The 576,716-nt window shown below is 43.7% G+C and overlaps 1 protein-coding gene across 2 annotated transcripts; it reads right to left on the reverse strand.

Annotated features, from left to right (window-relative positions):
- Positions 1–130,337: 130,337 nt before the first annotated feature.
- On the reverse strand, positions 130,338–477,525 carry LOC126237474 (facilitated trehalose transporter Tret1-like). 2 transcript variants are annotated; one of them, XM_049947617.1, is made up of 8 exons: positions 477,383–477,525; positions 151,482–152,003; positions 138,173–138,298; positions 135,755–135,878; positions 135,342–135,650; positions 132,974–133,215; positions 132,551–132,854; positions 130,338–131,576 (listed from the first exon to the last, which is right to left on the reverse strand). In XM_049947617.1, exons 1-8 carry the CDS (start codon positions 477,383–477,385, stop codon positions 131,299–131,301), a joined length of 1,908 nt encoding a protein of 635 aa, XP_049803574.1. In that variant the 5' UTR covers positions 477,386–477,525; the 3' UTR covers positions 130,338–131,298. The 2 variants fall into 2 exon arrangements, with proteins under 2 accessions (XP_049803574.1, XP_049803573.1); XM_049947616.1 differs by lacking the exon at positions 477,383–477,525 and adding an exon at positions 164,667–165,000.
- Positions 477,526–576,716: the final 99,191 nt, after the last annotated feature.

A 576,716-nucleotide genomic window follows, 5' to 3' on the forward strand; every position in this document is an offset into this window, starting at 1 on the left:
CAGTCCTCCACAATGAGAGTGCCTTCTACAGGTGTTTAACAGGATTTGGCTCCAAGGCATTTTCCGCTTCAATGGAGGGACAGTATTATGGTTCCTGTCCTTAAACCTCCTAAGGTTTCATTGTCCCTCAATAGTTAACAGCCAATCAGCCAGAGCAATGTCCCCTGCAAGTTATTTAAATGGATGGTGGCTCATTGGCTTAATTGGATCCTCAAATATCAGGACCTCTTGTCTCCTTATCAATGTGGCTTTTGGGAGGGACAGTCTCTGATCGATCATCTGCTTCAATTGGAAGCCATAGTCCAGCCATCTTTTTGTCAGTGCCACTATCTCGCAACAGTTTTCTTCAATTTTTGTAAGGCCTAAAACATGGCTTGGCACCATCACATCTTACTTACACTCCATGGATGGGTTCTTTGGGGCGCCCTCCCAATATTTATTTGTCAGTTCTTCTCCCACCAATTGTTCTGAGTTTGGGTTGGCAACATTCTCAGCTCTCTGCAGACCCACGTGAAAGGCAAACCACAGAGCTCCATATTAAGTGTCCTCCTTTTTCTCATCACTATTAACTGACTCATGGCCTCCAATGGAGCACTGTTCACCCTTGCTCTGTGTGTGTATAATTTCTGTATCTGAGCTAGTTCCCTCTTGGTGGTCTTCGCCAAGAAACAGACCCAGGGTGCTATCCGGTGTGCTTCCATGTGGATACTCTCACATGGTTTTCAGTTCTTCCCTCTTAAATTGTGGGCAGTACATTTCTGTCACCATACTGTGGTACATCCTGGTTCAGATCTCTACCTCAACACAATGTCTCACTATGGTCCCTCAGTTCTTTTTTTGGGGTCTTAATTTTGAAAACAAGCTTACTTGCTTGCCCCATATCCACCTTCTGAATATCTGCTCTTTCCATAAACTCAGTGTCCTTCGCTTCCTTGCCCACATCTCTTGGGATGTAGATCATTCGACTCTTCTCCACCTTTATTGGGCGTGATTTCTGTCTGAAATATGGTTGTCAACTTCATGGTTCAGCTGCTCCTCTTGGACCTGGACCATGATTGTGGAATCTGTTTGGCCACTGGTGTCTTTCGCACTAACCCTGTCAATAGTTTATGGTTGACGCTGGGAAAGCCCCCCCCCCCCCCCACCTTTCAGTTGGTGGTCCCGGCTCCTGGTTTCTTATGCCATCACGATCTGCCACATACCTGCTCACCCCTCCTGTTCTATTCTTTTCACAATGTTGGATGTCACCCGCCCACTGCCTGTCCTTGGGTGGGTTTACCAATTGGTCCCTGCCTTGCTTCTCTCTGCTGTGATTTCCATCTTCCCTCTTTGTCCTGCTCTTCACGTTCTTTCCTGAACACTTTTCCCCCTGCCCCGCCCTTGGTTAGTTTCTTGGCCCTAGATTCGGATGGATATCTTCCAAGGTCTGAAAGCCTCCATCATTCCAGTGGCATCTCCCTGTTTCTTCCATCCACTCTTACAAGGAGTTTCAGGATGCTATTGTTTTTTACACTAATGGCTCTAAATCTGCCGATCACTTGGGACATGTTTCACATTTTCTGTTGCCTTCCACATGTGGGGTGTTTACCATAGAACTGATAGCCATCTAACAGACCCTCAATGAGTGGCTTTCAGGCTATCACCCGATGTTTTTCGCATCACCCCTTGATCTCCGCCATATACAACCTCTCGCTGATCTTGACCATGCAGCTTGTTCAGCTGATTTTCTTTGGGCTTCCAGCCTCATGGGTATCCTTGAGAATGAAGTAATCAACTGTGAGACTGGTGGGGCAGCCACCTACCCCTCGTTGTCCATGACCCTTCCGAGAGTAGGTTTGTGACTTCACCTTCCTTTTAGTCATGGGCTGACTCTTGGGAGGGTGGGGGCAGAGGGGGGGGGTAAGGGGGGAGTGGGCACCCTTACTATCTAATAAGCTTCATGCAATGAAAGGGACTCCCATCATGTGACATTCTCCCCTCCACCTCTCCAGTGGGAATCTACCATCCTCTGCCATACCAGCTTGACCCTTTGCTTTTTACTCTAACTGCCTCACCCCTTCATAATTGTGCCCCCCCCCCCCCCCCCATCATGGTTACCCATATTCTGCTAGACTGCCCCCACTTTTTGATCCTTTGCACAAAATATGCCCCCCCTCCCCCTGCACCACCACTGTACTTGTCCCGGGTGTTAGCAGATGTCTCTCTTGCATGATTACATGCATCCTTTGTTTTCTTGGGGAAAGTGGTTTGTCCTCACAGATTTAAGAACCTGAAATTCCTTCCAGAATTGGAGTCCCTCAGTTAGTGTTGCAGTTGGTTTGGGATTCCTCCGAGCTTGCCTCTATACCAGCCAGGTTCCCCCTCCCCTTTTTCCTACATTTTGTTCGGTCTTTTGTGGTGTTTTGTTCCCTAGGTGTTGTCCCTATTGTGTCATGATCATGGTATGGTGTGGGGATTGGGATGAATCGGTGCTGGTGGTGGTGGTGGTGGTGGTGGTGCATCGTTGTGGGTATCGCCGTCTCGACACCCCCTGCTCTTGCCCTTTTCCCCCTCATGTTCTTTACTCTTCCTACTGCCCTGATATCCCTTTTGTCTCTTTGTTTGCCCAGTTTCCTTTTCCATCATCTGGAGTATGCTGTTTGTGGGTTGTGTTGTTCCCCCCATAATTTCTGTCACATCAGATCGTAGGATTGATGATCTCGCTGTTTGGTTCCCAGTCGTGATGCACAGTTAGTTATGATAAATAATATAGTGTCTTACAGTATGGATATTTCTCAGTGGAAATAAGTTAGAATAATGAGTGATTCCAGAAAAAATGTGTTTAAGAATAGTTTACAAGAGACGACCAGGGATGAAATTAATAATGGACCAAATGCTAACATAAAATTTAATCTATACCATGATAAATGCATGCAATTGTTTGAAAATAGCTTTCTGCATAATCAAATCAGAAAGCACATTAAGCAGCCTTGTGGAAAACCATGGATTTCTACAGGGATTAAAGTATCATCTGTTGTCAAATATAAGAAGAGATCCTGAAGTAGTTGAATGCTACAAAAACTACTCAAATTATTAAGAAAGGTTATTAAAAAACAGAGGAAGCTACATATAATATCAAAAATCAATAATTCCAATGGCAGGCTTAAGGCTATATGGAATGTGGTGGAATGAGAGACAGGACAACCAGCCACAGTACAGGACAGCAGCACAACTGAACTGAGAGGAAGGGCTGTGAAAGTGAGTCACACGTAGCAAACGTATTTAATAATCATTTCTTAAATATAGTAGACAGTTAGGAATACAAACAATTCAAGAGAAAAAATCACAGCATTATACTGAAAAAGTAACTCTCACAGAATTCAATCATATGAATGTATCACTAACTTCTCCTCCCCATATTAGGAAAACTGTATGTTCTCTCAAAGATAAAAGCTCATCTGGGTTGTTGGTGTTCCCAGTAGAATACTAAAGGTTTGTTCCCACATAGTAAGCCCGGTCTTATCTGTAATATGTAACTCATCACAACTCAAGGCACCTTTCCAGAGAGACTGAAATATGCTGTTGTCAAATCCCTATTTTAAAAAGAAGTGGTAGGAGAGATGTCAACGACTACTGATTTGTTTCACTGCTGACACCATTTTCCAAAATTTTTGAAAAGATGATGTATTGTAGAATAGTATCTCAACTAAGCAAGAATAATACCCTCAGCAAACACTGTTTGGGTTTCAGAAGAGTTGCTCCACTGAGAATGCCATTTACGTGTTCACTTACCAAATTTTACAAGTGTTAAATAATAAAAATAGCGCCTGCTGGTATTTTTGTGCCCTATCTAAGAAATTTGACTGCGCGAGTCACAGTATTCTCCTAGATAAATTGAAATTTTATGAGATTGGTGGTATAGCCAACCAATGGATAAGGTCATGTCTAACAAACAAAAAATTGCAGAAAGTTGTACTTAGTAATTCAATCAATATGATCTGAATGTGATTATGACTAGAGAGAAATCCCTATGGGGTTTCTCAAACTCAGGCTTACTATTGTTTCTTATATATGTGTATAATCATCTGTATAACTAAAACAAGCTGAATCAGTTCTTTTTGCAGATGACACCAGTATTGTAATCAATCCAAGCATGCATAAACAAGTAGAAGAAATATCAGCAATGTAAGAAAAGACAGATTGCTACTTACAGTAAAGAAGAGATGTCAAGTGGCAGACACACAAAATTAAAAGACACTTACATACAGTTTTTGGTCATACCCTTCATCAGTAAAAGAGAGAGACACACACACAAGCAAGCACATGTTACGCACACACGACTGCCAATGCCTGCAACTATCAAGTGGGATGCAAGCAGCAATCTGGAGGGGGTGGTGAAGGGGAAGGGATAGTAGTGTGTGGGTGGTGGAGGAGATGAATGCTGTCTGGTGAAGTGTGCAGGGACTAGAATGCCAACGGGTGCAGCATCAGGAGGTTATGGGGCAGGGAGTTGTGGGAAAGAGAAGCAATACTGGAGAGGAGTGGGCAAATATGGGCAGATGCATTGGCAGAGGGCTACAAGTAAACAGGATGGGTGATGAGTGGGGAGGAGATGATAGGACACAGGGGGTGGGACTGTTGAGTGGAGAGTGTGGAGATAGCACATTACTGTAGGTTGATGCCAGGATAATTATGAGAGTGGAGAATGTGGTGTAAAGATAACCCTTATTTTATTTTTATTTTTTTATTTTCACGTCAAGTTCCACAGGACCAAATTGAGGAGCAAATCTCCAAGGTCATGGAACGTGTCAGTACATGAAATTACAACATAAAAGTAATAACAGATAAAAATTAATGTTTACGAACCCGAAAAACATCTGTCCATAAGATTAAGTAAACGCAATCAACAATACAATAAGAGTCAGCTTAATTTTTCAAGGAACTCCTCGACAGAATAGAAGGAGTGACCCATGAGGAAACTGTTCAGTTTTGATTTGAAAGCACGTGGATTACTGCTAAGATATTAGAAATGGAGTGGTAGCTTATTGAAAATGGATGCAGCAGTATACTGCACATCTTTCTGCACAAGGGTTAAGGAAGTCCGATCCAAATGCAGGTTTGATTTCTGTTGAGTATTAACTGAGTGAAAGCTGATTATTCTTGGCAATAAGCTAAAACTGTTAACAAGAAATGACAGTAAGGAATATATATATTGAGAGGCCAATGTCAAAATACCCCGACTCATGAACAGGGGTCGACAAGAGGTTCATGAACTTATACCACTTATTGCCCGAACCGCCCATTTTTTAAGCAAAAATATCCTTTTAGAATGGGAAGAGTTACCACAAAATATAATACCATACGGCATAAGCGACTAAAAATAGCAAAGTAGACTAATTTTCGTGTTGAACGATTACTCACTTCAGATAGCGAACGAATAGTAAAAACTGCAGCATTAAGTCTTCGGACTAGATCCTGAACGTGGGCTTTCCATGACAGTTTACTATCTATCTGAACACCCAGAAATTTGAACTCTTCAGTTTCACAAATCATATGCCCATTCGGAGAAATTAAAACGTCAAGTTCTGTTAAATTGTGTGTTAGAAACTGTAAAACTGAGTCTTACAGTGGTTTAGCATTAGTTTATTTTCTACAAGCCATGAACTTAGGTCATGTACTGCACAATCTGAAACCGAGCCAATGTTGCACACAATATCCTTTACTACCAAGCTAGTGTCATCAGCAAACAGAAATATTTTAGAGTTACCCATAATACTAGAGGGCATATCATTTATATAAGTAAGGAACAGAAGTGACCCCAAAACTGATCCCTGTGGCACCCCCCACTTGACAGTACCCTACTCAGATTCCACATCACAGCCGCTATCAACATTGTGAACAAGGACCTTTTGCTGCCTGTTGCTAAAGCAAGAGGTGAACCAATTGTGAGCTACTTCCCGTATTCCGTAATGGTCCAACTTCTGGAGCAATATTTTGTGATAAACACAATCAAATGCCTTAGTTAAATCAAAAAAATATGCCACATATTCGAAACCTTTTGTTTAACCCATCCAATACCTTAGAGAGAAAAGAGAATATAGCATTTTCAGTTGTTAAATGACTTCTAAAGCCGAACTGTACATTTTATAGCAAATCTTATCTGCACAGTTCAGAAAATCTGGTGGTGGGGAGAAGGATCCAGATGGCTCCAGCAGTGAAGCAGTCATTGAAATCAAGAGTGTTATGTTCAGCTGTATGTTATGCCACAGAGTAGTCTATTGGGATTGGGAGTGGCATTTGGATGGACTAGGATGTTGTGGAGATTGGGTGCATGAAGGAACATCACTTTAGGAAGTAGAAGAAATGATAGGCTCTTGGCCACAGTTTGGTGATGGAGAGCTGGTTGGTAGTCATACCAATGTAAAAAGCTGTGCAATGATTGCAGCAGAGCTGGTAAATGACATGGCTGCTTTCGCAGGTGGCCCAGGCCCTAATGGGGTTGGATAAAACTGCAACAGGACTGGAATAGGATGTGCTGAGTGGGTGGATTGGGCAGATTTTGTACCTGGGTCTTCCACAGGTATATGATCCTTGTGCAAAAGGGTTGGGATTGGGAGTGGCATTTGGATGGACTAGGATGTTGTGGAGATTGGGTGCATGAAGGAACATCACTTTAGGAAGTAGAAGAAATGATAGGCAATTTTCTTAAAAGTATCATTTCTGCAAAGGGTCTCACTTTTGATTTTAAGAAGATGCAACATGTTTAGTTCTACACATCTAGGGGCACTACACCAATGCCGGCCGCGGTGGTCTTGCGGTTCTAGGCGCGCAGTCCGAAACCGTGCGACTGCTACGGTCGCAGGTTCGAATCCTGCCTCGGGCATGGATGTGTGTGATGTCCTTAGGTTAGTTAGGTTTAAGTAGTTCTAAGTTCTAGGGGACTGATGACCACAGCAGTTGAGTCCCATAGTGCTCAGAGCCATTTGAGCCACTACACCAATGATAAGTGTAACATACAGTGAGGAAATAATAAATAGGGATGAAGCTTCCAAATTTTTAGGCGTCCATATTGATGAGAATTCAAAAGGGAAAAAGCACATTTCGGATCACCTAAAACTACTTAATTAAGCAACATTTGCACTTAGAATCTTGGGGAGAGACAAATCAGTAAGTTGGCATATTTTGCTTATTTTCATTCAGTAGTGTCATAATATGGAAAAAAGTTCTGGGGTAACTCATCTTTAAGAAAGACCATCCTACCAGCTCGAAATCCACCCCACCATTCCACCTCATTAGGGCTCCCTGTCCTTCCCTTCCATACAGGGTGTACATAAAATCCAGGAACACTTTCAAATTATTTATTGCACAAGAACTAAACACTGTACAGATGTCATACATATTACATTTTGAAGAGACATTCGATATGCGAACCCCTTCTGTAGCAAGGCCAATCCATTGACGCGGCTGCTCCATGTTCAGGTACGCGCGAACTTCAAGATGAAAATGGGGAAGACTTTCCACACTGTCATTGGAGCCATTTCGAGTTCACGGGATGCACGACGCACCAATTTATTTGGACTCCGTATGAATGTCTCTTGTACATGCTCCACATTCACTTCACTCACACTGGGACGTCCGCTTTTCTTTGCCAGGCACAAGCAACCCATCGTAACGAATTTGTTGTGCCAGTGGTAAATGGCCTTCCTTGTTGGTGGCTTTTTACTGTACTTAGTTCTAAACATCCATTGAACAGCAGTAGCACACTTGTTTTTGTCCAACTCCAACACACAGAATTGCTCTCTGCGCACCTGAACTCGCTATCTTTGCGACTAGTGCTGACTACCAGCAAATTACCAAACTATGTGTGGCATATGACATATGTTGTATCATATGTATGAAAATAAACATGGCTAAAACTAAAGAGATTAGGATGAACAGTAAGGACAAGAATGCTCTAGCCATGAAAGAAGAGAAGATCAAGCAGGTGGAGAGCTTTTGTTATCTGGGAACTATTGTTTCCAAAAATGGAGGGGTGACAGAAGATATCAGAAGTAGGATCAAAAAGGCAAAAGGGGACTTTGTCCAGCTGCGATCAGTTTGGACATCTTGTGAAATATTGTTGAAGGTAAAGCATAAAATCTTTGACTCAAATGTAAAATCTGTTCTCTTTTACGGGTGTGAGATGTGGAAGGTGACAGCACAAAAAAAGAGTACAAACCTTCACCAATAAATGTTTCAGAACTATACTTGGTATGCTGGGCAAATGTTATCTCAAACCAAGAATTATGGCAATTCACCCAACAATGGAAAGCTGAGATATCCGTAAAAGAAAGGAAATGGAGATGGACTGGACACACCATGAGAAGAAGCCCGCAACATATTCCAAAGTAAGCTTTAGAACGGAACCCACAAAGAGCAAGGAGGAGAAGCAGACCAAGGTCGACCTGGCACAGGACTGTTGAAGTTGAGGTGGCAGCCATTGGCCACTCCTGGAGTAACATCAAGAAGATGGCAACGAACAGGGTCAGATGGAGAACTCTAATTTGTGTGCTATGCTCCACATCGAAGTAAAAGGAATCAAGTAAGTAATGATTTCTGTACAATGTTTGGTTCTTGTGCAATAAATAACTGAAAGTGTTCCCGGACTTTATGTACACCCTATATATTTCCTTGCCATCCTGGTTTTCCCCATCTGTCTTTTTTTTCTTCCTACCTCTTTCCCCATCAAATTATGGCCTCACCAATAATCCCCTCTACTCCACCCCCTCTTTTGTACTGAAAGACACTCCTGCCCCATCAATAATATGCACCAGCCCTCAATCCTTATAGCATCACATTCTTACCCTCCTCACGACCACACTTTTCCTCGTGAACAGTAGACTTCCGATACCAGGGCAGTTCCTTCCAGTTTTAGTGCCAGGAAAGTGCTTCTTTTTAATATCAGTGTTTTGGCATTGTGTTTCAACTGTGTTTTTATTCCATTTCATTTTCCCTTCTCTTATTGCTGTTTTTAACCAAAATAAAAACTTTCGCTTTATTTTCATCTTCAAAAAGTTTTGAATTCATTGTAAATATCTAGGTTTTGTTATCAGTTGGCTGAAGAGTGAGTTGACTGTACCATTGAAAGCTACGCCTACACCCATATGGTTTGTGTGTGTGTGTGTGTGTGTGTGTGTGTGTGTGTGAGAGAGAGAGAGAGAGAGAGAGAGAGAGAGAGAGAGAGTGAGAGTGAGAGAGAGATTTGTTCTTATCTGTTTTCAACAATGGGTTACAATGCATTATAGCTGTGTTCCATTTTTGGAACAGTGGGATTGAGTGGGTGCATGGAAATAACAGTAAAGTACTTGCGTTTTAGGTTGACTGTCGATGAAGTTGTAGTGATATTGGAAGGGAATATTGATTTTTCTGATGCTGATTTATACATAAATCCCCCTGATGACCCACGGCAGTCAGATGAAGATTCAGGTGTCGAGAGTGAAAGTGGTATAAATCATCTAGGTGGCAACTAGCTAAGACCTGTTACAGAAGCAGCAGTTACAAAATACTGTCAAGTGGAGATTGTTACCCAAGAGGTAAATATTAGACAATACTATGAATTGAAGATTTTTGTTAGGAAATATGCTTATTAGAATTTTCTAAGTTATTTATCTGTAACTACATAAATATTATTTATGGTTTCTAGAAAGTTGATGTTACAGACAGGTCCTAGAGAGTCTAATGAGCCATCATGTTCAACTTCTGGTGCTGCCCATATTGATAGTGTTCTCAGTCTGGAATGTTCTACATCAAATACTATTCCTGTTACCGGCAGAATAAAGAGGGCTGATAGGAATTGGGCTCAGAATGATATAAATGAAATGCAGATGAAGACATGGGACCTTCCAGAATTTTTGACACAAGAAATGTCACCAGTACAGCTATTTGAACTGTTTTATGATGACATTATTGTGGACATGCTAGCCAATTACACAAGTATTTACGCTCATCAGCAAGGAGATACAACATCCAATGTGTCAAATGCAGAAATAAGAGTATTATTGGCTATATTTCTTCTGACAGGTCACAACCCTTTACCAAGATATAGAATGCACTGGTAAATGAGTGAGGGTTGCCATACTCCAGCTGTGTCAAAAGCAATGTCAAGAGGAAGATTTGAAAAAATTGTGAAATATATACATGCCTGTGATCAGCTTATCCAAAGATGACAGATTTTCAAAAGTGAGACCCCTTTGGAAACTCTTGGATGATAGGTGGCTAAGAGCTTTCAACAACGAAAGACTGCTATGTATTGATGAAGCCATGATTCCATATTATGGTAGACATGGAACAAAGCAACATATGGCAGGTAAACTGATTAGGTTTGGTTATAAAGTCTGGTGTCTTTGCACAAGACTAGGGCACCTATTACAAGCTAAACCATACAATGGTGCTGCAACAGGAAACACAAGACCTGAGATTGATGTAGGTGGTTCAGTTGTGTTAGACCTAGTATCAACACTCCCATTTGAGAATGAACAGACATGATTTATTTTTTGATATTTTTTTTACTTAGTTGTCACTTTTGGATGCACTAAAAGAAAAGGGCTGCACTGGAACAGGAACAATTTGCTCAATTAGACCAGAGGGTGCTCCTCTGCAAGACCTTCAAAAAATGAAAAAAAGTTCCAAGAGGAACATATGACCAAGTAACCGATAATAAATCTGGATTGACTCCGATTCCCCACCATGACAACAGCATTGTTACCATCGCCTGAAACAGAAGTAGAGTTCAACCAACTGGACAATCCAAATGATACAGTAAGAGTGAGAGAAAGTTTACTGTTATAATTACTCCTGCTGCAGTTCTTAGCTACAACACTTACATGAGAGGAGTGGGCAGACTTGATGAAAATATTGGGACATATAGGATTAACTTCAGAACTTGCCTTTCCGCTAACTGCATCAATTAAGAATGCTTGGTTGATGTATAGACAAACAATACTGTATAAGGGCAATCCACTCTCTCTTCTTGGCTTCACAAGGTATGTGGTCAACTGCTACTTTCAAAAGTACAGCTCACGCCAGTCACCTGCCCATCCAGTGCGAAATCCAAAAGCCTTCCATAAAAGGGTGCTCAATGATGTAAGCTATGATGGGCAAGATCATCGGATTGTAACATTAGGCAAACAACTAAGACGTGCCAGTGCAAGAACACAACAAAACAATGTAAGAAATTTAAAATTCCTTTGCATGCAAATTGTTTTGCACAGTTTCATACAAACTGATGTTGAAACTGAACTCACTAAAACACAGTGTAATCTGTTTATTCCTTATTTGGTTATATATTCACATTTTTTAAGGTCTGTAAATAAGCTGTATAAAATGTGTAGTGAGAAAAACAAACGTAAACATGAAAAACTTACATTTGTACACAGTTACATTTTTTGGCACGAAATATATATTTATACAATCATGAATGTGGTATTCATGGTTTATCTACTTTCCAAACATAAAATTTAAACAGGAATTCGTACAAGATTTGAATAGCAAACCTTCTGGATACAGCAGGTTAAGGATGCCAATGCCGTGTTGATCGCTGCTAAGTTATGAATAAATGCCTTCAGACTGCCGCGTAAAAGTGGATTCCTTATGAAACATAATGAGTTAATACTGAATGCGGCTATGAAACTATTATTTCCAGGTAACTGATGCCGCACATATATCCTTCAATTTTGTTTGGTAAATTGAAGTTTGTAGTAATGCCAGAACTAAACACCATAATTATTTCATTTGTTTCGTAACAGAATGGTAAATTCTGATGTGAAAAGGAATTTGCAAGTGTTGACATCATATGGTTTTATATGTAACTGACGCCGTTACGTGGTAATAGAACCTTACACATTCCTTAATACCAAACCATATTCAGTGTGGATTTTCTGTCTAATATTAGAGGACCGAAAAATTATGGCCTTAACTGTCTTTATTAAAAATGAGACAAAGTTTCGCGACACCACAACCGCTCCATGACTGCAACGCTTCCAAGCGCAGATCGCTTCAACTCGCTGTTCTAGCGATACAAATGTGCAATACAGCGGGAAATACGTATTGCCGCATGTCCACGACGTAGAGACGCGGCAGTGTGTTTTTCGTTACAAACTCGAAGAATAGACAGCTAAGGGCGGAAGCGCTTCCATTAGTTTTTAGTTTTGACTCCAGCAAACGGACCATGCAACATAGAACCAAGAGACATCTGACGAGGAGTCACAGACAAGAAGTAGCGAGCACCCAGTGGATACAACAAATGAAGAATGGAAAACGGAAGTTACATGGTCTTAACGTACTAGAGGTTGCATTTTCGATACCTGCGTGGTTAACGAATTTAATATATACCGTTGCTGAGTACATCCTTTGTGTGGATCCGAGAGGCAGAATCAACAACGTCAGATTTCAATTCGAAGTGTTATTAGTACGTCAAAATAAATTCCGATGCAATAATACACAACATGTGATGCGTAATTTCGCAATGATGAGCAGATTGAAATGTTTGTTTGGATCTACATTCTGCATATCTGTGGAAGGCTTGGAGAAATTTAACCGGACTATATACGGATCTGAAGAAATTGCATTAGCGGAGGGGCAGTAGGAAGAGGATTCTATGTATCGAAAACGACTGATGCTACTATCAATACCAAAATTTCGGGGTCGCTAGCTTGAGTGTAACGTGCGTGATGACATTTATTTCAAATTTTAATCGATCGGTTTAAATATTTAGAAACGAATAATCCAAAGGAATTAACTTTAATTTACTGCGAATGTTTTCTGTAAATTACCTGCCGTTTATTGACAGAGCACTTCACAACTTTGACGCTGAAGCAAGAGTACGCATATTTTTGAATGTGAAAGATGGATTGCCCTTGACAGTATATAGCTTTAATTTTAGGACATACTGAATACGATGGCGACCCATTACAACAGCAATGACACTGAAAAATTGTGATTTATATTTCGGTAACCACTCGTTGCAGTGTTGTAAGATTTCACCCTAGTTTTACTACAGCTATAGAACTGCCAGTGCCACTGCACAACCTGGGACGATATGCATCCTTCTTGTAACTACATACGTTACGGGGGCGCCAATATGTAAGCTGAGTACGGATGGAAGTCTCGATTCTCCGATGTATATTCGATTCCATTAAAAGTTCTCGAGAAGAACAGACGATTAGGCCGGTATTACACTATCAAATTTCTTTGTCAAAGATTTGATCAAAGATGTGATCCAATATTCCGTCCAATATATTTGACAAAGATCTTTGACGTAGCGCTACAAGGGGTATTACACTGTCATCAAATTTTTCGTCAAAGTTCAAAATGGCTGACAACAACTTGTTATTAACCGCAGCAGTTCTACGTACTCCGATTGCATTGTGTGCACATGCGGAATAGAAGTGGGGGGAAAAAATGGAACCATACATACGAGGTTGACAGTCTTAAAAGTCCTGGGATTACAACTTGATAATAAATTCAGTTGGGAGGAGCACACCACAGAACTGCAGAAACGCCTTAACAAATCTGTATTTGCAATTCGAGTGTTAACAGACATAGGCAACATAAAAATGAAAAAGCTTGCATACTTTCATTCCATAATGTCATATGCGATAATATTTTGGGGTAAATCTTGAAGTCAAACAAAAGTTTTCAAGGTCCAAAAGCGTGTAATACGTATTATTTGTGGAGTAAATTCACGGACCTCCTGCAGAAACCTCTTCAAAGAACTGGGTATACTAACTACTGCCTCTCAGTATATTTACTTCTTAATAAAATTTGTCGTAAATAATATATCTCTTTTTCCAACAAACAACTCAGTTCATACATACAATACCAGGAACAAAAATGATCTGCACAAGGACTTAAAAGCACTTACTTTAGTTCAAAAAGGGGTCCACTACTCAGGAACACTCATCTTCAATAATTTGCCAGGAAACATAAAAAATTTAGTTAGAAATAAAGATCAGTTTATCAGTTTAAAAGGAGCCTGAAAGACTTACTACTGGCCAATTCCTTCTACTCCATTGGCGAAATTTTTAATAGAAACAAATGATGTATTGTATTTATTCATACTATTAGTATTTTTATTTCAGCTTAAAAAAAATCGACATGTTCCACATCCACGAGGATCTCCTCAGCACGGATCTATGGAACGAAAAACTAATTTAATCTGGGTGAAGCCGTGGGTTTTACGACGACACGATAAAAGCATTCAACAAAACTTGTTACGTGAGCTCACAGTGGGAGACGTCAAGTCGTACATCAATTACTTAAGAATGGATGAGCATACATTTCTGTATGTGCTCAATGAAGTGTATCCTCATATCACAAAGCACAATTTTCACTTAAGAACTGCTACATCTTCAGAAGACAGGCTCACTATAACACTCAGATTCCTTGCTACAGGAGAGGGTTATGTTAGGTTAGGTGTCCAATCCTCTTAATCTATTTTTGTATTCAGGGTGCCTCACGTTGTAAAGCGCCTCATCAGCTTCAGACATCTCTATTAATTCTGTGGTTGTCGGCACACACCAATTGTATTTACCGGCAATGGTTATAAAAACACTACAGACGACAGAACGCTGCAGCGATGCTAGCGCTCCGCGTGGTAATATATCGCATTGCAGTGAACAGAAGACAAGCGATTTCTTTGATCAAATATACGGCCTCGGCCTAGATTTGATCAAATATTGGACGACATTTGTCAAAGATCCCTATTACACTATCAAAGATATTGGACAAAGATATTGGACAAAGATATTTGATAGTGTAATACCGGCCTAGCCTATGTCGAGAACAGAGTTATCGATTAGTCGAAGGTCTTGTTTTCGACTATATCTAATGTAAATTTCCATGTATGTTATCTAATACAGTGACTAAGTTAGTTTTTCATGTAACTTAATAACTCAGCTGCGTCTGGAAATGCCTAATAAATTAATAAACAAAAATTGTTGTGAATTAAATACTGTGTCTTTCATATTCAAAGTACGGAAATTTATTTCGCATGCGGTTGGCTAGACTGATACCGTATGGCAGTTGTTATTGTTGTAGTTTCACAGTTTGAAATGGCGGATGAGGGAGAAGCAATTGACAAAGGTGATGGTGACACTCAGAAACCGGATAAAATGTTTACGTTGAAAAAGTGGAATGCTGTTGCTATGTGGAGCTGGGATGTAGAATGTGATACTTGCGCAATTTGCCGCGTTCAAGTTATGGGTAAGTTCGGGGAATTATTGAAAATAATTCCACTGCATTGTGTATTCACAAATAAATAGATAGCTTATAGTAATAGTACATTGTGTTTATTTATCATTATCTTGTAACTTCGGATGTGCATCAGATAAGGGTGTCTGTCGTCTTGCTGTTCATGTTGTATAGTAATCGTACTGACAATAATAACCACAAACTTTCCGTAAAGATTCGCGTAACTAAACCTAAATACTGTCTGAAATAAGGTGCACAGACATGGTTTCATTTGATAAGATTTCTGAACAGTCCCAATATTGACAACTAAATTTGAAGTTCAGAAATGTAAAACGCTGCATGTCACAAAACTTGGCGTTCTATTAGCTGTACGATCTTTTCACTAGTAAGTCGCAGTTGGCATCGGACAACTCGTGCAAATACTCGGGTGTAACAACTTGTAGGTATGTGAAATGGAACGATAACAATGCTCAGTCGTAGGTAAAGCAGATGGCAGACTTAGGTTCATTGGTAAAATGCTAGGGAAATGTTATCAGTCTACCAAAGAGATTGCATACAAACCACTGTGCGACCCATCATAGAATATTCCTCAAATGTCTCTGTTGACCCATTGTGAGTATTCAAGTGTGTAGGACCGCACCAAATAGCTGTAACAGGTGGTATGAATGGTCACATGTTTGTGTACTGTATTGGGAGAGCATCACGCAATGGGAAAACTAAACTGGCAAACGCTTAAGACAGATACGAACTATTCCGTGAAACATACTTCCAAAAATTCAAGAACCAGCTTTAAGGCAGGAATTATGTATAGTAACCAGAAATTCAGAGTTCAGTAGTTTGTATATTGACACTTAAGTCCACAAGAACAGTTTCTTTCCTTCCGTTTCTTTATTCAGTGTTGGATTTCTTAGGTACTTATTGTATCTGACACAAATAATTACTGTAGCCTCAACCTTCTGTATCTTGTAAATACAAAATAAAATATGTTTTCATGAAATGAGTGTACATTTCGAAGTAACAGCTTCAGAATTACAATTTTTACTGTTTATGCAATGTCCTTCCTTGTGATGTCAGCACTCCATAAATGCGTTAACTGTGAATTACATTGATTTATTTTGCTTAGGGCTATGTTTTAATGATGAAGTAACTCCACATGTTCAACATACCATAAAAGATTTCAAAAAGTTAACCAGTTTTATTATGTTTTACATTTAGTTGCCAAGAGTAACTATTGTAGCTGCCAGGATATGTTAGATTACATCATAAAAACATTTTTTTTTAAGCCATCAGTTGTCACTGAGCATCAGTGCACAAATCTCAAGATTTATTATACCCTTGTAAGTAACAGGGAAAGCAGTTTCTTTGGTTGGAAAAAGGTGGGAGGTTGTAACTCAACAGTAGGTATGGGCTACTTATTGGTGTCTAAAGTGAAGTAAGCTTCAGCTTGAGAATTTTTTGTAGTGTGGCTCAAAATCCACATGATTGTTGATCAAGTATTTTCTTCCTTCTAATTGTACTTTTTTGTAACACCTTGAGGCTGCATAAGGAAACCATATCATAATTGTATGTTGAACAGTAGTCACTGACTACTGATGAGATGAGAAATTTGCATGTCTGCTGGTAGGACTAATATAGCCTAATCAGCCAATTTCTGCATTGCAAGAAACCACCAGTGTAAATGTACATCTAGTTGAATTCTTCAGAAAATGAGACTGAAACCAAAGGAACGTGCATTCAGTTTGAGCATCCATACTGTGCAGAATCTGTGACTTCTGCAAAAATAAATTTTGTTTCATTTGGGGCTTGTTTGCAGAGAATCTGTTCTAAGCATCTCAAAAATTTTTAATTAATTAATTTATGTAACAGACATTGGTAATATGTTATGAGTTGGGTAGAGACCCACAACACATTATGCAATTCTTCAAAAACAGTGATGGCTTTAAGAAAAACTGTTAGTATTTTGCTTTCTGGTCAATAGAAATTTTATTTTTATGATAATTTTTCTGGGAGGGCATATCAAAACATTTTATTTTTGGACCTAGTGGGTAAGTGCCTGTTAAAAAGTCAAAATGTCTGAGGTTTGATCCCTAGTCAGTCATAGGACCTCTGGCAATGGTTTCTGCAAGTGAAAGTGCAAATTTACTGTGGTACAGGATCCATTTTAAACTGTAGGTCCTCTTGTGTCTGGCTAGGTCAGTCACTTCAAAGCTAACAGGCTGACAAAGGCATACCACCTCAAATAGGACCATGACTGGAAAAGCGCTGCAATTCTCAAACTGACATTTGTTTGAAACTGCATGTTTTTCTAGTTCTTTACAACTTGACCCTTGAATCTCTATATTTTTCCCCAGTTTATGTAGAAAATTTGGGTAGTGTTTTCACCTCACTTTTATTGTTTGCTGTTGTGTTACGGTAATGGACAAAGTATTTGCTTTTATTAACGCACCCTTTCCCACTTTTCCATGATGGAAGGGTAAGTGGTGGAGTTTTATTGGAAGACCAGTGTTAAAGGCCTGTTATCATCATCTTGATTTTGATTTATTTGTCTGTCTGAAGTAAATACATTGGCTAAATATTTCAGCCAGCTGCATTGGCGTTAGTCTGTGCAGCATTTTTATCTATTTATTTATTGATTTAATATAATAGAGGGAAACATTCCATGTGGGAAAAATATATCTAAAAACAAAGATGATGTGACTTACCAAACAAAAGTGCTGGTAATTGAAAGTCATTATTCATCCCTAAAAGCTGTATTTCACATACTCTTTAGATTTAACATTATGCTTAATAGTTGGTATGCTTGAAGTCCTGCAGGCCAATACGTAAGTAGAGAAACCTTTACCTCTATTTCTATTTTTATGCATGACTATTAACAACATTCGGTGATTCTGCTATAGTATTTACATCTAGCTTTTTTTTAACATCCATAAAACATCGATTTGTACTGTTACTCTCTAATGATTTGGCCGGCTGGAGTGGCCGAGCGGTTCTAGGTGCTTCAGTCTGGAACCGCGCGACCGCTACGGTCGCAGATTCGAATCCTGCTTTGGGCATGGATGTGTGTGATGTCCGTAGGTCAGTTAGGTTTAAGTAGTTCTAAGTTCTAGGGGACTGATGACCTCAGATGTTAAGTCCCATAGTGCTCAGAGCCGTCTAATGATTTGATTGTTCTGTTTTGTAAGTGATGCGATTACATGATTGCGTCAGCAATTCTGACGTATCTCGAGTGTTCATGTTGTAGATGAGGGTTGTTGTTTTTTCCCTACAGCCTTTTTGTTTTGTCTATTAGTTTTTGTATTTTTGACAGGTTTATTTGAGAGGACACCGGTGATGTTATATGGTTACAGTTTTGTTTTAATTTATTACTCCATGATTTTCTATTTATTAGTTATTTGATATTCGGTGTTAATTTTATCTTTGCATGTAAAATGTTTTGGCTGCACATGTTTATCTATATTTGGGAGACAACAAAATTTTCTGATGTGTTTAAGATCAGTTTGTTCATTCACTATGCCCCATGGGTAGTTAAATGCATGCATATAAATTTCTGTATCTTCCAAGATTTTCGTGGTTAGTCCCTTTGGTATTATTACATTGTTTGTTCTACTGGTTTACTTTTGGTTTTGTATTTCCAAATGACTGAAGAAAGTGGATAGATTTGTATCACTATTTCCAGTGTTTTCTCGATATCTAATTCCAAAATGTCTTCAAGTTTGCCCTATATAAAATTTTGTCGCAATCTTGACACTTGATTTTTCATATGGCTGAATTTGTGTGGATTGGTAATTTCCCTTATTGTATTTGGGATACTTTGGATTATCTTTGTTCGGTAGGCTAATCTTACACTTTCATTTTTCAGTACTGCATTTAATTTGTCAATTGTATTTCCTATGTATGTTGTAGGTACGTACAAGATTTTCTGTCTCACTGGTGATCCTTTTAGTAGTTTTATGCCCTTACCGATGCCACTACTGTGTGCTGACTTGGTGTGTGTGTGTGTGTGTGTGTGTGTGTGTGTGTGTGTGTGTTTTTAAATAGAGTTAAGTGAATATGTTTGTTTAGTTAAGTGAATATGTTTGTTTTGTACTCATTTTGTTGTGCTACACATTATAGAATTGCTAGTTCGTTTTGCATCGCAGCTTGTTCTAGTGGTAGGTTGGCTAGTTTGTTGATTATTCTATGGGAATGTGTGTGTTTATGTTCTTCAGAGTGACATCATATTAGATTTACAATGTTGTCTGTCATTGTGGGCTTTCTGAAAATTTTGAAGTTGTGTTTGTTGTTAATATTTTTGATTGTCAGTTCTAGAAAGTTTGTTTTATAAGTCTCCGGCTGCACTACAAACTTCATTTCTGGATGTAGTGCATTCAGTGCTTTGTGTATTTCTTGAACGTCTGTGTTGCTTTTGTCTGTTAAGAGCAAAGTATCGTCAACACATCCAAACTAGTGTACAAATTTATTTATTTATTTATTTATTTTTTTTCTCTGGTGGGTTTTGTGGGTCTGAAAAACTTTAGAAGAAAAGTGTTTAAAATGATGTGTGCCTGCAATGCAGCAACCCATGGCCACCCCTTCCTTGTGAGTATAGATTTCGCTATTGAACTTGGAGTAATTTTGTGTCAGTGTTAATTTTAGCAGTTCCGTTGTCATATATATGCGTCATAGATGTAGTACTGTATTGGAGTATGTTGTGCCTTATTGTTCTTATGGTTTCCTGGACTCTTGTATATTTGTGTAGAGGTTGATGATGTCGAATGATCCAAATTTCCTGTTTGCTTAAATTTTTATATCCTTTATTTTCTTTGCCAGTGTTCATGAATTGTTTAGTTTTTTGTTACATGTATGATACTTCATAAAGAGGTTGTTCAATTTTTTTCCCCAATGATGTAGGTGTGGATCTCTATGCAGTTGTCTACTGGATTTATAGGAATAAATTCTTTGTGGGTCTTAGGTTGGCCATGTAGTTTTGTAGCTTTGGGTTCATAATCATATTTGTTCTTTTTTCATAATTTGTAAGTAATGTGTTGCAATTTCATTCTGTGCTGCAAGGCAAGTAGAGATTTAGAAATAGCTGCTTAACAAATGGTTTAAAGCTAATTCACTGTTATTAAACTTTGAAGACCCACTATATGCAGTTCAGAACCTGTAAAAGATTTCCTTCGAGCATGTGTATAACATATGAAGACATGCAGATCGAAGAGGTTGATGGTGTAAAATTTCTGGGATTACAACTTGATAATAAATTCAGATAAAAGAAAAACTTACATACTTTGCTTACTTTCATTTTATTGTCATATGGGATCATATTCTGAGGTAACTCATCAAACCGAGCAAAAGTTTTTAGGGGGCAAAAGCGTGTGATAAGAATAATTTGTGAGGTAAATTAAAGAACATCATGTAGAAACCTGTTAAAGGAACTTTGTATTCTAACGGCTGCTTCTCAGTATATTTTTTCCTGGATGAAATTTGTTGCAAGTGATACATCTCAATTTCTAACCAGTAGCTCAATACATAGTATCAATACTAGGAATAAGAACAATCTACATAAAGACTTAAAATAACTTACCTTGTTCCAAAAGGGGGTCCAATATTCAGGAACACACATCTTCAATAAATTGCCAGCAACCATTAAAAACTTGGTTTCAGATAAAGCACAATTTAAACAGATTTGAAAGACTTTTTGGTAGGCAACTCCTCCTGCTATGTAGATGAGTATGTTAACAGAGACTGTTAAGCCAGCTTAAGTAAAAATGTTTGAGATTTCAGTTTTGACAGCACTTGGCCACAACAGTCAAGATTAGGTACTTTGTTTTTGATAAATTTATTAATAGTGCATAACAATGTTTCATTCTGACAGCGTGTTAATTCTGTAAATATTAGCTATTCCAGTTTACCGCATTGTAATCACGTATTTCGACACTCTCCTGACAAATGATCAGCGTAGTAAGGATTGTATTCAAATGTTTTATGTTTTTATGTTATATTTTCTGACATGTTCCACACCCATGAGAATCTCCCCCCCCCCACCCCCCACCCCCCACCCCCACCACCACGGAACAAAAACTGAATCTAATCTAGTCTGTTAGTAGGCTCCCTGTTGATTTTTGTGGAACTATCATTTACATAACCAGAGTACTCTGTTTTGGTTAATTATAACCAGACTGTTGCCTTTATCTGCCATTGTGGTCCTTGCACTGTTTATGATGAGATTATGTTTTATTTATGAACAAACTTATCTTGAACACCTTGGAAAATTTTACTGACATCCTAAATATAGATAACAGATAAACATACACACGCAAAACATTTTACAAGTAAAGATAAAATTAATAGCAATGATCAAATCACTAATACATAGAAAATTATCGATTAACAAATTAAAACAAAACTGTAATCATATAACATTGCTGGTGTCCTGTCAAATAAATCTGTCAAAAGTACAAAAACTAGTAACCATAAAAAAAAGAAAAAAAAGTTGTGTACATCAACACTCGAGCTATGGCAGTACAGCTGCAGTAATAACACAATCACACCACTTAGAAGACATAATAATCAGATCGTTAGACAGTGACACCACCAATCTATGTTTTATGAATGTCAAAAACAGCTAGATGTAATAAGTACTATTGTATAGCCACCTAATATTGTCAATAGTTATACATAAGAATAGAAGTAAAGGTTAACGAAACCGTGTATAACTCGAAGGCAGCCAGAAAATGGCACTGTATCCCTAATAGACATATCACAAATCAAAAAATATAGCACTAAATACATCAAACATAGCAACAATTTCGTACTTATAATTGATGTTTTATATGATTGAGATGTTTTCTCTCTTTATGTTTTCTTTAAGTTCAGTTTTAATTTGTTATATGCTGCCCATTCGTAAACATCCTAGAGGGTTTCATTTGCTTTATGTAATTGGAGTTCTGGTGCATGGTCAGTGACTATAACGTTAGTGTTATCATTAAAGAGAACATTTTCTCCATGTCTTAAACAGTGCTGACAAGAGGTCACTTTTGTCACCTGTAGCCACATTTTTATCTTTTAGTCACTTTTCATGTATTCTGATGTTATTGAATAGCATTGTAGCAGAGAGAGAGAGAGATTGGTTTACAGGAAAAGTGTTTTTCCTAATTTGTGTTTAGTAATCTTTGCAAGAGAAAATATTAAGACATTCCAGTGTCTCATGAGAATGTGATCAGACTTCCTGCTTGAATCTTGCCTGCAACATCCTACTGCATTGGCACATAACCCCAGGGACGGTGGTCAGATGTTCTGTGGGGTGTGACTGATTCTTCAAGGAGGATGAAGTGGGATAATAATTTAGATTATTCAGCTGCTTGTCAAGGCTTTTGTGATCTTCTGTAGGGTATGTTTCCCAGAGCTGTTCCACAAGGTCTCACTTTGGGTAGAACTACATTCCAGTACATCCTAACCGAAGCCTTGAACCCTATTTTGAAAAGCAGCTGCTGAATGACACTGATAATGTTAATTATTCACTGTGGTTAGCTATTGCTCAGCAGTTTGGAATAAAATTGTGAGTCACATTTATAAAAATTTTACATTGGTAAAGCAATGTGAGAATATTGTTGGTAAACTTAAAAGTGCATTAGATTTAGCAAACCTGTATTTGCATAAACAGTTAATGTTTGGGAGTGATGGCCCAAATGCTAATAAGAACTTAGTGAGACTGCTAAATGCCAAAGCTTATCTTGTAAGAAAAGAGAAGCTTATTGATGTAAGCTTCTGTAATATTCACCTCTTGCATAATGCTTTCTTAAAAGGACTTCATCAGCTAAGAGAGGATGCTAATGAACTAATCATGTCTTTAGACAACTTTTTCAGTGATTGGCTATCAAGAGTGGAGGGCTTTTCAGACAGCACTGATTGGGATCACGTAGGCTTCATTTCATAAAACAGTCCATCCATGTGGTTAACTGTGGAAACAGCTGCAGAGAATGCTACAGCAGTGGTATGGTGTTAAAAAATACTTCTTACATTTTGTTCTAACAAAAGTGTCTGCTCTGGCATCTAACATGGATATGGACACATTGTCCTTTTTAAGAAAACATTGTGGAGGAGGTGAATATTACAGAAACCCACAATGAAATCTGCACAAATTTTTAACCAATTCACCGCAACATTCCAGAAAGAGGAGCTGTTGATACATTTGTGTCACAGTGAAATAAATACACTTGTACAGGTGTTGCTAGGAGGAATTTGTAAACCATTAGTACTGAAGCCATGTGAACTGTCAGAAGATATTTTACAGGGACCCAATTTACTGCTTGCAGAATACATGTTTTGTAGTGAGCATATTAGAGCGGGTACCCAAAAAGGACCACCTTTAATTCTTAGTGTGCATTTAGAAATATTTTACTGAGACCTGTAAAACATTGCTCTTAAAGCCAATCTGGCAGGGTCAGGGAATCTGCAGCATTTCTGGTGTCTTCATCCATGTAACAGAACCTCAGCAGGAAGTGTCAGTGGTATTGTAAGCGTTGCAAAAGCATTACTACTTAATACTGGTTGTGATCAGGTAATGGACGAATGCAACCTTCTCCAGTAGGAAACCAGCATTTTTTCAATTACAACACAAACTCCAGTTGACAAAAGGAAAAACAAAAATATGAAGAGAAAAAAAGAACAGCTCAGGAAGCAGAAAGTCTACAAAAACTTGCAGCAAACCAAAAGGAGATTTCATCACATGAATAAATTCTTGTGGCTTCACAACTCTCCGTGGGTTTTTGCCTTCTTAACAATTTCCGGCCATTCTGCCCTCTTCATGTACTGTCCTTATCCATCCTCCGATTTATAGGGCCCCGATGTTTTCTTAGAGTCTTGTAGTTGTTGGTGTGGTCTTTGTTTTAATCTTTTTCCTGTCAGTTTCCATTGGAAGACCTTCTTCGTAGTTCTTGTGTCCTCCATCCTGAGGGTGGAGGGTGCCCAAAGTGAGGAAATACTTAAACAAAAAACACAGCAGGAACAGGAAAAACTTATGGCAGTTAATAAGCTGGCCAGTGAAGGTAATGCTACAGTTGGCTTACAGAAAAGGCTTTTAAGAAGCAAGACTTGCCCAGGCCAACTTGACAGGTGTTCTTCGGGTGTAAAAAGTAGTTCAGAATCAGAAACAAGATGTAGATACTCTCCACTCCAGAGCTGATAAGAGAAAAGGTAGTTTAATAAAATATGATTTTTTAGTAAAGAATCAAAGATTGGAGTGTTACTTGTTCCAATGTAAATTTCTATGCAATTACATGCTTATTTTAATATCATATATTACTTTCTGCACATGACTTATATTAAGATATAAAATGTTTATTAATAATGGCAGAAAGTTTGTAAACTGTCCACAAATTATATGAGCTTAAGTGGCCTTACATCATCTGAAGTCATACATTTACTATCTATACCTTTGCAGTACATTGAAATTTGAACCCACCAGGTGGCCCACAGCTCTTTCTTGGGTTTGTGTGTGGTATGCATAGAGCCCAGTGCTGTTGCAGCTTTTCTTCTCTCCTGTGCTGCATAACCTTCCCCATACCCATTCCTTCACATACTAGCTCCTCCTCCCCCCCCCCCTTCTCCTTTGATGTTTCCCTTCATTACTACCCAATTTTTCCCTTGGTTCTGATATTCCCTTTCACTCTTGTATTTTTTTTCCACTTTACCCCCCTCCCCCTCTTTTTTCCCCTTGAGGTTTGACCCACCTTTCTAAATTTTTTCCAGTGTGGCCTATTTGGGGAAGAACTCCCTCCTCAGTGTCTCAGGCCTGGGTTTCTCTCTTGCTTTCCCCCTCCCCTCCCTTTCCCACCATAGCCCCCTCCCCCCCCCCCCCACAAGGTCACCAGCACTCGAAGGCATTCTGTGTGGTGAGGCTGTTATGTGCCCATCTGACTGAGCCCCCTGACAAACATGGATCACACTTCTGATACCTGAGTTGTTACTGCCTCGTGTATGCCTGGTGGGTGTGGGTTTTTTTTTTTTTTTTTTTTTTTTTTTTGGGGGGGGGGGTTATGGATCTCCCAGCAATGACTATTGTACGAGGCAGCTGTTGCAGGGCAGCTGGTTGATGCTAACAGTGTGATCCCCTGATCGGAGTGTGTGATATCAGAGTGGACACTCTGCACATGAAGGGTGCAAAGCTCCATACTTCTGGCTGCTCTTCCATGACCGTCTCTCCAGACACAAACAGTTCTCTCTCTGCTCCTATCTTTGCTTCTTTGGCTGTCCCCTCCCTGGCCACCCCATGGGAGGAGGGTTAGGCCTGCCGGCGTGGAGTGAAACGCTTTCCCCATTATTTGGCTTGTTCCGGGACAGATGGGGAGACTTTTGCCCCTACCAAATTACTCTTTTTTGTAGAACATAAAGAAGCTAAGTTTGGTGCATTTGACTCACTTAGTGAGATGCAATCTGGTTCCCTACTGATTAAAACCTCTTCTGTGAGTCAATTATCTTCCCTTTCTGCTAGTGAGCACTTAGGAGACACCACAGTGAGCATCACTCCTCACCAGTCCTTAAATATGACCCAGGGCATTACCTTCCATGGTGATCTCTTTCTTCAGTCTGGTGAGGAACTCAGGACTAATTTGGCACTGCACAGCATTCATTTTGTCCAGCAGGTCAAGAGAGATCCTGAGGACAATTGAATTGATACCTGCACTTTCATCCTGGCTTTTGGGGGATACCCATCCGGAAAAAGTCAAATTTATTGATTGCTGTTGCCACCTCTAGCCCTAAATCCCACCTTCCATGTGCTGTTTCCGGTGTCTCCTTTTTGGTAACATGTCTTCGCAATGTGAGGCAGATCTTACTTGTGGCGACTGTGGTCACCCTCTCCATGTGGTGAGCTCTTGTACCCTATCGCCTAAGTGTATGAACCGTTACAGCCCATATTTTCATCGTTTGCTGGATTGCCCAATCTATAAAAAGAAAAGCAAGATTCAGGAATTCAAAGCTTTCGACCCTCTATCCTTCTCTGAGGCTGGACAGAAATTCAATCTTCTCTACCCGGTATCTTTAACATCCTCCTTTGCTTCTGTTGCATCCTTTCCCTCTCCTCCTTCCTCCTTACCTCTGTCCTGTCCCCTATCCCTTTCCTTCTTTCTGGCGGTACGTATTCCCTCCCCTCATGGAACCACTCGTTTTCCTTGGCTGGAGAAGGAGCCTTCTTCCCAGGCACCCCCTGGCGATGGGGCTGCCTTGAGGAGCTCCTTTCCTGGTGTCACCAGGACAGGGAGCATGTTACTTAGAGTTGGATGTCTGACCTGTGTTCTGTGGACCTCAAGGTCCCTCGTTCTCTTTTGGAACCTCATATTGCTGTGACTTGTGCACTTCTTGAACTTACCTCCTCTCGCCCGTCAAGGAGAAAAGGAGGTGGGGTAAGTTTGGAGACAAGGCCACCGCTGACATTGCAGGGGGGTATCGCCCCCTATCTGAGAGTCCGATCTTACGTTCATGGATGTCACTCTGCACTCTGTCCTCACTGGTAACGGACACTGTTCGGCACAATGAATGATTCTGGCCTGCTCAACATCCATCTGATCTCTTACTCTCCTCCAATGAAACTGGAATTGTTATTTTTGTTACCTTCAAGAATTGTAGTCTCTTCTTTCTGTCTACTCTGTAGCTTGTTGTATTGCAGGAATCTCATTTTGTGGCTACTCATTCACCAACTCTTCACTGTTTCCAAGCCTTCTACCGGAACCATGTTGGCCTTTTGTGAGTGCCTGGTGGTGTCTATACATTGATCTGCTGATAGATCATTAGTTCTTGGGTTCCTCTTCTTATTGTGCTGTTAGTGGTGGCCATGTGGATCCATTTAGATTCTGTGGTAACAAAGGTAACAATATGCAATCTCCCCCCCCCCCCCCCCCTCCAGACTGGCCTCCTACACTTTCCTTGCCCTCCTTCGACAGCTCCACCACCACCACTACTACTACTTCCTTTGACCAGGGCAGGATTTTTGAGGACCTGCTGGTTTGTTGAATACCTGCTGACAGTACTTAAGCTCTACCTACTCAACACTGGACACCCCCCCCCCCCCCCCACACACACACACACTTTAATGTGGCACATGTCACATGGTACTTCTGTTGGCCCTTGATCTTTCTGTCTGTAGACATGGATTCCTTCCCTCCATTCAGTGCAGAGTTCATGATGATTGGTGCGACAGCAGTCATTTTCTGATCGGTTTACCTTTCCTCCATCATCACTCGCCTGGGTGATCTCCTAAGTGGGCCTTAACTAATGTTCATAGGGTTGTCTTTTCCTTGGCTACTATCCCAACCGTTCCACCACACAATGGCATTGATGGTTCTGTACGGAATTTCACCAATGCCATCCTCTTGACAGCTGCTTGGCGATTCCTTCTTTCTTAGGTTCTCCCCAGTGGAAGACTGTCTCTTGGTGAACCCCTGAAATTGCTATGGCTATTAAAGACTGCTGTCATGCCCTCCAACACTACAAACAGCATTCTTCCCTTGGCCTTTAAACGACCCATTATCTTGTTGAATGCCAAAAACGGATTTGTTGGGAACAATGTGTTGCTCCCATACTCCCTCTTAACAGGTTTGAGCCCATGTCACGTTGGGATCCTGGGGAATGAAAATCACTGACAGGCGGCCAAATCAGCTACCAGTAAGCCAGCTCTTGACATTGGTGTTCTGGCACCAGACATCTGATTGGTATTATGGCATCAAGTGCTAAGAATTTGGGATATGAAATGGCATACTCTGACTTCACCAAACAAATTGCAGGCGATAAAGGAGACCACAAATTTGTGGATGTCTTCCATTGTCCTTGGTCACTCCACATCGTCCATACTTGGCTGACTCAAGGTCATTTCCACTGCCGTGAGGATCCACCCCACTGTTGTGGTGGTGCCTGTTTGACAGTTGTCCTCATTTTGATGCACTGCCCTAGAATAACCACCTTGCGACATACTCTTAATCTTCTTGAGTCGCTAACTCTGGTGTTAGCATATGATGCCTCAGCTGCTGACCTGGTTTTGTGGTTTATTCGTGAAGAGAATTTTTATCAGTCTCTTGAAGGAAGAGCATCTCAGCCTTGTCAGCTCTTTGAGGGGTTGGCAGGATGCCCTGTTGTCTTCTTTGCTCAGAAAAGGTAATGGCTGTCTATGCTTGGTGGTCTGCCCCCAGCTCTCGATCTACCTGTTCCTTTGCTCTTCTTCCTCCTTCTGATGTGTTATGTTTGACCTGGTGTTCTTCCTCTGTGATTCTCTCATCCTGTCCATGTCGCTAGTCTTATCTGGGTATCTTTTGTCACTAGTCTTATCTGGGTATCTTTTGGTGGGCTATGTCTGGTAAGCGATTTGTGCGGTGGGGGGGGAGCTGCTTTTGGGCTCTTCTGGCTGCTCTCTGGATGGAGCAACTCGCCTGCCTTTTTTTTCCTTTCCACACTTTTCTTTATTCTTCTTCCTTTCTCTGGGCTTTGTTGATCTTCACTTCATCTTGTGGGTTTCCTTCCTTGAGTTTCATGCTCTAGCTCCTTCTTTGGTGTGTAGTTTTGTGGCCTTGCATGTTTCAGATAGGAGGGACTGATGACCCTGTAGTTTGGTCCCTGTAATCATTAAACCAGCCAACCATTGAAATTTGATATTCCCCTTATACAATGAAGAAAGAGGTGAAATAAGTATGAAGCAAGTTGCTTTTGACAGGTATTAGAATAAATGTTAAAGAAATGATTTCTTCGTAACTGCCCTTTACAGTAGGGGATATTTTTCTTTTCAAATCAATAATGTTATTTTTCAAGAACATGTTACCACATCTTAAATAAAGTCACTTTTTTGCTAAATTTTGTCACTGTATGGCATCCGTCACATCTAAAAAAACATTGGCAGCCCTTCTTGTAGTGGCCGGAATGATGTTGATGTGTTTTAAGAACAGAATTGGAGCTAATACACTATGATACTCTTAAAAAGGCCTATGTTTGTGTGTTTTATGTTTGACAATTGTTTTACTAAAATTTATCATCAGGAGATGTGTGCATTATCCTACTTTGCACCCTGATGAGACTGGACTCACTCGTTTGTTATTGCTCTTACACTTTGTGTTTCCAGCTTTTATATTTCGCAGCCAGTAGTATAACAGCCATATACAAGTGTAAGAGTATGCTAGTAATATGGTTATCAGTGTCAAGAGCTTCAAATAACGCTATTCTGAACTCTGTTAATGGCCAATATTGTACTTCTCCCACTTTAGAAATCTGTATGTGCTTCATTAAAAAGGTTTTATTTATTCATGTAACTCATTAGTCTTTCGTGAATGATTCATTTATTTCTGAGAATCCAGGCAACAGTGAAACTGGCCTATAGTTTTCAATACTTACCCACATTATCTTTCTTTGGTAAGGGAACATCATGTGTGCTTAAGGTGTACTCAGGAAAAATACGCGAACTGGAGGACTCGTTTATTGTATTGTTAGTAGGGCTTGTATACTGTTTATGGATGCCTTTAGAACAGAGACAGAAATCTCATCTACACCTGCTGTCTTCTGATTTTTGTAATGTTGTATTGCCTTCTTGCCTTCAAGCTCTGTTGTAGAAATCATCATTATTGTTTTTGCTGTGTAAGTCATCATTGATGCAACATGTCTTTTAGAAAGATTTTGTTGCAACTTCTTTGCAATACCAGAGAAATATTCATTTATAAAGTTTGACAGTTCACGAGGAGGATTTTTTAAAATTATTATTATACCCCATCTGTTGTTTTTATTTTTGCCTGTATTTTCCATATTTTATTACTTCCCATACTACTTTGCTTACATTTGCTGCGTTGTATGTTATTTTGTCATTGAATGACATTTTTGCAGTAAGCAGTACACTCCTGTATATTTTTTATGTCTATGATAGTAATCTAGGAACTGTGGGTTAGTGCAGTGCTTTCGTAAAGAACTGAGAAATTTGTCTGGTAGGACTTTCTAATACTTGCAGGTACCCATCCTTTTTCCGGAGCCACTTCTTTCGATGTGGCTGTGTGTGGAAATGTCCCTTCAAAAATTAATTTAATCAATGTGTAAAATTTAGAGAACGTAGCATCAACATTGTTTTCAATATAAACTTCATCCCAGGTTTGATTTGCCATTGCCCTTGAAAATATGTAATTTGTTTTGAGAATATCCTGTAGTAGACATGCAGTTTTTACTAAGCCTGTCTTTGGCTTTGTTATTTGATTGTAATGATCAGCAAGACCAAGGTCTTTATATACTTTAACATTTTTCCTGTTGATATCTGTAAGGATATGGTCTAAGACTGATAGTGAACTTTTCAGTGCCGTAGTAATTATGTTTACAATTTGTGCCTTCCAAGAAGTGTTAAATATGTTTAGGAAGTTATTACAATATTATGAAAAGGGTGCTACTCAGCGGAGACGCCGCGTCACAGAAAGGCACAACCAAAAAAGTGTCATAAAACGAGCTTTCAGCCAACAAGACCTTTCTCGAAAATAGGAGCCTGGGACGGGCAGGGGCAGGGATAGCAGGTTAGGGGTGGGGGACAATAAGGTGCTGCTAGTGGAAGCATGCAGGGATGAGATGGAGAGAGGGTAGAGCAGCTAGGTGCAGTCGGGAGGTAAGATGAAGGCCGGAGGAGAGAGGGGAGGTTAGTAGAAAAAGAGAGAAGTAAAAAGACTGGGTGTGTTGTTGGAATACGGGGCTAGGTAGTGCTGGAATGGAAGTACGAAAGGAGCTAGATGGGTAAGGACAGTGATTAAGGAAGTTAATACTAATATCACCCTCAGCATCTGTGTTAATGTTCAGGTCTCACCATATTATTATGTTACTTTATGGGATTGAGACTCTTTCTAGAACTTAAGTTAATTTGTTTAAGAAACTGTCCACATGATTTCCGGATGAGCGGTACAAGCATAAAATGACTATTTGTGGGTGTCTAACTTTGTTAGTTCAGTGTCTGCCACTTCAAAATGTTTATGTACGCTAATTGTGATCAAATCATCACTAGCTTTAAAATGTACACCGCCTTTCTCATCTAGATATAATCCCCAACCCTTTAAGGTAGTTCTCCAGTAGCAACCTGCATGTTCATATGATAGTAGCACTGTATGCTGTACTTCATTGGCACTACACCATTGCTTTGTAATGCAGATCACTAATCTGCTCAAGTCTGTAATCCAACTTCAAGCTGGTGAAGTTTTAAAAAACTTCACATTTTGATGATGGATGGATAATTCTGAACTAATTTCTGTCGTGTTAGTGCACTCGAGGTGGTATAGTCTATCTTTCGTGTACATGTTGAAGATGTCTGTAAACTGGTTGAGACACTTTCATGGGAGGGTTCAACATGTATGGCCGCACGATGGCAACTATAGTCTCGCTCATTAACTCCACCAACTTCCTGTTCCCAGTCCTTTCCTGATAGTCCCCAGGAGCTCCAGGGCAGTGTGCACTCAGTCAGTCAGTCAGTCGTCAATGCCATCTCCAACTCCACATTGAGTCACCATACAGCGCTGCCAAGATGAGGCCGATCATGCTGCTGGAACAGCTCAGCTGTGCTCACATTGGTTTGACCAGTTAGGAAAGCTATCTTACTCAGGTCACAGGCTATTTTGTTTGCCCTGTTCCTGTCCATGCTCTACCTTGCCCCACTTACTGTAACTATCTGATTTCCTTCGTAGCTAAGTGTCAGTAAATCTGTGTATGAGCCGATTTCAAGGGGAAATGTGGCAGTGCATGTCACTGTAAAGATCTGTCATAAAAAAAGTGCTACATAGTATGCATTTGTTGAATTTGGGTGGCCATTTTTGTTTTATTTGCAATTTTCTACAGTTTTATACCATTACTGTGCATATATAGAAGCACCGTGACTTTCAGTTTTGTATTCTGTTGTTGTTTTTTGTTACTTTAACATACCTCACAATGTTATTGTTCGGGAGTGCTGTGTCCCAGGTGTAAACTACCCAATGGAAAGTAGGAATTAATTACACTTTAGAAGATTTATTCTGAAAACAATGTAAAACATAACTCAGCGTAATCACTCGTGTCCAGGTCTGTAGCCAAAGTTCGTCTCCTGTATACACTATCGCAGTAATAGTGTCACGACTGAGAGGAGACCTGCTCCGTACTCCAGGAGGCCCACCAGACGACTCTCCTACCGGGCTGCGACGCTGCGACTTAATCCCATGGGGCTGCATCTTGATTGGATCCGCTGATTCCAGCGATATGACTGCTGCATCTGTTGTGGCGTCGCAGCTGTGAGTACTTTGAAGTATGCCACACTGCTGCCACTGGAGCATTGGCGCACAGTGCTTGAAAAAGTGGTGGCCGCGTCTTGTGTGCGGTGACCACGCTGTGCAAACGCACAGCACAACACAGAGTTACTGCTTTGTAGTAACAAACATATATTTACATACCAGCTACTTCAAGAATGACATTCATTGTGGCCGCTGGCCAAATAATTTATTATTAGCAAGCAAAAGTATTCGGAGCTTTTAAAACATGAACACACAGACATTTTCAGAATGGGTCACTGATTTGCGTGGTGTTGTAAGGGATTGCAATTTCATATGTGATCATGACGGGCAGGAGATTGCTTATACTAACAGACTGATCAGACATCATTATACAGGATGTATACCGTCCCGGGACAACCGATAGTTTTTTCATCTGGGAGAAAACTGGGAAAAACCCAACAATTATTTGGAATTCCAGGAATTTTTCATGGTTTTAATTTTCAGTTAAATTTTTTAAATTTTGACTGATCAGAACCGATACTCTAACGAAGAATATTACTGTATCCCACTACCGCAGAATAATACTGCAGCAATAAAACATAAATGAGAGAAAAATACCAAAATAAGACTGTAGTTGCAAAGGAAATGTGCCATTGACAACAGCAAAACACCGTGTCCACACAACCTTCTGCCAACAGCAAAATGTGTCTAAGGTTTAGGACGAAGACTATGCAGTGCTTCATAACAACAAATTGCTTCTGATGAGTGTGACGTCACAACTGTTTACTTTAAGTTTGTTTGAGCAGTTGCCAGGGGGCTCGTGCACATGCGCAGTTCTGTCGCATATAAACAGTACCTTCTCCCGCTTGTCTGGCTACTTGAAGCTGCATGCGAACCGGAAAAAAATTTTTCTGGTGTGTCCAAGCTGCCAGATTCGTGCATGCACAGAGCGGTCAGAGTTGTTATGGGGAGGGGGGTAATCTCCACATGATCCATGTTTATGTATAGTGATTTTGCTGTTTCCTCTTCATGTACAGCTCCCACATCAAATGAAAACAAAATGGATTTCTGTGACTGGGAGCTATCGAATGAATTGAAATACATTCACATAATTACAGAAGGCTGAAATATATTATTAGTTTCAGTTTTCTGTTTTTATTTCATTTCCACGTTTTTGGCAGTCAAGCAATAATCACCTGGCAGAACAACGAAGTTATTTTTCCTGATATGTTAAAGAAGTTTGTATTTTATTAATTTTTTTTCGCTGAGGCAGTCAATTTATTTGAAACGGGGTATTTGATTCTACAGTGTAGGCTAGTTCCTACTGTTCACTGAATTTCAAGTGCATGTTTTCATCTTCTGACATGTATGGAATTGTGCCATAATGAAGAACCAAACATAAGATAGTACAGTGCTGATACTCAAAGATGATTTACGGCCCGAAAACCACACTGAAATCTTGGTATCCGGTTGGAGCCTATTCATTGTGAATCTCGGCATACAGATGTGCACTTCAAGCAGAATTATACGATTTAATGTGGTTTATGAACTTCCAATCCTCTTGGCGTATCCTCTGATGTCTTTTTTCTTTTATTATGTAACGTAAGATACTTTAATGCTGTATATTTACGAACATACAGATTTCCTACATAATCGTAGCCGTGCGAGTGCAGTAACACCTGTTTTCTGGCACACTCTGGCAACTGCTGAAACAAACCTATTTCTAAGAGGGCTTGGAAAAAAATTGCTAATGGTGGTTTGATAAGCATTAATTTCAAAGTAAATTTCCTTTTACTTCATGTATGAGAATGTGCAATTAATTTCTTAAATCACAGAGCTGTTTGACTCTCGTTTACAGCTTAACATTTTGAGGACTGGGTACTTTGAAGAATTTCAAGCCCAGGAGACCAGACATTTATTTTGTTATTTTAAATTTTACTGGAACATTTTTGTGATGCATATTACATATGAAAGCTTAGCTTCTCTTGTAGCTTATTATTCTTCGAGATCAATATTATAAGTGAAAGCTTAGCTCTTCTTGTAGCTACACTATGTATATTAATTTAAATCATTAAATTCTCCTATTTGTGTGTTTGCACTACTTAACAGTGATGTTGCTGTTGGCTGAGTACACCACATGTCATATGCCCTGAATATCTGCTGTCATCAGCTGCGGAGACCACGTGACATGAGCTATGATTGGCTTACAAAAGGGTATCACAATCTTGGTTTGAATGCTTTGAAAACTAACGTGTTGTGTTTGGTGGAATTCGAATTTACACTTTTGTAATTACCAAAATATGCAGCGTATCGTAGTATGAAAAAATGCAGTGTACATGTTGCTGCACATCATCAAACATCTTTCCATCATCAAAGATCTTTCCAAAACTCTTATTTTTCTTTCTTTTTAAAGTGGTAGTGGAAAGTTTACGCCGATGATCTATAAAATGTCCACTATTGAAAGGACTAGTAAGTTTTACAGTTCTGTGGGAAAGTACACTGTCACTTAACATGGAAAAAGTGTATTTTCACCTGGGAAAAGGATATTTTTTAACTGGGAAATGAGGGAATATTTTTCCTTGTCCACATATACACCCTGTTATAATGCACACTACTCATTATACTGTGTGCAATTTGGCTCTAAAATATGGCAACAATGAAGTTTTAAAGATAGCTGAAGCATGTGAAGCTATGCAGTGAACTATGAAAACAATCAAGGGTGAAAGTATAGAAGATTCACATGAAATTTTTCACATGACCAGCCACTACAGATATAAAAGGCCACATACCATGGACCAGGAAAAAACGGTGTGTTGCAAGTGGAGTCACATCAGCTGAAGAAATCAGGAGTAATGAAATTATCAACAGTGAAGATGGAGGAAGAACCTATATACCACAGGAAATCAGTGGCTGCACAATGACCTTGCTGCTGGATACTGGTGCCACTTCTTCACTAATAGACCTGGATGCTTAAGAATGGCTGGGATCACCAAAATACTTCACTTCAAATCTGATATTGAAAACATTCAATGGAGCCCCGATTAACTTAAAGCAAAAAATGATGGGAATGGTAAAATACAATGGAACAACCAAAAAAGCTTCCATTAATGACTGTCAACTCGTGAAAAGCAGCAAATCTCTGTGTCATGAACTGGTTCAATGCCTTAAGTTTAAATATTAGTGAAAATAAGTAACTGATTGCAAACATTGTGAATCAAAATAGCTTTAAAGAAGCCGAGAAGAAAATACGCTGGGAGCATGAATCTATGTTCCCGCACCTGCAGACCAATTCTGAAATTGAAGTCAGGAGCTACACCAAAATTTTTCTAGTGCAGACCAGTGCCATTTGCTATGATGGATAAAGTTAGAGAAGAAATTGAAAGACTGACCAAAGAAAGATTCTGGAAGTCTTTCAGTGGGCTGACCCAATTGTGGCTGTACCAACTATAAATCCACAGCTCGAAATAGATTAGTATCTGATTCCAAGACCTGAGAAGCTCTTGCAGAAAATCAGAAATGGCAAAAACAGATTTATCAGACATAAATCTCCAGTTGAAACTGGATGAAGAATCCAAGGTGATGACAATTGTAAATACTCCACTTGGACTGTGAAAGGTGCTTTTCTTGTGTGTTGAAATATTTCAGTGAAAACTTTCTCTATGAGCAATGACAAAAAGCATTCCAAATAATTTTAGACTTAACATAAATTGATAATTGTGACAAGAATGTGTATTCCAGTGGTGATGCTAAACAATCTCTCTTGCAGATGCACTACATGGTGCAGGTAGGTTGATAATATGGAAATTAGAATTCACCATCGTCAGTGAAATTGAAAGCGAGATTGTATCAGGGCAGTTTTTGATGATGCATGACTGTTCAATTTGGAAAATTCTTATTTCTTATTCAAGATAAAAAGATCGACTTCTCTCTCTCTCTCTTCTTCTTTTTTTTGGGGGGGGGGGGTGAAGGTGGTTCTGTCTTCAGTTAATGAAGAATTGATGACAATTGTAAATACTCCACTTGGACTGTGAAAGGTGCTTTTCTTGTATGTTGAAATATTTCAGTGATCCTTTCATATTTCATCATTGGAAAACCTGCCTCCAACTTCTTGCATTCATTGACTGTAAAACATAAAAATATAATAAAAATTCTATTCATGACAAGGAAATAAGGTAGGTAATTAGTTTTGAAATAATTACACACATATAACTTAATTATATAGCTTAATTATTTTCAGTAAACAGTACTACATGAGACTCGTGTCTGATATTTACAAGCTATCAGACGGAAGGTACAAATCTAATCATGAGATAACCGAAGATCAATCTGGCCATTTGTTACCTGCGATACAAAGTAAAAGTTTGGGTAATTCCAGAAGCTGCTTCTTTGACCCATGTTTACTTTGGTTACAAAGAGAAATAATGTAAATGAACAGATAAAAAGATCTACTCACCAAGCAGCGTCTGGGGTACACGCACATGCTAATATGGTTTCATAAAAAATATGTTCACATGAATATACTTAAGTTTGTGCCTCCACACGAGTGTTTTTAAGTGAGCCATTTTGTTTTCTTGTGTCTTCTAATAATTCCTATCGTGTATCTCTTCATTGCTCCCTGAGAAACTTTGTTTTTGGACAGTTTTTTATTAAAAATCTATTCTTTGCTGCTGTCCTTTACAGACATATTAGGAGCTTAGTTTTGGAAACTGTTTGGTTTACCAACTGTGGTTTTTACCCCTCTCTTTATTTCATTTGGCACCCATTTATTCTTCATTTGTCCTAAATACGAACTTCATTGTTCACTACTATTATTCTGTTTTTATACCTTGGTAGTATTTTTCTTTAGTCTGATTGTAATTGATTTACAGTCCTAGAATAGCTGTATTAAATTTTTTAATTGGTCATTGAAATTATTTTTCTCTAGAGGCAGATAGTACGGTGTAATCAATAATAAGACACTGGTTCAGCTATATTTCATTCCATGTTTTCCTAATTTAGGAAAGAGAAAGCTTCCTGTAGGACTGCTGCAAATAGTTTTGGTGATACAAAATCTCCTATTCTGACTTCTTTCGAGTTTGAATTTTTGAGTATCCTTCTGAAGCCTAATGGAAGTTGTCGAATTTGCCAATATGTTCTTCATTGTATGAACATAAAGTATCACTTGGTAGTTAAATGGTGATCAGGCTACTGATATAAACAATCAGGGTGATATTGTAAGTGGTACTTTACTGGGATTTATTAGTACTGTGTACATGACTTGTTCCCAGTCTGTCTCTTGATTCCTTTAATAGGTATTCTTTTCTAGAACACAAAACTCGTTGCTGTACCTCTCTAAAGCACAGTTATTGCTGTATCTGAAGTAAAACTAAATATGTTCCATAGTAAAAATAGTTCATAGTAGAGCTAACATGCAAACAGAGATCAGTAGCAAAGTGTCCAGCTTGTATCTGTTGTAATCTATTAAAACACGTACAATAATTTTTACTGTTTGCAAAAGTAGTACAAGTACATTTTTCTAAATTTTATAGTGCAATCCAGTGTTTGTATGTGATCACGGAACCTTAATGTAAACAACAGCTCTTGTATTAGAAGAGTGCTGTGTTAAGAGATAATTTTCAGATTACAGAATGTACAAATTTTAGTGAAAAATTGATTGGACATTAGATATAAGTTTCCATAACATGTTTATGTTAAGACAAAGTAATTGTATTCTCCTTTACGCTATGAAACTGTAAGCATTTGTTTTGGGGGTAATGTGTTTCACATCCGTATTTTGTGTACCAACTATCCCTTATCTCAGTGGAAGAGGATGGAACAACAAACATATTCAGTGGTTGTTGGGAGTGAGGGGGTGGGGTTGATGTAAACCTTAAGTAATTGTTGGGGAGCAGGGCAAGCAAACCTATTCATTGATTTTTGTCTATCATGAATTAGATGTACATATTTCAGTATAACTGTTAAGCAAATGTGTGTCAATATTGTGGGAAGGTGTGTTAGGGAGGCAGTGCTGTGTCGTTCTACAAAGAGAAACAATTCATTAATATTCAGTCAGTGGTATGGCCCCAATTCTATTGGTCCTGCTTCTCGAAAACAATTTTATTCCTGTAATTTTGGAAGAGACAGCATATAACTAGGTTGTTGCTGCTGCTGCAGCAGCAGCAGCAGCAGCAGCAGCAGCTGTGAATCCCATCTTGATGGAAAAAAGTCATTTCTTTGAAAAAGGAGATATTTCTTTTGTTTCTTTTTGGACTCTAAAAATTTCATTATTTCCAAATATACTTTTCCTTTCCACAATTTGGAAAACAGATTCATCTATGACATGAATAAGATTAATTTATTCTGCCTTGTCGCAATAAACATGAACGAACGGTAGATGTGCGAGTCGTGACTCTATCACTGTTGATCTGAGGCAAGTGTAAAGGTGTTTCCTGGTACTGAATGACCTCTCACAGGATGCTGGAACTGGGATTACCATAATTCGTGTTTTTTGTTGCCCTGAGATAGTTGGGTCTTTGGAATAAGAGTTGGCTTTCTTTAACAGCATACCATAATCCTCCACGGTCCTAAGATTTGCAAGAGCTGCTTTTAGACTGTCTGCAGTATGTTTCACTCATATTTTGTTAAAATTTGGGTTCTGTTGAGATTTGGCAAGCGTCTACACATAGCCACACTTTACACCTTCTTTCATCTGTAATTGAGCTGTGTGCATTCAGTTCTCTGGTCATTGTTTTCTGTTCCCTTTCATAGTTTTCTGTGAAATGTTTCAGAGATTTTCCCCTCACAACTCACTGGGCTGGACCTATTGGTTCCGGCTGTTGAACTTTCAGATTTTTAGTAGTCATGTTGACACCAAATGCTAGCACAACACATGTGTACATGTTTTTCCTCTTTGCTGATTCAGGAATTTTATTTGTCATGTCACAGTTACCAGGACATGATGCAATGGATCACAGCTTCTTGACCTTGCAGGGGGCTCGCAACTCTTTTGACAATTTGGGCTTGGCAACCACAGGACCCCAGCCTTTGCACCACTACTTCCTGTCTCTGCTGAAAGCCTATAATTCCAGTTTCCTTTTTCCCCTCTACCTTTCCATGGGGAGGGGGGGGGGGTTCTTCCTGGTACAGACCCTGCTTGGATGTGGTACATGATTTAAGACCCTAGTTTTCCATTTCACTTCCGGCACTCCCTACACCTTTTCACTAACAAATACATGCTCTCCATTATTGGGTTTGATCTGCTAACACTTTTTCAAATTTTCTGGAGGTATGGCTCCTGCAGGGAAGGTCAACTGGCATGGTGTATGTTCCACTTTGTGCCCTTCCATGTTAGCAGCCTTCCTTTCCTGTAAGGCAGTATGCCCTAAATCCAGCATGGTAGCCATCCCTTTGTGTGGGCGTGCACAGTGATAGCCCCCCTGATCACACAGGGATCCCACTGTTGTTGCCCGAGCTGAAAACTCTCCGTGTATGCTGAGGAGTATGTGCCTGTTATGACTGGGACATGGATATTCCGAGCAATGGATTGATGTCCAGCTAGCTCTTGCTGAGACTGTGTAGCACTCTTGGGAAGAGTGCTCATTTGGAGTGGGTGTGCAGCTGAAGTGGATGAAGCTTTCTCCTGCTGGTGGTCATAAGACCCCAGCAGGCTGTTCAGAAGGAAAGAACTTGTTCAACGCAGAGTGGTAGCAACCCCAAAAGTTTCCTTTCCTGGCTACACCGTTGGAGGAATGTAGGACTAAGTGACAAGCAGGGGAATATTCCCCCTAATACCTGGTGTGTAAAAGGACAGATCTGGATTCTTTTTTAGTCACAAAAACTTTGCAGGAAAATTTTGGGGAAGTTGCAACCATCTCCAAAATGAAGAGTTATTTCGATTAGAACAGCATCCCCTGCACAGTCATGAGTGTTACTAGCTTGTGACAAGCTGGGTGACATTTTGGTGACTCACTCATTCAAATATGGTTCAAGGCATCATTTTCCATCGTGACCTCCTCTTGCAGTCTGATGATGAGCTATGTGCCAACTTGAACCGATGGAGTTTATGCTTTCTGTCATGTCCGTAGGGGGCCGGAGGACAATAGGGTTGCTACTGGGGTCTTAATCTTTGCCTTTGAGAGTGATTTGTTGCCTGGAAAGGTCAAGGGGATGTGAAACTAAAGCCACCTACCACCCCATCGACCCCGCATGAGGTGCATCAAATGTATGGGATTGTGGATGACCTTTGCATGCGAATGTCCCTTGTGCCCCTCTCCCATTGTCTGCATCAACTATGGAGAGCACCATGATTCCTGCTCACCAGACTGCACTGTCTTTCAGAGAAAGGAAAAATATAGGGATATAAGACTCTGGCTAGATTAATGTACAAAGGGTACAAGAGAAAGTACAAATGTCTACTTCCTGCATGTGTGACAATGTCATATGCCACAGCTACGACAATATCACCCTCTCTGATGATGATATTCTTGCCTTTTATGCCTCCTCAGGGCCATTAGACCATGTCTGCCCCCTACCCCGTTGGTTAGGGGTTTCCTCCTACTGCTTCCCCCATACCCACTTTGGGAGCAATGGCTCCCCACTTGAGGGGGGCACCGATCCCCACACCCCAGCTGGAGACGCATCACCTCCGTTTGGCTTCTCACACCACTTCGACACTCCCCTCCATGGTTTCTGCCAGACTGCAGCCAGATACCAGCCAGTGGATGAAGGAGCCATAGGCTGCTGGCCATAGGGCTTTGCAGTCTTCCTCTGTCCCTGGAATTAATTCAGGGAAGCTCTCGCAGTGATCTGAATCACCTAACGAGAAGAAAGATATAAAAAGTCTTCAAAGATGAAGGAGATTCCTATGGTCCTTATGCCACAGGATCCCACCTGTACCACTTCTGTGGCTTCGCTGAGGTGCCGATCTCAGTGGTCCCTGAGGCTCCAGTTCACACCACACAACGTGTCTCAGAACCTGTGTGTGCTGATGCCATAAACTGTCAACCAGTGGCAGCAGTCGATCTCTTGGGCATAACCTCCTTGGTTCCTTCATGCCCTGACAGTATACTGATAGCATGAATCTCCAGTAGCATTGTAGTGGTTTTTTTTTCCACCATCTGGCAGAGCTATGACATCTCTTAAGCCCCTCCCTGCTTTCTGCATTGCCGTTGAAGAAACGTGGTTTCCAACAAGGTGGATCCCTGCCCTGCATGGCTGCTGGGAATATATTAAGAATTTTGGTATGATAGGGTGTTAGGTGGCATTTGCAGTTATGTTCTGGATGCTATATATAGCAAACTTGTGCCTCTTGATAAAGCTTTAGAGGCTGTGGCTGTTCGGGTAAGTGCATTTTAGGATTTTTCCATCTGCAATTTTTTTATATCCCTCCCAATGGTGAAGTGCCTCAGAAAGCATTTTCTGCATTGGTTTCATAGCCCCCTCCCTCCTCCCCTTCCTAATCTTGGGTGACTTCAATGCCCAAAATCATTTGTGGGTTCGTACCGCAGTAAATGGCCATGGTAAAGACATTGAAAACTTACTGGCAGATCTTGACCTCTGTCTTTTGAATATTAGTGCACCCACACAGTTCAGTGTGCCATACTGAAATTACTTGGTCATCAATTTCTGTATTTTCAGCCCTTGTCTTCTTCCACCCATCCATTGGAGAATCCATAATGGCCTATATGGTAGTGACCACTTCACGATCTTCCTATCTCTTCCTCAGTGTCACTGCCTTGGGCGTCGGGCCTGATGGGCTTTCAGCATGGACGCTTTCACCTCCACTATCATTCTTAGCTCCCCGCTACAGAGAGGTAGTGACACAGCTGTCCAGAGTGTAACCGAAGCCATTCTACTGGTAGCAAACTTAGTGATCTCCTATTCTTCAGGATCTGCTTGTCGGAAGATAGGACTTTGATGGACCTCAGAAAACGCCGAGGTTCTTAGAGATCCCGGGCCGGCTTTCCAGTGCCATAAGTTTGCATCCATCGATGGAGCACCTCATTCAAACTATTGCTTGCTCAGGTCTGCCACCTAATAAAGCAATGGAAGCAAGAATATTGGGAATGGTAGCTTTCAACCATTGGGCCATGTAAGCCTCCTTCGCTGGTTTGGTTGGGGATCGGATACTTCTATGGATACCAGTCCCCTGCAGGTTTACCTGCTATTTCCTTTAACGGTGCTGTATTCACTGTTCCAGACACTGTTGTCGAACATTTTGCTCTGCATTTTGCTCGAGCCTCTGTGTCTGAGAACTATCAACTTGCCTTTCATATCCATAAACAGCAGGTGGAGTGAATGCACTTACCTTCCACTACATGCCACCTGGAGTCTTATAATACTTCATTCATTGAGTGGGAATTCTTCACTGCCCTAGCACTTTGCCCTGATACAACCCCAGGGCTGATACAGACCACATCCACAACTAAATGCTCAGATACGTAACAGTGGATTGCCAGCATCATCTTACTATCTTCAACCGTTTCTGGAGTAAGGGTGAGTTCCCATCTGAGTGGCGAGAAAGCATTATCACCCTGGTACTGAAGCCGGGCAAGCATCCACTAGAAATGGACAGCTATTTCCCAGTTAGTCTCATCAATGTTATCTGTAAGTTGCTCGAATGCATGGTGAGCCAGCTGCTGTGTTGGCTCGTTGAGTCTCAGGGCTTTTTGACTCTATCCCAGGGCAGTTTTCGCCAATGCCGTTCCACTGCTGATAATTTGGTTGTTTCAGTATCACTGTTCTTGTATGCCAATGATTTTTGCTTTTTCTGTTGCTCCTCTGGTGTGGACATTGCAGAACATAGACTACAGGGTGGCATTTGAAAGGTTTAGTCATGGGCCCTTATCCACATCTTTGTTTTCAGCCTCAAAGACTGTTGACATTGTACTGTTCAGCTGCAACCAGAACCTTATCTTGATGAACAATTACTCAGTGTGGTGAAAATTTATCACTTTTCGATGTGGCTTCCTCATCTTTAACAGTTTAAACAGAAGTGCTGGCTGCACCTTAGTACACTCGCTACCTCAGTAACACCAACAGAGGTGCAGACTGCACTACCAGTCTGCAGCTTTACAAATCTATGATACTGTCCTATCATGATTATGGGAGTCTGGCATATTGTTTGGCATTGCGATCATGGGATGTGATACACCACTGTAGGGTCCGTCTTGCAACAGGAGTCTTTCGAACTAACCCTGTGAACAGCCTACTCGCTGAGGCTAGGTTACCTCCAGTGTGGACCAGGAACCAACAGTGATTATACGATACACTTTCATGACTCCCCTAAGCACTGGGACTACTTTGTCCTTTTTCCTTTTAGGTAGATCCACTTCCCTCAGTAGATGCACAGAACTGGGATTGTAATTGCAGTTAGATTAGTGTCTTTGCTGTGAACTCCAACTGCCCCCACATGACCTGTTGTTTGGGAGCAATTGTGTGCACCCCCAGGGCATGCATCCCAACCTCGGATTTGTCTCAATTTATCTTCTAGACATAAGGATTCGGCTGACCCCGTGACTTTTGTCACCTGTTCCTGGCTGTCATCGATAAATTAGTGGGTTATAAAGTGGTATACACTGAGGGCTCAACAATTGATAGACAAGGCATTTTTGCATACCTACATGAAAGGTCACAGTGAACTATGCTTCCTGCCAAACGGATGCAGTGTTTTCACTGTCGAATTGATGGCTGTCAAGTGAGCACTTAGGCATGCTCGTTCTTGCACAGTTGCTTCTAACCTACAGTGACTCCGAGCGATCTTTGGGCTGTAGATCAGTGCTACCGTCGTCATCCATCCATCAACATCTACATAAATACTCCAAAAGCTGCCTAAGGTGAATGGCAGGCGGCACTCTGTACCACTATTTGTCATTTCCCCTCGTATTCCACTCACAAGTAGAGCGAGAGAAAAACTATTGTCTGTACGCCTCTGTATGAGCCCTAATTTCTCTTATCTTCGTGGTCCTTATGTTTGATGTATGTTGGTGGCAGCAGAATCGTTCAGCAATCAGTTTCAAATTATGGTTCTTTAAATTTTCTCAGTAGTGTTTCCCGAAAGGAACGCCATCTTGCCTCCAGGGATTCCCATCTCAGTTCCCGAAGCAACTCCGTAGCACTTAGGTTTTGTTCAAATCTAACTTTAAAAAATCTAGCAGCCTTCCTCTGAATTGCTTCGATGTCTTTCTTCAATCTGACTAGGTATAGATTCCAAACTCGAGCAGTACTCAAGAATAGGTCGCACCAGTCTCCTGTACGTGGTCTCCTTTGCAGGTGAGTCACTCTTTTCTAAAATTCTCCCAGTAAACTGAAGTCAACCATTTGCCTTCCCTACCACAGTTTTCACATGCTCATTCCACCTCATAGCGCTTTGCAATGTTATGACCAGATATTTAAATGACTTCACTGTGTCAAGCTGGACATTGGTAATACTGTATCCGAATGTTACAGATTTGTCAAAGCTATCCAGGATCTTCTTTCTGAGCATCAAGCTGGACAGCTAGTTGTCTTTGTTTGGATTGCTGGACATATTGGGATCTTAGGGAATGAACAAACAGACTGGTTGGCAGAGTTGGCTGCCAGGATGCTGAATTTGGAAATGGGGCCCCCCAAAACAGGACCTTCACAAAGTAACTGAGGGAAATAGAGACCACTTCCATGTGGCAGTCTTCCCTTCACACCTCTCTTGCTCTCTTTTGTGGCCTATGCATTGGCGACATCTGGCTGAACCATCGTCACATTTGCTGATGTGAGGACCGACTTTACTGCTGATGTTGTACCCATCTGATGGTGGCCCACATCCTAATAGACTGCTCAAAATAGGCTGCTTTGCAGTGATATCTTCAAACTTTCTGACATGCTACCTCTGCTGCTAGCAGACGATGCCAAAAAGACTGACCTAGTTTTACATTTCACCTGTGAAGGTGGTTTCTATTCGTCACTGCGAAGTGAGACATTGTGGTCTCATTGACTGCCTGAGGAGCTGGAAGGCACCCTTCACCTGCTCTGGCCCAGGGAACTCACAGCAGCCCGCTTTTGGTGGTTATTACCCTTTGAACTTTTTTATTCTTCTTTCCTACTTCTCCTTGCTTTTATTTCTGTCTTATTGTATCTTTTTTACGATTGGGCTTCCCAGGATTTGCCTTTTGTATCCTTCCTCCATGGAATTATTCCTGGTTTGATGCATATAGGATGAAGAGACTGATGACATCACAGTTTGGTCCCTTTAACTCCAAAAAACCAACCAAGAGCTTCTTGAAATGTCTGAGCTCCGAACAGTGGTGACTGCAGTGGCTGTAACAGTTCTGTGGCTGGTCTTGGAAAAGATGCATCATTGAAACAGCGGGCATTTAGAGAAACTCAATTCCTACTGATAGTATTCGTAGGCTGTATGTGATGGTGGTTGCAAGTGTTTGTGCCCTAGACTCTGGCAGACTGTATAAACCCAAAAAAGTTCTTTCACTTAAAGTGCCGTAATCGATGCAACATAGCCAGAAAGTGAACTGCTTCTGATCGACCATGTTAGTCATTGGGTCTGTTGAGCTGTATAATGAAGATTTTTTTTTTTTTTAATTTTCTTCACAATATCTTGCTGGATCATGTTAGCCATAATTTCCATTATTGAGATTTGTATTGCTGTCACCAAACAAGTGTTGCGTCCTTTGTGGTACATCATTCTTCCATTTTTGAGAAGTATGTTGAAGTTTACATTGATTGTTCCATGACCTCTGTGTGTTTCGTGTTCTTTCTAGGATCATGAGTGAACTGATAACTACTAGGAAAGCTGTTCTATAGTTGAGTTGGTGTAAGTTGATCCCCAAAAATTGCAATGAGCTGGGCATGTCAGCTTTGCGTAACACTATGGCAACTATTCAGTTTTGTCGTAGCTGTGTAGACTGTACTTTTTTGCCTCCAGCTGTTAGTACTTCACAGTTGAAAGCTGGCAACAGTGCTACAAGCTGTCAGGGGTCCATTTATGCCATCTGGAATACAGCTTTCTTGTTATCAGCCAGCAGATGATATGCAGGCATGCTGTTTTCATGTTTCTGAATAATTGTAATGAACTTTCAGTGACGTGACTCTTCTTATGTAGTTTGAAGTTTTTTATAGGTCTTTTCCAGTTACAGAAACCTTCTGCAACCCTTGCAATACCAATACTTTTTGAAAATATTGTAATCTAATCAGGTACTAAGTGTGTAAATTTTCAGTTATAAACTTAACCCATTAACCGTCGTGATCCTCATTAGGGATTTCTCTCTGTAATAGAAATTTTGCATTTGTAGTTTGTAACGTCTCCGCTCTTGCGTACGTTAACTCTTTAAAGCCTGTACTATGATAAGTTGACGGGCTTCACCTTCTAAGAAAGGATTTTATTAAATAAGATGACCGCATGTACCTGAATGGAAGCTAAATCGGACTTATACCCAGTCAGTAACAACAATGATACGTCAAGCTAGTATAAAGTGCAACTACACATTAATACGGACAAGAAACCTACGCAGCAGATGCTACCAATTATTAATAATACGGTCGCCAGCCTAATTAGGCATTACGTGAGTTTTTCCTTGTACAAGTGGATGTACGTACAAACATAACCACACGTAGTAATACTGCATTATATGGAAAATTTTAGAACCAGAAAAATCTACTAAACTAGTATTTTCCCTTTCTGTACTGATTTGGACAAGCTACAAATACACAACATTACACCACAATGATTACTACTAACTGCATTTTGTCTATTGATCCAACTGAAATCGGGCATAGGTTGCCCTAGAAATAGCACTTTTGAAACATACATACAATGTCAATCTTAATAAGAAAAAAACACTGATAAATTTAGGTTTTATATTGGCTTTCACTTTGCAGATCAAATCAGTTCAGTGCACTTTAGCATTTAAATGAATAGAAATGAAAAGAATGAAAAGGGGGGGGGGACCCTGAAACTGTTATGGTCACTGTGTTGAAACTATTAACTATTGAAAGCATTAAGTAATCAAGATTTACAAAATATGAGTTACTATTCTTTTTGTCTTATTAATTCCTCATTTAACTACCATTAATTTTGTCTCTGATCAATTAAGCTTCATTACTAAACCACTTTCAACATCATCTTCAAATTTGGTCAGGCCTATTATTTACCAAAATACTCATTAACAACAAAGCTCTTTGAATATCTTTCTAGCATAGATAGTTCTGCACGTAATTCTTATTAACATGAATTTTGAATCTTCATTTCGGGACACTCGGATTGCACAACATGCGGAAAGGACCCTGTCCAGGTTAGTGATTAGGATCATTAATTAATAGGGCAATTCTGGTAAAAGTCAAGTTATTATTGAACAGTTAGGAACAAATTTAACACTGGTCCATACGGATACACTTGTAAAGAATTGACCTGTGCGAGTCGATGCGGCGGTTGGCGGGCAGCGAGATGGCGAGGCGCACAGCACACATACACTCACAGCTATGGCTCTTGCTGTATCGGCACTTTGCTTCTTCTTGGCGTTGTAATCCTTTTCAATTCAGTGCCTATTGGATATAGCCATGCTGTATAGTCGACGGAAACGGTACATCCGAGGCTCAAATGAAACCACTTTTTCCAGGATAGCCTCCTCGATCAGGAACGTGTTCCTAAGACCGGTGCCCAACTCCGACTGACTAGCTGAGCCCGTTATGCCTTACCGCGCCCGTGTGCCTTTTCCCGCGCTCGCCTGCCATCCACCTTTTACCTCTCCCCTACAGATAGGGTATTCACCCCAGGTTTTACATTTCACATATCCTAATACATTGCCTACGTATGGACCAGGCGTACAATTACAACTTTCACATCTTACAATATTCCCAACATTATTTAAACTTCATTTCTATTATAACATTACTTGAAATTCAACATAAATATTAAACTTTACATCGAAATGTGTTTACAGTGTCTTTAACATAACGACATGACAAGAAAAGAAATGGCATCAAAACATCGCTTATATTAATTTATCGAAAATCAGAAGAAAAAAATTTTTATATGTACAGTTGTTGTTGTTACGAGTTGTATGGGTAGCGGTTATTACTGGTATTGTTGTCTAGACCTTTGTCAAGCTTGTGCATTATTTGTTAGTCAGTTGTTGTTAAATTAGTGAACTGTACAGGATTATTCATCTGAAGAAATTAAGTTTTTCATAACTACAAGAGTTGAACAAAACACTATGAGTTATATTATTACGTAAATAACTTCCAGCGCCTGCCTAATGGCATGTTCTGTAATGGTTTCAGATGATGTTCTGCAATTGTTCATTTCCGAGGCTTACTTTATTTTCTCATTTGGGGCTCATGGCAGGTTCCGCCAGAAACATTTTATTTTTCTTTTCTCCCCAGGCACAGTGAGTCGCTATAAAGCACTGTCGCAATAAAGCATTTTCTATAAGGGAAATGAAAGACATTGTAAATTATCTCAATTTCTTCCTCTGGTAAGGGTGAAGTGAATGATACTGACATTGTAGAGCTCCTTCCGTGCTATGTAGATGAGATGTCTCACTGTGATTGTACTGATGAAAATATGTTGGAGGATACTCTTGCAGAATGTTATAGGTACCTTGGAAATTAATACTAATGGACTAAAAGAGGATGTTGAAAATGCAGGCCATTGCAGGAAGAAAATGAAAGCTAGCACTAATACCATTTGGTAGCAGCACTAAGAGGAAAGCCTGCAGTGGGTTGCTTTAAAAAAAATTTTGATGAAAAAGTGCTGAACTTTATTGCCAGTGAAAGAGTCCAATATGCTATATGGAACAATAATCACAGGTTTTATCCAATGAATACAAAAAATATATTTTAGGTATACTGCTCTTCACTGGATGCCATGTTCTCCCACAGGAACAGTGCCACTTTATGAAGATGAGGACTTTGATATGAGGTGTTTATGGCAGTGTATGAGCTACGACGTATCTAGAAATCAAGCACCACCTTCACTTCAATGATGATATACATCTAAACATAATCCCAGCTCCTGAAAGGGATAACCCAAAAATTCTTTTTGAACAAGAATTCCATGAAATTTGAAGTTTTTTTTCCCTTGCAGCATGAGCCTGGATGAGCAATGGACACCATTGCCAAAAACAATTCATTTGTGGGAAACTGATGAGATCTGCATTCAAACAGTGGGACATGTACTAGTCCTATCAACTACTGCCTTATGAATGAAAATATTCTAATGTGCTCAGTCATCCACTGCTTCTTACCCAAAAATGGCTGGACATCCATCGTACCTGAAGACATCCATTTCACATGTTCCAGATGAGCTCAGGACTTCTTCAACCAGACGTGATAAAATACATGACATGGAAGAGAAAAAAGTGAAACTTGCAAGAAAAATGCAAGGAAGCAGTGCTCTGTGTGCAGTGTAGGACTCCATAATGAATGCTTTGTTGTCTGGCACAATAAGTAAAAGTAAATGTAAAAAGTGTATGGCGTGTGCCATGATCTCCATTTGGGTAGACTAAAATGCGACATTTATTTGAAGGTTATTTAATTTTTTCCCCATTTCTTTTCCTAGTCTGTGTCAATCAGGCAACCGATAAATAAGTGTAGATAGAAGAAAACAACTTGGCAGTTAGCAGGTGAACTGAAAAATTTGTCTTAGTAATGATGTGGCTGTTCACAAGGAATGTCATATTCAATTTTTCCAGGTTCCAGACTTATCTTTTTTAAAAAAAAAAAAAAACGTGAGAGTAAAAGTCAACAATAATTAACGAAATTTCTGTTTTCTAAATGGTCAGCTAATGCCCCCTGTTCCATCTCCTGGTAGTACTTGTTGCTGGAAGTGCATTGGTAATTATGCTAAGAATGTGCTAAATGATATTTCCAAGTTCTGTACCCTACTTTCATATCAGTACCGCCTTAAAAATTATCCAGATCATGTGACAGTCATATTTTTGGTCCGGCACAAATTTTTAACTTTCACCATTGCATTACCACAATGCCTTGTGCAACAGGATGTCATGAATTCGCACCTATCCCTTCCCTTCCCTTTCTTTCTCCATTTTCTATTTCATATATTTATATCTTTATTTCATATAAATATATGAGTTAGATAAATAAATGTGTTCATGAATATGGTTGAATGTGATTTTAGTTGAATTTCCGTAGTAAATGGTGGTGGTGGTAAATATTTAACCTTTTTATTAACTGTGTCACTTTTATAACCTTATTTATGATTATAAATGATAGGCAGATCTTTCTCTCCTGCTCTCCCATAAATAATTTTACTTCTTCATACCTCCCCCCCCCCCCCCCCCCCCCCCAGAAGGAACAGTAAATTTATGGGTGCGTGTTTTTATGTGAGTGTTCACGAAGACTGGACTTTCAAATTTATTTGTACTGTTTACTGCAGTTCATTTCTTGTTTCATGTTATAAGTAACAATTTCCTTACAGATTTTTCTTTTTCAGAGCTGCCTCTGCTATAACAGAATTTACAACAATGAAGAACTTCCTATATGTTTGTCAATTTTTTGCATAGTTAATGTAATGTAAACAGAAAGTAAAGAAACTTTTTAGAATAGTTTATGGCATGAGGTGTTACACGAAATTGGCAAATAACTGTAAGGAAGGAACAATTACAGGCTTGTCATTGATAAGAAGGTGGATGCTTCAAGAAAATACTAAAATACATGGATATTTACTTTGTCACTCACAGTTTCTCATTAGCTGAAACTGTGAAGGAAGAGATTCAGAATCTCATTAATATTTATCCGTTCTGATTTTCATAGGAAAATTTTAAACTATACTTCCAAAGTCGACACATCTGCCTCACTGAGTAGAGTCCATAAATTATAAAAGCTTGTTATTGTACTGTGTTCAGAGTTGGAACTTGTTACGCATGTGAATATCATAGACTTTCTTGTAGTTGTTCCTGTGATTTTCAGTGTGTCAAGTTAAAGCTAAATCATGAGGGAAGAAAAATGAACACATTATAATGTTACTTTAATGAGTAATGAAAACCACCTAAGCTGTGTTACTGCACATTTATTGTGCTACAACAGATTTAGTTCTTAAAATATCTCCAGGTTGCCATTCTTAAGTCTTTTCACTTGAACTGCGAGGGTTACTCGGTTTGCCTGGTCAAGAAGATAGGAAATAACATTGATCATGTTGAGCACCCTAACTGACACTAATTTTAATGATTGATGAAAACCATCTCAGCTTATTAGTACACATTTATTGGGCTGTGATACTCAACATGAGCCAGATTTATTTCTTGTCTGCCTGACCAGGCAAAACGAGCAGCGCCTACAGTTCAATGAATGAGATTAAAACTGGCAACCTAATGATATTCTCAAACAAAGCCATTGTAGCACAGTAAATGTGTAATAATATAGCTGAGGCGGTTTTCATTCATCTTTAAAATTAGTGTCAGCTATGGTGCTCAACAATCGACATTATAATGTGTTTAGCAAAAATTAATGAAAGTGTACAGAAAGATAAAAGTTTAGAATTGTCATTGATGCACTGACATACTGCAAATAATACTGTTACACAGAAGAGCATGGAGAGCCTGTTGTCATTCAGTTTCTTAGTTGAGGGAAGTGTTAACAGATTCATTATATCAGTCTTAATATAAAAACTGTTATAATTACAAGGAGACAGAGTGGCTGGCATGTACTTCCCTTAGAAGGCAAAATTTGAAGTACTGCCAGTAGAAACATTTAAAAATAGAAAATTCTATTTGTAACTTTCAGAAATTAGATGTTCTGTCCTCAGGGAGAAAAGAGAGATTAGTCTGGAAATATTGGAAACCAGAGCAGGTTGCTCAGATCACAGGTTACTCGGGATTCATTTTCTGTGAAGACAAGGATCTTAGTTTTTATTAAGTCTTAATGTAAGGCAACATAAAGAAAATTAACGAGATTAAATGTTACAATCCTTGGTAGTTATAGGACTGGTAGTCTCGACAGCTACTGAGATGTAGCATGTAGTTAAGAAGACTCAGACTCCAATAAAGATCATAGACACAGATGTGATGAAATTATTATTGGGTTATTGACACATCAAACAGCTAACAAAGTATGAACTAATAGCTACATGGAGTGTTACAAACATTGTCACTGTGCACTAGTGTCACAATTTCTCATCCTCACACTGTGCTGATGTTTCCCTTGAGAGTTCTGGATTATTTTGCAACATTCTAGAATAAGTCATGGGAATGATAAGTATTTTTTCACAGAGGTTGTGAAGACAAGAAAATTAAGATGACTACAAATGTAAAAATATAGTGAATTTGAATCTAGTCCGCTCTGCGGGTTGATAAATTTCCGATTAAACTTTTACTTTGCAGTGTGGAATGTAAACTGCCTTGAACCTGCTCTATGGACTTCACCTCAGTGGCAGATAGAAACTACAAGACTGAGTTGTACTCAAATAGTTCTGTTGGCAGAATATCACAAATGAAAGCCCAATATTTTATTTTGAATCCCATGTTGTTGTTGGCAGTTCAGAGATTGATTTGATGCACTAGTTTATCTCTGCATAAGCACTGAAAGATACATTTATTTGAACTTGCATACTGCAGTCAAATCTTGGTTTCCCTCTTTCCTTCATTTAACATATTGATGGTGCCTCAGGATATAGTCTATCAGTCAGCCCCTTCTTTTAGTAATGTTATGCTATCATCATCATCGTCATTGGTGCAGTAACCCTTTGTGAGTATTGGCCTTCTGTAGAAGATTATGCCATTCTACCAGATCTAGTGCCAAACTCCTCCAATTCTAAATTCCAATTTTCCATATGTCCTCTCTGACACCTTCGTCCCACCTGAGCTTTGGTTTTCCAACTGTGTTTGTTCTTTCTGGCACTGTTCTGAGTATCTTCTTAATCATTCTGTCATTAGCTCTCGGTACATACCCTGTCCGTTCCAAACTTTTAACTTGATGTAGCTAACAATATCTGGTTCACAGTGTAGATTATATAATTCATAATTGAATCTCCTCCTCTGTACACCATTTTCTTCCTTTGACATAAGGATTTGTCTCAAGATCTGTCTTTCAAATATGCCCCATTGCTTTTAATTAAATTTTATTAATGTCCAAGTTCCAGCACCTTATGTTAGTGCCAGCCCTACTAAAACTTTATATGTCATAACTTCAGTTTTCCTGAATAGCAATTTAGATTTCAGATGTTTTCTGTGGCCATGGTAGCACTTGTTGGTGGACAATATTTGTTTCTGGATTTCAGAGCTGACATAATTCTTACATTTTACTTCTGATCCATGCTGAGTGCAACTACACACATCAAACTTAAATGAATCAATTTTTATGATTGGGGGGCACATTTGGATAGTCTCCCTTAGTAACAGACATATATGTAATTTTCCCTTCATTTATCTGTAGGTTCATCTTTCTAGTAGCTCTTTCAAGACTTGTAAGACTTGTAAAGGTTTCTTTCATTGCTTTTGGCAGTCTTGCTATTGTCATCTGCATATGCCTGTACCTGAACTGATAGGTACAGGATAGTCCCTTTGTTTTGATGCCTGCATCTCGTATGATCTTTTCCAAGGCTGTGTTAAAAACGAGGTGCCTACCTGTTCTACTGCATTTTTTGTGGTCATAGCACTTGATAACATGTTGTGTGTTTTACTTTGACTCTGGGTGTTCCCTATAACAGCTTTCTTTAAGGCAATCACTTTCTGGGAATGTCTAAGAACTTCCATTTCTATATAAAGCTCCCTTCCGGCAGCACTGCTGTAGGATGTTCTGAGCTCCCTTTCGGCAACACTGCTGTAGGATGTGCTGAGCTCCCTTCCGGCAACACTGCTGTAGGATACTCTGAAATCTATATAGAGATGATGTGTATCAGTCCCAAATTCTTTCCATTTTTCTAGTATTTATTGTATCATGAAGATCTGATGGACAGTAAATCTTCCTTGACGAAACTCATATTCACCAACTGCATTTTCAACGTAGGGTTTAAGCTTATTGGATGTGTCTGCTTGTATTAGATCCATTCATGGTGCCTAATTATTCTTCAGCTTCTTTTGTTGGCTGCAGCCACTTGCTCAGCAGTTTGTACTGGTTCCTCAGTTTCTAAGTTCCTTGTATTTTCAAAGGGTTGGATTACTTGGTTCTCAGGTGTACTATCATTAAACAGTTCCTCAAAGTGTTGAGCCCATCTTCTACATATTGCTTCATCACTACTCAAAATTGAACCATCTGTATTTCTACATAAATTTGTCCCTTTCATGCTCTCTCTCTCTCTTTCTTTTTTCCTTGGTATTGTTATAGTCTTCCACAGATCTTCGGGTATGGTTTACCTGATGCATTCCGTTGTAGGCTTAATTTTTAATTGCTGTGACTAGTATACACTCTTCATCTAACCTGCCATTGTGAATGGCCTGATTTGCTTGCCCTAGTAGACCTTCGTCAGCAGCTTTTGAAGGGTGTCTTTTTAGGTTCTACCATAGTTGCTCAGTATTCTCACTGTCTAGAAAGTGTGCTATATCTTTCTTGAGTGGGTCAGAGAATCTTTGAGTAGACTGGTAGACTTTGGCTTCTTGAGCTCATCATTATGGGATTTTCTTGCTTGAGATCCATGTATCTTCCTCGCATTAGCTATTCAATTTCTGATTGTTCTATTACAAGGTAATAGTCAGTCAACGTTAACACCTCCTGTAACTTATAACATCCATTAGATTGGACAGATGTCTTGCATCTATTAGATGACAGTTGATTCAGTTAAAAGTACTTTCATCTGAAGATTTCCATGTCATTTGGTGTATACCTATTTGGCCAAAAAGTTGTACTGCCCACAGCAGTATTTCCTGAAGAAGCAAAGTGTACAAGTCTGATCCCATTGTTAGCTATCATGTAGACTGTATTTTCCAATACAAATTTGATATTCATATTCTTTTCCTCTTTTGGCATTCATGTTTCCAAAAATTGTCATACAGTCTCCTCTCAGACATTCACATTCCGTGTATATTTCACCTTACTCATCGTAAATAGCATCCTTCTCTTCTTCACTCTTCTCTTCAATTGAGCTTGAGAACATATAAAACTATAGTTGAAAGATTTTCCTCTGATTCTGAGTCTACAAAATCCGTGTGGTTTCATGTGGGAGTGCATAATTAGATGCTTCTTCGTTTTATTTACTATAAAACCAGTACCAAAGATGTGATCTTTCTTTAGCAGCTTTAAAAATTCATGTGATCGTTCTTCTCTAGCACTCACTCGTCACCTCACCTCTTGAATAGCTGTAATATCCATCCAGTTCTCATCCAGCTGATAAGGTAATTTCTTTAAAGCTCCAGCTTGATGGAGAGTTAGAATGTTCCATGACCCCAGTGTTAAGTTCTGTAGACATCTGCCGGTTTGTGGTAAACAAGTCAGGCTAAGTATTTCTTTATTAGATTTAGAAACATTTTATTTTTACAGGTTGGGTTGTTAACCAAACGCCAGCATCCAGTGTTGCTGGAGTGCTGCTGTTTTCTGTTATGGTTGGCTCCTTTAGTTGGCGGCTCCCCATTTTAAAGCACTGCCCTTGCGTGACATACCCATATACACAGAGTATACCTATTGCCCAGAGACTATGCTGTTGACATGCCCGCATCAGACTTCATAGGGATGCGTGTCAATTCTTATGTTTCATTAGTACATTTCCATAAGCAGAAAATACACCCACAGGGCCATATACTACCCCTTTGACCCCCAGAGTTGTGCCATAGATTTTTTTTCTGCATTTGCTTTAGTAACTACTCATTAGTTATTTGATGTATTCATGTAATCTTCAGCATTCTTCTGTTAGGCAACATTATAAAAGCTTATATTCTCTTCATGCCAGAGCTGCTTCTCATCCACATTCCACTTCTGTGAGAGCTTAAATTCCATACAGCTATCTTCAGAAAATGGTGTGTAGCAGTTAAATTAATATTCAGTGTCAGCAAGTTTCTCTTTTTGAGAAACACTTTTCATGGTATTGCCAATTTGCATTTTATGTCCTCTTTCATTCACACATTGCCAGTTATTTTACTGCCTGTATGGTAAAAATCATTTAGTACTTTGTGTCTTATTTCTGACTCCATTTCCTCAGCATTGCCTGATCTAATTGAACTACATTCCATTGCCCTCATTTTACTTTTGTTGATATTGATCTGATAACCTCTTTTCAAAGACATCCTTCCCATGTAACTATCTTTTAAGTCTGTGTGACAAATTACAGTGTCATCAGTAAACCTCAAAGCCTTGTCTTCTGAACTTCCGTTCCCTTTCCAAATTTCTTTTTGATTTCCTGTATGACTTGCTCAGTGTACCTTTTCAGTAGCATTATTGATAGGCTACAATCATGTGTCACTCCCTTCTCACCTGAAGTGGGGTTTTAACTGCTTGTTACGTTACTAGGCATGGTCATATTGAATGTGGTATGCCCTTGTCTCCTACGAACATTTGAAATAATTTACCAGTCCATTTACAAGGGGACCTAGAGTTCAACTAGGGCTCTAAATCATGATGTAAGTGTACTACAACATATTAAACTCTATCTACTGCAAAAATATTTAGTGGGTTTAAGATAATGATAGGACAGTTACTGGTGGAGATATGTGAAACAAAAGGAGAATGTGAAGCTTAGCAACATCTTTGTGCTGTTAGCTTTCTGTGTGTCTCATACTACCGTATTCAGTTAAGAGTGCTTTGTTGCTGTTTCCCAATTTTTCAGTGTAGGCTAGTTGAGTTTCTTATAGCACGTACACTGCAAATTAAACAAGTGTTGGATATTTAACATGTTTCCTGTGGTCATATAAACTTGGTTTCATTTTCATTCCTACTAACAAATTTTAGGAACAAAGCAGCCTGCACTTAAAATTATGGATTGTAACTATAATTTAAAACATATGAAGGATGGATATCACTCATTTTGAGTGGAATTTGCATTTCTCTTTTGATGCAAGAAAAATATCTACACTTGTACTAAAAACAGCATTCCATAAAAAATTTTAGTGTACTCTCTTTGTGTCTTCTAACAATCTGTTTGTAGTCTTAAGCTTACTCAACTCCCTTCCACCTCTGCCATCCCTATTGATATTGTCATAGAAGGCCACATCCTTGGCTTCCAATACAATTGGTAGTTGACATAAGGCTTATGCAATAACTGTCTACTGAGTTTGATATTTGAGTGGCTGAAACTTCCTGTCAAATGGAACCTGTGTCATATTAACATGTAATCCCTGGTGATTGCTTTCGTAGGCAGTGCTGTTGGTGACTGAGGCACCAAGGCCTAACTGAAAGCTTTAATATCCCAGCATCTTTCTTCTAATGGTGGATTATTTTTTTCCCATGTTAGAAGGATTGTATTTTTATTCAGATGCCCGTTTGTTTGCAGGGTGTGATTTGACAGGTTTTGTGCATTAGCATTTAAGATCATGAATTGCGCAGTGTAGTGTCTATGAGGTGTCACCTTTTTACAAAATTCTTTGCACTCTTTGAGTTCATGGGCATTACAATAAAACAAAGACTAGTTGACAATGATGATGATTTTCTGTTAATCATCCCCTTCATCTTGGGTGTACTGTTCACATAGGTTGCAAACATTACCTTAGCTCTATTTTTGAGTCAGGTGATTTGGAATTCACTTCTCAATCTTGCCTCGTGCCATTTTATGAGGTTTTGGATGGTTGCATAAATGTGTCCTTTCTAGTCTTTCTTCAAGGCATTATGTCAGCAGGATCATTCAGCATAGGATCATATGAATTGCCAGATAAGTGGTGATAATCTGATTCTGGATGTTGGAAGAAAGTCTTATCTTCAATGAATAATCCTTGTATCATTAAAGATACTTACTGGGTAAGTGTCACTACTTATTCATACCTGGGGACATTTATGCTGTGTGTTAATGATAACTTCATAGCCCTTACTACATTGGACTCGCATTCGGGAGGACGACGGTTCAATCCCGTCTCCAGCCATCCTGATTTAGGTTTTCCGTGATTTCCCTAAATCGTTTCAGGCAAATGCCGGGATGGTTCCTTTGAAAGGGCACAGCCGATTTCCTTCCCAATCCTTCCCCAACCCGAGCTTGCGCTCCGTCTCTAATGACCTCGTTGTCGACGGGACGTTAAGCACTCACCACCACCACCACCACCACCATAGCCCTTACTAATACTATAATTTCTACAAATGCCCATTATATTTCTTGTAATAGAAGCCAATGATGTACCTTGTTGTTGTTGTTGTTGTTGTTGTTGGTTGTGGTGGTGGTGGTGGTGGTGGTGGTGGTGGTGGTGGTGGTCAATCCGAAGACTGGTTTGATGCAGCTCTCCGTGCTAGTCTATCCTGTGTGAGCCTCTTCATCTTGTGAATCTGCTTACGTTATTCTTCACTTGGTCTCTCTCTGATTTTTTACTGCCCACACTTCCCTCATATGCTAAATTGGTGATCCCTTGATGTCTCAAAATGGGTCCTATCAACCGTTTCCTTCTTTTGATCAAATTGTGCAACAAATTTCTTGACTCCCCAATTCTGTTGTTCCTCCTTATTGGTTACATGATCTACCCATCTAATCTTCAACATTCTTCTGTAGCACCACATTTAGAAAACTTCTGTTCTCTTTCTGTCCAAACTGTTGTATCATCTGTGTTTCACTTCCGTACATGGCTACACTCCAGACAAATACCTCCAGAAAGGCTTACTAACATTTAAATCTATATTTGACGTTAACAAATTTCTCTTCTTCAGAGATGCTTTTCTTGAAATTAGCAGTCTACATTTTATATCCTCTCTACTTCAGCCATCATCAGTTATTTTGCTGTGCAAATAGCAAAACTCATCTACTACTTTAAGTGTCTTGTTTCCTTATCTAATTCCTCAACATCATGTGATTTAATTGAACTACAGTCCATTGTCCTTGTTTAGCTTTTGTTCAAGACACTGTCCATTCCATTCATCTGCTCTTGCAAGTCCTTTGCTGTCTCTGACAGAATTACATGTCATTGGCAAACTTCAAATTATTGTTTGGTTGCTTTTATTCCTTGTTCAATGTACATATCGAATAACATTGGGAATAGGCTACAACACTGTCCCATTCCCTTCTGAACCACAGCTTCTCTTTCATGCCCCTTGACTCTTATGACAGTTGTCTGGTTTCTGTACAAGTTGAAAACAGACTTTTGCTCCCTGTGTTCTGCTCAGCTACTACCTTCAGAAATTCAAAGAGTGTGTTCCAGTCAACATAGTAAAAAGCTTTCTGTAAATCTAAAAATGCTATAAGTATAGGTTTACCTTTCCTTTACCTATCTTCTGAGAGAAATTATAAGATCAGCATTGCCTCGCATATTCTTACATTTCTCCAGAACCCAAACCGATCTTCCCTCATGGTCGGCTTCTACCAGTTTTCCCATTCTTCTGTAAAGAATTTATTTTAGTATTTTGCAACTATGACTTAGTAAACTGACAGTTCAGTAATTTTACATCTGCAGCAATTGCTGTTTTTTGGGATTGGTGTTATTGCATTCTTCGTGAAGTCTGAGTGTAATTTTGCCTGTCTTGTACATCTTGCACATCAGATAGAAGAGTTTTGTCATGGCTGGCTGTCCCAAGGCCATCAGTAGTTCTGAAGGAATACTATCTACTCCCAGGGCCTTGTTTAGACTAGGATCTTTCAGAGCTCTGTACATTTCAGCTCTTCTCACAGTATCACATCACCCAGCTCATAGTCATCTACATCCACTTCCCTTTCTATAATATTGCATTGGGTTGGGTTGTGTGGGGGAGCCGGCCGGTGTGGCCGTGCGGTTCTAGGCGCGTCAGTCTGGAGCCGCGTGACTGCTACAGTCGCAAGTTCGAATCCTGCCTCTGGCATAAATGGGTGTGATGTCCTAGGTTAGTTAGGTTTAAGTAGTTCTAAGTTCTAGGGGACTGATGACCTCAGAAGTTAAGTCCTATAGTTCTCAGAGCCATTTGAACCATTTTGTGTGGGGGAAGAGACCAAACAGCGAGGTCATCGGTCTCATGGGATGAGTGAAGGAAGTCGGCAGTGCCCTTTCAAAGGGGCCATCCTGGCATTTGCCTGGAGCAATTAAGGGAAATCACGGAAAACCTAAATCAGGATGGCCAGACGCGGGATTGAACCGTCGTCCTGAATGCGAGTCCAGTGTGCTAACCACTGTGCCGCTTCGCTCAGTATATAATATTGCATTCAGGTTTGTATCTCTTCTATGGATCCTCTATATACTCCTTCCAACTTTCAGCTTTCCCTACTTTGCTTAGGACTGGTTTTCCATTAGAGCTTTTGATATTCATATAGCTGCTTCTCTTTCCCCAAAGTCCTCTTTAATTTTCCATTAGGTGGTGTCTGTCTTTCGTCTACTGAAATATGCTTCTAAATCCTCAAATTTGTCATGTAGCCATTCCTGCTTCCCCATTGTGCATTTTCTGTCAATCTGATTTTTTAAATGTATGTATTCCCTTTTGCCTGCTTCCATTGCTGCATTTTTATATTTTCTCCTTTCATCAGTTAAATTCAGTATATCCTGTATTATCCAAGGATTTCTACTAGGCCTGGTTGTTTTACCTATTTGATTCTCTGCTGCCTCCGCTATTTCATTTTTTAGAGCTACGCATTTGTCGTCTGCCGTATTCCTTTCCTCTGTTCTAGTCAACCATTGCATAATGCTCTCTCTGAAACTCTCAACCACCTCTGGTTCTTTCAACTTATCCAGGTCCCATAACCTTTATTTCCTGCCTTTTTCCAGTGTATTCAGTGCTAATCTACAGTTCATAACCAATAAGTTGAGGTCAGTCCATATCTGCACCAGGAAATGTCTTAAAATTTAGTGGTCTTACCATTATATAACCAATCTGAAGCCTTTTGGTGTCTCCAGATCTGTTCCATGTACACAACTTTCGTTCATGAATTTTAAGCCAAGTGTTAGTGATAATTAAATTATAATCTGTGTAAAATTCTACCAAGTGGCTTCCTCTTTTATCCTCTCCCTGACTCCATATTCACTTACTGTTTTCCCTTCCCTTCTCTTCCATTTCAAACTATAGAATTCCATCCCTATCATAATTAAGTTTTCATCTGCTTTATCCGAATAATTTATTTTATCCCATCACACATTTCTTCAATCTGCGGTGCTAGTTGGCATATAATCTTGTACTGCTGTGGTAGGCATTGACTTCATGTTTATCTTGGCTGTTGATAGTAGCTTACCTCCATTCCTATTTTCTTATTCATTATTAAACCCACTCCTGCATTACCCCTATTTGATATTGGATTTATTCATCTGACCAGAAGTCCTGTTCCTTCAGCCACTGAACTTAATTCTCACTGTATCTGACTTCAACGTATGCATTTCCCTTTTTAAATTTTGTAACTGAGCTGACAGATTAAGGGATCTAATGTTTCACACTCCAATCTGTAGAATGTCGGTTTCGTTTCTCTTGACGACGACACTCCTGAGTGAGCCCTGCCCGGAGATCAGAATGTGACAGTATTTTACCTCACTGATATTTTACCCAAGAGAAAGCCACCATCATTTAACCATACAGTGGAGCTGCACGCCCTTGGGAAAAATTACAGCTGTAGTTCCCCCTTGCTTTCAGCCATTCTACTACCAGCACAGCAAGGCCGTTTTGGTTGATGTTACAAGGCCAGATTTGTCAATCATCCAGACTCTTGCTCCTGCAACTACTGAAAAGACTGGTGTTCCTCCTCTGGAACCACACTTTTGTCTGGCCTCTCAACAGATATCCCAACTTAGTGGTTGCATCTACGGTATGGCTGTCTGTGTCACTGAGCATAGAAGCCACGCCACTGATGGTGAGGTCCATGGTTCATTCGGGGGAGGGTGTGCAATGATACAGGGTACAAAAAAGCTACTTCATCTCGACAGGGCAGACTATATTTTTGATCTTCATCTTATTCACTCTTTTCAATTCATTGTCCATTGTGTTAAACTCATCTTCTAGGTCTTTTGCTGCAGAATTACAATGTCTTCTGCAAAGATCAAAGAAAATTATTATTTATTTTCCTTGGAATTCATTATACCCTAAGATTTCTCCTTGGTTTCCTTCATAGCTTGTTTAATTTGCAGATTCGATAACCTTAGGGATAGGCTACAACCCTCTCTCACACCTTTCACAACTATTACTTCCCTTTTGTGTCCATTGCCTCTTCGTAACAGCAGCCTGGTATCTCAGCAAGTTGTAACTAACTTTCTGCTCTGTGTTTTATCCTTGCCGCCTCATAATTCTGTAGAGTATGTTCCATTCAGTGTTGTCTAAAGCTATCTCTATATCTACAAACGCTTGCATATGGTTTGTAGTATCATTATTGCCTTGCTTGTTCCTATTTTTCCCAGAATCCAAATTGATCTTCCTACAGATCACTTTCTTCAGAGTTTCTCATAGTAATAATTCATGTAAGTGTTTTGTAACTATGACTTATTAGATTGACAGTTCAATAATATTGATGCCACCTGCCTTGTTTTGAATAGGATAGTATTTTACGTCTCTTGTATACTTGTATATCTTGAATATGTGACCACCTTCCCATTCCCAGTGTGCCACTTCCCGTATTAACTAGAGATGGTAGTTAAAAGTCCTCTACTGTATTCCTCTTGATAGAAATAACCACTGTAATAATTAATTATGTATATTCATATACCACCGAGCGAGGTGGCGCAGTGGTAAGACACTGGACTCGCATTCGGGAGGACGACGGTTCAATCCCGCGTCCGGCCATCCTGATTTAGGTTTTCCGTGATTTCCCTAAATCACTCCAGGCAAATGCCGGGATGGTTCCTCTGAAAGGGCACGGCCGACTTCCTTCCCCATCCTTCCCTAATCCGATGAGACCGATGACCACGCTGTCTGGTCTCCTTCCCCAAAAAACCAACCAACCTATATTCATATACCAAAAGTACAGGATCTTATACGCATAGAAATGCTTTACTGTAAGCATGTGATTTTAGTGAATAATTAATTTGATGTGCGATCACACTACATTAGCGTTCTCTTACATTTGTGGTTAGAGACATGATATTCAAGCAGTCATGTATGTCCTTACTTTCAGATGATTCATAATTCACATGCTATCATTAATCTTTCCTCTTGAAATGTTGTTTTAAAACCTTTCATAAAAAAATCATCTGGCAGTTTATGTTCGTCTCTTTTGTTCCTACGCACACCGGTGAGACAAAGATGTGATCATTGCAAGAGTCAGAGGTGTTACTTCTTAGCTTACAGTCACTTACTTTGCTTGACATTTGTTAGACGTACAATAACATTTCTCTCTAAACCTCTTGTTTAACATATCCTTTTTAAAGTTTTATGTCGTTATTAGTCTATCTTCCTATGCAAAATCCTTTTATTTATTTATTTGACTTTAACTATTATTTACATTTACATTCGTCTCTCTCTCTCTCTCTCTCTCTCTCACACACACACACACACACACACACACACACACACACTTAAAACCAAAGTGTGAAAATTGGGAATTTATTCTCAAATATAGGTTTTTCATTCCTTTTATATGTACATTTTTGTCATTATTTTCTCGTACCACTTTATCAGTGGAATGAAAATTTACTGCACTATGACTGGGTTTAGCTACGGTAAAATTAAGAACAGTCTTTTAAATTTTCTGTGATAATAATGAACAGCATAAAATTTGTTAATCAAAACATTTACTTTAACTGTGTTCCACTGTGTAACCTAAATCCTATGACTTAGCCTAGCCTACAGAAAAAAAAATATTTTATGACTGCCACTTTTGTCCTGTTTGTTGTGTTGGCTATTGTGGTAGTCAACACCAACACAAACAAAGGAGGAGAGAAGTTGCGATGACCAGTAGCAGGAATCCCAAATGATTTGTACATACAATTGCAGAGTAATAGAACTTCTCGCTTCCTGTGCCTCCTGCATACAATTACTTTACTCTCCCTATTACTACTCACAGAACACAGGCTAGGTATTATCTTCCTATTACTCATTACTGATGCTGTGTTGATGACTGAACTGGGACGACCGGCGATGGGTTGCTGATTAAGTCAGTGTTGACAGGGAGTGCTGAACTCTGCCTGGAGATGTGGCACTGCCCAATCTTTCCATTGGGGTGTGAGTCAGTGCCATTTCTGCAGCACTGCACTGGTCAGTGTGTAGTGAGTGTTTTAGGAATGCACACTGTTCATTATTAAATTTAGCAAACTTGATTTCTTGAGGCATCAGTGAATATCTACGGAATTTATTCCAAAGTTTTGATTCCATACATTCACAGAAAAGATGACTAATTTTACTAAAAGAGTTCCTAGGAAAGGAATCCAATCATCAGTCTGAAACTCAGCCTGTCTGGCACTAAAGAGTATCCCTTATTACTTCCGTGGTAAATCACTTGAAATTGTAACTAATTCTCATGGCAAAAATTACCCAATTCCACAAGGAGACACCATTCTTTATGAAGGGGGCTCTGCAATGCAAACTGCCAAATACTAGATAACAATTGAACATTCCTCAGATTTCAGCTACTCTTCATCTGAGTCACTCTGAAATCCAGTAATGATTGCTCCAAAAATTACACTGCTCACATGGTAGTTAAAGTTTAGATTGAACTGTATTCCTTTCTTAGCCTCAGTCAAACTAGGTTACATTTTTCATGCTTTAAGTTACCCAAATTTCCCCATGATCCGAATACCATGATATATATGTGATGATTGTTCTTTCGGGCAAGTCTGAAAGAACAGAAACCATATATAATTAAGGCGAGGACAGCCAGTGATCCATTCATTGCAGATGCTCACCAGGCTTGAACTCTTACAGGAATAACTGGATACTGGGGATAATGGCCAAGGGGTACTAAATTAGTAGTGTGTGGATAGGTTGAGAATCTGGGCCTGATGGGAGGCATGTTAGGGTAGTCTGTGCTGTTGCAATGATGACCGTGTCCAGATAATGCACTGGTCAACGCATCCGCTTCGTAAGCAAAAGACCCAAGTTCAGATCCTGGTGCGGAACAGATTTTCAACTTTCCCCATTGATTTAAAGAAGTGCTTGCTAGCAACGAATGCCTGTAATTCCTTTGAGTCTGAAGAAGTAATCGAAAGTAATGCCGAGCAACTGAAGTTATTGCTTCTCTAGTACAACTTTAAACAACACTTTGAAGTCAACTCCCCCTTTAGGTGTTCATTGCTTCAATCAGATTTGGACTGAAAGCTCAACTTTTTGTATGCTAAGCTCATACCTAAACACTGTGGGACCATTTACAAGTGACAAAAGAATCACATTTTCAGCACTTCTAGCAAAAGTTCAGTTTCAGTGGATTTCTTTTATTGCATCTGTTGGCGGCCAGTTTCATTACTCCATATGATGGCTGTATGTCAAGGAACTTCTGCTCTGCTGTTGCATCAATTAAAACACAAATACATAAGCACAGAATCATACTAGACAAAATAAATCACTTACCCCTGGTCTGTAATTGAGGTTGTGTGATGATCTTTTGTTGTGACAATGCTCCCTCTTCTTTGGACTGCCACACATGCCAGGTAGAACAATTGAGTCATTACTGGCTCTCCCAAGGACCTCAATAATACTGACAAAATGTTATCTACTCCAGGAGCCTTGGTTTGACTTCTCTCTTTCAATGATCTCTCAAATTCTTCTCACAGTATCCTATTGTCTGTCTCATTTTCATCTACTTCTACTTCTCATTTTATAATCTTGTCTTCAATTTCATTTCCTTTGTGAAGGGAGATTGCTCTGCCTTTCATCTTTCCCTTCGTTACCCAGTAGAGGGTTGCCTTCTGAGATTTTAATATTCATTTGGATCCTCCTCTTTCCTCAAAGTTTTCCTTTGGTCATGGATGCTTCTGCAGCCTTGCATTTCTCATCTAGTCCCTCTAGTTTTGTCATTTTGGAGATTCTGTCAAATTCATTTTTTAACTGTATTCCCCCTGTCCTGCTAAATTTGCTGTGTTTTTATATATTCACCTTTCATCAGTACCTTATCAATACCTCCTTAGTTATAAAAGATTTCCTACTAGTTCTTGCTGTGTGACCTGTTTGATCACTTTTCATCTCTCAAAGCTCCCCATTTGTCATTTACTATATTCATTTCGCTTGTTTCAGTCAATAGTTGCCTAATGCTCCCTTTGAAACGTACAAAAACCTCTCATTTCTTCAGTTTATCTGAGTCCCATCTGCTTAGTGTCATATCTTTCTGCAGTTTCTTTAGCTTTAATTATCATCTCGTAAGCAGTAAATTATGGTCAATGTCACATCTGCCCCTTGAAACGTACTACAGTTGAAAATCTGCTTCCAAAGTCTCCATCTTACCTTTATATAATCAGTCTGAAAAATGAGTGTCTGCAGGTCTCTTCCACATACATGACCTTCTTATGTGATTCTTAAACCAAATGTTTGCAATGATTAAATCATGCTCTGTGCAAAATCCTACCGGGTGACCTTCCACTTCTCTCCTCCCCACAGTCCACGGACTGATATTTTTCCTTCTCAGGCTTTTCCTATTGTCAAATTCCAATTCCCCATTAACTACCTGAGAAATTCCTTTTATCTCGCCACACATTTTTTCAGTCTCTCCATCTGCATAGCTAGTTGGCACATAAACGCATGCTACTGTGATTAGTGCTGGCCTCGTCTCTATCTTGGCTACAATAATCTGTTCATTACGCTGTGCCTAGTAGCTTACCCACATCCTATTTTCGTATTCGCTATTACCTACACCGGTATTACCAGCCTCTCTTTGACTTTGTGTTTGTAACCCTACTCTCAGCTGACCAGTATTCTTGTTCATCATGCCACTGCACTTCAATAATTCCTACTATATCTAACTTAAATTTATACATTTCCTTTTTTAACTGTCTAATCAACCTACTTGATTAAAGGATCTAACATTCATGCCCTGGCCTGTACAATTTACAGGGGGCCCACAGTTCTACTGTGGATCAGTGTGTGGCACACATGGGGTCCCAAGCTATTGCAGCTTTTCATCCTCCCAGGCTCCATTCCCATCCCCATATCCACTCCTTCCCATACTAACTGCCCCCCCCCCCCTCTGACTCTCACAATATTACCCTATTTCTATGATGTAGCTACCCCTTTGTTCTGATATTCTTTTAGGGTCTTGGCTCACATTTCCACTCCCCTCCCCCAGTTTTCTTTTATGCAGCTTTTTTTGGTCCCCCTTGGGTTTGACCTCCCTTTGTGAATTGTTTCTATAGTGTCAACCATGTGGAAAAAAACTCCATCGTGGCTTCCTGTTTCTTTCTCCTTCCCGGCTGTTGCCTCACTCTTGCTCCTTCCCGCTAGGTCACCAGCATGTAACCAGTCCATGTTTTGTGTGTTCCTGGGGGTTGTTGCTCACCTTTTTAGGGCCTCAAAACTCCGAAAGTGACAGCTGTGCAAGGCAGCCCTTGATGTGATTAGGTGGCACCCTTGGAGTGAGGCCCTGATCAGAGTGGGTAGTATCAGAGTGGACACTCTGCACATGCCGGTGACTAAGCTCCACACTTCCGGCCATTCTTTTGTGGTCATCCCTTCAGATAGGAAAGTTCATCTCGCTGCTCCTCCTTTTGCTTCCTCAGCCTTCCTATCCTCGGCCACTCCCTTGGAGGAGGCCAGGCCCGCTGGATTGGGATGGAATCCTTTCCCCCTTCCTTGGTTTGTTCTAGGCTTCATGGGAACTTTCACTGCCACCAGATATATCTTTTTTTTTTTTTTGTAGAACGTACAGAAGATAGGTTTGGTGTAGTTCACATTTTGCTGGACTGTCCAGACCTGACCACCCTGTGGCAGACTCTTTAATGTTCCCGACTCGCTACCCTTGGTGTTAACAGACAATGCCTCAGTGGCTGTCCTAGTTTTACGGTTTGTTCATGAAGGGGCTTTTTATCATTCTCTCCAAGGAAGGGTGCCTGACAGTTGTCGGCCCATTTGAGGGTTGGTAGAACACAATGTTGGCTCACTCTGCTCCAAACGGGCAGTGGCTGTCTGGGCCTGGTTGTCTGCCCCCAGCCCTTGCCTTACCTGTTCATGTGCTTTTTTTCTCCCCTTCATGCATGTAATTTTTGACTTGGTGTTCTTCCTCTGTTTTCCTGTGCTTCTCTCGCCTTGTCCATGTCACTAGTCTTTTCTAGGTGTTCTTGGGTGGGGTGTGTCTGGTAAGTGGTGTGAGGTATGTCGTCCATTACAGTTCTGTCTTTGAGGTCCCCACAGCTGCTCCCTGGATAGGGCACCTTGCCTGCCTTTCTACCTTCTCCCTCTTGTTTCTTCCTCCAGGTGTTGTTGACCTTCAGTAGACCTTCGGGTTTTCTTTCCCTGGGTATTCTGCACCAAGCCCTTATTTGGTGTGTAGTTTTGTTGCCTTGCCTGTTCCAGGTAGGAGGGACTGACGACCTTGGTTCCTTAATCCTTAAACTAACCAGCAAACAATGCCAGTTTCATTCCTCCAGGTGGCGTCATTTTACTGAGCAGTCCCTGCACAGAGATTGAAGTGGGGGACTATTGTATTTCAGGAATATTTTACCCGAGAGGAGGCCTTCATAATTAAACCATGAGGGAGAGCAAAATTCCATCTGTAAAAAATAAAAAGAAAGTGGTGGTTTTCTCTTGCTGTTAGCCATTTGCATTACCAACATATCAAGGCCATGCTGGTTAATGTTACAATGCTAGATTGGTCAGTCATCCTGACTTTTCCCTCTGCTACTAGTAAAAGGGCTGCTATCCCTTCTCAGGAACCTAATGTTTGTCTGCCCACTGCATAGGTATAACTTTGACGTGGTTGCACATATGGTACAGCTGTATAAAAGAATGTTGTAGAGGTGTGCAACTCATCTCACCTTTCGGCAAAGACAAAGTTTTGTGTGTGTGTGTTTGGGGGGGGGGAGGAGGGGGGGGATGGTGGGGGAGGGGGGCGGCAGGGAGCAGAATTATTTGTAAACAGAGTAATGTGCATTTCAGCTGAAGAGATTTAGGCTATTGTTGCATAATGGGTCAGCATGTGAGGACTGCTACATGTCCACTAGCATTACAATGCTTTACTTAGCCAGTCACTCTTGATTTGCAACTCTTACCTTTGCAAACTTAGTGTTTGAAGCTTGCATACCTATCTCTTGTTCAGTTTGTGCTCTACAGAGTATTTGTTTGTCTTTGCCCATTCAGTTGTTCATACATTTTAAGAAACCAGTTCTTAGATGAAGTTGTTCTGCTGAGAGACATACTGCTGGAGATAGGCTCTTATATTGTAGCTTTTTTATCACGTTTCTGCAGTTTTGCTTGTCAGTGCCTCAGTGACATAGTTTATTACAAATCTACAGATGATGATACTGGTTTACATATGTTGCAGTATCTGTATTAACTTTTATAAATGACAGCAGTATTAATGTTTTTCTATATTTGTAATATAGAGTTAAACATGTTATATAAATGATGTTAAAAATTGTATTTTTGTATTCCATGGTTCTAATAAAAGGAATTAGAAACTGTCAATCTGTGGATACTTTTGTTCAGTTTTTATCCTCCATCTTAGTCTGTGATTATACTAGGCCATCCTGGATGAACACTCTTAATAGAGCAAGACTTCAGTAAATAATCATTGCTCTTTAATTCCCTGTGTAGTTATAACTGCTAAATTATTTTTATTAAGTGATTAATGTGGAAAACTGACATTAATCAGATAGTAAACATTACCACATTGTACGGACTATAAGATGCTACAGACTATAAGACACACCTTAATTTTTAAGCAATTTAAACAAATAACATTTTTACCAGTTTTCTTATTAGATTGCAAAACCAGACTAAAAAAAATATAAAAAAAACTTAGTTTTTAGTACCGAGTTGACCTTTAAAATCCTTGAAAATCATTGTCTGAACCTTCTTCTTCTTCCTTGTCATCATTGTCATCTTTATATACAAGACAGTCTTCACTGCCACCAAAAGTATTACTTATGCCACACTTCTGGAAATATTTAACAGTAATGTCTTCTCTCACTGTAGACTAAGACTTTTTATCCACTGACACACGTGTTTGATTGTAGGCTGTTCTAAAGCTCCCTTTGGCATGAATTCATGTTGGGTTTCAACTATCATCTGTTTGTTCCACTCCTCTCTCATATGCACTTTAAATGGTTTGTTTATTAAGACATCAATAGGTTGCAATTGTGAAGAAAGTCCTCCTAGAACAACAGCAAGCTCTGTATTTCCCTGTCTCAGATTCTCTTAACAGAATTTTTCAAATGACTACTAAACTGATCTGGCGCAAGAAGAGAACTCTCCTTCAGTAAAGCATCTTTCCTTCTCTCTCACACTCTGTTAATCCATAATTTCATAGCAGCCTCATACCAACCCTTGTTATGTACATGAACACCACCACTTGGCGGTATTTCAGAAGGTTTAGGCATTGTTGAGACCTTAACTTTTCCCGGCGAATTGGATGTTCAAATAACTTACCGGTTTGCTGCCGGGTGACGTCGTCGACCACCGCCGATATTTCGACGGGAGCACACCCTGCAATTCTCAAGGCACAAATACGGCATTTGTGCCTTAAGAATGGCCGGGTGTGCTCCTGTCGAAATATTGGTGGTGGTCGACGACGTCACCCAGCAGCAAACGCGTAAGTTATTTGAACGGTTTAGGCATTGTTTTGTACTTGAAAATGATCATTGGATTATGTTTAGTACTGTTAGCACAACATGAAAGGACAACACTGTAATGCATTTTCTGATGTCCTCTTGTTTTTATAGTTATAGTTTAAGCGCCTTTCATGGCAACAGTTCTGTTACTTGGAACATCAGATGTCAGAGGAGTTCTGTCCATATTCGATATTTGGCTTAGTTCCACATTGGTTTTCTTTTGAGGTTGAGTAATAAAGTGGTGGAAAGATAACATTTTCTCTTCATTCTCTTGTCGCACATTCTGAGATATTTTGGTTTTGGTTCGCATGCTATGTCCACGATGTTTCATAAACCTGTAGCATCAACCAACTCCACCCTTCAAGTTTGTTCCACAGTAGCACTAGCATGTGAGCATGTATTTGAATCATTTTTGTATTAATTCCAGTACCATTTTGATGGTGTCCTCGAATCCATTTGTATAAGTCGCCTTCTAGTTTTGGCCATTTTGCGTTCAGTGCTCTATTTACATGTTTAGTCTTCCCTCATAATACTCTTTTTTTTTTCCAGTTCTTTGCTAGCTCACCAATCGGGAATGGTTTCTTCTGTTGGTAGAGGGTTGAAATGCTGTTCAGCTGCTCATTTTACCTGTTCTTCTGCACATGCCATTACTTTCAATTTATAGCCCACATCATAGGAATATCTTTTATTTTTATCCTGTATGAAAATAGCTACTAACAAAAATATTGTACTGTTATTAATAACACAATCATTTTCAATTCAAACAATGGAAAATCCAGGATGGAATGAAACAATATCAGAGAAGGAAAGTTGCTACTCACCATATAGCGGAGATGCTGAGTCGCGATGGGCACAATAAAAAGATTCACACACTCATAGCTTTCAGCCATTAAGCCTTTGTCAGCAGTAGACACACACACACACGCACGCGCGCGCACGCGCGCGCACGCACACACACACACACACACACACACACACACACACACACACACACACACACACACACACAAACGCAACTTGCACACACGTCTGCAGTCTCAGAGAGCTGACTGCAGGTGTGTTTGCAATTCGCGTTAATGCGCGCGTGCGTGCGTGCGTGCGTGCGTGCGTGCGTGTGTGTGTGTGTGTGTGTACTGCTGACAAAGACTTAATGGCCGAAAGCTATGTGTGTGTGAATCTTTTTATTGTGCCTATCGTGACTTAGCATCTCCGCTATATGGTGAGTAGCAACTTTCCTTCTCTGGTATTGTCACTTTCAATTAAAGTTCACTGGCGCCGTAGTGAGCAATGTCGCATCATAGAGTAGACAGTGTTCTGGGTTTGTGATGGCAGGGCGGAGGGAGGCAGTGTTAGCAAACTTGTGAAACCCCGCAACTCGTGTTCATCACATTGGTACACTGCTGCTGCTGCTAATTGAATCTAATGTTACCAGATAGAGAGAGGTTTAATAATAATAAGGAAAAAGTGATTGTAATATATGGAATTGTTGAAAGTTTGAGATTTCATCAAAACATTGAGGTTATGTCCAAGGAGGCTGCTGTTATCAACAGCATATCATTGTCATTTATAGTCATGAGTTTGGTTGCGGAACTAGTATTGGATGTGGTTTTGTTGTGAGATTCCAGCAGTACCTTACACTACACTTGTAAAAGATAAGTTCTCATCTAATCGGTTGCACATCATTACTGGAGAGTGTTTGACGTGTTTAAGAAGCATCGTAACTTGTGGTTTGTTCTTAAATGTTGTTTTATTGGCTATGAAGATAATTTTACATTTGTTTATGACAGTGAGATTTCACCCTTTTTTTAATACATTTTGTACTAACACACAAAATTACAGTTGGTGTCAATACTTACGTAACTAGGTGTTTTGGGATTGAGATTCCTAATTCTAGATCCAGGGGAAGGGCAAGAAAATAGAGACATTTCAAGGCTCAGTGCATAGAGGCTAAAAAGGAATTTGGAACTGGCTTCAGTAGCATTTGCCTGGGATAGAAAATTTAATTTATGCCTGCAGGTGGACTTACCAGTAAAGTGATTCAGTAATATCAAAGAAATGTCCCAGAAAAAGAGGCAGTTTACAGCAACAGCTTTGATAAATACGTAGGTATGGCATTTTATTCACTATTCCAGCTGTAATTAATTATATGTTCAATATTTAAGTTTTGAATTGGTTAATACATCCCTAAAGAATCATTTTTGAAGCATACAGTATCTAAAATAAATGAGGACAAGTTCCTGTACATCATGGAATATTTTTTTTTTTTACATTGTAAACTAAAATGGTAGTTCTCCTTCTTACTTGGAAGAGAAACACAAACTGTAATAAGGCATTAACAGCAGGGAGACAAGCAGGGACCTCAAATGGTGTGTGTGAAATTTGTTTGTTTGTTTTTAAAGCACAGCGCAAAAGGGTGAGATGGTTAAAATCGTTAGAAATGTTACACAGTACCTTGCATCATGCTACAGAAATAAAGATGTAATTTCCATGTTCCCTATATGTAGATGAGTGTGAGAAGGCTTGAAAGCTAGTTTATGGGAATAAAAAAATTTCAAAAAGTGACTGGTTTCAGTTTTCTATATTTATATTTTGTGATAATCCAGAATTTGTTGTGTTTGAGAGGATGGAGTAGCAAAGTAATTGTGAAGGAAAATATGGCATTGTGAATAGTAAAGGTTGGAGACCACTGTGCACCACTGGTTCTCGTATGTTGCATTGCATCTGCAGTCTTCGGCCAGTAGAATAGTGCTAATGACAGTGACCTCACCCTGAACTGCCACTAGTGACTGAAAAGCAATTACGGTGATGGACAAGTTGTTAACCAGTATTACAACAATGAAAAATTGTATCTGACACATCTTGAACTAAAGAAGTAAAGGATCTACTTTGTTACTGGGGAACTGAAAACACTTTTGAGCTATTTATGAATAAGTTGCATTGTGACTGGAAAGACCAAATGAAACACATACAGTAGCTTCCAAGGAATGTTTCTGTCTCTCCGTACCCTATTTAGGAATGCAGTGGTAGAAAAACAAAACTTGTATTGTCTTATTGAGATTGTCATTGTTTTAATTCAGGAAGCTGTATACAATAATTTAGCACTAATCTAGTAAGAATAAGAGAAGATCTTCGCTGTGGTCTTACTGGTGGCAGTGTCTTCCTGTAGTTTGAGTGATATAGAAGCAGTAGAATTGAAGTATCTTAGTATAGCCAAATCATTTCCCTGTCAATTACATGTCAACATATTAGGATGTCACGTTGCTGCACCCACAGTTACATACCTCATAAGACTTCAATTAATAGACAGGATAGAGGGAGAAATTCAAATAAATTAGAGTTTGACAGAAACCTAATCGTACCACATACATATGTGCATTCATTTCATTTTAATACTGTGCAAAATAACACGTGTAGTACATACTTACACATACAGTGTACGATAAATGCACCAATGAAAATTTTACACTTCGTTTTGAAAAATAGTCAGCAATTTTATTTTGAGAGAGTGACTACCATCTAGCATTGTCTAGTGAATTTTGGATGGTGATGAGAACCAAGAAGAAATAAACATTTGTTTCCATTGAGGGCAAAGGAGCATAGGTTATGGACAGACAGCCTTGCCTCACTCTGTGTGATGAGTTTGTGGTTATTCTTGTTACTTTCCTCATCCTCATCCTGGATGAGCTTTGTTTAAAACACCATGGACACCAGTGCCATTTTCAGCATGAATGAAATCCCCAAAAGGTTAACTCACCACAGCTGCTTGGAAGTTCCCACCCTGTGTCTGGCAGGATTGAATTCATTAATTCACATGACTCTGATGGCTGTTCTGTGTTTTGTCTTTGCATTACAAATGTGCACTTTCTGAATCAGTTATAGAATGTGGTAGGGCTGACATTTTGCCAGGCCTTATCATAGTTGGAGCAGTTATATTATGTTCACCTTCTCATGTTTTTCAATGCTGTGTAGCAAAAGTAAAACAGTTTCACTCCCGCAAGGAGTTTTAGAATTTTGTTTTAAGCCCTGGTCCAGTGGCTGCAGTCGTGGTGTCATATTGAGTGGAAAAAAGGTTTTACATGATCTAATGGTGTGGGTTGGGTATATACGATGCAGTTGGCCAAAACCAGTAAAATTTAGCATTTTTTCCATAATGGTGTTGACTGAGGTCAGCCATTCATTAAACAATTTTGGTGTCGCCCATGATTTTTTGTTTGAGTTATATGTTGTAGAAAGCGATCTTATTCTCTAGATGCAGCGTTGTTTCCCAGATTTCTCTACTATGATCTGAAATCTGTCCATGTTACTGGCTAGAAGGACAATTATTCTGTCCTTGCTTAGTTTCTTCAATGTCACTTTCTGTTTAAAGTGATTGTTTGGGATGGGGAAGCCATTTATAGAAAAAAGGTCAGTTTAGTCTGTGTTTAATATGTTGTGTGGAGTGTAGCCATTCAAAAGTTGTTTTATTTCATCAATCAACTCAGTACAAAGGGAATTGCCCACACTGGCACTGTCATCACAGATTTTTTAATGTGCTGTCATGATGTTTTTTTTTTTTAATTTGAGCCATCCCTCACTTGTCGCAAATTCTTCAATCCCAGGAGGCTGTGCAAAAGACTTGGCTTTTTCCTTCAACATGAAACCACCCATGAGAATGTTTTGTTCTCTACACTGATTTATTCATTTGAGCAAGCACTCCTCAAGATAGGGTAATTCGACCTGACATAACCTTTTTTGTCCTGTGCTTGGTACACTTATGGTGACACAGTCATTATTTTTCAAACAGCATTGATAATGTAGGTAGTAAAATAGTGCAACACCTTTTTTGTGAAATTACACTCTCTACAGCTGTAATGACAAGCTTTTTCTCATTAACTCAAAGACATTTGTTCCTCCTATAGGTCAGTAGACTTAAAATCCAAATTGAAAAGAACTGCAAGAAAAGCTTTTGTTGTTTCAGTGGCTTCATTTGTGGTCCAGTATGTCTATCACAGGTCCCCCCCCCCCCCCCCCCCCCCCCCCTCCTCTGGCGCCACCTAGTGGAGCTGTGCTTCAGAGTTGGAGGATAAAGAATGTACACCCAAAAGTGGTATCTTTGCAGCTCTACATTATATCTCAGAAAAGACTCAAAATATTGAAAACATGTTCCTATTAAAAGTTTTAGGGCATTAAATTCTGCAGTGAGACCCCACACACATGTTTTGGACAACCCTTTCCCATGCTAGAGCTCATCAAAGTTGGACAGATTTTACATATCTATGAAAAATTTTAGTTTTGATTCCTGCTTTTTGCTAATATCATCTAAACGAACTGAAAGTGAATTTTTTGGACCACCTGTTTCCATACAGCTTCATCTTAAAGTTGAACAACTCACATTCATTGTGTAGGTTGTGGGAAGAGTAAGGAATTTTTTATTGCAGCTTAAAAAATTCTTCTTTTATGAGCAGACAGCCTATCCCCTCTCGGTTTGATGTGCCCAAGTCAGTGTTAAATGACTTGTTCACACTGCTGAATGAGATAAACTTGGAAGGAACAGCTTTTGTCATCAATGGTGGATTTGTTCTCCACCAGATTTTGGGAAAGAATGTGGAAACATTCCAGTTAATCGTATCCAAATACATTGATTACCTAAAAAGACACTACAGCACCAGTGTGACAAGTGTGGTGTTTGATGGCCACCCAGAAGACTTGTCTGCCAAGAGCATAAAATATGCTAAGGACCTCTGCAAAAGCAAAAGGTACAGTACTCCTGAAATCATCTTTAGCGAGTTAGTGGTGGTAGCCATAATTCTGGAGCAGTTCCTTTCCAGCAACAGAAACAAAGCATGTCTCATTAGGTTTCGTACTGAGAGGCTCAAAGGTGAAGGTTCCTCCTTAAAGCCAGCAAATGAAGACAGAGGCCAACTGATTGTTGCCACAGCCCTTGAGGTTTCACAGGAGCATTTGAAGGTTGTGGTAGTTGGTGAGGATGCGGACCTTCTCATCTCGCTCAATGCTCTAACCACACCATCAGCAAACATATATTTCTCAAAACCTGGAAGTGGAATGACCCTATCAAAAGTATTTGGTCCCAACAGCTCCAGACTTGCAGACATTAGAAGGCTACTGATATTTCTCCACACCATAAGTGAATGTGACTCAACTCCAGCTCTCTTGGAGCAGGGGAAGAAGGTGGTCAAGTTGCTGGTCAATAATAAATGTCTTCCAGAAGAAACCAAACCTTTCTTTGAGCATGACACTCATGCTGAAACTATTGCCAAAGCCGGCCTATGATTTTTAACAATCCTGTATGAAGGTAGGGTAGCAGGTACTTCAGATAAATTGCGATTTGATCTGTTTCCCAAAACCCTCTGAAATCCAAATTCAAACTGTCATCCCTAAAACCAACATCTGAAGCACCATTGCTTGAGAACTTACCTACAAGTACGAATGTGTCTAGGATGAAAGATGGGTCTGCTTCTCTGGGATGACAGGGTTCAAAAGTTTGGTGTTGGCCCTGTTCCTACCTCCAAGGAACCAGATCCACAGTCTCTTGTCTCCACAATTGTGCTAATGCAACAAAGGGTGTGCAGGTGTTTGTGGGTGTCCAAAGGCTGGGATTACGTGCTCGTTGCTTTGTGCCAACTGTAAGAGGAACTCCTGCACTACCTCCCTCCAGCCAAATGAAATTGATAAACCAAGTGTTTGACAAAGACCTGGACTGCATATATGAGATGATGAAAATTATACTTTGAGGAGCTGAGTGATGGGGCGATGGATTCCAAATCAGAAATGATAGACTTTGAGGAGCTGAGTGGCCCAATGACAGTAAGACTTCGATATCTGTGAAATTTATGCTTCCACCTATTTTTTCCCCTTTTCCTCTTCATATCTTTTGTTATTATGAAATATAATCATCACTGTTCGATTTCAGGAAATGTGTTTCTTATCCTGCCTTTATATTCATGTCGGTTGAATGAAACTCATCATATTCTATATGAAACAATTTTTAGTTTTACCTTTTTATACACTGAAGTGCGAAAGAAACTGGTATAGGCATATGTATTCAAATGCAGAGATATGTAAACAGGCAGAATATGGCACTGTGGTCGGCAACGCCTGTATGAGACAACAAGTGTCTGGTGCAGTTGTTAGATTCATTACTGCTGCTACAATGGCAGGTTATCAATATTTAAGTGAGTTTGAACGTGATGCTATAGTTGGCACGAGTGGTGGGACACAGCATCTTCGAGTAGCGATGAAGTGGGGATTTTCCCATATGATCATTTCACGAATGTACCGTGAATATATGGAGTCTGTTAAAACATCAATTCTCCGACATCGGTGTGGCCGGGAAAAGATCCTGCAAGAATAGGACCAATGACGACTGAAGAGAATTGTTGAACGTAACGGAAGTGCAACCCTTCCTCAAATTGCTGCAGACTTCAAAGCTAGGGCACCAACAACAATCATTCAACTGAAGATCATCAATATGGGCCTTCAGAGCTGAAGGCCCACTTATGTACCCTTGATAACTGCACGACACAATGCTTTACACCTCGCCTGGGCCCGTCAACACCGACGCTGGACTGTTGATGACTGGAAACATGTTGCTTGGTTGGACGAGTCTCATTTCAAATTGTATCGAGCAGATGGGTCTGTATGGGTATGGAGACAACCTTATGAATCCATGTACCCTGCCTGTCAGCAGGGGGCTGGTAGAGCTGGTTGAGGCTCTGTAATGGTGTGGGGCGTGTGCAGTTGAAGTGATATGGGACCCCTGATACATCTAGGTACGACTCTGACAGTTGGCAAGTATGTAAGCATCCTGTCTGATCACCTGCATCTATTCATGACCACTGTGGATTCCGACAGACTTGGGCAACTCCAGAAGGACAGTGCGACACCACATGGTCCAGAACTGTTACAGAGGAACACTCTTCTGAGTTTAAAAACTTGTGCTGGCCACTAAACTCCCCAGACATGAACGTTATTGAGCATATCTGGTGTTGTGGATTGGCAGGAGACCAACCTGTAAATTGAGAGGAAGCCGAAAGGCACGCGTTTAAGCTCACGCAGGCTGGCGTGAGGTCTGGAACAGGACAAGGTAATTAGAACTTAGAAAAAAGGAGGTAACGGGTAGAATACTTAACTTTAATCCATTAATGTTGAACGTAGCTCTTGTCTGTACATTCTTTACAATATCAATAGCAACTGATAATGGTGCCTTGCTAGGTCGTAGCAATTGACGCAGCTGAAGGCTATGCTAACTATCGTCTCGGCAAATGAGAACGTATTTTGTCAGTGAACCATCACTAGCAAAGTCGGTTGTACAACTGGGTCGAGTGCTAGAAAGTCTCTCTAGACCTGCCGTGTGGCGGCGCTCGGTCTGCAATCACTGATAGTGGCGACACGCGGGTCCGACGTATACTAACGGACCGCGGCCGATTTATAGGCTACCACCTAGCAAGTGTGGTGTCTGGCGGTGACACCACATTCCTCCCCCGCAAATCGGCGTACGGTGGTGTTATAAGGCTTCCGCCCGCCTTGGGGAGGACCCCATGTTGACGTATGTGATGAGGTGGGGAGCCTAACAACAGGCGAGGCTGTGCCACCCGCACCCTGCCATTCGGTCCGAGGGGAGCTAGGAAGCGCCTGAAAACCTGCTCCAGGGTGCATGCCAACATGCGGTGTATGTGCCCGCAGAGAGACAGGAGGGGCCGAAGGGTCGACCTCCATCGGGCCGGGGCACCCGACGGGCGAAGACGCCATATGGTCCGGAGCGGGCAAGAGTTCCATGGCGGAGGACAACCGGTCACGGGAAGCGAGTGGCGGCGCGTGACCCAGGGAGGCGCCCGGCGGTTGCAGCAACGCGTCCACTGCGGGCGTCGCCGGCGGGAGAACAGGCGGCGGTGCGTCGCCATGGGGCAAAATGGAAGGCAGCGTCGGTAACACCTGGGGCTGAGGCGAGCCAGTAGATGGGTCCCCAGGGCGCTGACCGGACGGCACCGTCGCTGAAAGCAGACGGCAAGCGGCAGATTCCATGTGTCGACAGAGGCGCAGATGGTTGAGATGCCGGCGCACCTCACCAGAGGCCCCCAAAACCAGGTACATAGGGCGGCCGAGGCAGCGAAGAATGCGCCCTTCGAGCCAACGCCGTGAACTTCGGTAGTGACGATAGCAGACAACGTCGCCTGGAGCAAAAGCAGGTGTCTGCCGCTGCACAGGAACGTGATGCGGCGGATGTAGCAAAGACATCAAGGTTCGATGAGGACGACCGTGGAGCAACTCAGCCGGTGAGCGACCATCTCGGGGCTGAGAGCGATACGAGGACAAAAAGAGCAATAACGCGTCCTCCCGGGAATGCGACTCTTTTAACTTCAACATCTGTGACTTGAAAGTCCGGACCAATCGTTCAGCGGCACCGTTTGAGTGTGGCGAAAACGGCGCAGTTGTCAGATGTTGAATACCGTTGGCCTTGCAGAATGACTGAAATTCTGCAGACCTAAATTGTGGGCCATTGTCGGAAACAATAGTCTGTGGCAGACCTTCAATGCAAAAGATAGTAGATAACGCTTGGATGGTGGCAGATGACGTCGTGGAAGACATCCGGACAACAAAAGGAAAATTACTGAATGAATCTACCACAACCAACCATCGAGCATTCCAGAATGGACCAGCAAAATCGATGTGTAAGCGTTGCCAAGGGGAAGTGGCGTTTGGCCATGCAAAGAATTTCCACGGTGGTGCGGATTGTTGTTCGGCACACGCCATGCAAGAAGAGCACATTTTCGTAATCGCAGCATCGATTCCGAACAAAGTACAGTGCTGACGAGCAAGTTGTTTCGTTCTCACTATACCCCAATGTCCCTGGTGGAGAACCTGTAAGGCAGAGAACTGTAATGAACGTGGGACCACGACCCTGGACTGATCATTATCAGAATGCAACAGCAAAACACCACGTCGTACAGAAAGTCTCTCTTTGTGAGCAAAAAATCGGCGAACCAACGGATCCGCGATCCGTGACTTTGACAAGGGCCATTGCGTAGAAACAAAACGCAGAACAGTAGCAAGGACAGGGTCAGCAGCTGTGGCTGTAGTTACATGACGAAAATCAATCGGAAACGATTCGACCACGTCATCGGTTTCCACATCAATGAACATGCAAGCAAGTTCGGAGGAACTGAATGCTCTATCCTCAGCAACAGGCAAACGGGACAACGCATCGGCGCTTCCGTGCTTAGCAGTGGACAGATACAAGATATCGTAGCGGTACTGCGAGAGGAAAATAGACCAGCGAATGAATTTCTGCGCTGTACGTGGTGGAGGTACAGGCTTGTTCGGACGAAAAAGCGATGTCAAAGGTTTGTGGTCTGTGATGATGGTAAAGTGATGACCATACAAGAAATCATGAAACTTAGTAACACCAAATACGAGAGCCAATGCTTCTTTCTCGATCTGTGAATAATTTCTTTGTGCGGATGAGAGCAATTTGGAAGCAAAGGCAATAGGGCGATCATGCGATCCATCTTTGTGCGCAAGCACAGCACCGATCCCGAAATCCGATGCATCCACCATCAACAAAAGGGGCTTCTGGGGATCAAATGGCGTAAGGCAAGTATTGGATAGCAACGCAGATTTCAACTGGCGAAAGGCGCGTTCGCATTCCGTCGTCCAGACGAACGGAACACCTTTACGGCGTAAGCGATGAAGCGGAGCTGAAATGGAAGAGGCGTGCGGCACATATTTGTTATAATAATTAAGTTTTTCCAGTACACTCTATAGCTGCTTCAAATTCTGCGGCGAAGGCAAGTCTTGTATGGCACGGAGGTGCTCTGGATTGGGATGTATGCCTTGGGCATTGAGTACATGTCCCAGATAGGGTAAGTCACGAGCAAAAAACACAGATCTGTCCTTCCGCAAGCGAAGACCATTTTGTCGCAAGACCTGAAATAATGTTCTGAGATTGGCTAAATGTTCTTCTTCCGTCTGTCCGGAGATCACTATATCGTCCAGATAGTTTGCTGCAGTAGTGACCGACGCACAAACAGTTTGCAGATATTGCTGAAACAATGCAGGGACGGATGCACACCCGAATGGCAGTCGTTTGAATCGATACAAACCAAGATGCGTGTTAACCACCAAAACGCGCTGGGATTCTTCGTCCACCGGTATTTGCAAGTACGCATCTGCTAGGTCCAACTTCGAAAAATATTTACCCGGGCACAGTTTGTCAAAAAGATCTTCCGGGCGGGGTAAAGGAAAAGTTGCAGTCACTAGTTGTGGATTCACTGTTGCCTTGAAGTCCACACAAAGTCTCAATTTTACGGAAGGTTTTGGCAAAATTACTAAGGGTGATGCCCAGAGAGAAGCCTGCACACAGTCATTACACCTTGTGATTCCAAATCGTTTAATGTTCTTGCGACCTCATCACGCTATGCGTGGGGAACATCGCGCGCTCTGAAAAATTTCGGTTGCGCGTTTACTTTCAGTTCCAAATGTGCTTTATAGTTCTTAGCGCAACCAAGGCCCGGTGCAAAAATGTCTGCAAATTCTTCACATAGACGAGAAACACTGTCTGAAGGCACAGTCTGGTTCACTGATAGGACCTGATTGACTATAGACAAGTTAAACAACTGAAATAAATCTAAACCAAACAAGTTCACTGCAGAAGAACGAAGAACGTACGACACAAGTTTTGCTTGTCCCTTGTATGTTGCAAGAAGGCTGCACTGTCCTAACACAGGGATCTTGTGACCTGAATATGTAGTTAGCTTAACATTTGCGGCACACAACGGGGGTGTGCCCAGCTGTTTGTACGTGTCTTGATTGATCAGTGAAACTGCAGCTTCGGTGTCGAGCTGGAATGGTATCACTTTGCCGTTAATGTCCAAGTCTACAAAAAGTTTATTGTCCTGCTGATGACAAGAGCGACTGTCTCGTGCAACGTGAACTGACACTGGTACAGAATCACTTGCGACTTGACGGAATTTCCGGCGATGTCGACGCACACTATTTGTGGGACGAACACAGTCACTGTTAGAGAGAGTAGCACTGGGCGGAGTGGAATGAACTACATGAATTTCCATGGGCGAAGTTTCACGAGCCGGAGGATCCTTGGTTCGATTCCGATTCCGGCACGAAGGGAAGGGCCTGGAATGGTTGTGAGTTTCCGATCTGAGCTTTTTCTGGCAAACACTCTGAACATGTCCTTTTTTATTACAGAAAAAGCAAATAGCTTGGCGTGACGGGCAATTCTCACGCGAATGTCGAGTAGCACACCGCGGGCATGATTTTATCACTGCATTTGCTTGCCTGCACGGCACACGTGTCTGAGAGCCTGGTGGCAGCTGCGCAGACGGCCGCGAGGGCTGTTTACTGTTCCGTGCAGCGCGCCCGGCAGGCCGGTTAATATGACACACAGCTGGTGAAGTTTCAAATGATTCCTGAGCAAAGTCAAGTGTGTCCTGCCGATCCAATATGTCCATCACTTGTTGAAGGGAGGGATTGACTAGTTTCAAAATCTGTTCCCTTATACGAACATCAGAAACGCTCTGTGCAATTGCATCACGTACCATAGTATCTGAATAAGGGAGTCCACATTGACACTCAAAAGCACAATCCCTAGTAAGGCCTTGCAAGGTTTCAACCCACTCCCGATTAGTTTGACCGGCCGTACGTTTTGCACGAAAGAAGGTATACCTTTTTGCAACTACATTGACTGATTCTTTGAAATATGCATCTAATGCAGACAAAATTTCGTCGTAGGACAGAGTTGCTATTTCGCGTCGGGGAAAATAATTTCACTATCACACGGTACGTTTGGATGCCTACGGAGGAAAGGAGAAAAGGCTGCCGCTCATTACCTTGAATTCTGTAGGCGGCGAGATGGAATCCAAATTGGCGTGACCACTCCGTCCAGCTTTCCAGTGCAGCATCAAAATGACGAAAAGTTGGTGCAACAGCGTGTTGTGGCTGCAGTAGCGGTGGAGCAGCGGCCGCCGCACCGTTTTGCATTGCACGTTGACTCTTGACGAGCTGTCCAAGGGCCTCCAGTAAGGCCTGCGTCTGCTGATTCTGTAAGCGATAAAATTCGGACAGTACATCTGGAGATTGTGGCGAAGCCATTACACAAGTAAATCAGGGCAATATCGATAAGAACGCGAAAACCTCGTCGCCAAAATGTTGTGGATTGGCAGGAGACCAACCTATAAATTGAGAGGAAGCCGAAAGGCACGCGTTTAAGCTCACGCAGGCTGGCGTGAGGTCTGGAACAGGACAAGGTAATTAGAACTTAGAAAAAAAGGAGGTAACGGGTAGAATACTTAACTTTAATCCATTAATGTTGACTGTAGCTCTTGTCTGTACATTCTTTACAATATCAATAGCAACTGATAATGGCGCCTTGCTAGGTCGTAGCAATTGACGCAGCTGAAGGCTATGCTAACTATCGTCTCGGCAAATGAGAACGTATTTTGTCAGTGAACCATCGCTAGCAAAGTCGGTTGCACAACTGGGTCGAGTGCTAGGAAGTCTCTCTAGACCTGCCGTGTGGCGGCGCTCGGTCTGCAATCACTGATAGTGGCGACACGCGGGTCCGACGTATACTAACGGACCGCGGCCGATTTAAAGGCTACCACCTAGCAAGTGTGGTGTCTGGCGGTGACACCACATCTGGGATGCCATGCAACATGCTGTTCAGAAAAGGTCTCCACCCCCTCATACTCTACCGGATTTATGGACAGCCCTGCAGGAATCATAGTGTCAACTCCCTCCAGCACTACTTCAGACGTACGTTGAATCCATTCCACGTCATGTTGCAGCAATTCTGCAGGCTCTTGTGGGCCCTACACAATATACCAGTTTCTTTGGCTCTTCAGGGTATATTCTGCAATTCTAATAGTTTATTGTGTTACTACATTTATTAAGTAAAAAAATAGTTCAATTGAATGCTACAGTACCATGTTTAATATAGTGTAAATAACATTTTTCAAAGAACTGCAGTTTAAACAGCCTTTATTGATAAGTGGTCCAACTTTTTGTTGCGTTAAATGTAGAATTTATTCCTGTAACTTCTGTACAGACAACTTTTTTGGTAGATGAATTAGTTTACATGATATTGGAAAAAAGCAGAAGTTAAACAAAATTTTTTCATAAATACGTAAAATTTGTCCAACTGTGATAAGCAGTTATATGGGAATTGGTCCAAAAAATATGCGCCTGCTCTCATTCAATGCAGAATTTAATGTCCTGCAACCTTTAATAGGAACATGTTTTCGATATTGTGAGTCAAATGAGATATAGCCGTAAAACTGTAAAATTATCCCTTTTGGGGGTCCATTTTTAAACCCCCCACCACTTAAGTACAATTCTACTGTGGGAGGGGGTTGGGTGAGTGGGGGGGGGGGGACCTAGTATAGTCATATATGACCACAAAATATGAAGCCATTAAAACAATAAAACCTTTTGTAGCAATTATTTCTGATTTGTCTGCTTTTTTGGTTTTATAGTACTGCTAACCTTTAAGGTGTTTCACAGTTCCATGAAACACAAATTGATTACAACACAGTATGAAAGCAGACTCCAAAGTGAATAAGATATAAGCCAGAGAAACAAACTACAGGTGACCTGAGCGTGTATTGGGAATCAAAGAAATAGAGAAAGTTCAATAAGTATCACAGAAGTAGGGGATGCCAAATTGTAGGGAGCCCTGGCTTCAAATTTAAAGTGTTGTGATGACGTGCCCTCACCACTTCAGCTTCAAATTACGTGGAGGAGAAAAACACATTGTTTTTTTTTTTTTTTTTCAATATTTTAAAGTATTTTTCATGGGAAAAATTTTGAATTGTCGGTAGTTTCAGGCTTGTTGGTAGTTTCAACTGTATCTATTGTAAATGCGTTTAAAGTGTACTAATTCCTTAAATATCTCATATTTTAGGATGAGATCTGTAGGATTACAGTGCATGAATCCTTCAGACTACTTTTATTCTTAAAATTGGTACAAATTTTAAAGTGCAGTTCAGTACCAAGGACTGCTGTTGTGTCAAAAATACTAGTGCATAAATAGACATCTACATATATACTTGGCAGACCATCTGACAGGGTGGTACACCACCCCTTCCCCACTCCACTCGTGAATGTATTGTTATTAGATCTCCTTGTTAACTCTAATTTCTTGAATTTTCTTGTTGTGGACATTTTGCAAGACGTATGTTGGAGGAACTAATATCCTTGAACATACTCACTTGGAATTTCAATAGTAAACTTCCATAATACACAATGTCCATCTTTAGGCATCTGCCACAGCACTTTGTTGAGCATCTTCACCATGCTTTTGCACTGACTAAATGATCATGTGATGAAACATGTCACTCCTCATTGTGTCTTGTCTGTCTCTTCTATTAATCCTATCTGGTAAGGGTCCCAGACTGATAAGCAATACACAAGAACTAATCGCTCTTTCCTTCAGATTCTTGATATGAATCTGTCTGGCATCTGCCTTCCTGCTGAATTGTGAATTGTGTTTTATTCATCTCATGACGTACATTTGCAATCCATTTGGATTACAATGATTTTTACATTAATAAATAATAGCACTGTAATAAATAACAACACTATAAGGATAACACATCGTACCCAGCTCAAATTTCCAGTTTGTCCCGCATGAATTCATCGACTGAGTAATAACACTTCAGTGTCAGCACCTCATATAGCCACATAAATTCATCTGCATCAACGTGTTCCCTTTTAATTTATTACAAATTTTCATTCCCATGTATTGAGGTCCCTGGGCGTACAGTCCGAGGCGGTGGGTGGGAAGCATGTTTTTTATTTTTATTATTATCCCCCCCCCTGGTATCATGTGAATGGGCAAAATGGTTTCCCTCAAATAATTCATATCTGATGTACAAAAATATAATAATCTCATATGTGTATAAGGATGGCAGAGTTAATATTTTAAGTTTTCTAAATAATGGTCAACATGGTTCTTTGTGATTTGCAGTGCACATGTTTTGTATGATTTTTTTCTGTATTTTTAGTATCCACACTATGTTTGTCGAGTTACCCCAGAAAACAATACCATACCTAATAATGGATTCGAAGTAGCTTGTATATGCTACTTTTCGTGTGTCCATGTCAGTTGCAGTTGACAATATTTGCATTGCAGATGCAAAGCTGCTCAGTTTGTTTGCCAGGTATTCAACGTGTGCCTGCCAGCTCAAATTTTTATCTACTTTTAAACCTAAGGATTTGACTGAGTCAACTTCTTCTATACCTTGGTTGTTGTGTACAATCTTAATCTGCTCACATGTTGACGGTTTGGTTCTGAACTGCATCACGTGAGTCTTAGATATGTTTAGATTCAACCCATTTAGCTGAAACCAAGTTTCTAAGCTACTGAGGGTACTGATCACAGATTTGGGAATTTTTTCCGAGTCCTGATCTTCAACTAAGACAGAAGTATCATCTGCAAACAGAACTGATGCGGAGCTGAAATTTAATGGTAAGTCATTAACATAAAAGAGAAATAGGACTGGGCCTAATTGGAGTCTTGTGGAACACCCTGAGATAGTTTTTTCCAGTTAGAAAAATAATATGTGCCATTTGAAGAAATGCTAACACTTTGCTTTCTGTTGGATAAGTAGGATTTAAGCCATGTAGGGCACTGCCGCTAATGCTATACTTTTCAAGTTTGTAAACAAGCAATGCATGGTTTATGGAATCAAACGCCTTCGTGAGGTCGCAGAAAATTCCTGCCACCTTATTTCGCTTGTCTAATGATGTGCTTACTTTCTCAATGAAACTGTTTACTGCATAGGTGGTGTTTTTACCCTGCTGAAAACCAAATTGATTGTGTAGAATAACAGAATATTTTGAAATGAAGTTTTGGATTTGTGCAACAGCAAGTTTTTCAAATATTTTAAATAGGACTGGGAGAATGGAGATAGGTGATAATTTCCCATGATCTCTCTTGATCCCTTCTTGAAGAGTGGTTTGACTTCAGCATATTTCAGTACCTCTGGGAAACAGCCCTCTTCAAAACATTGATTTGTTATCTGAGCTAGTGGGTTTGCAATTCTATTGTGTACCACTTTAATAACTTTGGTGGGTATTCCATCCCAACCTGCAGATTTTTTGTTTGTTAGAATAGCATTTTCTACATCCTCCACAGAAACTTTTGAGAATTTTGTAAAGTTTTCAGAGTTTTCGTCTAGGCCAAAGGGATTTACTTTGTTGTGATAATCTGTTACATCTACATAAGACTTTGCAACATTTATAAAGAATTCATTAAAGTACTCTGGTATTTGAGTTGGTTTTACAGTAGTATTTACTTCAATGTCAACTTTTGAAATTTCTTGGTTACAGGCTTTAACACCTAACTCAGATTTAATGACAGACCACACAGCCTTTGTCTTATTTTTATGATTTAAAATTAGCCTGTTATTTGCCAGTTGTTCTGCTGCCTTGACAACTTGACAACTCTTTTAAATGTGGTTTTATAGAGAGTAACATATTTAATGAAGTCAATATCTTTATTATATTTTAGTTCTTTGTGCAGTTGCCTTTTCCTTACACTGGAAAACCATTTTATGTGATTATTTCACTTGAGGTCACTCTGGGTTGTTACTTCTGGATATTTTAGAGCTTTTACTGTTTCCAGCAATTTATTACCAATAGTGTAATTGTACAGTAGTGGAGTTCTTCTCCTGTGTGTACACAGTAGGTTACATTTATTTTAAGTTCAGGGTTTTATCTTTCAGTTGCAGCACCATTTGTCAGTCCTCTGTAGGTCTTCCTGCAGTTTGCTACAATCTTCTAGCATCACTAACTTCTTGTAAAAAAAAAAAAAAAAAAAAAAAAAAAAAAAAAAAAAAAAAAAAAAAAAAAAAAAAAAAAACTGCATCATCTGCAAACAGTGTCATTTAGCTCCCGACATCCTGTAGACCATTAATGCATACTGTATTCAGCAATGGTCTTATCGTACTTCTTTGTGCTGCTCCTCAAATTACTTTTACATCTGTTGATTTTGTTCCATTAAGAGCAATGTGTTGACTTATGTCTACAAGGAAATATTGAATCCAATCGTGAATCTGGTCTGATACTTGGAAAGTTAATATTTTATTTTCACTAAATGATGGTGTACGACTGTTTCAAATGCTTTTCCGAAGTCGACTAACATGCCATTGACTTGAGCATTGATATCTGAAACATTACAGATATTGTGAAAGAATACAGAAACTGAGTTTTGCAAGATATCTGTTTGTGGAATCCATGTTTATTTTTATAGACGAGATTTTCATTCTCGAAGACTGTCATTTGTGAGCATGTAACAGATTCCATAATTCTAAAACAGGTTGACGTCAGTGATTTCGGCCTATAATTACGTTCGTCTGTCCTATGATCCTTCTTGAAAACGGGAATGACCTGTACTTTCCAGTATCTATGTAGCCTTTGTTGCTCCTGTGACTGGTGATAAACTGCTGCTAGAAGGGGAGCAATTTATTTTGCCTAATCTCTGTAGAATCTTACAGGTATTTTAACTGTCCCAGATGCCTTTCCTCTATGAAGGGAATGTAGTCTTTTCTGTTCTGTGATAACTTACCTCAATACCTGCCATTTCAACACTCATTTGATGGTTGAAAGGAGGGACTGCATTATGATCTCCTGCAGTGAAACAATTTTGGAAGTCCACATTCTGTATTTTGGGCCTCTCTCTCGTCTTCAGTTTCAGTGCCACTATGATCATTGAATCACTGAATAGATTATCATCGACTAGCTGATTTTACATAAGACCAGAATTTATCATGGGTTTTAGTCAGATCAGTTGGCAAAATTTTACTTTAGAAGTCATTGTACATTTGTCTCTGGGCACAATTTTGCTTCATTCAGCTTTTGTTATGTCAGCTAGATCTTGTCCTCTCTTAAATCAGTGATGAAGCACTCTTTGTGTATATAGCAGCTTTGTAACGTGTCTTTCCCACCCCTTTAAACCTCAGCACTTAATATTTTATGTTGATTACTCAGATACTCTGTAATTTGAATTCTGTCACTCATTTTAAGCAAGAATTCCTAGCTTTCTTAAAATTCTTTGTAATATTGGTAGTTATAGTTGCTATCACAGCCTTGTAATCACAGATACCTTCTTCTACCCTGACTGACTTGGTAAATTCAGGTCTGTCAGGTGCTAGGAGATTTAAGATGTTACCTGCAAGGGATGTTCATCTAATTATCTGTACAATGTAATTTTTGGACAAGAAATTCAGAATAATGACACACAAATCCCTGTCTTCGCACCATTTTTCATCACAAAACTCTCCCATTCTGTAGCTGGGGAGTTGAAGTCTGGGCGCTATTACAATAGTGATCATGAAACTTACTCATAAAATTCTGCAAATTCTGCAAGTTCTCTGAAGTGCCTTGCCACTCCAGTTCCTGGCACAGGTGGTCTACAAAAGGATCTGATTACAATTTTTGACCCACCTTGACGCTTAACTTCACCCAAATTATTTCAGATTTGGAATCCGTAATAACATAACTAAATATCATTGAATTCTTTATTACAATAAATATTCCACTACCATTGGCGACTTACTTACCCTCACAATAAATATTCCAGTCTGTATTTAGTTTTTCGGTTTCCAGCAACTTTCTGTTGCTCATACTACACTGCGGTGACAAGTCATGGGGTAGTGATCTGCACATACACAGATGGCAGCAGTATAGCTTATACTAGGTGTAAAAGGACAATGCATTGATGGAGCTGTCATTTGCACTCAAGTGATGCATGTGAGAAGGTTTCCAACATGATTATGCCCACACAGTGGGAATCAAGACTTGGAACATGGAATGGTAGTTGGAGCTAGACACATGGGACATTCCGTTTCGGAAATTGTTAGGGGATTCAGTAATCAGAGATCCACAGTGTCAGGAGTGCGCCGAAAATAACGAATCTGTGGTATTACCTCTCAGCACGGATAACTCAGTGGCCGACAGCCTTCACAATGACAAGAGAGCAGCGGTGTTCGTGTAGAGTTGCCAGTGCTAACAGACCAAGCAGCACTGTGTGAAATAACTGCAGACATCAATGTGGGACATATGATGAATGTATCTGTTAAGGCAGTGTGTCGAAGTTTGATGTTAATGGTAGCAGACTACTGATGCAAGTGCCTTTGCTAACATGTCGATAGTGCCCGTTCTGGGCATAAGACCATTTTGGTTGTACCCTAGATGACTCTAAAACTATGGCCTGGTCACATGAGTGCAGATTTCAGTTGGTAAGAGCTGATAGTAGGGTTAGTGTGTCCACAGATACCACAAATCCATGGGCAAAAGTTGTCAACAGAGGTCTGTGCCGTACAGAGACTCAAACTTGGGACCTTTGCCTTTTGCGAGAAAGTGCTCTACTGACAGAGTACCCGAGCACAACTCACGACCCTTCGCTACAGCTTTAAGCCCACAATTTCTTCGTCTCCTACCTTCCAAACTTCACAGAAGCTCTCCTGCAAACCCTGTAAGAAAGGATATTGCAGAGACATGGCTTAGCTTGGGTATCTCAGTTAGTAGAACACTTGGCTGCAAAAGGCAAAGGTCCCCGTTTAGTGTCTTGGTCTGGTACACAGTTTTAATCTGCCAGTTTCATATCAATGCACACTCCACTGCAGACTGAAAATTTTATTGTGGGAAGTTCTATGCAAGCTGATAAAACTAAACTAAACTAAACTAAATTCCTCCTGAACAGGCCTCGGAAGACCCAGCGGTACTGACTGATCACCATGTCATCCTCAGCGTATTGACATCACTGGATGTGGATATGGAGGGCACACCACTTTCCCGACCATTGTCAGTTTTCATGATTGCAGCCACAACTTCTCAGTCAAGTAGCTCCTCAGTTTGCCTCACAAGGGCCGAGTGTATCTTGGTTGCCAACAGTGCTTGGCAGACCGGGTGATCACCCATCCAAATGGTAGCCAAGTCCAACAGCACTTAAGTTTGATGATCTGATAGGAACTGGTGTTACTACTGCAGCAAAGTTGTTGGTGTGGCTGTGCAAGCTGATGGTGGCTCCGTAGTGATGCAGGCTGTGTTTACACGGAATGGATTTGGTCCTTTGGTCCAACTGAATCGATCGTTATGTGGAAATGGTTATGTTTGGCTGCTTGGAGACCATTTGCAGCCATTTACAGTCTTCATTTTTACAGATGACAATGTGCCATGTCACTGGGCCACAATTATTCACAACTGGTTTGAAGAACATTCCGAACAATTCAAACGAATGATTCGGCCACCCATATTGCCCACCGTGAATCCCATCAAACATATATGAGACACAGAGAAGTCAGTTCATGCACAATATCCCACACCAACAACTCTTTCGCGATTGTGGGTGGCTATAGAGGTAGTATGACTCAATATTTCTGCTGGGAACTTCCAGTGACTTGTTGAGCCCATGTCATGTCGAGTTGCTGCACTATGCAGGTTGAAAGGTGGTCTGAAACGACATTAGGATGTATCCCATGACTTTTGTAACCTCAGTGTATGTCGGCATTATTAGCTTTAATAGGAATACCAATTCTGGAAACTTTCTAAACACTCCTGCAGTGTACTAATATCACATTACTCTTTTCTATTTTGGATCTGCAAGGACGAACATTCCATGAGAATTTTGGCAGGCAGTTCATCACTAATTGGAACGGGGGGAAGGGGATTTCTGTAACCAAGAAATAAAAATGTGCAGGTATGTACTCTGCTACCCTAGTAGCTGCTTCTTGCACGTGGTTCATGCCTGACCTTTTCAGGAAGGCCATAAAATCCCCCACTTAACTGTGGAGGTTGAGAAATTTGCTTGTGTTGTCGCAGTATCATCTGAGCATCTGGTTAAGACTTTTCCACTCTGTTCCCAACTAGAGAATTGTGATCAACCTTGGATATGATGCTACAGATAAGGAGCATAGACTGCACCCATTGTGCATTGCTAATAGCCTCCTCAAAATTAGCCAACCACCAAAAGGAACCGAGGGTGGCTTGCAAACCTAATGCACTTTAGCGAACTAGGGAGGAAAATTAGCCACTGGCCCAAAAGGAGATCCAATTCATACTGGCTCATATTCGTTATCAACACTGGGTAGCACATCCTTACCTCTTCCCAACAGGTAAGCAGTCAGCTGTGGAGCTGTTTCCACTTTCACTCTCCAACCAGAGATAAGCACATACATCAATGTCCGGCTGTCATCCTCGAGTGGAGGCAGACCGGTCAGATTTGGTGTATTGGAAAACACAGCAATGGTGAGATTAGTAGGGGTTTCAAATGGCACCAGCAGTGTTGCTGATCTCATCATGGTTATCTCTATTTCACTGCAGCTTTGAGCAGCAGGCCGAGGCCTGTCGAACGTCACCAGTGCAGTATCCAGCTATTTATGGACAGCAGGCAATTTCTTGTGTCTGCACCAACAAGCACAGTTCCTGTCCCCATACTACTATGTAAAACACTGTATAAAATCTCAAAAATACAAACAAAGCAGACAGGACTAATTGAGAAAGAACAAACAGAACCTTCAGGAGAGAAAATTACCTGACTATGGCACTGCTGACATTCAGATGCACACAAAATATAAATACAAAAATTACACCATTAAAAACAGATGAATAAGCAGTTACATTTCATTATAAAGTCAGCTCACACAAAATCTAAAGCAGAAAACAAATATGCAAGCTCTTGAAATATGTAAAAAAAACACTAATCAATCAGATAAAAATATCGCTAATATTCACTTCTTGACTGGAGCTCATGAAAAAGCATTAAACTAAATGCCGTGTACTAACACAAACTGCTGCTGCTGCAGCTGGCCACTCCTCTCACATGGGTTGTTGGAGCTGGACTGACTACTCAAGTACTGTGTGCAACAGTCATGAATTCAAAAGTGAATCAGGTAAAACTAGTTCAATAAATCAGTTTACCAAATAATTGATACTTCATTAACAACTTGCAGTGTGATGGCACCATTGTGAGACCATTAGAAAGACAAATGATAGAGGGACATAAATGAAACTGTCCTGGAAGATGTTCATAAATCTGACAAGTCAGCATAATTAATGACTAGGAATACTGCCATTTTTAGAGAATATGCTGGAAATGAGCATCCTTGATGACAATTCAAAGTGTGTTGTCGCCAACTGTGAGACACTGATAGAACATGTGCTTGAGTGGCTAGCAACAATAGTGGTTTCATCTTCTACTGCAGTTTCGTGTCAGTTATTGAGGATCATTTTTCAATGATAAAGGATCTGTGACCTCACCACAAGGAAAAGTCTATACAAATAAATACATGCTCCTCTATGAGAAGAGGACAGGACAGGTGGCTTTGCTGGAGGGGAAAAAAAAAAAAACGTTGCCAGCATTTGTGCGAGTAATTTAGGAAAATCTAAATCAGCATGGCCAGACAGAATACGAGGTGTGGCTAGAAAAAAACTGGACTAGTACTGGTGAAACAATAAAACGAATGCAATAAGGCTGAAAGTCGCGTGGCCTGTCACGTGACTCTCGCTCCGCCTGCTGCTCGAGTTTCATCTGCCTCCTGCACTCAGTCTGCCCGTGGCGTCTGTTTTAAGTAGTTGACGTTTTGTCTGTGCATCGGAAAATGTTGAGTGTACAGAAAGAACAGCGTGTTAACATCAAATTTTGTTTCAAACTAGGAAAATCTGCAAGTGAAACGTTTGTAATGTTACAACAAGTGTACGGCGATGATTGTTTATCGCGAACACAAGTGTTTGAGTGGTTTAAACGATTTAAAGATGGCCGCGAAGACACCAGTGATGACACTCGCACTGGCAAACCATTGTCAGCAAAAACTGATGCAAACATTGAAAAAATCGGTAAACTTGTTCGACAAGATCGCCGTTTAACAATCAGAGCAGTGTCTGAGTTAACAGGAGTTGACAAGGAAAGTGTCGAACAAGTTTACCGATTTTTTCAATGTTTGCATCAGTTTTTGCTGACAATGGTCTGCCAGTGCAAGTGTCATCACTGGTGTCTTCGCGGCCATCTTTAAATCGTTTAAACCACTCAAACACTTGTGTTCGCGATAAACAATCATCGCCGTACACTTGTTGTAACATTACAAACGTTTCACTTGCAGATTTTCCTAGTTTGAAACAAAATTTGATGTTAACACGCTGTTCTTTCTGTACACTCAACATTTTCCAACGCACAGACAAATGTCAACTACTTAAAACAGACACCACGGGCAGACTGAGTGCAGGAGGCAGATGAAAGTCGAGCAGTAGGCGGAGCGAGAGTCACGTGACAGGCCACGCGACTTTCAGCCTTATTACATTCGTTTTATTGTTTCACCAGTACTAGTCCGGTTTTTTTCTAGCCACACCTCGTATAAGCATCTGTCCTCCTGAATCTGAGGGCTATGTCTTAACAAATACACTAGCTCTGTGTGTCAGTCATAATGTACAGTCATTACCTTTGTACGTGCTTGGAAGAAGTTAGCTTCATAAGATAAAAATTAATTATGCTTTCTTAATAAATTTAATAATATAAAATAATTCTGCACTATTCATTTAGTTTTTTCACACTTTTCCCTGCACACAACCCTTTACACTTGCAGCTGACTTTGGCACTTCTGTTTGTATGGGTTAGTTGAATACATCTGTCCTTACAACTTGGCTTGTAGTCAGAAATAATGGGGAGACAATGTGATTTTGAAATCTGGATATTTTATAGCCTGTGCTGATTGTCTGCTCTTCATGGAATGCCTCACAAAGAGGTTTCATGTGTGTTGCTCCATTTTGTTGAAAAGTTTCACAGTCTTTCATCTTCCGTCAGTTGATGTACAAGAAAGATTAGAGTTCAGACATGCTGAATACTGAAAACATTTTTCAGGAAATTTTTATTTTAGACACCATGTATAAAAGTCAACACCACTTCTGTTGAAAAGAAATTTAATTACCGTTAAAACTAATAAAACTTCACAAAATATTTCCAAATGGAAATCCCGTTACAAAAAGTGGAAGTGTGTGGAAGGTCGTAGTAATTCACACCTAAACTCCCAGATTATTAGTCTGTAACTACAGCTATGTCTCCTACAGAATATCAGAACACCTAAAAGTATGATTATGGTCTTCTTTGACGTAAAAATGGACTTAGAAAAGATCTGTGGTGTTCTGCGCAACACACAGCCACCTCTCATAAGAGGTGTTTGTCAGGATAGCTAAGTACATTGTTTCTTGAATTTTGGATATTATTTCAATTCCAGCTAAGGAATACAGTGCAGTACCTTTTTAGAGTTTCCACTGAATTCAGGATTTTTTATATGTGATTTGTCAGAGCATACACATAACCTGCAGTAACCTTGAAAGAAAGAAAGAAAGAAAGAAAGAAAGAAAGAGAGAGAGGGAGAGAGAGAGAAGAGCAAGTGTGTGTGTGTGTGTGTGTGTGTGTGTGTGTGTGTGTGTCTTTGTTTTATCTGTTTGGGAAGGAGGACTTTTTTGTCCGAAGGCTTAAATATTTAGCAGTCTGTACATTGTGCCTGTTTGCAGCTGGTGAGTAGCAACTTACCCTTTTCATATTGTTGTTGTTCCATCTCAGAATTTCCATTGCTTTATTTTTATTTTTGACAGATGAACCTTAGTAGGCTAGTTGCCCATTCATTTACCTAGTGAAAAACGTGTATTAGTTTCATTACTGTTAAACAAGAGAGTAAAAGAACGTTATACCTACATCTTCGGATGCCAAGAGAGGATCAGGAGGCTACTAACCATATAGTTGAGTTCCTTTATATTTACAGTCATTATAATCATGTTAGTATAGGTCAGGTCAGGCTATGTCACAGGAATGTGGAACAATTGATGATAGTATTGTGAAAATTTACCTGTACAATTTTAATAACATAGGTAATCATTAAATACTTTTGATTAACTTTGCAATTTTCAACATGCAGTTAGTGCTGATTTTTTTACATTGCCACAGTCATCATGATGAAAATATTAGAAAAATTATGTAGCCACAACCTGTCATTTTTCTGTTGTTGTTGTTCTTGTATGGAAAGGAGGGTCACTTAACAGTACCATACAAGGAAAATTTCATCCACCATGAACATCAATGATTTTCAGTATTCAGTCTAAATTTTTATTTCCAGCTGCTTGTTATTTTGCTTGCACTGCTTTGAGTTACCTGCATTCTCTCATACTGCCGTCATTCATTTGCATTCTGTAGGGTCAGTGGTTGCTGCTATATGAGTACTTCAGATGTTGAAGATTTTTTGAAAGTTCTGTCTGCCCAAGCATTTGCTTCATGTTCTACCATTTCTGTTTTTGTGTTTCCAATGTCTAATAGTCTTCATCTAAAGGAAATAGTTGTCAAACTTCACTGCAAAATTGTATGTTCACTGTGGATCTGTGTTGTGGTCTTCAGTCCTGAGACTGGTTTGATGCAGCTCTCCATGCTACTCTATCCTGTGCAAGCTTCATCATCTCCCAGTACCTACTGCAACCTACATCCTTCTGATCTGCTTAGTGTAGTCATCTCTTGGTCTCCCTCTATGATTTTTACCCTCCACGCTGCCCTCCAGTACTAAATTGGTGAGCCCTTGATGCCTCAGAACATGTCCTACCAACCGATCCCTTCTTCTAGTCAAGTTGTGCCACAAACTCCTTTTTGTGCTGGCAGAAGAGCCAACACCGTGTTATGAGTGGAGGCCGAAATGCACGCGTTTTAGCTCAAGTAGGCTAGCGTGAGGAGGGAAGAACTATACTGGCATGGGGTTTGGTACATGACAAGGAATGAGAATTCAGAAAGCAGACGTAATTAGTTTGATACTTAACTTTAATCCATTAATGATTAACGTCGCTCTTGACGGTACATGATTCACAATATTATCTGTTCAGAATACAACAGTAATTATAGTAACTGAATATGGTGCCTTGCTAGGTCATAGCAAATGACGTAGCTGAAGGCTATGCCAAACTGTCGTCTCGGCAAATGAGAGCGTATGTAGACAGTGAACCATCGCTAGCAAAGTTGGCTGTACCACTTGGACGAGTGCTAGGGAGTCTCTCCCTAGACTAAACCTGCTGCGTGGCGGCGCTCGGTCTGCATTCACTGATAGTGGCGACACGCGGGTCCGACATATACTAACAGAACGCGGCCGATTTAAAGGCTACCATCTAGCAAGTGTGGTGTCTGGCAGTGACTCCACACTTCTCTTCTCCCCAATTCTATTCAGTACCTCCTCATTAGTTATATGATCTACCCATCTAATCTTCAGTATTCTTCTGTAGCACCACATTTCGAAAGCTTCTATTCTCTTCTTGTCTAAACTATTTATCGTCCATGTTTCACTTCCATACATGGCTACGCTCCATACAAATACTTTCAGAAACGACTTCCTGACACTTATATCTATACTCGATGTTAACAAATTTCTCTTCTTCAGAAACGCTTTCCTTGCCAATGCCAGTCTACATTTTATATCCTCTCTACTTCGACCATCATCTGTTATTTTGCTCCCCAAATAGCAAAACTCCTTACCTACTTTAAGTGTCTCATTTCCTAATCTAATTCCCTCTGCATCACCCGACTTAATTCAACAACATTCCATTATCCTTGTTTTGCTTTTGTTGATGTTCATCTTATATCCTCCTTTCAAGACACTGTCCATTCCGTTCAACTGCTCTTCCAAGTCCTTTGCTGTCTCTGACAGAATTACAATGTCATCAGCGAACCTCTAAGTTTTTATTTCTTCTTCATGGATTTTAATACCTACTCCGAATTTTTCTTTTGTTTCCTTTACTGCTTGCTCAATATACATATTGAATAACATTGGGGAGAGGCTACAACCCTGTCTCACACCCTTCCCAACCACTGCTTCCCTTTCATGCCCCTAAACTCTTATAACTGCCATCTGGTTTCTGTATAAATTGTAAATAGCCTTTCGCTCACTGTATTGTACCCCTGCCACCTTTAGAATTTGAAAGAGAGTATTCCAGTCAACATTGTCAAAAGCTTTCTCTAAGTCTACAAATGCTAGAAACACAGGTTTGCCTTTCCTTAACCCTTTCAGGTACATAAGAAAACTAAAGTACTAGTGATTAAAATTCTTGTATCTCTGTGGTAACTGTAGGTTTTATAAACAAAAAATATATTATTATTTCAAACATTTTTATTTGTACTGCTAAAAAAAGAAAAGCTGGGACATATTTGTCCCTGTGGTCCTTAAAGGACAGTTACAGAACACATTAGACTTAATACATCGAAAAATTACAGAGGCTCTGTATATGTTGTCTATTTGATGTGAAATTCTGCAAAATAGTTTCTGCTTGAAGTAAAGCATAAATTAACACCACACTGTTCACAAATATTGTAAGTGCGACTTCAACACTCTTTGAAGCACAATGAACACATTTCTTCCTTACGTCTGATTTTATCATTCGTGGCTCTGGACTTGTGGATTGCAACTGGTCTGCAACCTTCTTGATGTTTTCACTACTGTTGATAAATTCCTTTGTCGACTTGACTAATTTCCAACTAGATTTCTCGCAATGCATTGTCTAAACTATAGGGATGATAGTATTGATTTGAATCCTGATTCTTCTGCCAGTTTTGAATATTACGTACACATTGTTTACACCAATGTCAAGAAGATCAAAGAAAATTCTCAGGTAATACTTAATATTTGCCTTCCTGTCGATCTCATAAGTCACTTTCTTCTGGTCCATAAGGTCCACCCCTCCCATCCACTTGTTGTACTTTCTTATCATAAGAGGACACTGAACATTGATCTTTTCAGAAGAACCAGACTGACGCCTCTTCACTGTTGTACATAGTATTGGGGAAACAAAATTAGTCAGTAGAAAAACTGGCTTGTTATCCATCAATTTGAGGATTGTCAGACCATTGCTACTGAGACTGTATGAATCAACTCTTTTCATTTCCTTGACTGGAGGGAATGTCTTTGCGATGTTTTTATGATTGGTGCACACTGTTCCACATGATCTGATATTTTGTAACCCAAGGTAATACTGCAAAGCTGGAGAGTTAAATAAGTTATCTATGTAAATTTCACTTCCCAGTCCAGATACTGATTTTGTCAGTTGCAGAACTACTGACTCACCGAGCCCTACTTCAGGACCTGAGTTTTTTTTGCCAGTGTATAAATCACACTCAAATAGGTAGCCAGTTTCCGAATCACATCTGTACCACATTTTGAAACTCCATTTGACTGGCTTATTTTTGGCATACTGTCACATAATATTATGTCATTTTAATCTGATCATGTGCTCATCTACAGACTGAGCCCTAGTTGCACTAAGAGATTCCTGGAAGGTTTTGTTCAAATGGGTAATTACAGGTCTCACTTTGTATATGTGGTCTTCCTTTATTGACTGATCTGCATTGTTGGAAAAATGTAAGTACTTTCGAATCTCTTCAAATCGATGTAGTGGCATAATCTGAGCTATATAAGGAACACCTAAATCGGGTTCAGTTGCCCAGTAGCTTCTAAATGTAGGCAAAATATGGTACCCCATTACCAGATTCATACCAAGAAATGCCTTGATTTCATCTTAATTTCTGCTGAATGCATTGCCTGATTGTTCTGCATATCGAATACTTTCAGGAATTAATATATCATGCACCAGATCTTTTAGGCCAATAGTGGAAGAAAAAAATTCAAATGGCTGTGGCGTTTCACGATTTTCACCGACATTAAACAAAAGCACTTTCCCAAATTCATGATTCATGTTATCACTGAACTGTCTTGGTTGGTAAGTTCTGGACCATTTAAATTCTGGTAAATCTGGAAGGGAATCAGGTGCCTCAGCATTTGGTTCTGATATTTCGTTTGTATGCCTCCTTTTGCTAGGTGGGCTATGTATTTCTTTTTCAGGATCTTCTATAACAACATGTTCTCTTTCATCTTTCATACCTCCTTCAAGAAAAATTTTATCTTCTTCATCCAGTAACAGATTATCTGCGTCATCACTACTGCAAGCCTCCAAAATTTGCATAACACTTTCATCAGTGATGAAAAATTCTCTTTTTCTTGAGCACATGACCTAAAAGCAGATTTGAAATTATACCAGTACAAATTTTTCCCCTTATTTAATAAAATGAAAGATAATATATTCTCAACCAAATTTTAAATACCATTCTGCTCGTTTTTTTACATAATAGTAATGATTTCATGACATTCAGAAACAAGTACACAAATTACCAGTGTGGTACATTGGGATAACTATGTCCCAAAGAATGAAAATAAAGATTTCCACTGAAGAAGTACAGTTATTTTCTAAATGAATGGTCTAAAGTAAGAGAGAACTTACTTGAATATACTTTCAAGCTTAGACAGTAAGGCAGAGAACACAATACACACACAATAAGTGAATAAATTTGTGTGTCTGCTCGAAGTGAGAGCCACCAACAATAACCGATGACTAATGGTAGTTATAGTAATTTTTGTCACCAAAGATGTACGATATTAAAGAAAACAAATATCTCTGCTTCAAGTAGAGCATCTGCAGCACATCAACTGTGATTACAGTCCAATTAGTAAGGTGATATATATGTGGGACACATGTGTCCCATGTACGTGAAAGGGTTAATCGATGGATCTATTCTTTCCTTTTTTTCCTTTGTAAAATTGTTTGTGCTGTGGGCAGTAGTTAAATGGGTAATGTGAAAAACTAACACCACTTGTATTGACAAGGGTGTTGCCTGTGTTGACTTCAAATTTACTTTGATAATATATCAGTGTGTGTGGTTATAACAGTTTGCTTCCTATTTGTACAGCATGTGAATGTGATGAGAAACTATTGACAGCTCAGTACTAATTTAATCAGTTTCTGTATTTTTGAAATTGGCATGGTTGATGATCAGAGAAGCATGGGAGAAGGTCATGTTATGCATGCATTTGACATGTTCCCACAGTTTTGCCATTTTTACTATTATGGTACTGCCTGTAATGTTATGAAGTCTGATATTTCAGTAGGGATATGCATGTATGTCATTAAGCAATAATGTTTGCCCATTGATGGAATCCTAGAGGTGTAGAATATTTGGTTGTAGAATTAATTTTTTTTTTTTTTTTTTTTTTTTTTTTTTTTTTTTTTTTTTTGTCTGCACTGTATGACTTCTAACAAATTATCTGTGTCTGAGGCTCCCTGTAAGACTGTGGATCCACCATTGCTCACTTGTTAAGTCTGAATACTATTATATCCTGACTGAACAACACGATGGTATTTTTATAGCATGACAAATGAGTGTCAGGAAGAGGAACAGACAAAATACATCAACGGTATACATGTTTAACAGTCAGTGATTCTCATGAAATAATATCTGCCAGCTGACATTGCTTGAAAATATTGTAATAGTTATAGAATTTTATCCAGAGGGATCTTACGGAGACATTAGGTTTTTTGATGTTCTGCTGCCTGAAGAATGGGGATATTGATCTGCTTCGTATTTCCAAGTGGTGTATGCAACTAAACAAGCATGGGATAACATTTTGTTTTTCAGTACAAAGGTAGAAGCATCTAGATAAATTAGTGCAGATGCAACAATCAAGGGAAAAAAATTGTTCCATGCTAAAGTTAAGGAGTTGCCATCTTCCAACACAAATCCAGCTGTTTTGAAGAAGATAAAGCTCCAGGCAAGGTGGAGGGTTATGACATGTTCAGCTTGCTTATAATTTACCCTTTCTGTATAATTGTGTTAATCATTTCAGAGAGAGAAATTACTTTTTGAGTATTGTGAAATAAAATCAAAGTTTTCTTGTGAAAAGGAAATATTCAGAAATTGGTAGCCTCCTGACTTGTACAGCCAAAGAATTGTCACTTTGACTTTACTGAATAAGAACAGTTACAGATCTGAAGCCTTAAAATCTATGCCTAAAGTAAAATGTCCAGGTGCAGATGAAGTGAATGCAGAAATGATGAAAGGCAGGAGGCATCAAAGACCTACACTGGCTGCAAAGAACATTCATTGTGGTATGGAAAGACAGCAAGATGCCTGCTGACTGAAGCAAGGGTGTTAAATTCACTGTTCAAGAAAGCAGCAGACATAAGCCAACCAATTATAGAGGAATAATCCTATTGTCACGTGGATTGAAAATTCTAGAGAAGAACATAGAGTGAAGGTTGAGAATGAACACAGAACTGCTGCTGGAAAAGGAGCAGTATGGCTTCACAAGTAACAGACCTCAGTGGATCTAAGAAATATGCTGGGAAAATGTGTTAATTGTTTTCCTAGGTGTAAAAAAGGTGTATGTTGGTGTTGCAAGACAGATGTTGTAGAATTTCCTTAGGGAAATGAATATGTCCATTGGACTGGTAACAAAATCGCCATTCTGTGAAAGGAGTGTACTACTTATGTGCAAGTTGGATGGGGACAACCTTCATGGGTTCAGATCATGAGTGGAGTTAGGAAAGCTGTACTCTGTCCCCACTGCTATTCGTGACTGATACAGATGATTTAATAAAGAACATAAAGTAAGTGTTGGTGAACTTCATGCAGTTGCCTTTTTTTCTAAACGCATGATGTAAGGTGAAACAGAAGGGGAAGTTCAGACAAGACTTGGTGTATGGAGTTCGCAGTTCCAGGAATACAGCACCCACAGTAGTAAGATCAAGATAGTTAAGATGGTAGTTAACAGAAATAGGCATCTGCAAGTGTGGAACTAGGAGACCACCAGTTGGAGTGTGTAAACCGTTTTCAGTACCCCGGAAGTGTAAATATGTGGGGATAATTTGATTAGACGGGAGACAACCCATAGCGTCCAAAAAGTGTTCTGAATTCTACCAACGGGTGAGAAGTTAACTGTGGGACTATGTGATTCCAGAAGAAGCAAAGTAGGTGATTGTCAACAGCTGCTTCATATGAATATCGTTCTATGGTATCAAAGCATGCACACTCACAAAGAGAGGGTTATAGAGATGTATCTGAAATGAAATCCCACAGATCTGCTATACAGAAGACGAAGATGGGTAAGTGAGAGAATGAGGTGGTGTGGAGGAAAGCCAGAATCAAGACATCCCTATTTGGCCAAATCACCACATGCAGACGACAGTGGTACAGCCAGGTGATGTTGGAGCCTACAAGAACACCCCAGAATAAATTTGGAAAGAGTGGTACAAGGAGCACGCCCTTAGGAATATCGAGAACGTGCTGGATGGACACAATCAAGGATGACTTCTCTGCTAGAGGAAGGGTGATGCATGATCTCTGTAACTGGTTATATATAGACAGAAAGGAGTGGAAGATGCACATTAACAGTATCTAGGAAGTTGAAACTGTAGAATGATGAGGGCAACAATACATGTGTACTTAAACTGAAGCTATCTGTGTGCTCTTGCTTTGACAGTGTTTTTGAAACGTCTATAATTTCAAAGCCTACCTGCTCTGCTAACCAAAACATTAAAAAAAATTTTAATAATTCTGAAATGCATCACATTCCACAGATGGTTTCATTTTTTTTCCCTTCTTTAGTCACTCTCTGCTGTCATGTATTTGGTTCTCGATAAAGTTTTGGCTTGCTCCAGACAGTTACCATCTTTCTGGTGTTACATGAAATGCAATAGATGCTCAACAATATGCCACCTCTCTGGAACTCTCTCTCTTGGCATACTTTAGTCACAATAGAGACAAGAGCTCTGAAGTTTTGAACAAATCACAGGACAGAGTGCCATTGTAAAAAGACATGTAGTTGCTGTAGAGTGATAGGTAGTGTTATATTTTGACGCAAGAGTGCACTTAAATTTGAAGCACAAACTGTAGCTTTAGCTTGAAACTAACAAGGGAATGGTCAGACTTGCCCTGCCGAAACATGTATTGCTTTTTTTTAGCACTGTTATTTAACTGTGCAATAGGTCCGTATGCAAAATTGTAGCTGCTGACATGAACTGGAAGTCACCTAAAAAATCACGAACATGGCTGTTTTTCCTGCTTGGTGCTTGCAGTGACGGCTGGCCACCCTTGGAAATGCCGAGTCGCAAGCGTTGTGCGCATGGTCGGGAAGTGCGGCCGTCTTATCGCGGCGTTCACTAAACAGGAATATCGCTGCGCGGTTTTTTGGAAAGGGGAAACGAATATTAGTTTCTGTGGCATGGACGTCCTTTTAATTTCTGGTACGTATTTCGAAACATACCGTTCTGAAACTAGTTCGAGATGTGAAAGATGTTCTGTACATGTTCATCTATACTCCGCAAGCCACTTTACGGTGAACATTCAATCTCCCCTCACGGGTGATGGCGAACCTTGTAAATGTTTTGCTGCTTGCCATGGAGATATACCACAGACGCCAAATGAAGCAATCAACAGAAAACACGCGTGAAGACTATGTGTTGTGCGACATGGTTGTTAAACTTCTAGACGAGCATGTAAATGGCGCAGACTTGTGGCTAGAAACAACTGAAACACTCGATATTGCAGACTGTGAATCTACAGACGGCGAAGACACCGACGAAAGTTGCACTCATGAAGACTCTTCGAGTGATAGTGTCACGTACCATCATCAATTATCTCCGAAAGTAACACCAGCAACTACAATTACCTCATCAGACAAAGAAAAAGCGGTGACGTATTGGTTGAACGAAAGTGGTAAGAAACGCCTACGTGTCAGTACTGTTCAAAATAAGTATCGCTTTGTCTGTTCTGAACGTGAATTGTATAGATTGAAAAAGGAAGTCGCTGGACGAGGTAAGAGTCGACTGGAAATTGCGACGGAGATAAATGCGCGACTTTTTGAGCTATTTACCGATGCCAGGCAACAGTCATTTAGTGTCAGCGATACAACTTTGCGTGATTGGGCGTTAGAGATTGCCAACGCGATAGGCGCTAAAGAATTTACAGCTTCTCAAAGTTGGATTAGTCGCTTCAAAAGATCACATAAAATTGTGGCAAGAAAAACAACAAAATTTGTATCGAGAAACAGGTCGGAAAATGAAGTGACACAAATCGAAATGAGAGAAGCTTTTCTTACGAATGCAAAAAATAAGATCGCTAGTTTTAGTGAATCGTACGTGTACAATGCAGATCAGTGAGGTTTTTTTTTTAAAAAAAAGCGTGCGAAAAGAACACTGTCATTCAAAGGGGAAAAACATATTGAGGCGATTGCGCAGTCCACGACTGCACTCACCCATTCATACACTATAATGCCCATAATTAGTCTGGATGGTTCATTGCTGCCTGAACTATGTGTCTTCAAGAACCAACTGGACGTTTTGGACCACGTGTCAAAAGAACAATGTTCTACGCAAACAATCTTGTGGTAGACGCATCGAAGTCTGGAAAAATGGGAAATGAAAACGTTACACTTTTCATGCGTCATGCTTTTCTTCCGTTCTGCGGGAACAAATCTCTTCTCCTTCTAGATTCATGGTCAGGTCATAAAAGGTCTGATTCATTAAAAGATGTATTTCGCGCCCACGCTGACAAAGAAGCAGAGATACTTCAGATTCCACCCGGCACGACGAACGTAATTCAACCTTTAGACAGAGAATTTTTCCGTCAGTGGAAAGCATTTTACAGAAAATTAACAGAGAAAATTATTGTGTGCAGATCACTGTAATTTCCTGTCTATCACCGTGACAATATTCTCAAGCTGCAATCAGTAGTACATTATCAATTTTCCTCCCCACAGTTTCAGGGTTGTGTTGGGTTGTGTTGGGGAAGGAGACCAGACAGCGAGGTCATCGGTCTCATCGGTTTAGGGAAGGATGGGGAAGGAAGTCGGCCGTGCCCTTTCAAAGGAACCATCCCGGCATTTGCCTGGAGCGATTTAGGGAAATCACGGAAAACCTAAATCAGGATTGCCGGACGCGGGATTGAACCGTCGTCCTCCCGAATGCACGGTTTCAGAATTTGATTAAATATGCGTGGCACTCCTCGAAATATACTGATACTTGGCCTGATTAACTCCTAACACCAGCCCAGTTTTGTCTACGGAAATCTAACAACGTCTGTGATTCGCAGGGCTGCCATATGTAGTCTTTGCTTGTATGTTCTTGGTGCACAAAAAAACCTATGTTTTGAACATTGTATCAATATTTCGCATTTTTTGCGGTAATTACAAGAAATAAAATTTGGACGTGTTCTAAACCGTATATTTATTTGTGTTTATTTCATAGCTATTTGGAAAGAATGTTGTAGATAATATATCAGCCATATTTGTCAACGAATGTTTAATTATCATACGATCACTTTCAATGGGGGAATCAGCTCTCTCACTGCTGTGGCGAGAGAGCGGCGCCTAGCTGACGGCACCTTGTCCCTAGATGGCATTGGTATAACGTAGCGAGAGAGGTCAGGGCTGTACAAGAGGCAGTTATAAGCGCGGAAACCGTCCGACAATAATGTCTTACTTCATCAAATTGTTTACAGACTTCCAGGTCTTGTCAGCAGCTAAAATTCTGCATACAGACTTCTTGCAATGTTAACTCACAGTGGTAAAAAAAGCAACACGGGTTTCGACATGACAAGTCTGACCATTCCCTTGTAAGACTTTGAAAACCCGTTACAGAATTTAACGTGGTCTCCTGTTGTGCAACTTCGAAGCCACTCTTAGAGAAGATAAGTTAAGATAAAGATTAAAGGGCAAACTCTGAATGATGTAGAATTATATATTAGGAGTGGGGACCGAAGTGAAATTAGAACCTAAGTTAATTCGTAGAAAGTGTTTCAAATTGCAACAATAAACGCTGAGAATATGAGGGTTAGTGTGTGGATTTTTTGTATCTAGGTAATTTTATAAAACACAAATTCTGCGTATGTTCGGTGTGTAAGTATTTTGACTTCGCACCATCCACATCTGTATTTAGCGTACTGTACCAGTTTGGTTATCTATACAGAACAAATTGTTTTTGTTCTCTTCTTCAGTAAATCAGTTAGTTCTCTTCGTCAGTAAATCAGTTAGTTCTCTTCGTCAGTAAATCTGTTAAAAACTCTAGTGTGGATTTAAACACTACAGCGCTTTAAAAATTTGATTATTTAAGACAGTACAGTTGTGCCTTCCTGTGACCTTTCAACAGTAGCATACAGCCAACCATGCGGTGGCTGCACAGTGTAATGTGTAATTTTAACCACATTTCAACTTGGCATTTTTCTCATATGTTCTGCAGCATTGACAGAACTGAGCCATGTGAAGTGGCAAAAGATGATGCAAGAGCTGCTGCAGGTGTGCACCAGTAAAACTACAAAGATACATTTTCTCATGTACTTATATCCTCGCATTGTGTTTATGAGAACAGCACATAAATTAATACTTTCAGATTCTCGATTGAAAATTAGTGCCATCGAAATCTCTTTTCCAGACAATTTCTGCACTTCTTGAAGTGAACGAGTAGAAACTATTTCGTGCTGTGACCGTATTTGACTTTGCTGGGTTGTACTTGCCATATATTTGTGTCTGTTAAACAGCATTGCACTACATATCTCCAACAATTATTTGGCTTAGTTGCAGGGATGTGTCATTCACGGGTACACTAGCTTATTTTTCTTGCTCAGGAATAACTGTTTCTCGAAGATCTCCAGGACTGGGTAATGGGTATGGTGCTAATGTTGTCCTGATTTTCGGGCCAACGAACTTCAGCAGACGTCATCAGTGGGAGTAAGTACCTCTAGGTGGCTACACTTGATTTACATTTGAAGACCCCCAACTTAATTTGGTTGATTATCATCTATTTAGCGTAGGCCAGGCTAAAACCAGATGCTAGTTTCATAGTAAGACGTAGCAGTGCTGTTGCCGTAATGTGAGATTCTGTGAACCTGGTGTAACATATTTCCTGCCCGTGCCTCAGTGCTAATGGTGTGGCTGCTGTGTATACCAGAGCCAGTTTCCATTCTCCAGGGAAGGGTCCTTTCAACAGTCTGAAGATGATACCTTGGTCTTTCCTAAATCCTCTTAAATGAGTGGTGAGGGAGACATAAGAGGCTACGAGCGATTTTCTATTTGGGAAAAGTGTTTCCCAGCACATCTTGAATTCTATTTTTGAAAGGCCTGGCAGGAAACTAAGTTTTGCAGTGCGAAATGGAAATTAACAATGAAATTGCCTGAATGCGGCTACTAAATCTGATTGCCTGGAAGGCCTGAATGTTAAAATAATTTCGTGAAGCGTTTTTGGATCTCTGTAAATCGGGACGTTGATCGGCAGTCAAACTGGGTGTCTGAGCTGGGTCTCTGTTGAGTGGAGGTGTTGATTAAAAAGTATTACTGATCTCTGTTTTCGAAGATTTGGTGATCCATGAAGTATTTCTTCCAGTCCACGGTGGAACTTTTATGAATGACAATGTGCCATGTCACTGGGCCAGAATTGTTCATGATTGCTTTGAAGAACATTGTGGACGATTCAAGCTAATTATGTGGTCACCCAACTGACGAGCGTTTCTCGAGCGTGCATCTGGAGTGCTCAACGGGTTTTTCGTTTATGTAGGTGAGAGTTGACGTTTAGGGAGTGTGTGGTGCACACGCTCAGTAGGCCTCGAACTACATCGGTTGTGGAGGCAAGTAGCTAACTGGACTGTCGTAATTTTGTGACTCAACGAGATTTAATAGAAGTCAATAAATTAAATTTGTTTCCAAGGAACTTTGAGTGTGGAGTTTTATGTGACTTTTTCCCTATTAATTTCTAACTGTATTCCTGTTTTGTTGTTGTGATTTATCGGCGGTAGTATCTGGTAGCTAGTTAGTGGCTGTGTATGAACTCTTTAGGTGCTGTTCAGTTTCCAGTCTAGTGACCGAATCTGTGAATCTTCCTGAGAGTAGTTAGCTGTTGGACATTTAATTATTGACTTCGGAGTAGTGGGAATTTTAACCCTGTATCGCAAGTCGAATTGAGGACGACGAGTCGTACTTCGACCTACAAGTTAGCAGTGCAGAAAAGTAATCCTGATCCGGCAATAAATATTTTAGATTAAATGTATGGAGCAGAACGTCGCGTAATTTGTCTAGCGCGCCGCACATCGCCACGAGTGCGTGGATTATGAAGCGGTACCCAGCCACGCAATAGCTGAAGGATATGCTGATCCTGTCTGAATGGGGCGCACGGGAAATACGGATCCCGCAAAGAACTTTTAGCGTCATACTACTTGCCTTGCCCAGCATATATGGCGAACGCTCGGCTTCATGCGAGACCAGGCAGGAAATCAGTATGCCAGTGGAAAGGTACTCATAAAGGCGTTAACTAGGTCGTATGTAATGGAGTGTATGTGTATATTTAAACGCGCAGCTACGAAGTATTAAAGTGCTCTCAAATAGTAACTCGCTCCACACTGGAGACGGCCGCTACAACACGCAAGTCCTGTAGGGTCACGTGCTGTGATGTACGTGACAGGGCACTTACACTACGTGCGCAAAAGTATCCGGACACCTGACTGAAAACCACTTAAAAGTTCGTGGCGACCTCCATCGGTAATGCTGCAATTCAGTATGGTGTTGGCCCACTCTTTGCCTTGATGACAGCTTCCACCCTCGCAGGTATACTTTCAATCATGTACCGGAAGGTTTCTTGGGGAATGACAGCTCATTCTTCACGGTCGGTGAGGCCTGGCACGAAGTCGGGATTCCAAAACATACCAAAAATGTTGTATAGGATTCAGGTCAGGATTCTCTGCAGGCCAGTCCATTACAGGGATGTTACTGTCGTGCAACCACTCCGCCATAGACCGTGCGTTAGGAACAGGTGCTCGATCGTGTTGAAAGATGAAATCGCCATCCGCGAATTGTTCTTCACCAATGGGAAGCAGGAAGGTGTTTAAAACATCAATCTAGCTCCCCGTGCTGTGACAGTGCCATGCAAAACAACAAGGGGTGCAGACCCCCTCCTTGAAAAACACGACCACACCATAACACCACCGCCTCCGAATTTTACTGTTGGCACTACACACGTTGGCAGATGTTCACTTGGCATTCGGCATACCCACACTCTGCCATTGGATCGCCACATTATGTACCGTGATTCGCCACTCTACACAACGTTTTTCCACTGTTCAATCGTCCAATGTTTACGCTCCTTACACCAAGCGAGGCGTCGTTTGGCATTTACTGGTGTGATGTTTGGCTTATGAACAGCCGCTCGACCATGAAATCCAAGTTTTCTCACCTCCCGCCTAAGTGTCGTAGTACTTGCAGTGGATCCTGATTGTTTGAAATTCCTGTGTGATGTTCTGGATAGATGTCTGCCTATTACACATTGCGACCCTCTTCAACTGTCGGCGGTCTCTGTCAGTCAACAGACGAGGTCGGCCTGTACGCTTTTGTTCTGAACGTGTCCCTGCACGTTCCTACTTCACTGTCACTTCGGGAACAGTGAACCTAGGAATGTTAATGAGTGTGGAAATCTCGCGTACAGACGTATGACAGAAGTGACGCCCAATCACCGACCACGTTCGAAGTACGTGAGTTCCGCGGAGCGTCTCATTCTGCTCTCTCACGATGTCTAACGACTACTGAGTTCGCTGTAATGGAGCACCTGGCAGTAGGTGGCAGCACAATGCACCTAATGTGAAAAACGTGTGTCTTTGGGGGTGTCCGGATACTTTTGATCACATAGTGTAAAAGCCCAGGCATTTATGCTTATTATAAATTAATTGTGACTCTTATAAAAAAAATTTAGCTGATATTTGGTACTGAAAAAGGTGTTTTGCAACACTACTTCATCAGTGATTGAAAAAGGTGGTTGAGAGTTAAGGGAGAGGGAGATGAGGGGAAATAAACTGGACTGTAAACATAATTTTTTGCATCTTCAATGAGGTAATTTCTTGGTGTAGTACATAATAAAAAAACTCAAGTTTAAAAGTAATTTTTGAAATAAAGTATGTTCGTATGAAGTAGCTATCCCGTAGGTAGTATTTTTACTTATAGTACGCTACTGTAAAAAATTTAAAAAGTTGTCAACCAGTTTTTTTTATCTTCATAAGTTGAAGAAGAATCATGAAGTTCCGACTCTTCCTCAGATTCTCCTGAATCTGATTCCTCCCTGATTAGGCTTCAGAGTCCCTTTCCATTTTGTCTTTGCTTGGACTGTACTGTATGTATTTTTCTTGGGATCAACACGCTTAGGTTGTGTTCCTGCTCCATTCATCAACTTGCAGTTATAGGAGAGGTACGTTAGTTTTTCAGCTCTCTCTGATGAGAGTCTATTCCTTTTTTACTGTGGATACATCCAAAAGTACCGCAGGAATGCTCTGTAGAAACAAATGTAACTGGTGCGCCCAGAATTTTATGGCAGTTTCCGCCAATTCAGAAGTTCCTCCTAAACCTCAGTACCACAAAGTTTTTACACGATGATTTTTTATGTTCCTGAGGGAGAGGATCCACTCCTTCCCACGTAAAACATTTGGACCAAAACCCTTGTTCGTATAATCAGTCTTTCTAACCTGAATAAAGTATAGCCCAGTGTTCTTTGCTGTGCCACAAACAAAACTTATTGCATCAAGTCTCTCGATAGGCTTCAGGTTATTATCTTGTACTGCTGGATCAAGAAGATTAGCTTCGATGAAACCTTCTTCCAACTTACTGAACATTGTCACTCTTTTTTGATCTTGAAGCTCATTTAAATCTAAAGCTGTAATGAAATGAACGATTGGGTTCATGAGCTCTATCATTTTCTCAGCTCTCATCCTACATCTACATGATTACTCTGCAATTCACATTTAAGTGCTGGGCAGAGGGTTCATCGAACCACAATCATACTATCTCTCTACCATTCCACTCCCGAACAGCGCGCGGGAAAAACGAACACCTAAACCTTTCTGTTCGAGCTCTGATTTCTCTTATTTTATTTTGATGATCATTCCTGCCTATATAGGTTGGGCTCAACAAAATATTTTCGCATTCGGAAGAGAAAGTTGGTGACTGAAATTTCGTAAATAGATCTCGCCGCGACGAAAAACGTCTTTGCTTTAATGACTTCCATCCCAACTCGCGTATCATATCTGCCACACACTCTCCCCTATTACGTGATAATACAAAACGAGCTGCCCTTTTTTGCACCCTTTCGATGTCCTCCGTCAATCCCACCTGGTAAGGATCCCAGACCGCGCAGCAACATTCTAACAGAGGGCGAACGAGAGTAGTGTAAGCTGTCTCTTTAGTGGACTTGTTGCATCTTCTAAGTGTCCTGCCAATGAAACACAACCTTTGGCTCGCCTTCCCCACAATATTATCTATGTGGTCTTTCCAACTGAAGTTGTTCGTAATTTTAACACCCAGGTAGTTAGTTGAATTGACAGCCTTGAGAATTGTACTATTTATCGAGTAATCCAATTCCAACGGATTTCTTTTGGAACTCATGTGGATCACCTCACACTTTCTTTTATTTAGCGTCAACTGCCATCTGCCACACCATACAGCAGTCTTTTCTAAATCGCTTTGCAATTGATACTGGTCTTCGGATGACCTTACTAGACGGTAAATTACAGCATCATCTGCGAACAACCTCAGAGAACTGCTCAGATTGTCACCCAGGTCGTTTATATAGATCAGGAACTGCAGAGGTCCCAGGACGCTTCCCTGGGGAACACCCGATATCACTTCAGTTTTACTCGATGATTTGCCGTCTATTACTACGAACTGCGACCTTCCTGACAGGAAATCACGAATCCAGTCGCACAACTGAGACAATACACCATAGGCCCGCAGCTTGTTTCGAAGTCGCTTGTGAGGAACGGTGTCAAAAGCTTTCCGGAAATCTAGAAATACGGAATCAACTTGAGATCCCCTGTCGATATCGGCCATTACTTCGTGCGAATAAAGAGCTAGCTGCGTTTTACAAGAACGATATTTTCTGAAACCATGCTGATTACGTATCAATAGATCGTTCCCTTAGAGGTGATTCATGATGTTTGAATACAATATATGCTCCAAAACCCTGCTGCAAACAGACGTCAATGATATAGGTCTGTAGTTCGATGGATTACTCCTACTACGTTTCTTAAACACTGGTGCGACCTGCGCAATTTTCCAATCTGTAGGTACAGATATATCCGTGAGCGAGCGGTTGTATATGATTGCTAAGTAGGGAGCTATTGTATCAGCGTAATCTGAAAGGAACCTAATCAGTATACAGTCTGGACCTGACGACTTGCCCGTATCAAACGATTTGAGTTGCTTCGCAACCCCTAAGGTATATACTTCTAAGAAACTCATGATAGCAGCTGTTCGTGTTTCAAATTCTGGAATATTCCATTCGTCTTCCCCGGTGAAGGAATTTCGGAAAACTGCGTTCAATAACTACGCTTTAGCGGCACAGTCGTCGGTAACAGTACCATCGGCACTGCGCAGCGAAGGTATTGACTGCGTCTTGCCGCTTGTGTACTTTACATACGACCAGAATTTCTTCGGATTTTCTACCAAATTTCGAGACAACGTTTCGTTGTGGAACCTATTAAAGGCATCTCGCATTGAAGTCCGTGCCAAATTTCGCGCGTCTGTAAATTTTAGCCAATCTTCGGGATTTCGCGTTCTTCTGAACTTCGCATGCTTTTTCCGTTGCCTCTGCAACAGCTTTCGGACCTGTTTTGTGTACCATGGGGGATCAGTTCCATCTCTTACCAATTTATGAGGTATGAATCTCTCAATTGCTGTTGCTACTATATCTTTGAATTTGAGCCACATCTCGTCTACATATGCATAGTCATTTCGGAAGGAATGGAATTGTCTCTTAGGAAGGCTTCTAGTGACACTTTATCCGCTTTTTTAAATAAAATTATTTTGCGTTTGTTTCTGGTGGATTTGAAAGAAACGGTATTGAGCCTAGCTACAACAACCTTGTGATCACTAATCCCTGTATCAGTCATGATGCTGTCTATTAGCTCTGGATTGTTCGTGGCTAAGAGGTCAAGTGTATTTTCGCAACCATTTACAATTCGCGTGGGTTCGTGGACTAACTGCTCGAAATAATTTTCGGAGAAAGCATTTAGGACAATCTCGGAAGATGTTTTCTGCCTACTACCGGTTTTGAACAAGTATTTTTGCCACCATATCGAGGGAAGGTTGAAGTCCCCACCAACTACAACCGTATGAGTGGGGTATTTATTTGTTACGAGACTCAAATTTTCTCTGAACTGTTCGGCAACTAGATCATCGGAGTCTGGGGGTCGGTAGAAGGAGCCAATTATTAACTTAGTTCGGGTGTTAAGTATAACCTCCACCCATACCAATTCGCACGGATTATCTACTTCGACTTCACTACAAGATAAACCACTACTGACAGACACAAACACTCCACCACCAATTCTGCCTAATCTATCTTTCCTGAACACCGTCTGAGACTTCGTAAAAATTTCTGCAGAACTTATTTCAGGCTTTAGCCAGCTTTCTGTACCTATAACGATTTCAGCTTCTGTGCTTTCTATTAGCGCTTGAAGCTCAGGGACTTTCCCAGCACAACTACAACAATTTACAACTACAATTCCGACTGTTCCTTGTGCCAAGCACGTCCTGTATTTGCCATGCACCCTTTGAGATTGCAGCCCACCCCGTACTTTCCCGAGGCCTTCTAACCTAAAAAACCGCCCAGTCCACGCCACACAGCCTCCGCTACCCGTGTAGCCGCCAGCTGAAAATATTATCATCAAGAACTCTTTATTTCTGGCTGCAGGTATGACAGTGGCTTTTCGTTTACAACTAAGGATTGTAAGAGAAATTCGTTTGACTGCAAACGTTTAAGACAAAAAAATACGGCTCCCCCATCTTGTCTTTGCTGGAAACTTCAGCTAAATACTGTCTTTGAATTTTTTTCAGCTGCTGTTTCATTGAACACTGCTCTAAAATGTGATTGTGTTTTGTTGTTTTGACAACCTCTACTGCGTTTGTCATGAAAGTTTAGATTGTTTAACAGCGTAAAACATCTGAGCATAAGTTCAGTAGCCAAGATCGGCACCCAAATGGAACAATGTGAGGGAACTTATCGTTTACCAGATTCAATGCATCTTTGCAGCATTGTCATCTGTCGCTATCAGAAACTTTTCTGGTCCATACTTCTGCGAAACATTTGTGATACGCTGAGCAAGATACTAGACATTGTAGCTGTTGTTTTTCATCATTGCACACTCGACAAAAAGTGGTTCAGGCTATGAAACTATGAAGTTAGTAAAGAATTCATTTTTGAGATTGCTCCAGCTATCAAACTGCAGATGAAGATTTCTTGCCTTCTTTAGTTGCTTGTTTACATGACCTTGCATTTCTGTTTACTATGTATATAAGTAGAGGATAGCCCATATCGTGAAGGTTACTGGAAGCAAGGTCTGATCTTTTTGAAAAAAAATCTGTCAAAAGTGAATGTTCTGCCATGGACAAGACAGATCCACTAACGAATGTGGCTTCGGTGAGGCTTTGACTGAAAACAAACAAAAAAAAAAATGCTATAAGACTGAATAAGTATGTCAAGCTAAAATACACAGCTAAAAATCATACAGTTCGCAAAAAATCTTGCCTTTACACCATCCCAAAAATGAAACTAAAATGTTACAGCTATCTGGAAATGAAGGTAAAAATTTCTCGATGTCGTCGTCATTTGTCAGGATCTCGGTTAAAAAAAAGGTAATTATTGTCTATTTAAAGAAAACTTCGTTTTGTTTGTTTTAAACTTAAAAAAGCCTTTGGATGGGTAATAGTAGTAATAATAGCGGCCTCGTTTTTTAAAGCCTCTACCGTAGCTTACCTAATGTTTGGTATTTTAAATATTTCTACTTACATTGCTTTTGGTACTCTTAAGGCCAACATAGGACAAGATTCTCTGTGGAGTTGAGGGCGAAACAGGTTGTGGAAGCATCTCAGTTGAGGAACTTGATTTAAATGATCCTGCTAAGGTTTGTCGATCCTGTTTCTGACTTGCTGAAATGTTCCTCTTCACCCAACAAGGGTTTATAAGGGCTTTTCCTTTGAATAGATTTCTCAAACACTGTACCTAACTCGAACAATTTTTTCGAATTCTTAGGGCACACGAAACATTTTCTGATATGCTTTTCAATTTGTTGAAATGTGCCTGTATACATTTCTTAAAACAATATTTACAGCATACGCCTTTCTCTTTTAAATTGAATAAGTTCCAAACAGGTGCTTTCTTCTTAACCATCTTGCAACTTTTCAATATCCTATTGTCTATAACACTGTAAATAACACACAGACAAGGTTATGTTGCTTCTCACTCAATCACATATACAAGGATGACTGTCAGATGGTCAGACAAGTGCTGCCAATTCCAATTAACAAAATAACCCACAGAATTGCATGAATTACCTGAAATTACCAGATTTCATCTTCTAATTGCACTAATATCAATAGTACTAATATTTTCTTAGAATAACTGGAATTAGAGTAAAAATGTTTATGCATAATGACTGTAGTTAGGGATGTGTTATGTACAGATTCCACAATTCCAAGAATAGCGGATTCCCTAGGAATAGACTAGTATCGAAATTTGATTCCAGTGTCTAGGGCATCGATCGTTTTTTTGTTTTTTTTTGTTTTTGTTTTTGTTTAGTGTTCCCATTTTATATTCACAGCGCTGCAGTCATAGGAAAGTAGAAAAAGAAAGGAGCAGGATAGAAAACTATAGTCTGTTTCAAATGTCGCTACATCTAACAAAACATTTTTTGTTTTTTCACTGAAAACAGTTTAACATTTAAGAATACATCTATCATAAAGAAGCAACTGCGAGCTTTTTAATACATTCAGTAATAATTTTGTTATCAGTAATCACTCTTGAATGATATCAGAGATTTGACTTGGATTGTAAAGCGCGTTACATTACAAATAATGACCTAAGGACAATGTTTTTTATACCAGCTTATCACCACACAACTGTTCAACGCGGTTGTGCGCGCGTGGGTATGGGCGTGGGCGTGCGCGACAGAGAGAGAGAGAGAGAAAGAGAGAGAGAGAGAGAGAGAGAGAGAGAGGGAGAGAGAGGGGGGGGGGGGAGAATAGTAGAACAGGTAAAAATAAAAAATTAATAGAAATGATAAGCAGCTGTCAGCACCACGCGCCCTGCTTTGTTTCAGCAAGTTGGAATGCTAGTTCCGGGAGTATCGCCCCATTGCCTTATTTTAATTTGTAAATTACACATTCTAGTAGTAAAAATTTTAAAAAGTAATTTCTTATAAATGCCGATATTTTGGGTATTTAGAACTGCTTTGGGCAAATTCCCAGGCAAATGCCTGTTTATAAATGTCCTGCTCACTGGTCACTTGCCCGGCCCATATCGCTACGTTCAATATCCTCATACTCTCTCTCTCTCTCTCTCTCTCTCTCTCTCTCTCTCTCTCTCTTCTGCCTGCGACGTCGGATTGTATGCCTAAACTATTGTTGTTGTTGTTGTTGTTGGTTTGCTGTCAGTTCCGATGAGAACAATCCTATGACTTTCCACAGTAACTCACTGTGTCCTACCTTCCTATTCATAAGTAATCCTTCTCCCATTATTCCGTTCTCCACTGCTGCTGATATTGTCCTTTACATATCAAACCAGAAATCCGCCTCTTCTTTCCATTTCATTTCACTGAGTGAGTGAGCCTTAGCATTTTCCTTTTCAGATTTTGTGGCTTCCCTACCACGTTCAAACTTCTGACATTCCACATCCCGATTAGTAGAACGTTACACTTTCGTTGATTATTCAATCTTTTTCTCATGGCCACCTCTCCCTTGGCAGTCCCCTCCCGGAGATCTGAATGGGGGACTATTCCGGAATCTTTTGCCAATGGAGAGATAGTCATGACACTTTGCAATTACAGGCAACATGTCCTGTGGATACAATTTACGTGCCTTTAATGCAGTGGTTCCCATTGCCTTCTGCACCATCATGCCGCTGATCATTGCTGATTCTTCCGCCTTTAGGGGCAGTTTCCCACCCCTAGGACAAGAGAGTGCCCTGAACCTCTATCGGCTCCTCCACCCTCTTTGACAAGGCCGTTGGCAGAATGAAGCTGACTTCTTTTGCCGGAAGTCGTATGCCGCCAATGCAGATTATTAATCAAAATTTAAGCAGCAGCGTGATTCGAAGCGGATCGAAGACGTTTTGATTATGAATCAAAGACGCTACCCCTAGATCACGGCATGTTATTGTCGTGTAACCACTCCGCCAAAGGCCGTGCATTAGGAACAGGTTCTAGGCGCTTCAGTTCGGAAGCGTGCTGCTGCTACGGTTGCAGGTTCGAATCCTGCCTCGGGCATAGATGTGTGTGATGCCCTTAGGTTAGTTCGGTTTAAGTAGTCTAGGGGACTGATGACCTCAGATGGTAAATCCCATAGTGCTTAGAGCCATTTGAACCATTTGATTTGAAACCCTCTCGATGAAAAACACGACCACACCATAACACCACCGTTTCCGAATTTTACTGTTGGCACTACACACGCTGGCAGGTGACGTTCACTGGGCATTCGCCATACCCACACAATGCCATCGGATCGCCACATTGTGTACCGTGACTCGTCACTCCACACAACGTTTTTCCACTGTTCAATCGTCCAATGTTTACGCTCCTTACACCAAGCGAGGCGTCGTTTGGCATTTACTAGAGTGATGTGTGGCTTATCAACAGCCGCTCGACCATGAAATCCAAATGTTCTCACTTCCCGCCTAAGTGTCGTAGTACTTGCAGTGGATCAGTTTGGAATTCCTGTGTGATGGTCTGCATAGACGTTTGCCTATTACACGTTACGACCCTCGTCAACTGTCGGCGGTCTCTGTCAATCAACAGACGAGGTCGGCCTGTACGCATTTGTGCTGTACGTGTCCCTTCACCTTTGCACGGGAACAGTGGACCTAGAGATGTTTACGAGTGTGGAAATCTCGTGTAGAGACGTATGACACAGGTGACACCCAATCACCTGACCACGTTCCAAGTCCGTGAGTTCTGCGGACCGCCCCATTCTGCTCTCTCACGATGTCTAATGACTACTGAGGTCGCTGTAATGGAGTACTTGGCAGTAGGTGGCAGCACAATGCACCTAATACGAGAAACTTACGTTTTTAGGGGTATCCGGATACTTTTGATCAGAGTGTAGCAACCCGCCTCTGAAGAGCTTCGATGTGTTCCTTCAATCGGACCTGCTGAGAATGAGACGCACTGGCGTTCTGTATTTGGATTCCTTTATAGATGAGCTACACTTTCCTAAATATCTCCCAGTAAGCTGAAGTCGAACATTCGCATTCGCTCCTACCGGCCTTACATGCCTGTTCCCTTCGTTACGCCCACAGATTTAAACGACGTGACTGTGTCAAGCAGCATACTACAAATCTATATCCGAACATTACTGCACTTAGACCTAGCTGCGATCCGTCACACCAACTAGACATTTTGTTCAAAATGGTTCAAATGGCTCTGAGCACTATGGGACTTAACTTCTGAGGTCATCAGTCCCCTAGAACTCAGAACTACTTAAACCTAACTAACCCAAGGACATCACACACATCGATGCCCGAGGCAGGATTCGAACGCGCTGTTCCAGACTGTAGCGCCTAGAATCGCTCGGCTACCGCGGCCGGCAGACACTTTGTCTACGTCATCTTGTATCCTCCTGAAGTCGCTCAACACCACCTTCCCGTACGCCTCAGCGTCATCAGCAAACAACTGCAGATCAACGCTGGCCAGTTCGTCTATGTATAAAAGGACGAGCCTGTCTCAATACGACGCGCCGTTTCGATTTAAACATAATCAATAATTCGGTCGTATACATGTTTTAAGCTCTAGTATGTTAGTAACTGCACACTCTGTAATATACGGATATGATGTCATATACGGAGGAAGGTCTTAGCACAGGAATGAGTCGGGCTATTCTGTTTTCGCCGCCGTGAGATCAACTAGTATACTATAGTGCTCACAATGTTTTAATTAACAATTCAGTATTAGTGAACATTTACTTAACCTACCACAAAAGTTCTCTCTTGGTTTTTTTACCCTAAGTATTTAAAAACGTCTCAGTATCCAAAGACCCATCGAGCGAGGTGTCGCAGAGGTACACCACTGGTCTCGTCCAGGATGATTCCTTTGAAAGGCCACGATCGATGTTCTTTCCCTTATTTGACGAACTTTAATTTAATCTTTTATGACTTCGGCGTTAGCGGGACGATAAACCCCACCTTTACTTCCTTGTTTTCCGTAATTATCTTGAGGTGTCACAGTCTTCCAGATCTGTGTGTTGCAGAGCAGAGATGCATACACGTGTTCCCATCGGGTCTGGCTTATGGTTTATACGATCGTAATAAGCTGCGCACTCCTTTAAGTGCTCGTACCGGCTTTCATTCATTTTCTTAAAAAAGGCGTTCGTATGTCGCCAGAGAGACGTCTGTATACTGTTTGGCTTTTAGATGTATTGTCTGATCCTTCATGTAGACTGTAGATGTTGTATATAAGACGCACTCTAGATCAGGCCGTACATCATAACATAAGGACTGCCCATTGTTAGATACGTGCCCCCCCCCTGCCGAGTAGCAATGGCTCGTAGATGTAGTGCTCAACTCTCCTCCAACGTAATTATCCCATGCATGTTCAATCGGAATTAATTCCCTGACCCAGCTGTCCACACATGCGATGACGTCATGTTGCAGGTATTTGTATACCAGGGTAGCATTTTGTTATTGGGTGTTGTTGCATCTCAGATGAAACCGAGGTCCAGATGCACCAAGGAAAAAACGGATACATCGTTACAGGACGTCACCCATACACACTGAGGTGGCAAGTCATGGGATACCACCGTGTTGACCTCCTTGTGCCAGGCATATTGCAGCAACTTGACGAGCCATTGACCCAACAAGTTGTTGGATGTCCCCTGCAGAAACATTGAGCCCTGCTGCCTCTATAGCCGTCGATAATGACAAAAGTATTGCCGGAGAAGAAGTTTTTACATGAACTTAAACCTCGATTACGTCTGATGTTGGGCAATGGGCCAAATAATTCGCTTTAATTATCCAGAATGTTCTTAAAACAAATCACGAATAATTATGGTCCAGTGATATGGCGCATTGTCATCCACAGCAATTCCACCGTTGTTCGGGAATGAAGTCCATGGTCTCCAAGTCAATGACTGTTTCAGCTCGGCCACAGGACCCAGTCTATTCCATGTAAACATAGCCTACACGATTGCGGAGTCACAACTATCCTGCACAGTGCCTTGTTGGCAACTTGGATCCTTGGCTTCGTGGGGTTTGCGCCACACTCGAACCTTACCGTCAGCTCTTAGCAAGTGAAATCGCGACTCATCTGACTAAGCCACGTTTTTCGAGTTGTCTAGGGTCCAGTCGATATGGTCGTGAATCCAGGAGAGGCCTGCAGGTGATGTGCTGTTAGCAAAGGCACCCGAGTCGGTCATCTGCTCATTAAAGCCAAATTTCGCCACACTGCCCTAACGGATGCTATCGTCGTATATCACACATTGATTTCTGCGGTTATTTCGCGCAGTGTTGCTTGTCTGTCAGTACTGACAACTCTTAGCAAACACTGTTGCTCTCAGTCCTTAAGTGAAGGCAGTCGGCCACTACGTTGTCCGTAATGGTTGAAATTTGGTATTCTCTGTACAGTCTTGACACTGTAGATCTCGGAATATTGAATTACTTAACGATTTCAAAAATGAAATACCCCATGCGTCTAACTCCAACTACCATTCCGCGTTAAAAGTCTGTTAATGCCCGTCGTGGGGCCATAATCACGTCGAAAACCTTTTCTGTGGTCGAGCAGTTCTAGGCGCTTCAGTCTGGAACCGCGCTGCTGCCACGGTCGCAGGTTCGAATCCTGCCTCGGGCATGGATGTGTGTGATGTCCTTAGGTTAGTTAGGTTTAAGTAGTTGTAGGTCTAGGGGACTGACGAACTCAGATGTTAAATCCCATAGTGCTTAGAGCCATTTGAACCATTTTCGAAAACCTTTTCACATGAATCTCCTGTGTACAAATGACTGCTACACCAATGCCGTACCTTTTTATAATCTGTGCACGCGATACTGCCACCATCTGCGCATGTGCGCATCGCTATCCCATGACTTTTGCCACCTCAGTGTAGACCGCAAACATCACTTTCCCCTACGAAATGCATGCATGTCGTAATGTGCTGGAAGTTATTCATGGCACTACGCTGATAATCCAAAGCATAATTACCACTGCCCACAGCGACGTTGGATCCCGCCTGAAGGTGTTGTGGGCACGGTAACGAAAGTATGAAAGCGCAGCAGACACGGACGGGAGATCATGCCGAAGAGAAGGACTGCAAATACGGAAATCCATTGAGATAAGCGACTTTGCCAAAGGGCAAATTATTGTTACGCAGAGCCTGTGATCGAGCTTCAAAACAGCGAAGTTGGTCGAATGTTTACATGCTACTGTCGTGAGCATCCACGGAAAGAGGTAGGACAGCGAAACTACCACTTGGCGCAAAATGGTTGGACGTCCATGACTCTTCACAGAATGTGGGGTTCGAAGGCTTGTTCGCTCTCTAAAGTAGGATAGATGGTGATCTGTGGCACCTCTGCCGAAAGAACACAATGCTGGTGCACGCACAAGTGTTTCGGAGCACACCCTTCGTCGTATATTGTTGAACATGGAGCTCCACAGTGGATCATACCTACGTGCTCACATATTCACCTATCGACATTGTCAATTCCGATTGCAGTGGGTACAGGACCATCGGGGTTCGTCCATCGATCAGTGGAAACGTGTTGGCTCTTAGAGTGAGTCACATTTTTACTACACTGACCATATACCCCTCCATATCCGCATCCAGTGACGCCTGTTGGCTGAGGATGACACGGCGGCCGGTCGGTACCGTTTGGCTTTCATGGCCTGTTCGGGCAGAGTTCAGTTTGGTTAAGGACCATATACCCCTCCATATCCGCATCCAGTGACGCATGTTGGCTGAGGATGACACGGCGGCCGGTCGGTACCGTTTGGCTTTCATGGCCTGTTCGGGCGGAGTTCAGTTTGGTTAAGGTCGATGGTCTTCTCCGCAAACGCCATCATCGATATGAACGACTGCTCGAAACGTGCAGTGCGCCACGGATGCAGGTTGGTGGGAGCAATACCTTATGCTGTGGCAGACATTTTCCTGCGCTTGCATGGGACCTGTGGTAGTAACCGAAGACAGGCTGACAGCTGTGAACCATCAGAATCCCTTCTTGCATGATGTCTTCCCTGATGCTAATGTCATCTTTCAGCACTGTAATTGTCCGTGTCTCGGAGCCACAACGGTGATACTGTGGTTTGAGAAGCATTACAGGGAACTCATATTGATGTCTCGGCGACGAAATTCCCCTGATGTAAATCCTATGGAACCCATGTGAGCCACGCCATCACCGCATACGCAAATCAGCGGCCCGTTTTTTTACGCGAATTCCACGACCTGTGCGTAGACGTGTAATGCCACATACCTCCACAAACCTACCAACAAACTGTCGGATTCCGGATACGCAGAATTAGTAATGTGTTTCGTTACAAAGATGGACAAACAAGCTGTTTGGTCATAATGTTTTGGCTCATCAGTGTTGTTCCCTTGTTTTCACGACTGATTTCAATCGTAATGCTTATGTCTCAGTTCAGAGCGTTTGTTTCTGTTGGGTATAATTTTACGAATTATCTTTTGTGCCTAGTGGTGGTAGCCAACGAAGTTTTCTTGACAATATTTTAAATTTAACTTACCTCATTGTTGTCCCGTCCCTGTTCGGCGTACTGTTACTGCTACTAGCAGCAGCAGTGGTAATAGTAGTAATAGTGCCATAGATATTGTACAACTGGCACTGTGCGCCCATGAGCTTTCATCGCGGACATTGTCGTGGCAGTAAAGTATATGTGCTTGTCAGTTGTGTATATTCAGCGCAGTAAGTTGAGTTGACGTGTCTAAAGAGCAGAAAGGAGCTATACTGTTTGAATGTCCCATGACTCCTCCACGAATGACTATTTGTTATATCAATGTGGAGTGTCAAAAGTGTCTACAAGGAACTGCGTGCTACTTGCAGCTATGTAACACGACGTAAGAACAGTGGTCGCAAAAAGGTCCTAACTGAGGGGCCCTGAGACAAGGGTCACGCCTTGTCAATGGCAATTGAAATCGAAGCTGACAAGAACTGCTGTTGTCACTAAATGGCGGTGTGTCTTAAACAGTTTCTGTGCAAAAACTGCGAAGGAAACTGCATGCAGCGTACATTTGAGTCTGGTAACTGGCAAAAGCGATTGCTGATAGTGCCGCGAAAGGCTGCACGTCTTTATTGTGCCAAACATACAAACTGGACATCAGCTGTTGGAAGGCGTTTAGTGGAGTGCAAAGAATCACAGATTTTGCCTCTTTTCAAAATTGTGCAAGGTGTTGACTGTATCGATCGTGTTCAACGTGCAGTGTGCAGAGGGTGCAATAGGCACTGGAACACACTGGCTGGCCTGCTAAGTCACCCGATGGTTTTAACCCTCACAGAAAATGTCTGGGGCTATTTGGAACAGCAGACAAAATGTTACGAGGGCAGTTCAATAAGTAATGCAACACATATTTTTTCTCGGCCAATTTTGGTTGAAAAAATCAGAAATTACTTGTGGAATATTTTCAAACATTCCCGCTTCGACTCGTATAGTTTCATTGACTTCCGACAGGTGGCAGCGCTGTACGGAGCTGTTAAAATGGCGTCTGTAACGGATGTGCGTTGCAAACAACGGGCAGTGATCGAGTTTCTTTTGGCGAAAAACCAGGGCATCTCAGATATTCATAGGCGCTTGCAGAATGTCTACGGTGATCTGGCAGTGGACAAAAGCACGGTGAGTCGTTGGGCAAAGCGTGTGTCATCATCGCCGCAAGGTCAAGCAAGACTGTCTGATCTCCCGCGTGCAGGCCGGCTGTGCACAGCTGTGACTCCTGCAATGGCGGAGCGTGCGAACACACTCGTTCGAGATGATCGACGGATCACCATCAAACAACTCGGTGCTCAACTTGACATCTCTGTTGGTAGTGCTGTCACAATTGTTCACCAGTTGGGATATTCAAAGGTTTGTTCCCGCTGGGTCCCTCGTTGTCTAACCGAACACCATAAAGAGCAAAGGAGAACCATCTGTGCGGAATTGCTTGCTCGTCATGTGGCTGAGGGTTACAATTTCTTGTCAAAGATTGTTACAGGCGATGAAACATGGGTTCATCACTTCGAACCTGAAACAAAACGGCAATCAATGGAGTGGCGCCACACCCACTCCCCTACCAAGAAAAAGTTTAAAGCCATACCCTCAGCCGGTAAACTCACGGTTACAGTCTTCTGGGACGCTGAAGGGGTTATTCTGTTCGATGTCCTTCCCCACGGTCAAACGATCAACTCTGAAGTGTATTGTGCTACTCTTCAGAAATTGAAGAAACGACTTCAGCGTGTTCGTAGGCACAAAAATCTGAACGAACTTCTCCTTCTTCATGACAACGCAAGACCTCACACAAGTCTTCGCACCCGAGAGGAGCTCACAAAACTTTAGTGGACTGTTCTTCCTCATGCACCCTACAGCCCCGATCTCGCACCGTCGGATTTCCATATGTTTGGCCCAATGAAGGACGCAATCCGTGGGACGCACTACGCGGATGATGAAGAAGTTATTGGTGCAGTACGACGTTGGTTCCGACATCGACCAGTGGAATGGTACCGTGCAGGCATACAGGCCCTCATTTCAAGGTGGCGTAAGGCCGTAGCATTGAATGGAGATTACGTTGAAAAATAGTGTTGTGTAGCTGAATGATTGGGGAATAACCTGGTGTATTTCAATGCTGAATAAAACAACCCCTGTTTCAGAAAAAAAAAAGTGTTGCATTACTTATTGAACTGCCCTCGTATTATTCAACATCGTCGCAGTTTAGCTGTAAGTGGATGTGGACTATGTGACGAAACTTGTGAACTCGCTCCCTCTCCACACTGAAGCCAATATCAAGGCTAGAGGGTGTGTTGCCTGGTGTTAGCGTGATGTCACTTCGAGGTGCGTAATTTTTGTCCAGTGCGCTTAGTTATAGTAATCTGCTATTGAATGAATTTGTGTTCCCCCTTTCACACTTCGATGTTGATGAGATGTTAATCTGAATCTTCCTTCCTTTTCCTTTTTATTGCATACATTTGTAGTACATTCACTGTATGGGAGCCATCAACTTTCGACAGAGTTTTGTACCTCTGTAGTCGAACTAGCTGTTACTGTGGCTGTGTTCACATGCCAGTAGTTTTGTTATGATGAATGATGGTTAGTAAGTAAGCTATTGCATCTGCAATAACGTCAGCTGCTCTCGTGTGTCTGGCTGTTTGGGTAAGCATAGCCCTCCCTCCCCCTAGTGCCCCAAAAGCATGACAGCGGCTCGCGCAATGTCGCTGCCTATAGGGGCGTGCAAAGGGGCGTTGGAGGAGCGTGCATCGATATGCATTGTACTACTGAAGTAGCTACATATTATGTGATAAAATAATTTTTTTGTGTTCACTGATGTGAAAAAGGATCTTACATTTCTTACTTCTCCCAGTTGGGCGTCCGATTCTGTTCTTTGTGTTGTAATTTGAACTCTCCTTACAAATACTGTACTGCAACGATAACCTTGTGAGGAAGAGTGACGCAAATGGTTCTCAAATAATGGTTGGTAGATATTACAGTTTAAATCATCTACGTAGTTCTCTTGGACGTGTATATCAAGCTGGTGACGTTGTTCCTTGTCGTGGAACAAATATTTCTTTTGATTACATTACACTTCAAAAAATTCTTTCAACATTTCTCATGTCTTAAGTCTCCAATCTTTCTAAATCTGCAATCTGCATTCAACACTTCGTTTCTGCTTTCTGGATGAGCTTAAATATATCTCTAGAACAGCAGATACTGAAAAAGACTTTCACCAGTATCTGTGAAAGGCGGAGACTCGTAAAAGTAAAACCTATAAGACCTTGTAAAATGTAAGCAAATATATGTTCCAACACATATTTACGTTCCTTTTAATGGACGCCCCAGATTATTTCTTATGCAGTCAATAACATGAAAAATCACAAAAAGAGTGGCCTTGGTTGCATCGCAATACATTAATTACATCCCGAGAAATTGCAAAGCGAAGTTGACGCATGAAATAAACGACATGCGCCGAGATGCAAAGGTGATCCCCCCCACACACCTTTGTTTGTGGCAGGAAATCCTGTTATCACTTTAGGTCCTCTGACACCACTGAAAGTAAGATTAAGTACGTCAATCGCGTCGCGATTATGAGCAACGTGGGGTTCACCTTTGCATCTCGAGATGTGCAATAGCGGCGCTGCATCTCGAGATGCACATAGCGGCGCGTCCCAAGCTAACTGTCGGCTTTAAAAAACCTAAAGTTGCCACAGAAATTATTTAATAATTTACATAAAAGCGTTAACACTAAAGTCAGTCTTCTTTAACGTAGCCTTCATTGCTAGTTACTTCAAGTCAGAATTTACAGGAAGTTAATACTTTGATCTCTCACTTACTTAATGTAACTTCAATTCATTTAAAGAGCGGTGATGTTAAAAAGCGTTGCACGTTTCATAAGCCGTTTGTCCCTTTTCTCCGTACTGGTCTTTCTCTTTTACAGCTTCCGAAATAACAGCTCTAGACAGAATAGGTATCTTATTAGCTAATTTACTTAATTTGGCCATGTCCAGAAAATACTCTGCGTTCTCAAACTACTGATTCAGGGCTGTGCGAAGGCTGCATTGTGGTTGGAAGGTGTAAATGCGAATTGAATACTGCAGACTGATGCGCAGACGGTCGTCGCGAACAAGGTCTGTGCCGACCAACAGCCTGTAAAGTGCCCTGTACTACTCACATCTGACGCTTGTGGCCTGGCGGGAAATTTGCATAACTTTGCGTGCGGTAGTGAACACGTTAAATGTGTCTCACTGCAGAATGTTTGCCTTTTCTATGGTCGACTGACCTCATTTTTTGCAAGGTAATGTTTTATTTTCTCTGTACGTTTTAGGTGGATTTCGTTGTCATTATGTTTAAATATATTTAGTTTTTTCGTACATTATATGAAATATGAGACAGTGTAGTGGTGTATAATTTTTATAACGTTTTCTTCGTGGCGTGCATCCTTACACAGTTCAATGTAAAATTGTGTGTGTCTAAAGTAAGTAATCCTAACTACTACTGAGGACAAAATACAGTTTCCTTTCACGGCTTACGCGGCAAAATTTCACTAATGGATTATTCTGTGGATTCGAACGTAACATTTGTACAGTTGAGATTGAAGTATTAACATGAAAATAAAAAGAAAAGACGTGAATATGAACAATATACAGCGAAGGTTTGACGATGCGAGCTGTGTCGACTTGTCACTAAACAAATGAACAGCAGGTGTTACACACGTAACAGTCTTCACTTTTTATGGAATGACCCTGACCTTATCTTCACTGTTTGAATTTTGTTGTGACTTTTCTTTTTAATGTCTCGGCATAACTTTCTATGCACCGCACATTTTCAGATTCTGTTTATCATTTGTTACCTGAAAGCCAATAACTCTCAGAACACAACTTTTTCTCAGCAAACTGAACTCGTCTTTTCGTTATTCATTCGATGAATCTGTATTACCACCAATCATTGCTGTTATTTTCTTGAATGTTTTACTGGAAGGTCATAACAGAAAACGTTAGCTTTTGAACTTGCTTTGAATGGCGAAATGGCTTAGAGATTTCACGACAAATAGTTTGGGTACATTTGCTACTAGCCAGTATCTGCAATGTGGTCCACCTTCCTTCAAACTGATACTGAACTGATGCTTGTCAGTGTGGTGCGACAAGACAAGAATTTATTTTGTGAAGATTATTTTTCCTCCTGGGTACACCTGTGTGTGTGTGTGTGTGTGTGTGTGTGTGTGTGTGTGTGTGTGTGTGTGTGTGTACCATCGATACACTATGTTTAATTCAGTTAATTGTCGACAATTTGTAGCAGAATAACGACTAAAATTTATAGTGAAATATCGAGTTTTTGTTTAGTACTGTAGGCAAGAGGACTCGGGGACATTTTGTAAAAGGAAACGCTTTTGTAAAAAAATAATATCTTTAATGATCTCAATCGCAGTAGGTCCTACTGGAATGCTTACAACTAAAATATCACATGGTAGTATCAATAATTAAAAAAGACTGTGATACAATGTGTATCTTTTACATTGAAGTCAAAGATTATACCATGGAAGTTACAGGTCATACCATAACTCCATAATATTGCTGCCTTCACGAAATAATGCGCAACAGAATGTTGCATATATCATAGAGTGGAATGTACTAGCACGCTGTGGAGTAAATTACTACCACAACAATTTAGAGGAACTAAATGCACTGGAAAACTTAAACTTCATCTTCAACTCCCAATAATATCTCAAGAATTTATAGTTACTCTGTACAATATTTACATTTCAATGACTATAGTGTGATGTTGTCTAATAAATATTTAACATTTTATTTTAGGTAACAGAAATGCCATGGTAATTTTACAAAAACCTTCCATTGACAATGCTGTCTGTCCATTTTTCTGTTAGCTTTGCAGGTACAAATGTGTAACATTACACTGTGTACATTTGGAATTAATACTTTTCGTATCATGATACACACAAGCCTTCGATTTTGCCCTTGGGCTTACACAAAATTCTGATCCGTTTGTTTACAAAGCAGCATCACGGACACTTATGAAATTATATTCAGTAATTTCGTTCTGTAAAAGAATACTTGGTCTGATTGTTAGGGGCGATTACCTAAATTCTGAATTTGACGATGTTTTAATTTGATCTGAATTCCATAAACTCAAGCAGTTAAATTTTGAAGATCTAGAACGAAACAGGTGCGCTAGAGTTTCATCCCGTCCTGTGCACTCTGCTTGCAAGATAGCGATTTTACTACTTTTAAAGAGCGTATGTATAAGTTTGTCTTTCCAGACTGCGTGGCACAATACGAAACAGTAAAAGAAAAAATAAATTTGATTTCTTGGTGAATTATTTGTACAAAAATATCAAAACATTAGTTCTACAAGTCAAAGACTGATTGCATATTTGGTTTGATTCTCATTTGGCTTCAGTATTTTGTGGCCCCGTAATACATATATTTACAATGCACTGGCGCGGTGCAAGGGCTAATGGGCGCCCTCTTGCTGCGCCAGACCTATGGTGATGACGTCGACGTTGCTCGTGATGGAAGATCGATGTTCGATGACCAACATGAAGTGAGTGGATGGCGATCACATTGATCATAAATAGCCTTGGGGGGGTTTCCTTAACCCGAGATTCACCAAAGTCAACGGAAGTTTGATTTCAGTTCCTTTATTCCACGCCGGTCTCGGGCGGCCAGCAGTCGTCGGCTCGCGACGGCTCGGAGAACATCATATACAGAGCCTTACAATTTCGTCAGACGGCCATCGGCATAGGCTTCAGGTTGGCGATCGAGCTCATTCGCCTGACGGGTCCGTTGAACTTCCTCTCGATGTCCTCGAGGCTCTTGCCCTGCGTCTCGGGAACGCAGAATTTCACGAAGATCAGCGAGAAGAAGCAGATGGTGGCGAAAATCCAGAACGCTCCGTACGGACCTACTGCTTCCTTGAGATCGCTGAAAGTCTTGGTGACGATGAAGGTGCACGCCCAGTTGAAAGCCGTGGCGATGGACGCTGCCGGTCCTCTAATCTTGGCTGTGGAAAGAGAGAAAATGGCGCTTTCAGTCAGGCACTAGAGTTTTGGAATCAGAGCATAGATTACTGGCGTGGTTACTTATGAAATAAATCTCAGCGTCTTCTGCGGCTTTATTACTGCGTGTGAACTGTTCTAAACTGGTGTCATACAGTGCCACGCCAGTGAAACAAAAGTAATGAATATCGTCTCTTAATACCAGTTGTCATTTCATCTTGAGACAGTAACCTAAAGCCAGATGACAGGAAGGATTTCATAAATTTCGTGCTGCCTCCCCTACATCTGAGTCATACGGACTCCATAACTTGTACATGCTCTACATTCGACCTCCGCAACTTGCGCAAAACTGCTCTTACCGCCAGTACAAGAAATCCGCAGTAAGAAGCACACGTGTACTTTTCTCTTGGCCACTCCCCGAAACACGTCAGTACGCCATATTGTAGGAGTGTGACAGTATTAGCCAAAGAGTGCCGTTACATTTTTATTGCGAAAGTTAAAAAAAGGCAAATAGTTATATTAAATACCGTAGTGGAAGAAGGTAGACCAAAATTGTGTTCAAAGAAAAAGAAAGGAGCTTCAGATAAAAGTACTTTCTCGAATGATACTTGCTAAATTAGCGATTTTGAGTGTCAATTTTTTAATCTTCTCATGCTGCAGAAATGTTGTTTGGGTGAGCCGATTGAAGCAAATAGTTAAAACGCGACTGAAAACTCTCGCACGTATTTGTTGGCCTTTAAATTGCAGAGGACTCGTCTGGCTCTTAAAGCTGAAGGGCAAGTTGCGGAATTCGGCTTCGGCATTAGTGGATTCAACCTTGACTTTTCCCAAATTACGGAGTTTGTTTCCCCCACCCCTCCTCCCACACGACTGGCACACTCTTTCTCCTCTCCTGATTGTCTCCAGCCCATTTGCAGTAGTGCTTTTGATACTATGTTAATAATACTACTACGACAAAAATGTTGATGCATCAGCTTACCTGGTAGGATCTCCCCCATCATGAGCCACGGGATAGGCCCGAATCCTAGCGAGAACCCGATGACGAAGATGACGAAACTGGCCAGCGGCAGCCAGCCGTAGTCTTTCACGTCGTATCCCGTGTCTTTGAGGAAGAAGAACGCTCCTAGAGCGAGGAGGGACAGATTCATCGAGATGGCAGAGATGTACAGCAACACCTTGCGGCCGAGGCGGTCGATCAGCGCAGTCGCGATGAATGTGGAGCCGAGGTTGACAATGCCCACGATGATGGTGCTGAGGTTTCCGTCGATCGTGCTGCCAGCATCCTGCGAGAAGGAAGAATTGGTTTCCAACGTAGACATCAGACGCAATGTGCGATTATCGGTAGGGAGTCTTCACTTCAGCACAGTAAGAGAACAGTTGGCGAACTGGAGGCAATATTTACCCTGAAGATGTCGACGGTGTAGAAGATGACCGCGTTGATACCGCTAAGCTGCTGGAAGAACATGAGGCCTATGCTGACCGTGATGGGCTTGATGTTGTTCCTGTTGAAGAGGTCGAGGGCAGACGCGGGTGCGTTCTTGATCGAGTCCAGGTGGTTCTTCTCGATCTCGTGCAGCTCTGCCGTGACGTCTGCGTCCTTGCCTCTCAGCCACTGCAGTGCCTTGTGCGCTCTCTTGTTTTTGTCTGCAACAGAAAGGTAAAGGGCGACGTCAGATTGGTGCATCTCCGTACAAATTTGTTTGCAATATCGGTGACAGTCTCATTATAACAACACAGTCTGGAAACAGAAGCACTGTGGAGAGATATAGACCAATGCGTCTGTAAAATCGGAATTAGTGTCGACTTTATTCTAGTAAAACCATTCTAGTGTGTGGCGTTGTGTAAAGAGATCTCTGCTCGATGAATCCCTGTACTGTTTTTGCCCGCATCTCGTGGTCGTGCGGTAGCGTTCTCGCTTCCCACGCCCGGGTTCCCGGGTTCGATTCCCGGCGGGGTCAGGGATTTTCTCTGCCTCGTGATGGCTGGGTGTTGTGTGCTGTCCTTAGGCTAGTTAGGTTTAAGTAGTTCTAAGTTCTAGGGGACTGATGACCATAGATGTTAAGTCCCATAGTGCTCAAAGCCCTGTACTGTTTCTTTTTTCCTCGATTGTATATCAATGATTTTGGGTAGTTTTATTGTATTATGCAACCTCTGCTCTCTCCTGTGACTGTCAAATTTTTGCTGTGTATTCCGCCTCTGACATTTTTTTCTCCCTTGAAACCTATTTCGTAACTGCAACATCTTACTTTCCCATCGACCTGCGTGTATAGTTCAGGGTTTTGGTAAGACATACGTAACTGTGGTTCTGAGCGCACACATTTCGGGAGCGAAGTATTATCTACAACCTTTGCAGAAACTAGACTGCAGCTGTATGGTCGACGGACATGCAAAGGAGGCGGTGGTTTAGAAGGCAGTGAGACAGTGTAGCCTATCCCTCCCATGTTATTTGTAGTCAGTCATTATGATTAAACATTTGTTTGTTAACATTTTAATTTGATTGCAAATTTAGAATTTAGATAAAAGTAAAAAACTTGGAATGCGAACGTTTTAGTTAGACTTTATCATGATTTATGACTATGAACTGAACCTGCAAATTACTATAACGCGTCACAATTGGTGTCACTCGTGCTGAGTGAACCAGAACTCCACCGACAAAATTTCAGAATTTATTCAGGTTCATTTCCTCATTATTTTGGAACAGGAGACCCATGTTCTCCGGTAGCTTTGTACATAGAAAGTAAATTTCATTTGGTTTCTGGAGTTTATCTATCACCTCCGCAAGGCTTTCGCGATTACTAAATGATCCTGTAACGAAGCGCGCTGCTGTCCGTTGGATCTTCCCCATCTCCTCTATCAACCTTATCTGGTACGGATCCCACACTGGAGAGCAGTATTCAAGCAGTGGGCCAACAAGTGTACTGTAACCTACTTCCTTTGTTTTCGGATTGCATTTCCTTAGGATTCTTCCAATGAATATCAGTCTGGCATCTGCTTTACAGACGATTAATTTATGCGGTCATTCCATTTTAAATCACTCCTAATGCCTACTCCCAGATTATTTATGCAATTAACTGCTTCCAGTTGCTGACCTGCTATATTGTAGCTAAATGATAAAGGATCTTTCTTTCTGTGTATTCGCAGCACATTACACTTGTCTACATTGTGATTCAATTGCCATTCCCTGTACCATGCGTCAATACGTTGCAGATCCTCCTGCATTTCAGTACAATTTTCCATTGTTACAACCTCTCGATATACTACAGCATCATCCGCAAAAAGCCTCAGTGAACTTCCGATGTTACCCACAAGGTCATTTATGTATATTGTGAATAGCAACGACCCTACGACACTCCCCTGCGGCACACCTGAAATCACTCTTACTTGGGAAGACTTCTCTCCATTGAGAATGACATGGTGCGTTCTGTTATCTAGATAGCCCATGTCTACTGGACTGTTTTGGGTTCGAATGATCGTTTCTGTCATAAACGTGAATGTTGACGGTTCGTTGTGGGACAGCGTGTGTGAGTATGAAGAAAGTCAGAGAGCCAATTCGTGAGGTCTGCTTATGAAATGTTGGATTTTTGCAGAAGTGAGGTCGGAGAGACGAAGAAATCAGTATATCTTGGGAGAGCTCTTTTCGTTTTACAATGAAATGCAGGAGAAACTGGTAAACAACAGACTTTTTTTTAAAAAAAAGTCTCTGGAACCTGCGAAACAGTTGAAGGTTTTTTATGAGGAATGTTAGGGAGTGCAGTGCTGAGGATACTCACTCTTGGAGATGTACCATCTCGGCGTCTCCGGCACGAAGCACGTGCAGACGAGGAAGGGCACGGGCAGGCAGGCGCCGAAGAGCGCCAGCTTCCACCAGTTGAGGCAGTTGCCGATGGCGTAGCACAGCAGGATGCCCAGGTTGCCGAACGTGGTCGAGATGAGGCCGAGCATGCCGCGCACTTCGGCCTGCACCGTCTCGCCCATGTACACGGGCAGGCAGAGCGAGGCGATGCCCACGCAGAAGCCGGCGATGGAGCGGCCCGCCAGGATCATGGGCACGTTCACGGCCAGCCCGATCAGCAGGAACGCTGCACGGCACACGGGCGAGAGGTGGGAGTTAGACGTGGGCCGGAGGGGGACAGCGCTGCGCGTCGTAACTAGTAGCCGGTAGCAGCAGGCAGCGGATACTTACAGATGATGAACGGAATGGCCGTGGCCAAGATCGTCGTCTTTCTGCCGATGGCTTCGATCAGAGGGCCGCCTGCGACGCCTCCCAGCAGGGCCGCCAGCGGCATCAGGCTGCCTATCCAGGATTCCTGCACACCGACAGACAAACGCGCTGGTCAGTCGACAGTTGGTGGACGTCGCAGTCTAATATTGTGTGTGTGCACTATGTGGCCAGTGGGTCCGCCAATTTTGCTTATCTTTCGTACGATTGTGTACTTTAAATGGGTGTGGCTCTGTGGTTAAATACTACAAAGCCAAACGTCTGCTGTTACAGCCCCATTGAGTCTGAGAACTTTTATGCTATTGACATTTCTTTCTCCTCCGGCAGTATTGTCGAAATTGCCGAGTTGTGCCGTGGTTTGAATCCACGTTAAACTGTAGGTCCTCCAATAAATGGTTGGATAGGTCAGTTTAAAGGTCGATGGCAGGAAGGCCATACACCTACAGCGGGACCACGTAGTAAACCACTGTTCTGACGAATCGAACGGTTGATGACTGCTTTAGATGTAACACATGCAGCTCTTTTTTTCTCATATTTAACCGAATCTATCGCTACAACAAAACTGATGTTCCGCAAGAAAAAAACAACAATAGTAGTGGTAATAATTTTCGTAACATTCATAGCAAGGTACAAAACATATCGCGATGAAACCAACGTTTATTTATCGGTTCATACAAACGCGTGTTGGACTGAACACATACTGGGCTACACCTGCTTCGAGTAATGTACACTTTTTGAGAGTCTCAGTAGGGAAAAAGCTGTGTCCCGTATTAGTGGAGTGAACCAGTGTTGCCTGCTTTCGTACTCGATGTGTTGCAGAGTGCTTCATTTCCATAGTAGTAGTTGATAGTGGTAAGACAACAGTTCATACTGGTAACAAAAGAAGTGTTCGGTATATTAGAAAGAAAAAATTCAGTATTAGCAGAGTTCGTTTGCCGCCTCAGCGGATAGTGCTAGCCGCTGCTCGAAAGCTGCCGCTGTGTATTGTGTTAAACTGCTTCCTAAAACTTGGAATTTCGATTTCTCGAAAAAGCTTGAGGAGCGCATTGTACCAGAGCAGCACCTTTTACGTCCAGGTATGTACTACAATCGTGTGAAAGATGAGCAAAATTGGTGACCGGCAGCGCGTATTTTTCCCTTGTCAGTAATTACGTGCCAGACTATGGATACGAAGGTGTGGAGATCGATCTCCGGTGAGTCATAGGATCTTTGTGTCACTTTTCAACTCTGGGAATGTTCGGCAATTTTGAAAAACGCAGAGTTGCACCGTGGTTTGGGTTCTATGCTAAACTGAAGTTCCCCCTACAACTGGTTGGATAAATCAGTACAGAAGTCGGAGGAAGGCAAAGGCATACCACGCCCAATTGCCCCGTAAAGCACTGTACCGTACAAACCAACCTTTGACTACAGTTGATGTCAGATTTAACCGCTGTGCGGTCGCTCGATTACGCCCTGCACACCAACCGGAAGCGCGTTTATCCCATCAGAACCAGCAAGGCGAAGGTTTTCTCATCATTCCATCTGTTCGAAGAAAACAGCCTTGCAAGCGACCGCCTTGCATTGAAAAGGGCGGGTCGCCTCTTCGTCTATCCGGGCAACGCCTTTGCGGCGTTCCACCAGGCGGAGATGAGGTTTTCTGGGCCACGGTCGTTCACCACCTATCGCGTTGCAATGCTAATACAGGCACGGCGGGGCCGCACCACGTTGTTTTTACGGCGACAGCGGAACGCAACTGGTGTGAAGGTGCTCCTGGAAAATCCCGCAGGAGTGTGCTGCCTTTAATGAGGAGCCCTTCATTTCCTTCTTGTGATTGCCCTTAATTTTCATAAATGCAGGAAACTTGTTTACATTACTCAGAGCGTAGGAATTATCTGAATACCAGTCCATAACAGTGTACTAACAATGTGTCCAGTGGAGTGTCTCTTGGACTGATATCTGTGAGGACGCATTTGATTAAACAAGAAAGCCGCATTATGGGACATAACTATTGCAACTTTGTTCACAAAAGCGAAATTTTCATCTCTGGTTGTATCAACTGCAATATTTTTCCGTAGCGCCTTACTTCCTTAGGTCGGATTCTAGCTGTAAGTTTCTTGTAACTTTTCTGACTTTTGTAGAATATACCCAGTGCGTACACCTAGCTGCAAAGTGAAATTCATTTTAGTAGGTGTCTTCGTTACAGATCCTGCTATTCTTTCAGTTGCCGTACTTCCCAGAACACCGTATCTTAATTATCACCAGGAAGTACGTGCAGTGGTGGGTTTCACATAAAAAGGCACGGTTCTTACGATCCAGCGAAATATCGCAACAAACTTAGTTTCGACTCAATCTTGATTGTCGGTGCGATAAACGATAAATTAGACTCTTTGCTGGAAATCTTACCTGTTGTTTATCAACGGTGATCGTGCTGTTGGTGTCGGCTTTCATGGATGCAAGTGCTGGTGATGTGTAGGCGGAAGAAAATCCAACGACGAGAGATCCTATGGACACGGACACAGATGCCAGCACCTGAAAACAGAAAACGCATATGTTTTTACTATTTGCTAACGTAACAGAATTTACTAAGTAATATGGCCGGCTCCTATGAAAAGAAATTCATCTGAAGAAACTTTCACGTTAACAATAGCGATGTAATTCAAAATGTAATGGCCAATGTAGTGATTACGGAAGATTATAATATATAGGTTTGGTTATTACTTAGATAAACGATTCATGATCGTGATAATAATAGCTGTGGCATCAGCTCTCGTTGACGGAGTGTGTATCACCTTCCGGACTATTAGATCAGCACCTAAATAAAGAGTATTCCCAATGGTGGTCACGTTAGCATAGTAAGTCAGCGGATACGTGCCATTGTTAGCACCTTCACCTATAGGGCTCGTTTTCTCAGTTGACGTCAAGCCGGATTACCGTCCGGTCAAGAGTTCGTCGCCCGGTCGTTAAGTATGGGTGTGGTGTTGGCCACTCGGCCGTATTTGGGTTCTGTATCCGCGGTTGTAATTGATGTCCTTACGGATTAGGCGCATGCCGCCGGTCACGTAGGTTCCTGGTAAGGAGCAGCGGCCAGGATATGCGCCGAACAAAGCGCGGTAAAGGGGAAGGGGGGAGGGCAGCTTCGATAGTATGCTGAGACAGTCTACCGGAAATCACATTGCGGTTGAGAATACAATAGCAGGGTATCTGCGCTGACATTTGAACCACGGTCGCCAGATCTTCCCGTGGAAACAATATCGTTGGAGCAAATGATATAGCGGACAATTTAGAGCTGACCATATATTAATTAGTATGCACTTTAATTTTTAATTGTCAATAGCTATGGAATGGTGTATATATAATGTTTCATTACAAAAATTACACCTAGAGACTAGCTGTGAAATATTAATGTTTGTGTTTTGGTTATGTACATATTAACAATTAATAGCGGATTAAATTTTTCGGGAGAAATAGTCGTTACAGGTCTACTCGCAACTTTTATGATACAATCTAAGCATTGTTGTGCGTGGGCAACATTAGTCGTAAATCAGAATCCAGTGAAAACCAGATATATGCAGAAGTATGTACCCGAATTTTCCACCCTGCATCTTGTTCTAATATTTATTGAACACCGTGGAACACCCTGTACGCGATAACACGTGCCCATGTGTAAACTTTGAAACGAATTTACTGTAGAACCCTGAATAATATGAAACGTTGCGGAACCCAGTGAGATCTGGAAATTTGTTGACCTTATTTGCAGCACTTTTTCTGGTACGAGTTCGTTTACCGTATAATGAGTCAGTATAAGACGGACCAATGTCTGTCTGTCTTCTTAAGAATTTCAAATTGTTGGGAAGTATGAATACTTGCGAGAGAGGTGGACTAGTACCTACTGGTTACTATTCTTTCAGTTTGTAGCAGAATGATTTATCCCTATACTGTTAATTTCGAGCTGTGTTCCTGCTCCTCGCCGAAGCGACAAGCGCGCGGGCTGTGTCAACTAACGAGTTGCCGGTGGTCTCAGTGGGGTGATTGGGAAAGTTCCACGGGAGTAATTTTTTTTTTAACGAAACAGTTCTTTCCTAGAGTGTTGCTTCATCTGTAATGGCCTGACTGCCGTATCGAGGCTGTACAGTCTCAGCCACAAAACAAGGCGTGCTCGTTAAGAGCACAGCCGAATGAATTTCTAATCATCCGAGGGAGCTAGCTCTTCATTGTCGCTAGGCGCCAACAGCCGCTGGTTCTCTGCGCGGCACAGGAGTCTTACGCCATTTCAGAAGTCAGCATTGAGCTTTTTAGGGGTGAGACTATTCCGTTGATACAGTTTCTCTTTTCTTTTTTCCCTTATTACCACCCCTTCTTCCACAGAATTCTAAAGGAACGCGAACTTGGCAAACGTGAGCCACAGTCTTCTGATGACACGTGCATCATTCGGCCACCGAAGAAAAGGACTTTTTATTTTTTTTATTTGTTTTAAGTGAACTTCAACAAAAGTTGGCTGTACTTCGTGCACTGAAATCCGGAAATCTTGCGTAGAGGTGGGCATTTCGGTAATTATTAATACCGTACAGTTTTGTGACGAGTCAAGTGAGGTAAACAAAAAGCACAGAACATACAGCGTTTGAAAGACATTACTCGTAAATTATTCAGTGTCACTAAAGTCCGTGTGTTTTCCTAGACGTCATAAGGCACGTCCCAAGATTCCAGTCAGCGACACTAAGAACTTAAACAAAGAAGGGGCAGAGCATTTTGATAAGTTATAAAACCCATTTCCGTTGTGCACAGTTAACTGCCTGTTTGGCTCGAAAGCTTTGATGACTTATGGACAGGTACGTGCCACTCAGAATTGACGTTTGGTGGCATTTCTGTCACCTAGATAGACTCGAAGCCATGCAGCTAATGCGGTAAGGTACCAAGTGTACAGGCCCCAGGATAAAATTTCGCGTCGCCATCAGGGCTTCAAAAGAATAACGCCTGGGCAATATCAAGACTACTTAATTGAGTAAACACTGTTATTAATGAACAAGCCAGTGAAGTAGCGAATCCCCACAAGTAGCCCAGAATTAGTACCTGAGATTCATACTATTTTGTTTCAAACATTATTGTGGCCGCTACGGACAAAATGCTGCACGAAAATCTACCCAATTGCTAGGACACCGCGTGGAATCGCGCCGTTCTACTGACAGAACAGAAAGATCTGATTTCAATAATCGATAATACCTGCATGTTTCCAGGTGCACTGCACATGTCGAACAATTCACTGGTGATTTACATGTACCTTCTTATACCGGGTGGTTATAATTATAGTGCAGCTCACGGAGAACCAGTGTGGGCTGTAATTATCGTGTGGCAGCGAAACTAGGTACATATGCTAATGTGTTAATGCTGAACCGATTTCAGCTGAAAAAAAAAATTGCCGGCCGCGGTGGTCTCGCGGTTCTAGGCGCGCAGTCCGGAACCGCGGGACTGCTACGGTCGCAGGTTCGAATCCTGCCTCGGGCATGGATGTGTGTGATGTCCTTAGGTTAGTTAGGTTTAAGTAGTTCTAAGTTCTAGGGGACTGATGACCACAGCTGTTAAGTCCCATAGTGCTCAGAGCCATTTTTTTTTTTTTTGAAAAAAATTAGTTCCAATTACCGCCACCAGCTGCAAATCTCGCGCTGTGCAGCATTTGGTCGTCGTTTCCAGTGCTGCTATTGAACAAATTGTGCAAGCGGCGATTAATAATACAGTCAGCATTATGACACTCTCACTTTTTGACCTATTCTTCCTACTTCCCGTTCCTAATACATTACATGTGGTAACGTTTCTTTACGCCTTCCTTGCACTCACAACGCCTGATTTGCACTTGGTGGCCAAAATAGGAACTAATTTTTTCCAGCGTAAATCAGTTCCGCATTAACGTATTAGAATATCTACCGAGTTCGCTGACATACGATAATTACAAGTCCGCACTGGACCTCTGTGAGTTGCTGCACTTTAATTATAACCATCTGGTACCTAAGGGAGGAGAGGCACCCAGCAATTAGCCGCAATCCCATTGCTTTTTATCATTCTTGCATATCTAGGTTTCGGCTATCGACAGCCATCTTCAGTGCATTTGAGTTACAGTCCAACAAACTCGCGGTGGTACATGTCACCATTAGATTTTACTGGTGTAAAGAAGGAAAAACTGCCTATACACCAGTAAGATACTATAGTGACATGTACCACCGCGAGTTTGTTCGATTGTAACTAAAATGCACTAAAGATGGCTATTTATAGCGGAAATATCGACATGCAAGGGTAAAAAACAAACAGAAAAAAAGGATTCGCGACTGATTGCTGTGTCTCTTTCCTTATAGTTTACGATGACTGTGCACGACAGTTCCTTATGGAACCAAAGATGACCCAGTACCTATACATACACTGAGCTTTCATATTGGGTGTCTGTAACGTATAGCCCCACAGTTAAATTGAAAATGGTCTTCATGACATCCGTTTCTAACCAAGGTTCTCGGGAGGTTTCCTACGATTTCAAGGCAATTCCCTTCTAATTATTCCCAGTTGGGAACCAGCTCGCCTGGTATAAGGCTGGGCAGTGAGTGAGAGTATAGCATGAGATATTAGTTCAGAATACCTAGAGAATAAGAATTCAAGTGTTACCTCAAATTATCGAACAGTTAACTTCATATCCCTAATGCACTAATCCTGAGACATTACAAAGCGAATTTCACATCAGAGTCTTGAGAGACCTATTCCAAAGTCTAGCGTAGATCGGTGTATAACCACACACATTGAGGGTGGATTCATGCAGAGTAAACGGGTGGCGGCGTCTACCTGTGACCAGGTGCACTTCGGTTTTGGGCCGGTCTGCGGCACATTAATGTTAATGTGCGTGTCGGCCCGCATCAACATCTTGACCATCTTGGCGCGTCGTTCGTTGTCGGCTGTTCCCCTGGAGACGATAGGGCCGGTCGGCGGGTCCCGAGGAGCACACGCACTGTCTCAGGCGGGGTCGTCGGACGCGTTCCCGCAGCACTCGCGCAAGTAAGTTCGCAGCAACGGGCTGTGAGCGGCAGAGTCGCGAGACACACTGAGGATCGGCCGCCGGCCGGGCCACACTTATATTACCGCCGTCCCCGCTTAACTCGGCTCACCTTGCGTGCCGCCGCTTTTGTTTCAGACGCACGCATCGCATCGTATCGCTCCTCGCGTCCTGTCCTCCCTCCCTCCTTTCTTCCTTCCTGACCCGTGCGCCCCCCTCCCCTCTTTCCCCTCCAATCATTGCCGACGTCGACTTCGACGTCGCCGCGACGTGCCCACAGGCAGGCTACTTTGCTGTCCAATTGTGACGCCCTTTTGTCCGAGCGCGTTTATTTCAATTGCCCCGTTGCGTCGTCTCGTGGCTACGTCACCGCGCCCCCCCTCACCCCACCCCCCCTATCAATCAGAACGGGAGCCTTCTCCTGCTTCCTCCCATCTACAGTTTCTCTTGTGTCCCCTCCTAGTCTCTCTGCTTTTTCATCATTTGTCGAAATTTTGTAATGGTAGATGTGACGCCTCAGTCTACCATACCCTTTCGTCGTTACACTGAGGTGACAAAAATCGTAGGGTACCTCCTAATACCGTGTCGGACCTCCATTTATCCGGCGTAGTGCAGCAACTAGATGTGGCATGGACTAAACAAGTCGTTGGAAGACCCCCTGCAAAAATACTGAGCCATGCTGCCACTGTAGCAGTCCACAATTGCAAAAAAATGTTGCCGGTGTCGGGCGACCTTGGTGGCCAAATCATCTGCTCGAATTGCCCAGAATGTTCCTCCAGGCAGTTGTCAACAATTGTGACTCGGTGACATGGCACATTGCTGTCCATAAAAATTGTTTGGCTACAAATGGTCTCGAAGTAGCAAAACATAACCATTTCCAGTCAATGGTCGGTTCAGCTGGGCGAGAGGACCCAGTCAATTTCGTGTAAACACAGTCCACACCATGAGGGAACCGCCAGAAGCTTGTACACTGCCTTGTTGACAGCTTGGGTCCATGGGTTCGTGGGTCTGCGCCACACTCGATCCCAACCATCAGCTCTTACCAACTGTAATCGGGTCTCGTCTGACTAGGCCACGGTTTCCCAGTTGTCTAGTGTCCAATCGATACGGCCACGAGACCAGGAAGGGTGCTGCAGGCATGTCGTGATTTAAAAAAAAAATCACTTGCATCGGTCGGTTGCTGCCACAGCCCATTAGCTCCTAATTTCGCCGCAGTCCCAACGGAAACGGATACGTTCGTCGCACGCCCCGCATTGTTTTCTGCGGTTATTTCACGCAGTGTTGCTTGTCTGTCAGCACTGACAACTGTACGCAAACGCTGCTGCTCTCGGTCCTAGGAGAGAGGTAATGCCTGAAATTTGATATTCTCTGTACACTCTTGTCACTGTGGAACTCGGAATATTGAGTTCCGTGGCGATTTCTGAAATGGAGTGTCCCATGCGTCTAGCTCCAACTACCATTCTGCATTCAAAGTCTGTTAATTCCTGTCATGTGGCCATAATCAGCTCGGAAAAATTTTCACGTGAATCACGTGAGTACAAACAACGGCGCCGCCAATGGACTGCCCTTTTACACCTTGTGTACGCGATACTACTGCCACTTGTATATATACCTATCGGTATCCTATTACTTTTGTCACCTCAGCGTATACAGAATACAGTCGATAAAAGCATTGCATTGACGAAAATATGAATTTTATTAAGCCAGTTGAAGATAAAGTGCGAAATGCGGCCGGACACAAAATTATACCTCTGTAAAGTGCTTGGTTGGTATATTTTGCTAAAATAGTTTAGTCCACAGCTATGGAGCTCAACTGCTGTTAACATGGCTGAAGTAAGAGTTATGACTGAACTGCACTTTAGCAGCAGAGCTTCAACACCTTATCTTGGCTAAAAACTCGGGCCTTTCTTCCACGGATAGGGGAATTTTCAATGCGCCCCGCAGTGCGGGAAGTTTCGGGTGTTCTGCGAAACGGTGACCACCAAAGGGCCTCGAGTAGTGCTTTGTTATTCGCCGCGTGACAGGCGCGACCGCCTTGGCGGCGAAGGGTCGCCTGCATCGTACATGCGCGCTGCCACGCACGGAAGGCCGTGTACCGGTATATCACAGGGTCCGGTCACCAGAGAGAGAGAGAGAGAGAGAGAGAGAGAGAGAGAGAGAGAGAGAGCGAGCGAGCGCTAGCTTTTCTGCCCAGACCTGCCTACTTCTAGTGCCGTTCGGCCGAAAAAACTGCATTAGCATTTTTAACGGTTACGGCGGCGCGTTCACCTCTACCCACGCCAGTCGCCACACCGGAAGACGGCCCAGGAAGGACTCGTGTGCCACGTTCGACGAGCCTTTCGCCTTCCGCTTTGTGTTGCTGAACGGCAGTTGGGTCGTGATAGAGACGGCGCATCAGCCAAAGTAGGCTGTGTGAGCCTCTTCCAGGTACTATATAGCGTCTTCCTCCGCTCCGTCCCGGAAGATTTCCAGAGAGAGAGAGAGAGAGAGAGAGAGAGAGAGAGAGAGAGAGAAACACTAACCCAGTTGGATAACGAATCTGGAGTGACGTCAGAGGAACAGTTTCTGTCTTCACTTGAGATGGCTGTAAGATCCCGATCGTGCAATTTTTGCCCTAGTTAAAAGTATGTGAAGTTTCGAAATTTGTGTGTGCTGTGGCCAGTGCACACGATCTGAAAGAAACCCAAAATGTTTAGAATTGGGGTACCGGAGTGGTAAGTTGTTTTTCGAATGTGGTCAATAATCACACATCAGAACAGAACCAGTTGTTCAAAAATGGTTCAAATGGCTCTGAGCACTATGGGACTCAACTGCTGTGGTCATAAGTCCCCTAGAACTTAGAACTACTTAAACCTAACTAACCTAAGGACATCACACACATCCATGCCCGAGGCAGGATTCGAACCTGCGACCGTAGCGGTCGTGCGGTTCCAGACTGTAGCGCCTTTAACCGCTCGGCCACTCCGGCCGGCCAGAACCAGTTGTATATCCTTTGTTAACGGGTTACAAAACTCCCTCTCACAAAACTAGTAATTGTCTGATGTGATTATCCAACAAGCAAATTTCTTGTTTGTGATGGGGAAGTGCCGATGCTAGATACGATGAGGTGTAGTAGAGGGAACCGTGTGGTATATGGGATAGCAGCCTCTCTGGTGATGGGGGATTTGACATCTGGAGAGTCAACAGTGAATTTAGTGCCCGAGGCAAACAAGACGCTGAATTCAGTAACCGGCTATGCCTAAGCGAACAGCGTGCGTGCGTGCGTGCGTGCGCGTGTGTGCGTGTGTGCGTGTGTGCGTGTGTGTGTGTGTGTGTGTGTGTGTGTGTGTGTGAGGGAGAGGAGAAGTGGGGGGAGACACTAGTTCCGCCGATTACAACAGACAGGTGTTAGTCAGGAGCACAACGACGGGCTGCCAAAGGAGCAGACCTGCCACCAGCTGGCCGTTGTCACGCCAATCGTTGTTGACGCGCTGCGCTCTAAGCTTCCTGCTGCTTGTCGGCATTCAGAGGCGAGCTCTTACATTGTGGCGCAGCCTTCCGGTCTCCATTGTGGTCGCCGCTCGCGTGCCCCGGTCGAGATACCCCTACGTCAACACCAGTCGTCGTGCGGGTTCTTGTATAGCGCTCTCAAAGCTGCCCGACTCCCCTGTTTCTTTGCGGGCGTCATAACATTTCGCCGAAAATGTTGACAAAAGAGGCGTTCAGCTGAATTCGACTTCACTCTTGAACGCCTGTATCTGCTGTCCTGTTCTCCACTACACTGACACCTGCTGCAGAGATAGAAAGCCGTAAAACGACAGTGGCGACGAAAGACACGGAACGAGAGGTTTCATTTGCGGGCAGTTGATACACACACCGTTTAAAACAATTAATGCGGCATATTCCTCCGCCAACTGGGCAAGTCTGCTACGCCCCTGACACGCTAAGCGTCGGATACTGCTACAATGTCCTAACTACTCGTGTCAGCCGAACTAACACGGAACAATCTGCTGGTAGCACCAGTGTAGCCTAGTCTGCCTATATCTACTAAAATAGAGATAACGGTATATTCTGGAATGAAAAAGTAAAAGAATACCAGCCGGCCAGAGTGGCCGAGAGGTTCTATGCGCTACAGTCTGGAACCGCGCGACCGCTACGGTCGCAGGTTCGAACCTTGCCTCGGGCATGGATGTGTGTGATGTCCTTAGGTTAGTTAGGTTTAAGTAGTTCTAAGTTCTAGGGGACTGATGACCTCAGCAGTTGAGTCCCATAGTGCTCAGAGCCATTTGAACCATTTTTAAAAGAATACCAAGTATCATTAATAAAACTAGGACGAAAGGATGTGTTGAAGTAAACTGTCTGACATTTGTAGACGATTTTTCTGAACTATCTGAAAATCTATCAGAACTGCAAATCGATCTCTTGGAACAGATTTCCAGTCGGGTACGTTTAAGAATCTCTGCAGAAAGAGCCAAACTTATTACTAACATAAAAACCGTCAGAATTTTTATTACACAGCCACTGATTCGACAGGAAAGGTCAAAAAGCTTAAGTAACAAGGAGAGGTCATTCAACGAAATGGGTTAGGGAAATATGCCCATAAATGAAATGGTAGTACTGGTGCTAGGGAAGTCTTATTTCCTTTTGTTCGATGGCAGGCTCCCGGTTATCACACTAGTCGAATGTTTGGTGCACAAGTTGGCTGGCACAAGATGCTCCGCTACTGGACAAGAGGGGATGTCGCCACGTCTGACAATTAAATTGCTAGGGGTAACTGTCCCGTTGCGACAGCGGTCTGCGGCGCAGTTGAACTCTCCTCCAATCTGTGCCTCCCGCCTCTTAAGTGGGCGTGGCGCCGAAGGCGCGGCCAGCGATTGACCCCCAAGTCGGTCGCGAAATCTGCGGCCGTGTCAGTCTTCGTCACGGAGCATCGGCGACTGCTTACGACGCCTGTTTACAGCGACTGCCAACGTGACCACGAGCAGACAGCGCATGTTTACCGCTTTTCTCGTGGTCCACCGCCCATAAAGCACTGTTTGTGTGTGTGTGTGTGTGTGTGTGTGTGTGTGTGTGTGTGTGAGAGTGTGATTTGCCTCACTGATCGTTTGTGACACAACGAAACCTTTCATGTAGTTTAATTCGAGAAGCATACTTCTTTTTTGCATACCCCAGCAGGATGTAAGGGAGGCAAAAACACTGCATTCCAGTTGCTGAACCGTTTTGGCTAGTGGTGGTAGGACATTTGTGCTGTCGTGAACGAGGGGCGGTAAGTGTTAAAAGATCGGGAATTTGAGGCACCATCATTCCAACTGCACAGTTTCAATTCGCAAACTGAGCTGTAGTGTCTGCTGTACTGCAATGAAGACAGCAAACGCGAATATTTTATTTCGGATTGGCGACACAGTATGTATTGCATATTTTTAGTGTTAAAGATCTCTGTAACTAGACTTTTTATTGGAGCTAATTACACTGACGGAAATGGAAAGTGTTATACCATGAACACCGTGATCTAATGCTACCAAACTGATACTCCAGCAATTCCATGCCTGTGGGATATGGTGATTAAAATTTCATCGTTACGCGGGCGTACTTTCAGTACTGAAGGATCAATAACTCCGGATGAAGCAGGGTGTGAGCATATGATGGCTAGAATTTTTCATGCCCAAAGAGCATGCACCTTATTGCTATCTTTCTGACTTCGAAAAAGGTCGAACCATTAACTTGAGAGACACGGGAGTATCGTACCGTTAGACATCACCAGCTGCAGTACAATTACTGTAGAACCGGTGGTATGAGAAGGACCCATGGCAACAGTGGGGCAGAACTGAATACAGCGGTCCTCCTATAAGAAGTGCACCACTACAAGACCCTAATTCTGTACGACTGGCTCTGGCGAATAGACGGATGAGAACATTGCAGCTCAAAGCAGTAATTTGACACTTTTTTACAGATGACAGCTGTTCTTGAGAGCCACACCTCCGCAACGCTTCAGTCATGGTGTAGAAATGTGCTGGATATGAAAACATACCTGATTAGGAAAACCCTCGTTAACTAACCCTTCTTGTCCAAGGTACTATGATGTATTTCAGCAGCCCACGCCACAAACGCCTTGAGTCCTGTGGTTTGAGAATGTCAGCGATGCGATGGTAAGGATGTGTCCAGTGGGGATTCATGATCTTACACAGCACGTGTTGCAGGAATGGCATCCTGAAGACGACACACGGAGGATGTCGGCTTCAACTAATGCAAGTGTGTATTCGTGTCTTTGGGATAACACCTGATGTTGATTACGGACATCGGTTCGGACTGGTGCTTGACGGTGTAACACTTTGCACTTCCGTCGGTGTAAGTAAGGCGCAAAATGAGAATTTTACCCTACGGTGGGCAAGTCAACGACGCGCGTGCCGTCCGGTGAGGTGCGGAAGAGGCCGGAGAGCGCGGATGGTGAGGACCGGGGGGTGACCCGCAAGTCCGGCCACGGCGGCGGGCCCTCAGCCGGCGGGGTCGGAGCTTCCGTCATGGCCGGGGGCGGCGGGGCGTCCGGCGGCGGTCGTCATTCGCGTCGTCCTCCGTCGACCGTCCACCTCCAACCGATCGCCGTCGCCCAGCAACGGCCGGAGGCCATTGTCACGGCCGCACGCTGTCTCGGCCCCACGTCTGAACAGTGATCACCACTGCCCTATAGCTCGTGTTTTAGGGCGAGATCTTTTCTAGGTCAAGGCTTTCAAATAAGCCTCTCAGCTTCTCCACGATCTTCTCCCTCATTTTACGAATATTTTCTTTGCACGTCCTAAATGGTCAGTCCTGGTAGTCTATCGCAGAAGTGCGTGTCTGGAAACCGAAAGGTCGCGTAATCGAATTCCGGTCGAAACACTCTCTCTTGAACCTAGCCTTCACCTCAACGATGTGAAGATTCGCCAGGAATGACAGGCGGTTCGGATTCCGCGTTAAACTGCAGGCCCCAATCCCTCGATAGGGTTACCAGTGTAGGCTAGTAGCATCCAATTGAGATTTGCACCAAGGCGTTTAGCCTCGCAGAATTATTATTATGTGGGTCCCAAGATGATGAACAGTTTTCTCTGGAAATATCAGTTCCACAGCTACATTTGTTTTTCTTTACATTCCTAGCTCTGTGATTCGTTTCAGGGTTGCAGCCCCTTTCTCAGATGCTCAACCTTGTGATCAGCCAAGCTGGAGCTTGGCACCATCACTGGCCGCAGCAAGGTGGTTTTCTTTTTGCTGCGGTCATTGTCGATGCCAGTTCCAGAATGACAACATGTCTGAGTACAAGGATGACAAATAACAGAACTTGAAAACGGGGCTGCGACTCTGTAACTCGTCACGAAGGTAAGAATAAAAACAATGAAACGCAGGTGTGGAAATACTTCGATGAAAGCTGGAGGAAAAAATGTCAGGTCTTCGTTCCTTTGAACACCACTCAGCTTTTCTCGATTTGGGCCTGTCGAATGTGCCGTACACGCTTGTCTTCTTCATACAGAGCATAAAGGCAAAACCGAATGGCCGACAAAGTTGTAATCCCAACCACTTTGAGATAAGAAACTTAAGTCACATGAAGTAATGACAGAAAACAACCTGTCTGCTCTTGGAGGAGTCATCTGATAGTTTACCAACCAAATCAGTCTCGGATAATTGTTTGGATCTTATGTCGTGAAACAGCCTTCGTGCTCAGGGTGGGGGGGAGCGGTGGTAATATTGGTGTAATCGCACGCTGATGCCACAGCAGTCAACCTTTAAAACTTGTCATACTGTGCGGCTGTTGCAGTGAAACTATTAGAAATAATCACAGAAGCTGACGTCGTTCACTTCTGAAAACACACACACACACACACACACACACACACAACCTGCTGCAGGTAATCACTAATCGCGATCGAACGACACGCTGGTCTGTCTTAAATTGGCAAAGTCCACTGGAGTTACTTCGGAAACGAGGTTGTTATTTCTGATGAAGACTCCTTAGAATCGTAACGAGCTAAGTGCGAAATATTTGCCTGATGCAATCAAGGGATTATCTATTTAAATTAAACATTTTTTACATCGCCACGTCGTGATAGCAGGGCGGCTGTTGTAGGACTTAGTCCGTTTTCCCAAGCTGCGACATGGTCGCGAAGCGAACAGCGTTCCAGAAAGTATGGAATAAACTTCTTTATTTCCGTTTACGATCACAGAATGTTAGGTCGTCAGACTACCGATTTCGGGCAGCAATGACCGTCTTCAGATATGTTTTAAAAACATGTCCTGATGTAATGGAGCCATAGAGGCATCGTCAAAAGATAAATACACAGTCAGCTCCATTATATTAGGACATGTATTTAAAACAGATCTGAAGATAGTCATTGCTGACCGAAACCGGTTGTCACATTTTGTGATCATAGGCGGAAATAAAGAAGTTTATTCGTCCTTTTTATCCAAATGTTCTACCTAGCTGGGACTGAGGCAGATGGAATCCCAACTGGGAATGTTTGGGAGAGGATTTCCGGTTCCGGCATTCGCCTGATGACCAACGGAAACTTGCCTGAAAACATTGGTCGAACTGTGGGGTTGCGGCTATTTTCATACGTTTCTGGGACATTTATTCTCTCAGTTTTTGTGTGGGACATCAATCATCGGTCACCAGTGGAACAGTACGCTCAACCTAGAGACTGACCAGCGTGTGGCGACCGGTGGGGAAGGCTGCGCCTCTCCTACCTGTGTCCAGAGGCGCCCGCGGCCCACCCTCGCGGGGACGTCACCATCCTCGACCGTGTCGATCTGCTTGGTGTCGACCAGCCCAGAAAGGCCAGACAGGCGGCTGCACGCGATCACGTGCGCCTCCTGCGACGCCGCCAGCTTCTTGTCCTCCTGCGACGCCACTGGCGCCAATTCCGCCGCCAGCAGCAGGTTCAGTTCCCTCTGGGTCGCCATGCTCTCGTCCTTGTACTGTTGCCGTTTGCGTTCCTGTTGCTGCTGGAGCTCCAGCTGCTGCTGTTCTTGCTCTTGCTGCTGCTGCTGTTGCTGCTTCTGTAGCTGATCCTCCTGCTGCTGCTGCTGCTGCTGCTGCTGCTGTTGCGTCAGCTGCTGCAGTTCGTGCTGGTTGGGGCGCTGGTTCTTCTTCTGGCGCTGGTCGAGCGACACGATGCTGATGCCAGAGTTGGTGAGTACGGTCAGCCGCGATGAAGCCGCCGTCGATGGTGGGCTGCCGCCGCGCTTCAGGAGCGCCTCGGATGAGCTCTGAAACAAGACGGGACCCGTTAGTGGCGAGGCGATTCGGCAAACGCTTACGACTCTTTGGCTCCCACCGGCTGCGTCACTGGAGCCGTCGTACCTGTAGACACCTTTACGCGACAATCAATCACTTTCTTCCTGCCACGGCAGACAAACTGCATATCTTTGATCAAGGACTTCTTGTCGCGTCACATTTGTATGCTGCGTCAGGCTTACGACGACTTGCTCCGTCTTCATAGCCAGGAATAATTTGGACTCCGTATTGTGTTTTATTTACTTGGCCGCATTTTGTCATGGAAGTTCTATGGCTCCCTGACGCCTCCAGGACAAAAATTAGACCAACTAAATAAAGCACCACACAGCCTACAGATTACGCCTAAGGACGAAGACGTAAGAAATCGTCGAAAGCTTAGATCCGCATAAAAATGTGATGCGGCAAGTAATCCTTGAAGGGAGACCTGAGTTTCTCGCGGGTTATACAATGTTCAGACAGTTTAGGGGAATGCAGACGGATGTTGGTGTTGACAACCGCCGGTATTTTGACAGGTCATTTTCATGGCAAGACTGCAGCAAGTAAGTGCTGTGTAAGTGAATTTAAAACGGTGATTTGTAGACCAATTCCCGAATTGCTGTGCAAACCGAGGTTTTAAATTCAACTGCACAGCGCTTACTCGCTGCAATTTTGCCTTGAAAATGGCAGGATGATGACCTGTCGAAATACCGAACCTTGTCGATGAACTCAGCCGGTTGCATTCCTGTAAGTTACTTGATATCCGTGAAGCATGTATCTAAGAATGTCGCTGCGAAGAACTACGTTCACAAAGCGAATATCTACAAGACGGTACCACTACAGTATTTCTCTACTCGTAATAAATAGCTGAGTTATCAAGACGATGTGAAGATTATTACTACGGTCGCAGGTTCGAACCCTGCCTCGGGCATGGATGTGTGTGATGTCCTTAGGTTAGTTAGGTTTAATTAGTTCTAAGTTCTAGGGGACTTATGACCACAGCAGTTGAGTCCCATAGTGCTCAGAGCCATTTGAACCATTTTGAAGATTATTAGGTAAGGTATCCGAATCATCTGATGGCTTGCTAATACATGGGGACCGGTAATTATCGTGTGTGACCGCTTGTGTGAATTGGAGCCGAAATGTACGAGCAATGTTTTCATCACGCTGACGGAATTGTGTGTCGTGGCTTATCTGCCGGTGTTCAACCCCGACCGTTCTAGAAGACCTTGTTTGTGCGCTAGCCCGCTGCTTACATCGCCATCACGGACGTAATGGTGTCATAAGGTCGCGTGGCCAGCGGGCACACAAGGGTTTGAAATTTGTGACGCACGTTCTTGTTGATTAATTGCCTCTCTTTATCTGCAATAGTTCCTAGCCTCGTATTGACGTCCTGTATGCTACTTCCAACATGCGTCATTATTCTGTACTGCACGGTTTGCAGAGAACGAAATGTGTGCGTAGGTAAGCGTACCACACTCCATTTTAAACAGAATGACACAGCAGAATAGCGAAATGTATTCGCTAATTACAAAAGCAGGAATCGTAACTAACAGCATTCTTGCTCTGCAAGCCGACGCCCTCTGTTATGGTTGGCTCAAATGGCTCTGAGCACTATGCGACTTAACTTCTGAGGTCATCAGTCGCCTAGAACTTAGAACTAATCAAACCTAACTAACCTAAGGACATCACACACATCCATGCCCGAGGCAGGATTCGAACCTGCGACCGTAGCGGTCGCTCGGTTCCAGACTGCAGCGCCTAGAACCGCACGGCCACTCCGGCCGGCTGTTATGGTTGAGAAGTGGCAGAAGAAATTCGTTGCTGTACCGTACGTTTAGCCAGCTTACAAACACACACACACACACACACACACACACACACACACACACACACACACACACACACAATAGTGTTTGCTTTCTGTGAAACCAAATGCATCTAAATAATGTGTGTGTGTGTGTGTGTGTGTGTGTGTGTGTGTGTGTAAGCTGGCAAAATGTGCACTGCTGGAATCAGGTTGTTACGGATATCCCGAGGCAGTGCAGTCAGCACGATCTTAGTCCTTAGCCGCACATGGTTCGAGAATTACTGTTGCTGTAACACCTCAATTTGAGGGCCTGCAATGTCTCGGAAATTAGTTAAGGCTGCAATACATCGTATAAAACTCAAAAGCCACAGGTAGCATTTTACACCTTCATTACTGGTCAATTTAAATCACAGTTGCAATTCGTCTATAGTGAACATAACTTGTCGTACAGTGCCTAGAAATCTGGCTTCGCGCTTCACGTTTCCGAATCAAAGAAGTGGCGAAACAGAGGGAAAGAAGAGATGCACAGAGGGACGTTACCTGCAATCAATGTTGCTAGAGGGCGGTTGCGGGCGCGGCTAGACGGTCGCCGCGTGGCTGTGGTGGTAGCGTGGCGTGGTGTGGTGTGCGGTGCGTTCGCTGTCTCGGCTGCTAGTGCAGACCCGGGCGCCTCGGGGCCCTTCTTGTACCCGCTGGCTTATCGCCTAACCCCGGAGACCTACCGGCCTCCTCAGATGTGCGTAAACACTTGGCACTTGTTCTTTTTTTGTGTTCTCTAGGCTTTCCCTTGCAGTTATCGACTGTCGTGAGTAACTTTGTCCGCGACATTTGTAAACGGCGCGAAATTTGAGGAGGAGGAGGAGGAGGGGAGGGACTCGGATTTGCGTTATTGCAACCTCGTGGCGTGTGTGGGGACGTAAGGCGGGGGGCGTGATTTCAGGGATACATTTCCGCGGACTGCCGTAATCTTTGCTCGCCTACTGGAATGGTCAAGGGCGCCGCATGGAGGGTGCGTGATCGCAGTGACGCTTGTTTACCCCTGCAGCGCTATTGCTGTAAATTTCGACAGATTCTAGATGACGCACAAGGCAACTGCGAGAGGAGCATGTGGCCGAAGAGTGACAGATGTCATCCTGTGGCGGTACGAAAAAAAATGTAATAGGCGCACCTCAGGAGACTTGAGGCTAACTATGTAGCCAACAAGGTGACTGTTACTTTGATCGATTTTATTAAACTGTTAATTTGCTTGGTCTGTTGGCTGTCGCGTTGATTCGACATCGGAATATTTGTAGACAGCATTTCCGGAAAGCTCACTCCCGAGGTATACCGGGTGATCAAAAAGTCAGTATGAATTTGAAAACTGAGTAAATCACGGAATAATGTACATAGAGAGGTACAAATTGACACACGTACTTGGAATGACATGGGGTTTTATTAGAACCAAAAAAAAAATACGAAAGCTCAAAAAATGTCCGACACGTGGCGCTTCATCTGATCAGAATAGCAATAATTAGCATAACAAAGTAAGACAAAGCAAAGCTGATGTTCTTTACAGGAAATGCTCAATATTTCCACCATCATTCCTCAACAATAGCTGTAGTCGAGGAATAATGTTGTGAAAGCACTGTAAAGCATGTCCGGAATTATGGTGAGGCATGTTGTCTTTTAGCACCCCTAGAGATGTTAGTCGATCTTGATACACTTGCGAATTCAGGTAACCCCAAAGCCAGTAATCGCACGGACTGAGGTCTGGGGACCTGGAAGGCCAAGCACGACGAAAGTGGCGGCTGAGCACACGATCATCACCAAACGACGCTCGCAAGAGATCTTTCACGCGTCTAGCAATATGGGATTTTTTTGTTCTAATAAAACACCATGTCATTCCAAGCATGTGTGTCAATTTTTACCTCTCTATCTACATTATTCCGTGGTTTATTAAATTTTCAAATTTATACTGACTTTTTGATCACCCGCTACTTATCTCTATAACAACTTCCATCACCGTGTGCCTATACGGCAGGTGTCCTTCTAATCGACTGCTTCGCCCTTCAGTATAACTAAACCAGTGAAAGGATTATGATAAAAGCTTATCTTAACAGCTTAACTAAACAGCTAATGAGTAACTCTGGATTACCATACCTTGAGTTCATAAAAAATGTCCCTTTGTCGATTAGAAAGTCCATAAAGAAAAATATACTGATTTGTTTGGGCCATATTAACCATAAAAAACTTCCACCCCTATTTGCGCCAACTGATGACAGCGCCCCCGGCACAGCCATATGCCGATCTCGGAGACTTAACTACCCACCTTTTCTCCAGGCGCCGAAAGCTCACCCCATTCCCTAGCTGAATGAGTATCACCACGTCACCTAAGACCGTGGGCTCAGCCTAGATGGATAATGGTAAGCTTCGATACCTCGTAGCGGTATCGATAACTGTGCTCTTACGAGCCTTGGTAATCAAATGGCTCTGAGCACTATGGTACTTAACATCCGAGGTCATCAGTCCCCTAGACTTAGAACTACTTAAACCTAACTAACCTAAGGACATCACACACATCCATGCTCGAGGCAGGATTCGAACCTGCGACCGTAGCAGTCTCACGGTTCCGGACTGAAGCGCCTAGAACCGCACGGCCACCGCGGTCGGCCCCTGGTAATCGCTTCGATTCGGTCAGGAAGACTGTCGACTTTCGTCAGGTATGCCATGTTCAGCCGAAGCCAGTCATTGATCATTACATCCCACAGAACTACCAAATTGCTGACATGTTTACAGTTAAGTTCCACGCGTTGCTGGAGTACGACATTTTCTATGAGATTAAGATCAGGTGATTTAGTGGACCATGTGTTGTCTTGGAAGACGGCAGTGCCCACAGTGGCCGCGTCATGAAGATGTATAAGAAAGGGCAACGCTTGAGGTATGCACCGTGCTTCATTTTCACATTTACCTGAATGAGTGGGACCAAGTCATATTACGGAAAAAAACACCCTCAGCACGTCACAGAACCACCACCTACTTGAACTACAGCCTCTACGCAATGAGGGTTCAATCGCGTTTGGTAGCTTTCCTGTTGTAGGTGCTGTCCTCAGTAAAAGCTATGAAGAGTATTACTTCAAAAGCTGTGAAAGGACTTCATGCTGGCATCGGTGAAGTACACCACATGTTAACAGCATGAATGTGCATTTAATAATATTGTGCGTTTCGTGATATGTGTCACGTGTAGTAACTTAACAGTTTATTGTTTGAAAGATCTCTGGAAGATGTTCTGGGAAGAAAATGTAATTAGAAAAGGGCACTTACATATTGTTAGTTTGCTGTGTTTGTCTATGAATTGCAGAAGTTAAGCGGGAGGTAACTCCGTATAACAATGCTGCTTGCAGTTAAGTACTGTAAAATTGTTCTTCCTGTGAAAAACTCATTTCTCTGTAGAATTAGTATTTCCGAGTGTGTTCACTAAAAATATGTTCATTGTACATCTTGTTATTAATTCTAGGGAATGTATGTAGAGAAACTAAAGCTTTTCCCACGGAGAAGGTTCGCCGAATCGAGACAAGTTATATTTGTTCTGTGGCAGGAAGGAAGACACGGTCAAAGGGTTGTTTGGTTGTGTCCTGCTGGCGAGGGTCATGGCCTTGATCAGAAGTCCTTATCTAATGACAGGGGGACGGTTTCCTTAGGAAGCAGACATAACCGGTTCCCATTGGACACTATGGACCGGCAGTACACCCGTGGTGGACTGTCCGGACAAGATATAACTGGTGTTTAATTCAAAGCTTCTCCCCTTTATAACGTCGAATGTGTCTTTCCCTTCATCAGGGCATTATTCGCTCATTTTCATAATGCGGTTTACAATGGAAGGCGACTGTGGACAAATTGTACAAAAGCAGGCGTGCACAGAGGATAAATAAGCGTTGATAACAAATGCGCCTCCTTACATTATCGAGCGTGCATGTGGAAGTAGAACTGTGGTTGATTGCTGCAGATCGTAGAACCTTTAGAGAAGGTGCTCCTACGCATGTAGGCGAGTCCGTATTGGTTGGTCCAACTCAGTGTTGTTTTTCTTGAGAAGCCTCCCCCGTTCCTCAGTGTCGACCTTGCGGTGCGTGCGTAGCCGCCCGTCTATTTACGGTGGATAGCGGTGTGGCCGCTGATTACCCTATAAATACCTGGCAGCCTTACCGTGACCCGCTGACTCACAGCTGATCAAAATATTCGATTTTTGTGCGAGTAGACAGTTCGCGAGCCGCTCGTGCGTAAATCATAACGTTTCACCCTGTGTCGCACAGTCTGTATTTCGACACGTTCTCGATCGATAAGAGCCCGTTGTCTGCATATTTTAAAGTTTTTATGGTCGAAGGTTGAGTTGACACGAATTTTTGTAAGTCAGTATAGTTACACGGCATAAAACTCTTTCGTGTGAGAAATCTGGAAAATACAGGCCCGCTTCTCCTACCGCCTCCCTCCGTATTGTACAAAAAAGTGTCTCCGTCGTATACAGGAAGTGCATGCGTAAACTAGTAAAGTTGACTAGGGCTATGGTCACTAAGTTCGTATGCAGGAAGAGCGAAATTAAAATATCCACCGATGCGGCGATTATGATTTGGGTTGTTTGCTGAGATTGAGTATACTGAGTCAGTCCTCTGCCTACAGTGAACGACCTCAGTGTCAGCGAGACGTTAAACAATACCGTCTTCTTCTACACCTCTTTGCCTCACAATATTAAAACAACAGATTCATGGGATTGGTGAAGGAGTGTCTGGCTGTATGAAAACATGAACGACTTGTAAATCCATTCTCGTATCAGATGGCAGAGTTTTGTCGTAAACGTATTTTTTTGTAATTATTTAGTTTTACATGTACTTGGGGAGCTTTTACAGTATGTAGGCTAGACAGCCTATTTGGGGTTGTTTCAAGGGCGTCATTTTCGGCTGATAGCTGTATAACTTTACCTTTCCTTTTTTGAGAGCTAAAACATTGTCATGGATACATTAATGATGCCTTCCAAGAAGTATACCATTACTTCTAATTCCAGATGTCCGGCGGTATACCGAAAATTTGCCGTGCGGGATTAGCCGAGCGGTCTCAGGCGCTCAGTCATGGACTGTGCGGCTGGTCCTGGCGGAGGTTCGAGTCCTCCCTCGGGCGTGTGTGTGTGTGTGTGTGTGTGTGTGTGTGTGTGTGTGTGTGTGTGTGTGTGTGTGTGTGTGTGTCCTTAGGATAATTTAGCTTAAGTAGTGTGTAAGTTTATGGACTGATGACCTCAGCAGTTAAGTACCATAAGACTTCACACACACACACACACACACACACACACACACACACACACACACACACACACACACACACACACACACACCGAAAACTTATGCTTGGCAAGGGCGCAACGCGGAAACTGCAACAGTAGCATGGCAACTTCTATAGACATAAGCGGAAAGTGATGAACCTTTAAAAAAAAATTCATACTGGCTGTAGGCTCGTGCTGCAAGCAGCATTTGGAGTTCTTGTTAAATGTGACTCTGGAAATGATGGTTTTCTGTCGTGTAGGAAAGAGTTAATTCACCATTCGTAGAGCGTATTTGATGGGGAAAAAATTACACGCTCCACCCTTTGTCGTCAAGAGGTGCAGGGAATCAGTTATTGTAGAGTTTGAGATCGTCCTGCCGCGCGGTATCTGGGATGACGCGAGCGCGCGCGCATCTGCTGTTTTTCCCAAAAATCCCTGACGTCCGTCCGTCGGTATCGGCGTCGGGGTCAGCGGGTCATCTCTCGTGCACGGCGGAGCTGCGTGGTTGTGACGTCACACGCCAGCCGGCCAGTCTGCCGGGCGTCGCGCCGCCCGCTGACCTGCCTTACGTCACATGACACCGCTGCTACCTGGGCGCCCGCACGGGTGCAAAATACTGGACACCCCGCGTGAAATGTGAGAGAATGCTTTGTGTCTGAGGTAATTTGTACTGCTGCGAAGTAAGGAAAGTCATCTTCACCCATGCAGCATGGGAAAAATTCTCCAGTGTAGTAGTATTTAAATTTTAAAGTTTTGAAAACTAGAGGGTGTCCGCAGCGGTTGTTAAAAAAAAAATAGCGTCGACGCCTGTAGATCACGGGGTCCAGGGTTCGATTTCCGGCCGGCTAGCTGGTTTTCTTCGCTCGGGGACGGGGTGTTCCTGTCGTCCTAATGATTTTCTCGACACGCAAGTCGCCGAGGTGGCATCAAATAGAAAGACTTGTTCTAAGCGACCGAACAACGACCCAGCCAATTCGCTCATTTCTCTTCAGCTAGTCGGTGGGTTTGCTCCCGCCACTAGTCCACCAGTGTCTTGCCACTACAGCTGCGCAAAGCATTATGCCTGCCAATTATCAGTGAGTCGTTGCAGTAGGACGTTCGAAAAACTTTTAGTTTCGCGCGATAATGCGATTAAACTGGCCGAAAGTGGTGTGTCGGGGGGACACTACGCACGTCTACACCATACGTGAATTTGAGAATTTTTGCGTAATTTTTGTAAAAGACGGAAACTTTAAATGTCATACGTGTTAAGTGTTAAATATTGACAACAAGCTATCTTCCGAAGCTTATACATAAAGAATACTATTCGACATTTAACCTCGGAAAGGTCCATCACTGAGCGAAATGTTTTGGTAATCAAAGAAGAAAAAGTATTTTAGTGAGTTACGTAGTTTTCGAGGTATGACTGATTGCCGGATGGGGAAATTTCAACCGTCTAGCGAAGAAAATAACGTACTCAGACCCTAAATACAAGTGAGAACAGGCTTCAGACATGCTTAGACACTAAGGCGATCTGTATTATACATTGATTTAAGGTTTTTTACGTTACTTTTGTTGGAGAGACTGACTTCAAAGCGACTTTATGTCGCCACGGAGAGTTCTAGCGGCATCCCACACAGAATACTTGTAGCGACGATGACGCAACTTTGGACTTTAAACTATAGATGTAAAAAATCGGAATAGAGGTTGTTTGGCTAGTACTGGTCCCGTGGCTGTTTCTCGACACAACCTCTCAAACTTTTCTTCTGGAAAGGAGTGATCACGGACAGGACTGATCAACCTGATTAATTAGACGTTCACTGTTAGTCTTTGTTGATGTTCATTTTATGACTTCTTTTACAAGACACTATCCATTCGATTCAACTGCTCTTCCAAATCTTTTGTGCCTCTGACAGAATTACAATACCGTCGGCAAATGTAAAGCATATTTCTTCCCTCTGAAATCTTTTTCCTGTCTTACATTTCTCTTTCTTTCCCTTACTGATTTCTCAGCGTACACACTGAGTAACGTCGGGAATAGGCATAAAACAAAACGGACTGCTCGTCCAGTGCAAGCGGCCCGATCTTGCCCCTGGGCGGTAGGCGACCCGGCAAGCAGACGCCGGCGGGGGTTGACGTGTCTGTCTAGTGCCAGCGGGTACTTTTCCTCTGTTGTCTCGCAGCGATGCTCCGTGATTAGCGTCAAGACTAATTTGGCCAGTATCGATTCTCCTCCTCTTCTGTGGATTCCCCGCATGCGAGGAGCCAGCTGACGAGCTTAACGGGGAGAGGACGATGACGATCGGCGAGCGCAGCTAATTAAAGCAGAAAGACGCCGGAAGGCCATGTTGCTTTTCTTCTTTCCTGGGGATGGCCTGTCTGAACTGTGCGACCCGATGTAAGGAATTCTGTGCAGCTGGTTCCTCCGACTAGCAAGGTTCTGTATTTCTAAGGCTGTTACCATACTGTCAACGAATGACAAGTTGTTTGTGTTTTTGGCAGTATGGTAACTCTGTAACAAAATTAAAAATCAGCTACCAAGCAGTAAAGCTATTTTCTTTATTTGTTTACATCGCTGTGGTGTTTTCCAAACCGAAGCATTAAATTAAACATATGTTAACGATATGGACATTGAATATAACATATTCAGTCCAGTGGAACCATTCATCGATAAAAATCTTTAGTTACGGTTAGATGACGCTCAAATTTTTTATGTAGTCATGTTATTCGTAATTTCACCATACATTTTGCCAGATCAAAGTCACTTTCTTTGAACTACCCCCACTATAACAACTACTGCTGCTACTACTACTACTATTGTAGTAGTAGTAGTAGTAGTAATAATAATAATAATAATAATAATAATAATAATAGCTATCGTCAATAAATTTTTTCTGGGTTTGTGAACGCACATTCAGTATGTGAAACTACCGACATTTCAGTCACTGTTGCAAGTGGAGAAGATCACCTGCAACAGTGACCGAAACGTCGGTAGTTTTACATATTCGCAACGCGGACACAAACCCAAAAAATTATTTACTGTGACAATGGCTGCAGAAGCCTACGCTTATAAATAATAGCTCTTATCAATAACCATATAAAGTAATTCGTCATTATAAACGTTAAATTTTCTGAACTCTTGCGTACATATGTTTCATCGAGGAAACCACCTAGAAGATGCAGTATTGCTAATGAACTTTCTTGATTCAGTACCTGTTCCATGGTGTATCAAGAACACCTCATAATACATAGGTATTTCGTAGATAATATTCTTCCACATCTTTCTTTACTGTCTTTTCGCCTATCTCTCTCTCCCCTCCCTCCCTCGTGCCTCCCTCCCCTCGTTGTTTAATACCTCCCTAATATTCTAAAAACAGAAGTGGTATTTACGAAATGCGACATTTCATGTTACTTCTTGATTCATCACTTTTTCAGAGAGTATTGTGTTTGGCTGATTGAATTCGTGGAAAGAGTAATCCACGTGGAACTCACCACCAAGTCCTAACTAGAATAACAGTGCAGGAATGTTCAGGATGACGACTTACGGAAACTGCTGAAAGTGTTTCTATGAATTATACATTGAATATCAGAGTGACTTCTTGCAGTCACTGCAAGGGCACTTTCATAACTACTTAAGATGCCCAAAAAGTTGAGTTTTCTCTTTAATATTAAGACGAGTATTTTTGTGGCTTTTCCACGCAGAGCAGCAAAGTGTTTGTGCTAAAGTGTGGAACTGATGAGAAAGTAAACTGAAGCAGAAACAACTTTGTGTTTGACAACACAATTTTGTGCTGATCTACAGTATTGGAAAATTTCACCTTCGTTAAAGACATCAATGTAAGCAATGATAATACATTGTTGCTCTAAAATTATATAATTAGACATGGCTTTCGTACTGCAGGTAAGTACGAAAGACTTTGGAAGTTTTGCGGGGTACTGGAACACTAATGAATATGCTATTATTAGCTTTATTCTTCAAGAGGGCTGCAGCAATATGCTACCGTAATTATATGGGCTCTTCTTTTCAGATTCATTCCAGCGCATTCGAGATAATTGCACCGCCACGGAAACGACGTGCCGATCCAGTACTGTCCACAAGTGAGGCATTGCCCGGTAGATAGCTCTGGCGCTTGCGTTGCTGGTCCAGTTGACGTAACCGTTACTAGATAGCGCTGCGATCGCCCTCCCAGCAGCCGTCGCTCAGCGCTCCGTTCAAACTCTCGGAACCGGCGAACAAATATTGCGCCGATATCAGTACGTAACTGAGTTTTCATTGGGAAAGAAAAGAATCTTAACTACATTCTACAATTAGTTTTTAACCGCGCTGATCGCGGTGGCGATCTTGCTATGGCGGTAGTTGATAGAGACGCTGTAGAATTCGGAAAGTGTGTTACCTAACATATTACTCTTACGAACCACTACTCTACCCATGTATTCACAAGCCAACTGGGTTAGAGGTGGGCGTTAGAATGGGAGGGAAAAGATAATGCTGATACATTTATGTGTATTGTCGTAGTTTATTGTTATGGCAACTCTCTCAGCTGTAGCGCGAGCAGCACTTTGGCTGACAGCTGCGTGGAATTTTCTAGAGCGAGCACGCAGGGCGATCGATGCTCCTCCCATGGCTGCTGAGTATTCAGCGCATAACCGCACACACCTCTCATCTAGTGTGTACACACCCATTTACTTGTGTGTAACCTCGTAAGACATTCGTGTTTTCAGAAGGCAAACACACTTACGGTCTGCTGTCGTAGGAACGCGATGCGTCCAAGCCTCTCGCAGTGTTTGAGCTTTTAGCGATACGTGACAGGTATTCTGTATTTTGAAAACCGGAAAGAGATTTGTTTTAACTAATGCATCTACGTGGCTGTCGTTAGTTTGATATTTCAGGACAGTTCACAATACTGCCAGAAGGCATTTCGTTACGTGACAGTCAACCCTCGGAACTTGGGTTCTGGCCCTCGTGTTCCACAACCGCTTTGTCACTAAATTTCTTCCTATTTCTTGAATAATATTGCAAAACATTGATACGAGTGTGGCAATTACATCCCTCGCTGCAATCAAAGTAATGTCTTAACGTTCCATATGTTTCACTTTTCAAATCAGTTAATAGCTTGCAACCATTTACGCGATGCGAGAAAGTTATTTCATGTTAATGAACAGAACCAGCTTACGAAGAATGTGTGAATCAGTAGTTTTAGAATTTTCGAAACGCCTTACTCTTACTTTGCGTCCACAGGACTTCGTATCTGTATGCATAACAGATTGTGACTGTGACCAGTCATGACAGTGAGGACACTGCACAGGAATAAAAAAACAAAATTATTTACACGAAATGAAATATTTTTAAGACGGCCTGTTACAGTGCCATAATAAATTGATTATTATTTTAATGCTGATAGATGACGACTGAGATTAAAGAGGAGTTAGACTGCTGTCGTTATTGTTTCTAACAATACCCTAGCAGACGTTGAGGGGTGAGAGTACAGGGGAACAGCCTTGACTCTATCGGTACTATTAAGTACAGCAAAGAAAAAAGTCTGAAATCGTAATAATTACGTAAGGACACAATGGAGACTAACTCACCGTATACGTTGTGAACCTCTGCTTCCGGGGCGAGGTGAATAGGCGCTGATAAAGGCTCTCCATGATGATTGTTGGTGAAGTCCCAGACACAAGTAAAGTTCAAAAAACAAGGTCCAATATCAAAAGAGGACAGAATAATCACACAGATGCCGATACGTCAACAAAAGTAGTCCCCTGCTGTCTGTCACGGTAAACACATTGAATCAATGGCCCAATGACGAAAACCGTTTTATTTGGCGATCTTCTATGACTCTTCACTGACAGCTGCTAAGAATGCACTGCTGGTGGTAGTAACACTCTTTCGCGCAAAGATACTCCGCCAAGTACGAACTTGCGTCGGGTAGTAAGGTTGTGTTTATATATAGTACTCCTTTCGGTGCAACTCTTTCTCCTCGTTTTTTAGCCGCGGTCCCCCACCTCTCCCCGCCTCCTCGCCTCCCTCTCTCTCTCCCCTCCCTCCCCTTTCCTTCTCCTTCTCTCTCTACCTCTCCCCCCTCCCCCACTCGCTTCTTCCGCCGCTTCCGACGGCGGGCGTCTACGAGCCGGCGTCGCCGATTGGACAATTAGCGACGTGCCAGCATTTTTTTTTCTTTTTCTTTGCGTCCCCTTTCTGTCCATTGTCTCGCTGCGTCCGAGAGGCGCGTCCCAGGACCCACGATTCAGCGATGGTTTCGCGAGGGCAAGAGCCACCGAGGCACACAATTGACCCCCGTAAGGGTTTGCTTATGTGACTGACCGCGCAGAAGCCGATCCGGGGTGCTCCCGCCCGCGAAGCCGTGTGACGTCGGTTGGTCTCTGCCAATCGCGAGCCCGCTACCCCCTCCTCGGGCGCACCGCCGCGTGCCCGTACCTTTGGTCATTCAGGTGAGAACCGTGCCAGGGAGTGGATGTGTTTCGTAGTACTCTCCCGCATTCAACGGACTGGCCGTTGCACGCAATCCGCAGTTTTTCCCGGTCACTTCCTGACTCTCGTATTGCACACAGCAAACTTTGTGGCGTCTATTCCTGACGTTTACTGTCGGTTGCGTTGTTTCTCCTAGGTAGCAAAGTTTATTATGGCGCGTGTAGGATGTGGCCAACAGTGAGTATTCCAAGTACTGGATTTATATACCACTTAATGATTTCTCCCCTCAGTATTCAGCAGTTAACGGTTACGTTTCGCGTGGTTTTGGTGCCACATAACGCCAGTGTGTCACTGTTTTGACTGCATAAAGGTGTGTGTGTGTGTGTGTGTGTGTGTGTGTGTGTGTGTGATTTCCATGGTGCAGAACAACAAATTCTTTCACGGCCACTTTTACACCGAAATATGAGATGAAAAAATCTTCAGTATTCTTTCCGCGACTTCTGTCGTTGGAGCAGTACAACGTGAATCCTCATCAGGAATGTAGCCGCTGTTACGCCGTGACAAGTATTACGAAATGTGTGTAAGCGTGTGTGTGTGTGTGTGTGTGTGTGTGTGTGTGTTCAACGTATAGGAGAATGTATATGTCAAATGATCCATTACCCCATTATTTAATAATTCCATATTGTCTTGCATCACACTCTGGGGAACGAATATCCATTGCCGAAGATGACTATCTCTGCATTTATGTCGCAGTATATTAACCGTCTGCTTATTGGTATTGCAACGTTAAAACATTTTCAGTGCGTCTTTCTCCGATAATTCTCGATCGTGTAAGCCATCAGTGTACATGCTCCAAACTCGTCAGTAAATATTTTCTTGTAGTGGCAAGTTTTAAGAAATATATACGCACGTTATTTTGTGTGTGTGTGTGTGTGTGTGTGTGTGTGTGTGTAGATATAAGTGCTTATTGATCGCATGTATCGGAGTGAAACCCACCAGCCGTGGCCGAGACCGGCGTCTAGAACCTTCCATGCCGCAGACTGCTGCCCCCCCCCCCCCCCCCTCTCTCTCTCTCTTTAGAAACCAGTTTCTTGCCACGTACGTGCGTGCGATGCCTGGCAGGTCTCGCCAAATATTCGTTCGTAAATTACCCCTCTTTGCAGTTAAACCTACAGGTCAGGCTGTGTATCACACTAAAGTGCGACACACACTTTTTTCGTTGAATACCTTAGAGGTCTGTAGCAGTAACCCATTGCTAAAAGCAAAAAGAAAACAGTGTCATACTTCCAGTAGTAAGTCGCTTTTCTTTTGTTTCTCTCTTCGTTTTTTCAAAAGCGATCCCCGTAAAAGAGTAATGTTAACGGTTTTGACAGGCGGCAGTCATGAGAAAAACAAAACTTCCCGAGGGTTATTACGCTATATTGATAATAATAAACAAAAAGTTGATGTTCCCGAGGGTGTTTTAATTTTGCATATGACCATGCTAATTCTGTATCCGCATTTTTTTTCGCAAACATTGAAGCCGAATCTAACTTAATAAGTTTCATTCGTGGCTGTCTATTGGTCAGCTTTTCGCACTGCGTGTTCAACGAGTCGACAGAGACGCCATGTCAGTCTTAATAAAAGGTTTAGCTTTTGAGAACAGTCTATACTTAAACATGTTTTATGTTGCAGCGATCACTTTTTTTTTTTTTTTTTTTAGCTGACACTTTCAAGATGTACGTACACCTCGCGCTGTATACCTTATCGCACAACTTGTCTATCGTTATAACACATTATCCAACTATGTAGAATGTGCTTTGACGGAACCTGCAGGAGTGCCTATGATGTCATACTCGATTGTCAAAGTAACTGTTACAAAATTACAAACGCTTCTGACAGGTTTTCGCTGTACTTCGTAAAGTGGTCCCCTTTTCCGCAGCACTTTTTAAAAATCTGAATTGGCTTTAAGTAATCACTCAATTTACACGTTAAGTATTGGCGAAGTAGTAAGGTTACGTAGCAACTCCACCTGCTAAACTTTCTAGCGGTCCTGTTCTAGACTGTATGGTTGCAAACGGGTCTTCCTTCTGCACGAATAACTTATTTGCTCCAGGGGTATTGAAGTGGCTAAGATATCGCGTTGGAATCCTTAACCAGCCATTCTAATTTAGTTCCTTCCTATATTTCTTTTAACGCAACAGCGAATGTCAGAACAGTTGTTTAAGAGTGGCGCGATGTATTTGCTTCATCTATCCATCAACAGAGAGCCTACTCTTCTGTGTGTAGTATAATAGCTGTCACTTCGACGTTAATCAGAAACAACAGTTGCAATAAATAGGTTACTTGTTGCTTCATATTACTTTGCAAGCAAGCCTATACTTTCTGACGGTGCTATTACTCTTGTCCGTGATGTTTGATTTGTTAATGTGAAAATACTAGTGTAGCGTCAATTGAGTCGCAAGCAGTTGAAGAGTAAAAAATTGTTCAGACATTCGGAGTGAATGAATACAATTCGTACAATTGTATGTGGTATGTATTTGGAGCGGGAAATAAATTTGAATGTGTTCCTGCAACGGATGTTAATGTGATAATAACATCCCGTTTTTCTATTCTGAGTATTGCTGTCTATAGTGGCGTACACTCTGCAATGAGTTCATGAAAGCTTTAAACTGTTGTCGGACCATAAGTAGAATCCATACCCTTGCCCTTCGTGGACGGTGCTTTTAGAGCTGTGGCCAAGCCATTAGAGATTTACTCGCAAATATTGTAGCCCTGCGAAGGTTCGTTGCTGGCCCTACGAATGCCCTTCGAGGTTTTGTATGGTACCTGTATAGCTCATTTGGTGTGACATTTATCTTCGAAATCAAGGTACTGGGTTAAAGTGCCTGTCTGGGAAATGATTCTGTTAACCTAAAAAAGTTTTATCCCAATTTACTTTTCAATTAACGGGCCCACTTCACGTTTAAGATAGAATGCAGGCATGAGTTACCTCGTTGGGTGTGTGTAGGCCAGGGGTGCTCAACCTTTTTAGGCTTGAGATACTACTACACACAATTTAGTCGATTTGGAGATCTACTAAGTTAAAAATTAATAGTAGTTTAAGTACAAAACAACACCATAGCCAAAACTAACCACTGTAATGAAACCAAATACATGAAAGGTAATTTTCTGGCCATTAAACGTTGTAGGCCTACTACTCAATTTTCAAGGTACTTCACATGTGAAAAAATTAAAACATACATGATCGTAAATGTTGAAAAAAATTTAGTGAGATACTTGGCTTTACATGCCATAGGCAAGTTTGTTATATCTGGTGACTAATTTGTGAGAGCCAAACTTAAGAGTCTGAACGATGAGCATCAGTCATTTTATTTCTACACTTGGATTTCATTATATTTATCGCTGAAAAGGGTGTCTCACATATATAAATTGATAAAAAAAAGGAAAGAAAAGAAAAAGATAACACGATGCCACCTGTATACAACGTAAGGATAGGTTTTTACACTCACTAATTTCCCAAAGTTGTCTTCATTGTATTCTGACTTTACGAAGATGTCATTCTCAAATCGATCTACTTCAGTATTGCTTCGTGGAAGCCCGAAAACGGAGGATTGTGTTGCCCACTGGGGCGGATCTCGCAGCACAACCTGAAAGCTCTACCCACAACTCTCGCTCTCAACGCGAATAGTAACCTCACCATGCAGGTGGAAAGACTGTTGCTTGGCGCGAGCCTTAAAGGTGGTGAAATGCAGATGGAGACAAAAGGGGCGGAGACAGTGAGTCAGATTTACCGCCTACAAACACCATGCGGAACACTCAGTCAACAAACTCGTATCTTACAGAAAAACTTATTTAAACAGATATCTGACAAAGATTTCGAAAGATCGACTTGTAAAGCCATGGCGATCGACGGGTTGAGCACACTTGATCAAGGGCAAATCCATTGGTGATTGTCTGTCAACAGGACCATAAAAAAAGCCTTTTCATTTGTAGCGTATTCTACTTTGGAATTGGTAATTTTGCAGAACGGACATGGTCGAGGTAAATGCTACCTTGTGACGCGGGCTTTGTGGGGCTACTCCTTGTTTAGTGGTGACGGGCTTCGAACCTTGGCCTCATTTGAGTGCTGCAGTTCAAAGTATACTTCCCGGTCCTACACATCACTGCGAAAGCTGTACGGAAGCAATTTTATTTAATTTGTCTTCGCCAACTTGGCATTGCCTCTACACTTTCACTTGGTAGTTCAGTTTTCAGTTTATTATATAATTACGTTCAATAAACGACGTAAAAAAATTCATTACAGAGGGTCGCACATGTCGTTTCCCTGCCGGCCCTGGCACAAATTCCGCCGCACTACACCAGTCCGTGGTTAGATAATTAACCGCGGGAATTACTCTGTTAAAAAGAAAAAAAAAGGGAAAGCACTCTACGTGCCTATAAAGTGCTCCTACGTTCCCTTCCATTTCGTACTGTTGGATTCCAGTGTCATAAACCGTTCCTATTTTTCCTTCTTAGACTAGCAAGAAGCTGCTCCTCCAGCCATTCTTACAAATGGACATTGAGGGATTTTTCTGTAAAAAAGGAAACGTGCGATCTTTTGTGGTTAAATTTGTGTGATGAGTATCGTTCCTGTTGTGTTCAGTAGTAGTTGACAGCGGGCGAGATCGATGAAGTTACGAGCCTTTTACCGCTTGGAGCATTACGGTAATGCAGTTGCGATTGCTGTGAATATCATGGGGTACTGCTAGCACGTTTAGTCGCTCAGTCATTTGTAGTTGGCAGCCGAGGGGATAGAGTGCGGCGTAGCTATGGGATGAAATATGGTGTTGATCCTTTTGATAAGTCAAGACATAAAGGAAATAAAGACATTAGGGGCCAGAGGGCATTGATTTAAATCAATGGGGAAAGGTGAAAATTTATGGCGGCCCGGGATTCAAACCCGAGTCTCCCGTCTACTAGGCAGATGCGCCGACTACTAAACCTTCCGGTTATCACAACTGCACGGATTACCCTAGCACGCCTCTCGTCAGACGAAAATTCTCATTTTATCCACACACTACTGACGTATTAGTTCTTGCCCATTATCCTCATTACTCCCGGCGTTTGGCCGATTCTCGTAAGAGTTAGAGCTTGGTGTACATCTGCTCTGAAGGGATAATTTGCCGCCCTCACCTTTTGATAAGTGTTTCACATGGCTTTTATAAATACCACGGTGCTGCTGTACAGCTTGGCAACTCCTTTTGATATTAATGGGAATGCTACGATCTGAAAATCTGTCAAGATAATATAATTGTTCACACTTTCTATGAATTTTTGAATTTAATGTTGTTTTTTGACGAGAAATTGGCGTCTTATTCTCGTGGTTTCGTCAGTAACCGTCATGATGTGTGTAATAAGTGATTAGTTCTCTGAAAGTTAGAAAAAAAGATAAAAAAACAACGTCTTGAGGATAGTCTGATAACTACGCGCCAGTTCACACTTATACCCAACGGCGACATTGGAAGTTGAAGACACCACTTCGCGACTGAGACTCATTGCGTTAATTAGTGCATGAATATCACGCTGGTTGGTTGTCCTCAGGTTGTAGGTAAATAACAGCGGTGGCAGAAGAAAAAGTGGTGATGTTTTCTTAGCGTTTCAACAGAATACCCAACTTAGAATGCTGCTTCTCCTAGCTCCTGAATGACAGACAATATGCTTTTTGCCATCGAGAAGTTTTGCCATTGTTTGTAGTGGTGAAGCTGGCTGTTGCCGAACGTTCACATTCAGCTCGAAGGTTCAGTTCCGTTGTCCATGCTGTTGTGAATTCTTGCGCCTATACTGTCCAGTCATATTGTGAGAACCTGCCAAAAGCCTGGATAAACTTCTTTTGCAGAAGGGCCGTTATGAGACGTGTAGGTAGAGAGTCAGTGACGTTCTGGGAAGTGTAGACAGGGATGTGGAGCCATACAGACTCCAGTGCTGTGGCTAGCTGCGCTAGGTTTTCCCGCTGAGAATCCATAGCATGAACAGCCTGATCGAGGTGGTCCAACAGATTCTCGATTGGATTTAAATCCGGGGAGTTTGGAGGCCATTGGAGCACGGTAAACTCATGCTGGTGCTCTTCGAAAACAAGCACGCACCTTGTGAGCTGTGTGACACATTGCATTGTCCTGCTGGTAGATACCATCGTGCCGAGGAAAAATAAACTGCATGTTGGGGTGGACATGGTCCCCAAGGATAGATGCATACTTGTGTTGATCCATTGTGCCTTCTAAAATGACGAAATCACCCAGAAAAGCTCACGAAAACAATTCCCAAACCATAAGGTTCCTTTCTTCCAGCCTGGGCCCCTCCGACAGTTATTGCAGGGTGTTTGCCAATGGAGCCTAAAACGTGATTTATCTGTAAAAACCACATGTGGCCACGCTGTGTACGTCCACTCGCGGTATTGGCGTGCAATTTCCAGCCTTCGTCGCCAGAGAACAGCAGTCAGCATGGGTGCATGAACGAAGCATCTGCTGTGGAGGCACATATGCAGCAACGTTCGCTGAACGTTCGCTGAACGTTCACTGAACGTTCGGTGATGAGACACTGTCGGCAGCCCATTGGTTCATCTGGATGGTCAGTTGCTCAACAGTTGCACGTCTGTACACCCATGCACATCTTCGCATCCTTGGTTCATCTATGGAAGTTTTTGGTGTGCGTAGTCTTCCCGTGCTGGGCCCCTGGTTACGCCAGGCAGACCCATGTCTACCATGGAGGAGTCCGCGGCTCTCCGACACTTCCATGGTCGTCCCTCGGAGACGCCGCTCACCCCGGTTTCCAGTTGCGCCTGATGTTCCGCCCACCTCGCAGCGGGCGAAGGATCGTTTGGATCGCGCCAAGCGCCACAAATCGCCGTTGGATACCAGCGACACTGAGACAAAGTCTGTGCTGTGCCAAAGTTGCCTCGGCGCCGGTTTTGGGTAGCGCCATTTTGCCTTGCGTGGTATACTTAAACCACAGCGGCATGCGACAGTTTACAAACTTAGCCGTTTCGGAAATGCTTCCACCCTTGGCCCGAAAGCCAATGATCATGTCCGTTTGGTCGTCAGATAAATCGCTCCGTTTCAGGATTACGACGAAGACTGCACTGTTTTCCGCGTCGCCCCACACGATTTATACACCATCCACTGCTGATACTGTCACTTGCTGTCTGTGAGTAGATATTGCAGTTGACACCGAACATCGCAGGAGGTCGTCTTAATGTGACTGGACCTTGTATTATACGTATAGACATGGATTTTCACTTGTACACTGTACAGGTTCTGATACTTCATATTGTGCCTAGCCCGACGAGCAAATGAGCGAACCACAAGTACACGTCACATTTTAGCAGGACATGGAGAAGTCTGCTGCGATGAACGCGAGCCTCTGGTGCCAAATTTCCAATTTCTCCCTCGACGCCTCTTGTGCCTACTCGTTACGTGCCACTCCGAACGACCACGGCTGTCCTCGAAACAACTTTCGTATATTCATCTCAACGCCACCACACTTTCTTCCTAGTCTGTTGGGGAAGTGAAAGTACTTGTGTGTTGTTTGCTTTTGTACACCCATTGGGGAAGAGACTTCACGACGTCAGATTCTTCAGACTCTGCTGTGACTTCTACATTTTTCGCGATATCTGTAGTACAGTACAGTAATACAGGTCCTTCAGGCGCAAATGTACACCCAAACATGGTACGGGTTTCACTTCGTTATGTACCGTCTCTTGCTCCGGGAAAAAGTATAGTTATTTTCGTTATTCATGACGGGCTCCTCGTACCTAAAGCAGAGATTTGTGCGATATCAAACGATGTCTTAAACTGCTGTTACTTGACTGCAAGTTACCGACCTTTCCTTTATAATCATCATGGTATTATCTTTTAATTTGTTCTATATTGCATACACATTCCTGTCATAAATAGGCTATTATTTCGTTTCTGTTTTCAGTAGACATGTGGTTTTTGTCTCGTGTGGTTCACTGCCTGAAGTGACTAATAAAGGTTTATAGCTGACATAGGTCGTGAAAGTAAGGTTGTCGCATTCATCGCTTCCTGCGAAGAGACCCTGATTTTATTTAATATTACTGCCACTGTCTTGCTCATTATTGGCACACTGGCCATACAGTTTGCGTGAGATCAGAGTTCCGTTACACTTTAGGTAGACGTTACTGAGCTCGGCACTCTAGTGACGCAGCTTTTTTAACTTATCTCGTGGCTTATCTCGCTGCGACTAATACCTGCCCTATCGTGCGATTCAACACATCTGTGCTTAATCTTCTTCCCCTTACACCCCCCCCCCCTTAACCTCCACCCCACCACCGTCCTCCTCCATAGACACCCACACACGTAGTCCTGACAAACACGGAGATTTCGCGTGTTCGAGACATGTGTGGAGATACTAGTTCGGAAACAGAAAGTGGTCGCCGTGTGACTGCAAGAGAAGTATCGCCGGACAAGGTGACCGGGAGCAAATGTAGTTCATGAATAAACAGAGTTCGAATTTGAGTGGTGATCCATATGCGGCACCGGCTAGTCGCCCAGGCTTCGGCGGCTTGAAAGCTTCTGCAATCTATGTGTTGTTTGCCACAGTGTGAAGCAAAGCATCATACAGGCAGATTCTTATTAATGTTTAAAGGACCCCGAAGCGACGTAGATGAGGCTGAGACAACTAATTTAACATAAGACAAATGGGACCGCAGATTTTGGGGAAGTGCCCCAAAAGTGGTTGACAGATGTTGAAAGAGTGACGCGACCAGATGACGTAGCTCGCCTTACGTACAACGATTGAGCTTGTCGATCCTACCCTCACCAGCAGGGGGCAGTAGCTACACATCGCTCCACTAGGCTACTGTTTCCGAACACCTTTCGTAAATGTGATCTGTTATAACAAAAAAGTTACAAAATTGCCCTCGCTGTAACCAAGCGATAATTTGTTATAATTTTGTGTTTCTTTCATTTTGTCCCTTCTTTTTTTTTTTTTTACAAACTTTATTTGGTAAAGCACACGTAGGTCATTTACTGCTACCGACGCAATTCCAAAGCCTATACTTAACTGTGTGGCAGTACGGTAGGTTTCTGCTATACTGTACTTTGCAATCAACCAGCTGAGATTGCTAGACCGATAAATAAAATAATTATTACCTCACTGGAAACACTCAACTGTCAAACGCGATGGAAAAAAAAAAAAAAAAAAAAAAGCGCTGCCTGCCACACGCAAGGCTCCAAACCTGAGCCACATGCGCTGACGCCACGCACATAGGCACGGAGCCACATCTACGTGAATACTTGACCTAGGTTGGGATGATCAGGTGCGTTAGACCGATAGGCTCCACCGCTGCACGTGCGTTTTTAGGAAAGGCTACACAATTATAGATTTATATCGTTGACGTCAATCTGTTGTAGAAATATGGAACATGTTTTATGCTCAACAATTATGAAATTTTTGGAAAATGAACATCTCCTCTATAAAAGTGAGTATGGATTTCGTAATCAGAGATCCTGCGAAACTCGGCTCGCAGCACAGTGTATGACGGCGCTCAGGTCACTGCCGTGTTCCTTGATTTCAGTAAGGCATTTGACACCGTCTCGCACTGCCGTTTAATGAGCTGACTTGCGATTGGATTCAAGACTTTCTTGCAGTGTGGAAATGAAGCGAGCGTTTGGCGTCATTGGCCGGGAGGCCCCTTACGGGGCAGGTCCGACTGCCTTGGTGCAGGTCTTACTTATTACATTCGACGCCACATTGGGCGACCTGCGCGCCGAATGGGGATGAAATGATGAAGAAGACAACACAACACCCAGTCCCTGAGCGGTGAAAATCCCCGACCCAGCCGGGAATGGAACCCGGGATCCTTAGGACGGCAGTCCGTCACGCTGAACATTCAGCTATCGGGGCGGACTTTCATGCAGTTAGAGGTCAACACATCGCTCTTAACAGATCAAAATCGGCAGATGTAAAGGTAATATCCAGAGTACCTCGGGAAATGTGATATGACCGTTGCTGTCTACAATATATATAAATGATCTAGTAGAAAGCGTCGGATGCTCTTTAAGGCTATTCGCAGACGATGCAGTTGTCTATACCAAAGTAGTATCGCCAGAAGATACTAAGAATTTGCGGAACGACCTGCAGAGAATTGATGAATGGTGCACGCCCTGGCAGTTGATCCTGAACGTAAATAAATGTAACATATTGTACATACACAGGAAAAGAACTCTACTACTGTACGGCTACGTTATTGATGACAAACAGCTGGAGACAGCGTCTGTCGTAAAATATCTAGGCGCTACATCCAGATCGACCTTAAGTAGAATGACCACATAAAACAGATAGTGGGAAAAGCAGATACCAGACTCAAATTCATCGGAAGAATCTTAAGAAAATCAAACTCGTCCAGGAAGGAAGTGGCTTATAAGGCGCTTGTTCGCCCGATTCTTGAGTATTGTTCATCTATCTGGGATCCCCATCAGATAGGACTAATACAGAAGATACAGAAGAACCAACTAAGAGCTGTGCGTTTCGTCACGGGATCGTTTAACTGGCGAGAGAGCGTTACGGAGATGCTAAACAAACTCCACCGGCGGACATTACAAAAGAGGCGTTGTGCATTATGGGAGATTTACTATTGAAATTTCGGAACAGCACTTTGCAGGAGTCGGACAACGTATTACTTTCCCCTATATACATATCCCGTATTGACCACGAGGAGAAAATTCGAGGAATTAGAGCCAGTACAGAGGCTTACCGACAATCATTCTTCCCAAGCACTATACGCGAGTGGAACAGGGTTGGAGGGTTCAGATAGTGGTACCGAAAGTACCCTCCGCCACACACCATTATGTGGCTTGCGGAGAATGATGCATATGTAGATGCGGCGAGGTACGCCATCTGGTGACGTTACATGTTCATCCAATTTGGAGGTATTTCCCGACATTTGCGGCTCCCGTGTGTCTTACATTAAATTACTTGTCTCAGCGTAATGTACGTCGCTTCGAGGTTTTTTAAACGTTACCAAGAATCACCCTGTATAACAGTCAACTCTTAATTCATTGCTACATCTTTCTGCTGAATCTTTCCAGATTTACGCAGTTCTTACACGCGCTGAGATGCCACTCACAGAAACCGTCCTAATGTGGGAGGTTGTTTGACGGGACGCCTCAGTAGACCAGTAGTTAACTTTCTAGAAAACTGATGCTCGATCCAATTCCCACGGAGTACAATTTTCCGAAAGTAGTTGCTCTACAGTGCGATCACTTGTTCTCGTAAGGCCTGCTGCGCAACTATTACCATCAGCCAGCTTACGCCCTTTGCTGACAATTCGCCGAAAGGGCTTCAGGTCGAAAGATTCGTACCATGACCTAGTTAAACAAGGTACGATCCTGTTATAACAAGAGCTGAGTGTGCCTTAGATTCAAAAGAACAGGAAGACTCTATGATACCCATGGGCACATCTTAGTATCCTTATAGGTCGGGGTTGATAGGAGAGGTTCAAAGGATTTTCTTTACAGGTATAGGGAGAGGCCCGCATACAAAGACATTTCCGAGTGTGGATGAGGTCACGATTCTTGACTAATATATATATATATATATATATATATATATATATATATATATATATATATATATATATTTTCTCAGTGAAACGGGGTTGGGTTTTCCCTCTCTTGCGGCGCCGAGGCGATCAAGTCTGCTGCAGCCTTTACTCGCTCGTAAGAATTTCCGGAGATGTATCAGCCGCGTGAATAATGGTTGATCCGGTGAAATCCACTCATCAGGTTTTCTCGGTGAGATTGGTTAATGTTGTGCTTGCAGTTGTTCAGCGAAACTGTTCATTCCAGTTCGTGCACAATAGTTCGACGACCGATCCAGTCACTTCTAGTGCTGCGGTGTTGTTATGCTCTACCGCGCTTTGTTGGAGTTTGGTTGGATTCCAGGCAACTAGTACGTATAACAACACATTTCGCATTATTAGAAAAAGTCGACTGGAATATTGTGCATAAAATGGAAACAACTCGGGTGGAGGGCGTCATGCGCGTATTTAAACATTCACCAAGATTAGTGCTCAGAGCTGCCTGAAGGTAATTGCCTGTCTGCAGAAATACCAGCCGTAATTCTTCTGGTGCAGTTTGGTTGAAATCGCGAGATTTCCGGTCGTTTTACGTGTAAACTTTTCAGCTTCGGCAGCTTGCAATAGTTACAGAATAGTAATTTATAATTCGAGGATGAAGTTTCGGTGCTACTATCAGCGTAACCTGGTGAGAGCCACTTTGCTTCCTATTCCTCAGCACATAGCACTCTCATTAACCGCACTGTATTTTCGTCACTGAAGCGAGCCAGCAGAAAGGCGGCTGTCTTATATGTAAATGTATGTAACTGTGATTCTAGGAAACAGCAGTGTGTCCTCATGTCGATCACCCCAAGTTTGGATAGCTGTCTACATGTATTCAAGCGGAACCCCGTTGGTCCAAATATTACCCTTACACTGCTCTATTCGTTTAAACGCTTATTTACATTTTGGCAAAGTAGGTAATTTCTGAATCAGATTTGAAATTATTATCTGCTCCTGTATTATGTAAGAGGACACTCATCTACCACTACAGTCTTGCCCCGCTCCCTCCCCCCCCCCCCCTCCCTTCCTCCTTTTATGTTCTATTCGTGAATGGTACGCGGAAAGAACGACTGTTGATCATCTTTCATAGGAACCCTATTTTTTCTCAATTTACTATCTTAGCCATTTCGAGAGATGTATGTGGGAGGAAATACAACTCTTCTTGAAGCACAAGCTCTCGGAGTTTTGTGGTGCACAACACCCTGATGTTTTTGTTCAGCGTCCAAAATTAGCAAATACAATCCACTCGGTAGGCAGAATTTTGTTGTTGAATTCACCGAGCGCGCTACTCACTGTTCTCTGTCGGAGCATTCTGACTTTCTTCAGTTTCTGTTTGTCAACAAAGCTCTGTTGTTTTACAACTGCTTCAGCGGTCGTTCATTACAATCCATTTCATCTGCCAAATTTGTAGTATTCACCGTGCAGGGCAGTTTAATGTGAAACCTCTACGTAAGTCTAACTGCCTGAGGAGTTTACTCCACGAATCTAATGCGAAGTTACAATGTTTTCAGACCGCATGTAACAGTCCCCGAAGCTGAGAGCGCCAACCCGGCACATACACTGTAATCTCGTTAAAATGAGATAAAGCCGCTTTATCGCATTTTCGGCGATCCCAGAGTTTGTTCTAGACCTGTAATAACCGGTACTTTTCCTTTCGGCTAGGGCCTCTCGAAAACTTATCTCGATTTTTGTAGTTTTCCACTGTCGAAGTATATCGGTCGCCGCTCTTCACCGCACGTGCTGTCTTACAAGACCTTGTTGGAGAGCGGATGATGCAATATTTATTTTAGAGCAGCTCTCCATTAACAACTGACACTAGACAGTTCATTTACACAATAAATAAACTGATGGAACGTTGTAAGTTGAGTAAGGAGGACTAAGAATTTCGATCTTCTTCTTTTTTTTAAATAAAAAAAATCCGTGACATAATTACCTTACCTGGACCATTTTCATCATTTCAGTCACTTTCCAGTCAGTATGCATCAGCGGTTACGTGGCATATCCGGGTGCCTACCTGGGGAAAAAACTACTACCTACTGATCTGAGGATCACTCTTTGATATGCTCGAAGCTGACCACTTAATAATGTAAATAGGTTGCGCTAGGAAATAAACAGAGTTACAGTGTAATAATCACGGGAGTATCCATTAGACTGTCGCGGAGTAAGTGTAAACTTAAAGTACTGAGTTAGCTCTTTTATACGTAATCCAGTTTGTACAGTCGATAATATCTCGTACAGGGTGTATCAAAAGGTATGTTACAAGGCGTGGTGGTTGGTATGTGGGTACCCTGTGACCATATTGTGCTAATAAACTTACTTTCGGAAATGCTTCGTTTGCTGGCAAGCGTCTCTGTAGCGCGGAGGAATATGTAGGCAGTTCGGGCCACACAAGCTACGCAAGGAGTAAAGGACAGAATGTACATTGGCTTCAGGAAGGTGCTCAGTATGACACCCACCCACAGTACGTGACCACACGTCAGTCTACTCAAGATACAAAACAAGAGATTAATATCTAGCCGTCGAAAGTAAAAAACCCAACCAACGGAAAATTACAAATTTGCCAGGTGCGAGTAGAACTCACGCTATGAGGGCTTCTTACAAATTTAATTTTGCATATACACTGTTCATACACCATCGACAATGTTTTAATTTCACGTTTGAAGTCGGATAACAAATAAGACTTTTTTGGTGTGATACAATTACAAAGTAACTTTTTCTGATTTTTTCCCTTTACTTGTACTGTCAGAACATGCTTTCTGACAAATTTTCTGATTCTAGGTCCACGGGAAGTACTCTATACGTTTTTATGAGTGAGTTTGCGAATATCAAAATGTGTGACATAAATGGCCATATCTTGTGACTGCATTGACGTAGAAGCTTAACTCTGTTACACCACCAAGGGTCCATAGATCTCTGTATGTAACAAATTTCAGATGTCTACGCGTTCCTGAGAAAAAGAGTTTTTAACAGTCGGGCGTACATACGTACGGACAGACAACAAAGTGATGCTCTAAGAGTTCCGATTTTACCCATTTGATGTACGGAAACCTAAAAAGGCGAAGCGATCATCAACTTGAAGGTTGGTTTGAACAACACTGCTTTACTAGGCGTGCTCCTGTTGCAGATGGTGCGCCACTGCCTTCCTTCGATTTTTGAATTTCCGTTGCCAGAGGTGAGTGAAGTAATAAATGACAACTGTCCAGCGAAGCCGTGGATCCCTAGTCTGGTGCTTTATCACTGACTCAGGTAGCCACATGGCACGTAAAAAAGAAACACAGCACACTGCTCTGAATGCGTCCACCGGCCATCTTACGAGACCGTTACATTTTACCGCCACAGCATTCACTCGTTTTAGAGCAATGGTTCCAAACCTTTCTTAGAACATTACCCCGGAGTGCAACTGAACACGTGCGTGGAAAAACGGGCTAGCCCTCAAATGTAAAAGCTTAGATAAGCCATATTCTGGGGTGAGACTAATGTCAATTTTGATAGTGGCCGTACCCAGCAACAGATGGAAACACTTATGTCTAAGCGTCTACATCTGAGGACCAGCCCGACTTTCCGCGCATGTCCTCAACTAGACCCACGCCTCCCCCACACTATCGCCAACTTTAGCACCTAACTAAACTCTAGAATGAAAGATTTCTTGGTACGCTTTCATTTTGAAAATGATGAAGGATGAATGATTTTTTTTTTAAGAATGAATGTCGAAGGAATTGTGCTGCAGTAAGAAAGCTAACTATCCACAGTGAAGGTAGACACGTGTTACAAAAAATAATTTCCTGCATTACTCCTCTCCATTGCGGCAGAAATTTTAAGATTTCGAGCTATTATTGCTTTTTGTCTGACCACAGCCACTAATAATAATAATAATAATAATAATGATAATAATAATGTGTACAGCACTATAGTGTCCCGTATGTAATTACTGGGGTATCGTGCTGTCAGTTAATTCATTTGTTTCCAAGCGAGTAAAGAAGCAATTTCTAGACTACTGCAGGTACTATCTGCAATTTGGCGAAGACATTTTCTTGAGATATTTAGTATTTATTACGTATATATCTCAGTTTTATCATCAGCTATGTTCGGGACAAGGTTTAACATGCGTGTGATGGATTCAATATGTGAGGTACCTGTAACCTCCATTGTACTAATGTTACTGCTTGAGAAAAAGTAATTATTGATAACATATAATCTGTATTAGAGACTTAAAAACTGTGATACGAGTAACGATCTTTTAAAAATAATTTAGTTTAGTGACCGAAACAAAATCGAATCGTTTAGTTTTTACCCGTCAAAAAATTTCATTTTACCCCTCTGGGCGTAGTTACCCCAGGTTGGGAACCAATATCTTAAAGGGTGCCAAAAACCTTTCTGATTAGACCGGCACACGTCTGACCTGTTTTGCCACCCGTTCTACCTTATTGACTGCTTTGTGATTGATTGTACTGCAGAATCCAAGACTACAGAAGTTTTCGTACGTCGTGGAAATAGGCTACAGTAAAGAGGATAGTTCTCAGCTCTGTTTCAGAACGCCATTCCCGAAACGTTCACTGACGTACGACGCAGAAGTTGCGAAAATCACTCTTTTTTGTCTTGTAGCAGATAACCACGCTGTACTCCAACGCGCCGTCGTATATCTCGATACCTTGAGGGGTACGTACACAATTGCGGCCAGCTGCATGTTCCCAGACCTGACGTCTTTGACCTGTCCGTCAAGTACCCTACCTGGCCGTGAGACGGTGTGCAGTCAGTCTACGATTAGAACCGGTTTCCGCGCGTAGAGAGAAGCGAGGTACTCGTGAGCTATGTTTCGAAAACACCTACGCTGTCGTTTATTATTGTCGCAATCAAGTGCACGGTAATAAAAAATACTTCCACCGATTTCACAAGACTATGTCTTGTACATGAATGAAGACAGAAACTGCAGCTAAATGCGGGAGTACACGTGTTTATTTGGAAAAGAACCATCCGATTTTACAAGGGTATATCTCTTACTTACATGCACGTAAAACCTTGGGATGCTTTTTAAAATTACGTTTTTTTTATTTACCTTTTACAAATGTTCAGTGTCGCTCTATCGGACGCACGTCAAATATTCAAACCTTTATGTTATTATTATTATTATTATTATTATTATTATGGCCTTTAGTCCAAAGACTGGTTTGATGCATGCCTCCATCCTACTCTATCCTGTGCAAGCCTCTTTATTTCCGAATAACTATTGCAACCTACATATTTCCAAACCTTCTTACTGTACTACTCTAAACAATTTTTACCCCCTCCCCTACTTCGCTCCAATACTAAATTAGTGATCCGTTCAGGTATCACAACGTGTCCTATCAACCGATTCCTTCTTGTACTCAAGTTGTGCCGCAAATTTTCGCCTGTGATTTTTCAGTATGAGTATAAAAAAGAACTCAGGAGCGCTCAACCACGTGGTTATCAGCGCCCTTAGAAATACTGTAGGAAACGAATACGGATAAAGGAGCGAAAAATCTTGTCACACCATAGAAGTAAACTCACAAAATTAGTTCCACACTCCAGTTCCATTCAGTACCACCTCATTAGTTACATGATCTACCCAAATTGATCTACAGCATACTCCTGCAGCACCATATTACAAAAGCTTGTATTCTCTTCCTGCCTGAACTCCTTATCGTCCACATTTCACATTCATACAAGTCTGCGCTCCAGATGTTCAGGCAAGACTTCCTAGCACTTAAATCTAGACTGAGGCGACGGGAGTCACGGGGTACCTTCATTCATATAGTAGACACTCTTGTGAGATCGGATGTAGCTTTCTGAAACACCGTGTAAAACTGAAGCACTAGGAATTCGCAGAAGCAAACAAGTACGCTGTATGAAAGTTCCTTCAGCAATGAAGGCTGCCACGAAATCTGATTGGCCTCTGGTCTCCCGCCTTACTCCGAGTACAGTGTTGCCGTGTCAGAAGCAAGGAGAAATACTGCATCTTCAACTGAATTTCAGGTTGCTCGAAAGACAATTAGAAACTGTTCAGCCGCTTTGAGTCGTTTCATGCCGAGGTGCTGGAGATGGGATGATGTCCCATGTTGTTAGCGTGAAAAGTTTTATTCCTGCATTAGTACTTACAAGGGGAGGCCACGACGTTTGGAACGCGGATTTACTGCAAACTTCCTACACTCGTAGTAGTCCATGAGGACGACAAAATGTGTAAGCAGTAGCGCGTACTTCTCAAGCGTTATTGAGAAAATCGCAAGATAATTTCGGTCGTCAAATATATACCTGTGCGTGGCCATTTTTACCAGGAAGCGGCGACAGCCGACTGGTTAGCGTTCAAGCCCCGTAATCGCTGGACAGCCGGATCGAGTCCCGTTTTTATTCCTAACACAGTCATTTTCTTTAGTATTTATATTACAATTGATCTAATGGGAAAAATACGTGTAATCAGATGAACTTTTATTAAATTTACAATGTTATTTGGCAGTCTACAATTTTTTATTATCACAAATAATATAATATTCATAAACTATCGACTAGTAAACGACCAAACGCATAAAGTGATACTGAGAATGTATGCTTGTTCGCGATTTGAGAAATCCCTTGTACCTGGAAGCAGCCCGAAACGACTTGTTACCTCCAAGTTTTGGCCGGCACAGACGGCTTTCGAAACATGTACAATTAATCGTTGCTTTCGACATTACGAGTACAAGCTGGAGGATGGTATTTTTCGTAAAAACATGGAAAACATAAAAGTTAAACGACACCTGCGGCACTGAATAAATGCTATGTTTCCGCATACGCAAGGTCTTTTGAAGTTTTCCGTGGAAAAACAAACCTCGTTGTTAACATTTTTCAAAACCCTCTCTTTCAGCCGATAATTTGGAAGCAAACCATGCATAACGCAGCATTTCCTTATATATCGGCGCTGATAATTGGTCATGCAGTATCGTGTGTATTTTAATAGCGTCTTCACGAGAAGCAATTTCTCGTTCTCTTTCGATTAAATACGAACAATTTTGAAGACACGGAGAAGCATACATTTTCAGTATCACTTCATGCGTTTGGTCGTTTACTAGTCGATAGTTATGAATATTATATTATTTGTGATACTAAAAATTTGTAGACTGCCAAATAACATTGTAAATTTAATAAAAGTTCATCCGATTCTTTAGATCAATTGTAATATAAATCGTAAAGAAAATGACTGTGTTAGGAATAAAAAAGACTGACGAACGGGACTCGATCCTGCGATCCAGCGATTACGGGGCTTGAACGCTAACCAGTCGGCTGCCGCCGCTTCGTGGTAATAACGGCCACGCCCAGGTATATATTTGACAACCGAAATTCTCTTGCGATTTTGTCAGTAACGCTTGAGAAGTACGCGCTACTGCTTACACATTTTGTTGTCCTCATGGAGTACTACGAGTATATGAAGTTTGCAGTAAATCCGCGTTCCAAACGTCGTGGCTTCCCATTGTTAGTCTAAGACTGCGTCTTAGGTATATCATGGCGTGAACTGATTCGTAACGAATGAATGTGACCTAATGTTAACTCCCACAACAGATTTCGCTGGCTGATAATGTTGGTAGTACAGAGTAGCAGTGGACGCATTGTTGTGTCATCGACATCTATCATTTCTGGCCTCCCCCCCTCCCCTTCCCCCCCTCAAATACCACTGTCGTCTCTCTCTCTCTCTCTCTCTCTCTCTCTCGTTTTTAGTGATCTGCAGCCGTTTCTTCCTCCCCAAGGAGCCCCTCCGCTGTGCGCTGCGACCTTCACCGAAGACTTCTGCTTCGCGAGGCCAGCCAGGCGTGTACAGGAGCAACGAAGCGCCCCGAAAACACGTGTCCCTTTGTCGCTGCTCACGTAGCTCGTCTGCGCGTTACGGGGCTGGTCCTGACAATTTTTCGTCGAACGTTGTGACAGGCGACGAAACATGGCTTCGAACCGGAAACAAGCGGCATTCCATGAGGTGGCGTCACATCACATCTCCTCCCAACAAAAAGTTCAGCCGGCCGCGGTGGTCTAGCGGTTCTGGCGCTGCAGTCCGGAACCGCGGGACTGCTACGGTCGCAGGTTCGAATCCTGCCTCGGGCATGGGTGTGTGTGATGTCCTTAGGTTAGTTAGGTTTAAGTAGTTCTAAGTTCTAGGGGACTTATGACCTAAGATGTTGAGTCCCATAGTGCTCAGAGCCATTTGAACCAAAAAGTTCAAAGCCACACCCTCAGCCAGTAGTCATGGCGACGGACTGCTGGGACTCTGAAGGGGTTATTATTCTGTTTGATGTCCTACCTCATGGTGCGACGATCAACTCTGAAGTTGGAGAAGTGTAGAACTGAGCTTGAATGGCCTATGGGTACGCCATTCCATGCTGCTTCAACGCTTTGCCAGAATTCATCAGGTGTGGCAGTTGCTCGGCAGAACGTTGTGGCCAAGGCTACAGTTGAACACCATCTGTGTCGAGTAAGGTCAGCACGGACAACTTGAGGTTTTGCGTTATCCTGTTGACAGCCAACATTACGGTGACCTCGAGGACAGACGACAGACACTGGCCATAACGCTTCGGAAATGTAATGCCTACTGTCCAAATTAATGGCTATGCCAATCAGAGGTGATAGTGCCGTGTGCCCAGTGGCACGCCAGGTGTTGCGCCCGTATGAGGATGACGAATCCAGTATGGCAATATTTGCTCACCTAGGACGCTCAGTAAAGGGACTCGTCGGTTGTGATACTATACACAGGATCAGGTCTCGTCTGAACTGACATGTAGTCGATGCGCGCATTACTCTCTGTTACGTTGTCAAGGGAAGCTGCAACCATGGGCATCGTGCTGACTGTCCATGGTGCTTCAAACGTCCTCCGACTGCTTGTGTGCATACTTATTTGTCCTTCTGCTCACAGACCTTTTTATCAGAAGATACGTGGCGAGGCTGTACGATTCTGCTAGGGCAAACAAACAGTGTGGTAGTCCTCTCGGGTGCTAGTCGCGTGGGCCATTGAAATCCTGCATGAATTGAGTACGATCGTCGTGAGCGCATCAATTCATTTCCGTGTAACATTCGTCTGATCCCTACCAATATGAGCAGCAGTTTTGTAGAACAGTAAACCACGACTCGATACGCTACGATATTGGTATAGTTTAATTCGTATGCTGTTCGACATTTTTCCTTCTTACACTAGGCATAACACGATCTTCTCAGAAACAAACAATATTCATAAGCGATTTCTGAATCAGAAACCTACTGCGTAAGTTTTTCTTGTACAGGGTATACAGAACTAGCGACATGCCCCAGCTTCGCACAGGTAGCACCAAGTGTCTACAGCCGGATCACTCGTGTGCCATACTTACTCACTCCTTGGCGCTACAACCCATGTAGGGCCTCGGTCTCTCTGATGATCACAGCCCAATCCTGACCATTTGCTGCTCGTTTCCTTCACCTCCTGACTCCAATCTATCTCAAATCATTTTCCACAGCCTCCAGCCATCGTTTCCGGGGTCTCCCTTTCTACATCTACATCTACATTTATACTCCGCAAGCCACCCAACGGTGTGTGGCGGAGGGCACTTCACGCACTTTACGTACCACTGTCATTATCTCCCTTTCCTGTTCCAGTCGCGCATGGTTCGCGGGAAGAACGACTGCCGGAAAGCCTCCGTGCGCGCTCGAATCTCTCTAATTTTACATTCGTGATCTTCTCGGGAGGTATAAGCAGGGGGAAGCAATATACTCGATACCTCATCCAGAAACGCACCCTCTCGAAACCTGGACAGCAAGCTACACCGCGATGCCGAGCGCCTCTCTTGCAGAGTCTCCCTTTGCTCCTTTTGCCACCTAGATCTCCTTTGTAAACCTTTTTGACAGCTCTATCTTCCGACATTCGCTCTACACGGCCCAGCCATCTCAATCTGTTACACTTAGTTTCAGTCATCAAGTCAGTATATCTATACTGTTCTTCCAAATCCTTGTTTCTCCTTACCCTAGATTGCCCCGCCTCATACTTCTGTGCCATAGCGCTAGTAAAGTATGTACAAAAACTTTCCTCGTGTATCAGTCTGCCTGTTTATGAAACCTGAGAATCGCCTTCACATACAGGCAGAAAAACGCGACGGGGGACTTAAATTCATAAAATGTGGTGATGTGGGGCTGCACCGAAATGCTGTTGACTTGTATACCCAAGTATGTAGTTAACTTCATGAGATGCTTTCGTCCAAACTCGCGGAAGATTCAGTGGAAGTAGAGAGATTTTCAAAGAAAGCAGTTCCCAATTTTTCTGATTTTCAGACACATTTTTAAAATTTTACTACCCGAAGAGCTATATGTTTCGTGTGGTAAGTAAAATAATAATAAACACAAGTACCAGTAGTGGAATTTTCTCTGTATGGAATACGCAAACAGTCTTTAAGAAGCACTCGTGGGGGAGGAAGTAAAAGCTAATATATTTACACTTCATATTTTTGGCGTGTCAGATTATTAACGGTACTCTCTAACATAAAACAGTAATATTGATAAGTGTGAACAGGGTCTTTACTTAAAATGTGCTTGCTCCAGTTTGTCTGATCGCTTGAACGAAGGAGTAGCATATTACGTTAAATTTCTGATGGTTCATTAACAAAAGACTGCTTTGATGAAGACGATATCAGCTTTTTTTGCACAACCGACAGGTATGGTCAGCAGACAAATATTGGTTCTCTTTGTGCATTTGCGCTGTTTAGGCTTTTCACGAACAAACATTCCTCTCAAGACTGTGATGCTGCGAAGCACGTCGCTATCCAGAGATTTGACTATACAGCTTAGCGAGAGTCCAGTCTTGTCGTTTCCGTGCTTGCTTGTAACGCGATGGTACTCCTGTGCGTGTAAGCTAGCAGGAAATTTCCCCGAGGAGAACTTTCCAGTACTGAACGGGAGAAGGGACGTTTTATGGAAGTGCCCTTGTTTCGCCACACACGACTCTAGAACTACGGGCTGAACGCGGAAACCACAAAGACTTCCGCAGCAGCATTTCGAGTGTCACGTCGACAGTTGTTTTCTTCCGCAGTCTGATATCCGTCCGTGACAGCAGTTAGGCAAAGATTTCGTGGCAGGTGGCATGTACGAAGTGCTACCCGAAACTTCCGAGAATTTGGATACTGCGCCCACACAATCAGCAGCACAAACTTCCGTCGCTAGGAGACTCCAGTTGTGTATTTCAGCTGCCAGTCAGCCACGTAGATTCAATTTGAGTGCCTCGTTGTAAAAGCTGATGCTGATTCCCGTTATACAGTGTTCTATTGCGTCTCCGAATTTCGAAATGGCTGACTCTGAAGGGGCAAAGGATCTGCATTACGTTTTAAGCTCCGCAAAACTGCAGCTGAAACGTACCGCGTGCGAACGGTGGCTGTGGTAAGCAAGCTCTGAACAAAGCAAGAATATTTTAGTTGTTTAACCTATTTAAAGATGACCGAGAGTCCGTGAAATAAGACACACACGCTGCACGACCATCATCATATGCAGCTGCGGGAACTATCACGGAAGTGCGTGAAATGATCCGTAAGAACAGAATGCAAACAATTCATGATAGTGAAATCGTTAGAATTTCGTACGGGACATGTCAACGCAGTCTAGCTGATGAACTGAACATGAGATGAATTGCAGTGAAGTTGGTACCCCGTCAGATACAGATGTGCGCTAAAATGCAAACAACAGTTCGAGATGGTTCAGGTTTTCTGCCTACTATCATAACTGTTGATGAATCGCGGTTATACGGTGATAACTCTGAAACAAAACAGCTGTCTTCGCAGTGGAAGAACCCCTGCGGCCGTAAAGGCACCCCAAGTTCGCAGCATTAGCAAGCCAGTGCTAATGTGTTTCTTTTTGACGTTAATGGAACTGTTCATAAAAAAATTTCTTCAGAGTGGTCAGCGGTCACAGGGAAGTTCTACTGCGGTGTTCTGGGAAGACTGAGGGAAGATATTTGACGCAAAAGGCCTGAGAGATGGAAGAACAAAGACTGCGTTCTGCAGCATGACAATACACCTGTCCACATCTTGCTCATTGTGATGGAGTTCCTGGCAATAAATAACATGAGGACATCTGTGGCCTACTCACCCTATTCGCGTGATGTAGCCCATTGCGATTTTTTCTGCTTCTCAAAAATTAAACAGAAGTTAAAAGAGTGGCAATTTGAATCCATAAGACACTTCAACCACTGCTTGTAAGAACGAGAAAATCGCTGAAAGCGTTGCATGCGAGCACGAGGGAAGCATTTTACTTTTTCCTACATATGTCTCGCGGAAAGACAGTGAAGATAAAAGATAAAGAGACTCCAGCCCACATGGAGGCTTACCAGCAATCGTTCTTCCCGCGAACCCATTCGCGACTGGAACAACAAAAGGGCGAACTGGCCCTGGTACACAAAGCACCCTCCGCCACACACCGTGAGGTGGCTCGTTAAGTACAGATGTAAGCGATGGAAAGTAAGATTAAGGCAAGTTTTCTGATTTTTTTGTCCGTGTGCATTCTCCGAAATTTTTGATAGCACCTCATATCACATGGATCATATGCGTTAGAGGAACGAAATGGATGATGGTTTTCTTGACGTCAGGGTTAGGTTGGGTTGGGTTGTTTGGGGGAAGAGACCAAACTGCGAGGTCATCGGTCTCATCGGGTTAGGGAAGGACGGGGAAGGAAGTCGACTGTGCCCTTTCAAAGGAACCATCCCGGCATTTGCCTGGAGCGATTTAGGGAAATCACGTAAAACCTAAATCAGGATAGCCGGAAGCGGGATTGAACCATCGTCCTCCCGAATGCGAGTGACGTCAGGGTTAACCAAAGGCGTACTCAGTGACGGTCAGGGGAAGACAGCTGCTCCACCATTTTTTAAAAAAAGTATGATAGTGATCATGATGATAGTAATGATGGCTCTGAGCACTATGGGACTTAACATCTGAGGTCATCAGTCCCATAGAACTTAGAACTACTTAAACTTAACTAACCTAAGGACATCACACACACCCATGCCCGAGGCAGGATTCGAACCTGCGACCGTAGCAGTCGCGCGGTTCCAGACTGAAGCGCCTAGAACCGCTCGGCCACATCGGCCGGCGATAGTAATGATGATGATTCTTTTAAAGCCGAACTCGCATCCTGCCCAACCGTTGACTGAACGTGTCAGTTCAATATCAGTTTGGATGGTGTTTGACAGCAAGGTGTTCATTCTAGTACTATGATGCAATATTCGAACACTCGGGAGCTTTACACAATACTACTTCTGCTTTTACCGTCCAAAGTTCATCAGCCACAGAGATTCGAAGCGGGTCGAGTGGCACCTAATCACCATGCGATAGTATCATCACTGGTAGAAAATAGAGGACGTAACCGTGAGATGAAGATACTGCGTCTGTGGGAAAGGTACGCAGAACGGAGGCGCTCTTGCTAATTCGAGTACCGAGCGACGTTACTGAGATAAAGGCATTACTTCTACTCGGAAAGAACGATATTTGAAGGCCTGTCCTATCATCCCAACTGGACGCGTACCGGTTTAGGCAAAGCCTCAGCAATCACTTTTACCATCCTCGTCCAATTTAGAGCGCCCTCGCTCATGGTTCCGATGACGGTAGGGCGTCCACCCAAACGCTAGCAGTAGATCTATAGCACAGCATTACAGAAATGCTACAGCAAAGAAAGTGAAGTGCCAGAGCAACCCCTAACAATGTACCGCCAGGTGGCTGTTGTTGTTTATACAAGTACCCTTCAACCAAGTGCGCTGGCTGGTCTTACCTATAGACATGAAAGTAGGTAACGTCTGCCTGAGTAGACGTCTCGCTGCTTGTCGCTGTATTCCGACGCCGCGCTGCAACAATACTGCTGAAGACTCAGTGCAGAGATAGCTGTCGCGAACCAAGAGGCACACTGTCCCTTTGGATGTTTGTTGTTCCTGGTTATATAGCAGACGCGTCTACCAGAGACGCTGCGTAGTTGGACCACTGCAAGCTACGAAACCGGTAATGAGGACACGTGGTACGCTCGCACTTCGTTCTGTTTACCAGCGACATGTGGCTGTTGGCGTGTACCGTGTTTTGTACCGGGCGGAGTCTAGGATGCACTCGCGGCCTTGACATTCACGTGCTACGGCACGCAGATATGCAACGTCCGGTAAATAACGAGAGGATGGCTACTGCTGATTGGTGCGACTGAGCTCAGATCTATTGGTTTGTTTGTTTTCACCTGTTTGTCAAGAATTCTTCTGGTGGATAAACAAGAGTTTCCGTACTGGACCTTTGTTTGTAAACACTGTAGGGACGCCAGAAGTACTTGTCTGAAGACGTACAGTCACTGTTACCTTGATTACGTCATGAAAACATGCCTTGAGACAAAGTACACTGTCAAGTTGTCAATACATCATCTTGTTCTTGTAGCGTTCTCGGGGGTTTAGTTTGTCATGTAAGAGCAGCAACCTTGTACAGACACGATTTTCTTTTGGTCATCCCGTGACATTGCGAATAAAATTTCGATTTCTCTTCTTACTTCCCGTGTGTTAAAGGACATTCTGGGTTAGAGTGTGCAGAAGAACGAGTTGTCATCTCAATATCAAAATAATTTTACTGAGGTAAATTCGATTCTTATGGGTGAACTGTTTCTGCGGAGTGAAAACAGGACTCCCTATAAATTAAATAATGGATTTCTGTCCTAAATTTCATAGACGAACGAGAGGTGGGAAACGGACAAATGGGGTATCAAATTGACTAGTGTCATTTCTAGTTTGTCGAAAAAGGTGTTTATTTGCTTAAAAGTAATCAGGATAGTTAGGAAAAAAACTAAATAGTGATTTGAGGCAAAAATGAACTATTTCAAGTCACTTGAAAAGCGAATGAGGTTTCAATAGCATCATGATTTCTGAACAAAACTTGAAAAAAAATATGAAAAAACTGGAAGAAATGTTTAGCGGAATGACTGGTCTAAAAGTAAGAAATTACATACGTAAGACAAACATTTAACGCGTCCTTGATGGTGTCTGAAGTCATGCACAGGAAATGAGGTGCTTCAAATGTTTCCCTAACGTATTCCATTTCGTTCTTCTAGATGCTTGTAGACGAAATATTTGACATTTTTTAAAATTTTTATAAGAGTGTGTATACACTGTCTGTTCAACCACACGGGCACGCTTTACGAACTGAATTAAAGCCTCAACGTTGCGCTAAGTATTGCTCTGAAATTCCAGAGATAGGGCATCCCATCATCCTTTCGTGTTCGAACCCCCTCTATCCGAGATGAGACTGGTAAGAACTACCTAGCAAAGCCAAGTGTCTGTAACTTCTCACAAATGTTGTAAATCAGCCCACTGGAGAACTGAAGTAGTGTGTTAAGAGAAGCCCAAATTTCATTGGTTCAGTAGAAAATGAAAATTTAACTTCTGATTGGCTAACAGTTACTTGATAATGAGAGTCTTTATAACTTTTGTTTTACAATCGCTTAGTACTTTTTAAATACTGAAACTACGATTCTGTATTAGCTCTATATCTGTGGTCAATAATTATAATTCGTTGTTCCAACGGAGGCAAGTACTGCCTCCAGATTTCTAAGATTATAAGATCTGACGTATTTGGAAACTTGGAAGCTACCTCTATAGACGAATCTGGTCTTCGCGAAATAGAAATAAAACTTAATCTTTGACAAAAGCTTATAGGCCTTTTTAACCACAGATTTAAATCTTTATGTGCGGAACTAGTTGCCATGGTATTCCTCGAAGGCATGTTGTCGAACAGCCGCTAGATAAAATAAGAGGTATAGCTCGAGAACCACATGTCGTGCAACAGTCGAGAATCGGTTAAGTCACCTTCTTGGAAAGGGCGAAAGGACATATGGTTTTCTGCTTCAAACAAAGAAAATATGCATCCTTGTAAATATTTACTTCGGAGAAATGGGATGAAAAGTAGAGCTGTTCGTAACGTCTTACTACGTTTGACACCAAGTGTAGTGTATAAACGCCTCAGTTACAACATTTTTAATTTGGTTATCACCAACTTTTTAACGTCGGGAAAGTAAATTTTACTAGCTGCGTTATTTGTTGATTTGTTGCCTGCGTATGAATTTCGCTTATGGAGACGAACTTCTCTACGCTGTTCCATATCTAACTCTAGACCTCAAGACAAAGTTCCTCATTGGCATAAACGTACAGTGGACTGCGTTTGACAAGTCACTGAGCGGAAAGATACAGCCTCCTCGCTCGAGGACTCTTCTCCGGTTCTTTCTTGCTGTCAGTTATGTCTCAATTGGAACCCACTTGACTCTGCCGCGGGCACAACTGGACTGAATTGCACAAAGACATCGGGCTTCATCTTTGTTGCGCGCCAATTCGTCCACAGTTTTCACTCGCCAATGACGACTGGAAACCACTGCACAGTAGTATGCAAACGTTCTTTCTATGATAAAGTTGGCTTGTTAGTTACTGCTTGCACTTCGCCAGGTTGTTTCGTGCTTTGGCATGGAAAGGTCTCTTTCAACAGTGATTGAGGCATACGGTACACTGCTGACATAAATCAGGCAGTGCTAGCGTCATGAGCTGGAGCACAGGCTTTGATCAGTTTATAAGCTAATATTCGGAGATGTCCTGCTACTGCTTATTTGAGTCCCACAGACAACTGTGGAAACGTTAAATCATTCTTTTCTCCAGTAATACCCAGTCAGAAAAAAAGTGCAACACCCTCAAGGACAAAGTGATTTTAAGGACAAGTGAAGCGACAGTTAGTTCCTCATTGTAGAAGTGTACGATAAGTGCAGAACAAATTCAGCACACGTGAGGGTGTAAAGGGTGCTCAAACAAACACATCAATACGCAGTGTGACCCCGTTCCGGCTGCAGCTGTTCAACGGGCGTAAGTACTCATCGGTGGGGCATGGTTTTATTCTAGAATGAATGTTGCAAACACTGTTCACTTCTCTTCTCAGCTCAGTTACTGCCTGCAGAATCAAAACAGAGCGCCCACAGATAGGCCTCCTGAAATCCATCCGATCCCCGACGACCGTGACAGATGACTCACTAACACTACGACCACTCAGTGTGCTCACATTATGCCCTGGTGCCACTGAGCACAGTCGTTGAGGGTGTTGCGTTTTTCTTATTTTTTTCCGGCTGAGTATACCGACTCAACATAATGCGGTTTTCTCTTGTCGCTCAACTGAACCGCTACGGTTAAACAAAACTGACCCATAGTAGTAGGTAACAAAATTGGCGAACGGTGCCCTTCGCTTGCAGCGGTTAACGATGACGTCGACAGTACCTGCTCCATTAGAGCAAGCGCCGGCGACCCTCCCTTCGAGAAGCAGTTTGAGCACCGACTAGGTGAAGCATTTACCTGTAGCATTGCTGTCTTGTTTGAGCATCAGGTTACAAATCCGAAAGTTCCAGGCTGTGTCCCCGTTTGATCTCGCATTCGAGAGGAGGGAGACCAAATCCTCACGTGACCGATCAGATTTAGGCTTCCCGTGGTTTGCCTGAAAAGGTTAGTTTGAATGCAACACTTATTCGTTTGAAAAGGACGTTGGTTATTTCCTTTCGAATTCCCGCCCAGACGAAGCTTCTGCTCCATCCATGACGACATAGTTGGCGAGAAGTGGAACTCTTAATCTTCTTTTCATCCTCGATTGATCGTAGAATTTGTTCTTGATTTACCGGACATCAGCCACTTACGTAGACTCCTATGAAGGGAAACGTGCGGAAAAAAAAAAAAAATGTTCAGATGTTTGTGAATTCCTAAGGGACCAACTGCTTAGGTCATCGGTCCCTTGACTTACACACTACTTAAACTAACTTATACAAAGAACAACACACACACACACACTCGAACCTCCGCGCGGCTGAAAAGTGCGAAAATGCAGCGTGTTTTGATTTTCGCGTTAAAATGTAGGCAGGTGGGTGAAAGGCGACTGCATGCCAACTCCAAATAACCTTCATTTGCACGAAAGAGATTTATACTTGACTACTCATTTTACCTATGCGTGTGAATATCGTCAGTTATCGCTTCAGCTTTAGGATGCATCTAACCAGTAGTAAAAAATTTGTGAAGCTTCCGGAAGGAACGTTTTCATCTTCAGGAATGTGCACGTTGTTAGGTCATTGATGGTCAGATATGAACTGGCCACTGCTTGCGTTTCGCAGGGAACGCGATGTATACAAGGACACCTGTAGCGTTCGTAAAATAAGAGAAATGTTTCTGTTAGACTGATGCTTGGAGATATGCTATCAGGCGTACCTTTGTAGCTGACTCGGATGAAGCGTTGGTTGCGGATTGTGAGGGTCCGGGGTGCAGTTTAATCTGTCAAGTCGTCTCCTACGTAACTCTGTCGTCAAACTAGGGGTTACATTCATACCACAAGGATTTACCAGATACGGTTCTCAAAAATGTTCAGATGTGCGTGAAATCGTATGGGACTTAACCGCTAAGGTCATCTGTCCCTAAGCTTACACACTACTTAACCTAAATTATCCTAAGGACAAACATACACACCGATGCCCGAGGGAGGACTCGAACCTCCGCGGGGACCAGCCGCACAGTAGACACCGTTCTATTATATATTGTGTGTCCTTCCTTTCATCTGGCCAGAGAACCAGCTCACCCAGTTGTTTAAATGGGGACCGACAGTTTAACGTGGACTCCTTTACGCAGTCCAAATTGGCAATGTGAAAATCATGAGATGCAACTGAGTCTCTGATTCGTCGTCTGATAATTACCAAGCCCATTGTACGAGATCGTGCTGAAAAGTAACGCCTCCGAATTCTTTATTCTGTTCTCAATATTAGCTCAGGTAGTACATTTCGGTCGACTTGCCCGCTTCACAGGCGCAACTTGCAACAGTCTGCCGGTAGAAGGCTGGGAATTATAGCGCGTAACGTGGCAGTGTGTGACCTAAGTATGTCGGCGCGTGAGAAAAGGAAAGTAGGAATTCGAAGAGTCTGTGTACGTATGGAGCAGCCTCTCCTTGAGCATGACAATGCCAGACTACACACAAGCGCTGCGACACCCGCAACAATCCGACCCCTTGGGTTGAACGTCATCGATCACCTTCCATACAGTTCCAACTTGGCCCAATCCGATTTTCTTCTGTTTCCAATACATAAAGAACACTTTCGAGGGCTTCATTTTGATAGTAATGAAGCGGTGCAGGCAGAGGTAAGTTTGTGGATTCGTGGGAGAAAAAAAAAAAAAAACACACCACCATTCTGCAGTGATGGTATCAACAAATTCGTCTCTTGAAACTTCCTGGCAGATTAAAACTGTGTTCCGGATCGAGACTCGAACTCGGGACCTTTGCCTTTCGCGGGCAAATTCTCTAGCATCTGAGCTACCCAAGCACGACTCACGCCCCGTCCTCGCAGCTTTACTTCTGCCAGTACCTCGTCCCCTACTTTTCTTTAAGGTAGGACACGATGTACTGGCAGAAGTAAAGCTGCGAGGACCGGGCGCGAGTCGTGCTTGGGTAGCTCAGTTGTAGAGCACTTGCTGGCGAAAGGCAAAGGTCCCGAGTTCGAGTCTCGGTCCGGCACACAGTTTTAATCTGCCAGGAAGTTTCATATCAGCGCACACTCCGCTGCAGAGTGAAAATCTCATTCTGGAAACTCGTCTCTTGTTGGGAGAAACGTGTTCGTTGCCAGGGAGAAGGTGAAACCCAGTGCCGACATATGGGATACTCGTCTCGAATAACACCGTGAAGATCGCCAGATTAAACGTCCTCAACCCGACGGTGTCAAATGACATTGGGGGTGATATTCAGATTAGCTAGGCCGCAGCCGATAGTGTCTGTGTGAAGCGCCAGGCATCTTGGAGCGTGCTGTGTGCAAGTAGAGGCAGCTCGCAGCTGAGGGGCCCTACTCCACCGGAGTTGGGTCAACAGTGAAGAAGCCGACAGCGGCCAGACGGAGTGTCTGGTTCACAGCAGGCGGCAGACGGCCCAACCGGTAGATTCCGGTTCGGCGGCACAGATGCAGGCGGCGGGGCCGCGCGCGCAGGTGCCTGCCTAGTCCAACCAGGGGCGTAACCGGTCGGCCAGGAAGTGTTCAATGAGCACCGCCAGCGGCAGCGAGGGCGGAGGAGGCGGAGGCGGGAAAACTACCTGTTGCGGCGCACAGGTCAGGGTTGGCCCGCCTGGGTCACGGCACAGACCAGTGCCCCCTGCCTCGGTTCTGTCGGTATGCGTCCGCCGCCTTCCGGCTCTTTAACTCTAAGGCTTCGATCATAGATACATACAGGCCGCGCACGCCCCCCGTCTCTGCCGCGTTGAGGTTTGAAAGCGACATACAGGTCACGAGACGGAGAGCAAACAGCCCAGTTTTTGTCAGTACGCACTACATGAAATGGAGCTGACAGTTACAGTGCTTCTAATTCATAGCTGAAATCAAATATTGATTATAGCAATTGAACTACTTGTTGCACACTTCCCAGTCACATTACGACAACCTGTAAAAATCCCGAATAACCACCTTTTGCAGCGCGGACTGCGGCAAGACGTGCAGGGAGGGAGTCAATCAGGTTCTGGGAGGTACCGACAGGGCTGTAGAAAATGCCGACTCGAGTGTCACGGCCAGCTGCACTAGATTTCTCATTTGAGGATGTATGGCGCGAACAGCGCGATCGAATTGGTGGAAATCCGGGGAGTCTGGTGGCCAAGGGACTACGGTAAACCCATTCACGTGCGCTTCGAGCCACACACGTACGCTGCGGAGTTGTATGACATGTTGCCCTGTTCTGCTGATAGACACCATCGTGCCGAGGTTCAAAGGTTCAAATGTCTCTGAGCACTATGGGACTTAACATATGAGATCATCAGTCCCCTAGAACTTAGAACTAGTTAAACCTAACTAACCTAAGGACATCACACACATCCGTGCCCGAGGCAGGATTCGAACCTGCGACCGTAGCGGTCGTGCGGTTCCAGACTGTAGCGCCTAGAACCGCACGGCCGGAAACACTGTGCGTAGTCCCTTGGTTCATCTGAGCGGTTAGTTGCTCAACAAATGTACGTCTATTCGCTCGTACACTGTCACCTATGGCCCGTGGTGCAACACAGTTGTGTCGGCGCCGTCTTTGGATAATGGCATTTTGCCATCTAAGCTATACTTTAACTGTAGCGGCATGCGAACACTTTACAAACTTTGTCATTTCAGAAATGCTTCCACCCTTGATCCGAAAGCGAATGATAATGGCCCTTTGACGTCAGATGAATCTCACTGTTTCTCCATTACGACGACTCCTCTCTTTTCTACGTCTCCCCGACACGCTTATGTACCCTCCACTGCTAGTGCTACACCTGCCGTCTGGCAGTTGTTATTCACCGTGACGTCGAACATGGGCGGTGATCTCATTAATGTGAGTGTACCTTGTATTACAGTAGTATTACACACTGCGAAATTCCCGGTATTAGGACGATGGTTCTCGTTTTTACATTTGCCCAGGGGAAGTGATAAGTAATAATTTCAAATATAAAACTGCCGGATCTTAGTTTTTGAAAACGACAGAGTTACAGATCTTGAGTGAAATCCTGTTATTTATTGCGGCGAGTTTTAGTTGACAGCTTATGCAGTACTAGAACACCAAATATCAGTTTTGTAGGAAGCTCTTAAGTTTTCTGACGGCTCCTTAACAACGCGTCTGAATTGTTTTTCTGTGATTTTATAACAAATGACATCCATTTCTGTCCTTAATGTCGGGTTTTTACACAAAAATGTGAGCCCCCAATTGCTTCATTTGCACATATGTGGTAGTCTTGTTGAGAAGCATACGACAGTAATGAACGATACTTGCGTGAGTCTTCACGTACATGCCCTGATATTTCTTTGTGTGTATTTACATCATCTTGTGCCTACATGATGGTTCCACTATTAACTTCAACTTTGGCAACAGTAGCAGCACGGTTTCTGCGAGGGGAACTGAAATGATTTTGAGGATTAAGGACTCAATGGTGCGAGCCTACAGATTCAAGGATGACAAATACTAGTCCTGCACTCTATCGTCGACATCATAATATCACATTACCATTGTCATTACTTGACATCGTAAGCTAGCTCCTCGACTGAATCTCCATAGCTGTGCCGGCTTCTGCCGTCAACGGGCAGTCACATAAACTAACAACTTAGCAATGGGGACGGATTAATAGAATTGCTGATTAACCACAAATGGACTTGACGAATGTATTCGTCGGTGGCCACCTAGGTCTCAGTGGTTTCGCCTGATATTTCCGTCTAAAGCACTCTGTTGCTTGTTGCCAATGGGAATGACGGGTTGCAGGCCGGCAGAGGTATAATATTAACTAAGGCTTGCTACGCTAGGTGATACCTCACGTTAGTCAAGATAATGTATTTGCAGCCAGTTACAACATTTTTCAGTGGTTGTAATGGTAAGCACATAAATTATGGCAGTCAGTATCCTAAAGAGAAAATAACTTCTCGGATTGTTTTGGAGCTTTACTCACGATTTTCACGAAAAGGTTTATTGTATTTATTTTTACATTTGGAAGGTAGTCCAGATTTGCTAGACAACCCAACGGGAAAGAACACCGACGTTATCGGTACAGAGTGGCAAGACAGAAAAATGAGAAACTGGAGAAGGGCAGATATGTAAAGATGTACAGAAACAAACAGAAATAGGACAAGAGAGATGTCGTGATTGTCAGCACGTTCCATAACGGTACATTTCGAGAAGTGAATTCATCTGACGCTGTTCATGCCTCATATATACCCTGCAGTTCCTGGTATCAACACGGAACACGAACAACAGTAATGGGCTCCGGTGGCTGTACTATCTGTCACCAAGGGTACTACAGATCCACTCATTTACATACCCGCCGTTGGTATGTATATGTACGAAGTTGCATTGACATAAGACCGTGCCCTGTGGTTGCTACAGTAGTTTTGTCAGGCACTGTAAATAACTAACTGGGCAAGAGATTAACGCCGCACACAAATAACCTATTATAAAAATTAGTGCACATGGTTTCTTCTTCTTGCTGGTGGGCACCTGTGGACCGACTGAAGCAGTACGCGGCTGCTGTGGCTAAGCGTCTCGGAATTTGTAGTCATAGATTTCTGGCTGTCGGGTAAACTTGTTGGCACTTGCTGGTAGGGGGATTCCCAATGTGACAGTCCTATAGAGTTTCGCCTGTTGAAACTTTGATTCTGCAGTGATTTGCAGGACAGCACCCGTGGTCTATTTCGCATTCTTATGATTGATAATGTATATAGTTATGAAAGTTATATCTGTAAATAGCCTAAACAGTAATATCAGAAAATTGAGTTCGCCTTGATCCAAAACACCTTGTTATTCGTTTATTTTTTTATTCTCCCAAACTAGTTTCGGCGACAAATATCACCATCATCAGTGGGGTTTTTTAATCTTATTTATTGTATGTTACAGCATGTTTTAAGCAATTATTGTCGCTGTTTGCGGCATATTTTCTGTGCGCTTTTTTCTGTTTCCGTTTTTTATTTAGCAAACATCCAACGAACATGACATGGTGTTTGCTAAGTAAAAAACGGAAACAGAAAAAAGTGCACAGAAAATATGTCGCAAACAGCGAAAATTGCGTGTAACATGCTGTAACATACAATAAATAAGATTAAAAAAAAACACTGATGATGGTGATATTTGTCGCCGAAACTAGTTTGGGAGAATAAAGAAAGAAACGAATAACAAGGTATTTTGCATCAAGGCGGACTGAATTTTCTAGCATTACTGTTTTTCTAGGCAAACACGGACCAAATGGAAGACTTCCAACATAAAATCATTGTGTAAATAGCCTGGTTGACTGGATGATCCAATCCTCTGGGATGACGAGGGGACAAAATTTGTCAAGGTTTCCCACAATGTCACCATTCGTGGTAAAGAAAGAATTAACGAGGGTAATTGATGCAGATAGGTTGCATTTGTTTCCGTGGAAATTTGAATCGGCTGTGTTTTTTGTGTGACTTTTGACGTATTTACTTTGAACTGCTGTCATGTTTTCTTTTCTTTTTGGTGGAGATACTCCGTTGAAGTGGCTGGAAACCAGCTAAAGGCTGATGTATGAAAGAGGGAAAAATTACTAGTCAGCTATTTAAGTGTAGTCATTCAAAAGTAGGCACGAAAGAGAGACTTGCTGCCAGCGACGACAGCAAATGAACCGGCGGTGCGGTCGTCAGTGCGTGGTGTCTCGCCGCCAGACGGTGGGAAAGTGTACGGAGAAGAGGCGGCGCGGCGGTCGGCGGCCAGCGAGTCGGTATTTGGGAGGAACCCGGAGCCGGCGGCACATGTTTGCCCATGGCGGACCCCCCAAGGCTGCGCCCGTGCCAGCGTCTGGCTCGGGTATCTCCTAAGTGGATTACCTGCGCGCTGCCGCCCACCGCGCCGCCACGTATAGCGTTTCGCCGCGGTTCCCCACACGCCCGTGGGAGCCCGTAAGTGACGCGCGTGGTACGGCGTACGCAGCCCTCGCGAAACGCTTACTATCTGATCAGAGTAAGTTTGAGATCCCCTGTGGACAACACTCACTGCTTCGTGCCAGTAAGGCGCCAGTTGTGTTTCACTAGAACGAGATTTTCTGGAACCGTCTCAGTAGATCGTTTCCTTAGAAGTATTTCATAACGTTCGAACTTCGAAAAACCACTTCTTGTGCTTCAGGTATGTTTGTACATCTTCAAGCGACCGAAAATTCACCAACGTTGTTCGTAATTGACCATCGCAAGGTGGCAGAACATTGCGGGTGTCATGATCGAAAACTAATTTCCATCCCTTGCGCTAAACGGTACTTTATGTATGCCTATCAGACGTTCTTCAATCAGGACAGCGACACATTTCTGCCATTTTGCGAGAATTAGTTTCCCGAAGGCACCGGAGCAGATGAATTGTGTTCGGGGCAATCGATTTCTCCTCTGCTCCGATTCTCTTAGTGCCTTACAATAATTGCAGAATCTGTACCCAACTGAGGAGATGGTCCAGCTGGTATATGGCCAACTGTACTTGCTCCAACGGCGGGGTAAGGAGGTATCCTTCTGCTGGGTGCCTGGTCATGTAGGAATATGGGGCACTGAACAGGCCGATTGGGCTGCCAAGGAGGCCTGCAGAGAGCAGGATGTGGTCCAGTGTCCTGTTCCCTTGCAGTGTCATTTCTGCACTCCACAAAAAGTGCATGGAGCTGTGGGAGGAAGAATGGCTGGCGGTGACGGCCAATAAACTGCGGTTGGTGAAGTCAACAACTCGGCCGTGGCGTTCCTCCTGCTGGTTGCTCAGGCGGAATGAAGTGACCCTCACGCGTCTTCGGATTGGACACTGTCCTCACACACACAACTTTCTCATACGGCGGGAAGATCCCCCGTTTTCTGATGGTTGTGGTGTGCACAGCTCTGTCCGCCACATTTTAACAGACTGCATTTTATACCATGATGCAAGGGCAGAAGCACAAGTTGATGGGGATCTTCCCTGTGTTTTAGCTAATGACGACACGTGTGTGTCTCTGGTTTTAAAGTTGTCTGGACTCTGGCCTAAACTTTTAGGCTGGAGGTTCTAGTGTATTGCAAAGTGGCTGGCTCCTCCCTTTTTTCCTTAAGGTCAGCCGGCCACTTCCATCTGCTATATTGTTTTAGATTCCTCTACCACTTTCTTCTTGTCCATGTTTTACTGCTGACGGCATGCTTCGTCCCAGGTTTCGGTGTGGGTAGGCACATATTTTTCTAACCTTGTTACCTGTGTTTTACGTTCTGTTTTATCTTACTGTTCTGAGTATTTTCTTGACACACGTCTCAATCTGTTACTGAGCTGGCGCTGAAGACCTTGCCATCGTGCGCCCATACAACCCTCTCAATCTATCCATCATCTTGGTAACTGCTGGTGAACTTCGGTCACTTGAAGATTTCCATGTAGAGCGAAACCGATTGTGGCGTAAGGAACGTACCTGAAATTCAGCTGTGGTTGTTTCTGTTAACACTTAGTTTACTCAGCTGTGGATCACGAACTGCTCAAGATTAGTCAATGCATTGGCTGTGGAATATTTCCCAGGAATTTTGTTACTTCTGTATCACGGGGTCCCGGGTTCGATTCCCGGCCGGGTTGGGGATTTTCTCTGCCTAGGTACTAGGTGTTTGTGTTGTCCTCATCATTCCATCACCATTCGTGAAAATGGCTAGATTGGACTGTGTACACCTTGGGAATTTGTACGGGCGCTGATGGCCGCGCAGTTGAGCGCCCCACAAACCAATCATCATCATTAGGAATTTTGTGTTCAAAAATGGCTCTGAGCACTATGGGACTTAACATCTGTGGTCATCAGTTCCCTAGAACTTAGAACTACTTAAACATAATAACCTAAGGGCATCACACACATCCATGCCCGAGGCAGGATTCGAACCTGCGACCGTAGCGGTCACGCGGTTCCAGACTGAAGCGCCTAGAACCGCACGGCCACACCGGCCGGCATGAATTTTGTGTGAATTGCACTGTGACCAGTAGGTACATTTTTTTTCATCGTTATATCTCGCTGTTTTCCAGGTATGGTTTATCTTTCACGACAGTAACAATAGATCGAAGTTTGATTGCTCTAAAACTCAGTTAAGTTAAGGAAACCTACATTTTTTCGAATGTGCACAGGCGTCACTTAGAAAGGCAAGTGGTACTTAGTTTCGTCGTTGTACTGGGAGGCAGTAGTAAGTGCCGTGAAAACAGACTGAATGGTAAGGTACTAACTGCAAAACGTTTCATTTACACAGTGGTCTGTACTTTCTTATTAGTTTTGGAAGCAGTTTTCGGTGTAAAATTACCATAGTTTTCGACGGTACCACAGTTTACTATTTGCACTGGATCGTTAGCAGTAAAGACACACGATGAGGATTGTTAGTCAACGATAGTTCTTAGACAGGACACTGCCAGAAATTTGGCCCCATCCGCCAGCTACGAAGAGCTATTCCGGTTAATTCCATACCTCCAGGAAGTAGGAAGCACTGAGGGAGAAAGCTGTAAGTGCTCAGCGGAGAATAGAGGAAATCATGTGGAACGCGCCCAGATGTAGAGACCTAATGTTCCCGCTGGGATTAGCGGAGCGTACCGTATAGGTGCAGCGAATCCTCGAGCACACGAGAGCGCGTAGTCCTGGAACGAACGCCACATCTTAGTACGCGCAGCTGTGCCTCTCTGCTGGAGCAGCTGCCAACTGGCCCGCTTGCTGAGACGTCCTTCCTGATCGTTGTCGAGTTCTCGTCCTTGGCCGCGGCGCCCTGTGCGCCCATGCGGTAAGGAACTTACTGGCGACCCAACTCTGCATGCGCCTACATCACGGTCATGATAGCGCGAAGAGGAGGCTGTAAGACTCCCCTCTAGCTAGGTGGGCACAGAGACTCGTCTTACGGCTCCGTGTGTATAGTGTGTATATTGTGTAGTTAACACGCAAGATGAATGCACAACTGCGGTCTACATCTACATCTGTGCTACGCAAGCTGCTGTATGGTTGAGTGCCCTTCGTGTCGTGTTGTGCTTCCGCTCTGTCTTTAATGACCTTAAACGCCAGTCTTCCTTACTTCTACCCTCAATCCTTCCTCCTTGCGCTCAAAATCGGTCTGTAGCGTGGCAACTTCACACGGTACATGCCGATTTTTAGCACCGATACCTCGCGGTGCAAACGTAATGGCAGCACAGACGCAACCATCCTAGTTGAAGCGTGCTTCATACACTACTGGCCATTAAAATTGCTCCATACGCAGATGATGTGCTACAGACGCGAAATTTAACCGACAGGAAGAAGATGCTGTGATAATCAAATGATTAGCTTTTCAGAGCATTCACACAAGGTTGGCGCCGGTGGCGACACCTACAACGTCCTGACACGAGGAAAGTTTCCGACCGACTTCTCATACACAAACAGCAGTTGACCGGCGTTGCCTGGTGAAACGTTGTTGTGATGCCTCGTACAAAGAGGAGAAATGCGTACCATCACGTTTACGACTTTGATAAAGGTCGCGTTGGTCGAGATCCAATGACTGTTAGCAGAATATGGAATCGGTGGGTTCAGGACGGTAATACGAAACGCCGTGCTGGATCCCAACGGCCTCGTATCACTAGCAGTCGAGATGACAGGCATCTTATCCGCATGGCTGTAACGGATCGTGCAGCCACGCCTCGATCCCTGAGTCAACAGATGCGGACGTTTGCAAGACAACAACCATCTGCACGAACAGTTCGACGGCGTTTGCAGCAGCATGGAGACCATGGCTGCGGTTACCATTGACGCTGCATCACAGACAGGAGCGCCTGCATCACAGACAGGAGCGCCTGCGATGGTGTACTCAACGAAGATCCTGGGTGCACGAATGGCAAAACGTCATTTTTTCGGATGAATCCAGGTTCTGTTTACAGCATCATGTTGGTCGCATCCGTGTTTGGCTACATCGCGGTGAACGCACATTGGAAGTGTCTATTCGTCGTCGCCATACTGGCGTATCACCCGGCGTGATGGTAGAGGGTGCCATTGGTTACACGTCTCGGTCACCTCTTGTTCGCATTGACGGCACTGTGAACGGTGGACGTTACATTTAAAATGTGTTACGACCCGTGGCTCTACCCTTCATTCGATCCTTGCGACACTCTACATTTCAGCAGGACAATGCACGACCGCATGTTGCGGGTCCTGTAGGGGCATTTCTGGATACAGAAAATGTTCGACTGCTGCCCTGGCCAGCACATTCTCCAGATCTCTCACCAATTGAAAACCTCTGGTCTATGGTGACCGAGCAACTGGCTCGTCACAATACGCCAGTCACTACTCTTGATGAACTGTGGTATCGTGTTGAAGCTGCATGGGCAGCTGTACCTGTACACGGCGTCCAATCTCTGTTTGACTCAATGCCCAGGCGTATCAAGGCCGTTATACGGCCAGAGGTGGTTGTTCTGGGTACTGATTTCTCAGGACTTATGCACCCAAAATGCGTGAAAATGTAATCGCATGTCAGCTCCAGTATAATATATTTGTCCAATGAATACCCGTTTATCATCTGCATTTCTTCTTGGTGTAGCAAATTTAATGGCGAATAGTGTATGAGAAAAAGTGACATCACAGCTTTGTCTTGAGAATGTTTTTACTGTATCACACGCCTAGTTTCGGCGGCACCTTATCTCCATCCTCAGCCCCGTCACTGCCAAAAGAGTATTTGGTTTCCCTGGCGCATTTACTGTGGGATCTTTGTTACTAGCACAAGTGGGCTAGCTTTCATCAGGTGTTGTCCCCATGTGTCGCCGAAACTAGTCGTGTGACAGAATCAAGACATTCTCAAGAGAATAGCTGTGGTGGTACTTTTTCTCATATATATCATCAGCTGAAGCCCCTCGTCCGTGCAATAAGGTGGACATCCGTAAATATCAGTTTTGTTTCCGAATGGTTTACTTTGTCCTCGAAAATTATGAACTTAAATGGCAACAAGTTATTAAAAACAGTTACTGACTTAAAATAAATTTCTCATTAGCTGCACTAACATGTCCAGTTTCTTTTATTTAGAGTCAGGAGGTTTTAGAACAAAGAAAAGTGCAGTCATCAGCTAATACAATCACGAGTTGGCTTTGTCATGTTAGCCTGCGCATGTTACTGATTGTTAGTAATTTTTTTTTCAGACAATTATCTTCTCGAGTTACTCATATTGTTACAGCGTTCGTTTCGTCTATCAATTATGAATTTTCTTTCTGCGTTCATACACTCCTGGAAATTGAAATAAGAACACCGTGAATTCATTGTCCCAGGAAGGGGAAACTTTATTGACACATTCCTGGGGTCAGATACATCACATGATCACACTGACAGAACCACAGGCACATAGACACAGGCAACAGAGCATGCACAATGTCGGCACTAGTACAGTGTATATCCACCTTTCGCAGCAATGCAGGCTGCTATTCTCCCATGGAGACGATCGTACAGATGCTGGATGTAGTCCTGTGGAACGGCTTGCCATGCCATTTCCACCTGGCGCCTCAGTTGGACCAGCGTTCGTGCTGGACGTGCAGACCGCGTGAGACGACGCTTCATCCAGTCCCAAACATGCTCAATGGGGGACAGATCCGGAGATCTTGCTGGCCAGGGTAGTTGACTTACACCTTCTAGAGCACGTTGGGTGGCACGGGATACATGCGGACGTGCATTGTCCTGTTGGAACAGCAAGTTCCCTTGCCGGTCTAGGAATGGTAGAACGATGGGTTCGATGACGGTTTGGATGTACCGTGCACTATTCAGTGTCCCCTCGACGATCACAGTGGTGTACGGCCAGTGTAGGAGATCGCTCCCCACACCATGATGCCGGGTGTTGGCCCTGTGTGCCTCGGTCGTATGCAGTCCTGATTGTGGCGCTCACCTGCACGGCGCCAAACACGCATACGACCATAATTGGCACCAAGGCAGAAGCGACTCTCATCGCTGAAGACGACACGTCTCCATTCGTCCCTCCATTCACGCCTGTCGCGACACCACTGGAGGCGGGCTGCACGATGTTGGGGCGTGAGCGGAAGACGGCCTAACGGTGTGCGGGACCGTAGCCCAGCTTCATGGAGACGGTTGCGAATGGTCCTCGCCGATACCCCAGGAGCAACAGTGTCCCTAATTTGCTGGGAAGTGGCGGTGCGGTCCCCTACGGCACTGCGTAGGATCCTACGGTCTTGGCGTGCATCCGTGCGTCGCTGCGGTCCGGTCCCAGGTCGACGGGCACGTGCACCTTCCGCCGACCACTGGCGACAACATCGATGTACTGTGGAGACCTCACGCCCCACGTGTTGAGCAATTCGGCGGTACGTCCACCCGGCCTCCCGCATGCCCACTATACGCCCTCGCTCAAAGTCCGTCAACTGCACATACGGTTCACGTCCACGCTGTCGCGGCATGCTACCAGTGTTAAAGACTGCGATGGAGCTCCGTATGCCACGGCAAACTGGCTGACACTGACGGCGGCGGTGCACAAATGCTGCGCAGCTAGCGCCATTCGACGGCCAACACCGCGGTTCCTGGTGTGTCCGCTGTGCCGTGCGTGTGATCATTGCTTGTACAGCCCTCTCGCAGTGTCCGGAGCAAGTATGGTGGGTCTGACACACCGGTGTCAATGTGTTCTTTTTTTCCATTTCCAGGAGTGTATTTTTGCCAGCGAAAGAGAAACTCGGTATACTGTTGAGCCTTCTCGAATAATATTTGTTACCACCGCCGCCTGTGTATTAGGTTTAGAGCTGTTCATTGATTCTAATAAAACATAGGATACTGTTTCTTTTTTTTCATTAGATAATATGGGAATAACAGTCGTTGCATACTCTATAGATCTCTCCATTCAGTGTGATGTGTTAAATGTACCTGAGTCGTCCTGGACTTGGGTAGCGTCTCTCATGTACTACGGATACATCATACGACCCAAGACTTACTCGCGCTGCGAAAACTGCCACCTGAACGAGAGAGCGCATTTCGTAACTGGTCTTATCTGGTCCTGCTAGAGATATCAGTATCACAATTCATACAGGTGTAAGATCCACTCACTTTTGCATCAGGCGGTATGATACGGATTAATATTAAGAAGTATCTGGAACACCTTCTGATACGCAGTGAATAAATTTGGCCGTGTCAACGAAGAAGCTGATAACAACAAAGTAGCAGCAGTGTAATCAGCGGGCAAAAACACAATGACGATTGGAAATAAACATGACGGCATCAAGTGTTTGAGTGCAGACTGTTACCGTCTTAGTGAGTGGACCACTGTAACATTACCACGGCATAAAGTTACTTGGCAACCGCCAAATTACTGCGACGTAGGATTTCCCGTTTTCTTCTACTCTTTCCGCTCCCCGTTCCCACCCCTTCCCCATTCTCTCTCGAGCGTCACATTAAGTCGTGAGTAGTTGGTCGTTGTGGTCTGTCCGGCAGAAGTGTCTTCTGTCTGTTTAACGCTAACAATGTTGATGAACTTACTAAGCAATTTTACGCCACAAATAGGTAAATTAGCACAATACAGAGTTTTACGTAAATTGAAGGCAGAGGAAGGAGAGAAGCAGTCTTGCATCACGAATAGACAAATTAGTGCAATGTAGAGTTTTATGTAAGTTGAAGGCGGAGGAAGGAGAGATGAAACGAAAGGAACTGATAATATCAGCTGCATTGAGACTTCACGCCGAATCAGCGGTGACGAGCGACAATGTGTGCTGGACCGGGACTCGAACCCGTGATCTTCTGCTTACTAGGCAGTTGTGTTAACCACTACGCCACCCGGACACACTTACTCGCAAAAATCGCAAATGTGCTGGCTATTTCGGCACGCTCCTCCGCCGACTCGTACTCCCACGTAGCGCAACCATTTATCCCCAGTCCCCAAACAAGTCCTCCGTGCTCACGATTAACACTGTGTGCTGGCGTCGCAGTGGTTAACGCAGGAGATCCTGTGTTCGAATCCCGGCCCGGCACGGCACGGCACACATTTTCACTCGTCACCATGGATTCCGCATGAACTCCTGTTGCAGCTGGTATCATCAGTTCCTTTTCCCTTTTTTCCTTTTCCCTTTTTTCCTTTTCCCTTTTTTCCTTTTCCCTTTTTTCCTTTTCCCTTTTTTCCTTTTCCCTTTCTCCTTTTCCCTGTTTCCCTTTCCTTTCCCTTTTTCCCCCTTTCCTTTCCCTTTCTCTTCCCCCTCCACTTCCAATTTACATAATATATATCACAGCTGCTCGTTCCGTGTAGTGTCTGTTCTTTCGGACATGTCATAATATGCAATATAGTGTCATGTAGCCTGTGGGTTGAAAGTCCTCCAAAATTTGATACTACTACCAGTGCTTTCATCTAATAATCAATTTTTCAACACAGTGATATCCTATTCCAGTTCAGAAAGCGTCTATTCCAATTTTCTCTCGAATTTCGTGCAGCTGTTCTTCACTGTTACTTTTAACCAGTGACGTAATCAGCGGACTGGGCGTCCAGAGCAAATATTGACACTGATCCCCTCTCCTCTGGGAACATCACCCCTTTTTTTTTGTTTAATCATCATAACCGCTTTGTAGTGAACAACACGATGTTACAATAAAGCGAAAGATACACACGGCACTACTCTTTTTTCCGTATGATTCAGTTCAAAGAGCGGAACAACATGCGCTTCAGTTGGCATTGCAATAGTACCGCAATTTGTTTTTTTTATCGTCACTGCTGTTCAGTGTAAAGATGTAACAAAGACACCAACGAACACAAAATCTGCTCTTTAGACTTTCGCTGAGTTGGCTCACTTGGCATAGCGAGAGAGACTTCCCTATAGTAGACGAAAACAAGAAACAAACGGCTCCGTACCTGGGATAGTTGTTCTCATGGAAGTGCCGTTCAGCACAGTGAAGTCCGAACCTCCTAGTGATTTCCTTTCACACAATTCAGCTTCCTTCTCAGTTCAGTACTCTCCAGTCAGTTCCCTCATTCTTACCGCTTGTCGATGTTCGCACGTATCCATGAAACACAATGGGTCGCGGATTCGGATGAGTCTGGAAAGGGTGGGGGGGTGTGGTTTCCACGGTCCGATGGGCACGGCGGCGCCACAGGGAAATGCGAATAGTGAGAGACAGCGAGAGTAGGCGATAAAGAGGGCGGAGGGAGACTCGCGTGTGAACAACCTCGTCGCGCCTTGCCGGAAACGAACGTGGGCCAAGAAGCGCCGCTGCTTTCTTGTCAAGAATGTGTCTGCCGTCCCGACCGGAAGAGGCCACGCCTGCTGGCGCGTCAGGGTCCTGCGCTGCTCGACCAAGCGAACGGAGTGCTCGGGGGAGTACAACGGAGCGTTTCTCTTTCACATCCTTTTCCGAACAAGAGTGTAATTTGGACTGAATAGTGTCATAGTTTCCTCAGAATTAATGAGGTCCTTGGAATAACGTACCGCGACAAACTATTCCACCTTCCTCCTCCTCCTCCTCCTTCTTCTTCTTCTTCTTCTTCCTTCATGTTTGTGGCGTTTGCCTGTTACGTCCTTTCTTTCAGTGCTTCTTTTGTCTTTGATCAGATCTCTTCACCTCGTTCTTGGTCTACCTACTGACCCATTGACCGATAATTCATTGTTGTTTTGGGCATTATTTTTCAATCGTTTTTGTTACATGATCCCTCTCTTTTTTTCTGTATTCCTTGATGTATTCATTTAGACTTTTAAGTCCTAGTTTTGTCCGATTGTTATATTCCTTATATCACGTAATACATAGTTAGCTTCTCTTCTTAAAAATCTTAGCAGCTTGTATTCTTCGTTAATTTCCAGCTGTTATTGTGCAAATCTCACTCCTATAAAATGTGGACGCTATTCCGATTGTTATGTGGAAATTTATTACGGTTTCTTTCCTCGCCGTTTTATTCCATATTCTGTACATAGTCTATTAATGTAATTCTATCTTTGCTTTTTCGGGATGTCTTTTTCCTTTGTTTAAGAAATTTATTATTCGTATAAGCAGCACTCAAGTGAAATCGAGAAAGATGGAAGAAACTGTTTATCGTTCCAGAAATAATCGCCATGACTTTCAACACATTTACCTGTCTTTGAGACAAGACGGACAGTGCTTTCATGGAAAGATTTTTGCGGTTGCCTATGAAACTATGGTTGTACCCAGCCGTGCACCTCTTCAACCGGAGCAAATCGACGGACACTAATGTATTTCGTACATCTATATTTAAGTTGGGTGAAGGTGGGACACAGCTGGTATAATTTTTTTATTAAAAATGTAACTCCTCCAGCTGTACTTCAGATTTTATATTTACTTGGTTACTAGTTTCGACGTTGCATCAACACCATCTTCAGGCCAGTACACTTTGATGAAATCAATTATGTGTGGCTCAGTACCAGAAGTCCGCGGTGAGACCAACACGTGCTCCACATGGATGGCGGACAGTAACTAGTTACTGAAGATGGCGTTGATGCAACGTCGAAACTAGTAGCCAAGTAAATGAAAAATCTTAAGTACAGCTGGAGGAGTTTCATTTTTAATAAAAAAACTAATGTCTTTCTTCTGGGCTCATAAATTATGGAAATCTTATGGGGAGTGATCGGTACTACATGGAAGATATGTAAGGGCTTCCCAGCGAAACTTCTGCGATATAGTTCAAACAAAATGCCCGCCCCCTTATTACCAAGGTTTTTTCGAGGTCGCTGCAGAGGTTTTGCAGGGGAGCCCTAACATACTTCCTCCACACAGTTCCTTTCACTGCCCATGCGATTCCCATATTTTTGGAGTCCTGAAGAAAGACATTCGAGGGCGTCAATTTGTATCGGACGAAGAGGTACAGGTACACGCCTGCGTACAATCGTGGTTCCGTAGGTAGGCGCAAACATTTTTTCCATGAAGGCATTGCGTTCTTGTCTCACACTGATTGCGATTACTGTTGAAACAATAAACATTTTATTTACTTATCTCCCATCTGTCTTGTTTTCATTTGAAAACTCCCTATATTTTTTTCTGTTCGCTCAGTACAATTTGACATTTGAAAGCCATGATTTTTTATAGTTAGGCGAGACATTTGAAATAGGCGAAATACCCACAAACTTAAAGAATAATGTAAAAATTCCAATTCCAAAGAAAGGACGTAGTGACAGGTGTGAACATCACTGAACCGTCAGTTTAATAAGTCATGGCTGCAAAAAACTAATATGAATTATTTGGAGGGGAACTGAAAAACTGGTACATGAGTTCGGGATGAAAGTAGGAACATGCATCGCAATAATGACACTGCGAATTTTACATTCACTATCAGCAGCTGATCTCACTGCAAAACGTGTTTGAGATCTGTTCTAGGATTACGTTAATCACTAGCTGGGACAACGGATACCTACCGTGTCGTACTATGAGACTGGTATTTTAAGGAGCAAATACAAATGGTGTCGAATAAGGGATCGACTGATGTCGACCACATATTGTTGTTTAGTACAAACCGTACACGTTTACACTATAAAACTGGACATTCGACGTTTGTATTTCGCATAGCTCTGATGGATCCTTCCATCTTCAGCAAGCATCTTTTCTCTTGGTTCGTTGGCAACAGAGAGTAAAATTCTGATAAAATAGTCATTACTTTTGTTTTTAGAAATCCAGGCTAACTCTGTTGTTCGCTTCGTACGTAGCGCTATAGGCATTTTGTAATTGGCCTATCGACTTTAATTTTTTGGAACCATCGCCTCGCCTTGTCTTCCCTCTTTAACCGCCGAAGTATCAGCTTCACGTCCGCAGCGCCAAGCAGTTGAGCAAGCATAAAGACTTGTAAATATGTAGTCAGACGGCCCTTTTTCGGTCTGCCGCTTCCATATACGAACTTCTCCGCTCCCACCCAAATTGTGACTGAGTGGGACGATTTGAATTTTAGATCGCGAGTAATGTGTGGCGAGTTACTCGATGCTTCTGCATATATCATGGAAGATGCCCACGGTTTCCCCGAGGAAAAAGCAGTGCACCTAGTGGCTTTAACCACTCGTGACAGTGTCTAAAGATACATCTACATCTACATTTATACTCCGCAAGCCACCCAACGGTGTGTGGCGGAGGGCACTTTACGTGCCACTGTCGTTACCTCCCTTCCCTGTTCCAGTCGCGTATGGTTCGCGGGAAGAACGACTGCCGGAAAGGCTCCGTGCGCGCTCGAATCTCTCTAATTTTACATTCGTGATCTCCTCGGGAGGTATAAGTAGGGGGAAGCAATATATTCGATACCTCATCCAGAAACGCACCTTCTCGAAACCTGGCGAGCAAGCTACACCGCGATGCAGAGCGCCTCTCTTGCAGAGTCTGCCACTTGAGTTTGCTAAACATCTCCGTAACGCTATCACGTTTACCAAATAACCCTGTGACGAAACGCGCCGCTCTTCTTTGGATCTTCTCTATCTCCTCCGTCAACCCGACCTGGTACGGATCCCACACTGATGAGCAATACTCAAGTATAGGTCGAACGAGTGTTTTGTAAGCCACCTCCTTTGTTGATGGACTACATTTTCTAAGGACTCTCCCAATGAATCTCAACCTGGTACCCGTCTTACCAACAATTAATTTTATATAATCATTCCACTTCAGATCGTTCCGCACGCATACTTCCAGGTATTTTGCAGAAGTAACTGCTACCAGTGTTTGTTCCACTATCATATAATCATACAATAAAGGATCCTTCTTTCTACGTATTTGCAGTACATTACATTTGTCTATGTTAAGGGTCAGTTGCCACTCCCTGCACCAAGTGTCTATCCGCTGCAGATCTTCCTACATTTCGCAACAATTTTCTAATGCTGCAACTTCTCTGTATACTACAGCATTATCCGCGAAAAGCCGCATGGAACTTCCGACACTATCTACTAGGTCATTTATATATATTGTGAAAAGCAATGGTCCCATAACACTCCCCTGTGGCACGCCAGAGGTTACTTTGTCTATAGACGTCTCTCCATTGAGAACAACATGCTGTGTTCTGTTTGCTAAAAACTCTTGAATCTAGCCACACAGCTGGTCTGATATTCCGTAGGCTCTTACTTTGTTTATCAGGCGACAGTGCGGAACTGTATCGAACGCCTTCCGGAAGTCAAGGAAAATAGCATGTACGTGGGAGCCTGTATCTAATATTTTCTGGGTCTCATGAACGAATAAAGCGAGTTGGGTCTCACACGATCGCTGTTTCCGGAATGTCGATTAGAACCGAAACTTTATTGGTAAGCAGAAATAGCAGACAGTAGATTTGTAAACGTTAATAAATAGACGGTTAGCGGTTTAGCGGACCGTAATATGTTAACAGATACCAAATTAACGCATTAAACACCTGGCATAAAATTGGTCGCTGCTCAGCTGCATGTTCTTAGTCAATAAAGAGTTTGTTATTCATAATATACGCTCCAGTCAAATTAATGTGAACGTCCTTGTGGCGGTTCCACCTGCTATTATCTATTCGTTGATTGAGGATTGTTGTCCTCGGTGTCGACGTACTGCGTTGCTACACTGGCTGAAAAAATATGGGTTGTGGATTCCAACACTGACTACTCAAAATTATGTAGCCAACAGGTGCACAGTTGTGTGTCACAGTACTTCAGTTTCACTGTTGACAACCCCCCAATAAAAAGCACTCCGCCTTCAGGCCACAAGTGGCCCATCGCAACCATCCGACCGCCGTGTCATCCTCATATGGGGATGCGGATAGGAGGGGCGTGTGGTCGGCACACCGCTCTCCCGGTCGTTACGATGGTTTTCTTTGACCGGAGCCGCTACTATTCGGTCGAGTAGCTCCTCAATTGGCATCACGAGGCCGAGTGTACCCCGAAAAATGGCAACAGCGCATGGCGGGCCGCATGGTCACCCATCTGACCAAAACGAGATTCAAAAGTGGAAATGTGGGTTACATCCTAAAGGAGGGAAGTAGCGGATGACAGTCGCACTTGATGGGTGCGTGTCGCATTGTCGTGAAGGGAAAAGTTGGTAAGCCACCAAACGTATTTTCTGTGGGAAGTGACGGTGAACATTTACATACGCAACGGGCAGGGTACGAGTGTAGTTGTTTCAGCATTGTAGAAAAGCAGGAACAGGGTAATAATATTTACCAGTGAAACTGACGATAACTTCGAAGAGCGTAGGGGACGATACGGGAGACCCGCACCGCCATACTAGGCAAGGTCCTAGCGCAGGTGGTTTGCAGTTGCCTTCCTCCAACCGTAATGGGGATGAATGATGAGGATGAAGACAACACCCAGTCATCACTAGGCAGGAAAAATCCCTGGCCCCGCCGGGAATCGAACCCGGGACGCCGTGCGTGGGAAGCGAGATCGCTACCACAAGACCACGAGCTGCGGACACCAGCGAAACTAAAGTGTATAATTTCAAGCACCTGATCCTTTGGTATATTTACCACCAGATGACTTAAAAACGTGTACCGATAAAAAATTGAGTAGTACACTAATTTAGATTCCCAAAGAGCACATATAACCGTGAGTTTCGTTGTTAAGCTTTCTCGAGAGCGCGCGCGCACCCACACACACACACATACGATACTTTGTCACAGTTACACCGGCTGTGCAAAAGAATGGTGGCAGGTGCCTGTTCGCACCGCAGACATACCTTTGAAATAAACAAACTATTCCCTTGTGTATCATAATGAGGGCTGACGAGCGTTCCGTTAAGCCTCGCTGCCGCAATTTCCGCACTCGCTGAGGTCGAGGGGTGCGAAAGAGCGATGAACCGCCGCACGCGGTAGCACGGGCGAGAACACACCTACATCTACATACACATTGGCGGAGGATAACAGTGGCAAAAGCACGCACAGCTTCTCGTCCTCGAGGTCCATTAGTCTCTCTTCTTTTTTGACGTCGGCTAATAACAGAGCAAAAAAGAAGAAAGAAGGCAGAGTGCAGTAACAGAGTAAACCGCGCCGACTGGACCCATTACGTGAGTCATTGGGAAATACGTACAGGTGTGGGGCTCGTGGCTGTCTGAGCAGGGAAAGCCCCTTTTTCGAGATGACGTGCGGGAGATGTTGCCCCTACCATACGGGAACGAGTCCGTTCTGTCTATGTGAGGATTTGACTGCCATCAACAGGACGATAAATGTGGTTCCTTCTCCCCCTTTCTGCAGACTTCTTTCTGCCCATTGCCGCCCTCCCCTCCCCTCCCCGCCTCTTCAACTGTTTCTGTGCGTGTGCATATGCTCCCGTTATAGCGCTAATTTATTATAAAGAAGAACACGCGCGTAGGTGTTAAATGCGACCATGCTATGTACTGGGGTGACATGGCTCTGAGCACTGTGCGACTTAACATTTGAGGTCATCAGCCCCCTAGAACTTAGAACTACTTAAACCTAACCAACCTAAGGACATCACACACATCCATGCCGGAGGCAGGATTCGAACCAGCGATCGCGCGGTTCCAGACTGAAGCGCCTAGAACCGCTCGGCCACACCGGCCGGGGAGGTGACATGGAATAGGGATATGCGCGTATACAGATGGCGTTAGTATCGCGTGCACAGTGTTTTAAAAGGCAGTAAATTGTCGTAGCTGTCGTTTGTACCCAGGCGATTCATGTGAAAAGTTGCGCGACATGATTATGGCCGCACGACGGGAATTAAGAGACTTCCAACGGGAAATGGTAGTTGGAACTAGACGAATTTCGGAAATCGTTAGGGAATTCAGCACTTCGAGAACCACAGTGTCGAGAGTGTGCCGAGAATACCAAATTACAGGCATTGACTCTCATCACGGACAACGCAGTCGCGACGGTCTTCACTTGTCATCGGGAGCAGTGGCATTTGCGTTGACTTGTCAGTGCTAGCAGACAGCAAGTGTGCATGAAACAACCGCAGAAATCAATGTGGGACGTTTCGAACAGGAACGATACCGCCTACAGCGCCTCTACTGGGCTCGTGACAATTTTGGTTGGACCCTAGACGACTGGAAAACCGTGTCCCGATCAGATGAGTTCGCGATTTCAGTTGGTAAGAGCTAATGAGATTGTTCGAGTGTGGCGCAGACCCCACGAAGTCATGGATTCAAGTCGTCGACAAGGCACTGTGCACGCTCATGATGGCTCGATAATGGTGTGGGCTGTGTTTACAAGGGACGGACCGAGTCCTCTGTTGCAACTGAACCAATCATTGCCTAGAAATGGTTTATGTTCGGCTACATGTGGAGCATCTACAGTCATTCATGGACTCCGTGTTTCCAAACAAGATTTTTATGGATGACACTGCGCCGTGTCACCAGGCCACAAGTGCTCGCGATTGGTTTGAATAACATTCTGGACAGTTCGAGTGAATGATTTGGCTATTCAGATTACCGGACGTGAATCCCGTCGAACATTTATGCGACTTAGTCTAGAGGTCCGTTCGTGCACGAAGTCCTGCACCGGCAACACTTGCGCAGTTATGGACGGCTATAGAAGTAGCGTGGCTTAATGTTTCTGCTGGGGACTTCCAACGACTCCTTGATTCCATGCCACTTCCAGTTGCTGCCCTAAGCCGGCCAAAAGAAGGCCCGACACGATATTAAGAGGTATCCCACAACTTTCGTCACCTCAGTGCACGTTTCTTTCTTTTTTTTCCTCCGTACTCTCCAAGCCACCTGACAGTGTGAGGCGGAGGGTACTTTGAGTACCTCTATCGGTTCACCCTTCTATTCCAGTCTCGTATTGTTCGTGGGAAGAAAGATTGTCGATATGTCTCTGTGTGGGCTCTAATCTCTCTGATTTTATCCTCATGGTCGCTTCGCGAGATATACGTAGGAGGGAGCAATGTACTGCTTGACTCCTCGGTGAAGGTATGTTCTCGAAACTTCAACAAAAGCCCGTACCAAGCTCCTGAACGTCTCTCTTGCAAAGTCTTCCACTGGAGTTCATCTATCATCTCCGTAACGCTTTCGCGATTACTAAATGATCCTGTAACGAAGCGCGCTGCTCTCCGTTGGATCTTCTCTGTCTCTTCTATCAACCCTGTCTCGTAGGGATCCCACACCGGTGAGTAGTATTCAAGCTGTGGGCGAACAAGTCTACTGTAACCTACTTCCTTTGTTTTCGGATTGAATTTCCTTAGGATTCTTCCAATGAATCTCAGTCTGGCATCTGCGTTACCGACGATCAACTTTATATGATCATTGCATTTTAAATCACTCCTAATGCGTACTCCCAGATAATTTATGCAATTAACTGCTTCCAGTTGCTGACCTGCTATATTGTAGCTAAATGATAAGTGATCTTCCTTTCTATGTATTCGCAGCACATTACACTTGTGTACATTGAGATTCAATTGCCATTCCCTGCACCATGCGTCATTCGTTGCAGATCCTCCTGTATTTCAGTACAATTTTCCATTGATACAACCTCTCGATATACCACAGCATCATCCGCAGAAAGCCTCAGTGAACTTCCGATATTATCCACAAGGTCATTTATATATATTGTGAATAGCAACGGTCCTACGACACTCCCCTGCGGCACGCCTGAAATCACTCTTACTTCGGGAGACTTCTCTCCATTGAGAATGACATGCTGCGTTCTGTTATCTAGGAACTCTTCAATCCAATCACACAATTGGTCTAATAGTCCATATGGTCTTACTTTGTTCATTAAACGACTGTGGGGAACTGTATCGAACGCCTTGCGAAGTCAAGAAACACGGCATCTACCTGTGAACCCGTGTCTATGGCCCTCTGAGTCTCGTGGACGAATAGCGCGAGCTGGGTTTCACGCGACCGTCTTTTTCGAAACCCATGCTGATTCCTACAGAGTAGATTTCTAGTCTCCAGAAAAGTCATTATACTCGAACATAATACATGTTCCAAAATTCTACAACTGATCGACGTTAGAGATATAGGTCTATAGTTCTGCACATCTGTTCGACGTCCCTTCTTGAAAACGGGGATGACCTGTGCTCTTTTCCAATCCTTTGGAACGCTACACTCTTCTAGAGACCTACGGTACACCGCTGCAAGAAGGGGGGCAAGTTCCTTCGCGTACTCTGTGTAAAATGGAACTGGTATCCCATCAGGTCCAGCGGCCTTTCCTCTTTTGAGCGATTTTAATTGTTTCTCTATCCCTCTGTCGTCTATTTCGATATCTACCATTTTGTCATCTGTGCGACAATCTAGAGAGGGAACTACAGTGCACTCTTCCTCTGTGAAACAGCTTTGGAAAAATACATTTAGTATTTCGGCCTTTAGTCTGTCATCCTCTGTTTCAGTACCATTTTGGTCACAGTGTGTCTGGATATTTTGTTTTGATCCACCTACCGCTTTGACATAAGACCAAGGTGGTGCTATGCGCGTGACTCTAGCTCGGCCGTAGGGTGATCTCGAATGAGGAGATGGTCCGTCAAAACAAATTACGTCGTTCCCGCGCTGGGCGCGTAGTACACAGTGCGTTGTACACCTTCGGCAGACTTCGCCGACTGTCGGCCTGCGCCATACTTTTGCTAACGAGTCTAGCGAGGACACGACCGGCCGTAAAGCTGCAGCGGCGGTGAGGCAACCTGTCGTCGTACGGCGCCGTCATTCAAAGCGTATACGGAGCAGGCGTGCCTGACTTTTTGCTTTCGGGAGCAAAAGGAGGAGCGCGCCGGTGAGATCAGCGCGTGTTGTGCTGCAGCGCAGCGCGGCCTTTGCTCGGCAGCCTGCATGTCTAATGGCGACAGCCACCGGCGAGGTGAGGCGTAATAGACGCCCGGCGCGCCGGCTAGGCTGGCCTTGGACCGTGCGTGGCCGGCAGGTGGGCGACGAAAGGTTCCGGCACTCTCCGGCCTCTGGTCCGTATCTCTGCTTACGTCCCACCTGCTCGCAGAAGGTCCCTCTTTCTCATATGAGACACCACCACGTGTCTGATGCACGGCTCGCTGGTGGCCACAGGCCAGCGTTCGTGTCTCTTTTCGACCTATGAGTCCTACCGACTCTGAACATGATCACTGCTTTCGTAAAACGTCAAGTTGCCGGACAGGAAATGTGGTTTACACTTAATAAAAGCCGGCCGGAGTGGCCGAGCGGTTCTAGGCGCTACAGTCTGGAACCGCGCGAACGCTACGGTCGCAGGTTCGAATACTGCCTCGGGCATGGATGTGTGTCTTGTCCTTAGGTTAGTTGGGTTTAAGTAGTTCTAAGTTCTAGGGGACTGATGACCACTGCAGTTAAGTCCCTATAGTGCTCAGAGCCATTTGAACAATTTTGAACTTAATAAAATATTCCGGAATATTACGCCGCGGTAGAATCAATTTCTTGAAGAAACCGAACGTTTCGTCCTCGTCTGCGGAGAACATCATCTATGGGGATTATAGCTTATTTCAAGGTCCGATGCACACTCTGGATCGCTTCTGATTGAAGTAAAATTTCGTTTTCGTGGCCTCCACTACAGAACGTGACATCGCAAATTTCTTCATACTAAATCAGAATGAATTCAGATTGATAACGCCTGCGCTTGTATGTGTGAAATACTCTCATCTGAAAAAGGACATAGTGATAGACACTACGTATCGTATCAACGTTCTATAGGATGTTAAAGTATATGAAGGCCTTCTTATATCAGCTTGACACCCAGTTTATTGCTCGTATGTACTACATCTATATACGAACAAACGTAATGTGCTGAATTCTCGTACTGACTAGAGCGAGCGGGCGCACACACACACACACACACACACACACACACATATATATATATATATATATATATACACGATTTGTCTTAGAAAATAAATTAAGGAAAGGCAAACCTACGTTTCTAGCATTTGTAGATTTAGAGAAAGCTTTTGACGATGTTGACTGGAATACTCTCTTTCAAATTCTGAAGGTGGTAGGGGTAAAATACAGGGAGCGAAAGGCTATTTACAATTTGTACAGAAACCAGATGGCAGTTATAAGAGTTTAGGGGCATGAAAGGGAAGCAGTGGTTGGGAAGGGTGTGAGACAGGGTTGTAGCCTCTCCCCGATGTTATTCAATCTGTATATTGAGCAAGCAGTAAAGGAAACAAAAGAAAAATTTGGAGTAGGTATTAAAATCCAGGGAGAAGAAATAAAAAGTTTGAGGTTCGCCGATGACATTGTAATTCTGTCAGAGACAGCAAAGGACTTGGAAGAGCAGTTGAACGGAATGGATAGTGTCTTGAAAGGAGGATATAAGATGAACATCAACAAAAGCAAAACGAGGATAATGGAATGTAGTCGAATTAAGTTGGGTGATGCTGAGGGAATTAGATTAGGAAATGAGACACTTAAAGTAGTAAAGGAATTTAGCTATTTGGGGAGCAAAATAACTGATGATGGTCGAAGTAGAGAGGATATAAAATGTATAAAATGGCAAGGAAAGTGTTTCCGAAGGAGAGAAATTTGTTAACATCGAGTACAGATTTAAGTGTCAGGAAGTCGTTTCTGAAAGTATTTGTATGGAGTGTAGCCATGTATGGAAGTGAAACATGGATGATAAATAGTTTGGACAAGAAGAGAATAGAAGCTTTCGAAATGTGGTGCTACAGAAGAATGCTGAAGATTAGATGGGTAGATCACATAACTAATGAGGAGGTATTGAACAGAATTGGAGAGAAGAGAAATTTGTGGCACAACTTGACTAGAAGAAGGGATCGGTTGGTAGGGCATATTCTGAGGCATCAAGGGATCACCAATTTAGTGTTGGAGGGCAGCGTGGAGGGTAAAAATCGCAGAGGGAGACCAAGCGAGGAATACACTAAGCAGATTCAGAAGGATGTAGGTTGCAGTAAGTACTGGGAGATGGAGAACCTTGCACAAGATACAGTAGCATGGAGAGCTGCATCAGACCACTGACCGGACTGAAGGCCACAACAACAACATATATGTAATATCACTGTTCCAGAAGCAATGTGTTCAACCAAGGAAGACATTTTTTCCACGTCAGATGTGGCTAACGTCTGGCTGTCTCCAGCGATCAGATCCTACGCACATAGTCACATATTTTAGACGATCTCTCCGTCGGTAACGACTATGATACAGACGGAATTTCAAACATTCAGCTTTGTTTTTGATAGTCTTGCCGCTCTTTTTTCTTCCTTGGATATTTTTGCTCGTCACTTTGGCCGTACAACTCTGTGATGAAAGACATTAATATGGGGGGGGGGGGGGGCGAGATTTTTCAATCCTTCGCCTTTAGAATGGCTTTAACTCTGGACACACATTCAGTGAAGTGATGGTATGCCTGTGAGAGCACGTCAGCCCACTATTCCACAAGAGCCGAAACCAGTGAAAGTAGTGAAGACTCCAATGTCTCTGATGGATTTGCTACTTAGGTGTCATCAATTAGAGCTATTAGTGCACTATCGAAGTCACAGGGCTCACCTAACCGACCCACTGTGTTGTTACTGCTTCTTTACTGTCCGGCATGGACATCTAGTGGTCAGTTCCGTAGGGGTATCTGGGTACTTTTACTTAGGTTGTGTACCTGCACCGTGACGTTACATCATACTATCCTCCTCAAAAAATTCCTTCTCCCATACGTTGATGGGCTATTTGATTAAAGGGCTTTGTGAAATGCAGAAAATGAGTCGTCGTAACGCAGATTTTCTTTTTTTCTGTGCTTACCTTCACTTTCAAGCGCCCCATCATGTATCTACATATTTTCCGTTGGACCGAAATTAGCAACAGTGCTGCCTCTCTCTTTTCGTGAGCGAAATTACGCTTAAATAGGCACACATTCGCTACTGACAAGAAGCCGCGCTGTTAGTTTGAAGCGAGCAGCTACGAACGTTAATGCTGACGCACTTCTACATCTACATTTGCGTGATTACTCTGCTATTCACAATAAAGAGCTTGATGGTGGTTCACTGAACCCTCTGCCAGGCAGTCTCTCTACCGCTGCACTCTCGAACGGCGCGCGGGAAAAACGAGCACTTTAATTTTTCTGTGCGAGCCCTGATTTCTCTTATTTTATCGTGATGATCTTTTCTCCCTATGTAGGTGGGTGCCAACAGAATGTTTTCGAAATCGGAGGAGAAACCGGTGTTTGAAATTTCGTGAGAAGACCCCGTCGCAACGGAAAACGCGTTTTAATGATTGTCACTCCAATTGACGTATCATGTCTGTGGCACTATCTCCCCTACTTCGCGATAATACAAAACGAGCTGCCCTTCTTTGTACTTTCTCCGTGTCGTCGGTCAGTCCCACCTGATTCGGATCCCATACCGCACAGCAATAGTCCAGAATAGGGTAGACAAGTGTGGCGTAAGCAGTCTCTTTCGTAGACCTGTTGCACCTTCTAAGTGTTTTGCCAGTGAACCGCAGTCTTTGGTTGGCTCTACCCACAACATTATCTATGCGATAGTTCCAATATAGGTTTTTTGTAATTGTAATACCTAAGTATTTAGTTGGGTTTACAGCCTTGAGATTTGAGTGACATATCGCGTAATCGAAATTTAGAGGATTTCTTTTGTACTCATGTGAATAACTTCACACTTTTGTATATTCAGAGTCAATTGCCACTTGCCGCACTTTTCGTGAAGTGCAGCTGAAATTTCACGCAAGTACTACAGAAACAGAATACTTTTGTTGTCAGACAACTCAGGTACGTACGAACTAAAGGCTCAGAACAATTGGTCTCGGTAGTTATAATAAGTATAGAGTATCCAAATTTTTATTACTAAGGAAGTGCGTGGCAGGAAGCTGTGTTTATTTGTAAAAAGGAATGAATATTGGGATTTAACGTCCAGACGACAACGAGGTCATTAGAGACAGAGCGGGAGTTCGAACTGGGGAAGGCAATCGATCGTACACTTTCAAAGGAACTGACTCAACTTTTAGATTTAGCGATTTTAGGAAAAGTGCAGAAAACCTAAATTTGGATGGCCGAAAGGGGATTTGAACAGTCGTTTTCGTGAAAACTATCCCGGTTTGCTAACCTTGTCACCACCCAGCTAGGGTAGCAATATCTTGCAGCCCACATTTCGTGCGTTGTTTACGCGAGGATGTGGACGTGGGAATATTTCGCGCAGAGTACGCTTCCAGACGCGTCGTTGTTAGTGCTACCCTAGTGGTGGCAGGCCATATAAAGTGGTCTGCCATCTTCGCCGAGGCCGGCCCTTGATATACGCTCGCGGTGCCTGCTTCCGGATCCTGGTGCTCCAATGCTCGCTCTGTTCCGGCAGGTAGGAATTAGGCAGCGCCGCACAATGAGTCGCGGAGGGCGAGGTCGACGAAACGAGTAACTGCAATAAAGCGATTATGACTGCAAAACCGTGCAAAAACTTAAGGTTCCTGCAACGCAGCGTGTGTGTGTGTGTGTGTGTGTGTGTGTGTGTGTGTGTGTGTGTGTGTGTGTGTGTGCGCGCGCGCGTACGAAAAAATTTATATTCATGTTTGCCATGCCACTGGCAGCGAACAACAGCGAGCACGTTTTCTTCTCACAGTAAACTTCCTTGTTGTCCAGTACTCGCATAAAAGCATTTGAGTGGTTAAAGTGGTTGCGGGTTCAAAGTAGTCTCAATAACCCAGGAATTTATCAAAACAAGACATGGTTGTCTCACTGGGAGGTCCGCGATCGTTCATTAAGTAAAATATGGCGTTTCAGTCTTCTGACGTAGGGAAATCCACTCCACCACCAATCAAAAACAAAGAAGAGCAAACGCACATTTTCGGAAGAATATCTACATTTTAATTATATTTTATTTTTCTCTATAAAAAATTTTTTAAAAAATTTTAAATTAATGTAAAAATTTTTCGTTTCATGGTCCACTCAAAATGATTATTCATACGTTATTACCTAAAAATTGTTTTATTAAAAAGAATATTCGCCATTAATATATACGGCGACATAATGACAGATGCACAATTGTTATAGGTAGAGGGCACTTTTTACTGTTACCAATCAGGTTACTCTTAAATACTGCGATATAATGTTGTAACAGATTGAAATTTACTTTACTTATGACAGTGAACTGTGTGTTCTGTACGGACAAGTTACTCTGTAACTACAACATATATGTTGGCATTTAATACGTTCCAAAATTTCTTTTTGTAAACTAAGATATTTTTATCGCTAACTGTATCTCTCTTATTAATTACATTTTTAACATTGTCTAACAGATCTGAAGATGGGCAGCTAGCCCGAAACCGGTTATTGAGAATAAAGGCTAGCGATCGAAGACTGAAACGCCATATTTTATTTAACCCAGGAATTGTTCTTCGCCAAAAGCTGCGTCAAAATACGTACACGGTCACCATTTGTGTCAGGCCTGCTCCCCTTACACGATTAATTATTATGGGCTATTGAAAATTTCTGATAAACGGAGACCGTTTACAAAACGAATTGCAAACACTGCTTAACAAATACTGAGTTAACATCTGTAACAAAAATGATATCGATTTATTTCTAATTCTCAATCACTTGAAAATACAGTTATTTACAATAAATTTTAATATGGCACAAGCACACGAAACCTTAATCGTAGATTACTAAACCCTCGCAAAATTTACAATCGAAGTTACTACCAATCCGCGGTTCCCACCAGTTTGATAATGCCAGTATAGGGTGTAAAACAAGACGTCTTTCTACTTACTTTGTATCTGACACATCACTGGAGACACTACCATTGTAATTAACTAGTGCATAAACTGTAAATTATGACTTCCTTTGGAAAAAAGAGGCGTAGTAAAATTTACGATGGTTTAACAATAATGTAACATTTTCTCCCATTTAGTCTTCTTGGGTTAAACAAAAAATAGAGCACCGGTTTTCTTTCTTTTGACTGGACAGTATTACCTTTTACATATAGGTCTATATGCACCAGGAACTGAAGTCTCCAGCCGCGTTTTTGTATGTGAAGACTAATCTCAGCGGCTGCTTTTGGGATTTTCATGGGGTTTCCACTAATAGACTCATTCACGTGGGAGGTTTTTGTACATCACTACGTACTAAGCAAGTCGTCAAGCCATAGAGACGTACTGCTGCCCGTGCAAAACCAGGCCGGATCGCTGATTGATATATAATGTTATTTAACAATAAGACAGTCAATGTCCCTATCAAATATTAATTTTCATGCGGCCACTAATTAATAATAAAAAGATGTTTTTTAATAAAAACTTGATTCAATATTTCATTAGTATTTCCATTTCTTCATAAATTTGGAAATCGAAAGTAAAAGAAATTAGTACTAGCTAGATTGGAAACAGAGACTTTTCATTTAAAGGACCTTTACACACTCAGCTACTGGCGATTTCATTGAAAAGGACGTACGCTTTATAGTTGACAGCGATTTTCAATCTACCAACTTTCAAAGCCGATGTATTAGAGATATTTTTTAAGTTGTATCTTATTGTACGCAATGTGTGTCCTGGTGCTGACCTACAAAAACTTTAAGTACGAAAAAATAGAAGTGCCCGTAAGGTTCCCTTGTTATGTTGACCTTGTGACGTATGAAGTTGTTTTTAATATAACTGACTGAATTTTAGAAAAGCTGAGTAGTCGCAAGCAAACAGGTGCTAGTTGTTTTCCGGTACATTTATTCCATATGACATGTTTCGGACTCTACCAATCATCAATTTCCATTTCATAGCACAAATAACTTTGACAGCTTGTTCCTAGTATACATTCACGAACCAAAAGGTGGTGAATATAATTTAAACTTGGAGAGTGGGGATGTCGATCATCTCAAATCGTTGGGACGGTCAGCATTGCCATTCTCCAAGTTTAAATTATATGGTTCATGAGTATATGAGTGAGGAACAAGCTGTGGAAGTTATTTTTGGTATGAGACGGCAATCCGATGACTGGCAAAGTGCGAAACATGTCATTTGGTATAAATGCACCAAAAAACAACTAGTACCTGTTTGTTTGCGACTATTCATATTTTCTAAAATCCAGTCAATTATACTAATAATAATGGTCGCATACCTCTACCCGCAGTTTCAGACCGACACACGTAAAAGTTGTAGTTAGTTTTTCATACTTTAACATAACGTTAGTGCTTCGTTGTGCTTGCTTGCAGTCGCTAAAAATTTTCGTATACACATCTTTAATCTCCATGCCTATTATAAAATAAAGGTAGAGTTGATCCTTCACTATGTGAGGAGCTTTGCGTGTGTCTGTGGCGTTCTGCGTTGTCAGGTGGCCACTGGTCACACGATGTGTGCTGGGACAGTCGCGAGAGGTGTCGAGCTGCATACTTTGTGGGAGTCACTAGAATTACGGAGCACTTCTGAGCGACAACAAAACACCTAGACAGACCGCACAGCGTTCAACCCTGTACTCGTTTGTGAGCTATTCAGTCCCTCGTAAAATGCTAACTGGTCTGCAGTGGGCGGCAGAAATGTAGGGGGTTAGAGGTGAGTGTCCTCTGCAGCGATTCGTACCAATGCAGAATGGGAAATCCCGATAACACCCGTACTGTGGTGCGGTTAGTGTGGATTCGAAAGGAACTGTCAGAGAACCTGCTGTAATCTGGCCTCTACAGACAGTACCTGTGGCTAACTCTACGCCGACGCCCACTGTAAGGAACCTTCGGCTGCACTGCATGGTTTCCCAAAAGCAGCGGATTTGCTATTACTGATTGACAGATGTTGGTGCTCATGTTCGAAAGGTCCTACCCTATTATACGTCTTTTTCTGAGTTCTACATCTGTCTAAATAGATACAGTGCAAATCACATTTAAGTGCCTGGCAGAGGGTTCATCGAACCACCTTCACAATTCTCTATTATTCCAATCTCTGATAGCGCGCGGAAAGAACGAACACCTATATCTTCCAATGCCAGCTCTGATTTTTCCTTATTTTAACGTGGTGATCGTTTCTCCCTATGTAGGTCGGTGTCAACAAAATATTTTCGCATTCGGATGAGAAACTTGGTGATTGGAATGTCGTCAGAAGATTCCGTCGCAACGAAAAACGCCTTTCTTTGAATGATATCCATCCCAAATCCTGCATCATTTCTGTGACACACCCTCCCATATTTCGCGATGTTACAGAACGTACTGTCCTCCTTTGAACTTTTTCCGTCAGTCCTATCTGGTAAGGATCCCATACCACGTAGCAGTATTCTAAAAGAGGACGGACAAGCGTAGTGTAGGAAGTCTCCTTAGTAGATCTGTTACATTTTCTAAGTGCCCTGCCAATAAAACGCAGTCTTTGGTTAGCCTTCCCCACACAACATTTTCTATGTGTTCATTCCAATGTATGTTGTTCGTAATTGTAATACCTACGTATTTAGTTGAATTTACGGCCTTTAGATTAGATTGATTTATCGTGTAACCGAAGTTTAACGGATTCCTTTTAGCACTCATGTGGATGACCTCACACTTTTCGTTATTTAGGGTCAATTGCCACTTTTCGCACCATTCTGATATCTTTTCTAAATCGTTTTGCAGTTTATTTTGATCTTCTGATGACTTTATTAGTCGATAAACGACAGCATCATCTGCAAACAGCCGATGACGGGTGCTCAGATTGTCTCCAAAATCGTTTATATAGATAAGGAACAGCAAAGGGCCTATAACACTACCTTGGGGGACACCAGAAATCACTTCTGTTTTACTCGATGACTTTCCGTCAATTACTACGAACTGTGACCTCTCTGACAGGAAATCAAAAATCCAATCACATAACTGAGACGATATTCCATAAGCACGCAATTTCACTGCAAGCCGCTTGTGTGGTACTATGTCAAAAGCCTTCCGGAAATCCAGAAATACGGAGTCGATCTGAAATCCCTAGTCAGTAGCAGTCAACACTTCTTGTGAATAAAGAGCTGGTTGTGTTTCACAGGAACGATGTTTTCTGAACCCATGTTGACTGTGTGTCAATATACAGTTTCCTTCGACGTAATTAATAATGTCTGAACACAATATATACGTTCCAAAATGCTGCTGCATATCGACGTTAACGATGTGGGCCTGTAATTCAGTGAATTACTCTTACTACCTTTCTTGAATATTGGTGTGCCGTGTGCAGCTTTCCAGTCTTTCGGTACGGATCTTTCGTCGAGCGAACGTTTGTATATGATTGTTAAGTATGAAGCTAATGCATCAGCATACTCCGAAAGGAACCTAATTGGTATACAGTCTGGACCAGAAGACTTGCTTTTATTAAGTGATTTAGGTTGCTTCAGTACTCCGAGGATATTTAGTTTTATGTTGCTCGTGTTGGGGTGGTTTGTGGAGTGGTACACACTGAAGTGCGAGAGGCTTTGGAGCAGGCTTAGGATTGAAGAGGATATCCTGTTGCATGCTATGTACCAGAGATGGACTATTTTAACATATTTTAAGCTCAGTTGTGGATCGTTTGTCGTCTCATATTTTAATATGCCCCTGACGATGGGATACATGACCTAAGATCGGGTTGTGCTTTCCTTTTTAGAAATATAGAATTTTTAAAATTAGAGCGGAGTTTGTCGTTGATAAATCATTGTAGAAATTGTAAACAGTGAGTATTTTGGACGCACTTATGTCTTGCGGAGGCACTGTTGCCCCCCTTCTTCAGGTTCCGAACAGCGTCAGTGCTCTTGCAGCGAGCCCGACGTGACACGGCTAAACTTTTTTGGCAACTGAAATGTGCTACTGTTCGGTTGTAGTTATTAGGATGTCCAAAAAAGGATAAAAAAGCATATACGTTGACATTCACTTTCACATATAAGCATTGGCACCGAAACCACTATAACTTTACTATCTTCCTTTTCAGTTTGTACAATGCATGCAACAGACCGAAATGCACTGTAAACGGAGTAGAAAAGATAGACTTACGATACACTGTGGCACCGGTCAACATCTTTAGAGAAATCTATAAAATTGCTTTAAGCTTAGACCCTACGTGAGCAACAGGTTTCTAGTGTACTGTTGTAACACACTAGCGACACGTGTAAATCAGCAGTCTGTGTTTATCGACAGATGGTATAAGTTTCCTTCCGACTCGTTCCCGACGTACGGGGGTCACTGCAAAAGAAATGCACACTACTTTTTTTTAAATCCATCTTTTATCCTACATGTTTGAAAGTTTTACAATGTGTAAATGTGTCTTTTAGGAACAATATTTTTATTTCTCCAAATAATTTACATCCCTTTCAACTGCCTTACGCCATCTTGGAACCAGCGCCTGTATACCCACACGGTAAAATTCTGGACCAACCTGTTGGAGCCACTGTTTGACAACGTGCACAAGGGAGTCATCATCTTCAAACCTTGTTCCACGAAGAGAGTCTTTCAGTTTCCCAAAGAGCTGATAGCCACATGGAGCCAGATCAGGACTGTAAGGCGGGTGTTTCAGTGCTGTCCATCCGAGTTTTGTGATCGCTTCCATGGTTTTTTGACTGACGTGTGGCCGTGCATTGTCGTGCAACAGCAAAACATCCTGCTTTTGCCGAGTTGGTCGAACACGACTCAGTCGAGTTTGAAGTTTCTTCAGTGTCGTCACATACGCATCAGAATTTATGGTGGTTCCACTTTGCATGATGTCCACAAGCAAGAGTCCTTCGGAATCAAAAAACACAGTAGCCATAACTTTTCCAGCAGAAGGCGTGGTTTTGTATTTTTTTTTTCCTTGGATGAATTTGCATGATGCCACTCCATTGATTGCCTCTTCGTCTCTTGTGGAAAATGATGGAGCCATGTTTCATCACCTGTCACAATTCTTCCAAGAAATTCATCTCCACCATCCTCGTACTGTTCCAAAAGTTCGCTGCAAACCATTTTTCTTGTTTCTTTGTGAGCCACTGTCAACATCCTGGGAACCCACCTGGCACAAACCTTTTTTTAACGCGAACTCTTTCAGTATTCTGCAAACACTTCCTTCCCCTATCCCAACGTAGCGTGACAATTCGTTCACTGTGATGCGTCTGTCAGCAGTCACCAATTCGTTAACTCTCTGCACATTGTCTGGAGTGTGTGCAGTACGAGGCCTGCCGCTGCGAGGACAATCCTCAATATTGCCGTGCCCACTTTCATGACGTAACCTGCTTGCCCACCGACTAACTGTACTGCGATCGACAGCAGCATCTCTATACACCTTTTTCAACCTCTTGTGGATGTTTACCACTGTCTCGTTTTCACAGCACAAGGATTCGATGACATCACGTTGCTTCTGACGAACGTCAAGTGTAGCAGCCATCTTGAAGACATACGGTGACGGCGCCACTCACGGGCACAGGTTGAACTAAGTTTGAAAACAAGCGAGAAGGATGTATCTACACACTGTAAAACGTTCACACATGCAGAATGAAAACTGTATTTTTACAAAAAAGGTGTGCATTTCTTTTGGAGTGACCCTCGTAGTTATTGTGGAACAGAGCAGTGCGGGTCACACTGACAGCCTGCGTGGCTCTATCGGCCGTTGTCTGCGTGCACCTCGCTTCAGGCTGTTTGCGGTGCCCACCGCGCTCATTCTATCTGGCCGAGCAGCGACCGAGGCCGCGGGCCTGCGTGCTGTAATGAGCTCCGCTCAATGGGCTGTAAATTATTCGCATAGCTGGCGGCTGCCAGGGGTGGGGAGGTCCGGAGGCTGCCCTCCGCCTCACCAGCAGCCGACACAATCGTCCTCGCCGGACCCTCATCCATCTTGCTGCCCCAAAGCCACTTCCGCGAGACCCGTGCCTCCGTGTACATCATCCTTGTCGTAACATCTGTTAGGCAGAGCCTAGACCCATTTGCGCTGCTTTCCCGACGTCCCTCTCTTTTTCTTCTCGACCGCTTCAACGCTGTCCCCCATATTTCTTTGTCCTTTGCAGTAGACCTCCCCACCTTCTCTGCTGCTACCGCCAATGCCAGATGAACTAGTCTGGGATCCATGTCCTGTTGGCCTCCCTTCCACTAGCAAGCATTCTCCCGTACTCTTCTTCCTAGGTGGCTGTAGGAGGATACAGGACGACTGGGACAGAATTTCCATTCGGTTTGATGAACGACAGCTTGCTCTGAATATCAGAAGAAAACTTTACATTAACGCGGATGAGCAGCAAAAACAATTCTGTAATGTTCGAATACAGTGTTGGTAGTGTGCTGCATGATCACTAAATATAGGGTGGCTGTTACTCAACTATATGAAATAAAATCGTTATAACTTCTGAACAGTTTTCGTTAGGACGTTCTAACTGCACGGTTGACCACTGGGCCTGGTCGGAATTAGTATGCGCATACGTGGTTTGGTTTAGCGTCGAAGCCCACTTTCATTTGGATGGGTTCGTGAATAAGCAAAATTTGGGGGCTGAGAATCCACATTTCGCGATGGAGAAGTCTCTTCACCCTCGACGGGTGATTGCAAACCACACAATGTCCAGTCACGAAATAATCGGTGTGATATTCCTTGACGGCACGGTGACTACGGAATGGTACGTGTAGGTTTTGGGAGATGATTTCATCCCCATTATCCAAAGTGATCCTGATTTCGACAAGATGTGGTTAATGCAAGGTATGCGCCACTGGTATGCGCCTCGATTGGCTCTGAACACATGCGAACCCTTTTTGTGGGGCCGTATTAAAGACAAGTTATACAGCAATAACCCGAAAACCATTGCTGAGCGGAAAACAGCCATTCAGGGGGTGATCGACAGCATCGATGTTCCGACACTTCAACGCGTCATACAGAATTTCGCTATTCGTCTGCGCCACATCGTCGCCAATGATGGCAGGCATATCGAACATGTCATAACCTAATTCTGAACATCTGTATTGACGTTTGCATGTTGAATAAAGTGTGTGCACGCCGTAGTTTGTAACTAATTTACGTTTTTTTTTCATATAGTTCGTTAATTGTCACCCTGTATGTAGCCGTGAAGTAGTCGACCCACGGGCCATGTTTTCTAACGTTAGAGCTGAGCGTGACGAGTTCAACATGCTGCTGAACACTCAGAAACGATGCGACTAGTCTATGCAGTACGTGTGCCAGACGTGATATAGCTTAAGCGATCGCAGCGCGCTCCAGCGGCAGATATCTGCTGTATTGGCTCGCAAATAACATTACTTACGAATGGACGGGCGTAAAATTCCTACATTAGCTCTTAAAACGCCTATTTTCTCCTGTGTCTCTGATATTCGTAAATGGAAATTTCAATATCCATGAACATGTTATACGGCAAAAAGGGAAGTAACATGTCGAGTCAATAAGGACACCGGCTTGTAAAAGTTCCATTCCAAATACGAGGGTAATCCCAAAAGTAAGGTCTCCTATTTTTTTATAGGTACATAGACCTGTTTATTTCTACAATGGTTTGCATCAGTTTACAGCTTGAACATTTAGCTATTTTTCGATTTAATCACCATTTCTGTCGATGCAATTTTGTAGACGCTGTGGCAGTTTTTGTATCCCCATTTCATACCAGCTCGCCGCCATGCTGTTTAGAAAGTTATGAACCTCTTCTTTCATCTCGTCGTCGGAGCTGAACCGCTGGGACCACAATTAACGCTGACGGGTACTGTGAGACTCTGAAAAATCTCAAACGGGCAATTCAGAACCGGGGAAGAGGAATGTTGAGCAAGGGGCTACACATTCTCCATGACAACGCTCGCCCACACATCGCTCGGCAAACCGTTGCTCTCCTGCAGCAGTTTCAGTGGAACATAATCACCCACCTACTCTATAGTCCTGACTTGGCGCCCAGTGACTATCACCTGTTCCCTAGCTGAAAAGAACATTTGGCCGGAAAGCGATTCAGCTCCGATGACGACGAAGTGAAAGAAGAGGTTCATAACTTTCTGAACAGCACGGCAGCGAGCTGGTATGACATGGGCCTACAAAAACAACCCCAGCGTCTACAAAAATGCATCGACGGAAATGGTGATTATGTCGAAAAATAGGTAAATGTTCAAGCTGTAAACTGATGTAAACAATTGTAGAAATAATCAGATCTATACACTTATAAAAAATAGACCGTACTTTTGGGATTACCCTCGTAGTACGACACATTTCTCCACATAAGATAAAAATTATTTTATCATTCTCACTTTTTACTAGTACCTGAATGTCATTCTTACTTGATCACTGTTTCCGTTCAGTACCAGAATATTTACAGCCAGCCGGTGTGGCCGTGTGGTTAAAGGCGCTTCAGTCTGGAACCGCGTGACCGCTACGGTCGCAGGTTCGAATCCTGCCTCGGGCATGGATGTGTGTGATGTCCTTAGGTTAGTTAGGTTTAATTAGTTCTAAGTTCTAGGCGACTGATGACCTCAGACGTTAAGTCGCGTAGTGCTCAGAGCCATTTGAACCATTTGAACCAATATTTACAACTTGTGAAATACAAAACTCGAAACGAGAAAGTACAAAATATCTTAACTTCAAGAAGTGCAAACTTCCTTGTAGACAAAGTTAATTGAACAAACTCAAACTCACTTCTCAGAAAGAGCGCACTTCGTCCAATATTATAGAATATTATTCTATTAAATTAATAAGAAATTATCAGAACCGATTATAAAACGCGAAGTTTAGTAAAATAAAAAGGTCTTTTTATCTACTGAGAGGCTACTCAGTAACACATCACGTGTTAGGTCCCAATTTTGCTTCGCTACTAGTGACGCTGTGCCAACCATAAACGATTTCTGACCATCCTTTCCATCTTACAAATCTCCTGAAAGCTTTCATCGTAGATATATTGCTAACTGACATTTAATTGCCCGCATCTCGTGGTCGTGCGGTAGCGTTCTCGCTTCCCACGCCCGGGTTCCCGGGTTCGATTCCCGGCGGGGTCAGGGATTTTCTCTGCCTCGTGATGGCTGGGTGTTGTGTGCTGTCCTTAGGTTAGTTAGGTTTAAGTAGTTCTAAGTTCTAGGGGACTTATGACCACAGCAGTTGAGTCCCATAGTGCTCAGAGCCATTTGAACCATTTTTTTGACATTTAATTGCAGCAAACTGTACCAAGAAAAACGGCAAAGGCCCCGAGTTCCAGTCTCGGTCCGGCACACAGTTTTGATCTGCCAGGAAGTTTCATATCAGCGCACACTCCGCTGCAGAGTGAAAATCTCATTCTGAACACACGGATAATCACACACGAGATGCTTCCATGAGGGAGGTATTTCCGCATCCGCCTTACAGTCTGCATCTTGCAACTATAAAGGCCTGGCTCACAACGCAGCTCTTTGGCGACCACGCGGAATTGCTAACTGGTTGATGTCTCAGGCGGCTGAAATCTTTCATCGTAGATATATTGTTAACTGACATTTCAAAAAAATTATTTCAAATGGCTCTGAGCACTATGGGACTTAACATCTATGGTCATCAGTCCCCTAGAACTTAGAACTACTTAAACCTAACTAACCTAAGGACATCACACAACACCCAGTCATCACGAGACAGAGAAAATCCCTGACCCCGCCGGGAATCGAACCCGGGTGTGGGAAGCGAAAACGCTACCGCACGACCACGAGCTGCGGACAACTGACATTTAATTGCAGCAAACTGTACCAAGAAAAACGCGTTTTTATTGCAACAAATCATGCTATTAACGACGGGTTGTCGAAGAGATCCTCAACCTGCAGGTGCTCAGAAACGGCTTATATTTATATGCATTTGCGCTTCTACTGTAAGCCAGCATGACTCCTCGCGACTCTGTACTGAAGAGAGATGGCGTCATGTCGCGTAGGTGCCGTTCTCCCAGCTTATTGGTCTACGTTCAAACGCACGTTCAGAATATCTGACATGATGGATATCGCTCTTTACGTTCGCAAAGACTCCCCAACCTCCTTTTTCCATGCATGACGTCAGGAACCCACCAGGCGGGCGAACAACCGCATGTGTGATTTCCCGGCCAGTAATGCCATAAGATTATCTCTATTTACTCAAGACAGCAAGAAAGCGACAAGTTCTTTACATAAGTTCAAACTGAACTTTTATTCTTCTTACTGATGGGAACGACTGCAAATTTTTCCAGTTAAATTATTTAATTTTTGGCAGGCATCTCACGGCTTTGTCTGTGTTTATTGTGTAGCCAAAAGTTCGACGATTGACGCAAACAGGCAGCTGTCATTTGACGTGAGCACTGAAGTGCTTGGAAAGTTTTCCTTTTGCGTAACACGGGCGTGTCCCTTAGGTTAACTGTCGTAACCGGACTTTGCTTGGGGACTGCAGCTTGGAGGATCGATTGCCTGTTGACGTCTCTTGTTATAAATCATTGGGGGGCGTTGTCGCGCAGACCCCGTCGTCTGAGTACACACAGCTTTTACACAACTGTCTCCGACTGTATGACTTCGTCCCACCTCATTCGCCTACATTCCACTTAACAACATTATAAATCTAACAACAGAAGCTTCTCGTAGGTGAAGAAACTAATAAAATGTTCGACTCGGCCAACAAAATCTTCTCGTAGGTGAAGAAACAAATAAAATGGTTGACACTGCAATAAAACCTTTCTTTTTCTTGAATTTCAAGTGTTTGCCTATATTCATCTTTTATATCTTGAAAAAATAGTTTTTTATATGCGTGAAGTTTTGTGTAGAAGTATACGTACATAAAGTTGAATATCGGAATCTGACACGTGTGATCACGTGTCGTGGACTTACTCCTGGCATCCGTACCCAACTCGTGTGCGTCCACGTGCTTACAGGCAGCGGGTATAAACAAGTTTTGTTTCATAATTGTTTCACGTTTATTGCGGCCTTCCTACTTGTTTTTATTCACTCTTCTACACTATGAGGAAGATTGTGAACATGAACTTCTGCAGGCCTGATAGCGAATTTGGCTTAAGGGGGGTAGGACGTCAAACGGGCCGACTTGGAGCAGGAGAGGCATCACAGGACATTTTAATTTCCAGTGTCTATACTTTTAAAAATACATTCATAAAACTTTGTCAGCATCACCAGGAATGATTCAGGATTCACACTCATTGCAGTGGAAGTTCGAAAACATAACAAAATAATTTTTTTTACGTGTGAAATTTCATCATTTTTTTCACTTACCAATGGCTGCATTTGTTGCTATAGGTACACTGTTCTTCATAAGTTAGAGAGATTCTTCGATGAATTTTGCACAGCATACATACCATACTTACAGGTGTATGAAACTCTAGAATTTATTTAATTTATGAAAAAACGAATGATCTGTTGTATTTTAAACTTCATGTTTAGAAAAAACACAAATTTTATAGTTAATTACCTCAATTTTTACCACAGTTTTTAATAGATTTGGAAAATTCTAGGCTTTCATACATCTTTAAGTATGGTTTGTATGCTGTGCAAAATTCATCGAACCATCTCTCTTACTTATGAAGAAAAGTGTACCTATAGCAACAAATGCTGTCATTAGTAAGTGAACGCCGGCCGAAGTGGCCGTGCGGTTAAAGGCGCTGTAGTCTGGAACCGCAAGACCGCTACGGTCGCAGGTTCGAATCCTGCCTCGGGCATGGATGTTTGTGATGTCCTTAGGTTAGTTAGGTTTAACTAGTTCTAAGTTCTAGGGGACTAATGACCTCAGCAGTTGAGTCCCATAGTGCTCAGAGCCATTTGGACCATTTAGTAAGTGAACAAAATGATGAAATTTCACATGAAAAAAAAATTACTTCGTTATGTTTTCGAACTTCCACTGCTATGAGTGTGAATTCTGAATCCTTCCTGGTGATGCTGACAAAGTTTTATGAATTTATTTGTACAAGTATAGACACTGGAAATTAAAATGTCCTGTGATGCCTCTCCTGCTCCAAGTCGGCCCGTTTGACGTTCTACCCCCCTTAACGTACAACCAGTGAAGCCGCATACGTCTACCTCAGTCTGTCGTATGGAATCGATTAAAAAATTATAAAACTGGGTCTTGGTAACGCTATTGGCACTAAACTACGTCGGGACCACACTCTGAAACGTGTAATATACTATGACATGCAAGACGAGACCTCTTTCTGTACCTGCCCTAGTCTAAGTGGCAGGGGCTTTAATATAGTGAATCTGACTCCGGTTTGTGTGTGTTTTTCGTACTGTATTATAGACAAGGATTAGCAGGGTGTCACAGCGACACATCTAGATCAGTTGGGAATCGCCTCGGCGGTATCCGGTTGGAAGTTTGAAACGTAGATACTTGGACAGTAAGGAGAGATACTGACGTACAACACCTCGTAATCAACTGGTGCAGCCATGTGCTGGATTATGTCCTATTCTTCGTGTGGTAATAGCTCCGACAGTCACAGGCATAGCACTCTGAAGGATTATTATTCGACCTCAGTGTTGTTGCACTCGGAACTGAGGGCGCGTCGGTTGGCTTATCGTGATATTTCATGATGACACACTGAAATACTTGATTAGTAGATGCGCAACTGTCTTGAAATTGTTCACAGTGCGATACGTTTTTGTTAGTCACCACTGTAGATGTGTACTGTGTTTCCGATAACGGCCACCCCAGGCGAAGTGCAGTGAAGTCGTGGTCGGGTAGTAAGCTACGTACACGTACACCGGTTTCTTCCTCTGCCCTCGTGTGCCAATATTCAGTAGAATAATCGACACAATACGATTAAATACGGCCGACCGGAGTGGCCGAGGGATTCAAGGCGCTACAGTTTGGAACCGCGCGACCGCTACGGTTCGATTCCTGCTCGGGCATGGATGTGTGTGATGTCTTTAGATTAGTTAGTTTTAAGTAGTTCTAAGTTCTAGGGGACTGATGACCTCAGCAGTTGAGTCCCATAGTGCTCAGAGCCATTTGAACGATTTTGATTAAATACGTGGCAAATAATCAGCAGGTGATGTATGACCGCTTTCACTAACACCTTGTCAAGAGAACCTGTGAAACGTTAAGCTGTCACTACGTTTAATAATGAGAACAAGGATTCGATAAATTTCACGAAAGGTCTTTCCAGTTGGGAATTTTGGTGACATTGACAGCGCCGTCTGGATCGTTATGACTAGTTCTTTTTGAGAGATAGCTGATGATTTTTCTTTAAGTCGCGGTGTCTTTTTGAGTTAAATACTGACTTCGTGATCGCAACCTGATTGGTGTGCATGCAACTGCAGATCGTAGACATTCAGTAAACATGCACACTTTTTATATCGTTTATTGTTCGTCACCTCTTCACAGCGGGTTCCATATAAATATTCAACGAAGATGGCCAATTTTGTTTAGGCACTGAACTCATATTCCTGAGGATAAGGGTTCGGAACCTCTTCGTCTGGCCATCCAGTTTTTCCCTGCTTGCCTAAGTGAATTTCAAGCGGATGCTGGAACAACCCTTTCGATCGGCCGCAACCAATTTTCTGCTCGTTGAGCGAGTCTGCTATCTCTGGTAACCTAGTCGTCTACTTGAATCTGAGCGTTAATATTCACTTTCTACGGCTGCCCAACATCTTCCTTATGAAAGAACTGCCGATGGTCTCCTGAAAATCCGACGAGTGTCCAGCACACATTGTGAACTACGACATTTACACATACAGCGTGACAATTATTGAAGTATATGAAACAAAATCGTCATAACTTCTGAAAGGTTTGCGTTAGGACGTGCAAACTGCGTTGGCCGCGGGGCATGATAGGAATTAGTATGCGCATGCATGGTTTGGTTTGGCGACGAAGCTTACTTTTATTTGGATGGGTTCGTCAATAAGCAAAATTGATGCATTTGGGGAACTGAGAATCCGCATTTCGCGATCGGGAAGTCTCCTCACCCTGAACGGGTGACTGTGTGGTGTGAAATGTCCAGTCACGGAATAATCGGTGCGATATTCATTGATGGCACGGTGACTACCGAACGGTACGTGAATATTTTGGAAGATGATTTCATCCCTGTTATCCAAAATTACCCTGACTTCGACAATATGTGGTTCATGCACCACATCGAAGCAGGAGTGTGTTGATGTCCTGGAGGAGGACGATGGGGACCGCATTCTGGCTTTGGAGTACCAGAGGCGACTGGCATGGGCCTCGATTGGCAGCCATATTCTTCGGATCTGAACACATGCGACTCCTTTTTGTGGGGTTATATTAAAGACAAGTTGTAACCCGCCAGGGTAGCCGAGAGCGCTAACGCGCTGCTTCCTGGACTCGGGTAGGCGCGCCGGCCCCGGATCGAATCCGTCTGGCGGATTAACGACGAGGGCCGGTGTGCCGGCCGGCCTGGATGTGGTTTTTAGGCGGTTTTCCACATTCCGCTAGGTGAATACCGGGCTGGTCTCCACGTTCCGCCTCAATTACACGACTCGCAGATATCCTAACACGTTCGCACTATTCCATGACTTGCAGTAGACGCAGACAGCACAGGTACACTAATTCCGTCCCGGGGGGTATGGGGTGGCGGCAGGAAGGGCATCCGGCCACCCCTTACCACTAACCTTGCCACATCCGTTCCTAACAATGCCGACCCTGCGTCAGCATGGGACATGGCACCAGTGAAAGAAAGAAAGAAAGAAAGAAATATTAAAGACAAGTTGTACAGCAATAACCTCAAAACCATTGCTGCTCTGAAAACAGCCATTCAGGAATCGACAGCATCGATGTTCCGACACTTCAGCGGGTCATCCATAATTTCGCTATTCGTCTGCGCCACGTCATCGCCAATGATGGCAGGCATATCGAACATCTCATAACCTAAATTGGACTATCTGTATTTGCGTTTACTTGTTGACTAAAGCGTGTGCTCGCCGTAGTTTGTAACTAATTTAGGTTTTTTTTCCATATAGCTCAGTAATTGTCACCCTGTATTATCAGCTACCTGGACACTGTGGTGCACGTAAGCAGACTGCTGCAGTTTGCGACACGCGACGTGCCGTCAACTTTTCGCCTTCGCTCCTTCCCGAGGCGCGCAAAAGCCGCGGTGCACTTAGCGGCTGGGCCACAACAGGGCGGACAACGGCTGTCTTTTTCCCGCCGTGCTACGAGCCCAACGTCACGTCGGCCACGTCCTGAGAGCAGGACGCCGACGGCGCGGCGGAACGGGGTCGCAGCCCTCCGAGGCCCTCTCCGGCTTACGTAACTTCTCTCTTTTGGTGCTCCTCCTCTGTAGGTCCCACGTTTTTCGATTCCGTTTCCCTGCTTTACGTGTGCTATACGCGCGATCAGCCAACTGAATTGCCTGCAGTCTCAGAGTTTACAAAGACACACACACAGGACAAAACATTTAGTGCGCCTGGAGTTTTTGTGTAGAATTTTGCATTCCCAGCCACTTAACGTGGAGATGACTACAGGAAATGTGTCGTTTAATGTGCCACGAAGTTACCTTTAGTGTCACAGGGTGATGACATGCCCAACAAACTAGCCTGTCTTGCAGATGTATAATGTAACTGCGCTTTCCGCTCGGTTGCTTCAGCGTAAAGTGGTTCTGTCTGTTCCCGGACAGGCCTCTGTGGCTCGTAGCGGCGGCCACGGTCGACACATGCTAAACACACTTCCCATGCGTATCTCATCGCCAGAAATGTCGTCTAGACGACCATTCGCGTAGTGGCCACCGTATAACTCGGGCTTGCGCAAGCTCAAATGTCTCGCGCAAACGAGAGTGCCATTTGGGAGATTCCGCTGTACAGCACACAGTGATGGTGCAGAAGAAGAACCAATATTTACACGAGCTGTCATGGTTCTCTTCTGCGTCGCGTCCCACACACCAGACGCCTGCTCGCAGGTAGTGTCCGCGCAGACGACCCACAATATTGAAGACTAACTAAATGAATTATTTCCTACGATATTTTTTGTTACTCTGATTACCAATGAGTAATTCAGAAGTTATACGGGAGGTCCAGGTGAAGTAGCAGGTCCTGTAAAAAAAACAATACTCGGAAGCACTCCGCAGTGTGCAATGCGACCTGAGTAGTGAAGCTGGATGGAGCTGTAACGGTGTGAAATAAACGGGAGAGCTAAAGAAACTGGCACATCTGCCTAATCTCGTGTAGGGCCCCGGGAGCATGCAGAAGTTTCGCAAAACGACGTGGCATGGACTCTACTAATATCTGAAGTAGTGCTGCAGGGAATTGACGCCATGAATCCTGCAGGGCTGTTCATAAATCCGTAAGAGTACGAGGTGTGGAGATCTCTTCTGAACAGCACGTTGCAAGGCATCCCAGATATGCTCAATAATGTTCATGTCTGGGGAGTTTGGTGGCCAGCGGAAGTTTTAAACGCAGAAGTGTGTTCCTGGAGCCACTCTGCAGCATTTCTGGACGTGTGGAGTGTCGCATTGTCCTGCTGGAATTGCCCAAGTCCGTCGGAATGCACAATGGACTGGAATGGATGCTGGCGATCAGGTAGGGTGCTTACGTACGTGTCACTTGTCAGAGTCTTATCTAGACGTATCAGGGGTCCCACATCATTCCAAGTGCACGCGCCCCACACCATTAGAGTCCCACCGGCTTGAACAGTCTCCTGCTGACATGCAGGGTCCATGGATTCATAAGGTTGCTCCATACCCCTACATGTCCATCCCCTCGATACAATTTGAAACGAGACTCGTCCGACCAGGTAGCATCTTTCCAGTCATCAACCGTCCAATGTCGGTCTTGACGGGCCCAGGCCAAATGGCTCTGAGCACTATGGGACTTAACAGCTGTGGTCATCAGTCCCCTAGAACTTAGAACTACTTAAACCTGACTAACCTAAGGACATCACACACATCCATGCCCGAGGCAGGATTCGAACCTGCGACCGTAGCAGTCGCGCGGTTCCGGACTGCGCGCCTAGAACCGCGAGACCACCGCGGCCCGGGCCCAGGCCAGGCGTAAAGCAGTCATCAAGGGTAAACGAGTGGGCCTTCGGCTCCGAAAGCCCATATCGATGATATTTCGTTGAATAGTTCACACGCTGACACTTGCTGATGGCCCAACATTGAAATCTGCAGCAATTTGCGGAAGGGTTGCACTTCCGTCACGCTGAACGATTGTCTTCAGTCGTCGTTGGTCCCATTTTTGCAGGATCTTTTTTCGTCCGCAGCAATGTCGGGGATTTGATGTTTTATCGGATTCCTGATATTCACGGTAAACTTGTGAAATGGTCGTACGGGAAAATCCCCACTTCATCGCTACCTCGGAGATTCTGTGTCCCATCGCTCGTGCGCCGACTATACCACCACGTTCAAACTCACTTAAATCTTGATAACCTAACATTGTGGCAGCTGTAACCGATCTAACAATTGCGCCAAATACTTGTTGTCTTATATAGGCACTGCCGACCGCAGCGCCGTATTCTGCCTCTTTACATATCTCTGTATCTGAATACGTATGCCTATACCAGTTTCTTTGGCGCTTCACTGTAGTGTAGCAGGCTCGTCCGCAGCATCCAACATTCCTATTATGCCCGTATCGTCGTAACTGAGACTTGATGACTGATTAATAAAAGAAGTAGCGGATATAATTTGATTTGAGCCTCTCCAAGGAACTTTTGACTCGTCACTCTTGACAATTGATTTCCATTCATTTAACATGTAACGGCAAAAGACTTTCAATCGCTCGTTAACAAAACCCGTGAAAGCCTATCCGTACCAAGAATATAAAAAATCCACCACCATTATTCCGTACATGGATATGTTACAATACTTGATACCAAAGAACAAAAAAAAAAAAGTTCAAATGGCTCTAAACACTATGGTCATCAGTCCGCTAGCTAGAACTTAGAACTACTGAAAGCTACGTAAACTAAGGACGTCACACACATCCATGCCCGAGGCAGGATTCGAATCTGCGACCGTAGCAGCAGTGCGGCTCCGGACTGAAGCACCTAGAACCGTTCGGCCACATCGGCCGGCTACCAAACAATAACCAGTCCACAGAGCACATATTACAGTTACGATATGATACTAATATAATCTCTGGCTAATATCATCTCTGATCAGCCAGTGGCACTGCCAATATACGTAATTATCACGGTTAATAGTTTGACATAGACATACTGAACTTTTAGATCAAACAAGAAAAGGTGATACTATATAACCATTCGACAGAAATGAGATGCGAACTCTACTGTCGAGCTTACGGTAGCGTTCCTTTGTAAAGAAGTTGTGTCCAGGGCAATATCCTACAGTGCATGAATGCTAGAAATGACATTCATTTAGAGAATAAACCAGGTGGTAAATAAACAATGCGAACTTTGTATTCGGGGGAGTAATGTTCACCTTGATCAGTCTCGAGACGAGAAGCTTAACGACGATAGAGATAAGTTCTTCACCTATCCCAATTCTGCAATTTTTTCCTGAACAGCCGAAGTTTCTAACTAGAGGTAGTGCGGAGGTGCTCTAGTCTTAGGTAGCCAGCTTGCATCCTGGTCGTACACCAACAGCGGTTAAGACCGATTCAAAACGGACGCTGCCGAAAGGAATGACTAATTTAACAGTGATTTTCAAATGACAGGACGTGACGCAGTGGAACGTCAACTTCATATATTTTGGGCAGGAAGGTTTTGGATTTTATGTTGACAACATAGGCAGGTTATTCATATGTACGCGTACCTCCGGCATTTCGGAAGACACCAGCGCGAAAATTAAAAGACATAAGGAAATAGACAAGTATCACTGGATAGAGCGTTACTCAAAGTTTTCAGCTCACATTAATGTGTTCAGTATGGGCACCGTCTGTGACGCAATACGTACTGGAAGTTGCTGACACGAATTGCCCGGGAAGGCGCGACGGCAGCCCGCTCTGCAAATCTGTTAATTGGGGTGCCTATCTGCGGGCGCGAACCGGTTCGATGTGGCAATTCAAAGCGGATGATTTGTTTACGTGATCTAACGCCCGTCCTCCCTACTGCAAGCACGCCATGGCGCGTATTACGAATCGAAACTTGAAGACATGCTTTCTCATATGAGTCATTTTTCTGAAAGTCTTCCGTTTTTGCGCAATCGTCTTATAAAATCCCGTCGGCTAGCCGTGCGGTCTAAAGCACTGCTTCCCGAGCGGGAAGGCGTGCCGGTCCCCGGCACGAATCCGCCCGGCGGGTTAGTGTCGAGGTCCGGTGTGGCGGCCAGCCTGTGGATGGTTTTTAAGCCGGTTTTCCATCTGCCTCTGCGAATGCGGGCTGGTTCCCCTTATTCCGCCTCAGTTACACTGTGTCGGCGATTGCTGTGCAAACACTGTCTCCACGTACGCGTACACCATACTTACACTACCACGCACGCGAACCGCAGAATAACCCTAGGTTCGGTGTGGGGCGGCGATGGGGTGAGTGGACTGCTGTAGCCTGTTGTGGGGTTGTGTACAAATGAGGACTACGGCGGGGACGAAGCCTCTCCGTCGTTTCTAGGTCATCGGTACAATAAATACACAGTCTTATGAAACTCCAGAGGTGCTTGCGAATAAAGCTGTATTCTCGACGTACTCAATGCTACAATAGTGTATTTTCTGCTGTTGGATCTTTACTTTGTTTCCGTGACACATTATCAGATTTGCACGTGGACTTCGATATTTTTTGTGTTCTTGCACAAAAGAGGCGAGTAAGTGAAAGCAAAAAAAGATTTAGGTTTTTGTAGTACCTTGACGAAGGAGAAGCCTACACTGCGCTTTAGTTAGAACCTAAGAAGACTTACCAATTTTCATTAAAGATACCATTCTTAGTAGAGAAAACACAGTTTTTTTGCTTACAAACAAGAAACTGAGGATTAAGTAAGAAGTTGCTACGCATTGGACTCTAAATATTCTTCGACATGTTTGTATGAATAGGTATATTTTCTCGATCTTACAAATGCTATTTTAAAACGTTAGAACGACACTTTCCCGTTCTTTCTGGTCTCAGGCGTGGGGAAAATTTACCATACATCTATCGTCAAGAACGTCGGTTATAATTTTTTTTTTTTTGTCATAAATAATATGGGTTATCAGTGCTAGTTCCTTAACTCTTGAGTACTTCATATTACTGATGATTTCTCATAACATCACTTTTACCATTCAGCACTGGCCTAAACGGAATGGCATAGAGTCGACGTTTAGTGTGAATACACCTCCGTGTTGACGGTGGCGTTGCGTTGTCGTCCAGTGTGAATTGAGCTTTCAGCGCCAAGGGGAGGAAACGCTGTGGTGCATGAACAGACTATGCGCCAGTCTTGCAGGTCTCTGCGTAGGATCCCGTAGTTTGGGGGCATGTAACATTGTCGATGCTGATCTGTCTCCTCCGTCGGTACTCCAAGCTAGGTGGTCCCTCGCTAAATTAGGAAGAATGGGCTGTCTGATGATACCTGGTTGCAGCCTCAGCTTTCTCTCAGTATTACAAACGCAACAAATCCAGGCTCTAATCAATCATATGTACTAAATACGATAAAATTAAGAAAATCTCTCTCATCCAGAAGGAAAGTCCTAGCGTTAACCATCGAACAAAGCCTTTCTATTCAGACAACTAAACAGCTCTGCCAATAGCTCCTTATGATTCCTGTTTGCGGAGAGTGCTTCATAAAAGCGCACCTGCACCATTTGCGGTTTCATAAATTCTGAATAATAAGAATCTCGTGTGGCTTACTGTCCTGGAGGAAATCTTATTGAACGCCACTTTGGCGTTCTGCGTTCCCCTAACCTACCCATTTATCCATCCGCTGAAAGGGGAACCTCAGTTAAAGCTGTTTTTTTTTATCAGCTTCAAAAAAGCGAACCTCGAATTTTTTTATCGTTCATTTTGGGGATTCCCAAATGGGTTATCACGGCAAGGAGCCGGCTTCTGTGATTCCGGCTTCTCTGATTCCTGAGACCGGCATTGGCTGAAAGGTCCGCACTGCCGTGTGTTTCTACAGAGTTCGCCGACCTAACACGCCAGCATATAGATTTTAATTTGAGGACGAAATTTTGTTGCGCACATATGGAGGGCAGCATCGTATGGTAATGCAACAAGGACTGTGGGGAAACTCGGAAGGGAAGAGAATCGGAACATTGAAGACCTGGAGCTACAGAAGACTGTTGAAAATTCTGTGGGCTGTAATGACTTCGTTCTCCGCAGAATTCGGAACGAAAGGCACACATGAAAAGCAGTGGCATGTAGAAGGGACAGGATAATAGATGATACATCAGGGAATAACTTGGTACCAGAGGGAGGTGTAGAGAGTAAGAAATGTAGGGGAAGACGGACTGGAATGTATGCAACAAACCGTTGATAGGCGCAAGTGTTACGCTGGGATGAAGAGTTTGGTACCGGAGAGGCCGCATCAAACCATTTAGAAGACTGATTACTCAGAAAAAAAAGGGGAAAAAACCAAGCACTTGAGCACTGCGCTATCGCTTTGCGAATCGTTCTCAGACTGCTTTGTGAGAAGCACTGTGAGAGCGAAACCTAAGCAGGATTCTTAAGCGTACTTAAAGTGCAGACTGAAACGGTGCCAGGTGTTGCGCCAATCGGAAGGGAGAGGGGGGGTCTCCGCAGATGTACTTCGACCCCCAGCGGTGGACAGGGCAATGGGCGGACACAATTGCGACGACGACGAACGAGTTGACTCCGATCGCGGCAGGGGTCAATCGGGAGTGGATCAGGCGGCGTTGCGGATAGCCGGGAGTGCAGAGGGGTGAAGGAAAGGACAGGCAAGAGAAGAGAAGAGAAGAGGAGAGGAGAGAAGGGGAAGGGAACTGGCCTTGACCGCAGCCCACGTCTCACTTCCACTGACTGGTCTGGCCGGGTGCGGGTCTGTGTGTACCTTGCGTACACTGAGGCGAGCCGTGCGATCGCGCACGTACCGGCGGTGCCTAAGCGCACCATGACGAAATTAGCTGCGTAACCGGCAGGTATGCGGTCACCGAATTTGTATCAGCCGCCCGAGCTATCTTGGACGATGTTACTTGTAAGCCGTAAACGCACCATTCTGTGCAAGAGGTGGTAGCAGAGCACCGTCCACGTAATCATCCGTAGTGCTTTTCCTAAACAATCTGTGGCAATCTACAAATGAGTCGGCCCTTTTTCACAGTCTCGCTCGCCCATCTCTTCTTTGCTCGACGATCTCTCCTTTGCTCGACGATCTTTTTTCGCTTTTTTCTAATCGGTTGCATAAGCTTGGCTTCAGATGTGCCACACATGTGCTACGCAAATTTTCTAAGAGCAGTCAGCATTTTTGGAATGCTGAAAAGTTTAATTAGTCCTTGAAACTATTAATTACTTGATGGAGATAGATGGGCGATTTAGTGCGACACCCACTGCTGGTTTGCAGCTATATAGAGAAGCAGGTCTATTAATATCGAGAGGTCAGATGGCAAGTCAGTATTAAGTGGGAAAGGTATATACAGAAGGGCTGTTCAGTTACCGTTCAAGGAAATCAACTTGAACTCAACATCATAGCCGGCCGGAGTGACCGAGCGGTTCTAGGCGCTACAGTCTGGAACCGCGCGACCGCTACGGTCGCAGGTTCGAATCCTGCCTCGGCCATGGATGTGTGATGTCCTTAGGTTAGTTCAGTTTAAGTAGTTCTAAGTGACTGATGACCTCAGATGTTGAGTCCCATAGTGCTCAGAGCCATTTGAACCATTTTTCAACATCATAGAAAGGGAACTGGATGTAGAAAAACATGACACGGAAGATACGTCATTCAACGTTCTGTCGAATTATTCTCGCTGTATCATGAGCCGAACCAAGGCCCATGGAGTGGACGATATTCCCTCCGGATTATTGAGACCCCTGAGAGAGCTAGCCATGGCAAAAAAAAAAAAAAAAAAAAAAAAAAATCCACACGCGAAATAACCTCAGACATGAAGAATAACGTAATATATTCCAGATCCGAAGAAAGTGTGTGTTGACATATGTGAATAATAGCGAACTATCAGTTTGATTAAGTGATGGTTGCAAAATAATGATATGAATTATTTACAGAGGACTGGAAAACATATTTTAGAAGTCATCTGAAAGAAAGGCAAATATATATTTATACACTGACTTGGAAAACTTACGGGCGAAAGTAATTATCGCATGGTGTGTCACAGCCAAATAACATAGCTCGATGGAACTTGGATCATACATAGAAAGAACGGCTACAGTATAGTGCAAAAGATAACTAAAAGTACGCAATGAGACGAACAAAAATGACACATTTCTTCAAAGACAGAAAGTACAAAGAGTCACCGCGATTTGTGGTGGTCCCTTGGACACTACGAAAGTGGCATGCTTCTAAATAGGATGTGTAATCAGCACGGACCTCAGTACATACTCTGGAACGTGCTCCCATCTGGTTATCATATTGATAAGTTCTTGGGGGGGGGGGGGTTTCCATTCCTCCAAGAGGGCGGTTGGTAACTGCTATATGGTCGTTAGCGCATGTGGACGTGGCGCAGTACTTCTTCCACAACCCATCCCTCACGTGCTCGATGGCACTGAATTCGAGGGAACGGCCAGGCCACTCTATTTGCCAAATATCCTCTCGTTCCAAACGCTCCTCTACCTGCGCAGTTTGACGCGATCACGAATCGTCTTCGATAAAACTGATAAGACACTCAGGGGGAAGGAATATATTGACCACCGGGAAGGTGTTAAAAAATCAGTGGGTTATTACTCCCTTGCAAAATGATGCCTCCCCACACCATATAATCTGGACCACCAAAACGAGCTTCTTCGACAATTTTCTGGGTGTTTTGCGTGTTCCCGCCTCTAACCTTATGAAGGTACAGAGTTTTACTGTTTCAGCAGCAGTATAGGTCACAATGGCCGAAAGTAGAGAGGATATAAAAGATAGACAGTAGGAAGAAAAGTGGCACGAGGAGAGAAATTTATTAACATTTAATATGAATTAAAATGTTAGGAAGACTGTTGTGGTAGTATGTGTATGGAGTATAGCGTAATGTGGAAGTGAGCTATGGACGGTAAACAGTTCAGGCAGGAAGAGAATAGACGCGCTTGCAAAGTGGTGCTAGAGAAGAATGTCGGAGATTAGATGGGCATATTGAATAACTAGTGAGGTGATACTAAATCGAAGTGGGGAGAAGAGAGATTTAAGATATAACGTGACTAAAAGAAGGGATCGGTGGATAGGACACATCCTGAGTCATCGAGGAATCGTCACTTTGGTAATGGAGGGAAGTGTGGGGGGAGGGGGAAGGATAAAAATCGTAGAGGGAGAGTAATGGATGAACACAGTAATCAAGTTCAAACGGATGTAGTTTGAAGCAGTCATCCAGAGCAGAGATGAAGTAGCTTAATCAGGAGACACTAGAAGCCTTGAACTGAACAAAACAGCAGCAGTAGTAGTAGTAGTAGTAGTAGTAGTAATAGTAATATAGATAAATCTTCGGTTTTCGTTTCATATGCGCTTATGACAGCGTTTGAAAGTAGTGTTGTTGAAGCTCATTTACAGGTTGATAAAATATGCAGCAAATTTTTTTAAATATGTTCTCGATATAAAACATAACGTTGATGTCAGATGCGTCATAAATGTGAAACTTACGAGCATTTCAGCAGATATTGTGCACGCAGACGTGAAATCCTAGTGCGTTCGGTCTACTGTCACGCGCTTTTGCCTGCCAATACCCCCTTTGAGGTGAAGCGAATTGCAAGAAGTCACAGTCGAGACCTTAACTTGCTCCGCAGAGCCAGCAACGCACTATGCAGTTGGCAGACGCCGTTACAGGTGAAAGCTGAGATGGGATGTTCCTAGCCTAACCGCGTCCTCCTTTTCTTGCGGTTGACAGGCGGGGTGATTGAAAGCGACCTACGAGACTTTTCTACGATTGAGACTGCGCGGTCTGTGCCCACTTCTAAACAATTGGTTGCATGTCAGTATGGCAATGCTTGTCGCCAAACTGAAAGCTACAGTGCAAATTGCGGTAATTACCCACTGCGAAATGTGTTGTATAATTGATCGTGAATTTGAACGGGGTTACAAAGGTAAAACTCGTTGAATAATCGTAGCCTACTGCTTTCTTGAAATACTGAGTACTGTCGTAAACTTTCTTAGTAGTAGTCCATATGCCAGAAAGATGATATAGTATTCATTCACCGTAAGACAGTGCGCAGTGTTATACAATCTGCTGGTGGCGTACGTACACACCTGCATAATTTTTTTCTTTTTTTTAATAATCAGCTTCTGCTCTTGAATGTCGCTAATTTCCACCCCTGGGATTCGAACCATCTACCTTCAAATCTAGCGCCTTCGTTGCGTAATGACCTCGACTGAGGAGTTGTGACGACCGTAAGTTAAGACCGATGTTGATGACGTACGACAACTTAGAAAGATAATTTCCCCAGCTATGTTTTAGGATCTTAAGGGCTACATTTACCATAGGAGCTTCAGTGTTTGTGCTTGAGATATTAGCATTTCATATATGTGGCTGCTGCCTCCTCTTTCAAGGTACCGTGTAGCATGCCTGGAACGATCATGATAGAAAAGACCTTGACACAATGATGTGTCTGCTGGAGGACAGCGTTCGTGAAAGCGTTGAAGGATTAACTGCTGACCTAATTGTCTCCAGGTGAGCAGTCTGTAGCCTGAAGTAAAACCTGTTCCCACTCAGGAATTCGTTTTAGATATTCACAAGTAGACAGGTGAGAGCAACAGTTCGCGGAATACCTTGATATAACATTCGTCTCAGAAATTCTACGAATTCATCACTTGGTGTGACGAAGAGCTCTGTGAGAGCGATTTAAGGAGTGTCCGTTTATCAGATCAGATCTAAATAAATGTCTGACGTAAGCTCTTGTCTTCTCTCTCGGTAAGCCACACTATTTGTAGTCGTCAGACGTCGTAGTTCCATTCGGCAACAAATTAGCGACCACGATTTCGTGTCTACTCACTGAGCTTGTCTAAAAGTTATTTACTGGCACAGAGATCATTCCTATAGCTAGAGACTGAGATTTCAGTTGCCTCTGCATTTCTTTGTTAATACCATTGGGCTGGCAGGTGTGGCCGAGCGGTTCTAGGCGCTTCAGTCTGGAATCGCGCGACCGCTAAGGTCTCAGGTTCGAATCGTGCCTCGGGCATGGATGTGTGTGATTCCCTTGGGTTAGTTAGGTTTAAGTAGTTCTGAGTTCTAGGGGACTGAAGATCTCAGATGTTAAGTCTCATAGTGCTCAGAGCCATTTGAACCATTTGTAATGCCGTTGGGAACTCTTACGTATAAACATTTGTGTAGATAAACAGATGTTTTCCTCTTCAAATAATTCATAAACAATAGATCGGTCAGTAGAATGATATGGAGATTGCCAGGATAATTCTAGAAAGGTTGTTCAGTAAGTAATGCAACAGATTTTTCCTCGGCCAATTTAGGTTGAAAAATTGTGGAATTTTTGTGTGACATTGTGGCATATTCACGCTTCAGCCTCTATGGTTTCATGAAGGTCTGATAGGCGGCGGAGCTATAAGTAGCCTTCAAAATGGCATCTGCAACGGAGGTGCGATCCATTCAGAAAGCTGTCATTGAGTTTCTTGAGGCGGAAACCCAGATCATTGCAGATATTCATATTCGGTTGCAGAATATCTATGGAGATCTGGTAGTAAACAAAAGCACGTTGAGTCGTTGAGCGAGGGGTTCTTCACCGTCGCACCAAGGTCGCGCAAACCAGTCCCATCTCCCGCGTGTCGACCAACCGCACACAGGTGTGACTCGTCAGAGTATGAACGTGCGGACACGCATTCAAGATGGTGTACAGATCACTACCAAACACCTCGCTGCTCAACTGAACGTCTGTGTTAGCAGTGTTGACACTTCCACCCAACAGTTCGGGTACTGAAAGATGTGTCCTCGCTGGGTTCCTCGTTGGCTAACAGACGGCCATGAAGAGCAAAGAAGAACCATCTGTGCGGAATTGCTTGCACGTAACGAGGCTGCTTCTGACAATATTTTACTGGACATCGTCACAGGTGATGAAACATGGATTCATCACTTCGAACCGGAAACAAAACAGGTATCATTGGAGTGGCGCCACACTACCTCTCCTCCGAAGAAAAAGTTCAAAGCCGCACCCTCAACCAATCAAGTAATGGCGACGGTCTTCTGGGACTCTGAAGGGGATGTTCTGTTTGGTTTCCTCCGTCATGTTGCAAAGATGAACTCTGAAGTGCTACCCTCAGGAAGTTGAAGAGGCCTCACACAAGTCTGCGCACCCGAGAGGAACTCGCAAAACTTCACTGATCCATTCTTTTTCATCAACACTACAGCCTGTATGTCGTACCTTCAGACTTCCTTCTGTTTGGCCCAGTGAGGAATGCACCCCACGGGGAGTAGTACTGGGAGGTTGAGGACGTTATTCATGCAGCGAAACGTTGACTCCGACGTCGATCAGTAGAGTCGTACCATGCGTGCATACGGGGTCCTCCCAGTAAGGCCGTCGCATCGAACGAAGATGATAGGATTTTGTAGTCAAAAGGGTGGAGAATATATATATATATATATATATATATATATATATATATATATATATATATATATATATGACCTAGTAGATAGTGTCTGAAGTTCCATGCGGCTTTTCGCGGATGATGCTCTAGTATACAGAGAAGTTGCCGCATTAGAAAATTGCAGCGAAATGCAGGAAGATCTCCAACGGATAGGCACTTAGAGCAGGGAGTGGCAGCTGACCCGTAACATAGACAAATGTAATGTATTGCGAATACATACAAACAAGGATCCTTTATTGTTTGATTATAGGATAGCGGAACAAACACTGGTAGCAGCTACTTCTGTAAAATATCTGGGAGTATGCGTACGGAACGATTTGAAGTGGAATGATCATATAAAATTGTTGGTAAGGCGGGTGCCAAGTTGAGATTCATTGGGAGAGTCCTTAGAAAATGTAGTCCATCAACAAAGGAGGTGTCTTACAAAACACTCGTTCGACCTATAATTGAATATTGCTAATCAGTGTGGGATCCGTACCAGGTCGGGTTGACAGAGGAGGTAAAGAAGATCCAAAGACGAGCGGCGCGTTTCGTCACAGGGTTATTTGGTAAGCGTGGTAGCGTTACGGAGAGGCTGAGCAAACTCAAGTGGCAGATTCTGCAAGAGAGGCGCTCTGCATCGCGGTGTAGCTTGCTGTCCAGGTTTCGAGAGGGTGCGAAATATATTGCTTCCCCCTACTTATACCTCCCGAGGAGATCACGAATGTAAAATCAGAGAGATTCGAGCGCGCACGGCGGCTTTCCGGCAATCGTTCTTCCCGCCAATCGTTCTTCCCGCCAATCGTTCTTCCCGCCAATCGTTCTTCCCGCCAATCGTTCTTCCCGCCAATCGTTCTTCCCGCGAACCATACGCGACTGGAACAGGAAAGGGAGGTAATGTCAGTGGCACGTAAAGTGCCCTCCGCCACACACCGTTGGGTGGCTTGCTGTGTATAAATGTAGATGTGAGAATAATATGGTGTATTGGAATCCTGAGCCGGCCGCGGTGGTCTCGCGGTTCTAGGCGCACAGTCCGGAACCGTGCAACTGCTACGGTCGCAGGTTCGAATCCTGCCTCGGGCATGGATGTTTGTGATGTCCTTAGGTTAGTTAGGTTTAAGTAGTTCTAAGTTCTAGGGGACTAATGACCACAGCAGTTGAGTCCCATTGTGCTCAGAGCCATTTGAACCATTGGAATCCTGAACAAAACCAACCGGCTTTCAAGGAAAAAAATGCATTACTTATTGAATGCGCTCGTACCAGGTGTATCTGAGGATGAGGCTGGTAGCCCCAAAATCGTTCATAAGACAATAAAAGAAATATTTTATGTTTTTGATCAGAAAACTCGACTGCCAGTCTCAACGAATGATACCTTAAATCGACTCCCAAATTTAACGAATGATACCTAGACGTATTTCTCTCTCTCTCTCTCTCTCTCTCTCTCTCTCTCTCTCTCTCTCTACGGTGGATCGTAGCGTTAACTGTTGCTTCGAAGCGGTACGAAGGCAGTGATGGAGCGGCGTTTGCGCATTGCGAAACTGGACGAGAAGGAGCGGAAGCCGGGCAGACGTCGCATATTCGCACCGGCGGGCAGTGGGCCGGTGGCCGCTGAAGGCTTGTCTGTCCGAGTCCAGGCTGGGCGAGGCGTCCACACGTACAGGCGTTGACGCGAGGCGTCGTTGAGTACACGTGCCGGCACTCTGACGGAACGGCGGCGGCCACCGCGTCTGCCTGTGTCTGATGCCGCCGCCACAGGTTCGTTCGCCCCGACCTCTCTTCTGCTGTGTCTGTCTTCCACACGTGGCAGTGTGGCACAGACATCCCCCGTGTTCTCCAGCTCTGGCCTTTCTGGCACGCACTCGAGACATCTCATGTTGCACGTGCAATCTTTAGCAACGCGCCGGGTTGCCGGGGCGCCGGCAGACAGACAGAGAGACAGTGTCTGCCGGGACACGTGACACTTCTGCGCGCGTCGTGCTCAGAGCCGCCTGTGATTCAGGGTGGCGCATCACATTGCGGAAACTGCATAGTGGAAATACTGCGCGGGGAGGTGGGAGGGGATTCACGTGGCGATGCGTCGTCTGACTACATGTGAGGTTAAACAGCGAGCTGTTTGAAGATTAGGCACACGAGACTGACACGGGAAGCATACATTCAACGGGACACAGATTTTCTCATCATTTGCACGGTTTTACTGGGAAGCGGATTTTATATACAGGTTGATCAAAAAGTCAGTATAAATTTGAAAACTGAATAAATCACGGAATAATGTAGATAGAGAGGTACAAATTGACACACATGCTTGGAATGACAAGGGCTTTTATTAGAACAAAAAAAAATACAAACCTTCAAAAAATGTCCGACAGATGGCGCTTCATCTGATCAGAATAGCAGTAATTAGCATAACAAAGTAAGACAAAGCAAAGATGATGTTCTTTACAGGAAATGCTCAATATGTCCACTATTATTCCTCAACAGTGGCTGTAGTCGAGGGATAATGTTCTGAACAGCACTGTAAAGGATGTCCGGAGTTATAGTGAGGCATTGCCGTCGGATGTTGTCTTTCAGCATCCCTAGACATGTCGGTCTATCACGATACACTTGCGACTTCAGGTAACCCCAGAGCCAATAATCGCATGGATTGAGGTCCGAGGACCTGGGAGGCCAAGCATAACGAAAGTTGCGGCTGAGCACACGATCATCACCAAACGACGCGCGCAAGAGATCTTTCACGCCTCTTGCAATATGGAGTGGTTCTAATAAAATCCCATCTCATTCCGACCATGTGTGTCAATTTTTACCTCTCCATCTACATTATTCCGTGGTTTATAAAGTTTTCAAATTTATACTGACTTTTTGATCACGCGGTATAAACAGGGCGTTTCAGAAATGATGGTCAGTTTTAAGAGATGTGACAGGAATGATCATTCGAAACAAAAATGTCAAGATAACATGGACTCTAAAGCGCATACCTTAACAGCTATGAGCAATTCTTGAAATTCGATAAAATGTAAATGTCGTGTGACGAGGGCCTCCCGTCGGGTAGACCGTTCGCCTGGTGCAAGTCTTTCGATTTGACGCCACTTCGGCGACTTTCGCGACGATGGGGATGAACTGATGATAATTAGGACAACAGAAGACGCAGTCCCTGAGCGGAGAAAATCTCCGACCCAGCCGGGAATCAAACCCGAGCCGTGCTGACCACTCAGCTACCGGGGGCGGACATGATATTCGATACTGTGAAACAAATGTCTTCTACTACAACCTCTTTGCTTTCCATATTTTGGAAAGTTGTAGGAGGACCAAAACAAGAAAAAAGTCTAGTAAACATGAGACTCAAATGCATACCTTAAAAGCTATGAGCACTTGTTTATCTTCGCTACTTCGAAATACAAGTCTTCTAATGAGCAAGTGCTTATACCTTTTAGGTACACATTTTAGAGTACATCTTTAGTAGACATTTTTTCTTGTTTTGATCCATAATACCACTCCCCAAAATGCGGAAAGGAAAGAGCTTGCAGAGAGAAGACATTTGTTTCACAGCATCGAAATTAAAGAATTGCTCATAGCTGTTAGGCTATGCATTTTAGAGTCCGTGTTAACTTGACTTTTTTGTTTCGTATGATCATTCCTGCCATATTCCTGAATATTGACCATCACTTCTGAAACACACTGTATGTTTGTGGTACGTGGAGTTCAGAATACGAGTATCAATCAACAACACTAAAAAATTTTCCAGACAATAGATTTCGAAATTTTCCAAGCGTCTTTAACGCCTTGCCAAACCTTTTAGTTCGACGAAATCTGTGCCCAAACGACACGAGAGACGACGCTTGCGAAACGGGCCAGGAGTGATGCAAGAAACAGTCGCCTTACGAGCCGACATGCGGGTACCTGTTACGCAGCTACACGTTTATTTATTTCACGTGCTACTGCTCTCTTTGACGTTGAGACTATTAATTCTTGTTCCTTTACTATTAATTACAACACACATTTCAAAATGTGAACATAAACTTTTACACGTAAACAATACTTTTATAGAAGATACAATCTTCATGGGCATCTTCAGGCGTGACTTCTTCAGGAGCAATGTAATTACAAGAAGAAATGCTCTCCCTGAACGAATTTCTAACATGAAAATGCCAACAATTTTAAAAATAAATTAGTAACACAGCATGACATGGTAGTTCTTTTTTAAGCCGTCGGATCGACATGTTTTCGGAAATGAGAACAATATTGCTCTTGGAGTGGAAGAGATGTTTCACCTAGTGTGTTTTTCCATTCTTTTCGTAGTCCAGCAATTGGACATTTTTTAATACCACTTCCTCTGCCATATTTACTCGTTAATCAACATATGTTTCCTTTCTGTAACCGTGTATTGTTTTTTGGATAATGTATATATTCAACAGAGCGAAGTCCGACACACAAAAATATGTTTGGCGCTACTTTGTTGTCTAGAATGTGACTCGCGATGTGTACGTTCGGTTCGCATTTGTTCCCAAGAGCGAAAAAAATTAATTTGTATTTTAATTCAGACAATCTTTATTAATAATCTTTGCAAAAAGATTAGTAATTAAGAATTTATATTTCCAATGAAATGTTAATTATCTGCGATGTGTAATTGGAAATAAGACGGCGTGCAGTTTTAATAAAATGACGACCAGATATGTGTTTATTAGCATATGTTAGCGAATTTTATATTTAAATGACGTAGGTATTTGAATGGAATGGAAAAAGAAACAAAAAAAAAAGGCCGAACCAGTGATACAGTCTCAAGCGCTACTGATTTTCTTTCCATCTTCGCGTATTCTACATATACGGAAGTGCTCGCAAACATTCACCTTGGTTTAAAAATTTGTACCTGCCGGCGAATCGAACCCAGGCTATGCCACATGGCAGGGGAGCATTCTACCACAGAATCAAGCTGCTTGTGGAAAAAAAAAATTCCTTGCTGTAGTGTGCTAAAGAGATCGGAACACTTAAAAGTCGATTTTCTCGAGCATTTTTGAGAATTCTATCTATCTCCTTTAGCCGATTGATATTTGAGTTGTGAAATTCACCCACTATAATTAAAAAAAAATTACAAAAAATCCAATTTTCGTGTGGTCTCCTTGTTAGACGTATCGAACACTACTCCAGTACGATGCGCTTATCAAGCATATTCCAGCTCAACATTTTACGAGCCTGTTAAATATCTTATCATTTCATGAGATATATTTGAAAGCAGTTTCACATTTAATCCTAGACACAATCCCACATCTCGAGACTTCCATTAATTCATAATTATAGTCCTAAATAACAAGCAAAAACGAGCCTAAAATTTAATAAAGTTATACCAAAAGTACGTCCTGCCCCAGCGGTTTCGTTTTGAAACTACTCATGAAAGCAGTAGTAAAAACTCAAATTTACGTTGCAATAGATTAGATATAATTGCTTTCACTCTCAGTGATCTCTTCAGTATGGCCACTATATAAAAAAAAAAAACACGTTTCACAATTTCTACAATCACGTAGCACAATCTCGCAGCTGACTGTTTCTTTGAACGCTGCAAGTGACTCCATTAATGTACTTCCTACATTCGTAGACGTACCTTCGTGTACCACATCTTGTCTCTGTCTTGTAGTAGCATCGGTGGTTTCATGCTAATAATAAAATGATGGTTTCAGGCAGAAACCGCTGGCACTCAAAGAGTTAAGGCCCAGTAGACAGAAGCGGCCGCCTGCGTGCCAAAATTTGTACTTAGGGTGTACAAGAATTAATGGCGAAACAACCCTTATCCACGCTCACTAGATTTAAATTGATTTTCAAAGGAGTAGCATTAATGTGTGATGGAGGGACGGAAGGAGGGAAAGGGGAGAAAATAAATACGTCGTTTTTGTGGAAAAAAGTTGTCGAACCGGCCCCGACCAGCGTGCTCCTTCCAAAGCTTCCCAGTTAAGGTCACTGAGTAGATACCTCCTTAAGAACCACATGTTTTAAAAACATTAGAACTGCGGTTTTTTTCATTAACACATCGTTACCGTTAAACCGACTCTCGGCGGGGCTTGGCCATCATTCGGCGCTGAACAATGGACCCCACGATAAGATTAAGTGCGTATTGTTTCTAGGGACGCCACGAAGCTTGGTTCATTAATAATCCCCCACACACACACACACACACACACACACGTGCGCGCCTGTGCTGCCAACACAAACATACATTTTGAACGATATTTCGCACTTATTTAAGCGTATGATTCACTTTTATCCGAATTACTACTTCTATTTCAACAATAATACATAAGTTTAGCCGGCCGGAGTGGCCGAGCGGTTCTAGACGCTTCAGTCCGGAACCGCGAGACTGCTACGGTCGCAGGTTCGAATCCTGCCTCGGGCAAGGATGTGTGTGATGTCCCTAGGTTAGTTAGCTTTAAGTAGTTCTAAGTTCTAGGGGACTGATGACCTCAGATTATAAGTCCCATAGTGCTCAGAGCCATTTGAACCGTTTGAACATAAGTATAATATTGAAGGAAAGTGTATATCTTCCCCGCAATTAGCCAAGCCCGATATTACTTAATTTATTCACTAGCACTGAACATTTTTTAGGATAAAATTCAGTCATTAGTGGGAATTAAATTTTTGTCATGCTCTACCGGTTTCGACAAATTTGTCATCTTCAGAAGCGTACAAAATTAAGGATGATATAAATCTTTTGACCTTGGCTATATTTATGTGAAGTATAAAGAATATTTTACAGAAACTTACTTGGTATTATTTAAAAAATATGACCACTTTGTCCTTTATCCCAGGCACCGCCGCAAATTTGCTCTTTATACATAATGAGAAACCTCCAACTGACAAATTTCTCAAATCTGGAGTATACAAAATACAATGTAATGTATGTCCGAATTTTTTCATTGGACACACAGGGAGGGCTTTTAAGACCCGCTTTCATGAGCGGTTTCTCAACAAAGGAGTGAGGATTCATGTAAGTCAACTTTTGCCGAACACCTCAAAACACAGTAACACACACTTCCTCCTCCGTCTTTCCTTAACTTGGAAGTTTTACATATGGTTCACAAGTTCTACAAAATGAACCTTTTAGAAGAATTTGAAATATATAAATACTCCCACCTAAATCCGAAAGAGCTTTTGGATGGTCAACTGCCATTAAAAAAGTCACTATTTTGATTGCGTATCATCTCCTATAAAATGTGAAAATTAGCCCTTTCATGTATTATAACTGTGTCATGTTTTTTTCCAGATGTATTATATACAAATTCTTTATATACCTTGGTTATTTTTATACATGCTTTTATATATGTTCCTTGCTGCTAGCACAACAGATACATAGATGTGATTCAATTACTGTAATTGTCAGTTAGTATTTAATCACATACAATAGGTACATTTCTGGAGATAACATCACGTTATGCTTCCATAAAAAATGATATTGACAGCTTCTAAACAAGTACTACGTACGTTTCTGTAATATATTTCTTGCACTGCACATGAATGTACAGCCAAGTTCTAAATTGGATTTATAATATCCTAGTTTTGTAGGCTTTTCGTAGCCGGTGAAGCACAAAAGCATTTGTTTGCAACCGATGACGGAATTTTGTCGTAAAAAATAATACTAAAGTTGCTGAAAATTACAGTCATGAATGAAAAAATGAACATTTTGTTACGGCAACGTCAACATACAACACGTACGGTGTGTGAAGATAGTTTAAGTGCGTATTGTAATGAGAATAACTGTTCCACATGTCAAAGCTTTCTTCAGTATAATCGCGAAGTCACGTTGACAAATAGCTTTCCTTTTTATGTTAAACAATCTCACATGTCTCCTGTATTTGTTTATGTTGATTAGCCAAAGTAAAACTGACCTTAAAAGTATTTTCCCCATTCGTAATTATGTAATCTAAACAGTAAATAGTAAAATATCCGAAACTAGTCCGAAGACACTTTTTTTTATGTAACAGAAAAGCTGCGGAAATTTTAGACAAAATAGCGTCTGTTGTCTCTTCAAAGGAGGAATCGCAGAATCGATGTGTTGTAACATTATTGTTATGGACCAGTATCTTTGCCATTACAGATTTTCTATTGGACACGACTAGAAGCTTTTAATCGAGTCGCCGCAAGTTCCAGTTTTTCCGATGGTTTCTGACTGAAGCAGTATAGGGAGATCTGCATCCTCAGTTTTTGATTTCTGATGCTGAGATACGGTTAAACCCGTATAAACACCGCCTTTATGCGTCAGAAAATGCACGTCAGTACGGAAAACAATCGTTGCTTAATGCTACGGTTAAGTTATACTGTGATAACCTTGTGTATGGAAGGTAGAGATTTATTCAGTCTGTCAAGACAGTTTGATGAGGCCAGAGATGATGTGCATTGCTTTAGGTACGCGTCGTCTGTGACCTTTTCCATTGCTGGATATCACTGAAGGCTTTCGATACAGAGTGATTATAACAACGTAAGTTGAAACGGTAACATTTGAGAACAAAACTTAATGTAAGCTTTTTTTTTTATTCTTAAATTTTATATACCTCAAAGTGTTATTACTATCTTCGTTCGTTAAATTCAGTGTCCTGTTACTGGAAGCATTCACTGGAAGCATTCACTTCTTTTGCCTGCTATTATCTTCAAATAGTCTTTCGTTTGGGAACAACTTTGTGCACCATCTAGTCTATAACAATGTTTCGCAGTTTTTCTGCTTGGTTTCTTCTCTAGAATCTTGTGCTCTAAAATGTTTTTCGGATAGTATTCTGCTTTGAAATCTGTCGCATGAACGATCATAATCGCCTTTCGGATGTTTTGCGGTGACGTACGTGTGCAAATGTTCGTTTCGGTACTGCTTCTGTACTATCTTTTATGTCCAACTGGTTTACGTAATTATTCCCTATGATAATATCTCTGTTGGTTCGAGGTGTTATGCACCCTCTTATTAAAGTGCTTTAAAGCTACTTCTAATAGTTCAGATGGGCAGTGGAAGATAACGGTGGCAACGCCGTTGCCTCTCCAAAGGGACTGACGATGATAGCACAAGAGAAGCTACTACCGTAGCACAAATCAAAGTACATGATACAGTTACGCGCTTTCCGTTACTTCTCGAGCACACCGCTAGCGAATTAGCACCTAACGTGCGCTCACTTGCGTGCGCACTACACACACACACACACACACACACACACACACACACACACTTGCTCCCCAGTCGAGCAACGTGGAACATCCGCCAACACTTGACAGATCAAAGTACTTGGTCATCCGTCAGGGATGAAGCAGTAAAAGGGGCGATGACCAGAGGCGAATGACGAAAACTGAGATGGTTCGGGTAATTCACGAAGATCCTCCAGCAAAGTGAAACTGCTTGTAGTCTTTTTGCTGGACTGGGCCACTAACTAACTAGAAAAGGCGTGAGTTGGTGTGTCGGTATGCTTGCATGTGTGTCACCGTGAATCGTGACGTTGCTGTCAGAAAATGCTGGCCCTAAGACGGCTGCGTGTGACGCAGTAGAGATCCAATATCGTTCGTCTCGGCAGCTTGCTGTCCTCTGAGTAATGCCCGCACGGCGGTGGAGACGACTCTCGTCCACGGGACGCTGATATTTTCTTGCTTGGGTAGCGTCTGGCGACCCAGACAGGGACGCTGTTGTCTTTATGATTCATAGCGTACGTGATGCGCGGTTGAGTTTTTTTGTTTAAGGTGATGAAATGCTTCCCGGTCCACCTAATTGACTGCAAATTCCAGTGGTCTAAGTAAACTCTGCATCCTTTGCCACCAGGTCTTTGTGAAACTTGTAAAATGGTATGCTCCAAATCTAAAATGGCTATTTTTTATACTCAGGCTACTATGTTTCCAGTTTAAAAATTAACTGAATGATGATACTAATGGACGTCCGCAGAAGTTTATCGTGGGGAGTCAAGGCTCCACAATAGCCGTTTTTGATGCTAGTGACTTGGTCAATTTCGTGTCGTGTCGTGCCACTAGGGCACTAGGTGACACGAAACGCATTATATTCAGAGAATTGATGCTTACTCACTCATTGTTTATTATAGATATAATTCTTTGATACTTCAAAGATAAGCGTGATTTCATGACTATCTACAAAGCACACCTTCTTGTATCATTAAACCGATTATGGATGCTGATTTAGGTTTCCCGTGATTTCTCTTAATCGTTCCAGGCAAATGCCGGGATGGTTCCTTTGAAAGGGCACGGCCGACTTCCTTCACCGTACTTCCTTAATCCGATGAGACCGATGACCTCGCTGTCTGGTCTCCTCCCATAACCAACCAAACCGATTATGAATGTGACACATTTTTGAAGCGGATAATGTGGTAGAATGGGGGAGAAAATAAATTTATGACACAACCTGACTAAAATGAGGGAACATGTGATAGTGCACATTCTGAACCATCAAGGGATCACAAATTTAGTACAGGACGGAATCGTAGGGGGGAGAGGGGGGGGGGTTTCGTAGACGGAGACCGGGAGATGAATACAGTAAGCAGATTGAGAGGCAGTAGTTACTCGGAGAGGAAGAATCTCGCACAGGATAGAGTAGCACGAACTGAAAACAACAACAACAACAACAGTCTGAATAAATATCCTTATACGATCGAAACTGATATTTATCGAGAAGAAATACTCAATAAGTTAAACAAAGCAGTAAAATATTTCCGATGAACATTGTGACAGTCAAACATAAGCTATACAGCAATTGCGGAAGCCATAGTTTTGTCTCATAGCCATCTGTAACGTAATGCTACAATTGCCTAAACTAGAGGTGTAATGGAATGACGGCAAATCACTTTTAGAAGTGAGTGAGAATTCTGTAATGAATGAAAACTACGTATTCCAGATTTCCCCACTGATCTCTGACGCCTTTGATGATACTTACACTACTAAAACACATCTAAAACAATTTTCCTTTGGATCTTCGATAGTTTGTGAAAAAACAAGTCATAAGTTAAATGACTTTAGATGACTCAGTACTAGAGCGAATATCATGAATCAGATCTTTGGGTTGCCGAACTGGATATGATACAAATTAAAAACAATCTTGATTCAGAGCAGGGCAGATTTGGACGTGTAATGTTTTGTAAAGCTAGGACCGTTCCATTTCGTATTTATAGCGGCGATGTCTGAGCAGCGTAAAAAGGTCAAACGCCGAGTATCGAACGAAATTTCTGAAAACTAAACTCTCGAACGAAACGTACAAGAAACGGAAACAATGCAACAAATACTGCAACAACTGGTATGAAAACCCTCGATGTATGTCAGAAACATACTACGAGAAAATGGCCATGGTCGTATTATTCTGCAAGAACAGCATCTACGAGTTGTCGATAATACTTTTGGGCGTACACTGATAGTTCCCGGGTAGCAACAGCAATGGCAGAGCTGATGAAGTGCGTCATCGTTAAACTTTGGGGTTATTTTAAAACGTATTCTCGACCATGCAGGTGTGAGCGATGTAAATTAATTTGCTCTTTACGTAGATTTTCTCCTGACCATCTCCCCTCCCCCCCCCCCCTTCTGGTTAGCTCCGAAACATCATCAACAATCGGCGTGAAGTATAGTCGGTAGATGAACTACCTTGGTCTTACGTTGCCTAAGGACTAAAAAATAGTCACAAGTGAGAAATCTAGCTCACAGAATAGCAATCTAGCTTTATATTTCAGAATACACTTCAGTAATAGGTAGTGGGCTCGATTAACAGTTTTAGATTAATGCCTCTGTGGCGAATTATCAATGACGATTCGTTCGCAGACATCAAACAGCCTGACCACAGGGTACAAGCTTCAAATTAATGACACCCCTCAAATTAAAATGTTAAATATTATTTCAGAACTAAGAAGGTGCTATAAAATTTAAGGCTGAATGACAAGTACGCTACTTTTGTTATAATTGGTTTTATGTCAAACTAGTTTTCGGCGTATTAGGCGATCTTCAAGGAGAGTTGTTTCCTGAAGATGTCTTAATAAGTCGAAACTAGTTTGAAATAAACAAAAATCAGTTGAACAAGAACAATGTACTTGTTATTCAACCCTAAATATGGAATTATTCTCGTAATTCATATGTTTTAAGGACAAATGTGAGGCGGCTAAGCCACATTAGAGATAACGGGTGTGCACTCTATGCACGTCTGGTGATAGTGAAATAGCTGTATTTGCATTGAACTTTGAAAAGTCCCCGGAAGAGTAAAATACCGTTCTATGAGGCATTACTACAAATTTTACCTGTCTTCGTTGAGCCATTCGTATGTACGGCGACCACATATCAAATTAAAATTTCTTACTTCTGACCTGATCTCTTACGCTGAATGTAAATGAGTTGCTAGAATTCCAGCGACGTATAAATATGGGTACAGCAGTGAAATGGTCTAAGGTGTAAACCGGGGGGGCGTGGTTGCATGCGCTATGTCGTAAACGTCGATGACCGAATTTGTTATCTGGCTTTTGCCATTCAATAACAGCGGTATCTCCAGGTAAGGCACTTGCATTCAAAGTCCACGACACTCCGTAATCTGCACCTTGCATCAGCCGCAGGCGTCGTGAGATCATACTCGCTTTTAGTTGTCTCAGGCGCCGTATGGAGCCGACGAAATCCCTCGAGCCGGGCTGTCATTGGTGTAATCTGCGACACGCCTCCGTCATGCGGCGTTAACGTCACTTCCCTGAACGCGCAAATCGCTTGTTTTTCTCGTGCTGATAGTGACTAATACGTGCAAACTCATCGTTACTTTGCCCTTGTCTTACGTTCTTTTTCGGCCGCACTCCCCCCTCTACGTGTTACCTAATTCATACACGCTAATGTATCTACCCCTACTCTCTGCCCAGTGCTCGTTCAATCTACTAGTCACACTTCCACTTATTGGCTACGCTGCTTCGCACACCCACCAAGTAATGCCTAGCCAACCTTTCAAATTGCTCGATGTTATGCAGCTATTAAATTCACATAAAGTTTTTAATGATTGCGCGAGAAGAAAGTAAACAAAGAGCTGTTCACAGAATGTCCGTCCCAGTCAATATGTTTCTCTGCAGGCTTCTCAAATGTTCTTTTGAGAACTGAAATCTTGCATATCATTCGCCGAGCTGTTTCAAGTCAAGTGACGTTATTTGATGAAACGCTGTTGTTCGTGGTAGTCTTTATTATTAGCAGAAAAGCAGGTAAGGACGTGAATGTAACAAAACTGTTGCGACTGTTCAGAACACGTAGGTGACTAAGAGCTCAACACAACACGCCGATACAAGGCGAAAATGCCTGTTCTAATGGCGCAAATTACATTACATGATTCAGCGTCTGCGACTGATATTCAGATACACATCACAGTTTGCATCTTCTATGGTATCGCATGGCCGTAACTTCCACCGGTTTCCCAACAGTCCCATGTTCACAAACATCCGTCCATTCTCATGAAAACATACACTTTGTGTTGTGAGATCAATTAAGATTCCCACTCACATTATGCAAAGTGGGTACATATTTTCCATAGTTATTGTGATGCCGTAAATGTAAGACGAGTTTCCTGACAAGGCATCGCACCCCGCTGTAAACTCGATTATTGAACTCAAAATTTTAGTCTCGGGCGGATATTAAAAGTGAGATTTTACTGACGACTGACATTTTCAGCAAACATCCGAGGATTAGTATTTCTCGTCGGTGAATTTGGTATTCCGTACTTGGCACAAGCATACGATTTTCTAATATCGTTTCCTCGCCTTGTTTTATCTCTTTTCGATCTTTCAACTATATTAAAGGCAACGTTGCTTAAAGATTACTCTTTCTAAAATATTTGCGTCATTTTAGTGGATAGATAAGTATGTGATGGCAACGATTTTTGAATCTTTCACGTCTTTAAATTAGAGACGTATTTGGCTCGTAGTTACAAAGTAGATCGTTACAAACATTCTAATGTTTATAAACGCAATACCGAACCCTTGAAAAATATGAATGCGGTAGGCAGCAATTGTTATGTGCTTATCGACATCTTTTGTACTCCTATCAAACCTTGAGAAACACCGGGCTTAAAATTTCCCGTTTGTCGACCAGGTCATTACCCACAGTTAAACCCAAGACACAAGCGCACTGAGCGAGGTGGCGCAGTGGTTAACACACTGAATTCGCATTCGGGAGGACGACGGTTCAGACCCGCTTCCGACCATCCTGATGTAGATTTTCCGTGATTTGCCTAAAATCGATTCAGGCAAATGCCGGGATGGTTCCCTTAAAAGTGCACGGCCGAAATCCTCCCCCATCCTTCCCTAATCCAATGGGACCGAGGATCTCGCTGTTTGGTCCCCTGCTCTGAATCAACCAATCAATTAAGCGCACAGAGTTGATGAGAAGCTGCCAGCTACCATTTCTCTTCTTATCGTTAGTCATATAGGAAGTGAGTTTGGCTTTAACAGCCCATCGACCAACTGGTGGCTGAAAACGGGGAAACAAGTTCTGTTCAGCTGAAAGAAATCAGTGGTTCTGTTCAGAGAAACCATTCCAACGTTTCCCCGGCTGTTTTGAGAGACCATGGAAAAATTAAGTATGAATGGCTGGACGGGGGTCCGTATTGAGATGTCTTACCGCCCTCTGTTACTGTGTGTGTGTGTGTGTGTGTGTGTGTGTGTGTGTGTGTGTGTGTGTGTGTGTGTGTGTGTCGGTGCCCACTGACGCTGCCTGTGTGTAAACGCTGTTGTCACGAATCGCAATGGAGCAACACCTGTGAATCAAATGTCGAAGACTGTTCCAGAACGTTCTGAACAAGAGAAAACTGTGTGCAGAGTTTGTCCCGCGCACCATGACTCCCGACGAACAAAATGACACATTGACGGCTGCCGTGACCTGATAGAAAGGCAGAACGCGGACAATTTTTTTCTGGAAAAAATCATCAAGGGTGATGACACTTGGTATTATCGGTACGAGCCTGGCACCAAATAAACAAAGTGCACATATTCACCTGAGTGGTCAACACTTTGATGACATAACCGACATTAAAGCCAATGTGAATCCCAAAGAAAGGCTTTTCTGACAGATTCGCGGTTGTACGAACAATGTGTGCGTTGCATTCATGTGGTGGGAGGGGAGGAGGCGAAGGAAAGAGAGATTGTAGAACATTTGAAGCATTATAATAACCGTCTTAAAGTTTCTCTGTTTTTTAATTAATATAATGTGGAAACTTCCTGGACTCACGGGGCAATACTTATTTGCCAGATTCCGGAGTTCTGGACATTTAGGCATAACTGAGGAACGCCAGGAACATTATCAGCCAAATTTGCTGCGTATTTGACGCACTATCCGAAAAAGAAGTACCATTGGGATAAGACACTCCTGGCTCCGGTACAGGTGGGGTGCAGGTGTGCGAAGGGGCGACATGTAATAAGAGACGAAAATTATTGGTATTAGTTTCGAATCCATTAGTTTCTGGGTAGCTACGCTGATTGATTACAGTTCTGATGACATTTAATCTTCACTAGTAGGTATGAATGAGAGGTATAGCGTAACTACAGCAATTTTAAGTATACTTGGTAAACACAGTGTTACTTTGGAACGTGCACGTATAAAGGCGTCGCTAGATAAACTGCTCAGTTGTTTGAAAAAGATCACTATTTTAAGACGACATGTTACATTCTGCTATTTTGTTGAAAATTAATATGGTGAGAGTGTTACTATGTTAAAGCACAGATTAAGTACTACAAAAAAAAGATAAAAACAGCAAACAGCCACGGGTAACAATGCCAGTTATTAGAAACAAGTAGATCCGTTACCAGTGTAGGAGTGATGTTGTAAATTATATTACGTAAGAGAGTAGGTAAAAGAACGACTGTAAAATAACCAAGACAAAAGTTTAGCTCTTCGCTGATGCAAGTAGTTTGAGAAATTTATTTACCCACTTTATTGATGTATTTATGTTATTAACCTTTCTATTCCCGAAAATTTCGATACTGAGAGCAATATATATTAAAAATTTGGAGAATCTGTATTATTAAGCGATTATCCTTGAACTCGTTTTCAGTTGCCTACCTAATTGCTCCAAGGGACAACACAAATTTGATTTTCAATATTGCGCGTAATTATTGACTGAATTGGAAAATTTTAAAAAGGAGACTTAATTTACTTACTAACAGGTATAATCTTGAATGAGATTTTCACTCTGCAGCGGAGTGTGCGGTGATATGAAACTTCGTGGCAGATTAAAACTGTGTGTCGAACTCGGATCTCGGTCAGGTATAATCTTGTAACTCATGGCACGGGGATACCCGGACTTTGAGAATGAGAGCACTAAGCGAATTACAACATACTTTACACATTATTTCGAAGTTCACTGACATCCACTACAAAATTGTGAAAGGTATAAAGTTTATCACCGCATTTTCACTGTTCCTGCAATCAAATTCCAGAATACATCTGTAGTACTAACTCTATATGCAGCACGCTTTGCAGACAATATCTGAACGGAAATGCAAAATTATGTTGTTGTACGACTCACAGTTCAGGAGATATGACATCATAAACATTGAGAAGGGTGAAAAACTTGCTTTTGCTTGAATGGAGCTTTCGTAATGAGAGAACTTACCGACTTCCAACAAATGTTAAGCGTAATTTCGAACATTTTCTAAACTTTTTCTGGTTGAAATGCGTAATGTCAAATATGTAATGCTTTAACCTATTTAGTCATCAGATATTTGAAGCTGTTTCATATACGGGAGGTAGATTCTTTGAAGAATGGGGGCTTTACTGGTGCATAAAATAATGGATCCTTTACTCCCCAAACAGTTGCTCGGTCGTTAGCCACTCTCGTTGAAGGGTGTTAACGTTATTTGTATATGAGCAGCGATCGTAAATTTTCTTTTCTCGATTTCTTGGAAAATAAGCGTTTGCGGCCTCCATAGACGATGATAAGAATTACTAAGTTTTCAGTTAGAGTCGATTTCGTCGTATAAACTTCAGGAGTGCTGTTCTCAAAAATGGGAGGCGGAGGGTAGCGAGCTAAAATATCTTGGTGGCCTTCATGTCTGGGTGGTAAACTAGCGATCTGCGAAACACGAACCGAATCGGTTGGCTGTGTCTGTGGTCTATCCCTCGTGAGCTCAATACGTTGTCGATAGATTCGCTTCGCCAGCTCATCTACACCTCCCTGGATACGAAAACGTCACGCGTGCTGCGGTGCGTGTCAGGGCCGCAGCGGAGAGCAGGGAGCAGTGTGTGTGTGTGTGTGTGTGTGTGTGTGTGTGTGTGTGTGTGTGTGTGTGTGTGTGTGCCGCTGCGTGCGGCGAACGTGCGTGTCGGCACGGCGCTCTCCCTGGCGTTGCCCACTGACGCACACGCAGTCCAGACGCCCGGCCCCGCCTTTGCACGGGCGGCGCCTCCGGGATTGCATCAGAAACGCGCGCCCGCCGCTATCTGCGAGACGTCGCCGCGGACCGCTTCCTTCCGCTCACAACAGCTGGGCGCCGGCTCTGTGTAGTGTCTACTGCACGCTTACGGCAGTAGGCACACGTTGTGCGATAAGCGAACGGCTGAGCGATAGCAACTCAGGAGATGGCGAACAGGCATGCAGTCCCTTTTGGGAGAGTAGTCATGAAGTTTCAGTTACACCTCGAAAAAAAATGAAGTTGCGAATTTTATTTTTTATTTTTTTTTCCGGCGTACATTTCGCAGTCCGGGTACTCAAAGCCTTCCTCACAGTACTGCAGTACGCCGCTAGAGGATACGAAACAAAACGGCACAGCCCGTTGATAAAGTTGCTACCTAAACGAATCATTGCTCTGTCCACTTTATCAAAAGGCTATGCCACATTACTGAAAAACAAAAAACAGTCAATTACGTAACTATATTTCGTTCGAGAAAACAAATAAAACTTGAGGACTAATCTTCGTGCAAGGGTTTCCAAGCCTCAGAATAAGCTTGCTCGTCAGCTTGATTACGTTCATGTGGTCTTAAGCGATTATTTTGTCGTTCTTTCTCTTTGTGTTGCAAAAAATTCCAAATGGTCCGCAGCTGAAAGTATTCGCTATAAAACAGAAATTTAAGTCGGATTGAACGGGTGTGATGCTCTTCCGAAACAGTGATAGGACCAAAGTAAATTCTACGGTGCCAAATACAATTTTTGTCGTAAGCAACCATTAGTCAGAAGATTGTTTACAACACCACAATGTTGCAGGTCGTATCCCCATTGCCTTCCTCCGAGCTTTGAACTGACTTACGCAAACAGTTTTAGGGAGACGTGCAGTTTAACGCGGATTCGACAACTTCTCATTTCCCCATCAGTAAAAAAAGGTTCAAATGGCTATGAGCACTATGGGACGTAACATCTGAGGTCATCAGTACCCTAGAACTTAGAACTACTTAAACCTAACTAACCTAAGGACATCACACACATCCATGCCCGAGGCAGGATTCGCACCTGCGATCGTAGCAGTCCCGCGGTTCCGGACTGAAGCGCCTGGAACCGCTCGGCCACAGCGGCCGGCCCCATCAGTAAACATTGCCGAAGGTGAACGAAGTGACCACTGAGAGATAAAATTGTTAGGGTTGACAGGGGATCGAAGACGAGATCTTTGGATTTTTAGTTTAACATTCTACCACTGAGACACTGAACCACTAAACAAAAACTTGCTATTGTTTTTGGAAAAAACATTTTGTCTATTAAGTGCGTGATTGATTCTTTTGTAATTTTTTTAATTTATAGACTCTATCACATGTTTGCGACACAGTCATAACCGGTTTCGGCCGCACAATGACCATCTTCAGATGCTAAAGGGACATATACTTAACACAGGTACATGTTTGACAACGCATGAACCTGTGTTCAGTGTATGCCGCCTTTAGCATCTGAAGATGGTCATTCTATGGCAGAAACCGGCTATGACTGTGTCATAAACATGTGATTGTGTCTATAACTAAACAAAAAAATTTTTTACAAAAACTTTCTAAATCTAGTGATCACTCAAAAAGAAACGGTTTTTAATACGACTTCTGTTGTAAACGTGGCGCTTTAGCAGGCGGTAGATGAAACCTTTTTGGGGGGAAAAGGTGGCACCCCTTCACATAATATGCTCCCTTTTCGACAGCCTCGAGCCGCCATGGACCAGGTAAATATAAAGCTCGGAACTGGTGCACCCAGGTGACAGTTACTTCTGCAGTTTGCATTGCGACGACATTTCTTCTCGCAATCACATGATTGTCGCTCAGACTTATAGTGGGCAAGTGCACACTACCAGGTATATTAATTCTCTGTATGCTCTCATGATGTACGAAGCAAATCTCATTTTGTCTTGACTAATTTCTTGCCCAATGTAGATGACATGGTTGAGCTGGTTTTACTTGTGATCACATGGCAGTACCAGTACCAGTTTTATTTTGGATAACTACGTTCGGGTCAGCCAGCGAAGCCATTTTCCAGTGGTTAGTGTCTATCGTCTTGGGGGCTACACAGACGGAGTGTTAGGACGGGCCAGCAACCATCCGGCGACAGTGTGGTAACTTTCCGCGATCGGTTGCGGGCGGTCGGGGGTTAAACGGCGCCAGATTGGTCCTGATGGCGGCGTCACGTGACACGGACAGCAGCTGCCGCCGCCGCTTGCGCAAGGCGACGCCTCTCGCGTTGCATCTCGCGCAGAGCCACGCCACCCGCCGCGTGACGTCACGGCCGGGCGACGGGAGGTGTGTCGCTCGCCGTCACGGCCGTGGTCCGCCGCCGCCGCTGCTGCCGGCGGAATAGGTCAAGGTGGCCGCGGCCTCGTGGTTCCACAGTGCATACGACCACACCTCATTACCACGTAGACAGCGTGGTCCGTGTAGCTCACAAGGGAACCTCCCCATCGCACCCCCCTCTGATTTAGTTATAAGTTGGCACAGTGGATAGGCCTTGAAAACGGAACACAGATCAATCGAGAAAGCAGGAAGAAGTTGTGTGGAACCATGAAAAAAATAAACAAAATATACAAACTGAGTAGTCCATGCGCATGATAGGCAACATCAAGGATAGCGTCAGTTCGGAGCGCCGTGGTCCCGTGGTTAGCGTGGGCAGCTGCGGAACGATAGGTCCTTGGTTCAAGTCTTCCCTCGAGTGAAAAGTTTAATTTTTTATTTTCAGACAATTTTCAAAGTTCAGGCACTCACACATAATAAACTTCGCTCTCCAAAATTCCGGGGCATGTTCAAATTTGCTTGGACATATGCAGGATTTGACGGTCTACACACGGAAAAATTTGAAAACGTTAAAAACATATGTTTTGACAGAGCACAGGGAAAATTGTGCGACTGTGAAACTGTTGCATTCATTTGTTGCAGTTTATGTGACAAACTCTTATGTTTTCATCACTTTTTTGGGAGTGATTATCACATCCACAAGAAAACCTAAATCGGGCAAGGTAGAAGAATCTTTTTACCCATTCGCCAAGTGTACAAGTTTGGTGGGTCGTCAACATATTCCTGTAATGTGACGCACATGCCGTTACCAGTGTCGTATAGAATATATCAGACGTGTTTTCCTGTGGAGGAATCGGTTGACCTATCACCTTGCGATCAAATGTTTTCGGTTTCCATTGGAGAGGCACGTCCTTTCGTTTACTAATCGCACGGTTTTGCGGTGCGGTCGCAAAACACAGACATTAAACTTATTACAGTCAACAGAGACGTCAATGAACGAACGGACAGATCATAACTTTGCGAAAAAAAGAAAGTAAACTTTTCACTCGAGGGAAGACTTGAACCAAGGACCTCTCGTTCCGCAGCTGCTCACGCTAACCACGGGACCACGGCGCTCCTGAACTGACGCTATCCTTGATGTTGCCTATCTTGCGCATGGACTACTCAGTTTGTATATTTTGTTTATTTTTTTTTCATAGTTCCACACAACTTCTTCCTGTTTTCTCGATTGATCTGTGTTCAGTTTTTCAAGGCCTATCAGCTGTGCCAACTTATAACTACATCTGAGGGGGGTGCGATGGGGAGGTTCCCTTGTGAGCTTCTGGAAGGTACAGAAATTTGGAGCCATTATTCCGATTCCAGTGCCGTGCCCAGCTACGCCACCTTTCTCGCTTGAGAATCCACACGGCTAACAACCCTATCCAGGTGGTCCCAAGATTTTCGATTCGATTAAAGTCCGAGGAGCTTGGTGGCCAGAGGAACCACGCACTTACACTGCGAGATGAGTGACATATGGCCGAGGAAAACATAAACAGCGTGTGCCAGTGGACGTGGTCCCCGAGGGTAGACGCATACTTGTGTTGATCTACTGTGCATTCCAGAATGACGAGATCACTGAGGGAGTGCCACGCAAGCCTCCCCCCACAGCTCCCTGCTACGGCCTGCACCCTTCCGACGCTTCCTGTAGGGTGTTCGCTTTCGGAAGCATAAAATGTGATTCATCTGAAAACGCCACCTGTCGCCACTGAGTCCACGTCCAGTTGGGGTATTGGCGGGAAGATTCCAGCCATCGTCGCCGGTGAACAGCAGTTAGCATGGGTAAACCAGGCACCTGCTGCGGAGACCCATACGCAGTGCCGTTCGCTGAACGGCCGACGAGGACACGCTGTTAGTAGCCCCTCGCTTCATGTGAGCCAGCAGTTCAACAATGGCACATCTAATCGCCCGTTCACACCTCCGCAGCCGTCGTTCAACCGTGTCATCTTTGGCTCTTGGTGAACGACAGTTGCCTAGGCACCGGTCTTCGACAGCGCTATTTTGCCATACACGATGTACTTTAACCACGGTGGCACTCGAACGGTTTACAAAAATTTCAGTGTTTATTACAAACTTTATTTTTGATTTTACCATTTCAGTAATCGGGGCAATCCTCATGTAAATAATATTCAAAATCAACCACATAAAATCGAGCGAGGTGGCGCGGTGGTTAGCACACTGGACTCGCATTCGGGAGGACGACTGTTCAATCCCGCGTCCGGCCATCCTGATTTGGGTTTTCCGTGATTTCCTTAAATCGCTTGAGGCAAATGCCGGGATGCTTCCTTTGAAAGGGCACGGCCGACTTCCTTCCCTAATCCGATGAGACCGATGACCTCGCAGTTTGGTCGCTTTCCCCAAATCAACCCAACTCGACCCCCACACCTAACCACATAAAGCACTTAGAAAACGTTTGCTACAGTAATACGGACTATTTTGCTACATGTAGCCTGTTAAATATCAGGTTTCGGAAATTTATCTGGTTGGCACTGGGACGTCGTAACTCCTTGTTCACAATCAACAGTGTATCCCATCCCTTCTCGATGCCATCTTTTGGATACGTCGAGTGCTTCTGGTAGCGTCAATGGCTTTCACACTACACGGCTACAGTTAATAAAAACACGGATTACCTCACTCTTTGAACAGAACCACTCCCACTATTGCCTCGACGTTTTTGTTATCCGTACAGGTAGCTGTGGAAAAAACGGTTTTTCCCAGTGTACTTAAAACCTGGGGATATTTGCGGGCGTTTAGCGGATAACACCGACATTTTTCATTGTTTTGGCTGCGTACGTTGCACCCTGCTTCCAAGTATTTCCAAGTATTTCAGGTGTGCCGCAGGGGAGTGTCGAAGGCCCGTTGCTATTCACAATATACACTCCTGGAAATGGAAAAAAGAACACATTGACACCGGTGTGTCAGACCCACCATACTTGCTCCGGACACTGCGAGAGGGCTGTACAAGCAATGATCACACGCACGGCACAGCGGACACACCAGGAACCGCGGTGTTGGCCGTCGAATGGCGCTAGCTGCGCAGCATTTGTGCACCGCCGCCGTCAGTGTCAGCCAGTTTGTCGTGGCATACGGAGCTCCATCGCAGTCTTTAACACTGGTAGCATGCCGCGACAGCGTGGACGTGAACCGTATGTGCAGTTGACAGACTTTGAGCGAGGGCGTATAGTGGGCATGCGGGAGGCCGGGTGGACGTACCGCCGAATTGCTCAACACGTGGGGCGTGAGGTCTCCACAGTACATCGATGTTGTCGCCAGTGGTCGGCGGAAGGTGCACGTGCCCGTCGACCTGGGACCGGACCGCAGCGACGCACGGATGCACGCCAAGACCGTAGGATCCTACGCAGTGCCGTAGGGGACCGCACCGCCACTTCCCAGCAAATTAGGGACACTGTTGCTCCTGGGGTATCGGCGAGGACCATTCGCAACCGTCTCCATGAAGCTGGGCTACGGTCCCGCACACCGTTAGGCCGTCTTCCGCTCACGCCCCAACATCGTGCAGCCCGCCTCCAGTGGTGTCGCGACAGGCGTGAATGGAGGGACGAATGGAGACGTGTCGTCTTCAGCGATGAGAGTCGCTTCTGCCTTGGTGCCAATGATGGTCGTATGCGTGTTTGGCGCCGTGCAGGTGAGCGCCACAATCAGGACTGCATACGACCGAGGCACACAGGGCCAACACCCGGCATCATGGTGTGGGGAGCGATCTCCTACACTGGCCGTACACCACTGGTGATCGTCGAGGGGACACTGAATAGTGCACGGTACATCCAAACCGTCATCGAACCCATCGTTCTACCATTCCTAGACCGGCAAGGGAACTTGCTGTTCCAACAGGACAATGCACGTCCGCATGTATCCCGTGCCACCCAACGTGCTCTAGAAGGTGTAAGTCAACTACCCTGGCCAGCAAGATCTCCGGATCTGTCCCCCATTGAGCATGTTTGGGACTGGATGAATCGTCGTCTCACGCGGTCTGCACGTCCAGCACGAACGCTGGTCCAACTGAGGCGCCAGGTGGAAATGGCATGGCAAGCCGTTCCACAGGACTACATCCAGCATCTCTACGATCGTCTCCATGGGAGAATAGCAGCCTGCATTGCTGCGAAAGGTGGATATACACTGTACTAGTGCCGACATTGTGCATGCTCTGTTGCCTGTGTCTATGTGCCTGTGGTTCTGTCAGTGTGATCATGTGATGTATCTGACCCCAGGAATGTGTCAATAAAGTTTCCCCTTCCTGGGACAATGAATTCACGGTGTTCTTATTTCAATTTCCAGGAGTGTATATAAATGACCTTGTGGATAACATCGAAAGTCACAGAGGATTTTTGCGGATGATGCTGTAGTATATCGAGAGGTTGTAACAATGGTAAATTGCACTGAAATGCAGAATGATCTGCAACGAATTGACGCATGGTGCAGGAAATGGCAATTGAATCTCAATGTAGACAAGTGTAATGTGCTGCGAATACATAGAAAGAAAGATCCTTTATCATTTAGCTACAATATAGCAGGTCAGCAACTGGAAGCAGTTAATTCCATAAATTATCTGGGAATAGGCATTAGGAGTGATTTAAAATGGAATGATCATATAAAGTTGATCGTCGGTAACGTCCTAAGGAAATGCAATCCGAAAACAAAGGAAGTAGGTTACAGTACACTTGTTCGCCCACTGCTTGAATATTGCTCACCAGTGTGGGATCCATACCAGATAGGGTTGATGGAATAGATAGAGAAGATCCAACGGAGAGCAGCGCGCTTCGTTACAGGATCATTTAGTAATCGCGAAAGCGTTACGGAGATGATACATAAACTCCAGTGGAAGACTCTGCAAGAGAGGCGCTCAGTAGCTCGGTACGGGCTTTTGTTCAAATTTCGAGAACATACCTTCACCGAGGAGTAAAGCAGTATATTCCTCCCTCCTAGGTATATCTCGCGAAGAGACCATGTGGATACAATCAGAGAGATTAGAGCCCACACAGAGGCTTACCGACAATCTTTCTTTCCACGAACAATAAGAGACTGGAATAGAAGGGAGAATCGATAGAGGTACTCAAGGTACCCTCCGCCACACGCCGTCAGGTGGCTTGCGGAGTATGGATGTAGAGGTATAGAGAAGAATGTAGCTGCGATAAGGTAAAAACCGAAGTGAACTTTGCTACTGGGATATATGGTCTTCCCTTCTCTGGGCACATTGGTACGCAGTACGCAAGCGAAAGAAGTCAGGTACATGCGGCTGATCGCTTGATAGTTAGTGAGCCGGCCGAAGTGGCCGTGCGGTTAAAGGCGCTGCAGTCTGGAACCGCAAGACCGCTACGGTCGCAGGTTCGAATCCTGCCTCGGGCATAGATGTTTGTGATGTTCTTAGGTTAGTTAGGTTTAACTAGTTCTAAGTTCTAGGGGACTAATAACCTCAGCAGTTGAGTCCCATAGTGCTCAGAGCCATTTGAACCATTTTTTATAGTTAGTGGGTCGTCCTTATAGCAGCCTAGAGATTTCTCTTTCAGTAGCTTGCAGAAAATGTGTGTGTAAGTTTAATTAAAAGTGATTCTGAAGATATGGGTCAGGAACGTACAGTTAATTTTGCCACATCTGACAAATAACAAAAACTGTACAGTTTTATCCTGATTAACTGATTAAAGAAGCATACGGCAGAAGTACTGTTCCGGAAGCTATTTATACACAAAAGAGTAGCCAAGATTAGTGTGTGTGTTCGGATAGTAATCCATTGGTTCAGCATTCGATCGCCCCGGTAGCTTGGAAGACATTTTCTAGCTCTTAACGTGACTTTCACTTGTGATATCTGGGTAAAAATGGCGGAGTCACAGTATAGCTTGACTTTCCCATAAATCCGTAGATGGAAGCAACGATAGTTAAGACTTAGTTATCTGCAAGTCAGTATAATCGTAAATGGCAACGACAGACAGGAATGTTTGGCTTAGTTCCCGGGTTCGATTCCCGGCGGGGTCAGGGATTTTGTCTGCCTCGTGATGGCTGGGTGTTGTGTGCTGTCCTTAGGTTAGTTAGGTTTAAGTAGTTCTAAGTTCTAGGGGACTGATGACCATAGATGTTAAGTCCCATAGTGCTCAGAGCCATTTGAACCATTTGAATGTTTGGCTTATTGGTTTATGTTTTGTCATATGTTACGCACGCTGCCGGCGTCAACATACATAATAACGAAGTGGTCAGGTGACTCCGAAACTGCAAGTAGAAGCCGCTTAAGGCGTCGTCACTCTCTAAATCCACGTAAAGACTAAAAGCTATGCAACTTACATCTCAAGACAGTTAGAACCTGCGAAGAGCGATCGGCTGGAATAACCAGGCTACCCTAAATAACGCCGCAAAATCGACGGCGATATATAATCTCAAATGTCAGTACTACGGTTGGTGAGTCAGATGGTGAGTAGATATGTCGGGCTCTGGTTGACACTTGTCACCGTAACAATGACTTGTAACGAAACTTAGAGAAGATTGATTGAAGTTTTAAGTTTGAAATTGTAGATAAAAATGCCAAAGCCTCGAATTCACCTGAACATATAATTAATCATAATATTTGATGCGTGTGCTTTCCTCTTAACAAATGAGACAGCGCTAGAGCTCATCTGTGGCTATTGTGACGTCCACTAGATCTTCATCTGGTTTTTTAGATATTTAAGATATTTTATAACAAAATATTTTCTATTTGTGATTATTTCTGTTTCAATCAGTTACACAACTGTTTATAGTACAATTGTATTTACAGTTCACGAGGTACATACAATTTCAGCTACTGGTTTGCAAAATCAAAAACTGTCGTACTTTCAGAAAAGACAGATCTCTTATTTTACTGTTATTACTGTTTATTTACCTGTAGTTGGTAATAATCACAGGAAGAGTACACCACCATGGCAAGGTAATGACATGTTACACATTTGGGAGTGAATGACTTAGGCTAAGATTTGTCTGCCAATACGGACTTAGCAGAACATTCATTTTAAAGCTCTCCGTCATATTTTGGAAATTTATTTTACGTTTGGTACACAGTTTGAGAGAAATCGCTGTGAACTTCAGCAGGATAGACAATGAAAAAAGAGTATAAATCCTGTTCTTAGCTGTGGCGTGACGTTCCTAGCGCTGTGGCTTTTTCTACCGCCTCTGTGCCTTTTAGTAGTAAGAAACAGTTTCCCAGCGAGGCAGTGTGTAACTACTTGGTGCATCTCATTGTTGTAGGTAATATTGAAGTATGTTGGACTAAAGGTATTTTCCAGTGTTTTCTCTCCGGTTCTTTTAGAACTTTTGACTTTTTAATTTCTTTTGCCACTTCGACCATGATTGGTTCCTATTTTGACACTCGCTAGCCGCTGCAGTAAGAGGTGTACGAGCCCTTTTTTTTTTTTCTTCGGAATGAAAGTCTTGCATGCAACAGCTTTCACCATCAGTGTTTTACAATTTAGAATATTTAATTTGCAGAGGGACCCACAACATAAATAAATCGTAACTTGGATTAGAATATTATTTTAGTTTACCTAATTCATTGCTGCAGAGTTTCCGCTTTGTAGCTATTTTCATATTTGAGGTACTTTAAAAACTTGACGGTGTACTTGACCATACATCCTTCAAGTGCATTTGGGTGGGTGTACTTGTCGAATTTACTAAAGTCAGTGTGACAGATTTTTGTCTTTGAATACTATCTAGAATTATTCCATTAGGCGTTAGGTAAACCGCTAACTGTACGCCGTACATCTCTTTCTTTCAGACATAGTAGTTCAACAAATTTTTCAGTTAAGTGGCAAAGCTGAAAAATACGTTTCGTGAACTGAAGTTTTCTATCGTTTTGTGTCCGAGGGGGAGGGGGGGGGTCTAGGACACTAGAACATTTAAAAATTCCTTCCGTCCGTACTTCAGAACTTCCGTAGCGTTGCTGGAGTTTATTTGTTTAAAGAAATAAGTTAAAATGAACAGTTGAGATCGCAATAATATTTCTTTATTGACCGGTTTCGGATTTTATACAAGCCATCTCCGGAATTTTTTGGCTCCTATGGCTGCTGCTTGGCGGCACTTTAAATTTCTTGTGGTACCTCGAGAAATCCGAGGAACCGCCAGCACGAGCCAGAGGGAGCCAAAAAATTCTGAAGATGGCTTGTATAAAAGCCGAAACTGGTGAATAAAGAAATACTACTGCGTTCTCGACTGTTCTTTTTAACTTAAATATAACATCAAGTCGCTGCTCTCTGTAGACTATGTTGTCAAAATTTATGTTTGTATAAAACCTGCCAGTTTCCGCCTCTTTGACTAAAACACCACCGTCTTGCTAGGTACTTGCCTCCGCACCCTGACGTAACGCACCTCTTTTCACATTGCACTTGGATGCTCACTCAAAGGAAGCCGTCGCCTAGAAAGCCCGTAAATGGTTCGACCTAAAGTCCGCGCCCGCGCACGGATTCACTCTGCCTTGCGTACGCAAAGTACTAGCTCGGTTGATGCCGAAGAGTCACCCAGTCAGCTTTTGCAGTACACTACTGAAACGATACGTCCGGCTCAGAGAGCGCAATACTTTTCAGATAAAGAGGCGTGCCGGTAGACTCCTTGATTTCGCTAACTCCAAACAGCACCACAAGTATATTTAACATGGGCCTTCCAGGGAATCCGGATCAGGGGCAGAAAGTAGCACATTTTCTGCTCGTGGTAATACATCTTCTGTAATACGATGAATCGTGGCAGTACTTTCAGAAGTATCTCTGTCGGAACATAATCGCCATCACGGGAAATAACAAACCTTTAAGCCAGCCGTGTTTAGGAGAATTAGGAAAAGACCAGGCCACCATCTTCAGGCTGATTAAATCCTCCTTCCGCCAAAATCCAACACTGTAGTTGGCAATAACCACCTGAAGAGTACACCGCCGTGGCAAGGTAATGAAATGTTACACATTTGGGAGTGAATGGCTAAGGCTAAGTTTCGTCTGCCGATACGGACTAGCGAGAACAGGCACTTTAAAGCTCTCCGTCGTATTGACTTTAGTTTCGCAGTTTGAGACAAAACTCTGTGAACCTGAGCAGGATTAATACTCTGACCAGCCGGCCGTTGTGACCGAGCGGTTCTAGGCGCTCAGTCCGGAACCCCGCTGCTGCTACGGTCGCAGGTTCGAATACTGCCTCGGGCATGGGTGTGTGTGATGTCCTTAGGTTAGTTAGGTTTAAGTAGTTCTAAGTTCTAAGGGACTGATGATCTCAGATGTTAAGTACCATAGTGCTCAGAGCCATTTGAACCATTTTTTTTTTTACGCTGTCCACTCACATTGTGTCCATCTGTCAATTTCCTGAATATGGGCACAAAGATAGATGCATACTTCTGTTGATCGGTTATGCCGTCCAGAATCGCGAGACCATCCAGGGAATGACAGCAAAACATTCCCCAGACCATAACGCTCCCTCCTCTGACTTGGACCCTTCCGACGATTGTTAGAGAGCCAATGGGCATATGTCCTACGGAGCGTAAAACGTTGATTCATCTGAAAAAGCCACCTGTTGCCATTCAATGGGCGTGCAGTTCCAGTTTTTGAGTCGTAATTGCAGTTAGTGGCGTGTAAATTTCAGCCTTCGTCGCCGAGGAACAGTGGTCAGCACAGGCGCAAGAACCAGGCGCCTGAACGGTCATTGAGAAGACGCTGTTGGCAGTTCCTTTGTTCATCTGGGCGGTCAGCTGCTAAACTGTTGCAACTGAGTTGCCTCGGCACCGGTTTTGGACAGCGCCATTTTGCCATGCACTGTCTACTCTAATAACCACAGCGACACGTGAACAGTTTACAAACTTAGCCATTTAGGAAATGCTTCAAACTTTGCCCCAAAAGTAAATGGTCATGCCTTCTGGGCGTCGAACAAATGGCTCCATTTCCACATTACGACAACGACTGCACTGTTTTCCGCGTCCCCTCCGACATTGTTATACAGGGTGGTCCATTGTTCGTAACCGTGCAAATATCTCACGAAATAAGCGTCACACGAAAAAACTGCAAAGAACGAAACTTATCCAGCGTGAAGGGGGAAACCAGATGGCGCTATGGTTGGCCCTCTAGATGGCGCTGCCATAGGTCAAACGGTTATCAGCTGTGTTTTTTTTTAAATAGCAGTCCCCATTTTTATTGCATATTCGTGTAGTACGTGAAAAAATATGAATGTTTTAGTTGGATCACTTTTTTCGCTTTGTGATAGATGGCGCCGTAATAGTCACAAACATATGATTCACAATTTTAGACGAACAGTTGGTAACAGGTAGGTTTTTTAAATTAAAATACAGAACTTAGGTACGTTTGAACATATTATTTCGGTTGTTCCAATGTGATACATGTACCTTTGTGAACATACCATTTCTGAGAAGGCATGCTGTTACAGCGTGATTACCTGTAAATACCACATTAATGCAATAAATGCTCAAAATGATGTCCGTCAACCTCAATGCATTTGGCAATACGTGTAACGACATTCCTGTCAACAGCGAGTAGTTCGCCTTCCGTAATGTTCGCACATGCATTGACAATGCGCTGACGCATGTTGTCAGGCGTTGTCGGTGGATCACGATAGCAAATATCCTTCAACTTTCCCCACAGAAATAAATCCGGGCACGTCAGATCCGGTGAACGTGCGGGCCATGGTATCGTGCTTAGACGACCAATCCACCTGTCATGAAATATGCTATTCAATACCGCTTCAACCGCACGCGAGCTATGTGCCGGACATCCATCTTGTTGGAAGTATATCGCCATTCTATGATACAGTGAAACATTTTGTAGTAACATCGGTAGAACATTACGCAGGAAATCAGCATACACTGCATCATTTAGATTGCCATCGATAAAATGGGGACCAATTATCCTTCCTCCCATAGTGCTGCACCATACATTAACCCGCCAAGGTCGCTGATGTTCCACTTGTAGCCATCGTGGATTTTCCGTTGCCGAATAGTGCATATTATGCCGGTTTACGTTACCGCTGTTGGTGAATGACGCTTCGTCGCTAAATAGAACGCGTGCAAAAAATCTGTCATCGACCCGTTATTTCTCTTGTGCCCAGTGGCAGAAATGTACATTACGTTCATATTCGTCGCCATACAATTCCTAGTGCATAGAAATATGGTACGGGTGCGATCGATGTTGATGTAGCATTCTCAACACCTACGTTTTTGAGATTCCCGATTCTCGCGGAGTTTGTCTGCTACTGATGTGCGAATTAGCCGCGACAGCAGCTAAAGCACCTACTTGGGCATCATCATTTGTTGCAGGTAGTGGCTGACGTTTCACACGTGGCTGAACACTTCCTGTTTCCTTAAATAACGTAACTACCCGGCGAACGCTCCGGACACTTGAATGATGTCGTCCAGGATACCGAGCAGCATACATAGCACACGCCCGTTGGGCATTTTGGTCACAATAGCCATATGATATTGACCTTTTCATTTGATATTGACCTTTTCCGTAATTGGTAAACGGTCCATTTTAACACGGGTACTGTAATGTATCACGAAGCAAATACCGTCCGCACTGGCGGAATGTTACATGATACTTCGTACTTATACGTTTGTGTCTATTACAACGCCATCTATCACAAAGCGAAAAAAGTGGTCCAACTAAAACATTCATATTTCTTTACATACTACACGAATATGTAATAAAAATGGGGGTTCCTATTTTTAAAAAACGCAGTTGATATCCGTTTGACCTATGGCAGCGCCATCTAGCGGGCCAACCATAGCGCCATCTGGTTTCTCCCTTCAAGCTAGACAAGTTTCGTTCTTTGTAGCTTTTTCGTTTGATGCTTATTTCGTGAGATATTTGGTCCGGTCACTATCAATGGACCACCCTGTATACCCTCCACTGCTAGTGCTGCCACCTGCCGACTGTGAGTGGTTACTGCACGTTGATATCCAACGTAGGCGGCATTCACATTAAAGTGAGTGGACTGTGTAGAACCTTAGCTGTCTAACTTTGATGAATGTGTTCCGAAGCTTAAGAAAAAAAAAAAAAAAGTCAATTTTGGTAAGACCATTCTTTCAGCGCCGAGGCGAAAACACGGCAATCTGGAACTGGTTGCGCGATTGACTGTTCGTGGAAACAGATCCGGCGGGTTGGGCCCGTTGATAGCAGGCGCAATTCTGTTTCGCAACTGCGTCGCCGGCGCCGAAAAGTCAAATCGCGGGTGGCTTCTGGGGGCGGGGCGGAGTCGAGCTTGCGTAACGCCCAGTACGGACGTCATCAGCCAACACTCGCGGCGGACAAATAAATTGGCAGCAATCAACGGCAGCATTTCGCGACGTCCTCGGACAAGTTGTTAAGAGTCGCGTGTGTCGTCTGCGTGAGAGCCTTGAACTGTCGTTGCCATTGAATTTCGCGAGTCCCCTTTGTGCTGTCGGCTTGTGTGAGCGGTTGGAGCTTCACGTCGCAGACTCCTCATGCCCCTCCCCCTCACCCCTCCCAGCCACTCTCAGCTCGTTATTTCTCTCTTCCTTTGTCCGCTCTCCAAACGGAACAAAGGAGAAAAACGGAGAAAAAGAACGGTATCCTTTTAGCGGGCCTTACATGGCCTCGCGAAAAGTTGTCCGGCGTGCAAGCGCCGTCGGGTAACGTTACGTAAGCTACAGGTAAGCTAGTTACCGCCAGTGGAGGGAAAAACCATTAACCGTGCGGCCCGTAGCCTGCAATTCCCTCCAAACACGGGCACAGTGTTTACAAGCGAATGGCGACACGTTGAGCGAGAAGGCTCTGGTTTTTTTGGCAATGTCCAGTGTGAGAGGAACAGAAAAAAAGTTTACACTCACTGTTAGGCCGTTTCATTGGAGTTAATCTGCTTTTACGAGTATAACCAAACTGAAATAAGTACGCCTGATCTACCGGGACAGAAAATTTGCCACGAAGTATTCGAGGGAACGCTGTGACATTACTGAAGCTTTAAAACATCTTGAAGGGACTGTTCCAAAAAACCGTAAGTGTAGGCTCGTCATTGCCCTCGTTAAGGCTAAGTCTAGGTCTTCAGTATGCCCACAAAAGCACTTTCTTAAATGATGTAGTCGTTAACCAGTGCTGCAAAAGAACACAGTTACGAGACCCTCCCCTACAGTACCCTTTGGAGGCGACATACGAGTTTCAGAACTAGAGCATCAGTTTGATTTTGTAGCGACACATTTACACAGAGCATAATGTGTTATTGAGGAATATCACGTGATCTTAACAAGGGTTGCAAAGTGAAAATGTATTTAAGAACTACTTTGGGACTCTTAGTACTTTTATTTTGTCACTGGTATGGTTTATCTGAAATGGCTCTAGGTATTTTATCAGTCCACACACAAACAAAATGTTCGGCATATTAAAAACTGAAATACACAGGATTATGTTCCACAGTATTTGTTTTACATTTCTTTGTGTACCTGCTTTTGGGCGTCTTGGCCTAGAGTGTCTAAAAACAGGTTCACAACGAAATATAAATTAAACTTTATGGAACGTAAATACTGTGAAACAATTTCGACTGATTCGGTCAGTTTGTACTAATATTTGCTGGCCGAAAAGCGTCGCGCTGATATATTTATTAGTTAAATTGACAGACTCAGTGGAAATTATTTGGTAGATTTAGAACAGAGTTGCAGACCTTAACCAAATAATTATAATATAGATAAATTTGAGGTTATTGCTGTGTGTTCCAGTTTTTAATACGCCGACGAAATATTCTGTTAAATGTTAGACGACTTTCATCAAGGAGGAGGTTAATCTAAAGGTATGTCCTCGTTAGAAATGGGCTAGGTGGAGACGTTGTGTAGACTATCCTGAACGGTTTCCGGACGTCAATCGATAGACACTTTGTATATAGTTCATTAATAAATCAACTTTGTAGCCCCTCATGAAGACGCAAGAAAGGGTCATGACAGAAAGAGTTGCGCTATTAAACCAAGACCAATCAGATGAGCAAATAGGTTGATGGAGTCATGGTGGTGGTGGTATGATGTGGGGATGTGATTATGATAATAAGCAGTATCATAATCTCTAAAACACAGCCTAAGGCTACAAAAAACGAAAGATGGCGTCTTGAAATTCAGAATTAAATACTTATGTTAGTTTGTTTTTCAATTGCTTGGCATCATCAACGCAGTCTGGACAGTTACCACTTCTGGTGGCCAAGAGTAATTTTGACTACATCGTCATGGAGACAGGTCGGTGTTCCTGTCTTGTGTGAGCCTAAATAAATATAACACTGTACAATGTACAAGAGAGAACAACATGAAACGATCTAGACAAACAGCTAAAAAGATCCATGTCGTGTGTAATTATGCAGACTGATTTCGCAGTTATATGTGCTGATCAGTGAATTAGTAGAACTGATGATGAAAATGTAACACTTCTATTATGTTTATCGCATAGATGAGAATAGGTATTATCCGTTTTTTGGAACTGAATGTTTGTTTTGCACCAAACATGTTTCACTTATTGATATTAGGCACCATCATTGTTTTTTTCCTCACTTTTTTAGCGTGTCTAGTCTTCGTTGTGGAGGCACAAGGTGAACACACTAATTTTCCAGTTGAAGTAACATTTGTGATTACAGTGGCATGTTACCAGAGAGTGTAGCGTCTTTTAGGTAGTATCTCTCAGCGAAGATGACATTGGTTGTACTGTAGTCGGTTTAACTGGAAAAGTTTTCTGAAGGATTCCACCTAACGCGAAAATTAGTCTATATGCGGAAATGTAATACGCCGTTTTGTACGGCGATATCAAGACTGTCAAGCGGAGAAAGAGAAAGTGGGTGCTGAGTCGCATTACCCACTGCCGCTGCTTTTTCCTCGGTTAATGTTCGACTGGGATGAAGTTTCTCTCTCGTTGTTTGGCCTCGCTCTCCAGTAGCCTCACCCAAGTCGCGGCAAACTGCATCATCAGAACGGTCCGCGATTGCGCACTTCCTGCGCTCAGATGGGCATACAATCGCTGACGATGAAAGTTTCTGTCTGTCTGTTACGACCCCCTTTTTTCTTTATTAGAGTGGCATATCAAGTTCAAATTTGAATCGCATACCAAAGTCTGTGGTCCCTTGGCGGAGTAAAAATACTCAGCTTTTAAGGCAGTGAACTCAAAAGATACGGCCATTTACGTCACATAAAGGGTGAAAATTATTGAACTATATGAAATGATAATTAAATGGACACTCTAGCTGGAAACAGGCGTTGATGTACTTCATTGGGGACATATTGAAAATGTGTGCCCCGACCGGGACTCGAACCCGGGATCTCCTGCTTACATGGCAGACGCTCTATCCACCTTTTTTTTTTATAAATAAAATCTCATTTTGTTCACTTTTGTTCGTTGCATCTGTTCGGGGCGGACGTCGTAAGACATCTCTGACCGAACACGCTGAGCTACCGTGCCGGCTCCATCTGAGCGACCGCGGGCACAGAGGATAGTGCGTCTGCAGGGACTTATCCCTTGAACGCTCCCCGTGAGATCCACATTCCCAACGTGTCCACACCACTACATTCGTAGTGCGCCTCATACTCATTACTCGTGGCTGATTAATCTACCAAGTCCCGTACGATTTCGGGCATAGCGTGTGCGTTCGCACAAGAAGGTCAATGGCCGGGAAGCCATATTTTAACTATATATGACGGTAGTATCTGTTCCCGAAAGAACAGTTACCGTGGATGACCATGCAGCTTTGCTAGAAATGAAATGATAATTAAATGGACACCCTAGCTGCAAACATGTCCCCAATGAAGTACATCAACGCCTGTTTGCAGCTAGGGTGTCCATTTAATTATCATTTCATTTCTAGCAAAGCTGCATGGTCATCCACGGTAACTGTTCTTTCGGGAACAGATACTACCGTCATATATAATGAACTATACGAAAAAAAAACTAAATTAGTTGAAAACTGCGGTGTGCACACACTTTATGGAACATGTAAACGTCACCACAGATATTCGGATTTAGGTTATGACATGTTCGATATGCCTGCCATCATTGGCGACGATGTGGCGCAAACGAATAGCGAAACTCTGCATGACCCGCTGAAGTGTCGGAACATCGACGCTGTCTATGACCTGTTGAATGGCTCTTTTCAACTCAGGAATGGTTTTGGGGTTATTGCTGTACACCTTGTTTTTAATATACCCCGCAAAAATGAGTCGCATGTATTCATATCCAGAGAATATGGCGGCCAATCGAGGCCTATGCCAGTGGCCTCTGGATGCCCCAGAGCCAGAATGCGGTCCCCAAAGTGCTCCTCCAGGACGTCACTCTCCTGCTTCGACGGGGTCGAGCTCCGCCTTGCATGAACCACAAATTGTCCAAATCAGGGTCACTTTGGATAACGGGGATGAAATCATTTTCCAAAACCTTCACGGACCATCCGGTAGTCACCGTGCCATCGAGGAATGTCGTACCGATTATTCTGTGACTGGACATCTCACACCGCACAGTCGCTCATTGAGGGTGAAGAGACTTCTCGAACGCGAAATGCGGATTCTCAGTCCCTCAAATGCGCCAGTTTTGCTTATAGACGACCCCATCCAAATGAAACTGGGCTTCGTCGCTAAACCAAACATACTAATTCCCATCATGCCCTGCGACCAACCGTGCAGTTTGAACGTCCTAAGGCAAACCGTTCAGAAGTTATGACGATCTTATTTCACATAGTTCAATGATTGTCACCCCGTATTTTAATACTCGGTAATTTATTCATTAAAACCTAGACGGTACTTCCCCTTCACGTAGAACTATGAAATTTGGCGAGAAAAAAGGTTTCACCGTACAAGTAAGGAAAAGAATCATAAAAATGTCGATTTTTAATTATAAAGGACGAAATACTATTTCTTTTGTCATTTGTTATCCGCCTTCAGACTTGAAATTAAAGCATCAAATGCCGGCCGAAGTGGCCGTGCGGTTAAAGGCGCTGCAGTCTGGAACCGCAAGACCGCTACGGTCGCAGGTTCGAATCCTGCCTCGGGCATGGATGTTTGTGATGTCCTTAGGTTAGTTAGGTTTAACTAGTTCTAAGTTCTAGGGGACTAATGACCTCAGCAGTTGAGTCCCATAGTGCTCAGAGCCATTTGAACCATTTTTTTTTTTAAAGCATCAAATGGCTCTGAGCACTATGGGACTAAACTTCTGAGGTCATCAGTCCCCTAGAAAGTAGAACTAGTTAAACCTAACTAACCTAAGGACATCACAGACATCCATGCCCGAGGCAGGATTCGAACCTGCGACCGTAGCGGTCGCGCGGTTCCGGACTAGCGCCTAGAACCGCTCGGCCACTCCGGCCGGCTCAATGATTGTCACGCTGTATTTTAATACTCGGTAATTCATTCACTGAAACCTAGACGGTACTTCCCCTTGACGTAGAACTATTTGGCGAGAAAAAAAGGTTTCACGGTTCAAGTTAGGAAAAGAATCAGAAAAATGTCGATTTGTAATTATAAAAGACGAAAAAAATATTTCTTTTGTCATTTGTTATCGGACTTCAGACTTGAAATTACAGCATCCTCGGAACTCCTAGAATCCTTGCCAGTATCATTGTCGGTAACAGGCAAAAATCGATATTCTCGAGTCTCGGAAAGGACGAACTTAATACCTATATGCATAATTAAGTTTGTACGGAACCTTCAGTGCCATACTCGCTCCTGCCCAGTGTTTACTTTTGTATTCACCAGAATAGTTCTGCTTTTGCTTTTTCGTTCAGACGTTAAAAAACTCGCAGTATTAACACACTAATACTTGCACATACGTCTTGCCAAAAGGAAATTTAAATGTGGTCTTGTGAAATATGGGGAAAACGCAACATATCTTGTGTATTGTTTTTTTCTTTTTCTCTCTCTTTCGATGTCTCGTTTTTCACTCCTTTTTTCTTAAACAGTCTTCTTTTTCTTTTATTTCAGGTAAGTGGCCTAAACGACAAATCGATCATCGGCTCCCGGGACTGCTTCTTTCGTGAAGGGCGTCGTGTCGTGCAAGAGTTTTGCAGAAATTCACCTGCCTTTGCTGACAGTATTGCGAGAACGCGCTGGGCCTCGCGTTTCTGGTTATCGCGCCTTGTTCTTTCTTTCCTTAATAGCTGCAGATAAGAGCACAGTAAAGGCGCAAAGGTCACATCCATAAAGCTGCCCGTTAAGAAGTGGGTTTCTGCGGCAATGGCGCGGGTGAGGATACAAGGACGTGGAATAAGTGTGGTGCATGCATCAACCCTTGCGGAACACCGTTATTACCATTTCCCTTTGTGTTGGCCACTTCATGGGCGGGCAGTGAAAAAGAAAAAAAGTGTCGGAGGAACTGGCGGGCACATATGTTCGTACCGCGTGATTTCGTCAGACTGCTGTTGTGCAACGGGAGAGGCAGTCGTACTCGTATCGGCGGCATAGTTTCGTTTTGGAGCGGCGGCCGCGGTGGCGCCAGGGCGCCGGCCAATGGGAGGCGTCGGCCAGCTCACGCCCTCGGCGCGGCGGCACGCCATTGGCCGGCGGCGGAGGCTCGCCGCGCCGCGCCGTTGCCGCCGCCGGCGTGGCGACTTGGTACCTGTCGGCGCCAGCCGCGCCGCTCCCCTTCCAAGGCCGGCGGGGCAGGGTAGGGTGTGTCTGGACTGGAGGGCCTTCACCTTTCCTCTCCCCCAGGCGTCTCCGTGTTGCTCCTCTCGCACACTGTCTGCTGTACAGCAGTCAGTAGTGAGACCACTAGCTCGCACCGTATTTTGCTGTAGATAAGGTCAAGGGACACAGTGAACTAAACTCACGGACAGAAAATGGCAACACTTTGCAGTTGTGCGACACGAACGAAAGCTGGTAGGCGTGTTTCTGTACCTGCAAGATAATCACTGTTCCGATTTCGGGCCAGTCGCATCACTGAGATGATACGAATCAGGTTTGCTGTAAATGCGCGCTGTAACGCTCATGAGCATAGTTACACTACTGGCCATTATAATTGCTACACTACAAAGATGAGGTGCTACAGACGCGAAATTTAACCGAGAGGAAGATGATGCTGTGATATGCAAATGATTAACTTTTCAGAGCATTCACACAAGGTTGGCGCCGGTGCCGACACCTACAACGTGCTGACATGAGGAAAGTTTCCAACCGATTTCTCATACGCAAACAGCAGTTGACCGGCGTTGCCTGGGGATACGTTGTTGTGATGCCTCGTGTAAGGAGGAGAAATGCGTACCATCACGTTTCCGACTTTGATAAAGGTCGGGTTGTAGCATATCGCGATTGCGGTTTATCGTATCGTGACATTGCTGCTCGCGTTGGTCAAGATCCAATGACTGTTAGCAGAGTATGGAATCGGTGGATTCAGGAGGGTAATACGGAACGCCGTGGTGCATCCCAACGGCCTCGTTTCACTAGCAGTCGAGATGACAGGCATCTTACCCGCACGGCTGTAACGGATCGTGCAGCCACGTCTCGATCCCTGATTCAAAAGATAGGGACGTTTGCAAGACAACAACCATCTGCACGAACAGTTCGACGACGTTTGCAGCAGCATGGACTATCAGATCGGAGACAATGGTTGCGGTTACCCTTGACGCTGCGGTGGTGTACTCAACGACGAACCTGGGCGCACGAATGGCATAACGTCATTTTTTCGGATGAATCTAGGTTCTGTTTACAGCATCATGATGGTCGCATCGGTGTTTGGCAACATCGCGGTGAACGCACATTGCAAACGTCTATTCGTCATCGCCATACTGGCGTATCACCTGGCGTGATGGTCTGGGGTGTCATTGGTTACACGTCTCGGTCACCTCTTGTTCGTATTGACGGCACTTTAAACAGTGGACGTTACATTCAAGATGTATAACGACCCGTGGCTGTACCCTTCATTCGATCCCTGCGAAACCCTGCATTTCAGCAGGGTAATGCACGGCCACATGGTGCAGTTCCTGTACGGGCGTTTCTGGATACAGAATATGTTCGACTACTGCCCTGGGCAGCACATTCTCCAGATCTCTCGCCAATTGAAAACGTCTGGTCAATGGTGGCCGAGCAACTGGCTCGTCACAATACGCCAGTCACTACTCTTGATGAACTGTGGTATCGTGTTGAAGCTGCATGGGCAGCTGTACCTGTACGCGCCATCGAAGCTGTGACTTAGTGCCCAGGCGTATCAAAGCCGTTGTTATGGGTGCTGATTTCTCAGGATCTATGCACCCAAATTGCGTGAAAATGTAGTCACATGTCAGTTCTAGTATAATATATTTGTCCAATGAATACCCGTTTGTCATCTGCATTTCTTCTTGGTGTAGCAATTTTAATGGCCAGTAGTGTAAGTTTCAGACTGGACGTGGGTGAGTTGATGTAACTGAAGAATGACTTCAAGGCGATAAAGATGCCATTGTCAGCACCTCACTGAGTTTAAACGAGGTTGTGTAGTACGGTACGAGAAGCTGGTTGTTTCTTCTGCGATATTGCAGAAGGTCTCGGCAGGAATGTAGCGACTGTACAGGATAGCTGGCAGCGGTACTCACGAGAATGTACGGTCGCAAGAAGACCGGGCGCCGGCCGTGGTGATCGAGCGGTTCTAGGCGCTACAGTCCGGAACCGCGCGACCGCTACTGTCGCAGGCTCGAATCCTGCCTCGGGCATGGATGTGTGTGATGTCCTTAGGTTAGTTAGGTTAAAGTAGTTCTAAGTTCTAGGGGACTGACGACCATAGTGCTCAGAGCCATTCTTTGAAGACCGGGCTGCGGACAGTCCTGAAGTACCACCGAGGGGGAAAACAATCGTGTTCGGCATATGGCTCTAGTGCATCGTACTGTATCTGCAGCGACCTGTTACAGGTATGTTACTTGAAGGACATCTCTGTGCCAGCCGCCCTATAGCGTCCTTTCCACTGACCCCAAACAACCGCCATTTGAGACTTCAGTGGTGTCAAGCGAGAGCTCGTTGGAGGGCAGATTGGAGGTCAGTTGCGTTTTCTGACTAAATTTGGTTCTGCCTCGGTGCCAGTGATGGTCGTGTGTTGATTAGGAGGCGGCCAGTTGAGGGCGTGCAACCAGACTGCCCGCGTGCTGGACACACTGGAACCACCACACCTGTAGTTAAGGTCTGGGGTGCGATTTTGTATGACAGCAGGAATACTCTCGTGGTTATCCCACGCACCCTGACTGCAAATTTGTTCGTCAGTCTGGTGATTCGACCTGTTGTGCTGCCATTCATAAGCAGCATTCTAGATGGTGTTTTCCAGAAGGATAACGCTCGCCCAGATACCGCTCTTGTAACCCAACATGATCTACCAAGTGTCGACATATTGCCTTGGTCTGCTCGATCACCAGATCTGTCTCCAATCGGGCACACATATGGGACATTATCGGACGACAATTCCAGCGTCATCCACAAATAGCGTTAACAATCCGTGTACTGACCGACAGAGCGCAACACGCGTAGAACTCCATCCCACAGACTGACAACAGGCACCTGTGGAACGCAGTTCCTACACTTTTGCTTACTTGCTTTCAACATTCTGGCAGTTACACCGATTATTAGTGTACCAGCCTTTCACATTTGCAGTGGATTGTCTCGCGCTTACATTAACCCGTGATCTTGCAGTGTTAATCACTTAAATATCTTACCCAGACAAATGTATTCCCGAAATTCCATTACTCTACATTTTTTGTTTTGTTTTGGTGTTGTGTTTTTTTTCCGTCAGTGTACATTTAAACAGTACAGCGTGCATTCGTAGCTAACAGCCGGCCGCCCTACGCAGGATGCGGCTTCGGTCCCCGGTACATTATCACACAGGAAAAAAAAAAAAAAAAAAAAAAAAATCTGTGCCCATGAAACTTCGTATAACGTAAGGGAACGCAACTTGGTGACGTTCACAAACGCCGATATTTCGACAGGTGCACATCCTGTCATTTTTCAAGGCAAAACTAACAGACTGTACTGATGGTGTTGGTGCTTCTCGACATATCCACCTCTCAATGTGACACATTTTTTTATCAACGGTGATTTGATTTGGCGGAGATTTTAGTTGCAGAACTCTGCATTTTGCCATTTTAGCCAATATCGAAAATATCAGCTCTTGATCCTCACGGAAATGCCATGGATTGCTTTCTTTATCCTTCATCCACGTAAAAAGGAAGAAAGTCACTGGGTACCATTGCCACCCCAGGAGAATACCAGGTAGGATGAGCGACCAGGTCAGTAGCCGAAAGATTAAGCGTGTGTGACTGTGGAACTGAAACACACGAAAGGGATGGAATGTCCACCTACACCCTTGGATGACTTACGAAGTAATTTTGTAGGTGTTACTCAGTGGGTCTTCGAAGCTGTAGCGCAGTGTGGCCTGGATTGAAACTTTCAGTACACCACAACAGCGTGCCAGGCTGGGACTCGAACTCGGAACGTTACCTATCGTGGCAATGAGATATCGAGGCCCTCACAAGTCCAGTTCAGTTTCTGATTTTATAACGCACGAAACGCCTTTTGCATTCCTCACTGGACACAGTTTTTGCTCCAGACGTTTATCGCCTTTTATTTTAAAAGCGTCTTCAGTTGACTTTCTAAGATACCAAATGGTAACTGCAAACAGTTCACACTGTAAAACTTCAGATGTTCATCTCGTCGAGAAAACTTGGAATGTTACTACGCGTTTGTTGTTCTGTCGTTAGTATTTTGTAACAAAGTATAGCCACTTACGCATAACATTTTGTGGCATCTTGCACCTGTGCCGATGAGAAGAACATGAGGGATGCCGCACTTACGCTTCACATTCAAATATTTTCACCATATTTGTAGAAAAACTGTTCATTTGTAGAAAAACTGTACTCTGAGTACTCTTTGATAATTTACGTTTTGTAAACCATTAGAGACCTATTAAAATACAAGATCATGATAAGCAGTTTTGTTCCTAAATAAATCTACATTGCAAAATACACTAGACATTCAGCTTATTGTGAACAAACACGATATCTGTCAGATCCTGCGATAAATGCGCAGTCAAAAAAAAAAAAAAAAAAAAAAAAACTAATTTAGAAGTATTAAAATTCGTTGTTCTTGACGAACGGTTAACAAACACGTGCAACGGCTGTACTGTAGAAACTAGATATCTCCATATTAAATAGATTCGGTGAGGAAATCTTACGCCAGGTTGATGATGAAGTGGTGATGCCAGATAGCATATTTCATAACAAACGTGATCCTTTCTGTTGTGATTTTGTGCCGTATAAACACTGTAAACGTCATTAGCTAAAAAGTAACACATTTTGAGTAATTTTCAATTCTTCTAAAGTGTATAACTTCATTATAGTCGAATCGTGCAGTTCTGCTCAAGAAAAGATAGGATTAGTGAAACAATGAGTTTGCTTTAAATTCCGGCCATAATGCCGTGATGTACATTCTAGTTGTTTCGCGAAATCAGGTTACGGAAAAGTTGGGGCAACTGAATCAACAGAGCCAAAACTGAGTCAGTTGCCCACAATGTGTTTCCCTGCCTATATGAGTCTTGTCCTTCAGAATTATACTCTGGTTACTGTAATTAGGAAAAAAACTCAATGAAAATTTTAACTCATTTCCAGGATACTGCAATACATAGTTTCGAGCTTTCAATTAAACATTATTAACGCTAACTGTGAATACAATTCTAGGCGTTGTAAACTACTAGTGTGTCTCTGGAAATGGTGGCCTGTGACTGCGTTGAGCAGTTGCGAACTCTTTATATGTCGCCCGACGTGACAGGTGGCGCGTTGAGCAGGCGACTGCTACATTTTAAACAGCTAATCAGTATTCCGTTGCATAACGATAACGCTGTTGCCAAACTGACGTCTCGCTGACTTGACGCGCCAAGTGTGTGGGCTTAAGTCAAGTAATTTGCAAATACACGTACCCGGTGGTATGTCCCCGAACCGAATTCGGTTTCTATACTGAAGTAACGTTAATCTTTGAAGTCGCGTCTTTTAGGTATCAGTTACGCCCAAACTGGAGGCAACGTAGGTGGTTCGGGTGTGGTCGTGCGTTTATGACGCTGCCTACCATTTAGTTTAAATTGACGCTGTATTGGTACTGTTACGCGGCCTTCACAACATAGTTAACTTCTTTTCTTTGCTCAGTTTAGTTCCAATGGATAAACAAAAATAAAGAAAGAAACTGAATTGGTATGGGTTGTATACAGACCGTGGGGTAATCAGGCGACCCTACCTGTTTATTAAGCACAGCGAAAAAAGAATGGTTCCTCTGATTTGTATTGCGAAAATTACCACTCTGTTGTACAGGCTATTTGCATATGTTTTATTACATTCCTTTGTGGCCAAAGAACATGGACAATTGTAAGACTCACAAGGTGCGACATGGTCGCGAGTAGAACCGTGATCCAGAAGATATAGAATAAATTTCTTTTAGTTCCGTCTGTGATCACAAAATCGTTAGGTCCTTAAACTACCGGTTTCGGTCAGCGATGATCAGATTTATTTTAAAACATGCCCTAGTGGAATGAAGACATTGTCACTATGGCTTCATTAGGTTCGGATATGAAGATATCATTGCTGACCGAAATCGGTAGTCTAAGGACGTAACAATTCTGTGATCATAAACGGAAAGAAAAGAAATTTGTTCTGATTTTAAGACTGGTTCACCAGGAGCCAGTGCCTTAATTGAAATGAAATGTCATTTTAGCTTAAGGAAGGATGTGCAAGTTTAGCGTCCCATCGATATCGGCGTTGGTAATAATAGTTCGGAAAGGAATACGTCCACGGTTTTGTTCAAAGAAGCACGCCGTCCATTCACCAAACTGGCACCATCACAGTGTCGGGATGCCTCTGCGACCATTTAAAGAAAGAAAAAGGACGGAAAATCATGAATTTATGTGATAGTTTATAAAACATATTAGGTCTAGTTGTCGCATCAAATCTAGATAAACTTCTCAAGCTTTCGACGGAATCTTCCTCCATCCTCTTCGTCAGGAAAGTGGTGGCTGTTGTGATCACATATTCAGATATGTATCGAGCATCACCTGTAATAATTCTAAGAGGGCTGCCCAGATTGCCTCCTACGTCGTTTACCTAGATTACGAACAGCAGAGAGCCTCTAACGCCCTTGGGGAACGCCAGATATCACTTCTGTTTTACTCGATGAATTTCCGTCTGTTACTATAAACCGTAACCTTTCTCACAGGAAATCACGAATGCAGTCGCACAACTGAGACGATACTCCATAGGCACGCAATTTTATTACCAGCCGCTTTTGAGAAACGGTATCGAAAGCCTTCTGAAAATCTAGAAATATGAAATAGTTTGAAATCACCTGTCGAATGAACTGATTATTCTCGCGAGTAAAGAGCTAGTTTTGTTGCATAGAACGACATTCTCTGAACCCGTACTGACTGTGTGTCAATAGGTAATTCATAATGTTCGATGATCCCAAAATCCTACTGCAATTCGATATGAGTGACACGGGCCTGTAATTCAGCGGATTACTCTCAATTCCTTAGAGTTTTGGTGTGAGCTATGCAGTACGGATCTTTCGTGTGGCTGGCTGTATATGATTGGTAAGTATGGAGCTGTTATGTCAGCATTCTCTGAATTTAATTGGCATACAATCTGGACACGACGACATGCCTTTATTCGGTGATCTGAGTTGCTTCGCTGCGCCGAGGATATCTACTTCTAACAAGGGAACCTCCCCATCGCACCCCCCTCAGATTTAGTTATAAGTTGGCACAGTGGATAAGCCTTCGAAAACTGAAAACAGATCAACCGAGAATACAGGAAGAAGTTGTGTGGAACTATGAAAAAATAAACAAAATATACAAACTGAGTAGTTCATGGGAAGATATGCAACGTCAAGGACACTGGGAATGCAGGAGCGCCGTGGTCTCGTGGTAACGTGAGCAGCTGCGGAGCGAAAGGTCCTTAGTTCAAATCTTCCATCGAGTGAAAAGTTTAATTTATTATTTTCAGTTTATGTGACAAGCTCTTATGTTTTCATCACTTTTTTGGGAGTGATCATCACATCCACAAGAAAACCTAAATCGGGCAAGGTAGAAGAATTTTTTTTACCCCTTCGCCAAGTGTACAAGTTAGGTGGGTCGACAACATATTCCTGTCATGTGACGCACATGCCGTCACCAGTGTCGTATAGAATATATCAGATGTGATTTCCTGTGGAGGAATCGGTTGAACTATGACCTTGCGATCAAATGTTTTCGGTTCCCATTGGAGAGGCACGTCCTTTCGTCTACTAATCGCACTGTTTTGCGATGCGGTCGCAAAACACAGACACTAAACTTATTACAGTGAACAAAGACGTCAATGAACGAACGGACAGATAATAACTATGCGAATATAAAGAAAATAAAATTTTCACCCGAGGGAAGACTTGAACCAAGGACCTCTCGTTCAGCAGCTGCTCACGCTACCACGGGACCACCACGCTCCTGAGCTCACTTTGTCCATGATGTTGCCTATGCGACCCGTGGACTACTCAGTTTGTATATTTTGCTTATTTTTTCACAGTTCCACACAACTTCTTCCTGTTTTCTCATTTGATCTGTGTTCAGTTTATCAAGGCCTATCCAATGTGCCAACTTATAACTAAATCTGAGGGGGGTGCGATGGGGAGGTTCCCTTGTAAGTTACTCAGGTTGCCGGCAGTTCTCGATTCGAATTCGAGAATATTTATTTCGGCGTCTTTGGTGAAGGAATTTCGGAAAACTGTGTTTAGTACCTCCGCTTTAGGGGCACTGCCGTTAATATCACCACCACTGTTATCGCGCAGTGAAGGTATTGGTTGTGTCTTACCGATGGTGCACTATACATACGACCAGAATCTCTCTGGATTTTTTGCCGCGTTTTCTATTACGGTCGCACTTGCTGTTACTGAGCGTTCAGCATACGATGGAGTACTCCGCATGATAATAGAGGGAAGCTAGGTCTCAGATGTCAGGTGATTGTCTATTGAAAGGAAAGGTAGGTGTGTGTGTGTGTGTGTGTGTGTGTGTGAGAGAGAGAGAGAGAGAGAGAGAGAGAGAGAGAGAACGAGAACCTGTGAGTGGAAAAGTACAGGAGTGGAGGACTGCAGTGTTCGTTGAGAACCGTGTGTCGAGGCCGAGCGAATTCCTGCGTTCTCAGCGACTGGCTGTTGCAAAACATGGCAGGAATCTAAAACACGGCATACTTCTTCTGTGGCGGCGATGGGCACGTTCGTACAGCGAAGCTTCGCGAACACACACACACACACACACACACACACACACACACACACGTACCTCTGTTGCATCCTGGAAGTTGGTTCACGATAAGGTAATAATGTTTTGTCGTAAACTTCATCTCCTTGTAAGCAGTCGTAACCTTCAACAGTTTCGTCGCGACGTGGAGTGGGTTGCTTTGTTCGAGAAAAGAATAGTACCAAGCCGTTGCGCGCAAACGAAATGACGTTAACAGTATGTTGTCGTAGGAGTAGCACTGTAGAGTACAGTTACATGCAGTAGACACTTCCCTTTCCTGTTGCGATAAATGCGTTTGATCAGCTGTGTGATATTCAGGATGTCAGCGTTACCTCTCTAGGTCCCTTCCACGCCTCTAGAACATTCGTCTGCAGATGGTACTTGCAAAATATTGCATGCAGTAAACTGAACTACGGGATCCATCATATGCAGAGGTTAGCTCTTACACAAAATCCTGCACCGGCAACACTTTGGCAGCTATGGACGGCTACAGTGACAATATTTCTGCGGGGGACTTCCAACGACTTGTTGAGTTCCAGCCACGTCGAGTTGCTGCCCGTGTAAAAGAATTTCGGACCTCACATTATATCCCATTACTTTCGTCACTTCATTGTAATACTATCCATTCAGTTTAACTGATTTCTCAGGTCCTCTGCCGCCTTGGACAGAATTACAATGTCAGCGGTAAACCTCAAAGTTTTCATTTCTTCTCCCTGACTCTATTTCGAAATTTCTCCTTTATTTACTTCATTAGTCGGTCAACGTAAATCTAAGAGGAAGATACAAACATCTGCCGTGGAAACTGTGTATGAAATTAAGGGGGTTAGGACGTCAAACGGGCCGACTTCGAGGAGGAGAGGCACCACAGGACATTTTAATTTGCACTGTCTATACTTTTGCAAATAAATTCATAAAACTTTGTCAGCATGACCAGGAAGGATTCAGGATTCACACTCATAGCAGTGGAAGTTCAAAAACACGAAAACATAATATTTTTTAAATGTGAAATTTCATGATTTTTTTCACTTACTGTTGGCTGCATTTGTTGCTATAGGTACACATTTCTTCATAAGTAAGAGAGATTCTTCGATGAATTTTGCACAGCTTACAAACAATACTTACAGGTGTATGAAACTGTAGAATTTATTTAATCTGTGGAAAAATGAATGGGCTGTTACGTTTTAAACTTCGTGTTTAGAGAAAACTCGAATTTTATAGTTAATTATCTCAATTTTTACCACATTTTTTAACAGATGTGGGAAATTCTAGAGTTTCATACACCTGTAAGTATGGTTTGTATGCTGTGCAAAATTCATCGAAGAATCTCTCTTACTTATCAAGAAAACTGTACCTACAGCAACAAATGCAGCCAATAGTAAGTGAAAAAATTATGAAATTTCACATGTAAAAAAATTTGTTTTGTTATGATTTTGAACTTCCTCTGCTATGAGTGTAAATCCTGAAGCCTTCCTGGTCATGCTGACAAAGTTTGATGAATTTATTTGTAAAAGTATAGACAGTGCAAATTAGAATGTCCTGTGGTCCCTCTCCTGCTCCAAGTCGGCCCGTTTCACGTCCTACCCCCTTTAAGAAAACTCTGTCGATAGCTTGGAAGCGTAATAGTAGGGATTGTTGTCAGCATACCTACAGCGAGCGCTTGTGTTGCTGGGGCGCGTCGACCTCTGGAAGTGGTTTCGCGTTAGGCAAAGCTCTGGGAACTGACGCAGTAGGCAGACGAGGTGAACGCTCGGCGGCTGTACCTGCCAAGCAAGGTGCGTGACGCAAGTAGCGTCTCCAAAGGCAGCCACCGTCTGCCCGGCTCTCCGCACATGCTTTCTCCTTCGTTCCTGTTTTACTTGCAACAGCTGCGAAAGGTTCACGGAGTGCCGACTGTTCAGAAGCAGTTCGTAGAGACTGTGTGTGATTGCACCACGGGACGAAAGGCGTGTGAGTGGGCACGCTGTCACGTGCTACGACGTGAGGATGATTCTCCTGGCAACGTCAAGATTCGCTGTCGAAATCTTGTGTCGATTTTCAAGTCACACTTCGCAGAATGCGCTAATCACAACTGACAAGAATAGAACTTCTTCTGAACCTACCCAGATTGCGAAATTTCTCTTTGCGCAGTACTGTTATTTCAGCTTTTCCACCCACTAACTACAAAGTAATTCCAAAAATGTTGCCATCTCCAACCGCGGTTTCGCAGTACAACTAGTGAGACGTCCGTCGTTACATCCTACGCTTCGCGCCCTGCCTTGTATGTCCCTCTTGGAACACTCAACCAGGGGGAAATGTTCGGGGATGACGCCGCACTTTTTGCGATGATTGCATCAACAAGCTGCCAATACGCTGGGTCAAGTGCGTTTCTGAATCAGGCGATCACGAAGCAAAGTTATGTATATTTGGTTATACACTACTGGCCATTAAACTTGCTCCACCACGAAGATGACGTGCTACAGACGCGAAATTTAACCGACAGGAAGAAGATGCTGTGATATGCAAATGATTAGCTTTTCAGAGCATTCACACAAGGTTGGTGCCGATGGCGACACTCACAACGTGCTGACATGAGGAAAGTTTCCAACCGATTTCTCACACACAAACGGCAGTTGACCGGCGTTGCTTCGTGAAACGTTGTTGTGATGCCTCGTGTAAGGAGGAGAAATGCGTACCATCACGTTTCCGACTTTGATAAAGGTCGGGTTGTAGCCTATCCCGATTGCGGGTTATCGTATCGCGACATTGCTGCTCGCGTTGGTCGAGATCCAATGACTGTTAACAGAATATTTTTTCGGACGAATTCAGGTTCTGTTTACATCATCATGATGCTCGCATCCGTGTTTGGCGACAGCGCGGTGAACGCACATTGCAAGCGTGTATTCGTCATGGACATACTGGCGTATCACGCGGCGTGATGGTATGGTGTGCCATTGGTTACACGTCTCGGTCACCTCTTGTTCGCATTGACGGCACTTTGAACAGTGGACGTTACATTTGAGATGTGTTACGACCCGTGGCTCTACCCTTCATTCGATCGCTGCGAAACTCTACATTTCAGCAAAATAATGCACGACAGCATGTTGCAGGTCCTGTATGGGCCTTTCTGGATACAGAAAATGTTCGACTGCTGCCCTGGCCAGCAGATTCTCCAGATCTGTGACCAATTGGAAACGTCTGGTCAATGGTGGCCGAGCAACTGGCTCGTCACAATACGCCAGTCACTACTCTGCATGGGCAGCTGTACCTTTACACGCCATCCAAGCTCTGTTTGACTCAATGCTCAGGCGTATCACCGAGCGAGGTGGCGTAGTGGTTAGCACACTGGACTCGCATTCGGGAGGACGACGGTTCAATCCCGTCTCCGGCCATCCTGATTTAGGTTTTACGTGATTTCCCTAAATCGTTTCAGACAAATGCCGGGATGGTTCCTTTGAAAGGGCACGGCCGATTTCCTTCCCAATCCTTCCCTAACCCGAGCTTGCGCTCCGTCTCTAATGACCTCGTTGTCGACGGGACTTTAAACACTAACCACCTGTCTCTCACCACCTCAGGCGTATCAAAGCCGTTATTACGGCCAGAGGTGGTTGTTCTGGGTACTGATTTCTCAGGATCTATGCACCCAAACTGCGTGAAAATGGTAATCCCTTGTTAGTTCTAGTAGAATATATTTGTCCAATGAATACCCGTTTATCATCTGCGTTTCTCCTTGGTGTAGCAATTTTACTGGCCAGTAGTGTATATTACAGACGTTCTCATCAGGGGACGGTCTGCAGATCCCGATACCTGAAGAAATACTCCAGAGCTATGGTCGCTTATATATTATACGTTTATTTTGAACTGAAGATCGGTTTGAACAGTACTTTTGTCATCTTTGAAAAAAGATGAAGATGGAAGCAAAGTACTGTTGAAACCGCTGATCGATTTAAAACACTCTTAAATGCCGTCCACCCTGGTATGAACGTGGAATTTGAACTATCTCATGAGGTCGCTGTTCTGTATGGACTACAATCTGTGCAAAATGGTTCTTGCGTTTAACTTCTATTTCTTGTGACTGTTTGAGGGGCAAAGCATTGAGTCGTTCACTAATATAAATTGTTGAGAGGTAATTGTTAACCAGCAAGCAAAAGAATATTTTTTATTACAGTCACATGACCACACAAGGTCTACATAATAACTACTCACAGCTATGCTTTTCCTCTATTCCGTAGTTCTGATGTTACATTTAATTACCGTTTATATATGTTCTACTGGACGACAGCACACACCACGAACTAAATCGATGCCGGCCGCGTTGGCCGAGCGGTTCTAGGCGCTTCAATCCGTAAACGCGCGACTGCTATGGTCGCAGGTTGGAATCCTGCCTCGGGCGTGGATGTGTGTGATGTCCTTAGGTTAGTTAGGTTTAAGTAGTTCTAAGTTCCAGGGGACTTGATGACCTCAGATGTGCAGTCCCATACTGTTCAGAGTCATTTGAACCATTTTTTGAACTAAATCGGTGTTTTGGTTCATACTCCGTCGCCATACGTTTGGCACCGATCTGAGTGACATCCGGAGGTTTGGGTGGCGAGACATGGGTACTAGCCCAGTATTCACTTAGTGGGTTGTGGGAATTGTCTAAAAACCACATAGAGGCTGGGCGGCACATTAGTCCTCGTCGTTAATCCACCGGGTGGCTTCCACCCGAGGCCTGCGCGTCTCCCCGAATCCCGGAAGGAACGTGCTAACGCGCGCTGGTACCCAGGTGTGTTCCGATAAAGCCTGAGAGATACGGAGCAAAATTTCATAATCACTGGGTCACGAGTCTCCGTCCGAATTTTGGCAACGCAGCTTGCGAAGATAAGAGATTTGCTTGCCAATACACTGTGCATTGCGGGGCCAGTGCCGCTCGAGAAGACAATTCCGGCAGTTTCACATGCTGCGCAGAACAGCCCGCGACCTGCGACCATAGAGCAATTGTTCGCTAATCGCGTAGTGACGCAAATACCAATAAAGGAGTGGACGTTGGAACGCCGTGCCCCTTTTCTCGTGTTATCGGCCGTCGCTCTTGCATCAGATCGGCGACTGTCTGGGGCGAGCCCCGAGCCGCCGGCAGCTGATTGGCTGCGCGGCGCACACACCCCTGCCGCTCCCCCTTCCCCCCGACGCTCGTGACGTAGCGTGCAGGCTTTCACAACAGGTCGGCCGGCGCGCTTACGTGCCGCAGACGGGGGCTCGTCCCTCCCCACCCACGGGTTTCCACGAAAAGGCGCCAACCGGCGGTGATGAAAATAGCGGTTCGCGCCGGGGATTTCCGCCTGCAATAAGGCCGCGCCTCCGTTACTCCAGAACGCGGCGTTCCAGTGAAACCTGTCGAGTCAACACACTGGCTGTGCGAAGGCGTACACTTCTATATATGCTTGCGCTGCGGCCGGAGGTAGCGTTTCAAAAGAAGTTTCCACAAACTGCCTTTCAAAAGAAACCAACGAAACTCTTTTTTTCTAACTTACGACAGACTTTAGTTTATTATATCTCTGCACAAGCTAAATCAACTCATAAAATCCTTTGCCAACAAACTGATTCAACACCGAACTTTCTCTTTCAGAATTTTCAAGACATCCTGGCCCCAAAACTCCATCAAAACAGATAATAAGATATATCTATCCTCCTGCACATCTCTAAACAACAGCAATTTCACTCGTTTCAGACACATTTTGTTTCCTAAATTTCCATCATTTCCGCCAGCATCATAATCCTAGCGTCTAGCTGCACGTGGTCCGGAAAATAAGCCGACCGGGGTGGCCTAGCGGTTCTAGGCGCTACAGTCTGGAACCGCGTGACCGCTACGGACGCAGGTTCGAATCCTGCCTCGGGCATGGGTGTGTGTGATGTCCTTAGTTAGGTTTAAGTAGGGGACTGATGACATCAGAAGTTAAGTCTCATAGTGCTCAGAGCCATTTGAACCAGAAAATAATGTTCCTTTGACGCTTCCATCCGACGATGAGCCTGCAACAGCTCTAAAATTATAAGGGGCTGTCGAATGAAACCGAGACAGGTGGGAAAAAGAGTGACGGAACAATTATTGTAGCCAGACGGGCTTCTCTTCGTCCGAAACAAATCGTCGGCCACGAATGTCTTTCTTCAGGGCTCCAGACACATGAAAATTGCAGGCATGGGGGAGAGATCGGTGCTCTGTGGAGGATGTGTATGGACTTTCGAGTGAAACTTCTGCCCCTACAGAATGTCTCTGGCCTGATTATGGAGAGCTCAGCCGTGGTACACTGTTTGCTGCAGCAAAGGGCAACGCAAACAAGCAGCAGTGTGTGGCTTTATAATCGTTTGTGGGCTCTCCCACATGTTGCCAATATTATTTGGACTACGGAGCTCAAGTTTCGCCGGGAATCCCTTACACAGTCTCCATACATTCCCGATCTCTCTCCCATGCTATTTCCATATTTTTGGAGTCGTGATGAACGACATTCAGTGTCGTCTATCTACTTCGTACGAAGACGACTCGATGGACGCCTGGATACAACTGTGGTTCCCTACGCAACAGCAAACAATTTTCCGTTGAGACTTTGACCATCTTCTGTGACAGTCTTATAAATGTATTAACAGTTAGACAGTTACAGTGATTACTTTTGAAATAACAGACAGTTTACTCATTTTTTTCCATCTGTCTCCTTTTCTTTTGACTGCCCCTTATAGTTATTAGTACAATAAATCGCATCTGACTCAAAAAACGACTGGTTGTGTTTTAAAGATAGATAAATCGTCAGCGAACCATAGTTGGTAGTATGCCGTTTTTCACTAAATACATTAGTATGAGCGTTGTGCCAGTTCGCTTCCATTCTCGGGTGTCTTACAGCATTACTGTCAGATACTTGTTTCACATTGGCATATTAAATTTCGACCTGAGCTATTTTGAAACTATCAGATCGTCGCAGTGAAATGTAACTAATGTGGATAAAATTAGGAAAATAACGTATGACGTTACATTACACTGTTTGTAAATAGTAATTACTTTAAATTTTTCATTTTTGGGCCCATATTGTCCGCAGTTGCTCTATTATTCAAGATACTTTCAATAAATAAATACTTTACATACCAATGAAATCAGGAAATGTTCAAGTAATTATATTAGGAAATTAGACACTGGAAGTGAACACTAGTTCTGTTGTTTCGGCATCAAAATAGTTGACGATGGTAAAAGTAGAGAAGGTACAAAATACAGATTGGCAATAGCAAGAAAAGCATTTCCAAAGAAGGGAAATTTGATGGCTTCGAATATAAATTTAAAGGATAAGTAAGTCTTTTCTGAAGGTATCTGTCTGCGCTGTAGTATTGTACGAAGAGAAGCATAGACAGTAAACATTTCAGACAGCAAAAGTTTAGAAGCTTTTGAAATGTGGTGCCGCAGAAGAATACTGACCATAAACTGAATAGATTAGAAAACTAAGGAAGCTGAATTGAATCGAACTGGGGAGCAATGTATGAATAAAGAGCAGCCGTCAGTTCGGTAATAGAAGAAAGTATGGATGATAAAAAAATTTTTAAGGGTTCCAAAATGTGTTTTTTCCAGTTTAAATTCTCATCAGCATGGACACCTAAGAATTTAAGTTTACATCCTATTTATTATATCCTCACCACGTGTTACACTTACCATTGGTGTAGTACCTCTAGAAGTGCAGAAATTAATATTTTGTCTCTCTTTCAAATTGAGGCTGAGTCCTTTTTGCGTAAAGGCTGTATTTCATCAAAATCGGATCACGAAAGAAAAACCGTAATTTAAAGTTTTGTAACATATTGCAAGCACTCCCCGACTGAGCGTAGATGACTTCAGATGTTTACCTCAGTGACGGCGTAGGACACCAGAGAATCAATAGATGGCACTATTATTTCTTTATCTCAGTGAAAGAAGTATTTTCAGAAGTTTACGTCAGTGGCAGAGTTGAGCGACGCAATCTTATCTTTACGATTACAACCAAGCTAGGCTAGCTTACACGGATTTACTGATTTCGCTCTGTGTATTAAAAACTTAGCGAAACTGCTTTACTTCTTTCGATTGCCTTTATTTGTATTTGAGATCTTGGCTAGGGAAAACGAATTTATTGATAAAGTGGTCCTTATAAGGTTTCCGTTTTTACCTTTGAGGTACGGAACCCTAAAAAGCGACGGTTCTTTAAATTCTATCGCGAAGCACGGGCGTATTGGTAGTTATCAATAAATTTAATAACTTCGACGTCATGTTTTCCGCGAAGACATTGCCACATTCGCGTTCCCGTTCGCGGTGAGACGCCAGTGGAAGTACTCGAGAGCGAAGGCCTCTCGACGTAAGACATTGCTTACTCTGCAAAAGCAAGACCGTTGCAAACGTGGCACGCAAATCAGCTGAGTGTCTGGCAAGCAAGACTGTTGCCGGAAAACAAAACTCTTGTGCCCAAGCAGTCTGCGCTCCGAGGCCAACAGCCCAGACCAGTGCTGAATGCCATCTGATTGGGCAGTGGCTATTCAAGTCTGATTTACTAGCAGATGAGTTAATGTGTTAAATGTTTGACGTTAAGGATTTAAAAAATGTTTTGGTTGAGGACGCAAAACGCCAGTTACGTTTGTTTTGTTAGATTCATATTATAGAGCTATGGAGTAATGAAGAAGTCAAGAGAAAACTGGTAAACCAAAAAAGTGATAACGCCCATTGTTCATGTGATACCTTCTTGGTAAATGGTGCGTACTGACAGGACTGTAGTATGCTCAGTCGCACTTGCTGGGTCAGTGTTTTGGCCAACGACAACGAAGCATGAGCAGGCTCTCCACGTGACGGAAATGCATATGCTCCGATGGTCCCCTGGGCTTTCTCAATTCGACGTTGCAACAGACGTCGACGCTCGACGTTGGCTTGGAGTTCACCCATCTCAAACTACGGGAGAGCAGGTTAAGATCGTACGGACACGTCATGCTCAGTAAAGCAGACTCGGTGGCAAGAGGGGCTATGCACCTGGACATAAATGGCCGACGAACTCGTGGCAGACCCAAGACACCATGGATTGACCGTATCAAGGACGATATGGAATTCACCGATGCCACCTATGAAGATACCCCTGACAGACCCAAATGGAGGCAGATGTGTCAACAAGCGGATTCTGCTAGCGCGGGTAGACGCCAAGAAGAAGAAGAAGAAGAAGAAGAACAGGAATAAGAAGATAACGATCCTTATTGAGAAACTGTTTATTTTATGGACTTGCGAAATTTAAGACCCGTTTTGAAATCAGATGAGACATTTTACACATCATATATGAAGATGATATCTGTTCTTTCGGACATGTCCGAAAGAACATACACCATTTTCATATAGTTAGGGCTAACCGGCCATTGATCTCTTTCTGTGCGGATGCACAGGCATTGCCCGAACTCTTACGGGACTCGGTAAGATTGTCTGCCGCGAGTAATGAGTGTAATGGGCAGGGGCACTGCGAATGTAGTGTGTGGACATTGTTTGGAATGTAGGTCTCACGGGGAGCGTGCAAGGGATAAATCCCTGCAGTCGCACTATCCTCTGTGCCCTCGGTGGCTCATGTGAAGGAACCTGTAATTAATTTTAGTTTGTTTTATTACTTTCAAATGTTAGTTGAAAATTATGTACTATTGCAGAATGTTATGACCAATGAATTGGAAAAAAAGATGGATAGAGCGTCTGCCATGTAAGCAGGAGATCCCGGGTTCGAGTCCCAGGCGGGGCACACATTTTCAACTGTTCCCGTTGATGAATATCAACGCCTGTCGGCAGCTTAGGGTCTTGATTTGATTATCATTCCACGTCGGTCTGTATTTCGTAAAAATTACATTTATTTTATTCCGCTAAGATGGCAGAACTATTTGTGGGAGGAATAGATGACTCAGATAATGTTACATATTACAATTTAGTGTGATATACAAAGTACAAGCTCATTTATGTAAAACTTAATATAAATTAAAATATTGCTACTCGCCAGACAGCTTACTTTTACTACAAAGTATATACTTATACCTCGTTTTTGTGACCTTACATCCCCTAGAGTGGTGAGGAGCGGCAAGCTTGTTCGTAGCGACGGCGTCAGCAACAGCTCATGTTAGTTTCATGGTAAATGTCGAAATAGTTTTAAGTATTATTGACAAACGGCTCTGGGTGCATATGCTACTCTCTCGCCGGAGGTTCGAGTCCTCCCTCGGGCAGGGCGGTGTGTGTCGTTCTTAGCATAACGTTCAAGGAATGTGTAAGTCTAGGGACCGATGACCTCAGCAGTTTTACCCCTTAGGAATTCACACACATTTTTACATCTGCCACTAGTTAGAATCAATCAGTTGTAATTCTGCTGAAACATACAGAATTGATACGTCTATTAGGCCGGATGAGAGGCGAGTTCGGTTACTGAAGATATGTTTTTGGGGAAGGGGAGCATCTGCTCTACCCTGCCCCTTATTGCGTTCGCGTTTGGTTACCATAAGTACATCAAGCAATTATTTTCGTTTCCACAGCGTCGCAGAATAGTACGCCCACAGTTACGACGAAAATGTCAAACTATCACTTTAGAGTTAGATGGGGGAAGCGAAACGCCGTGAATTGTCTTTATTTCGGATTGTACTGAGAACAGTGTGTGGTAGAGCATGCACAGCATCTGAAATTACGTAACAGCAGCAGTAATCCGGATCCCCAGCTGTCCAAATAAACAATAGCCCGACAATATGAATCGCATCACCAGGGAGCACTTGAAGCACTCGGATTTTATCTCCTAACGTTGCCAGTGCTGATGCCTGGCGGCTGGTAAGAGAACAGACGTGCCTCTTCGTCTTATCAGTGTCGCTTCCTGGTGGCAAGTTGGCGAAGCTGTTGTCGGTGTGTTCGTTATGGACCAAATGGTCGTACGTGACTGTTTACCGATCCAAAAGCTTGGAGTTGCATCGCTATAGCCCCAGGCTTGCTTTCTGACTCTTAGTGCGCAACTGCTTTTGACAGTGCTTTATGTACTTCAAATAGTTGCACAGAAACTGATATGCTTTGAATTGTAAGACAATTCATAACTGTCTAACATCTAGGTTGTCTACTTTATAGGTCCCACGAAGGTGGAACATAAAGTAGCCAGCAGGACCTTGCTTAATCAATCATTGTAATGTTCCAACATATCTTCCAGTTAAGAGTAGTGTCACTTCCTGTTGCTGTTGTTGTTGTTGTTGTGGTCTCCAGTCCTGAGACTGGTTTGATGCAGCTCTCCATGCTTCTCTATCCTGTGCAAGCTTCATCTCACAGTACCTCCTGCAGCCTACGTCCTTCTGAATCTGCTTAGTGTATTCATCTCTTGGTCTCCCTCTACGATTTTTACCCTCCACGCTGCCCTCCAATACTAAATTGGTGATCCCTCAGTGCCTCAGAACGTGTCCTACCAACCGATCCCTTCTTCTAGTCAAGTTGTGCCACAAACTCCTCTTCCCCCCAATTCTATTCAATACCTCCTCATTAATTATGTGAAGTACCCATCTAATCTTCAGCATTCTTCTGTAGCACTACATTTCGAAAGCTTCTATTCTCTTCTTGTCCAGACTATTTATCGTCTATGTTTCACTTCCAGACATGGCTACACTCCATACAAATACTTTCAGAAACGACTTCATGACACTTAAATCTATACTCGATGTTAACAAATTTCTCTTCTTCAGAAACGCTTTCCTTGCCATTGCCAGTCTACATTTTATATCCTCTCTACTTCGACCATCATCAGCTATTTTGCTCCCCAAATAGCAAACTCCTTTACTACTTTAAGTGTCTCATTTCCTAATCTAATTCCCGACTTAATTCGACTACATTCCATTATCCTCGTTTTGCTTTTGTTGATGTTCATCTTATATCCTCCTTTCAAGACACTGTTCATTCCGTTCAACTGCTCTTCCAAGTCCTTTGCTGCCTTTGACAGAATTACAATGTCATCGGCGAACCTCAAAGTTTTTATTTCTTCTCCATGGATTTTAATACCTACTCCGATTTTTTTTTTTATACTGTTGGCTCAATATACAGATTGAATAACATCGGGAAGATGCTACAACCCTGTCTCACTCCCTTTCGAACCACTGCTTCCCTTTCATTCCCCTCGACACTTGTAGCTGCCATCTGGTTTCTGTACAAATTGCAAATAGCCTTTCGCTCGCTGTATTTTACCCCTGCCACCTTCAGGATTTGAAAGAGAGTATTCTATTGTCAAAAGCTTTCTCTAAGTCTACAAATGCTAGAAACTTAGGTTCGGCTTCTACCGGTTTTTCCATTCTTCTGTAAAGAATTCGCGTTAGTATTTTGCAGCTGTGACTGATTAAACTGATAGTTCGGTAGTTTTCACATCTCTCAACACCTGCTTTCTCTGGGATTGGAATTATTATATTCTTCTTGAAGTCTGAGGGTATTTTGCCTATATCATACATCTTCCTCACCATCTTGTCTTTTCTTAATTCACCTAATGATTGAGAAGATGCGCTTATTTTATGTGGCTATATTTATATACTTACGTTACTGACGATGTGAACCAATGTTGGGACTGTGTAGTCATTTGAAACTCATGTTATCAGACGAGCGTAATGTGTCTCGTTGAAGCACTGAATGTCGGCAAGGAATCCTTCTGAGAAGTGTGAAATGTGTACGGCTCTGGAATTCGTCGTGACACAATTGCATTGGTAGTTCGTGTGAAGTTGCATTCACACTGAGCCACTAGATGCAAAATTCCCCAGGTAGTATTAGCTTTGATAGGTTGGCAGCCACCTTTGAGTTTTGTTGGACTGACTGCACTAGTACTTGCATCCAGATAACACGCGGGGGCTTTACACAATGTAATCATTTATTGTACTTTACAGTTCTGGCTTTGAGAAGATAACGTGTTATCAAGGAAAAAATGAGAAAAATAAGAGTAGAGATGAATTCTGCCCGTGAAGTCTAGAAACAGAAATACCTTTATTTTAGAATGGAGAAGGGATACTGGTCGTGTATACTGTTAGGGCATTAATGCTATTCCAGAGACAAACCTTTATCTCCTTGCGAAGATGATTATATATACGCTCGTGGAAACATGACGGTGTCTTTACTCTGCCACAGACTGGACACCCGAGAGCTTTCATCAGTAGTATACGGCACGAAAGTCTACATTCAGACAATATTGCGCCAGCCTTCAAAATTATAAATAATTGAAATTAGCCCATCTAACGAAAGTGTCCATGCCATAGTGCGTAAGTGTTTTGCCAGCTTCATCACCACCTTTATTAGCCGTCATCATTTCAGGCCTTCACTTCTCGTCCTCAATCTGTCTGCTGTGCGAGCATTAATGCGATGTTCATCAGCTGTATCAGTGAATTAAAGAGGCGGTCGGACGGCGAAACTAAACTACCGTTAGTGGAAATTGGAACACCAGGGAGGAAACGCAGGTATTCAGTTAATTTAGTACCACAGGTTAGGTACATGACAAGTAACGAATGATTACCTTTTCAAATCCGTACATGACCTTTGAGCCCTACTATTCAGTATGTCGTGTGGCCACCATGCGCTGCAATTAGAGCTGCTATACTACGTGGCAATGAATCAACAATACGTACCTGTGGGATTTTCCCCTCACGCAGTTTGTATCCGAGCCCACAAATCCGTCACACCAGTTACTGGAGGACTGTGACGCACCATATTCCAGACGTGTTCGATGGGCGACATGTCTGACGAACGTGCAGGCCAGGGAAGCAATGGTACCCGTGGCTCTTCGAAGAAGGCCTGTACATTCCTCGCAATATGTGGCCGGACACTGTCCTGTTGAAATGTTTCATGTGGAGATTCCTGATGCAGGGGGAGTACCTCAGACTCCACAACCTCCGTTAGGTACCGGTTGCTGTTCAAAGTGCCCTCAACACGTACGAGGCGAGATCGGTTGTTGTAATCAATGGCGCCCCAAACAATCACACCTGGTGTTTGTCCGCTATGCCGCTCCTCAATGCAGCCTCCAGGTTGCGCTCACCACGGTACCGCCGGACACGTAAGCGGCCATCACTGTAGGACACGTTGAAGCGGGACTCATCCGAAAAGATTACATGTTTCCACTCAGCACCCCAGTGACGGTGTTCACGTGACCATCGCAGTCGGAGGAGTTTGTGGTTTCCGGACAATGGAAACCGACGTAATGGCATGCGTGCAACTAGTCCTAAATACAGCAGACGGTGACGAACCGTCTGTGCGGATGAGTTCACACTTGTTGCAGTGTTCCAGCGACGAGCGAACACTGTGGATGACGCTGTACGGTCTGTAATGGGCATGAGTACAAGATGACGGTCATCCCGCGCTGTGGTCATGTTCCGTGGTCCAGTTCCCCCCCCCCCTCTGCCCCCCTCTCCTCACCACCCGTCCCTGCATACTACCTTCCTCTATCCACTGCTTCCACACACGCATCACTGCTGTAGCAGCATGCCCTGTGCGAGCTGAAATATCACGGTATGACAACCCCGTTTCTCGGAGACCGACCATTCTGTCCCGTTCGAACTCGCTCACATGCCGATACGCCTCCCTTTGACGTCGACGAGGTACACTGGCCCTCACTATATTGTTTCCACCTCGTGTGACAGCTCTGCACCCACTACACTAGGCGCAACACCGACCCTGTCGGACCGAGACGAGAGGGCTCTGCTTGGTCTACGTGTACCCAATCTTGCTGCAAAAAGCATCACGTCTTGCTTGCACAGCCGTCCACCAAGTGTGGCGCTATTTGGATAATTCCTTCTCGGTGTTGCATTTTTCACAAACGGCATTGTAATAGGGTATAGTCTGAGCCAAAATGATCGAAAATCAGTGTGTAGATAACTTGAACACGAATTAATCATTACTCCAGCATTTTAAAAAGAGCAAGTTGGCACAGTAATGGAGGAACTGGAGTAAGGTCATCGATCTGTGGTAGTGATCAACGTACGCTCCATGCAATGACTCCCAGGTGGATCACGCGTGTATTCTCCGATAGGACTACGAAAACAGACCCTTAAATTGGCACCACAGATCTATTGTAGGGGCGTGTGTAGCAACAGCCGTCGCGTCGGCCAGAAGACGGGCGTTGCGCGACGCCGCACTTGCCGCGAGACAGCGCCGACGAGAGGCGAGTCAAGGCGCATGCGCGGACATCTACTCTGGGCACTGTGTGTTGCACCACGGCCGCAGTGCAACTGGCTGCCACTGATTTAGGGATCCCGTGGGCGACCTAAATCTGGTCGTGTCCCGAGCTGCTGCCAACTGTCAGCTGACCGCCGCTTATGAAACGCTGTATCGCATCGCGTTCCTGTCGGGGCTTCGTTCAGAGAGAAACAACGGCCTTGTTTACTTCCCGGGCTCTGACGTCTGACGTAACTGCTTTAGCTTAAAGCGGATGCTGCAAGCAAAGGCATGGGCGGTCCTCAGTAGGTGCTGGGTGATATATGGATTTCTTCTTGCTTCAGCTGAAATTTCAAGACAGCCAGTTCCTCTTTTAAACCTATACAGAGGTGCAGATGGCGGCAGTATAGCGTACACGAGGTTTAAAAGAGCAGGGCATTGGCCGAGCTGTGGATTGTACTCTAGCGATTCCTGTAAGAAAGTTTCCGACTTTATTATCGCCGCAAGACGGGAATTAACAGACTTTAAACGCGGAATAACAGTTAATGGGACATTAATTTGCGAAATCGTTAAGGAATTCAATATTCCGAGATCCACAGTGTCAAGAATGTACCAGGTGGCCGACGGCGTCACTTAACGACCGAGAGCAGCGGCATTTCCGTAGAGTTGTCGGTGCTTACAGACAAGCAACACTGCGTGAAATAACCACATACGAGGGGCGTTTGAGAAGTCCGTGCAAAAATAAAAAAAATTACTTACTTGTTTGGGATAGATTTTTTTTATTTTTCGACGTAGTCTCCTTTTAGACTTATACACTTCGTCCAATGCTGTTCTAATCTTCCGAATAATAGGAATTAGACATAACCGTCATGTAATACACAGTGGACGGAAATTACGTAAGTTTTCAGAAAAAAAGCAGATTTGTGTGTAGTTGTGAGTCTTTCCCTTAGTAATTTCCCCTCCTGAATGTTATTTTTTCTGTACGACGAGTTATAAAAGCTGTATTTTTGACATTAGAGCAAGGTCCAAAGCTAAATATTTCACAAAAGATCGAAAATAAAACCAGTACTCGCCTTGAAGGCGAGTTGTATTTAAAGTAATATTACGGAAGAAGTTCATGTTCCCTGTTCAGTTGTGCTACAGTCTAATGTAATTTAAGTGAAATGCGCAATGTATGACGGATCACACTCTTGCACCAATACTGGAAATCATAACGTGAGCTGCTAGCGCAGCTTCGCATGACCCAGTATCAGAATGTCAGACACTCGCTTGACACGATACTACATATTCTTTACGGTCGTGTCTTCGTTAGTTGTCGACAATGTTGTACAGCGCCGAACGGCTTGCGGAAATGTAGAATGATAGAAACAAGCTTACGGAGAACACTGACGTAATGGCATATTTTGATGGGTCTGTATATAACTCTACCGTGATGCTTATAGATTTATTGATGTTTCAGATGATGTGATCTGAGAAAATGGGTGAACAGTTAGATTCGATCATAGAAGTTAGTTATGTTTACAGTTCGAAGTGTGGTTTGAGTCAGCTGTCCAAGCTAGTTTAAATGACTGCCGTAACCTGCATGCATTTGAGTCTGCTTATTTTGTTCAAGCCGTGGGGTCCCTCCACAGTTTTTACTCTCCACACTTCCTTCCAATACCAAATAGATCTTGATGCCTCAAGAAGTGTCCTATCAACCAATCCCTTCTTTTAGTGAAGTTGTGCCATAAGTTTCTTTTTCCTCCTGTTCGTTTCAGTACGTCCACGTTTGTTGTTCTATCTGCACCTCTTAATTAGCAGCGTTCACCTGTAGCAGCGCGTTACAAACGCCCTCCTCTCTTCTTACTTGAATTGCTTATCGTCCACGTTTCGCTTCCGTAAAAGGGCTGCGCTCCACAGAGATACCTTCAGAAAAGACTTCCTATCGCTTAAACTGATATTAGACGCCTACAAATTGCTCTTTTTCACACAGTCTTTTCTTGCTGTTGTCAGTCTGCATTTTATATACCTTCTCTACTTCGCCCACCGTCACTTACTTTACTGCCCCAAATAGCGGAACTAATCTACAAGTTTTAGTGTGTCATTCCCTAATCTAATTGCCTCAGATTAGCGTGGTTTAATTGGATTGTATTCCATTACTCTTCTTCTGGTTTTGTTCATGTCATAATCTATCTTCAAAAAATATCCATTCTGCTCAATCGTTCTTCCAAATCCCTTGGAAAGAATGACGTAACCACAACGTCATCGGCAAACTTTAAAGTTTTCATTTCTTCTCCATGAACTTTAATTCTCTTTCCAGATTTCTCCGTGATTTCTTTCACTGCCTGCTTAAAGTTGAGAGTGAATGACCCAGGCTTATTCCATTCTCAGCTCGTTTATTGTCTTATAGTTGCAGTGTACTTTATGGACAATCTGTAATTAACCTTTACCTCCTTGTCTTTCATCCTTGCTGCCTCCAGAACCTCAAAGAGTGTAGTCGAGTCAACATTGTCAAAATCTCTCTGTAAATCTACAATTGCTATAAAAGTATGTTTGCTTTTCTTCGAGCTGCCTTCTATGATAAATCGTAGGGACAGTATTTCTCAAAAAAAAAAAAAAAAAAATGGTTCAAATGGCTCTGAGCACTATGGGACTCAACTGCTGAGTTCATTAGTCCCCTAGAACTTAGAACTAGTTAAACCTAACTAACCTAAGGACATCACAAACATCCATGCCCGAGGCAGGATTCGAACCTGCGACCGTAGCGGTCTTGCGGTTCCAGACTGCAGCGCCTTTAACCGCACGGCCACTTCGGCCGGCCAGTATTTCTCGCATGTTCGTTCATTTCTCCGGAACTCAAACTTATCTTCCCCCATGCTGGCCTCTATCTGTATTTCTATTCTACTGTAACCAGCTCGTGTCAATATTTTGCAGCCGTGACTTACAAACTGATAGTTCGGTAATATTCACACCTGTTAGCGCCTGAAATGAAATGATCGTACGGCATTGTTGGCCGGGAGACCCCATGCGGAGTGTTCGGCCGCCGTATTGCAAGTCCTTTTTAGGTGACGCCACTGCGGTGACTTGCGAGTCAATGATGATGAAAGACACCCAACACGCAGTCATCTCGAGGCAGAGAAAATCCCTGACCCCGCTGGGAATCGAACCCGGGACCCCGTGCGCGGGAAGCGAGAACGCTACCGCAATACCACGAGCTGCGGACATGTTAGCGCTTGCCTTCGTACGATTAGAAATTAAAAACGAGGGCAAAGTCAGGAAATGATTAAGACAGAGAGCGAAAAACCACGTAATGCATCATCCAGCAAGTGGGAAGATGCAGGAAACTGTCGGTCGGCTAGTCACCGGGTACAGTGTAGCGGCGGCGAGAACGGCAGCAGGGACGTAAACAAAACAAGCGGCGCTAGGTGAATGGAGCGCGGCGGTTTGAGGAAACGCCAGCAGGTGGGCCGTTCTTGTCTGTCTGTGGCGGGTGCAGCGGCACTGCCCGCGGCCACTGAATCACGCCACCCAGCCAGGCGCGCGGCCGCTCTCGTCAAGAGCGCCCACAGCTAAAGGCCTGGCGCGACACACCAGGCCACGGCAGGCAATGACGTGGGCGGCAGCTGGCGGCGCTGCCAGGGATAGTCAGGCGGGCAGTGGCTCGCCGATGCACCGTCTCTGCGAGGGATTCGCTTCCCTACCGCCACTGTCGTATACTTGTAAGCGGTAGTGGCAGCTGAGGCAGGAAGTTCTGTATTTGAACCATAGTAATAATCATATTTTGCTGTGGAACGTTCCTCGTGTCCGACCTGAGAGCCGACGTGGAGTCGCGTGAAGTCCCACTCGCGGCCGCGGACAGACACCCCGCACAATGTGTGGCGCGTGGAGCAAATTACGCAACGCACTAATATAAAATGCACACCGGTAATAGCAAGAAAGCGTTTCTGAAAGAATGATTAATTTCTTCGTAACTAATGTACCGGGTGATCAAAAAATCAGTGTAAATTTGAAAACTGAATAAATCACGGAATAATGTAGATAGAGAGGTACAAATTGACACACATGCTTGGAATGACATGGGGTTTTATTACAACCAAAAAAAGATAAACGTTCAAACAATTTCCGACAGATGGCACTTCATCTGATCAGAATAGCAATAATTAGCATAACAAAGTAAGGCAACGTAAAGATGATGTTCTTTACAGGAAATGCTCAATATGTCCACCATCATTCCTCAACAATAGCTGTAGTCGAGGAATAATGTTGTGAACAGCACTGTAAAGCATGTCCGGAGTTATGGTGAGGCATTGGCGTCGGATGTTGTCTTTCAGCATCCCTTGATATGTCGGTCGACCACACGATACACTTGCGACTTCAGGTAAAGACAATAATCGCACGGACTGGGGTATGGCAACCTGAGAGGCCAAGCATGACGAAAGTGGCGGCTGAGCACAAGATCGCCGGCCGCTGGTGGCCGAGCGGTTCTGGCGCTACAGTCTGGAACCGCGCGACCGCTACGGTCGCAGGTTCGAATCCTGCCTCGGGCATGGATGTGTGTGTTGTCCTTAGGTTAGTTAGGTTTAAGTAGTTCTAAGTTCTAGGGGACTTATGACCTCAGCAGTTGAGTCCCATAGTGCTCAGAGCCATTTTTTTGAGCACAAGATCATCACCAAACGACGCCCGCAAGAGATCTCTCACGCGTCTAGCAATATGGGGTGGTTCTAATAAAATCCCATGTCATTCCAAGCATGAGTGTCAGTTTTTACCTCTCTATCTAAATTATTCCGTGGTTTATTAAGTTTTCAAATTTATACTGACTTTTTGACCACCCGGTACATTTAATGGTTGGGATGTTTTTTTTCTGAAGGTGTTCGTCTAGAGTGTAGCCTTGTACGGAAGCAGTTCATACCAGACAGAAGATAAGCTTTTTGGCACTACAGACGAATTCTGAGGATCAGACGTGTTGATCGAAAAACTAATCGAATTGGGGCGAAAAAGAAATTCTTGAGACAGGTATACTGAAAGAAGGGATTAGTTGATAGGACACTTAAGGCATCAAGGAATAGTCAGTTTGGTAGTAGGGGGAAGTGTTAGGGGGGGAGGCAAAAATTTGTAAAAGGATCGTAATATGCAGGGTCAAAAGGAAACACGTTTCAGTACTTTTGCAAAGGTGAAGATACTTGCAAAGGATATACCAGTGTGAAGAACGGCAGCAATCGAGACTGGAATGAAGATACCAGCAACAGCAACTGCTATCTACCTACCTCACTACTTTTAGAAAGAATACGAGATTCGACCTCTGGACTGGGAACTGCACGCCGCTGACAATTTATTCACCACCTCGAAATCTATCCTAGCGACGTCCGCCAATAATCTCGCAAAAAAAAAAAAAAAAAAAATAAAATAAAAATAAAAAAAACAGGAATACAGCTTAAAATCAATTGGGAAAAGTCACACGAAAACACCATAGTCAAATTTCTACGGATGCATATGGAATGAACTTCGGTATTTCAGTTAACTACTGTGTCCGGCATCACAAAACCGCCTAGATGACCAGAAACTACTTCTGCGCTCTTGCGAGGCTTTCCGTGTAGACAAAACAACTTTACTGTTCGCTGAGGGCGACTCACTCTCACTTTCGTACTCGAAATACTTAAAAACTGCATCTTCCCTCCACAGGGGCCACAGCTCCCTGCTAATAAAAGCCGTAGAGTTACCGGCGGACTCCACGTGATTTCTGGCGCTCCAAACCCATCGACCAAATTATTTCATGTTTCGACCTTTCAGCCAGTCCGAATCAGGAACAGACTCTAGGCATTTTCATTGCTCATTCCCTGCTGCCACTTATGCCGTCCCTGAAAATGTCTGTTCCCGCCAGCACCTTAGGGAATTCCTCCACCTCCACCGACCGCCATGGGGAAAATACTCCCCCGTTAAAATCACCAGTTTAGGAGGATTGGGGAAAGACCGCCACATCATCTTCACACCCACCATCTCCAGGCCGAACAAAGTAAAAAAGAAATAAACCTCTTCCTCTTGCAAGCGGAAACTGGCCAAGGCGTAGTGAACGGGCTAATACACATGGGCTTTCGCCGTTTTTCTGATGATGTTCGAGGCTTTATCAGGAAAAATTTTAAAAAAATAGCGATTCAGAATACTGCCCATCACTGGCCACTACTTTCTCCCATCTTTCAGGCCTCATACGAATCCCGCGGCGGAAGAACTGGGCGTCTTTTGAGGAGCGTCAGGAACCGATCCAATTTTGCATTTGTTTATATAACCGGAAGCGCTGGTCAACTAGGACGAGTGTCATCGATCGAGAAAGCCGCAATTACTCTGCGGCATTCTGTAACCTATGACACAGCATTTTAACTGCAGGGCCCAGTACTTCCCTGAATGATATCTTTGTGGGGCATTTTGTTGCCTGACATACGCCGACAAGAGAGCGTATTTTAACCGGAAATCGTACAGTTCGCGACTTAACACAGACATGACATTCATCATTGACGATGGTCTTTTTATCAGTTGAACGATGCTTTTTTTATCAACTGAGGAGGGCTGAAACTTTATTTAGCCATACTAAATGTTTGTCTGCGGCAATCTTTAACCCATGACATAGCATTTATATTTGCACCAGAAGACCCAAAGCGAAACCGGTTGTGTGGGTTTATAAGTGATCTGAACAAATACAACTGCAGCGGACCATTCGACATTTCATTCAGTTTTTTTTAATAGTTTCAACATCTGCAGTTTAAAAAATTGTTCACTGTGTGAATTGTCAAGCAGTCATGCACTTCCACGGATGTTTCGACGGGTTTTGTGACATGAGGTCGAGTATTGTCATACTTCAAAATCAACTTTTCAATTCCTTCGGCGTATTGTGGCTGTTCTTCTTTTAGTGCTCTGCTCAAACACCTCCATCGCTTTCGATAACGAGGTCCTGTTCTTGTTTCTGTCGATTTCAGTAGCTTGGAAAACCTTGTCTCTTCTTTCGCCATGCCGGTCTTCGAAGTTAAAATCACCGTTCTTGAAGCCTTTAAAACATTCTTTCACTAATAGGTGCCGTACCATAGGTCTTAGCCAGCGTTTTATGTGTGGTTAATGTTAAAGCAGAAATGAAAAGAATCGAGTATAACTTTATGATGCAATGACAAATCGACAAATATTTTGATGGCGTTACGTCGACAAATGCCTTAGCCTATTGTGTGACACGACCTACCACCTGCAACACGATTTGTCGCTACTGCCATCTATTGCAAAACGGCAGAAGCGAAGTTGTAGACCTAATTTGTTACACCAAGAGTTCTAGTCCTCTGAATCATGCAGGACAACTGCACGTTCAAAATAACTGTCCACTGTCAGATCATTGCGTCACCTACCTCGCTCATTGCACAAGAAATAACACTTAGCGTGCAAGTTCGTCATTCTGGATAGAAAAAGCTCGTCGGAAACGAATGGGACTGAAGAAATACATGCTTTATTTTTCTTTCGAAATTACACGGTACGTGAGAGAGTAAGACCTCAGGAGGAGGTATCTGTGAAGATATCCACGTTCGCTGATGTTTTGGGAGAAACGTGGAACAGGTATTCATAGCAGAACGTAGAATGTGCGGGGCAGCTATGTTGTTTGTATCTAATGATAACTGTGTATGACGTGTGACCAAAATCTTAAAAAATACAATAAAATCGTTTTCTTTGCCAAACGGTTCTGGAAATCCGCTTTGTAACTGAGCGTTTAGTATGCTGACTGCCATACGAAGGACCAGAGTTCAAACCCCGGTTTTGCCGGGGATTTGTCCTTCTTGGAAGAACTGGAACTGGATGCACTCAGCCTAGTGATTCCATTTGAGGAACTACCAAAGTTGAAAGACGCCGAGCCGGCCGAAGTGGCCGTGCGGTTAAAGGCGCTGCAGTCTGGAACCGCAAGACCGCTACGGTCGCAGGTTCGAATCCTGCCTCGGGCATGGATGTTTGTGATGTCCTTAGGTTAGTTAGGTTTAACTAGTTCTAAGTTCTAGGGGACTGATCACCTCAGCAGTTGAGTCCCATAGTGCTCAGAGCCATTTGAACCATTTGAAAGACGCCGATTCAAGGTCTCTAAAGCCGTCAACGGCCGGGATAGCCATGTGCTGACACCATGCCCCCCCATACCACCTCCAAATGAGGCCGTATATCAGAGAATGGCACGGTTGTCTGTCCCTGTCGCTTCGGCTTCTGGGCTTAGTCGTAGACTTAATTTTTTTTTTTTTTCATGTGGCTATAGAAGACAATTCGCTCCCTTACGTTCTTTATCTGTATGATGCTAACCCGGTAGTATTACCATGCTACTGCGTGGTTTGAAAAGGAGGAGAAATGGTGGTTTGCTCAAGCTTTGAATCGCTGCCCTTTTACGTGCTATGTTGGACTTCCAATACTCGCAGAAGATACACATTCCGAGTCGATCCTGGTCTGACGAATATTTCGTTCAAAATTAATTTTCTACTCAAAAGGTCCAAGCTTTGCTTGCTTTGGGAAGCGTCAAGCGGTGAACTTGCGTAGCGGCATTGAGTTCCAAATGATTCTCTTCGAAAGAGACTGTTTCTTTGCAATTTCTTTCATTCTTGTTTCCTCTAAACTGAATTACCATTTTTGTTCTGCGGAGCCGATATCGATAGTGTTCGTAAACACAACTAGATGTAACCGAGCACGAGTCGACAGAGTGAATCTCGCGTGGGCACCAGTATGAACTTACGTAACGCATTTGCTTGAAAACACAAATATTTGCGCTTGTGCCCTGCACGTTTTATGGCACGTGAACTGCGCTGAACGCAAGCAAATAGTTGGAAATTCGTTCGGGTTAGTGAATACTGAAACACGCGAAATATGAGAGGGACAAACAATGATCATTCTTGGAAAGAAATTAATATTAACATCCAAACAGACATTTCCTCACTTGTGGTAAAGTAGTTACTTGAGTTAATATCATGTTAGTAAATTTGCGGTTCTGTACTACGCTGTTTAAAAACTACGGTTGTTTGTAGCGTTCAGAGTTCTGCTTTTGGTTTGCCACCTATATCTAAATTATGACACTACTGGCGTCAATTACCAAGCTGGAGTGTTTGACAGAGTGCGATGATTACTTTTTTCCCTGCCTCGTTTAACAACTTTTTTAAAAAATACAGGCAGGCAACGAAAAATGTTGATCAGATGCTAGATATTTACTGTAGAATGTACACACATCAAAAAACGTTTTGCATCAACCCGGTTCCCAGAACTCCTGAAGATACACCTGATATTCTATCACAGACACAGTCCCTTTGACTGTTCAGAGATGTCACTAACCCCGCCCAAAGATGTAAACAACGATGCACCAACAGCGCCTATTAGATGGAGTGGGTCTGACAACCGATCAGTTCGTCATTCCACCAGGAAGGAGGCACACGGCTCGTGTTGTCTGAAGTTCAACCATCCCTAGACGATCAATACCGCGATTCGATCGCGTCCGCATTTATACTTTGTGCTAGGGAGGGCTCCCAACAAGGGAAGTGTCCAACGTCTCGGAGTGAACCAAAGCGATGTTGTTCGGACATGGAGGAGATGCAGAGAGACACGAACTGTAGTTGACATGCCTCGCTCAGGCCGCCCAAGTGCTACTAGTGCAGTGGATGACAGCTACCTACGGATTATGGCTCCGAGGAACCATGACAGCAACGCCACCGTGTTGAATAATGGTTTTCGTGCTGCCACAGGACGTCATGTTACGACTCGAGCAGTGCGCAATGGGCTGCATTATTCGCAACTTCACTTCCGACGTCCATGGCGAGGTCTATCTTTGCAACCACGACACCATACAGCGCGGTACAGATGGGCCCAACAACATGCCGAATGAACCGCTCAGGATTGGCATCACGTTCTCTTCACCGATGAGTGTAGCATATGGCTTCAACCAGACAATCGCCGAAGACGCCTCTGGAGGGAACCCGGTCATGTTGAACGCCTTAAACACACCGTCCAGCGAGTGCAGCAAGGTGGTTCCCTGCTGTTTTGGTGTGGCATTATGTGAGGCCGACGTACGCCGCTGGGGGTCACGGAAGGCGCCGTAACGGCTGTACGATACGTGACTGCCGTCCTCCGACCGATATAGTACAAAGGCATTCGTGTTCATGGACGATAATTCGCGCCCCCATCGTGCACGTCTTGTGAATGACTTCCTTCAGGATAACGACATTGCTCAACTAGAATGGCCAGCATGTTCTCCAGACATGTACGCTATCGAACATGTCTGGGATAGATTGAAAAGGGCTGTTATATGGACGACGGGACCCACCAACCATTCTGATGGATCTACGCCGAATCACCGTTGAGGAGAGGGACAGTCCGGACCAACAGTGCCTTAATGAACGAGTGAATAGTATGCCACGATGAATACAGGCATGCATCAATGCCAGAGGACATGCTGCTGGGTATTCGAGATCCCGGTGTGTACAGCAATCTGGACCAGCACCTGTGAAGGTGTCGGTGTATGGTGGTACAGCATGCAATGTGCGGTTTTCATGAGCAACGAAAATGGCGGAAATGATGTTTATGTTTATCTCTATTCCAATTTTCTGTACAGGTCCAGAACTCTCGGAACCGAGGTGATCCAAAAATTTTTTGATGTGTGTATTTGGTTAGTTTTAACGTCCATACTGTTACTGTAAAAGCTAAATATCTTAATATGCCGTTTCTTAAGAATTTGTTATTTCTGGAATTATGCGTCCAGGCTAGTATGCATCTTGCATTCCGTTGCAATGATCCGAAATATTTGTACAGTCTCTGAATAAGTTGTTGAGGAAAACGCCCTATTTCCGTATGAAAGGTATCGCCGATGCTGAATCCCTCGATTCCAAAGTCACTCCTTGGAAATAGACACTAACTGCTACTTAACGTTTGCAATCTTTTTGCTTGTGTAACTGGATGAAATCTACATCTACATGCACACTCCCCAAGACGCCTCACGGTGGATGGCTGAGGTTACCGCATACCACTGTTCTACTGTCAAATAGAGCAAGGGGGGAAAAACGTAAGCAGTCTCAAGTCTGTAGATGGAAAATAAATGCCGGCAAAAAAGTCTATTTGCATAATGCCGCCATAAATTGTGTGTAGTACCTTCTTTATCGCTTGAAGTTTATCTTCTAACAGCGTACTGGGTAGAAAAATTGTCTCTAATCCGCAGATAACTTATATCGCTCTTCGCTAGATTTGGAGTGTTCGATCTTAATACTCAGTTTTGTTTTGCACTTAAGCTTGTAAATTTTATCTGTTCTTTCGTACAGTTATTCATTTTAATTTATACATTCATATATATCTCTTAGGATGTTTCCGATACATTATTACTTAGGACCAGTGTTAATAAAACCACTATCACGGGCAATGACAGCACCTCTCGGACGGATCACTGTGTAGTCCCTTAGGCCTTTCTGTTCGGATGCAACAGAAAGAAGGGAAGCTGGTTTTGTGTTATCGCGAAATAAACGAGAAAGTGTTACGGTTATGACAGGGGAATTGGGATGGCAATCACGAAAGCAAAGTTCTTCCTCTTTGTGGCGATATCTTTTTCACAAAGCCTCAATTACCAGCTTTCTTCTCCGAATGAGGAAGAATTTTGTTGGTGTCAATCTACGTAGGGAGATGAACTCTCTGCCAGGCACTTAATTGTGAACTGGAGAGCAGAGATACACATCCTGCAAATGAATTACAGGATACGTAAGTATTTCCACATTTTATGTCATTCAATGCTTGAGAAGTAAATTTCAGAACTGTAACCAGGTCAGTATCCCGAATATAAAAACAAGTAATTGTAGTCTTGAGAGATGTTAGGAAAAGAGTGATCTGTTTTGCAAACTGCAATGGTTCCTTTACTGGAACAATTCGTTCTACCTCGTGATATACTACGGAGTCATCAGGGAGCGGTGCCTTGTCGGAATTCAGGACTTCTCAGTTTCGAATGTGGGTGCACTTAATTGATCAGATTCCCTTGGTCCCCATTTTCGAAACTAAATGTTTTCAACCACTGGGAGGTTACTGTGTGGGCAGTCTTAGAATTATCTTAAGTGATACATACACTCCTGGAAATTGAAATAAGAACACCGTGAATTCATTGTCCCAGAAAGGGGAAACTTTATTGACACATTCCTGGGGTCAGATACATCACATGATCACACTGACAGAACCACAGGCACATAGACACAGGCAACAGAGCATGCACAATGTCGGCACTAGTACAGTGTATATCCACCTTTCGCAGCAATGCAGGCTGCTATTCTCCCATGGAGACGATCTTAGAGATGCTGGATGTAGTCCTGTGGAACGGCTTGCCATGCCATTTCCACCTGGCGCCTCAGTTGGACCAGCGTTCGTGCTGGACGTGCAGACCGCGTGAGACGACGCTTCATCCAGTCCGAAACATGCTCAATGAGGGACAGATCCGGAGATCTTGCTGGCCAGGGTAGTTGACTTACACCTTCTAGAGCACGTTGGGTGGCACGGGATACATGCGGACGTGCATTGTCCTGTTGGAACAGCAAGTTCCCTTGCCGGTCTAGGAATGGTAGAACGATGGGTTCGATGACGGTTTGGATGTACCGTGCACTATTCAGTGTCCCCTCGACGATCACCAGTGGTGTACGGCCAGTGTAGGAGATCGCTCCCCACACCATGATGCCGGGTGTTGGCCCTGTGTGCCTCGGTCGTATGCAGTCCTGATTGTGGCGCTCACCTGCACGGCGCCAAACACGCATACGACCATCATTGGCACCAAGGCAGAAGCGACTCTCATCGCTGAAGACGACACGTCTCCATTCGTCCCTCCATTCACGCCTGTCGCGACACCACTGGAGGCGGGCTGCACGGTGTTGGGGCGTGAGCGGAAGACTGCCTAACGGTGTGCGGGACCGTAGCCCAGCTTCATGGAGACGGTTGCGAATGGTCCTCGCCGATACCCCAGGAGCAACAGTGTCCCTAATTTGCTGGGAAGTGGCGGTGCGGTCCCCTACGGCACTGCGTAGGATCCTACGGTCTTGGCGTGCATCCGTGCGTCGCTGCGGTCCGGTCCCAGGTCGACGGGCACGTGCACCTTCCGCCGACAACTGGCGACAACATCGATGTACTGTGGAGACCTCACGCCCCACGTGTTGAGCAATTCGGCGGTACGTCCACCCGGCCTCCCGCATGCCCACTATACGCCCTCGCTCAAAGTCCGTCAACTGCACATACGGTTCACGTCCACGCTGTCGCGGCATGCTACCAGTGTTAAAGACTGCGATGGAGCTCCGTATGCCACGGCAAACTGGCTGACACTGACGGCGGCGGTGCACAAATGCTGCGCAGCTAGCGCCATTCGACGGCCAACACCGCGGTTCCTGGTGTGTCCGCTGTGCCGTGCGTGTGATCATTGCTTGTACAGCCCTCTCGCAGTGTCCGGAGCATGTATGGTGGGTCTGACACACCGGTGTCAATGTGTTCTTTTTTCCATTTCCAGGAGTGTATTACAGAATAATATGCGAACAAAAGTATGCTGCTTGCAGTGAAAATATGTGGGGAATCAAAGAAATCATGAAAACGTGTGGGACTAATATAACACACCTGATTGCTGTTGGGTGTAACAAGCAGTTCTGAATTTAAATGTTTTCCTGAAGATGATGTCGCATTGTGCGCCTATAGAAATGGACGAAAGAGAAAAAACATAAGTGTATAGCTTAGCTTGAGGCATGTTCTAGGTTACTTTCTTCGGGTATGAAGTGGTCGTCCTTTGTTCGTGATAACAGGATAATGGAAGTTAATTTCACAGTACAAGATAACTCATGCCTTCTGCGCACCATTTGAGCGTACTGAGACATTTCCAGGATCGTATAACTTGCAAGGGTTACTTGAGTTATCGTTATTCTTTTGGATGGTGGTTTGAAAACGGCAGTGCGGTTTTCCAGACCTGAACGTGTGCATATGGCCAGCGTACGAGGAAATCGAAACAAATAAACTTTTGTCGGGATATATGGGTAAATGTATTAAACCCGAAACAACGTTAGACAAGTGAGAGAGACTTTTTTTTCTAAATGAGAAATGGCATCTTTGTCAAAAGGAAGCTGCTAGTGCAACAGGTTGTTTTGAATCTTTGTAAAGTAATTGTATTTTTATAATAGTGTGTTCGAGGTGCGTAAAAAATACGTATGAACAGATTTGGCCTTCTGACTTTTCTTCCGTTCTTAAAATGTCATTTTGTTGAGGTTTAGTAAATACACACATATTAAAATAATCCTGGCTGAAACTTCCTGGCAGATTAAAACTGTGTGCCGGACCGAGTCTCGAACTCGGGGACTTTGCCTGTCGCGGCCAAGTGCTCTACCGACTGCCCTACCCAAGCACGACTCACGCCCCGTCCTCACAGCTTTACTTCTGCCACTACCTCGCCTCCTACCTTCCAAACTTGCCCGCGAAAGGCAAAGGTCCCGAGTTGGAGTCTCGATCCGGCAGACAGTTTTAATCTGCCAGGAAGTTTCATATCAGCGCACACTCCGCTGCAGAGTGGAAATCTCAGTCTGGATAGCCGGCCGGTGTGGCCGTGCGGTTAAAGGCGCTTCAGTCTGCAACCGCGTGACCGCTCCGGTCGCAGGTTCGAATCCTGCCTCGGGCATGGATGTGTGTGATGTCCTTAGGTTAGTTAGGTTTAATTAGTTCTAAGTTCTAGGCGACTAATGACCTCAGAAGTTAAGTCACATAGTGCTCAGAGCCATTTTTTTTTTTTTCAGTCTGGATAATCCTGACTGTTATGCTGTGGTCGGATGAATCTCTTGAAACCCAACGTTTCGTCTCCATTTGCGGAAGGCGTGTTACAGCTTTTCGAAGCTTCGATGCACACCATGGCTCGCTACTGAATGATGACAGGACACGCATCGGACCTTCAAAATGGTTCAAATGGCTCTGAGCACTGTGCGACTCAACTGCTGAGGTCATCAGTCGCCTAGAACTTAGAACTAATTAAACCTAACTAACCTAAGGACAGCACACAACACCCAGCCATCACGAGGCAGAGAAAATCCCTGACCCCACCGGGAATCGAACCCGGGAACCCGGGCGTGGGAAGCGAGAACGCTACCGCACGACCACGAGATGCGGGCAGGACCTTCAAAAAAGCCATAGTATAACCTCCTCTTGAAGATACGTTCCACAGACAGGGACGATACGCTGGAAATCGGGAAGAAATTCATTCGACCACGGCATAGTAGCCCAGAATATTTTAATACACGTACAATTTTGTACTGCGAATGTTTACCTTTTACAATTTGTAAACACAGACATTAGTGGTGCTACAATTATTTTCTTCTAATTGTGACGAGGGTAACGACAGCGTATGTAGACTGCATTTTAGTCTACACAGTCTCACATCAAGCTCAGGAGAAATTTCCTCTGATTACTTCAAGTGCGAAGGTAAGATCTTTTGAAAACTGTCAATGCAGGTAGACTGTTGAATGAAGAAACGGTTGAGTTACGTCTCACCCACTAGGTACTGTACACTGCTGCCTCTCACCAACTGAGAAAACGAACGAAAAAAAACTGCCATACTCAAAGGAACGAGTTATACACAGGAAGGGACACAGAAAATACGTTTCAAAATACGCCTAGTTTTCACTTGCTAGGTACTACATACACACATACACACATTCATACGTACGTACGTACGCACGTATATACATATAAAAATATTTATTCAGCTAAACACGACAGTCTATAGTGTCACCCAAGCCTTAAAGACGAGCATGCGTTGCTGACTTGGTAACAGCGTTCCTTGTTCCAGCGCACATTACTGGCCATTAGGAAAACACGCGTTTCCTCTGCCTTATCCTCTGCAACCTACCGCTGGGCACAGTTATGACACGTTACCTCGTATCAAAGGAAATAGCGCCAGCGTATGCAGGAAATATCGTAGTTCCGGAACTGCTGTTGACTGATAACTGCGTGTCGCCTTTACTTCCCGCGCAGGAACTCCATTGTCGAATTTCTGATTAGAACCCTCCGAGGTGCATACATTGTTAATAAAGTAAAATAATGAAAGTATTGGGTAAAATGTTGATTTAAGATGCAGCTTCAGGCAACAATGTGATAAATGTAAAGAAGTATTGTTCACTGATTTTTTTTTTTTTTTCGTTTCGATAGTGTGTAGCTACAATAACTAAAATTCATCATACCCGCTGTATATTTACATGCTTTGTAACAATTTTGTTATTACCTTTTGAATAAAGATACGTTGAAGACTGACTTTTTCCATAGCCATGAAGACCATTTCACTCGGGATTTCCGAGAGATGCATTAGAATATATATATATATATATATATATATTAGAATATATATATATATATATATATATATATATATATCCTTGAGTATCTCCTCACTGTGGATCTATGGAATAGATCACGCCAACTGCACTAAGGTGCAGTAAAAACTGACAATATGCCATGGTTTGATATCGCTGGCTGGAACATGCCTCTGCGTTCTTTGCAGTATTATATTTTTTTGATTTCATGTATGGTCCACAAACAGTAGAGATATGAGCAGCAACTTTAAGTAGTATGTACACAGCCAAAGTGGAAACTTGTATTCATTTACCCAGCATTTGGTGGCTGTGGACTCGTTTATGAAGAAAATAATTGAATAGTGGAAATGTCGAACTGTCCAAGTGCTTATTTTCGCAACACGTGTTTTCAGTGCTGTTGTGTTGTCGGTACTCTGTTGCATGTCGCTAGACTTGTTCGAAGTGCCAAATCGAGCAGAAAATGTTTGAAACATTCATTAGTACATGGCGCCTTGTCTTTGTGCCAAGGAGTGCTTCAGTCAGGAGTTACGAATGCCGTGCGTCGAGATCTCCGCGTAGCCTGCGATGATTTAATGAGACAATACACAAGTTTTTGGTGAGTGGGTGCAGCTTTTTGAGCTACGACAGATATTTTGAAATTATAGAGAAACGGGAAAAGTTATGCAAGGCCTTTATTCCGCAAGAGTAAGACAGGATTGTTGAACAGAGCAGTGAAGTCATTCCACGTAATTCCAATACATACGACTGACATCTCCGATTTTAAACATGCTGCTTAAACATTGTAGTCAATGGAGGCATGTAAGATCTCCTACTGCAGTACGATCAATCTCATAATCATCCAACTGAAATAGCTGTTAAAAATTTTTACTCTGAGACAGAAGACTTGAAAAAGTCAACGTATTCAAAAGAGGAAATACCATGGCATGATTTATACGACGCCGTACTTCATATGAAATACCACACATCTTTATCAGTTAAAAAACAAAAAGACTTGTAGACAATGTTCTCTTTCCTTCCTCAACAGCGCAGTAAACTTCGCAGCATCTGTTCCCAAAAAGGGAGTTGTGTAAGGAACAGAAGTCAATACTGAGAGATTTTTTCCTTGCATTTAATGTTGTTAAAAATTTAAAACGTACGAGAACTGGTTTTAGATCTTCACAGTTCTACTAGTTACAACATTACTGATGTTTTTTCTGCTTGCATTGTCACAAATAAAACGTAGTGCCTCGGTACTAGGACACTTGAAATAAAATCTGTCTTACTGGACCTTGGTACCATTTCCGGTATGGCACTTACAACCTTCTTAATAAATTATTTATTTTCTAATTTTCTCGTTAGTTTTGACAGTGATCTAGTGAGCAACATAATTCTGTGGTATCAGAATACTTACCTTTTTTAAAATTTATTGGCTTTCGGGAACTACCCATACAGCCGTCTCCGTATTGGAATGTCAATTATGACGATAGGAACTTAATTACAGCAGAACACCCAGTCCGCGAACATAGAAAATCTCCGATCCGGCGGGAAATCGAACCTGAGCCCCTTCGGTTAGCAATCCACCTGTTTTCATACAGCTCTCTTAATTCATTTTTCCTTATCCTTCATTCCATGTTATTTTCATAATTTTTTCTTTCCGTTTTTCTTTCCAGTATTAACAGTTTTTCTTCATCTTTCTTTCTAAATAGTTACGCTTCACATCTGTATAATGGTACCGGCATCGTAGTCGGCTGATAAAAAGCGGATTTTGAAGTTAGTACTAAGTTATCTTTTTTGAGATTTTGATAAAACTAAAGACTATTTTGTTCGCTGTCGCTAGACGGGCGTTAATTTCTACATCCTTTCTGCTGTTCGTACTAGAAAGACTCCCTAAGTACTTGAAGCATTTAAAAGTGAATCCTTGTACAGCCAAAGGTGCATTACTGTAAATTTTCTTATCTGTGACCAGATACTTTGTCTTTTCTTAACACTTCATCCTGTTTTCTCTGCGATTTTGCGGTCATTTCACATCATTTCAACTGATAGTTGATGGCTGCAGAGAAGACATCACAGTTACAGAAAGTGTGCTTGAAGCAGTTAAGTTGGCCATTGATGCTTCGTATAAATCGATCTTTATAACCGCTTCAGCTTCAATTAAGGCCTGAAACTGGTAGCTGCACAATACAATACATTTTAAGGACGGATGTAGGCGACTAATTTTCTCACCCAAATAAGTTGTGTGCAAAAAGATACGTTAATTTTTGATTTTTCTAAGAAAGGCGGTTATAAGAGTCGAGGGGCATGAAAGGGAAGCAGTGGTTGGGAAGGGAGTGAGACAGGGTTGTAGCCTATCCCCGATGTTATTCAATCTGTATATTGAGCAAGCAGTAAAGGAAATAAAAGAAAAATTCGGAGTAGGAATTAAAATCCATGGATAAGAAATAAAAACTTTGAGGTTCGCCGATGACATTGTAATTCTGTCAGTGACAGCAAAGGACCTGGAAGAGGAGTTGAACGGAATGAGCAGTGTCTTGAAAGGAGGATATAAGATGAACATCAACAAAAGCAAAACGAGGATAATGGAATGTAGTCGAATTAAGTCGGGTGATGCTGAGGGAATTAGATTAGGAAATGCGATACTTAAAGTAGGAAAGGAGTTTTGCTGTTAGGGGAGCAAAATAACTGAAGATGGTCGAAGTAGAGAGGTTATAAAATGTAGACTGGCAATGGCAAGGAAAGCGTTTCTGAAGAAGATAAATTTGTTAACATCGAGTATAGATTTAAGTGTCAGGAAGTAGTTTCTGAAAGTATTTGTATGGAGTGTAGCCATGTATGGAAGTGAAACATGGACTATAAATAGTTTGGACAAGAAGAAAATAGAAGCTTTAGAAATGTTGTGCTACAGAAGAATGCCGAAGATTATTTGGGTAGATCAGATAACTAATGAGGAGGTATTGAATAGAATTGGAGAGAAGAGGAGTTTGTGGCACAACTTGACTAGAAGAAGGGACCGGTTGCTAGGGCATATTCTGAAGGATCAAGGGATCACCAATGTGGTATTGGAGGGCAACATGGAGGGTAAAAATCGTAGAGGGAGACCAAGAAATGAATACACTAAACAGATTCAGAAGGATGTGGGTTGCAATAGGTACTGGGAGATGAAGGAGCTTGTACAGGATAGAGTAGCATGGAGAGCTGCATCAAACCAGTCTCTGGACTGCAGACCACAACAACTAAGAAATGTGAGATTCGACACTTAGAACATTTGACACTCTTCAGTCAGCTGGATAAACTACCACGTTTGAAGAGAAGATCCTGTAGTAGCAACAGTAGTCATCCGAGAAGTCTCTGTATGTCCACCTTTTCAGAGATGGTTGCGGGACTCGGCTGTTCGATACGGGATGTCAAATTAAACACCTTTCAGCCGTGTAGACGTGTTTTATTTGGCTACCAGTTTCGGCGATTTGCTACGCCTACTTCAGGTCCCTGACCGACGTGTAGGAAGATTCATCTCGGCTCTGAATCTTCCTACAAGTCGGTCAGGGACCTGAATTTAGCGTAGTAAATCGTCGAAACTGGTAGCGAAATAAAATAAGTCTGGAAAGTAGACTGCTGAAAGGTGTTTGACATCCTGTATCGAACAGTGTAGGAAGATTTCGGAACCGAGGTGAAACTTCCTATACGTCGGTCAGGGGCCTGAAAATGGCGCATTATATCGCCGAAACTGGTAGCCAAAGTAAGTATGGAAACTAGACGGCTGAAAGGTGTTTGACATCGTCGTCCGAGAAGTGTCGGTATAACGAGCATTTCACTGGTCTCGGCTGAGAGCAGAATGCGACAAAAAGCCAGAGAGAGGGACGGTCGTGGAGGTTTGCTTACCGGTGGTAACTTGGTGGTGTGTCCGCCTCCCACGAGGTGCTGCAGCAGGAGGGCCTGCTGCTGCTCCAGGCTGGTGGTGGCGGGCAGTGGCTCCGGCCTGGGTGCCATCTCGCGCGCTGCTGGTGCTGGGTCGACTCGAGGTGTTGGGGTCCTGCGGAGCTCTCAGTCTGCGCGGCGCAGAGACTGCTTTGGCTCTCAGAGGGGCAGGCTCGACCTAGGGTGCTCGCTGGCAGCTACGCGCTCGGGGTTCGCCGTGGTCCTACATGTGCCCGCGAGCCGGCGGCGGCCGCCTTTTATCCCGCCGACCGCCCACCCGTCCACATGTTCCCGTGACGCTCACGTGTCGCACGGGATCCAGCCGTCACGCGCGCACCAGCTGCTCGTCAGCACAGTACACCCCTCCCCCACCCCTCCCCCCTCCGCTCTATCGCGGGCCCGCTTGCTAATTACAGGTAGTTAGAACGGTAGCAATGTACACAGAGTCATGTTGCCCCCTCTCCCTTTTGTTCTCCCGGCCGCATCCGAGAGCTGTTTACATTTTTTCCGCATCGGGCCCCGTTGACGTAACTTATTTTCTCGCACGGTAGCGCCCGTGACCGGCACGATCACTTCTCGTGATAAGGCGCTCCTGCACAGAGCACCTCTCCGGTGCAAACTGCGAAATTTACGCACTTGCAGAGGCGTGCCGTGTAATGGGCAGGAAACTGGCGACGTTAGGCTGTTGTCGAATGGGCCATTCTACAGGGAAAAGCGTCATTGCAGGCGCTATTAAAGTGAGTTGGCGGAGACATCAACCAGGCACATATGCTTCTCTGAAAAGCCGTTAAAGGTTTGTGACTTCTTATTTGCACCACCGTCCATACCCATGAGTCCAACTTACGCTGCGTAGCGGATGCAACTTCTATTACGGCTAACATGTCGTCTGAATTCGCATTTTCAGACGTATATAGAAGAAACTAATAGTTGCTCGACTTCTTTTCGTATGTGCGCTCTCGGGATTCCAACGGAGATATCTTCGTGGCACGTAACACGTATTTTGTACACCTACATCGATACTCTGCAAATCACATTTAAGTGCCTGACAGAGGGTTCATCGAATCACCTTCACAATTCTCTATTATCCCAATCTCGTATAGCGCGCGGAAACAATGAACACCTGTATCTTTCCGTACGAGCTCTGATTTCCCTTATTTCATCGTGGTGATCCTTCTGCCCTATGTAAGTCGGTGTCAACAAAATATTTTCGCATTCGGAGGAGAAGGTTGGTGATTGGAATTTCTTTAGAGGATTCCGTCGCAACGAAAAACGCCTTTCTTTTAATGATGTCCAGCCCAAATACTGTATCATTTCAGTGACACTCTCTCCCGTATTTCTTGATAATATAAAATGTGCTGCCCTTCTTTGAACTTTTTCGATGTACTCCGTCAGTCCTATCTGGTGAGGATCCCACACCGCGCAGCAGTATTCTAAAAGAGGACGGACAAGCGTAGTGTAAGCAGTCTCCTTAGTAGGTCTGTTACATTTTCTAAGTGTCCTGCCAATAAAACGCAGCCTTTGGTTAGCCTTCCCCACAACATTTTCTATGTGTTCTTTCCAATTTAATTGTAATACCTAGGTATTTAGTTGAATTTTCGGCTTTTAGATTAGACTGATTTATCCTGTAACCGAAGTTTACCCAGTTCCTTTTAGCACTCATGTGGATAACCTCCCACTTTTCGTTATTTAGGGTCAAATGCCACTTTTCACACTATACAAATATCTTTTCTAAATCGTTTTGCAGTTTGTTTTGATCTTCTGATGACTTTATTAGTCGATAAACGACAGCGTCATCTGCAAACAACCGAATCTGTTAAGCATAAAGTTGTAGTTTTAATTACCCCCAAATAACTTTCACAAGGGTATTGGACATAATAGGTATTACAATTCAAGAATAGCAAAAATAATGTAATTCATTCAGTAAAATTCTTCTAGGCTTGAGGCCGCATTCAGCAGTTAGCAATACAACTTGAGAAAGGCGCCTTGCAACAGTCGCCGAAACGTCGGAATTTTATGGTTGACAATGCGGCCTCAAACCCAGAAGAATTTTATTGACTGTGACAACGGCCGCGGAAGCCTACGTTTACAGTGTAATTCATATTTACAGCCACGTACATACTAACAGGTCTAGTTTGACAAGGCTGGGACAGGTACTCGGTTGTGGAATTGCAGTAGGAACCATCCTGACATTTGCCTCAAGTAATTTCGAGAAACGACGGAGAAACGAAATCACGATAGCCAGATGAAGATGGGAGCCATCATGATACTGAATACAAGTTCGATTTCTCCCTAACACTCTCGCACGTACTAACAATCACTCTAAGAAATCCACTGCCGTTCGTTGCATCTTCTCTCTGTCTTATACTAATTCAACACTCTAAAAAAAAAAGGACACAGACACCGCGAATGAATTACGCAAGTGGGACGGAAATCGGCAGATGTGATGAACATGTACAGGCAAAGAAATGATGACAATTACAGAAAAATTGAATGATTTATTCAAGAGGATGTGCTTCACAAATCGAGCAACCCAATAATTTGTTTATATTAAAAATGAAGAAAATCCTTTTGCTGTATTTAAGGTGTCGATTTTATTTTGGCAACTAGTTTCAACGTTGTAACAACGTCGTCTCCAGGCCCATACACTTGTTGGCGTCAACTGCGACTCTTCAGTTACTAATCGCCTTCGACACGGAGCACGTCCGTATCTCACCACTGACTTCTCGTATCAACCGGACGCAGTTCACGTCAACAAGTGTATGGGCCTGAAGATGACGTTGTTACAACGTTGAAACTAGTTGCCAAAATAAAATCGACACCTTAATTACAACTGGAGGAATTTCTTCATTTTTAATATAAATTTATACCAGCTGACGTCCCACTGTCCTCCATTTCAACTATGGATGTATGAAGATCAATAATTCGTTGGTCCACCTCTGGATCTTACGCGAGTAATTATTCGGCTTGGCACATAGGACCTGAGGTATATCGTGCGCCAAATTCTGTCCAATTGGCGCGTTAGATCATCAGAATACCTAGCTGGTTGGAGGCCACTGTCCACAATGTTCCAAACGTTCGCGGTTGAGCCGAGATCCGGCGACCATGCTGGCCAAGGTAGGGTTTGGTACGCACGAAGACAAGCGGAAGAAACTCGCGCCCTGTACTCTAAGGGTGCCGGAAGACAACCAAAGGGGTTCTGCTATGAAATGAATGACATCATTCCCCGTTGTCGGGACGTGTACCGGGCGACAGTCAGGTTGACATCCTACCGCTGTTCGGAACATTTCCAGGCACGTCTTCACTAGTCATGGGGGCTCAGGACTCATCACTTAAGTCAATTATACCCCAGTCAATGAGATTCCAGGCCGAAGACGTGTCTCCAGACGCCCCGGACAGCGGCGGGGTAGCATCCTGACTTTCGTCCACCATGCGGCCCGAAAGCCAGGAGTGATAGTCTGGGATATCATCTCATTTCATAGCAGGACCACTTTCAGAATCCAAGAATCTGCGCAACAAGTGATTTTCTAAGCCACTTCTTTCGTGGATGAACTACATTTACTTGAGATACGTCCTATGGGTCTGAGGCTGGCATCTGCTTTTCTTAAAATTTATTTTGTGTGTTGATTCCAATTTAGGTCACTCTGGATGGTTACGCTTAGATATTCTAAGGTAGTTACGCTTTTTTATATGTATATTTTAAGGTAGTTCCATTGATTTGGCGCCAGTAGCGTAATGAAAGAGCGGTGGATACTTTTTTCCTATTTATGCGCAATACGTTACATTTATTTACGTTCAGGGTTCATTGACTGGCACTACTAACATAGGTCCGCTGCAGGTCTTCCCGCGATTCGCTGCATTCCTCTGGCGTTGCAGCCTCCCTATAGGCAGCCTCAGGCTCATTTGTATATATTGTGAACGGTAAAGGTCCTGTAACACACAGCGTACTTCCGAAATTTGCATCTGTCGACTTCGTTCCTTTAAGAACAGTGTGTTGAGGTCTATCTCCTAGTAAGACCTAAGTCCAGTCATACATCTGGTCCGATACTCGGTAAGGGACTATTTCATTCACTAAACAGCAATGATGCAGTGTACCGAATGCACGCTGCGACTTAAGACAGTGATCGGAGCATTCAACGTGGTATCGGTGATAAGTGGCATTAAACGAAAATCACCTCATGTACTTGCTGTTCAATTGTATTGTGGATTTCAGGTCGTAAAGGACCATATCTCAAGTGCAAAACTCGTTTTCAAGCGACAGTGCGACAGACGCTTCGTTTTTGCTACATGAATTGGTTCTTCTCCGAGGCACCTTATGCTGGTCACTACAAAAATACTGTTGTTGATAAAAACATACAAGATCAGTTTGTCAAATGAAAAAATACCGCCGGCCGGGGTGGCCGTGCGGTTCTAGGCGCTACAGTCTGGAACCGCGCTATCGCTACGGTCGCAGGTTCGAATCCTGCCTCGGGCATGGATGTGTGCGATGTCCTTAGTTAGGTTTAAGTAGTTCTAACAAGGGAACCTCCCCATCGCACCCCCCTCAGATTTAGTTATAAGTTGGCACAGTGGATAGGCCTTGAAAAACTGAACACAGATCAATTGAGAAAACAGGAAGAAGTTGTGTGGAACTGTGAAAAAATAAGCAAAATATACAAACTGAGTAGTCCATGGGCAAGATAGGCAACATCATGGATAATGTGAGCTCAGGAGCGCCGTGGTCCCGTGGTAGCGTGAGCAGTTGCAGAACGAGAGGTCCTTGCTTCAAGTCTTTCCTTGAGTGAAAAGTTTACTTACTTTATTTTTGCATAGTTATGATCTCTCCGTTCGTTCATTGACGTCTCTGTTCACTGTAATAAGTTTAGTGTCTGTGTTTTGCGACCGCATCGCAAAACCGTGCGATTACTAGACGAAAGGACGTGCCTCTCCAATGGGAACCGAAAACATTTGATCGCAAGGTCATAGGTCAACCGATTCCTCCACAGGAAAACACATCTGATATATTCTATACGACACTGGTGACGGCATGTGCGTCACATGACAGGAATATGTTGTCGACCCACCTAACTTGTACACTTGGCGAATGGCAAAAAGATTCTTCTACCTTGCCCGATTTAGGTTTTCTTGTGGATGTGATAATCACTCCCAAAAAAGTGATGAAAACATGAGAGTTTGTCACATAAACTGAGAATAATAATATTAAACTTTTCACTCTTTGGAAGATTTGAACCAAGGACCTCTCGTTCCGCAGCTGCTCACGTTACCACGGGACCACGGTGTTCCTGAGTTCACAGTGTCCATGATGTAGCCTATCTTGACCATGGACTAGTCAGTTTGTATATTTTGCTTATTTTTTCACAGTTCCATCCACTGTGCCAACTTATAACTAAATCTGAGGGGGATGCGATGGGGAGGTTCCCTTGTAAGTTCTAGGGGACTGATGACCTCAGAAGTTAAGTCCCATAGTGCTCAGAGCCATTTGAACTAAAAAATACCATGCACATATTTCGGTTAACATCTGCAACATGTACATGACTCCAGAATGAGATTTTCACTCCGCAGCGGAGTGTGCGCTGATATGAAACTTCCTGGCAGAGTCGTGCTTGGGTAGCTTAGTTGGTAGAGCACTTGCCCGCGAAAGGCAAAGGTCCCGAGTTCGAGTCTCGGTCCGGCACACAGTTTTAATCTGCCACGAAGTTTCATGTACATGACTGTTATTACAAACATAAAAATGGTTCATATGGCTCTGAGCACTGTGGGACTTAACATCTGAGGTCATAAGTCCCCTAGACTTAGAACTACTTAAACCTAACTAACCTAAGGACATCACAAACACCCATGCCCTAGGCAAGATTCCAACCTGTGATCGTAGCAGCAGCGCGGTTCCGTACTGAAGCGCCTAGAACCGCTCGGCCACAGCGGCCGTCTACAAACATAAAGAAAATGATCGTTATTTGCGAATCAACAAAGTGTATAGGTTCTTCGACAGGTAAGACATCCATACTCTTTCTAATATCTTAACAATCTTCCTGTTCTCTCATGTCTCTGGTAATTCTAATAAACAAAAAAGGGAAAGTCAATATATAAATAGTAAGACAGGAACGCTTTAATTATCCTACATACAAGGATCCAAACTGTGATCGATAGTACATGATTCGTGTCGCTACGTGAATACTTACAGCATATCGTTGTCTATAACATACTGAAACAGTTCACCTTTAAATTTGCGTGTGTTGTGTAAAGTCACGTGAAGTATTGGAAAGTTTATTTTCGACTCAAAAGTTAACGTATATCATATATTGCGACGTATTTGCTGTGATGCCTCATTAGCTGGGCAGATCTTTGATGCGGTGGTGCATTCAACTGCACACGGAAAAGAGACAGACGAACATACCAATGTGGGAGTGCTCTAGGACTGAATGTGTTACGGAACAGACGTCTTGACTTGATCGCAATAAGTGTTTCCTGTCATTACGGCACACAGCATTCTTGCGAATCAGTTGTTGAGTGTACTTAAATACTAAAATCATTAAAGCTCTGTAATTTCTTTATATTCAACCTGCCACATTAACCTATGTTTCAGAGTTCATAGGTTGAGCAATTGGTTCACAGTTGGGTATTTAATAATTCGCCGTATTATTTCTATCGCCTCTTGTGAAACTGGTGATTGGTACATATATTTACACCAAACTCATTTCACTTCTTATTGATAATGACATCTTCAGTGTGGATTTCTGTAATTTCGCTATAAAAACTAATGTATGCACAATTCTTTGTTTCCTGACGGGTAAGTTGATGAGGTTGTAAACACTGTAATGCTATTCTCTAGGTGTAGCATCCAGCTCTTACAACAGAACAACAACAAAGTTGGCAGAACAATTGTAGGAGCTACAGAAATATCACCTCTGATGTTTTGGGAATAGATTCAAAGAACATTTAAAAATCCAATTTAATTTGCAGTTGCGCAATTGGTGACAGCAAGAACTCAGCTCATTGATAACGATTCTATGGTAAGTCTAAAAGTCATGAGTGGATTGGTATCGTTAAACAATTTTACTGGCTTTCTTCCGTACGTCCAACAACACTGTAGATGTCGTTTTTCATCCGCATGGTAACAGGCAACGCAAAGCAAGCGGCCACTTGTTGTCCCGTGTGATACTCCAGCTGACGTCACAAGGCTGTCAGCGGAGTTCCTCGTGATCTGCAGGTGCGCTGCGCCCCACCCTTCTACTTGCCGGAGGTCTTCCGCAGTTAGTCTGCAGCTCTGCTTCGTGCATCTTACATCCTCACCATTCAAAGTAAACATAGCCTAAGATTCCCAGACGTGTTCATAGTGGTGTACCAGAGGGGCTATAAGGAAATAGACTATGCGAAGACATGCTGTGCTCTTCTATAATATTTTCACGAGATGCGTTATATACATAACATCCGGTAGCCTTTCAGAGTGATACCGTCGATTTCGTAACTGCATACGTGTTGCTACAATACTGTCCAACGGAGATAAAAAGAAAGTATTTTCCTATGGCCTCCTTGGCCCGCCTAAAAATCTAAACGCAGGTAGCTACGATTCGCTTTTTCACATTTCGCAGTAAGCGCTGTTTCTCAATAGCAGTACTATAACTGCTTGAAACAAAGCTGATTGGCGCGTATGTTCCTTGTTGTAATAAAAAAATAATAGTGAATTTTATTACGTTCACCAGTGATCTTAATAAAACTTGCATTTTTGTTTTTATGACTGCACAAAATTATTTCGTACAATCAGGACACAGATATCGCCTGAAACTGAACAAGATGTGCTAAAATTCAATTTTTATTATCTGAGTTTATATTGGCTAGTCACGAAACTCAGAGCTTCATAATTTGCTGTTGAGTAACATTGTGCAATTGTAGAAGCAAAGAATATTTCGTATTATACAAAGTATCTTTAGTTTTCTCGAGGTTATGTGCGTATTAGGTTTCAGCTAATGCAATTCTGACAATTATTCCTACGTCTTCAAACACATCTATAATCCGCAAGTTAATTTGTGGTGTGTGCGGTGGGTACTTTATCAGTAACGTTAACGCTCTTTGTGTTCTGTTCGCGAATGTCTGAAAAACTTTGATTTTTCGTCCTGAGCTGAAGTAAAATGGGGATGGGACCATAGATTAGAAATCTCGGTCACAGACTTTGTCACGAGACGACTTCCTCATATTAAGTTTTCGTTATTGCAAGACAAGTGAAATTGATAAACGAATTTAATTTTTGGATTGCGTGCTAATGTGAGATATAGTACTTTTTGCTACGCACTAAGATACCTTCGAAATGAAAAACCAGTACGAAGTAAATTACCTTACAGTAATATACCGCTGAGGACCTAACAGTAATATCAAACAGTACTTTTGCGTCCGAGAACGACTATGTTGTGTAAGTTCATGATGACTCGCTGTTAATGTTTCGTCCGACAGTGATTACATCTGAAATTTGCGTTAAAGCTAAGCGTCTTGTTTGATTCATAACGGAAAGAAACTGGTACGCTACAACCACCTTTACCTTCTGGTAAATAGTTGTACGTTCTTGAATATCAGAAGTTATACTATTCCTTTTTTGAGTGGACAGCTTTGTTCGGTCGCCGAATTATTGATTTATCTCTCATTTGCAGCGTTTGCACTTCCCTTACACGTGTGATTGGTTTGTGTTGAGATTATTCCTTACAGAAGAGGAAATGATGGGTTTGGTCTTGGTGAAGTTGTAATGTGTATATGAATACCTCGATATGCTCTCGCAAGTTATGTATCCTGGCATCTCATTGTCTGCAACTTAAAAGTATTCCGTTGAGGCCATTATTTTTCGCTCTATTATGGTAAAACAGTTCTGTGTCACTTTTGATAAGAATCCGTGGTCTCTTGACTTCAGTGACAACTGTTAAATTTTCAGTTAATGTTAATTTTCGAAGGAAATTGTCTTCGGTAGGACATATAATCAGGCAAATTGATCGTGAATGAACCAAGACAATTGTTTGCTGGTTTTCAATAGATAAAAAACGAGAGACAGGCGACAACAGTATGGACGGTGGGTAGATAGCACTGAGAAACATCTTTGTAATTAGTAAGAGTGTCTTTGATTTCTTAATTATGCATGCGAAGTATTCAGTAACGCTACATGTGTTGGTGTATAAGGTTGTATCTTTCTTGGAGAAATGTAGACCGTACACGCGATTGATTGTCGCCGTGACACTACTAAGTTCACGGACTGCGTACGCCAATTTATTTTATTTTTCTAACTGGATGAATTATGTTGAAGCACATTTTAGAAAGACTCGATTACAAGGGAAGGGACCACGGATTTTTTTGTATCTTTATTTACATTCTTTATCGCCTTTATAAGATTATTGTAGAGTAATTTTGATGATAGAGTTGCTCCTTGGACTGTAAAGAATGTTTAAGAGTAAGTTTCAAAATTTTTTAACGACCACGATCTCGCAACAATCACGAATAAATTCAAAGAGGGTTTGTTCTTGTTTTGAATATCTGTTCTCTTATGTCAGTGTAGGAACTTCGTAAAGACTTTCACTGAAAGGCTCGTCGTTTATTTATCACCAGCCAGGCAGCCCGTTTTTACATCTCGTTACGTTCACTGCAGTGTATCATCAGTAAGAAGAGACGGCGAACGATCGCTGACTCAGCGTAGCCTTCGACGGAGCTACTCCGGAACGCAATACGAATTTCTCATCTCACAGTAGCACTAGCAACAAGCGTCCTCAATTATTTGTTGAATGTACTCTAATATCTTTCTTCGCCCACAGTTTCTGCCCTCTACAGCTCCCTCTAGTACCATTGAAGTTATCCCTAGATGTCTTAAAAGATGAACTATCATTCTGTTCCTTCGTGTTGTCAGCGTTGTCAATATACTCCTTTCCTCGCCGATTCTGCGTAGAATATCCTCATTTCTTATTTTATCAGTCTACCTAATCTTCAGCATTCTTCTGTCCCGCTTTTCCCACAGTCCATGAGTCAGTACCGTGCAATTCTGTGCTCCAAACGTACATTCTCAGAAATTTCTTCTTCAAATTAAGGAGCATGTTTAATACTAGTAGACATCTTTTAGCGAGTGTTGGTTTGCTTCGTATGTCCCCCTTGCTCCGTCCATCATGGGTTATTTCGCTGCCTAGGTAACAGAATTCCGTAACTTCGTCTACATCGTGATACCCAACTCGGACGTTAAGTGTCTCGTTGGTATCATTTCAGCTACTTCTCATTATTTTCGTGTTTCTTCGGTTTATTCTCAGTGCTCATTAGACAATTCATTCCATTCAACAGACCCAGTAATTCTTCTTCACTTTCGCTGACGATAGCAATCTCATAAGGGAATCTTATCATCGATATCCTTTCACCTCGAATTTTAATCCGATTCTTGAGATACTTACTGGTGGAAGTTATTCCTTAATTGTTGTGTCTAATGTAAGTTCGTGCATGCATGGTATCCATATTCTCGATGTTGCACTGACTACATACACTCTGTAATATCGTACTTCATCGCATTGATTTCAAGATCGAGATTCGTTTCTGAATTCCATTAGAATGGAAGAGGAGATTATTTTTCTAAGCTGCTCACCACCATTGAAAAATGTGTTTACCATAAGACGCGAACGTGAGACAATCCATAAAACCAAGAGATACATACATTTATTTTGTACAAAGTTTCATAATAGCAAAAAATTGCGGTGTGTGTCTTGTGTTTACTTTCTGATACAGACTGGCAGTCAGTTTAATATTTTTGGGAAACATTCCAGTCTTTGGTCTTTCCAGCAATAATTTCAGAAAGAACTTTATTCACAATAAGTAAGACTTCTATTAAATTAATAAGAAAGACCAAGAATCTTTTAGAAAATAGGTGAAAAAAATGGAGGGAGCTGGACATAAACCTTGTAACCTGTCTCTTCACAGCCCATGACGCCATCAAGTACGTTACGTCTTCGACGCAGCAGCTACGTCTCAGTACCGGTATAATACATCTATTGCGTGAAGACTGCATCTACAAATGTCTTTATTTTGTATTTAAGTACGACGAAATATACCAAAACGATGCGGTTTCGAGAGGTCCTCAATTTGCCGATGCTTTCAAACAGTTTACATTCGTACAGTGTGCCCTATAATTAAAAATAAATAAATCAATAAAAACGCATCAAATACAGAGTTAAATTCCAAATCCTATGGCGTTTCCTAAGTTGTACTTGTGACGCAAAATCGACGTCTCATATCACTGGCCATGTTCCTCTCCTCGAGGCAAAACTGTAACACGCCACATTATTCATTTCACGCTTCCCAGTGCAGTCGAACGAAGAATTACACGCTGTGACTTCACCAGCACCTCGTCTATGTGCTTTACGAAGGCCCGTGAGAGGACGGCTTCAGAAACATGCTGGAAGCCGTAGCAGGAGATATTCTGAAACCAGCCGCCGAAGAAAGGCCAACTGTTCTCGTGATAGAAAAATAGGCCCTTTGTAAACGGGTAGTGTTAGAGAGCAGGCGTCTCGTGGGACCCGTCTCCACGAAGAGTTAATCTTCGTTTCCGACGCCGGGTCCGTGCAGCGCCGTGATCAACTGACACTCGAGCAAACCACACTGCAGGAACACGGGTAAACTTTCCGCGTGCAGCAGAACACTGGCGCAATTATTCCTCCGATTTCTCCCACGCTCAATGGAATCTGAGTTTCTCTCGTCGTAGCTGGCGTATCGAAAGTCACTAAGAGTATGTGGATGTTTTACCAGGATTCCTGTGATCATACATTCTTTTGTGTAATAGATCGTATGCTGCTGTCCCCACCCGCTTTGGATCTCTGGGGTCAATCCACAGTGACAATATTGCTGTGCAACCCTGTAAGTAGGAACAAGCCGACAGCCTTTGATGCAAAGCATTTCCGTAATTACAGTTTCGATTACTGTGAGCCGTTACTCCTTCTGGCGGATCGTCGAACAACTTTAAATTGGCGACCACCTTTATTCGTTTACTCCTGAACAGAAACAGTCAAGTAATCAATGAGCTATGGCTAGGGACACGAAATATTTATTTTATTTCATGAACAAATTCGGCGTCGATTTTTGTCACATTGATTATCGCTTTTTGCCACCTTCCGTGTCACTTTCTGCTAAAGTCGACATTGTTTTAGCCAGATCTGGCGTTACTTATTACCACAGATCTGGCGTTTCTTTTTAGCCAAATTTGGCGTTTCTTTTTAGCCAAATTTGGCGTTTCTTTTTAGCGAAATTTGGCTTTTCTTTTTAGCCAAATTTGGCTTTTCTTTTTAGCCAAATTTGGCTTTTCTTTTTAGCCAAATTTGGCTTTTCTTTTTAGCCAAATTTGGTTTTTCTTTTTAGCCAAATTTGGTTTTTCTTTTTAGCCAAATTCGGTGTCAACTTTTAGTAAAACTCGGTGGTGTTTTGCCAGCTTGGGTCGTTTTTTGCCAGCTTGGGTGGTCTTTTTTGCCAGTTCAGGTATTAGTTTTTGCCAAATTTGGTGCTATTTTCGTCACCACGTCAAATTTCATACCCGGGAAATGATGTGTCAGTTTAAGATTATACACAGACTTCAACCTTGAGGAGAGTAGAAGTCAAAGTGCAATTTTAACATTCAGTAAATGTCACGTACGAATATTATTAAACTACCGTCCTTAGATTTATAGCATTTTCGTGTGGCAAAAATTCAAATTTCGTGATATCTCGTAAAAAAATTCTCATTTCGCGTTGTTTCCCTAAAAAGCGCTAATTTGACGTTAACATTTGCGAAAAATTTTCTTGTTCCAAGCCATGACTGTTAATTAACCGATTGTGACAAAAGCGATACAAGCTCCCTTTTAGGAACGGGCGAGGAGACTGTAGGAGCGGCCGCTGGAAGTTTCCCGAAGGCTCGTGCCGCCGACCACGCCCAGCAAGCATCAGCTGTTGGCCGTCGCCGTCTATTTCTGCGGCGCGGCGAATGTTTATTTACAGCGTCTCGGCGCCGACGCCTGCAAGCCAGCGGCCATCCCGCACAGCACTGCACGGAATGGCCCCTGGTCCGGGAGAAGTCCAGCGCTTCGGCAAGCCTCGGAGAACCAGTCGCCAACTCACCGCAAATTTACTGATCCATCTGGCTGACGGAAAGGCGCATTTCGCACAACTTTATGCCCTCTTGTACGCGAAGACATGTGCTGTAACTAGCCATGTGACGCAATGGTAAAGAGAAGAAGTAGTTACAGTTGAAAGTCAGTTCCTTTTTCCTCCTTGGTTGTATTGTGATCATGGTCATTTATTTAGCGGTACCCATTTTCGAGTGCTAAGTAGTGTTCTCATAATTTTACAGTCACCCTGTGTGGTTCTATAAAATGCACGTCTGTCATTTAAATATACGGGGTGCGCAGAGAGAGACTGGTTCAGAAAATATTTCTGACATGCACAGGCGAACTGCCTATCACAGAAAATGCTGGAACCTGTGATTTCGATGCTCACACTTCTTTGGGCATGCGCACCTTCCGCATGCTCTGTGCCGAGTACTTCGCTGTACCACACGCGCGAGTGAGCAAGAGAGGAGCAGACGTGTTTAGTGAGCAGCTGAAAGAAACACAAAATGACGCTCACGATAAAACCGTGCGTGTTCGTTGTCGAGTGTTACGCGAAGTACAATTCGTGAAAAAACGTGTGCAGAACTTTTTGCGCAAGCGTTTAAGATTGGAAGAATTTCGGCAAAAACTCCAACGAATTCCGGAAAGCAAAACTTGGTGGCAAAATGACGAGAAGCGGGGTCTGTAGCGAATGAAACCCGCAACTATCGAAAAAGAATGTTAAGAACTGCCTTAAGCTTTACATAGCTGTAACGGTGTATTTTACAATAGACGGTCGATTTCAGTCTAGGATCAGACTATTATCCGGCCCAAAAACTATCTCAGCAGATACATCTGCCGAGATGGCTTTTGAGCCCGATGGTAGTGTTACCGTAGATCGAAACTGATCGCCTGTAATAAAACATATCGCTCGCAGTTGGGTATTGCATAATGCAGTTCTTAACATTCGTTAAAGCTGTACACCACCACGGCCATAAAATATATCCGAAAAGATTTCGAACACAATTGCAGATATTTTCCGAGCCAGTTTTATCTTGCTCACCCTGTGTAACTGCTGACTTAGCAGACCCCAACGAGAAGAACATTCTATTTCTTTCTCTTTTTCACTCTCCACTCCAAGGAGCAGAACGGCCTGTTACAGACGCTGCCCATTTATGGGACGTGCTTCCTTTTAGCCTAAGATTCCAGCAGGCTGGGAATGGGACAGGGAGGATCCCAGATGGGATTGTTTAGGAAGGCATATTCAGTTACGGCATTCGCTTTATGGGCAATGGAACTCCCCCCGCCCTTCCGCGCGCGCAGAAAGCGTGATCAGACTGTATGCGTCTATGTTTGAGTGTGTTGCAGGGTAGGTTTTTCCTGGAAATAGTTGTTAAGAAAAAAATTCGAACCGTTCCGCCATTTCCGAGCTTATTGAAACTAGGCGACCAGGCCGTAGCGCGCGCAAATTCAAACGACCTTCTAGATGTGATTTCGCCAAATGTGAACTTCGTTCGGTTTTCCGAAAACAAACAAGATAGCGATACAAAAATAAGACATGGGACAATACTAACGATGGAAACCTACTATAAGGCTGACCAGTCTCGTGCGCCATCATCTACGCTATGAGAACAACTGACATTAATTGTATCTGGCGTGCAGCTTCTATTTACACGTGCAAGGGCCTGATTGGCTAAGTTTAGTGCTATTTATATATGTTTGAAATGTGTCAACTGTTGTGGGCGATGCGAATTGTTATATTAATCTTAATGAATAGCTTTTCCAAGATCGCTTGTAAATCTTTTTATTGATTAGCGGTTTCGAGAGATCTGTGCAGTTTGTAAAGACCGTGAAGCTCTGTTAATATGTTACAAGATCCAATAATGACACCAAAGATCCGTCGAAGCTGGTAATCAATGAAATATTTATAAACTGTCTTCGTGAACCTTGTTTTTAAGAATGATATATCAATTCTAATTATTTCGGAAAATGCGCAACGTATAGAATTTTATTTCTTAACGGGTATTTCCCACCATAACCTACCCTACAAGTTTTTCAGATTTTTTTTCTTTTAGACCACTCGGTATGTATTTGTGAATGAATGTATGTGTACGAGAATGCCGGCCGCTGTGGCCGAGCGGTTCTTGGCGCTTCATCCGGAACCGCGCTGCTGCTACGGTCGTAGGTTCGAATCCTGCCTCGGGCAAGGATGTGTGTGATGTCCTTAGGTTAGTTAGGTTTAAGTAGTTCTAAGTCTAGGGGACTAAAGACCTCAGATGTTAAGTCCCATAGTGCCTAGAGCCATTTGAACCATTTGTACGAGAATGTGTGTACAGTATATAGTGTCGATGAACGCTCCACGCACATCTTCAAGTTAAGTAACACTAAATCGTTGACGAGTTTCGAGTGCTGTTCTCTTTCGAGTGCAGTGCGCCAGCAGTTACGTATGTAAATCATAGACGTTCATTGTATACACCCAGAGAGGGTTACTCTGCAAAATTACGAGGTTATGAGTAAGCGTTTGTAAATGACACATCGCCGAAGTCAGCTGATCTTGTGAAATAAATGACTGTGATCGTGATGCAGCCAAAGTGGAAATGGAAGTGTCTTTCAATAAATTTGTGGCTGTAGCATTAGATACGAAAAGGCTTCATAACTTATCTTCTTTTTGTCCTGTGCTCCTAAATCACAAGCTTTCACGGAAGACAGGGACAAATGCAGGTGTGCAGTATTTTTGTGAAATGGGCTTGCTGTGCAGCTGCAGTCGTAATGTGCATTTACTCAGTATGCAACTCTGCCTCTGATGCTGAGATTTCCCCACGGAGCCGCGTTTCAGAATAGTGATGTGTAGAATCTGCAGTCACAGGGAATCCGGCGCTGATTCACCAGGTGTGACCGCTACTGCTAAACGCGTACAGCATCTGGTCCCAGTCAGTATCTGGTGCCACCCCGCGCCGTCACCGAGCTAGATGCCACAGTGGCATTCACCAGCCGGGGAACTACAGTCCGAATTTCACCTCGGTTATCTGTCTGTCTACTTTCCCAGTGATTGTCTAAACCACCAGAGGCCGGTTACTTGTTTAATAAATAAAATAGTAGTAAAAGAAAACAAACTGCTTTTCTTCTCCATCCATCTCTAAACCTAGGTGCGACTACTAGTCTCATCTCTGAAACAACGCTGGGTAATAATTTACTGATTTAGTGTGGTACAGACCTTGAAATGGAAGGGATAAATATCGGCGACGCGTAAGTAGTTGGGTTACGTTTACTTGATGTCCCATTGCTACAGAGCACTCCACATAATTTTTTCTCCAGAAGAGAAAAAAAAGCCAAGCAAATGTTGTTTATCTACCAGGAGGACATTAACCAGCATATTAAATTAAAAAAATTTAAATTAAACTTTTAATTCCTAGACCGTAATTTTCCTACCGCAGTTAAAGAACGGTACCCAGTTGCTATCTGCAGCCATCTTCAGCTCATTCAAAATGTGAAAAATTGATGAATATGAATTGGAATGCATCATTAGCTGTAGTCAAGCAATACCATCCATTCGTAAATACCGGGATAATAACAGTACGTAGTTTAAAAACATCGCCGCAAGACAGGTTGTAGACGGGAATCTCCTAGGATAAGGATAATACAACAAAACCTCCAGTTGTATGAGTAAATGTTGCAAATAATGAGCTTTTGATGCAACTATAACCCCTAGAGCTGGATATTTTCCTATATTACCGTCGTCCTGTGTGATGACGGTCTACCAAATATGGTTCAAATGGCTCTGAGCACTGTGGGACTTAACAGCTGAGGTCAAAGGTCAACAGCCCCCTAGAACTTGGGACTACTTAAACCTAACCTAAGGACGTCACACACATCCATGCCCAACGCAGGATTCGAACCTGCGACCGTAGCGGTCACGCGGTTCCAGACTGAAGCACCTAGAACCGCTCGGCCACACAGGCCGGCACTGTCTACAACCTGGCTTGCTCACGGTGATGTTTTTAAATCACGTAGTGATTTTATCTTGGTATTTACGAGTGCATGTTATTGCATGACTACAGCTAATGACCTTTTCCAATGCATATTCACCACCTTTTCACATCTTTAACGATCTGAAGATGGTTACAGATAGCAACCGAAACTAGTTATCGTACTTTAATTGTGATAGGTAAATTGCTGCCTAGGCCTCAGTTTTTTTACTTTAAATAATTCTTATTTGGTAAACTACATTAAGACCGCAGTGTACTCTCTGACAGTGTCAGGCTTCACTGATTAACCAGCATGTTAGCCTTTCTTGTAACTTCGCTCGTTTTGCAAATATAAACAGCAGTATGTCTTTTTTCAAGTAGCACCCTATATTTTTTATTCGGTAATGCACTACGTCTCGTCAAGGCCTTTTTTAAAACGTATCAGTGTACCACTGTTGTTAAAAAACTCAACACAAAACTGTTTGACTCCTGACTATCTTCTTCTGTACGGATCGAGGCCTACCAGAAAGACAGGCCGCGGCATGTACGTCACGAATATAGTCCTGCGCTCGCTCGCTCGCTCGCTCAGGTCAGCAGACAAACTACGTTTTTACACCTGTTAACTCGCAACTAGGCGTGCCAGTACAAACAAAAACTGAATCTTCTACTGAAATTCGCTATTGTGGAATCTTACTGTTATTAGTCCTATAATGAAGGGAAGTCCATGGGCCTACTTATAAATAGTTACGGCTGTACTGGCGTACAATAAAATAAAATCATGCTAAAATGATTATCAGTTGCATAAGGCACCACTTCCAGCAAGTAATGAGTACTGTTAAGCAGAAGAGACTGAATGCTATAAACAAGCCGTTATACCACTTTTATCGAGTGTTAATCTTAAATAAAATTTTGCTGTAGTACTGTTAATTAGTAAGACTTCATAATAGCAGATTCCAGTGGAAGATGCAGTTCTCGTTAGTACTTACACGCCCAGCTGCGAGTTACAGGTTTAGAAACGCATCTTGTCTGCTGAGCTGAGCGAGCGAGCGAGCGAGTTCAGGACTGCCTTCGTGACGTACGCGCCGCGGCCTGTCTTTCTCGTGGGCCTCGGTACGGATGCTCAAACAGTGCCCGAACTCTTACGAGAATCGGCGGTGAGTATGATGGGCAGGGGCACTATGAATGTTCTGCGTGCCAGAGATAAGTCCCTGCAGTCGCACTATGTGTCCTCGGTGGCTCAGATGGAATAGCCGGCACGGTACCTCAGCGAGTTCGGTCAGAGAGCTGTTGGCCTCTGTAATAAAAAACTGAGTGGAAGGATCAACAAACGAACTTGAATGGATGCCGTGTGACGTCAGCAACTACCAAAACACAACAATCAACAACAAACAAAATGGAAAAAAAGTGGATAGAGCATCTGACGTGCAAGCAGTAGATCCCGGGTTTGAGTCCGGGTAGGGGCACACATTTTCAACTGTCCCCGTTGACTTATATCAACGCCTGTATGCAGCTAAGGGTATTCATTTCATTGTGATTTTGACTCTCCTGTAACAGCACACAGTGCACGTAGCCGGGGTGACGTAACTCGTCCACTTGCTGGAGTTGACAGTAAACAAATGGAAACACAAGCAAAATGAGCACCGGTCATTTGGCCAACCGCAATAAAAACTACTGATGATGCAGTCTTCAATTAAGGACTGTGCTGCGGTCGCAGGTTCGAATCCTGCCTCGGGCATGGATGTGTGTGACGTCCTTAGGATAGTTAGGTTTCAGTAGTTGTAAGTTCTAGGGGACTGATGACCTCGGATGTTAATTCCCATATGCTTAGAGCCATTTGAACCAATTACGGACTGCCTTTACTGTGCATAACAACAGTACATATTCTTTTTACGTATTTGGCCACCCCTTTTGGAGGATACGAAAGTCAACTTTGGTTTTGATTCTTTGTATTTAATTTCGTTGCTCGCAGACTTTCCTTCATACTTCGAGAACGTTGTTTCTTTTCTTCCTGCACCCAGTTTCTCCCTATTGCAGACCTATTTCTTTCCTAAAATCCTGCCGTGTTTCTTCTTCAAAAAGTATTCTCGTATCTATTATGTCTATTCTAATTCATGTGTTTTTGACATATTTGTCAATTTCGGGGAGCCACGTGGGTCTGGATTTGTAGCTGTTTAGTAAATTGAAGATCTGCTTGGTTAGTCTGTTACTATCCATTCGATATATAAGACAGTATAACTGTAGTCTTCTTTTCCTCATTACATCAGTTAGCTTTTCAATTATCGAATAGAGCTCTCTGTTTGATCTTAATTTGTATTCAACATTACTATTATTTGTTGACTTCTAGGTCCCAGTATTTTCCTTAGATCTCCAAATCTTGTTATTTTATGTGTTCCTCCTACATAGTGGTTTTGTGCTCGAGAACAAAGTTTTTTTTGTTGTGTATGTTTTTTGTCATTTGGAATGCCCTTCCTATTTTATCTACTTATAATTTAAAGCCCCCCTTCTTTTTTCTATCAGTATATTAAGGCTAATCTGAGGAACTACTGTAGGGATTTTGATAACATTTTTACTAAAACTGATTCACACGGTAGGTTTGTGTATATAATTTACAAAAAATCGTGCAAATTGGTTGCCACTTCCACCTTGTATTTTGTTAAATATATAAACATACTGAGCTGAAAATACATTGTTTTTGAATGCGTTCAACTCTCAGAACGTGTGGGATTAATTGGTGCGACATTTTGTGCTGGCCTACAGTAGATTACTAGAACAAACGACATGGCCTCCTATCTTGATTGTTTATGCAGCAATTGCTGTGACTGACGTGACCACGCCGGAGATCTACGAAATCGACGCTAAACTGGGAATGACGCCTTAAGTAATTCAGCATGGAACAGTCGGGAAGCGGACACCGTGAGGAAATCTGTGCTGTGGATATTAAATTTTCTACATTCGTAATCTATTTCGGCTTGCAAGTTAAGAGCCTTCACACACTATCTTACATCTTACAAAAGGACATAGGACATAGTGACAGTAATGGTAGCACAAAAGCTACGATAATGAATGTAAGTATTACAGTACTATCAGCCGCATTTAACATAGCTATAACTACATTTCTTGTATAATTGCCGTTTGGTCTCCCGCCCAAGGAGTAAGCCAGCTTCAGTTTTGTGTTTTTATAATCGAATGTTTTTTTCTAAATTTCCATTGTCACTTGAGAAACAAGCTCTTGCAACCTGTATTCAATATTTGCGAACGACGCAGTCGCCTATTATCGCCTTACCAGTTATAACGATTTATTACTGTGTACTGACATACTTATAACCCAGATTGCACAGCCGTATGCAACGTGTGGCATGCGCGCACGAGATAGAAAGTGAGAGGGTAGTGGTGGAAGTGGAAGTGGATGGGTGGGGGGGTGGGGGGGGGGGGGAGGAGGAAGAATGGATCACAATATACAAGAATACTACGGAGGAGGAAGAACGTAGAAGAATGACGCAGGGGCAGAACTCTGATCATGAAGCACGTTTTCTGCTGTGAATACCACAGGGAAAGTACCTATGAGTCAGATTTTGGAGTCTAAATGAATCTAAACTGGCCTTTTAGAGGCAGGTTCGACATTAACACCAGCATCTGTTTTTTCTTTCAGTTTTAATGTTAGTAATTGGCTGTTATACGTTACGTGCTATTTGTGAGAAATGGTCAGCAGCGTTTCTACAACTGGGGATGTAAGCTATAATCATGATGATGATGATGATGATGATGATGATGATGATGATGATGATACAAGGCTCAACGGCCAAGTTGATCAATTGTACATCACTTCGGCGACGGGGATGCCCCTGAGCGAGCGACACCCGGTGTTCCCAGGCAGCCACTCACCCGAGTCAGTAACCTGGCTCGACGTTGGTTAACTTTGGTGAGAAGGTGTCCGGCGTGGTTATGGCCACACGATGGGGGTAAACAGAACGCGGAACGGTAGTCTCAGCTAGACGCGTGGGACATTCCATTCCGGAAATCGTCAGGGAGTTCAGAACTTCGAGATCCACAGTGTCAAGAGAGTGCCGAGAATACGAAGTTTCAGGTATTACCCCTCACCACGGACAACACAGTGGCCAACGGCCTTCACTTAACGAAGAAGGGCGGCGGCGTTTGCGTAGAGTTGTTAGTGCTAACAGACAAATATCACTGGCCTGAAGTGTCACTAGGAATGAATGTGAGGCGTACGACGAACGAATCCGTTAGGACAGTACGGCGCAATTTAACATTAATGAGTCATGGCAGTAGACGACCGGCGTGCCTTTGGTGACAGCGAAACTTCACCTCCAGCGACTCGTCTGGGCTCGTGATCATATCGGTTGATCCCTGACGACTTGAAAACAGTGGCCTTGTCAGGTGAGTCCCGAGTTCAGTTGGTAAGAGCTGATGGTAGGATTCGAGTGTGGTGCAGACCCTACGAAACCATCGATCCAAGCTGTCAACAAGGTACTGTGCAAGCTGGTGGTGGCTTCATAATAGTATGGGCTGCGTATACGTGGAATGGACTGGGTCCTCCGGTCTAACTGAACCGGTCATTGAGTGGTAATGGTTATGTACGGCTACTTGGAGACTATTTACAGCCATTCATGGACTCTGTGTTCCAAAACAACTATCGAATTTCTATGGATGACAATGTGCCGTGTCATCGGGCCACAACTGTTCGCGATTAGTTTGAAGAACATTGTCCACAATTCGAAGCGAATAATGTGGCCACGCACATCGCCCGCCGTGAATCCCATCGAAGTCCGACCCCGGTAGCTGAGTGGCTAGCGCGACACAATGTCAGTCCTAAGGGCCCGGGTTCGATTCGCGGCTGGTTAGGAGATTTTCTCCGCTCAGGGAATGGGTGTTGTGTTGTCCTAATCGTCATCGTTTCGCCGAAGTGGCGTCAACTCGATAGACTTGCACCCGGTGAACGGTCTACCCGGCGGGCGGCCCTAGTCACACGACATTTACGTTTTAATCCCATCGAACATTTTTGGTACATAATCGAGAGGTCAGTTCATACACAAAATCCTGCTCCGGCAACAGTTTCTCAACTGTGGTCGGCTATAAAGGCACCACGGCACAATATTTCTGCAAGAGGCTCTCAACGACTTGAGTCCATGTCACGTCAAGTTGCTGCTCTACACTGGGCACAAGGATCTCAAACACGATATTAGGAGGTATCCCGCCACCTATCCAGTCACCTCAGTGTACTATTTACAATGCTTGTGGCCAGTAACTTGCACACACATCTGGTTGTAATGCAAAACTTACGTATATGGTACGTTATTTAAGGTCGAAAAATTTTGGGATTTTTTAAGCCTTCATTCCTATGTATCGTAACATCGACTGTATCTTGTTCTTCAGGATGATCTAATAATGGAAAGTAGTCATCAATAACTAAATAAAATTTCCCATGCAACTTAAGACGATTCCTCTAACAGTTACTGTAATCACATAAGATGTTGCGGACCTGTTTCAACCCCAGCATGCTGAAATATTTTTAGTTTGCTTCTTGGCAAAAAGCCACTTGCGGTGGTCTCTCTAAACTGGACACCAGGTGTACGTAACCCAACTACTTATGTGTCGTTGATATTTCCCCGCTCCAATTTATGGTCTGTGCCGTATTAAATCACTGAATTGTTATGAAGAAACCTTTAATTGCAAAGGGAAAAGAGTCGCGTTTAAACGGAGTGTGTCTTCTTGGTGTTGAGGCACGCACGAACACACAAAACGCCGCCGTCGCAGTGGCCGAGGTTGTGCCAGGCAAGGAAACCTCTGGTGCAGAAAGGAAGCGGCGAATTCTGTGGCCCAGCAGGCGACAGCTAGCCACTTGACCACCCAGCAAGTTGGCACCGGATCTACTTCTTTTCAGGCGTAGGCACCCTAGTGTGAGTTGCCGACCAGCTACAAAAATAAACCATTCTGCAACGTCGTCTTGGAAGGTCCACCAGCTCCTGTCTCAGCCGTGGCCGCCTCTTGTCTATAGGCACGCTCCGCCATGCTACGGTGAAGTTCAACGGTTCGTTACTGCGGACACAGTCTGCTAATGATGCTCGGACTCGATCGCCGTTTTGGTCGTTTGGTGATCGCTGATCGCGAATACTTTGCGATACAGCAGGACAGCAGCAGCGCCAGACATGCGGTTAGGTTCACCAGGTGTGTCACCCCCCCCCCCCCCCCAACCCCCTTTTCTTGTTGCTGAAACGTATTTCTCGTGGTTCAGCAGTCCATTTCCCAAGTGTTCTCAGTTACACTTTTGTAGTTATAGGTGAATGCTATTTCTGTATGTACTCCTGTGAAGATGTGTATATCAGTGGAGGCTGCCTTGATTTAAGAGTACGTTTTTGTGTGGTAATTTCGAAATTTCTTTGTGTTAGTTCTTAAATCTTCCATTTGTCATGAGATTTCTACCATATTCCCTCACTATCCGTTTAAATCACAGGCTCCCCTCAAGTAGCTTCGTAGCCCATGCCTTGTCACGGTCTGTTACTGGGTATCATGAGATCCGTATGGCCTATCAGTATTTTTCTAGCCCGGTAGCTGGGGCAGGCTCTTTTTGTTTAGGCCGCCTGGGATACGAGAACTGTAGCAGTCAGTTAGGTGTGGTCGGACACATGATCGCAACCAATAATACTCAGGAATTAGTAGTACTGAATGCTATCTTGGCCATTTCTTGAAAGCTAATACAGAGCACCCAGTACGTTGTCCTCGATGGTGAGTGTTCATCGGAGGTGAGGGTGTCATCTGGAGTGCCCCAGGCAAGTGTGGTAGGTCCGCTGTTGTTTTCTATCTACATAAATGATCTTTTGGATAGGGTAGATAGCAATGTGCGGCTGTTTGCTGATGATGCTGTGGTGTACGGGAAGGTGTCGTAGTTGAGTGACTGTAGGAGGATACAAGATGACTTGGACAGGATTTGTGATTGGTGTAAAGAATGGCAGCTAACTCTAAATATAGGTTAATGTAAATTAATGCAGATGAATAGGAAAAAGATTCCCGTAATGTTTGAATACTCCAATAGTAGTGTAGCGCTTGACACAGTCACGTCGATTAAATATTTCGGCGTGACATTGCAGAGCGATATGAAGTGGGACAAGCATGTAATGGCAGTTGTGGGGAAGGCGGATAGTCGTCTTCGGTTGATTGGTAGAATTTTGGGAAGATGTGGTTCATCTGTAAAGGAGACCGCTTATAAAACACTAATACGACCTATTCTTGAGTACTGCTCGAGCGTTTGGGATCCCTATCAGGTCGGATTGAGGGAGGACATAGAAGCAATTCAGAGGCGGGCTGCTAGATTTGTTACTGGTAGGTTTGATCATCACGCGAGTGCTACGGAAATGCTTCAGGAACTCGGGTGGGAGTCTCTAGAGGAAAGGAGGCGTTCCTTTTGTGAATCGCTACTGTGGAAATTTAGAGAACCAGCATTTAAGGCTGACTGCAGTACAATTTTACTGCCGCCAACTTATATTTCACGGAAAGACCACAAAGATAAGATAAGAGAGATTAGGGCTCGTACAGAGGCATATAGGCAGTCATTTTTCCCTCGTTCTGATTGGGAGTGGAACAGGGAGAGAAGATTAGGTTGTGGTACGAGATACCCTCCGCCACGCACCGTATGGTGGATTGTCGAGTATGTATGTAGGTGTAGATGTAGCACTCCCTCCCATGCCTAATTACGAGACATTTCACTAAATTAGTAGCCAGACTGGAATTAGAGATAAGACTGATCGCCGTAGCAAGGTTTACATATCGACGAGATGACAAGTAGTCTGATTTTTTTATTTATTTATTTAGTGATTTTTTTATTAAAAAATTTCTGTCAGTCGCCTCAGTTGGAAAATTAGACAGAAGATAGCTGATATGGAATCTGAAGCCTCGTTCTCCGACTGTCAAGTGCAGGCTGATAGCCATTGTGCCATCCAACTCGATGACGGCGCTGTGTGGCACCAGATACTGACTGGGACGGTAACGCATCCACTCGCTGTCCGCTTTTAGCAGTAGCGCTCGCACCTGGTGACGCAGCTCTGGATTCCCTGTGAATGCAGATTCTACACATTCGTATTCTGAAACGCGGCTGCGTGAAGTGTCAGAGCATCACATACTGAGTAAGTCTGACTAAATACACGTTACGACCGCAGCGGCACAACAAATTCGTTTCACAAAAATATTGCACACTCTCATTGGGCTGTATCTTCTGCGATAGACGTATTTACTCAGGCCGTGGCTGCTTGGAGTGTAGAAGCACAGCCGAAAAATATAATTAAATTAAAATTATTTGAATTGTTCCAGGAAAAACAGCTATCTATTAATATTATAACTTATTTCAGTACACACACAGTCGTGATCGCATTTCAATAACTTCAATGCGATCACGACTACGTGTGTTGAAATACGTTAATTAACTATAAGTTTTTGATGTCTGTGACTCTCTCATGCTAATACGGAAATGATGGGTTTGGGAATGCCGTACTCATCACCAGGTGCGATATCAGCACCATGAGAGGACAGATGTTTTTTTTTTTTTCCGTCTGGTCCTGCAGGATCGCATAGCCATGCCATGTACCATTAGTCAGGAATTCGGCTTGGTTACAGAAAAGCAAGTACGCACGTGAACGATCCACCGTCGTCCGGAGCAACTCATACTGTCAGCACGTGGACTACTGATGCGGCTTCCCTTGAAGCGGCAGGAGAGAAGGCGCGTCCAACAACATCCACTGTACACAACAACGGCACCGGGGCGGCTCTTGAGAAGAGTGCAGTGGACATATCCGGGTCTCGTAGCTCAGAGGAGAACGAACACTGCCAGATTTTATTCGCCATCGTCAATATGTGTCTTGTCATTGATCGTATATGATTGGGAGACGGATGGTGTGCACCTTGTTCGTTACAGTCCTCCACCGACCACAACTGATCATATGTGGACTCCCATATGAACCGCCTGGAAGGAAGTTCCTCAGAGTCACAGGATCACATCCAGGTCATTTTCGATTGACAGCACGACGTTAGAGATGGTGGTTGCAACCACACAGGGGCTTCACATCCTACAGTGAACAACGGAAGTTCCCGCCATGGGTCCTTGATGTTGGGCACTTCCATAGCATTATGTAATAGCTAGAGCTGATGTTTGCGTAAGCCTAGGACGCCCTCATGCCTTCGCTGACGGTTGGTTGATTGGTTGGAGATTAAAGGGACTAAACTACGGGATTATCAGTCCATTTTTCCTTAGTCACATAGGTCTCGGATTGAAACCAAACCCCAAAACAATCGTATCGCCTGAAATCTGGGGAAGGAACAAAATGCGTACAACTAAGGGGGAACCACACTGAAAGAGAAAACAAAAGAAGCAAGCCGAAAGTGGAAACATTAACTAAAAGGAAAAAAGCGGTAGAAGGTGTGTAAACAATATACCAGATCGCCTGGGCTGGCTGATCGCTAGAATAAAAAAGGATCAGTCCGCCATTTTGCAATCTCCAGTCTAAAAACACAAGTCGAGGGGAACACAGATGGTGAAAAGACGAACACCAAGTCGAACAGACAGCACCAGAGGGAACGAGGAAGAGTTAAAATGGAGGTAGGGTGAGGGCCTGAGAGTGAAGGCCACATGATCACCCATAGATTGACTGATTCAAATCCCACTCTCGAATAAAACGTAACACTAGATCAACCATTGAGGCATTGTAACCTGACACCGTAGGCAGTCCATCAGGAAGGTTAAAAGACCGGCTAAGGGCGGTTAAATTTGGACAGTCGAACAAGATGTGGACCACTGTCAAGCATGAACCACAACGACGCTGAGGTGGGTCCCCGTGGCTTAGGAGGTGACCGTGAGTCAGCCAAGTACAACCGATGCCGGCAAAGGACAATGGACTACTTGCGAGAGGCTCGTATGGAGGAGCCAGTTCTCATGTGTCTCACTACCCTCTGGAAGGACCTCCATCTGCACTCACTGGACTGCTCCCCGTGTCTTTCCTCCCGTATCTCCCCCCCCCCCCCCCCACGTTGGATGGTGCCTAGACCACGGATTAGGATCGCTCTCTTCCAGGGTCCTAAGGTCTCTGTTGCTCCAATGGTTTACTGGCGTCTTCTATGTGCCATCCTTGCAGAGTTCCAGGGTGCCGCCATCCTTTACACTGATGGTTCTAAGACTACTGATAAGGTGGGATATGCTTTCACATCCCCTACCAGCTTCGAGCACAATTTGTTGCCAGCATCATGTAGTGTGTTTCCAGCAGAACTTCTAGCAGTTTACAGGGCCCTCCTTTTTGTTTCTCAGACCTGTCTCCATAGTGTTTTAATGAGTAGCCTTCAGGCTATCGATCGATGCTACTCTCGTGCCCCCTTGGTCTCTGCCATCCATGACCACCTCTTTGCCCTTGAGCATGCCGCCTGTTCAGTCTTCTTTCTCTGGGTCCCGAGTCGTGTGGGAATCCCAGGGAATGAATTGGCTGACCGTTTGGCTAGAGAAGCGGATACTTACCCCTCCCCCCCCTTTTTCCTTTCACAATTCCAGCTGCGGATATGCGGGTCTACGTCAAATCTCTCTTTGCCCAACAGTGGAATGCCATCTGGAGCGGTACTGCTCATAGTAATAAACCCCGCACAATCAAGGAGTCTACTGCAGTTTGGGGCACTTCTTTCTGCCCCTCTCGGGAGGAGTCTACTGTTTTATGTCGTTTACGCATTGGCCATACCCGGCTCACCCATTGTTTCCTCCTACATAACGACCCTCCCCCACAATGTGGTTGTGGCGCCAGACTGACGTTATCTCATTTATTGGTGCATGTCCCTTCTTTCCACTCGTCGTGCTAGGTATAGTCTTCCTGCTTCCTTAAATTTAATATTAGCGGACGATCCACGGATGGTAAACCTGTTCCTCGGTTTCCTTCGTGAAAGTGGTTCCAGATATAAGGTTTTCCTTTCGTCTTGGAGCAGGGGCGGGTTGGTTGTGATTGGGACTCCTTTTGCAGTATTCACGGTCTGTGGCCCCGTGACCGCCCCGCTCCCTTTTTCCAGTTTTTATATTTGGTCTCACCTTTTATGCTTATACTGTGTGTGTTTAATGTTCATTCTTTTCTAACTTCACTCCTCTGACTGAATCCGTTCACTTTTTGCCGTCTCTTTCTTATGTAACCCCCTTTGGAGTCGCGGGACTGATGACCTCGCCGTTTGCTCTCATACTCTCTCAATTAATACCAATCAATCAATCTATGGAGGACCGGCGCACATTCGTCATTTCCTTTGCCAAACGCAACTTTTTCGGCGATGTTGAGGACCGCCGTTCCGTATTCCAGACCCCAAAAACTTTGCGCCGCAATACCAATGGAAGACGAGGTTCTGGTATGCCGATCTCGAGACTCGGCTGACGAGTAACATCTTTGGCTAGCCTCTCGGCAAGTTTATTTCCCGCGATACCTACGTGTTTCGGTATCCATACGAAGACTATCGACCGTCCACGTTAGTAGAGGACGTAAACGGACTCTTGGATGGCCGTTAACAAAAGATGGCGAGGGTAGCACTGGCCTAGAGCTTGTAAGGCGCTCAAGGAGTCGCTACAAATGAGGGAGAGCTTCGCGGCACAGGATCGGATCGGATAAGCCCAAGACCACGAGAGACGGCTACCAGCTCTGCAGTGAAACCACAGCAGCCATCTGGCAGGGAGCGCTGTCCAGTTTGTCCTGCATGAGCATAAGTGAGCCTAGCTTGACCGTCAACTATCGATCCATCCGTGTAAACTACCTCTGAACCCGGGGACGTGTCAAGAATAGAGTGAAACAGGCGGCGGAGGGCCGCAGGATGAACTGAGTCTTTAGGGACTTCTGATAGGTCCTGACAAAACTGAGGTCGAGGTATACACTTTGGAGGTGAGTGGAACCGGAGGAGAGGTGACAGGAGGGAAAAAGACTCCAGTTCATTGAGAAGGGACCGTACACGGGCTGCAGTCGTAATACCCAGTTTGGGCCGCCGTTCCATATTGGTATTCCCATAACTATACCCTTAACGATATGTTTTGGCCGTCAGGTTTGTACGTACTCGTAGACTTTTTCTGGAGACCTGATGTTTGGTAATGGAATCAGATATTGTTGGAAGATGTGACATCATAAAGATGCGCGATAAAGTGCCGCATCATGATGACGTTTAAATTTATTACTTTTTGCTAAAAACTATATTCACAACGTGTTTCGTTGATAGTAGCCTTATATGCTGTTCAATGTACCTACAGAAATATGTCATTGTACGTCACACAGTTCAAGTTATATGACGTCATAAACACTGAGATACGTGAAAAATACGTTTATTCCTTACTGCTAAGATACCACATACAGTCGAGTCAAGAAAATCGCTGACACCTTGGAGCACTTTTGGCAGCTTTGAACTGTGAAGCACCAAACCGCTATAGGTCAAAACGGTAGTCATCTGCAGAGCTATGAAGAGGTATTACCAATGAGACATTTACAAAATCGCGTTGCAGGCACGCGAAGCAGATTCTACCAGCGCACAGAAACTGTCGGGGATCATGTTTATTAATTTGTGTGCCATATGTATATATTTGTACGTTACGCATATTTCATTGTACGATTGTTCCATGATTTCAAAGGTGTTTTCACGAGTACATGGAAATGAGAGATTTCAATACGTCGCTACTAACATCGTTCATTTTCTGTTTCCGTTTCTAATATATAATTGGCTATATGAATACCCTGGAAATGTCGGGTTTGTGAGCTGCTTATATAATAATGTACGATCAAGACGGAGATCATGATTAAAATCGCGTTCCTGTGTGTATTTCCAAACTATCATATTTCCAAGCAACCAATACAAACTTTTAAAGTAACATTGTAAAGTTATCTGAGCCTCACTGCCCTTTTCTTAACGAATTTGTGCCTAATTTTATTCCGAGAAGCTCAGTAATATATGTAAATACCGTAAATGTAAATTTGATTCAAAAAATACTTGAAGTGAAGTGAAACGCGGCTGGACAGCAAGAAACTCTTTAGCGCGCTATCCCCGCAACGATAGTAGTTGTGAATCTTCGAGTATGCACTCAAAAAAAAAAAAAGACAATTGATTTATTAAAAAAAAGATCATTGTTAATCTATATCTTGTGGAAAGAGGACGTGTTGCTAGGCCGTCGCTCAGAACTTATTGTTACATTTAATGAAAATTGCTATTTCAGTGATAAAATCGAGTAAAGTATGTGTAAGAGTTGCCAAACATTTATGTATACAAATTTTCTGAAAGTGAAGAATAGAAATATCTTGCATTTGGAAAAGGAAGTGAACTTCATTGTCGTCGCCGGCTATCAATCGACAGTATTTTAAGTGAACAAAGTTCACTAAAATGCAGGAAAGGAAATGCATTCTCTATAGTTTTCATTCTATACGTAACCACCTCTTATAATTAACTCATTGCAGTAAATGGATTATGTTCTCGTATAATAGTATGGTGCTGAACTCCACTGACCAATTTTGATGCAGCAGGACGTGTAGTTTGAAGGAAGTTTGTGTGCCAAGCAATCTCCTTTTCTCACGAAAAGCAGCTTGCTGTTTGCCTTATTTACTTACAACAGTGGTCCCTTAGGTATGAAAAGCTACGAAAATTTGGGCTCAAAGCTATCCGCAATACGGCCAAATAACTAACAGAGTCGTATTTTAAACGTTGAAGAACAATAACTTCCTCCAAATTATAGTACGTCACCAACTGGTGCAGAAACTGATCATTCAAGGAGGCAGCAACCAAAATTCAGGCACCAGTTACGACGTAAAGTAAAAATCTCAATCAAAAATCAATCTCTCTCTCTCTCTCTCTCTCTCTCTCTCTCTCTCTCTCTCTCTCTCTCTCCAAACACATATGTAAATATTCAAATTATTAAGATAAAAGTCATTATGTAACTTTCTCTGTGTATTGTCGAGTTCTGACCCTTTGTTGTTGACAGTAATCAGGCTAGTACTGACTTCTTGAGTTTTGTGTAAATTTTTAGGATTGTACGTAATAGGGATACATTCGTCAAGGAAATACAGAAACTATCGAGATACGAGAAAGAGTCCACATAATGAATTAGAACAGCAGAAGAACAAAGTGCATCTGTCACTTCCTAAGACTCAGACTTTCCTCTCGTGTTCATATTTATAACGTAAAAGTGTGTAGCCATATGCCAAACAGTATGTTTCAGGAATGAAAATTAAGTGATATTGCAGTGCCTGTGTTATTCCGAATTGCATCGTAATTCGGAATAATACGGGCATTGCAATGTCGTATTTACCCGCTGAACCGGGCATGTGGCTTTCAAGTAAAATGTCTCCTATACGGGAATATACACAATGGATGTACGAGTCCAAGTTCTAGACACATGGTTGACGACATAGGGAAGTTTGGGTCTGACCATGATTCGTGCACGGATAGCCAAATGGTAAGGCGACCTCTCGCGGTAAGCGGGAAAACCGGGATCGAGTCCCGGTGCGGTACAAATTTTCACTGTCGCCAATCCATTATACAGCTGATGATTGTCCATATTCGCAACTGCGAATGCATTTCTTGAAAATTAAACAGTATTTCCTGGAAGTATTCATTCGTTGGAGACACGTCACATTAAAAGTACCCAATTTAACTATATCGTAATCAGTGGCCTCTTCAATGTCTGTAGGGCCAGAATCGCTGTTGCAGCAGCTCTGGTGACGTGCTATTCACGTCGCGCTGATGGATGTGCTGCCCACGTCTTGACGCCACGTCATCCCTGAGTGGATCACGTGACGTCAGCTGCGTAAATGCACGAGCTGCCGCCTCATACTACGCAATGTTGCTACTGGCAGCCAGCAAGTATCCGGATATTTCTGGATTCGGGAAGCTGTACTGGGATCACAGCCAAATCCGAGGCTGCTTGTCTGGAGATTAACAGCACGGTTTACCAACCGAGCGTACATACGGCTATCAGGGGAGTCTCCTACACACACTTCCCGATGACTCCGCCCTTGCAGCGTGTGCAGTATCGACCGTAGTTGAATGGGTCACCATCTTACTCCGAACACAGAACAGGGTCAGGTGACAAACCGGGCCGTTCTCGGCTGGTCCCCTCCTGGGAGTACCGAGCGAGGTGGCGCAGTGGTTAGCACGCTGGACTCGCATTCGGGAGGACGACGGTTCAATCCCGCGTCTGGCCATCCTGATTTAGGTTGTCCGTGATTTCCCTAAATCGCTCCAGGCAAATGCCGTGATGGTGCCTTTGAAAGGGCACGGCCGACTTCCTTCCCTAATCCGATGAGACCGATGACCTCGCTGTCTGGTCTCCTCCCCCAAACAACCCAACCTCCTGGGAGCTTAAGTCATGCCACTGGTTAGTTAATGTCGCCAGTAGCATATCGTCCGGTAAATGGCACAGATCGGTGAAGTTGATGGGTAGATTGGAGAGGACAAAATATTTGTCAGAAGAATCCAAACTAAATGAAATTCACCAGCTAAGGAAGTTGTTCACAAGAATCCCTCTTTCCATCATTACCCTGCGTACTATTGATTCGTGTGAGACCTTTACAAAGAGAGCTGCGAGAAGCGTCATGAGTTTGTTCAGTCATTAAGGGCAAAGGCAAGTATCTGCTCAACAGTGTCGTGTGACAGCCGCTTCAAACAACATGTTCTACTTACCTAAGAACTTCTCTCGAAACTCGGGGCATTCGAAACGCAAATTGAGTAGACAAGGGGGAGGGGGTAGAGGAGAAACGAGTCTGATACACCGTGAACCCACTATCACCCGTCACGTGGTGGGGCCGCGCGGAGTGGCTTCGCAGTTTGAGGCGCCATGTCACGTACTGGGCCACCGCTCCCGCCGGCGGTTCGAGTCATCTCTCGGGCATGGGTGTGTGTATATGTTGTTCTTAGTATAAGTTAGTTTAAGTAGTGTATAAGTCAAGTGACCGATGATGTCAGCAGTTTGGTCCCTTGGGAATTGACACACACGCGTGGTGGGTTGAGGGATACAAATCAGGATGACGATGAACTTAAGGGAAAACTATACTGGATCAGGATAACAAATTGATCGACAGCTAATTCTTCGAAGCCAGCGATCATAGCAATAACCAGCCAGAGAACGAGTATAATCGCACCATGTGTTTTGTGCCCCCTTCGTTAAATCGCTCTGCGAACCAGGGCCGCTCAAGTGCTGCTTTTTATTCGTGTTCTTCGTTTCTTGGTGGCATAATATGCAAAAGAACGTCTGTACTTAATAACTAAAGTGAGCGGGGAAATGATAAGGCTAATACGATCCTGCAAGCCAATCTCACTATTGCACGTCGACGAAAACGTACGAAAGAATTCAATACTGACTAAACATTGCTCCTGCGACCGTAATGGCTATGTTACTAACAACTGTCCTTTCCTGTGTCCCTCTGTTATGCATTGCTAAGGATGAGTCTGTTCGATGTGTTATCGAGTTGTCTTTCCTTGAGCCTGCAGACTAACTCACGAATAGTGTTTCGTGCCACCACAATTTCACACGTTTCCAAACTTAAATACTGTTCAAAAAGTGCTTTTTGGGACAGTTTATTGAAAATACCTATTAGTTTTGCCACTCCGGCAGCATTTACATCTACAATAAATACAAGTGCAAGCGTACATTGACTTTCAGACAGTACACCGCGAGAAACGGTTCTTTGTACATCACTGAAGAGGTTCGCTCAGTAACAGCGAAATAATCATCTGGCGACTGATAAACGTAAGATTCGATAATGGCATTTCTATTATAAGTGAAAGTGAATGGAATGGAAATCTATGGATTGAGAAGTCGGCGTTAGTCTGAAGATGTTTCTGAGAGCGTAGCATTGTGTGGAATCATGGAAGTTGGAGAAAAGCTAAAAAGAGAAGAATCGAAATGATAATGCTACAGGACAATGTTGAAAATCGCCGGCAGGTGTGGCCGTGCGGTTCTAGGTGCTTCATTCCGGAACCACGCGACTGCTACGGTCGCAAGTTCGAATCCTGCCTCGCGCATGGATGTGTGTGATGTCCTTAGGTTAGTTAGGTTTAAGTAGTTCTAAGTTCTAGGGGACTGATGATCTCAGATATAAAGTCCCGTAGTGCTCAGAGCCGTCTGAACCATTTTGTTGAAAATCAGATAGTATTATAAGAAACTAGAAGTTTCTCTTGAGAATTGCCGGAATGTACGGAAAACACTGGCAAGAAAAAGGGACGGGATTGTAGAACACGTGTTAAGACATCAGAGGATAAATTCCTGGTACTAGAGGGAGCTGTAGAGAGTGAAACCCATAGAGCATGACAGGTTGGAATATATGGAACAATTAACTGAGGAGCATTAGCTCCATACTTAACAATCATATAGAACGGTTCGCTCGACGAAAGATCCGTACCCAAAGACTGGAAAGTTGCTCAGGTCACACTAATATTCAGGAAATTTAGTAGGAGTAATCCTCTTAATTATAGGCCCATATCGTTAACGTCGATATGCAGAACGATTTTGGAACATACATTGTGTTCCAACATGATGAATTACCTCGAAGAAAACGGTCTATTGACACACAGCCAACACAGGTTTAGAAAATATCGTTCTTGAGAAACACAACTAGCTCTTTATTTGCATGAAGTGTTGAGTATTATTGACAAAGGATTTCAGACCGAGTCCATATTTCTAGATTTCAGGAAGGCTTTTGACACTGTACCACACAAGCGACTTTTAGTGAAATTACTTGCTCATGGAATATCGTCCCACTTATGTGACTGGATTCGTGATTTCTTGTCAGAGAGGTCAGAGTTCGTAGTAACTGACGGAAAGTCATCGACTAAAACAGAAGTGATTTCTGGCGTTCCCCGAGGTAGTGTTATAGGCCCTTTGCTGTTCCTTGTGTATATAAACGATTTGGGAGACAATCTGAGCTGCCGTCTTAGGTTGTTTGCAGATGACGCTGTCGTTTATCGACTAATAAAGTCATCAAAAGATCAAAACAAATTGCAAAACGATTTATAAAAGATATCTGAATGGTGTGAAAATTTACTGTTAATCCTAGATAACGAAAAGTGCGAGGTCATCCACGTGAGTGCTAAAAGGAATCCGTTGAACTTCGCTTACACAATAAATCAGTCTAATCAAAAGGCCGTAAATTCAACTAAATACCTAGGAATTACAATTAAGGACAACTTAAATTGGAAGGAACACACTCAGAAAATATTGTGGGGAAGGCTAACCAAAGACTGCATTTTTTTGGCAGGACACTTAGAAAACGTAACAGACCTACTAAGGGGCTGCCTAGACTACGCTTGTCCGTCCTCTTTTAGAATACAGCTGCGCGGTGTGGGATCCTTACCAGATAGGACTGACACATTGAAAAAGTTCAAAGAAGGGCAGCACATTTCATATTATCGCGAAATATGGGAGAGAGAGTCACTGAAATGGCACAGGATTTGGGCTGGACATCATTAAAAGGCGTTTTTCATTGCGACGGAATCTTCTCACTAAATTCCAATCACCAACTTTCTCCTCCGAATGCGAAAATTTTTTGTTGACGCCGACCTACGTAGGGAGGAACGAACACCACGATAAAATAAGGGAAATCAGAGCTCGTACGGAAAGATATAGGGGTCGTTCTTTCCGTGCTCTATACGAGATTGGAATAACAGAGAATTGTGAAGGTGGTTCGATGAACCCTCTGCCAGACACTAAATGTGATTTGCAGAGTATCCATGTAGATGACGTAGTGTGAAAATCGTGGAGGGGAACATCAAAACAGTCGGACAATAATAATAATAATAATAATAATAATAATAATTTTTGACCAGACATAACGTCTGAGAAAAGAAAGAGATAATAATAATAATAATCTTAACTCCCGTAGCTTTACAGAAAACTATTTCCATCTTTTGCGGATAAACTCGGCTACCGTGGTAGTTGTTTGTAGGGGACTAGTCCCGTGGCTCAACAGCAGACAGACAACACGCGGAATCCCTCATGACAACAGCACTGAGACGAAGAGAGGCGTTCGCATTGTCTCCTGCGTTCTGGAAGCCGTGTCTTACATAAATAGCCGTTTGTCGTTAGCACATACTCCCCGAGTTTTATAGTGGATGAAGTACTCCGACATTGTGATGCCAGTAATTTGTGCAATTACACAGAAAACTCGCATGCAAGAATCCGTCAGTAGCGTCCTGTTGAAATAGTTCAATATATGCAATACTGGCCATTAAAATTGCTACACCACGAAGATGACGTGCTACAGACGCGAAATTTAACCGACAGGAAGAAGATGCTGTGATATGCAAATGATTAGCTTTTCAGAGCATTCACACACGGTTGGCGCCGGTGGCGACACCTACAACGTGCTGACATGAGGAAAGTTTCCAACCGATTTCTCATATACAGTTGACCGGCGTAGCCTGGTGAAACGTTGTTGTGATGCCTCGTGTAAGGAGGAGAAATGCGTACCATCACCTTTGCTACTTTGTTAAAGGTCGGATTGTAGCCTATCGCGATTGCGGTTTATCGTATCGCGACATTACTGCTCGCGTTGGTCGAGATCCAATGACTGTTAGCAGAATATGGAATCGGTGGGTTCAGGAGGGTAATACGGAACGCCGTGCTGGATCCCAACGGCCTCGTATCACTAGCAGTCGAGATGACTGGCATCTTATCCGCATGGCTGTAACGGATCGTGCAGCCACGTCTCGATCCCTGAGTCAACAAACGAGGACATTTGCAAGACAACAACCATCTGCACGAACAGTTCGACGACGTATGCAGCAGCATGGACTATCAGCTCGGAGACCATGGTTGCGGTTACCCTTGACGCTGCATCACAGACAGAAGTGCCTGCGATGGTGTACTCAACGATGAACCTGGGTGCACGAATGGCAAAATGTCATTTTTTCGGATGAATCCAGGTTCTGTTCACAGCATCATGATGGTCGCATCCGTGTCTGGCGACATCGCGGTGAACGCACATTGGAAGAATGTATTCGTCATCGCCATACTGTCGTATCACCCGGCGTGATGGAATGCGTTACCATTGGTTACACGTCTCGGTCACCTCTTGTTCACGTTGACAGCACTCTGAACAGTAGACATTACATTTCAGATGTGTTACGACCTGTGGCTCTACCCTTCATTCAATCCCTGCGAAACCCTGCATTTCAGCAGGATAACGCACGTCTGCATGTTGCAGGTCCTGTACGGGCCTTTTTGGATACAGAAAATGTTCGACTGCTGCCCCGGCCAGCACATTCTCCAGATCTCTCACCAACTGAAAACGTCTGGTCAATGGTGGCCGAGTAACTGGCTCGTCACAATACGCCAGTCACTACTCTTGATGAACTGTGGTATCGTGTTGAAGCTGCATGAGCAGCTGTACATGTACACGCCATCCAATCTCTGTTTGACTCGATACCTAGGCGTATGAAGGCCGTTATTATGGCCGGAGATGGTTGTTCTGGGTACTGATTTCTCAGGATCTATGCACCCAAATTGCGTGAAAATGTAATCACATGTCATTTCTAGTATAATACATTTGTCCAGTGAATACCCGTTTATCATCTGCATTAGTTGTTGGTGTAGCAGTTTTAATGGCCAATAGTGTATAATAAACCGTAACGAATGAATTGTGGTTAAAATTGAATTGTGAGAAATCTGTGCTTGAACATAAATGCCGACATGGTGGCGGCGTTGTAATTGACCACGAACGGCACTTGTACAGTGCCCACAATGCATAGCAAATATCAATCAGGGTCAGGACAGCGTTCCGTGTAGTTGCGAGGGCACTATGTTGGAGCTAAGTGAACTCGAACGTTGACAAGCTGTTGGCGGTCGTATGGTGGGGCCCGCAAGTCGTGGTCTCACGTTCGCGTTCTCGCTTAGCGATCACGGGGTCCCGGGATCGATTCCCGGAGGGTTCAGGGATTTTCAGCTGCCTCTAATTGACTGGTTATTTTTATTGTCCTCATCATTTCAACATCATTCATGAAAGTGACGAGATTGGACTGAGCAAATGTTGGGAGTTTGTTCAAATGGTTCAAATAGCTATGAGCACTATGGGACTTAACATCTGTGGTCATCAGTCCCCTAGAACTTAGAACTACTTAAACCTAACTAACCTAAGGACATCACACACATCCATGCCCGAGGCAGGATTCGTACCTGCGACCGTAGCAGTCGCGCGGTTCCGGACTGAACGCCTAGAACTGGGCGCTGATAAGCGCGCAGTTGAGCGCCCCACAAACCAATCATCTTCATCATCATCATCATCATCATCATCATCGTATGGTGGGTGCTTCCGTAACCAAGGTAGCAGAGTTTATACCGCATACTAGGAGAGCGGAAAAACATCATCAGCCAAGTCGCAACGCGGATGGAAGTGTGTGTTGAGTTATCGTAACGGACGGTCGTTGAAGAGGATTGTGAAGAAAAATACGACAGCTGAAAGAATCACTGAAGAATCATACAATGTTGGCTTTCACGGCCGGTATACAAAATTCCATGCAGTTGTGTACAAGTATATATTGGAACAACGAAAAGAAGTGTAAACCCCTGCTTAGCCGAACATAAAAGAAACTGTCGCTTAGGACACATTGAAAAATCGGCCGTAGCTGAGCATGTTTTTCGAGATGGGAATCACGAATTAGATTTAATGAGACAATCGTCCTAGCACGAACATCCCATTATCATGCGCGCATGTATAGATAAGGAATAGAAATTCACAAACACTGTAACAATTTTAATAGAAAAGAGGAAGAAGTTGGACAAAAATTTGGATGCCGACGTTGCGCCAGCAGAATGACAATCGATTACTCTTAATCGAGAATGATGACGCCTTCCAAAGATAGGCATACCGTCGGTATCACGTGACGGATGGTGGTGCCCTCTATGCGCTCTATAAATGCGAGAGTACCTGGAGCCTCAGTGGCAGTAGCCGGACGACCTCAGAAGATGTCTCCCGCAGATGGAGACGAAACGTCAGATGGAAATTTTATACATCGACCACGGCCTCGCAGCCCGGAAGTTTCAACTGAAGAGTCGCTGAAGAGCTGAGCGTCACAGTCAGTCAGTACCAAAACAACGCGAAGGGTGCTCCAGAATTGCAGGGCGGGCTGAAATTCCAAAGCCACTCATCCGTGATGCAGATGCCCGCAACAAGAAAACGTAGTGCCGAAGCCATAAAAGCTGGACTTTTGAGTAATGGAAGAAAGTAATTGGGTCGGATGAGTCTTGTTTCGCACAGTTTCTAACTTCTGGTCCAGTTTACGTCCGAAGAGTGAAACAGGTGAGTGTTCGGTGCTGATTATGATTTGAGCAGCCATATCGTGGTATTCCACGGGCCCATGGTTACCCGGCAAGGTGGCATTACTTCCAAGGATTATGCGACAAATTCGGTTCATCAGCTCCATCTTTTGGTACAGTATTTGTTGAACACTGTTGATGCTGTGTTCCGACGCGAGAAGGTCCGTGTTGACACAGCTCTCATCGTCTAGAACTGGTTTTGTGAGGAAGAAGAGATGCATTTGAGCGACCGTCTCGTGTACCATTCTTAACACGGCCGTTCGTCTAATGAATGTTTTTGTAGGAAACCAAACACACTGACTAAGCGAAGCTGTGAATCACAATGCTGAGCAGTCGTTGTGAACTTTCACTTGCCAACTCTGTTCAGGCAGCTGTACGTCAAAAAGTGTGTCAGGACTGTCGGAGTCGAAGGTGACAGGTATTAATATCCTTACCTAAGTGTCGCTGTACTGTTGTTATTGAATGTAAATACAGAAAACTAAGCCAGTCACTTCTGAAATATCTGTTTACTCTCATAAACTAGTTTTCGATTCTTTTCAGTTTATCTTGATACGGGCATGCAGAAGATACAACTTTATTTTCGTCGCTCAGTGCTGAGTACTGGCTTCAAGCAGTGTGGGTAGGTATGTAGTTGGATCCTCCTGGCACCTTCTGTTTTAATTACCTACTGATCACAGGTTGCTCACTTTTCACAATGAATATTGATTGTCACCATGAACCAGCCAGCTTCCAGCACGTGCTACACAACGGGGGGATGTTAACTACAATGCCACTCATACTGCGGCAAGCCAGTATCCAGCGTTACAGGTTCGAATCCTGCCTCGGGCATGGATGTGTGTGACGTCCTCAGGTTAGTTAGGTTTAAGTAGTTCTAAGTTCTAGGGGACTGATGACCTCAGAAGTTAAGTCCCATAGTGCTCAGAGCCATTTGAACCTTTTTGAACCGGCGTTAAGAAATGAAGCAGGTAACTCCTGCATTTCCCATCTGAAGATGAACCTGCAAACGCTCCAAAACTAGTTTCGTGTATTAGTTCTGAATTAATACATCCAAGTGTTTGTAGAATAAACAAAATGAATACGCTTAATTTATATAATTGATTTGTACATCTTTTTGTGTACATTGTGTACTCACAGAACAGTTCTTTGTTTCCATCTTCGTTACCCTTTGTGATGAGGTGATGTGAAAGACATTTCTCTTGTTTAATACTTGGACTTTAAATTTGCATATGGAGTGTTGGGAAACTGGTTCAGTCAAGTTAATGATATCCAGTCGTTGTTTTCATAGCTCGCGAGTTTCTTTTATCGGTGTATTCTGCGTGAACTGGTTACAAGCGGAAAAATAACGGAAATCTAAGTACATTGACATATCACACAGTAGTGATAGCATTCTCACCGGGAGACAATTAACGTGTCAGAATAATCTACAGAATAACTGTCGTGAAGTATTATGGACTGAAGAGAATGCGAATATACCGTCATGCTTGTGTTGAATTCATCACCAACTTGTCGACAACGAATTTGTACACAATGACGCGTAGTGCAATGGAATGACTATTTTTTCTATGTCTTACCTTTGTGAAGTAAACCGCCGTTTTCCATCGCTCATCCACCTCCCTGGCAACACAAAGGCGCTACATTTCACTGCAGCGATAAATCAGACCAAACACTTTTCATTTTCTTCTGAATATGTGTCGAAAATACAGTGAAGTGTTGTTCTGCCACCAGATAAAGAGATCTCAGCAGTAGGTTCATCAACACACACTCAGATTTTTCAACCTTAGGAACGCGAAGCGCATCAAGCTAGTGTCGACAAGGAGTTGGAAATGAATTCGCCGCTATATAGCTTATAACAGAATGTAAGGATCCACAGCCGCTGTGAATTTTTGAGGGAAGCCATTTTTCTTTTTATTTTGAAATAACCATGTTATTTCATACAACATTAGATTTCAAGTGTGGTACACAATGAGGAAGGAAATGAAAGATTTGCTTATGGCTACTGGAAGTTATGATAGAATAGCTTCTGCGGTATTGCAAAGTATAATATTGTTCGCTGTTTCTCACTACAGGCTGCCCATAGATTACAGGTACAACAGCAAGAAGGTTAAATGCTCACGAATGTGTTTCATTTTTACTTTGCAATTCCGCAGAAATCACCCTACTGTAACTGCTGCTAGCTGTGAACTAAGGTTCCACTTTCTCCTCGATAGGGATCGCACTGAACATTTTTTCATAGTCATTTTTCAGTAGTTAGTAACTCTGCATCGAGATATTAGTATCATGTGGATGTCGTCATCCTCGTACAGTTTGTTTTAAGGAGATTTATCTGATTTCGCAAGAGTGTATCTTTTAAATGGATGGAGACTGTGGGTACAATTTTAACACAAGCATTGAAACTAAGCTTTTATTTGGGCATCACTTGTAATTTCCGACTTGTGCTGTTGCTAATACGACTCCCGCGTCGTAGCTCATTTGTTCATTACTTGCGTTGCTGTCTACCAAAACTACAGTTCGATAGTTGATCATTGACTATTTTATATCCTTGCAGAATATAAATTGCATTTATAAGTAAATAAAATGTCGTGTGACTAGGGCCTCCCGTCGGGTAGACCGTTCGCCGGGTGCAAGTCTTTCGATTTGACGCCACTTCGGCGACATGCGCGTCGGTGGGGATGAGATGATGCTGATTAGGACAACACAACACCCAGTCCTTGAGCGGAGAAAATCTCCGATCCAGCCGGGAATCGAACTCGGGCCCTTAGGATTGACATTCTGTCGCTCTGACCACTTTTTTTTTTGTTTTTGTTCGTTATTGATCGTTGTGTTTGGTTGTTGCGGTTGTCGCAAGACATCCTGTTCAAGTTCGGTGGTTGATCCTTCCACTCAGTTTTTTATTACAGAGGCTAACCGGCTCTCTGACCGAACACGCTGAGCCACTCAGCTACCGGGGGTGGACATTATAAGTAATGAAAATTATTTTATCGTGTAACTTCTGTGCTTTTTGCGTCTAAAGCAATTGCTTTTGATGCAAGTACAGTTTACAGCACAAGCATTAAATATGTAACTATATATTATTATTGTGTTCTCAATATAACACACTTCGTCACGGTCAAAGGCAAGAGGTTCCTGTTATTATTGATAAATGCGAAAGTTGTTTATGAATGACAGAAACGTTTTATTTAAATTCCACGACGTATTGAACCGTCGTTTGAGATACTTTTGTTTTGCATTTTTTTTAATTTTATTTTTCTACTGAGTACATTGTGTTTTCTAGCGCTTTATGATAAATATGTATTAGTTTCTTTACTTTTTTGACAATATCCCTCTGTTTCACATTAAAAAATCAATAGTTGCCGAATAAAACATGAACTGAACATTGAAAATTTTAGTTATGCTATAAATACTGTTTATCCTTAAGTAAGAGATAGGAGATATTATGGTGAACAAAAATGTTTCGTGGGGTACCCTGCGCTTTCTATATTCTCACTCAGTTTCTAGATGGTTCACCACTTTTGGTTTTTAGGGGGATTCTAGTAAAGAAAGCGATCGTTACGAAGTGACACGCCCGATAGGTATGCAGTACACCCGACATACAGGTAAGGGGGGTACGACCTTAACTGACCAAAGCTACTGGGAACATTACAGTAGTGTACAATTGCTCACGATAGTCTACGGTAGTTTAAGGACAATCATTACCCAACGTGGATGGAGTCGCCGCGGGACGGCTATGACGTAACAACTTGTTCTGAGTTGTTCGTTTCAACAGGGACAACTCAGTAACGACTGTGAGACCTGACGTTCGTAATAATGAGGTGCCCGAACGATGGATCGGCGAGAAGGGGCAGTCGGATCTTGCAATGGGGCCATTAGCCTCCAAAATCACCTGATCTCACGGTATGTTACCTTTGTTTTATGGGTGTTGGTAAAAGAGGCCATCTACGTACCTCCCTTTCCACGATATGGTACTGGATAGTTACAGCAGTGAATGCAGTTAACTCACGACTCTCTCGAGAAAGTATGACAGGAATTTGATTGTCACTTGCATGTTCTTCGGCGTCCGATTGAGAGAAAATTTAACATCTGTGAAGGGTAAATCGAAACTTTCAACCTAAAAATAATCCTAGAACGGTAGATCAATGTTGTGGCACAACGAGACACACTGTGGTGACAAGAGTCATGGGATACCTCCTAAAATCTTGTCGGACCTCCTTTTGCCCGGCGTAGTCCAGCAACTCTTATGGGACTTAATTGCTAAGGTCATGAGTCCCTAAGCTTACACACTACTTAATCTAAATTATCCTAAAGACAAACACACACACACCCACGCCCGAGGGAGGACTCGAACCTCCGCCGGGACCAGCCGCACAGTCCATGACTGCAGCGCCTGAGACCGCTCGGCTAATCCCGCGCGGCGCCATGGACTCAACAAGTCGTTGGAAGTCCCCTGCAGAAATATTGAGCCATGCTGCCTCCATAGCCGTCCGTAATTGCCAAAGCGTTGCCAGTGCAGGATGTTGACCACGAACTGACCACTCGATTGTGCCCCATAAATGTTCGATGGGATTCATGTCGGGCGATCTGAGTGGCCAGATCGTTCGCTCTAACTGTCTAGAATTTTCTTCAAAGCAATTGCGAACAATGTGGCCCAGTGACATGGCAAACGTCGTATGTAATACATAGAAATTCCAACGTTGTATGGGAACATGACCTCCATGAATGGCTACAAATCGTCTCCAGATAGCCGTAGGTAAATAAAAGAAAGGTGAAAGGATATCAATGATACAATTCTCTGATGACATTGCTATCCTGAGTGAAAGTGAAGAACAATTACATAATCTAGTGAACAGAATGAGTAGTCTAATGAGTACAGAATATTGATCGACAATAAATCGAAGAACGACGAAAGTAATGAGAAGTAGGAGAAATGAGAAAAGCGAGAAAGTTAACATCAGGATTGATAGTCACGAAGTAGATGAAGCTGAGGAATTCTACTACCTAGGCAGCAAAATCACTAACGACGGTGGGAAGTAAGAGGACATCAAAAGCAGACTAGCAATGGCAAAAAGAGCACTCATGGTCAAAAGAAATCTACTAGTATCAATCATAAGCCTTAATTTGAGGAAGAAATTTCTGAGAATGTGCGTTTGGAGCACAGCATTGTATGATAGTGGAAAAACCAGAGAAGAAGAGAATCGAAGCATTTGAGATGTGGTACTGCAGACGAATGTTGAAAATTAGGTGGACTGATAAGGAATGAGGAGGTTGTGCGCAGAATCGGAGAGGAATATGTCGAAAACACTGAAAAGAAGGGGGGGACAGGAGGACAGGATGATAGGAAATCTGTTAAGACATCAGGGAATGACTTCCATGGTACTAGAGGGAGCTGTAGAGGGCAGACACTGTAGAGGAATACAGAGACTGGAGTGCATGCAGCAAATAACTGAGGACATAGGTTGCAAGTGCTGCGCCGAGATGAAGAGGTTGGCACAGGAGAGCAATTCGTGGTGGGCCGCATCAAACCAGTCAGAAGACTGATGACTCAAAAAACAACTTCCAGTCAATGAACGGTTCAGTGAGACTTGTAAACACAGCCGACTGCTTTATGAACCCGCCACCAGTTTGCACAGTACCTTGTTGACAGCTTGCGTCCATGGCTTCTTAGGGTCTGCGCCACACTCGAACCCGACCATCAGCTCTTTCCAACGTAAATCGGGACATCTGACCAGGCCACGATTTCTCAGTCGTCTATGGACCATCTGACATGGTCATGAGCACAAGAGTGGCTCTGCAGGCGATGTTGTGCTGTCGGCCGCCATAGCCTATTAACACCAAATTTTCCGCACTGTCCTAACGAATACATTCGTCGCACGTTCCACATTGATTTCTGCGGTTATGTCACGCAGTGCTGGTTGTTTGTTAACACTGACAACTCTACGCAAAGACCGCTGCTCTCGGTCGTTAAGTGAAGGCCGTCGGTTACTGCGTTGTCCGTGGTGAGAGGTAATACCTGAAATTTGGTATTCCCGGCGCACTCTTGACACTGCGAATTCCCAAACGATTTCCGAAATCACCCATACGTCTAGTGCCAACTACCATTCCCCGTTCAAAGTCTGTTAATTCCCGTCGTGCAGCCTTAATAACGTCGGAAACATTTTTCGCATGAATCACCTGAAAACAAATGACTACTCCTCCAATGCAATGCACTTGTTTATCTTGTGTACGCCTTACTACCACCGTCTGTATATGTGCATGTCGTTATCCCGTGACTTTCGTCACCTGAGTGTATAATTTTATAAAACGGCAGGGTTCTTTTAGAAATAAACTCACCTAACCCTGTGCTTAAATTAAAATTAACTAGTTCCTACCGTCATTGCTGGCCGGTGTGGCCGAGCAGTTCAAGGCGCTTAAGTCTGGAACCGCGCGACCGCTACGGTCGCAGGTTCGAATCCTGCCTCGGGCATGGATGTGTGTGATGTCCTTAAGTTAGAGGACTCACCTTCTGGTGCATCGTGCTTCAAATCTTCGTCCGCTCAAGCTGATGTATGTTTCTCGCGGTTTCCTCAAGTAGGTCGACGCGTCTCTAGACTTATATGATCGTGAAATGTAATGCAGGCACAAAGGCACGTAAGTTTTATATATTCGTGTACTACACGTGAAACCCAAGTGGTGAATCAAAAGTCACTTACAATCTCAATCATAAATTTTTCGAAGTCGCTTGTCAGTAAAGGTAAATCGACGAGTGATTAACTGGTTAAGTAAAGGATCTCACGGTCGCAATAAACAGATAAGTAAGAAAAAATGTGAAGAAGTGGAAGAGTAACTTCGTCACCTGGGCCCGGCGTCATTTCACCAGAAGCGCATTTGCGGCGTTGCGCAAAAAGCGGTTGTAAATACGTAAACTAACTGCCATACTTTCACGCGCTTGTCATGTGCTGCAGGTGCAAATCAAGATGAAAAGTCATGGGCGATCGGTCTTGGGCACTGGAAATAGCGCATCCGCAGGCCAGTTTTTTTAGCACAATGGGTTGTTATTTGGAACTGTAAAATAAAGGTGGTGTTCAGACGTGTTCTCTCTCTCTCTCTCTCTCTCTCTCTCTCTCTCTCTCTCACACACACACACACACACACACACACACACACACACACACACACACACACACACACACACACACAGAGAGAGAGAGAGAGAGAGAGAGAGAGAGAGAGAGATAATGTATCCATCTGGCATTTAGCAGAACAGTGTAACAGGGTATGTTGGTTCACGTATGTGTGTGTCTTAGACTTCAGAACCGAAATGTTTGAGATGTGCTGCTCTCAGTAGCATCGGATAGGAAAGGAACAGGTGGATAAAGTTGAGGAGAAGAAAGTACAGGATGATAGGACATGTCTTAAGACATCAAGACGTCATGGAATACATGAACTCTCCCCCCCCCTCACCACCCCTCCCCCCCGTCCCCATTAAAAAGAATATGTAAAACGGGCAGCCGGAAGAGAACACATTTGTACAGAATATTTTCAAGACACATTCCTTATACCCAGAACAACAAAATATTTTATATAGCCTTGGGTCGGAAACGCTTTATTTCAATGTTAGATTTTTTATTTTATTTATTTATTTATTTTTTACATCTCTTCGCGAAGCTTTAACTATGCGAAACACTCACATTTGAATTGGAGCAATGTTCAATTTTTGACCTATAAATCGAGCCATCAATCAGCAGTTTCTCAAGTTCACAATTGCCCAAGACAGTTACCTTGTCCAGAGTCACAGGTCCTCGCGGTTTCTTTCCTTTTCTTGTCTTTTGATGTTTCGTGTGATATTGAAGATTTAAAACCAAACCTTTAGTAGTGTGTAGTTATTACTATTATTATTAGCTGGCGTCACAAATGAGAACATGAATCTGTTCCACATCAGTGTGCGTCGAATGTGTGTCCTGACATTTCTCCTGGAATTTTCGTGCTTCGTTCGACGTCTCTGCAGACTACCTAAGGGTATAAATCTCCCTATACGTTGTTATACGTACATATTTTTATCACTTATTTCTCTTTGTTCCTAAGTCCTTCTAAGAAAATGTTATTCACATGTGATACACACGCAACGGTGTGTTCATAATCGTGAAGATTCAAACCGGTTACCATTAAAATATATTTTAAAAATTATTTTTGCAATCAACACTGATTTTTCTTAAAATTTCAGCCTAGTTCGCTGTGTTTCCAATAGCGTTATCAATATCATTAACGTTTTTCAGCTATCTAGACACTCAAGAGGGAAAAGCGGTAAACTAGCCAATCTGAGAAACACTAAAATACTCTTTCTAGTTCAGTAGTAGCAGCAGCTTAAGAACCGTTGGAAAACTCGGAGTAATAATAGAAAAGTGTACTGATTAAGATGCGCAGGAGTTAACGTTAGTTGGCTGGAAGTGGAAAACAGACCTTGAAAACAGTATCATTGCAGCCATCGTGCTCAGCGACGCAAACTGTGGTAACTCATTGCCACCACGACGTTCTCTGCCGCCGCCCACTCGAACAATGGCGTTGGCGACTTTCATTATCCTGCAGTAAATTTCCAACTATCAGCCGCCTACTCCGCTGGATTAAAGCCCAGAAAGCCTGCTCAAGGTCAGTTTTGTTGTTTTCCTCCTGTCGCAAGCCACGTGCTAAACGCGTGGCTCACTGACATTCTCCACTTTCTGAACATTCCTATCTACGCAAGAATCACACGAAGTTGCTAACGAGTGCGGGTTAGTAGCTCCTGTCTACAATTTGCGTTCGTCAGAGATTGCCCTTACTCTCCAAATCTAGTTTTACACTCCCATTCTAATCTCACTCCAATTCCTTTTGGGTACGAAATTGGATTCGCATTCGAGAGGAATGTGGCTGCAGTTCATATCTGACGACCTTGATTCGGTCTTTACGTAATTTGTGTAGAAAAATGTCAGGCTGACTGCTTGAAGCTCATTCCTCTCCCTCCTACCGGGAGGTTTGTATGTACGTATCGATAGACAACAGTGACTAGTGACGTAATGGTGTGGGTTGAGGCGTCATACCCGCATAAACGGAGAGAGAGGACGGAATCTTGACAATATACAGAGGAGTCCAAAAAAATGTATCCACTGTTTCAAAGTCCATAACTTGCAAACTAATTGATGGAGTTGTCTCATTTTTGGTGAAAGTGTAGCTTAAAGTCCAACTTAAAAATTTCACTGTAGGTGTTCGATTTGTGCACTATTAACACCCACACACAAACGATGCCACCGAAATGCAGCACGAACTACTGACTGCAACGTGTTCAGTTGGATATTTGCACATGAATGTACGATAGATTCTCGAAGTTCATCCAATGTGCGTGGCTTTTGACGATAAACGACGTCCTTTAGTGTTCCTCACAGGTAAAAGTCCAGAGGAGTTAGGTCGGGGAACGTGGTGGATACTCAACAGCACCTCTACGGCCTATCCATCTTGCTGGTAGATATTCGTCGAGATACGCCCTAACACAATTTTGGTAGTGGGCTGGGGCACCATGTTGTTGAAAGTAAACTCTTCCGTCTCCATACAAGTCTCGGATGGCAGGTAAAATGGATGTCTGGGGCTTCTGAAGGTACACCTCACCGGTAACTGTGCCGTCAAAGCCCCGGTAAGACAACCCACACCACACATTGTAAGTAGGCTGTTTATGTTTTCTTATTGGCAACGTTACGTAGCGCTCTGTATGAAAATCACTGGCTGTGCTGTGTGCAGTCTGTGGCTAGTTTGCATTGTTGTCTGCCATTGTAGTGTTGGGCAGCGGCAGCTGGATGTGAACAGCGCGTAGCGTTGCGCAGTTGGAGGTGAGCCGCCAGCAGTGGTGGATGTGGGGAGAGAGATGGCGGAGATTTGAAATTTGTAAGACTGAATGGCATGAACTGCTATATATATTATGATTATTAAGGTAAATACATTGTTTGTTCTTTATTAAAATCTTTCATTTGCTAACTATGCCTATCAGTAGTTAGTGCCTTCAGTAGTTTGAATCTTTTATTTAGCTGGCAGTAGTGGCGCTCGCTGTATTGCAGTAGTTCGAGTAACAAAGATTTTTGGTGAGGTAAGTGATTTGTGAAAGGTATAGGTTAATGTTAGTCAGGGCCATTCTTTTGTAGGGATTTTTGAAAGTCAGATTGCGTTGCGCTAAAAAGTGTCAGTTTAAGCATAGTCTTGTATAATTGTTCAAAGGGGACGTTTCAACATTTACTCCTTGCAAATTCACGGCTTTGTCTACATGGACGTTCGGATTTTCTGCGGCCCAGTAGACGCAATTGTGGCGATTTACTGTACCATTGAGTTTGAACTGAGCCTCATCAGACCACGCAATCATCTCTGCAAACTCTTCATCGTTGCGCACCATGTTAGTAAACCACTCGCAGTACTCCATTCTACGATCTGGGTCGTCCTCGTTCATTGCGTGTAGCAATCGTGGGATGTAGCACTTCCACTTTGCTGTCTTCAAAATTCGCCGAATACTTGAGTGACTCACTCCAGTTTCACGGGCACACTGTCTCACAGACTTCTGTGGTGAGCGAGTGAATTGTTGTAACACACGACGGGAGTTAGCTGGACTTGTTACTGTTACAGGTCGTCCAGGCCGTTGTTTGTGTACATCTTTAACACAGCCTTCGGCTTCAAATTTGTCTCGAATGCGACGAATCGTTAAACGTGTCGGTGGCTCTGTTTGATACTCATTTCGCCATTGCCGCTGAACCTCATTAATGTTTTCGTACTTAAAATACCACTTCAAAGCTGACTTCCTTTCATCGAATGTAAGCCTTGCGCCAGCCATGTTTACTCGAGTAACTAGGTGCAACTAAGAACAAAACACTGACTATCTGGCGACTGTCATCTGCCAGAACAAAACAACGCAATACAACGCATGTGTGGCGATTGCCGGAACTACAAACTATTACACTACCAAAGATAAGACAACTCCGTCAATTAGTTTTGCCAGTTATAGACTTTTAAACAGTGGATACATTTTTTTGGACCCCTCTGTATACTGAACTTCTGTATTACTTTTTGGAGTGAAGTTTGTGATGGCAGTCAAATCCGTAATGTAGCGCACGTTCACGAAGCCAGCGAATGTGATGCTCTCAGACCATCTGTAATTCATGTTATACACATAGTGGATAAGCGTTTAAGTCCGTCGTTTTCATTTCTCGTGGGTCAAAACCGACGAGTGGTGCGCCCAGTTTCGCCTCAGAAACAACTGAAACATGCTGAAGCGGATTTACGTCATTAGCTCGCGCAGACACCGGCCGCAACAACATGTTTACAGATTGCTGCCATGGAGAAAGATAACATAAAACGGGAGGCAAACATTGTATGATCCTTTTATGCAGCAGTGATTTTACAGACAGTAACACAGGAAGCATGTAAACAAAAGAAAGTTAGATTTACTATTCAAACGACTTGCTGGTCGTTTCGTGTGTGTGTGTGTGGGGGGGGGGGGGGCGGCGGCGGCAGAGATACACACACACACACACACACACACACACACACACACACACACACACACAGAGAGAGAGAGAGAGAGAGAGAGAGAGAGAGAGAGAGTGAAGGGGGAGGGGGAGGTTGTCATCAATCCTTCGATTTAATGCTGCCCACTGCCTCTCCCTGACTTCTTATCTAATCAGTCCACTTACTTTTCAGCATCCTTCTATAGTACCACATCTGAAACGCTTTGGTTTTCTTGTTTTCGGCTTTTCTCACTGTCCTTGATTACTTCTATACATCGCTGTGCTCCAGACACATTTCTTTCTGAAATTAAGGCAGATGGGAGATGTGTGATACAAGTTGACTCCTTTTGGCCAGGAATGCTCATTTCGCTCGAGCTACTTTCCTTTTCATTTTGTTCTTCATACTTTATTTTGCTTCTAAGGTAGCAGAATTGCTGCAGTTCATCTTCTTCATGGTCGCCAACTTTAGGATATGTTAACACTTGTCTCATTTCTGCTGCTGCTCATTACTTTCGTCTTTCTTCGATTTACTCTCAGTCCATATTCTGTACTCGTTAGACTGTTCATTCCGTTCAACAGATCTCTTAATTCTTCTTCACTTTCTCTGAGGATAGCAATGTCATCCGCGAATCACTGATATCCTTTCATCCTGAAATTTAATCCCACTCTTGAACATTATTTTTATTTCCGTCCTTGCTTCGTCAATGTGCAGACTGAACAGTAGAGGAAAAAGTCTGCATCCCTGTGTTGCACCCTTTTTAATCCGGACACTTCGTTCTCGGTCTTCCATTGTTACTGTTTCTTTTTTATTCTTCTACATATTCTATATTATCCATGTTTCCTGTAGCTTACCCCTATTTGTCTGAGAATTTCAAACATCTTCCGTCATTTTAATTTATCTAACGCTTTTTTGTAGACTGACACGTCCCATGTGTGTGTGCTGACATCAAGTGAAACGTCAGAACTGTCTCTTTGATGTTTCGCCTTTCCTAAAGCCAACCTGACAGTCATCTATCATCATCTCGATTTCAATTTGCATTCATCTGTATACACTACTGGCCATTAAAATTGCTACACCACGAAGATGACGCGAAATTTAACCCACAGGAAGAAGATGCTGTGATATGTAAATGATTGGCTTTTCAGAGCATTCACACAAGGTTGGCGCCGGTGGTGACACCTACAACGTGCTGAGATGAGGAAAGTTTCCAACCGATTTATCATACACAAACAGCAGTTGACCGGCGTTGCCTGGTGAAACGTTGTTGTGATGCCTCGTGTAAGGAGGAGAAATGCGTATCATCACGTTTCCGACTTTGATAAAGGTCGAATCGTAGCCTATCGCGATTGCGGTTTATCGTATCGCGACATTGCTGCTCGCGTTGGTCGAGATCCAATGACTGTTAGCAGAATATGGAATCGGTGGGTTCAGGAGGGTAATACGGAACACCGTGCTGGATCCCAACGGCCTCGTATCACTGGCAGTCGAGATGAGAGGCATCTTATCCGCATGGCTGTAACGGATCGTGCAGCCACGTCTCGATCCTTGAGTCAACAGATGGGGACGTTTGCAAGACAACAACCATCTGCACGAACAGTTTGACGACGTTTGCAGCAGCATGGACTATCAGCTCGGAGACCATGGCTGCATTTACCCTTGACGCTGCATCACAGACAGGAGCGCCTGCGATGGTGTACTCAACGACGAACCTGGGTGCACGAATGGCAAACGTCATTTTTTCGGATGAATCCGGGTTCCGTTTGCCGGCCGCGGTGGTCTAGCGGTTCTAGGCGCTCAGTCCGGAACCGCGCGACTGCTACGGTCGCAGGTTCGAATCCTGCCTCGGGCATGTATGTGTGTGATGTCCTTAGGTTAGTTAGGTTTAAGTAGTTCTAAGTTCTATGGGACTGATGACCACAGATGTTAAGTCCCATAGTGCTCAGAGCCATTTGAACGAGGTTCCGTTTACAGCATCATGATGGTCGCACCCGTGTTTGGCGACGTCGCGGTGAACGCACATTGGAAGCGTGTATTCGTCATCGCCATACTGACGTATCACCCAGCGTGATGGTATGGTGTGCCATTGGTTACACGTCTCGGTCACCTCTTGTTCGCATTGACGGCACTTTGAACAGTGGACGTTACATTTCAGATGCTTTACGACCCGTGGCTTCTACCCTTCATTCGATCCCTGCGAAACCCTACATTTCAGTAGGATAATGCACGACCGCATGTTGCAGGTCCTGTACGGGCCTTTTTGGATACAGAAAATGTTCGACTGCTGCCCTGGACAGCACATTCTCCAGATCTCTCACCAATTGAAAACGTCTGGTCAATGGTGGCCGAGCAACTGGCTCGTCACAATACGCCAGTCACTACTCTTGATGAACTGTAGTATCGTGTTGAAGCTGCATGGGCAGCTGTACCTGTACACGCCATCCAAGCTGTGTTTGACTCAATGCCCAGGCGTATCAAGGCCGTTATTACGGCCAGAGGTGGTTGTTCTGGGTACTGATTTCTCAGGATCTATGCACCCAAATTGCGTGAAAATGCAATCACATGTCAGTTCTAGTATAATGTATTTGTCCAATCAATACCCGTTAATCATGTGCATTTCTTCTTGGTATAGGAATTTTAGTGGCCGGTAGTGGATTATTTTTTGTCAGCAACTTGGATGCATGAGCTGGTAAGTTGATTGTGCTATAATTCTCCCGCTTTTCGGCTCTTGCAATCTTCGGAGTTATGTGGGTGACACTTTCTGAAAGTCTGATGATAGTCTATAATCCAAAGTATCCTGGATATTCGTTTCGTTGGCACTTCCTCCAGTGATTTTACAAGTCCCGAAGGAATGTTAGGTATGTTTTCGGCCTTATTCGATAACAGGTCTACGAAACCTCTTTTAAAAGCTGACTCTAACAGTGGATGCTCTGTCTCTTCCATACCGACTCTTACCAGTTCCTCCGCCTTGTGAAGAGGTTTGGTTTTCGCGAGATATCGGGGTCGGCCGCCAGCTCTCTTTGGGGGATGGGGTGGCAACTGGTGGACGGTCTGGGGGCGCAATTCGTGTTGTAATGTGGTAACCATTGGGGGAGTCTGGAGTCAGTCATCCTTCGTGATGAACGAGGATACATTTGCGGCACAGAAAGATCACAAAACATTAGAAAATGCGTGCGCATGCATGGGCGTAGATTTCTGGTTAAACTTTTATAGTGCCCGTTGTGCCTTGGTAAGCGTGAACGTATCCGGTAGAAAGAGGCCTCAGGGCAGGGAGCGAGGAGCCAGTAGCTGGAGCCGATGTTTGGTGAAAGTGACTGCCTTGGGTGTGGTTAATTGGTGTCAGTAAATTTGAAGAGGTCTCTTACATGATACCAGTTTGGCTTTAGGAAAGGTAAGGGCACCGGAGAGGCAGTTCTGGCAATCCCCTTGATAATGGAAGCAAGACGGAAGAAGACTGAGACACACTCATAGGAATCGCCGATATAGAAAAGGCGTTTGATGGTGTAAAATGGTGCAAGATGTTGGAAATTGTGAGAGGGTTAGGATTAACGTGCAGGAAAAGATGGCTGAAGCACAATATGTACAAGAACCAAAGACGGTACAGTAACATAGGAAGACCAAGAAGGAAGTGCTTGGATTAAAAAGGATGTAAGATAGGGATGCACAGCAAATATTGCGGTAATGGATAGTGCTGTTGATGTGCGGTTTTCACATAACGGATTGCTCGTAATGTTAGCCAATTGACAAATTGTAATATTACTTGGAAAGTGTATTTTTTGTGCAAATATACACTTCTTTTAAATGGGACAATGTGTATTGACATTAACAAACTAAACGTAGGGTAAATAAGAATCTGAATGGTGTTTGTTGCAGGATTCTAGTGCGATTCGTTTACGGGATATCTTATTTTGAAAAGTTCCCAAGCCGACACTTGTGCAATACCTGTGATAGCACGCAGTAAAGAACAACAAAAGTGCATACAGTAGTTATGTGGATTCCGATCAGTAACGACACGACTGAGGATCACAGGTTGTGTCTAAAATGACAACCGGCAGCGCAATTCACACTTGCAGTCTGCTATGGAACTAGTGCATGTCTATGAAAACACGCCTATGAGCTGACTGTTCACTATCCCACACCACACGCTTATACTCCATAGACGCTGACGTTCCACCTGACGAAGCCAGTGGTGACTGTCAGTAGACCAATAGTGCATGTTTCGGCGGTTTATCTGGCCTGATTGGTAACTGTGGCTTCATCAGTAAGCAAGATACATGATACATCTGGAGTAACCTGTCTTAAAGGCCATGTACAGAAGTTAATTAGATTCTGACAATATTTATCGAGGGAGATGTGCTAGGCATGAAACAGGGATGGAAACTATGTTGCTGGAGAATGCATAGGAGACTTACCTGACTCATGCCACTTCCTCGTGCGATTTCGTGCGAGCTACCGTGCGGATCAACTACAACAGCAGCAAGGACAATCATTTCCACTTCCGTTGTCACTTGTTTCCTTCTGTTACGTTGTTTACGTTGTTTACATTACCACTTTCATGTAATTGGTGAAGACGGTGAGAATTGCCGATATGGTCGACATCTGTTGAGATATTTGTCGCATACACAGTCCAAGAACGAACTGCATTCTTCCTACTTCTCCATATAACATGAGTATGTCGGCTTTTTCTGCATTGGTAAATACGATCGTCCACCCACGATTTACTGCTCTAACTGTCACAAAATGACTAGCGAGTCGCAATGCACTCAAGGAACATACGAGCACACTGTAAGCAAACATAAAAACACCGTACGTAGCAACTGCGTAGGTTGAATGGTACAAACAAATGTCGGCGTGGAAACCTTGCACAATACATCTCGTAAACGACTCCCACTAGACTCCTGCAGCAAACACATCTGACATTCTAAGCTATCCTATTTTTAGTTTGTTAACGTCAATAGGCATTGTTCCATTTTTAAAAAAATGTATGCTGCACAACAAATACACTTAAATTACTTTTCAAGTATTGTTGGCTAACGATACGACCCCCTCCTGACTACCAATCCATTCAGCAAAAACAGCACGTCAGTAACACTTCCTATTTCCGCAATATTTGCGGTGCAAGTTTTGGGTTATTCACTTTGTATACGGCGAATTCGCGGATACTATGTAGAAGAACGACTGTCGGTATGGTTCAAATGGCTCTGAGCACTATGGGACTTAACTTCTGAGGTCATCAGTCCCCTAGAACTTAGAACTACTTAAACCTAACTAACCTAAGGACATCACACACATCCATGCCCGAGGCAGGATTCGAACCTGCGACCGTAGCGGTCGCGCGGCTCCAGACTGTAGCGCCTATAACCGCTCGGCCACTCCGGCCGGCACTGTCGGTATGCTTTCACGTAAGGCGAAATATTTGTATTTCCGTCCATATATAGACTGAATTCGAACACCGACAAAATTTCTGAGGCTATTCAGGGATATTTTCTGAGTATTTTCATATAAGGTGCATCGCATAAGGTGTCTGTTCTTTCAGATACGTCCGAGAACAGACATGTCCCACGTAGATAAACTCATGTTCACGACTGTAAATAAGCCTTCGTTTGGTCACCAGCACCTTTTCTAACGAATAACGCAGCTTTCTTCTAATATTCCACGCTTTCTGCGAACGTTTATGAGCGACCTCTTTCGTGTATGAACAATAAGAACCAAAGGAGTCACCCACCCGGATAGCAGAGCGCTTTAATGCGAGCGTGCTCCTCATCGAACACGCTTCACGGATTGACGACCAGGGCTGCAGTGCCGGCCTGCCTGGACGTGGCTTTTAGCCGGTTTCCAACATTTCGCTGAATTAAATACTGGGCTGGTACCCTCAACCCCGCCTCCGAACCACCTTTCGCAAACATTTAGAAAAAAAACCTTAACAGCCTTGCAGACGGCATTAATTCTAGACGCAGACAGATGGCGTACACTGTAGTTATCGTGGGAGGTGAATAAGTGATTGATGATCTTAAATGTTTACTTCCTTCAATCTCTTAATAAGCAACAACCGCCATAGGAGTGTTTATGGAATCTATGAACATTTGTCTTCCGCCGTCTTAAATTACGACGAATAGGCACTTCCAAGTATCAGATGACTTCAACCGAAAATGGTTAATCATCCATGGCGTAGTCGGATAATGTATGCTACTTTTCGGCTATTCACGCTCGTTACTGACAAGGGAACCTCCCCATCGCACCCCCCTCAGATTTAGTTATAAGTTATCACAGTGGATAGGCCTTGATAAACTGAACACAGATCAATTGAGAAAACAGGAAGAAGTTGTGTGGAACTGTGAAAAAATAAGCAAAATATACAAACTGAGTAGTCCATGGGACACATAGGCAACATCAAGGAGGACGTGAGCTCAGCAGTGCCGTGGTCCCGTGGTAGCGTGAGCAGCTGCAGAAAGAGAGGTCTCTGTTCACTGTAATAAGTTTAGTGTCTGTGTTTTGCGACCGCACCGCAAAACCGTGCGATTAGTAAACGAAAGGACGTGCCTCTCCAATGGAAACCGAAAAAATTTGATCGCAAGGTCATAGGTCAGCCGATTCCTCCACAGGAAAACACATCTGATATATTCTATACGACACTGGTGACAGCATGTGCGTCACATGACATGAATATGTTGTCGACCCACCTGAGTTGTACACGTGGCGAATGGGTAAAAAGATTCTTCTACCTTTCCAGATTTACGCTTTCTTGTGGATGTGATAATCACTCCCGAAAAAGTGATGAAAACATAAGAGATTGTCACATAAACTGAAAATAAAAAATTAAACTTTTCACTCGATGGAAGATTTGAACCCAGGACCTTTCGTTCCGCCGCTGCTCACGTTACCACGAGACCACGGCGCTCCTACGTTTCCATTATCCTTAAAGTTGCTTATCTTCCCACGAACTACTCAGTTTGTATATTTTGCTTATTTTTTCATAGTCCCACACAACTTCTTCCTGTTTTCTCAATTGATGTGTGTTCAGTTTTTCAAGTCCTATCCACTGTGCCAACTTATAACTAAATCTGAAGGGGGTGCGATGGGGAGGTTCCCTTGTGGGTAAATCAGTTCCAGATAACTGTAAAGTTAGCCGAAGTGGAGGTCTGTTGTACACACATGGAGGCAACGAATCTGCCGGGGGGACAGAATAACAGGTGTGACAGTTACCTGCTTGTAAATCAGTAGGATTACGTCTTAGCTGAAAGTTACGAAGGGCAACAGTTCTTTGATGCTGCACTTGTAGTTGGGTGCCATTGGAGGGCGTGCGAATCTGGCGTCTCCCCTGAATTGAGCGGACGATGACCAGAGAGTCGAATGCCCGTTCTGAATGGAGCGGTCTCTGATTACCGGCAACACGCTGGAGAACAGTGCAGCTAGTCGGCTGAAGCGACGCCCAGACAACAAAGATGCAAACTGCTTCGTCACAGGTTCGACCTGTTGCGCCAATAGTCACGCACCCGCCGGCTAATAACCTCATCTTTGCAGTTGGTGTACCATTGTCAGCGATAGAGCAACACCCCCCCCCCCCCTCTCTCCTCACCCCAAGGACTGTAGCGTGCTGATCGGCGTGCCTCCTGTTTTTCTCGTACATTGCAAGCTGGGAAGCAAATGAGAACGCACACGTGCTGCTTGTTTCAAGAGGCCATTCACTTTGTGCACCACGCGTATGTGATCGTTTGGTGAAATGTTTTATCGTCATTTTTATGTTTTATGTCGTTTCTGAATTGCTACTGTATGTCATTATTATTATTATTACCACCGCCTTGGAGATGTGGTCCGCTTTTGCAACTAAATAAAAGGCTGTTTACGTCTCATCGTATTACTCCTCCTCATAATTATGAAGCAACTCACTGGCCTGCAGTACATGATTGTTGTATGCATATAAAAATTATGTTCTATAGTGTTTCCCGATGGAGAAAAATTTTTCGCTACACAGCGGATTGTGCGCTCATATGAAACTTCCTGGCAGATTAAAACTATTGCTGTTCGAGTCCGTCGTGGATGCAAACGGTCGTCGCCTTCAGGAACGCTTGTAACCTGGCTCGCAATCCGTCGTGGATGCAAACGGTCGTCACATTCAGGAACTTTTGTCACCTGGCTCGCAAACATGGCACGAAATTAACAAACGTTACCATCTCATGTGGAAATTAAAATGTGTTTATTTTCTTGGTTTATTCTTTACTTCTCTTACGCATGTCCTTACAAATGTTTCCACGAAGTTTTGTTGCTCTACGATCACCAATTTTTCGTTGGCGCCCTCTCAAGTAGCCGGCCGCGGTGGTCCAGCGGTTCTGGCGCTGCAGTCCGGAACCGCGGGACTGCTACGGTCGCAGGTTCGAATCCTGCCTCGGGCATGGGTGTGTGTGATGTCCTTAGGTTAGTTAGGTTTAAGTAGTTCTAAGTTCTAGGGGACTTATGACCTAAGATGTTGAGTCCCATAGTGCTCAGAGCCATTTTGAACCTCTCAGGTAGGGAAACTTTAATTATAACCACACTGTATATACTTCGGCACATTCGCGAACAGCCCCTTGAAGCTTCCAACATTATCTGTCTCGTAATTTTATAAAATACCTTGAACAATAAAGGCCCGGAAAATGTGTCGATACTTCTTGATGAAGAATACACTCATTTCTGTACCTATGCTGTCTTGCTCTATACCTCTCGTCTGATAGTACACTCATATCTCATACAAGAAATCGCATCAAATGATCATAGTAATGATTTATTACACATTTATTATTTCCGCAAAGTGTTCGCTGTATGACTCAGTTTCAAACAAATAGGTGCACCGACTGCACAAAAGTATGGAAACACCAAGAACACAACACATTAACATGCCTAATACAGTGTACGAAAACATTCGACATTCAAAATAGTTTCCAATCGTCTAGGAATGAATAAATACAGGTCTTGGATGGATTTCAAGGGAATCATATAACATTATTCCTGTGCAATCTCGTGGTCGTGCGGTAGCGTTCTCGCTTCCCACGCCCGGGTTTCCGGGTTGGATTGCCGGCGGGGTCAGGGATTTTCTCTGCCTCGTGATGGCTGGGTGTTGTGTGCTGTCCTTAGGTTAGTTAGGTTTAAGTAGTTCTAAGTTCTATGGGACTTATGACCACAGCAGTTGAGTCTCATAGTGCTCAGAGCCATTTTTCCAGTGCAAAATGTTAGCAAGTTCGGGTAGGGCCGATGAGGATGGGTAGTGATCCCGGCACTCTTCTCTTCAAAGCAGACCACTGACGCCCAATGACATCGCCATCTGGTGTCTCTGATGGACAGGGGAGATGCGATAATTCATCCTCGAGCTCGCAAAGCTGGTATTGGACGATGCGACCTATGTGAACAGAGGCCCTCTCTTCTTGGAACACAACATCACCATTGAGCAGCAAACACTGTACCATGGGACGCATCTGATCAACTAAAATGGTCACAATCTTTGGCAGTAATGCGGCCCTGTGGAGTATCTGCAGGGACATGGAACGCCACGATGTGGCTTCCCGTATCATCACGAAACCCACACCATGTTTCACTCTTGGAAAGTAAACTCTGCCAGAAGTTGAAACTGTGAGACAAGACTTATCCGATCTAGTCGCTTTCTTACATTGTTCCACAGTCCAGGTTTTACTACTTCAGTGCATCACTGATGAGAGGTCTTTGAATTCCAGTTCGCCCTGGAATTCCCCGCTCCAGGAGCTCCATTCGTGCTGTTTTGGTGCTGACAGAGTTGACGAGTGCGACGTTCAGTTCTGCAGTGACTCTTGCAGTTGTCGTCCTCTTGTTTTTTCATCACAGTGCTCGTCACTGACCGTCCGTCACGATCACCCAACACACTCATTCGTCCGCGTTGTCACATAGCGGATGATGCTTTTCCTCTTACCTTGTGTACGGGATACACGGCTGATACTATCAGCGTATTGAGGACATTCTTCATGTGCTGTTTGTAAACTAAACTAAATAAACTAAACTCCGTCCGAACAGGCCTTGAAAGGCCGCCGTGTCATCCTCAGCCCACAGGCGTCACTGTATGCGGATACGGAGGGGCATGTGGTCAGCACACCGCTCTCCCGGCCGTATGTCAGTTCACGAAACCGGAGCCGCTACTTCTCAATCAAGTAGCTCCTCAGTTTGCCTCACAAGGGCTAAGTGCACCCCGCTTGCCGACAGCGCTCGGCATACCGAATGGTCACCCATCCAAGTGCTAGCCCACCGCGACAGCGCTTAACTTAGGTGATCTGACCGGAACCGGTGTTGCCACTGCGGCAACGGCGTTGGCGCTGATGCTGTTTTGTGGTCCAATATAATATCGCAAACTCGGGACGTATCTAGCATGTGCATTAACATTCAAGCGTGCACATCACACTGTCTTAGCACGTGTTTGTCCATCTCCCTCAGAATACCGTATTGGACAACACAGTAAAGACAGTGAAGCAGATCAAACAACCGTCTGCCATGATTTGTTAAGGGTTCCGGAACGCCCTATACTTGCAATGTTAAAATAACGCTTATAAATTACATCTTTCCTCACAAAGTATTTGTGGTAGGAAGTTGAACTTTTTACAGATTATTTATTGGAATATGGGCTACAACTTAACACAGGGATTTTACAAAATTTTAGTTCAGTTATTAAAGATGATTTTTTTTCAATTGTAATGAAAATTTACAACATTTTTTTGCAATTTTTTATTTATGTATTCAAAAATATACAGTTTTTTGGAAAAAGGCTGTGTTAAATTATGCAGAAGTTACTGTGTAACATTTACTGAAAGTTTGAAACAAATATGTTCGGAAGATCCTTAGAAAACATGTAATTAGTATGAGAAAATAAAAGTTTTGGGAATCGAGCGACAAAGATTGGATTAACTTTTTAGTGCATTCCAGGTCCATAGGATGGATTATCTTCATCCTCTGCAAACTCATCCTCCAGCTTCCTCTTGTTCCTCCTCCTGTTTACTCTTGCTTGTATTTCTAGACTCTTTACAGCCCTGTCTGCAGCCCGAAGGCGTTCCTTGTCTAAAGCAAGCATCGCTCGTACCATGTTAGAACCTATCTTCATTCCCATATTTCTAAATACCTTGCACCTTACAATGTTGCCAACATTTCTCCTTTTCTTAAAAGCCTTCAGAGGATTTCTAATAACTTTACTTTTACTCATTATTATACTTCAACAAAACAGAGACTCAAGAAACAGAATTAATTACGAATATTTTCGAGATAACGACAGAGTAAATAAACATGAAACAATCGACAATCACACCAGCGATATATATTGAACCATCACAGGTTAGCCACAACACATACTTTATCTCACATCACTAAAATGTACCTGATGAACACGGACGTTAATAATAACACCATTTGACAGCAGTTTAACAGCGCCACAGTGGGTCACGCCCATGTAGAACATATTTCAAAAAAAAATTTAAAAATAGTTGTAGTCTTCGGAATTGAATAAGTTATATATCTATTAAAAGGTAATAGTCTGCAGATTCAGAAAACGCAAAAAAGTAAAAATTGAACTTTTCATGATTTTGAGCCTTTCCGGAGCCCCTTAAGTCAAAACAGCCCGCCCGGTTGGCTGTGCGGTCTAACGCACGGCATTCCGGGCGGGAAGGAGCGCCTGGTCCCCGGGACGAATCCGCCCGGCGGATTTGTGTCGAGTTCCGGTGAACCGCCCAGTCTGTAGTTGGTTTTTAGGCGGTGTTCCATCTGCCTTGGTGAATGCGGGCTGGTTCCCCTTGTTCCGCCTCAGCTACACTATGTCGGCGATTGCTGCGCAAACAAGTTCTCCGCGTACGCGTACACCACCATTACTCTACCACGCAAACATAATGGTTACACTCGTCTGGTGTGAGACGTTTCCTGGGGGGTCCACCGGGGACCGAACAGCACAATAACCCTGGGTTCGGTGTGGGGGTGAAGTGGACTGCGGCAGTCGTCGTGGGGTTTGTTGACCACTGCGGCTGCGGCGGGGACGGAGCCTCTCCGTCGTTTCTAGGCTCCCGGTTTACATACAATACCATACAAGAAGTCAAAACAAATAGCTATGGTATAGGACAGTGGTAGATAAATTGACGAGTACCTACTAAATAACGTCAAACTGTTAATGTACAGAAATTAGAACAACAAACGAAATTACCCTTGATTATAGCTGACGAATACGTGATATAATACGCCTTCTTTCTCCAGTGACCTAGACCTAGATGATGGATTGTGTGAGATCCACAATGAAAATACATTATTTGGAAATTTTTGTATAGGGCCACAGTGCTTGGTGGTTCAGTACACCCTTTACTGTACATAATATATATCCAGCAAGGAAAAATACCAAAATCATCAGGAAATACGTGTTATCCACAGTTTCGGAGAACAGACTGTATAGCGAGAAACATTATGGATGAAGTTAGCTTTTATGTAACTTATATGTAGCATTTGATTAAGTTTGTATTTCTATTTGAATTAAAATTGACTGGAATAAATTCAGTGTTACTTGATCAAATACGAAAAGTCCGCGTCACCAATACGACCGAATCCATCCAGACAGTCGTATATGGAACGAAGTTGTTGGCTAAGTTTATGAAATTCATACGTAAGCCACAATTTAGCTAAACTGTTTCTGTCCTGAATCAGTTCATGATCTGCTCATTATACAGATGCAAATTTTGCAAAATGGCTTGAAATGTTAAAAAGGATTCGAAGTTTGTTTCATACAATAAATAAATTTTTTTTATTTGTATACAGGGGGCACCCATTATAATTTAAAATTTTATTTTAATACTGATAACTATCCTCTTACAGGAAATTACAGGCCTTTCTCTGTGTAATTGTCGAGAAACTGAAACAGTTACATCATAATGCCCACACAAAAAGACATAATGCATCAGATCAGACCTTCCATCCAGCAGCTGCGTTTTCAATTAAAAACAAAAACTTACGGTCTAATGCTCCCGAAGTTTCGCAACTGTTACAAAGTACATACGCAAGCCTTTAGTCAAGGTTCTACAGCGCCACAAAATTCTGGAAATGGGGCACACACTGAAATTCTGGCGTAACAAAAATAAATATTGACAGCCACTAAACGTTTTACCATAGACCACCATGCTACTCTCTATTACTTTCCTAGTTAGCAGTCCGCAGCTCGTGGTCGTGCGGTAGCGTTCTCGCTTCCCGCGCCCGGGTTCCCGGGTTCGATTCCCGGCGGGGTCAGGGATTTTCTCTGCCTCGTGATGACTGGGTGTTGTGTGCTGTCCTTAGGTTAGTTAGGTTTAAGTAGTTCTAAGTTCGAGGGGACTGATGACCATAGGTGTTAAGTCCCATAGTGCTCAGAGCCATTTGAACCATTTGAACCTAGTTAGCACTGTCTTAAAAGATAACGAGACTTTGTGGGCACTCTGTACATTCTACACCCGAATAGCTGTACCTGTTTCTTTGTGAAACACAGCGTCCCCTACTGCCGCCCCCATTTGCGGTCACAAAAACATCGGCTCGCCAGAGCTACAGCTGCTGTATCTTGTGTCCTTGCTGCAGCCTCTTTATCCGTCATTAAACTGCAGCGCAACGTGCTGTGTAGTTGATAAGGTGCTTTCAGGAGCGTCGCTTCACCGTCCTTAACATTGCACAAGGCGCCCTTAGAGGTTAGCCCGTGCCTGCTATCAGCTGGTCTTGGCAGATTAGCTTATCAGGAGCCTGCTGCCTGCCTCCTTGCCGTTGTTATCACTATATAATTAAGTCTCACGTCGTCCACAGTTGGCGGCGTAGCCGTGTCATGGTCTTGTATGTATTTGTGAACAAGTGCGCTTCCGTGGCACTGTGAATCATAAGTGTAGAGCCCCTCGTCACATCTCACATTAACTCTGTTTTTACCCTCACGCAGACCACCAGTTGGTGGTTGGGCCTAAGGTTTGTGTACGGTAGACAGATTGTCACATGGACCTTAAGACGCTTGAATCTCTTCAGTACTTCGATACCGGTACAACTTATTCGGCAAGCGATTGTACGCTAAGGACGGATAATATTCGTAGCCTCTTCCTTCAAAAAAATGTTCAAATGTGTGTGAAATCTTATGGGACTTGACTGCTAAGGTCATCAGTCCCTAAGCTTACACACTACTTAACCTAAATTATCCTAAGGACAAACACACACACCCATGCCCGAGGGAGGACTCGAACCTCCGCCGGGACCAGCCGCACAGTCCATGACTGCAGCGCCTTAGACCGCTTGCTCTTTTTTCATCCGTGATATTGAAATAATTCGCTATTGGAGAGAATGTAGAATATATTAAAAATAATATTGGGCAAGGGTAGGTATTATTCGACAATTAAACCCAATCCGTGGGAGGAATAAGATCATACATAAAACGAAACAGATTATTTACAAAACAAAAGTAGAAAGTGTGTGTATACGTCTCAGAACTTTGAGAAATGAGAAACACAGAAAAAGATAACTTTTTTGCCGTGGACGAACTCCTGAAGTTTCAACATTAGACATCAGGAATGCGGAAATCAGAAAAAAATAATGGAAGTGCAAAAGAACATAATGGAAGCTATTAAAGAAGCTACTGCGTTAAGCCCATTTAGAACGAACCAGTAAATTTCCTATACTTAGAGAATAAAACAGCTTCAAACGTCAGACTACTTTACAAATGGTTCAAATGGCTCTGAGCACTATGGTACTTAACTTCTGAGGTCATCAGTTCCCTAGAACTTAGAACTACTTAAACCTAACTAACCTAAGGACATCACACACATCCATGCCCGAGGCAGGATTCGAACCTGCGACCGTAGCGGTCTCGCGGTTCCAGACTGTAGCGCCTAGAACCGCTCGGCCACAACGGCCGGCATTACTTTACAAATGAATTAATGTGTTAAACACACTGTCCAGTCACATTAATATAACCATCGCGTATGTTCGACATCAACGTGCAGTACCCACTTAGACGACAGGCTGAGGATGTATAAAGCATGTCGGCGGAAGGCGGAAAACAGTGCAGATGTTGCCGTAATGTGGAAACGGAGCGATTTATCTGACGTCCAAAAGGGCATGATCATTGGCTCTCAGACCAAGGGAGGAATCATTTCCGAAATATTCTGTGTCAATTTATTTTGAAAACGTAAAGAAAATGTTTTTAAAATTCGCACACCGCCCGCCGTGAAACCTGAAACGCTCACTGATGGGCGACAGAGTTCAGTTGACTGCGATTGACTTAGCAGATAGGTCATGCAGGTCGAGGAAGTGTGCACTCCAGAAAGCTCAAAGAGGGGAACTGGGAAGATCTTAAACTGTGGAGATTCGGAAGCGAGAAGCGGCGTTAGCTGTAAACAATTCGTTCACACTTTCAGTCGATTTGGTTGTCTTGATTAGAGTTAAAATGTTGATTCCTTTCAGAGTCAAGCTCGCAGCCGCTAGCTTAGAAGCCCAGTGCTCTATTTCTTTGTTTCCTTGCTCCCGTAATGGTTCTTCGAGGTGCTTCATTGTTTTTGCTATTTTTGCATGGCAGCGGTAAGACTCGAATCAATAACAAAACTAATTATATGTAAAAATAACATACATCTCCGACATTGCTCCTTCCAAGAAAAAAATGTTTCCATTGAAATTTGAATTACTATGGATTTTGGGGCGTTATCATAAGTGAAGACAGTACTTCCCTAGACTATGGTTTCTTGTTTGTCGAATATTACTTACATAACGCTGATACCCAAATACCTGCCTTTTCATTGTGGCTGCATATTTGCTCCAAAAGAATGTTACGGGTTATACCTTGTCTTTGCGTATTGCACGATAACTACTGCTTTCTTATTGCAGGATCCAAGATGACTGCTGACTAACGTACTGCAAAATTTAAGTTACAGCACAACAAACGGTGTCGTATAGGTGCTTTTATATTACTGGTTGTCCCTCTGACGAGCGGCAGTGTTTTTGTGCTGTACCCTGAGCTACAAGAACTGTGCATTTAGGCTGTTTATTGGGTATTTCACATTTAATTCCAGTTCGTTTTCGTGATGTTCCAAGTGCTTAACCATATTTGTTTATAGGAGGTCTGTTCAAAAAATTCCGGAACTTTGTCCAAATAATTTTTCTACGCTTACGGTTTACTTGTGCACAGTCTCCTTCGAAATACTCTCCTCCACAACTGATACACCAATCTCAACGCCCTTTCCACTTCCTGAAGCAGTCTTGGTACGCCTCTTGCTGGACTGCGCAAAGCGCTGTCTGCGAAAATCGCTTTTACCACATCTGTAGTTGCAAATCTTCGTCCTTTCAACTGGGTTTTCAGCTTTAGAAATACAAGAAAGTCCACCAGGGCCAGGTCCGAAGAGTACAGAGCACAGTCATTTAGTTTTTTGTGCAAAAGTCGCGCACCAACAGGGATGAATGTGCGGGTGCGTTATCGTGATTCAAAAGCCATTAATTGTCTCGCTATATTTCAGGACGTTTCCTTCTCACGTTTTCTCGCAGGTGTCGCAACACGTCTCGATAGTACCATCGATTAACAGTTTGTCACTGTACCACGAATTCATGACGAACTAATCCTTCAAAGTCAAAGAAAACTATCAGCATGGTTTTGACGTTTGATCTGACCTGAAGGGTTTGTTGTTCTCCGACCCATTGTGGAGACTGAACCTTCGTATCAACATCATAACCGTAGACCCGCGTCTCATCACCAGTTACGATTCTCTTAATGACCATCTCGTTTACTCATTTGCGCAATCCGAAAGCCCGTCACAGATTGCGACGCGAATATCTTTCTGGTCTTGACTCATGAGCCGTGGAACGAGCTTGGCGGCGTACAATGCATTCCAAGATGTGTCAGAATTTTATGACATGATCCAACTGAAGTTTCACGTTCTTCTGCAATCTCTCGGACAGTCAGTCTTCGATTGGCAAGCACAATCTTGCGACGTCGAAGGGCTCCTAAACGAGGTTCATCTCTTAACTTCCGTCCTGGCATTTTTAAACCGTGTGAACCATTCGTAACACGGAGTACGGCGTAAGGACTCATTACCGTAGGTTTCCTACACGATTTGGCGTGTCTCTGTAAAGGTTTATTCGAGTTTCACGTAAAATCTGATGCAGACGCGTTGCTCCTCTAACTCTGCCATCTCGAAATTCGCAAACTGTGCGACGCAACGTTCTACTCAGTGCAGCACTGAACAATAACTATCAGACATACAACAATGAAATTTCCGGCAGTTACACATTATTAAACACGTGCGTCTGCAGGGAGGCCAACCGCATTTCGCTCTAACACATCATTGGTGCGAAATTACGAATGTTACGGAATTTCTTGAACAGATCTCGTAAATTTCTACGGAAGCACATATGAAGATGGCAACTATTTGCCGAAACCGGTATGACTGTGAAACTTCCTGGCAGATTAAAACTGTGTGCTGAACCGAGACTCGAGCTACGGACCTTTGGCTTTCAAGGGCAAGCGCTCTAACCATTGGACTACCTATGTACGGCTCACGACCCGTCCTTATAGTTTTACAGCGCACTTTCCGCTGCAGAGTAAAAATTTCATTCCGGTCTGACAATATTTTTGTATATCTAAGCGACCATGATGTAATAAATTATAATAAAAACATTTACGAAGGTCGCATGCTTCCAGCCGTAAATACGTCATTTAAAAAAAAAGAAAGAAAGAAATCAAGGAATATGTTACGCGTTATTATGGCAGGCCAAGTAACATTCATTAAATTCTGAGCCTCGCTTGAAAGTGACACACATTCGTGACAGTATTTTTTCACATAGTCACAGAGTCTCTGTAACCAACGGTCGGAACATTCCATCAAACATTCAGTTCCTCGTCAATTGAAATTCGCTCCTTGGAAACGGGCCGTTGAAGAACCACTGTGTGACGTCTCCATCGCTGGGAAAATATGCGATTGCTGCGAATCAGTTTCTCGATTGCCTGGACGTTATCCGTGGTCCATGTCCACGGCTTTACTTCCCGATTAGCAGCACCCACGTCTGTGGGGACTTGGCCAATTTTTTGGCTCCTACCCCGTACAGCTGGACGCGACGTTGTATTTGGTCCATATGCCACCAGAATTTTAGAGTGAGTCTTCACGGAATTGAAACGTTTTGTCCAAAGAAATCCCTCTTACTTCAACTTTGGAGTACGTTCGCAGTTGCCGTGCCATTTCACTCCAACGCTGTGACGGTCCCGTTAACTGTACCACAGCAGAACTGTGTAGCAAGGAAACCAGAACGTTGAATAAATTTTTATTTAAAATCCTTTAATAGTCTAGATCACAATCATTGATTGTTCACAGTTATTCTTAAAATATTGCGACCTAGAGTATTGAAGGATTTTACATAAAAATCTCTAACGTTCAACATTTTCATAGATGGCTTGTCCCCTCCGTGACCATGTCAAGAAACATCAGAAACCAGAACATATATTCTTTTCTGGTAATGGCCTTAGCATTTGACAACAATGTGTACCATACTTTTGGAAGTCCTCTTGTAGAAGTTACTTTGAGAAGGTTAAATTTTCCGTGCGTTACGTCGTTAAAGTCACGTAGCTTTGAGAATAAAATTCCGTTGCCAGCTACGAAATCAAACAGAAGGGCTTGTCCATTTTTCTATAAAAAACTGAGTACAACATTCATCTTCCGTTCATCACCGAACGTGGTGGCAATATGTTTCTAACACAGGTGGACGCTTGTGACGTACCGTGACAATTTCGTAAGATCTGTATCTGACAGACTAACCACAATGTGATTATCTACTGTACTCTTGGGTTTTAGAGATCATCATCATCATCATCATCATCATCATCATCATCATCCTACTCGTCAGCCGTTTGATATTCACTGCTTTAGCGCTAACAAGGGGATAGTACAAACTTCCCCTCACAGATATGATTATATTGACGGGATGTGTAGGATACAGTTAGGAGTTCAACGTGACTGGAACGCAACAGGAAGACGCAAGTCTCATATGTTTCCGAGAAAATCAAGTTGCAAAAATTTAAACATGCTGATATATAATTTTTGCTATCAGAAGTATTTAAGGGCTCTACAGGGGAGCGATTATGCGCCTAGCTTAATAAACGTGAGTCTGCCGGATCAAATCTTGCTTCTATTAATTTTTATTTATTTGTTTCGTTTCCACCTAGTTCTAACAAAGGATATGAGTGGTACAGCACGAACTTGTGTGGTGGCCGAAAACCGTTTATGAACGTAAACCAAGTTTGCTTCGCAGCGCGCACACAGGCTTGAAAAAACTACACACGCAAAAATTCGGCGTTCATTGCATGTGCTGCGTTTAGCAATAATCATTGTTTTCCATGTTTTTATGTTCCAGTCTCCTTAAGAAATTAGTTCTTCTTTTTACGGGATAAAGATTATGAAAATAATAAGTGAATCGTTAAATATTGGTAATTTGCACAGTCGTAATAAATTTGTTGCTGGAATCATGTGCGAATTATGAAAAAGTACCGACGGTAAGAGTCTTTCCAGAGACCTCGCCCTTACGAAATTAATAGCTTACTCGCTCGACCTGAAACTAGCAACCACACAAAGTATATAAGCCCGCTTAAGGGGAGCCGGAGGTGGTCAAATCCAAAAAATTAGGATTTTTTTTTTTTTGCTACCGAAAATTAATTGGAACATTCCTATTTAATGTAAACTTTGAATTTTCCCCCACGCCTGCAGAGGAAATGGGCGGCCGCTGAATGCATCTAACACCCTCTCGTGACTTCCTGGCTAACTGCTTGGGATTTTCTCGGCCTGTTACGCATACAGCGCCTTATGTTACGCATACAGCGAGTGTGCAAGGGTTGGCTACATAGTTTTCTGTGACAAATGAAGCGCTAAGAGCGCGGAACATCGTCTCTTTGCTGTTTGCCGTTTCGGCTTCGAAGGCTCAAACAAACTTTGGGTTCAAGTAAGCTCAGTGATGGAAAGACAATAGGAGGGAGAGGCAGGCTTATTGATCAGGTCATTGAACGTCTACAGAGATACTATGGGTATGCTATAAGGCAAAATACTAGTAATGTTAGTGACATGCGAAAAGCAGTGTGGGCATTGTTCCTTCATACTGCCTCTTCCAATGAACACCCTCAACACAGCCTGTGCCCAAAAGATTCCTGGTGCAAATATAATGCAAAAAAGGACTATGATCACAAACATGGTTTGCCAGCAGCTGTGATAAATGCAATAAAACCAATTTTTCATGACTTAGCACAGCCAGAATTGTTACACAAATGTCTACACGGAAAGACGCAGAATCCTAATGAGAGCGTGAACAATTTGATTTGGAAAGTGATTCCTAAAAGGGTGTTTGTAAGCATAAAAACACTGCACTTTGGCATTTATGATGCAATAGCAACCTACAACCAAGGGAACAGTGTGAAGTGTGAAGTTCTGAAGGCATTAGGATTTACAGCTGGGGTGAACACTGTACGAGCACTAAGAAATATTGACAGAGAAAGGATAAGAGGAGCAGAAAGAACAGAAAGACATATGAAGTATGATGGAACAACAGGCCAGAAAAGAAGACAGAAGAGGAAGGTTTTGGAGGATGAAGAAGAAGACCCGGATAATCCATCCTATAGTGCAGGAATGTATTGAGAAACTTTGATAGCCATTTCCCGTAAATTAGAATTTTTTGAATATAAGGAACATTTTCTCGAAATCCACTCAAACTAGAGAGATGAAATTTTTATACAGCACTCCTTGTGGTCAAACTTACATTGTAACACAGCCATTTGGCAATATGTTCAGTAGTTTCATTTCAGTTTAATTATAAAGCAATTATTTGTAAAAAAATTTGGGTCATTAATAAAAAAATAATTGGAAGGAAACTAGAAACGATACTCCAAAATCTCTCTGTCATAACTGCAATAATAAACCACTCTATATGTAAAAAAAAATTCAAATTTTTCTATTTGGTAGTTTATTCATAAATGTTCCTCAAACTTAGTGATTTTAACATGGGCAGCATAGGCACCTCCGGCTCCCCTTAAAATTTTCGAACTCCATTTTCTCTAAGACGGTTGACAGTTGAAGTCAGAGTCGTGTACTACATAATCAGTATGGATGGAATCGTACGGGGGGGGGGGGGGGTGGAAGCGGCGGACTAGTCCGTAAGGTCCCCTCCTCGTAAGCATCCATGTTGCTCCTGCATGTTGTTGTAAGTTCGGCGGAGCAGTCGCGCGCCGCTTTGGTGTGTCTTCTGGCGCGCGACTACAGACGTGCCGTTGGAAAGTTACATTAAAGGATTGCCGTTGAAAAGGCGCACGTCTACGTCCCGTAACTTGTGTGGGCACATCCACCACGTTGGAATCGCACCTTCAGTTAGCTGATTACTTACAACCGACTGGTACATATACAATACTTCACTGCCACGTATGATGCCAGAGGCTGAGGGTCACATAACGGCCTAGTAGCAGTTGTGCATCTCTCTACAGCGCCGAATATAGTCGTCTGAGTGATTAATATTTTGCCAGGTGAGTTTATGTCACTAGAACAAGAAGGAAGGCGACAGCATCAGACTGCGTCCACATGACGTCATATAGGTGGTGCCTCTTCTTTCGGACATATATGAAAGAACAGTCACCACATACGTAATTAAGGCGATGATGGCCAACGGTCCCTTCAGTGCAGATGCATAACAAGCTCGAACTCTTAAGGGAATCAGCGAAATGTTGCGAGTGAGCAGGGACATTACATCAGTAGTGTGTGACGTAAGTTGAGAATTTAGGCCTCGCGGGAATCGTGCTGGGGTAGTCCATGCGGTTGAGTCCGGATGGCGTAGTGGACAGAGCACCTGCCTAGCAAGCAAGGGACTCGGGTTCGAATCCCGGGCCGGCACAAATTTGTAACTTGCCCATTGACATAAATCAATGCTCACTGGCAAATAATGTCTTAAATTCTTTTTTATCTTGAGTCAGGGTGTCAACGACATGCTTGGGGAATACTACACTCATTCTCATAAATTAAGCATAATGCTGATACATGGTGAAACAACGCTCTGGTGGGCCGTTTGCGGGTTTAAATCACCTCGGGGTATGATCATGCGGTGCATTTGATCTGCGGTCGTCGCACGATGGCGCTGGCAGCAGTCCACATACGCAGAGGTGTGTTGGTGCATGGCTGAGTACGGTGCAGCGAGTAAGTGTGCAAACGTTTTCAGACGTGCTAATGGTGACTGTGTGTTGAAACTGGCTCAAAGAATGCATATTGATGACGTTATGAGGGGTAGAATACTAGGCCGACTGGAGGCTGGTCAAACACAGCAGGTCGTAGCACGGGCCCCCGTGTGCCACGAAGTATGATCTCAAGATTATGGCAACGATACCAGCAGACAGGAAACGTGACCAGGCGCTACAGTACGGGACGTATACAGTGTACAACACCACGATAAGACCGATATCTCACCATCGGTGAGTACTGCAGGTAGCCTTGCTCGGGAGCTTACCGCAGCCACTGGAACAGTTGTCTCCAGACACACAGTCTACAGACGACTGAAAGAGACGTGGTTTATTCGCCCGGAGACATACAAGGTGCATCCACTGACCCCTGGTCACAGGAGAGCCAGTAAAGCCTGGTGTCAAGAACACAGCACATGGGCATTCGAACAGTGATCCCAGGTTATGTTCACGGACGAGTCAAGGTATAGTCTGAACAGTAATTCTCGCCGGGTTTTCATCTGCCAGGAACCAGATACCAACCCCTTAATGTCCTTGAAAGGGACCTGTATGGAAGTCGTGGTTTGATGGTTTGGGGTGGGATTGTGATTGGTGGAGGTACACCCCTGCATGTCTTTGACAGAGGAACTGTAACAGTTTAGGTGTATCACGACGTCATTTTTACCAGTATGTCAGCCTTTTCAGGGGTGCAGTGGCTCCCACCCTCCTCTTTATGGATGATAACGCACGGCCCCACCGAGCCTTGGAGAAGTACCTTGAAACAGAAGATATCAGGCGAATGGAGTGGCCTGCCTGGTCTCCAAACCTAAACCCCATCGAGCACGTCTGGTATGATCTCGGTCGACGTATCGCTTCACGTCTTCAAACCCCCTCCGACACTTCAGGAGCTTGTAAGACGCCTCTTACGTGAGGAAGACATTTTTACCAGTTTTAATAAATTATTGTCTCTTATTGATGTATTCACGATAGTTAGGAAGTGCTGTAGTCCGTAGCCGGCCATGAATCGGAGAGCATTTCCCATGCTGGCTGGCTAGGTGACGTAGCGACCATATTTCGGGCGTAGTGGGGTGGAGCTCGGCGCTGGATCGTAGCAACAAGCGTTAGGCTGGGAAATATACACGACAGAAAGTACCGCCATCTTGGCGCCAAAGTCACCGATTTTGTTTATTTATATTTAATAATTATAGTCATTTATGACAACATGAATACAAGGAGCAGCCTCTGGATGTTTAAAACTATTAATCATAATTTTGCCTCGTTAAAATTCACACCCATCCATTAACAAATGCATATCTCAGTAAGTGCGAACTTGTTCAGAAATCCACGAACTGCGACGAAACTAGTAAGAGATACGGACTGCGCGCCAAAGTCGGCAGTCGGCGTTAAGAGCTCTTCCTGTCTTGTTCGATGGTAGCCATGCACTCGGTTACGAGTAGTTTGTGACATGAGTGTTTCATTATTGATGTAATAGGAATAAAAGTGATATTACGGCATTATGAATGTTAATTTCGAGTAAATAGATACCCCAAAGTTGATCGACAGCAATTTCAGATAATTAGCTTCCACCGACAGAGACATCCAATGCGCCAGTGAAGAATCTGCACGGGACGACATTTACGAGAGCTGCACAGTGCACAGGTAGGAGGAAATCCTACGACACGACCCACCAAGGCGGATCAAGGAAGGTCCGACTTACACTCGCAAATTCCGGGTGTAAATGCTGACCAGTCATGCTGTACGTCACATACACCACCCTATACCGACTCGCGTCTAAGCTGAGTAATAACAGTATCAGTTTAGAAGTGAGGGGATCTTGCAAGCTCCGACAGGCACTGGTGCAAGAATGGGAGGCTGTACCCCAGCAGCTGCTCGACCACCTGATCCGGAGTATGCCAACCCGTTGTGCGGCCTGTGTACGTGTGCATGGTGATCATATTCCTTACTGATGTAGGGGTAGATGCGCAGGAAACTGGCGTTTTGTAGCACATGTGTTTCGGGACGGTTTTCTCAACTTATCACCAATACTGTGGACTTACAGATCTGTGTCGTGTGTGTTCCCTAGGTGCCTATGCTATTAGCGGCAGTTTTGTGTAGTGCCACATTGTGTGGCACCACGTTCTGCAATTATCCTTAATATATGAGCATGAGTGTAGTATGCCTGCTATTATATACGGGGCAGAGACATGGCCAATCACAGTAGCTCAGGAAAGGAAGATGGAAGTGGCAGAAATGAGGATGCTGAGGTGGATGTGTGGGGTAGCAAGGAAGGACAGGATTAGATATGAATTTGTTAGAGGTGCTGTGAAAGTGGGACCCATGGGGAAAAAGATACAAGAGAGGAGACTAAGGAGGTACGGAAACTTACAGAGAAAAGGGGAAGAGTATATCGGAAACAGAGTTGAAGATATAAAGATTGAAGGAGCGAGAAGGAGAGGAGGACCGAAGATGAGGTGGAAGGATAAGATATCCGGGGACCTAAGGGAGAAAGGATGGAAGAAGGAAGAGGCAATGGATAGAGTACTACGGAGGAGAAGGATCCAGAAGAGCAACGCCGACCCTACGTGACGTGGGACAAGGCGACGATGAAGAAGAAGAAGAAGAAGAAGAAGAAGAAGAAAAAGAAAATATAGTATGCTGACTACTGAACTGTAGCAGAGGTGAACAACATCGCAACTAGTCGGTTGTGGTGACGCTCGGTTTAACGCCACAAGTATCGAGCGTCAAGGTAAGCGGTAAAACTTGAAGAGAAAGCGTGACGGCAAGTGTGCGTTACGCACTAGCAGTGGAAGAGCAGAGGCGCGCAAAGTTTCTTCAGCGCGAGCGAGCCCTTTTGCGGCCGGCGACTTGTGAAATTGGTAGCAGTTCGCCGTTCTGCGCACGAGGTCATCGACGCGGCCGCAGCAAATGGCACGGGACGCGCCGCGGAAGCGTCCGTGGCCCGGTTGCGGTTCCGCCAGCAGCCAGCGGGCTCAGCCGGGAGGCGGCGTCAGGCGCACGCAGGGTCACCGGACCCGTCCGACGAGTCGGCCCGCTAGCCGGCGGCTAATAGCTGCCGCCGCCTCCGCTCGCCTCCTCCGCCGCCGGTGCGTGTGGCTATTATTAGGTTCCCACCGCCGGCGGCGTCCGGGTTGCGTCACGCAGCGAGCGGCTGCAGCCGCCGCCGCCGCTGCTGTAACCGCACGCTCTCCACACCGACTTTCGCCTTCGCGAGGCGACCGTCTCCCTCTGTAGCTGTGGGTTATGCCTTCACGTCCTCTGTTGGAACGGAAAATCACCTGTTGCCACCTACATGTGGGGTGTTTACTGCGGAATTGATAGCAATTTCCCAGGCCCTTACCTGTATTAAACAGTCCCAACACAACCGCGTTATGTTATGTACGGACTCAATGCGTGGCCTTCTGGCTATTGACCGGTGTGTTTCACGCCATCCCTTGGTCTCTGCCATCCATGACCGTGCTGCTTGTTCCGTTGACTTCCTTTGGGTCCCTGTCCATGTGGGTATCCCAGGTAATGAGCTTGCTGATCGTTTGGCTGGGGGAGCAGTCACTTACCCCCCGTTTTCTGTAGCCCCGCCTGAAGCGGATTTACGGCTTCACATCAAATCCCACTTTGCACCATCATGGGCCAACTCTTGGGAGGCTACCTCCCTGTCTAATAAACCTGGCCTGTGGCGTTCCTGCTTTCGTCTCTCCCGAAAGGACTCGACCACACTGTGTCGTATCCGCATCGGCCATACCAGGCTGACCCACGGTTTTCTTTTGCATGATGAGCCACCCCCACTTTGTGGTTGTGGAGCCTTCCACTCAGTAGCCCACATTTTGGATGAATGCCCCCTTCTTTTGGCTCTGCGTGCTAAGTACAGACTCGCCCGCACTTTACCTTTGATGTTGGCTGACGATTCCCGGATGGTCGAACTGGTTCTTGGTTTCCTCCGGGAAAGTGGTTTTTATTCTCAGTTTTAAGGTTTTTAATCTCACTCTGGTGCTGGGGCAGGGCGGTGAGCGTTGGGGTATCTCCCACTGTAAGCTGTGGAGATTCCCGACTCCCCTCCCTGGCCGAGATCCTATATTCTTCTCCTTTTACTCTGTTTTTATCACTTCTTAGGATTGGCTAGTCTCCTTTTCCCATACGCACTTCTACATTTTAGCGGTTGCACGCTTTTAAGTAGCAGTTGGTCTTGCCTCTACTGCTTCAGAGGTAGGATATTTCCTGCCTCTAGCATAGCGTTGGGGTCGCTGTCTTGCTGACTTACCTCATTTTGTTTTTACCATTGACGACATGACTGCACTTTTACGTTTTTTGGCCTTTTCCCTTTTATCGTTCTGACTTTTCTGAGATGTCACACTATCTGAATGAACCACATTTGAAACAAGGGACTGATGACCTTGCTGTTTGGTCCCTTTAACCCCAACCAACCAACCAACCAACCCTCTGTAGCATTTCGGTAGATAAGGCCTGTGCACTGTGCACTACTGAAAAGGCACCGGTAGATGTCTCTGCGGTCAGGGTACCATGATTCTGCAGCCATTGTACTGAAATCTGGTTTCGCAGGATAGAGCAGATCAGATTATGTTTGTGGAAGGGGCTGTAATCAGTTAGGCCTACTGTCAGTTGCACAAAACACACAGACTTTTATTTTCCTAAGAACCACTTAATTCCACATTGCCTTGAAAGGATCGAAATGAAACAATATGGCTGAACGCCTAGTTAAGAAAACTTGAGATACCTCCTGGGCTGAAGGCCCAAAACCACACCAAAAACAAGAATGGCTGAAGGCCTAAACACAAGTCATAAAAAATTGCTGTAAAGAATACACGCGGCTGAAGGCCTTACTTTAAAAAAAATGTTACACATAAATACTCGGCTGACGCCCACACACAAGAATTTCAGATAGACCAAACTTTCAAAATTTAGTTTTTAAACAACTTCAAATTTTAATTTAAGTCGGCTGAAGGCTTTAATTTAAAATTAAAACAAATCAAATTAATAGACGGCTGGAGGCCTAGCACAGTACATCAGACTAAAATGAAAATAGCAATCTGAAACCAACAGAACAGTGGTGCACAGAAGTGTTCCAAGGGTCGGCCTGAGGAGGTAGCTCTAATGTAAGGCCAGTACGTAACCATTGCGGCACCTCACCTCAACCTCTCTATACCAGCAATATTAAACTGTGTAAAATAGTTAAGATATTTCTGTGACAACATTCAGATTTGATTTCATTAATGTAGAGGTGCTTTGATACATCGATATGTTTATATTGCAATGATGTTATTCTTATGTGTATTCTTTCTTTTGTCACTATGATCTTTGACGTACTTGTAACTCTGATTTTTGGGCGCGTAAGCGATTATTAGAGAGTCAAGTGTCGATCGTCATATTGAAAAGACGCAAATTGTAGTCAGTTTATGAAATGTGAACTTTAACAGTGAGGAAGATATTTTCAAGTATGTTTTATATTGTGAAGTGATGTTGCAACAAAAGTAATAAAAAAAGAAGTGTAACTTAAATTCGGAGAGCTGATTACTTTTTTTACATCACCATTGTGTTAACTTGCGAAAGTTTAATCTTCAAGAATGGTTTATGAAACACATCTATAAAACTTTTGAATATCGGAGAATAACGACTAGGCCTCTTTGCATCCGAGCTTGGAATCATCACTACCTAGATTTTCGACGATTGAGCCATGAGTTCACAACGAGACCAGCGTGGGAAACACGAAAAGATGAGTGCCTAGTTTATGCTGCTCTGATGACACCTACCACATAATATAACTTTGTTGTTGCCGCAAAATGCAATATTTCGCAACGTAAGCAACACTACAATCATAATTAGTTTTTTAACTTTGTTGTGGTAGGGTTGTTAGACAACCCACCCAGGGACGGCTGAAGGACCGACCAACAACCTAATCAATTCCCTTCTGCCTGACCAACGGCACGACAACGGAAAGTATCAGCTGAGGACGAAGATATCAGCAGCACTACGTCTTCAAAATTGGCGTCTAAAAACAGACAAGGCACAATAACCACTGTAAGAAAAAAAATTAACAAACATCTAAAAGGCTGTCCAACTACACGTCGTGCCTGACAGCATCATCACAGCGTGGGAAAACACACTGCCAGAAAACAACGCCAACGAGCAGGGCAGGTAACTGGGCCGTTAGCGGCCACAGGGCAGACAATACCGCTGTGTACTTCACCAATTTAATAGTTAAAGACCAAACAGGAAGACGGCTGCAAAATTTCGCCGACTCCAACACACCAGTACGTTTCTGCTAGTCGGAATGGCCCAGGAAGCAACAACCAGCAGTGAACGATGTCACAGCAGTTGAGGTTTCATAACAGGTTAACTGATTACTCAACTTCAGTGCCCAGGTTCGGTAGGCAGCCAACTTTTGTAGCTCTCGCAGCTGTTGTTGTTGTTGTTGTTGTTGTGGTCTTCAGTCCTGAGACTGGTTTGATGCAGCTCTCCATGCTACTCTATCCTGTGCAAGCTTCTTCATCTCCCAGTACCTACTGCAACCTATATCCTTCTGAATCTGCTTAGTATATTCATCTCTTGGTCTCCCTCTACGATTTTTACCCTCCACGCTGCCCTCCAATACTAAATTGGTGATCCCTTGATGCCTCAGAACATGTCCTACCAACCGATCCCTTCTCCTGGTCAAGTTGTGCCACAAACTCCTCTTCTCCCCAATCCTATTCAGTACCTCCTCATTAGTTATGTGATCTACCCATCTAATATTCAGCATTCTTCTGTAGCACCACATTTCGAAAGCTTCTATTCTCTTCTTGTCCAAACTATTTACCGTCCATGTTTCACTTCCATACATGGCTACACTCCATACAAATACTTTCAGAAATGACTTCCTGACACTTAAATCTATACTCGATGTTAACAAATTTCTCTTCTTGAGAAACGCTTTCCTTGCCATTGCCAGTCTACATTTTATATCCTCTCTACTTCGACCATCATCGGTTATTTTGCTCCCCAAATAGCAAAACTCCTTTACTACTTTAAGTGTCTCATTTCCTAATCTAATACCCTCAACATCACCTGACTTAATTCGACTACATTCCATTATCCTCGTTTTGCTTTTGTTGGTGTTCATCTTATATCCTCCCTTCAAGACACCATCCATTCCGTTCAACTGCTCTGACAGAATTACAATGTCATCGGCGAACCTCGAAATTTTTATTTCTTCTCCATGGATTTTAATACCTACTCCGAATTTTTCTTTTGTTTCCTTTACTGCTTGCTCAATATACAGATTGAATAACATCGGGGAGAGGCTACAACCCTGTCTTACTCCCTTCGCAACCACTGCTTCCCTTTCATGTCCCTCGACTCTTATAACTGCCATCTGGTTTCTGTACAAATTGTAAATAGCCGTTCGCTCCCTGTATTTTACCCCTGCCACCTTTAGAATTTGAAAGAGAGTATTCCAGTCAACATTGTCAAAAGCTTTCTCTAAGTCCACAAATGCTAGAAACGTAGGTTTGCCTTTCCTTAATCTTTCTTCTAAGATAAGTCGTAAGGTCAGTATTGCCTCACGTGTTCCAGTATTTCTACGGAATCCAAACTGATCTTCCCCGAGGTCGGCTTCTACTAGGTTTTCCATTCGTCTGTAAAGAATTCGTGTTAGTATTTTGCAGCTGTGGCTTATTAAACTGATCGTTCGGTAATTCTCACATCTGTCAACACCTGCTTTCTTTGGGATTGGAATTATTATATTCTTCTTGAAGTCTGAGGGTATCTCACCTGTTTCATACATCTTGCTCACCAGATGGTAGTGTTTTGTCAGGACTGGCTCTCCCAAGGCCGTCAGTAGTTCCAATGGAATGTTGTCTACTCCGGGGGCCTTGTTTCGACTCAGGTCTTTCAGTGCTCTGTCAAACACTTCACGCAGTATCGTATCTCCCATTTCATCTTCATCTACATCCTCTTCCATTTCCATAATATTGTCCTCAAGTACATCGCCCTTGTATAGACCCTCTATATACTCCTTCCACCTTTCTGCTTTCCCTTCTTTGCTTAGAACTGGGTTTCCATCTGAACTCTTGATGTTCATACAAGTGGTTCTCTTATCTCCAAAGGTCTCTTTAATTTTCCTGTAGGCAGTATCTATCTTACCCCTAGTGAGATAAGCCTCTACATCCTTACATTTGTCCTCTAGCCATCCCTGCTTAGCCATTTTGCACTTCCTGTCGATCTCATTTTTGAGACATTTGTATTCCTTTTTGCCTGCTTCATTTACTGCATTTTATATGTCCTCCTTTCATCATTTAAATTCAATATTTCTTCTGTTACCCAAGGATTTCTACTAGCCCTCGTCTTTTTACCTACTTGATCCTCTTCTGCCTTCACTACTTCATCCCTCAAAGCTACCCATTCTTCTTCTACTGTATTTCTTTCCCCCATTCCTGTCAATTGTTCCCATATGCTCTCCCTGAAACTCTGTACAACCTCTGGTTCTTTCAGTTTATCCAGGTCCCATCTCCTTAAATTCCCACCTTTTTGCAGTTTCTTCAGTTTTAATCTACAGGTCGTAACCTATAGATTGTGGTCAGAGTCCACATCTGCCCCTGGAAATGTCTTACAATTTAAAACCTGGTTCCTAAATCTCTGTCTTACCATTATATAATCTATCTGATACCTTTTAGTATCTCCAGGGTTCTTCCATGTATACAACCTTCTATCATGATTCTTAAACCAAGTGTTAGCTATGATTAAGTTGTGCTCTGTGCAGACTTCTACCAGGCGGCTTCCTCTTTCATTTCTTAGCCCCAATCCATATTCACCTACTACGTTTCCTTCTCTCCCTTTTCCTACACTCGAATTCCAGTCACCCATGACTATTAAATTTTCGTCTCTCTTTTTTTTATTTCCTCATACATTTCTTCAATTTCTTCGTCATCTGCAGAGCTAGTTGGCATATAAACTTGTACTACTGTAATAGGTGTGGGCTTCGTATCTATCTTGGCCACAATAATGCGTTCACTATGCTGTTTGTAGTAGCTTACCCGCATTCCTATTTTCCTATTCATTATTAAACCTACTCCTGCATTACCCCTATTTGGCTTTGTGTTTATAACCCTGTAGTCACCGGACCAGAAGTCTTGTTCCTCCTGCCACCGAACTTCACTAATTCCCACTATATCTAACTTTAACCTATCCATTTCCCTTTTCAAATTTTCTAACCTACCTGCCCGATTAAGGGACCTGACATTCCACGCTCCGATCCGTAGAACGCCAGTTTTCTTTCTCCTGATAACGACATCCTCTTGAGTAGTCCCCGCCCGGAGATCCGAATGGGGGACTATTTTATCTCCGGAATATTTTATCCAAGAGGACGCAATCATCATTTAATCATACAGTAAAGCTGCATGCCCTCGGGAAAAATTACGGCCGTAGTTTCCCCTTGCTTTCAGCCGTTCGCAGTACCAGCACAGCAAGGCCGTTTTGGTTATTGTTACAAGGCCAGATCAGTCAATCATCCAGACTGTTGCCCTTGCAACTACTGAAAAGGCTGCTGCCCCTCTTCAGGAACCACACGTTTGTCTTGCCTCTCAACAGATACCCCTCCGTTGTGGTTGTACCTACGGTACGGCTATCTGTATCGCTGAGGCACGCAAGCCTCCCCACCAACGGCAAGGTCCATGGTTCATGGGGTGGGGGGGCTCTCGCAGCTAGCGTCTTACAATCAGAGCGCGCGTACACGCCGCCAGCGGTCCCAGGATGAGCTCGCGGTGCGGAGACTTCCTCGCTGCTCTGTCCCGACCGACCGACTGCCACACGCACCACCACACGGAAATATAGCGGTCATACCAAAGATGGTACAGCACTACTAGTATCGATAAGCGTTGCTGCTGCCACTGATGGAGGCAAGTCGGTTACTCGTAACGGTAGTAACTCAGAGAGAAATAAGACGCTACTCGATTGTGACAAAATGCCAAAGAACAAACGGCCATGGCTCATGTACACAGTTGTGTCACATTAATGTGACCACAGCCTGTGTTCGACGTCAACGTGCAGTAACCACTTACAGACGGCAGGTGGCAGCACTAGCAGTGCTGGGTATACACTCCTGGAAATTGAAATAAGAACACCGTGAATTCATTGTCCCAGGAAGGGGAAACTTTATTGACACATTCCTGGGGTCAGATACATCACATGATCACACTGACAGAACCACAGGCACATAGACACAGGCAACAGAGCATGCACAATGTCGGCACTAGTACAGTGTATATCCACCTTTCGCAGCAATGCAGGCTGCTATTCTCCCATGGAGACGATCGTAGAGATGCTGGATGTAGTCCTGTGGAACGGCTTGCCATGCCATTTCCACCTGGCGCCTCAGTTGGACCAGCCTTCGTGCCGGACGTGCAGACCGCGTGAGACGACGCTTCATCCAGTCCCAAACATGCTCAATGGGGGACAGATCCGGAGATCTTGCTGGCCAGGGTAGTTGACTTACACTTTCTAGAGCACGTTGGGTGGCACGGGATACATGCGGACGTGCATTGTCCTGTTGGAACAGCAAGTTCCCTTGCCGGTCTAGGAATGGTAGAACGATGGGTTCGATGACGGTTTGGATGTACCGTGCACTATTCAGTGTCCCCTCGACGATCACCAGTGGTGTACGGCCAGTGTAGGAGATCGCTCCCCACACCATGATGCCGGGTGTTGGCCCTGTGTGCCTCGGTCGTATGCAGCCCTGATTGTGGCGCTCACCTGCACGGCGCCAAACACGCATACGACCATCATTGGCACCAAGGCAGAAGCGACTCTCATCGCTGAAGACGACACGTCTCCATTCGTCCCTCCATTCACGCCTGTCGCGACACCACTGGAGGCGGGCTGCACGATGTTGGGGCGTGAGCGGAAGACGGCCTAACGGTGTGCGGGACCGTAGCCCAGCTTCATGGAGACGGTTGCGAATGGTCCTCGCCGATACCCCAGGAGCAACAGTGTCCCTAATTTGCTGGGAAGTGGCGGTGCGGTCCCCTACGGCACTGCGTAGGATCCTACGGTCTTGGCGTGCATCCGTGCGTCGCTGCGATCCGGTCCCAGGTCGACGGGCACGTGCACCTTCCGCCGACCACTGGCGACAACATCGATGTACTGTGGAGACCTCACGCCCCACGTGTTGAGCAATTCGGCGGTACGTCCACCCGGCCTCCCGCATGTCCACTATACGCCCTCGCTCAAGTCCGTCAACTGCACATACGGTTCACGTCCACGCTGTCGCGGCATGCTACTAGTGGTGAAGACTGCGATGGAGCTCCGTATGCCACGGCAAACTGGCTGACACTGACGGCGGCGGTGCACAAATGCTGCGCAGCTAGCGCCATTCGACGGCCAACACCGCGGTTCCTGGTGTGTCCGCTGTGCCGTGCGTGTGATCATTGCTTGTACAGCCCTCTCGCAGTGTACGGAGCAAGTATGGTGGGTCTGACACACCGGTGTCAATGTGTTCTTTTTTCCATTTCCTGGAGTGTATAAAGGGTGCCGCGGAAGACACGCAAACAAGTGCAGTCATTGTAATGCGTTAACAGAGTGTATTATCTGATGTCCGAAAGGACATGACCATTGACTTCCGGATCAAGGGTGGAATTCTTTCCGTTTGTAAACTGTTTGCTAACTGTCGTGGTTAAAGTATACCATGCGTGGCAAAACCGACAACAAGGCAACTGGTGCACTGTTGGCGATAGATGACGAGGTTGGACAATGGCTGCGGAGTTGTCCACGGGAGAATAGACGTGCAGCTATTAAGCAACTGACCACCCATATGAACGAAGGGGCTTCCAACAGTAACTCCTCAGCGAACGTAGCTGTGAATGGGCCTCTGCAGTAGGCGCCTGGTTCATGCACCCATGCTGGCTGCTGTTCACTGGCGACCAAGGCTGGAATTTGCACTCCTATAGCGCAACTGTACATCCACTGAGCGGAGAAAGGTGCTCTTTTGAGATGAATCACGTTCTATGTTCCATCGAACAGATGGCCGTCGGGATGTACAGCATGAAACGTCTGAGAGCAAGCCATTATCGTCAGGTGAATGTGTGCCAGCCGCTGTGGCCAAGCGGTTCTAGGCGCTTCAGTCCGGAACCCCGTTGCTGCTACGGTCGCAGGTTCCAATCCTGCCGCGGTGATGGATGTGTGTGATGTCCTTAGGTTTGTTAGGTTTAAGTAGTTCTAAATCTAGGGGATTTGAACCATTTTTGAAGCTTCACAGCACTGAATAAATAAAATTTTAGTTATATAACCTTTTGATAAAATATTCACCTGAGAACTTTGACAAATGCTTTGTCTTTGGTAACCACTCACACTAAAATCTGTGAAGATACAATTAGCACGAACCAGCCCTTGTACCACACTAGGATGTTAGTTTAGCTGCTCTTGAGTATAGAGACAGAATGAGCAATCCAAATAATTCGAATAGGTTTCCATGTCCACTTTTTAAGGTTACGAAGATTCCAAATATGTAAAACTGTGATATAATCTGATGTCATTTGCTATTTTTCTGAAATCATCGACCTGTGATCCCACTATCAGTATTCCTCAGCAAAGTGAAACTTCCTGCCTGGACTTTTGAAAAGTGTATTTTCTACAAGTGCTGGAAAACACCTGGTATCACTGGAGTGCCCTTTAGCCAACGTAGGATAGCCAGATGAGGGGCCTGGCGCTGTGGTCGACCGGTTCTAGCCGCTTCAGTCCGGAACCACGCTGTTGCTACGGTCGCAGGTTCGAATCCTGTCTCGGGCATGGATGTGAATGATGTCCTTAGGTTAGTTAGGTTTAAGCCTAGGGGACTGATGACCTCAGATGTTAAGTCCCATAGTGCTTAGAGCCATTTGAACCAGATGAGAACCCATGTATCCATTTAGAAGGATTACGGTAACACTGTCATAGCCCCGCCCCCACCCCCACTCCGCGAGCTAGATACCAGAAAGCAGCTCTAGCTAAAGATTGAACCCTCACGGGCGCGGTCAGGAATGATACGTTACACTGTATATATCCGACCAGCTGCTCAATCGACCAATCTCATGACAGACGAAGACGTTAGTAAACGTTTATATCGTACGAGGAACGAGTCTGAATCTGGCCAACTGATACATGGATCTCAGTAAAATTGGTCGGACGTAGTCGGTCCAAGTGGGCGACTGTCTTTCGTATCTCATTAGCTGTCACAGACGCTGAACAACTTTAATACCTTCCAATAGAAAAGGAAGACAAAAATCGCATCAAAATAATGCTCATGTGCGATAGCGCGCGCGCGACACACACACACACACACACACACACACACACACACACACACACACACACACACACACACACAACAAGAGATCATATTGGCTACTCACAAAAAAGGAAAAGTATTTTTTGTGTTTTATGTGTCAAATGATGATGATGATGATGATGATGATGATGATGATGATGATGATGTCCAATACTCCGAGGAGTGTAGCGAACGATGTGGGAGACCCGCACCGCCGACTAGGCAAGGTCGTAGCGGAGGTGGTTTGCCATTGCCTTCAAAATGTTCAAATGTGTGTGAAATCTTATGGGACTTAACTGCTAAGGTCTTCAGTCCCTAAGCTTACACACTACTTAACCTAAATTATCCTAAGGACAAACACACCCACACCCATGCCCGAGGGAGGACTCGGTCCTCCGCCGGGACCAGCCGCATAGTCCATGACTGCAGCGCCTCAGACCGCTCGGCTAATCCCGCGCGGCGCCATTGCCTTCCTCCGACCGTAATGGTGATGAATGATGGTGATGAACGATGATGATGAAGACAACACAACAACACCCAGTCATCTCGAGGCAGGGAAAATCCGTGACCCCGCCGCGAATCGATCCCGGAACCCGTGCGCGGGAAGCGAGAACGCTACCGCAAGACCACGACCTGCGGACGTGTATCAAAAAGTATTCCTTATTCATGAATGGTACTACTGTTGGAGCTAAATGGATGTGTTGCTTAACGAACAAGTCGCTTTCATTTCGAATTTCAACCGGTTCCGCAAAGGGTTTACTGACTTTTTGTTATCACTTTACATAATAAATCTACAATGCCAACTGGAAAACGGAGAACAAAGAAAAATATGTATATTTGCTATCGCTATCTTCAGGGCGGATAAGTATTCAGTGACAGTGTCGAAAACGCAAGGGCATCTAAGAGTATCTTAATTGTAGACTCTCGCGGCCGTCCTGTACCGATATTTATGTGCAAGGTTTCACACTGCCAGAATCAATGATTACTTGTTTTTAACTAATGTCATTCAGTCGATTCTGACCGTATCTATTGATTTATTTGGCAATACAATGACGTGGGATAGCGATGGACACATATACAAATGGAGGCAGTCTCGCGAACACACATTTTAAAAGAGCTGTGCATTGGCGGAGCTGTCATTTGTGTTCATGTGATTCATGTGATTCATGTGAATACGTTTCCATCGTGATAATTTTATCTTGCAACTCTTCCATTTGGTCCGTGTTCGCATAGAAAAACAATAATATCTGACATTGAGTCCGCTTGGTGCAAAACACCTTGCTATTCGTTCATTTCTTTAACTAGTTTCTGCGACAAATATCACCATCATCAGTGGGTTTTTTAAAATCTTATTTATTGTGTGTTACAGCATGTATTTGAGAATTATTGTCGCTGTTTTCGACATATTTTCTGCGCGCTTTTTTTTTTCTTTTGCCGTCTTTACTCAGCGAACATCATGTCATCTGCAAGTTCGTTGGATGGTTTGTAGCTGATTCTATACACAGAAAAATAAAAATTTTGCTCTTTGTTTATGATCAACAATATTACGCCATCAGCAAGATGTTTTTCTGTGTATAGAATCATTTACATACCATCCAACGAACTTGCAGATGACATGATGTTCACTGAGTAAAGACGGCAACAGGAAAAAAAAGCGCGCAGAAAATATTTCGCAAACAGCGACAATAATTCTCAAATACATGCTGTAACATACAATAAATAAGATTTTTAAAAAACCCACTGATGATGGTGATACTTGTCGCCGAAACTAGTTAAAGAAATAAACGAGTAACAAGGTGTTTTGCATCAAGGCGGACTCAATTTCTGATATTGTTGTTTACGTCGTGATTATGGCCCCACGACGGGAATTAACAAACTCTGAATGCGGAATGGTAGTTGGCGCTAGACGCACGGGACATTTCATTTCGGAAGTCGTCAGGAGATTCAGTATTCCGATATCCACAGTGTCAAGAGTTTGCCGAGAGTACCAAATTTCAGGCATTACCTCTCACCACGAACAACGCAGTAACCGACGGCCTTCACTAAACGAGGTAGAGTTGTCGGTGCTATAAGACCAGCAAAACCCCATGAAATAACCGCAGAAATCAATGTGGGACGTACGACGACCGTATCCGTTTGGACAGTGCGGCGAAATTTGGCGTTAATGCGCTATGGCAACAGACGACCGACGCGGGTGCCTTTGCTAACAGCACGACAACGCCTGCAGCGCCCCTAATTGGCTCATAGGTGTATCGGTTGGACCTTGGGCGACTGGAAAACCGTGGCATGGTCAGATGAGTCCGTATTTCAGTTGGTAAGATCCGATGAACTGGGTCCTTTGGTCCAGCAGAACCGATGATTAGCTGGAAATGGTTATCTTCGGCTACTTGGAGACCATTTGCAACCATTCATCGACTTCATGTTCCCAAACAACGATGTAAGTTTCGTGGTTGGCAATACGCCATATCACCGGGCCACAATTGTCCGCGATTGGCACGATGAACACTCTGGAGAATTCGAGAATGATTTGGACATTCAGATCATCCGACATGAATTCCATCGTACATTTATGAGACATAATCGAGAGATTAGTTCGCGCACAAAATCCTGCACCAGCAATACTTTCGCAATTATGGACGCCTATAGAGGCAGCATGGCATGGACTTCCGATGGCTTGTTGACTCCGAGCCACGTGGAGCTGCTACACTACGCCGGGAAAAATGAGGTTCGACACGATATTAGGAGATATCCTCGTCTGCACCACTTCAGTCACGAGATCTGTTTCGAATTCTGCTACGGAAGTACCCCTTGCCGTCTCATGTTCTGCGAGGTGTCTCATTTCACACTGTCGAATTACGAAACACAAGAACGTATTCGTGAACTTCGAGGTAGATGAAGTCCATTCCATAGTCATATTTGCTAGCGTCAACCGTTGTTCGTCGCTGATGTCCTTCGCCCCATTGCCAAGTCCTAAAGTCATCAAAATGAATCGTATCCTTGTCTTGATCGCTACGGTCGCAGGTTCGAATCCTGCCTCGGGCATGTATGTGTGTGATGTCCTAAGGTTAGTTAGGTTTCAGTAGTTCTAAGTGCTTGGAGCTATTTGAACCATGTCTTGATGAGACAATATCGCAGCGGATATGTGCTCGCCATTTTATCGTTCTGGATATCTAACAAATGTCTGATGACCTTAAAATCTGCTAAGTTCAGCGCCTTTACCTGCCGTCATCTCGAATAAACACTTGTTGCGATTTTACATCTGTAACGTCTTACCTTTGTCCTGTCAACATCAACCAAATGTGAATGACAATTTTGCGAGGAATGTCATCTTCGGCGATGGGAGGCTATGTCAAGAGGAATGTCATCTTCGGCGATGAGGCGCGTTTGAAACTGGGAGGCTACGTCAAGAAGCACGAGCGTCAGATTTGGAGCGACGACAACCCTCTAATCGACTTGCATAGTCGATGCACGCCCTACGCACCGTTACTGGGTACTGGTTTTGGACGGTCGCAGTAATTACGCCTTTCTTTTTCGAGAATGCAGCAGTTACTAAATACATTGGTCGTAAATCGAAACATCGAAATATCGGACGGCCGGCCGCGGTGGTCTCGCGGTTCTAGGCGCGCAGTCCGGAACCGTGCGACTGCTACGGTCGCAGGTTCGAATCCTGCCTCGGGCATGGATGTGTGTGATGTCCTTAGGTTAGTTAGGTTTAAGTAGTTCTAAGTTCTAGGGGACTAATGACCACAGCAGTTGAGTCCCATAGTGCTCAGAGCTATTTGAACCATTTTTTGAAATATCGGAAGCTATTAGGCGATAATTTTAATTCGTCTGTTCACTGATATCTCCGTAGCATCGATATTATTTGGCGACATTATCAGATGTCATTACTATAGTCATCTAATTAATAATAGAGAAAAAAAACTACTTTCCTTTCAGTATGGAAATATTAAAAACATAAGAACGGCATCTATAGTTTCTTACTTCAAGTTTTAGGAAAATTTCAACTATTGTCAGCTGTGTATTTTCGTAACCTCCTCTCACTCGAAAATAATGTTGGCAGAAATAATGGAAACGTGGGAGCAATAAAGAAAATAGCTCTCGACATTGAAGACACTTTTCCAGAATTAAGAGTATATTTACGAACACCACCTCTGGACTGGCAGGAGGTAGCTCATTCACATTCTGGAGGGAAATGTACCAAAGTACATTAGTTTCACTCTGTATCAAATAGGCAGGAGTTATTTACCTGATGTACGGAATTTAGTTCTAGCAGAAAAACTATTTTCAGAAGCTGGTGAAGTGATTTCTGCTTCAAAGGAGAACATGCCAGTAAACTTTTGTCACCTCATCGTAGAACGTTCAGTGCTGCTTTACGAAAAGTACCATACTTGAGTCCTTGTTGCCAATACGAAACGTAATATCCTCGTAAATTTTCCGTGCAATGATAGCGCTGCGTATTACATACTGAAAATTCTTACAATTTATTTTCCATTATCTTTTTATGTCAGTTTATTTCCACTTGGTATAAGTAGGTCCTGCATATTAAACACGGAAATTGTTTGCTTGAAAGAGTGCGCCGGCAATCGAACTGCGCACACATCCGGAGCACTGTACTCGCACCATGAAACTCACGGCAAGAGGCAGAACGTGAAAAAATGCGCTTACGGTTCCGGTCATGACCCGTATAAACCCTCATTGTCCGTAGGCACGCGCCGCACGAGGCAGCCTCGTATTGCACACGACTCGCCTAAACCGCACTCCAGTCCAGTTGTTACGAGCGAGCGCAGTTTTGCCGTTTCGTGGTACGACCGTACACTGGAATCCAGTTGATTGCAGGACAGTCTATGGCCTCAGTTAAAGGAAAATGAAATAAAAAGTGAATCCCAGTAAGAATGCACGATTTAATTTTTGAATAAAAGAAATTAGTCATTGAAAAGTTGAAATATATATTTTTTTAAACTCGACGGTATATAAATGCGGTTCCGTATGCACAGAATATCGGACTAATGTACACCAAGCGCCGGCCGTTGTGACCGAGCGGTTGTAGGCGCTTTAGTCCGGAACCGCGCTGCTGCTACGGTCGCAGGTTCGAATCCTGCCTCGGGCATGGATGTGTGTGAGGTTAGTTAGGTTTAAATAGTTTTAAGTCTAGAGGACTGATGACCTCAGGTGTTAAGTCCCATAGTGCTTAGACCCATTTGAATTTTTTGAATGTACACCAAAACTTTGTTAACATACTTTTTTTTTGACACACATATTCACACAATTCTGGTTTGAATGCCGAAACGACGCGCCCTGTTTGGTCTTTCAACTCAGGTATCGTTCTCTGTTCGCGTATTTATTTACTTTTTATTTTTTATTTAGCGTATGGCTATACATGCAACATTAATACATCAAGTGTTAGACATTAAAATCTTATAACAATCATAAATATAATTTATGTTTATATTGGTCAGTTAAAAGGTTATATCGAGGTTTGAGATCCATTCTAGCGCCGATGGGGATGCCTCCAGGAAGTCGGACCAGTTCCCTGCATATGCTCGCAAGGAGCATTCACCATGGATGTGTTGGATCGTCTGTCTAGGGGCGTTCGCGTAAACACGTAACTTCACGTAACGCCACAGGAAGCTTTGCCAGACGGCGTCATGTGGCAAGATCTTGGCTGCCAGATCTGGTCTCCTTGGCGTCAGATGACGCGAGTCGGAAATTTGTCTTGCAATAATGCACGTGATTTGCGCGCAGTGTGACTTTGGAAAGGGCAACGAAAGATGAAGATCGATATTCGATATAAGGGAACAGCGCCTTCTGAATACGGACATCATTGATTAATGTAGTGGAAGTAAGGACCTTTCGATATATCGGTGCCAAAAATTTGTTTTAAAATTCAGGTTAATTATATTGCACGTACTGTTTAAAGAAATGAGAGGTGCATATTATGAATTAATAAAAACTTTAGCAGAACTAAATTTTAATTACACATTATTTCACATATAAACATAGTTGTACCTCAGCATATGGAAAAATAACTCAAAGTGCAGACTATATGAATAAAAAAATATCGATTCCAGAACATATTTTCTAAAGAATTTCAAAAAAATTAATTTGTCGATATGTTATTCTCTACTTCACCAGCTTCTGAAAATACACTCCTGGAAATTGAAATAAGAACACCGTGAATTCATTGTCCCAGGAAGGGGAAACGTTATTGACACATTCCTGGGGTCAGATACATCACATGATCACACTGACAGAACCACAGGCACATAGACACAGGCAACAGAGCATGCACAACGTCGGCACTAGTACAGTGTATATCCACCTTTCGCAGCAATGCAGGCTGCTATTCTCCCATGGAGACGATCGTAGAGATGCTGGATGTAGTCCTGTGGAACGGCTTGCCATGCCATTTCCACCTGGCGCCTCAGTTGGACCAGCGTTCGTGCTGGACGTGCAGACCGCGTGAGACGACGCTTCATCCAGTCCCAAACATGCTCAATGGGGGACAGATCCGGAGATCTTGCTGGCCAGGGTAGTTGACTTACACCTTCTAGAGCACGTTGGGTGGCACGGGATACATGCGGACGTGCATTGTCCTGTTGGAACAGCAAGTTCCCTTGCCGGTGTAGGAATGGTAGAACGATGGGTTCGATGACGGTTTGGATGTACAGTGCACTATTCAGTGTCCCCTCGACGATCACCAGTGGTGTACGGCCAGTGTAGGAGATCGCTCCCCACACCATGATGCCGGGTGTTGGCCCTGTGTGCCTCGGTCGTATGCAGTCCTGATTGTGGCGCTCACCTGCACGGCGCCAAACACGCATACGACCATCATTGGCACCAAGGCAGAAGCGACTCTCATCGCTGAAGACGACACGTCTCCATTCGTCCCTCCATTCACGCCTGTCGCGACACCACTGGAGGCGGGCTGCACGATGTTGGGGCGTGAGCGGAAGACGGCCTAACGGTGTGCGGGACCGTAGCCCAGCTTCATGGAGACGGTTGCGAATGGTCCTCGCCGATACCCCAGGAGCAACAGTGTCCCTAATTTGCTGGGAAGTGGCGGTGCGGTCCCCTACGGCACTGCGTAGGATCCTACGGTCTTGGCGTGCATCCGTGCGTCGCTGCGGTCCGGTCCCAGGTCGACGGGCACGTGCACCTTCCGCCGACCACTGGCGACAACATCGATGTACTGTGGAGACCCCACGCCCCACGTGTTGAGCAATTCGGCGGTACGTCCACCCGGCCTCCCGCATGCCCACTATACGCCCTCGCTCAAAGTCCGTCAACTGCACATACGGTTCACGTCCACGCTGTCGCGGTATGCTACCAGTGTTAAAGACTGCGATGGAGCTCCGTATGCCACGGCAAACTGGCTGACACTGACGGCGGCGGTGCACAAATGCTGCGCAGCTAGCGCCATTCGACGGCCAACACCGCGGTTCCTGGTGTGTCCGCTGTGCCGTGCGTGTGATCATTGCTTGTACAGCCCTCTCGCAGTGTCCGGAGCAAGTATGGTGGGTCTGACACACCGGTGTCAATGTGTTCTTTTTTCCATTTCCAGGAGTGTAGTCTTACTGCTGGAACTGAAGTCCCTACAACATGTAAATAATTCCCATCTGTATGATACAGAGTGGGACTAGGTTGAGATATTTCCCTCCTGACTGTGAATGAGTTATCTCATAACCGTCCAGGGGAGTTATACGTAAGCATACTGATAATTCTGGAGAAGTGTCTTCAGTGTCGAGAATTATTTTCTTTATAGCTCCCACATTTCCAATATTTCTGTGAAAATTACTTTCGCGTGAGAGGAGGCTACGAGTATACACAGCTGACAATAATCAAAATTTCTCTAAGACTTCGAAGTAAGAAACTATAGGTAACATTCTTATGTTGTAAATAATTCAATTTTGAAAAGAAAGTAGTTTTTTCTCTATTATGAATTAGATGACATAATAATAATAATAATAATAATAATAATAGCTGTTCATATGGCCACGTGCGGTCTCGGGCGCGTTGCAGGTTTCGCGCGTCTCCCCACGTGGAGGTTCGAGTCCTCCCTCGGGCATGAGTGTGTGTGTTGTCCTTAGCGTAAGTTAGATTAAGTAGTGTGTAAGCCTAGGGACCGATGACCTCAGCAATTTGGTTCCATAGGAACTTACCATAAATTTCCAAATATGACAGCGTAATATCGATGTCTCGTAGATATCGCTGAGCAGATCGATTAAAAATACGGCCTGATAGCGTCCGATGTATCGGCATTCCCTACACTGCTGTCCGATATACGAACCTTAGTGTGACTCTCGTTGGAAACATTAGTCTTTGAGGGCCATACCGTCCAATCGAAAAAATTGAAATATCTCGATGCCTTAACTATGGAAGTACTATTAGAACACTGTCGTCGCTCGTGCTTCTTGACGTAGCCTTCCACTTGAAAATGCGCCATATCGCCGAAGGTGATATTCCTCGCAAAACTGTCCTCCACATTTGGTGGTGGTGGTGGTGGTTGTTCGTTCGTGGGGCGCTCAACGGCGCGGTTATGAGCGCCCGTACGAATTGCCAGTCTTTTCACCTGTCTCACCATTCTCCCGAATGACGATGGAATGATGACAGCACAAACACCCAGTCCCCGATCGGGGAAAATCCCCGACCCGGCCAGGAATCGAAGCCGGGGCCCCATGATCCAGAGGCAGCAACGCTAGCCACTAGATCAGAAGCTGCGGACTCCACATTTGGTTGATGTTGACTGGAGAAAGTTAAGACGTTGCAGATCCAGAATAGAGACAACTGTATATTCCAGACTAGGTCAGCTAAAGGCGCTAAGCTTAGTAGGTTTTAAGGCCATTACATGTTTGATACATAACCAGAACGATTAAATAGCGAGCACGGGTCGGCTGCGATATTGTTTCATCAAGACAAGGACACGACCATTCTGACGACTTTGTGCTGCTCGCGTAGTACTTGGCAGTCGGGCGAGGATAACAGTGACGAACAAGGTCTGACGCTAGCCGATATGACTATCGAATGGATCTCATCTACCTCGAAGTTCACGAATACGTTCTGGCGTCTCGTAATTCGATACGGTGAAACGGGAGACCTCGTAGAACATGAGACGTGGCAAGGGTTACTTCCGTAGAAGCATTCGAATCAGATCTCGTGAGCGAAGTGGCGCAGTTGAGGTAAATAGCTCGAAACAGGTAATCCACATTCCGCGGCATGATGTTTACGTGTAAAATTTAAGTGATACTGCTGGATAATTTTGCCGACAAACACGTGATTTCGTCTCATCGTTAGCAGCATGTGACCATTTCTGAAGTTGGTACTGCAAAGATGCAGAGCTTGCTTCCTATGTCAGATGTATCCTTATTTTGTTCTGCGGGTGTAGGCAGTTCCTGTAGCCATATTGTTACTTTAAACAGAGAGGGGAAGGAAAGTCTCTTACGCCCTCTATTTCCAGGTCGTATAAAATCTTAAAATCTTACTTGTGTGTTTCCCCATTTTAACGCTTTTTTGTGTGTATTATGTTCATGGGGCCATTGGCTTAGACGGATGTGAGGAGAACAGCTAAAAAGTACATTTCGCTGCCCGTGTATTAGACTAATGGTTTGTCTAACATGTGCAATCCCTGCTTCACTCGTTCCTCTTTGTTGCAGGTTATCACGCTACTCATTTGGTTATAGGTCCTCGCTATAAATTTGACGTCCTGTGTAAAATACTCTTTGTGATAAGGCTGCGGTGTTTTCACCTTCTACACTCCGTGTCGATTCACCTGTCGGTGTATTTTTCAGAATTCAGTGTTTCAGATAGGTTAAAGGCCTACATTTTTGTGCCCCGTTTGCACTATTGTCGATAGGGAGAGTACAACAGTTTCGTTAAGTTTCCACTGACACTACTGCAGCAGGGTCTTGGAGGATAACTATATAGAAGGCTAACGATGAGACCGAAGAAATTTGTGTGTGCTGATCGAGAAGTTTGCTATCGATTGCTGGCCATATTCCGAATATTACGAAAATAAAAACTATTTCTGACATCAAGAACGGAAAGCGGTGTTCAATGCTGTGGTATTGCTCTATTTAGCAACATCGGAGGCGTGTGTCACTATGTGTCAGTGTACGGAAATATTCGTCACATCTCGCTAGCCATTTTCGTTACTGCGAGGTGACTGTGTAGCAGGACACCAGCGGAAACAGTAGTCACTTGTGTCAGCGTGGGTCCCGCTGCGGTTTCCTCGCAGACCACAAGTCGTAGCTGCAATGGCGAGAACGCTGCGGCGACACCTTAGAAGTCGCAACCCGTTGGAGCGCAGAGTGGGAACAGGTCGCTGCATCGCGTGTCAAACCGTCGCGTCTGGCGATAAGCGAACTGATGCCGTCAGCCGTCTGAGACCATGCTGTATGCTCTTCGTGGACAAAGTGCAGCGCCGGTCACTGCCTTCCCCTCGCCTCCCTTGCTCCAGCTACGCGTGTAAGAGACTGATAAAGTACTCCACAAGCCATCTTACACCCTGTTGCCTCGGATACCAGTACTGTTTCCTTCCATTAGCGAATAATATGCACTATGAACCACTGTCGTTAAATTCTCCATGTGAGCTCGAATTGATCTTATTTTTGCGGAATGGTCATTTTCTGAGATGCCCTACTCTTACAGCTTAACGCGCTGACATGTGGGACGGAACGAGAGTCAGACCCGGATGGAATATGATTAAGGAGCGTTGCTCTGGTACACTGTGTAGCATAAACGATTTTTTTTTTTTAGCTGCCCTCCACCAATTCCTCTCCAGTGTCAACTTTGTCATCAATTATTTGCTGGATGTATTTACCCTCTAAAACTAAAACTCCCTCTAGTACCAAGGAAGTTATTCTTTGATGTCCTATCATCCTGTCCGTTCGTCCTGTCAGCGTTTTCGATTCGTTCATTTCCTCACCAGTTCTGCTGAGAACTCCTTATTCCTTACCTTATCATTCCACCTAGTTTTCAACGTTCTTCTGTAGCACCACATCTCAAAGGCCCCGATTGTCTACTAATCCAGTTTTCCTACAGTCCGTGCCCCATTGTCATACAATTCTCAGAAATTTCTTCCTCAAATTAGGGCCTATGTTTGATAAAAGTAGACATCTCTTGGCCAGGAATGCCCTTATTGCCGCTGTTAGTCTGCTTTTTATGTCCTCCTTGCTCCATCTGTCATGGTTTACTATGCTGGATAGGTTGCAGAATTCCTAAACTTTATTTACTTCGTGATTAACAGTCCTGATGTAGAGTCTCTTGCTGTTCTCATGTCTGCTACTTCCCATTATTTTCGTCTTTCTTCAATTTACTGTCAGTCTATTTTCTGTACTCATTAGACTTTTCATTCCATTCAACAGATTCTGTAATTATTCTCCATTTTGACTGAGGATATCAATGTCATCGGGGAATATTAGCATTGATATGCTTTCACCTTGAATTGCACTCCCACTCTTTAACCTTTGTTCTATTTTCGTCATTGCCTCTTCGACGTATGGATTGAACAGCAGGTGCGAAAGCCTGCATCCCTGTTGTATAACGTTTTTAATCCTAGCACTTCTTTCTTGATCTTCCACTCATACGGTTCCTTATTGGCTCTTGTAGATATTGCATATTACTCGTCTTTCCCTGTAGCTTACCCGTATCTTCTTCAGGATTTCGAACATCTTGCACTGTTTTACAATGTCGAACGCTTTCTCCAGGTCTACAAATCCTGTGAACATGTCTTCATTTTTATTTAGTCTTGCTTCCATTATCAACCACAACGAGAGAACTGCTTGTCTGGTGCCTTTACCTTTCCTAAAACGAAAGTGATCATCTAACACATCCTCAGTTCTGTTTTCCATTGTTCTGTGCATTATTATTGTCAGTGGTATTCCCAACGTACTCTTAATGTTGACGCCCTTGCCTTTAATTTCACCGAAGGTTTGTGTGACTTTGCTCTGTATGCTTAGTCAGTCCTTCCGTCAAAAATTTATTTTTCTATTTCTTCACATTTGTCAATGTAGCCATTTCGCCTTAGCTTCCCTGCTGTTTCTATTTATTTCATTCCTAAGTGACTTTTATTTCTGTAGTCTTGAAATTCCATGAATATTTTTACACTTCCTGTTTTCGTCGATCAACTGAAGTTTTTTTTCCGTTACCCATGGTTTCTTCGCAGTTACCTCCCTTGTACCTACGTTTTTCTCTCCTACTTCTGTCACTGCCCTTTTTAGCGATGCCCATACCTCTTCAACTGAACTGCCTACTGGGATACTCATTATCGCAGTATCTGTAGCTTCAGAGAACTTCAAGCGCATCTCTTCATCCCTGAGTATTTTGGTATCCCACTTCTTTGCCCATTGATTTTTCCTGACTAGTCTGTTAAACTTCAGCGTACTTTCTATCATTATGTCCATCTATTTGTTCCCCTGGGTACGCTTTACAATCCAGTATCTGATTTCGAAATCTCTGCCTGACCATGATGTAATCTAACTGAAATCTTCCTGTATCTCCCGCCCTTTTCCAAATATACCACCCTCTCTTGTCATTCTTGAACAGAGTATTCGCTGTTACCGTCTGAAATTTATTGCAGAACTCGGTCAGTCTTTCTCCTCTCTCATTCCTACAACAAAGCCCATATTCTCCGTTAACACTTTTTTCTACTACTTCCTCTACGACCACATTCCAGTCCACATGATTCACATGATTATTAGATTTTCACCTCCATTTACGTACTGAATTACCCATTTAATATCCTCTTATACTCTCCCCATCTTCTGCTTGCGACATTGGCGTGTATACCTGAACTATTGTTATCTTCCTATCAGAATCGTTTGTTTGTGTGTATTTGTTTGTGGGAGGGGGGGGGGGGGGGTGAGCATTCAAGCATAAACACTCCAATTTCTTCTTGAACAATGGGAACCATTTGTGTTTCCGTTCAGTGGATGGTTACTTCATCTACAGTGGCAAATAACGATCAAGGTGATGACGTCTGTAGAAATGGGAAATCGGAAATTCAGGAATTTTAAACATGGCTGAAACAGCAACTGTTGAAATTCTTCACGGTAAATGATAACAGCCAAACAGTCGCAGGATAAAGATTTATTAAAATTCTTGACCACGGTTTCGGTATATCTAAATATACCTTCATCAGAAGTAAAATACACTAAAATCACATCCTACAGTGGAGATACATAAAACAATTGTTTTATGTATCTCCACTGCAGGATGGTCATTGTTAAAATGACGAATTCACAGATACGTGATAAATTCTCATGAACAAGTTACACTCAGTCGCAATATACACTCCTGGAAATTGAAATAAGAACACCGTGAATTCATTGTCCCAGGAAGGGGAAACTTTATTGACACATTCCTGGGGTCAGATACATCACATGATCACACTGACAGAACCACAGGCACATAGACACAGGCAACAGAGCATGCACAATGTCGGCACTAGTACAGTGTATATCCACCTTTCGCAGCAGTGCAGGCTGCTATTCTCCCATGGAGACGATCGTAGAGATGCTGGATGTAGTCCTGTGGAACGGCTTGCCATGCCATTTCCACCTGGCGCCTCAGTTGGACCAGCGTTCGTGCTGGACGTGCAGACCGCGTGAGACGACGCTTCATCCAGTCCCAAACATGCTCAATGGGGGACAGATCCGGAGATCTTGCTGGCCAGGGTAGTTGACTTACACCTTCTAGAGCACGTTGGGTGGCACGGGATACATGCGGACGTGCATTGTCCTGTTGGAACAGCAAGTTCCCTTGCCGGTCTAGGAATGGTAGAACGATGGGTTCGATGACGGTTTGGATGTACCGTGCACTATTCAGTGTCCCCTCGACGATCACCAGTGGTGTACGGCCGGTGTAGGAGATCGCTCCCCACACCATGATGCCGGGTGTTGGCCCTGTGTGCCTCGGTCGTATGCAGTCCTGATTGTGGCGCTCACCTGCACGGCGCCAAACACGCATACGACCATCATTGGCACCAAGGCAGAAGCGACTCTCATCGCTGAAGACGACACGTCTCCATTCGTCCCTCCATTCACGCCTGTCGCGACACCACTGGAGGCGGGCTGCACGATGTTGGGGCGTGAGCGGAAGACGGCCTAACGGTGTGCGGGACCGTAGCCCAGCTTCATGGAGACGGTTGCGAATGGTCCTCGCCGATACCCCAGGAGCAACAGTGTCCCTAATTTGCTGGGAAGTGGCGGTGCGGTCCCCTACGGCACTGCGTAGGATCCTACGGTCTTGGCGTGCATCCGTGCGTCGCTGCGGTCCGGTCCCAGGTCGACGGGCACGTGCACCTTCCGCCGACCATTGGCGACAACATCGATGTACTGTGGAGACCTCACGCCCCACGTGTTGAGCAATTCGGCGGTACGTCCACCCGGCCTCCCGCATGCCCACTATACGCCCTCGCTCAAAGTCCGTCAACTGCACATACGGTTCACGTCCACGCTGTCGCGGCATGCTACCAGTGTTAAAGACTGCGATGGAGCTCCGTATGCCACGGCAAACTGGCTGACACTGACGGCGGCGGTGCACAAATGCTGCGCAGCTAGCGCCATTCGACGGCCAACACCGCGGTTCCTGGTGTGTCCGCTGTGCCGTGCGTGTGATCATTGCTTGTACAGCCCTCTCGCAGTGTCCGGAGCAAGTATGGTGGGTCTGACACACCGGTGTCAATGTGTTCTTTTTTCCATTTCCAGGAGTGTATCTAAATATAACTTCATCAGAAGGTATATTTAGATGTACCGAAACCGTGGTCAAGAATTTTAATAAATCTTTATCCTGCAACTGTTTGGCTGTTACCATTTACCGTGAAAAATCGGAAATTCTCAGAGAATGTAAGTTTACTGTCAAGGAAATTTTACACAATTCTGAAAGACAATGGATTGTCTGTGGGTTCTCCAGATTCGTCCGTTATTGCGACTGAGTGCAACTTGTTCATGAGAATTCATCACGTATCTGTGAATTCATCATTTTAGCAATAACCATTGTTTGAAGTGCGTCGTTGCTATCAGAATAAATTGAAGTTACGTTCCAGTGACAACACTCCGAAGCGTATTATTCCGAAGATTTCCAATACAATGCAGATTATCGCACAGTGACACGGTATCGCATAGAATGCACGAAGAGGTTACAACTGTTGGTGAAACTGTAGATATACTATTGCTTTGATCACACCTTTTGGACATCTAGTTAATAATTTGGCCACAAACCTGCTCAGAAAATATAAGGCATAAGGTTTTCTGCTCTGTTTTTAGGGTGTCATTAGTTTTGTCAGACAGACTGAGAAAGGTCTGTAGCCGAATTAGGAGCAATATCTACGTTACTGGTTTTGTCACTGTGGCTGCATGTTTCCATGTGCTTCTATCAACTGTAAGATGTACTTAATTTTGAAAATTGTTTATTCTTTTTATTTGCCTCTGTTCTGAAAACAGTGAGTGTTGGATGTGTGTATTTCCTTTGTTTTCTTCTGCTGTAAAACTAGCAGATGTATTCGCCGATAAATTTGTTGTCGGCAGCTTTACCTTTGCTTCATTTGGTATTGAAACAAAACAAATTAACAGTATTCAGAACTGGTTAGGCACTCCTTTGAACTACTGCCTGTGTGGCAAAACAATGTTTTCTCAGTGTAAAAGAAGTTTATAATGAAAAATGGTTCAAATGGCTCTGAGCACTATGGGACTCAACATCTTAGGTCATAAGTCCCCTAGAACTTAGAACTACTTAAACCTAACTAACCTAAGGACATCACACACACCCATGCCCGAGGCAGGATTCGAACCTGCGACCGTAGCAGTCCCGCGGTTCCGGACTGCAGCGCCAGAACCGCTAGACCACCGCGGCCGGCCTATAATGAAATGTTGCAAAGTATTACAACTGAAAATATGTGTGTTGGATCGTGGACAGCAATAAAATGGCTAGTTTCGTAGGTTTTCAATCCTAGCTGCACTTTAAGTAATCAATAATAAGCGATGTGGCAAATAAAAAAAAATCAATGCAGCTGTCACAGCTAGTAAGTAAAACTTGCTCTCACTTACAATAAAAGATTTCTGTAGGGAAATCTGACGCTATCGTATACCCTTTCCTCTTGCGACATCATTATACACGGAACAGGTTCCTTTTCCAACAGATTTGCTTGTTTTGGTACTCATAGGAAACTTTAATGAGCGGAGTTGCTCTTGAATGACAATGTGCATACTGCATCGTGCTAAATCACACCGTCAATTTTATGGCACACGTTATCATCGTTGGTGGACGTGCTTGGCCGACCACCTCGTTGCTTATCAGCCACATCCGCTGTACCGCTATCTAACGATGTTCGCCATATTACAAACGTACGTCTAAAACAGCCGTCGTGGTATCCTTTCAGACGCAGAAACCTAACCAAGTTAATTTTCACGTTTTCGCGTTGTCGATAGACCATTATTTTCTAATTTTCTTACTTTTTACTGCCCTCTCATTATTTTGGGAATGTGTGGGAGAGAGAGAGTGGAGGAGAGTGAAGGTGTGTTATATCTGAAGCATCATACGTAGCATTACGAATGCATGCTGAAGCTGTGATCGTTTAATGATGCATCAGCGAGAATTCATAGAATGGAAGACTGCCGTCGTTCTTGTTGAATAACTGCTTGAGTCACCATTGAATACCCTACCTGTCACTTTACGTTCATTACCATACAATTTTTTATCGGTATATTCTGCTGTTTTTTCTATCGTCGAAATCTTCCACCTCAGTTCTCTGTATCCTTTGCTGCACTTCCTGCAGAGTCATACATCCCTCATTTGTCGCCTAGACGTTACTCTTCTACTCTTTTCCGCCGTAGCTGTGAGAAACACGATTTTAATGCTAAATAAGCAGCCATGGCTTTTACACGTGCACACCGCCAACAGTTGATCATACTGATCAACTGCGAAGGTAGTGCATCAAGTTCAGCTGTCTGCAACAGCGTCGCACATAATTCCAATCCCACTCGGGCCCCGGCTCCCTGAGATTTGCCGAAAGAATCCTGCGAAAGTGTAACCCACACAGGCGACCACGTACCGAACGATATGCCGCCCAGTTCTTTGGAAATGTTCTCAGGTCCGCGTTTATTAATGGTAGAGGTGGACATGATTTTAAAAAAGGGCTGCACGAATCAACACTGGTTTCTCCAGTCAGAATGAAGGCCTCTCGGAGTTATTCACGGAACTCCATGCGGGAAAAAGACCAGAAGAAAAGCGCTGTACTTTTGCATCGCGAAGAACCTTCTCGATAATTCTAACTTTCCATGTGTCAGTAAGAGTTAAGAAACATTGCTCTGCGCTGTGCCATTTTGTGATAACTACAAATGTGATTTAACTAAATATTAAATACCTATAATTTACACCCGTTTTCCTGAGAAATTCAAATATTTAAGATAATTCTCATTTATCATTTCATCTCAACTGCATTTAAAAAAAAAATTGCACGTTTCGATCTCTGTGGATCATCTTCAGATCTAAGTAGCCGAGTCAGATACGTAGTACTTCGATGTGTGCTTCTGAATAGACAAGGCGGGCTGCTGAACGTGCCTTTTTAAGTCTTGTATCAATTTACAAGCACAACATCAAAACTGTCATTTTGATGTCCTTTCCGAAAGTCAAACTTATTTGCCATCTAACAGATCCTCAAATCTCTGTTCCATTCTTCTGTATACTCGTATTATTTTTGTAAGCTGGATGCATTATGTATTAAGCTGACTCCGCACATACATGCCCTTGCTTTCTTTTGGATTTTGTGGATGATACTTTTCCGAAAGTCTGATGGTTTATCTCCAGTCACACAGATTCTGCACCATCCGATATGCAGAGTTGTGACAACAATGATGGGATAGCGATATGCACATGTACAGATGGCGGTAGTGCCGCGCACAAGGCAGCGCACTGGCGGACTCATTTTGGAATGTCAGTTGAGTTTAAAGGGAGTGTTCTCAAGACTTTCAAGTAGCTCTGAGCACCGGCAGGTTCACTTCCTCAAATCAATGTGTAGAGCATGTAAGACTAACTGAGGCCATTAGATAGTCAGATGAGTTTCACGTTTGTATTTTTAATTGAATAAATTGTGTTCATGTAAAACTTGTTTCTGTTAACACCTTCAATGAAAATCATTTCACTTATCATGCAATTCTCCTTTTTAGGATCCACAGCGAGGGCCATAAATTCTTCGCATTAGTTAATCCATTTGTACATATTAATTCAGCTTGGGTCTTAAAGGTGTGTCCAGCTCTTAATTAATTTCTTGGGTCATGGTAACCATTTGAAACACACACAGAGTTTTTCGAAGTGTTGGAGCAGTAGTCCTTCTGAAACCTCAAATGTACTTTTGAATAATCTTCCTCCCTGCACTGGAAAACGAAACAGCGGAAAATAGACCCTAAGAGAAAAAAGTATCACAAATGAATTACCCAAATGGGACGGATATCGGTAGATCGGACGTAAGTGTACAGAGAAACAAATGATTGCAATTTAAGAAACATTGATTGATTTAATCAGGAGAAACGCTTCACAAACTCAGCAAGTCAGTAACGTGTTGGTTCACCTCTGGCCCTTATGCAAACAGCTTATAACTGATTGATAGGTTTGTTGTATGTCATTCTGAGCGATATCGTGCCAAATTCTGTCCAATTGGTGCGTTAGATTGTCGAAATCCTGTGCTAGTTGGAAGACCCTGCCCATAATCTCCAAACTCTTTAGATTGTGGAGAGACCTTCCCATCTCACTGGCCGGGGTAGGATCTGACAAGCAGTAGACACTCGCCGTGTGCTGGCGAGCGTTATCTTGCTGAATTATAAGCCGAGGATGGCTTCTCATGAAGGGCAACAAAACAGGGTTTAGAATGTTGTCGAACTGCCGCTCTACTGTAAGGGTGCCATGTATGTCAACCAGATGAGCCCTGTTATGAAATGAAATGACACCTCAAACCATAACTCTTGATTGTCTGGCTGTATGCCTAGTGACATTCAGGTTGGTATCAAGTCAAACTACAGGGGTGATACTTCTTACCTAAAGCAAACTAGAAGTCCGACTCCAAATTATGTTTATCCACAGAGATATGTTCACTCCTCTGTTACATATCACCTTCAGGGTTGCCACAAGTTCTGGAAATCAGGGAATTCCAAACGTGTCAGGCAAACCGACCCGGGGAAATATCAGGGAAATTTGAAAAAAGCACTGGAAAAATCTCGTTTTTGTCTCGGTAGATGAAATGTCCATCCAACTTATTCTTTTCATCTTCCGCCATGTCCAGATCTCAAAAGCCTCCAGCCTTTCTCTGTCTTTTTTCCTCATAGTCCATGTTTCAGCGCCATATAGAAGAACACTCCATACAAGACATTTTATGAGTCTCTTTCTGAGTTCTCTGTCCAGACCGCTGCAGAAGATTCTCCTTTTCTTATAAAACGCCTCTTTTGCCATTGCTATCCTTGTTTTAATTTCTGTGGTGCACTTCCAGTGTGTGTCTATCCTGCTTCCAAGATACTTAAAATTTTGCACCTGTTCTAGTGTTTCTCCATTCAGCACAATTTTTATTTCCTTATTTCCTCCTATTGCCAATAGTTTTCTTTTATTTGTGTTAATTTTCATTCCATATTTTTTCCCGTTAGTTGCAATGGTGTCCACCAAATCCTGTAATTCTTTTTCCCCTGTGACTAGGAGGACCATGTCATCAGCAAATCTCAAGCACCCTACTCTTCTTCCTCCAATTTCTACTCCTTTATCATCTAATGAGCATTGGTCAATCATATTTTCCAAGTACAGGTTGAAAAGAGTAGGTGATAAACAGCATCCTTGTCTTACTCCTTTCCCTAGTCTGATCCAGTTTGTACTTTCTCCTCTCACTTTAACTGAAACTTTTTGATTAAGGTATAATGAGTTTATAAGTCTTCTGGTTTTCCAGTCCACTCTCTTTTTCCTCATAATAGTCGCCAGCTTGTCCCAAACCACATTGTCAAATGCCTTTTCTAAATCGATGAAGCACATATATAGGTCTCTTCCTTTTTCAATAAACCTTTCTCCCAAGATTCGTAGGAACCCTATTGCATCTCTGGTGCCCGTATTCCGTCTGAAGCCAAACTGCTCCTCGCCGAGATTCTCCTCTATTACTTTTTCAAGTCTTATAAGTTGGATGGACAGAGTAAAAAATGAAGAGGTACTGAGAAGAGTGGGAGAGAAAAGACAGTTACTAGATGTAATAAAGAGAAGAAAAAGAAATTGGGTTGGGCATATATTAAGAAAGAATGACGGACTGATAAAAACAGTTTTAGAAGGTTATGTAGAAGGGAAAAGGAAGCGAGGAAGGAAGAGATTCCAGATACTGGATGACATGATGGACGGTACAACATACAGCAGCCTTAAGAAGGAAGCAATGGATCGCAGAAAATGGAGAGGCAAAGGACCTGCTAATATAGCAGATAACTGCTGCTGCTGCTGATGATGATGATGATGATGATGATGATGATATGAAATGGTTTGTTTAGTGAGATGTCATGCTGGGTGCAGCTGAGAACGTGCGTGGCTTCTCTACCACCTCAATCTTACAACTTCTACCGTCCGCCCCCGGTAGCTGAGTGGTCAGCGAGACAGAATGTCAATCCTAAGGGCCCGGGTTCGATTCCCGGCTGGATCGGAGATTTTCTCCGCTCAGGGACTGGGTGTTGTGTTGTTGTGGCGTCAAATCGAAAGACTTGCACCAGGCGAACGGTCTACCCGACGGGAGGCCCTCGTCACACGACATTATTATACTACTTCTACCGTTCCTACCACTCCCCTGAGCTTGCAGTCAGTGCAGTCATCACTTCTTGCCGCTAGCCTAGCAGCCCGACGAGAGACAGGGAGGCGTGAGGAGTGGTTTGTTTGGATCTGATTCCCAGAGATTGTTGACGCAGCAGCCAGAGAGAGCAGTCATATGTGCGTGAGTTGTATCTGAGTGTTTGCTCTCGTTTTCTGTCAAAGCTCATGGCAAAAAATGTAGTTGTGACAGCATGATTGTCTTTTCTACGTGCATGTCTGTGGCTCAGAGATCATCTTTACGGTGAGTTGCTACCTATCCTCATTAGTACTGCTTCTCGGAGTATTTGCACAAGTTATCTGTTGCATGTATTAATCACCACGCTCTCATTTCATCAACATGGTGTCTGTGACACGTGAACAGCCGGCCAGACAAGTGGTTGGGGTTTGGTGTGCAGTGTCTGCATGCCACGCTATTGCTCCCACGTTCTTTCATCAGACACTGACTTTGGTGCATTACGTTGCCAACATTTTGAAACTACTTGTGGCAGCATCAGTGGAGGAGGAAAAGATATGCGGTTACTCCCAACAGTATGGAGCAACTGCCCATACAGCTGGCCGAGCCTTGGAGCAGATTTACACAATCTTCATGCCTGACAGAGTTGTTAGCAGAGGCCAGTCTGATTGCAGTCTTAGCTGGCCACCCAGATCACCCGATTTGTCAGTGGTGATTTCTTCATGTGGGGAGCCCTCTATTCTAAGGTACATCGCCACAACCCTCACAGTCTTCAAGAACTGCAGCAGAACATTTGCGAATGAACTGTAGCAAATTCAACAGTAACTTTCTGACCAGGGACCAAAAGTGCCAAGACGTGAATGGTGGTCACTTTCAGCGTCTGCTTTAGTCAAATTTGTTATGTATTTTCTTTCCTCTGCTGTCCTTCTTTCTACCCTGGAACTATGTTCTCCAGGCCTCTTTTATTTGCCCCATCCTGTATCAAACGTAATGTTTCATTTAAAAGAAGTGACACATCAAGACACGGTTCATAAATATCTTCTGTCCATGAGTGCTGAATTTTTCAACGAAAGAACGCGTCTTCGCTGTTCATCAGAGTTCAGTTCGTAACAGGACTCACCACTGAAGACAGTTCTACTCGCCAGTAGGATTCCAGGACGAAGAGGTGTCTGGAGATGTCCCAATCAGCAGTGAGAGACCAACCTAAGTGTCACCTGCCATGTGGTCCGACAAGCAGAAGTGATGGTCTGGGACGCCATTTCATTTCATACTTGGACCCCTCACACTGCGGCACCCTTACAGCACGCTCATCGGCGACATTCTACGCCCCGTTTTCTTGTCCTTCATGGCAAGGCATGCCAGGTTCATACACTGAAGAACCAAAGAAACTGGTATACCTGCCTAATATCGTGTAGGGGCCACGCGAGCACGCGGAAGTGGCATGGGCTCGACTAATGTATGAAGTAATGCTGGAGGGAACCATAAATCCTGCGGGCTGTTCATAAATCCGTAAGAGTACGAGGGGGTGGCGATCTTTCCTGAACAGCACTTCGCAAGGCATCTCAGATATGCTCAATATGTTCATGTCTGGGGAGTTTGGTGGCCAGCGGAAGTGTAGACTCGTAAGAGCGTTCCTGGAGCGACTGTGTAGCAATTCCGGACGTGTGGGGTGTCGCATTATCCTACTGGAATTGCCCAAGTCCGTGGAAATGCACAGTGGACATGAATGGATGCAAGTGATCAGACAGGATGCTTACGTACGTGTTGCCTGTCAGATTCGTATCTAGACGTACCAAGAGTCCCATATCACTCCAACTGCACACACCCCACACTATTACAGAGCCTCCACCAGCTTGAACAGTTCCCTGCCGATATGCCGGGTCCATGCATTCATGAGGTTGTCTCCATACCCGTATACATCCATACGCTCGGTACAATTTCAAACTCGTCCGACCAGGCAAGATGTTTCCAGTCATCAACAGTCCAATGTCGGTGTTGACAAGCCGAGGCGAGGCGTAATGCTTTGTGTCGTGCAGTTATAAAGGGTACACGACTGGGTCTTCGGCCCATATCGATGATGTTTCGTTGAAAGGTTCGCACGCTGACGCTTGTTGAAGGCCCAGCATTGACATCTGCGGCCATTTCCTGAAGGGTTACCGATTCCTGGTATTCACGGCACACTCATGAAATCATCCCCACTTCATCGTTGCCTCGGAGATGCTGTGTCCCATCGCTCGTGCGCCGACCGTAGCACCACGTTCGAACTCACTTAAATCTGGATAACCTGCCAATGTAGCAGCAGTAATCGATCTAAGAACTGCGCCTGACACTTATAGACGTTGCCAGCGGCAGCGCCGTCTTATGGCTTTTTATATATCTCTGTATTTGAATACGCATGCCTAATCCAGTGTCTTTGGCGCCTCAGTGTATTTCAGCAAGATAATGTCCACTCGCACACGGCGAGCGTTTCTACTGCTTGTCTTCGTGATTGGAAAATCCTACTTGGGCCAACAATATCGTCGGATCTCTCCCAAACTGAGAACGTTCTGACCATTATGGGCAGGTCCCTCCAACCAGCTCGAGATTTTGACGATCTGACGCGCCAATTGGACAGAATTTGGCACGATATCCCTCAAGAGCAGATACAAACGCTCGATCAATCAATGCAGAGCCGAATGACTGCTTGTATAGGGGCCACACCAACGCCTTATTGACTTGCTAAACTCGTGAAACTCTTTCTCTTGAATAAATCATCCATTTTTTCTAAAATTGTAATCGTTGTTTGTCCGGCAATGTACGTCACATCTACCGATTTCCGCCCCATTTGCGGGGCGCGTCGTCTTTTTGTTTTTTCCTTTTTTTGTTAGAGTGTATTTCTTTCATTTTGTTACTTCTAAGAAATTTAATTACAATAACTGTAAATTAATGTCTTTCATTAAAGTTAGTGAAAGTGTCAACTTGGACGGGCCCTTCCTCCATCTTTCCGGCCCTCTTCTTCTACCCCTCCTTGGTCCCTCCCTCGCTTGCGGCTTTGCTTGGATTTGTCCTGCGACTCAAAGTCCTTTGTTCCACCTGCCAGTCTTCGTCAACAATTCATGGCTCTTCTTGCGTCGTTTCGCGATGCAGATGTAGTCTACACCGATGGTTCTGTGCTCGATGGACGCACTGGGTTTGCTTTCATCCACGGCGACTACGTTGAGCAGCATTCCCTGTCTTGTGGGAGCAGTGTTTTCACTGCAGAGCTGGTTGCTCTTTATCGTGCACTCGCTCACCTTTCCTCCTGCCCTGGGGAGTCATTTGTCATATGCAGTGACTCCCTGAGTGGATTGCAAGCACTCGACCAGTGTTTTTCTCGGGACCCTTTGGTGCGCGGTATTCCGGATGCTGTTTTTGCTCTCGCCGAGTGTGGTCGTTCAGCGACGTTTGTGTGGACCCCGCGCCACATCGGAATTCCACGAAACGAACGTGTCGATCGGTTGGCCAAGCAGGCCACCACTTCGCCACCCCTGGAGCTTGGTCTCGTGGAAAGAGACCTCGGTCAGCCCTACATCGCAAGGTCCACGATGTCTGGAGCTCTGAATGGTCTGTCTTGTACACGCCAAATAAGCTCCGCATGGTAAAGTCGTCCACGGCCGTATGGAACTCATCCTTGAGAAGCACGCATAGGGACTCAGTTGTTCTCTGCCGTCTCCGAATTGGACATACACGGTTGACCCACAGCTATCTCCTTCGTCGTGAGTACCCGCCCAAGTGTCGCTGTGATGCAGGGCTGACAGTGGTCCATCTTCTGATGGATTGCCCCCTTTTAGCCCCCTCGCGGCAGTCCTTTAATTTACCAGTTGCACTTCCTTTAATTCTCGGTGACGATGCCTCTCTAGCTGACTCAGTTTTACGTTTTATCCGTGCAGCTGGGTTTTATCACTCGCTCTAGTGTCGGCGCTCTCGCATGATTTCTCAGGCTACACCCACGCCAGCGACTTTTAATTGTGGATATCAAAATAGTGTCTTTTTATGGTAACAAGTTGTGTTGGTACCTCTATCAACGCTTTCCAGCTGGAGGTTCTTCGTTTGTCGTTGAGTGGTTGACCTTTTACCTGATCCATCAACCTCTGTAGTCTGTTTTACTCTAGTCAACTATTTGCTCTGCTCCTTTTAAGTGTCCTCTATTTTGTGTGTTGCGGTGTTCATTTTAGCTCTGTACCCCTTGGCGTTCCCTCTCTTTGGGTGCAGAGGTTACGCTTTTAATGTATAGGCCTTTTACAAGTATGTCTGTTTGGAACTGGGGACTGATGACCTCGATGTTTAGCCCCCATCAAACCCCAAAACCAACCAACCACCCAACTCGGACGGGACGTGAAAGTCACTCCAAAATTCAGTGAAGATTTCGCTTTCGTCGGGAAGTTAAGAGTTATCGTTGGTGGAAGAGAATGGAAGACGTGCGGAGTGGCGGTGGCGACCGTTAGGTGTTCGCATTCCTGCAGGAGCGCCCCCAGCCGCACGGAAGGCCGACGCCTGCCGCCAAGGTCGCCGGACGCCGTGCCGTGCCGTGCCGTGCCGTGCCGTGTCGCGTCCTACCGTCGCTGGCTTACATGGCATTTGGCGCGCTCCGCCTCTTACCCACTGCGAGCACTGACCCGTTCTGCTGCTGTCTCCACTACTGCGTCCGAATAATGCAGCGCAGGTGGGAAGGGCGCGGTCGGCCGAAAGCGTGGCCTCCCGATCGCCCCCTTCAATACCACCACCACCATCAACAACATCTTCTTCTTCTTCTTCTCCTCCTCCTCCTCCTCCTCCTCCTCCTCCTCCTCCCAAGGATTACGTGTTTTAATCACCTGTTTCGGTCTCTATCATCCTTCCATCCATCCATCTCTTACGAGATCTACCTAGTCTTCTCTTACTAATCGGCCGATAATATGGTAGCCAAGCTTCACCCAGTAAACGTCACAGAAAATTCGCGTCTGCTGTAAGCACTTAGGAACTTCACAGTTTCATAAGAAAAGTCAAAGCAAGGCAAACATTACCGTGAGCTGCTTTAATTATTATCAGCGCCCTTTAATATACCCATCAAAAAAAGTTTTGCATCATCTCGGTTCCGAGAGTTCCGGAACCTGTAGAGAAAATTGGAATAGAGATCAACATAAACATCGTTTCCGCCCTTTTTATTTCTCATGAAAACCACACATTGCATGTTGTTCCACCATACGGCGAGACCTCCAGAGGTGGTGGTCCAGACTGCTGTAAACACCGGTACCTCTAATATCTAGTAGCACCATCTCTTGCATTGATACATGCCTGTATTCGTCGTGGCATACTATCCACAAGTTCATCAAGGCACTGTTGCTGCAGATTGTCCCTATCCTCGACGGCGATTCGGCGTAGATCCCTCAGAGTGCTTTGTGGCTCACGTCGTCCATAAAAATCCACTTTTCAGTCTATCCCAGGCATGTTCGATAGGATTAATGTCTCGGGAATATGATGGCCACTCTAGCCACTCTGAGTAGCACCGTAGTGTAGTGGTTCTGACTCAACTGTTGCATGGAGGGTCGTGAGTTCAAAACTCACCTGGACTGTACAATTTTAATTTCTATATTCGGTTTGAGTACATTCTAGAAGTATCCACAGATGTCGAGAATCATTGCACTGGAATGTTCTGTAGCTGCATATAAACTGTGTGTGTTCTGGCCTTAGGCAGTTCGCTCCGCGCTCTTGTATGTTCTCCTCCGAATACTAAAATACACTCCTGGAAATTGAAATAAGAACACCGTGAATTCATTGTCCCAGGAAGGGGAAACTTTATTGACACATTCCTGGGGTCAGATACATCACATGATCACACTGACAGAACCACAGGCACATAGACACAGGCAACAGAGCATGCACAATGTCGGCACTAGTACAGTGTATATCCACCTTTCGCAGCAATGCAGGCTGCTATTCTCCCATGGAGACGATCGTAGAGATGCTGGATGTAGTCCTGTGGAACGGCTTGCCATGCCATTTCCACCTGGCGCCTCAGTTGGACCAGCGTTCGTGCCGGACGTGCAGACCGCGTGAGACGACGCTTCATCCAGTCCCAAACATGCTCAAAGGGGGACAGATCCGGAGATCTTGCTGGCCAGGGTAGTTGACTTACACCTTCTAGAGCACGTTGGGTGGCACGGGATACATGCGGACGTGCATTGTCCTGTTGGAACAGCAAGTTCCCTTGCCGGTCTAGGAATGGTAGAACGATGGGTTCGATGACGGTTTGGATGTACCGTGCACTATTCAGTGTCCCCTCGACGATCACCAGTGGTGTACGGCCAGTGTAGGAGATCGCACCCCACACCATGATGCCGGGTGTTGGCCCTGTGTGCCTCGGTCGTATGCAGCCCTGATTGTGGCGCTCACCTGCACGGCGCCGAACACGCATACGACCATCATTGGCACCAAGGCAGAAGCGACTCTCATCGCTGAAGACGACACGTCTCCATTCGTCCCTCCATTCACGCCTGTCGCGACACCACTGGAGGCGGGCTGCACGATGTTGGGGCGTGAGCGGAAGACGGCCTAACGGTGTGCGGGACCGTAGCCCAGCTTCATGGAGACGGTTGCGAATGGTCCTCGCCGATACCCCAGGAGCAACAGTGTCCCTAATTTGCTGGGAAGTGGCGGTGCGGTCCCCTACGGCACTGCGTAGGATCCTACGGTCTTGGCGTGCATCCGTGCGTCGCTGCGGTCCGGTCCCAGGTCGACGGGCACGTGCACCTTCCGCCGACCACTGGCGACAACATCGCTGTACTGTGGAGACCTCACGCCCCACGTGTTGAGCAATTCGGCGGTACGTCCACCCGGCCTCCCGCATGCCCACTATACGCCCTCGCTCAAAGTCCGTCAACTGCACATACGGTTCACGTCCACGCTGTCGCGGCATGCTACCAGTGTTAAAGACTGCGATGGAGCTCCGTATGCCACAGCAAACTGGCTGATACTGACGGCGGCGGTGCACAAATGCTGCGCAGCTAGCGCCATTCGACGGCCAACACCGCGGTTCCTGGTGTGTCCGCTGTGCCGTGCGTGTGATCATTGCTTGTACAGCCCTCTCGCAGTGTCCGGAGCAAGTATGGTGGGTGTGACACACCGGTGTCAATGTGTTCTTTTTGTACATTGTTGACACCGACCTACATAGGGAGAAACGATTAACACGATAAAAAGGGAAATCAGAGCTCGTACGGAAAGATATAGGTGTTCTTTCCGCGCGTTATAAAAGATTGGAATAATAGAGAATTGTGGAGGTGGTTCGATGAACCCTCTACCAGGCACTTAAACGTGATTTGCAGAGTATCGATGTAGATGTAGATGTAACCGAGCGATCTCGTTATTCTGGAGGAAGTCATTCACAAGATGTGCACGATGGGGGCGCGAATTGTTTTCCATGAAGACGAATGCCTCGCCAATAGCTACCGATATGGTTGCATTATCGGTCGGAGGATGGCATTGACAATCGTGCAGCCGTTACGGCGCCTTCCGTGACCACCAGCGGCGTACGTCGGCCCCACATAATGCCACCCTAAAACATAGGGATTCTCCACCTTTGCTGCACTCGCTGGACAGTGTGTCTAGGACGTTAAGCCTGACCGGATTGCCTCCAAAGACGTCTCCGCCGATTGTTTGGCTGAAGGCATACACGATACTCATCGGTGAAGGGAACGTGATGCCAATCCTGAGCGGTCTATTCGGCATGTTGTTGGGCCCATCTATACCGCGCTGCATGGTGTCGTGGTTACAAAGATGGACCTCGCCGTGGACGTCGGGAGTGAAGTTGCACATCATGCATCCGACTGCGCACAGTTTGAGTCGTAACACGACGTCCTGTGGCTGCACGAAAAGCATTATTCAACTGGTGGCGTTGCTGTCAGGATTCCTCCAACCATAATCCGTCGGCAGCGGTCATCCACTGCAGTACTAGCCATTGGGCGGCCTGAGCGAGGCATGTCAGCGACAGTTCCTCTCTCGCTGTATCTCCTCCACGTCCGAACAACATCGCTTTGGTTCACTCCGAGACATCTGGACACTTCCCTTGTTCAGAGACCTTTCTGGCACAAAGTAACAATGTGGACTCGATCGAACCACGGTATTGGCCGTCTAGGCATGGTTGAACTACAGACAACAGGAGCCGTGTACCTCCTTCCTGGTGGAATGACTGGAACTGATCGGCCGTCGGAACCCCTCCGTCTAATAGCCGCTGGTCACGCACGGTTGTTTACATCTTTGGGCGGGTTTAGTGACATCTCTGAATTGTCAAAGGGACTGTGTCTGTGATACAATATTCACAGTCAACGCCCATCTTCAGGAGTTCTGGAACTGGGGTGATGCAAAACTTGTTTTGATGTTTGTATAACTGGTATTCGCTGGGGCAAGTTGGTTTAAATGCTGACGCTTCCGCGCCCTCGTTGCTGATTGGCTATCATTTGTTGCCCATAGCTTCGTAATCGTACATTTCTGTTCTGCAGTTATCAGCAAACCCTTGATCGATTCGATGTCCCCTACCCTGCTATGATAACATTATCGGATCAAAACTTTCTGCCAGATTAAAACTGTGTGCCCGACCTTTGCCTTTCGCGGGCAAGTGCTCTACCATCAGAGCTACCGAAGCACGACTAACGCCCCGTCCTCAGTAGAGTGCTTGCCCGCGAAAGGCGAAGGTCCCGAGTTCGAGTCTTGGTCCGGCACATAGTTTTAATCTGCCAGGAAGTTTCATATCAGCGCACACTCCGCTGGAGAGTAAAAATCTCATTCTGGAATTATCGGATTGTTTTCATTCTCGCTATTACTGCACACACACATATAAAGTAGATTATGCAGTCCAAAGAGAAACCTCTTTCACCTCACATATTGTGGGACAGCGGATAGCGATATGTTTTGTTAATTTATACCTTAGTCACTAGTTTCTTCAGTATCTCTCACCTCATATCAAATACCCATCGTCGTCATTCTTTTAGTGTAATAAAAGGTGTGGTACGTGCAGCTTATTGGGTGCATATATACTTTACAAATCTTTCTCCACATCATCCTCAGTTTTAGACATACCTCTCTGGAACAAACCATCTAGTAATTAGCATCTGATAGGAAAAATAATACAAGCTGCTTTCAATGGCAGATTATACGTACCTGTTGCCATTGGAGTAGTTTCCTTCGTGACATGTCTCCAACAGGCTTCCGTCCGACAGAGAATTAGTATCTCTGTCACAATGTCAGCATAAACGGTGACAGACGATAGAGGGACGTTTTGAGCTGCGTAGCATTGAGAGCGCGCTGGTGGGAGAAGAGTGTGTTCTTCACATAAGACGCCATTTCAGTTACTGCGGAGCAGTGGAACCTGCATCACCGTTTGTTGGCCTATGACAGTTTCGTTAGACGCGGTGAGTCTGTTACAGCTACTCAGCGAATGATTCGTGTACAATTCAATCTCGTGCGACACGGAGTTGTTCCGACTAGTAACAAAATCCAGAGATGGGTGGAACACTACAGATAAACTGGGACAATGATGGATAAGAAGCGTATAGGCACGAGACGCAGTGTAACGGTGCCAGAAAATGTTCCAAGCGCAAGAGAAGCGAAGCCCAGGACGGTTAGCTAGACGTCATGGTAGTGAGCCAGCAATCAGTCGTTAAGCGTCTAGACCAATATCGCATACTTTAAACCTTTCAGACCTGAATTTTTTCTTTATGTGATAATGCTCTTAGGTGAATTTTTAATGATTGTAGGTGCAAGATTTATACAGAAATACATGTACCCGTTTTCAGAACACACTTTGTACACTTGGCTTCATTTTATGTACTAAATAACTAAATAAAAAAATAGTCTTTATTGTAATAAATGATAAGTACCAAGCAAAATAATAGTAACAATATTCAACTTCACAGTGGAATGTAGCGCACCAACAACATCTGTTGTATTCCGGTGGTCACGAGCTGCTGCATACTGCTGTATTGACTTGCCGATACTCTCCTAGTGATGCCCAACTGTTGGCAGAATTTGCGCGTGATGAAAAGGTGGCACATTCACAGATGTGCACCTCAGGTTTTCATCGGAAAAAATACTTTTGTTGCAGCTAAGACATGGTAAGAATTGCAGCCAGAGGATCTGAATGGGTTGAAATTGCATCCATACCAACTTCTTATTGTGCTACAACTGAAGTGAACTGATTTTGCCGTACACGAAGACTTTTCTTGTAGAATGCGAGTCATGCAGATTGATTTTATGATTTTATTGATTAGCGATGAAGCGCATTTTCATTTAAACTGGACCGTTAACAAACAAAACCTGTGTGATTGGTCTCCTGAGCAGCCACATCTTATTCACCAGCGCCGTTTAAAAAAGTGAGTCTAGTCTGCTTTTGGCTCTTTCGGCATTACTGAACCGTATTTTTTCGAAGAGGGGCCACAGTCACTGTTAATTCGGCTCGATACATTCGCATGTTAGAAACATCCTTGAAACTAGAACTGAGAAGACGAAGGATCCATTTCAAATATGTCGCATCCATAGATTCAGGAGATAGTCTCCATATCCGTACACGTCTCCGAAAGCCCGTATCGATGATGTTTCAGTGAATGGTCCGCTCGCTGACACTTGTTGATGCCCAGCATTGAAATCTGCAGCAATTTGCGGAACGGTTGTACTTCAGTCACGTTGAAAGATTCCCTTCAGCCGTCGTTGGTCTCGTTCTTGCAGGACGTTTTTCCGACCGTAGCGATGTCGGAGATTTGATGTTTTATCCGATTCCTGATGTTCACGGTGCACTCTGAAAATGGTCGTACGGGAAAATCCCCACTTCATCGCATTGTAGGAACAGTAACCGATCTAACAACTGCATCAGACACTTGTCGTCTTATATAGGCGTTGCCGACCGCAGTGACGTACAGGTATTCTGTCTGTTTACATATCTCTGTACTTGAATACGCATGCCTGTACCAGTTTCTTTGGCGCTTCAGTGTAGTAATAGTAGTATGCGATGTACACTACAATGAACCGGCTAAGGCTTTGCTGAAGAGGAAGTGCTGCTCCCGTGTGATAAAAAGAAGAAAAATCGAAAATTTCGTAATCAAGAGATTCTAATAACGTTTTATTCCCTTCTCTTTACGAATACAGTATTTTGAATGTGACACGTACCGTTCTGTCGTGTATGGGCTCAGTGGTTACAACTGCTGCTGTCGCCGCAGCAAGAAAAGGTATTTATGAATTGATTGATTACTGCAAATTCGGAATAAAACAAGTAAATGAAAATTTATGCGAAGTGATTGAACAACAAGGCATTATTTGATAGAAAATATAAATGGAAAATATGAATGTAATTATCGGAAGAAGTCGCGAAATTTCTAAGTATCTTGTTAGCGAATGAACTAATGAGTATGCAGTGTAAAAGTGAAAACAATATTATTTAGCGAACAGGTCATAAGTTCATGAAAAACCTTGTCACGAACAAAATTAATTTTATTATTCTGTGGTCATATGGTTGCTGAGGCGAAGAAATATTTATGGCTTCTCTCCTGTACGTGCGTTGAAGTCTCCGCATTGACGTGACTTCATTAGCATACTTGTGGTAGAACTGCACTTATGATGAATGTGGCACATTCACAACAGGGACATGTAGTAGATGTTACTAGTTTTAAATATAGAGTACATAAATAGTACGTATTTTTTTCTTTATATCATTGTCACAGCGACGTGGAAACGATACTATACCTATATGCTGCTGTAAACGTTTCATAAAAATTATCATTTCAGGGGTATCCTTAAAGAAATGGCTCCAAGACAAAAATTCGTGAATTTTTAAGCGAAGGGGACGCATCCTTGCGGTTGCATGTCCACGCACCAAAACTTCCCGTCACCAAATATCAAAAATGGTTCAAATGGCTCTGAGCACTATGGGACTCAACTGCTGAGGTTATTAGTCCCCTAGAACTTAGAACTAGTTAAACCTAAGGACATCACAAACATCCATGCCCGAGGCAGGATTCGAACCTGCGACCGTAGCGGTCTTGCGGTTCCAGACTGCAGCGCCTTTAACCGCACGGCCACTTCGGCCGGCCCACCAAATATCAAATATTACGGAATGCAGCGCAACTCACTAACATACCAACTGAAATAACGAGATAAAACAGTAAAAAGACGGTCGCTTCTGCAAAAAATATTTATAAATACGGCAGTGAGTATTACTGCAGAGGATATATACGGAATTTCATGGAAGATCAGACTTTATTTCGATGGCATTTTACCAAAATTAGAAGACACATGAAAACACACTTTCTACTAAGTCTTTCGAAACAACACAGACTGCCAGTGGTGAATTGAAATTGACATTTCTTTACAGTGACAGCACTCAGGAACTATTGATTAATGTGTGAGTCGAAATTAATTTTATAAAATCATTAACAGTTGCAGAGATTGCCTTTATACATTTCTGATATTCATATATTCTAGCGTTTGTAATATTACAGAAGAGGGTTAAACTGCGCTGTGGCGACTGCCTCATAGCAGTTTACAAGAGTTTAACTTACTGCATGGGCTGTTCTGTTCCAGTGCAGCTGGCATACATAAGTGAATCGAAAATCAGCGCGAGACCATTTTATTATAAAAGAAAACGTTCATTCTATACATGGAAGACTGGTAGGAAGTGAATGTCAGCAGTAATAACTACGCGGTTAAATGTTCAAATGGCTCTGAGCACTATGGGACTTAACATCTGAGGTCATCAGTCCCCTAGAACTTAGAACTACTTAAACCTAACTAACCTCAGGACATCACACACATCCATGCCCGAGGCAGGATTGGAACCTGCGACCGTAGCGGTCGCGCGGTTCCAGACTGAAGCGCCTAGAAGCGCTCGGCCACGGCCGACGCTTATCGGTGACCCATGACGTCTGTTAGCTCAGTACATAGCGCAGGACAGAAATACACTACTGGCTATTAAAATTGCTACACCAAGAAGAAATGCAGATGATAAACGGGTATTCACTGGACGTGGAGGCCAGTCCTGCTGCCATTAAATGGCTGTCACATTTGGACATAACTTTTTGACGAATTGTAGCTGTGATTATATTTCAACTTTGCTCAGATATAATAATGACTTGTGTTTGTTCTGTTTATATTATTATGTATGTGTGTATATGTATATTTGTATTTGTGTGTTATGTTATGTAAATTTACGATGTCAATACCGCACTTGCACTGGTAAATCCATACGATAAATAAATAAATAAATTGAACAAATATATTATACTAGAACTGACATGTGATTACATTTTCACGCAATTTGGGTGCATAGATCCTGATAAATCGGTATCCAGAACCACAACCTCTGGCCGTAATAACGGCCTTGATACACATGGGCATTGAGTCCAACAGAGCTTGGATGGCGTGTACAGGTACAGCTGCCTAAGCAGCTTCAACACGATACCACAGTTCATCAAGAGTAGGGACTGGCATATTGTGACGAGCCAGTTAGTTGCTCGGCCACCATTGACCAGACGTTTTCAATTGGTGAGAGATCTGGAGAATGTGCAGGCCAGGACAGCAGTCGAACATTTTCTGTATCCAGAAAGGCCCGTACAGGACCAGCAACATGCGGTCGTGCATTATCCTGCTGAAATGTAGGGTTTCGCAGGGATCGCATGAGGGGTAGAGGCACGGGTCGTAACACATCTGAAATGTAACGTCCACTGTTCAAAGTGCCGTCAATGCGAACAAGAGTGGCACCCCATACCATCACGCCGGGTGATACGCCAGTATGGCGATGACGAAAACACGCTCCCAATGTGCGATCACCGCGATGTCGCCAAACACGGATGCGACCATCATGATGCTGTAAACAGAACCTGGATTCACCCGAAAAAATGACGTTTTGCCATTCGTGAACCCAGGTTCGTCGTTGAGTACACCATCGCAGGTGCTGCTGTCTATGATGCAGCGTCAAGGGTTACCGCAGCCATGGTCTCCGAACTGATAGTCCATACTGTTGCAAACGTCGTCGATTTGTTCGTGCAGATGGTTGTCTTGCAAACGTCCCCATCTGTTGACTCAGGGATCGAGACTTGGCTGCACAATCCGTTACAGCCATGCGGATGCCTCTCATCTCGACTGCCGGTGATACGAGGTCGTTGGGAACCAGTACGGCGTTCCGTACTACCCTCCTGAACCGACCGATTCCATATGCTGCTAACAGTCATTGGATCTCGATGAACGCGAGCAGCAATGTCACAATACGCTAAACCGCAATCGCGATAGGCTACAATCCGACCTTCATCAAAGTCGGAAACGTGATGGTACGCATTTCTCCTCCTTACACGAGGCATCGCAACAACGTTTCACCAGGCAACGCCGGTCAACTGCTGTTTGTGTATGATAAATCGGTTGTAAACTTTTCCTCATGTCAGCACGTTGTAGGTGTCGCCACCGGCGCCAACCTTGTGTGAATACTCTGAAAAGCTAATCATTTGCATGTCACAGCATCGTCTTCCTGTCGGTTAAATTTCGCGTCTGTAGCACGTCATCTTCGTGGTGTAGCAATTTTAATGGCCAGTAGTGTATAACATGTTACGTGCGAGATCAAGTCCGTGATGGAGGAGATGGTCAGTACCACGGTGACAGCATCGGCTTCGCCAGTCCCGAAGCTTTCTGTCACGTCCGGCGTGCCACATTTTTCTCCTTCTCCTTCACCTGCTCCTTCTCGCACGCCCGCTCCTTTTCCGCTTCCCACTCTGTCCGGTTATCCTTGCCAAGTCGCACGTACCTGGCCGCCCCTGCGCTCTCCCCGCCAGGGTGTCGCTGCCCCCCACCCCCACCCCCTACCCCACGCGAGGCCCCTCCGCCCCCCGCCCCCTGCCGCCACAGGCCAGAGTGACTTGCTGCGACGCAGAATGGCTGCCCCGCGGCCCGAGCTGGAGCCAGCGAATCTTGAGGCGGTGTCGTAAGCCGCCCGCCTGACTGGCGCCGGCGACCTAGCGCCGTTTTCTCCCTCGCCGTGGCCCTTAGCGGCCCCATACTGCGCGACCGGTCGCCAACTCCCTGACAGACGGCCGTTCCAGTTGCGGATCGCCCAGCTTTCCACCTTTCTGCGACAGACTACACTGCATCTCATCAACGGCCTAACTTCCTAACGGAAGATTCGACTGGCACCGTGCAGGCTGTTTCGTTGGCGACTCAGAAGTTCAGCAGCAGAGCCTACAGGTGGGGCAGCTGTATGTTACCCCTAAAGAGCGTCTCGTCGTAGGCTCTTCTCTAAACGCTCGTTTCACAGCAAACGGGGAAAATACGGCAAGAGTCGTCATCCAATCCTGCGTCCGGCCATCCTGATTTAGGTTTTCCGTGATTTCCCTAAATCGCTTCAGGCAAATGCCGGGGTGGTTCCTTTGACAGGGCACGGCCGACTTACTTCCCCATCCATCCCTAATCCGATGAGACCGATGACCTTGCTGTTTGGTCTCTTCCCCAGATCAACCCAACCTCAACCATCATCCAATTTCCCAGGAACCCGGATCAGTACAGGAGGAGTCAAAACAAGTGAGCCGGAGTCTCGGCTTTTCCGTTTCTGAAAAAACGACAGTCAAAGTTTGCGAGGTATTTTCGACCGCATTGTATGCTCAGACGAAGTGGTGGCTCAGTGTTTAGCGTCGCCGCTTGTTAATTTTGCAGCCCGTGTTCGAAACCCTACTATGGTTTTTATTTATTCTATTTTTACTGCTTTCATTTATCTTCTCGTCTCCATACGTTATCTTATCAAAATCGAGGATACAAGGGCTTTATATTAATTCTACAATTACAACTGGATTTCACAATCAGTATCACACATTTCTTATACGCTGAAGAGCGAAAGAAACTGGTATACCTGCCTAATATCGTGTAGGTCCACCGCGAGCACGCAGAAGTGCCGCATCGCAACGTGGAATGGACGTCGACTAATATCTGAAGTAGTACTGGAGGGAGCTGGCACCATGAATTTTGCAGAGCAGTCCATAAATCCGTAAGAGGCGGTTGTGAGGGTACTGGTGTGCAGTATCTGTAAGTGGTTGTTCTTTGGAGGGCGGCAATGCCCAGTGGCGCAGAGAGTCGCAAGCAGAGGCAGTTGTTCAGAGGCTGTGGAGGGTGTAGGCAGCGTGAGCCAAAGGCGGTTGCGTAGCGAAGGATGTTTAATAGTAGTGGCACACAGTGTCAATAATAGTGTGTTTATGTTTGTGCAGTGTGATAAAGGAAATAAATTAAATTTTACCAGTTCTTAATGCGTCTCCATCAGTACTACCACACCATTGCATTTAACAATGAACGAAGTCTCGATATACATGGTCAACTACAACAAGAGGATTATAACATAATAATCATTAATTAACCCATGTTGTTGTTGTTGTGGTCTTCAGTTCTGAGACTGGTTTGATGCAGCTCTCCATGCTACTGTATCCTGTGCAAGCTTCTTCATCTCCCAGTACCTACTGCAACCTACATCCTTCTGAATCTGATGAATATCTGATGAATATCTCTTGGTCTCCCTCTACGATTTTTACCCTCCACGCTGCCCTCCAATGCTAAATTTGTGATCCCTTGATGCCTCAAAACATGTCCTACCAAACGATCCCTTCTTCTAGTCAAGTTGTGCCACAAACTTCTCTTCTCCCCAATCCTATTCAATACCTCCTCATTAGTTACGTGATCTACCCACCTTATCTTCAGCATTCTTCTGTAGCACCACATTTCGAAAGCTTCTATTCTCTTCTTGTCCAAACTGGTTATCGTCCATGCTTCACTTCCATACATGGCTACACTCCATACAAATACTTTCAGAAACGACTTCCTGACACATAAATCTATACACGATGTTAACAAATTTCTCTTCTTCAGAAACGATTTCCTTGCCATTGCCAGTCTACATTTTATATCCTCTCTACTTCGACCATCATCAGTTATTTTAGTCCTTAAATAGCAAAACTCCTTTACTACTTGTAAGTGTCTCATTTCCTAATCTAATCCCCTCAGCATCACCCGATTTAATTTGACTACATTCCATTATCCTCGTTTTGCTTTTGTTGATGTTCATCTTATATCCTCCTTTCAAGACACTGTCCATTCCGTTCAACTGCTCTTCCAAGTCCTTTGCTGTCTCTGACAGAATTACAATGTCATCGGCGAACCTCAAAGTTTTTATTTCTTCTCCATGAATTTTAATACCTACTCCGAATTTTTCTTTTGTTTCCTTTACTGCTTGCTCAATATACAGATTGAATAACATCGGGGAGAGGCTACAACCCTGTCTCACTCCTTTCCCAACCACTGCTTCCCTTTCATGCCCCTCGACTCTTATAACTGCCATCTGGTTTCTGTACGAATTGTAAATAGCCTTTCGCTCACTGTATTTTACCCCTGCCACCTTCAGAATTTGAAAGAGAGTATTCCAGTTAACGTTGTCAAAAGCTTTCTCTAAGTCTACAAATGCTAGAAACGTACGTTTGCCTTTTCTTAATCTTTCTTCTAAGATAAGTCGTAAGGTTAGTATTGCCTCACGTGTTCCAACATTTCTACAGAATCCAAACTGATCTTCCCCGCGGTCCGCTTCTACCAGTTTTTCCATTCGTCTGTAAAGAATTCGCGTTAGTATTTTGCAGCTGTGACTTATTAAACTGATAGTTCGGTAATTTTCACATCTGTCAACACCTGCTTTCTTTGGGATTGGAATTATTATATTCTTCTTGAAGTCTGTGGGTATTTCGCCTGTCTCATACATCTTGCTCACCAGATGGTAGAGTTTTGTCATGACTGGCTCTCCCAAGGCCATCAGTAGTTCTAATGGAATGTTGTCTACTCCCGGGGCCTTGTTTCTACTCAGGTCTTTCAGTGCTCTGTGAAACTCTTCACGCAGTATCTTATCTCCCATTTCATCTACATCTACATCCTCTTCCATTTCCATAATATTGTCCTCAAGTACATCGCCCTTGTATAAACCCTCTATATACTCCTTCCACCTTTCTGCCTGCCGGCCGCGGTGGTCTAGCGGTTCTAGGCGCTCAGTCCGGAACCGCGTGACTGCTACGGTCGCAGGTTCGAATCCTGCCTCGGGCATGGATGTGTGTGATGTCCTTAGTTAGGTTTAAGTAGTTCTATGTTCTAGGGGACTTATGACCACAGATGTTGAGTCCCATAGTGCTCAGAGCCATTTGAACCACCTTTCTGCCTTCCCTTCTGTACTTAGAACTGGGTTGCCATCTGAGCTCTTGATATTCATACAAGTGGTTCTCTTCTCTCCAAAGGTCTCTTTAATTTTTAATTTAATTTAATTTAATTAACCCATATTATCTCCAAACATAAGGGAGCTTATAGGGTGAAGATTTCGTCTGAACACCACATTGCAAGGCATCCCAGATACGCTCAATAAAGTTCATGTCTGGGGAGTTTGGTGGCCAACGGAAGTGTTTAAATTCAGAAGAGTGTTCCTGGAGCCACACAGTAGCAATTCTGGACGTGTGAAGTGTCGCATTCTCGTGCTGGAGTTGCCCAAGTTCGTCGGAATGCACAATGGACATGAATGGATGCAGGTGATCAGACAGGATGCTTACGTGCGTGTCACCTGTCAAGAGTCCGGTCTAGACTTATCAGGGGTCCCATATCACTCCAACTGCACACGCCCCCACCATTACAGAGTCTCCATCAGCCTGAACATTCTCCTGCTGACGTACAGGGCTAATGGATTCATGAGGTTGTCTCCATACCCGTACACGTTCATCCGCTCGATACTATTTGAAACGGGATTCGTCCCCCCAGGCATCATCTTACCAGTTACCAACAGTTCGCCGGCCGATGTGGCCGAGCGGTTCTAGGCTCTTCAGTCTGGAACCGCGCGACCGCTACAGTCGCAGGTTCGAATCCTGCCTCGGGCATGGATGTGTGTGATGTCCTTAGGTTGGTTAGGCTCAAGTAGTTCTAAGTTCTAGGGGACTGATGACCTCAGATGTTGAGTCCCATACTGCTAAGAGCCATTTCAACCATCTGAATAAAGTGCATACAGCAAATTTCCATGGACCTAAAAATTATACTGGAGCAATAAGTAATACAACACTGAATCCATTATTGTATTACGCATTGCTCCAGTATAATTTTTAGGACCATGGCATCATGTTGTATGCACTCATCGTTAAAACTCGCAAATAATGCGATAAGCATAACCTTCTGAAGAAGGGCACTAAGTATCCGAAACCTGTAAAGAAATTAAATTTCTTTTATGCAACTGGTTGCTTATTATTTATATACGACTACAGTTGCAGAGGATGGATAAAAATGCTAAAATACTGATATCAATTCTTGTATTTTATTCATATCCTTATTCTTCATGAAGACTTGATGCGTTGCCGTGGATGATACCGATCGTAGAAACATTCGAAACCCAGATATTCCGAACACCACAAGAATCGTGCGAAGGCAGGTTTTCCACAGTGACGTTTCTTCGTATGCATCTCACTACGGAAAGAAACGTCGTTTTATTTGTGAAGATTTCGCGCGTCGGCAATAATTCGTGGTAAAAATGCATACGGATCACTTTTCCAAAAACTGGCGCTTGATGTTGATCACGATTCAAGATTCACCACAGGAATTTCAGTTTCAAATAATTTTCTCAGTTTTTAATAATTCACTCATCTGACATGCAATTAGTAGACGAATAGGGACAAGGTTATAGCAGTGAACAATGAAAAAGACACGTGTAGTAATCTTCTACAGACATGGGTATATAAATGAAAAACAAAAATACAAGTAATAATCGGGGTTTGAACAGAGGGCGCAAATTAAGGAGCCGTGACGCAAACCACTCTACTACCATTTCGCTTTAGAATATCCGCCGTAAGAGGCACTGAAATTACCTTGAAAATACTTCGAATACTTTGATCGTCGTTTTTTCAAAAACGGTCAAGTATCTACAGATCAACTGAGACACGTATTAGCTTATTTTGACACGTCTTCCACTGAGCCAAGTTCCGGGGAAATCGTGTTCTGGCACTTGCCATGTTCTGCTCCTAAGCTGTTGAGCCAGGCGCCGCACCGTCGTGGAACTGAATGCCGTCGTTGAAGAGTTTCCTCCACCTGTTGCGGTCTTCAGCGACTTCCTCCCATATGTCGCAGTAAATATTAAATACTTTCATGTCGCGTTTTTCGCAGATGATGCAAATCGATACCGTCTTCTGGAGCTGATACTTTCGTGTATACTACCGCATAATCTACGAACAGTCTTCCGACGCTTTCTACTAGATCATTTGTATACAAGGTAAACTGTAACGTTTCTGTGGCACTTCCCTAGGCTACTCCATAAATTACCTTTACATCTGTAGATTTTATTCCCGTTAAGAGCGACTTCTTAAATTTTATCTACAAAGAAGTCCTGAATCAGTTGCAAAACTGGTTCGATACTTGATAACCTCGTATTCGTTTAACTAACCGTCAGCGCGGGACGCTGACGAAGACCTTCCTTAAGTCAAGGAACACGGCATCAACCATAGCGCCGTTGTCTACAGCGCTGAGATCTAGTGGACGAATAGAGCGAGCTGTTGGCAGAATCCATGTAGATTTTCACAGAGGAAATTTTCGTTCTCCAGAAACGTAATAATGTCAAACTTGATGTAATCCTACAACAGATCGACGTCAACGAGATGAGGCGATAATAATGTGCATTCCTTGATGGATGGGTTACATTTCATTAATATTCTTACTTTGAATCTGCCTCGCATCTGCTACGATTCTTCTTGGGAATGGGATTGATTGGCGCTTTTTTCCAGTCGCTAGGTACCTTTCGCTGCTCCAGTGATCTACGATAAACTGTCGCTAGAAGGGGAGCAAGTTCTATCGCATAATCTTTGTAAAATCTTGTGGGTATCTCATGTGAGGCCTTTCCACTGCCAAGTGATTTTAGTTGCTTTTCTATTCCGCGTTTGGTTATCTTAATATCTGATATTTCGACGGAAATACGATGATTGAAAGGAGAAACCGTAGTACGATTTTCCTCGGTGAATCAATTTAGGAAGACCGAATTTAATATTTCGGCCTTTTCTTTATTCCGTTTTGCTGCCTTTATGGTCACTGAGTAGATTACTTCGACCCACTTATTGATTTTACATCATACCAAAACCTCTTAAGGCTTTTAGTCACATCAATTGACAAAAATTTGCTTTCAAAGTCACTGTGTCTGCTAGGTATTGACTTCTTTTGAATTGGTGATGCTCTGTTGACATAGCAGTTTCCTAACACGGCTATTAAACCACCACGGTCTTTCGCGTCTCTTAAAGCCTTGCTCGGAACATAATAGTTTAAGGCCTGTTGAAAGATGCTTTTAAATTTTTTCCATTTGTGCTCAACCTCTTTGCCCTCAGTAGTTAATATTTGTTGTTGACTACTCAGATACTTCGCAATGTGTATCCTGTCATTGTTGGTAACCAAAAATATTTTCCTACCTTTCGCAACATTCCTTGTAATAGGACGGGTTCGCGAGTGTTAGCCAAGCAGTCACTCTTGTAGACTATGACTGCATTTCTTACAGCGTGTTTCCAATGAATCGAAGTCTCGTACCTGGTTCACTTACGACGGACCATATGCGACCACTCCATTTCATATATGCAAAAAAAAAAAAAAACTGTTACACCGAGTCAATCGTATGATTTAACTGAATGCGGTTGTGACTGGTAGATATTGTAGTCATAAAGAACTTCGTTTTGTGCGTCTTGTGAAATGCATAATTTTACGTTTCCGAACATTTAAAACTAGTTGTCAGTCTTTGCACCACATTGAAACCTTATCAAGAGTTGAGTATTTGTGCGGCTGTTTTCCGCAGACAATATTTCATTATAGGTAACTGCGACATCTGTAAAAAGCCTGATGTTAACTATCAACGTTGTTTGCCACGACTTCAATACAAGATGAGCAGCAAGGGTCCCTCAAAGCAACTGGTTTCCACAACACTACCACAACCAAAAATGGCTCTGAGCACTATGGGACTTAACATCTACGGTCATCAGTCCTACCACAACCCCAAGTATATATTGCTGACATACGAAGTTCACCTTTTTAGTATTTTGCCTACTAACAGCCGCTCACATGGTTGCAGATGACATGATGTTCGTTAAGTAAAAAACGGCAACAGAAAAAAGCGCACAGAAAATATGTCGCAGACCGCGACAATAATTGCTTAAAACATGCTGTAACATACAATAAATAAGGTAATATAAAAGTGTCCATAGAAAACTATATTTCAAAAAACGAATAGTAAAAATGTAATAATGTGCTACTGCGTTTGTATAACCATGCTATTTTCTGCGTGTTTTAGATTAAAAAAGCCCACTGATTATGGTGATATCTGTGCCGAAATTAGTTTGGAGAATAAAGAAGTAAACAAATAACAAGGTGTTCATCAAGGCGGACTCACTTTTCTGGTATTACTGTATTTCTACGTCTTCCGGTGACACTCTGTTCAGAACAGCATGCTGCGTTGCTCCCCACCAACAAATCCTCAATCCAATAACAGTATGGTTGTCGTGTCTGCGTTCTTGTTTAACAAGAAGTCTTAAATCGCGATCTTCTTGTGACAACTGTCGATGAATATATAGTAATCGCTTGGAACCCGCTTAGGTCATCCTGTGGCTACGTGGGAATCCTTTTCCACGAGTTTGTATGCGTCTGCCGAGTCCCCTGCCTCATTGCAGACTACGATTTATTCTCCCTCAGCGTCCCCCTATATGTGCATAGACAGTATTTCCTCCTGCAGGAGCGCTATTGTTAGAACAATGGGGGTGTTGTAAATATTAATAGAAGCTTGCTGGCGCATAGTTCTCGGAAGCCATATAGTAGGCATCCATGGAACAAACCGATACTTTCCTGATTTAAAATTCAAATGGAAAACTTGTGTTCGGAATAGAGATACACCACCACTTAGAAATCGTAGCTACTGCTGCTGCCGTGTTATTGTTCTTTTGTTGTTTTTATCGCTAGTTTCATTTAAATGCACAGGTGTACTGAGGTGTATCTGACTGAATCATGGGTTTAAAGTAATTCAGCATCATACGTATGTCATCGTAGAATTGTTAGCAGATAAACGGCTGTTGTATTTTTCTCATTAGCAGAGTGACTTGCTCATGCGCAGTCACTTTCAGGGACACCGGAAGACGATCGAAGGCAGTTATTTCGATCATGGTATCAAGATTAGCTTTCCATCGTCTGTTTTATATGCATCCGATAATAGTGATCTTTTTCTCGCCCGATGTGGCGACCAGTAATTAATAGCTTGTTAACGGTTACAGATGTGGAATGGAGATACACATTTCTTTTTTAATCGAATGACGAATTTTTTTAACTACCTTCATTCATGGACTCCTACATATTGAAATGATGTAATGGATGACAATCGCAATAGAAAAAGAGTCAGTCGTATTAGAAAGAAAGTGAAGGAAATTTTCTAAATGTGAGGCCGAAGGCATTTGTCAGAGCCCTGTCGTCCGACATTTAAACGGCAGTGTAGCTGGAACTTCCACTGCGATCAATTACAGGTATTTCTCAGAGCTCTGGTATCTCTCTTTTCGTCACACACACACACACACACACACACACACATATATATATATATATATATATATATATATATATACGAAGAGAAAGTATTTCGTTTAATTTATCGGTAAATAAATAAGTTAAAGGTATGAAACATGCAGAAAAATACCTCATTTGTTCACCATCACTTCCCGAAACCATTTTCCCCAATTTCCTAACATCAGGATGTGTCAACGTTGTATGCAAAATACAGTATTTCATTGGATGCGCCGAGTGTATCTAAATATAACTTTGGTTGTATGCATGAATATGTAGCAGCCATTTATTTGAGATCTGCTCACTTGACTTTTTGTGGAGACTAAAGGCATTAACGTGTAAATTATGTACTATTTCACGTTAATCTCCACCAAATCCCCCCCCCCCCCTCTCTCTCTCTCTCTCTCTCTCTCTCTCTCTCTCTCTCTCTCTCTCTCTCTCTCTCTCTCTCTCTGTGTGTGTGTGTGTGTGTGTGTGTGTGTGTGTGTGTGTGTGTGTAGGGGAGGGCTAAGGGCGAACCACACACACACACACACACACACACACACACACACACACACTTGCGTTGACTGTCACGTAGGATGAGATGTCTAGTTCGTGTGTGGAGGATAACTCAGCCTAAGCGTCTAAGCCATTCCGGGCGGCCTTGCAAGGCCGACAGTCGGTCGGTCAGCGAGCTCGTGCGGTCGTCGGAGGTCATTCGCACATCTCTGGCTGGCTGCCGCTACGTGGAGAATTTTCACGACCAGGAAGACTTTTCCCTTATCGGTGTACAACACATTTTTAAAGTGTAAATAATTCAAAAGCCAAGATCGCTTAAACACTGTTTACTAGATGACCGGTTTCAACACACTAAAGGTGCCATCATCGGATCTGAATGTAGCTTAACATGTATAAATCATTTGGATACAACGATACGTGAGGCAGACCAGCTGATATAAAATCATTGTCACAGAAATAAAAATTAAAAAACAACTGCTCTCATGGTCATTCTACTCCATCAGATATACAAAACTGAAGTCACAAGATAAAACTATTTGACACATAACCGCAGCTCGACTAACAACGGTCGGCATGTAGTCTAGCTGCTGTCATGTGTCAAATGGTTTTATCTTGTGACTTCAATTTTGTATATCTGATGGAGTAGAATGACCATGAGAGCAGTTGTTTTTTAATTTTTATTTCTGCGACAATGATTTTTATCAGGTGGTCTGCCTCACGTGTCGTTATATCCAAATGATTTATACATGTTAAGCTACATTCAGGTCCGATGATGGCGCCTTGAGTGTGTTGAAACCGGTCATCTAGTAAACAGTGTTTAAGCGATCTTGGCTTTTGAATTATTTATACAGCAGAGTGGTCGCCCCACAACAAACTACGTGTTCACTGCAAAACATTTTTAAAGAATGTAACAGCGTTTTCAGGCCGCAACAGTGTCGAAACTTTGAACTGCGTACCTATTTCAAATAAACTTAACGATAAATCATGATCTTACATCGAAGCGCGGTTTACACGAGCGACTTTTTGGGCAATATGGATTCCTCATGGAGAGTGCTCGTCAGCTGTCGACCAAGTAACGAGTGGATCGGTGTTGTTAATCATCAGTTGATCGTGCCGAGTGTAGAGTTCTAGAATTCTGACTACACGGAAGACTGCGCCTACGTCTATGGCGTCGTCTGCTCACATCGGAAATAAACTTAGTTTAGCCGTGCTCCTTACAATACTGTATTTTGTAATAAGTTTCCTTTACTTTACGTCTATGGTCACAAACCTTTTCTTAACAGATTACCGGCTTCGGTCTATAATGACGATCATCAGATACGTTTCATAAAAACAAAGTCCTAATGTACTGCAGCCATAGTGGCATCGTCAAATGTTAAATGCAGAATCAGCACAAGCATCGTCAAATATATATAAATAACATCGTATGCACGAGTCATGTTGTCAGTAGCACTTTGAGTAGTGCTCAACATGCTGACAACATGACTCGTGTATATGATGTTATTTATATATATTTGACGATGCTGGTGCTGATTCTGCATTTAACATTTGACGATGCCACTATGGCTGCAGTACATTAGGACTTTGTTTTTATGAAACGGATCAAATGTAAACACTTACAAATGCCTTACGATACACATTCTGTAATGATGTTGCTTAACACCGGCCTTAACCAGTTCCATAACAGTAGCGACGCTCGCTAATAAAAAAAATATTGTTACCCTCTACTAAATCTAGTAATGTTAGATGAGGAAATAGCGAAACACAAAAACACACAAATTTAGTAATCTACGTACTTCAAGAAAATGTACGTCTCTGATACAAATATTTTGGAAAGCAAAATCGGTACACTTCGTTCAGAAAAATGCAGGTCGGCACGTGGCCATACATGCTATTTGGCCTCATTCGCTATTAGTTTACTGGTCCTCAGATTACTAAACGTACCACGTTGTCAAATGTATCGTACATTGCTGTGCGTTATAGCCTGGTTTTTAGCTGTACGACAGCTAAGTATTTGTGGCGTAACGTCTTTATGTAAACATTGTTAAATCTGCACAATTTCACTTCTGGCTATTAATAAGGGTTGATGGCGAAAGATATCGAAATGTTGATAAATAAGAATTTTGTGCAGCTATAAGGTGTTCGTGGAGATAATACAAATCAACAAATAGCGGTACACTATTTGTAATTCAGTGCTTTCAACAGTTGCATAAATGACATGTTGGACACTAATTGAATAACGTAGGAAAAAAACTGGTTCGTATTGAATGAGATTTTCCCATGGAAGGTGGGTAAAGATTAAATGGGTAGATCGAATAAACAATAAAGAGACACAAAATCGAATTGATTTGGGGGAGGGGAAGAAATTTACGGCACAAGTTCAGTAGCAGTAGAGATCGGTTGGTAGTACACATGCTGAGCTTTCGAGGAATAGTTTGGTAATGGAGGGTAGTGTGGTACAAATGCATGAAGGAGATACAGATTTGAGTAGGTTTCAAATGGATGTATGGTGCATCAGTTGCTTTTTTTAAAAAAAAAGCTCCTCCCGAACGGACCATGAAGTACCAACGGTACCGACCAGCCGCCGTGTCATCCTCAGCCCGTAGGCGTCACTGGATGCGGATATGGAGGGGCATGCGCTCAGCACACTACTCTAGCGGCCGTATGTCAGTTTCCGAGACCGGAGCCGCTACTTATCGATCAAGTAGCTCCTCAGTTTGCCTCACAAGGGCTGAGTGTATCCCGCTTGCCAACAGCGCTCGGCAGACCGGATGGTCACCCATCCAAGTGCTAGTCCAGCACGTCAGTGCTCATCTTCGGTATCTGACGGGAACCGGTGTTACCAGTGCGGCAAGGCCGTTGGCACTGCGGCGATTACAGCCATTATGAAATCCATTACATGTATTTGCAGTTACGAATATGGACTACCATCAGCTGTATAACGGAATGACGACAGTGAAAATTTGTGCCGCAGCGGTTCTTGGACCCGGATTTCCAGCTTACCGCGAGCGGTCGCATTAACTGCTTCGGCTATCCGTGCACGCTTCACGGCCAGACTCATTACTTCCATACGCCGTGAAGCATGTGTCCACAACCTGGACTCGTACATCCATTATGTATATTCCCGTGCGGGAGAGACATTTTACTTGGAAGTCGCTTGCCCGGTGGCGGCGGGTAAATACCATGTTGCAGTGCCTGTGTTAAGATGCAAAGATGCCTCGGATATCGTTATTCGGAATAATACATGCCTGCAACATCGTATTTATCCGCCGACACCAGACAAGTGACATTTCAAGTAAAATGTCTCCCCTGTATGGGAATATACATGACGGATGTACGAGTACAGGTTGTGGACACATGCTTGACGACATATGGAAGTTCTGAGTTTGGCCGTGAGTCTTGCACGGATAGCCAAATGGTAAGGCTTGCCATAAGCGGGAAATCCGTGTTCTAGTTACTGTCGGACACAAATTTTTACTGTCGTCATTTCATTCTACAGCTGATGGTAATCCATACTCGCAACTGTGAATAGTGTATTTAGACGAAGGTGATAAGGAAACAACAACAACAGTAATACGAGGAACGGGGAAAAAAATTCGCAAGGCTTTCCAGGGTAGCGAACTCGCAAGCTTTCAGTCGCTGACTGGCATGTGCAACAACCTGCCACGATCTGCTTCAGATGCTGCTCACCTTCGCGGAAGGTCGCTGGAAAAACCAGACCAAGCAAACGTGCTCCAGCGCGCTTACACACACACACACACACACACACACACACACACACACACACACACACTGCTCAGCTCCCAAAAATGGCAGAGGCGCGTTAATAACAACAGCAAGCCGAAAATTAGCTACCGTTTGCAAATATTTTGTCACTTCATACCAAATGTTACGTAGGTGGCGCCCGGCAGATAGTAAATATTTAAAGACCGTTACGATCACCAGAGTATGATGCTGATGCTGCTGATGCTGCAATAAAAGTCTGTCACAGACTACTAATTTCACTTACACAAATAGCCATCAGGTTCGTAAAATATCAAGCTAATTTACTCAGCACTTACGGAATACTTTGATGTCGATTGTATAATGTATTGTTACAAGGGTAGCTCCACATCGCACCCCTCACAGATTTAGTGGTGAGAAGATCCAGTGGACATCCCGTCAAGAACTGTACACAGGTCGAGTATGAAAACAGGAAGAAGGTGTACTGAACATTCAAAAAAGAAGCAAAATACAAGCAGTGAACGGTCCGAGATGAAGTTGAGCAACATAGAGTGAGTTTCAATAGTCACGGCCTCCTGGTTATGTGGTCACGGTGTTGGACAGTCTTCCATATATATATGGTGGTCCATTGATAGTGACCGGGCCAAATATCTCACGACATAAGCATCAAACGAAAAAACTACAAACAACGAAACTAGTCTAGCTTGAAGAGGGGAACCAGATGGCGCAGTGGTTGGCACGCTAGATGGGGCTGCCATAGGTCAAGCGCATATCAATTGCGTTTTTTAAAAATAGGAACCCCCATTTTTATTACATATTCGTCTAGTACGTAAAGAAATACGAATGTTTTAGTTGACCACTTTTTTCACTTTGTGATAGATGGCGCTGTAATAGTCACAAACGTATAAGTACGTGGTATCACCCAACATCCCGCCAGAGCGGACGGTATTTGCTTCATGATACATTACCCGTGTTAAAATGGACCGTTTACCAATTGCGGAAAAGGTCGACATCGTGTCGGTGTATGGCTATTGTGATCAAAATGCCCAACGGGCTTGCGCTATGTATGCTGCGCGGTATCCTGGACGACATCATCCAAGGGTCCGGACCGTTCACCGGATAGTTACGTTATTTAAGGAAACAGGAAGTCTTAAGCCACGCGTGAAACGTCAACCACGACCTGCAACAAATGATGACCTGCAAGAAATGCCCAAGTAGGTGTTTTAGCTGCTGTCGCGGCTAATCCGCACATCAGTAGCTGACAAATTGCGCGAGAATCGGGAATCTCAAAAACGTCGGTGTTGAGAATGCTACATCAACATCTACTGTACCCGTAGCATATTTCTATGCACCAGGAATTGCATGGCGACGAATTTGAACGTCGTGTACACTTCTGCCACTGGGCACAAGAGAAATTACGGGACGATGACAGATTTTTTGCACGCGGTCTATTTAGCGACGAAGCGTCATTCACCAACAGCGGTAACGTAAACCGGCATAATATGCACTATTGGGCAACGGAATATCCACGATGGCTGCGACAAGTGGAACACCAGCGACCTTGGCGGGTTAATGTATGGTTCGGCTTTATGGGAGGAAGGATAATTGGCCCCCATTTTTCGATGGCAATCTAAATGGTGCAATGTATGCTGATTTCCTACGTAATGTTCTACCGATGTTACTACAAGATGTTTCACTGCATGACAGAATGGCGATGTACTTCCAACATGATGGATGTCCGGCACATAGCTCGCGTGCTGTTGAAGCAGTATTGAACAGCATACTTCATGACAGGTGGATTGGTCGTCGAAGCACCATACCGTGGCCCGCACGTTCATCGGATCTGACGTCCCCGGATTTCTTTCTGTGGGGAAAGTTGAAGGACATTTGCTATTGTGATCCGCCGACAACGCCTGACAACATGCGTCAGCGCATTGTCAATGCATGTGCGAACATTGCGGAAGGCGAACTACTCGCTGTTGAGAGGAATGTCGTACGTATTGCCAAATGCATTGGGGTTGACAGACATCATTTTGAGCATTTATTGCATTAATGTGGTATTTACAGGTAATCACGCTGAACAGCATTCGTTCTCATAAATGATAAGTTGACAAAGGTACATGTATCACATTGGAACAATCGAAATAAAATGTTTAAACGTACCTACGTTCTGTATTTTAATTTAAAAAAACCTACCTGTTACCAACTGTTCGTCTAAAATTGTGAGCCGTATGTTTGTGACTATTACAGCGCCATCTATCACAAAGTGAAAAAAGTGGTCAACTAAAACATTCGTATTTCTTTACGTACTACACGAATATGTAATAAACATGGGGTTCCTATTTAACAAAAACGCAGTTGATATCCGTTTGAGCTATGGCAGCACCATATAGCGGGTGCTTTGTAGTTTTTTCGTTTGACGCTTATTTCTTGAGATATTTGGCCCGGTCACTATCAATGGACCACCCTGTATACCTATCTTTTTCAGAAAATTAGTAACTGTCCATTCGGTCATTGACGTGTCTGTTCGCTGTACTCAGTTTTGTGTCTGTGTCGTTTAACGTCCGTTTTGGAACAGCGACGTATAAAGAAGGGAACTCCAGTCGTACGTATCTGCTATCTGCTATTTGTTCTAGACAAGTACCACATGTTATGACTCTTGCGTACCGTTTTGGGAGTTTTGACTCTTCAATTGCTTTGTTGTAACATTGCTCACACGCGTTTATATGTTTTCATTTCTGTGAGCGGTCTATGCCGTATCTTGTCTGCTCTCACTATTCGTCACATTTACTTGCGACGGTACTATATTCTTAAGACGTGACTCATATTTCATAACCAACGTGTAGTTTGACAACTGGCAAGAGTATAGAAGGAGAACAGACACGTCAATGACGGGATGGGAACTTCGTAATTTCGTGAAAAGAAAAGGGAACAAGAGAGATTTGAACAAGCGTGTACCACTTTGCAGTCCAACACAGTCACCACATGACCACGGCGCAGTGTTTCTTCCACCGCATTCGATGTTGCACATCGTGAGCTTGTGGACCGTTCACTTTCCTATTTTGCTTCTTTTTTCACAGTTCAGTTCCCCTTCTTCATGCTTGGTCTGTGTTCAGTTAATGACGGTCTATAGACTGGGCCATTTTACCACTATATTTGAGGGAAGTCCAATAGGGAGTTCCCCTGGTTAGTGGTTGTTTTCTTTTTTTTTAAGCCATATCATCTATTTACCGTTATAGTTACCATGCCACATAATTTTCCATCAGTGGATATGATTACGGAAACAAGCATTCAGATTACGTTATGCACGCTGAGGGTGGACTTCGACAAAATTTCGGATGTTGCTCTTTCATACTTTCTGATTATTTGGCTTAGGGTCCCTTGGACTCCGATCGCTCGCTACAGAGTAATATTGTAATTATGTTATTTTCGTCTTGCTATATTGTCATATTATTCCATCTTAACTTCTCTTTTTGCCTAAATCATCAATCGTTTCCATAGCGTCTAGCCCCTCATGTACCGGGTCTGCTATTTCAGGATTTGGCAAATTTTATTTTCTTATTTAAGTTTGTATCTGGGCGCTCTTCCTGAGAATACGGTAATCAAGGTAACCTAAAGGAGGCAAGTCGTGTGTGGTATCTGCCTGTGAATCAAGTGAATTTCGTTCTCTGTGCTATCGTATAGTATCTGTGTATGGTATTCTCTGAGGAGGAATTTGGGGACGAGCCCAACATTCGCCTAAACGACAATGGGAAACCGCCTAAAAATCAGACTCGGTCTGACTGGTTACCGGCAACGGTCGTTAACCTGGCTCGGCGTGGATCACCTCGTAGTCTCCCAAGGTCTGATTATTTACGTTACGCTAAACGAGCAGGTCTATGTAAATAATTAATACCTTGTATAATACTTCTTCGTGCTTCTAAACCGGATAAAACCTACCAGATTTCTTTTACTTCAAAAAGTTGTCGATGGCGTCAAGTCACAGTCATGCAATACTATTTAAAAGAGTAGACCACAGTTTGACTGTGTACTATTATATTTATCTTTTGTACTATCCAGATTTCGGCTTCTACGCCACTATCAAGTACAATGCTCAGGTTGTTAGACAGTTATTAAGTCATATTTGTTAATGCTGTCCAAACGTGGTAAACAAGGCTGAGACATGCCTTTAAAGATGTAACTGTCAAACTGGCAGTTACATCTGAAACACATGTGTCGGCCTTGTTTACCTGCTTTGGACTGCATTAACAAATATGACTTAGTAATGGTCTAACAAGCTTTAGCTCTGTACTTGATACTGACATAAGAACCGAAATCTGGATAGTTCAAAAGATAAAATATAATACACAGTCAAATGGCGATTTACTCTTTTACTTTAGTTCAGTTGTGAGATGTAAACGCAGTTGTACTGTTTACACAAAAGATGCGTCAAAATTTGCCTTCGCTCATAATATGCCTGTTACATCGCTTTACACGATGCATTCAGGCTTTTTGAGTCAATGTGCCGGAGTAATTTAATTTACAAGGCTGCCTTTGGTCTTGGGCGAGTTGAAATCGCCGCGTTATTCAGGTGCCATTGCGATTTCTTGTTTCCCTCATACACTTACATATTTTATACATCACTTTTACAGTTAAGAGTCCGCAGAACACATTAAAAAAAGGTAAGAAACATGATATTACTCTGATGTAGCTGCTGACGTTGGAAACATCACGCCTAAAAATCCCATAACACAGGAAAACACACTTGAGAATAATTTCCCGAAACGTATCGTGCGGAACATAAAGGATAATCGTGACTTGCTGCAGCATATGTGATTGTATGACAAATAAAATCGCTATTTTATAGTCACACGCATTGACCAACCAGGACCCCAAAGCAACGTATTTCTTTCTGAAAGCAGTTTGGTGGTATTCAGGATTTCCTCCCCAATATTTTGGCTACAAAACCCTATTTTTCAACATAATCTCCGTTCAATGCGACGGCCTTACGCCACCTTACTGGGAGGGTCTGGGTACAACTATACGTCTTGCTGCATCAATAACCTCCCCATCATCCACGTACCGTTTCCCGGCGAGTACGTCCTTCATTGGGCCAAACAGACGTTAGTCCGAAGTTGGCGAGATCCAGGCTGTAGGGTAAATGAGGAAGAACAGTCCAATGAAGTTTTTGTGAGCTCCTCTCGGGTGCAAAGACTTGCGTGAGGTATTCATGTTTCGGATTTGCAGCTCTTGTCCTTCCTTCTGTGTTTGCAGTTAAATTGTAGGATATAGGCTCCTCCTTTTTGGAAACACAGTTTTTTTTTCTTTTTATCCAAACATGTTTCAGCATCTTAGTGCCATCATCAGTGGTATTGAAAACGTGACTTTGCATGGTATGGTTTTGCAGGACCAACTGTATGGTGTTCTGCACTGGTAGCTTATCATGTTTTGTTGTGACTGCTCCTTCTTTTGCGTTCTGAGGATACTGCACACGCATATTAATGTACTGTATGTAATTTAGATTTATATAAACGCCTTTTTACTTCGCAAAACAAATGTGAGCACATGTTGTGTTTCCTAACCCCGTCGGCGTTCATGCGTTGTCGTGTAAAGGGCCAAGTTCTCTATTTTTGTTGCGACGAAGAAGCTGATGTCGTTTCTTCAATTTCCTGAGGGTAGCACAATGCACTTTATAGAGTTGGTCGCCCCACCATTATGGAGGACATCGCTTAGCCCAGCCACTGTCTATGGTTTTCTTCACTGCCAGGTCACGGTAGACATCCAGCAAGCGCCTATGAAGATCAGCGATGCTGTGGTTCTCCGCCAAAAGAAACTCAGTGTCAGCTTTCTGACGCACCACCGTTAGAAACGCCAGTAGCTCCGCCACGTGTCGGAACTTTAGGAAACTATAGGGGCTGAAGCGGGAATGTTCATCATGTTCCACAACAAATTCCGCACTTTTTTCAAACAAAATTGGCCGAGGAATAAGAGTTGTATTTCTTGTTGAACGCCCTTGTATTTCAGGAGAGTGATTCATGCAAGTTTCCTAGCGACGGCTAGTGTGGGTATGTTGTTGACTGCTGTAGCAGTAATAGGGATGCCGTACGCAAACGTATGAACAAGAGGAAAAAGAAAGTAGTAAGGTCGAAGGTTGGCGCTGATTGTTTCGTGGAAGAGTGGTGTGAAGAGGTAGGTGTGTACTATGACTGAGCCGCGTCATCCCATTCTGTGAACGGTCTTGGAGGGTCCTCTGGACGACGCGGTGGGAAGACTCCTGCTCAGTAGGCGCTGCGCGTCCGGTCATCCTGGCGCGCCAGTTCGCGTTCCCTAATGCAATATTCATGCGGGGTCACCGAGTCCCACCGCTAGAAGACGAGGAGCCTTTTCTCCCGTCTTGGAAAACTCCCGCCAGTCTCCGGGGCTGTCGTTTTGTTCGCGCTGGAACGGTGCGAGGCAGAACGCCCGATGGGGCGCGGCCGTCCGTTAACTGGAGGAGACGAACGGGTGGAGCGGCGGAAAACTTTGGGATTTTCCATCGGCCGTCGCCTCACACGACCAGTTCTCCACTTCTCCCCTCTGTCCGCGCTCTCCCTCCCCCCCCCCCCCCCGACATTTCTCCTCCGAACAGCTCTCCCTCTCCCTCTCCCTCGCCCTTCCACGTTTGTGGTACCTGTTCCCTCCCCTCCACAACTTCGGTCAACCGAGCCACCTGTTGCGAGTGGGGTCGCTCCGCGAGCGGAACCCAACGGCCGCTGGAAGCGCCAGTACCTGTCAGGCGAGGGCAACTACTGAAGAAGTCGCACCCAGATCGGATGACTTAAGAGGTTGTTTTCACTTACCATTGTGACGTCCTCTGTGAACGCTCGCGAAGTGGCCGCCTTGTCAAGGCCGCGACCGATGAGTAGGCTCGTGTCCGATCTCTCAGCACAGTAACTGCCGACGTTCCCGAAGAGAGACAGGTCGCGTCGGTTCACTTGTCGGCCTTGCGGTGATGGAGCGCGAGACGCGCCATCGCGTGTCTTTTATACGCGAATTCATGTCATCACCACATGACGAAATAGCTATTTCCACGATTGGTGCTCTGCAGGAGGGGGAAATGGAGCGGAGGGGGCAGGCAGAATGAAAACAAAGTATAAATAGTTGCGTCCACGGCCGTCGCAGTGATCGGTCGGCGCCGACTTTGTTTCCTTTTTTAGTTAGTGGTGGCTCGCAGGTGAGGAGGGGTAATGGTTCTGAACGGAGGAGAGGAAACAGGCCGGTGCAGAAGGGGCAGTGTGTGATTTCTGGAGAGCAGGAGGAACTACGGTTTTCCGTTTTCATTAGAAGTGACGATCGCTGTGACGATACAACACTGAAGCGTGACCGGCGCATCAGCAGCGCGGCTGTTTGTGCTTTCCTATTTTCCGTACCGGCGTTCTCGCGTAGTTGCATCGTGGCCTTGTGCGTTGTATCATACGACCATCAACAAGTGACATCACATTACCACGCGCTGTGTCAACAGGCGCGTGCAGCGATGCCGCGATTCTACAGCTGTCGCGAAATTACCGGACAGTTTAGGTTGAGGGTGCATCTGTCTTCAGGATCGTAATTTTTGCAACTCTAACCATTTCCCATTTGTGAGAAGAGGGCCTCCAGTGCAACTTCTGATAAGTGTCTACCCAAACTGTGTGTGAATCGAGGCTGACTCTTTAATAGGTCGGTTCAAATGGCTCTGAGCACTATGGGACTTTAACATCTATGGTCATCAGTCCCCTAGAACTCAGAACTAATTAAACCTAAGTAACTTAAGGACATCACTGACATCCATGCCCGAGGCAGGATTCGAACCTGCGACCGTAGCAGTCGCGCGGCTCCGGACTGAGCGCCTAGAACCGCTAGACCACCGCGGCCGGCGCTCTGTAATAGGCTACACCATAAACAGCTGTGTGTGTAGATGTCTTTTGCAGCTGGTCGTGAAGAGGTGATGCAATTCGACGATCGTGCTGTACGCAATTAGGCACGGCACGCAGTTTTTGTACGACCAGCCGACGACGATGTATCCACACCCGTCATAGAATTTGCTCTTGAAACTAGTAATGCTGAATAAACTACAGTTTTAAAGTACAGCCTGGTAGAATGATCCCTTTCTTCAAAATTACTAACCGTTTCAAATCTCATACGGCCGGCCGGTGTGGCCGAGTGGTTCTAGGCGCTTCAGTCTGGAACCGCGCGACCGCTACGTCGCAAGTTCGAATCCTGCCTCGGGCATGGATGTGTGTGATGTCCTCAGGTTAGTTAGGTTTAAGTAGTTCTAAGTTCTAGGGGATTGATGACCTCAGATGTTGACTCCCATAGTGCTCAGAGCCATTAGAACCATTTGAGCCAATTTCTTTGTCTCTACTCAATAGCCCTTGAATATCCAATGGCACGTGGGATCCCGCCTCCATGCTGCAAGTGTAGTACAGGACAGTTTTTCATAACTTCTAATTGAAACTCCATTCGCAACGTTAAATGTAAATGTCGTGTGACTAGGGCCCCCCGTCAGGTAGACCGGTCGCCGGGTGCAAGTCTTTCGATTTGACGCCACTTCGGGGACTTGCGCGTCGATGGGGATGAAATGATGATGATTAGGACAACACCCAGTCCCTGAGTTGAGAAAAATCTCCGTCCCAACCGGGAATCGAACCCGGGCCCTTAGGATTGACATTCTGTCGCGCTGACCACTTTTTTAAAATCTCATTTTGTTCTATATTTTTCGTTGAATTTGTTTGCGGCGGACGTCCAATGACACCCGTTCAGGTTGTTCGTTGATCCGTTCACTCAATTTTTTTATTATAGAGGGCAACTAACCCTCTGACCGAACACGCTGAGGTACCGTGCCGGCGTGCACTCAGCTACCGGGGGCGGACATTCGCAACGTTGTGTCCCCTCGACATATGGAAGAGGCGACTACTCGATGCGCCACCGTGGCCGTGTAGTGAACTACGGCGTATCGTAAGAACAAAGACCTTGTAAAAAATAACTCGATTCACTGATGGCTCTGCAGTCGCGGGATAATTTGAACCTTCGGCTGGACGCCATTATAGTGGTTGTAGTCTGATGCCGGCATGGTAACTCAGCGTGTTCGGTCAGAGGGTTAGCTGCCCTCTGTAATAAAAAATATAAAAAAAAAAAAACTGAGTTAATGGATCAGCTACGAACTGAAACGGGTGTCTTTCGACGTCCGCCCAGAGCAAATATAACGACCGAAAACGAACAAAATTAGATTAAAAAAAATATGTTGTGCAGTATTGTTGTTTATGAAGACCCTGATTCAACGTTGTATATTTGTTGGGGCGTACATACAGTATTTGTTACTCGTAATTCTACAGTCTGTACGTTCCAATCAAAAGAAGTACAATGGTGAAGAGTTGTGCAGCGATTAATTGTACAAATAAATTTGAGAAAGGAACGAATATTACATTTAACAGGTATGTGAATATTTGAAGTTGTTTGGTATGTCAGTGCACTTGCTTAATAAATGTTTTTGTAACACGGTATTAGCATAACGTCGGTGCATCTATTTGCAGGTCCTTTCTCAAAACCACGGCTGTTACAAAAATCTAAAGCAAGGTAGAGTTAGAAAATATCTATTAATATAGTGGGCAAATCTTGGAGTATTTTGATGCATTTTGCGTTCATCTATCGTAAATGAACTACGAAAAATGCTAGGGGTCCAGTACATAACTTTTAGCTATGGCAGATTCCATGTAGTACGTAAGATAAATTCATAAACAGTGACTAGTTGCCGTTTGTTCATAAATTAAAAAGTATATTGTAGTAACGCATTTAAATGAGGCATTATGTTTATGACCTAACTCAAGGGAAGGCATTTTATAACCAAAAGCGATGTATAAACATTCGAACTCCGCGCGTCAGTTTACCACTCTAATGGCCGCCGCACAGCTATTCAATTCGTCCGCTCTTCACAGTCGACCACTCGTGCGGTTGTGAGGGCCTGCATAAGACGCAGTACACTGCGACTGGAGATAACGCATCGTGCAGACGTAGAACAGACAGCGGCTTCAAACATTACAATACTTGCGCAGTTTTTGCTGCCTACAAATCTACCTACAATTTGGAGCACAGAAGTGCAAGTGGACGATGAATATTGCAGCCAGAGAAGAAAAAACTTAAATGATCCTGATTTACGGAGAACGCAGGAGGAATGTTGAGGCTGCTGTTGCTTTGTATGCCGAGCGTTCTCCAGGGACAGCTCGCTCTCGTTCGGTCTTTTACAAGGTTGTGGACGCTTTTATGTCTGACGGCAGCGTACAGACTGGCAAAAAGAAACGAGGCAAACCTGTTGCAGGAAAAGCTAGTGAAATAGCTGTACTAGTTGCGGTACACCACAACCCATGCATAAGCGCCCGCCAATTTCACGGCGATTCCCGTATGTCCGTAGGTGGTATTGTCACAATACCGCGTCGTCATAAGTATAATCCATACCACGTGTCACTGCATCAAGAACTTCATGGCGCATATTTCCATAACCGAGTAGTGCTTTGTGAATGAGCACGTCAACAAATGCAAACGACGTCCACTTTCTTTGCCGAGGTGCTATTTTCCGTTGAGGCTACGTTCACAGACCACGGTAGCGTTAAACGGCATAACACGCATTACTGGAGTGTAGACAATCCCTAATCGTTATGCCAAGTTGACCATCAATGTCCTTGGTCGGTTAACGTATGGTGTGGCATCATGGGGAGCAAACTCATTGGTCCTGATTTTATCGACGGCACGATGAATGGATGCAGATATCTAACTTTTGGGGACAAGAAGTACCGGTACTACTGCATGATGTTGTCCTGGACTTTCAACAGCGTATGTTGTTTGAGCACGACTGTTGCCCAGCGCATTACGCAATTGAAGCACGGCAAGTATTAGACCGGGTTTCACTGGTCAGTGGATCAGCGGAGGTGGCCCTATTAATAGGCCTGCTGTATTGCCGGATTTCTTTCTGCTGTTTTTTTTTTTAAGGTAAGGTGTACCAGCAAGTGCCAACAGGTAGTGGAGACATGGTCGACCGCATTAGAAACGCCTGTGCTGACATTCCCGCAGGTATGCTTCTGCCCCTGTGGACGGACATTTGAAAAGCGGATCACTAAGTGTACTGAAGTTGGCGGTACTACCTCTGAACGTTTACTCTGATTGGAAAAGCAGAATAGCGTTCGTCTCGAGCCACATCCACAGTGCCCGAGTAGTCGCGTGTTCGACATGTCGGAGGAATACAACGTTGCGAATGGGGTTTCCAATTAGAAGTTGCGAAGAACTGGTCTGTCCCACCCTCGCAGCGTGGAAGTGGGCCGCGCGTAGTAGCCGCGCGGTCTCAGGCGCCATGTCATGGATTGCGAAGCCTCTCCCAGTGGAGGTTAGAGTCCTCCCTCGGGCATGGGTGTGTGTGTTGTTCTTAGCATAAGTTAGTTTAAGTAGTGTGTGAGTCTAGGGACCGATGACCTCAGCAGTTTGGTCCGTTAGGGATTCACACACATTTGAACATGGAGGTGGGATCCCTCGTGCCATTGGATATTCAAGGGCCATTGAGTAGCACATCGTAAATTACGGTTGTGTAGCCATTTCTGTTCCTCTATCTGTGGCGAAACGAGAAAAATGTTTCAGACCAAACGTATGTAGATTTTTGCCGTAGAATAATGTGCAATAAAAAATGGTGGTTCCCATTGATTATTTCAAAGTTGCCCACGGCCACCCATGCACGGGTTAGATGTGTCCTCCGAGACAAACAAAATGTAATTATAATAATTTTTGATGAAGAAATATTGAATTTAATTGATGAAAGCAGAAAATATAGAAACGCAGTAAGTGAAGCAGGCAAAAAGGAATACAAACGTGTCAAAAATGAGATCGACAGGAAGTGCAAAATGGCTAAGAAAGGATGGCTAGAGGACAAATGTAGGGATGTAGAGACTTATATCTCTAGGGGTAAGATAGATACTGCCTACGGGAAAATTAAAGAGACCTTCGGAGAAAAGAGAACCACTTGTATGAATATCAAGAGCTCAGATGGAAATCCTGTTCTAAGCAAAGAAGGGAAAAAAGAAGGGTGAAAGAGTATATAGAGGGTCTATACAAGTACGATGTACTTGAGGACAATGTTATGGAAATGGAAGAGGATGTAGATGAAGATGAAATGGGAGATACGATACTGCGTGAAGAGTTTGACAGAGCACTGAAAGACCTGAGTCGAAACAAGGCCCCGGGAGTAGACAACATTCCATTAGAACTACTGACAGCCTTGGGAGAGCCAGTCATGACAAAAACTCTACCATCTGGTGAGCAAGATGTATGAGACAGGCGAAATACCCTCAGACTTCAAGAAGAATATAATAATTCCAATCCCAAAGAAAGCAGGTGTTGACAGATGTGAAAATTACCGAACTATCAGTTTAATAAGTCACGGCTGCAAAATACTAACGCAAATTCTTTACAGACGAATGAAAAAACTGGTAGAAGCCGACTTCGGGGAAGATCAGATTGGATTCCGTAGAAATGTTGGAACACGTGAGGCAATACTGACCCTACGACTTCTCTTAGAAGAAAGATTAAGGAAAAGCAAACCTATGTTTCTAGAATTTGTAGACTTAGAGAAAGCTTTTGACAATGTTAACTGGAATACTCTATTTCAAATTCTGAAGGTGGCAGGAGTAAAATACAGGAAGCGAAAGGCTATTTACAATTTGTACAGAAACCAGATAGCAGTTAGAGTCGAGGGGCATGAAAGGGAAGCAGTGGTTGGGAAGGGAGTGAGACAGGGTTGTATCCTCTCCCCGACGCTATCCAATCTGTATATTGAGCAAGCAGTAAAGGAAACAAAAGAAAAATTCGCAGTAGGTATCAAAATCCATGGAGAAGAAATAAAAACTTTGAGGTTCGCCGATGACATTGTAATTTTGTCAGAGACAGCAAACGACTTGGAAGAGCAGTTGGAATGGACAATGTCTTGAAAGGAGGATATAAGATGAACATCAACAAAAGCAAAACTAGGATAATGGAATGTAGTCGAATAAGTCGGATGATGCTGAAGGAATTAGATTAGGAAATGAGACACTTAAAGTAGTAAAGGAGTTTTGCTATTTGGGGAGCAAAATAACTGTTGATGGTCGAAGTAGAGAGGATATAAAATGTAGACTGGCAATGGCAAGGAAAGCGTTTCTGACGAAGAGAAATTTGTTAACATCGAGTATAAAGTGTCAGGAAGTCGTTTCTGAAAGTATTTGTATGGAGTGTAGCCATGTATGGAAGTGAAACATTGACGATAAATAGCTTGGACAAGAAGAGAATACAAGCTTTCGAAATGTGGTGCTACAGACGAATGCTGAAGATTAGATGGGTAGATCACATAACTAATCAGGAGGTATTGAATAGAATTGGGGAGAAGAGGAGTTTGTGGCACAACTTGACAAGAAGAAGGGACCGGTTGGTAGGACATGTTCTGAGGCATCAAGGGATCACAAATTTAGCATTGGAGGGCAGTGTGGAGGGTAAAAATCGTAGAGGAAGGCCAAGAGATGAATACACTAAGCAGATTCAGAAGGATGTAGGTTGCAGTAGGTACTGGGAGACGAAGAAGCTTGCACAGGACAGAGTAGCATGGAGAGCTGCATCAAACCAGTCTCAGGACTGAAAACCACAACAACAACAACATTTTTTTATGATACGTAAACTCTTTCGGGATATAATGTCACGATGGAGAAGACAACTTCTGCTGTATGGTAAATATTTATTTATGGTCCAACTAGTTTCGCGGCGTTCAACAGAGACACACATTTGTTTCATAATTTGGTTCAGGCGGTAACCAATGGATAATCCAACATTCTTTGTGCAGTTGTCAAGAGACCTGGAGGGAGTAAGACACTGACTTCCCGTATGTAGCCGTGAACGACAGGAAGAGATAACATAACCCTCATTTACAATCTCGCGTAGGAGGAACTGTCTCAAGACGTGCTAGAAGAAGAAATAGGAGTCGCTATATGGATGACATACGGAATCCAGTATTATAGTGTAATAGAGCTCCGAGAGATTTGCGATTAAATAAGGCGGAAGTTTGTAGAATCTACAAAACCAGATACATACAACCGCCAACCGGTGTGGCCGAGCGGTTCTAGGCGCTTCAGTCTGGAACCGCGCGACCGGTACGGTCGCTGGTTCGAATCCTGCCTCGGGCATGGATGTGTGTGATGTCCTTCGGTAAGTTAGGTTTAAGTAGTTCTAAGTTCTAGACGGCTGATGACCTCAGATGTTAAGTCCCTTAGCGCTCAAAGCCATTTGAACACCCAACCAGGCTGTAAGAATTTTATTATGTACACTATCTCAAAAGATAGGAAGGGCAGTTAAGTACGAGAACAACTCCACAATCTGTTGAACAAGTACTCATAGATTCTTGTTGCTGGCAAGAATAATGGGAAATAAAACTGAAGATGACCATTTTGGCTGAACGAAACGTAAAAATTTTTCCGAGGTAGCGCTAGATAATGGAAACAAGACTTAATACAAATCAAAACATGTTCATGGAATTTTTAGATGTAGAGAACACTTTTAATAATTTAAAATGGAACATCATGTTCAAAATTCTAAGGAAAGTTGGTGCAAGATATAGGAAAAGCTTGGCAAAATGCACAGAGTACAAGAATGAAGAAGGAGAAGTAAGAGCAGAAGGCCAAGAACGAAGTGCTCGCATTAAAAGTGTTATAAGACGCGGTTGTACCTGTACTGTTCGATCTGTACGTCGAAGAAGAATGATGAAAATAAAAGAGTGTTTCAGGAATGGGATTAAAAGTCAGTGTTAGACGGTATCTATGGCATTCCTATCCTCAGTGAAAGTGGTAAAGAACTGCAGCACATGCTAAATGGTATGAACAATGTAATGAGCTACGAACTCGGATTATACCGACGGAGCGACGTGGCGCAAAGGGTTAGCTCAATGGCTTAATAGTCGGGAGGACGTAGGTTTAAATGCCCTCCTGGCCATTCAGGTTTATGTTTCCCGTGATTTCCCTAAGTCGCTGAAGGTAAGTGATTTCCATGTGCAAAGACGTCCTCGGTGAGTCGGATTAGCGGGCTCGCAGTCCACTACCTGTTTGGTGAGCGGTGACAAATCAGCGCTCGACTTCTGGCAGTACCTTAACGACCGTCATTGTGCAGTTGTCAAGAACCCAAAGTACCAGCAGTATTTCTCGAACTTTCTCCCGAGCTCTTTCCACAACACCCCCTCACAGCTGGATCATCCATGCAAGGAGCAGCTGACATATGTCCATTTTACGGTTTTTCATACACACTTCCGAAAAGACGTCTTCGTGACGCGCGTGCTGTAAATGCGGGGACGTGAACTGTGAAATGTGTCCAAACAGGACCAACGTCCTGTTATTCTTTTCTCGGCTACCGCGCGCGGCCTAACAGTTCACTATAAATGTGGAAAAATGTACGTTAATGCTGATTAGGGAAAACAAACCTGTAATGCTAGACGCAGTAATGTCGATTAAGGGGCTCCGGAACGCCCTATACTTGCAATGTTAAAATAACGCTTATAAATTACATCTTTCCTCACAAAGTATTTGATGTAGGAAGTTGAACTTTTTACAGATTATTTATTGGAATATGGGCTACAACTTAACAGAGGGATTTTACAAAATTTTAGTTCAGTTATTAAAGATGATTTTTTTTTCAATTGTAATGAAAATTCACAACATTTTTTTGCAATTTTTTATTTCTATATTCAAAAATATACAGTTTTTTGGAAAAAGGCTGTGTTAAATTATGCAGAAGGTACTGTGTAACATTTACTGAAAGTTTGAAACAAATATGTTTGGAAGATCCTTAGAAAACATGTAATTAGTATGAGAAAATAAAAGTTTTGGGAATCGAGCGACAAAGATTGGATTAACTTTTTAGTGCATTCCAGGTCCATAGGATGGATTATCTTCATCCTCTGCAAACTCCTCCTCCACCTTCCTTTTGTTCCTCCTCCTGTTTACTCTTGCTTGTATTTCTAGACTCTTTACAGCCCTGTCTGCAGCCCGAAGGCGTTCCTTGTCTAAAGCAAGCATCGCTCGTACCATGTTAGAACCTATCTTCATTCCCATATTTCTAAATACCTTGCACCTTTGGCTTTCCAACATTTCTCCTTCTCTTAAAAGCCTTCAGAGGATTTCTAATAACTTTACTTTTACTCATTATTATACTTCAACAAAACAGAGACTCAAGAAACAAAATTAATTACGAATATTTTCGATATAACGACAGAGTAAATAAACATGAAACAATCGACAATCACCCCAGCGATATATATTGAACCATCACAGGTTAGCCACAACACATACTTTATCTCACATCACTAAAATGTACCTGATGAACACGGACGTTAATAATAACACCATTTGACAGCAGTTTAACAGCGCCGCAGTGGGTCACGCCCATGTAGAACACATTTCAAAAAAAATTTAAAAATAGTTGTAGTCTTCGGAATTGAATAAATTATATATCTACTAAAAGGTAATAGTCTGCAGATTCAGAAAACGCAAAAAAGTAAAAATTGAACTTTTCATGATTTTGAGCCTTTCCGGAGCCCCCTTAAGTATCTGGGCGTAACGTTGCAAAGCGATATGAAGTGGAAGGAGCACGTAAGGTCGGCAGTAGGAAAGGCGAATGCTCGACTTGGCTTACTGAGAAAATCGTATTGAAGTAAACCATTTACGAAGGAGACGGTGTGGAGAACACAAGTGCGGCCCATTCTTGAGTACTGCTAGACTACTACCCACCGGGTCGGATTAAAGGAAAACGGAAATGAGCGTATGGCATCGTTGGCCGGGAGACTCCTTACGGGGCAGGTCCGGCCGCCTTGGTGCAGGTCGTATTACATTCGACGCCACATTGGGCGACCTGCGCGCCGGATGGGGATGAAATGATGATGAAGACAACACAGTACCCAGTCCCCAAGCGGAGAAAAATGCCCGACCCAGCCGTGAATCGAACCCGGGCCCCTTAGGACGGCAGTCCGTCACGCTGACCATTCAGCTATCCGGGCGGACAGATTAAAGGAAGACATCGAAGCACCTTGCTACATTTGTTACCGTTAGCTTCGATCAACACGCGAGCGGTACAGAAAACGCTTCTTGAACTCTAATGGGAATCCCTGGAGGGAAGACAACGTTCTTTTCGCGGAACACTATTGAGAAACTAAGAGAACCGGTATCTGCGGCTGACTGCAGAGTGGTTCTGCTGACGGTAAAACACATTTCGCGTGAGAACGGCGCAGACGAGCTCACAGAGATTAATGTTCCTTTTGCAAGAGGATCGGGAAGGGGAATGTCTACTACGAGTACAAGTACTTGAAGGTTCCCTCCTCTACGCACAGTGTGGTTGCTTGCGGGGTATGTATGTACAGTGCGATGGATACAGATCTGAAATACTTTATGAACCGCAACATTTGAACTATTAATGGGACACTTTTGTAATTTTGGGAGATGATATACAATTGGAAGATAACGTTACACACACACATACATACATACATACATACAAAGTCCTCACAGCAAGTATTGGAAGCGCCCTCCACCATAATCGATGCACAACCGTAGTCGTTTCACCATATTTTCACAGTATTTCGCGACTTTCTATAAAGTATACCCTCTCCAGTGTTGCTTATTTCGTTTGTAATGGCAAGGAGCTCTGCAGTTGTCCGTGATCTATTCTTCAAAGACACTCCTACAAGAAACACCCGGGGGTGGAGTAGTAAGTCAGCTAATCATTGGGGGGGAGTGGGGGGAATACAATATTTTTGAGAGTATTCGGGCCGGTCGGTGCGGACGAGCGGTTCTACACGCTTCAATCGGGAACCGCGCGACTGTTACGGTCGCAGGTTCGAATCCTGCCTCGGGCATGGATGTGTGTGATGTCCTTAGGTTAGTTAGGTTTAAGTAGTTCTAAGTTCTAGGGGGCTGATGACCTCAGATGTTAAGTCCCATAGTGCTTAGAGCCATTTAGAGTACTCGGTCACGAAAGAAACTGGTTTCAAGTTGCATGGAAGCGTTAGACATGTGACACGTTGCTCCGTCTTGGCGGAAATAATATTCTGTAGTTGGACGTCATCCAGCTCCATGACAAATGTATTGAAGATGCCCGTGTACACTGTAGTGTATACGGTCGTACCAAAGAAAACTGGACCAACAATCCTGGAAGCTGAAATCGCGTACCACACTCCAACCTTCTCATCATGCAATGATTTTCCGTAAATTATACGGAGATTAATACCAACCCAATATCTGTCGTTTTGTGTGTCGATGTAATCTGACGGATGGGATAATCCCTCGTCTATGAGCTAAGTTGTGGAGAGAATTCCTGGGCGTTGAATAAGAAACCCGTGAAACCGTTGACGGTAACGCATGATTTGTTGATTGGCGACTCCATAGAGTGCTGTGTGCACAACGACCATATCGACGTTTGCAGCAGCATGGACTATCAACTCGGAGATCATGGCTGCGGTTACCCTTGACGCTGTATCACAGACAGGAGCGCCTGCGATGGTGTACTCAACGACGAACCTGGGTGCACGAATGGCAAAACGTCATTTTCTCGGATGAATCCAGGTTCTGTTTACAGCATCATGGTGGTCGCATCCGTGTTCGGCGACATCGCGGTGAACGCACATTGGAAGCTTGTATTCGTCATCGCCATACTGGCATATCACCCGCCGTGATGGTATGGGGTGCCATTGGTTACAGGTCTCGGTCACTCTCTTGTTCGCAATGGTGCACTTCGAACCGTGGACGTTACATTTCAGATATGTTACGACCCGTGGCTCTACGCTTCATTCAGTCCCTAAGAAATCCTACATTTCAACTGGATAATGCACGACCGCATGTTGCAGGTCCTGTACGTGCCTTTCTGGATACAGAAAATATTCGACTGCTGCCCTGGCCAGCACATTCTCCAGATCTCTCACCAATTGAAAATGTCTGGTCATTGGTTGCCGAGCAACTGGCTCGTCACAATACGCCAGTCACTACTCTTGATGAACTGTGGTATCGAGCAGCTGTACCTGTACATGCCATACAAGCTGTGTTCAACTCAATGCCCAGGCGTATCAAGGCCCTTATTACGGCCAGAGGTGGTTGTTCTGGGTACTGATTTCTCAGGATCTATGCACCCAAACTGCGTGAAAATGTAATCACATGTCAGTTATAGTATAATATATTTGTCCAGTGAATACCCGTTTATCATCAGCATTTCTTCTTGGTGTAGCAATTTTAATGCCCAGTAGTGTATTACCGCGAAGTAAGGGAGATAGTGTCACTGGCATGATACGTGAATTGGAGTGGCAATCATTAAAACGAAGGCGTTTTTCGTTGCGACGGGATCTTCTCATGAAATTTCTCCTCCGATTGCGAAAACATTCTATTGGCACCGACCTACAAAGGGGGAAATGATCATCGCGATAAAATAAATCAGGGCTGGCACAGAAAGATTTTTAAGTGTTCGATTTTCCCGAGTGTCGTTCTAGAGTGGAACGGTAGAGAGACAGCTTGAAAGTGGTTCATTGAACAGTCTGCTAGGCACTTTATTGTGAATAGCAGAGTAATCACGTAGATGCAGAATGTAGTTCGTGTTTATACGGATCTCCTTGTACAATAAAACTGAAGTCTTTCTCGTAAGGAGAGCGTGAGGTGTTTGACCGAATACGTGCCGGGCTTGCGTCGTAGCGAGTGCAGTGGGTGAGCGCTGACGGGGGCGGTGGTGGGCGGTGTCAGCAGACGGGCGCGAGACACCCGAGACACCCGACACACCCCTCGGTGGCAGCTCGTCTGATCGGCCGTAGCTCGGTCAGCGGATCGCCGGGCGTCGTCTTGCGGCCGCCGGCGCACAGGAAATGATCTTAGCACGACCGCCGCCGCAGTCCTTGTCTGCCTGTCTACCTGTCTGTCTGCTGTCGTCACACAGCGCTGGCGCGTGGCCGCCGCTGGCCGCGGCTGACGTAGCAGCACGCCGTTCGCAGCCGACACTTGACGCCGATGGAGGTAACAGTGGCGTTAGCGTGGGTATTTCCTTTCACCTCCGCCACACGCGAATCAGTGGCAGCATTATGGTCGCATACACAAACTGCTTACTGGTCACGGGTAGTTCCGAAAAATGTCTTGTGAGGGGAAAAAGAAGACAAGTGCTTGTTCACTACTCCTGACCTGAACAGGAAGCCACAAACTCATCTTTACAGATGAAATGACACAGTTTCAGAGACTGTACTGGTTCCGTACGGATATGAATCAATACTCAAAGAAGTGGGATACGGAAATACTAAGGAATGGCGAGATACGCTTGAAGTTCTCTGAGGCTATAGATACAGAAATGCGGAATAGCTCAGTAGGCAGTAAAGTGTAATAGACATCTCTAAAACGGGCCATTACAGAAGCTGGAAAGAAAAACATAGGTACAAAGAAGGTAACTGTGAAATATGGAAATGCCGTGTGGCTAGGGCCTCCCGTCGGGTAGACCGTTCGCCTGGTGCAAGTCTTTCCAGTTGACGCCACTTCGGCGAATTGCGTGTCTATGGCGATGAAATGATGATGATAACACAACACCCAGGCCCTGAGCGGAGAAAATCTCCGACCCAGCCGGGAATCGAAACGAAGCCGTTAGGTATGACATTCCGTCGCGCTGACCACTCAGCTACCAGGTAACTGTGAAGAAACCATGGTTGCCAGAAGAAATACTTCATTTGATTGATGAAAGGAGGAAGTACCAAAGTTTTCCAGGGAACCCAGCAATACAGAAATACAAGTTGCTGAGAAAGGAAATAAATAAGAAGTGCAGGGAAGCTAAGACGACATGGCTACATGAAAAATGTGAAGAAATCGAAAAAGAAATGATCCGACAATCATTTCTCACAGACTCGGCATACCGGAAACTCAAAACAACCTTCCGTGGCATTAAAAGCAAGGGTAGTAACATTAAGAGTGCAACGGGAATTCCACTGCTAAATGCAGAGTAGAGAGCAGATAGGTGGTAAGAGTGCGCTGAAGGTCTTTTTTAAGGGGTATATTTGTGTGACGTGATAGAGGTAGAAGCAAGAGTCAATTTACAAGAAACAGGGGATCCAGTGTTAGCATCATTAAGAGAGCTTTGGAGAACTTAAGATCAAATAAAGCAAAAGGGATAGAGAACATTCCATAAGAATTTCCAAAATGATTAGGAGAAGTGGCAACAAAACGACTGTTCGCGTTGGTGTGTAGATTGTATGAGTCTGGCGACATACCATCTGACTTTCGGAAAAATATCATCCACACAATTCAGAAGACTGAAAGAGCCGACAAAGTGCGAGAATTATCGCACAATCAGCTTAACAGTTCATCCATCCAAGTTGGTGACAAGAACAATATGCAGGAGAATGGGAAATAAAATTGAGACTGTGTTAGGTGACGTCATAAAATCCTTGCATGGTTCACACACACACACACACACACACACACACACACACACACACTTAAAAATCGTCACTTGTTAGCGATGCATTTCTCTCTATTGAACCATGCAAGGATTTTATGACGCGCAGATATAGTTTAGTTTGGTGACAAATCCGTTTAATTGGAAGTGCGCCTCGCCACTAACAAAATTTCACCTTTTCTGATGATAAGGTTCTTTCATCTGCTTCGTCAGCTGAATTCTGTAAGGGTGGTTACATAACATATGGTGTAGTGGTTAGCGCTATTGCCTGTAGATCGTGGGATCCCGGATTCGGTTTCCGATAGGGTCGGAGATATTCTTCGCTTGGAGATTGGGTTGTTGGGTTGACCTAATCATTTCATTTCATCTTCAACGACGCGCAAGTCGCCTAAGTTGCGTCAGAATCGACTTGACCGGACTGACAGTCACACTGTCTGATCAGCCAGAACAGGAGTGCCAAAAACGCTTTAATGTTCTCTGTTGAACCCGTTTCATTTAACTTGACAATAACTCTGCGACCGAGCGAAGTGGCGCAGTGGTTAGACAATGGACTCGCATTCGGGAGGACGACGGTTCAATCCCGCGTCCGGCCATCCTGATTTAGGTTTTCCGTGATTTCCCTAAATCGCTCCAGGCAAATGCCGGGATGGTTCCTTTCAAAGGGCACGGCCGATTTCCTTCCGCGTCCTTCCCTAATCCGATGAGACCGATGACCTCGCTGTCTGGTCTCCTTCCCCTAAAAACAACCAACCAATAACTCTGCGAACTGTTGATTCATTCGGTGCTTCATTGCGCTCTGGACTCGTGCCAATGCGTCTCACAGTTACAGCATGCATAACTTTCTCCATTCTGAAAAAATGTTTTCGTTATTTGCACACCCTGTGCACCAGCAAACCGCTCAATGATTAGGCATTTCTAGATCGTTGTAAGAGTCATCAGCTGCAATACTATTCTCGTATATCACGTTGTTATAACATACTCGTGAATGATCATCTCTGCTATGATATAATACAAATATTGATTACGGTGTCAGTTACTAAGTTTTCAAGACATAGTTTTATGACCTCCGTTATATTTGATTGGTTGTGAAAGATGTAACGTTACTTTACCTCTACGCTCTGTACGAATGCTGTCATTTTAAAAATGATTTTAGCAATGTATTAAACCAATGTGGCAATCACACTAATAAATAATGTTTTTATGGTCTGAAGATGGCTCCTGTGTAACTGAAACCGGTAATCAAAATAAAAATTTCTTTTCTATCTTAAGATCTACGTTTTAAATCCGTACCTGTCACTTAAATGTCGTGGTGACGTGAGCAAATTTTCACTAATACTGAATCCTTAGCTAAAACATGATGGATACTGTATTAGTTGACCTCATCGCAACAAAAAACAGAAAGGCCGGGCTCATTCTTGTACTAAGAGCTTCCTCCGTGTATGATGCTACATCCGCGTACTACCGAGTGTCCAGTTACTAGGCTACTGCAGCTTAAAACATGTCTACGACTAAATTGATATTTTAGCTACTCATGATGTTTAAGTAGAAGTGGCGCATCGTATTGTGATACCCTCGTCTTCGTATACCTAAATGAACAGGCCAGCGGTAATGTGCACCTGTTTGTTGATGATGCTCTGGTGTACGGGAAAGTGTCATTGTTGAGAGACTGTAGGAGGATACAGGATGACGTAGACAAAATTTCTAATTGGTGTGACGGATGGCAGCTAGGTCTAAATGAATTAATGTCCGGATTATAGCATTTGAAGTGTGCTGCTTGGCCAACGACCTTGCCGCAGTGGTAACACTGGTTCCCGTCATATCGCTGTCGGGCTGGACTAGCACTTGGACGGGTGACCATCCGGTCTGCCGAGCGCTGTTGGCAAGCGGGATGCACTCAGCCCTTGTGAGGCAAACTGAGGAGCTACTTGATCGATAAGTAGCGGCTCCGGTCTCGGAAACTGACATACGGCCGGGAGAGCGGTGTGCTGACCACGTACCCCTCCATATCCGCATCCAATGACGCTTGTAGGCTGAGGATGACACGGCGGCCGGTCGGTTCCGTTGGGCCTTCCTAGGCCTGTTCGGACGGAGTTTAGTGAGCTGCTTGACACAGTCACGTCTTTTAAATATGTGGGCGTAATGAAGGGAACGAGCATGTAAGGGCTGTAGGAGCGAATGCGAATGGTCGACTTCGGCTTACTGGGAGAAATTTAGGAAAGTGTAGCTGATCTATAAAGGAACCCAAATACAGAACGCCAGTGCGACTCATTCTCAACAGGTCGGATTGAAGGGACACATGGAAGCTCTTCAGAGGCAGGTTACTAGATTTGTTACCGGTAGCTTCGGTCACCATGTGAATAATACGGAAGTGCTTTGCGGACTCAAATGGAAAGTACTATTGAGAACTGGCACTTTAAGCCGACTTCCAGAGCGATTCTACTGCGCCAACGTACATTTCGTGTAAGGACCGCGAAAATAAGAGAACAGAAACGGAAACTACCAGTAGTTGTACAAGGTAGCCTCCGCCACGCACCATACGGTGGCTTGCGGAGTATGTACGTAGACGTACATCCCTACCTGGACAAGCATTTCGCAGCACTTGAGCTGGCTTGTGGTCTAGACTAACAAGTGAAGGCCACGACGTTGGCCTACAGATTTACTTCTAACTTTGTACACCTTTAGTAGGCCATTACAACAACATAACGTGAAAGTAATAAGGTGAACTACTCTAGCAATTCCGAGAAAATAAAAGGTGAACAACTTTGCTTCCGCCGTTTGCCGATAGGTGGCGACAACGATAAGGAGCGGTCGAAAGAAACAAATCGCAGACGTCAGGCAGTTGGCTTGGACTTTGGTCAACATAACCTCATTCAAGCAATAGTCGATTTGTGTCTGCATCATAAAGTTGTTCTTGATTGAAAATGTCAGTTTACGAACCTAATTCTCGTCATTTGCGGGAGGTATTACTGTTTTGTTTCAATACGATGAAAACAGCGGTTGAGTCTCATCGAATGCTCTCAAGTAGGTATGGTAAGGACGCTATTAGTGAAGGAACGTGTCGTGAGTGGTTTCAAAGCTTCAAGAACGGTGATTTTAACGTCGTAGACCGGCATAATGGTGGAACAGAGAATGTTCTCGAAGATGCAGAATTGGAGACATTGCTGAGTGAAGACTCGCGCCCTACTCGAGAAGAACTGGCACGATTAGTGGGAGTGGCACAGCAAGCCATTTCAAAACGTCGCAAGGGTATGGACATGATCCAGAAAGAAGGAACTTGGGCCCCGTGTGAGCTGAAACCCAGTGACGTTGAACGGCGTTTCTGTCTTTGTGAACAGTTGCTTCAGAGCCAAAAACGGAAGGGATTTCTGCATTGCATTGTGACTGAAAAGTGGGCCCATTACAATAACCTTAAACGCAAAAAACCATGGGGATACCCCGGCTATGCTTTCACGTCGACAGCCAAACCGAATATTCACGGCTCCAAGATCATACTCTGCATTTGGTGGAACCAGCTCGGCGTCATGTTCTATGACGTGTTAAAACCAAGTGAAACAATCACAGGTGCTCGTTATCGAACGCAATTAATGCGTTTGAGCAGAGCATTAAAAGACCAACGGCCGCAATACAGCGAGAGGCACGATAAAGTGCTTTTGCAGCACGACAACGCCCGACCCCACGTTGCAAAAGAGGTCAAAACGTACTTGGAAACGTTAAAATGAGAAGTCCAACCCCACCTGCCGTATTCTCCAGACATTGCTCCCTCTTTCACCTGGCTGACCAACACTTCCGATCTCATGAAAAAGTCACATATTGGATCAATTCGTGGATCGCTTCAAAAGATGAACACTTTTTTCGACGCGTGATTCGTACACTGCCCGAAAGATGGGAGAAAGCAGTGGCCAGCGATGGTAACTACTTTAAATGATACATGTGTAACCAGTTTGTTTAATTAAAGCCTGAAATGTTGGGGGGGAAAAGGCGGAAGCAAACTTACACACCTTGTAACAAGAGAAGTTTGACGCTTCTGTTATGCAACGGAGGTACTGGCTGTTAGAGTTCATGACGGTCAAGTGATGCCGGCACGGTAGCTCAGCGTGTTCGGTCAGAGGGTGAGCTGCCCTCTGTAATAAAAAAACTGACTGAACGGATCAACGATGAACTTGAACAGGTGTCATTAGCGTTCGAGCTACGCAAAACGAACGTGTATAAGTCGACGGTTAGAATCCCGCTCAAACTTAATTTTTAATCTATATTTTTTTCGTCACTCGTCATATTATTTAGTTTATATCACATGTGAGAGGTAATATAATTTTTAAAAAACACGTATATTTTCATGAAATGTTAGTGAATATCGTGTTATTTGACTACTTACTACTTTGAATCATATTTATATCGAAAACTAACTGAAGAAACGCTTAGAGTATTCCTGAAAATGTGTGCCTGTCGTGATTTGCAAAGTCCCTTATACATGCAGTCTGGTAGGTAACCGGAACTACTTTGCACCTCCACGCTTCGAGCTGCAAACACAGAGGCAGGCCCCATTTGGCAATTAACTTTCATAGCTAAGAGACGTTGCTAATGCAGTAAGAAGGAATAGTGTAGCTGCACATTTTTTGAATACCACGGAATTTACGATTGTACTGCAAAAACGAAGATCTGAGCGGAGTCAGACCGTGGCCTCATACACGTTCGTCTTACGAAGATCGAACGCTAACCAACTGACCACTTTGAACTCAAACGTACGGAACCTACGCACAGATAAATGAGTTACATGATAGATGCGTAAAACTTCTCTCGCGATTTTCTCGGAATTGCCAGCGTAGTGCTCGTTACTGATTGCACAGTATGTTGTTTTATTGGCCTGCTAAAGAAGTACAAAGTGTGAAGTAAATCTTTGATCCCAATGTCGTGTCCTCCACTTGTAATATACGGCTCATCTCGCCACAACTGATTCGGGAAGGCGCAAAGTAAAAAGCGACTTCCGCATTGCGGCAGGAGTCATAGCCAGTTGTTACGTGCCGCATTCCTTTCCCACGCGCACTGGGCAGATTTAGCGATACGGCCATGTTGCTGCTCGTACACACCCAGTACCTCACGGACACGCTTCTGGCGTACGTCCCGCCAATACTACGCCTGTCTGGAAAATCGTGCGTGGTCATTTGATCGTGTCAACAAGCAGCAGTTACAAAGAAAAGTAGCAAAGTGATAACAAAAAATTCATTGAATGAAGGCTTTCACTACCTGACGACATTTGTGCTGGTAAACCTTTCGCGGTATAAGGTCGTGGTTCATGAAGTTCTTTTGTTCCTAACGTTTCTTGCAGAACTGCGCTGGACATCTTCAGAGGTGTTGCTTCTCCGTGGAGTCTCAATGAATTAACGTCCATTGAATGTCGATATTTTGGCTTTTGGATTTCACTTGCGGTAAGTATCGGAAATAAAACCTAATCACAGAAATGCAGAAGATCGAGGGACTTCCATTTTCTCTCTGTATCACGCGAAACTATTACGGATTCGCTATAAAGAAATGAAACAAATGCTTCATTTCTTGCATCTGTATTGCTGCCGCCGCGCGGGGTAGTCGTGTGGTCTCAGGCGCCTTGCCACGGTTCGCGCGGCTCCCTCCCTTCGGAGGTTCGAGTCCTCCCTTGAGCATGGATGTTTGTGTTGTCCTTAGCGTAAGTTAAAGTTAGATTAAGTAGTGTGTAAGTCTAGGGACCGATGACCTTATCAATTTGGTCCATAGAACTTACCACAAATTTCCAAAATCTGTATTGCAACACTCCTCGTGTACGTGTCCCAGAAACGTGTGCAGTCTTTAAATTTCTCCAGAAACTCTGTCTTTGATGTTTCATCCGTCTCGCACCGTATCGTGTGCAGGGTGAGTCAAAAAGGACTTTACAACTGTGGAATGGTATAGAAATTTATTGAGATAACTTGCAGAACTGGTAGAGGTGTCATTTTGTACAAACAGCCTCAAGTTTCACATACCCCGAGTCGAATCCGCCCGGCGTATTAACGACGTGGGCCGATGTGTTGACCAGCCTGGATGTGATTTTTAGCCGGTTTTCCACATCCCCGCCAGCCGAGGTGGCCGAGCGGTTCTAGGCGCTACAGTCTGGAACCGCACGACCGCTACGGTCGCAGGTTCGAATCCTGCTTCGGGCATGGATGTGTGTGATGTCCTTAGGTTAGTTAGGTTTAAGTAGTTGTAAGTTCTAGGGGACTGAAGACCTCAGAAGTTAAGTCCCATGGTGCTCAGAGCCGTTTGAACCATTTTTTTTCCACATCCCGCTAGGTGAATACTGGTCTGGTCCCCACATCCCGCCTCAGTTACGCGACACGCAGACATTTGTAACACTTCCGCACTATTTCATGGTTTACACTAGACGCAGACAGTTGGGGTACACTGATTCCGTCCTGGGGGGTACGGGGTGGCGGCAGGAAGGGCATCCGGCGACCCCTTAAATTAACCTTCCCAAATCCGTTGTAACCACACCGACACTGCGAACATTGCGGGACAAAGGCGCAAGTGAAAGAAAGCCTCAAGTTTCACATAAAAGTGTCAAATGCCATTTTTGTTCGATATGGCTACCATTTGCGATGTGGCAAACATCCCAGCGATATGATTCTTGAAGTTTTCCCGGCGCACTGAATATTCTATAAGGTTTCGGGATCTCCGCCACCTGAAGATGGCTGGACGGCTCACAGCTGAAACATTGTGGCACGAAGCCAACATGATCCGGCTGCAATCCCGGAACCTCATAGAATATCCCAGAGGGAGGACTCGAACCTCCGCCGGGATCAGCCGCACAGTCCATGACTGCAGCGCCTTAAACCGCTCGGCTAATCCCGCGCGGCATAGAATATCCCACCGATAGTCAATTTCTTCCCACACTCGTTGCAGCAAATGCGGCATAACTTGTGCAACGGCAGCGTTTTCCGCTCGGCTAAATTGTTTAGTAAGGGAACAACATACACACGTTCTGTAACGAAACCCTAGAGAAGGAAATCCAATGGTGTTAAGTCTGGGGAGCGACGTGGCGATGCGATTGGCGTTGATGGTCATTTCAACTGTGTACTACGCTGGCGCTCCTACTGGCGGAATGTGGTACCGATGCACTACGTAGAAATGACACATCTACCGGTTCTAAAAGTCGTCTCAATAAATTTCTGTATCAAGTCAAAGTCGTACAGACTCACCCTGTAAATTAGAACAACATTTAATCCCGCACGCAGTAAAGAATGACAAACTTTCGTCACAATATTGGCACTACAGCGCTACACACGGCACAGTTCGTTGGGTGGAGTGTTAGGAGGGTCGTCTACCGGGTGGTTCTACCCGCCCGACATCTCGACAGGGGACGTTCGTCAGTTGGTCGGTCAAAACGCCTAACGTCCAGTTTGTCAGTTTGTCGGTTGGTCGGTCGGTCTGTCGGTTGGTGCGTGTGTAGGGGCAGTAGAGGGTGGCCGTGGCTGCCGTCTCTAGAGTAGAGCTGCTGCCCGCAGACAGATATCAGTGAGATCAGGATTTGCGGCATCCGTGCAATCTCCGATAGTGTCGCGCACGTGCCTCTTGCTGTTAAATGGCTGACGTTCCACTCCTATTACTGGCCGGACGGCACGTTCTTGCTGGCTGCAGCAGAGAACGATTCCAGACCATCTTTCCCAGGCAGTTGCGCTTCCCGCTATCCTTCGCCGCGACCTGAACTTCTGTTTGGTGTGACAGCGTGACAACGTAGCCATCTCATAATGATTTTTCAAAGGAAACTATAAAGAGCTCATTGCGAGGATTGCTGAAACTACATTATTGGCCATTAAAATTGCTACACCACGAAGATGACGTGCTACAGACGCGAAATTTAACAGACAGGAAGAAGATGCTGTGATATGCAAATGATTAGCTTTTCAGAGCATTCACACAAGGTTGGCGCCGGTGGCGACACCTACAACTTGCTTACATGAGGAAAGTTTCCAACCGATTTCTCATACACAAACAGCAGTTGACCGGCGTTGCCTGGTGAAACGTTGTTGTGATGCCTCGTGTATGGAGGAGAAATGCGTACTATCACGTTTCCAGCTTTGATAAAGGTCGGATTGTAGCCTATCGCGATTGCGGTTTATCGCACCGCGACATTGCTGCTCGCGTTGGTCGAGACCCAATGACTGTTAGCAGAATATGGAATCGGTGGGTTCAGGAGGTTAATACGGAACGCCGTGCTGGATCCCAATGGCCTCGTATCACTAGTAGTCGTGGCTGTAAGGATCATGCAGCCACGTCTCGGTCCCTGAGTCAACAGATGGGGACGTTTGCAAGACAACAACCATCTGCACGAACAGTTCGACGATGTTTGCAGCAGCATGGAATATCAGCTCGGAGACCATGGCTGCGGTTACCCTTGACGCTGCATCGCAGACAGGAACGCCTGCGATGGTGTACTCAACGACGAACCTAGGTGCACGAATGGCAAAACGTCATTTTTTCGAATGAATCCACGTTCTGTTTACAGCATCATGTTGGTCGCATCCCTGTTTGGCGTCATCGCGGTGAACGCGCATTGGAAGCGTGTATTCGTCATCCGGCGTGATGGTATGGGGTGCCATTGGTTATACGTCTCGGTCACCTCTTGTTCGCATTGACGGCACTTTGAACAGTGGACGTTACATTTCAGATGTGTTACGACCCGTGGCTCTACCCTTCATTCGATCCTTGCGAAACCCTACATTTCGGCAGGATAATGCACGACCGCATGTTGCAGGTACTGTACGGGCCTTTCTGGATACAGAAAATGTTCGACTGCTGCCCTGGCCAGCACATTTTCCAGATCTCTCACCAATTGAAAACGTCTGGTCAATGGTGGCCGAGCAAATGGATCGTCACAATACGCCAGTCACTTTAATGGCCAGTAATGTATAATCAGTAGTAGTCACTAAGTTTACAGAGATTCATTTAGGATAAAATACACTAAATCTCTGCAGTCGCTAAACCCGTTAAAAATGATTATGTCAGATCATTGGGGACGTGATGACAGTGCCGCACGGAAAGCACGGTTTACAAATTTCGTAGAAGATTAAAACTGTGTGCTGGATCTGGACTCGATCCTACAACCTTTGCCTTTCGCGGGCAAGTGCTCTACCAACTGAGCTACTCAAGCACGACTCACGACCCGTTATCACAGTTTTACTTCCGCCATTGCCTCGACTGTGTGACATTACAGCCTTTATCACTGCGATTTTTTAACATGTAAAAGTTTTTTTTCCGTATTCGCGTCAGTATGTGCGAACTTTTAACATATACCAATGAATGTTGTAGCCAGATATCTTTGCCGCGCTCCTGAAAAGCGCAGAATATCACGATAGCTATAAACTGTTATACGCTGCTATCGATCAGAGAAGAAAAACGATGCACCTATGTTTTAAAATAACAATTGCCAATTTTTACTTCTGCAGGGAGCCGCGCCGCTCTCTAGCTGTTCTTCTGTGAATGTGTTGCGAGTCGGACGCAAAAGTATTGTGCTCCATACTGATATAATAATTTTATTGTAAATTTAAGAGTGTAAGTGATTAAAAATATATGTAGCCACAAACAAGTGAGAATGTGTATCATGAAAATTCGCTCCACCGCCACAATGGGTGGCCATGTTAATGTAAGTTTCCGTTTCATAATATAATACTTGAAGCCTTGAAGTTTATTTAATTTCAAAGAAAATCTCTCAACCTTATTTTCATTAATTATACTTGTGATAATCTTTTCTGTTTAAAAGATTTATGCAGCTTATGATCCAGCGTGTGTTCTGTCGGAACAGGAGGCTGTCGTGACGACATCGTTATAGTGTTTATTCCAAGTTCTTTCAGTTCCGTTTATATGTTCGTACAAATCCATTTAGTTGGTCCCTTAGGTTTCTTTCATGTAACTTCTGTCTGTTTTCTCCGCGCGATCTTCCTCCGAAAAAAAAATTTCTGTTCATTTTTTAGTAATTTTCGATATCGCGAATGAGAAAAGACAGCCGCCTCCTGCTCCGAACGGAACACCACGACTTTTCTAACGTCGGAGAGTACCGCACGAATTTTCCGCTAAAAGGTAATAGAATTTCTTAAAGCTGGATCAATTACACATGTTGCTGCTGTTCTCCGACAAATCTGGTGTGATTAATAGTAATTTATTCTGTCACGACAAAAAGAACCAATTTTATTTTTACCAAAGCAACAAAGCTTTCAATTAAAAAAAAAAAAATCATACCAGAACTCCTACCTTCGCAGGAGAGCTTCTGTAAAGTTTGGAAGGTAGGAGACGAGGTACTGGCGGAAGTAAAACTGTGATAACGGGTCGTGAGTCGTGCTTGAGTAGCTCAGTTGGTAGAGCACTTGCCCGTGAAAGGCAAAGGTCCCGAGTTCGAGTCTCGGTCCGGCACACAGTTTTAATCTGCCAGGAAGTTTCATATTAGCGCACACTCCGCTGCAGACTGAAAATCTCATTCTGGAATACACTGTTATATCGTTACATAAATTCTCGCTAATGTTCTCACTGACGTTAAAACTGATCGGCGTTAACTCTGTGAACAGATTTATATCACATAGAGGACTAACGTGATGCTTTGAATGCTCAGTGACTGAAACAGGTAGTGTAAATGAAGTGCGTTACCAACAACTCAAGGCAAAATACGATTTTTTTCAAATATTTATAACACCTCCTGAAAATATAATTTATATTTAATTTTCTGTGTCATCAGTCTTAGGACTGTCTTAATGCGGCCCGCAAACGCGTCTCCAGCAGTGCCAAAGTCTTCATTTCAGAGTAGTACTTCTCATCGTACTCAATATTGCAGTCTCTGCCTTCTCCTGCAGTTTTTACCCTCTACAGTTCCTTCGAGTATCTTGGAAATGATTCCTTGATGTCTTAACACAAGCCTTATGATGGTGCCTCTTTTTATTGTCAATTTTTTCCCATATTGAACCTCCTCATTCCTTGCCATAAAAGTTCACCTAATTTTCATATGGCTCTACAGTACCACATCTTAAACGCTCTGATTCTCTTCTTTTCCGGCTTTCGCACAAGACATACATCTTCGGAAATTTCTTCCTCAGATTAAGGCCGAAGTTTGATAACAGCCTGCTTCTTTTGTCCAGGAATGTCTTCTTTCCCTGCACTTGTCTACTTTTTCTGTCGTCCTCGCCCTGTCCGTCGTGGGTAATTTCGCTGCTTAAGTAACAGAATTCCTTAATTTCTATTACATCCTTTTTAATAGAGGCACTTCGTTCTTGATCTTCCATTCTAGTTTCTCCCTTTTGGTTCTTGTGCGTATTGTATATTAATCTGCCTTCGTAGGTGAGTGATCTGCTGTGCGGAGGGCCTGAGTTCGATTTCCGGTACTACCAAGGATTCTTCCGTGATGGGAAGAGAGGTACGGGACGCACTCAGCCTGGTGATGACAATTAAGAAGCTGCTTGACCGAGTAGTAGCCGATTCACAGCCTGGAAAGTCTGCAAAACGGCTGTGAGAGCGATGTGCTAAGTACATGACCCTCCATACCGCATCAGCATGTCGCACCAAGCGGCAAGGCAAAGAGTGACACGACGGCCGGTGGACTCCCCTTGGGCGTTCACTGCCTGGCGAGCAGCTCATTGTACGTATTGTATATTAGCCGTCCTTCCCTATTGCTTACACTAATTTTCCTAGGAAATTCCAACATATTGTACCATTTTACATTGTCAAACACTTTTTCTAGGTCGACAAAGTCTGTGATCGTGTCTTGATTTTTCTTCAATCTTGCTTCCATTCTCAGCCACAATGTTAGAACTGGCTGTCTGCTGCCTTTACCTTTCCTAAAGCCAAGTTGATAGCCATCTCTCTCTCTCTCTCGCTCTCCCCTCTTCTCTCCCCTTCCCCCTCTATCTCCCCCTCCCCCCTCCCCACTCTCTCCCTTCCCTCCTTCCCCTTCTCCCCCTTCCCTTCCTCCAACGTCACTCCCACTTCCGCCCACTCTCTCTCTCTCTCTCTCTCTCTCTCTCTCTCTCTATCCTGTATACGTTTTTTCCAAGTATACAGCTGCTCAGAATAGTACTCCGCAGCCATAGTAACGTGTTTAATCATTTTTGTAAATTTTTATCTAATGACAGTTTATATTGTTACATTTAAACCTGTTCGCTAAACTGTTCGGAGTGTACGCGTTCGGTCGTTGGTCCTCAGAGGAAATAGTCTTATTACTAACAACAATGAAGGCATTAGATATATCGTTACTGGCATGGAAGGGGTCTCCACATCGCCATTTCAAGACATCTAGTAGAGATCGTTGCAAGAGAAGCCACATGGGTGAACTTATTTTTGAGAGGAAAATGAAACGTATTCAACTTCTTCTCAAAAGAGGACTGTTGAGTTTGGTAAGTTTGGAGTAGTCTCTTTTTTTTTTCTAAGATATTTTTAGGCATGATGTGAAGCTCTTGTGAATATTGCAGGAAACAAATCTTTATAACAACACTGCAATTGTATGGTTGCTATAAGCGATTCATAAATATTGATGACATTTGCTGTCACTGCTGACTGTTGAATTCGAAGACGACGCTCAAGTCACTTCTCAGAACTGCGCGTATTTCCCGCTGGTCATTCACACTGTGTGAGGTTCTTGTTTTCATTTTTTTTGTTCTTCCGAAGCTCACCCTTGGCATTACTAGTTGGTTTCTTTGCAACGCTGCTTTAAGGTAACACTCATCTTGCGTGACTTGTGTCTTTCAGTTGTCGTTTTATTTTACAGATTGTGTAACATTTACTGCAAAACTCTGCCACGAAAAGACAGCCCTTCGAAAGGCATAATTGGTCTTAGTGAATATATTTTCTGTGTGGTCATTCTGACTCCGTGACTCAGTACCTTGCGAGAATAAAAATTCAGCGTGCAACAGCGTTCGTACACCATGTCATGGCTGACAATATCGGTATTGGGGTACTCTTTTCACACAAGCAGGAAAAGCGGCGTACCACGCTACTACTACTACTACTACTACTACTACTGGCTTTGGTTGTGGTGGTGGTAATAGTAGTAGTAGTAGTAGTAGTAGTAGCAGCAGCAATATAGAGACTTGGGGAATAAGCTTAATGTATGGGCGATACGAAAGGCAGCAGAAGTATGCAGTGCTGTTTTAGTGTAAAATAAGACGAGTGTGTGCATCTGATCGATTTGCAGAAGATATTGGCAGACATCTACTGAGATGCTGCCTTTTGCGGAAAGCGACGTTTTCCTATTATTTCGCCAGAACTTTCCTAACCATTGGAAGGCTAATAATAGCACACTGTGAAAAGCACAATGTTTTCCTGTGCGTTATCTTCACTGGGTATCGTTTCATTTTTAGAAAATATACAAAAATTACGGTGGGTTTACTGTTTTAAGCCTAAAATCTATATCACGGATAGAAATTTACATAAATGGGCCCTGTTTGTAGATGACCGGTTTTTCAGCCTTATAAAAATTGTATTTGTCTCAAAAATAACATTCATTACCGAGAAAGAGATTGATGACGGTAGTGCCAGTTTCTGCTTTGCTGGCGCCGAGTCAAATTTGACCAACCTAGCATAGAATTTTTGAGTCGAGGGTTTCCAGTGTGAATTTACACTCTGCAGTGGAGTGTGCGCTGATCTGAAACTTCGTGGCATATTAATACTCTATGGCGGACCGCGACTCTAACTCAGGACCTTTGCCTGTCGTGGGCTAGTGCTCTGCCAACTGAGCTACCCAGGTACAATCACGACCCGTTCTCACAGCTTTACTTGCGCCAATTCCTCTCGCCTAACAAACTCCACAGAAGTTCTCCTACATGTCTTGCTGAGACGGTGGACTGTCAGTCGTGGTGGGGTTGCTCGCTTGGCAGGGCACTTGTTCACGAAAGGCAAAGGTCCCAGGTTCGAATACCAGTTCAGCACACAGATTTGATTTGTCACAATTTTTCAAAGAAAATGCCATATGTAGAGAGAAAATGTAGAATTTGGAGAGCAGTATACAGTTGACATAAAAGAATATCTTCGTTGATTCATCATGGATCGTGGGATGATGGCTGGCATGAACTTCTTGATGCAATAATGTACCAACAGCCGTATGATTTGTAGAAGTTTATTTTATTTTATGAACTTCTATGTGCTACCAGTTTCGGCATTACATTGATGCCATCTTCAGGCCCCACTCGTCATAGTCGTAAAATCGCTATACACGGAGGGAGCTGTATAACTGGATCCGTGAATCAATCGTCCTGCAACAGCTCTTGGTGTCCAGGTGACGGAGACTATCATTCCCGGAGCTTCAATAGAAGACAACTGATGATACAACTTGGAAAGTGGCAGAACTCGGTGTGCTGGCGTAAGTTGCTGCCAGCACACAAGGCTGGAAAGAGGTTGCGAGAATATCGGTAGTAGGCGCAAGCAACGCGCCTATCAGGAGAGAGGCCACAAACAGAGTCGCAGGCCACGCGCCGCCAACGCCCTCTCGACCGCCAGTATTTATATCGCCGCCGCGGGCCGGAGGGCCCAGTCAGTCATCCAGTGAGTCACCATCAGTCGCAGCCCAGTGGGAGTCGCAGTCGCAGTCAGCTCAGCCTCCAGCTCAAGAGTCAGTCAGTACCTAGCGAATCGATTAGTCTACATAGCGGGACTTGTGCTTCACCAGCAGTGCGCCTAACGTGGTCAATTACGGAAGAGCTTGTACCACAACACCTGAACTGTCTTAAGTAACTTCTTGTTCTTACGAATAAAGAACCCTGTTAATACATGTGTACGCATGGGTTCTTCCTCCCGTGGTGGCACACTGGAGTGTGATTGTATAGTACTAGAGGACTCACTGTCCTCCCCTTATTTCCATTCAAAATAATTGGACGGAACAAGTTGTCTGGTATGAGTGTTTATCAGAATAAACCATACACCTTGCCCAGGCAGCGTGCAAGCTGACTCCTGGTTTACCTGGGAGACATACACACCCGTCCGCTACGGGGTCTCGAAGCCACCTACTGGACCGTTACAACCGCTAATCTTACCTGCGCGCACAAAGGACCTGCGAGATCCACTTCTGCAGGTAGGTTTCAAAGTCTCCCGACAGGGAGCAGACTACATTGGACAGTCTGACATGTCCAGTTTGAAGCTGCCACTAGATGGCAGCTGGAGTGAGTAGCAGAGTCCAAACAACATGCGTGCAGTTTGTGTTATAGAAGAGGATACTGGCCACCAAACAACACCCTCTCCTTGCTTCCTGTGGTACAAGCCTACAGTGACAACGAGACGACAAAAAAACACAACATACTGAAAGAATGTTAAATCCGTATTGCGGTAGCGATAGAAGACGTGTCAGTTTATATCTGGCAACACTGCATATTTTTTTTCCAGAAAATTTCCGTTAATGGCATGGCGTTAAGCAAATGACAGTTTCTACTCAAGTCTAGCTCGCCGCTATTTGTTTCTAGAGTTGACAGCTAGTGATAAGAGATTTCGAAAACAATAATTTCGCATCTGCGGGGCAATAACTCGATAGTGAGATTTACATTCTTTTGTATAATGTAGCTGAATACGAAAGATTACAAAAGAGGCATGAGTGATTTAGACGTGAGGCTCTTACATTTCAGGTGTTGCTTGCCAACCTCCTCCTGCTGACACAGTAGTGTCGAGTTTGATACTTTCTTCAAAGTGGATATTGTCAAACAATGTGTAAAGTAAAACGAGGTGCTGTTTTTCCTGTTGCAGTCGGCAAATTTGAGACCTTACAGTAGTTTTGGGTAATACCATTAACCCTTGCCAAGGAGCGTGACAGTGGGCTAGTAACCTGCCCATTATTTATTTGCAAACACACCGAGACCTTTTTACGCCTGGCACTTGATGTACTGTCGACCAACTTAGACCCACTCTGGCGTCCCATTAGTTTAGGTAAGATACGCTTATCATTCTACACTCCTGGAAATTGAAATAAGAACACCGTGAATTCATTGTCCCAGGAAGGGGAAACTTTATTGACACATTCCTGGGGTCAGATACATCACATGATCACACTGACAGAACCACAGGCACATAGACACAGGCAACAGAGCATGCACAATGTCGGCACTAGTACAGTGTATATCCACCTTTCGCAGCAATGCAGGCTGCTATTCTCCCATGGAGACGATCGTAGAGATGCTGGATGTAGTCCTGTGGAACGGCTTGCCATGCCATTTCCACCTGGCGCCTCAGTTGGACCAGCGTTCGTGCTGGACGTGCAGACCGCGTGAGACGACGCTTCATCCAGTCCCAAACATGCTCAATGGGGGACAGATCCGGTGATCTTGCTGGCCAGGGTAGTTGACTTACACCTTCTAGAGCACGTTGGGTGGCACGGGATACATGCGGACGTGCATTGTTCTGTTGGAACAGCAAGTTCCCTTGCCGGTCTAGGAATGGTAGAACGATGGGTTCGATGACGGTTTGGATGTACCGTGCACTATTCAGTGTCCCCTCGACGATCACCAGTGGTGTACGGCCAGTGTAGGAGATCGCTCCCCACACCATGATGCCGGGTGTTGGCCCTGTGTGCCTCGGTCGTATGCAGTCCTGATTGTGGCGCTCACCTGCACGGCGCCAAACACGCATACGACCATCATTGGCACCAAGGCAGAAGCGACTCTCATCGCTGAAGACGACACGTCTCCATTCGTCCCTCCATTCACGCCTGTCGCGACACCACTGGAGGCGGGCTGCACGATGTTGGGGCGTGAGCGGAAGACGGCCTAACGGTGTGCGGGACCGTAGCCCAGCTTCATGGAGACGGTTGCGAATGGTCCTCGCCGATACCCCAGGAGCAACAGTGTCCCTAATTTGCTGGGAAGTGGCGGTGCAGTCCCCTACGGCACTGCGTAGGATCCTACGGTCTTGGCGTGCATCCGTGCGTCGCTGCGGTCCGGTCCCAGGTCGACGGGCACGTGCACCTTCCGCCGACCACTGGCGACAACATCGATGTACTGTGGAGACCTCACGCCCCACGTGTTGAGCAATTCGGCGGTACGTCCACCCGGCCTCCCGCATGCCCACTATACGCCCTCGCTCAAAGTCCGACAACTGCACATACGGTTCACGTCCACGCTGTCGCGGCATGCTACCAGTGTTAAAGACTGCGATGGAGCTCCGTATGCCACGGCAAACTGGCTGACACTGACGGCGGCGGTGCACAAATGCTGCGCAGCTAGCGCCATTCGACGGCCAACACCGCGGTTCCTGGTGTGTCCGCTGTGCCGTGCGTGTGATCATTGCTTGTCCAGCCCTCTCGCAGTGTCCGGAGCAAGTATGGTGGGTCTGACCCACCGGTGTCAATGTGTTCTTTTTTCTATTTCCAGGAGTGTATAAATCCATAGTGAGCAAACTCAATGCGAACCACGAAATGGGATATTTTCAACAGTTGCTGGCAGCCAAGTGCCATGTTCCAGATGCCGAACAGTCTCTTTCTGAGAAATGCCAAACTGCCTTTATATTAATTGCAATACAGCTAGACAAAATTTTGGTCAGCTGAACGAGTTTTCAGTTTCGTGAGTTCTTTTTTGTAAGAATACTATCACTCCTTTGAATACGTAATGTCAATAAAAATTTGCAAAAATGGTACAAATGGCTCTGAGCACTATGGGACTTAGCATCTGAGGTCACCAGTCCCCTGGAACTCAGAACTACTTAAACCTAACTAACCTAAGGACATCACACACATCCATGCCCGGGGCATGATTCCTGACCGAAGCGCCTAGAACCGCTCGGCCACATCTGCCGGCTAAAAATTTGCAGTCAATACGCTTTCACAACAGGTGAGCATTGGTTTTGATGCGGGACTTTAGGTCGCAATGACAAGAAATAATTATCTGAACCTGAAGGACAAATTATCTACGCAATTCTTACTTTAATTACTTTTATTTTCTCCGGGAAATATAATTAAATTAATTAAACTGAACTAGTATATTCAACTTGAGCTTTGGGACGCCAGAGAATACCTGCTGTCACGGATTAAGAGCGAGTTACGAGTAGTCTTTGAATAAGATAGGTATCTCTCTGAGCTGAGCTCTTCTTGTGGTTGTTTACTGGAGACAGACGTCACGAACTGTCCGTCGTGAGTTGTGAGTTAGCGGGTCAGTATGGAGACGGGAGGCAATGTCGCCTCGTATTATATGTAATTGCAGTTGCGCCTTCTGTTCCGAAGTTAATGTTAAAAGTGTATGCTTTCATGAAGTGAAATTATAAGTGAATTACAGAAGACAAAAATGCGTATCAGAAATTATTTGAAGTGGTGTCGCGAGAGAGACTTAGAGAAAAAGAATTCTGCAACAATGAAATGAAGTGCATATAACTTACTCGGCGACAGAACTTCTTCACAAGATCCGACGTACAATTCATACGTCATCGCAACTTAAACAAAATAACAAATGGTTGAAGTGGCTCTGAGCACTATGGGACTTAATATCTGAGGTCATCAGTCCCCTAGACTTGGAACTACTTAAACCTAACTAACCTAAGGACATCACACACATCCATGCCCGAGGCAGTATTCGAACCTGCGACCGTAGCAGCAGACTGAAGCCCCTTGAACCGCTTGGTCACAACGGAAGAAACAAAATAACAGATGCAAGCTACGGTCATAACTGATTAGCAATACTTATAACAACAGAGAACAGTTCTGTATTTAAAAAAATATCATCAAGGATCCCGGTTTAATTATAATACTGTTGGGAAATAAATGATGGTATCGTAGGACTGTATTCACAGATACAACTTCCGGTTCAACACACTTAAGGATAGACTTAGTCTCGTTTATAAAATTAAATAACATCTCTTTATTACTCATTTTTTTAAATAATGTACATTGTTTTTATTAGATCCTGCTACAGTTTCCTACACGGAAACGTCACTCAGACAAGGTCAAACAATAAAAATTGATTTCTGGGAGTCTGGGACATCAAGAGAGTTGGAACCGTGGTTAGGTTACGGTTGCCTAATAAAACACACACACACACACACACACACACACACACACACACACACACAGAGAGAGAGAGAGAGAGAGAGAGAGAGAGAGAGAGAGAGAGAGAGTGGTGGTGGTGGTGGTGGTGGTGGTGGTGGTGGATGACGTCATGTGGACCAACTTTTGTTGCAGGCAAAATGTTCGCTGACTCTTGTTGTCGATGTTATTGGTTACGCCCCCGAGAGGCGGCAGAGGGTAGGCACTGTGCGGCGTGCGTGTGTAACGCGTGTCGCCTGTAAACCAAACCGTCTGCTCTGTGTGGCAGGAAAACATTATGTCGTTGCTAAAATATCTTGCTCCACCTGGACACACTCATTCTGAAATTCTTCTTGTCGAAAATCACACTATCGATTTACTGGGGCAGGTAGTATGCAGATGCACCACACCCAGTTAGCAGATCCTGCTACCTCGGTGAAACGACGCCTAGCTTCGCCGGGAAGCGTCAGCAAACATTGTGTCTCTAACAAAAGTCGTTCCCGAAGACGTGATTTATCGTTCCTACACGTTTGACGCCGAGACTTCGAAACTCCCTGTGTGTGTGGATGTGCATATCGCTCACCACCTGAGAATGTCTTCTGTTTCGGACAATACCGATATCGCAGAAACTAGTTTTGAACTAGCTTTTTTCTTCATAGGGAGGCCGGAAGCAACTGAGAAATTCGTTTCTGCAACCAATATCTAAGTCCGTTGTCTGACGCCTGTCTCATTACAACTAGGAGCGTTTCAAGAAAGGTGAGATTTACGCCGACGATTCTTTCGTAAAATGTTTTACAATGTTTTTCCCTAGACAATTAAATTCATGTTAATTGTGGAAATAGTCAATGACTAGTAGAGCCCTGTAGTGCAGAAACGAACCTGCGGACTGAGGAAAGCTGTAAATGAAGTCACGACCGTTGATTTTTTTTTTTTGTCATCAGTTACGTTGAGCTCTCCTTTCCGGTACCAGCCTCTTCATTTCAGAGCAGTGCTCACACCCAGCGTCTCCATTATTTGTTGGACAGTATATGGAATATCGTCTCAGTTACGCGACTGGATTTGTGGCTTCCTGTCAGAGGGGTCACAGTTCGTAGTAACTGACAGAAAGTCATCGACCACAACAGAAGTGATTTCTGGCGTTCCCCGAGGTAGGCTCTTCGCTGCTCCTTGTCTGTATAAACGATATGGGAGACAATCTGAGCAGCTGTCTTATGCTGCTGTCGTTTATCGGCTAATAAAGGCATCAAAAGATCAAAACAAACTGCAAAACGATTTAAAAAAGCTATCTGAATGGTGCGAGAATTGGCAGTTGACCCTCAATAACGAAAAGTGGGAGGTAATCCACATGAGTGCTAAAAGCAACCTACATAGGGAGAAACGAACACCACGATAAAATAAGGGAAATCAGAGCTCGTATGGAAAGATATAGGTGTTCGTTCTTTCTGCGCGCTATACGAGATTGGAATAATAGAGAATTGTGAAGGTGGTTCGGTGAACCCTGTGCCAGGCACTTAAATGTGATTTGCGGAGTATCCATATAGATGTAGATGTATAATATAATCGCTGTCTTCCGCCTGAAGTTTCTGCCGCTTGCGGCTCCCTCTAGTACCAACGAAGTTACACCCTTAACACGTCCCATCATCACCATCATGTCCATTTGTCTAATCCAGTCTTCTCATCTGCGGAGAACCTCAAATATTATCTTATCAGGCCACATAATCCCATTCATTTTCAATATCCTTCAGTATTACAAGTTCAATACTGTATATTTTAACCATGTACTGTGTTCAATATTGCCCATTGCATAAAAACGTTATTTACAATATAAAACACGCTTGTTTCTCAGTATAAGTTGCTAGTGCTCAGTTGGCATCGTAACCATATAACCTATAATAATGTAAGATCACGTATTCTGATTATTGTGTATAATGCTGTCAGTTGCCTAGAGATTAGTTTACAGCGTAAAAAACATGTAGGTTGCACAACATAAATGAAAAGTACTCGGTTTAATATTATTTCGGGAAAAATCAATTTAACCTGTATTACTCTGGAGTTTAATTATTTATTGCGCATAACATTTCCGTTGTGTAAAGTGTAATTTCAACATTAAGAAACAAGTTTGATACACAACACTCTACGAAATGATAGTATCTTCACTTATAATGTTTGGTTACCTAAGAACCAGTTGTTTCCTGATGATGGCCCCAGTAAGAAGAAAACTAGTTCTAAATAAACAAAAATCACTAGAATAAAAACAATTTACTACATATTCTACCTTAAATATGGAATTGTTCTACCTAGAAGTAACGGAAGAATCCATAAATAAGATATCTTATAATCGTAGAAGCAGTATTAACAAACTGCTAAATCCAGAATGAGATTTTCACTCTGCAGCGGAGTGTGCGCTGATATGAAACTTCCTGGCAGATTAAAACTGTGTGCCTGACCGAGACTCGAACTCGGGACCTTTGCTTTCGTGGGCAAGTGCTCTACCATCTTCTTTTTAATCTCATTTTGTTCGGTTTCGTTCGTTGCATCTTGTCGGGGCGGACGTCGTTAGACATCCATTTAAGTTCGTTGTTGATCGATTAACTCAGTTTTTTTTTTTATTACAGAGGGCATCTAACCCCCTGACCGAACACGCTGAGCTATCGTGCCGGCACCATCTGAGCTACCGAAGCACGACTCACGCCCAGTACTCACAGCTTTACTTCTGCCAGTATCTCGTCTCCTACCTTCCAAACTTTACAGAAGCTCTCCTGCGAGACGAGATACTGGCAGAAGTAAAGCTGTGAGTACTGGGCGTGAGTCGTGCTTCGGTAGCTCAGATGGTAGAGCACTTGCCCGCGAAAGGCAAAGATCCCGAGTTCGAGTCTCGGTCGGGCACACAGTTTCAATCTGCTAGGAAGTTTCAAACTGCTAAATCTTTATGCTGAACTATGACTCTAACCCAGATCCTACCTTCTGCATGCAGTACACTAGCAAGTAAGTGGAGTTTCCTTTCTTTTCAAACTATGAACCTTCTTCCACGGTGATTTGAGTCTGCCACCGCCTTTAGTTCGGGAGTCTGACGTACCCATAGCGTCGGCGTTGTTGGTGAGATGATTGTAAGAGTTAAGTTGAACCACTTTATAACATATGAATGGGAATACTGAAAAATCCTGCCTATCCAAAAAACTAAACTTTTCAGGGCATACAAGAAACATCTCACATGTTGAAATTATGCTGAAATTCCGTTTTTTGTTCTCGTGTTTCGTTAAAATGAATGCAGAAGGGAGAAAACCAGTGCACTATAGGCAATGGTCATACGTTTTCGTGACTAAGTTAAAATTTATTGTCCATTTTTGGTAATAAATAAGTGTATATCAGTACATAACTCATACTTTATTGCTAATGCAGACAAAAATCAAACAAATTTTGTCTATTTTCCATTCTCTTTGGCATTATACTCTATTCACTTTGACTCATGTTGGCCAGTTGTGTGTGTCAGAGTAAATGTTCTGGACAATTTTTTTTCTTTTTTTGGTAGGAATGGTAGAAATCGTCTGAGGCCATGCATTTTCTTATCATACATTGACACATTATCTTTATAATCCTGTCTTAGAGAGGTTGGTGGAATTACAGATGGACCAGCCAGTTCGAATGTGTGCTCTTCTGCTCTATCAATGAATGGCCTGACTTTGAGAACACCAAGGCTTTCATGTGAATAGTAGAACTGCATGAATTGCGTTACATGAAAGCGCTGCTTATCTCTTTCTGAAGTCCTTCTTTGAGTTTCAACACATAGCTTTCTTTCGGTATAAGTTTGGTTATCATTCTTTAAAATTTAGCACCTATTCAGTTTTTGGTATTTTCATTTCAAAATTCGTCTTTGTGCTGGACTCAGTTATTAATTCTGCATATTCTTTCAGCAATTGCATCATATCCGCCTTTCTGATTTTCTTTTTATCACTGTGAAATCTCTATCACATGGAAAGTATGAGTGGCCTGATATGGGAAAATAATGGGTGATGAACTGAAGTCGTCCGTGTGCCACAAACATGAAACAAAATCTTGCCGTTGCATGGTTCTTATTTTGGCCTCCACAAGAGTCGGAGAAGAAGCGAAGGTGTTTAACATGTTGCCCAACATTTTCATATATATATATTCAAAACAAAATTATCGGGCCTCATCGGGACTTTTTCTTCGTATTTTTTCATGATAGACGTAAAACATGGCTCTTCCAATCCATGCCATCCACATTAACGACATTTACTGAAAGCTGACGCAAGTAGAACGTGTCTTGTGCTGGTATGTGAGGCATCTGCACGTTCTGCATAAAATCAAACGAGAGGCCAGCTATGGCAAAAACTGTGTCACTTTTTCTCGTTAACTGCATGTAGTTTCTTGAGGAATTTATCAGCACGCCTCTAGTGCAGCTGTACTATTAACTTCGCTGTCGCTGCCCTTTTAGTGGCATCATTCAGAGATGGACTTCCGATTTTTAAATCGAACTCTTCATGTGCACAACACGTGTCCACTTGTGGCTGCTCAAATTTTAAATTAAAATGTCCACGAAAAATGTTCAAATAAAACTGATTGTCAACGTCAGTATCCGGTTTAATGTTGTTGAACATCTGACACACAGTCTTCACTTTAAGTTAGGCTCTGTACAATTCCATACTTCATTGGTAAAATGTGCTTTCTTGACAGAAAATCAGGTGATGTGATTTTTTTTATTTCCGCTATTAAATAGACTTGTTTCGCATTTTCAGGTGAGCATTTTCCCTTCTTATCTTCTGAGGATTTACCTTCTTTCAACAAACTGCACAGGTGCCTTATTCGGTCACTGATGACACCAAAAACACTTTGCAATGCAGTTTTACAAACCTGAAGCTTACCTGCAGACCCAGACAACCAATAAATGGATGACTGCCCTTTGGGTTTTCTGCTCCATACTTCACCACAACGCTTCTTTCCTGACACTGGTTTTACTTCCGTGAGGCTTTGAAGTGATTTATCCTATTAATTTTTTGTTTGTATGTCAATAAATCTAATGTATAATTCTATCTTGCTGCCGTCCTTTATGTCACTGGTCTTGTATTTCATCCGGCAATTGGAAATATAATTATATACTCAATTGATTTTAATGTTGTAGTACATTCACTGTCATAAATAAACGTTAATTTTGAAGCAGTGCTAATTTTCACATTAGAATTTACCTGCAGTCCTAACCATGATATTTTAGTTGAACTCTTCCACCTTTCAATTTTATATATGCTTCATTTTTCACTCTTGTTCGCTTTATGGCTGTATGTTTCGGAAATTCCATTGTATTCTTTCTATTTTTCATTATTTCCTGACGTCACTATATGGCATTTTACCGCCAGTACCAATAGAAATCTATTAAACCGAAGAGTAAGAGTGAATATAGATTTTTCTCTCTTTTCGTAACAGTGCTAACAATTTAATATTTTGAGAAAGGCGATATATTTTGCATATTTGGGGTTTCTCTTCAGTTTAGGTGATAAAATGTCTGCATAACAGCGGAAAAAATATCAGAACATAAGGGTTTTCTGTATATGATGGTCAGCCTGTATGTTCGAAGTACAAAATCACATATAACTCAGTATTGTCACAAAACCAACATGTGGGGTTTCTCGTTATTCTCATTCATATGTAATCATCGCAGCAAATTCTCTGCTTGGAGTGAGAAAAACTATTTACCATCTTGACTATGATATGGTCATCTTCATCGGCAGCGAATTTAAACCATGTGAGTACTATCCAAGGAGACGGTAATCTAGACAACTTGTTTGCTATCGCGTTAGCCGTTGCTAACAACTCTGTGCCGCGGTGTGCACATGGAAACACGGCACTGTATCGTGAACAGTGTGCATTTCACGTGAGAAAGTGCCTGGTACAGTCCTCGCCAAGTGTGTACCTTGCTGACGTGAAGGTGACACGTCCCCCCAAGTCTCACTAGTAGGCTTTTTTCTTTTTCATTCTCTATCGTTATTGTTGCAGACCCTTTGCACTACGTGGGCTTTAATTTCCACCCCATTTTGCATATCTTTTCTCATACATCTTTCATTTCCTCTTTGCTCCGTCTGCAAATATTTGACTTTATCGTCCCATGCTCTACAGTCCATGATTATTTCTATTTGAAATGTTTCTCTCTTGTGCAGCTTATCATCAGTCTCAACCCAATTATATTTATCTTTGAAGTTCTCCCCTCTCGTCAGGATATTCTTCCTTAGTCTGCTGAGTAAGAGACCGAAGATTGTCTGTCGTTTCCCAGTTTGTTACGTGCTTCATATTTCCTCCTGAGGCTTTCAATAAATCGTCAGATCCTCCTCCAGTTTCTTTATTCGAGCCCTTCACGTATACTCTTCGAAATCTCTGAACTCAAACCGAATGTTTCCGTTGTATAGAGATCCTTCGTTCTTACAAGCATCCAATAGTGTTGTAGCTTAACTCACCCTGATGATCCTATTTTATTGGCCATATCCAACAGAAGTGTCCTTCTTGACTGACATTTATGTTAGTTATTCTCTGTTGATCAGAGCCTTGTTTCTTAAAACGTAGCTACGCTTCCAAGTGTTCGAAACTTTAAGATGTTTGAATATCTCCAGGAGTTCTTATCCTCATTGTGACACGGATAATGTTAAGTATGTATTTCACCTCTCCTGTTATTACGTGTAGCAGCGTACAGGGTCCCTGTTGTTCACTTACTTGTAAAACTCTGGCTTGTCGTCCATGCCATCATTGTGTTGTTGTGGTCTTCAGTCCTGAGACTGGTTTGATGCAGCTCTCCATGCTACTCTATACTGTGCAAGCTTGTTCATCTCCCATTCCTACTGCAACCTACATCCTTCTGGATCTGCTTAGTGTATTCATCTCTTGCTCTCCCTCTACGATTTTTACCCTACACGCTGCCGTCCAGTACTAAATTGGTGATCCCTTGATGCCTCAAAACATGTCCTACCAACCGATCCCTTCTTCTAGTCAAGTTGTGCCACAAACTCCTCTTCTCCCCAGTTCTATTCAATACCTCCTCATTAGTTATGTGATATACCCATCTAATCTTCAGCATTCCTCTGTAGCACCACTTTTCGAAAGTTTCTATTCTCTTCTTGTCCAAACTGGCTATCGTCCATGTTTCACTTCCATACATGGCTACACTCCATACAAATACTTTCAGAAACGACTTCCTGACACTTAAATCTATACTCGATGTTAACAAATTTCTCTTCTTCAAAAACGCTTTTCTCGTCATTGCCAGTCTACATTTTATATCTTCTCTACTTCGACCATCATCAGTTATATTAAACCCCAAATAGCAAAACTCATCTACTACTTTAAGTGTCTCATTTTCTAATCTAATTCCCTCAGATTCACCTGATTTAATTCGACTACATTCCATTATCATCATTTTGCTTTTGTTGAGGTTCATCTTACATCCTCCTTTCAAGACACTGTCCATTCCGTTCAACTGCTCTTCCAAGTCCTTTGCTGTCTCTGACAGAATTACAATGTCATCGGCAAACCTCAGAGATTTTATTTTTTCTTCATGGATTTTAATTCCTAGTCCGAATTTTTCTTTTGTTTCCTTCACTGCTTGCTCAATATACAGATTGAATAACATTGGGGAGAGGCTGCACCCCTTCCACTCCCTTCCCAACCACTCCTTCCCTTTCGTGTCCCTCGACTCTTATAACTGCCATCTGGTTTCTGTACAAATTCTAAATAGCCTTTCGCTCCCTGTATTTTACCCCTGCCACCATCAGAATTTGAAAGAGAGTATTCCAGTCAACGTTGTCAAAAGCTTTCTCTAAGTCTACAAACGCTAGAAACGTAGGTTGCCCTTTCCTTAATGTATCTTTTAAGACAAGTCGTAGGGTCAGTATTGCCTCACGTGTTCCAACATTTCTACGGAATCCAAACTGATCTTCCCCGAGGTCGGCTTCTACCAGTTTTTCCATTCGTCTGTAAGGAATTCGTGTTAGTATTTTGCAGCCGTGGCTTATTAAACTGATAGTTCGGCAATTTTCACACCTGTCAACACCTGCTTTCTTTGGGATTGGAATTATTATATTTTTCTTGAAGTCTGAGAGTATTTCGCTTTTCCCATACATCTTGCTCACCAGATGGTAGAGTTTTGTTAGGCCTGGCTCTCCCAAGGCTGTCAGTAGTTCTAATGGAATGTTGTCTACTCCCGGGGCCTTGTTTCGACTTAGGTCTTTCAGTGCTCTGTCAAACTATTCACGCAGTATCATATCTCCCATTTCATTTTCATCTACGTCATCTTCCATTTCCATAACATTATCCTCAAGTACGTCGCCTTTGTAGAGATCCTCTGCATACTCCTTCCACCTTTCTGCTTTCCCTTCTTTGCTTAGAACTGGGTTTCCATCTGAGCTCTTGATATTCATACTAGTGGTTCTCGTTTCTCCAAAGGTCTCTTTAATTTTCCTGTAGGCAGTATCCATTATAAATGCGAAAGTAACCGTTACGCTTTCACGAGTAAACAGCTGAACCGATTTTGTTCAAATTTAGTATGGACATAGCTTGAAGGGTGAGGAAGAACATAGGCTACTATAGAAAGTGTGTAATACAATCTATTTAGTGATTTGAAGAATAAAACACGAAATCTGAAACATCATTGTTTGAAAAAGCTATTTACTTTTTGACTTTTGAACTTAATCATATTTGAGAATATTACATTATTGTTTGATACGTCCTATATAATACGATGCAACGTTATGAATAAAGTACTTACACCCTCCTCAACGTGTTTAACCGATGCTTGTCATATCAGTCACAAGCCCGTCGCATTTCAGCCGCCGAGAGTCACGCGCCTGTTGTAGCTTCTGAGATGCTTTAAGACTCATAACAGCGACGTCCTTGAAATGCTGTACGACAAACAGAGAGACGTTGTGCTTCTATGTGTAGAATGTGGGAGGTCTTTGTTGAAGCTGCATTTGATGATGAGATGCAAGCGCAGCCGCGGCCACAGGCACAAACGTGAGGGCACCAGACATTATTGCACGTACGAATGTTACGAAATTCTCGCTACACCGGACTACAAACCATTTTCATTCTTCGTTAGTTTAACGGTATTTAATAATTTTAACAAGGCCACGTTTTGTTTTAGTACTGTCTCCATCTTTCATCGCAACAAAACTGGTGGTCTTTTCGCTTACATTGCTGACCGTTGATTACGGGGTCCCATATGCATATGGATGCCAGTTGCTGCATTCAATAGTCTGATATTCTGTCCACATGTGATTAAACCCAGGGTATCCAGTGCATTATGAAATAAAGCTTAAAACATTAAAAAAAATTTATTCATACATCTACAATATTACTGGGGTTAAAGAACGATCTAGATGGCAACAATATTTTATTAATCACAGGTTTCGACTTCTGCATGATGTCATATTGAGAAAATGAGCACCGTACGAACAGGAATAGCAGAGTTACAGAAAGTTTGATGAGTATGCCGTCAGAGAAATGTATTTGTAGAATTTACCCACCTGTCTTGTGCCACCGTTACCATGACTACAGTCTGCATCCCTGTATTTCTCTGATTTCTTAGCTGCGATCTTGGTCTCTGTGTTAGCTTGACAACGGCATCACATGGACTACACACTAGAGGGCATTGCTTAGCCTTCATACGGCGATATCTATATGTTTTAATATTTTCATCATTCAGTGCAGTTAATTGCTAGATGCGTGTCAAGTTATGCCAACACATATATATAAAAAACTCTTAAATTGTTTTGTTCTTTTGCTTGTAGGCTGGAAACTATGAAAAACGACATATTTGTAACTCGTACCAGTACCACTAGCTGGCACTTCGTGTTCTCTTTGTCTGTAAGCTCACGTATTTTAACGTAAATCAGGCTACTTGTCTGACGATCTGTAACTGTTTACCTCTTTATATATTCGTTCATAGTTAACAGTGAGTTATTTTACAAATTCCACATAGCATCAGTATCTCATATTTTGTGAAGAGTTTACCATAGGCTGGGGCTGACGTAACCCGTTTTCGGCGCGAAGTTCGCACTCTGTTTAACCCGCGTCTCCTCAGCCAGGAGTCAGCAGGTTACGGTATTGTTGCCATGTGAGCACCGGAGTAGCCGCCAGCAACAGCTTCACTAAACTTTCCTCTGACTCCGTAAACAACGAACTTTCTGCAACCCTTCTGTTGTTGCTCTACGGTGCACATTTTCTAAACATGACTTCTCCATGAAGTCGAAACTGGCCGTCGATCAAACAATATTGCGATCTAGACTGTTGTTTTAACCAATTTGTAGCACCAGATCGCTGTTACTCCTTTGTACCATGTTATCCAAACTTTATTTACAACATTACGTTGTAACAAAAAATGAAAAATCGGAACTGGGGAAAACATCAAAATGGTTGAGAAAATCGTGTCTATTAACAACAAAAATGCTACACCTATACCAGTTAAATGGAGAACCAGAAAATAAATTTAAAAAAAGGCTTATTCAACTTCGATGACATCTGTGTGTCTTTGTTTGTTTATATAAAACTTCATATCTGTTCATCTTAATGAATTTATTCCATGTTTTTAATGAGGTCTGTTTTTAGTGTCGACTTTCATAACTAACGGTAAACAAAATATGTTGTGAAAGCTAAATTTTTTTGAGTTAGTTAGGCCAATTGTAGCATAGGGCAAATATACGACCAGATGAATGAGGGAAAAGTCCCAAAACGACACTCCAGTCGAATCGACTTTTAGTAGCAGTAGGTCCCAATCCCGGAGAGCGCATTTTTTTCCCTTAAAATTTCACACTTTTCTCTCTCTATCTCTCTCTCTCTCTCTCTCGTTGTTGTTGTTGTTGTTCTTCTTCTTCTTTTTCTTCTTCTTCCTGCGAGTTTTCTACGCCATGCGGCGTCCCTCTCATCCAAGTTTTCATGTCCTTCTGTCTGCCAGTCCTCTTCTTGCATGGCGCTGTCCTGCATCTCACGCCTCACTCCATCGTTCCAGTTTAGCCGGAGTCTCCTTCTTTTCCTGTGTCGTGGAGGTCTCCAGTGCCCTATTTTAGAGCGCCATCTTTTCTTTGGCATTGTTCTAAGATATTGTACCATGTTAGTGGTTTATTCTCATTTGTGCCTACAATAACCCTTGTAACTCCCATCTGTTCTCGTGCCATTTCATGTCTTACCTTGTCTCTTCCTGTTACTTCACAACTTCGTCTCCAAAACTCCATTTCCATTGCCTTTAATTTCTTCTCACTGACAGTGGAGACCTCCCACAGTTCAGCACCATACAGAGCAATGCTCTCAACTATAGTTTCGTATATACTCCTTTTCAATTTTTTAAGGTCATTTTATTCGGAATAACGGAGTTTAACTACTTAATCTACACCTTTGCCTTTCCTATTCTCTCTCTTATAGTGCAAAAAATGGTATTTTCTCTTTCGAGTGATATGTGTAACTGCAGAACGAGGAAGCGACAGAAAACGATTGTAGATATTACTTAGGCGTGGTTCTGCATACATTCGTATCCATATTGACTGCTGATAAGCGCCGAAACCGCAGCCGCACTGGAATCTGCGTACTTTCCCATGAACAGAGTGACAACTAAGAAAAACCAAGATATATAGCGATTGCTAAAGCCACAGTATTTGTCGGGACCGGCAATATTAAAGCTATGGTTTATTGAAGGCGCAGACAATGACTGCTAGAAATTTGAGATAATTCTGCAATGAATAAAGAACTTCTCCCCCTCTTGCTCCCTTGCGGACGTCTATGGGTATAAGTCAAGAACGCTGAGGTGACAAACTCATGAGATACCCAAGCGGCTGCTACGGTCGCAGGTTCGCATCGTGCCACGGACATGGATGTGTGTGATGTCCTTAGGTTAGTGAGGTTTAAGTAGTTCTAAGTTCTAGGGGACTGATGACCTCAGATGTTAAGTCCCATAGCGCTCAGAGCCATTTGAATCATGGGATACGACCTAATGATCGTATCGGACCTTCTGTTGCCCGGCGTTGTGCGGCAACCCCACGAGCCACGGACCCAGCAAGTCGTTGGAAGTTTCCTGCAGAAACATTTAGCCATGCTGCTACTACACAAGTCCATAAATGCGAAAGCGTTGGTATTGCAGGTTTTCGTGCGCGAACTGATCTCTCGATTATGTTCAATAAATATTCGATAGCATTCATGTCGGGCGATCAGGGTGGCCAAACTATTAGCACAAATTGTCCAGAATGTTCTTCAAACCAGTCGCGAACAACTGTAGCCCGGTGACATGGTGCATTGTCATCTAGAAAAATTCCAACGTAGTGTGGGAGAATGAAGTCTGTTAATGGCTGCAAATAATCTCCTAGTAGCCGAACATCCAGAGCACCTAGTCCACTCCATCAAAAACACAGCCTACACCGTTATGGAGCCACAAACCAGTTTGCACAGTGCCTTGATCAAAACTCGGATCCATTGCTTCGTGGTGTATGTACCTCACTTGGGACCTCCCTATCAGCTCTTAACAACTGAAATCGGGACTCATCTGACCAGTCCACGCCTTACCAGTCGTCTAGAGCCCGACCGAGAGCCCAGGAGAGGCGCTGAAGGTGATATGCTGTCAGCAAAACACTCGCGTCAGTCGTCTGCTGCCGTAGCCCTCGTCTGCTGCCACAGCCCATTAACGCCAAATTTCGCCACACTGCCCCCCTAGCGAATTGGCACAGTGGTCAGCACACTGGATTTGAATTCGGGAGGATGATGGTTCAAATCTCCGTCCGTCCATTTAGTTTCTCCTTGATTTCCCTAAATTGCTTCAGGCAAATGGCGAGATCTTCCTCTGGATATGGCACAGCCGATTCCCTGCTCGATCCTTCCGTAATACGAGCTACTGCTTCGTCTCTAATGACCTCACTGTCGACGGGACGTTACATTGTATTATCCCCTCCCTGCCCCCCCCCCTTGCTGCGCTGTCCTAAAGGATACTTTCGTCACACGTCTGATACTAATTTCTGCGATCATTTCACACGGTGTTGCTTGTCTGTTAGCACTGACAACTCTGTGCAACTGCCGGTGCTCTCGGTCAGTAAGTGAAGGCCGTTGCCCACTGCGTTGCCTGTGGTGAGAAGTAATGCCTACAATCTGATATTCTCGGTAGATTCTTGACGTTGTGGTTCTCGAAATACTGAATTCCCTAACGATATCCGAAATGGTATGTCCCATGCGTCTATCTCCAATTATAACTCCGCATACGAAGTCCGTTAATTTCCCTCGTGTGCTCATAATCACGACGGAAACTTTTTCACATGACTCACCAGACAGTGTACATAACTCATAGCGCGCAATGTACGCAGACTATATTCGTCCTATATTTGAGAATGAGAGCACTTAGAGACTTCCAACATACTTCACACATAATTTCAAACGTTTTCGAAATCTTTCCTCGCTTACACTCTCGATGAAATAATGAAAGGAAAAAAAAAGTTTATCGTCTACTACATTTTCACTGTTAATGCAGTAAAATTTCAGCATCCAGCACGAGGTTTTAAATTATAACTTCATTACTACCAACTCTACTACCAACACATATTTCACATAAAATCCACATATACCACTGAATGTACGCCACGTAGTCCACGAGATGCGATATCATAAATATGGAGATACCTGAAAAACTACGAGGGTGAGTCAAATTAAAACCTTAAATTTGTAATAACAAATCGAAATTTCGCGCCGTTATCCTGTAAGTTGGTAAGCGTGCTACAAACTGCGTGCAGAATGGCCTGTAGGTGGCAGCATAGTGCAGATGCACACATACCGTCGCAGTATCAGTATAGAGATGGCCGCCCTACTTGCGATTTGCACCAGGGAGGAACAGCTTCTGTTATTCGATTTTTGCGTAGTGAAGGTGTGAAACCTATTGAAATTCATCGACGATTGAAGGTTCAGTACGGTGATGCATGTTTGTCACAGCAGCAAGTCTACGAATGTAGTATGAAGTTGGCAAATGGTGTGACTTCAGTGGAAGATGCTCCTCGTCCAGGTCAGGCACAACGAGTTGTGACTCCACAGAACACTGCAGCAGTTGAAGCCATAGTGAAGGAAAACCGCCGAGTGACACTCAATGACATTGCAGCATGTTTACAGATTAGTCATTGGTCAGCACACCGCACTGTGCATGATGTGCTCCAGTTTCACAAAGTGTCTGCAAGATGGGTCCCACGGCAGCTGACTCCTGAAATGAGAGAACGACGTGTTGATGGTTGTGAAGAACTTCTTCGCCGCTTTGAACGAGAAGGTGATGGCTTCCTTGCAAGAATCGTTACTGGGGAGGAAACCTGGGTTCACTTCCACCAACCAGAAACGAAGAGAGCGAGCAAGGAATGGCGCCATTCCTCATCACCAAAACCAAAGACGTTTCGAACAGAACCATCAGCAGGGAAAGTTATGCTGACTCGCTTTTGAGAAGAAAATGGCGTCGTTTTGGAGCATTAAATGCCTAGAGGGACCACTGTCACCAGTGCATCATACATAGATCTCTTAAAAAAATAATCTGCGGGCTGCAATCAAATCAAAGCGACGTGGATTGCTGTCAGCAGGTGTCCTTTTGCAACGTGACAATGCAAGGCCCCACACTGCCCGTACAACAGTTGCAACAATCACAGACCTGCATTTTGAGAGTGTTCCTCATCCACCGTACTCACCAGACGTTGCCCCATGTGATTTCCATGTGTTTGGTCCACTCAAAGACGCAAAGGGAGGAAAGAAGTTCCGTTCTGATGAAGAGGTACGCCAGGCGGTGCATGAGTGATTGCGCGGACTACCAAAAGAATTTTTTCTAAAGGAATTTATGCATTTTGTAAGCGCTGGAGGACTTGCATTGAGCGTGGGAGAGATTATGTTGAAAAGTGATACAGATTTGTACCACTTCTGCACAATAAACAATATTTAAGGTTTTCATTTGACTCACTTCGTAATAATCCAAAACTAATAAAATCAGCACAATTAAGGTTTCGCTTCTTCAACCGCAAATGTTTTACATGCTTCACACATTAACTCATTCCTAAAGTAATCAGGCGTTTGAAGCTGGATCCTTGAAAGAGTTGGGGTTGAGGGGTGCTTCATAATGCATTATTGAGTAATGTATACAATAATTCTCCATACATAGTTCCGTGACTGCTAAGCTGATACACTGGACACAGACTGCTGCAATACGTGAAATAATATTAACGCGCATTTCTGGCCTAATTTATGCAAGTTGTTATTCATTTATTGAGCGTAATGATACACAAAACGGTACACACAGCATCAATGCCGAGATCCTGTCACAGATGGTTTGCAGTTACGTCCACAATCCGGTGACTATGAATTATACAGTATTTTTACATCTCTGCAAACTGTGACGACAGAAATTTCACCAACGCTAGAATTCCAAGCAGCTACCTCCCAGTCGAGTTCTCGATGCCTTTCGCTACGCAGAGTTGTGCGACACGCAGATCAAAACATTTTCCCTTTCTGGGTAAAGAAGGACGACACTTACTAACGCACTAAATCAAACCAAATTAGGTCAGACTGACAGATCTCGTAAACTAGCGGGCCAGAAAATAACTGCAAAGTACAGGATGAGTTTTGAGCTTTCTTGTCATTTTTCTGTTTTCATTTAACGTCGAACCGAAACGAGGCCGGTAAAATCCAATTGTAACTGAGTAGGAGAAGCATGTTTGAAGTAATGGCACTTGCTCTTATTGGAGGAACAATCCCAACAACCAGTTGACTTGTTTACGACTCCTGCCGATATTCAAAATGAAGCTGCCTGTATCAGAATTTGTTTCTGCAAGGTGATTTTCCAGTCCTGGATCTATATTTCTAGAGAAATTCCAAAACTATTTTTTTTTCGTCGACTGATTTGATGCAGCCCGCCACGAATTCCTCTCTTGTGCCAACTTTTTCATCTCAGAATAGCAATTGTAACCTACATCCTGGATTGTTTGCTGTATATATTCCAATCTCTGTCTTCATCTACAGTTTTTACACTCTACAGCTCCCTGTAGTACCTCGGAAGTTACTCCTCGATGTCTTAACATGTGTCCTACCATCCTGTCCCTTCTTCTTTTCAATGTTTTTCTTGTATTCCTTTCCTCGCCGATTCTGCGGGGAACGTCCTCATTCTTTACATTACCAGTCCACCTAATGTTCAATATTATTCTGTAACACCACGGCTCAGATGACTCTATTCTCTCCTGTAGCGGTTTTCCCACAGTCCATGTCTCACTGTCATTCAATGCTGTGCTCCTGAAGTACGTTCTCTGAAATTTCTTCCTCAAATTACGACCTACGTTGGATACTATCAGATGTCTCTGGACCAACAATGCCTCATTTGCCAATGCTAGACTGTCTTTTATGGCATTCTCGCCCCGTCCACCATGGTTATTTTGCTTCCTGGGTAGCAGAATTATTTAACTTTTGTCTACTTGTTATCCCCAGTCCTGATGTTACATTTCTCGTTGTTCTCATTTATGCTACTACTCATTACTTTTGTCTTTCTTCGATTTACTCTCAGTCCATATTTTGTACTCATTAGACTGTTAATTCTGCTCAGCAGGTCCTGTAATTGTTCTCCACTTTCACTGACGTTAGCAATGGCATGAGCAAATCTTCTCTGTGATACGCTTTTACCCTGAGTTTTAATCCCACTCTTAAAACTGTCTTTTATTTCAGTCATTGCTTCTTCGATGTATAGCTTACACAGTAGGGGGCGAAAAACTACAGTCCTGTTTTACACATCTTTAAAATCCGAGCACTTCGTTCTTGATCTTGCTCTGTTACTGTCCGCACTTGGTTCCTTTACATATTGTACGGGCTCTTCAAAAAGTCTCTCCGCAGTGCCATATGATTGTTAGCCGCGCGTGCCGTATGCCGCAGTGAATATACCGAAATGAAACTCAGTGAAATAAAAGTTTTTAATTTAGTGAATACTCATTTTTACTTACAAATTTGCACATTAATTGTTGAAAGTGTGCCCCCTGTTGTTAAATACACAATTCAATTCGTCTAATCATGTTTGCAAACACAAGTTGTAACATTTCTCCTGTAACAGAAGCAGTGAAAGCGGATATTGCAGTTTTCAATTCATCGATGGATTCTGGACAGTTTTTATAGACAGTTGCTTTCGCTGCACCCCAGAAGAAAAAGTCAGGTGGTGTTAGGTCAGGCGATCGTGGAGGCCAAAGTCCCTGTGAAATTATGCGATCACCAAAAGCATCAGTAAGCAGTGACATTGAAACGCGAGATGTATGCGCGGTTGCACCATCCTGTTAAAAATAACCGTTCAGTATTTCATGTAACCCAAGTTCTCCAATGAACGGGTACAATATATCACTGCAGTATCGTTGAGCGTTTATTGTGTCGTTGAAAAATATGGGACCCACAATCATACGGCACGCGCGGGTATCAATCATACGGCACTGCGGAGAGATTTTTTCGACACCCCGTATATAACCTTTCCTTCCCTATAGCTTACCGCTATTTTGCTCAATATTTCGATGGCACTAGTACTAAAGTTGAATAAAGAAAAATGTAGAAGGAAAGGAGCACTGAATTGCATTACCTGTCACTTCATCATAACTAAATACGACGATGAGCTATTCGAGAGTGTATCTAGACCGTCTTCCCTCACTCAGATGTTCCCCTCCTTGGTATAGAACCAGCAAAACAATTCCAAATTATGAGATATTATATCAACGAGCGTCTCAATAGAGTTGCCAGAAGCTCGCCAATGCGCAAAAAGCTCTCGAGTCCCTGAGCTTTCTAGGTTTCTCCAGTGACGTCTGAAGTAAAAAAGCGGTACTCAGAAGCTTCAGCTATAGACTCATTCTTTACGACTGCACATGAAAACTGAAAAAGAAAACGTCTGATGTAAAGGTCACCTACAGTGGATTTAATATGCGTGATCAATGGGTGAGAAATTACTTTAAAAGGTCAGCGGGCAGGTTACACACAGGTTACAGTGGTCGTTTCCTCTTTCGATTATTCGCTTACTGCAGGGGATTTTTCCATAAATAATTTCAGGGAGAAGAACAGTTGAATATGGACGGTGGAAGGCTAAGTGATTTAGGGCTTGTGTACGAGCTGTGGAACCATTATTTTTTGTTTTTGCACTTTCACCCTACGTTCTCTATTATTTGTTTTCCCTACAGTTTTTACCCTCTACAGCTCCCTCTAACACCATGGAAGCTACTCCCTGATGTCTTAACAGCTGCTTCTTTTCAATTTTTTCCACATATTCCTTTTCTCGCCGATTCTGTAGAGAGCCTGCTCATTCGTTACCGTATCAGTCCAACTAATTTTCAACATTCGTCTGTACTACAGCATCTCAGATGCTTCGATTCTCTTCCGTTCCGATTTTCCCGAAGTCATTGTTCCACTACGGTACAATACTGTGCTCCGAACGTATATTCTCAGAAGTTTATTTCTCAAATTAAGCCCGAGGTTTGATACTTTGTACTAATAGACCACTCTTGCACAGGAACGCCCTTTTCGCCTGCGCTAGTCACCCCTGTGTCTCCTCCATGCTCAGTCCGTCATTGGTTACTTCGCTGCCTAGGTAGCAGAATTCCTTCACTTCATCTACTTCGTGACTATCAATCCTGACGTTAAGTTTCTCTCCGTTCCCATTTCTGTTACTTCTCATTACTTCTCTCTACTCTAAATCCATTTTCTGTACTTATTAGACTGTTCATTCCATTCAGCAGATCATGTAATTCTTCTTCCCTTTCACTGACAATAGTAATGTCATCAGTGAATATTTATCGTTGATACCCACCACCTTGAATTTTAATGCCACTCGTGAACCTCCCTTTCATTTTCACCTTTGCTCCTAGGTCGAACAATAGGAGCGAAAGACTACATCCCTGTCTTACACCTTTTTAATCCAAGCACTTCGTAGTCTTCCAGTCTTATTGTTCCATCCTGGTTCTTGTACATATTGTATATACCTCGTTTTCCCCTATAGCTTACCCCTGTTTTTCTCAGAATTCCGAACGTCTTGCACCGCTTGACATTGTCGAACGATTTTTCTCCAGGTCATATGAATGTGTCTTGATTTTTCTCCAGTCTTGCCTCCACGATCAACAGCAAGGTCAGAACTGCCTCTCTGGTGCCTTTACCTTTCCTGAAGCGAACTGATCGTCATTTAACAGATCCTCAATTTTCTTTTCCATTCTTCTGTATATTATTCTTGACAGCAGCTTCGATGTATGAGCTGATTAAGCGGACTGTACACTTGTCTGGTCTTACTGTCTTCGCTACTGTGTGGATGATGTTTTTCCGGTAGGCTGATGGTATATCGCCAGTCTCATACGTTTTACACACCAACGCGTTCTGTTGCCATTTCCCCCCCCTTCTGCCTTATTCGATCTTAAGTCGTCCGAAGCTCTCTTAAGTTCTGATTCTAATAGGGGATCCTCTCTCTCTCTCTCTCTCTCTCTCTCTCTCTCTCTCTCTCTCTCTTCCCCGTTCTGTAGGCACACTGTCTTTCACAGTGTCGCTTTTTTGGGATCTCTAATGGTTTCAGCTGCGCAGTGTATAGCTGAAACCTCACATCGCGTGTCGTGAGGACAATACAACGTCAACAAGTGGATTTTAACAAGGTTGCGTGTCGTAGCAGGAGGCTCAAGGGCAGCGGAATATCGGAGACGCGCCTGAGAACGCCGTTCCGCTACGGAGTTTCGCGCGAGATTTGAATTCGTGGCGACTGCTGGTGCCCTTTAGCTCTTGAAAGATCATTTAGGAGGTCAGGTGATTCCATACCCTCTCCTCCCCCCCCCCCCCCCTTTAAGATCTTGAATGGAAGGTGGCGCGAGTCCTGTACTCCGCCTCTATGTGTTGACCACACAATCTCTGTCCTCTGTGTTTCTGTATTTGAAGTGAGTGCATATTAGTTGATTCTTCTGACTGGCTTGAGTAGTCCGTTACGACTTCCTCTGCTTTGCCAGTCTCTTCATTCCTGCGAAGCACTTGCACGTTACGACTTAGGTATTGTACTTTCTCAATTGTCTATCTCCTATAGTTTTGACCCTCTACGGCACTGTGATATTTTAAATAATGTCCTGTCATCGTGTCTGTTCATTATTTTCCACACGTTCTTTTCTTTGCCGATTCTACGGAAAAACTCCTCATTCCCTGCCATTCTCTTCTATCCCGATGTCAGCAGTATTACGAGGGCCGTTCCATAATAATTCAAGACACTCTTTTTCTGAGACCAGGTTGGTTTTATCTGCAATCTAATGTACCATATTATTCGTCACCCTATTGGCTATAAAACGCTAATTTTGAATATAAGCCATGTCTCCGCAATATCCTTTCTTCCAGTAGTGCTAGTCCTGCAAGGTTCGCAGGAGAACTTCTGTGAAGTTTGGAAGGTAGGAGACGAGTTACTGGCAGAAGTAAAATTGTGAGGACGGGTCGTGAGTCGTGCTTGGGTAGCTCAGTTGGTAGAGCACTTGCCCGCGAAAGGCAAAGGTCCCGAGTTCGAGTCTCGGTCCGGCACACAGTTTTAATCTGCCAGGAAGTCTCAGTATAATCTGTGTTCAATGCGATGGCCTTACGCCACCTCACTGATAGAGCCTTTATACCCAAGATAATCAAACTGACACTTTCAGTCGACACTGGGAGTCGCAATGAGGAAACGGTGGGCATTATTTTTCTGGGCTGAATCCAGCTACACAGTGCAAAAACGAAATTGCAAACATCTGCCGAAACTCCAGAGAAAATGCACGCGACGACCCTTAGGAGGGAGGCTGTATGTGTATAGAAGTATAAAGAGTGTTTGACAGGAACGTTTTGTAGCTGTACACTGACTGTATTTGAGAACCTTCAACATCGCAGCGCGTCAGCAATCGTTGGTTAATATATTAAAAAACTAGAAACCCGCCTCGATTGCGAAAAAACACCTAGTGTTAACCTAGGTTTCGGCGTAGATAACTACACCTTCTTCAGATACTATTCCAAGGAGTAACAAGGAGAGACAGATTAAAAATGAGACCATTTGGAAGATTGTTCCGACTTAAAGGCAAAGATTAAGGAGTGCTGAAAAGAAAGGGGAAAACATACAAAATGAATGGGTAATGAACATATTTCAAAACAAATGCAACAGTATATCCCGGAGGGAGCCGGCCTGTGTGGTCGAGCGGTTCTAGGCGCCTCAGTCTGGAACCGCGCGACCGCTACGGTCGCAGGTTCAAATCCTGCCTCGGGCATGGATGTTTGTGATGTCCTTAGTTTGGTTTAAGTAGTTCTAAGTTCTAGGGGACTGATGACCTCAGATGTTAAGTCCCATAGTGCTCAGAGCCATCCTTGAAGGGAAAAGAAAAATAGATAGATCCAAGAGAAGACGGATGAACCAAAATGCGCAATGGACCAACAATAATTTAATGTTTCAGGGTGAAGAAGAAGAAGAAGAGTGGTACTAGTTTCCAGGAGTACTTCATGTTCGTGCCCACTGATTCAAGTGTAAAGACACTCTATTATCGACTCTTCAGGCGTTACAAGCACTACATTGTTACTTGACTGACGAATTTATGATACATGCTGAGTGAATTCATGAAACTCTTCTTGACCTTGAAGTGAATACACACAGTACTATCGGTGCCAACCTCGAGCGCCACGCAGTTTTGCCACTATCCACTTAACGCTTTCAAAGTTGCCACCTGTCGCAGCAAATTTTGCACGAAGTAGAAGATAAGTGAATTGCTGAGTTTATGCTAGCGCTCGCCACTGACAGGACCTACAGTATCGCGTAAATGCAATATTATATTTCACACGTTTGTCAGTGCCGTGCCACACCGTGCCATGCCAAGTCAGTCTCTCTCTCTCTCTCTCTCTCTCTCTCTCTCTCTCTCTCTCTAAGATGTCCTTCAGACCCACTCTCTGAAGAGCAAGCAGTGTCGACGCCAAATTCCCGCGACGGTTAGTGCGTATTAATATGCCAAGAGCCCCGCGTTGACACATCCATCTTTCACGTCACACTCCTTCGACAATCTCCTCTGACGTGACGGCTTTGACGATGCTCGTCGACAAATACTTTTGAATCTTTACAGGGCGTGCTGTGCCTTTTTATTGGCGCGTTACTGTGATCGTCGGTGATGTTCTACACTTAAGCGCCAAAGAAATTGGTATAGACATACATATTCAAATACAGAGATATGTTAACAGACAGAATACGGCGCTGCGGTCGGCAGCGTCTATATAGGACAACAAGTGTCTGGCGTAGTTGTTATATCGGTTACTGATGCAAAAATGGCAGGTTATCAAGATATGAGTTTGAACGTGGTGTTATAGAAGGCACACAAGCGATGGGATACAGCATGTCCGAGGTATCGATGAATGGATTTTCCCGTACGACCATTTCACGAGTGTACCGTGAATATCAGAAATCCGATAAAACATCAAATCTGCGACATCGCAGCTCCCAGAAAAGGTACCTGCAAGAAGGGAACCAACAATGACTGAAGAGAATTGTTCACTGTGTCTCCATACCCGTACACGTCCATCCGCTCGACACAATTTGAAACGAGGCTCCTCCGACCAGAAAACATGTTTCCAGTTGTCAACAATCCAATGTTGGTGTTGACGGGCATAGGTGAGGCGCAAAGCTTCGTGACGTGCAGTCATCAAGGGTACACAAGTGGACCTTCGGCTCCGAAAGCCAATTTCGATAATGTTTGGTGGAATGGTTCGCACGCTGACACTTGTTGATGACCGAAAATTGAAATCTGCAGCAATTTGCGGAAGTGTTGCACTTCTGTCACGTTGAACGATTCTCTTCAGTCGTCGTTGGTCCCGTTCTTGCAGGATCTTTTTCCGGCCGCAGCAATTTGGTGTTCTACCGGATTGCTGATATTCGCGGTAAACTGGTGAAATGGTCGTACAGGAAAATCGCCACCTCAACGCTACCTCGGAGAGGCTGTGTCCTGCGCCGACTATAACACCACGTTCAAACTCACTCACATCTCGATAACCTGCCATTGTAGCAGCAGTAACTGATCTAACAACTGCGCCAGACGCTTGTCTTATACAGGGTGTTACAAAAAGGTACGGCCAAACTTTCAGGAAACATTCCTCACACACAAATAAAGAAAAGATGTTATGTGGACATGTGTCCGGAAACGCTTAATTTCCATGTTAGAGCTCATTTTAATTTCGTCAGTATGTACTGTACTTCCTCGATTCACCGCCATGATGTCATACGGGACCCTCTACCTGTGCTGCTAGAACATGTGCCTTTACAAGTACGACACAACATGTGGTTCATGCACGATGGAGCTCCTGCACATTTCAGTCGAAGTGTTCGTACGCTTCCCAACAACAGATTTGGTGACCGATGGACTGGTAGAGGCGGACCAATTCCATGGCCTCCACGCTCTCCTGACCTCAACCCTCTTCACTTTCGTTTATGGGGGCATTTGAAAGCTCTTGTCTACGCAACCCCGGTACCAAATGTAGAGAAACTCTTCGTGCTCGTATTGTGGACGGCTGTGATACAATACGCCATTCTCTAGGGCTGCATCAGCGCATCAGGGATTCCATGCGACGGAGGATGGATGCATGTATCCTCGCTAACGGAGGACATTTTGAACATTTCCTGTAACAAAGTGTTTGAAGTCATGCTGGTACGTTCTGTTGCTATGTGTTTCCATTCCATGACTAATGTGATTTAAAGAGAAGTAATAAAATGAGCCCTAACATGGAAAGTAAGCGTTTCCGGACACATGTCCACATAATATACTTTCTTTCTTTGTGTGTGAGGAATGTTTCCTGAAAGTTTGGCCGTACCTTTTTGTAACACCCTGTATAGGCGCTGCCGACCGCAGCACCGTATTCTGCCTGTTAACATATCTCTGTATTTGAATAAGCATGCCTATACCAGTTTGTTTGTAGTTTCAGTCTATTATTGCTTACTGGCAGCTCAAGAGATAAGTGCCTAGTCATCAGAATGGCTTGCGAGTTTGTGACACTCGCTCACTTATCAGAACAAGGTGGTGGCCAAGCAGCGTGGTACAATCACGCGACCAAAATACAAAGAAACGACAAACTTTGTTTTCAGATGGAACTGAGAGAAGTGCGTCAAGAAGTAGTATATTGTCAGTAAATACAAACACACAACTTTCCAGCCGTATGGGGATATTTCAGCCTGCAGTTCCTAGATTTGAATGTACAACCAGAACAAAATTGTCTTTGTACCATATAATTCCAGGTGATCGATAACAATGCGGAAACACCGCAAGAAAGGCATGCTTGAACATAAATGCAAATGCTAGCCAGCCTGCAGCTTGCGTATTTGTGTTTGACCACGAACGGCATCTGTGCAGTATCCTCAATAACTTGAAAGTGTCAGAACAGGATAGTTGTGAATGCTCTAAGTGACATGGGCACAATTTTGGTCCTCATATGGTGGATGGTTCTGTAACCAAGATGGCCAAAGTGTTGGACAGTCTTATACATTTATTTGCGTCTCGTAATTACTGGAGGTAACAAATTGGCGCCACAAGTATCTTTGATATGGTCTGCAATTTGGCTTGACTGATTCTATTTATTCCAAAGCTAGGAGCACTTAGCCGTGGAGTCTCTGGAAACTTTTTTGAAATTTATATTTTCAGTCGCATGTTCAGAAACTTGCACAGCATTCAAATTTAATATATGACTTTCACAACGTAGTTGGGGGGGGGGGGGGGGGGGCATTAGCATGTCTTCTTCAGCAGTTTGAGTCCCATTTACTGATTCCAACTTGCTGAGGCATTTATAAATTTTAAATCATCATACTCACCACCATTTCACTAGTTTTTACTGTTCTCCAGTAATGTTTCGGCTCGGGAACAATGTAAAAGCCTTGCAAAAGTTTGTGACATCGCCCATTGTGGTGCTTCATACTTTTTGTGTATGTGATGTTGTAACACCATCTTACTTCTGTCCGTGGCCAGAGCATCGTATGTATGCCTTCCTGTTACCCGTTTACATGCCAACACTGCCATTTTGATTTTCAGTGTGAGTGGAGCAAGACAGTGACCAGTTGTTTCAATGACGCTGCAAAACACGATGACGTAATTTAATTCAAAATCAGTGAATGAGACCTTGAAGACCCAAGAAAGGAACTGAGCATCTTATTTTAACCTCCACATTAAAATATAAAATACAATGAGTAAAAAAAATAATGTAATTTAAAATAAGCGTTTATACATCGTTGGTAGTTGCCTCCACATCCACCTCCTCAAGTTTACTTCACATTTGATTTTTCATTCTCTCAAATGCCTAACTTAAACTTTCGTATGACGATCTCATTACTGCTTTGTCAACCATTCTTTGCGTTATATGTTGTGAAGATGAAGGGTTCCTCCGAGAATTAAGTGTTGTTGGTCTTGAGGTTGAACGTGTAGTGGTACTGCTGTATATTCTTTTGTGCCTTGGGCTTTATTTTCCCGAATTTGTTTTGGGGAACGTGGATGGTTGCTCTAAACGAACGTGAAAATTGAATATATTAGCATTTTCAGTCTTATAGTTGTAAATTCTGAGAATATGACATGAGGCATACTTCCGTTTAAACACCTAACGCCAACGGAGAAGACCTACCTGTACACCTTTTCTTATGCTGACTGTGAGCTCCTACTGCTTTATATTCTTTTCTCGCCCGCGCACAGTTTGCAGTAAAAGGCATTACTTAGCTCTCTAGCGTCAGAAATTCAAACAGTTCGTCGGCCAAGGCTCGCTTTTCTTTCCTTCCGACTCAATGTACGAAAGATGTGGAAATGGATGTAACATCGGAGTTTGCATGCTATTCACGTGTGACTTGACACTGCAATATACTCATCGTTGCATATATAACTTTCAAATAAAACAGAATATTATGCACAAGTGATAGTACCTAATACATAGGAGACGTGTTTTTGACACTTGCAGAAATAAAACGCCTAATAGGCGCGGCGGTGAGCTGGGCTGCGGCAATACCACCGGCGGCCCTGGCGTACTCAAATGTTTACAGCAAGCATCAAGCATACTTGTTGAAAAGACTTAATTTCGAAACAAATACCGGATTTCTTTCCTAAATAAAGGCCAGTATTATGCTGTTTTGAGATTCTCACAACTAAACGTGTTGCTGTGGTCTTCAGTGCAGAAACTGGTTTGATGCAGCTCTCCATGTTACTCTATCCTGTACGAGCCCTTCCATTTCCGAGTAACTACTGCAACTAATATGCCCCTCAGTCTGCTTACTGTATTCATCTCTTGGTCCACCTCTCCGGTTTTTTAACCTCCCCGCTTCCGGTACTAAATTAGTGATCCCTTGATGTCTCAGAACGTGTCCTACCAATCGATCCCTTCTTCTAGCCAAGTTGTGCCACAAATTCCTCTTCTCTCCAGTTCTACTCAGCACCTCCTCATTAGTTACGTGATCTACCCATCTAATCTTCAGCATTCTTCTGTAGCTTTCTTTCGAAATTTTCTATTCTCTTTTTGTCTAGATTGTTCGTCTTTCATGTTTCACTTCCATACGTGGCTACAGTCCATACAAATACTTTCGGAAATGACCTCTTGGCACTTAAATCTATACTACACCTTAACAAATTTCTCTTCTTCAGAATCGCTTTTCTCGCCATTGTCAGTCTATATTTTATGTCCTCCCTACTTCTACCATCATCAGTTATTTTGCTTCTCAAATAGCAAAACTCAACTACTACCTTAAGTGTCTCGTTTCCTAATCTAATTCCCTCAGCATCATCTGATTTAACTCGACTACATTCCATTACCCTCGTTATGGTTTTGTTGATGTTCATCTTATATCCTCCTTTCAAGACACATATGTTACGAACGATAAAAAAAGTAACGACTGATGAAAGTAACGTAGTTACAGTTAAGGTCACATCGTGGAAATTAATAACAACACCGTTACCGACCCTTACCTATGAAAAGTGACTGTTAATGGTAACGGCGTTAACAGCAACGCGCTACTCCCCAACTCCGCATTTGACCATGACTTCTGTGATACCACCCCCTGAAGGGGACGCTTCCCGTCATTTTATTACAATAAATCGTGCCAATAACGACAGATTTTCGAGAAATCATCACTTTGCTCATGTTTTGAAACGGCATAACTCTTTGGAAGGGTAACCTATAATATAAAACCCACCAAATACACCACTGGCCATTAAAATTGCTACACCACGAAGATGACGCGCTGCAGACGCGAAATTTAACCGACAGGAACAAGATGCTGTGATATGCAAATGATTAGCTTTTCAGAGCATTCGCACAAGGTTGGCGCCGGTGGTGACACCTACAACGTGCTGACATGAGGAAAGTTTCAAACCGATTTCTCATACGCAAACAGCAGTTGACCGGCGTTGCCTGGTGAAACGTTGTAGTGATGCCTCGTGTAAGGAGGAGAAATGCGTACCATCACGTTTCCGACTTTGATAAAGGTCGGATTGTAGCCAGTAGCGATTGCGGTTTATCGTATCGCGACATTGCTGCTCGTGTTGGTCGAGATGCAATGACTGTTAGCACAATATGGAATCGGTGCGTTCAGAAGGGTAATACGGAACGCCGTGCTGGATCCCAACGGCCTCGTATCACTAGCAGTCGAGATGACAGGCATCTTATCCGCATGACTGTAACGGATCGTACAGCCACGTCTCGATCCCTGAGTCAACAGATGGGGACGTTTGCAAGACAACAACCATCTGCACCAACAGTTCGACGATGTTTGCAGCAGCATAGACTATCAGCTCGGAGACCATGGCTGCGGTTACCCTTGACGCCGCATCACAGAGAGGAGCGCCTGCGATGGAGAACTCAACGACGAACCTGGGTGCGCGAATGGCAAACCGTTATTTTTTCGGATGATTCCAGGTTCTGTTTACAGCATCATGATGGTCGCATCGTGTTTGGCGACATCGCGGTGAACCCACATTGGAACCGTGTATTCGTTATCGCCGTACTGGCGTATCACCAGGCGTGATAGTATGGGGTGCCATTGGTTACACGTCTCGGTCACCTCTTGTTCGCATTGACGCCACTTTGAACAGTGGACGTTACATTTCAGATGTGTTACGACCCGTGGCTCTACCCTTCATTCGATCCCTGCGAAACCATACATTTCAGCAGGATAATGCACGACCGCATGTTGCAGGTCCTGTACGGGCCTTTCTGGATGCAGAAAATGTTCGACTGCTGCCCTGATCAGCACATTCTCCAGATCTCTCTGTTATATCCTAGCCAGTAATGCCAACCGAGCCCGCTGCCAAAAAGGTTGGCAGCATCAAAGTCCGGACGCCGTCCGCATAAGCAGCGCCAGCGATACAGGAAATCGCCGCAAGTCTGCGCGCGCCACCGCTGGCTTCTGGCTTCTTAAGCGCTGGAGTCGCGAGCGCTAGGACAGTTCTGTATTCGCCGCTCAGTTGTATACTCGCCACCGAATTGTGTACTTGCTAGTCAGTTGTGTGTTCATCGCAGCAGAGTTGTTGTTTGTCGTCAGCCGACGCTGACCTAGCCGCTCCGACTCGAACTAGACAGATTTCTGTAGACCATGTTCACCACTGTGTTCTGTATCGTCGTTAATAAAGATAAGTACCGACTTTCATTTAATCCGAGTGTTCGGGTTTTCATCTTTCTGTTCACTGTTCCAGCGGACCGGTCGGCCCGCTATTAAAAGTGTGGCGGTGACTTCGTAAGCCGTTTCTACAGCGAATTGTTTGTCGCTACGAACGCCGCCACAAAACTCTCACCAACAGAAAACGTCTGGTCAATGGTGGCCGAGCAACTGGCTCATCACAATACGCCAGTCACTACTCTTGATGAACTGTGGTATTGTGTTGAAGCTGCATGGGCAGCTGTACCTGTACACGCCATCCAAGCTCTGTTTGACTCAATGGCCAGGCGTATCAAGGCCGTTATTACGGCCAGAGGTGGTTGTTCTGGGTACTGATTGCTCAGTATCTATACACCCAAATTGCGTGCAATTTTAATGGACAGTAGTCTGTGTGCTCCAACTGAAAGCCAGTTAGGCTTCTCCCGACTCTGTAGTTATGAGAGAGATGACCTGCGTGCGACGTACGTGACGTTCTTGTACCTCATTGGTATACGTTCAAACAAGAGTTCATAAAATCTAACTTGCTTGATATTGCTCTGCTCATTCTGAAAAGCCCCCGAGCGTACTTTTTTCACTCTGTGACATCAGAAATTCCGAACGTTCAGCGTTGACGTTCGAGTGCACGGTGCGGTAGCCGGCGGCATAAGAGTAATCGACTCATATGTCACCGTAAGCAAACGCATCAATACTGCGTTCGTGCAAGCGTCTTTGGGGTGCAACCACGACTTGTGTGTAGTCTCCACGCAGATCAACGGTCATGGAAAAGTGCCCAACGGGGGCCGTACCGCCTTTCCTGGAAGCTCTATTCGTGAGCTTCTGCCGTTGGCCATCCAAGGTCGCATGTGCTTATCTCGCTCTGCCACTCCGTGTGACGTCATAGCGGCACGTGGACTGAGCCGCAGCAACGTGTTGTGGCTTCTCATAACCTCTCATGTGAAAAACGGAGACGGGTACAGTTTTACTTAGTGGCTACGTCCTACATCTACCTTACTTTACGGACTATAATATGCACATTTTTTGTTCGAAATGTTGCCGCCAAAATTCAGGTGCCTCTTACATTCGCAATTAATATAAAAATGTCTAGTGTTTGATTTAAAATTCCCGCCAATTTTAAATGGTTTAAATGGTTCTGAGCACTATGGGACTTTACATCTGAGGTCATCATTCCCCTAGAACTTAGAACTACTTAAACCTAACTAACCTAAGGACATCACACACATCCATACCCGAGGCAGGATTCGAACCTGCGACCGCAGCGGTCGCGCGGTTCCAGACTGAAGCGCCCGCCAGTTTTAAAAATAGCCGTATATTCGATGCGCGGGAAGCCTGTCTCTTGTTTGCAACATTGGTTTCAACTGCAGCAGCAGTGCACCCATGCGACGAATATGAGTTATGGAGATTCACAAGGTTGCTAACGTGTCTCCCTGCTGCCCCGCCGTCACAAACCCAAACAATGTCTAGCCTATAATGTGTCATTGTAGTCTACGGTGTCAGTGAACCTGAATTGAAAGTGATTTCTGTTACTCGTTAAAGTACAATATTTTTGTTATTAGCTAGTATCGTTATGGACAAAAATATAAGGTATTCATAGGATGCGGCCTATAAATTGAGAGTAATAGCATATGCGGAACAACACGGAAACAGAGCATCTGAGCGATATTTCGGCCCCCCAACATGATGCAGTCATGGACTGTGCGGCTGGTCCCGGCGGAGGTTGCGGCGTGGGTTTAGCCGAGCGGTCTGAGGCGCTGCAGTCATTGACTGTGCGGCTGGTCCTGGCGGAGGTTCGAGTCCTCCCTCGGGCATGGGTGTGTGTGTTTGTCCTTAGGATAATTTGGGTGTAAGCTTAAGGACTGATGACGTTAGCAGTTAAGTCCTATAAGATTACACACACACACACACACACACACACACACACACACACACACACACACACACACACACACACACACGAAAAAAAAAACATTCGCTATTGGAGGGCTAGTAAACAAGACCCGAAAAATGTGAGGAAGATTAAATGTCCAAACAGAGGACTGAATGCAAAATTGACATAACTAGATGATGATTTTCAGAGATTTTAAAGGTCAGTTTGGTTTTATAAACTAAGAATTTTTTTAGTCTGGTTTTGAAATCTAACAATAAAAGTAGTAAAAATGTTATTTTAAAAAATTGCTTAAAATTAAGGTGCGTCTTATAGTACGTAGCGCCTTACAGTGAGTAAAATACGGTATGTATTCACTGCGGAGGTGTGTGGCAGAGAGTGCGTTTTATTCGGTCATATATTGAGATTTCCTTCAATTCCATTCCCGGATGGAACGTGGAAAGAATGAAACAGACATCCGTGTGAGTTGACCCTCTGCTTGACTAATTTGATCTGCGCGATCTCTACGGTATCGTCACATAGAAACGCTGAAGAGCACCCGCATTTTCTGCCCTGAAATATGCAGTGAAACGGCTACGTTTTGCTTATGAAACAATGATAAAGAATATGATGCTACGACCAGGTGCTATCGTGTCACCGACACAGCATCGACGGATACTGGATACAGTTTGGCTGTACACCATTAATTTCGCGAGTAAGTGAACGTTCGCCTCATTGGAGAAAGGGTATGGTGAAGAAAGGAAAATTCTTTTCTATGGTCACGTTGAGATACTGTCGTAAATAGAGTTACGTTATTTTCTCCGTCAAGGAAACAGATAATCAACAAAACCAGTGAAGGTAACACTCATTTCATACGACTATGCAAATGTGGCGTAATTATGACGTCAGGCACAATATTGACAACCGCAGGAACTGTTATCGACTTTCGTTAGCATTCAGTACTAGCCTCTCATAAGACTGCACGCGTTTGGGTGATATACACTCCTGGAAATTGAAATAAGAACACCGTGAATTCATTGTCCCAGGAAGGGGAAACTTTATTGACACATTCCTGGGGTCAGATACATCACATGATCACACTGACAGAACCACAGGCACATAGACACAGGCAACAGAGCATGCACAATGTCGGCACTAGTACAGTGTATATCCACCTTTCGCAGCAATGCAGGCTGCTATTCTCCCATGGAGACGATCGTAGAGATGCTGGATGTAGTCCTGTGGAACGGCTTGCCATGCCATTTCCACCTGGCGCCTCAGTTGGACCAGCGTTCGTGCTGGACGTGCAGACCGCGTGAGACGACGCTTCATCCAGTCCCAAACATGCTCAATGGGGGACAGATCCGGAGATCTTGCTGGCCAGGGTAGTTGACTTACACCTTCTAGAGCACGTTGGGTGGCACGGGATACATGCGGACGTGCATTGTCCTGTTGGAACAGCAAGTTCCCTTGCCGGTCTAGGAATGGTAGAACGATGGGTTCGATGACGGTTTGGATGTACCGTGCACTATTCAGTGTCCCCTCGACGATCACCAGTGGTGTACGGCCAGTGTAGGAGATCGCTCCCCACACCATGATGCCGGGTGTTGGCCCTGTGTGCCTCGGTCGTATGCAGTCCCGATTGTGGCGCTCACCTGCACGGCGCCAAACACGCATACGACCATCATTGGCACCAAGGCAGAAGCGACTCTCATCGCTGAAGACGACACGTCTCCATTCGTCCCTCCATTCACGCCTGTCGCGACACCACTGGAGGCGGGCTGCACGATGTTGGGGCGTGAGCGGAAGACGGCGTAACGGTGTGCGGGACCGTAGCCCAGCTTCATGGAGACGGTTGCGAAGGGTCCTCGCCGATACCCCAGGAGCAACAGTGTCCCTAATTTGCTGGGAAGTGGCGGTGCGGTCCCCTACGGCACTGCGTAGGATCCTACGGTCTTGGCGTGCATCCGTGCGTCGCTGCGGTCCGGTCCCAGGTCGACGGGCACGTGCACCTTCCGCCGACCACTGGCGACAACATCGATGTACTGTGGAGACCTCACGCCCCACGTGTTGAGCAATTCGGCGGTACGTCCAGCCGGCCTCCCGCATGCCCACTATACGCCCTCGCTCAAAGTCCGTCAACTGCACATACGGTTCACGTCCACGCTGTCGCGGCATGCTACCAGTGTAAAAGACTGCGATGGAGCTCCGTATGCCACGGCAAACTGGCTGACACTGACGGCGGCGGTGCACAAATGCTGCGCAGCTAGCGCCATTCGACGGCCAACACCGCGGTTCCTGGTGTGTCCGCTGTGCCGTGCGTGTGATCATTGCTTGTACAGCCCTCTCGCAGTGTCCGGAGCAAGTATGGTGGGTCTGACACACCGGTGTCAATGTGTTCTTATTTCAACTTCCAGGAGTGTATAAAAACACGCGCTCCCTTGTACGGTTTGTTATAATTGTTAAACCTCATATAAAAACACGCCGTTCCTTGTACGGTTTATTATAATTATTAAACGTCACGTAATGATTTATTTCGGTTAATGCCTCCATATAAGAGTGCTCTTTCAGGACAGGTTTGTTATCGTCAGTAATTAACGAATTAAGTATGAAACGCGTTTGTATTATAATTTGTAGTATGCCGTTTCTAGGTAACGGCTCATTGAAAATTTATGACAAACGCGTCATCATCATCATCATCATCATCATCATCATTAAATTTCAATTAATAACGTATCAACGATTTAAGCATTCAAGAGACAGTATGAAAACCAAGACAAAAGACTAATACCAAATGACGTGCTAGCGTAATGGACAACGTCGTGATTTTTAGATTCGAGGCACGTAGGTTCGTATCCTGCTACGTGCAAATATTTTCTTTCTCATCTTAGCGTTGTTAAAATATTCTGGGACTTTCTTATGAATATAATACAAGTAAATTCTGCAATTTTTAGATGGTTTTTACATTTCCGTCTGATTAGAGAACGAATAATGAAATAAATATTTGGCGATTTCCGAGAGTGTGGTTAGGTAGGAATCTAAGAGGACAACTAGAGTTGCTGCGAGTGAAACGAGAAACAGCGACACTCATATTCTTCCTCCTTACAAAGTGGATAGCACTTCCTGCGGTTGTCGATATTGCATTTGACGTCACGTTTGCAGATACGGTGAAGCGTTTCTACACTAGCAGCTACACCAGAAATTAATATTTTCCAACCGTAGGATCGTTTCCTAGGTAATCCGAATGTAATATTTTCATCAACAAACGGTTTGTATCCCTTTTCTGTCCTTCAAACAAAAACTACTCTTTTTGTAAATATTCGTTTTCGAAGCAGTATAAAAGGCAAAGATATACTTCTGACTTCTGTCCATCCTCAACGTAAACATCTTTTTCATATGTGTCTAACCAGTTGGTTGAATGCATGTTCAAAGGATATTCGCATCGTTAAATCAGACTAACACAGGCACTGAAATATCTTGTTTATCCTCCGATGCTGGGCAAGCGACTTTCAAGTGAAATGTCCCTCCCGTACGGGAACATGCGTAATGGATGTACGAGTACAGGTTGTAGACACACGGTTGGCAACGTATGGAAGTCTGGCTATGGCCGTGGATAGTGCTCGGATAGCCAAATGGTAAGGCGACCTCTTGCGATAAGCGGGAAATCCGAGTTCGAGTCCCGGTCCGGCACAAACTTTCACTGTCGAATTCCATTCTACAGCTGGTGGTTGTTCATATTCGCAACCGCGAATCCATTTACTGTAATTGGTTAAAATTACGTAATAGGCACAACGGAAATAATCTTCTTCTTGCATTTATCAAGTAGTATAGATCACTCAGAGACTATTGATTATCTTTCGTAAACATTGTAACTGCGTTTATTTTCACCAACGACATACAACGGTAGGCCACGTAGTAAAGTCTTGACTTATTCCATAAAAATGAACTTGATTCGAGAGTGGACAAGAGGAGGCTGAAAACATTTAAAAAAGATACACGCAACATGGAATACTGATTCATCTGTTTAACTGGAGGATCATAGCCTCGCCAGGAGGTTCTTCCTCCAGTGGTCGGCCGTCGATCAGCTAGGTATTGCGTGCAGCGATGTGCTGACTCATACCGCTCTCACCAGATATCCCCGACATACTTGTAACAAGCGCAAACAAAGAAAATATTTTGTAATGTGCAGTAAAGAAATATATTCTTATAATAAACTCACTAGGTTAATTATACACAGTACCATAATAATGTAGGCGGTAAAGTCGTCTTGTGATATTACGCAACTTCTGTCTGTATCACTACAAATAAGGTGCTCGGGATTTTCTTAGCAGGCGCTTGCGAGGTGCAGTGACAGAGCTTTTTATTTTTTATTTAATATCTATTAGTTAAGAGTTTTAAACATTTCTGCTACACGATTGGGCCACTCTGATGAGAACATGACCATTTTCATCGCCTTCGTTTGTAAACGTTCCATATCCCCTAGTTTGGTTCGACATGATATGGAACCAATATATTGAATAATTGCTCAACTATGGACCATGTAGTATGTAGATGCTGCAGATTCCCATTATCCTACCATTAGACGTACTCGCAACTATGTGATGATTGCACTTCAATACCTCTTTACGCTGTTACTCCTAGAAACTTTTGCGATCTGTTGGCTCTAGCCGTGACTCACTAATCTTGTAGACAACGATACCAAGTTCAGTTTTAACATGTTCTCATGAAATTATCAATTAAAAACAGAAATATATTCTTTTTATCAAAAATTATGGTTCAGTATTTGTTAAGTTACATTTAGTAATAAATATGGAATTTAACTAGAAGTTTCTGTCAATGATATTCGAACGAAAGACTTCACGATTGTTAGCCTTTTATGCTATACACTCAGCTACCGGAAACTAGGTTAATAAGTTCGAAATGTTAAAATTTTTTGTAGTTAACAGCGGTCGGAAGTCTACTAGCTTTCAGAGGTGACATTTCGACCCATCCTCAGAGCTCCACTACTGTGAGGTCTAGCCCGTTCTCTCAGCTTCACTATTGCCACTACGGTGAGGTCTGGGCACAACTTGCAACGCTCCCTCACACCACCTGCCCTCACAGCTTCACTACTGCCACTATTGTGAGTTCTACACACAACACAAGACCTGTTCTCACAGCTTCACTATTGCCACTACCATGATGTCCAGGTACACCACCACCTGTCCTCACAGCTTCACTACTGCCACTACTCTGAGGTCTGGGCACATCACAAGACCTGCCCTCACAGCTTCACTATTGCCACTACCGTGAGGTCCAGGTACACCACCTCCTGCACTCACAGCTTCACTACTGCCATTACTGTGTGTTCTAGGCACAACACAAGACCTGTCCTCTCAGCTTCACTATTACCACTACTATGAGGTATAGGTACACCACTATCTGTCCTCACAGATTCACTATTGCCACTACTATGGACTGAGTACAATACGAGACGTGTCCTCAGACCTTAACTACTGTCAGGTATGGTCCTGTGGCCGGCCGCTGTGGCCGAGCGGTTCTAGGCGCTTCAGTCAGGAACCGCGCTGCTGCTACGGTCGCAGGTTCGAATCCTCCCTCGGGCATGGATGTGTGTGATGTCCTTAGGTTAGTTAGGTTTAAGTAGTTCTAAGTTCTAGGGCACTGGTGACCTTAGATGTTAAGTCCCATAGTGCTCAGAGCCATTTGAACCATCTAGTCCTGTGTCGTGCCTGGATGGCTCAATAGGTGTACGCATTGCCTGCAAATTGCAAGGTTTTGTGTTCGAGCCATCGTTCAGCCCCACAATTTTCATCGGACACAAATTTTCTGAACTATAATGGTCCTGTTAAACATAGTTGCCACACAAAATATATTACTTCGGGTCTCTAGACAACTCTTCATCCAGGATAATGTGATGCGTTGTGTCTTTTGAGAAATTTTAAGTTAGCTGCAGCTGTGGTTTATATACTGCAGCAGTATACACCAGCAGTTATAACGTCAAGATTTCAAAATAGTATATAAATGACACGCAGAAAGTTTAAACTCAATACTAAAAAACACATAAGAAACTGGACATTCAAAAAGATAGCCATCCTACTTTTGCTGAATGCCTAATAAAGCATATGCGTGAACCAACTAACATGGAACGAGCCATGCCCGAGGCAGGATTCGAACCTGCGACCTTAGTGGTCGCGTGGTTCCAGACTGTAGCGCCTAGAACCGCTCGGCCACCCCGGCCGGCCGGGAAACGCATAGCGGCAGTTACAACACTGTATACAGTAAAAACACATACAGTGAAAGTGTAGTGTTCAACTGAAATGTTTTCGAAAACGCCGAAAATTGGACGTCCTGGTGTGCGCACAACTAAGTACGAATCCAGGACGATAAATATAGAGTTATAAGATCACAAAATCGTAAGTAGGACAAAATAGTAATTTAAGCTTACGAACCTGTGCTCCAACAAGTTGTTTATTACTTAAAAATGAGAGAGTAACAAAAGACTGTAATACAACAACTTACGAAGAATCTCCCTTACTTCACGTCTATGGTCACAAATATTTTGTCATTAGACTACAGGTTTCGGTCTATAATGACTAACTTCAGATTGGTTTTATAAAAAAAAAGTCCTAATATACTGGAGACATAGTGGCAGATCTGAAGATGTCATTATAGACCGAAACTGGTAGTCTAATGACAAAAAATTTGTGACATAGACATGAAGTAAAGGAAATTTATTCTGTATTCGGGTCACTGTTCAGTTCGTGACCATGTCGCAGCTTGCTACGTAGAATCATTACATAACGCAGTTATTACGTGTATAAAACAAACATGTATTACAGGCCGCCGAAGATGCTTCATAAATAAAGGAAATCGAAACGCATACGAGGCGAAACAAACAGCCTGCTATTTAGTTGCATGGACATACTACGTCTCCAAGAATACAGAAGCAACTATGGAACGACGGAAAACAGAAAATGACGATTTACACTGTTTTTCATCTCGATGGGATGTTAAGATTTTTGTAGCTTTTCTTTTGAGTTGTTCCGAGTAATAACTGGTGTACTGTGTTGAAGAATACATGACGTACTACATCAAAAACTGCGTTTACCATTACAGTCCTATGACATTACCTTAATCCAATTTTTAGTGCCAGCGTGGAAATTTTGGCTAGATATAGTGTTTTGCCATTTCTTCCTGTGCTCGTGAAAGTTAGCCATTATACATCGCACGCCTGTGTGGAGTGGAAAATGAACTGACAAGAGGAGACCACGACGTTCGGATCACGGATTTACTTCAAACTATGTACACCTTTACTAGGCTGTTAAAAGAACATAATGTGGAAGTAGTAAAGTGCACTACCCTGGCAATTCCGAGAATATCGCAAGAGAAGTTTTACGCGCCCATCATGTAACCGAAGTATAGTATCTGGCGAAGGTGCCGGCCGCAAGAAGTCACTGTGGTCAAGCGTCTGCGCTTTGCAAGAGGGTCGCGGACGGCCGCTAACACTTATTTCTTAATCTATATTCTTTTTCCGTCACCGGTCACAATATTTATGACATTTGAGGGGTAATATAATGAAAAACGCTCACGTGCATTTTCATGTAGTGAATTCCATGTTATTTGACTATTTACTATTTCTAATTAAATTTTCAAGGACGAGGGACGGGCTTGGAAAGCCTAAGTCGAACCTTGATAAGTAATGATGCCAAAAACGTTATTCACAATCAGCAAGTCACAATGTGCTAGGCAACAAGAGTAATGTGCAATTACTCGTCGGATGTGCTCTAGACAGCATAGGTTGTAAGATGGTATTTGTCATACAGACATGGAAAACATAAATTAGAACAAAATCTACTACATAGAATGAATGCACACCTCGTTGACATTTGAAAAAATTCTCTCTTCGTCGCGTCGAGGTGCAAAGTAGTTCAGGGTATCTTAACACACTGCATGAATAAGGGAATTCGCAAATTACGGGCGACATACGTTTTCAGAAAAAACTTTATGCGTTTCTTCGTTTACTTGTCGATACTTATAAATATGTATGTTCTAATAATTAAATTAATTAAAAATAGTAAGTAAACTTTATGCAAACACTTGTGGTTTTCTAATTGTATTACCTCTAAATATCGTATAAATTATATAATATGACCAGTGATGGAGAAAGTAAATTAAGTTTGGGAGGGAGTCGAACTGTCGCCTCATACATGTTTGTCTTACGAAGCTCCAACGCTAGCCACTTTTTTTTTTTTTCATTGAATTTGTTCGGGCCGGACGTCCTATTACACCCGTTCAGGTTGTTCGTTGATCCGTTCACTAAGCTTCTTTCTTTCTTTCTCTCTCTCTCTCTCTCTCTCTCTCTCTTTTTTTTACAGACGCTTAGCTACCGTGCCGGCTTCTCATGGGTGATGTCATCGGGGTAGTGGTAGGTGAGAGGGTGGCTTTCGACCTGGGTATTGAGGGTACCCGGTAGACATTCCCGTCGGTGCGGGAGTAGTTGTGGACGTATTTCGGAGGAGGGTCGATGCGGGGAGAGAGACGAGGGTTACGTCCGTCTGACACGGTAAGGGGGACAGGGGTTTTCGATATTGTTCGTTGCATTTGTTCGGTACGGATATACCATCACACCCGTTCAAGTCAGTGTTGAGCCGTTGACTCAGTTTTTTTGCAGAGGGCAGCTAACCCTCTACCCGAACACGCTGAGCTACCGTGCCGGCCACCATCAATTCTGACAACCGGTACCAACGCACATATACATTACTGGCCATTAAAATTGATACGCCAAGAAGAAATGCAGATAATAAACGGGTATTCATTGGACAAATATATTATACTAGAACTGACATGTGATTACATTTTCACGCAATTTGGGTGCATAGATCCTGAGAAATCAGTACCCACCTCTGGCCGTAATAACGGCCTTTATACGCCTGGGCATTGAGTCCAAGAGAGGGATGGATGGCGTTTACAGGTACAGCTGCCCATGCAGCTTCAACACGATACCACAGTTCATCAAGAATAGTGACTGGCGTATTGTGACGAGCCAGTTGCTCGGTCACCATTGACCAGACGTTTTCAATTGGTGAGAGATCTGGAGAATGTGCTGACTAGGGCAGCAGTCGAAGATTTTCTGTATCCAGAAAGGTCTGTACAGGACCTGCAACATGCGTTCGTGCATTATCCTGCAGAAATGTAGGGTTTCGCAGGGATCGAATGAAGCGTAGAGCCACGTGTCGAAACACATCTGAAATGTAACGTCCACTGTTCAAAGCGCCCTCAGTGGGAACAAAAGGTGACCGAGATGTGTAACCAATGGCACCCCATACCATCACGCCGGGTGATACGCCAGTATGGCGATGACGAATACACGCTTCCAATGTGCGTTCACCGCGATGTCGCCAAACACGGATGCGACCATCATAATGCTGTAAACAGAACCTGAATTCATCCGAAAAAATGACGTTTTGCCATTCGTGCACTCAGGTTCGTCGTCGAGTACACCATCGCAGGCCCTCCTGTCTGTGATTCAGCGTCAAGGGTAACCGCAACCATGGTCTCCAAGCTGATAGTCTGTGCTGCTGCAAACGTCGTCGAACTGTTCGTGCAGATGGTTGTTGTCTTGGAAACGTTCCCATCTGTTGACTCAGGGATCGAGACGTGGCTGCACGATCCGTTACAGCCGTGCAGATGACTGTCACCTCGACTGCTAGTGATACGAGGCCGTTGGGATCCAGCACGGCGTTCCGTATTACCCTTCTGAACGCACCGATTCCATATTGTGCTAACAGTCATTGCATCTCGACCTACGCGAGCAGCAAGTCGCGATACGATAAACCGCAATCGCGGTAGGCTACAATCCGACCTTTATCAAAGTCGGAAACGTGATGGTACGCATTTCTCCTCCTTACACGAGGCATCACAACAACGTTTCACCAGGCAACTCCGGTAAACTGCTGTTTGTGTATGAGAAATCGGTTGGAAACTTTCCTCATGTCAGCACGTTGTAGGTGTCGCCACCGGCGCCAACCTTGTGTGAATGCTCTTAAAAGCTAATCATTTGCATATCACAGCATCTTCTTTCTGTCGGTTCCTGTCTGTAGCACGTCATGTTCGTGGTGTAGCAATTTTAATGGCCAGTAGTGTAAATAAGCCCCATAATAACTGCGTACAAATTCTTTTGCGATTTTCTCGGAATTGTCAGAGTGGTGCATCTTACTACTTGGACTTTATGTTGTTTTAATGGCCTACTAAAAGTGTACAACGTTTGAAGTAAATCTGTGATCTCAGTGTCATGGCCTCCCACTGCGAGACAAACATTTGTTATAAATATAAAAAACGCCCTTCCGCACCACGACGTAGCACTTGCAGATTTAGAGAAAGGTTTCGACAGTGTTGAGTGGAATACAGTCTTTGATTTTCCGAAGGTAGCTGGGAGCGAAAGTTTACAAGTAGTACAGGGACCAAATCGCAGCTAAGAGTCAAAGGTCGTAAGTATTATATCCTTGAGTCCCCTACAACTTTTCGATCTTACAGCTTCGTAAAGCTTAAACGCAGTCTTTGCCAGTGCGTAGCTCTCAGGTAACCTCCGCCGTCATGCTGTGTTGATATATTACAGACTGAAGCTGCGATCCGATAGTGGCGCAGAAACATGCCTGAACGCATCCTCGATATTAACATGTTGGCATCGGGGTCGAGAGTTATGACTGAGACGGCGCCAGGTAATGAAACAGAGCTCACACGCGCAGGAAGTGCATGGAAAGGTCGCCAAAGACTCGCGAGACAAGAAACGCCTTGTTAGGAAATACTGAGTGCGTGATAGGGCATACGACATAAAAGGGCATTGTTTTCAAACACAGGAGGGCTTTGTGCGCTAGTCAAGGGCGTAATTCTCTTCCGAGAGATGACGTACCTGTCGGAAGGCGCGAGCGAGGTAAAGGCATTTCCGACGTGCTTTAAGGAACTGCGCGTATTAAGTCTGTTCGTTGCAAGCCATCCAGGGACAGTAGAAGGTAACGCTGGATCAGCCCCGTCAGTTGTAACTCACGAGGTATTCGTTACCTGCAGGCCATAGCGTACCGCATACGAAGGAAAGCAGCTTGAGCCAACAGTCATGTCAGAGCCTCCAATCTCGTCTCTCCTTGTTCCAGATAACGGCAAGACACAATCAATGCTGCCTCTGTGCGATAGCAGTGGAAATACTATCGATGACAGTGCTGCCAAAGCAGAGTTATTAAACACAGCCGTCAGAAATTCCTTCACTAAAGAAGATGAAGCAAATATTCCAGAATTCGAATCAAGAACAGCTGCCAACATGAGTGACTTAGAAGTAGATATCCTCCGAGTAGCGAAAAAATTTAACTCACTCAATATAAGCAAGTCTTCCGGTGCGTACTGTATATCAATTAGGTTCCCTTCAGAGCATGCTGATGCAATAGCTCCACAATCATATACAACCACTCGCTTGACGAAAGATCCGTACCCAAAGACTGGAAAGTTGGACAGGTCACACCAATTTTCAAGAAAAGCAGTAGGAGTAATCCATTACATCACAAGGCTCATATCATTAATGTCGATATGCAGCATGATTTCGGAACAAACATTGTGTCCGAGCATTATGAATTACCTCGAAGAGAACATTCTATTGACACAAAGTCAGCACGGATTTAGAACACATCTTTCTTGTGAAACACAAAGAGCTCTTTACTCACACCAAGTGTTGAGTGCTAGTGACAAGGGGTTTCAAATTGAGACCGTTTTTCTAGATTTACAGAAGGCTTTTAACTCTGTACCTCACAAGCGGCTTGTAGTCAAATTGCTTGCGTATGGAATGCCACTCAGTTATGTGACTGGATTCGTGATTTCCTGTCAGAAAAGTCACAGTTGGTAGTAATTGACAGAAGTGATTTCTGGCGTTCCCAAGGTAGTATTACAGGCCCTCTGCTCTTCATTATCTATATACACGATCTAGGAGACAATCTGAGCAGCCGTCTTAGATAGTTAGCAGTTAGTGCTGTCGTTTATCGTCTAGTAAAGTCATCAGAATATCAAAACAAATTGCAAAACGATTTAGAGAAGATATTTCTGTGGTGCGAAAATTGACAGTTGGCTGTAAATAATGAAAAGTATGAGGTTATCCATATGAGTCCTAAAAGGAATCCGTTAAACTTTAGTTACACTATAAATCAGACAAATCTAAAGGACATAAATTCAACTACATACCGAGGAATTACAACTACGAACAACTTAAATTGGAACACACACAAAATTATTTTGGGGAAGGCTAACCAAAGACTGCGTTTTATTGGCAGGACACTTAGAAAATGTAACAGACGTACTAAGGAAACTGCCTACACTACGTTTGTCCGTCCTCTTTTGGAGTACTGCTGCGCGATGTGGGATCCTTACCACAAAGGAATAACGGAATATACCGAGAAAGTTCAAAGAAGAGCAGCACGTTTTGTACTCGTATAATCGCGAAGTAGCGGAGAAAGTGTTATTAACATGATCCAGGACTTCCAGGTGTTCTTCGTTGCAGAGAGAGCTTCTCATGAAATTTCAGTCACCAACTGTCTCCTCCAAATGCGAAAATCCTTTGCTAACGCCGACCTACATAGGGAGAAACGAGCATAACAAAATAAGGGAAATGAGAGCTCGCATGGAAAGATATATACTGTAGGCGTTCGTTTTTCGCGCACTGAGAGGCGAGTCACTTAAGTGTGATTTGCAGAGTATCCATGTAAATGTAGATAGATTTAGAACTGCAAATAATACATAAACCAGTTTTTTCACAGCTGATATTTCTAAATAACCGATTTAAGTCTTTATATAAATTTTAATCTTCAGGAGACTTTTCTTGGAAATACAACTCAGATATATCACCATATGACATGGTGGAGTCACGATTATTGCTAATAGTAAAGCCACGTATAAATACCTCAGAACAGGTCAATAAGAGAATGCTGTTTTGCCGGCCAGTGCTACGAAGTTACACGAAAAAAAAAAAAAAAAGGTTCAAATGGCTCTGAGCACTATGGGGCTTAACATCTGAGGTCATCAGTTCCCTAGACTTAGAACTACTTAAACCTAACTAACCTAAGGACATCACACACATCCATGCCCGAAGCAGAATTCGAACCTGCGACCGTAGCAGCAGCGTGATTCCGGACTGAGGCGCCTAGAACCACTCGGCCACCGCGGCGGCTGGCTATACGAAACTTAAATGAATGATACGCAATCTAGCTTGAGAGGAATTCAGAGTTACGATACAGAGTGTTATGATTTATTTAATTGACTTGAGGTTCCAGTCAGTACTAGCCTGTAAATTCACGTCGGGAACCGCAGTATGGCCGCGCGGCCATGGACACATACAGTCCCTGGGGTTAAATCGGAATCGGGCGATCGACCAGCCTATCCAAGCGACGTCGCACACAATGCGCGTCCGGAAAGATTACCGGAATCACTCTGGTCCGAATTATAGCTCGTTCTATCTGTTTTCTGCAAGGAAATGCCCAGCTGGAAGACTGTCAGATGTATATACCTGACGCCCCATGAGAGAGCCGGCTGCCCCCAAAACATAGGATCTTTCCACCTTTAGCCACGTTGAAAGTAAACCAGTATCCAGCTTTTTTTTTTCACTTTAAATACAGGCTGTCCATTCGAGTAGTGAGCGATGAAGATAGGAGGAGATGGAAAATTGGGAGGAATCTGAAACGAACCCCGCCGTTCATTGCGCCGATCACTGCGCATTGTATCATCTGTAAATTCTCTAAATCGTTATACGTTAATTGCTTTTCCTTCCTCAAAGGAGGCTCCTTTTTCTCAGTAATTTCGGACAGAGTAATTGTCGATCGAGAATACAGAATTTCTGTGCCATTGGCGTCGTCAAAGCGTTACTGGGCATCAGAAGAGCGGCGAAAGAAATCTGCCTCATTTCTATTGTGGTACCTTCCGCAGGTATTTCGCTAAGTATCTTCTGAAGGCATTATTAATTTCCACGAATTTGAATTCCTGTCTGGTACTAAGCTGTTACTTTGTCTCAGAATGTTACAGCAACAGCAGAAATTCTTTAGTTTCGTAAATGTCTTACATTACGAAACTGCTCCGACGAACAAGAATTACACTTCACCCCCCGCTAAACAAGTAATTGAACGACGCTGCGACGGGAGCGTTACACAAGGCGCAAAATGACGCAAGAATTTAAGTTGCCGAAGGACAATTTCAGCACCGCAGATGTACATACAACGGGAAACAAAATCGTTCCGCTCGACCCGGAAAGTTCCTTCGCGTTTTTTTTTTTTCTACAGTTTTTCAAGTTATTACTGAGTTCGCTTCAGCCTTAGTCATTAATACACGCTATATTAATTTACCCAAAAAAAAAATCTTTCTTCACTTATTTTCCTAATTTTCAAAAATGGTTCAAATTGCTCTGAGCGCTATGGGACTTAACTTCTGAGGTCATCAGTCCCCTAGAACTTAGAACTACTTAAACCTAACTAACCTAAGGACATCACACACATACATGCCCGAGGCAGGATTCGAATCTACGACCTTAGCGGTCGCGCGGTTCCAGACGGTAGCCCCTAGAACCGCTTGGCCATCCCGGCCGGCTCCTAATTTTGGTTGCGTTAAAATATAAAACGTTTGCAAGGTAAAAGAATGCAGAGTATACAGAGGAACGCATAACACGCTAATATTAATCTGATCTACCTCAAAAATAATGACCTTTCCGCCAGATTTAGTCGCGTTAGAAGACTACCTCAGAGGATCTTACCGATGGAGGTTATATCGTGATTACGGCCAGGTTCTCATTCAAATGACCAAAAAGACGCAAAGTTTGGAATTTTTTTTTTCAGACAGTGAAAATACATACAAAGGATCTGTTTGGGTATTATGATTGATCACGCTTTGAACCTTATTTTAGATTTTCCATCCAACAAAAAAATGGCTCTGAGCACTATGGGACTCAACTGCTGAGGTTATTAGTCCCCTAGAACTTAGAACTAGTTAAACCTAACTAACCTAAGGACACCACAAACATCCATGCCCGAGGCAGGATTCGAACCTGCGACCGTAGCGGTCTTGCGGTTCCAGACTGCAGCGCCTTTAACCGCACGGCCACTTCGGCCGGCTTTCCATCCAACATATATATGACGCCCGAAATTATGTTTTGATCAAGGGGACCCTCGGAGGTTATCTGGAATCAAAAATGGATTAACATCAGTCGATACTAAATTAAATTTATGGGAGCTTATACGTAATAACAATGAAATAACTGTAACGATATCGTGCTAACTCGAACTTCGATGTTTGAGCGTTTGTTTCACTTTCATGGCTGTACAAAAAAATTGTTAATATTAACAAATTTCGTATGTTACAGGTATAACCTCCCAAGGAAAGTGTTTACTTTACGGGGGTCAAAAGTGAAAGTTAATAGGTTGAAGTGTTTTTATTTTATGTTGCACGCACTTTTGAAAAATCAAGTCTCGAGAAAAACCTGTTTAAAATTTAGGGAAGACTTTTATACGTATTATTAGTTTAATTTGCATAAGAGCTACATGTTGTTATGTATTTTTGATGTAGCTGAACACAAATCTGACGTTAGATTTTCAAAATTCAAAATGACTGGTCGAATATGGTGGACAAAAAATTATGTTTGGACCAATTTTGACCGAAAGAAGTGTTTCGTTACTTACGTTTAGTCTGCAATTCAACGACCGTGTATGAACACTTCCTCTAACTCGAGCAGTTCCTGGAGAGCAATTGTTCTTGGCGAAAAATGCCGACCTGGCTGATCCGGATGTGCTGCGTTCGGCAGCAATCACACGTTGCTCGTCAGCTTTTTCGGCGAATATGTTTGCATGCATACTGTAATATAAATGAGTTTGTGACCGTGCGTCACCGCACGGAAGGTTCCCTACCTGAGCTGGGTTTCTCCGGCTGAGAGCGCCACACCGCGGCCGCGACACTGCTTCGAACAATGGGCTGTAAAACTAACGGACATATTAAGAAACCTTCTCGTCCCAACGTTCTAGACACATATACGTTTCAAAAAATGCACTTAAAAAATTCAATTTTTCGTCCCTTTTGCATGAGAACCTGATCTTACGACACTAGACTTGTCCGCTTGAATTCAGCTTTAACAGAGCTGATACCATCTGGTCATGTCGAATTGGTACATAGGAAAGAAAAAATAAACACGGTCGATTCTCCTCGATTCCGTTGTTGTAGTCTTCAGTCCGTAGACTGGTTTGATGCAGCTCTCCATATACTAGTCTATCCTGTTCATCTCTGCATAATTATCGGAACCTACATCCGTTTGAATCTTCTTCTTCTTCTTGCGTTACGGCCTCTGTAGGACCACGGGTAGCCCCTTCGTGGACTGCATTTTCCTCCTCTTCTTCCAGAACCTCCTCATTCTTTCTCTTCTCCTCTCCCGCTCTTCTTCCGAGATCTTCAGTTTCCGTTTCTCCTGGCGGCTCCACTGGTGACATTCTAATCTTTTCCTGTATTCTTCTCTGTCATTGATCTCCGGCATATTTGTCGGTGTATATTTGTTCCTCCAATTTTCCTCTCCTTCGACCTTGATCCCCAATTCCAACCAGTCCTTCCGAAGTTCAACAATCCACTTGGTTCCTGTCTTTCCCCTTGTCCTCCCTGTTGTTTCCCACACTCTCTTCGTCATTCTGTCCATTCTCATCCTAACTACATGTCCAGCAATCCTTGCCCTTTTGAGTCTGATTTCCCCGGATATTGTTCTCATGGTCCGGTACAGTTCTTCCCTAGGTCTTCGCATCCACCTCTCTCCACCTCTTTTGGGACCTCTACCTAGGCCTCCCTCTGCAGTTTTTACCTCCCACAGTTCATTACTAAACTGAAAATTGCCTACTGCCTCAGGATGTGTTAGCCGATCCCTTCTTTTACCCAAGCTGTGCCATAAATTTATTTTCCCCCCAGTTAGATTGAGGACTTTCTCATTTGTTATTCGATCTACTTCTCTAATCTTCACCATTCTTCTGTTGCACTACATTTCAAAAGCTTGTATGCTCATATTGTCTGAATTACTTATCGACCACGTTTCACTTACGCTACAGACAAATATCTCTGCAGAAAACTGCCTAACACTTTAATTGGTATGAGATGTTGACAAATTCCACTTTTTCAGAAATTCTTTTCTTCATGTAGCCAGTCTATTCCTTTCCACTTCGGCCATCATGAGTTATATTGCTGCGTAACTAGCAAAACTCGTTTAATACTTTCGGAGTCTAATTTCCCAATCTCATTCCTTCTCCATCGACTGGAAAATTCTAGTACATTCCATTTCCCTGTTGTTCTTTTGTTGATATTAATCTTATTGCCTCTTCCCAACACAGCTACTAATCCAAGTCCTCTGCCGTGTCTGAGAGAATTACAAAGTCACTGGCAAATCTCAAATTTTTAATTTGCTCTCCCTGAACTTTAATTCTCGTTCCACGTTTCTCCTTGCTTTCCTCTATTGCTTGCTCATTGCACATAGTGAACAACATCGAGGATAGGCTGCAACCGTGTCTCACTCCCTTTTCAACCACTGTTCCCCTTTCGTGTCCTCCGACTCTTATAACTGCGTTCTGGTTTCTGTACCAGGTGTAAATAGCCTTTCGCTCCCTGTATTTTCTCTCTATTACCTTCAAAGTTTCAAAGAGTATAGTCCAGTCAACTTTATCAGCAGCTTTCTCCAAACCTGAAAATGCTATAAATGTTGGTTTGCCCTTCTTTAACTATCTTCTAACATAAATCGTAAGGTCAGTATTATCTCGCGTGTCGCTATATTACACCGGAACCCAAACTGATCTTCATAGAGTTCGGCTTCTACTAGTGTCTCCGTTCTTTTATAAACAGCTGGAGTTAATTTTGAATTGATGGCTTATTAAACTGATGGCTCGGCAGTATTTACACCTGTCAGCACATGCATTCTTGGGATTCAAGGAGTCATGAGCATTTCGCTTGTCTCATATATATCTTGCATATATCAGTTGGAATAATTTTGTCATGGCTGACTGTTGCAAGAGTGTCAATAAATCTAAGGATAAGTCGTTTACTCCAGCAACCTTCTTCCCACTTAGCTCTATCACTGCTCTGTCAAATTATTCTTGTAGTATCATCTGATCTTCACCAACTGCCTTCTCGCTTTCTATATTATTATCCTGAAGTTTGTTTCCACTATGTAGGTCCTCTACATATTCCTTCTACCTCTTAGCATTACAATCTTTGCTTAGTACTGGTTTGCCATCTGAGCTTTTGATACCCAACAACTGCTTCTCTTTCTTTCCCAAAGGTCTCTTTAATTTTCCCAGAGGCGGCATCTGTCTTTTCCCTACTTTTGCACGCTTGCATACCACCTTAGCCTTTTTGCACTCTCTATCAGTGTTCCCTTTAACCTGCTTCATTAGCTGCATTTTTATAGTTTCTCCTTTTGTCAACTAAACGATATATCTCCTGTGTTATTGAGAGATGTTTAGGAGGACTATTATTTTCTCGTATGTGTCTCTCGGAGTTATCCATCGTCTGTTGTATTCCTTTCAGCTGTTTAAGTCCAATGTTGCCCAATACTTCCATTGCAGCTTTGATTTATCCATGTCCTATTTCCTCCTTTTTGCAATTTCTTCTATTTTAATCTGCAGTTAATAATCAAGTCAGTGCACATCTGCCCGTGAAAATATCTCCCAGTTTAAAATCTGGTTTTGAAATCTCTGTCCTACTGTTATACAATAATCAGTCAGAAACCTTTCAATGCCCCTAGGCCTCCTCCACGTTTACAACATTCTTTCGCTACTCTTAAGACAGGTATTTGCAATGACTAAATTGTGCTCTGTTTGAAGTTGTACCAAGCTATTTCCCCTTTCACTCCTTTACCTCAAACCATGTTCTGCTACTGCTTTTCCTTCTCTTACTGTGCCTACTGTCGAATTCTGGTCCCCCATCACAATTACATTTTCTTTTCCTTTAACTGTCTGAATAATTTCCTTTACCTCATCATACATCCTTTCAATGTCTTCAGAATCTACGATGTGATTGTTGGCATATGAACTTGTACTCGTGTGGTGAGTATTATCTTTGTTTCTATCGTAGTTAGATAATGCGTTCACTGTTTTTTTTTTTTTTTTTCCTTTGAGTGTGTACTCAATTTAGCCATCGGCAACACATAGTGGCAATGTACACATAATTGAATAAACAAATACAGAAATGCACATTTACAAGAATAAAAAGCTTAACTGTTACAGGTTTGTACATAATGTTTTAAAAATTAAATTGAATTGAATTGGAAAATAATGAAACGTGTCTTGGCTTACAATTCACACCAATTCTGAAATATCGTCATCAGCAAGACATATTTATAATTTACGTACACCAGTAAAACCTACAGATTGTGACCAGTACTCTTGATGAAGTTAACTATCACTTTATATAGACGAACGTCTTTAGTACACAAAAGAGAAGAAGCTGATTGAGGAAGATGGTAGCCCATACTCAGCAGTGTCTTCAGAAAGAGCAACTGTTCACGGTCAAATTTGGGGCACATAAATAAGATGTGGTTGACATCAGCTTCCGACTCAGGATCACACTCACATGCTGGTGAACTGTAAACGTTGATCCGATGTAGATGTTGTGGGAAAGAGGCATGATTGAAGCGGAGTCTTATGATGGTAGAAATCGTGGATCGGTCCAGATGTGTCCTCATGAACCACGGCTGTGAAGGAATCCGAGGTTGTAGCACTGCGTAATAACCGCCTTTTGTCTGTTGAGAAACGTTCCACATTTCCTGCCATTGTTGTCTTGCGTGATCCTTGACTTCAGGTAAGTAAGTAGTCTGTATAAGGAAGGTGCAGATCCTGGACGGTGCCTAAGGTTGCCGCTTGTTTGGCTAATGCATCAACTTCGTCATTATAGAGGATACCAGAGTGGGAAGGTACCCACAACAAATTGATCGTCCGGCCCGTGCGTGTGCTGCGAATATCTACATCTACATCTATACTCCGCGAGCCACCTTACGGTGTGTGGCGGAGGGTACTTATTGTACCACTATCTGATCCCCCCTTCCCTGTTCCATTCACGAATTGTGCGTGGGAAGAACGACTGCTTGTAAGTCTCCGTATTTGCTCTAATTTCTCGGATCTTTTCGTTGTGATCATTACGCGAGATATATGTGGGCGGTAGTAATATGTTGCCCATCTCTTCCCGGAATGTGCTCTCTCGTAATTTCGATAATAAACCTCTCCGTATTGCGTAACGCCTTTCTTGAAGTGTCCGCCACTGGAGCTTGTTCAGCATCTCCGTAACGCTCTCGCGCTGACTAAATGTCCCCATGACGAATCGCGCTGCTTTTCGCTGGATCATGTCTATCTCTTCTATTAATCCAACCTGGTAAGGGTCCCATACTGATGAGCAATACTCAAGAATCGGACGAACAAGCGTTTTGTAAGCTACTTCTTTCGTTGATGAGTCACATTTTCTTAGAATTCTTCCTATGAATCTCAACCTGGCGCCTGCTTTTCCCACTATTTGTTTTATGTGATCATTCCACTTCAGATCGCTCCGGATAGTAACTCCTAAGTATTTTACGGTCGTTACCGCTTCCAATGATTTACCACCTATGGCATAATCGTACTGGAATGGATTTCTGCCCCTATGTATGCGCATTGTATTACATTTATCTACGTTTAGGGAAAGCTGCCAGCTGTCGCACCATTCATTAATCCTCTGCAGGTCTTCCTGGAGTACGTACGAGTCTTCTGATGTTGCTACTTTCTTGTAGACAACCGTGTCATCTGCAAATAGCCTCACGGAGCTACCGATGTTGTCAACTAAGTCATTTATGTATATTGTAAACAATAAAGGTCCTATCACGCTTCCTTGCGGTACTCCCGAAATTACCTCTACATCTGCAGATTTTGAACCGTTAAGAATGACATGTTGTGTTCTTTCTTCTAGGAAATCCTGAATCCAATCACAAACCTGGTCCGATATTCCGTAAGCTCGTATTTTTTTCACTAAACGTAAGTGCGGAACCGTATCAAATGCCTTCCTGAAGTCCAGGAATACGGCATCAATCTGCTCGCCAGTGTCTACGGCACTGTGAATTTCTTGGGCAAATAGGGCGAGCTGAGTTTCACATGATCTCTGTTTGCGGAATCCATGTTGGTTATGATGAAGGAGATTTGTATTATCTAAGAACGTCATAATACGAGAACACAAAACATGTTCCATTATTCTACAACAGATTGACGTAAGCGAAATAGGCCTATAATTATTCGCATCTGATTTATGACCCTTCTTGAAAATGGGAACGACCTGCGCTTTCTTCCAGTCGCTAGGTACTTTACGTTCTTCCAGAGATCTACGATAAATTGCTGATAGAAAGGGGGCAAGTTCTTTAGCATAATCACTGTAGAATCTTAAGGGTATCTCGTCTGGTCCGGATGCTTTTCCGCTACTAAGTGATAGCAGTTGTTTTTCAATTCCGATATCGTTTATTTCAATATTTTCCATTTTGGCGTCCGTGCGACGGCTGAAGTCAGGGACCGTGTTACGATTTTCCGCAGTGAAACAGTTTCGGAACACTGAATTCAGTATTTCTGCCTTTCTTCGGTCGTCCTCTGTTTCGGTGCCATCGTGGTCAACGAGTGACTGAATAGGGGATTTAGATCCGCTTACCGATTTTACATATGACCAAAACTTTTTAGGGTTCTTGTTTAGATTGTTTGCCAATGTTTTATGTTCGAATTCGTTGAATGCTTCTCTCATTGCTCTCTTTACGCTCTTTTTCGCTTCGTTCAGCTTTTCCTTATCAGCTATGATTCGACTACTCTTAAACCTATGATGAAGCTTTCTTTGTTTCCGTAGTACCTTTCGTACATGATTGTTATACCACGGTGGATCTTTCCCCTCGCTTTGGACCTTAGTCGGTACGAACTTATCTAAGGCGTACTGGACGATGTTTCTGAATTTTTTCCATTTTTGTTCCACATCCTCTTCCTCAGAAATGAACGTTTGATGGTGGTCACTCAGATATTCTGCGATTTGTGCCCTATCACTCTTGTTAAGCAAATATCTTTTCCTTCCTTTCTTGGCATTTCTTATTACACTTGTAGTCATTGATGCAACCACTGACTTATGATCTCTGATACCCTCTTCTACATTCACGGAGTCGAAAAGTTCCGGTCTATTTGTTGCTATGAGGTCTAAAACGTTAGCTTCACGAGTTGGTTCTCTAACTATCTGCTCGAAGTAATTCTCGGACAAGGCAGTCAGGATAATGTCACAAGAGTCTCTGTCCCTGGCTCCAGTTCTGATTGTGTGACTATCCCATTCTATACCTGGTAGATTGAAGTCTCCCCCTATTACAATAGTATGATCACGAAACTTCTTCACGACGTTCTGCAGGTTCTCTCTGAGGCGCTCAACTACTACGGTTGCTGATGCAGGTGGTCTATAGAAGCATCCGACTATCATATCTGACCCACCTTTGATACTTAACTTAACCCAGATTATTTCACATTCGCATTCGCTAATAACTTCACTGGATATTATTGAATTCTTTACTGCTATAAATACTCCTCCACCATTGGCGTTTATCCTATCCTTGCGGTATATATTCCATTCTGTGTCTAGGATTTCGTTACTGTTCACTTCCGGTTTTAACCAACTTTCCGTTCCTAATACTATATGCGCACTATTTCCTTCAATAAGAGATACTAATTCAGGAACCTTGCCCTGGATACTCCTGCAGTTTACCAATATTACGTTAACTTTTCCTGTTTTTGGTCTCTGAGGACGGACGTTCTTTATCAACGATGATAATGTTCTCTCTGGTAAGCCGTCAGGTATTTTATCGTTTCGCCCAAGGGGGGGTCCCTCTAACCTAAAAAACCCCCGTGTGCACGCCACACGTACTCTGCTACCCTAGTAGCTGCTTCCGGTGTGTAGTGCACGCCTGACCTGTCTAGGGGGGCCCTACAGTTCTCCACCCAATAACGGAGGTCGATGAATTTGCAACCATTATAGTCGCAGAGTCGTCTGAGCCTCTGGTTTAGACCCTCCACACGGCTCCAAACCAGAGGACCGCGATCGACTCTGGGCGCTATGCTGCAGATATTAAGCTCAGCTTGCACTCCGCGTGCGATGCTGGTTGTCTTCACCAAATCAGCCAGCCGCCGGAAGGAACCAAGGATGGCCTCAGAACCCAAGCGGCAGGCGTCATTCGTTCCGACATGTGCTACTATCTGCAGCCGGTCACACCCAGTGCGTTCAATAGCTGCCGGAAGGGCCTCCTCCACATTACGGACGAGACCCCCCGGCAAGCACACCGAGTGCACACTGGCATTCTTCCCCGACCTACCCGCTATTTTCCTGAGGGGCTCCATAACCCGCCTAACGTTGGAGCTCCCTATAACTAATAGGCCCGCCCTCTGTGACTGTCGGGACCTTGCCGGAGAATCGGCCACTGGCCCAACAGGCGAGGCATCCTGTGGTGGCTCGGAAACGATGTCATCACCACTAGGAAGCACCCCGTACCTGTTGGAAAGGGGTAAGGCAGCTGCCACGCGGCCAGATCCCACCTTCGCCTTTCGGCCAGGCACGCGCGAGCCCACCACTGTCCGCCATTCACCCTGGAGTGATGGCTGACCGGTAAGATGCTCACTGCCGAAAGACGCAGCGACATCAGGGGTTCCATGTGATTCCAAGGCCACCGAAGTAGGCATAGGTCTCACCACAGTTGCCCCAACGCCACTACGAGCCGACGCCTGCGCCTCGAGCTCGATGAGCCTAACAGACAAAGCCTCCACCTGCCCCCGAAGAGTGGCCAATTCTCCTTGCGTCCGCTCACAACAACCACAGTCCCTACACATGACTATGTTTACCCTACTCTATACGGTGACAAATTCCCAAGATAATCTTCTGATGAGCTACTCTGATAATCAAGAAACACTCACTGAAATACGAGACGCGAAAACTACGCTAGGTTTTCCCAGAAAAACTATTTAAAGGCTAAGCGCAGCAAATAAGTACAAAAACGCTTTATACAAACAGTACTCGCTGCTGCTGGTGCTCTCGCTCTGGCTGTCAGAAGACAACTGCTGATTCAAGTGACTAGTGGCTAACGGCCGCGAAACAAACAAAAGACGGTTTTAGGGCGCTTTCTGTTCTAAACGATCAAGAAAACACTAAGAAATCTAACAGGAAAACTACGTAAAGTTTTATCAAGAACTGTTAGTTACTATGCAGAGCAGATAAACACAAATAGAATCCCTTCCTTAGTGGAAGGTCGTAAACAAAATGCAAAATAAACGCTTTATACAAACAGTACTCGCTGCTGCTGGTGCTCTCGCTCTGGCTGTCACAAGACAATATATTCAGATATCACATCCAAGATATAACTGTTGGTGGTTTTGTTCCGTCGACTGTACTGAATGTTATTAAGAACGCTTTGCGAGTCAGATACTATCAAGATCTTGGGGAAGTGAGTGCTAGAGACAAACTTAAGTGTTTCCGAAACTGCCACTGCCTCCGCCGTAAAAATAGAAGTGCTCGTAGGCAGTTTGAAGGTTTCGCGGATCTGGATCTGAGGGCAGAAAAAAGCGCATCCTGTACACTCTTCTTGCGGAATTTTGGAGCCATCGCTTCTTCACAGTAGCTTACCCGTATTTCTGTTCTCTTATTCGTTGTTAGACCTACTCCCGCATTACCCCTATTTGATTCTTTGTTGTTAACGCTGCACTGACCTATGCAGAAGACCTTGTCTCCCTGCAACAGTACTTCACTAAATGTCATTATACCTAACTTCATCTTATTCTGTAGCGTACCTACCCGATTAAGGAATCTATCATTCCACGCTCTGACCCGGAGGGGAGAGTGCCAGTTCTGGTTTCCCTTATGTTACCCTTCCGGGTTATCCTTGCCCGGATGCAAATAACTTGATGACATCGATGCACTCGTAATCAGGCTGCGTGACAGACTGGAAGTGAGAAGACACAAGAGACGGATAGTTGCGAAATTTATGGGACGCAATATTCAAATTCTCGAAAATTTTGGGTAGCACTACCCCTCCCCCCCCTCCCGATCTCAGATCGTCTCCCCCCCCCCCCCCCTCTCTCTCTCTCTCTCTCTCTCTGTGCCCCACACAATCGTGCGCACCAAAACACACACACACACACACACACACACACACACACACACACACACACACACACACACTTTTATTCCCTTTCTGCACGTCTCAGACGCGTAGGGGAAGCGCAGGCGATGTTATTTGTGCCCATGGTGGCCTATGCCGTGACCTCGGTTGTAGCGTTTAGCTAATTAAGTGGATTGGACCGTTGCACGTATCAGCGTGCGTAAGTGAACCAGCGGAATGTTATTTATCGCTGTAAAGTCTCCGCCGCTGTCTAATTCGCAGTGCCGTTGGCCGTAATTAAGAGAAGTGCTTGTTAAGGAAGCGAGATTAGTGTTCGCGTGCCGCATCGAGCGTGGTCTGTGAGACGTGGGAAGGTTTGCGTCCTCTCTAGCAGCCTGGCCTCAGTGTGGAAATCTGTACGCCAGAGTTCAAAGCAACTTGGGCAACGGACGCTTCCTGGTATCGTACCACTGGCGAAAACCGGCCTGTGGTTCCTCGTTTCAGTCGAAGCACGGCCGATGTAATGACAGATGTCGAAGTGAATGACAGCGGGATAGAAAATCGACTAAAATCTGGAAGGTGGCTGGATCCGATGGGATCCCTTTACGATTCTACATAGAGTACCGAAAGAATTTTCTTCTCTTCCAGTGACATTGTAGGTCGCTAGAGGACTTAAGCGTTACAAGCGACTTAAAAAAAAAAAAAAGGCAGAGGTCGTTCGAGTTTTTATGCATTTAGTGTTTCCTTAAGTGCAATAAGGAGGCCACGTCCTAAACACGAAAAACACCCACATACGATAACACCACATCCTCCATAACTCACTGTTAGCACTACAGGTGATAGCCAGTAATGCCGTCCAGGCATTCGCTGGACCTAAATCGTTCCATTGGATTGCCAAGGGCTACAACGTCTACATCTGCGTGATTACTCTTCTATTCACAATAAAGTGCCTGGCAGAGGGTTCAGTGAACCACCTTCACGCTGTCTCTCTACCGTTCCACTCTCGAACGGCACGCGGGAAAAACGAGCACTTAAATTTTTCTGGGCGAGCCCTGATTTCTCTTATTTTATCATGATGATCATTTCTCCATATGTAGGTGGGTGCCAACAGAATGTTTTCGCAATCGGAGGAGAAAACTGGTGACTGAAATTTCTTGAGAAGATCCCATCGCAACGAAAAACGCCTTTGTTTTAACGCTTGCCACTCCAATTCACGTATCATGTCTGTGTCACTATCTCTCCTATTTCACGATAGTACAAAACGAGCTGCCCTTCTTTGTACTTTTTCGATGTCATCCGTCAGTCCCACCTGATGCGGATCCCACACCGCACAGCAATACTCCAGAATAGGGCGGACAAGCATAGTGTAAGCAGTCTCTTTGGTAGACCTGTTGCACCTTCTAAGTGTTCTTCCAGTGAATCGCAGTCTTTGGTTTGCTCTACCCACAATATTATCTATGTGATCGTTACAATTTAGGTTATTTGTAATTGTAATCCCTAAGTATTTAGCTGAATTTACAGCCTTCAGATTTGTGTGACTTATCGCGTAATCGAAATTTAGCTGATTTCTTTTAGTACTCACGTGAATAACTTCACACTTTTCCTTATTCAGGGTCAATTGCCACTTTTCGCACCATACAGATATCTTATCTAAATCATTCTGCAAGTCGTTTTGATCATCTGATGACTTTACAAGACGGTAAATGATAGCATCATCTGCAAACAATCTAAGATGGCTACTCAGATTGTCTCCTATGTCGTTAATATAGATCAGGAACAATAGAGGGCCTATAACACTTCCTTGGGGAACTCCGGATATTACTTCTGTTCTACTCCATGACTTTCCGTCAATTACTACGAACTGTGACCTTTCTGACAGGAAATCACGAATCCAGTCGCACAACTGAGGCGATACTCCGTAGGCACGCAGTTTGGTTAGAAGACGCTTGTGAGGAACGGTGTCGAAAGCCTTCTGGAAATCTAAAAATATGGAATCAATTTGACATCCCCTGTCGATAGCACTTATTACTTCATGAGTATAAAGAGCTAGTTGTGTTTCACAAGAACGATATTTTCTGAATCCGTGCTGACTATATGTCAATAAATCGTTTTCTTCGAGGTTCTTTATAATGTTCGAATACACTATATGTTCTAAAACGCTACTGCAAATCGACGTTAGTTATAAGGGCCTGTAATTCAGCGGATTACTCCTACTTCCCTTTTTGGGTATTGGTGTGACTTCAGCAATTTTCTAGTCTTTAGGTACGGATCTTTCTGTGAGCGAGTGGTTGTACATAATTTATAAAAGTGGAGCTATTTTATCAGCATACTCTGAGAGGAACCTGACTGGTATACAGTCTGGACCGGAGGCCTTGCCTTTATTAAGTGATTTAAGCTGCTTTGTTACACCGAGGATATCTACTTCTATGTTTCTCATCTTGGCAGTTGTTCTTGATTGGAATTCTGGAATATTTACTTCGTCTTCTTTGGTGAAGGCGTTTCGGAAAACCGTGTTTAATAACTCTGCCTTAGTGGCACTGTCATCATTGTCTTCACCGTTGTTACCGCGCATTGGAGGTATTGACTGCGTCTTGCCAGTGGCGTGCTTTATGTATGATCAGAATCTCTTTGGGCTTTCTGCCAGAACATGATTCATCACTCTATATCACACGTTTCCAGTCATCAACTGTCCAGGGGCGTTGGTCTTTACACCGTCTCAAGTGTCGCTTAGCATTAACTACAAAAGTATGTGGATTATATGCACAGTCACTGAGATAGTTGGATTGCTGATAGCACTGGGCAACTGTTTCCGCTGTTTTCGGGTGATTTTTTTTTACAGCCACCCTCCTGAACGTTCGACATTCGCTGTCCGTCAGTACATAAGGTCTACCTGGCCTGGGTTTATCTGGGGCTGTTCCTTCCCGTTTTCATTTCGCAATTACACCATCAGCAGTCTGCATGGCAGCTTCAGAAGGGTTGAGATGTCCCTAGCGAATCGGCTACTCAGGTGACACCCAATGGCGCGTCCACGTTCGAAGTCACCTGACCGATCCATCCCGCTTCTACTATACTGACGACACAATATTCCCCAACTCCTTTAATACTGACGGATTCTCATGACATCTGTCGCTCGTGCGAAACTCGGCTTGCTTTTCTCTTACCTGATATCCTTCCAACTATGGATGAAGGGCTACAGGCAGAGTCCAGATTCCTAGATTCCCGAAAACCGTGCTCCACTGCAAAATGTTAACGTAGCTACGAGGATACGGAAGAGATTCTCAGGTGTATGAGTGTTCCAGGACTTCTTAAGTAGTAGAACCCAGTATGTTGTCCTCGACGGCGGGTGTTCATCGGAGGCAAAGCTATGGTCAGGAGTGTGTTAGCGAACTGTGCTAGGGCCGCTATTATTTTCCATGTAAATGTATGATCTGGCAGATAGGGTGTGCAGCAATGTTGAAAGGGTACAGTACCGCCCAACATTGAAAATAGGTACGAAATTCTTGTCAGAACAACACATTTTTTGTGTAAAAGTAACTCAATTTCAATTAATACAGCGAAGCCGGATACCAGTGTGGGAAAGAATGACAATTTATTTATTTAATTGATCACATGTGCACTTCCTCAAAATAAATCCCTACATCCAGTTTGGTGAGATCTGTGAAATGAATAAATGTATGGTCGTCTGCTAACCACAGATAGTGAATCGGAATATATGATCATCTTTGAGTCGATCCTTTGGCTACCTTTGGTGAGATCAAAGAGATGGAAGTTACCAGAGCTTTGGAGCGTCTGAAAGGTGGCTGACCAATAAGGTAGCAAGGTGCTTCTCCCACTTCGACAGAGGTGCGAGAGAACCGGAATACGGCCATGTTTCGGCACTCTGGCGCTGAACCTTCTGCTGAAAAGACCTGTTTTTTGTTGTGCTCCGTAATGAAAGTGTGGAGGCATGGTATGGATGTGGAATATTTAAGAGTAGTTAGAACTAATCATTTCTCTTTCCTAGGAACTTTTGTGGGGAAAATTACAAAGTGAGGCAGGTAATTTTAAGGGAATTGTAGTAAACCAACGGTCACAACGAGACCACGTGTAGTTATAAGTTGAGATACTAGCGTGTGTACAATAAGCTGAAATATTTAAGAATTAATAGCGTGTGTACAATAAGCTGAAATATTTAAGAAATAGCGTGTGTATCATAAGTTGAAGTATTTAAGAAATATCATTCCGTGTGACACTAAATTTAAACTCTGAGAGAGAATCAAGGTGAGTCGGCCGTTTTTCCAGCAACGCCACTTGGCTTGCATTGCACAGGAAGACGTGCGTTTATCTCCAGAGTTCACAGTAGGAAAGTAAAATTACAAAGTGGGGCAGTGTCGTGTGAAACTGGGATAGATATTGATTGAAGTGGGAAAGCGGAAAGTGATGAAGTTGTAACCGTTCGTTGTGTAATATTTCATATTGTTGTGATGTGTATGTCTTGTAATTTGGGTATGTGTGTTTTGCATGGGAGTAGCAAGGTAGTTTCGAAAGATTTGTGGGTTATGCTTGTTCCTTCTGTATCGCTCGATCTGGAGGAAAGTTTCGTGAGGATGAATGTGAGAGACGAAGTGTGAGGTATAATAAAAGATCCACCATCCGATCCAGGGAGTGCACTGTTGGGGCAAATAGATTACGAGACCATAGTATAGAGATTCACTAACGTAAAGCCATGCCCACTGGGCGGAATTTCTCTTGTGATTTTGTTCTAGGTTGTAGAATTTGTGTTTAGGAATAAATCAAATAGTGAATAGAAAGAGATTGGTGGCCTTTTTCATTAAATTGTATGTTATCATAATGTCCCGAATTTATATAAAAGCCGTTAAATCAAAGACAAAAAGTAAGTGTGGTATTGCCAATGCGTAGTGTGCAGTCAGAGTTCTATAAATCACTGATAGTCAGATGCGTGTTTCCGTTGCGTATTATTCATGCAGGAGGATAATTTGTAATTAAATAGTAAGATACGAGAATTCATGTTGCTCAATAAATTAAGGAAGAATCCACTCGCTTGGCAAACCACCCATCTTGCAGGCCTGACTGCTTGATGCCACAGTATGAGAAAGGCAAGTGGGTGCCTCTCAATGTGTTGCTGACGATGCTTTAGTGTGCGAAAGATGCCGTCGTTGAGTGACTGTAGGAAGATACAAGATGACTTAGACAAAATGTCTACTTGACGTGCTGAATGGCAAGTACCTCTGAATATGCAAAAATGGAAGTTAATGTGGACGAGTAGGAAGAACAAACCAGTAATGTTCCGATATAAGATTAGTAGTGTCCTGCTTGATGCGGTCAGGTGGTTTAAATATCTGGGCGTAGCGTCGCAAAGCGATATGAAATGGAACGAGCATGGAAGGATCATAGTAGGGAAGGCGAATGGTCGACTTCGTGTTATTGGGACAATTTTGGGAAAGTGTGGTTCGCCCGTAAAAGAGACCGCATCTAAGACATTAGTACGACGTACTATTAAGGCCATATTGGGGTTTCATTTCAATAAGATAATGCCCAGAGAAAGATTCTAATGCAAGGTCGCCAGATGTCTCCCCAATTGAGAACGATTGGAGCATTACAGGCAGCGCCCTCCAACCATCTCGGGAGTTTGACCAACATGATAGTTGGACAGAATGTGGCACGATATACCTGGGAAGGGCCGGCTGCAGTGGCCGAGCGGTTCTAGGCACTTCAGTCTGGAACCGCGCGACCTATACGGTCGCAGGTTCGAATCCTGCCTCGGGCATGGATGTGTGTTATGTCCTTAGGTTAGTTAGGTTTAAGTAGTTCTGAGTTCTAGGGGACTGATGACCTCAGACGTTAAGTCCCATAGTTCTCAGAGCCATTTGAACCCGCGGCAGGACATCCAACAACTGTACTAATGAATGCCAAGCCGAATAACTGCTTGCATAACGGCCAAAGTTGTTGTGATGCTATTTCTCTTGAATAAATCATCGAATTTTTGTGAAACTGTAATCATTTGTTTATCTCTACATACATGCTCCGACTTCTGTTACATTCGGATAATTCCTTCGTTGTGCGTCTTTTTCTCTTTTTTCTTTTTTTTTTTTCTCTTTTAGGTTGTATAATGTTCATTCACGGTAACGACCAGTTTTGTCATTTCAGACTTTTATGACATGATAATATCAAGGGTTGTCTAAGAGAACTGCTCTCACCAAGAATATCTTCATTTTTTTTCTTTTATATCCAAATTATATTAATCTACTCTAACTGCCTTACACTCAATGTCAGCGTAACTGGAAGGACACGCATGTAACTCTTATTTTTGCTGTATTGTTTGTTAATCAAGGAACGCTTCGTATTTTCGTGTTCTGTATTTCATGTTGTTTGTTACATGCACACGTTTCAAGCATCGGTAATTGGTTCCGTGAAACTTGATTCCAGTCCTGTTCACGGTCGCAATGAAGAGCTGTTGCTTGGCGCTCTAAGACGCGGTGAAAATTCAATGATTCTACTATTATGGTTATTATTTCCGTTTCAGATTTACTGAAGTGTCCGCAGTACTTAGAAATACCCTCGCTAAAACCCGTTCTCCAGGTTCTTTACGGCGAGAGAAATTGCCGTTGCGGTATTTGTTGCGTTGTAAAAGGTTGTCGCTTATGAAAACGTCTAAACTTTGTTGCTGGATTCTATGTGTAAGCCCCTTGCCTCCCTTACTTCAGTTCCTTCCCCCTCCCCACTGAATCCTTCTGACAGACATACCGCACACTGGAGTAGGTTGCAAAACTGTCCTTCATTGCGAATTTCACAATATCCTTCTAGGGAACCGAAACTTGTAAGTTGCGTTATTCTCCGTGAGCGAAATTGTTAAACAGTATGTACCTACGCACTAATGATTCCGAGTATTTGTGTAACTCCAACCGACACGACATCGTTCCCGTCCATCTTGTGACGTACAACTTGCTTTCGGCCTGCTATTTCCTGTTTGTCAGTCGTTGAGTAATTTCAGTTTTTTCTTATACGTTGTGTTTCAAAAGGCTTCCTCCTGTTTCACCGTTCTATCTACTGGAGTGATTGGGAGTACAAAGTTTATAGTTTCAAAAGAACCGTCCGACGGTAGAAATCTTTTATATGCATACACAACAATCTTGGGGTAGGTTTGACAATAAAGTTTTTAACGTAGCAACTAGGTGGCTCATAATTTTTCAGTTAATTAATTCTTTAATTTTAAATTAATTTCTTGTATATGTATGTACTTCGTTAATTTTGTCAGTATTCGCTATTAAAAAGTCTAATGTAATTATGAATAAAAAGCTATTGGAAAAACAATATTGTGGAAACGTTTGTGGTAGAAAGGCCGGCATAGTCAGGGACTCCAAAGAATCTGTTTAATAGTTCACAATAATATCGCTGGACGCAAGCGCTTGCAAAGTCAGCATCAGAAACAGAGTTGCAAGGGTTCGGTGGTGAAGTGTAGACGCAAAGTGGCCGTGCTCAAGTACGTTACGGAGAGCGTCTTCGAGATGTTATTTCAAGCATGGAAAAGCACTGTGAATGGGTGGACAAGCAAGAATGCAAAATATCTTGTACTCTAGACATTTTTAAGAGTCCGTTTACTTCAGTTTTAAGACTGTATCAGTATTTTATCGTTATACACTTACGTGACAAAAGCCAAGGGAAATCTCCGAGCACAGTGTAGTGCACCAGCTCGACGTAGCATGAACTCAACAAGTCGTTTGAGGTTCCCTGCAGAAACATTGAACCATGCTGCTTCTATATCTGTACGTAATTGCAAAAGTGTTGTCGGTGTAGGATTTTGTGCACGAACTGACCTCGCGTTTATTTCCCATAAATGTTCGGTGGGATTCATGTCTGACGATTCTGGTAGCCAGTTCATTCGCTCGAATCGTTCAGAATGTTCTTCAAACCAGACGTGAAAAATTGTGACTCAGTGACATAGCGCATTGTCATCCATAAAAATTTCATCGTTGTCTGAAAACAAGAAGTCCATGAATGGTTGCAAATAGTCTCCAGTTACCCAAACATAACCATTTTCAGCCAGAATCGGTTCATTTGGACCAGAGGATCCAATCCATTCCATGTAAACACAGCCCACATCATTATGGAGTCACCACCAGCTTGCACAGTCCTTGTTGACAATTTGGGTCCACGGCTTCGTGAGGTCAGCGCGACACTCGAATCCTATCATCACCTCTTACCAACTGAAATCGGGACTCACTTGACCAGGACACGCTTTCCCATTCGTCTAGTGTCCAACACACATGGTCGCGAGCCCAGGAGAGGCGCTGCAGGCGTTGTCGTGCTGTTAGTAAAGGCACTCGCCCCGGTAGACGTCAAATTTCTCCGCGCTTTTCTAACGGATACGTTCGTTTCACATCCCTCACTGATTTCTGCGGTTATTTCATGCAGTGTTGCTTGTCTTTCAGCACTGACAACTCGAAGCAAACTGCTGTCGATTGTTAAGGGTAGGCCGTCGGCCAATGCGTTGCCCGTGGTTAGAGGTAAAGCCTGGAATGTGGTATTCTCGACACACTCATTGGTATGGTGGCTCGAGTCTCGCAATTTAATAACCTGCACAGTGTGGATTTCGAGGGCGCCGTTCTGCAGTTGACCCTCTCGTCACTTTGTCATGAATGGTTTTCTGCGGAAATATCCGACTGTGGTCGTGTTTTTTGACTTGGAGAAAGCCTGCGACACCTGCTGGAGAACTGGTATCTTCCGTACACTCTACTCGTGTATTCTACTCGAATATTCTCTTCGAAATTCTAAAGGTAGTACGGGTAAAATTCAGGGAGCGAAAGGCTATTTACAACTTGGTCAGTAACCAGACGGCAGTTAGAAGAATCTTGGAGCATGAAAGGAAAGCAGTGATAAGAAGGGAGTGAGAATGGTTTTTAACCTATCGCTAGTGTTACTCAAATTGCAGTTGAACAAGCAGTAAAGAAAACCAAAGAAAAATTTGGAGTTGCCATTAAAGATCAAGGGAAAGAAACGAAAGTATTGAGACAACATGGGACATGGAAGAGCAGTTGAATCGAAAGGGCAGTGTCTGGATATTGAACAGCCGTAGTCCCATACTCCAGACAGAAAATGGAGTTACAGTCAGTATCTTGAAAAGATGATGTAAGATGAAGAACAAAAAGAAAACAAGGATAATAGAATGTAGTCTAGTTAAATCAGGTAATGCTGAGGGAATTAGATTAGGAAACGATACACTTAAAATAGTAAATGAGTTTTGTTATTTGGATAGCAGCACTCGTGATGGCCGAAGTAGAGAGAATAAAAAATGTAGACTGGCAATGGCAAGGAAAACGTTTCTGAAGAAGAGGAATATGTTAAGATCGAATATATGTTTAATTGTTAGGAAGTGTTTTCCTGAAGGTATTTATATGAGAGTGAAAAATGAATGATAAACAGTTTAGACAAGAAGAGTTCGATGGGTGACATGTTAGGCGTACGTGCAGGGCAGGGAAGTAGTGACACCCTTTGTTGTTCCACTATTTCTCGTCACATATGACTGAGCATTGTCCTGCTGAAGTATGGTATGTGGAGCAGTGTCACGGGCTCTAAAACGTCCAGATTGCTTTCTGCATGTAAAAGGGAGATCAGATGTTACAACCAATGTCCGCACAGTTGTGTTCACCACGATGGCGACTAACACGTACAAAGCCACCACGGCAGGACAACTTTTAGCGGGACTCCTTCGACAGTGCTACACTTCGCCGATCAGGACGCTAGTGACGTCGTTCGCATGCCTACTGTAGCCCGAGACATTGGTGGTTTCTGGTAAACGGAAACCGACGCAATGGTATGCGTGCCAGCAGTTCAGCAAACGGCTTCAAACTAGAGATGGGCAAAACTGTTCTTTTCAGAGATTGGATCAGAACTGTTCACTCCCTGAAATGAATTAGCTCTTTTTCATGACTCACCACTCATTTACAATAGAAAATAAATGGAAGGCACATTGCCCTTTAAACTTGGTTTATTCCAGTACTATACCTGTATTTTGATCTTATTTGATCCTATTTTGAAGTAACACAGATAATGAGTAAGAATTTTGTATTGTTTATTGAAATTTCCACGATATGACAAAGTTTTTGATTATTGATTTATTTTGCACT

The sequence above is a fragment of the Schistocerca nitens genome, chromosome 2 (assembly GCF_023898315.1).
Source record: "Schistocerca nitens isolate TAMUIC-IGC-003100 chromosome 2, iqSchNite1.1, whole genome shotgun sequence".
In the NCBI taxonomy this organism is placed as follows: domain Eukaryota; kingdom Metazoa; phylum Arthropoda; class Insecta; order Orthoptera; family Acrididae; genus Schistocerca; species Schistocerca nitens.

Bases quoted from the DNA above. Each gene is read 5' to 3' on its own strand.
- LOC126237474 (XM_049947616.1), bottom strand. From the start codon at position 164,729: ATGGAGAGCCTTTATCAGCGCCTATTCACCTCGCCCCGGAAGCAGAGG. The intron at 135,879-138,172 runs GTAAGATTTCCA...GTCGGTGTGCAG, and splicing joins TCACCGTTGATAAACAACAG to GAATCCTGGATAGGCAGCCT. The intron at 133,216-135,341 runs GTGAGTATCCTC...TTTCTGTTGCAG, and splicing joins GAGATGGTACATCTCCAAGA to ACAAAAACAAGAGAGCGCAC.